The sequence below is a fragment of the Schistocerca gregaria genome, chromosome X (genome assembly GCF_023897955.1).
Source record: "Schistocerca gregaria isolate iqSchGreg1 chromosome X, iqSchGreg1.2, whole genome shotgun sequence".
Taxonomy (NCBI): domain Eukaryota; kingdom Metazoa; phylum Arthropoda; class Insecta; order Orthoptera; family Acrididae; genus Schistocerca; species Schistocerca gregaria.
The window spans coordinates 207,865,096-208,428,120 of record NC_064931.1 but is presented as its reverse complement, the minus strand read 5'-3'; the positions used below and the strand labels follow the sequence as shown (position 1 = coordinate 208,428,120).

The window sequence follows — 563,025 nt, the reverse complement described above, 5'->3', positions numbered from 1 at the left end:
AATTTCAGAAGAATATACACTCGCAGCATCTAACGTGGTTACGTACGAAAACAGAGGTTATGGTCAAAGATCTTAGATCTAAGAAGTTCAAAGATCTTAGACATACAGAAACATAACAATAGACGTAAATGGTTCAAATGGCTCTGAGCACTATGGGACTCAACATCTGAGGTCATCAGTCGCCTAGAACTTAGAACTGCTTAAACCTAACTAACTTAAGGACATCACACACATCCATGACCGAGGCAGGATTCGCACCTGCGACCGTAGCGGTCGCGCGGTTCCAGACTGAAGCGCCTAGAACCGCGCGCCTACAACGGCCGGCTATAGACGTCGAAATCACCATTGTAGTTGCAAGGCTTTTATTTCTTAATTCACAACCGTTTTCAGGCAAACAATGCCCGTCATCGGACGCATAAAATTGTAACAGCGTTGGGCTATATACGGAGAAAAGTGAGGGAGGAATACATCGCAGTACCGTGGCGCCAACTAGTAACAAAACAAGGAAACCGCCTAGGCGAAGAGGCTCGGTATAAGATAAGAACTAGAACACTTACGTCGTGTGCTGCAACCCCAAGTGCTCCGAGACAGGGTAGTGCGGAGACCTCCACCCAAGCGAACGCAGCGCACGCAGTGGCCACACACCAAGGCGGAAGCTAAGGTGTGAGCTTTGGTGTGACGATACTATGACACTGACTAACCAGGCCGTTCACATTCAAATCGACTAATTTGAATATACAATAGGAGAGAAAATATTGTACAGTGATGTAAACAAGGTGAAAGGCGGGTAGAAAAGTATAGTAACAATTTCAAAGGATTAATAAACACATAAAAATGAGGTAACAAAACGAATAGCTGATGAAAACGAGGATGTAAATTACTACGAACTATGTTAATATCTCAGATACATTGAAGAGCCAAGGAAATTGGTACACCTGCTTAATATCATGTAGGGCCCCCACGACCACGCAGAAGTGCCGTAATACGACGTGGCATGGATTTGACTAATGTTTCAAGTAGTGCCGGAGGGAAGTGACACCATGAATCCTGCAGGGCTGTCCATAAATCCGTAAGAGTGCGACGTGTTGGAGATCTCTATTGAACAGCACGTTGTAAGGCATCCCAAATATGCTCAATAATGTTCATGTCTGGGAGTTTGGTAGCCAGCGGATGTGTTTAAACTCATAAGAGAGTTCCTGGAACCACTTTGTGACAATTATGAACGTGTAGAGTGTCGCATTGTCCAGCTGGAACTGCCCAAGTCTGTCGGAATCCACAGTGGACATGAATGGATGCAGGTGGTCAGACAGGATGCTTACGTTCGTGTCACATGTCAGAATCGTATCTAGACGTATCAGGGATTCCATATCACTACAACTGCACGGGCCCCACACCATTACAGAGCCTCCACCAGCTTAAACAGTCCTCCACTGACATGCAGGATCCGTGGATTCATGAGATTTTCTCCATACTCGTAACGTCCATCCGCTCGATACGATTTGAAATGAGACTCGTCCAACCAGGCAACATACTTCCAATCATCAACAGTTCAATGTCGGCGTTGACAGGCCAAGGCTTTGTATCGTGCAGTCATCAAGAGTACACAAGTGGGCCTTCGGTTCCGGATGGTTGGCACCATGACACTTGTTGATGGCCCAGCATTGAAATCTGCACCAATATGCGGAAGCGTTGCACTTCTGTCACGTTGAACGATTCTCTTCAGTCGTCGTTAGTCCCGTTCTTGCATCATCTTTTTCCGGCTGCAGCGATGTCGGAGATTTGATGTTTTACCGGTTTCCTTATATTCACGGTACACTCGGGGAATGGTCGTACGGGAAAATCCCCACTTCATCGCTACCTCGGAGATGCTGTGTCCCATCGCTCGTGCGCCGACTATAACACCACATTCAAACTTCCTCGGGCGTTGGTGTGCGTGTGTTGCTAGCATAAGTTAGTTTAAGTAGTGCGTAAATCTAGGGACCGATGACCTCAGCAGTTTGGTCCCTTACGAATTCACACATTTTCATAACCGATCTCACAACTGCGCCAGAAACTTGTTGTCTCATCTGGGGACCGAGCGAGGTGGCGCAGTGGTTAGACACTGGACTCGCATTCGGGAGGACGACGGTTCAATCCCGTGTCCGGCCATCCAGATTTCGATTTTCCGTGATTTCCCTAAACCACTCCAGGCAAATGCAGGGATGGTTCCTTTCACAGGGCACGGCCGACTTCCTTCCTCGTCCTTCCGTAATCCGATGAGACCGATGACCTCGCTGTCTGATCTTCTTCCCCAAAAAACCCAACCCCCAACCATCTCATACGGGGGTTGCCGACCGCAGCGCCGTATTCTGCCTGTTAACATATCTCTGTATTTGAATATGCATAACTATATCAGTTTCCTTGGCGCTTCAGTGTAGTATGACTATTATTTTTCAAGTGATTAGTAAGGTCTGATTTTGAACTTCAGAGATCTTGGTGTTCTCTGAAACGTATCTTATAGGAGCGTACGGATGGCCTTGTAGACTGAAGGGCAATTGCTGCATTTGATCCGATAGATACCTGACAGGGTAGCGATTGCATTCTCTCGTTTCGTGGCGTTCCAGTTGTTATCCGACTTTATTGGAGGCATAGAAGGCGGGTAGACTCCCCGCTTTCCTTAGCCATTTACCGATGTTATCTGATATCGTACGGGATCCAGCAATAAAAAATTTTAAGCTGATTTTCTTAGCGGGCATTAGGGTAATCTATTAATGGCTGTTAGGTGAGGATTTCGAATACATTTGCTGAATGAGTACATCAGTAATGTTTGACTGATAACCATTAGCATAAGCTACGAATTTAATTATATGCATTTCACTCTGTTAGTCTTGTTCCAAGAGCAGGATTCTACTAACGTTGTGAAGCATTGGACGGATGACAGCCATTGTATGCTGCTTTGGGTGATTTGAAGAGGAATGAACGACAGAACTAGTCGTTTGTTTCCTAAATATATTCAAATGAACTTTACTGTCTCGTAAAGTTATTTCCAGATCCAGGAATGGGAGAGTGAAGCCAGAGTGGTGTTCCAACGTACACTGGATTTTCGGGTGCATTTTACTGATATTTTGTTGAAAAAGTTGCAATTGAGCTTCGGTTCCGTTATAAAGAAGTAAAATGTCATAGACGTATCTTCTACAACGGACTATTCTTTGAAGGTGTTGGGGATGTTCAATGTGGTTGATGTAAATATTAGCTATTGTGCTAGCGATGGGGGTATACGGTGTTTTTAAAGACAGATTAATTTTGATGCGGGACGATTCTGAGCAAGATGAGGAACTAGTTAATCGTTTGCGATTGTAAGCGAGAGTGCTGCTGTAAGTTGGACTTGATGAAAAGAGTCACTTCTTCAGTGGAGATATTTGTGTATTTACTCATGATGTCCAGACTTGCTAGATTTGTATCGTTGGTTATATTAACCTGATTGAGGAGTGTAATTAAGTCGTCTCTACTCTTGATTGTGTAATCTGTATGCAAATGATAATGCTTACCGAAAGAAACTTGGCAGTTTCTTGAGCAACAAATAATCTGGGAAATTAGTGGCGTTAATAATCGGCTTGTAAGGGACCAGTGGGTTGTGTAAATTCACAACGCCTGTAAAAGTGGGAGATCTCGGGTTCATCTAGCGAGGTGACGCAGTGGTTAGCACACTGGACTCGCATTCGAGAGGACGACGGTTCAAACCTTCGTCCGACCGCCCAGCTTTAGATTTTCTGTGATTACCCTAAATCGCTCAAGGTAAATGCCGGGATGATTCCTTTGCAAGGGGACGGTGAATTTCCTTCCCCATCCTTCACACAATCCGAGCTTGTGCTCCGTCTTTAATGACCTCGATGTCGGTGGGACGTTAAACCCAATCTTCCTTCCTTCCCCTCGGATTCACTCGTTTTTCAATGAAAAGAACAAGTTAGGCATTTCATTAAGAGCCTGCTTAATTTCAGCAGAGAGTTTGCATTGGGGTTGAATGGGCATGTTGTGAAATCGGAGAGGGAACGAGGATTTCATGTTTTCTGTACATAATCGACTTCATACAAAATAGTCGATGCGCTGCCTTCTGTCTACGCGCACACCGATAGCTTGGCTCGGTTCAGCTGCCTTTTGATACTGCACGAGGTGATTGGTTCCATGCACAGACGTACTTGTCATGAGATGAAGATTGCAGTATTTCACATCTTCAGCGTAAGGACTGAAGTAAATTGAAATTCTCCGCAGCATTCACCATGATCCGCCGTTTACCTTTGAATGAACAAACTTCACTGCAAACAGTCCTATTGAGCAATGTTTCTTTATTGAAGCAGGGTCCGACTTCACCTCTTCCTCTTCTAGTTTCTGATAATTATGCGTTGCATATGTTCTTTTAACAGTCTTGTTAATTCCTGAGTGTGGCCATTATTCGAATTTCGCTAAATGTATAGTTATTAAATAGCACATGTTTATCACAGGTGGCAAAAACCTCATGGTCTGGTTGATTTTTATTTTGCACACTTTTAAGAATTCTACCTCCAATAGAATTCTGCACCTTTAATAGTTTGAATGATTTTTCTTAACTTCTAATTGTGGTGTACTTCTGGAACCCTGCTAAATGTATAGCCACTAAACAGCATGTGCCTATCACTTATGGTAAGAACTTTATTGTTCATTTCGCTTTTATTCTGCAAGATCTCTTTAAGCTACTAGCTTTTTATTTACAAGGTTTTATTACCTATTCGCTTTGTTACCTCATTTTAATGTGCTTATTAATCCTCTGAAATTTGTTATTATACACAACTGGCCATTAAATTTGCCACACCACGAAGATGACGTGCTACAGACGCGAAATTTAACCGACAGGAAGAAGATACTGGGATACGCAAACGATTAACTTTTCAGAGCATTCACACAAGGTTGGCACCGGTGGTGACACCTACAACGTGCTGACATGAGGAAAATTTCCAACCGATTTCTCATACACAAACCACAAGTGACCGGCGTTGCGTGATGAAACGTTGTTGTGATGCCTCGTGTAAGGAGGAGAAATGCGTACCATCACCTTTCCGACTTTGATAAAGGTCGGATTGTAGCCTATCGCGATTGCGGTTTATCGTATTGCGACATTGCTTTTCGCGTTGGTCGAGATCCAATGACTGCTAGCAGAATATGGAATCGGTGGGTTCAGGAGGGTAATACGGAATGCCGTGCTGGATCCCAACGGCCTCGTATCACTAGCAGTCGAGATGACAGGCATCTCATCCGCATGGCTGTAACGGATCGTGCAGCCACGTCTCGATCCCTGAGTCAACAGATGGGGACGTTTTCAAGACAACAACCATTACACGAACAGTTCGACGACGTTTGCAGCACCACGGACTATCAGCTCTGAGACCATGGCTGCGGTTATCCTTGACGCTGCATCACAGACAGGAGCGTCTGCAATGGTGTACTCAACGACGAACCTGGGTGCACGAATGACAAAACGTCATTTTTTCGAATGAATCCAGGTTCTGTTTACAGCATCATGATGGTCGAATCCGTGTTTGGCGACATCACGGTGAACGCACATTGGAAGATTGTATTCGTCATCGCCATCCTGGCGTATCACCCGGCGTGATGGTATGGGGTGCCATTGGTTACACGTCTCGGTCACCTCTTGTTCGCATTGACGGCACTTTTAACAGTGGACGTTACATTTCAGATGTGTTACGACCCGTGGCTCCGCCCTTCATTCGATCCCTGCAAAACCCTACATTTCAGCAGGACAATGCACGTCAGCATGTTTCAGGTCCTGTGCGGGCCTTTCTGGATGCAGAAAATGCTGCCCTGGCCAGCACATTGTCCAGATCTCTCACCAATTGAAAACATCTGACCAATGGTGGCCGAGCAACTGGCTCGTCACAGTACGCCAGTCACTACTCTTGATGACCTGTGGTATCGTGTTGAAGCTGCATGGGCAGCTGTACCTGTACACGCCATCCAAGCTCTGTTTGACTCAATGCCCAGGCGTATCAAGGCCGTTATTACGACCAGAGGTGGTTGTTGTGGGTACCGATTTCTTAGGATCTATGCACCCAAATTGCGTGAAAATGTAATCACAATGCAGTTACAGTATAATATATTTGTTCAATGAATACACGTTTAACATCTGCATTTCTTCTTGGTGTAGCAATTTTAATGGCCAGTAGTGTTTTTCTACGCGCTTTTCGCTTTGTTGCCGGCCTCGGTGGTCTCGCGGTTCTAGGCGCGCAGTCCGGAACCGTGGGACTGCTACGGTCGCAGGTTCGAATCCTGCCTCGGGCATGGATGTGTGTGATGTCCTTAGGTTAGTTAGGTTTAAGCAGTTAAGTTCTAGGGGACTAATGACCACAGCAGTTGAGTCCCATAGTGCTCAGAGCCATTTTTCGCTTTGTTTACATCACTATACAATATTTTCTCTCCTATTCCGTTTTTAATGTTGTCAATTTGAATATGAGCGACTTCCAGTCGTCCTAGCAGATAGCCATAGTATCGTCGCACCGAAGTTTACCATGTTAGCTTCCTCCTTGGTGTGCGGCCAGTGCGTGCTCTGCACTTGTTGGTGGGTGGCACCTACGCCCTAGCCTGTCTGCGGCACTTGGGGTTGCAGCACACGATATTAAGTTTCCTGTTTGTTATCTTATATCGTGCCTCTTCACCTAAGCGGTTTCTCTGTTTTGTTACCAGTTGTCGTCACGGTATTCCGACGTATTCTTTTCTCACTTTTCTTCGTATCTAACCCGACCGCCATTGGAATTTAGTAAATGATAAGTCTTCATTTGCTTTATTTCATCCATAAAAGCGTATGTAAAGATTTTTTTTGACGCTCTTCTCTTGTTTGTTTCCAGTTATTACACCTAACGATTGGCATTTGTTAGCCTGAAACAGATCGCGAGATGGAAAATAAAAACCTTACTACCGAAGCGGTGATTTCCATGTCTGTTACGAAACTCTACTGCGGCTATGCCCCAACAGGATTTTTTTCTGAGATTATTAGTTTTAAAGAACTGTAAAGAAAATAAATATTTAAATAGAAAAGAAGTGATTAATATAAAGATGGTGAAAGACATGTAAATATTGAAACAAAGCAATGTACTGATTATATGTGAGATGTAGTGTTTAAGTTCATGTAATTTTAATGCAGTAAATGACGTTATTAGTTTAAAAGAAAAATGTACACAGGCAAATTTCAAGAAAAAATAATTTATTGTAAAATAAACCAGAAAATATTATTGTTAATAAACATACAAAAAATTGTAAGTTATTTTCATAACATTTTTATTATTTACAAACCATTTCACTACAGAACGCAAGTGACTAATATCGTGAAGTAAGCCGGCCGCTGTGGCCGAGCGGTTCTAGGCGCTTCAGTCCGGAACCGCGCTGCTGCTACGGTCGCAGGTTCGAATCCTGCCTCGGGCATGGCTGTGTGTGATGTCCTTAGGTTAGTTAAGTTTAAGTAGTTTCTAAGCCTAGGGAACTGATGACCTCAGAAGTAAAGTCCATTAGTGCTTAGAGTCATTTCAACCATCATGCAGAAACTGAACTTTATAGACAGAGAAAAATATGGTTCAAAATTTGCTATTGTTTATAACAAACCTGTACCTCGCGCCCATGATGCTTAGACCTCAAATGAAATGTTCTACATACATTTAATTAGTCATGAAAGATGGTAAGGAGGGTGCGCTTGATCCAGATTGGTCCATTGGGATTACCACCATTTTATTGTGCCCCCATTAGCTGAGGAACGTCTCCCACCAGTTTCGTATCATGTGATCAGTATCGCATACGCATAAGGAGTGTGGATAACTCTCCAAGACCACTATCGAATTACGTCATGACCTTGACTACAACTAGCACAATTACACGATGGATTCCCCTGGGTGACCTTGACCGATTCTCAGTGGTAACCCAGGGAGGAGGGAGTGGGGTACAGAGGAGCCCAAGAGTGACACTGGATGTGTTACATGCCACCAGATGTAATAAGATCGTTACCTTGGTCAGTATCTGCTCCATTATTCCACTAGCGTCAGAAAATCCTTAAGACTGTTCGCAGATGATGCGGTTGTCTGTAAGCAAGTAGCAATACCAGAAGACAGAATCGATCTGCAGAATGACCTGAAGAGGATTGATGAATGGTGCGGGCTCTGGCAGTTGTACCTGAACGTAGATAAATGTAACATATTGTGCATACATAGGAAAATAAATCCACACAACACAACTACACTACTGATGACAAATTGCTGGAACCAGTATATACAGTAAAATATCTAGGAATAACTATCTAGAGTGACCATATGTGGAAACACCACATAAAACAAATAATAGGAAAACCTGGCACCAGACTGAGATTCATAGGAAGGATCTTGAGGAAATGTAACTCTCCCACGAAAGAAGTGGCTTAAAAGACGCTTGTTCGATCTCTTCTTCTGTAAGGTTCATCACCCTGGGAACCTTACGAGATAGGACTGAAAGCCCTTGAGCCTGTGTATAAAGTGCACCAGTCACTAATAACATAGTTCCCAGCCGTTCCAGTGTTGTTTTACAATTGCGAACCCCTACCTGTTCCTTCATTATTGCTGCAGCTAACACAGTAATAAGTTGCGTTGTCATACATCCAAGTGAGCAGCAGTAGCATAAGACAAACAACAAGCTAGACGAGAAAAAATTTACGATCCATGCCAGAAAAAACTCAGATTCCATGCTAGCAGCACAGTCCCACAATGAGGCAGTTATCTACGATATAATTAGTAATCAAATAAGTGGTTAACACGGGGCTGATGCAACTGAGCTCTTGAATGGTTCGAGTTTGTCATTGCTGTGGAGCAACACGTGTGCAGCAACAGGGTGATACAATGAAAGGTGTTTGATTAAACAGTGACTTAGCCCATATAGTGTTAGTTTATTTCATCGTTGTTTGATAAACTAAGATTAAACTGTAATTTTGTTCATATATGTTTACCTTGGTAACATATAGACAACTATTCTTTACATGTCTACAAAGTGCACCACACGCCCGGTCGTGTTGTGAAAAACGGCGCACCCGCTCGAGGTACAGAAGAGATAGAGAAGATCCAACGTCGTTACGGGATCATTCAGTCGACGCGAGGGGGTTGCAGAGATACTCAACAAACACCAGTAGCAGGTCCTGCAAGAAAAGGCATTGCGCGTCACAGAGAGGCTTACTATTGAAATTTCGAGATGATAATTGCCGGTAAGAGTCGGACAACATATTACTTCCTCCCACATACATTTCGCGAAATGACCGCGATGAAATAATTCTAGAAATTAGAGCTAATACAGAGGATTATGTACAATCATTCTAGCTACTCCGCACCATTCGCGAGTAGAACGCGGAAGGGGGATCAGTTAGTGGTACCAGAAGTCAGGTGGCTTGCAGAGTAGTGATACAGGTGCAAATGTACGTCTTAGTGGTGATGCCAATGAAAACATTCACAATGAAATCTGTATTAAAGTATATAATACACTGAGCAGCCAAATAAACTGGTGTAGGCATGCGTATAAATATACAGAGACATATAAACAGGTAGAATACGGCACTGCGGTCGACAACGCCTATATAAGACAACAAATGTCTGATGCAGTTGTTACATCTATTACTGCTGCTACAATGGCAGGCTATCAAAACTCAAGTGAGTTTGAACTTGGTATAACAGTCGGCACATGAGCGATGGGACACAGAGTCTCCGAGGAAGCGATGAAATGGGGATTTTCCCGTATCACCATTTCACAATATCAGGAATCCGGTAAAACATCAAATCTCCGACATCGCTGCGGCCGGGAAAAGATCCTGCAAGAACGGGACCAACGGCGACTGAAGAGAATCGTTAAACGTGGCAGAAGTGCAACCCTTCGACAAATTGTTGCCGATTTCAATGCTGGGTCATCAACAAGTGTCAGAGTGAGAACCATTCAACAAAACATCATCGGTATGGGCTTTTGGAGCCGATGCCCCACTCGTGTACCCTTGATCAGTGCACGACACAAAGCTTTACGCTTCGCCTGGGCCCGTCAACACCGGCATTGGACTATTGCTGATTGGAATCATGTTGCCTGGTCGGATGAGTCTCGTTTCAAATTGTATCGAGCGGATGGAGTGTACGGGTATGGAAATAACCTCCTGAATCCATCGACACTGCATGTCAGCGGGCGACTGTTCAAGCTGGTGGAGGGTCTGTAATAGCCTGGGGTGTGTGCAGCTGGAGTGATATGGAACCCCTCATACGTCTAGATGCGACTCTGACGGGTGACACGTACGTAAGCATCCTGCCTGATCACCTACATCCATTCATGTTCATTGTGCATTCCGACGAACGTGGCCAATTCCAGCAGGGCAATGCGACACCCCACACGTCCAGAATTGCTGCAGAGTGGCTCCAGCCACACTCTTCTGAATTTAAACACTTCCGCTGGCCACCAAACTCCCCAGACATGAACATCATTGAGCATATTTGGGATGCCTTGCAACATGCTGTTCAGAAAAGATCTCCACCCCATCGTACTCTTATGGATTTATGGACAGCCCTGCAGGATTCAAGGTGTCAGTTCCCTCCAGCACTACTTCGGACATTAGTCGAGTCCCGACCACGTCTTGTTACGGCTTTTCTACGTGCTCGCGGAGGCCCTACACGATATTAGGCAGGTGTACCAGTTTTCTTCACTCTTCAGTGTATTTAAATGAATATTATTTCCTCATAATGTTAATAGCGTCTAGTGATGCTAAAAAGCGAATCACTTCAGGTGAATGTGTTGTATAGATTGCAGGGGCAGAAAAACAAAAATAACTACGACAGCTAGTGAGGAGGATAGCCACCCAAATAATTTCCCCTGTTCTTTATTGGTAATATTCGATGCATCTGAATATTATTCGTAGCTGTGCGTTAGACCAAAATCACAGTCACAGAAATGTAAATAGAACTCATTTCTCCATATTTTAGATATTTTGGCTCCCAATGAAAGTGGTGGCAGCCGGCGCCAGCACCTCTTAGAAGTACGAGATTCCCCAGTGCTAGGCAGCTCAACAAAGACGTCGCCCTAGCAAACATATTCTACCTGTCTCTAGCGTAATGCAAAATTTCGAACTTGTAGAGTACGTTTGGCAACTACTTGACGGTCGATTTACATTCTGGAGTGGTTCAGAACTATCCTGGTAAACTCAGTCGATGTTTTGTTGTCATTTGGATTAAATGCTTTAGATTGATGACTCTCACTTAACGGATGACATAGAAGTAGCAAATTTATGTTTTTGGGTAGAGGAAGCTTGTGCAAACTTCAGCTTACTTCACCATTTACGCTGCGAATTTTCTGTTTTAGCCATCATTAGGACCACAAGGATCACTATCTGCTGCAGTTGTATGTTAGCTTTGCGGTGAAGTGTTAGCTCTTCACGGAAACGACTATATTAGTTTCCGGTTCTAATCTCGCTGGAGATAATATTTTTTCCTCTTCTGTGAAAGAGATACTAACAGGCAGATCGCCAATTAGGAAATATTCTTGATGACAACTTCTTCCCTACAAGTTTTGTCGCTACCTCTGTACCGTGGTGAAAAACTTGCAGAACTGCGCACTTGCTAGTGCTTGCTTTTTTATGCTTCTATTAATTGTATTGACTTAATTGTAGCACTGGATGATTTGTTAACTGGATTACGTTATGCATCTACCCCCAGTGCTACATATCCATACTTTTGTAGTAGTTATTCCCGCAACGCTACTTCAGTATGACTGTGGACTGAACGTACAAACAGGTTATTTCGAAGCCGAGAGTGCGTATTATCCTGCTAATTCATGACGTCTCGGATACTTTGTTTCGCTAAACAAAGACTTTTTGCGTAACGTTATCATGATAATTTGTAATTCATTTATAGTAGTACAGCGCATACTGAATAGCTTTTATCCGTTAGTTTATTACACCCAACAGATAAACAGAAGAGATAAATAAATCAGCAGCAGTATAGTGTACCACATTATCTAAGACAGTCTGACAATGCTTGAATAGCTTTCGACTTCACTCCTCTAGACAATGTGTTTGTAGTACTTCATCTCCTTGCAGGTTATGCTGTATAACAGAATGTAAAGCTGTGAAGTTCATCATAATGTTAAGGCGAAAGATCTTACAAATTCTGTCACCGATTGTGCATTTGTGTGGCAGTAAATCTATATGCAGTCTGCCGCAAACCTTGATTCTCTAAACTTTTTTCAATTATATTTCACGAAAACAACATCTGCGCATCTCTGAACTGCTTCAATATCTTCCATTCGTTTGATTTTTTTTTTCATTTATTGGATTTCGGTTCCCCCCAAGGGGGCCGGCTGGCAGCAGCTTAGTACGGTGCTCTTCAGCCTACAGAATTTTTAAAACATAAGAAGATAAGAAACAATAAAAGCAGGCTATAAAACGGCGGAAAATTGTGGAAAGTTAAGACATAAAACAAATGGTGGGCGATGATAATAAAATACACAGGAAGCAGACAGGGAAAATAGTAGACAGACAATTAAAAAAACACGACAGTCTGGTTTCTGTTCGCAAGAGATATAAAAATCACACCCAGCGACAGTATGATGTCCGTTCGCACCACATAGGCAAGGGCAGATGAAGGTGCGGCAGAGGGTGGGGGTTGGAGAGGAGAGGAGCAACCAGGGAATGACAGGGATCAAGGTGGCGGGAGGTGCAGAGTATGCGGATATGTTCGAGGAATAGGAGCAGATGCGGGATTCGTTTGATTCTGTCACGCTATATTTATATGACAGTAGATGTAAAAACAGTTGTATTGACTGCAACATATTTGTCACTTTCCGGATTTCTCCTGAGAAGTTTAGTAAAACAAAAAAACATGAACAAACTGTTACAGCACTGCACTCCTTTTCAAATTTGTCAGTGTTGTAGCTGTTATACACTCTTAGGTAACAAGAGCTGTAGCATGTCAGGACGTCTTAAGGGGTGTATACGTAAAAACAATGTGGCGTGCGTGTGACCAGTGATGTCCGTCCAGTCTGCAGCCTTTGGGTTTCGGTCTCAAGGATGTATTGGCATCTTGTGCGTAACACTGTTGATAGTTTTTCGTTTCAAAACTCTGCACACATCTATGGTACAGACCGTTACTCTCATACCATGTAGCTCTTTTTTTCATATTTATTTGCCATGTTTTTCGATGGTCACGATTTGACTTGTAAATTAGTATAAGCATGTTTCGTTCTCAAACGTGGTGGCTTCATGGTGGATGCATATTAGATTGATGTGTTTTTGGTAAAGGTTTCTCCCCCCCCCACACCCCCTGGTTTCCTCCTTCCTCTCCACCCCCACACCCACTGCCGCCCCTCTATCGCTGTATCCCTCCCTTTCTCCACCTCCACACCCTCCAACTCTTTCATCAGTGCAATTTCCAGGACCTCCCCATCCCAGATGTTGTACTTTACCGTGACATCTACCCTTCCTATCAACTGTAGCCTGGCCTTGTTCCCCTCCTCTCCAGGACCCCCCCTTTTCCTCTCCCCTCCTTCTCACTGAGCGGATTTTCCTCCTTCCCCTCATGAGTCCCTGCACCCCCCTCGGCTGTTTCCCTCCCCCGTCCTTCCCTCCCTGGCCCCGTTCGGCGTACTCCCTGCCCATCTTCCTCTCTCTACACCCTTTAGCACCACCCATCCCCCCTTTTCTTCCCTTCTCCCTCATCTCCGTACTCCTGGCAGATCCTCTACGTTTGTTTGTCGTAGTCGGTGTGCTACATCTGTGTTGTGTTTGGTGCTATTCTCCAGTGCAGTCAAGAACTGTGATTTCAATTGTGTGCCGGACTTGTACATAGTGTTGCTGTCTGTGATTGTTCTGTGATGTGCCGCCCGTCGCAACTTTTATGCTCCGGCTATACTTCGCCTTGTATTCTTTTAATTGTACAAGTGTGTGGTTTTTGAGTGTGCTACTTTTTTAAGGTTTTTATCTCCATTTTACAGTCGCCCCCTTTTTGTCTGTGCTCTTCCATAATGTTCCCCTTTTTATATCTATCTACGCCATATTTCCTCCTTTATGTTATTTTAAATGTCTTCTATTGCATAATTCTTGTCTTTCAGCTGAAGAGCAGCACATATACTGCTGCCAGCCCAACCCAGATGGGAAATTGAAGTACAATAAAGAAAAAAATGGTAAAAATCATCCTAGAGGAATCGGATTCTGACCATGGCTAACGATAGGCCTGGCACGCCCACCACGGATGCTTCCTTAGGCGGGACTAGCCCCCCCCATTCTACATCCACTACTTTCCCACCCTACCTGCCCATGTTGGGCAGTTTTTCTGCCTGACGGATGCAATACTGTCACCATTGGAGGGTGGCACGGGACTCCAAGTCCCACCACCACACCTCTGAAGTGTATTGCAGTCATGCAGCATCACTGCCCTATGGATAAATTTACTGACTCAGCAACACTGAAATCGACCGGTGATGCTGTACTGTAACATATCACGTATGAAAAAAAAAAAAAACTGGTAAAAGTGAGGGATGATTATGAACAAAACTGGCTTGTTTAATAGTTGCCACAGTTCCTGCACATTAAGTTTTTATGGTGAATTTGAAAAACATAGTACCTAAACATTCTTTAGCCCAAGTTCTCCCAGAGAACAGGAGTGCTTGAATTTTTGAATTACCTGTCAGGAACAAATGAAATAACAGTGTGCTGCAATATGTAAGTGTGAGTGATTGGCTATTTCAAGCACAGGATATTTTTTTTTAATTTCACACAATTTTCGTTATGTGGTAACGTATAAGTCCACTTCTTCCACTTTCGTAATGTTCTCCACCATTTTGTACTTGACATAATTGAGATTCTAGCAAACGTTCTGGATTTTTTTAATTTTCTGCTATCCACATTCAAAACTGTTTGAGAAGTGGGGATGTCAACCCAGCGCAGTGAGCTGGATGCTGCTTGATGAAATGACAGACTCACTTGTGAAAGCTATCTATCCGTTCATCAGTAAGATTCATTGAGAGTGCTGTAGACCTGTCGTGGGGTATTAAGACTGAGGCCACTGTAGATGTGGACACTCGTAACCTCGGTGCTGCTGGACCACCCAATCCCATGGTCTGAGCCGGCGTGAGGAGGCATTGTGGGGCAGTGGTGCAGACTGCAGAAGCCCTCTACAATGGAGCACTTGTTTAAATAAAGACTCTATCCTGTCATGTTACGTACACATCGCAAATGTTTAACATCACACCATATTATACGCCATTTTAAACTCGAGGCAACTGGTCTCTTAGAGGGGTAACCTAGCAAACACGCAGCCCGTGCCTGTATCCTCCATATCCACCATGCTTGTTCGCCATCTTGCATTCTTATGTCCGAATGCTGGGGGAAACACAGGAAATGGATTCATATCCTCAGATCTCCCATCATGGATTGTACCTTGTATCGCTAGATCTCTTTCATGGATTTTGATGTTAGACAGCTGGGGAAAATGCAGGAATTCTAGCAGTCATGCCGGCTGCATCAATATCCTCAGATCAGCCATTTTGGATACAAATGGTCATTTGGATTTTTTTAAATTCCCATCTAAGATAACAATTACCTATCTTGGATTTTAGAATTCCCCATCGTTTTACACTTAACACAAGTAGCCTACTTCTAATGTGACATCAGGGGGATGGGGTAAACCCAATACAAAACAGGACTGTTTTGAATTTCTCGCAATTTTTGAAATTTTCTGACATTTTAAACACAGGGTAATTGTGACATGGGAATGTTGGAGGAGAAGTGGCGGATGGGGTGGGTGTGGGGGGCAAATCTGGCAACAACTCATGATGTCATCAGTGAGGAAGAAGTGGAATGTGGCAGCAATGCAGACTGCACTTCTACTGTTGCACCACCCCAACCTATGTATCGTCATGGAATGTACTGACCATCATGACGTGTCTCTTGTCCTTCCATTTCATCAATATCTTCTTTGCTTCTGTACTTCTTTAAGTATCACCAATCATTATTTTTTCACTGTTCATGAAATCAGGGAATTCCTTTCAGCTTTGCAGCATTGTACCGACAATGTCGGTGTTCTTAACTCATTAGTTTGTCAACCAAGAATGGGCTAGTTTACATAACTTGCCTTTCTGAGGAAACCATGAGCAAGCTCCGAAACAATTCGAGAACTTATTTTATTTTTAAGATGACTGCCATAATATATGATCTCACTTTAAGAATAATAAATTTCCATATAAAGACAGAACACAATATGTAACGTGCATTATCTTCACGAACGAGAGGTACTGTCTAGTGGAGGAACTTTTAACTAACAGCATCATAATACCTGCTGCCCTGAAACTCGTTATTTCCATCAGCCCCAGAACACTGCAGATGCACACAGGGTGTCACAGGACGAATGGTCAACACTCAGGGATATGACAAGAATGCACATTTGAAACAAGATTCTCCATATGGATATACACTCCTGGAAATGGAAAAAAGAACACATTGACACCGGTGTGTCAGACCCACCATACTTGCTCCGGACACTGCGAGAGGGCTGTACAAGCAATGATCACACGCACGGCACAGCGGACACACCAGGAACCGCGGTGTTGGCCGTCGACTGGCGCTAGCTGCGCAGCATTTGTGCACCACCGCCGTCAGTGTCAGCCAGTTTGCCGTGGCATACGGAGCTCCATCGCAGTCTTTAACACTGGTAGCATGCCGCGACAGCGTGGACGTGAACCGTATGTGCAGTTGACGGACTTTGAGCGAGGGCGTATAGTGGGCATGCGGGAGGCCGGGTGGACGTACCGCCGAATTGCTCAACACGTGGGGCGTGAGGTCTCCACAGTACATCGATGTTGTCGCCAGTGGTCGGCGGAAGGTGCACGTGCCCGTCGACCTGGGACCGGACCGCAGCGACGCACGGATGCATGCCAAGACCGTAGGATCCTACGCAGTGCCGTTGGGGACCGCACTGCCACTTCTCAGCAAATTAGGGACACTGTTGCTCCTGGGGTATCGGCGAGGACCATTCGCAACCGTCTCCATGAAGCTGGGCTACGGTCCCGCACACCGTTAGGCCGTCTTCCGCTCACGCCCCAACATCGTGCAGCCCGCCTCCAGTGGTGTCGCGACAGGCGTGAATGGAGGGACGAATGGAGACGTGTCGTCTTCAGCGATGAGAGTCGCTTCTGCCTTGGTGCCAATGATGGTCGTATGCGTGTTTGACGCCGTGCAGGTGAGCGCCACAATCAGGACTGCATACGACCGAGGCACACAGGGCCAACACCCTGCATCATGGTGTGGGGAGCGATCTCCTACACTGGCCGTACACCTCTGGTGATCGTCGAGGGGACACTGAATAGTGCACGGTACATCCAAACCGTCATCGAACCCTTCGTTCTACCATTCCTAGACCGGCAAGGGAACTTGCTGTTCCAACAGGACAATGCACGTCCGCATGTATCCCGTGCCACCCAACGTGCTCTAGAAGGTGTAAGTCAACTACCCTGGCCAGCAAGATCTCCGGATCTGTCCCCCATTGAGCATGTTTGGGACTGGATGAAGCGTCGTCTCACGCGGTCTGCACGTCCAGCACGAACGCTGGTCCAACTGAGGCGCCAGGTGGAAATGGTATGGCAAGCCGTTTCACAGGACTACATCCAGCATCTCTACGATCGTCTCCATGGGAGAATAGCAGCCTGCATTGCTGTGAAAGGTGGATATACACTGTACTAGTGCCGACATTGTGCATGCTCTGTTGCCTGTGTCTATGTTCCTGTTGTTCTGTCAGTGTGATCATGTGATGTATCTGACCCCAGGAATGTGTCAATAAAGTTTCCCCTTCCTGGGACAATGAATTCACGGTGTTCTTATTTCAATTTCCAGGAGTGTATGTCATGTTACGAATGGTTTGCGAGATAGAACACATTAAATGCACATTTTTATTTTTGGGTTTAGTGGTGTGTACGTATGTAACTTACCCACCCAGCCCCTTTGACGTTGTATTCCAGGCCAGCAGACTTCATTGCTTTTAACTTCTTTTCTCGGGATGTCTTTCTGCCATTAAATCAATCCGTTGAATGAGCAGTTCTCTACGGTGCGTTGTGTGTGATGTAGTGTGAAGGCTTTACAGTGTATCAGAGAGAAGCATCTGTTAATTTTTATTGTACACATACTGGCTACAATAGCACACGTCTACATTAATGAAGAATATGTATATATGGCTATGTTTACACCTTCGGCAATGGTAGTGCTCCTACTGCTGTTGAAGAATACTGTTGGTGCTATCCAACACGTCGAATTCCTGCTCGTAAAGTGTTTCCCAGAGTTTCTAGCATACAGCATAAAACAAGTATTCTTCCAGGCTTCCATTTTTCTTCTGAATGTGTAGATCAACAACTTGCTACAGGAACTGCAGCACATTATTGAAATTGTGCAGCATAGTCCAATTGCCAGCAAACACTGATTTTCTGCACTTATTAAAGTCTAATGAACGTATGTTTGGTGAACATTACATGTGGAAACTTTGTACCCATTTCGCATACAGAGTATACACAATCTTCGTATTCGTGACAATGCAACACGACTTGAATTTTGTCACTAATTAAATGACAGTTGTCATTTGCTTTCATTAATGATATTCTCTGATGAGGCTATGTCTAAACGAATTGTAATTAACAAAACACAAAATAATCATTGACTGTCGCAGGAAAATCTACACACTATAGTGGAAATCAATTACCAAGTTGGTTTTTCGATCAATTTTCGGTGTACCATGATTGGCAACAGTATGGACGCAGTGGACATACTATCCCATACAACGATCTTATCTCAAGGCCACTGACAAGATAAAGAGGGAATCATGTCACATCTGAGGAAATTGCACAAGATGTATTCAAGGTCATTACCATCACCCTAGGGATCCCCCAGCCTTCTCACACATCTGAGGTAATTATTGTAGTACAGTCAAGGTCAGTTTGTAACCTGACACTACTCACATGGTCGCCCACGCCAGTAGCACACCTGTGTTTGTTACACTCAGGGTCAGAAAGTACCCTGAAACATTTGGGCAGAGGTGGGAGAGCAAAATTGGTGGGAAAATGAAGGTCACCCTTCTCCTTCCCTTCCCCTTTCTCTCTGAGCCAACGGGAACATATTAAAATGCCAGGAAACCCATACCCGCTCCCTTTTCTCTCTAATTCTAATGTGTGGCCTCATCATTCGATTCTGTGCATCATATTGAGAGGATGAGTGTTTTTGTTAAAAGTAATAATAATAATAAATTAAATGTATCATTATTCGAGTTATGTGAGTTCTGTTATTCGATGTCTGCACTCTGTAGTGAGAGGAACGATAGCACTATAGCTATCACTCTTAAAAGATGGATGTCTGTATTACTATATTTTACGAGGTAAGACACTTTGATATTACAGTATGTGTACAAATTAATGACATCATGGCATAGCCGGCCAGAGTGGCCGTATGGTTCTAGGCGCTACAGTCTGGAGCCGCGTGACTTCTACAGTCGCAGGTTCGAATCCTGCCTCGGGAATGGATGTATGTGATGTCCTTAGATTAGTTAGGTTTAAGTAGTTTTAAGTTCTAAGGGACTGATGACCACAGCAGTTAAGTCCCATAGTGCTCAGAGCCATCATGGCATATTCTGAAAATGTTTATCAATATTAAGGCAATTTATGATGCAAGATACTGTTGTGGGGTGTCGATGACTGAACCTTGGACTCCAGTTGGCCGAGCTGAAGCTGGGACCCACTGTGCCCTATTTCGTCTGGAGGCTGAGCAAGTTCAATAGCGTCAAGGGCAGTGCAGATTGATACAGCGGTGTTCGGAAGTATTCCTGTATTTAGATAATTTACAATCCTGCGATGGGTGTAGCGTAGTGTCGGCGTGCCGCCCGCAGCGCTGTTCGGCGAGGCCAGCCAGCTCAGCAACTCCTGGTATGTCGACGCCACTGCTCCGTCATCAAGGCCGCTGAGAGTAGGCCGCGCACTGCCCGGTCACCAACTGCATAGCTGGCCGCGATTCTGGAGTCTGTTACAGTCCCTGGTCCTCGCCACCCACCGCCCCGTTTGGCCTGCTCTGTCCGACCATGGGATGTTCTGGACACCCGTGGCCCTCAGGCTGCTGCAGCTCCAGGACAGGACCGGACTCGATCCCGTGTCCTCCTGGATGTGGTGCCGCAACTTGCCGGTAGTGGCGCTTGTCAGATGGCAACACTCGCTTACGTTTCCGGCGCTTGTGCGCCTCCCGAAGCGTACGCCTCCCCTGGACCCTGGTACGCCAGGTGGGAAGCGAAAGTCGCCTGTCCTGGACCTGCTGTAGACCGCTGTCACTGCCCTCCTTCAGGCAGACCGTGCAATCTCCGAGTACCCGGCTGCCGTTCTGTCCCGCCCCAGTGTTGTGTCGCCAGAGGTGGAATACAGCCCGAACAAGTACATACACTCCTGGAAATTGAAACAAGAACACCGTGAATTCATTGTCCCAGGAAGGGGAAACTTTATTGACACATTCCTGGGGTCAGATACATCACATGATCTCACTGACAGAACCACAGGCACGTAGACACAGGCAACAGAGCATGCACAATGTCGGCACTAGTACAGTGTATATCCACCTTTCGCAGCAATGCAGGCTGCTATTCTCCCATGGAGACGATCGTAGAGATGCTGGATGTAGTCCTGTGGAATGGCTTGCCATGCCATTTCCACCTCGCGTCTCAGTTGGACCAGCGTTCGTGCTGGACGTGCAGACCGCGTGAGACGACGCTTCATCCAGTCCCAAACATGCTCAATGGGGGACAGATCCGGAGATCTTGCTGGCCAGGGTAGTTGACTTACACCTTCTAGAGCACGTTGGGTGGCACGGGATACATGCGGACGTGCATTGTCCTGTTGGAACAGCAAGTTCCCTTGCCGGTCTAGTAATGGTAGAACGATGGGTTCGATGACGGTTTGGATGTACCGTGCACTGTTCAGTGTCCCCCTCGACGATCACCAGAGGTGTACGGCCAGTGTAGGAGATCGCTCCCCACACCATGATGCAGGGTGTTGGCCCTGTGTGCCTTGGTCGTATGCAGTCCTGATTGTGGCGCTCACCTGCATGGCGCCAAACACGCATACGACCATCATTGGCACCAAGGCAGAAGCGACTCTCATCGCTGAAGACGAAACGTCTCCATTCGTCCCTCCATTCACGCCTGTCGCGACACCACTGGAGGAGGGCTGCACGATGTTGGGGCGTGAGCGGAAGACGGCATAACGGTGTGCGGGACCGTATCGCAGCTTCATGGAGACGGTTTCGAATGGTCCTCGCCGATACCCCAGGAGCAACAGTGTCCCTAATTTGCTGGGAAGTGGCGGTGCGGTCCCCTACGGCACTGCGTAGGATCCTACGGTCTTGGCATGCATCCGTGCGTCGCTGCGGTCCGGTCCCAGGTCCACGGGCACGTGCACCTTCCGCCGACCACTGGCGACAACATCGATGTACTGTGGAGACCTGACGCCCCACGTGTTGAGCAATTCGGCGGTACGTCCACCCGGCCTCCCGCATGCCCACTATACGCCCTCGCTCAAAGTCCGTCAACTGCACATACGGTTCACGTCCAAGCTGTCGCGGCATGCTACCAGTGTTAAAGACTGCGATGGAGCTCCGTATGCCACGGCAAACTGGCTGACACTGACGGCGGCGGTGCACAAATGCTGCGCAGCTAGCGCCATTCGACGGCCAACACCGCGGTTCCTGGTGTGTCCGCTGTGCCGTGCGTGTGATCATTGCTTGTACAGCCCTCTCGCAGTGTCCGGAGCAAGTATGGTGGGTCTGACACACCGGTGTCAATGTGTTCTTTTTTCCATTTCCAGGAGTGTAGAAACAAAGAACAGTTTACACAGAATATTTACAACATTGCTGCCAGACTGGCCCCTGTAAACGTAGACTAGCACAGGTCCGACCCGACTCTCGACTGACCTGGCACACACCTTAAGCTAAAACTGCCTGACTATTTATACTGCTTTTCCCCTCGCTTCTGACATAGTGTCAGGTAGAGACAGAAACTATGGCAGGGTTAAATTCCTATACGTCAGCCACTTACACATCGCCACTCCCAGCTCTGGCCTACTGCCTCGCCTCATACATCGCAATAACTTAAAGCATTGCTGCAGTTCCCTGCCTCGCTGTTGCTTCATTCCAAACAAATTGCAGGTACAACATGCCGCTGCAGCTCCACGCCATGTTTAACCTGTCTGGATGCCGACTATTACCACACACTGCCAGCGGCCCCAGACTTCGTCGCCCAACCGCGCCTTTACTGAATTTTTAACAAAGTTCCCCTTTGCTATGACTAAGACTAATACTAGTGCAGCAATACTTTGACATTACAGTATTTGTGTAAATTAATGATAACGTGGCAGATCCCGCAAAAATGTCGGAAAATAATAGTCGATTCACTCCTCTAATCGCACTGTGTGGACAATGACTTACGCTACTTGAAAACTGTAGCCAATATTACCATAATTAATGGTCAAAAATGGCCATCTTCAAGTTTTGTATCTCAATTAACACAATTAGCACCAAAGTATCTGGCGTTTTCGGAATATTCTGCAAAATGGTTGTTCCAAGCACCCCACTCCCACTTTTATTACTACAGCAAATCCGTGGGCTGTATCATTCTTGTTCTGTTCATCATGGTGATAGGATCACCATGATGTGCCAGCTTTAGCAGGGATCAGCCACCGTACCCATGGACAATAAAAAGAGTAAGGAAACATGTAAGTAAAATTAATTTATCACAACACGATATTTAAACAAACAAACTCTTGCTACATACCAAATCTACGCCACTGCACATTATTAGTGTGTGTGACGTCATAGTGTGTGTTCGAAATAGCCATGTTCTCTTATTAGCAGAATGAATTTACCTTAATAATATCTCCCAGAAGATGAGTCAGTTTTCTTGATGTTTTCTGTAAGCACTACGTAGCATGGCTCCCAACCAATGTTCCAAACTACATATGTAAAAACGAGACGTTTGAATGTTAAAACAGTAACGTCACTATGAGATTGATCATAACAGACTTGTAAATAACGACTGAAAATCCGCAGTGCATATTACCAAAAGACTCTGACAAAAAAATAGCGTAACTGAGCAATGTTTGTTTCCGATAACATAAAGTCAGACATCGAAAATTATTATTTCCAACTGCTACATAAATCTTCATACAAGAATGTATTAATTGATGGCGTCTTTGTTGGATGTAATGAAGTAGTATTTTGTAAGAATTAGTAGGCATAAAACTGTGCTTAAGACTCGTCAAGTCTGCAACAAAGGTGTGTGGGTATTTAGAGAGTTGTCTTTGGTAGTTAGCGTTGTGTGTTGATGAAGGTTTTCTTTTTCATATGTCATATGGAGGAAGAAGAATAGCAAGTGATCTTGCAGACATTTTGTAGATTATATTCTCTCTGGCTTATTGCAGGGATCCAAATCACTGTTGGATGATCCAGAAACTTGGTAGGGTACATAATAAGAGCATAAATATTTTTTTTTACATTTAGACATAGAAAATGGACAAAAATAAGGAAAATATGGAAAAACACTGAAAGTATAGTAAAAATATAGAAAATTTGTAAAAATATAGAGGAAGTCAGATATGAAAATGGGAATACAGTTTTTGATATAAACACTAGATGTAAAGGAGAGGGATAACGGCACCTGTTGGATGCTAAAGAAACTTGGTAAGGTAAGCAATAAGAGCACAAATATACTTCTACATTTATTCATAAAATATGGATAAAAATACGGAAAGATATAGAAAACATGGAAAAATATGGATAATATGGAAAAGATCCTGATATGGTTCAAATGGCTCTAAGCACTATGGGACTTAACATCTGAGGTCATCAGTTCCCCAGAACTTTAACTACTTAAACCTAACTAACCTAAGGACATCACACACATCCATGAGCGAGGCCGCAGAAGCAGCGCGGTTCCGGGCGGAAGCGCCTAGAACCGCTCGGTCACAGCGGCCGGCAAATGATCCTGATAAAAAAGGAGTATACAGGATATGTATATTTGCACAGAGGGAGTAATCGAAATATATAGCCTAAGCACTAGGTACTTAGGATATAGGTGAAACCACACATGCAGTTATATAAAGAGTGTTATATAGAGGGAGCAATCGCAATTTGTGATAACGGCTGCAGGCCTTTAATGCAACTACTATATACAGGAGAGGAATGATACAGCGTATCTATGCTTTAATAGTGGAAAGACGGGGCATTGTAGAGATATGATGTCGAGGTGAAGTTAACATATTCCCCTGCATGTGGGTCATATAGCTTTAGCAGTTGGCATGTCGGGAAAGAAAATCATCAGAAAAGCGCTGGAAGACATTTCGAAGAAATATAAAGAAGCTGTTGCTGTGTTAGGCTATCAATATAAATCAGAGCTGATTGGCGTTAAAATGCATGTGCTAAAGGATCAAGTGTCTTGATTACCTTGAATGCAATGTCAAAGTTTTTTTTTTTTTTTTTTTTTTTTTTTTTTTTTTTTTTTTTTTTTTTTTTTTTTACAGTTCAAATGGCTCTGAGCACTATGCGACTTAACTTCTGAGGTCATCAGTCGCCTAGAACCTAGAACTAATTATACCTAACTAACCTAAGGACATCACACACATCCATGCCCGAGGCAGGATTCGAACCTGCGACCGTAGCGTCTAGAACCGCACGGCCACTCCGGCCGGCTTTTTTAACAGTGATTCAGTACCGTATACTGCATGTTTATTGTTTTATGTGATACTTTAGACGCGAGGAAACTAGAAGATGAGTCACTTTACTGGATGTTTTACATAGCATTAGAGATACATATTTGCAGAGTCTTAAGTGATATTTTCGGGTAGGAGGTGACGGGAGGCGAAAGGGGGGGGAGGGCAAGTAATATCGCCCATAACTACTGCCACTTCATCACAAGCTCGCTTCACATTGGGATCTGGTGGCGATCACCAGCGACGGCCACCGACAGAGACACATTCGTTTGAACCGGGGCGTTCACACCGGGACACCACACTGCCTCGCACAGCCACTGTGACGCAGCCGTGACTCACCCTCGCCACATGTGACGGACAAGGTCACAGCAGTCACGGCCGGACGTGCATTAGTTTGAACTGGAGTGTTCGCACTGGGACACAGATCACAGACACAGCGCTGCAGATTTGCCAACAGTGACGCGAAATATTGATTGTACATTACACTGAACACATTGTAGCCATGAGTTTAGATTTGATTAACACAGAAGATTTTTAAGTGAAGTAGAAAGTCGTTCTGCTATTTGGGATGTCAAAAGCGATGACTATAACAACAAAGTGGTGAAAATGAATGCGTGGCAAGAACTTATAACGAAGTTTGTGCCTGACTTCAATGAGAAGAGCATGGATGACAAAAAAAAGAATAATTAAGTTGTATGTTCTTTTTCAAATTTAATACCTTATTTTTCGGACCATCAAAAAACTTGTGAAATTTAGTTGCTATTCCTGTGGGCGGCTAGGAGAGTAGTAATCTGCAAGCACATTTGCATCCCTCGCTCCTTTTCTTTAGCGTTTACAAGTATCAAGCGTACCGTTATGCAGTTATTGTTGTTGTTGTGGTCTTCAGTCCTGAGACTGGTTTGATGCAGCTCTCCATGCTACTCTATCCTGTGCAAGCTCCTTCATCTCCCAGTACCTACTGCAACCTATATCCTTCTGAATCTGCTTAGTGTATTCATCTCTAGGTCTCCCTGTACGATTTTTACTCTTCACGCTGCCCTCCAATGCTAAATTTGTGATCCCTTGATGCCTCAGGACATGTCCTACCAACCGATCCCTTCTTCTAGTCAAGTTGGGCCACAAACTTCTCTTCTCCCCAATCCTATTCAATACCTCCTCATTAGTTACGTGATCTACCCACCTAATCTTAAACATTCTTCTGTAGCACCACATTTCGAAAGCTTCTATTCTCTTCTTGTCCAAACTATTTATTGCCCATGTTTCACTTCCATACTTGGCTACACATACAAATACTTTCAGAAACGACTTCCTGACACTTAAAATCTATACTCGATGTTAACAAATTTCTCTTCTTCAGGAATGCTTTCCTTGCCATTGCCAGTCTACATTTTATATCCTCTCTACTTCGACCATCATCAGTTGTTTTTCTCCCCAAATAGCAAAACTCCTTTACTACTTTAAGTGTCTCATTTCCTAATCTAATTCCCTCAGCATCACCCGACTTATTTCGACTACATTCAATTATCCTCGTTTTGCTTTTGTTGATGTTCATCTTATATCCTCCTTTCAAGACAATGTCCATTCCGTTCAACTGCTCTTCCAAGTCCTTTGCTGTCTCTGAGAGAATTAGAATGTCGTCGGCAAACATCAAAGTTTTTATTTCTTCTCCCTGGATTTTAATACCTACTCCAAATTTTTCTTTTGTTTCCTTTACTGCTTGCTCAATATACAGATGAAATAATTTTGGGGAGAGGCTACAACCCTGTCTCATTCCCTTCCCAACCACTGCTTCCCTTTCATTTCCCTCGACTCTTATAACTGCCATCTGGTTTCTGTACAAATTGTAAATAGCCTTTCGCTCCCTGTATTTTACCCCTGCCACCTTCAGAATTTGAAATAGAGTATTCCAGTCAACATTGTCAAAAGCTTTCTCTAAGTCTACAAATGCTAGAAACGTAGGTTTGCCTTTCCATAATCTTTCTTCTAAGATAAGTCGTAAGATCAGTATTGCCTCACGTGTTCCAACATTTCTACGGAATCCAAACTGATCTTCCCCGAGGTCGGCTTCTACCAGTTTTTCCATTCGTCTGTAAAGAATTCACGTTAGTATTTTGCAGCTGTGGCGTATTAAACTGATAGTTCGGTAATTTTCACGTCTGTCAACGCCTGCTTTCTTTGGGATTGGAATTATTATATTCTTCTTGAAGTCTGAGGGTATTTCGCCTGTCTTGTAGAACTTGCTCACCAGATAGTAGAGTTTTGTCAGGACTGGCTCTCCCAAGGCCGTCAGTAGTTCTAATGGAATGTTGTCTACTCCCGGGGCCTTGTTTCGACTCAGGTCTTTCAGTGCTCTGTCAAACTCTTCACGCAGTATCGTATCTCCCATTTCATCTTCATCTACATGGTCTTTCATTTCCATAATATTGTCCTGAAGTTCATCGCCCTTGGATAGATCCTCTATATACTCCTTCCACCTTTCTGCTTTCCCCTCTTTGCTTAGAACTGGGTTTCCATCTGAGCTCTTGATATTCATACAAGTGGCTCTCTTTTCTCCAAAGGTCTCTTTAATTTTCCTGTAGGCTGTATCTATCTTACCCCTAGTGTGATAAGCCTCTACATCCTTACATTTGTCCTCTAGCCCTGCCTGCTTAGCCATTTTGCACTTCCTGTCGATCTCATTTTTGAGACGTTTGTATTCCTTTTTGCTTGCTTCATTTACTGCATTTTTATATTTTCTCCTTTCATCAATTAAATTCAATATTTCTTCTGTTACCCAAGGATTTCTACTAGCCCTCGTCTTTTTACCTACTTGATCCTCTGCTGCCTTCACTACTTCATCCCTGAAAGCTACCCATTCTTCTTCTACTGTATTTCTTTCCCCCATTCCTGTCAATTGTTCCCTTATGCTGTCCCTGAAACTCTGTACAACCTCTGGTTTAGTCAGTTTATCCAGGTCTTATCTCCTTAAATTCCCACCGTTTTGCAATTTCTTCAGTTTTAATCTACAGTTCATAGCCAATTGATTGTGGTCAGTGTCCACATCTGCCCGTGGAAGTGTCCTACAATTTAAAACCTGGTTCCTAAATCTCTGTCTTACCATTACATAATCTATCTGATACCTTTTAGTATCTCCAGGATACTTCCATGTATACAACCTTCTTTTATGATTCTTGAACCAAGTGTTAGCAATGATTAAGTTATACTCTGCGCAAAATTCTACCAAACGGCTTCCTCTTTCATTTCTTAGCCCCAATCCATATTCACCTACTATGCTTACTTCTCTCCCTTTCCCTACTGTCGAATTCCAGTCACCCATGACTATTAAATTTTCGTCTCCCTTCACTACCTGAATAATTTCTTTTATCTCATCATACATTTCTTCAATTTCTTCGTCATCTGCACAGCTAGTTGGCATATTGTAAGTAGGCTGTTTAGGTTTTTTTATTGGTAATGCCACATAGCGCTCTGTATGAAAAATCACTGGCTGTGCTGTGTGCAGTCAGTGGCTGGTTGGCATTGTTGTAATACTCGCCATTGTAGTGTTGGGCGGCTGGATGTTAACAGCGCGTAGCGTTGTGCAGATGGAGGTGAGCCGCCAGCAGTTGTGGACGTGGGGAGAGAGATGGCGGAGTTTTGAAATTTGTAAGAATGGATGTCATGAACTGCTATATATATATTATGACTACTAAGATAAATACATTGTTTGTTCTCTATTAAAATCTTTCATTTGCTAACTATACCTATCAGTAGTTAGTGCTTTCCGTAGTTTGAATCTTTTATTTAGCTAGCAGTATTGGAGCTCTCAGGTCACACCTGTCACAATTCCGCGATGACAGAAATAATACACGACAAGGCTATTCGTACAACGTAACTCGTGACCAAAACAGACACCAACCGTATGGCAACCGTTGGCAGAGTAGTAATAATTACAGAGAAAGGTCGCATTTCCGTAGTAATGAATATTACACAGACAATCATAGAAACAGACAATATGGCAATCAGAACTGCTATTATCACGGGAGACAGAATAATTTAAGACGCAACGGTCCAGCTCGCAGTTACGATTCAGGGAGAAATTCTCCACCACGTGACCGACAAGAAAGAAACTATGGAATCTACCGACATGACGACAGACGATATGATCGTAACGACAGACCTGAATTTCATCAGAACTGGCGGGATTCAAACAGAGCTGGGCCCTCTCGGCAAGGTGAATTTGTAGAAGTTAGGTCTCCTAATCCCAATAACGACCCACGCCAACAAAGAGATAGCAGACAATGACTCGCACCGTAGGCAGCCACGTGCGCCGACTGGCTCAGAGAAAAATAACATAGGCGCTAACCTTGAGAAAAATTCCAGTATTCCTTACCGACGTATACAACATGATAATTGCTTTGAAGTTTAAACTCTGTCCACTACGAAGAGTAAAGGAAGGCACCAATTTCACATGTAAACCCGTTTATTGAGAGATAAACTCCTTTTTCTTTGTCTTTGCCATAAAACATTTCACTTCACATTTCTAGTATGCTTTGTCACACTGAGTAACTGTTAACATGCGACAATGTTTTGAAGTTAACTATCCAGTCTAGAACCAAGGGAACATTTTTAAACAGAAATTACGAATGCATTGTTATTGTGAACAGACGACACAGTGTTATTGTGTGTGTACATTCTTGCTTGTTAGTTGCACGATTACGTAACGACTATAAGGTTGACATACTTAGAACATGTACCGGTACTGCTAATGAGATTTTAATGCAACATTTTGGTTTACTTGAAAATACATTCTGGATTTAAAGTACTTTCTGTGAGATACCAGATGACACAGTGGTTAGTATATGTGACAGCTACACGATTATATCACGACGCTACTAATGAGTGCCAGTTTACAATGTTGCTTTTGCGGTGTATATGTTTTATATCTGCACAGTTTTTCTGAATTCTTCTGGAAAGGAAAACTTGTTTTAGTAGTAACTTTGTGATATAGCTACAATGAGACAGCCTTTTCTGTAGCACAACAATACGTTACAGTACACTATTTACTTCATCACGGCAATAAGCGTAGTAACTACGATATCTATACGCAAAGCATTTTACTTTTGTTTATCATGACGTAAGTACATTGACTTCTGCAGAACTTAGCTTTCGGAGGACGATAACTACGACACTTCCACAGAGATTATCTTACAACAAGACGCACAGTTTAGCGCTACAGTACACGTATTTGAGTGATTAATTTTGTACTTAAATCATTTATTTTTAAAGATATTTGAAGTACAAAGATACAAAGGTTTTCTGTGATACATTTCATTCCATTGCTGTAATCTGTAACACCTGAGGATATAATTACATTAATCCTCAGGGGGGTACACGCTTACTTTGTGTACCATGTGTTTGGCAAGCACAAGGAGCCCTAGCTAATATGGTATTTGCTTATACAACTTTACACATCGGTACCATATTTCCCTAACACATAAATTACACAGCTACCTGATAATTTAACCGAGGGACAAACATTTTTTTTTTACTACATCAGTGACACATGTTTACACAATTACACAGTTGGATAACTTCACACTTATGAAACTGTATTTTGTCTGTACTTTGTGAACTCTTCATATTTTTTCGGAACTATTGTGATACTATGAGAGCTTTGAATAATGTATTTGGTATGGGATCATAATTTTTAAAGTACGTTTGAGGCAGATGACACTTTTGACATGAGCAGAGAATTTTTTTTAGGTTTAAAATTATTGGAGGAAGCTACGACGATTTTGAGATTTGGCTGAGGTTTTATGATGTTATGATGACGATGTGTATTACGCTGTTGCGGTATGTTTATGATCAATAAGCTGATGCTATGAGGAATTTGATTATGCTACGTATTTATTATGATGAAATATTGAAGAAGTGTCTACGAATATGTATATGTGTAATAAAGCAAGGAATAATGAGTAGTGGTTAGGGACTCTGGTTTGTGAAAAAGGTTGTTGTAAACCTAGAATCGTACTTTAGGAGTTATGAAATGTATGTAAATGCGTGATTGTATTACAAAGCCGACGAAAATTTTTTGGACACTGTTATATCAATAGGATTTTGTTTCTACAGATGAATAACGCAAATTCTTGACCTGTGAAACTTTTATGAGACTGCCACTGTAGCGGAAACTGGTGTCGTGAATATTTCGGTAAGAAAGTTAAGTGACCACGTGCACGTAATGCGTCGTGGGCACCCAGCTGCGCGACAGCCACCTGGAAACAAGCCATGAAAAAAAAAAAAAAGATTCAATTATCCTCGCTATTGACATTCCTTTGTAGAAAGCATCGCAAAAACGACATGCTCATTACTTGGAAAAGATACTTATTTACATCTGCACACCTGATAATGACAAGCGTCTTTCTACGAGAGTTGAGAGAATTTGTACTAACTTATGAAATGTCACATGACTATTGAATGATATTTTTATGCTTTGCCTTTCATAGTTGCTTATTTCATTTGATATCTGGTTTCCAGCTGTCTTGCAGCATTGGTTTTATAAAATAAAATAAAATGCATTTGCTAATGTGAACACTTTCTGTCAACAGATCTATTAAATAATCATTTTATGATCCACTTCCTTGAAAAAGTAGCACTTCAAAAGGAAAGAACAATAATAATAGATTAATGACAGTCACTGCATACTCAATTTTCTTTTCAACTACTTAGTAATTGTTTGTAGAATTAGCTTTTGTGGTGCACCACTTTATTGACATAGACATTAAGATGTGAATACACATTTCCCTTATCTGCATTGTTGTCTTTACTGTAATATTTTTTCTGCTTGAGCTTTGTCATGATTAGATATAAGTTATTGCATTTGCTGCTGCTGTTTGCCAGGCATAGTGCTACTAAATTTCACTTTGTATTACTCTGTTAAGCTAGTTTTACGACTGAATTATTTTTCTTGTTTGTTGCTCATTGCCTTACATTAGTTCTAATATTGCTGCTTGCTTTGACAACTTCCATTTTTTTTCATTGCTGTTTGTATTAATTGTTTTGTGCTGCTGCATTGCCTCGTCCCTTAGTTTAGCATCTGAGCTCAGTAAGTTTAAGTTAGCTTAAGAGGGGGTAGACTATATAAGAAACTAACTATGAGGAATTGGAAGAAATGCATTGAGAAGTTATAAGAAAATGATTTGGCCAAAAAAGTAGTGTACAGTGGAGAAAAACTATTTTTGAAAGAGGATGTGAACAAAATACAGAAAGCATGCTTAGATAGGATATTTTTGGTGGAAACAAATGTTGAGATACGACGAAAGATGTACAGAATGAAGTTTTGGGTTGGACTGCAGTACCAAATGTCACACTGAAAACAAACCCTGTCCCGTATTTTGTGTTATTACGCTATGTGAATTTGTATTTTTTTCCGGTCTTTGTGTGTTTAGCTGATACGAGTTACGTTGTAGAATTTTTCTGATAATATGTTATTTACTTTGTAAACATGTTTAGACATTATTTATCTGTTCTGTTTTGTTGCTCATATTTGAAGTTGATGTTTCAAAAGTTATTCTGATCTTTATGTATGTACTTATGTCATAATTTTTGTAACACTGATGTGCATGTTTATTTCTATTCTTTTGTAAAGCCTGTTTTACTACAAATGTTATCTGTATTATTATGTTTTTAGTGATGTATTTTGTACCTTTGTTATTGTATTCTTATGTTATAAAATTGTAATTGACACCAGTTCATCAAATTAAGTAACTTGTAAGTTACATTTCACTGCACACGTTTCTGTTGGCCATAGTATATGGACAATATGTGAGAAGCAGGGACTGATAGTGTTTGCACGTGTGTTAATAATTCAGAAAGGGACTGGATAACAGCATTGCTGGTTCTAAGGACATTTCAAACAAATTCTTTGTGAGTGGACAAGTGGTGGTTTATGGACTTGCTGTATTCTCTGCAAGACTCTTCAATGGTGACTGTGCACCTGCACAGTTGCAACAGATGGCTGCTGGCCATCTCTACAAGGACTACAGTGGGTCTGCACCTTTGATGACCCACCAATACCATTATTTCTACAAGGACTGCAGTGGGTCTGCACGTCTGGTGGCCCACCAATAGTAATCTCTACCAGGACTACAGTGGGTCTGCTCTGTGATGACCTACCTACCGATAGTCTTCAACGTCGACTGACTCTGCTGTGGCCCATTACCTGTCTGCATGTCAAGAGTCAGCACTGTCTTTCCGTTGGAAGGACAACACTACTTCTTCAAGACTGCTTAGAAATCCACTACTTCCAAGTGCAATTTCTTTTATTGCTCAGACTTTAAGAAAAACACTGCAATTTTACTGTGATGAACGATCAGGACTGTCTTTATGGACTGTGAGAAAATTTTAGCTTTTGACCAATATTGTATCAATAAGTGTGTGCATTTGATATCTTTGTTATTGTAATTATGAAAAAATTTTTCAAATCATTATTGACAAGTGCCCAAAACAATTTGTAAAATTTTTTGGGGGGGCATGGGGGCTATGTAAGTAGGCTGTTTAGGTTTTTTTATTGGTAACGCCACATAGCGCTCTGTATGAAAAATCACTGGCTGTGCTATGTGCAGTCAGTGGCTGGTTGGCATTGTTGTAATACTCGCCATTGTAGTGTTGGGCGGCTGGATGTTAACAGCGCGTAGCGTTGTGCAGTTGGAGGTGAGCCGCCAGCAGTTGCGGACGTGGGGAGAGAGATGGCGGAGTTTTGAAATTTGTAAGAATGGATGTCATGAACTGCTATATATATTATGACTACTAAGGTAAATACATTGTTTGTTCTCTATTAAAATCTTTCATTTGCTAACTATACCTATCAGTAGTTAGTGCTTTCCGTAGTTTGAATATTTTATTTAGCTAGCAGTATTGGCGCTCTCTGTATTGCAGTAGTTCGAGTACCGAAGATTTTTGTGAGGTAAGTGATTTGTGAAACGTATATGTTAATGTAAGCCAGGGCCATTCTTTGGTAGGGATTTTTAAAAGTCAGATTGCGTTGCGCTATAAAAATAATGTGTGTCAGTTTAAGCACAGTCTTGTATAATTTTTCTAAGGGGACGTTTCAATATAAACTTATGCTACTGTGGTAGGCATGGGCTTCGTGTCTATCTTGGCCGCTATAATACGTTCACTGTGCTGTTTATAGTAGCTTACCCGCACTCCTATTTTTTTATTCATTATTAAACCTACTCCTGCATTACCCCTATTTGATTTTGTATTTATAACCCTGTATTCACCTGGCCAGAAGTCTTGTTCCTCCTGCCACCGAACTTCACTAATTCCCACTATATCTAACTCTAACCTATCCGTTTCCCGTTTTAAATTTTCTAACCTACCTGCCCGATTAAGGGATCTGACATTCCACGCTCCAATCCGTAGAATGCCAGTTTTATTTCTCCTGATAACGACGTCCTCCTGAGTAGTCCCCGCCTGGAGATCCGAATGGGGGACTATTTTACCTCCGGAATATTTTACCCAAGAGGACGCCATCATCATTTAACCGTACAGTAAAGCTGCATGCCCTCGGAAAAAATTACGGCTGTAGTTTCCCCTTGCTTTCAGCCGTTCGCAGTACCACAACAGCAAGGCCGTTTTGGTTAGTGTTACAAGGCCAGATCAGTCAATCATCCAGACTGTTGCCCCTGCAACTACTGAAAAGGCTGCTGCCCCTCTTCAGGAACCGCATGTTTGTCTGGCCTCTCAACAGATACCCCTCCGTTGTGGTTGCACCTACGGTACGGCTATCTGTATCGTTGAGGCACGCAACCAACGGCAAGGTCCATGGTTCATGGGGGGAGGTATGCAGTCATAATGCGATAAATAGAGACAAAACAGGTGAGTGTTGAAACAATGAACTCGCCCCTACAGGGCGAATGAAGAGAAAATCTAAAACAATACTTTCATTAAGTTAAAATATTATTCTTAATTACAGTAATTTACGTATATGTGGCTACTACAATAACGAATTTTATTGATTTATTATAATATTATTGAGGTACAAGTTCCTGACACTCTATAATTTTAATTGCAAGTTCCAGTCATTTCAGTGAATACAATAATATGTCTTCTTACAGTTAACATAGTAATGACTGCACAATGCACATCACAAATACAATTCCAGATGAACAATGAGGCCTAACCACATTAGCGTTCACGTAACATTTCTAGAAATTATATTTTTTGCAGCTGCCAAGGCACTTCACCTTCAGGGCTAACGAAGTAGTTTGCAAAGTCATCTCTGATACTGTTCGCAATATTTCCTCCACGTACTAAACAAGATAACATGTCCTGAAATCCCTGAATATTTAACATATTCTCAACCGACATAAAACAATCCTTTCTCGAACCGATGATGTAGCAGTTGATGTACGTGTAATAAACGTTTTGCCTTCATTCTCCTCCCCCTCCTCCTCCTCCTCCTACTTAGAACTACCAACAAAAGTTCCTCGCCGGCCGCTGTGACCGAGCGGTGCTAGGCGCTTCTGTCCGGAACCGCGCTGCTGCTACAGTCGCAGGTTCGAATGCTGTTTCGGGCATGGATGTGTGTGATGTCCTTAGATTAGTTAGGTTTAAGTAGTTCTAAGTCTAGGGGACTGATGACCTCCGATGTTAAGTCCCATAGTGCTTAGAGCCACTTGAACCATTTTGAAAACTTCCTCCTTGCTCGAGTCCATTTCACTAACTAATCAGTAATCAATACCTGCGGTGTCGGACACCGGTGATCCAGGAGTGTTCACCACAATTACCGGTGGCCGCTGTGTCCCGCTGTGAAACGGGCCATAGTCCTGTGCGGTAGGTTAGACTGCTCGAATTGCCTCGTCGGAGCCACTCCTATCTGAGGCAGTAATACTACTATATGTAACGGTCAGGTAGTACCTGTTGGGGACCCATAGTTTAATGTTTAACATTTACTGTCGCGCATTTTCATTATATTAAATAAACAAAATAAAATCTTACTACAAAGTGGAATTCGTCGACGTTAAAGTGAGTGTTCTAATGGAATAATGTAAAAGCATCACGTAGATGATTCACGTATTATCCATAAACGTCATGTTACCAAAAAATCTGTAGAAACACGTAATAGGCTCCATCTGCACTACATCACTGTAGGATAGGACTGACAGATGTATTGCACTCTATACAGAAAATTTGTGTTATGTACCCATCTGATTCCACTGTTCTACTAGATGACTGGTTATTCTTCTTAAGCAAATTGCATTTTAAAATCAGGAGTTGTGTATATAACAACAGAAAACTGTAGTTTTTTAATGGAACATATGTTAACTATACACAACAATCCCAGCTGGACAAACACATTTTTCTCAATCCAGAACGTTTTTCCCCACAATACTGTAAAATATGTATCCAAGGTTCAGTCGTCATGGGGGATGATCAACTTAAGTTGTAGGCGAAATTACTATGGCTCGATTTACATTATAAAGTGGAACCACTGGTGAATAATTATGTTCTACACGTGAAAGTTTAGGACATATAGACAGTGAAACAGTGGTTCCCATTAATGTGGGTAACTTCAGTACTTATGGAACAAGGGTTTGTTGGTTGCAAATGTAGATGTGCTAGACAACCCAAGTTCAATGAATAGAAATAAAATGTTAATGTGTTTATTAATATCAATAGTAATGACCTATACATATCCTCTAAACTGACTCGTTCCGCATCAGTTCAAGGAAAGAATTGTTCAAAGAATGTATGGACCATGTAATTAACTAACTAACTAATGAAATAGGCAGAAGCAATGTGTCTGTATATCTCTCATAATGGAAAAACTTCGGAAATTTTATCCAGAATCAATCTTTAGTTTCATTGATGAGTTTTTTTTAAAACTGTGGAATAATTATATTGAAAGAGAATTCATTTCGGTAGAGTGGTGTACTATGTGTACAGCGAGTAGATGCTATTTATCTTTTGGCAGCCAACTTACTTGTGTCTGATCCTTGCTAAATTGTAGTTTGAAACAAGAGTGTATGTAACATGTTTTTTATTTGCTGTGGATGCACTAGCTTCAGCTCCACTTTACAGGGGTGTTTGCTACGGGGATGGACAATTGTCAACAACAAAAAGCGATTGCTGGTGGTAGGCATTATGAATATATTGCTAGGGTAAATGCATTCAGAACATGGGAAGTTGAATAGATGAATGGTAGAGATAAGATGGCATTAAGCTTCGATTTATAATTACTGTGTCTGACCCTACACACGAAGGAAACGTAAGTAGATTTTATAATATATATACCAAGACTGACTGATGCAGGATCGAAGCCAGTAGCCAGCACCTTCTGATCCACAGCATGTAACAAAATAAACATAACAAAGATCAAATATGTACAACATATAACCCTTTGTCAGTCAAAAATGTAAATAGTCTCAAGAAGGGACGTGAAAGAATTTGCGAGTCTCATCATATGGTAGAAAACTCCATAGCTAGGCCAATGTTCAAGAAGTTTCAGGACAGGGTGGACACAGGGATGTCTATTTATGAAAAAAAAACAGACACACACTAAACTAGTGAAACGTTTTCTAACATTCTGCTTGGTGTCTGTTTGTTCTAAGTAGTGTCTCTCTACCACTTTCGCGCAACGACGCTCTGAGCGTGTTTTTTAGGGAATTGACTAGTTTGAACCTGGGACCTGTTGCTGGTAAGTAGATGCCAGACCCCACACGACATGTAGAGTTCAGAAGAGTTCAGTGAGACTAGCGATGATATAATCAAATACTTAATGATTTCAGCGTCAGCTCCACTGCACTCCCTGTAAAAGAATCTTAATACTAACTAAATTTAGTGGAAGGGGTTCAAGGCTTTCCTATTTTTAGTTAGCTGGTAAAAAAACGTCGAGAAGCAGTTAAGTTTACCATTGGAAATTTTATTCTACTCACAAAACATTGTTTATAAATTGCACTATTGATAAAAGGCAATATTTTAATACAGGATGATAAAAACCAACTGTGTTCAACAAAAATGTGAATGAATATTCCCTGAATGGGTTTCCAAGTTCTACAATGGATCGAAGGATGACCTATGCCATATCACATCTATAATCTAGGTTTAAATTAAGTTTCATAAAAGAGAAAACTATCAAAAATGGTCTGCAGAGACTCTCAATAATCTTTAATTACATATTTAACTTGTAAATTACAGTGGCTGATGTGGCTTCTCAATAATCATATAATAGAAAAGTCATCGCATTTAAAATTTTAACTACTAGTAGCAAATATGAATACCATGAGATTTAATTGACGATCGACACTAGTATTACGCAAAAAGTGGGTCTAACAGATGAGACTTCTGCAGATCTGAGTGAAGCCTTATGCGCTCAAAAATGCGGCATCGCTTGCGTTCATTACCTTGTCGGTGGTTAGGCAGTGTCAGGGGGCGGCGGGCGGCGCAGCTCCACACACCTCGCCGTCTCGGAAGCAACTCTTCTCTTAACTTCTCCTTACTACAATTTACCGAACCTGGTTTAAGAAAAAGGTATCATTCTGTGTTTTCAACTGACCAATCAGGGTCTCAATGTTAACCTTAAGCTCCGCCTACAAAAATTCTGTCTATCCAATGAGAAACGTTATACTTTTCGTGGTGGGGGAATGTCTTTAAAGTTTGCAACGTAACAGAGACGCGTATAGTCTCACGCTAAAACTTGCAGCTGGTGTGGCCCTTTTAGTGTTATCGTAAGATCTATACTGTTCTTCTGGAGGGCTCTATCTTTTAACATGGGCTGGAGGGTGGTCTTGGCGGTCGGTCAGCATGTGGATGTCCGTCCCTTATCGTAGGGCCTTCTAGCTTAACACGGTTCTGATCTCGGCTTCTGTTCCTGTTTCTCCCCTCAGAACTGCGTCTGTTTCACGGTGGGAAGGTATGACATGTATTTAGGCATTCTTGTGTTAGTCTGTGGTATTCCATTTGCTCACTCGTTGATCGTATTACTTTGGTTAATTTAATGTCAGGATTTATTCGGAGCTATGTGACATACTGCCGGATTTGCTATCATGTCAGGGTTTTCATGGAAGGTGTTGGATTTTTGGATTTGCCTGACACCTTACAGTTTCTATGATAATGTTAAGAACGTGGAAAAATCTAGTGAAAAGCATTGTTTCCATGACAATAAATCTGAGAATGCAAAGAACAATTATACATATCTGCTAACAAAGTAGGGGCCTGACTGTCTTCCTGGCAAAGATACAAAACAAATGTCGTCATCCCGATTTTGAAATGCAATCACCTTAATGTTTTTTGAAGTTCTATTTCCACATTTATTACATCACGATTTGGCAGTCATTCTACATGACCGGGGGGGGGGGGGGGGGGGGGTATACGATACAGATTTTTCTACCGATAAAATTACAAATTACTTAATTGAATCTACTTAAACAGAGTAGCTACATCGTATCTCAATTCCGTCTTTGTATCCCATAGGTGTTAGGAAAAACACATTCACCTGTTAAAGTAATATACCACACATCAAAAAATCCTGTACCAGGTCGGTTTGTACCTAAAGTAATCAACATGTTGAGCAGACTTAAAGCATTCCCTAGTAAAAATTTCGAGTGCAAATTACTATTGTTTGTCAACTGGGAAGAAATGAGAGTTTATGAGTTGGTCACGTGATCGTGATGTCACATCACATTATGAGCGTTAAAATTATAATACACATTGACACAACTGATAAAAATCACGTTATGTGATTGGTTGGTTGATGACGCTTTCGGTGTGTGTGTGTGTGTGTGTGTGTGTGTGTGTGTGTGAGTGAGTGTTTTAGGTGCTGCTAGCCCAGTCATCTAACGCTAACAAACAGATAAGAGTATATCTGGAAAATGTATTACACTTTCATTACATTACGCTAATGTCAAGATGCCATTGTAAAAATACACATCTTGGTCTATCTAATCTATAAATATTTATCAGTTATATAACACGTTTCAGGAAATAATTTGGATATTCCAGTTCGTTTCTCGAGGTGTGTTGAGCAAAAATACATCACGTTACAGTAATTACTCGACAGTCTGAGAGCCTTACAAATTTAGATCAGTACTGTGGGATATGCGATTGTGTGAGGTATAATTATGGCGCAGCCTACCTGAAATGTATGTTTCCTAGAAATTACGCAATTGAGTTTCGCGAGAACTATGTTGTCGTTCTTTGATGGAACCGTATTTTACTGCAGAGATGATAAACGTATTACCGAATTACTGTCTGATTGAGCCGTGAATGTGGTGAATGCTCGTTATACATGCACGCGTAAGTAATGGGCAACTGAGGATAGATACCGGGTAAGACCGAGAAAGGGCTTAAAAATGTAAACAGAGATACGCAAGTAGTATCCTACCCGCAGACTTCTCCCAGTAGCATCAGGTATAAACATTAAGGCTAATGAGCACTGAAGTAGTTAAATTCTTCCGTATAGTCGGCCATCAGTACCTAAGGAGTGTGTTACAGCATTTTAGTTATTTCGCAGCTCTTAAGGTAAGGATGCAGTACACCAAATAGATTTAGGTAGGTCCCTATGACTCGAGTATTAGCTGGTTTGAGGTTCGCCTTCATTGACAATGTCGTAGACAGAACGTTGTCTGAGCTCTTACTGCTGTAACGATAGAAAAGTGACACACTAGGAACGGGAAAGGAGGGTTCGATGTAAATCTTCACTCCCAGCACTTTAAACCTGATGATTTTATTGTAGTAGAGGTGTAAGGTGTCAAGCAAATCCAATACCTTCCGTGAAAACCCTGACATGATAAGCAAATCCAGTAGTATGTCACATAGCTCCGAATAAATCGTGACATTAAATTAACCAAAGTAATACGAGTAACGAGTGAGCAAATGGAATACCACAGACTAACACAAGAATGCCTAAATGCATGTCATACCTTCCCACCGTGAGACAGACGCAGTTCCGAGGGGAGAAACAACAACAGAAGCCGAGAGCAGAACCGTGATAAGCTAGAAGGCCCTACAATAAGGGACGGACGGGACACCCACGTCGCCAGCTAACCATTAGGACAACACCACCCGCAAGTTTTAGCGTGAGACTTTTTCGCGTCTCTGTTACGTCAAGGACCACCCCCCAGCCCATGTTAAAAGCTAGAGCCCTCCAGAAAAACAGTATAGATCTTACGATAACACAAAAAGGGCCACACCACCCGCAAGTTTTAGCGTGAGACTTTTTCGCGTCTCTGTTACGTTGCAAACTTTAAAAACATTGCCCCACCACGAAAAGTATAACGTTTTTCATTGGATGGACAGAATTTTTGTAGGCGGAGCTTAAGCGTAACATTGAGACCCTGATTGGTCAGATGAAAACACACCAAGATAGTTCTTTAAACCAACTTCGGTAAATTGTAGTAAGGAGAAATGAAGAGGTGCGATGCCGCATTTTTGAGAGCATAAGGCTTCACTCAGAACTGCAGAAGTCTCATCTGTTACACCCCTTTTTGCGTAATACTAGTGTCGATCGTCAATTAAAGCTCATGGTGTTCTCATTTGCCACTTGAAGTAAAAATCTGAAACGCGATGATTTTTCTATTACATAGTTATTGAGAAGCCACATCAGCCACTGTAATTCCCACATCAGCCACTGTAATTTACAGCAAGTTAGATAAGTAATTAAAGATAATTGAGGGTCACTGTAGACCATTTTAATAGTTTTCTCTATTGTGAAACTTAATTTAAACCTAGATTATAGATGTGATATGGCATAGGTCATCCTTCGATCCACTGTAGAACTTGGAAACCCATTCAGGGAATATTCGTTCACATTTTTGTTGAACGCAGTTGGTTTTTACCATCCTGTATTAAAAAACTTCCTTTTATCAATAAAAATTTATAAATTTATAAACAATGTTTTGTGAGTAGAATAAAATTTCCAATGGTAAACTTAACTGGTTTTTCGACGTTATTTTACCAGCTAACTAAAAATAGGAAAGCCTTGAACCCCTTCCACTAACTTCATTTAGTATTAAGATTCTTTTACAGCAAGTGCAGTGGAGCTGACGCTGAAATCATTAAGCATTTGATTATATCATCGCTAGTCTCACTGAACTCTTCTGAACTCTACATGTCGTGTGGGGTCTGGCGTCTCCTTACCAGCAACAGGTCCCAGGTTCAAACTAGTCAATTCCCGAAAAAACACGCTCAGAGCGTCGTTGCGCGAAAGTGGTAGGGAGACACGATATAGAACAAACAGACACCACCATGAATGTTAGAGAGGGAAAAAGTGAGGAATGTGAAGTCCAGCATGGTTATATATCAAGACTCTTCACCCGACGTTACAAATTGCCTACAATATTGCAATCCCATTACCCTACGCTACTGGAAATAAGCCACCGTAAAATACTTAAGATTTCCCGTTCGGACCAATCTAGAACTCGAATTTTTTATCGTATGCATGCCACGTTGTGGGAAACGATTACGAAAAATACAATGCATCACGAGAGAGTAAGCGCACTCAAAAATGATGGTTGAATAACCCACGCAGTTGCAGTTGTATGCCTACATCCAGTTACAAAGATAGATAAACATTGGGTTTTTTCATGTTTGTTGGCAGCTCCTCGCTCTCATGCGGAAGTCGTAGGAACCTAATGTATAACTTTCTGCTCAATCATCAAGAAACAGAAATGACAAGGATAATAATCAGAAACATTCGGAAGAAAAATCTGTGCCTGATTAAACACAAACACTTCAGCCGGAAGACAGTAGGGGCAAATCTATCATCTCACAGACGCACTCAACGGCATACATGAGACGTGTAATAAAAGATATTTTTAGATCGTTTTTAAGGCCGCCAGCATACTGCGTCCGCCAACTGCTTCTGAGAGCACGCACGTTGGTCTAGTTGCGTAGGTGTTGGCGGGTATGCGCCTTTAACAAGCGGTGCGAGTGTCATTAGGGGAATGCAAGTGTCGTTCACTCGAATGTTGACTGTTGCCGGCCACGGCACAGAGCGGTGATTCCCCATTTATCAGTGCTGTGATGGACGTTTCCCCGACATTTACTGGAAACCAATGCGTGTGAGTTGACGATGCGTTCAGGCCGTGGCGGTTCTTCCGCAGGCTATGCAATTCATGTATGCGAAGTACAGAGCAGTTGGGCTTCTCAAACAGATAGGAGAAGATCTGTGGACAGAGTGATCGGTTGCTTCGCTAGTACCTCCTCCCTGGAGGCCATCCCACACCGTCATGCAACAGTGAGATTTGCACGGACCGGGGAGGCGTGTATATACTTCGGATTTTCAGTCGTTATTTACAAGTCTGCTATGACTAGCCTCATAGTGACTTTATTGTTTTAAAATTCAAGCGCCCCGTATTTACGTACGTGTTTTGGAATACTGGTTGGGGGTCATGCTTTGCTTACAAAAAAATCCGTGCCATCATTAAATTATACAGAGGGTATCGAAAAGGATGGCGCAAACTTATACTGCAGAAAGCACATGATAACAGAAGCACAAATGTCAAGTAAATATGGGCTCTAAAACGCCTACCTTAAGAGCTATGAGATATTCTTGATTTTCAATACTGTGAAACAAATCTTTTCTATTGCAAGATCTTTGGTTTCCATACTGTGGGAACTGGTAGTATGGACCAAAATAAGGAAAAAAATTCCAGTAAACATTGTGCACTAAAATGCATTCCTTAACAGCTATGAGCACCTTTGGAACACAACTCTTCTGATGAACAAGTGCTCATAACTTTTAAGGTATGCATTTTAGAGCACATGTTGACTGGACATTTTTTCTTGTATTGGTTCGTACTACCACTTCCCAAAATATGGAAAGCAAAGAGCTTGCAGTAGAAGAGGTTTGTTTTACAATATTGAAAATGAAGAATATCTGATAGCTCTTAAGGTATGCGTTTTAGAGTCCATGAGGTTCGCGTACTTACACCACTTATTGCCCGAACCGCCCGTTTCTGATGCAAAAATGCCCTTTGATAATGGGAAGAGTTACCCCAAAATATAATGCCATATGTCTTAAGCGAATGAAAATAACTAAAGTAGACTACTTTTCGTGTCGAACTACCACTTACGTCAGATGCTGTTCGAATAGTGAAAATGGCAGCATTAAATCTTTGATCAAGATCGCGAACATGGCTTTCCACGACAGTTTACTATCTATCTGAACACCTAGAAATTTGAACTGTTCAAGTTCACTAATCATATGCCCATTCTGAGACATTAAAACGTCGGGTTTTGTTGTTCTATGTGTTAGAAACTGTAAAAACTGAGTCTTACTGTGATTTAGCGTTAGTTTATTTCCTACAAGCCATGAACTTATGTCATGAACTGCACTATTTGAAACAGTGCCAATGTCGCACACAACATCTTTTACTAACAAGCTAGTGTCATCACCAAACAGAAATATTTTAGAATCACCTGTAATACCAGAAGGCGTATCGATTATATAAATAAGGAACAGTAATGGCCCCAGCACTGATCCCTGGGGTACCCCAACCCCTCCACATTTGACAGTGCCCCACTCAGACTCCACATGATAGCCATTCTCAGCACTGTGGATAATAACCTTGTGTTGTCTGTTGTCGAAGTAAGAGGTGAACCAATTGTGAGCTACTCCCTGTATCTCATAATGGTCCAACTTCTGGACAATATTTTGTGATCAACACAATCAAACGCCTTAGTCAAATAAAAAAGATGCCTAGCGATCGAAACCTTTTGTTTAGCCCCTCCAGTACCTCACAAAGAAAAGAGAATACAGCATTTTCAGTTGTTAAACCACTTCTAAACCGAACAGCAAATTATGTGAAATAAAATGATCAATTCTTCTTACATACACAGCCTTTTCAATAACTTCAGCGAACACTGATGGCATAGAAATAGGTCTAAAATTATCTACATTATAGCTTTCTCCCTTTTTACTACTGAGTACTTAAAAATGGCTCTGAGCACTATGGGACTTAAAATCAGAGATCATCAGTCCCCTAGTACTTAGAACTACTTAAACCTAACTAACCCAAGGACATCACACATCCATGCCCGGGGCAGGATTCGAACCTGCGACCGTAGCAGTCGCGCGGTGCCGGACTGAAGCGCATAGTACCGCTCGGCCACCGCGGTCGGCACTGAGTCCTTTAATCGTTCAGGAAGCTGACCATTCTTGAAGGAAAATTACAAATATAGCTCAGTACAGGGATAACATGTGCAGCACAGTACTTTAATATCCTCCCAGGTACTCCATCATATCCATGAGAGTCCTTAGTTTTCAGTGATTTAATTATTGACTCAATCTCACTCTTGTCAGTATCAGAGAGGAGTATTTCAAGCATTAGTCTCGGAAAGGCATTTTCCAAGAGAGTAGAAACTAAGTTTTTATTTAATTCACCAGCAATGCTTAGAAAGAGATGGTTAAATACTATACATATATCTGAAGTAAACATAAGGCTTGCCACATAAGCTACTTGAAAAAATGTGGTGTATGGTTTGTTAGAAGGCAGACAGTGTGACCCTGGGTGAACAATTTTTATTTGTCATCACTGATCTCTATCACAACAGTGATAAATCAGCCATGTAATTATAGATACTATGAACGTAAGCATATAAACTTGTACCACTGTAGGAAGCATAGGCTTCGTGTCTATTTTGGCCACTATAACACGTTCACTATGCTGTTTGTAGCAGCTTACACGCACTCCTATTCTTTTATTCATTATTAAACCTACTCCTGCATTACCCCTATTTGAAAGGTGGGAATTTAAGGAGGTGGGACCTGGATGAACTGACTAAACCAGAGGTTTTAGAGAGTTTCAGGGACAGCATAAGGGAACAATTGACAGGAATGGGGGAAAGAAATACAGTAGAAGAAGAATGGGTAGCTTTCAGGGATGAAGTAGTGAAGGCAGCAGAGGATCAAGTAGGTAAAAAGACGAGGGCTAGTAGAAATCCTTGGGTAACAGAAGAAATATTGAATTTAATTGATGAAAGGAGAAAATATAAAAATGCAGTAAATGAAGCAGGCAACAAGGAATACAAACGTCTCAAAAATGAGATCGACAGGAAGTGCAAAATGGCTAAGCAGGCATGGCTAGAGGACAAATCTAAGGATGTAGAGGAGGCTTATCTCACTAGGGGTAAGATGGATACAGCCTACAGGAAAATTAAAGAGACCTTTGGAGAAAAGAGAGCCACTTGTATGAATATCAAGAGCTCAGATGGAAACCCAGTTCTAAGCAAAGAGGGGAAAGCAGAAAGGTGAAAGGAGTATATAGAGGGTCTATACAAGGGCGATGTACTTGAGGACAATATTCTGGAAATGGAAGAGGATGTAGATGAAGATGAAATGGGAGACACGATAATGCGTGAAGACTTTGACAGAGCACTGAAAGACCTGAGTAGAAACAAGGCCCCGGGAGTAGACAACATTCCATTAGAACTACTGACGGCCTTGGGAGAGCCAGTCCTGACAAAACTCTACCATCTGGTGAGCAAGATGTACGAGACAGGCGAAATACCCTCAGACTTCAAGAAGAATATAATAATCCCAATCCCAAAGAAAGCAGGTGTTGACAGATGTGAAAATTACCGAACTATCAGTTTAATAAGCCACAGCTGCAAAATACTAACGCTAATTATTTAAAGACGAATGGAAAAACGTAGAAGCCGAGCTCGTGGAAGATCAGTATGGATTCCGTAAAAATGTTGGAACACGTGAGGCAATACTGATCTTACGACTTATCTTAGAAGAAAGATTAAGGAAAGGCAAACCTACGTTTCTAGCAATTGTAGACTTAGAGAAAGCTTTTGACAATGTTGACTGGAATAATCTCTTTCAAATTCTGAAGGTGGCAGGGGTAAAATACAGGGAGCGAAAGGCTATTCACAATTTGTACAGAAACAAGATGGCAGTTATAAGAGTCGAGGGGCATGAAAGGGAAGCAGTGGTTGGGAAGGGAATGAGACAGGGTTGTAGCCTCTCCCCGATGTTATTCAATCTGTATATAGAGCAAGCAGTAAAGGAAACAAAAGAAAAATTTGGAGTAGGTATTAAAATACAGGGAGAAGGAATAAAAACTTGAGGTTAGCCGATGACATGGTAATTCTGTCAGAGACAGCAAAGGACTTGGAAGAGCAGTTGAATGGAATGGACAGTGTCTTGAAAGGAGGATATAAGATGAACATCAACGAAAGCAAAACAAGGATAATGGAATGTAAACGAATTAAGTCGGGTGATGCTAAGGGAATTATATTAGGAAATGAGACACTTAAAATAGTAAAGGAGTTTTGCTATTTGGGGAGCAAAATAACTGGTGATGGTCGAAGTAGAGAAGATATAAAATGTAGACTGGCAATGGGAAGGAAAGCATTTCTGAAGAAGAGAAATTTGTTAACATTGAGTATAGATTTAAGTGTCAGGAATTCGTTTCTGAAAGTATTTGTATGTGTGGAGTGTAACCATGTATGGAAGTGAAACATGGACGATGAATAGTTTGGACAAGAAGAGAATAGAAGCTTTCGAAATGTGGTGCTACAGACGAATGTTGAAGATTAGGTGGGTAGATGGCGTAACTAATGAGGAGGCATTGAATAGGATTGGGGAGAAGAGAAGTTTGTGGCACAACTTGACTAGAATAAGGGATCGGTTGGTAGGACATGTCCTGCGGCATCAAGGGAACACAAATTTAGCATTGGAGGGCAGTGTGAAGAGTAAAGTCGTAGAGGGAGACCAAGAGAAGAATACACCAAGCAGATTCAGAAGGATTTAGGTTGCAGTAGGTACTGGGAGATGAAGAAGCTTGCAAAGGATAAAGTAGCATGGAGAGCTGCATCAAACCAGTCTCAGGACTGAAGACCACAACAACAACATGAACGTAAGCAACGAGAATGATCAGGTCTTTCTTTTAATTTTAATTGGCCCATATTAAATCTGTCAATGTGACAACACTCTTCTTACCCTTTTTATTCTGCCTGGGGTTGCTGTCTGATCCCCGCTGCTGCTGGTACTTCATGGTGATCCTCTCACTCTAACCAAGAATGACACAGCCCACACACCTGGTCTAATAATGAAATGTTGGTAGGAGCAGCTTTGATTCCTATTGCTCCGAAGAGAAAGGGGGAGGGGCAGATTGTTGTGGGTGGTTGGGACCTGGCAGTGTTTCAGATCGTGGCTGGTTCCCCTTATTCCGCCTCAGTTACGCTATGCTGGTGATTGCTGCGCAAACACTATCTCCACGTAAGCGTACACCATAATTACTCTACCACCCAAGCATTTGGGGTTACACTCGTCTGGTATGAGACGTTCCCGGCTGGGGTCCACCGAGGCCGATACTGTGCGGCTCGAAACGTGCAGCGCGCCAAGGACGCAGGCTGATGGGAAGAGTGTTACGCTATGGGAGGCATTCTCCTGCGCTTTCCTGGGACCTATGGTAGTAATCGAAGACAAGCTTGCACCTGAGAACCACCTGCATGCCGTCGTGCTTGATGTCTTCCAAGGAGCATAATTGTCCGTGTCTCCGAGGAAGCAGGAAGCTGCAGTGGTTTGAGGAGCATTATAGTGGACACACGTTGATGTCTCGGCGACCAACTTCGCCTGGTGTAAATCCTATGGTACCCACCTGGGTCGCTATAGGGGACCATCACGCGTACGCGAAACAGCGGCCTGTTGGTGAAGCCAATTACGTGACCTGTGCGTAGACATTCAATGCCACATACCTTCACAAACCTACCAACAAACTGTAGGATACCTGACACGCAGAATCTGTGATGTGTACGAAATAAGGACAGACTGTAAGTAGGCTGTTTAGGTTTTTATATTGGTAACGCCACGTAGCGCTCTGTATGAAAATCACTGGCTGTGCTGTGTGCAGTCTGTGGCTGGTTAGCATTGTTGTAATATTCGCGATTGTAGTGTTGGGCAGTTGGCTGTTAACAGCGCGTAGCGCTGCGCAGTTGGAGGTGAGCCGCCAGCAGTGGTGGATGTGGGGAGAGAGATGGCGGAGTTTTGAGAGCGGATGATCTGGACGTGTGTCCATCAGAGACAGTAAATTTGTAAGACTAGATGTCATTAACTGCTATATATTATGACCTTTGAACACTATTAAGGTAAATACATTATTTGTTCTCTATCAAAATCTTTCATTTGCTAACTATGCCTATCAGTAGTTAGTGCCTTCAGTAGTTAGAATCTTTTATTTAGCTGGCAGTAGTGGCGCTCGCTGTATTGCAGTAGTTCGAGTAACGAAGATTTTTGTGAGGTAAGCGATTTGTGAAACGTATAGGTTAATGTTTGTCAGGGCCATTCTCTTGTAGGGATTATTGAAAGTCAGATTGCGTTGCGCTAAAAATATTGGCTGTCAGTTTAGTGTTGATCAGAATAGGTAAAGAGCGAAATGTCTGAGTACGTTCAGTTGTGCTCAGCTGTTTGGAAATCAAATAATGTAAGAGGTTAATCAGCACAGTAATTCAATAATTTTTCTAAGGGGACGTTTCAAGACAAGCTATTAAGCAGGTGGTCACATTGTTTTGGGTCATTACTGTAAATCGTGCTCTGAACAATAATGTGCCTAGTAAGTGTATTAAGGACGGAAAATACCCTCTGTGGTTTAATAACGAAATTCGGAAAATGCTGATTAAGCAAAAACTGTTACACGCTCGGATTGAAAGAGAACCCTCACATGACGACAGGAAAAGATTAACAGACATTTGTGTGTCTGTGAAAAGATCTATGTGCGATGCATACAACAATTACTACCATAATATCTTAGCAGAAGATCTGGTCGAGATCCCCAGAAAATTCTGGTATTATGTAAAATCGATAAGCGGATCTAAGGCTTCCAGTCCAGTTACTCGTTGACCAATCTGGTGTATCAGCTGAAGATAGCTAAAAGGAAAATCGAAATTTTAATCTTCGCATTTGTGAAATCGTTCACGCAGTAGAATCGTACAAACATACTGTCGTTTGACCATCGCACACACTCCAGTTTGGGCGACGTAGTAATAAGTATCCCTGGGACAGAGGAACGACTGAAAGAGTTGAAAGCAAATAAGTCGTCAGGTACAGATGGAATCCCAACTCGGTTTTCCAAAGAGTGCTCTACGGCGTTGCATTTGTCGCGGATCTCTCCCCCAGCGCAAAGGTCCAAGTGATTGGAAAGAAGCACAGGTGGCTCTCGTATGTAAGAAGTGTAAAAAAAAAAAAAAAAAAAGGACCCACGAAATTGCAGACCAACATCCTTAACAGCTGTTTGCTGCATAATTCTAGAACATACTCTGAGTTCGAATAAAATAGATATCCTAGAGACGAAAAGTTTATGTCCACGAATCAGCATGGTTTTAGAAAGCATAGCTCGTGCGATAGTCAATTTTCCCTTTTCTCACATTGTATACTGTGAACCATGGATGAAGGGCAACAGGTAGATTCCATATTTCTAGATCTCTGGAAAGCATTTGACACAGTACCCTAATGCAGACTGTTAACGAAGGTACGAGCGTATGGAATAGGTTTCCAGATATGTGACTGGCTCGAAGATTTCTGAAGTAAAAGAACCCAGTATGTTGTCCTCGACGGCGAGTGTTCACCATAGACAAGGATATGGTTAGGAGTGCCCCAGGGACAAGTGATAGGACCTTTATTACTTTCTGTATACATAAATGATCTGGTGGAATGTGTGAGCAGTAATCTGCGGTTGTTCGCTGATGATATTGCAGTGTACGCGAAGGTGTCGAAGTTGATTGAGTGTAGAGATACAAGATGACTCAGAAGAAATTTCTATTTGGTCTGATGAGTGGCTTCAAGCTCTGAATGTAGAAAAAAATGTAAGTTAATGCGGATGAATAGGAAAAACAATTATGTAACATTCGAATACAGAGTTGGTAGTGTACAGTGACAACTTTTAGATATTTAGGCCTAACGTTGCAAAGCGATATGAGATGGAATGAGCTTGCCAGGTTAACAGTATGGAAGGTGAATGCTCGACATCGTTTTATTGGAAGAATTTTGGGGAAATGTAGCTCATCCACGAAGGAGACGGCGTACAGAACTCTAGTGAGACCCATTCTTGAGTACTGTTCGAATGTTTTCTGTCTGCATCAGGTCGGATTAAAGTGAGACATTCAAGCAAATTAAAAGATGGGCTGCTGGATTTTGCGACGGTCAGCGGAATGGTATGGGGCTGCAAATGCTTTTGCTCCCTGACTCTCGTCTAACTCGGGAATGATCTACCCTTTCGACCGCCAGACACGGGCGCTTAACACCTGTTTAAGTGCATAAATAAAATACTGTCGATGCTGCTGACCGACAACTACAAATGTTAACCAGGGTACAGTCTAGGACACTGATGTCAAATGACGAATCGAGCGCGTGTGTTAAGTTTCTATTCATAACTAACTACAGTTCATTGGTAGTATCTTCCAAACAGTAGCATATCGTTTTAATTATTGATCGAGTCACCAACAGCGATACTGAGCACACCATAAATTTTAATAAAAGTTGTGGATTGCTGAAGAACATCGATCGGTATTTAGAAAAATCGATCACTTCGCTAAAACACGGCCTAATCCCGATAATCTAAAGTTCACTCGACAGTATCGCGATTTCGTAAGCGTCAAATGCCAGAAAATATTCAAAGTCCCGTCTGGTTTAAACACAGTTAAAGTCAAGTGGTACTGTTTCAGAATCAATCACCTAAACGTGGTGAAAATAATTAGAGTTCAACCTGACCTTATCAGAAACCAAGTCCCATTGGAATCGCAAAACACTGTTCAGAAATCTCAACAATAAACATAGTCCCATAGTAACGCCTCAGCGGCTAAGTGTGGCGGCATTCTAATGGAAAGAAAGTCCTACAGCTACGATTTTGCAGCAGAGTCCCGACTGCTTACAAAAACAATCACCAAAAGACACAATGTGTGAAAAACACAAGTCCCTACTCTGTTCTACACCGAAAATACCAAATTGTTCAAATGGCTCTGTGCACTATGGGACTTAACATCTGAGGTCATCAGTCCCCTAGAACTCAGAACTACTTAAACCTAACTAAAATGGTTACTACACACATCCATGCCCGAGGCAGGATTCGAAACTGTGACCGTAGCGGTCGCGCGGTTCTAGACTGAAGCTCCTACAACCGCTCCGCCACTCCGGCCGGCCGAAAATACCCTTAATCCGGACTCGTCGTAGAAAATTCTATCTTCCGTTTGGCCCACACACGAAATTCGGCTAAGTTCAACACTTCTGGAACAGCAAAAACTATCATCAGAGTATCGGGTCGAGCAACACAGGTCCGGCATCGGCAAAGGCCTTCAAAACACTCTCCTGGAGCTTTGTGTCATCCGGAATTCCCCAAACTACGTCATGTAACTTCTTTCCATTGATCAGCACTTCTTTGCCTAACTTTTTACATGGAAGAGCAATCTTAATTCTGTTTGTGCACTTATATGATATAATTAATATAATAATATAATTAATATATATTATATTAATATTGTATTATGTATATTAATATATTATATTAATATTATAGCAATATATATAATAATATAATTAATTTAATAATAAAATATTATTACACAAATTTGTAGCTGCAATAGTTCGCCCAGAATTAATGTTTTTAATGTTATGCAATGATCCTTGCAGAGTGCGAAAATAGTTTTTGTCCATTTTTGCCACTAAATAACATTACAGTTCTTTATGAGGCACTACTTTCCATACACATTTGAAGCACTCTTTCTGGTGGGCTGATCACAGTTTACATATATATAAAGGTTAAACATATATGGGCAAAACTATGCAAAGATTATTAATAAAGAAAGACATAATAATTACAAATATCACAAAGTAATAATGTTGAAATGTTTATAAAGACGCCCGCTATCATACACTGCCTTGCTGTTCGTGTAGCTGTATAAATGCAGGGAGTCTGCCATTTTTAATATCTCCACGGTCGATTTCCTGTCTCTATGTGTACCTCGACCTTTTCCTAGTAACTAAAGGTCGATAATTTGCGTCTCAGCTCTTTAAGTGAGCATGACGCATACATCCGTCCATGGCCTGCTCGTTCTCCTTGGGTTCAATAGGTATACAGGGTGTCCCAGGAGGCATTTTCAGTATTCGAGGATATCACAAGAGCCGTCATTTGAAGCAAAAAACTTCATATGGATACATGCCCTATTCCGAATGGTTTCTGAGGCAAGTAAATATACATTGTTATTTATTTTCTGTATTATTCAATACATTGTCAGGTTTACACGTGGATACCTCTTCAACAGTTCGTAATCATTACAACATGCGTTTTGCAAAGTATCAATTGGAAAACATTTATTTTTAACACATTCAGCTCTTAGCATTATCATCACGTCACGTTACAGCTGTTGCACAGTTCCCAATAAATGTTCAAATATCCCACCATCAATATCAGTGCTTTTGCGCACTCTTGGGAGAACATGTTGTGTTGCTTGTCTGAATGCCTCTGCACGTTTCTTAATGAGGGCAGCAATGTCCGTGATGCGACCGACAGTTCATCTCGCGTGTGTATTGTGTGTTGTGTATTGAATCGGGGACCTAGAAATGACGGAGAGGCTTCGTCCCGCCGTAGCCCTCAGTGGTTCACCACCCCACAACAGTCCACAGCAGCCACCCACCCCACCGCCGCCCCACACCGAATCCAGGGATACTGTGCGATTCGAGTGTAGCAAAAACGTGATTCACCCAAAGAGCTGACACGTTTCCATTGATCGACGGTCGAATCTCGATGGTCCAATGCCCACTGCAGTCGTAATTGACGATGTCGTTGGGTCAACATGTGAAAATGTGGGGGTGGTCTGCTGCGGAGCTCCATGCTTGACAGAGTACGATAAACGGTGTGCTCCGAAACACAGTGCCCCAGCACTGTGCTCTTCCGGTAGAGATGCCAAAGACCACCATGTATTCTACTTCACAGAGTAGACAAGCCTCTGTACCCCACGTTCTGTGAAGAGTCGAGGACATCCAATCATTTAGGACCTAGTGGAAGTTTCACTGTCCTTCTACCTCTTTCCGAAAATGCTCACGAGAGTAGCACGTGAACATTCAACAAGCTTCGCCGTTTTCGAGGCTCTACATAATAATAATTTGAACATTGTCAGAGTCGCTTATGTCAATGGGTTGCCCCATTTGCAGCCCATATCTTCGCAGGTGTGATTCTCCGTCCGTGTCTGCTTCGCTTATACAGGGTGTAAATTTTAAGTTTACGATCTAGAATAACTCGAAAAGTAAGCTTCACATGAAAAAACGTGTAGAATCCAAAGTTGATTATTTTCGAGTGGGGACATCCGCTGGTGCTAAAATTACCACGCCACCCCTGCCCACTGGGGGTGGGGCAGGAGGCAACTTTAAAATTTCAAATGGGAACCCCAAATTTTTATTGCAGAATCAGATTCTACATAAAAAACTTCGTACATTTTGTCTTAAACATTTGTTTTTATTCTTGGTAGTTGGCGCTTAATCAAGAAAATCCATGTTCTCATTTTTACATGGAATATGGTTACGGATAAATAAAAAATACTTATTTACTTCTTGAATTTTGATTCACCAAATCTAAAACTCTCCCTCTCTCCCCATAGGGTCGGGTTTGAGAGAGAGGAATTAGAGTTTTACAAATGATGACCCAAATATTAATTTTTTCCGCAGATTCGGATAAGTTTTGTTTGTTCCATTTGTAAAACTCTAATTCCTCTCTCTCAAACCCCACCCTATGGGGAGATAAGGTGATTTTTGGTTTTAGCGAATCAAACTTTACGAAGTAAATAAGTATTTTTTATTTATCCGTAAACATTTTCCACGAAAATTGAGAACATGGATTTTCTTGAATTACAGCGCCAATTACCAAGAATCAAAACGAATGTTTAAGACAAAATGTACGTACTTTTTTATGTAGAATCTGATTCTGCAATAAAAATGGGGGTTCCCATTTGAAATTTAAAAGTTGCCTCCCGCCCCACCCCCAGGGGGCTGGGGTGGCGGTCTAGTTTTAGCACCAGCAGATATTCCCCTCGAAAATCATTAATTTTGGATTTTACACATTTTTTCGTGTGAAGCTTATTTTTCGAGTTATTCTTGTTTATCAACTTAAAATTTGCACCCCTTATTACCGCGTCACGTGCCCTCGACACTGACGGCATCCAACGTCGTGGTGGGCAGTAGTCATAATGTTTAGGCTTAATAGTGTACAGTCTGCTTAAACTTTGCCTATAATTCCTCTATGTCCATCATATTTGAACTAAATGATGTTGTTCATTGTCTAACTGAGGTGCTAACAACTGTTTATCTGCTTTCTTACAGAAACATCCTCCTAGCTTTTCTGACTGATTTATTAGCCTTCGTTACCATAGTCGCTATGATGAGATCATGATCACTAATTCCCGTCTGTATCGTTACGCCATCGTTAGGTCCGGCCTGTTTGTAGCTAGAAGGTCTAAGATATTTCCATTAACCGTGGGCTGCCGAACTAGCTGCTCAAGACAGTTTTCAGAAAACGGTGCTCAAAAGTATTTTGCACGACTGTCTGTCTGTACTCCTGCATGAGTCCATAGACATTCCAGTCTGTACTCGGCAGGTTAAGTCGCCTCCAGCTAGTATTTCATGATCTGGATACTTACGCGCTTCTGATCGTAGACTTTCTTTGAATGACTCTTAGAATTTTTTTTAATGCTAACATTTTAGGTTAGGCTTTATCGTGACTGTGTATTAACATTAAATGAAACAACAAATTTACCGTTACCAGACGCTATACATTTATCTCCACGACGCGTTTCAAACGTTTAAACCTCCATCATCAGGTGGTTTTACATTTGTTAGTATGACATTTGTGTGTGTATGTGTGTGTGTGTGTGTGTGTGTGTGTGTGTGTGTGTGTGTGTGTGTTGTGTTACGATTTTCTGGAGAAACTTGTGGCACTGTCTAGTGGAGAAACAAAACACTATTTCAGAGCATGGTTTTGGGTTTCTTTTGACAAAAAATTAAACGTGTAGCTAACGGCAAACATAAACCAAGTAAAATAAAGTACCTCCAGTGGTCACAGGTTCCTTTCACTGTCGTAACACATCACATGATATTGTCAAATGGTTCAAATGGCTCTGAGCACTATGGGACTTAACTTCTGAGGTCATCAGCCCCCTAGAACTTAGAACTACTGAAACCTAACTAACCTAAGGACATCACACATAGCCGAGCGGTCTAAGGCGCTACAGTCATGGACTGTGCGGTTGGTCCCAGCGGAGGTTCGAGTCCTCCCTCGGGCATGGTTGTGTGTGTTTGTCTTTAGGATAATTTAGGTTAAGTTTTGTGTAAGCGTAGGGACTGATGACCTTAGCAGTTAAGTCCCATAAGATTTCACACACTTTTGAACATTTTTTGACATCACACACATCCATGCCCGAGGCAGGATTCGAACCTGCGACAGTAGCGGTCGCGCGGTTCCAGACTGTAGTACCTAGAACCGCTCGCCCACCCCGGCCGGCTGATATTGTCATGTTATGTAAACAAATATGGCGTAGGAAACTGTTGGGTGTATGGATCTCTTCTGCTAGACTATCCGTGCACCCAATAGTATGCGAACCATGCTCTGAAATAGTGTTTTGTTTCTCCACTAGACGGTGACACAAGTTCCTCCAAAAATCGTAACACAACTCACACACACACACACACACACACACACACACACAAATGTCATACTAACAAATGTAAAACCACCTGATGATGGAGGTTTAAACGTTTGAACCTCGTCGTGGAGATAAATTAACAGTGACTGGTAACAGTAAACTTGTTGTTTCATTCAATGACTCTCGCCGACCGCGGTGGTCTAGCGGTTCTAGGCGCGCAGTCAAGCACCGCGCTACTGCTGCGGTCGCAGGTTCGAATCCTGCCTCGGGCATGGATGTGTGTGATGTCCTTACGTTAGTTTGGTTTAAGTAGTTCTACGTTCTAGGGGACTTATGACCACAGATGTTGAGTCCCATAGTGCTCAGAGCCATTTGAACCATTTTTTTCAATGACACTAGAACTGTCACAGCGGAATCGGGTGCCAGCAAAAGATGCAACAATTAACTTTTTCCATCTAGACCTATAATACGCGGCGAGATGACTCCACTGTCACACTCAATTTCGACATCAGTAGAGACAATATTTTCTGTCAACTGTAATAAATACTCCCCCCTCCTATGACGTCTGACCTGTATTTCCGGTATGCGTTCCATAACTCCCCGAAATGTCTCAGAGCTTACTACTTCAGGTTTTAGCCAGCTCTCAGTCCCAAGAACAATTCGAGTGCGAGAACTTTCCTGGACAGCAGTAAATTCGGGAACTTTGTTACGAATGCTTCGACAATTTACTGCTGAAATTTTGTAAGTTAGATGGTGATGTACGAGCACAGTGGAACGCATTTTAATGTAGTCTTCTCAGGAACTGACTTCTTTATATCTCTCGAAGGGTCGCTTTACCTTCACCGGGAATCTGTTGTTTGGATGCAGCTGCCGAGGGCTAACGGAATAAGAAGTGCTGTACGCTTGAATTACAATCTCTTCTTGGGATTGCAGGGTTCTCGTGGACATTGCAAGTACAATCGATTCTCCTTTGCCTTTCGTTTCATGTCTGTGATAAAAAATTAGTGCAACATATTCACCATTATTTCTGTTTATTTGGAGTGTTTTGTGGAGCTAGGGATGGCGATTATCGCAGAAACAGCCGATTTCGGTTATACTGTTTTTTAAATTAATGTTCGGTTCTTTTATTCCTATTATTGCCAGTGATAAACGTAGACATCGAACAAAAACTGAACAATTCTCCTCGGACTTTTGCATTATATTTTTCAAGATACCTAGAATCAAAATATCGAATAAAATAGGTCAATAAGAGAAAACTTTGTATACTGTTGGCTGCTTTCCTCGAAAAGTAATGAGGGGTTGAAATCTGCAAAAAATCGATTTTGATTTTCAGAAACTCTGCACAAAAATTGTGTTGTTACTTGAGCATTACGAATAGTCAGTGCTAAAAGATGAAAACTGAGGTTGAAGAATATTTTTCATTTAATGTTGTTCGTTTCCAAGGGCTACAGATAGATAACACTATGTAGACACAGTCAGCTTATCAGCTACTTTCCATTTTTATTATAAACAATAAAAATGCTGTTAAGCTTTATTTTATTACTATTGTTTTAATTTCCTTTCTCTTTTATTATTTCATAGAAATGATAGACAAATAATAAGCTTTTGTGTAAAATTTGTAGCGTTCTTTCTCTTTAATTATTTCAAATGAAAAACGAGTTTTGTAGTCGAATATAATGATTTACTTTTTAACAAGAAGTTGAATACAATTGATTTTTTGATGAAAAAAATAAAATTGCTCCTTCAAAAAATTCAAATGTATGATACAGATAGTAGGCAAAACGGAACATTTATCAGAAACAGTTACTTGACAATTGTTAAAATTTTAGCAGTGGAGTACTCCTTTCCAACGATAAATATATTTGGACTGCAAATGACAAGCTCGGCATGCACCTTCCATTCTGCTCCCAAAAACGAAAGGATCACCGCTTCTGGGTAGAAAGGACGACAGTTACATTCTTGTCTCAGCAGTGTCCTACCGATTCTTATACTGATCAGCCACAACATTATTACCACCTACCTAACAGCCGGTTTGCACGGATAACTGCGGCAACGCTTCGCGGCATGGAAGAAATGAGGTTCTGGTAGATACTGAAGGGAATTGGCACCACGTCTGCACACACAAGTCACCTAATTCCCGTAAATTCCTGAGATGGTGGGAGGAGGGGGGGGATGAGATCTGACGCCATATTCAATCACGTGCCAGATGTGTTCGATCGGGTTCAGATCTGGCGAACTGGGGGGCCAGCACACCAACTGGAACTCGTCACTGTATTCCTCGAAGAACTCATCACACTCCTGCCTTGTGACATGGCGCACTGTCTTGTTGAAAAGTGTCACTCCCGTCGGGAAACATGATCGTCATGAAGGGGTGTACATGGTCTGCAAACAGTGTGTTATACTCCTTGACGTCACGGTGCCTTGCACGAGCTCCACTGGACCCGTGGATACCCACGTGAATGTTCCACAGAGCATAATGGAGCCCCACCAACTTGTCTCCGTCCTGTCAAGGTGGTGTTCCCCTTTCATCGGCGTGACGAAGAAGGTATAGGGATCAGACCATGCAACGCTCTGCCACTGCGGCAACGTCCATTGCCGATGCCACATGCCCATTTCAGTCGTAGTTGTCGATGTGGTTCTAACATTGGCACATGCATGGGTCGTCGGCTGCGAAGGCCTGTCGTTAGGAGGGTTCGGTGCACTGTGTGTTCTGTCCAGCATTGAAGTCTGGTGTTAGTTCCGCCACAGTTCGCCGCCTGTCCTGTTTTATTATCTGCCCAACCCACAACGTCCGACATCTGTAATGAGGGGTGGCCGCCCAACCCCACGTCGTCTGGACGCGGTTTCACCCCCGTTTCGCCACTTGTTGAAGACACTCGCCACAGCACCCCTCGAACACCCGGCAAGTCGTGCAGTTTCCGAAATGCTGAATATACCATAAATTTGGACCAAATCGGTGGTGACGAGTAGGCACGGTCCCCTTGTGTGATATTCGGCTGTTTGATCCCGTTAGAGTCTTTCCTTTGCCAAGTCAGATCGGGTGCGACCGGATAAGTGACTTAACTTTCACATGTTCTGTTTATTTTATCTATTTCTTACTGACTGGTGTTCTCAAAGCCTCTCCTCACACATCTAAAATCTATCATCTTTCTGTAACTGTAATATCATTCCGGGTACCCTCAGCACCTTGGCTGTACCTTCGCATAACATTAAATGTTTCTGAAGGTCCTTCTCCATTTCATCGGTACACACTACATTTAACAAAAGGTTATAGCTTTACCTCCTATCATCGGTGTAGCTTCCCTCTCGGCATATCTCAGCTCTCACCATTCTGTCCAACATCGCCAACATATTGTAAACAACACACGTTTAACGAGGTCTTTTATCACTTTAACAACGAAAAAGGAGGGAAAATATATCATTGTGCCCATTTTCATTGCTGTTCAGTGTACAAATACTTTATCAGATCACAATGAAACACATATGAGATCTGATTAGGAGTAGATAAATTACACCTATAAACGTTGCAGATGTTATATGTAATATTTGTTTATGTAACCTTAGTCATTTAATAGAATGTCACCTCAGAATTTATTCCACACACCTTTACTTCTCTTTTTGATCTTTAAAGTAATTTCATCGCTCTAGCAAAGAAATCTTTTATTGTAGCCATATACTCCATACAACATTTATATCTTAACATCTTTATCACTCTAACGTCTCTGTAACTAATGTTTTAGTTATTTATATGCAGTTGTACAGCGTGTGTTCAAACCATTTCTCTCGAATTTAACAACACTCACATATAACTCAAATACACGACGAATTCTTCGCACAGAAATATACACTACGTAAGTTTTCGCCACGTTTCATGTTATATTCGTTTAAAATTCATTTCACATATATAACATATCTGCTAAAAGCACCAAATTTTGAAGAACAACTTTTTGCCCATCTCTTAATGAACAAAACCAGTAACTACTGAAACACGAGACCCCAGCAGCAGAGCATGACGGTCTGTAAGAGTCCTCTGAAGATCTATTTGTAATAAATCCGAAACTGGTAATGGTTTGATTTAAATGAACTTTTTAACTATATTTGTAGCTGGTTGCTGTTTTAAATCCTTATAGTTCATAATTTTTATCCCCTTTTGTCTCTGCTAATGTTTCCATATTGTTTCTCACTCTTTCTCTGGCCAGTCAGCACCCGTCTCCACATTGATTTCTTCTGTACTCATTGCCACACATTTCTGTTACATGTCATTACTCACATTCAGGAAGAACGCGATGTGGCAATTGCTTAACCCAATAAGCCCAACATTTCTTAAATTGCACATATTCATTACGACAAACTTTTACTCCAATATGTCAGTGGTTAGCGTGTCTGAATGATATGTGGAGGACCCAGGTTCGACTCCTAGTACTGCCAGGGATTTTTTTCTTGGAAGAAGGGTGGGAACGAGGTGCACTCAGCTTTGTGCTGCCTTCTGAGGAGATACTTGAATGAGAAGTAGCGGTTCCAAAGTCTGTGAAGCTGACAACGACTAGGAGAGAAAAACAGAACACTCTGAACGACTAGAGACAGAAAGTTCATATTCACAGGATATGTTCTCCAAAAATGATTAGCATTTCGGTCACCTCAGTTCAGCATGTGTCTTGTTGCATAGCAGGCACAGGGTCCGCCACAGATAATTTGTTCCACGCATAATGGGATCAACAAGGAGCGAATGGCGTCCTGTAGTATAGCCATCCACGCGTCATTCACCTGGTTCCAAAGTTCATCTGTGGTGGTTGACATTATATCACAGTGCTGCACCCGTCGTTTCGCCATATCCCACATATTTTCGACTGTCGACAAGTCGGGTGATCAGGCGGGCCAGTGCAAAAGGCTGATATCCTGTGCAACCAAGAAGGCACGTGTTCGTGCAGCAACGTGTGGTTGTGCATTGTCTTGCTGAAAAATGGCGTCTGGGGTGTTGCGCAGAAAGGGTATGGCTACGTGTCGCAGGATGTCATTCACGTACGTTACACTGGTCACAGTTCCCTTGACACGCACCAACTGTGATTTGTGCCTATACCCAATAGCACCCCACACTATAACGCCTCGAGTTGGCGCTGTATGTCTGGTGCGAATGCAGTCACTGTGATGCTGCTCCCCGTGTCTGCGACGAACCAAAATGTGGCCATCATTTACAAATAAACAGAATCTGGATTCGTCCGAAAACAGTATCTGATACCATTCCTGTCCCCAGTGATGTCGTTCCATACACCATTGGCGTCTAGCGTGTTTTCGTACATTCGTCAAAGGTAGGCGGATAACTGGACGACGCGCACGTAACGCATGCCGTAATAAATGAAGATGGCCTGGCACCCCTGATAGGGTAAGATGTGTTACACTGTTCCACCGTTGTACCAGAGCCTAGGTGGGCGGCCGGCCGCGGTGGTCGTGCGGTTCTAGCGCTGCAGTCCGGAACCGCGGGACTGCTACGGTCGCAGGTTCGAATCCTGCCTCGGGCATGGATGTGTGTGATGTCCTTAGGTTAGTTAGGTTTAAGTAGTTCTAAGTTCTAGGGGACTGATGACCTAAGATGTCCCATAGTGCTCAGAGCCGTTTGAACCTAGGTGGGCGCAGATCTGTCCCGCTGTGCCATTCGGATGAGGTGTCGATCTTCTCGGGGGATGGTCTGGATGGTGCGACCTAACCCATCTCGTCGTGTTCCTCGGTCGTCTGCGAACCATTCTGCACACATCCGTTGTGTTGCCGAAACAGTTGGTCTCACACGAGTAGCAATTTCCCTGTTGGAAGCATCACATCCATTCATGCCAATAATGCGATCTATTTCAGACTCACTGATTTTGACGGTACGGTTCGCGCTAGCGTCTGCGAGGCAACCTCCACGTCTGCTCAAGTCACACTGCGATAACGAGAGTCGCATGCACATTTTACCGCTAGGTGGTGTTGCTCCGCGATATCGATATTGACCCTGAACCCGCGAGATATATATATAGCGTGTTTAATTTATCTGGAGACATTGAAATATCTCGAAAACAACACATCGGATCCAAAAAATTTACAATTAAATATTTTTCATCTCAGAGGGGGACATCTAATGATACCAAACTCGACCTCCCAACCGACCCCATGTGTGGATGCGGGGTGGCAGCTTCGAAATTTTCGAAATGTTAAATGGACACCCCATTTTTTATTGTAGATTCGGATTCTACGTAAGTTTTGTCTGAAACACGTTTTCGCGTCGCTACAGATGGCGCTGTAATCGGAAAAATCAAAATGGGTAGAAAATCGTATGTTTCAAAATGCTATCCCATGACATTTGAATTAACCACCCCCGTCACCTATACGATGCGAGGGTATGATAGGCAATTAGTCGGTAACTTACGATAAGTCGCTATTCGCCACACGGCCACAGTGGCTTGTCGATCAGTCCCCTTTCCGTTTTGTCGGAGCAGCACAACGCTGAGAGAAGAGTTTCCCATTGAAAGTTATGATATAATTGCTTGTCCTACCCGCGCAGTGTGGATGTGGTAGGTTAAATCAAGTGTCATTGGATAGCACTTTGGAACACAATTTCCTACCCATTTTGATTTGTACGATTACAGTACCATATTTCGAGAAACGAAAAAAAGTTTCAGACACAACTTACGTATTTTTTCCGCATTATTCGAATCTGCAACTAGAAGATTCGGGTTTCCATTTAAGATTTCAAAGTTGCACACCGCCCCTACACACAGGGTTGGGTGGTAGGGGGGGCATCGATTTTGGTATCATTAGGTGATTAGGCGTCCCCCTCAGAGACGAAAAAACTTCAACTGTAAATGGTTAGGATGGGGCGTGTAATTTTCGAGATATTTGAGTGTCTTCAGATAAGTTGAACACTCTGTATACTCTCATTATTATTAGTGTTGTACAAGGTGCATCTGCATAGTTCGGTGAATGGTTTCAAAAATAGAGGAAACATGGGTTACAAACAAAATACTTAAATTGGCCTTCAAAGTTATCACCATTAGCTACAACACGTTTCTGACACTGAAAGCTGTTGAAAATTGTCCGCAAACGCTTCTTGTGTAGTCGCTCGAAGCACTGCGGTCACCCATTGCTGGGTATCCGTACGATTACAGGACATGAGCCCTGGAGCTGCTAATATGATCCGGAAGCGAAGAGACCGTCAATAGCATTGTGTTCATCGCCTTTCTCGCCTACATCGGGTAGAAATTCATGATGGAGCAAGCCATTCCTGTCGAAAAAGGTGGTCAATATCGTCCTAATCGAAGACTACCGAGTGAGGTGGCGCAGTGGTTAGACACTGGACTCGCATTCGGGAGGACGACGGTTCAATCCCGCGTCCGGCCATCCTGATTTAGGTTTTCCGTGATATCCCTCAATCGCTCAAGGCAAATGCCGGGATGGTTCCTTTCAAAGGGCACGGCCGACTTCCTTCCCCGTCCTTCCCTAATCCGATGAGACCGATGACCTCGCTGTCTGGTTTCCTTCCCCAAAACAACCAACCAACCGAAGACTGCACTGTTCTGAGAGGGAGTGAGAAGTCAAGTTAGATGACTGACAGAAGACCTTACCTCGAACGATGAAGTTCGTTGATGTTAATTGGTGGTGGGTCGCCTGTTGTTTCCCCGACCTCAAATAAAAAGCAAACTTTTAATGGTGCAGAGTACGGTACTCGGCAGGATTACTCAGAAAACAGAGTAGGAGTGTCTAACTAACGATGTGAGTTCATTTGGAGGTACCCCTGGCACATTTCTCTAGTTACAAGTTCCCACCTGTGATGAACGATTTCGACATTCTCTAACATAGATACGCGCCCTACTACGGCCGAGGCTAGCGAAATAGAAGTCTCGCTGAAGTTACCCTGGGTGTGGTTGGTCACGCGGTTAGTGCGTGATGCCATCGATTTTGGCCAGTCTGGAATTTTACTTCCTTACGACCCCTGTATGCTGCAGCACGAGGGGCTAGTCACGCAAGCTGCCGTTGCGCGTCTCATGAGCGCTATCGATACTAAATATTGGTTCGCCGCTTCCGCTGTTAGAACAGACGCCCTGCTGCCTCTTGGTCAAGAACTTCTTCCCAAACTGAATTAATGAACTGATCTGAATATTTTTCACAATCGTGCCAAGATTTTGTCAGCCGAAATTTTTTGCGAGACGGGGAAGACGATGCACACCATACTGTTGACTGTCGCTTGGTCTCTGGACCGCCCTGATACCATCAAGTTACATCTCCTGTAAGGCTGCGGATATCCAACATTGCGTGACCACGCTGCTTTTAACGATTCTGCAAGAAATATTTGCTCACCACGGCCAAATGTAATGTATTGCGAATACATAGAAAGAAGGATCCGTTACTGTAGGATTATATGATAGCGGAACAAACACTGGTAGCAGTTACTTCTGTAAAATATTTGGGAGTATGCGTGCGGAACGATTTTAAGTGGAATGATCATATAAAATTAATTGTTGGTAAGATGGGTACCAGGTTGAGATTCATTGGGAGAGTCCTTAGAAAAAAAAAAAAAAGGTTCAAATGGCTCTGAGCACTATGGGACTTAACTGCTGAGGTCATCAGTCCCCTAGAACGTGGAACTAAGTAGATCTAACTAACATAAGGTCATCACATACATCCATGCCCGAGGCAGGATTCGAACCTGCGACCGTAGCAGTCGCGCGGTTCCAAACTGTGGCGCCTAGAACAGCTCTGCAACACTGCTTGTAATATAACACAGGAAAGGCCTTCAACGGCTAAGTGCAAATAATCGTAGTCAAACCGCACAGTACATTGCAAATGCAATTTACAACAGCTGCCTGTTCACTTCTAAGAGTTCACTAAACGACGTCCCCTGTCTAGGTCAGTCCTGGACGGTGATCTACGACCACGCGGCGAGAGTTGCTCTTCTGTCTTTCGACTAGGCTCCTGTCCGTTGTCGTCCAGTCATTGGCGGATTACACTCGGCCGGCAATTGGCCGAGGCGAAGTCGATATCTTCATCCTCAGCGCCGTCCATGGCGTTGGTGGAACTCGAGCAAGCGGCGAGTCTCTATGGCACTGGCATAGTTCGCATCGTGCGCCTGTGGTGCTTTTGCCCTTGCTGTGTCTTGTTCGGACGACACAGCACTACCTTTTTACCTACACCTACTGTTTGAAAGATATCGTGCATGAATAAAACAAGCTGTGTGTTGGACTAGTGGTTTTTCCTGAATCAGTGCCGATCCTTTTAGAGCAGCTTGCTTTCCTCCAGGAAGGTCATAATGTTAGATCTTAGGACAACCTCTAGGCTCCTGCTACTGACAGACGCCGGCGACACTGGTCTGAGCATCCAATCTTTTACACTTTTCGAAGCCGGCCGGAGTGGCCGAGCGGTTCTAGGCACTACAGTCTGGAACCGCGCGACCGCTACGGTCACAGGTTCGAATCCTGCCTCGGGCATGTATGTGTGTGATTTCCTTAGGTTAGTTAGGTTTAAGTAGTTCTAAGTTCTAGGCCACTGATGACGTCAGAAGTTAAGTCCCATAGTGCTCAGAGCCATTTGAACCATTTTTTGAACATTTTGTAAACAAGAGTGAGCTGTGCTCTTTTCCAGCTGCCCGGGAGTATTCCCTGCACAAGAGATTCTTGATAAATATAAGCTCTGAAAGGGAGTAGTTCTGCAACGTATTCAACGTAAAGTCTAGCAGGAATTCGCCAGGACATGGTTTTCTTTTCACTTCATAAGGTCTTGCTGTTTTCTAACACTGGAGAGCTGGGGAGGGGGATAGTACATTACAAACTAAACCATCGTAAATTGCACTACTCCAAGTGTATTCCAAGGAATCCGTAATTTATAGTTTACGCATCAGTTAATTACAGTTATTAGATCTCAGTGATAACTGAGATTAGATCTCAGTGCCTCCCCCCATGAACCATGGACCTTGCCGTTGGTGGGGAGGCTTGCGTGCCTCAGTGATACAGATGGCCGTACCGTAGGTGCAACCACAACGGAGGGGTATCTGTTGAGAGGCCAGACAAACGTGTGGTTCCTGAAGAGGGGCAGCAACCTTTTCAATAGTTGCAGGAGCAACATTCTGGATGATTGACTGATCTGGCCTTGTAACAATAACCAAAACGGCCTTGCTGTGCTGGTACTGCGAACGGCTGAAAGCAAGGGGAAACTACAGCCGTAATTTTTCCCGAGGACGTGCAGCTTTACTGTATGATTAAATGATGATGGCGTCCTCTTGGGTAAAATATTCCGGAGGTAAAATAGTCCCCCATTCGGATCTCCGGGCGGGGACTACTCAAGAGGATGTCGTTATCAGGAGAAAGAAAACTGCCGTTCTACGGGTCGGAGCGTGGAATGTCAGATCCCTTAATCGGGCAGGTAGGTTAGAAAATTTAAAAAAAGGGAAATGGATAGCTTAAAGTTAGATATAGTGGGAATTAGTGAAGTTCGGTGGCAGGAGGAACAAGACTTCAGGTCAGGTGACTACAGGGCTATAAACACAAAATCAAATATGGGTAATGCAGGAGTAGGTTTAATAATGAATAGGAAAAGAGGAATGCGGGTAAGGTACTATAAACAGCATAGTGAACGCATTATTGTGGCCAAGACAGATACGAAGCCCACACATACTACAGTAGTACAAGTTTATATGCCAACTAGCTCTGCAGATGATGAAGAAATTGAAGAAATGTACGATGAAATAAAAGAAATTATTCAGATAGTGAAAGGAGATGAAAATTTAATAGTCATGGGTGACTGGAATTCGGTAGTAGGAAAAGGGAGAGAAGGAAACGTAATAGGTGAATATGGACTGGGGCTAAGAAATGAAAGAGGAAGCCGCCTGGTAGAATTTTGCACAGAGCACAACTTAATCATAGCTAACACTTGGTTCAAGAATCATAAAAGAAGGCTGTATACATGGAAGACGCCTGGAGATTCTAAAAGGTATCAGATAGATTATATAATGGTAAGACAGAGATTTAGGAACCAGGTTTTAAATTGGAAGACACTTCCAGGGGCAGATGTGGACTCTGACCACAATCTATTGGTTATGACCTGTAGATTAAAACTGAAGAAACTGCAAAAAGGTGGAAATTTAAGGAGATGGGGCATGGATAAACTAAAAGAACCAGAGGTTGTAGAGTTTCAGGGACAGCATAAGGGAGCAATTGACAGGAATGGGGGAAAGAAATACAGTAGAAGATGAATGGGTAGCTTTGAGGGATGAAGCAGTGAAGGCAGCAGAGGATCAAGTAGGTAAAGAGACGAGGGCTAGTAGAAATCCTTGGGTAACAGAAGAAATATTGAATTTAATTGATGAAAGGAGAAAATATAAAAATGCAGTAAATGAAGCAGGCAAAAAGGAATACAGACGTCTCAAAAATAAGATCGACAGGAAGTGCAAAATGGCCAAGCAGGGATGGCTAGAGGACAAATGTAAGGATGTAGAGGCTTATCTCACTAGGGGTAAGATAGATACAGCCTACAGCAAAATTAAAGAGACCTTTGGAGAAAAGAGAGCCACTTGTATGAATATCAAGAGCTCAGATGGAAAACCAGTTCTAAGCAAAGAGGGGAAAGCAGAAAGGTGGAAGGAGTATATAGAGGATGTATCCAAGGGCGATGAACTTCAGGACGATATTATGGAATTGGAAGAGGATGTAGATGAAGATGTAATGGGAGATACGATACTGCGAGTAGAGTTTGACAGAGCACTGAAAGACCTGAGTCGAAACAAGGCCCCCGGAGTAGACAACACTCCATTGGAACTACTGACGGCCTTGGGAGAGCCAGTCCTGACAACAACTCTAACATCTGGTGAGCAAGATGTATGAGACAGGCGAAATACCCTCAGATTTCAAGAAGAATATAATAATTCCAATCCCAAAGAAAGCAGGTGTTGACAGATGTGAAAATTACCGAACTATCAGTTTAATAAGTCACAGCTGCAAAATACTAACGCGAATTCTTTACAGACGAATGGAAAAACTAGTAGAAGCTGACCTCGGGGAAGATCAGTTTGGATTCTGTAGAAATGTTGGAACACGTGAGGCAATACTGACCCTACGACTTATCTTAGAAGCTAGATTAAGGAAGGGCAAACCTACGTTTCTAGCATTTGTAGACTTAGAGAAAGCTTTTGACAATGTTGATTGGAATACTCTCATTCAAATTCTGAAGGTGGCAGGGGTAAAATACAGGGAGCGAAAGGCTATTTGCAATTTGTACAGAAACCAGATGGCAGTTATAAGAGTCGAGGGACATGAAAGGGAAGCAGTGGTTGGGAAGGGAGTGAGACAGGGCTGTAATCTCTCCCCGATGTTATTCAATCTGTATACTGAGCAAGCAGTAAAGGAAACAAAAGAAAAATTTGGAGTAGGTATTAAAATCCAGGGAGAAGAAATAAAAACTTTGAGGTTCGCCGATGACATCGTAATTCTGTCAGAGACAGCAAAGGACTTGGAAGAGCAATTGAACGGAATGGATAGTGTCTTGAAAGGAGGACACAAGATGAACATCAACAAAAGCAAAACGAGGATAATGGAATGTAGTCGAATTAAGTCGGGTGATGCTGAAGGAATTAGATTAGGAAATGAGACACTTAGAGTAGTAAAGGAGTTTTGCTATTTGGGGAGAAAAATAACTGATGATGGTCGAAGTAGAGAAGATATAAAATATAGACTGGCAATGGCAAGGAAAGCGTTTCTCAAGAAGAGAAATTTGTTAACATCGAGTATAGAGTTAAGTGTCAGGAAGTCATTACTGAAAGTATTTGTATGGAGTGTAGCCATTTATGGAAGTGAAACATGGACGATAAATAGTTTGGACAAGAAGATAATAGAAGCTTTCAAAATGTGGTGCTACAGAAGAATCCTGAAGATTAGATGGGTAGATCACATAACTAATGATGAAGTATTGAATAGGATTGGGGAGAAGAGAAGTTTGTGGCATAACTTGACCAGAAGAAGGGATCAGTTGGTAGGACATGTTCTGAGGCATCAAGGGATCACCAATTTAGTATTGGAGGGCAGCGTAGAGGGTAAAAATCGTAGAGGGAGAGCAAGAGATGACTACACTAAGCAGATTCAGAAGGATGTGTGTTGCAGTGGGTACTGGGAGATGGAGAAGCTTGCACAGGATAGAGTAGCATGGAGAGCTGCATCAAACCAGTCTCAGGACTGAAGACCACAACAACAACAGATCTCAGTGGTACATTGCGTACGAAATTGAGTAGTATACTGGGTGTGCAAGTAGGAATGATCAATTTTGGTGCATATTATAAGAACGATCATTCTAAGCGAAAACATTTAGTGAACATGGGCTCTAAAATGCATACCTTAAGAGATATGAGCACTTCTTCATCTTCGATTCTGTGACACAGATCTCTCTTAACGCAAACTCTCTGTTTTCCATTTTGGGAGGAGGTGTAGTATGCACCAAAACAAGAAAAAATTATCTAGCAAACATGGGCTGTAAAATGCGTGCCTTAAGAGCTATGAGCACTCGTTCAGTAGAAGAGACGTGTTTCACAGTAGCGGAGACGAACAAGTACTACTAGCTCTTAAAGTGTGCACTTCAGAGATCATATTTACTGGACGTTTTGGTCCATATTACCACCTCTCTAAAATATGGAAAGCAAAGAGTTTGCGGTAGGAGAGATTTGTTTCGCAGCATCTTAGATGAAGAAGTGTTCATGGCTCTTAAGGTATGCATTGTAGAGCTGTCAGAAGTAGTTTGCCTTGTAGTGAAATTGAAGGAGATAGTTTCTGCGAAATAGTATGGGTACATATACATCTACATCTACATGGTTACTCTGCACTCCACAATTAAGTGCCTGGCGGAGGGTTCATCGAACCATTTTCATACTACTTCGCTACCATTCCACTCTCGAATGGCGTGTGGGAAAAGGAACACCTAAATCTTTCCGTTCGAACTCTGATTTCTCTTATTTTATTATGATGATCATTTGTTTTTCAAGTATGCAAATTTCTGTAACTAACCAGATAAATAACACTCCATGTCGTGCATGAAGCAACTTGATTAATTCAGGATTGGAAATCCGACTAAGTGGGTAAGATCAACACCGCTACGGTGGCAGGTTCGAATCCTGCCTCGGGCATGAATGTGTGTGATATCCTTAGGTTAGTTAGGTTTAAGTAGTTCTAAGTTCTAGGGGGACTGATGATCTCAGAAGATAAGTCCCATAGTGCTCAGAGCCATTTGAACCATTTGAAAAGAATTTATCTTTCACGTAGATTATTTATTGTATCTAAGTATTATTTGGTTGCACGTCCTAACTACACATAACTGGGGTCTAACTAGAAATATTTAAGTAATAATTACGTGAGAATGTAACAGAGCACAGTTTAACTACAGCAAGAAGAAACACAAAAAACGGGGGTGGGAGACAATGATCTACATCTACATCTACATTTATACTCCGCAAGCCACCCAACGGTGTGTGGCGGAGGGCACTTTACGTGCCACTGTCATTACCTTCCTTTCCTGTTCCAGTTGCGTATGGTTCGCGGGAAGAACGACTGTCTGAAAGCCTCCGTGCGCGCTCTAATCTCTCTAATTTTACATTCGTGATCTCCTCGGGAGGTATAAGTAAGGGGAAGCAATATATTCGATACCTCATTCAGAAACGCACCTTCTTGAAACCTGGCGAGCAAACTACACCGCGATGCAGAGCGCCTCTCTTGCAGAGTCTGCCACTTGAGTTTGTTAAACATCTCCGTAACGCTATCACGGTTACCAAATAACCCTGTGACGAAACGCGCCGCTCTTCTTTGGATCTTCTCTATCTCCTCCGTCAACCCGATCTGGTACGGATCCCACACTGATGAGCAATACTCAAGTATAGGTCGAAGGAGTGTTTTGTAAGCCACCTCCTTTGTTGATGGACTACATTTTCTAAGGACTCTCTCAATGAATCTCAACCTGGTATCCGCCTTACCAACAATTAATTTTATATGATCATTCCACTTCAAATCGTTCCGCAGGCATACACCCAGATATTTTACAGAAGTGACTGCTACCAGTGTTTGTTCGGTTCATATAATCATGCAATAAAGGATCATTCTTTCTATGTATTCGCAATACATTACATTTGTCTTTGTTAAGGGTCAGTTGCCACTCCCTGCACCAAGTGCCTATCCGCTGCAGATCTTCCTGCATTTCGCTACAATTTTCTAATGCTGCAACTTCTCTGTATACTACAGCATCATCCGCGAAAAGCCGCATGGAACTTCCGACAATATCTACTAGGTCATTTATATATATTGTGAAAAACAGTGGTCCCATAACACTCCCCTGTGGCATGCCAGAGGTTACCTGCTGTGTTCTGTTTGCTAAAAACTCTTCAATCCAGCCACACAGCTGGTCTGATATTCCGTAGGCTCTTACTTTGTTTATCAGGCGACAGTGCGGAACTGTATCGAACGCCTTCCGGAAGTCAAGAAAAATAGCATCTACCTGGGAGCCTGTATCTAATATTTTCTGGGTCTCATGAACAAATAAAGCGAGTTGGGTCTCACACGATCGCTGTTTCCGGAATCCATGTTGATTCCTACAGAGAAGATTCTGGGTTTCCAAAAACGACATGATACTCGAGCAAAAAACATGTTCTAAAATTCTACAACAGATCGACGTCAGAGATATAGGTCTATAGTTTTGCGCATCTGCTCGACGACCCTTCTTGAAGACTGGGACTACCTGTGCTCTTTTCCAATCATTTGGAACCTATCATCTCCTTTGTATTCATACCATAAAAATATCTCAGTGAGATTCACATTACGATTCTACGCATGCACCATTCTGGACAGAGGTTTAACCAATGCACGAGGTTGTGCGATAATTATTCAACATACTAACTGCGTCTGCTGCTTGCAAACGGCCTAACTAGAGCACATGGTGCATTCCGAATCAAACTGTTGTTCTGCTTTGTAGAAAGCGCACGAAAGAACAGACATTCTTGCAGAAATTACAGCTTTAAACAAGCAAACTGTTAAAATAAAGCCTATTGCGGTGCCGTGGCTGACCAGAAGGGTCATTGATTACCCAAAACGTGGCACAAAATCGACACACAGTGACAAGAGCAACTTCCACAAAATATAAGATAAAAAATCATACTCGCATCGACACAGTATTACACCCACGTACGGTTGAAGTGATCCTAACAAGCTTTCCCTAATCAGATTTACCGTTTGAAATTCTTCTTCATCGTTGTTCAAAATGAACAAACTTCCACACTTTTAACTCAGACACCCAAAAATCGCCTATTTAAAGCAGTATAATTATGGCACATTCCGAAATATAACTCGCTTCACACGCTTCAGTTAAGCTGAAGTTCTTAAGTATTTCAACAGTTAAACATAACGAAGTCCTAACTCAACCTGCTTCCTATCACCTGAAACCCCCGTTAAGAGCTACGATCCGTACTCACCAAGCGATCACCGAAGAGTGCCGCTTTTCCTTTCGAGATTACCTAGCTCCCCGTGCAGCGGAAGCTACCAGAGGGGTAACCCTCCGTCACCAACCTCACACACAAAAACAGCCTTCGACACAGCCTTCGACTAAGATGGGTAAACCTCTCTGTTCAGGTATTAGAAACCTAAGTTGGTCATCCTGTGCTCTCCTTTGAACGAGAAGCAACATCATGTGCTCCCAGCAGACGATGACCAACTCAGCGTTTCCCATAAAATAAAACCGAAACCCCACATTAAAACACACATATAATATTCAATAGGCCTTGTTTGAGTGCTCAGTCTTTCTGGAAGAGTTCATGAATTGAGCTAAAATCAGGTAGTTAAGTGAATAAATTGTACCGAATTCGACTAGCCTCTTATGAAACGACTTCACAGAGACGTTTCAAAGTCTAATGTAGGCTGTCTCTTTAGTAGGTTTCTCGCATCTTCTAAGTGTTCTGCCAACAAAGCGCAGTCTTTATTTCGTCTTCCTCACAATATTATCTATGTGGTCTTTCCCATTTAAGTTGCTCGTAATTGTAATTCCTAGGTATTTAGTCGAATTGACAGCCCTTAGATTTGTGCGATTTATCGTATACCCAAAATATATCGGATTTCTTTTAGTACCCATGTGAATGACCTCGCACTTTTCTTTGTTTTGTGCTAATTGGCACTTTTCAAACCATACATAAATTGTTTCTAGATCATTTTGTAATTGGAATTGATCGTCTGATGATTTTACTAGACGGTAAATTACAGCGTCATCTGCAAACAATCTAAGGGGGCTGCTCACATTATCACCTAGATCATTTATATAGATCAGGAACAGCAGAGGGCCTGTGACACTACCTTGCGGAACGCCGCATATCACTTCTGTTCTACTCGATTATTTACCGTCTATCACTACGAACTGTAACCTCTCTGAGAGGAAATCACGAATCCAGTCACACAACTGAGACAATACTCCATATGCAAGCAATTTGATTAATAGTCCTTTGTGAGAAATTGTATCAAAAGCCTTCTGGAATATGGAATCGATGTGAGATCCCTTGTCGACAGCACTCATTACTTCATGGGAATAAAGAGCTAGCTGTGTTGCCCAAGAACGATATTTTCTGAATCCGTGTTGATTATGTATCTATAAGTCATTTTCTTCAAGGTGATTCATAATGTTCGAATACAGTATATGCTCCAAAATCTTACTGCAAATTGAGGTCAGTGATATAGGTCTGTAATTCAATGGGTTACTCCTATTTCCTTTCCTGAATATTGGTGTGACCTGTGCTACTTTCCAGTCTTTAGGAACAGATCTTTCGTCAAGTGAGCGATTGTATTGATTGCTAAGAAAGGCGCTATTGTGTCTGCAAACTCTGAAAGGAACCAGACTGGTATACTATCTGGACCTGAAGACTTGCCTTTCTTAAGTGATTTGAGTTGTTTCACAACACCTAAGATATCTGCTTTTATGTCACTCATGCTAACAGCTGTTCTGGTTTCGAATTCTCGAAAATTTACTTCGTCTTCTTACGTGAAGGAGTTATGGAAAACTGCATTTAGTAACTCCGCTTTAGTGGCACCATCATCGGTAAGATTTCCATCGCTATCGCGCAGTGACGGTATTGGCTGTTTTTTGTCAGTGGTGTACTTTACATGCGACCAGAATCTCTTTGGATTTTCTACCATATTTTGAGACAACGTTTCATTGTGGAAACTATTAAAAGCATTTCGCATTGACGTCCGCACTAAATTTCGAGCTTCCGTGAAACTTAGCCAGTCTTGGGGATTTTGCGTTCTTCTGAATTTGGCATAATTTTTTCGTTGCTTCTGCAGCAGTGTTCTGACGTGTTTTGTGTACCATTGTGGATCAGTCCCGTCTCCTATTAACTTATGCGGTATGAATCTATCTATTGCTGTCGATTTTGTATCTTTGAATTTGAGTCATATCTGGTCTACACTTACATAATTAGCTTGGAGGGAATGGAGACTCTCTCTTAGGAAGGCATCAAGCGAATTTTTATATGCTGTTTTAAATAGATATATTTTGCTTTTATTTTTAGTGGTTTTGGTTGATATGGTTCTGAGCCTCGCTACAATGACCTTGTGTTCACTAATCCCTGTATCCGGCATGACGTTCTGTATTAGATCAGGATTATTTGTGGCTAAGAGGTCAAGTGTGTTTTCGCAACCATTCACAATTCGTGTGGGCTCATGAACTAATTGTTCAAGAAATGGTTCAAATGGCTCTGAGCACTATGGGACTTAACTTCTGAGGTCATTAGTCCCCTAGAACTTAGATCTACTTAAACCTAACTAACCTAAGGACGTCACACACATCCATGCTTGAGACAGGATTTGAACCTGCGACCGTAGCGGTCGCGCGGTTCCAGACTGTAGCGCCTAGAACCGCTCGACCACTCCGGCCGGCAACTAATTGTTCAAAGTAATTCTCAGAGAAAGCGTTTAGTACAATTTTGGAAGATGTTTTCTGTCTACCACCGGCTTGAACATGTATTTTCGCCAACAAGTCGAGGGTAGATTGAAGTCTCCACCAATTATAATTGTATGAATGGCGTACTTATTTGTAATGAGATTCAAGTTTTCTTTGAATCGTTCAGCGATTGTATCATGAGTCGGGGGGGTCAGTAGAAGGAGCCAATTATTATTTTGGTACGGCTGTTGAGTATAACCTCTTACCATAGTAATTCGCAGGAACTATCTATTTCCACTTCACTACAAGATAAGCTACTACCAACAGACATAAACACACCACCACCTACTTTATTTAACCTATTCTTTCTGAACACGGTTTGCGCCTCTGTCAAAATTTCGGCAGAATTTATCTCCAGCTTTAGCCAGCTTTCTGTTCCTATAACGATGTCAGTTTCAGTGCTTTCTATCAGCGCTTGAAGCTCTGGTACTTTTCCAACACAGCTAAGAAAATTTACAACAACAATACCGACTGTTGCCTGGTCGATTCTTGTCGTTTCTTTGCCCTGTACCCTTTGAGACTGGAGCCCATTTTGATCTTTCCCAAGACTATCTAACCCAGGGGTCTCCAAACTACGGCCCGCGGGCCCGCGTTAGCTGGTCGGACATCCCCAGTATCCGGCCCGCCAAATATTTGAGGTGGTACCTATACTGCCAACAATTGAGTTTCGAGGCCTATCGCGATCAATACACCGCGACATTGGCTCTGCTACTCGCTACAAGACTACATAACTAAACTTATTGTTGCACCGCTTGAAATAACAATGCGTTGACATACTCCACCTCTGTTGCGTCTCACAGTAATAGTGTTGCTAACAATGATTTTGAGATTTCGGTAGCTTTGCAAGACGCTTTCCTGAAGAATGTGCAGTGACACACTTTTTTGTCGGTGAAATTCTCCAGAATAAAATACGCCAAAATTTCGGTCAGGTACGTTCACCAAACAAAATTATGTAATCAAATAAACCTTAGATTTTTGCGATTTCATCTTTCCTTTAGCCTTACATAACGGTGATCATGGAGTGCTATGGTGCTTTAATCCCACTAGGTAGATCTTGGCCCTTATGACTTCGTGGAAGAGTCAATGTGGCCCGCGGACTAAAAAGTTTGGAGACCCCTGGTCTAACCTAAAGAAACCGCCCAGTCCACGCCAGACAGCCCCTGTTACCCGTGTAGCTGCCTCCTGTGTGTAGTAGACACCTGACCTATTTAGCGGAACCCGAAACCCCACCACCCTATGGCGCAAGTCGAGGCAAGAGGTTATACTTGACAATCGGACTAAACTATTACTATTAATTGGATCGTTTTACCGCCCCCCCCCCCCCCGGACTCAGAAGACATAGCTGCTGAACAGTTCACAGAAACATGAGGTTAACCACTCATACAGTTATAGTCGGTGGTGACTTAAATCTACCCTCGGTATGCTGGAAAAATTATACGTTTACAGCCGGCGGCAGGTATAATACGTCATCCGAAATTGTGCTGAATGCTCTCTCAGAAAATTATTTTGAACAATTAGTTCATGAGCCCACTCGAAGCGTAAATGGTTGCGAAAGCATACTTGACCTAGCAACAAATAACCCTGGACAAATAGTGAGTATCGCGACGAATACAGGGAATAGCGACCACAAGGCGATTGCTGCTACACTGAATGCCGTGACACCTACAACCATCAAAAAGAAACGAAAAGTATACCTATTTAAAAAAAAAGCCGATAAAAATGCTCTTAACGCCGTTTTAAGAGACAGTATTCACTCCTTCCGATCTGATTGTGTAAGCGTAGAAAAGTTGTGGAATGATTTCAAAGAGATACTATCGACAGCAATTGAGAGGTGTACAGGGTGGAGCGAAATTCGCGCAATCGGGCTACGCAGCGCGACTCCTCACATGTTAGCGATAAAAAAAATGTCTGTCACAAAATTTTGTCTGGCGAGTACATCCGGCAGAAAAAGGACGCTAAAGAATGGTAATCTGGCAATACAGCAGCCACATGTATGGTAACTACCGCTGACAGAACACCTTAGACGTGTATTACAGTTGGTGCAGTAGCTAAGAGTTTTGAATTAGCATGCAGGATGTCGATGGTTCGATCCTGGGTCTAGGCATATGTTGTTTATTTGGTAAATGTAGTCCAGGTGACACGGCATCTGGTATCTTAATCGTCAATAGCGATTGTAGCGGGTCCTCTAGAAAACATTTGTGATTACATACTACAATCGTAGAAATGTAAGATTGGTCAGCTTTGAAAGATGCTCTTTCCACGACATGGGTGTGAATTTATTCGCACCACTTCATCTACTAGATGCGAAACCTGTTTTCTTTGTACCCTCCTCCAGTGGTCCCATAGGTTAGTACCAACTCCCCATTTCGTTAGGGTCTTACGTTACCAGTAGGACTAGCAACTTACTTTGCGAATAATGTCCAAACTCTGTTACTATTTGTATGTGTTACACCATGGTCCCACTAATTATGCCTTTCAACATTGAGTCCGGTAACCGCATGCTGTTTAGTACGTTTCTCAAATTATTATTATTATTATTATTCTGTCGATGGGGTTGTGGGAACATCACGTCTATTACGATTAGGGAAACAGTGTAATTCGAAACTGAACATTTCACAATTAGCGGTATCGGGATGAATCATACAGAACAATATCTGTCAGAGGGGCTAATGCCGTTATATGGAACAAGGGGCACGATTGACGGCGTGTTTATACTGTATGCGCTGTCCACCAGACAAGGACTAGTTGTGAGCGAAGTAACGCGTCCATGACAGATTGCAGCGTACGTGTGTACACTTATCGAATTTTCTCATTGTAAATCTCTAAACCAGTGTGACATAGGTATGGCATACACAAACGATGAATATGTCGATATGCTTCTGGTCCTTGGTGCATCTGATAACCGGGTTGGTGTTGCCACTCGTGAATATGCTGGTAGATATTCTCGTCGACACCATCCAGATAAAAATGTGTTTCGTCGTCTGGATCTGTGCCTTCCGGTGTCAGGTTCTCTCCTTCCACCATCGCGTGACAGAGGTCATCCACGGACTAGCCATACTCCCGCTACTGAGGAAGCTATTCTGGAGGTCATACACCAAGAACCTCAGCGAAGTACACGTAGCATAGCAAGGCAGCTGCGTGTCTCGCAGTGCACGATCGTTAACGTGCTGCACGAGCATGGGCTGCACCCCTATCATTTTGCTTTCACGCAACACCTGCATTCTGCAAATCGCCATCAGCGGACGTAATTCTGTGAATGGTTCCAACAACAACAGGAAGCCAACGATGACTTTGTGAACACCGTAATATGTTCGGATGAAGCAGCATTCACTCGTGTGGGTACCTTCAACGTGCACAATGCCCACCATTGGTGTGAGGTTAACCTGCATGTCACCCGGAACCGTGGATATCAAGTTCGATTTGGCATCAACATCTGGGCCGGAATATAGTGCGACAGGTGTTTGGGCCCCTACATGTTGCCTGACTGGTTGATTGCACGAAGGTATCATGCATTCGTCTGAAACTGTCTGTCTGATACACTGGAAGATGTTACACTACATGTTCGGCAGAGGATATAGTTCCAACATGATAGTGCACCCCCTCACTTTGGAATTAATGTGAGACAGTATTTGGACAGAACATTTTCAGGGAAATGGCTCAGACGTGGAGGTCCAGTTGTATGACCACCTCGTTCACGTGACATAAATCCCCTGGGTTTCTTCCTGTGGGAACACCTGAAGGAGCACGTTACTGTACTCCGCCTACGAATGTGGAAGAATTGGTAGCGCGTGTTTATGCTGTTCTTGTTACTGTGGACGCAGTTTTGCTGCAAAGGGTCCAGACCTGCACGATCCGGTGGGTTGCGCAATGTTTGGACGTGCGGGGAGGTCGCTTTGAGCATCTGCTGTTCTGAGGACAACGTATTCTGTTGTGAAGGTCATGAGGCCATTAATATGGACTTTATTATTGTCACTGGTTGCTAATGTACGACATCTGAGCGCTCATATTCCATGTAGTATAAATAACAAGTAAATGTTGTGCTACTGTATTGTGCTATCATCTTTAACATTTCGGAACTGATATTAATTTTTTAGTTATTCTGTCGTATGACAGGTTATTTGTTCCAATTGTTTATTTCTCTCGTGACCGCTACGCTCGCAGGTTCTAATCCTGCTTCGGGCATAGATGTGTGTTATGTCCTTAGGTTAGTTAGGTTTAAGTAGTTCTAAGTTCTAGGGCACTGATGACCACAGATGTTAAGTCCCATAGTGCTCAGAGCTATTTGAACCATTTGTCTATTTCTTATTTGTCTAACCACGTATTTGGTATGTTCATCGGTACAAAATGTCATAAATTTAGGATGCATGTGACCTAAGAAACGGTGTATATTACAGCAGGAATGAAATTAGAAAATAGCATATTAAAAAGATGCTCCCCAACGCAGGATCGAACCCTCGATCCCTACATCAGTGGTCGTCAAACTTTTTTGCTCAAGGGCCAAAACTACCAGTATGATGTGGCACCTCGGGCTGCAGATTTCCAGGTCTTTTTATTAACTGGCAAACCACGTAAATGGTGTGTTATGAACCTATAGTAAAGAAGAGAGAAGTTTACCACTGGCTTTCTAGCACTTATCGTTAAAGTCCATACAATTCGGAACACTACGTGTAGAATGTTTTCTGTTTCAGATTGTTGCCACCCGCAGTGACCCGTAAATTGTAACACTGTGATTGCCCGACGAAATGCTGCTGAGTTGTCTTTGTGAACAGATGGTTCATATAAGCAAATGGACTTATAATTAAATGTATTATGTAACATGAGACACGATCACAACTGTTTCCTACATGCTTTGAAAGTCATTTTTCATCAACGCACTTGACTGAACTACAACAGCCTTAATTTTATTTCATACGAGATGAGGTACCTGGCATTGGCTAGATTTGTATTTATTCCAATCTTACGTTATTCTGCCTCTTCGTTCCCTCACTCTCTGTCGTCCATCTCGACTTCCCCCTCACTCACCATCTCTTCGCCCCTTTATCTGTCCATTTCGCACTCCCCCTGTATGTGTCCATGTTCTCCTCTCCCTTCTCCCTCCACATTATCAGCCCCGCCCCAATAAGACGTTGTCTTTGCTTACCCCACAATATTTCTTTACAGATTGAAAATAATACGTGTATTAGTGTGGTTGAAATCGATCTGAGGGTTTAGGAGGAGAAGTGGAGGATAAACAAACAAACACACACGCACACACACACACACACACACACACACACACACACACATAAACACAACACACACACACACTCATACATATATTTTTAAGAGCTAATGACTAATTATTCCTTTTAACAAATGTGTACCGCATATGACCGTCTCTATGACGCGTATTCATGAATCCAACGCACTTTCATTTAAGATTGATGCAATAGCAGATAACTGGTACGAGGCACACGCACCCATTTGTTGTCAACACTGAGAAACAAACAAGAAAACATTTCCATTATTACGTCCCTTCCCACCGCAACGACAAATCTATCTGCCCCTGTACCAAGTCGCACCTGTAAAGGTGATAGAACAACTTTACGCGATACTACTTACAATTCTTTCAGTATATTTTTCATTTGACGAAGGAGACAGGTACAGCCGACAGCTGCAAACCATTTATTCTTTACCGGATTTGGATATACACTACTGGCCATTAAAATTGCTACACCACGAAGATGACGTGCTACAGACGCGAAATTTAACCGACAGGAAGAAGTGCTGTGATATGCAAATTATTAGCTTTTCAGAACATTCACACAAGGTTGGCTCCGGTGGCGACACCTACAACGTGCTGACATGAGGAAAGTTTCCAACCGATTTCTCATACACAAACAGCAGTTGACCGGCGTTGCCTGGTGAAACGTTGTTGTGATGCTTCGGGTAAGGAGTAGAAATGCGTACCATCATGTTTCCGACGTTTATAAAGGTCGGATTGTAGCCTATCGCGATTGCGGTTTATCGTATCGCGACATTGTTGATCGCCTTGGTCGAGATCCAATGACTGTTAGCAGAATATCGAATCGGTGGGTTCAGGAGGGTAATACGGAACGCCGTGCTGGATCCCAACGGCCTCGTATCATTAGCACTCGAGATGACAGGCATCTTATCCGCATGGCTGTAACGGATCGCGCAGCCACGTCTCGATCTCTGAGTCAACAAATGGGGACGTTTGCAAGACAACAACCATCTTCACCAACAGTTCGACGACGTTTGCAGCAGCATGGACTATCAGTCGGAGACCATGGCTGCGGTTACCCTTGGCACTGATTCACAGACAGGAGCGCCTACGATGGTGTACTCAACGACGAACCTGGGTGCACGAATGGCAAAATGTCATTTTTTCGGATGAATCCACGTTCTGTTTACATCAACATGACGGTCGCATCCGTGTTTGACGACATCTCAGTGAACGTACATTGGAAGTGTGCATTCGTCATCGCCATACTGGCGTATCACCCGGCGTGATGGTATGGGGTGCCATTGGTTACACGTCTCGGTCTCCTCTTGCTCGCATTGACGGCACTTTGAACAGTGGACGTTACATTTCAGATGTGTTACGACCCGTGGTTCTACCCTTCATTGGATCCCTGCGAAACCCTACCTTTCAACAGGATAATGCACGACCGCATGTTGCAGGTCCTTTACGGGCCTTTCTCGATACAGAAAATGTTTGACTGCTGCCCTGGCCAGCACATTGTCCAGATCTCTCACCAATTGGAAACGTCTGGTCAATGGTGGCTGAGCAACTGGCTCGTCACAATACGCCAGTCACTACTCTTGATGAACTGTGGTATCGTGTTGAAGGTGCATGGGCAGCTGTACCTTTACACGCCATCCAAGCTCTGTTTGACTCAATGTCCAAATGTATCAAGGCCGTTATTACGGAGAGAGGTGGTTGTTCTGAGTACTGATTTCTCAGGATCTATGCACCCAAATTGCGTGAAAATGTAATCATGTCAGTTCTTGTATAATATATTTGTCCAATGATACCCGTTTATCATCTGCATCTCTTCCTGGTGTAGCAATTTTAATGGCCAGTAGTGTATATCATTTATCGTTTTTCAGAAACTGTAAACATTAGCACCTGTTAAAATGAAATAGTGCTTTCGGAAACAAACCACTCGCAACTGTTGGATGTATGTGACTCCTTCGCCAAATAACATTGCTGTGCAGTTGCTAACAACAATAAGCCATGTTTATGACTCTGAAATTCTGCAATACTGGGAAACAGATTTTTAAATATTCGTCCGCCGGTTTGATAACTATTAGATTACGAGGGATATATTCGTAGGAGACAGAGGAGTAGTTGTGTCACTTTGTCAATAATTACATTTTTAATCAGTCTTCACAGGAGTCGAGCGTTGAGACCCGCTGGAACAATCGTTGTGGTAGCATGAGTCAACGATGACATGTGCCATTCACAGACTTTCGTAGAATGACTGTCACCATGTTTACTTGTTTTGAAAGTTGCATAAAATGCTGCTGATCAAATTTCAATAAACTGGAAAAAGCATACAGTGCATCTGTCTAATTTATTCCAGTTTAATTATCCCTGAAAATAAAATTCACATGACTTGCATGATCTTACAATATTCATGTAGCTAGGCAGGAGCATATGAAAGGTGAAGGGAAGAAAGGGAATCATTAGTAATTTTGAGCCACTACCAAAAACAAATCTGGGATCAGTGTATCTTGTTCCCGAAATTTATTTAAAAAGTGCTTTCATGCAAGATGAGATAGATGCATTATTAAAATATTGTATTACATTATTCAAATGGCCACAAAAATGTTATTATAATTGCATTAATTTCAAACTTTCAAAAATGTAGAAATAAATAAGAAATTTAAAAAATAAGAAAAGGACAGATGCACTGCTCATGCAACAGGCTATATAAGAAAGCTACAGGCCTCTTATTGAATCTGGTTTTCATTCATTATAATTGCAAATATATAATTTTTCATTAACGTGACTTTTGATGTTGAACTTTTTTGGCTATGTCGTCTATATCTGCGTCGTTTGGGCTGCATGCAATCCTCATTGCGTCTTCTAAATGACTGGAAAACCGATTACGATACTTATTTTTCAGGTACTTCATTTTTGAAAATGAAGTTTCACAAAGAAAAGTTGTAGGAAATAGTGTTAAAATGAACTGTGCACAGCCTCGTAAATTTTTATAATTCTTAGGCACACATTTCCAAAATTCAGTGTACTGTTGTGCTTCACGATGTTCTATAAACAGAGGTTTAAGCTGTGTGTCATGCTGAAGTTCGATTATTTCATTTAGCTAGTTAGTCTTAGGAAATCCAAATTGGCAGAATAATTTGAGATCATCATGTCCAACACGCCAAGGGTTCACTACGAGAATGAAACAGCTTAGAATATTTCTAACATCTGCTAATCTGTTTTTTATGTCTTCCAAATAGGCTTCCAAATATTCTTTCATGTTTGGTAAATAGTTTCGGCGATAGTTAAGCCTGATCGGAGCAAAGCAACAATTGGAAAATTAGACAGATCGTTTACTTCGAGTTCATTTATACGTAATTGCACTTTGGTTTCAAATGCAAATATTTTGTTAGTCATTTGCCCAATTATCATGTTTGGTCCTTGTAATTCCAAGTTAAGTGTGTTGAATTTTTGTGTAATATCGGTCAAAAAAGCTGTAAGTATCCACCATTCATCATCATCAAGTTCAGGATAATTTTTGCCACTTTGTTGTAAGAATAAAATAATTTCAGATTTCAAATTGACAAACCGTTCCAGCAGTTTTCCTTTGCTTATCCATCTGACAGCAGTATGTAGAAGAACATCACTGTAGCAAGCTTGCAATTCCTGCAAAAGTTCTTTCAATTTTTAATAATTAAGTTCACGGGCACGATTGAAATTTATAACGCTTATAACCGTTTGCGTAACATTCTTCAATTTGGTATTTGAAAGTTGACATGCAAAACTTTCCTGATGCAGAAAGCAGTAAATGGAGAGTAAATTTGGCAAATTCCATTCCTTCTTAATCAGTGCTATCAAACCATTGTTGCCGCCCGTCATGGACGGACAACCATCTGTACATACTGATATTAATTTGCTCATAGATAAGTCATTTTTTTACAAATTCTTTAATTGCATCCACAAAATCACATTCTTTTGTGTGACCTTCCATGGTTATAACGGCTAAAAAATCTCCCTCTATTACTCCATCATTTGTGCAGTAACGCACAAATAATTGAAACTGAGCCATCGAAGCTAAATCTGTACTGGAATCACATACAAGACTGCATTATTTGCATAGTTTGACTTTATCAATTACTGCCTCAAACATATATTTTGAAAGATCTTTAATACGACGTCGCCGGCCGGAGTGGCCGAGCGGTTCTAGGCGCTACAGGTTCGAATCCTGCCTAGGGCATGGACGTGTGTGCTGTCCTTAGGTTAGTTAGGTTTAAATAGTTCTAAGTTCTAGGGGACTGATGACCTTAGAAGTTAGGTCCCATAGTGCTCAGAGCCATTTGAACCATTTTTGAATACGACGTCGACACGTAGATTCTGAAAGTGTGAGCTTGTTTATTTCAGCTGATATTTGTTTACTGTTGGAGAAATTTTGAAACAAAGTTTCAGAAACAGTCATCATACATTGCTTCACGAATTCAGCATTAGTGAAAGCTTTCATATTTTTTGCCAGAATATTGCGTACTTGGTATGATGCTCTTGTGACAGCCTCACTTTGCCCAACTGCTGCTAACATTACGTTTTGTTGACGGCGAATGGTGGATTTTAGATAAGCAGTTTTTTCCTTTCTTTCATTTGAATTCAAAGGAAAAGCTACTGTAAACGAATTGTGCTTACTTGTGTAGTGACGAAATAAATTGTATCTCTTCAGTCCCTCAATCTTATCCGGACATATTAAGCAAGTAGCAGTACCTTCTTTGTGTCCACTTATAAGGCGAAACTCTTCTTCCCATATTTCTTGGAAACTTCTTTTCTCTTCACATGTCTTCCTCTTAGTCACTGTTCTGGAGGGTACATCAGACATTATTTATTCCACTAATAAGTATATAGAGGGTCTATACAAGGACGATGTACTTGAGTACCATATTATGGAAATGGAAGAGGGTGTAGATGAAGATGAAATGGTAGATACGATACTGCGTGAAGAGTTTGACAGAGCACTGAAAGACCAGAGCCGAAACAAGGCCCCAGGAGAAGCCAACATTCCATTAGAACTACTGACGGCCTTGGGAGAGCCAGTCCTGACAAAACTCTAACATCTGGTGAGAAGGATGTATGAGAAGGGCGAAATACCCTCAGACTTCAAGAAGAATATAATAATTCCAATCCCAAAGAAAGCAGGTGCTGACAGATGTAAAAATTACCGAACAATCAGTTTAATAAGCCACCGCTGCAAAATACTAACACGAATTCTTTACAGACGAATGGAAAAACTAGTAGAAGCCGACCTCGGGGGAAGATCAATTTGGATTCCGTAGAAATACTGGAACACGTGAGGCAATACTGACCTTACGACTTATCTTAGAAGAAAGATTAAGGAAAGGCAAACCAACGTTTCTAGCATTTGTCGACTTACAGAAAGCTTTTGACAATGTTGACTGGAATACTCTCTTCCAAATTCTGAAGGTGGCAGGGGTAAAATACAGGGAGCGAAAGGCTATTTACAATTTGTACAGAAAGCAGATGGCAGTTATAAGAGTGGAGGGGCACGAAAAGGAAGCAGTGGTTGGGAGGGGAGTGAGAAAGGATTATAGCCTGTCCCCGATGTTATTGAATCTGTATCTTGAGCAAGCAGTAAAGGAAACAAAAGAAAAATTCAGAGTAGGTATTAAAATCCATGGAGAAGAAATAAAAACTTCGAGGTTCGCCGATTACATTGTAATTCTATCATAGACAGCAAAGGACTTGGAACAGCAGTTGAACGGAATGGACAGTGTCTTGACAGGAGGATATAAGATGGTTCAAATGGCTCTGAGCACTATGAGACTCAACTGCTGTGGTCAGTAGTCCCCTAGAACTTAGAACTACTTAAACCTAACTAACCTAAGGACATCACACACATCCATGCCCGAGGCAGGATTCGAACCAGCGACCGTAGCTGTCGCACGGTTCCGGACTGCGCGCCTAGAACCGCGATACCACCGCGGCCGGCGAGGATATAAGATGAACATAAAAAAAAAGCAAAACAAGGATAATGGAATGTAGTCGACCTGAGGGAATTAGATTAGGAAATGAGACACTTAAAGTAGTAAACGAGTTTTGCTATTTGGGGAGCAACATAACTGATGGTTGTCGAAGTAGAAAGGATATAAAATGTAGACCGTCAATGGCAATGAAAGCGTTTCTGAAGAAGAGAAATTTGTTAACATCGAGTATAGATTTAGGTGTCAGAAAGTCATTTCTGAAAATATTTGTATGGATTGTAGCCATGTATGGAAGTGAAACCTAGACGATGAATAGTTTGGACAATAAGAGAATAGAAGCTTTCGAAATATGGTGCTACAGAAGAATGCTGAAAATTAGATGGGTAGATAACACAACTAATGAGGAGAAATTATACAGAATCGGGAGGAGTTTGTGGCACAACTTGACAAGAAGAAGGGACCGGTTGGTAGGACATGTTCTGATGCATCAAGGGATCACAAATTTAGCATTGGTGGGCAGCGTGGAGGGTAAAAATCGTAGAGGGAGACCAAGAGATGAATACACCAAGCAGATTCAGAATGATGTAGGTTGCAGTAAGTACTGGGAGATGAAGAAGCTTGCGCAGGATAGAGTAGCATGGAGAGCTGCATCAAACTAGTTTCAGGACTGCAAGACCACAACAACAACAACAATAATAATTATATCACCAAATATGAGCACAAAAACACTCAATACGCGACGAACGCTCAGGGGCAGCGCAACTTAGTTCACGCCTGACACACCGACACGACAAAGCTAACAATGAGGCGGCTTCGGTACAGGCCCGCCGCCGACAAACGACGAACGAGCGGCCGCGGGCTAGCGGCGCGTTTGATGCACGGCTCACATTGTTGGCTGGCAGGCCGCTCACGCCTTTACCGCTGTGGAACACCGGCAGGCGGCGCGGACCGCACAATAACATGATCCGGGCCGCAGTTTGACGACTCTGCCCTACATGCTAACACAAAACTGTATCTTCTGCACCAACTGTACAGCACAACAAATACAATGCAACGGAGATAGTTACCATACATGTGTTACCAGATGGCCACTCTTTAACAAACTTTTTCTGCCGGATGTACTCTACGGACGAAATAATGTGAGAGACTAAAGAGTCTGCTTACACCACGCTCGGCCGGCCGCCGTGGCCGTGCGGTTCTAGACGCTGCAGTCCGGATCTGCGGGACTGCTACGGTCGCAGGTTCGAATCCTGCCTCGGGCATGTATATTTGTGCTGTATTTAGGTTAGTTAGGTTTAAGTAGTTCTAAGTTCTAGGGGATTGATGACCATAGATGTTAAGTCCCATAGTGCTCAGAGCCATTTGAACACCACGCTTGTCCGCCCTATTCTGGAGTATTGCTGTGCGGTGTGGGATCCGCATCGGGTAGGACTGACGGATAATATCGAAAAAGTACAAAGAAGGGCGGCTCGTTTTGTATTAATGTTAAATAGGGGAGATAGTGCCACAGACATGATACGTGTATTGGAGAGGCAATCATTAAAACAAAGGCGTTTTTTGTTGCGACGGGATATTCTCATGGAATTTCAAACACCGGTTTCCTCCTCCGATTGCGAAAACATTCTGTTGTCACCCACCTACATAAGGTGAAATGATCATCACGATGAAATAAGAGAAATCAGGACTCGCACAGAAAAATTTAAGTGCTCGTTTTTGCCGTGCGCCGCTCGAGAATGGAACGGTAGAGAGATAGCTTGAAGGTGATTCATTGGACCCTCTGCTAGGCACTTTTTGTGAATAGAGTAATCACGTAGATGTAGATGTTTACTTGACTTTTTGCTTCGAATGATCGTTCGTGTTATATCCCTGAAGACTGACCTTCCCTCCAAGGGACACGCTGTATTATTATTGTTATTATTATTATTATTATATATTGCTCAAGTCTCACACAGGCTGCAAAACTGACCCAGTAAGGATGCCTGGTTAGTTGTAAAAGAGCGCCAGAAGGCACCTAATCAGGTGAAATAAAGGCATCCCTTTCTTCTTCTCCTTCTTCCTTGATGGATTGGATTACTTCAGCTGTTCTAGTCTTCCTCTTCTTCTTCTTCCCCTTCATAGATTAGGTGATTTGAGCAGCCTTCATAATATTTACCTTCAATTACACTGTCAAGATAAGAAAAGAAATATAACTACTAAATAGCAACAGGAATCAGGGGAACGTCTCATTAATAAAATTGAAAATGACACTCATGGACGAAAGAAAATAGCACACAAAATAGTGTGACACATGAACCAAAATGAGAAACGTGCAGCCAAAATAAATAACTTTAGAACGATGGGAACAGCATTATAAAAATCTCTGGGTTGGCAATTCACCCGCAAAGGAATACTATGAGAATAAACGCATAATTAACCCATTCAGGCCTGAATTTTTTCTGAAGGACGGAAAATTTTCTTTATGTGATAATGCGCTTAGGAGATTTTTTACTGATTTTGTATTCAAGATTTATACAAAAATATGTACCCATTTTCAAAACATACTTCTTGCACTTGGCTTCATTTTATGGACTAAAACAGCTAAGTACGAAATATTCTCTATTGTAATAGAAAGTAAAATGATCTTTCAATAATTACCATGCAAAATAACAATAACAATATTCCATTGTGCAGTGGAATACAGCGAACCAACCACATCCGTGTATTCTGTTGGTCACGAGCTGCTTCGCACTGCTACATTGACTTACTAATATTTTCATAGTGATTCCCACCGGTTGTTGTTGTTGTTTTTTTTGGGGAAGAGACCAAACAGCGAGGTCATCGGTCTCATCGGATTAGGGGAGGATGGTTAAGGAAGTCGGCCGTGCCCTTTCAAAGGAACCACCCCAGCATTTGCCTGGAGCGATTTTAGGGAAATCACGGAAAACCTAATTCAGGATGGCCGAACGCGGGATTGAACCGTCGTCCTCCCGAATGTGAGTGCAGTGTGCTACCACTGCGCCACCTCGCTTGGTCCCAACGGTTGGCAGCATATCCGCATGATGAAAAGCTTGAACATTCACAAATTTGTACCTCTGGTTTCCATAGGGAAAAAATACTTCTGTTACAGAGAAGACACAGTAAAAGGTAATGTACACAGTTATAGCCAGAAGGTCTGAAAGGGTTACCTAAAAAATGTATTCACGAATCGCCTGAATTTTGCTTTATTCTGGTTTTTGTAACGCAAGTTTGTGTTTTAGCTATTCGCCAGTAAGAAGGTCTTTAAAATAGTCTGGCAGAATTTGTACTATTATTTCAGGTTACGTAATATTTATAGAAGAGAGCTCTGGTTTCGGCTTGAAGATGGCAAAGTTAACACGAGCGCTAGGAATATTCAGCGGTAGGGAAAGGGTATACGCGATCGAGAAGGCGCTGGAGGTCACGGACCCGGTTGCCACATTATGCGCCACCTCTCGGAGGCACCTGCTCCTCTCGCTCGGAATGCGCTTTTTAATGACAATGTCAGCAGGGATGCAACAGCGAACCACTTTTTCCTCGGCCCACTTAATTGCCGGATGCGCAGGTTACGCAACAAGCATCTACGAGCGAACAAAAACTAGCGACCCGCATAGCTTCCAGAGTAAATCGCGTGCCAGCCGATCGAGATGTGTCCAGCTTGAAAAGTATAAAGAAGGCCGAAAACGTGCGCGGAATGCACGCGCAGGCAGGTGGGCAGCTCACCGGCCGCCGGGCGCCCCCCTCTCACCCCTCCCCGCCCCCCCTACCCCCTCCATCGCTCCGCATCCCCACCCCACCGCTCCCACCCGTGGCACGGCTCATTCATCGGCGCTTCATTCAGTGCCCGAGCGGCAAGCCGGCAGCATGGACACGAACGTGGATGCACGCATGCGCACATGCTTGGCCCGTCTTCTCGTCCTGCTCTGCACGCTGCACTCCGGTAAGCACTCGAATTTCCCTTTGCGGAAATCATGTCGACAGCCGCACGCCATTCTGACCCCATTGTTATTTCGATTCTTTTCTGTTAAAAAAAAAAGCGTTATTGTAGCAACAGTTTCTAAAATGAAACTAGATGTAAAGATTTGTTCGTAAGCTGGTTTTGGATACTATCGTGTCAGTTGAGACGCTTTACCGAGATAAACGAATGTTTTTAAATAATTTTCATTCTGTTGATGAGGATACAGCGTAAAATTTGGTAATAGTAGAGAATTAACGTTACTCACAATTTAAATTTGCAAGCCCACGAATATTCGAAATGAGGAAATCAACATACCAATAGTGGAAGTGATTTTCGTAATCGGCTGAGGGACCAGTATAATACAAAAAGTGCCAGCAATTGTAATGTTTATTGGACATGTCAAAACGCGTCATACTTCCGCGTCTTCGTACGTCAGCGTGCTTTTCACTCCTACAAATGCTGTAGATGCTTGTTTTCGAAATAAGTTTATAACAAACTAAGCTTACGATAGCTGTAAAGTGACTAAATACATCTTAGCTTTTTGTGAACGTGTGATATGGAATTCAGTCATGCTTACTGCCGAGTGCTCAAAACACGTGGACGGATTACGAATTTTAGACCGTCACGTGTTAAACGACTCCTGAAACAAAGATATGGGGGGACTGGCAAGTTGATTAATTAACGCAACTGCGCCGAGAGGTAACGCTTCATAGTCGAAGCATGTGTTGGAAGAAATCCGCCACTTGTACAATGCCCGAGCTATCACATAGCGCTAAAATGAAGGAAAAAAATGCGGTAAAACACTTGAGTCGGAGTAATGTTGTGTCCTAGACTTTCCAGCTACGTTAACACGTTTGCAGTGTTCATACTCTCAGCACAGTGGAGTGCCGCACACAATTCTGACCGGTCTCTTAAAGCTCTAAACGGACGAAAGTTGCAGAATATCTGATAATTGTGGTCACTTTTTTGAGTAACGTATTATAAAGGAAGTAGTATAAAGAAAATGATTCTGTGCAGTATGGAGAATCTCTAATAAGCCGCATTTCGCGTGTAGACTGCACTTGAGACAGGTTTCGCGAGCATCCGGCTGGCATTCCAACAGCGGAAATGCTCATTGCCGTACCTGCCATTTGCCTGCACACGGTCTTCTGAGAATTATGTAAGGCCGGGGATTTCTCTACGACGTTGTAGTCGAGCATTAGTTTCTCTCCTTTCCCAGAGGTGCTTTTGCTGCGTTCGCTGAATCACACTTCGTGGCCGAGAATACTGATCAGGCCCGAAATTCTGACGCTTATTTCCAGCTGTCGAACCCGAGGCCTCTGATAAACGGCTGGGAGTGAAAAACTTTGTAGAAGGGGCGTATTTTCCATTGTACCCGTTTCTATGGCGACACTGACAGATGAATAGTGGCTTGGGACAGCAGCGATGGCCGTTCTTTTTGTTGGTTTGCACCTGGCAGCTGTGAGCAATAACAGGTACAATCCTGAGGGAGTTCGCGCAGGTTTTTGTGGAAGTGGCGAGCTGCAATCTCTTAGCGACCGCTTAGCTTAGCTGCACGCCCTAGTAAAACACTAATTTTTTTTTTTATTTGCGAAAGACCGAAGAGCTTGTTTGTTGGATGACAGTGCCGTCCCGCTAGTTATTGATGTCTGATGTTTGACTACATAAGGGACATCGGCATCTTTTACTTCAAAAGGGGGCGTCACCTGGCTTGCTTTCTTTTTATTTCTGATTTGTATTAAATCTTTATCTGGCCGCATTCGCTACGTGGTACGTTTGGCACCTTGCCTAAACAGCGTTCTTTGAAGCACAGCCACTTGATCTGAATGACGTTTGTAAAAAGAGGTTTATAATTCTGTATTTGCTAAGTGCTGCGACAATTAGCCCCCCAGTCAGAATGTGGTAAGCCTGGTTTCAGGAATTAGATTAAGCTCTACATGGTAGCAGATGTTTCAAATTTTTTGTATCGTGAGGTGCGAGTTACCATTAACAAAAATTCGTGTAAGACGGAAAAATAATTCTTTCTCTAATTTGTATCTCATCAAACGAGCTGTTTATACTGATAAGCATGTCAAAGAGACGACGCGTGTGTATTACTGCGATAGAGCGTCTTGCAACTTGTTGCTGGCGTATTTTCTATGTAGGATGTTTTAAAGCCGTCTATGCAACGACTCAGTTTTTTGTATTTGCTATGCTGGAACTTCAATAATAGTATGAACTGCATTTTTCATGCGGATCTTCCACCAGAGAGGCAACCAAAACCGAAAACCGCCTCTCCGCATTTAGTACAAATTCTTAGCGGACACTCTACAGTAGACATAAGTAGTAATCTCTCAATTGTTAGTGGAAAAGGGAGCTAAATGAAGTTTTGAACGAGCAAACCGAAATTCGGAACAAAATATGCTGTGAACTTCGGCAAAACTCTTCAGTTCATAACAAGACAGAACCATATTTTACTTTCAATGAAAATCCGCTTTCAAGAAAAGTAATCGAACGTAATCACAGATTGTCTATCATAAAAATCTATCCTGGCAATTCTGCAGTTACATCACAAATGTGGCAAAGGAAAATGCCATTTTTTAGATGCGAGCCTGCAATTGTAAAGCGCCTATACAACCACGGAACAAATATGAAAAAAAACTGCAGGTCAGATAGAACACACACGAAAATAAATTTCATAACTAAAATGTATATTTTATCATATGCGTTTCGTTTTAGCCTATTAATTTAAAACCTTTACAGTGAATTGGAATCTCACATTTACATTTTTAGTTTTGCTCTAACAGTTGGTTTCATAAGCTATTCCAGTGTGATCTTTTCCTTTTTTCCCATTCTCTTTCCTGCAGTTAGTCAGAAATCATACCTCAGTAGCCTATGAAATGACCGGCTTTTTTTATATAGACAACCAAACCAAAATTGTGAAGGTCTGATTATAGATCACTGATATTTTAAATGAACAGAACGACACGCGTCGGGTAAAATAAACCTTTTTAGTAGTTGCACAGACGGATTTAGAACATCCGAAGTAACTATACAGCAACTACGGCCACTCAGATGTATTATTTTGTGCATTCACAAGTGCTAGTAAAAGGCAGCGTTTGTAAGTATGGAGTTGAGACGAGGGCAGCGGCGAGCGTCTATTTGCGGCTTGTTGTGTCTGGCTGCCTGCAGGCGTCTCACCCAAATACTTGGCGTTCTCACTGCAGTCTGCCGGAGAATACAAAACACTTCTCTGCATCTTCTATTCCAGTCTAAACGACAGTAATTTAGCTCTGGCTGTACCGTGGCTCTAATGAATCAGTATAAATTTGAAAACTTAATAAACCACGGAATAATGTAGATAGAGAGGTAAAAATTGACACACATGCTTGGCATGACGTAGGGTTTTATTAGAACAAAAAAACCATATTGCTAGACGCATGAAAGATCTCTTGCGAGCGTCGTTTGGTGATGAGCGTGTGCCCAGCCGCCACTTTCGTCATGCTTGGTCTCCCAGGTCCCCTGACCTCAGTCCGTGCGATTATTCACTTTGGGGTTACCTGAAGTCTTAAGTGTATCGTGATCGACAGACATCTCTAGGGATGCTGAAAGACAACATCCGACGCCAATGCTTCACCATAACTCCGGACATGCTTTACAGTGCTGTGCACAACATGATTCCTCGACTACAGCTATTGTTGAGCAACGATGGACATATTGAGCATTTCCTGTAAAGAACATATTTGCTTTGTCTTACTTTGTTATGCTAATTATTGCTATTCTGATCAGACGAAGCGCCATCTGTCGGACATTTTTCGAACTTTTGTATTTGTTTGGTTCTAATAAAACCCCATGTCATTCCAAGCATGTGTCAATTTGTACCTCTCTAATCTACATTATTCCGTGATTTATTCAGTTTTCAAATCTGACTTTTTGATCACCCGGTATTATACTTACCATTAGGCGTTCCGGAGGATTAGGCCTATACATCAGGCGGGTTTATCAATTCATACGGCATGGACGTATTGTATGGCACAGTCGGTGTGTTCATTGGCTCGTTCTCTATTTACATCCCATACTATACACTGGATTATACATGTTGTCTTTTTGTTTTTGGGCACCTTCTGCAGTCGGTTTTTACAGGTAATATGGGTATTACTCCATCTTTTGTGACGTTATGAAGTCTTGCTGAACCAGAAGACTCTCGCTTAAACTATCTCCTGTGGTCAGATCTTTTGGGTTGTAAGTTATTTGCAGTCGTTTAACTTTCGGCACACTGCACTGCATAGTGTCAGTGCAGTGCTGTTTGCTAAGAATCTAATCCCTGTGCACAACACGCATGAAAATAATTTAGAACCCAGAAAACCTGACAACTGAAGATATTTTAAATAAAACGAAGCACGTCTGCTCCAAGTAGGACTTCACTCAATCCGAAGAGACAGAATAATTCCCGTATTACACTTAACTATATTCTGTCATACTTACATCATATGCGCTATACTTAACTATATAGAATGCGATGTAAAAGGTTGGAAAAGGTGCCAGTGACCACTGAAACAGTTCCAAAAGTCGTACATGCAATACATTTATGCTTTGACGTAACAGTATGTCCACAGGATAACGGTATAATGCTCCGAAACACGTAGTGGAAATAGAGGGTGAGCAGTCTTTCACTGATTAGAACATTTATTTCTAGGGAACTAAGCTACATGCAGTTATGGGCTTTCTTGCAAATGGTAGTTTAACTCTACTTCTTTATGGATATACTTCCATATGTGCCAGTAAGAACGTCTAGACGATACTAAATTTATCTACATGCCTTTGCAACATCTCTTCCGCAACCACCTCGACAATAATTCATATTCGCAGCGTAAGAATTGCCATATCAGGAACTGCTGAAATGAATACTGTATCCTCAGGAACTGCTGAAATGAATACTGTGTCCTAAACGTAATCCCACAGAAATAAAAATTCTCTTGAAACTTCATGGAAGATTAAAACTGTGGCGGACCGAGTCTCGAACTCGGGACCTTTGCCTTTCGCGGGTAAGTGCTCTACCAGTACTAGTTCTGCAAGGTTCGCAGGAGAGCTTCTATAAAGTCTGGAAGGCAGGAAACAAGGTACTGGCAGAAGTAAAGCTGTGAGGACGGGGCGTGGGTTGTGCTTGGGTAGCTCAGTTGGTAGAGCACTTGCCCGCGAAAGGCAAAGGTCCCGAGTTCGAGTCTCGGTCCGACACACACTTTTAATCTGCCAGGAAGTTTCATATCAGCGCACACTCCGCTGCAGAGTGAAAATCTCATTCTGGAGTTTTTTTGAATCTTGCGCCGATGATGCTGGACCGTCTTTGCCGATCAGTCTGTACAGGAAGTTTTCGTCCACGAACTGGTGAAAAAACGACCCCTAGTGAGGCGATGCACCACCTTGCTGAAACCCTGCCCATGGTTCAGATTCGTGTAACTAAGCACAAACGGATATGGGTACATAAAAACTAGTTAAGCTACCATTTGCAGCAACCCGCATAGCTGTATCGAACATCGTTAAATAAATACCAATTTTTGTAAGCAGGGAAAAATTTGAGGTTCGTGATGTATAACATAATAAATGTGACTGGTCACAGCAATTTGTATTTTGTTGATTTATATTTAAGTTAAAAGTATTCTATTTACTCGATTATTTTCTGGTAGAGATGTGAATCACAATGTCATTCAATTCATCGGGAGATGTTAGCTTCACAACACCCAGTGAACATGGGCAGCCCACAAATTGAAATTGAGGTAAACGTTGCAATTCTTCTCACATCTAAGAAAGGAATTCTCAAGCCGATGGTTATAGTTGCTGAGAGCCTGCCTTTTACGTGGGTAACCGATCTGCCACTTGCATTCCGGACCAGCAAGAGCATAAACCCATGTTAGATGTACAGACTTACTAGGTTTTGTACTCAATAGATATCATATACACTGAAGAGTCAAAACATTATAACTATCTGCTTAATAGCGTGTTGGTCCACCCTTGGACCAGCGATGGCACGATTCTAAGTGTCCTTGCGAGGTTTCTGGCAGTGTGACATCAAACCTCTACGCAAAGGTCATGCAATTTCCGTAAATTACTTACCGGCGATGCGTGGCCGCAGACCTGATGCGTGGTAGCGTCCCAGATGTGTTCCATCGGATTCGGACGAGGCGAATTTCGTTGCCAAGGCACACTTGAGTATTCACTATCATGCTCTTCAAACCAGTGCAGAACCATCTGGCTTTGTGGCGTGGCCAATGATCGTGATGGAAAATGCCATCACACTTGGGAAAAACATCAAGCATGAAGGGATGCAGATGATCCACAATAACATTCATGTAGGACAGAATGAGATTTTCACTCTGCAGCGGAGTGAACGCTGATATGAAACTTCCTGGCAGATTAAAACTGTGTGCCGGACCGAGACTCTAACTCGGGACCTCCACCATCTGAGCACTTGCCTGCGAAAGGCAAAGGTCCGGAGTTAGTCTCGAAAATGGCTCTCAGCACTATGGGACTCAACTTCTGAGGTCATCAGTCCCCTAGAACTTAGAACTAGTTAAACCTAACTAACCTAAGGACACTACGCACATCCATGCCCCAGGCAGGATTCGAACCTGCGACCGTAGCGGTCTCGCGGTTCCAGACTGCAGCGCCTAGAACCGCAAGGCCACTGTCTCGGTCCGGCACACAGTTTTAATCTGCCAGGAAGTTTCAACATTCATGTACTTCGCAGCTGCCATAGTGCCTTAGATTACTACCACAGATCCCTTGGAAGCCCGGGTGAAACTCTCCCTGTGTCAGAACACTGTCCCTGCCAACCTGCGAGAATGGCGCAGTGCGTGTTTCCAGCAACTATTCACCTGGATGCTGCCATCTCCAGATACGACCCTCAACATGGTGTAACAAGATGTATGTCATCCTACAAGGCAAAAAGTTTTCACTGTCCAGTCTCGATGATCCCGTACCCACTGCAATCCTAACTGCCGCTGTCGTTGGGTCGGTATGGAAACATAAATGGATCATTTGCTGTGGAACCCGATGTCCAAAAATATACACTGATAGCCCATAGACAGCATTGTACTGTGAACAGATCTGCCCCAGACCGCTGACTGTCCTACTTCACAGTGCAGGCAAGCCTCCAACCTCCACATTCTGTGATGAGGCGTGGGCGTCTACCCGTTGTTTCATGGTCCTTAAGGCGGGGCGAGGGGGGGGGGGGGGGGGGGGTAGACGTCAAACGGGCCGTCTTGGAGCAGGAGAGGCACCACAGGACATTTTAATTTCCACTGTCTATACTTTTACAAATAAATTCATAAAACTTTGTCAGCATGACCAGGAAGGATTAAGAATTCACACTCATAGCAGTGGAAGTTCGAAAACATAACGAAATGATTTTTTTACATGTGAAATTTCATCCTTTTTTTCACTTACTAATGGCAGCATTTGTTGCTATAGGTACACTTACCTACATAAGAGATTCTTCGATGAATTTTGCACAGCATACAAACCATACTTAAAGGTGTATGAAACTCACTGTGGTAAAAATTGAGGTAATTACCAAATTTGTGTTTTTTTTCTAAGCATGAAGTTTAAAATACAACAGATCATTCGTTTTTTCATAAATCAAATTCTACAGTTACATACACCTGTAAGTATGGTTTGTATGCTGTGCAAAATTCATCGAAGAATCTCTGTAACTTAAGAAAAGTGTACCTATAGCAACAAATGCATCATTAGTAAGTGAAAAAATATTTCACACGTAAAAAAAATTATTTTGTTTTCGAACGTCTGCTGCAATGAGTATGAATCCTGAATCCTTGCTGGTGATGCTGTCAGTTTTATGAATTTATTTGTAAAAGTATAGACACTGGAAATTAAAATGTCCCATGATGCTTCTCCTGCTCCAAGTCGGCCCGTTTGACGTCCTAACCCCCTTAAACGACTGGGTATAGATGCTCGCGAAGCAGCACGCGAACAGCCGACCATCTTCGCGGTTTCCGAGATGCTCGTTTCCGAGCACCGACCATAACGACATACCTTTCATTCATTTCTCTTACGTCAGTGAATTTCCCCACTCCTTGACCGTATCGTCGCTGTGATGATTCTCCATTGGTCTCTAATCCGGTTATATATAAAGGGCGATCAAAAAGTTTGTTAGAGGGCGTCGCTGCAGCGTATATGTAACTTAGCGCGACTCCGCTGCGGGTATATAAGCACCGACATGCAGGCAGGAAAATCCCTCCCCCCCCCCCCCCCACTTCGTTTTTCATCTCCTTCCCACCCCCTTTCTTTCCCATTCATCTGCCCAGGTTCCCTCATTCCCCCCCCCCCCCCCCCCCCCCGGTCTGCCCTGCCCTCGGCTGTGGTATGTCATATTTGTGCCAAATTTTTAGTGCAGTGCTCGAGTGAGTGTTCAGTGTTGTGCGTCTTTCTAAAGTGTTGCGAACAGAAATCATGCTGTCACTGGGTGTGAATTTTATATATCTTGCGAACAGAAACCAGACTTCGCCGTGTTTTTTAATTGCCTATTATTTTACTTACCTGCTTCCTGTGTATTTTATTAGCATCATCAACCCTTTGTTTTATGTTTTAAATTCCACAATTTTCCGCCATTTTACCATTTAAATCACAGATTTTATCGCCTTCTTTTATTATTTATTATCTTCACCTTTTTAAAACAAATTCTGTAGGCTGAAGAGCGGCGTACTAAGTTTGTGCATTTCTGGCGTGCCTGAGGTAAATGCAGAAACGTGAAATATAGACGTTGTTACCAAATGTGTCCAATCAGGGCCACTGTGTTATTCTTTTCGTGGCTGCCGAAGGACGAAAGCAGACGTCCATCGGAGAATGAAGAATGTGTGTGGGACAGCGAAAATCACCGTTGTGGAATGGTGAGCCAAGTTCCGTCGCTGTTAGACAGAAGACGCTCGCCGATCTGGGAGACCAGTCTCATCCTCCCTTAAAACAGGTCTGGAAGGGTCGGCGATTCCTATTGGACGAGAATATTGGTTGGTTCTGGGGAAGGAGACCAGACAGCGAGGTCACTGATCTCATCGGATTAGGGAAGGATGGGGAAGGAAGTCGGCCGTGCCCTTCGAAAGGAACCATCGTGGCATTTGCCTGGAGTGATTTAGGGAAATCACGGAAAACCTAAATCAGGATGGCTGGACGCGGGATTGAACCGTCGTCCTCCCGAATGCGAGTCCGGTGTCTAACCACTGCGCCACCTCGCTCGGTGGACGAGAATATGCAGCAGTTTACGGACTTCACGGAGCAGGACATGGTGTTCTACCAAACGGATATCTCGCAGCTGGTGCGTCGGTTGAGTGATTTCCTCAATGCTCAGGGCGATTTTGCCTGATTGGCATACAGATTCTTTACAGTACTGCCCTTGAACGAAAACTTTTTGGTCGCCACCTTATACTTGGCTTACAACGTCACGTGCACGCAAAGCCACCAGGAGGCAATCTCGACATGAGAAGTGGTGATAATATTTTGACTCCTCATTGTCTGGAGTAAATATTCGTTTACGTAGTCCTTGCTGGGGCACTAACTTCTCCATAGCCTGTGCGAATCAGTGACATGGAAAAATGTTGAAATATCCCAGTCGCGAAGAAAATACCTAGCTGGTATCAGTAAAACATCGATTACTGCATAGACGTTAGTAACCGTTAGTAAAGCTATTTTATTCGAGTACTTGAGGTTATGCCCCTAGTTCGAACCCCTGAAACGGAATAATTATTTAAAGTGGAAAAGGTGTCTGTTTCCCATCGGTCAAGGTCATTTCTGTAAAACTCTGAATTTGTGTATGATTCATTTTTGAAAATTGCAAATCCAAACTTGTTGAAGAAACAATTCCTCATAATAGACTACTATGATTTGTAGAGTTAAAGAGACCTAAATGAGATTATTTGGCAAAAACCTAAACATTTGCTTGAAACAGTATAATTATGTTAACATGCGCAGTAATTACCCATATTTCCTAAAATAAAAGTTGCTTTGTTATGCGTTCTTCAGTTGTTAGTCATGGAAATATAGATGTGGAGGTTCAGTGAAGTGATTAACTCACAGTGGAATAGACAAGCTTTAGGCAAAGAGCTGGATAATTTTTTCGCTATGGCTTCAGATATTGCTCTAATGCAGCGGGGTACACCGTAAATATTGCTCTCATAAAGTCTGCATCCTGGTCCATTCCGCTATGCTTTATTTAACCCCTTGCCGTACTTAGTCCGACTCGTGGAAACAAATGCGGACAAAACGCAAACCTCACGAATCACTCTCATGGGAACGAAAGTCCGGCATTTTTTTTTTTTTAGTCTGATAAGGCCCTATTTAATTTGTACATTACCAAAAATAAATACGCGGTCAGAGAAAGGAAACATATGTTGATTAAAAGATAACACTGAATAATTTCCGTTTGCCGGACTTCAAAAAGTGTGGAAAACCATCTATAGGTAAAACGTCTTAGACTCTGCGCGTAATATTTGGCCGATTTCCCAAAACATACAGATCTGATGCCTAAAAAGTGCCAAGTTTGCATGTGACACAAGGTGCGAAGCAGCATGGGAATGCATGGGATATAATGTGGCACTACAGCTACCGCAATGCTTTCTAAATTATCACGCGATGCAGGACTAAATTTTTTTTAAAGTTGTGGTTATTTTACTACTTTAAATTCGTTCAAGGGGAGCGTTTCTTCATGTAATTACTTTTCGCTGACGGTATCTACGTTTTGGCATCGTGTTATTACATTCCTTCTGAAGAACGAAGTTTATAATTTCTGTTAAAGTATTGTTTATGTGCAAAAAATTGTTTTGCAGCTCTGTTTGAAATATTATTACAAAATATACATAAATAACAAGAACTAGTGTTAACGTTTACAAGATCAGTACCACGTGTAGCTACATCAACAGGTATCGCCATGTCGGGTTGTATTGAGATTGTCACGCATCCTGCTGGCGCTTTTCGTATGCATAGTCTCCAGTCGCTTGGCCACTAAATTGTACGGCAAGGGGTTAATCTCCACAGTTTGCGATTTGATAACTAATAAGAAAACTTCACTTGCAACTTCTGTGTCGGGAAGTATAACTATGTAGGTGCTGCATATGTTAACATCTATTCTTAAAAGCAAACGTTAACTTTTGCCAAGTAAAGCTTCGTCTGACTCTTGCTATTCCCTTGTCATAATTGTCTGTTACACGGTATATTTATTCGGCGAATTACGCTTACGTAATCTGAAGATTTATTCTGCTTCGAACAAAAGTAAATATCGATTTCATTGGTTGTTGAGCACCGTTTCTGTAGCTCATATTTTAATAAATACAGCAACCAGCCAATTAATGTATTTTTGTAATTACGCGTTTCTAGCTGTCGCTCATCTTCATTTGGCGAAATACGTATTTCAGTTAATACAACGATAAAAACATTAACTGGAATTGGGATGCTTCAGATGGCCTGTGCAAGCTAATTTTGTTTAGGTACCATACTGCGCGAGCTGTATATTTACGATATATTACGAGTACTATGAAGAATGTATTTTCAGGGTTAATGCGCATATTTGATCGGATTTTTAAACTGAAGAGACGGAAATAATTTTCTAGTAATGACACCCTTACGAATACCGTGAAGATGGAGCACATGAAAATGCAATGATTGGTCATATCATTTTTGTTAATTTTCCATAAAATGTTATGAATGAAACACACACACTGGTGTAATAGTCTGTAATATGCTTTCCACTGACATAAAAATTTACGGTTTAACAGCCGAAGTGTGTTTATAAACTCAGTTGTCTGTATTTTTGTCAGCGTAGCTTAGACACACAAATGTGACATATTTAAGATTAACTTGATCGAGTCTAGAAGGAAAAACCTTCACACGGAACGGAAGAATAGGATGGTGCAGGACCAAAGTTTACATTATCATTTTTTCCAGGCTTCGATGAGTGTCATAAGAGTTTGTAAACGATTTCTAATCGATTCTTGAAGGCGACATTGTGAGACAGGAAAAAAGCATCACGCACACCGATCACGAATGTTAAGAGCAGGAATGTGTAAGACCATAGATAGACTGGGGTTTTCCCCCCATTGGCTACCAGCTTTCTTCTAGCATGCATTTCTTTCTCAAAATTATATAGAAAAGATTCACAGAAACCTGAATTACTAGTTAGGTTTGTAACAAACACTTAGAGCGCTTTAATGTGCCTATTTATATTTTTCTAGGTACAAATTTAATTTCTTGGAGAAATTTCATACCATATGTTGATACGAATAAGCCATCTGGGGGGGGGGGGGGGGAGAGAGAGAGAGAGAGAGAGAGAGAGAGAGAGAGAGAGAGAGAGAGAGAGAGAGAGAGAGAGACTGCAAAATCTTTTACACTTAAATCCTCAGCAATAACTGCAACACAGTAAAACAAGCTAGCATCCCAACTGTAACTAGTATTATTTTGCTTTTCTTGTCTTAAGCGTACTGCAGTTAAAGACATGTTTTCTGAATAATACTTGTTACGGAACAGCTGTTGCGGAAGATGGCCAGCCAAAAATTTTAAATTATTTTATCTCACTATAGAGAATAGAATGTAAATATTCCAAATTCAAAGAAAGCAGATGTCAATAGTTGTGAATACTATCCAACTATCAGTTTAGTAAGTCATGGCTGCAAAATGACACGAATTATTTACGGAAAAGTGGGAAAACTCGTAAAAACCAACCGCGGGAAAGATTAGTTTGGATTCTGGAGAAGTGTAGGAACACGTGAGGCATTACTGACCGTAAGACTTGTAGAAGAGACTGGAGAAGCAAACGTACTTTTATGACATTTATTGGGTTAGGTGAAGCCTTTAACAGTGTTGACTGGAATATACTCTTAAAATTGTGGAGTTAGCGGGATTAAATGCAAGAAAGCGAAAGGTTATTTACAACGTGCACGGAAACCAGACTGCATTTGTAAGAGTCGAACACAAAAGGGGAAGCAGTGGTTGAGAAGCGAGTGAGACAGGGTTGTAGCGCGTTACCGATGTTATTTGATCTGTACAATGACCATGCTGTGAAGGAAGCCAAGGAGAAATTTGGAAAGAGAATTAAAATTGAGGGAGAGGAAATAAAAACTTCTGTTTCCCGATGGCATTGTAATTGCTAGACAGAGCAAATGACTTCCAAAAGAAATCGAACGAAATGGATGTTGTCTTGAAAAGTGGTTACGAGTTGAATATCGACAAAAGTAAAGCAAGCATAATGGAATGTAGTCTCTGAAATCGGGCGATGCTGAGTAAATTAGATTAGGAAATAAGGCAGTAAAGGCAGTAGATTAGTTTTGCCATTTCAGCAGCGAGATAACGGATGATGGCCGAAGTAGAGAGGATATTTTCGGATGTGTGTGAATTCCTAAGGGACCAAACTGACACACAGGCAAGCCCGAGGGAGTACCCGAACCGCACAATCCGTGACCTGGCGCCATTAACCACGCGGCCACGCCGCGCAGCAGAGGATATATAAAATGCAAACTGGCTATAGCAAGAAAAACATTGCTGAAACGCGAATTTGACATCGAATATAGATTTAGATGTTACGAAGTCTTTTCGAAAGATAGGCCTGCAGTGTAGCTTTGTACTAAGTGAAACATGGACTACAAGCATTTCAGATAACAAGAGTAGTGGCTTTTGAAACGTGATGCTACAGAAGACTGCTGAAGATTGGATGGGCAGATCGAGTAACTTAGCGAGGTACTGAATGAATTTGGGGAAAAAAGAAATGTGTGGCGCACCTTGACTAAAAAAAAGGATCAGTTGATAGTACGTATCACAAGGAATCAAGATATCGTCAGTTTGGTAATTGAGGAAAGGGGATACCAAGGATTTTGCAGTAAACGGGTTCAAATGAAAGAAGGTTGCAAAAGGTATGCAGAGATGAGGCTTTCACAGGATAGAATAGAGTGGAGAGCTGCAGCAAAAACAATTTTGGCATTAAATGACGAAGACGACGACGCCACACGTCGGAATTATTTGAAAGTCCGACTGAAAAATACAACCTACTTTTCAGTCTCTCTTCAGCTGGCGTCCGTCCGTAGCAAGCAAAAAAGCATTCCCAAGATTGTCACCTGCGCCGCGACATTAAATAATACATAAAATGTTATTCAATACCGAACCATAGCCAGAACAGTATTTCAACAATTTGCGTAAATTAAAATAAATCCACAAAACACAGGAATTCCACAGGAATGGAAATGTACATTGATTCACCTGCTTCACAAAAAGGGCGACTAGGCAAGGTCTAATAACAAGAGGTATCTCGTTATTGCTGGCTACCTGCAAATTCTGTTGAAGGCATTACTTGACCACAAGCTGGTACAGATATAGGTGAATACCAAACAGGCTTCAGAAAAGCAACGTCGTGTTTTGAACAGATTTGGAACCTGCGAACTCTCCTGAAGTCACAGATGAACAACACTGTAGTCACATTCTTGGAGTTCAAGGCGTACGGCTCCATAGACACTCTTTGAGACACGAGAATAATATGGAATAGACAGAAAGACAAGGACACTCGCACACACACTTACGGACACCACACCCAAAGTAAAATTTATGGTACAAATTTGAGCCATTCGAGATACATACATGGGTCGGACAAGGAGACGGTGTTCCACCGCTTTTGTTCAGCATGATCTTGGACAAAATTATCAATAGGAAGAAAAAGTAAAAGAAATTCAGTTAGGAAGAACGTGCGCAAAGAAGACGATCATAAAACGCGTGGCATTTGAAGATGACCTGGCAATACTCAGCAACCAACCAACCAAGAAGCACTGGAATATTTACATGAGGTATCCTCGAAAACAGATCTACATGTATCGTATGAAAAAAAAAAAAAACGGAATACATGGGAAGAAGGAACAACCATCAAGCCATGTACACAATATATGGAAAGGTTCACAGAGTGGAAAAATCCAAATACCTTAGGGAATATACACGGTGGGGGAAAATTGTCGCGAAGTTTTAATCCTGGATAGCTGATGCCAGTAGGAACCAAAATTACTGATGTTGTGTAGGTCGACAACGCACCATTTTTAAACTTCGGAAACTTGGCGCCACGCGCTCCGATTGGCTGTGGGACTGCCCTGTTGCCGTTCGTCGGTTTACGTGCAGCGCGATGGTTGTCGGTTCTCACAAACGTCCCTCACTGCTCATACGTGATACGCACACGCCTTGGATACATCGCGATCTCCGACAAGCAAAGCATTCGCGGTCATGCGTTGTCCAGAGCATCCGGCAACAGAGCAATCCGGCAGCCAATCGCAGCGCTAGGCGCCGTTTCCGTAGCTTAAAAATTGTGCGTTGTCAACCTATACAACATTAGTAATATTGATTGCCACTGGCATCAGTTATCCAGGTTTAAAATTTCGTGACAATTTTTCTCCATCCTGTACGCTAATTGGAGGATCGAAAAAGGCAGCAAACATAGGAAGAATAGGAAAAAATTCAGAAAGCGTACCAACTAACATGGACGAACTACAAGAAAAGGAATATTTCAAAACAGGCCAAAGTCAGCCACTACAAGGCAGTTGTACTATCAGAAGCACTCTGCGCATCGGAAACTACCACAATCGGAGCGTCGGCAATCAGACGGAAAAAAATAGGACGTAAAATCCTCAGAAAAACATTTGGAGCAGCACAGAGATGATATATGAAGAGACTTAACAAAAAATTATATGAACGCACAGGCAGACTAACATTCTATTGACACAGACATAGAATTAACAACAGAGGATTTTTGATGGAGTAGTGTTCAATAAAAAAAAAGTGGTTTCAAGAAATAGAAGACCCAAAAGAACCAGGGATCAGTATTGAAATGAGAAAGGAGACAAATTCAGAAACAAAATTATGAACATGAAATTTGAAGTAAAAGAAAGGAAGAAAACGGACAGGATATGAACAGAGCAAAGGAAACGGGAACATAGCCAAAGAATGAAGAGGTTTTGGAAAGAGAAAAAGGAACAAGGAAAAATGAATAGCCACGTAACAGAAAAGTTAACCACTGTCCTTGGGGCTAAAATGTATAATGATAGAAATAAAACCGCACAAAATCTGATGTTCACTTTGGTCATGAACGCAGCTTTGAAGGGCTGTTCTTCTGCAATGACTATCGTGGCAGTTGCCGCACTTTCTCGATGGCACATGTCACTCTTACTAAAACTACAGTGTGAGCGATATCTAAAGCTGTTAGCATCTTGCTAGAGTGCGCAACATCGGTTAACAAATAGTTTTACTATTTTTATATACAAAAATGAATTTAAATCGTCCTCGAATTTGTGTTTAATAGATCATTCAACAAATAAAATTCGTCTTCGATAGTTGCAGATTAGAGGCACAAGTACGAGGGTTACTCAAATAAAAACTTAAAAATGCAATAAAATTCCAGGAATTTGTAATGTCGATCGACAAGTGGCACGAATTATCCTGGCTTCGGTAAATGACCAACAGTTGGCACTCTGCTGTTAAGTTACAGTAATGGAAACTGTCAGTCGACTTGGCCACATTGGAGCAGCGATCTGTGATACGTTTTTTGAGCAATGAAGCTGGTAAACCTCTGGAAATATTAAAGTGGTAGGTTGCACAATGTTTTTTATTAATTCAAAAACTTTGAATTTCCCCCTGATAGGGTATCAGGTTATCTGAAGATAAGGGGGGGGGGGGGGGAGGAGGAAAGAGAGACAACATAACCAGAAAAAATCCGGTGTGGTCCTATTCTGGACTACTATAAAAGCAAAATAAACTTTAAACACGGACCGAATGAAGTTACTGACGTCAAAAAATCAAATTTACTGCCAAAAAGCATCAGTAAGAGAAGGTACGATAACGAATAAAACTGAGTAAAAGGCAGTCTCTGCGGAAGATCTTGAAAATTAATAAAATAAAAAATTAATTATTCGGTTTCGTAGCTTCTTTGGTGGATGCATTGTGGCAGAAAATTTGATTTTTTTTAACGAGAGTTAAATTATGTTTCTCTATGAAATTATATGCGATCGCTGTTTGAAGCTTCTTTTGCTTTTATAGTAGTCCAGGATAGGAGCACGCCGGATTTATTGTGATGTCGTCTTCCTCCCCTTGCATGTTCAGATAAGCCGATGATGCCCTATCCGGCCGAAACACGTAGTTCTTGATTTAATAAAGAACATTGTGCAACTTATGACTGTTTTTCAAATAGTAGCAATAAAAGATTGCTGTACAACAACGTCAAGATGGAATGGAATAATTTTTAATCAGGAAACGTATCGCAGGATGAAAGCAGAGCACAGTACGGTGTGTGTGTGTGTGTGTGTGTGTGTGTGTTCTTGCAGCTAGAGTAATAGTGACACAGAAAGTTCAAAGGAGGCTAACCCCTTTAGTAGATGGTCCGCGCACGGGCCAGGTACACCGCAAAGCAACAGCTGCAGTGGAACTGCTTGTGAAGGAAACCAGGTGTGTTACCGTAAACCAAATAGCAACTGGTTTGGATATGACTGTTGATTCAGCGCACGATGCTGTCCATGATTTCAATACTGTCCACAAGATGGTAGCCACATCAGTTAACTGCTGAAGTAAGAGTTCGTCGCGTCGGTGCCTCTGAGGAATTTTTGCGTCGTTTAAGGGTCGAAGGTAATTGATTTCTGGAAATAATTGTTGCGGTATATGAATTTAGATTGCACTACCAAGGAGAACAGGAAAGTTAGAGCAAGAAATGACAAACCATAAAAAAAATGCGCACTCAACCATCGGCAGGAAATTTCATACACGTTTGAGGCACAAAAGGGACAATTTTGGTGGTAATACGTGGAATAAACAGGGAGTTAACAGCGACCAGTAATTCATACTCAAATCTGCTACGAAATCACCTTGCTCTGTAGTTAAGAGCAACCGACGAAGACTTCTGACTGAACGTGTTTTGTTGACAATTCTCATGCCCATATCGCCCATTCGACCGCAGCAACATCATATGTTCTCGAGCACACACCTTACTAGACATCGCCCCTAGTGACATCATGTTCGGTAGGCTCAGAAGTGTTGAGACAAGCATTTCAGAAGCGATGAAAACCGCACAGTCTACAATCAAAAGAATTCTCGTTAGTTAGGCCTATCCATGCTCTTCTAAAGCGGTGGGGTGCGTCCATTACATGTCATGGGGACCACGCTAAAACCTAAAACAATGGTTTCTCCGTACAACCTCATTTCCATAAGCTTTTCATTTGAATTACTCCCGTGTTTTCGAACAGAAACCTAAACGATGCCACTCGCATTCGAGATGACGACGGTTCAAATCCCCGTTCGGCCATCCAGATGTAGTTCTCGCTTCATTTCCCTGAACCGCTCCAGGTAAGAGCGGCGAATGGTCCTTTTGAAAAGGGCATGGCCGATTGTCTTTCCCACCCTTTTGTAATCCGAGCATGAGCCCTGTCTTTAATGATGTCACTGTTGACGGGACGTTAGACTCTAATCTGCCTTCCACCGCTGTCTTAAAACATTCGTGGTCATAAAAGCAAGAGCGTGTACTAAATGTTAACCACACGATTTACTCTGTCAGCAGTGAAGTGATTGTGAACGAATCTGTGTTCTGCTGAGATCAGCACACCGGACAAAAAATTTGCAGTCCCGAGGAGATGTGAAGCTAATGCTGTGTAACGCCACCTCCTGCCTCGACAATGGTCTCAGTTCGGCGAGGAAAAGTGTATCCAAGTTTCTTCAGGTATACCACATCCAAACGGAGTTTCTCGTTTGTGATCAGAACCACTGCAGTGCTGTCACATATAACCACTCGTATGCTAATTTTGTTTAACAGAGATCATTCTACGCGAGCGACTTTCTGGTGAAAAAACTCCAGTTGCGGCGGGTGCGCGATACTTAGATGCGTGTAACTCACCCGCCAATCACGTCGCGACTGCGCGTGTCCCACGGGAAATGCGGGCACTCCAACGAAGGAGGCCCACGAGAAACACAGGCTGTGGCGCTTTTGTCACGAAAGTAGCCCTGAACTCGCTCGCTCATCTCAGCAGACAATGTTTCTAAACCTGTTAACTCGCAGCTGGGCGTTTAAGTACTAACGAGAAAGGCATCTTCCTCTGGACGCTGCTATTATGAAGTCGTACTGATTAACAGTACCACAGCAAAATTTAATTGAAGATCAATACTCGATATAAACAGTATAATGGCCTGTTTATAGCAGTTAGTCTCTTCTGCTTAACAGTACTCATTACAAGCTGGAAGTGGTGCCTTATGCAACTGATCATTTCAGCATATTTTATTTTATTGTACACTAGTACAGCCATAACAAATTTAAAGTAGGCCCATGGACTTCCCATCATTATAGGACTAATAACAGTAAGATTCCATAATAATGGATTCCAGTAGAAGACTGTTTTCGTTCGTATGGACACGCCTAGTTACGAATTAACAGGTGTAAACACGCAGTCTGTTTGCTGATTTAAGCGAGCGAGCACAGGACTACCTTCGTGACGTACGCGCCGCGGCCTTTCTCGTAGGCCTCGTCCAACGAACATACGTCGTCACACTAGTTGCCTTACCTGACATCTCAGGTTAAGTGCAGGTACTCACAGAGGTTCAGTGTGGGCTGTAATTATCGGATGGCAGCGGAACTTGGTAGATATTGTAAGGCATTAATGTGGACCCAATTTACATTGGAAAAAAAATTAGTTCCAATTTGGGCTACCAGCTGCAAATCTGGCGCTGTGAATGCAAGAAAGATGTATAGAAATGATTCCATATTTAATGGACTAGGAACAGTATGTAGGCAAAATAGATAAAGTGAAAAATGCATGATGTTGAGTTTATTATTAACAAATGCTTACACAGTTGGTAAACATCAACACTGGAGGCGTCGACGAGGTGCTGTGCAGAGCCATATTTGCACGTGGACCTAAAATTGTAACTAACGTCTTCCAGTGTAAATAGATACCGCATTGGCACACATGCCTAGTTCTGCTGCCGTACGACAATTGCAGACCACACTGGACCTCGGTGAGTATCTGCACATTAATTATAGCCACCCAGTGCATCGCAAACGCTAGACTACGTCCGGGGCCAGATTGGAAATTAGTATGTTACTGAAAAGGTACCGAATAAAGTCCTTAATTTTGTCGGCAGCAAGTGTGTGTTTAAATGCGCAACAACGAAGTATTAAAGTGATTTCAAATAGTAATTAGCTTCCCGCTGTAGTCGATAGTAGCAACTCGTAAGACCTGTAGTGTCAGATACTGTGACGCACGCCACAGGGCCCGCGAGTGGGTTAGTGACGTCAGTTAGTAATAGATTGTGCTAAGTGTAGAACTCAAATCTTGTGTGCTGTACACTGCGCATGCGCATATCAAAGACTGTGACGTTGTTTTACTATCGGAAGTTAACCTACTGTCGCCGCGCTCACTCGTGCTATAATTATGGATTTTATACCATTGTCTTAAAAAGTTTGCACAAGGACCAGGTGTCTTTCCTATGAGTAATATCTCACGAGAGATCAAATTCTGAAAGCAAAAAGGTATTTAGGTTTCACAATATCTGAACAAACAAACAGCCCACAGTGTAGATAAGTGCGTAGATGGATCAATTTTAATGACAATTGTTTCACCAGGAAAAGTAAGCTACAGAAATTGTTTCTGATGCTTGGCACTTAAGATGAAAATGATGCAAAGGAAAAAGGCGCTAAGTACTGCCTTCTAGATATTTCCATGTATTTTGCTTGAATAAAAACGGTTTTTTTAATTTTTTGGACGATTAGTTTCCAGCAGTGTTAATGAATTACCATTCACCTTCAAGAAGACTGAAACCAACTTTAGCAAGACATGTTTCAAAAAAATGGTTCAAATGGCTCTGAGCACTATGGGACTCAACTGCAGTGGTCATCAGTCCCCTCGAACTAAAACTACTTAAACCTAACTAACCTAAGCACATCACACACATCCATGCCCGAGGCAGGATTCGAACCTGCGACCGTAGCGGTCGCGCGGTTCCAGCCTGTAGCGCCTAGAACCGCTCGGCCACCTCGGCCGGCTATGGATTTAATAACTCTAGCCGGCCGCGGTGGTCTCGCGGTTCTAGGCGCGCAGTCCGGAACCGTGCGACTGCTACGGTCGCAGGTTCGAATCCTGCTTCGGGCATGGATGTGTGTGATGTCCTTAGGTTAGTTAGGTTTAATTAGTTCTAAGTTCTAGGCGACTGATGACCACAGATGTTAAGTCGCATAGTGCTCAGAGCCATTTGAACCATAACTCTAGATTTGGATTTATTTGCTCCCGATTTGTCGCGTTTCTTCTGGTCAAGGTGAAGCACTCTTCCTTAGTGACGATTGCTACTTAGCAATGGTCATTGCCTTCAGTCCAACTTCAGCCACCAGTGACAAACTTTGAAAATAAGTTGTGTTCGCTTTGAAACTTCACCACAGTCTTCACGTACAGTTCTTCTCACAGAATACGTTCTCATGTACTTTTACTTATTTCCAAACTCTTGAAGTTGTCTTGGATGATCTGTCTACGATCTTTGAGTCACAGCCCTCATATTCTGAAAGTTTTCTGGTGCAATACCAGCTGGCGAACGACTGAAACGAACGTGAATATCTGTCGACATTCACCTGTTTTGAAACAGTTATACCAATCATACGTTTGTATCTGGCCTAAAGCGTTGTTTGCGTAAGCTTGCCTCAACAATTGCTTTGTTTCTGGCCTCAACAATTGCTTTGTTTCTGCAGCGATTTTCCTCAGTTTTAAGCTCTGTAAAGACACTTTTCAGCTCAGCAATCGCAAAACTGCAAACTCGGGTAAACACGACAGTGGAACTATGATCAACAACAAATAACCAAATCATTCACTTCGCAGCCACTTGCTTTATTGATGCAGAAAGGCTCTATGGGGAGGCACGTTGCGGTGTTTGTGTACTCGTAACCATTGGCGTATAAAATTCAAAATATGGATCTGTTGTTTATCGCTCGTACTTTCAAAAAGAGCAAAGGTAGGAAGTATTCAATCTAACCGCATAGCTATTCAGATGCTCCGTAAGCGCATATTGTGTTCGCCAGGCGACAGTGCTGATCTGTCTGTCTGTTCATTTTGGAAGTCGAGAAACAGCATCAAACTTTCGCTCCTGTACCTGCAGCCTTCTGGCCCTCACCAACGAATAGCTACTGCGTCTACGTGGGCTCGCAAATCTTGCTTTCCATAAAGTGATTTCCCGATACCGCTTCGGACTGATCGTGTATACACTGAAATATCGATTATGGAAATACGGCTTCGGCTGCCAGATTGCTGCTTCAACAACCGGTGCTCGTTCCAATAAACGCCCCACCGCATTTAGGTCACCTTTGTGTTGGCAGGTTACTCTTCGAAATGTTTAACGTGGACGGAGATTTTGTATGGATTAAAAGAAAATAACTTTTGGAATGACCAGTAAGTTCATTTCCTTTAGTCACTTCGACACACATTTTCTTTCCTCCTAGATGGAAAGAATTATATAAATTCTGATAAATTTAGCGAATTGGCCAAGTCTGTTTGGCAATCACTCTAAATCTTGCGTAGCTGGCTGAGAACATACCATCCATCTGTTGGTAGAATACTAGGCGAATTCAGTCAGCCAATAGAGATGGCCTACGAAACACTTGTACTACCTGTCCTACAATACTGAAGTGTGTGGGATTCCTTTGAAATAGGACTAACGTTGGACACTGAACGTATACAAAGAAGAGCAACACGGATGGACCCAGATTTGACTCGTGGGAGAGCGTCATGGAGATGATAAACTGGCAAACCGTCCCGTGAAAGCCAGCTTATAAAGTTTCAAGAAGCAGCTTTAAGTGATGAATCTAAAAATTTAATACTACCCCTACGTAACGTACCCGCAGGGTCGCAAGAACGAGATTACTTACAGCGCGCACAGTCGTTTAAGCACTCATTCTTCCCACGCACCGTACGTGAATGGACTGGAAGAAGTCCTAATAGATAGTACAATCGGAAGTACCGTCTGTCATGCACTTCAGGGGTTTGCAGAATAAGGATGCAGATGAAGATACAGCTTTCGTAAACTGCTATACCCACCTTTATATTTGCAAAAGCTCTCTTCCACCATAAATAGCTAACTATGTAAACAAAGATAACGCTCTAGTAACTTGTTCAGAAGTTCTAAAGCATTTGTCTCCAAAACTCACCAGTCATCACTTGGCAGTTTTTAATACGTGCATCACCCATGTAGGTATTATGGGTTACGAATAAATTAACTGTCGTGCATAAGGTAAGGTCTTCGACAGTATTGACTGGAGTACGTCTTTTGAATCTATAAAGGTAACAGGCCTTATATATATACAGGCAGCGAAAGATTACAGAAAATATGTACAGAAATCGGATTGTAGTTCAAAGATAGGACATGGAAGGGAAACGGTACTTGAAGGGAATAGGACAGGGTGGCAGCGTATCTATGGTGTTATTTAAGCTGAACAATGAGCAATGAATAAAAGAAACAAAGGAGCAACTTAGAAACGGAATTACAGTTAAGAGAGAAGATTTAAAACTGAGGTGCCCGATGACATAGTAATTGTCACAGGCAGAAAGACTTGGCATACAAAATGAACGGAATGGGTGATATCTTGAAGATGAACTTCAACGAAAGCAAAAAATGGGCAAAGGAATGTAGTTGAATTACAACAGGCGATGCTGGGAATTAGATTAGAAAATAATACACTAAAAGTAATAGTTTCGCTGTTCGAGCAGCGAAGTAACTGATGGCAAAAGGAGAGGATATAAAATGTAGACTGGCAATAACAAAAGAACCGTTTATTGAAAAGGGAAATTTGGTAATAACGAATATAATTTTTTTCCGAAGGTATTTGTATGGATTGTAGCATTGTAGGGGAGTGAAACGTGGACGATACTCTTTTCAGACAAGTTAACTGAATCTTCCGTCAGTTCGTGGTAGAACATCATAATGAATGGAAAGCACTAGTTTGCTTTTGTTCTACAGTATTATACTGCAGAACAAAAGCAAACTAGTACTCTTCAGACAAGAAGAGACGAACGAAACGTTAATCATAATCTATGTTTGTGGAAGGCCTTCAGCTCTCATTCACGATTTAAAAAATGAAACACTGCATCAGTTGAGTATTTTTTAATGTTTAGCACAGCGCGTGTCGAGAATTCCTAATTTTCGAGTGCGAATATTTACTTGTTTTATGAAGTTTGCATGTGTCGTTCTTTGCATTGTAGTCTTGTTCTTGAGGTTATAAGGTACTGTGTTCCACAATTCAGAGAATAAAGGCTTTTGAAATGGGATGCTATAGAATAACGTCGAGAATTAGATGAGTAGATCGAAAAACAAAAAAATGAGGTACCATACTGAAGTGAATTGGGTAAAAGAAATGTACGTGATGGAGGAAGGTGTAGAGGATAAGAACTGCAGAGGGAGATCAAAGTTCGACTGCAGCAAAAAAGTTTAAAGTACACACTTCTATACAAACTAGAGCAATTGTCAGACGACATTATAGAGAGACTGTCTACAGGCAGGTAACAAGACAATGTATATAGAAAGTCTACATACTTCGTCTCAAGTACCCACTTGAATGCCTTGGTCTTCGGCTTTCGCGAAGTACGGCTGACTTTATTCGGATCTCTGCTTATGTAGTAATAAATGTAAGTGGCGTGTGACTAGGGCGTCCTGTTGGGTAGGCCGTTCGCCAGGTGCAATTATTTTGACTTGACACCACTTCGGCGACTTGCGCGTCGATGGGGGATGAAATAATGATTAGGACAACACAACACCCAGTCCCAGGGAGGAGAAAATCTCCGACCCATCCGGGAATCGAACCCAGGTCCTTTGGATTTACATTCTGTCACACTGACCCCTCAGCTACCGGGGGGCAGACTGTGCAGCGATAATTGATAGTGAAAGAAATCGGAAGAGGAGACTTTCGTGGAAACGTGTGCTTTATTTTCTTGAAGGGGCGTAGTTTTAGCTACAATTTACTTCGGACATTGAAAGCATAGTTTTTTGATCGTCGCTCACTGATAAATATTATTTCTTGACCAGCTCTTCGATAACCAGCTTCTTATGATCATATTTGGAATTTCTAAGCTCCCAGAAACATGATTCCACGTCAAAAGCCGACCAGTGTGGCCGTGCGGTTCTAGGCGCTACAATCTGGAACTGAGCGACCGTTACGGTCGCAGGTTCGTATCCTGCCTCGGGCATGGATGTGTGTGATGTCCTTAGGTTAGTTAGGTTTAATTAGTTCTAAGTTCTAGGCGACTGATGACCTCAGAAGTTAAGTCGCATAGTGCTCAGAGCCATTTGAGCCCACGTCAAAACATTGTCAGCTCCAACACTTCCTTCGCAGGCAACAGATCGATAAGTGATGTTTAATATCAAGAAAAACAAAAACAAGAACCGGCTTAGCGCTTTCCACAGCGCAATGAGATCTACTGGAGGCCATAAACGATGAGTTGTGCAATATTGTCTACGAATTGTCTCCAGTCTCCCTTTAGAAACTGGAGTAAAAGTTCTGCGATTTTGTTGCAAAAGCGTGTCTCTAGACAAGAAATGCCTCTCAATTGTATACAGAAAATCGCTATATAGTCTATGGACAATGTCTAGATACAAAACGCGCTCGACTTTGTATGCTAGTTTGTACAAGGCCTAATTCCTGGTGTATAGAGAACATTCGCGTCATTTGTGGCGCATAAGAGATATCTGATCGGGCTAGCGTAACAGATTCCGACCTAACACACAATCGCGTGGGCCAAAATCTGTTTCGGAAATGAGATTTTAAACTTCGTTAAGTTGTGGCATTCAGTAAACGTGGTGAAAGCGAGGTGGTTTCCACAGAGTGGCGTCTGGTGTGGTGGCAGCACTGGCGTGGGGCGGAAGTGCAGGTCGCGTGGGAGAACAGGATTTGTCCCGCACCAGTTCCGGAAGACGGGCGCAGGCGCGCAGGTATCGAGCGAGCCGGATGGGGGCTGCACAAAGCACACCCCACACGCCGGCCGCAGCTGTACCAGCCGCGCCGCCAGCAACAAGTGACTCGCCAGCTTCGTGCACTGCCAGCCCGCCGCTTCGTTGTTCTTGGGAATTGTAGATGCGGGACGCTGCGACTGTGACGATTGACGGTTTTCAGTAACAACTGCTTGCAGTCACCTTACGTGGTCGTAGAACATTCGCTTTTCCATTAAACGTTCAATCCTCAGACGGAGTTGACTTCTTTGTACCATAAGTGGCGTTGTGGGGCTTTGCCATGAAGTCTAATTTTACTTTAATCATCAATAATATATCATAAATTTTGTATATAAATAAATAAGAGGGAAAAAAGATTGAAACCCTACATAACAGCGAAGTGAAATGAAACGTAAAAATTCAAAAACACCAGTTTGTGTTAAGAGTATGATGGAACAGCAATAGATGGCTGTAAGATGAACATACACGGTGTGAAAAATTAGCAGTATACAGGGTATTACAAAAAGGTACGGCCAAACTTTCAGGAAACATTCCTCACACATAAATAAAGAAAAGATGTTATGTGGACATGTCCGAAACTCTTAATTTCCATGTTACAGTTCATTTTAGTTTCGTCAGTATGTTCTGTACTTCCTCGATTCACCGCCAGTTGGCCCAATTGAAGGAAGGTAATGTTGACTTTGGTGCTTGCGTTGACATGCCACTCATTGCTCTACAGTACTAGCATCAAGCACATCAGTACGTAGCATTAACAGGTTAGTGTACACCCACCACGAACGTGGTTTTGCAGTCAGCGCAATGTGTACAAATGCGGAGTTGGCAGAAGCCCATTTGATGTATGGATTAGCACGGGGCAATAGCCGTGGCGCGGTAAGTTTGTATAGAGACAGATTTCCAGAACGATAATCTCCCGACAGGAAGATGTTCGGAGCAATTGATCGGCGTCTTAGGGAGCACGGAACATTCCAGCCTATGACTCGCGACTGGGGAAGACCTAGAACGACGAGGACACCTGCAATGGACGAGGCAATTCTTCGTGCAGTTGACGTTAACCCTAATGTCAGCGTCAGAGAAGTTGCTGCTGTACAAGGTAACGTTGACCGCGTCACTGTATGGAGAGTGCTACGGGAGAAACAGTTGTTTCCGTACCATGTACAGCGTGTGCAGGCACTATCAGCAGCTGATTGGACTCCACGGGTACACTTCTGCGAATGGTTCATCCAACAATGTCAATCCTCATTTCAGTACAAATGTTGTCTTCACAGATGAGGCTTCATTCCAACGTGATCAAATTGTAAATTTTCGCAATCAACATGTGTGGGCTGACGAGAATCCGCACGCAATTGTGCAATCACGTCATCAACACACATTTTCTGTGAACGTTTGGGCAGGCATTGTTGGTGATGTCTTGATTGGGCCCCATGTTCTTCCACCTACGCTCAATGGAGCACGTTATCATGATTTCATACGGGATATTCTACCTGTGCTGCTAGAACACGTGCCTTTACGACACAACATGTGGTTCATGCACGATGGAGCTCCTGCACATTTCAGTCGAAGTGTTTGTACGCTTCTCAACAACAGATTCGGTGACCGATGGATTGGTAGAGGCGGACCAATACTATTGCCTCCACGCTCTCCTGACCTCAACCCTCTTGACTTTCATTTATGGGGGCATTTGAAAGCTCTTGGCTACGCAACCCCGGTACCAAATGTAGAGACTCTCCGTGCTCGTATTGTGGACGGCTGTGATACAATACGCCATTCTCCAGGGCGGCATCAGCACATCAGGGATTCCATGCGACGGACGGTGGATGCGTGTATCTTCGCTAACGGAGGACATTTTGAACATTTCCTGTAACAGCGTGTTTGAAGTCACGCTGGTACGTTCTGTTGCTATTTGTTTGCATTCCATGATTGTGATTTGAAGAGAAGTAATAAAATGAGCTCTAACATGGAAACTAAGAGTTTCCAGACACATGTCCACATAACATTTTCTTTTTTTTCTGTGTGTGAGGTATGTTTCCTGAAAGTGTGGCCGTACCTTTTTGTAACACCCTGTGTAATGAACTTCACGTACGAATTGACAAATTTTTCATTGCTGTTTTTTCCACACTCGTTACACATCACTGAACCTCTATGTTGATTTGACTCTTCGTTATCTGACTTACAGCTCTGTTCTCAAGCAGTTTCATGTTCACTGTTATTTTTATCATGGAGATCACTTTTTCCATCGCTATCTTCTTGTCTTATAAGAGTCGATGGGCATGAAAGGGAAGTAGTGGTTGGAAAGGGAGTGAGGCAGGGTTGTAGCTTCTCCCCGATGTTATTCAATCTATATATTGAGCAAGCAGTAAAGGAAACAAAAGAAAAATTCGGAGTAGGTATTAAAATCCATGGAAGAAATAAAAACTTCGTGGTTCGCCGATGACATCGTAATTGTGTCAGACAGCAAAGGACCTGGAAGAGCAGCTGAACGGAATGGACAGTGTCTTGAAAGAAGGATATAAGATGAACAGCAACAAAAGCAAAAAGAGGATAATGGAACGTAGTGATGCTGAGGAATTAGATTAGGAAATGACACTTAAAGTAGTAAAGGAGTTTTGCTACTTGGGGAGCAAAATAACTGATGATGGTCGAAGTAGAGAGGATATAAAATGTAGACTGGCGATGGCAAGGAAAGCGTTTCTGAAGAGGAGAAATTTAACATTGAGTATAGATTTGTCAGGAAGTAGTTTCTGAAAGTATATGTATGGGGTGTGGCCATGTATGGAAGTGAAACGTGGACGATAAACAATTTGGACAAGAAGAGAATACAAACTTTCGAAATGTGGTGCTACATAAAAATGCTGAAGATGGGTAGATCACATAGCTAATGAGGCATTGAATAGAATTAAGGAGAAATTTGTGGCACACTTAGACTAGAAGAAGGGATGGGTTGGTAGGACATGTTCTGAGGCATCAGGGTTCACAGTGACGTCACAGCTCCCAACTTGCCTGCGCCTGACACCTACCGCGTATTGTAGTACTGGTGCTGTGAAGTATTGGTGGATGACATGGTAATTCTTTTAGTCGGCAAAGGACGAGAAAAAGCAATTGAACTAGGTGTATGGTGTCTTGAAAATAGGTAATAAGATGAATATCAGCAAAAGTAAATCTACGGCAATGGAACGTAGTCGAATTAAACAAAGTGATGCTGACAGAATCAGATTAGGAAACGACAATAAAAGTAGTCGCTCCATTTTGTTACTTGTGGAGCAAATTAAGTGACGGTGGCTGAAGACGACATGAAATACAGAGTGGCGATAGCAAGGAGAATGGTTCTGAAAGAGAGAAATTTATCGTCTAATATAAATTTAAGTAAGCTTTTTTAGAAGGTATTTTTCTGTAGCTTAGCCATCTATGGAAGTCAAATGTGGACGATAAACAGATCAGACAATTAGATGGGGTTTGTGTGATTTGGGGGGAAGAGACCAGACTGCGAGGTTATCGGTCTCATCAGATTAGGGAAGGAAGTCGGCTGTGCCCTTTCAAAGGAACTATCCCGGAATTTGCCTGAAGCGATTTTAGGGAAATCACGGAAAATCTAAATCAGGATGGCCGGACGCAGGATTGAACCGTCGTCCTCCCGAATGCGAGTCCAGTGTGCTATCCACTGCGCCACCTCGCTCGGTAGACAATGAGGTTTTAAAATGTAATGATAAAGAAGACTTTTGAAGATTAGATAGGTAAATCGAATAACATATGAGGAACTGAATTGAATTGGGGGAAGAGAAATATACGGCACAGCTTCACTGAAAGTAGGAATCGGTTGAGAGGGCATTGTCTGAGGCACAGTAAGTAGGTTGAAAAGGATGTAGTTGGCGCAGGACTTACGAAGATATTAAGAGGCTTGCTCATGATAGACTGGTGAGGAGGGCTGCATCAGACTAGACTGAAAACAGAAAGAAGAGAGCGATGGAGATGCAAACGACATGCTTGCATAGCAGGAAACTGATAAGTGAATCACCACCTGATCTGACTGCCAAAGTGAATGTGGGGTATGTTGCGTTGGCCGTGACAGACAGATGACAGTTTTTTGTCCCTCGAAAACAGTTGAGTTTCCAGCCGCCGCGTGGTGAGCATTTTCACAAAGCTTGGTAGCGGAAGCGTCACTCCAGCACCACAGCAGACCAGAATGCCGAACAATAAAGCGTGCGACGTGAGACGCTTCCCAGGTACCGCCGTTAGCTTCCTGCCAGCTGTTCCACATCTCACAGCTACTATACACAAGAGCTCTTCAAAAAGTAACTTACTCATTATTACGGTAGGCTAAATAACGTCCACAGAATGCTGCACTACACAGATACGTGACTCTATTTTTCCACCAGTCAGAAGCTCTTACAAATGGTCGGAACGTTCTACCAGTCACTTAGATCTTCTACGATAGAAATATGCTCCTCGGTCACGGTGCCGTGTGAGAATTGAAAGTCCTCATCGTTCTAAATCTGCGATTGCTGCGTATCAGTTCCTCGATTGCCTTGACATTCTCTGTGGTCGATGCCCTTCCTTACGGATCAGCTTCACCCTCATCTGTGCGGCCCTGGTCAAATTGTTGGCACGATTTCTCTACGGTTGGGTGTGACATTGAATTTGATCCATATACAGCCAGAATTTCAGGGTAAATCATTGAGAAATTTATATGTTTTGCCCAAAAGAATCGTATTGTTCTATGTAATTCAACTTTGGAGTACATTTCCAGTTGCCGCGCGATTTGAATCTCACACAGTGACGGGCATGTTAACGCTTTCCGACCATCTGGCTAAAATTGTGTATATTAACTTTTGCTGTGTCTTAGCTGCAACAAAAGTATTTTTTTCGCTATGGAAACCTGAGGTAAAGGTTTCTATATGTTCAACCTTTTCATAATGCGCAAGTGCTGCCAACTGTTAGGCATCACTATGAAAATATCAGCAAGACAGTGTAGCAGTGCGCAGCAGCTCGTGACCACCAGAATACAAGGATGTGGTTGTGTCGCTATATTCCACTATATAATTGAATTTTATTATTTTGCATGGCAATTACTGAATCACGACTTTACTGTTAGTTAAAATGGAGAATATTTCGTAATTAGTCATGTAGTCCACAAAATGAAACCAAATGTGCAAAGTACGTTTTGAAAACTGGTACAGGTTTCTGTATAAATATTGCATATAAAATCATTGCAAAAATCACCTGAGAGCATAACATAAAGGGAAAAAAATTTCTTTCTCCAGAAGAAATTCAGGTCCGAAAGTGCTAACCATACCGCAGCAGAATTGTGTGTGCAGGGAACCCAGACCATGTTCTGACAATGCGCCACCCTTGTCGGTTAAAGATCCTAGTGTGGGACGATATAGGTAACTAAATTTTATAGTCCTCTCGTAATTACAGATACAGTGGAAAAGATAGTTGGCTAGCTGTTGAGGACTCTATGCTTTACACACTTGTGTGCGTGTGCGTGTGTTTCCTTAGGAATTCACACACATTTGAAGATTTTATAGTCAAGAAGCCGTGTTACGAAGTGCAGTGGAGGCCTACCCGTTCTATCACTATCATTTCCCCCTTTCCTGTTCCATTCACGAATGCTGCGTGGGAACGACGACTGTAGGTAGGCCTCCATATGAGCTCTAATTCCTGATATTTTTTCTCTTTTCTCTCTCGTTGTCCCCATTTCACGAGACAAAGCGAGCGAGGTGGCTTAGTGGTTACGACACAGGACTCGCGCTCGTGAGGACGACGGTTCAAATCCACGTTAGATTTTCCGTGGTTTCCTGTATCGCTACTCACAAATGCAGGGATGGTTCTTTTGCAAGTACACGGCCAGTTTTTTCCCCATCCTTTGTAACCCGAGAGTGCCTCTTCCCCCAAAAGATGTTCAAATGTGTGTGAAATCTTATGGGACTTAACTGCTAAGGTCATCAGTCCCTAAGCTTACACACTACTTTACCTGAACTATCCTAAGGACAAACACACACACCCATGCCCGAGGGATGACTCGAACCTCCGCCGTGACCAGCCGCACAGTCCGTGACTGCAGCGCCCCAGACCGCTCGGCTAATCCCGCGCGGCTCGTCCCCAAGGACCTAGATTTCGATGGAACGTTAAACCGAAATCCACGGTTCCTTCCTTAGCGAGACGTACTTGGGGGGAATAATATGTTGCCAGACTCTTCTTAGCACGTACGTTTTCAGATTTTCAACAGTAACTTGTCGTTGACACACAACGCCTATCTTCGTAGTGTCTGCCACTGGACTCCATTTAGCATCTCCGTAAAGCTTCGCCCATACTAAAAGATCCCATGACGGAACGCACCGCTCTTACATATTCTCTCCCTCCCACTCCCCATCCCCCTCCCTCTTCCTCTCTCCCTCCCTTGGTAAATGTACCAGACTGATGAACAGTACTCAAGAATCGGTCGAACAAGCGTTTTTCCTAAGCCACTTTCGTGGATGAATTAAATTTAAGATTCTTGCAATGGATCTCAGCCTGGTATCTACCTTTTGTCCAGCTTACGTGGTCATTCCACATCAGGTAGCTGCGGAAGGTTACTCCTAGGTATTTTACAATTTTTACTGTTTCCTGTGATTTTTCAGGAGTTGCATAATAGAACAATGACTGATATCTTTGCCCACTTACGCGCAGTACGTTACATTTACGTTCAGGGCCGACCGTCGGTCCCTCCAATAATCATAGATCTTCCACAGATCTTCCTGCATTTCGCTACAGCCTCTGGGGTTGCAACCTTCCTGACAATAGGATAGTCTGAAAAAAGCCTCATTGAGCATCCGACGTTACGCGCCAACTCATACTGTAACCAGTGGCCCCCTTTTAACCCGTTGTGTATCAATGTGGTTTTTAATTATTTGTTTTTGCAGTAGCAGTGTATTTAGCAAGAAACAGCCGATGTTGTTAAAAGACACAGCTAGTGCTACACTGAGCTACTTCTACGAATGTATATGAGTGGTCTCAAAATGAAACAACTGGGCACTATAGAGTTTTGATAAATTTATTAGATTTCTGGCCTATTTTTGCTTGTTATTTAGGACTATAGTTTCAGGCATTATGCGTTCACGGAAGTTTCGAGATGTGGGAATGTGTCCAGGAAAAATGAGGATTTGCTTTCGAATAGATGGTAAAATGGTGGGTGATTGAAAACTGCGCTCTAGTGATTACAGTGTGAACCACCACCTTAAATAATATTGATATTTTTTGCCAGTGACTTCTTATTTCGTTTCCCACTATGATAATAAAGAATGACGTGAAAAATTTTAATTATATTGGTTTTTGTATTCGTGAGATCCAGAGGGTCAAGATATACCGGAAATTATATTCACATCTGTTGATTAGTCACGTTCAGAATAACGTACAGAGTTCTAGTAGGAAATCTTGAATCCAGTCATAAATCTTGTCCGATACTCGGTGAGTTCGTATTTTGTTCACTTAACGAGACAGTGGAACTGTCTAACTTCTATATGGAAATGTGGAACGTTTCGCCGTATTATTGTAGTTTAATTTTTACATCTACGAGTCAACCTCATAACGTAAGTTACACATTATTACGGAAGATAAAGTAACTTGTAATGAATGTTGCACTACATTTCGAAGTGACAATAAATAACAATTTTTTTCAACATAGTGACCAAATATCTGTTAAAAAAAATCGCTGCTTGATCACATAGGTATTAGAGAACCGCTGAATGGACGTCGTCATAGTTGCAAAAACTATTTCCTCCCAGATACTCTTATAGCTTGCCGAAAAGATGGAAATCACTTGCTAAAAGGTGCTGACTTCCCGATCAGCATCGCCCGCTTGGCGTCTCAGAATGCGTCCTATCAACCGGTCCCATCCGCTAGTTAAGTTGTGGCACAATTTTTTTTCCAGTTTTATTCAGTACCTCATTAGTTAAGTGATACACCCATATAATCATTATTATTCTTCTGTAGCACCACATTTCAAAAGCTTCTAGCCTCCTCCTGTCTGGACTGTTAATCTTCCATGATTCACTTCCATACATGGCTACACTCCGAACAAATACTTCCAGAAAAGATTCCCTAGCACTTCAGTCTATATTAGATGTTAACAAATTTCTCTCCCTCAGAAATGTTTTTCATGCCATTGCCAGTCTATATTTTGTATCCTCTCTACTTGGGCCGTCTTCATTTGTTGCTACCCAAGTAACAAAACTCACTATTTTCTCATTTCCTAATCTAATTTCCTCAGCATCACCTGATTTAATTGGACTACATTCCGTTATCCTTGTTTTGCTTTAGTTAATTTTCATCTTATACACTCCTTGCAAGACGCTGTCCCTCCCGTTCAATTGCTCTTCAGTCTTTTGCTGTCACTGACAGTTACAATGCCATCGGCAAACCTCAAAACTCTTTTTTTCCGTGAACTTTAATTCATATTCCAAATTTGTTTTGGTTTCCTCTACTGGTTGCTCAGTGTACAGATTAACATAAGGGGATACGCTACAACACTGTCTCATTCTCTTCTCAACCATTGCTTCACTTTAATGTCCCTCGACTCTCATAACTTCTACCCGCTTTCTATAAAATATGTAAATATCCTTTCGATCCCTTCATTTTACCACTGCTGACTTGAAAATTTCAAAGAGGGTATTCCAGTCAAAGTTATCAAAAGGTTTCTGTAAGCCGACAAATGCTATGATTCCCTACGGTTATCTAAATATTCACTATGTGGCATGAATTATTTAAGAAGTATGCTTTTTTTTGGATATTTGAATTTTAATCTCCTTTGGCAATTAATTGTACAATTTTATTCCCCCGTAGAAAGTGCTGTTGTGGTTTTTTTATTTACTCTTGGTAAATGTAAGTTCAGTCTGGATCTTGCTCCAAAATCGTGAAAGCTGCTGCTTATGAGATAATTGCTGATGGTCTTGATATCCAGAATAGACGGGTAATCGTATTCACATTATGCAGTTAGAATCCCCGACTGTTTAAACATATCTTTACAGGGAGCTTGCAATCTACGTTCTACGCATGTAATGCATAGCAGCTAAATCCCCATAGTTTCTGAATTGGCAGCCCAGTCTGTAGTCATCCTGGTAAAAAGAATAACTTGCAGTGTCACTTCACACAGGCTACTTCCTGCAGCTTTGTGAAGGCAGCTAGTAATCTAGCATTAGTGTGCAACGGCCGCTACTGTGGGAATTCGTTGCGTAAAGCTCGCTGCAACTATCCGACAACTTGGCTTCCTGCTGCTCGTCCGACTCCTCGAAATACAGGCGGTTTCAAAAATATTTCTCCCATTTCACAAGAATATATCTTCTACAAAATCTGTGCACAAATAACATTATGCCATTTGTAATGTTTTATGAGATACAGTATTGACAAACCAACAATGATCACAATCACAGTTGGAAAAATTCAATTATGTAAACGCAAGCACAACTCCAGATAAAGAAACCCATAGCAACCAGAGGATCAGTACTCAAAGTGAAAAATTCTTCATGTGCAATTTTATTGGGAAGATCTCATATTTTATAGGGAATAGAAGTTGGCTAGCTGTAGCCAGTTCTATCCTCCAAATTGTTGGACTCTTGGAGGACTACTGTTCCCTTGACTGCGAAGAACTATTGGACAACCCCCTCCAGTTAGGTTGAGTGGTTGTATGTGTAATAATACCGTGTACTATTTCCATGTTCTCGACAGGAAAAATTTGTATTAAAATGGACATGGCGGCTAAGGAGCGGGCAAAACTTACTGCTTTTCATGAACACGCGTCTAAGAGACATTGCTTGTAGCTTTGGGAAAATATAGCGTTTGAGGAATTATTAGGGCATATAGTGATACTATCTCGTTGTCTCCAAAGAGCAAAGGCAGGTGTGGACGAAAAAAAAAACAAAAAAACCTAGAACCGACAAAACCTGACTTAGAAACTAGAACGTAGATTGCAAGCGTCCCGATTAATGATAGTAACAAAGCTCCCTGTAAAGATAGTTTAAACAGCCGGTGATTGTAACTGCATACCCATCTGTTATTCATATCAAGAACGTCAATTATCTCACAAGCAGCAGCTTTCATGATTTTGGAGCAAGACCCAGACTGAACTCTCATTTACCAAGAGTAAATGGAAAAATCACAACAGCACTTTCTGCGAGCTAATAAAATTGCACAGTAAATTGCCGAAGGAGATTAAAATTCAAATATTCGAAATTTTTGTTAAAGCATACTTAAATAATTCATACCACATAGTAAAAAATTATTTAGTTAACACTAGGAAATCGTAGCATTTGTCGATTTACAGAAACCTTTCGATAAATTTAACTAGAATACCCTCTTTGAAATTTTGAAGTTAGCAGCGGTAAAATGCGAAAGACTATTTACATCTTTTCAGAAATCGGACAGAAGTTACGAGAGTCGAGGGACGTGAAAGGGAAGCTATGGTTGAGAAAAGAAAGAGACGGGGTTGTAGCCTATCTATCGATGTTATTCAATTCTATACTCTGAGCAGCCGGCCACTGTGGCCGAGCGGTTCTAGGCTGCTGCTACGGTCGCAGGTTCGAATCTTGCCTCGGGTATGGATGTGTGATGTCCTTTGGTTAGTTAGGTTTAAGTAGTGCTAAGTTCCAGGGGACTGATGACCTCAGATGGTAAGTCCCATAGTGCATAGAGCCATTTGAACCATTTGAATTTGAACTAAGAAATGGCGAAACATGATTCTTAATACTAGACTACAATGCAAGCTGTGCAACGTGCTCCCATGCAGGCAACAAGGTTGGTAATGAGTTCTTGTGATACGGCGTTCCACTCCTCCAGTGCTGATACCTACTTCGTTGGGCATGTGGACGCGCCGCAGTACTTTCCTCCAATGCATCCCACACGTGGTCGGTGGAATCTAAGTCGTGGAACAGACAGACCAACCCATTAGCCGAATATCCTCTTGTCAAAAGAGCTCATCCACCAACACTGTTCGATGCGGTCGTGCGATCTCACCCTTCAAAGTCAGGGCAGGGCCGACTGATACCCCAGCCCCTGAAAAGACGCGTATAGGGAAGGAGTACAGTGTCTCAATAACACTGACCGGTGAGTGGACCGTTTTTATCGATTCGGAGGGCAGTACGCCCAGGCAACATTATGCTTCTCCACACTACATCATTTGGACCACCAAGGCTATCATACTCGACAGTGCTGGACATAACCTCATATGATAGGTGAGAACACGTAACGCACCCAGGAACATTGACTCAACAATGTAATACTCCATCACTGTATGTCTAATACTCAAACTTCAGATGCTATACAGTGTGATTCACGAAGATATGTTATTCTACAAGTAAAACCAAAAAGTTCATATAAACATAGGTCCGCAAATGTTTAGTTACGAAGTTGCGGCTAATATAAAATTTTGCTTGAAATTTAGAAACTTTGCTAATGTGAAGCCATGGCAAAACTGTAAGAGGTTAAAGTAAAGCACGATTTCCATTTATTTTTTAGTTGTTGATCTGGTGAATCTACTAAATCATGTCCCAGACATGTATCTGCAGTAGTTTTCCAGAACATCCAGAGAAGCAAAGAAGTAATTTCGTAAAATTTATAATTTACCAACTACTTTGCCCAGTTTGTTTCTTACATTCTAGGCAATTGCACACAGTTTTCAACAGAGGTTGTAAGTAATTTAATTTTGGAGAAATGATGGTAATAACGTTAACTGAAACTGTATGTCAGATAATCTGCTTTTATTAATACCATAGCACACGTGAATTCGTGTTACGGAAGTTGTACAGTGTATATACAGTTTAAAGGTTAGGAAACAAACAACCCACTGACAGTTGCCAACAATGACACACACGTTTCTACATTCTTCATGGAAAGTAAACAAATATACTTGTATAATAATCGTTGCTTCTCTGGATGTTCTGGAAAACTACTGCATACACACGTCAGAGACAGGATTTATTAGATTCACCAGTCCAATAACATCAAAATAAATGGAAATCGTTGTTCAGTTTTGAGATGGCTTCATATTAGCAAAGATGCTAAATTTCAGGCAAAACCTTTCATTAGCCGTAACTCCGTAACTAAACATTTGCGGATCTATGTTTATCTGAGCTTCTTTCTTTAGTTTTACTTGTAGAATAACATCTTAAGCTATTTACATAGCTTAGTGAATCACCCTGTATTTGAAAGCGTATCTGCACTAACGCGACATTTCGGCCACGGCTTGTTTTTACTCAAGACAGGGTATGTCAAACTCCTGACGAGGCAATGCGTATGGACATCCTTTTGATGTCTCACTTTTACATACAATTTAACATTTTGCGCTCTGTAAGATGACTTTCTCATTTATGTCCTTCTACCTGACAGATTCTGAATATGACCTACATCAACCTTGATACTCAACAAATCACATTAAAGTGCCTGGCAGAGGGTTCATCGAACCACCTTCACAATAACACACTATTACTCCAATCTCGTGCAGCGCGCGGAAAAACTAACACGTATCTTTCCGTGCTAGCTCTGATTTCCCTTATTTTATTATGATCGTTTCACCCTATGTATGTCGGCGTCAACAAAACATTTTCGCATTCGGAGGAGAAAGACGGTGATCGAAATTTCGTGAGAAGACTACGCCGCAACGAAAAACTCCTTTGTTTTAATTATGTCCATCACAACAAAGCCTGTATCATTTCAGTGACTCCCCCTATTTCGCGACAGTACAAAACGTACCGTCCTCCTTTGAACACTCTTGATGTAGTCCGTCAGTCCTGGTACGGACCCCACACCGCGCAGTAGTATTCTAAGAGGACGGATAAGCGTAGTGTAGGCAGTATCTTTAGTAGATCTGTTATATTTTCTAAGTGTCGTGCATTTTCTGTGTGTTCCTTCCAATTTAAGTTGTTCGTAATTGTCATTCCTAGGTATTTAGTTGAATTTACGGCCTTTAGATTTGACTGATGTATCGTGTAATGGGAATACTTTTAACACTCTTGTGGATAACCTCAATTTCCAATTTTTGCACCATACACATCTTTTCTAAATCGTTTTGCGATTTGATCTTCCTAAAGCAGGAACGCGGAAAATTGTAAAGATCATATAATTAAAACTCGATTAAGACAGAGTATTACATTGTTTGGTGCAATTACGATCGTGGAATCTTCTAATGATTTCATATCATTGACAATATTGGCTCATTCAGAAGAAACTGCAAAAATCATTGTGAACAGTAAGCGGAAAAACGATTTCCACTTACGTAACACATCTTATAGCATTGTACAGATGGGTAGCCACTAATCGGCAGTTTTTTCTCGGTAGACTTCAGAGGTCTGAAAGAAATGAGTGGAAAACTGTCTTCAAATCTGAGTTCGTAGGTTTCCTTCTGCCATACTCCTAGTCTGCGGAGACGTTCATCGCAGTAATAGAGAACTGTTCTCCGTAATGTGTTCCTTCATATTTATCACAATTTTTTTCTTGTTTTAATCTTTTATTTTATTCACAGATTTTCTTATCAGCATTATATAAACAGTGTACTCACTCGTTACATGAGCAAGTAGCTTTGGCTCGCATGGTCTCACGGGACCTGATAGTTAAAATTAAAAAATCTGAGAACTAGTAAGTTTTTGCGATTAATTTCTACACAAGCTGAGGAAGAGGATAGTGTACGGCTATTCCCGACAACGTCTGCGTGCGTATAGCGAAGCGCGTGGGAAAGCTACGCGGAAGTATTGTCGACGTGCTCGTAATTACAGCAGGCGCAATTTTCCCTAATGAAGTTCCCGTTGCTGCAGCTAAGATAAGGCCTCATTCGTTAGTTCCGCAATGGGCGGAAAAGTTTTGCACGTAGCGGTTTCTGGGCTTTGCTATCGGATGGCCGTATATTTTCTGCGGCACGAAGCGTCCTATTTAACTGTGTAATACAGTCACACAACAGGACTAGAGTCCCAGCTGAAATTAGTCACGGATGTGAGTTAACGAACTCGAACCATGTGTACTAGGCAAGATTTGGTTTGTAATGTTTCTCTTCATACTCGAATCAACGATTGCCTATTAAAGAATGTCACTAAGGTGCTTTAGATCTTCGCTAAACATTAGTTTCCGAAGCTGCTGCAAAAAACTGAACAGCTATATATGGAGCACGTCCTAATCACCGCTGTTAGGCCGTTAATAAGAAGAGCCCACTTGTTTTAAATATTAAATGACACGGTCGTACCGAGCGAGGTGGAGCAGTGGTTAAACAAGCCGGCACAGTAGCTCAGCGTGTTCGGTCAGAGAGCCGGTTCGCCTCTGTAATGAAAAAGAGTGGAAGGATCAACCACCGAACAGGATGTCTTGTGACGAACACAACGAACAACAACGAACAAAATGCAAAGAAAAAAAACCACAACTCGCATTCGGGAGGACGACGGTTCAATCCCGTTTTTCGTGATTTCCCTAAATCGCTCCAGGAAAATTCCGGGATGGTTCCTTTCAAAGGGCACGGCCGACTTCCTTCCCCGTCCTTCCCTAATCCGATAAGACCGATGACCTCGCTCAAAACAACCCCAACACTGTCATAGGTTTCCCAAAAACATAGATTACAATGAACGAAATTTGGACACTTTTAAAGCATTTTTTCTTTTTCCCGTGCCTTGACCCCGCGTCGATGCGGGACAGGTATGGTTACTATGGGATTTGGCATTGTTAGTGTAAGAGATGAAATAGTGAAGGGAGCAGAGGATCAAGTTGGTAAAAAGACGAGGGCTAGTAGAAATCCATGGGTAACACGAGAGATATTGAATTTAATCGAGGAAAGGAGAAAATACAAAAATGCAATAAATGAAGCTGGAGAAACTGAATACAAACGTCTAAGAAACGAGATAGACAGGAAGTGCAAAATGCCTAGGCAGGTATGGCTAGAGGACAAATGTAAAGATGTAGAAGCATATGTCACTAGGGGTAAGATATACTGCATACAGGAAAATTAGAGACCTTTGGAGAAAAGAGAACCACGTGTATGAATATAAAGAGCTCAAATGGAAAACCAGTTCTAAGCAAAGAAGGGAAAGCGGAAAGGTGGAAAGAGTATATAGAGGGGCTGTACAGGGAGATGTTCTTGCAGGCAATATTATGGAATTGGAAGGAGACATAGATGGAGATCAGGGAGATATTGCGTGAGGAATTTGACAGAGCGCTGAAAGACCTACACTAAGTGATCAAAAGTATCCGGACACCTGGCTAAAAATAAGTCCGTGACGCCCTCCGTGGATAATGATGGAATTCAGTATGGTGTTGGCCCAGCCTTAGCCTTGAAGACAGCTTCCACTCTTTCAGGCGCTGTCAAAATAAATGGCAACCACCGCGGCGTGGAGTCTGCACGTCGCTGCCTGTGCAATGAAAGACATTCATCTGTTGCCGTTTGTATATTAACTGAGCCACCCGGAGCTGTCTGTTCTGGTGATAGGATGCTAGGCAGTATCTTAAGACAACGCGTCGCCAGGAGTCGTGCAAAAATTTTAGTCTGCGTTAAGCAGAGTTAAAGGACGGTAATGTACTGCCGATGTCGGTTAGTGGATGGGTATAATAATTCCCGTAACAAAGGATGACTGTACGGCATTCCCCATCGTAAACGGCTCAGGAAACATTGTTGTCCACCTCGATGCCATTAGCGCAGGTAAGGCGCGATAAAATTGTATCGGCAAGCCGTCGACGCCAGGTGACGTATTCAAAGCACCTTTGTTGACTGCATCGTGGACTTCGTGCGTCACCGGCTCCCTCAGCTGGTCCGCCTCGTCGCCGGCTAGGGTGCGAGTGACGTGTGGGAACACAAACTCCTCAGCGAGGTTGTTGGTAGTCCCATCCTGGTACGTTGTCCGGCAGTGGTCTACAAAGACATTGACGATTTCGGCATGGCAAGTGACGTGCTGGGTGGAGCAGGTGTAGATCTCGGCGAGGAGTCGTCGTCGTCGTTTCCTATCGGAGGAGATATGATGCACGGTGGGTGTTTCTGTTCCTGTTCCTGTTCCTGTTCCGCCGGATCTTGACGCAGTCTCCACCATCGCCCCCTGCAGTCTACGGCGTATCAGCGCTACAATTCGCACCTTAATCTTGCTGCGTTCCCTATGAGTTTAAAGGGTGGGTGGATGGGCCTCCAGGTCGCGAAGAATTGCTCGGAAATAGTCATTTGTGTGCCGGCGCCATGGAGCTACTTCCTTGCCTTACTGAATCGAGGTACGCCGAATGGAATGTTTGATACATTCCAGCCACCAATTCAAGGCTGTGCACTACTTAGGTAAGCGACGTTCAGAGGTGTCCCATATCTCGAAAACGCGTTGAAGAAAATTTAGGGATCGTGGAGGTGCAAGACTGCGCCAAACCATTTGTTGCGGGAAGAGAATATTGCACACGCAGGCACAGTGCTCCGAAAAGGCCAAGGGCCCAAGTTCTGCACCTTAGAGTGCAGATGTGAGTTCCCGTGAAACGTAAATCCTGTCCAGACGGCTTTCGGACTGGCTCGTCTGGTATGTGTCCAGGTGCGTCGACGTGCCGCACTTACGAAGAGTCGCGGAGCAACAGATCGCGGACAAGGCACAGTGCTTGGCAGGTGCTGCATCGGGGCATTTGATCCTTAGGGTGCAGGACACAATTAAAATCACCTCCAAACAAGTAATGGTCACAGCGCCCAAGAAATAAAGGGTAGTTTTCTTTTGAATAGAAGTGTACTCAGTCGCGTTTGCGTGTGGAGCCTGACGGAGCGTAAATGTAGACAATATGCGTCCGCATAACAGTGATTGCCATGCCGCCGGCCTGATGGCCGAGCGGTTTTAGGCGCTTGTCTGAAACCACGCGATCGCTACGGTCGCAGGTTCGAATCCTGCCTCGGGCATGGATGTGTGTGATGTCCTTAGGTTAATTAAATTCAAGTAGTTCCAAGTTCTAGGGGACTGATGACCTAAGATGTTAAGTTCCATAGTGCTCAGAGCAATTGAACCTTTTTTGTTAAGTACCGTAGTACTCAGAGCCATTTTTGAGTGATTGCCATGCCTCCGACGGACGGAAGGTAGCTGATATCCGCCACCGGAATGCTGTCTCGGGCGTCTCGCAGGTGGTCACTACGAGAAGTGTTACATCTAGCGACGTCCGGAAGTGTGCCCACGTGGATTTCCTGTAGTGGTGCGATGTCGACACCCGATGCCCATATCATCTCTCGCAGCAGTTGAATTTTCACGCAGGAGCTAATGTTAGCGTTGATCGTGGCTATTCGGTACGTTTGGAGTTGTGCCGCGCAGTGGAGGGGGAACTCCATCGGTGGAGAGTGAAGAGGGGCAAGGCGGCGGAGAGTGAAGAGGGGTTGAGGCAGCGGCGAGCTGTACCGTACGCCACCTGACGGCGTTTTCGTTGACTTAGCTTGCTCTGTCTGCGGGAACGCCGTCCCCAGCGTGTGGTTTGGACTATAGTCGATGTCGTCTCTCCACGCCATCGACGACGCTGTTGTTGTAGCGTTCTTACGTTCCACGTCGTCCGTAGGAGCAGATAATGTATCGACGGCAGTCGCAGCGATGGAGTAGAGTGGAGGTGCACCTGCGCGAGCCGGCAAAGTAGGTATCGGCGTTGCGTTGTCATTCTTCTCGTCATTATGCCGACTCTGAGGCCTCGTCGGGCCGCACGGCCTCTGCAGCCCCACTGGGGTGAGCTGTCTCGTTCAAACAGTGCGGCGCCTGCTCCAGCGCCTTTTAGTTCTCGTCTCCGTCCCTCTCTGTAGACGGGAGGGAGTCCATCGCGGGGATGATTAATGAAGGGACGTAAATATCATCGGCCAGGAGGGGATCGGAAGTAGTCGCTATTGGTAGTGGGGTACGAGTAGCGTCAGGTTGTGGACGTGACTCGAGCCCGTAGGTATACGTTGCAGCTCGAATGGCCACCGGTACGTGGTCCGACGGACGTCGGTCGGCGGCAGACGAGAGCGCCGATGCGTAGGTGATCGGTAAAACCGTCGTGTGTCTCGGAGGTGCCACGGTAGCGGCCTGGAATTGAGTGACGCGTCGCTGAAGACACTCGGACCTGACGTGGCCTTCTTTGCCGCACCCGGAACTGGTCTCGGTTTGGCCGTCGTATATGACGACCGCGCAGCACCCCCTGATTTGCGGGTAAGATGGCACGTGGCAACGGAGATCGATGGTGATGTCGTTCACCGTTAAGAACGGGGTACGTCTGGAATTGTGCCCAGCGTTCGGCAGTGTGGCCATGTACAGTGCCATAGAGGGCGGAAAGCCGCGACAACGTCTGCCGCCGGGAGCTCGAATGGTAATTCCAAAACCCGTATGGTGCACATGTTCCAGCCTGCGTGGTCGACCGTGACCGCACTGACATTGCCGTCGGCGTGGCAAGAAACGTAGTCCATGTTTGGCGGCAAGAAGTATTATTTCATTGACGACTTTGATATACACCGTGCTACTAAAGATAGACAAACGGATGCCCAGAATGTCAAAAATGGCTCTATGGGACTTAATGAGGTCATTAGTCGCCTAGAACTTCGAACTACTTAAACCTAACTAACTTAAGGACATCACAGACATCCATGCCCGAGGCAGGATTCGAGCCTGCGACCGTAGCGGTTGCGCGATTCGAGACGGAAGCGCCTAGAATCGCTCGACCACACCGGCCGGCGCCCAGAATGTCGGAAGCTGAGGTCTTAGCCACGTCGCCTAGGAATCGTTCCATTTCCAAAGCATTTGGTTGGATGTAATTATTGCAGAATGTGATACGTAATGTTGATATTCGAAAACGGTTGGCCATTATTCCCGTACACGTAAACGACGGCGGCTGAAAGTAAACCGCGAGCGCGCGAACTCCGCAGGCGGTAACAGCACGTGCACACTAGACGGCTGCGAAGCCGGGCAGTTGGCAGTCCAACACTGTAACGACCTCACCACGACGCCATTTTCCTTTCCGGCTGGTGAACATTTAACTATTTATTCTTGGACCGTTCAGTTTCTACAATATTTCGCTTTTTTCCACAGTCCAGTCCACCTACTTCCCGTTTCCCGATTTTTTTTATCGGGGTTCAGTTTTGGATGGCCTGTTCACAGGCCCCTCTTACCACTAAATCTAAGGGGGTTGCGACGGGGAGTTTCCTTTTTACGTGCTACAACTGTACCTCTACTCCTATCCCTGCTGTATCAGCTCATACCAGACTACTTCCTTTTTATCGCGCTCGTGAATTCGAGTCTCCCCTTACATCGCTTTTTATCTTTAGCCTAAATATAATTACATGATCTGTATGAGTGCTGTATATGTAAGGCCACATCACAGTACTTTTGCATCTGAGGGTTGGCTCATTTCTGTGTTTTGTGTTGTACTTTATGCTGATTATTGCTGGCATGTTTACTGTCGTGCAGGTAGTTTTACAGAAACAAAGGTAAACTGGGTAACAGATTAATCTTGTTATTCTGTAATGAGCTTTCGGAGGCATTAATATGCTAATAAAAGTCCCTAAACCACCTCTAAAATTCTGTCGGAGCTCACATACAACTGAAATGTGAAATATTGAAACGTCTCGATCTCAAAAATTTTCAGTCTTAGCGCTGATGGTTCAAATGGCTCTGAGCACTATGGGACTCAACTGCTGTGGTCATTAGTCCCCTAGAACTTAGAACTACTGAAACCTAACTAACCTAAGGACATCACACACATCCATGCCCGAGGCAGGATTCGAACCTGCGACCGCAGCAGTCACACGGTTCCGGACTGCGCGCCTAGAACCGCGAGACCACCGCGGCCGGCTTTGGCGCTGACACAGAGTATTTGTTAAACAGTTAAATTAAGTGCATCTAAGTGCTGTGTTCTCCATGCTGATGTGAAATGGGTCGTTTTATGCACTATACTTAAAACTCCAGAAGTATATTATTTGTGAGAAAATAACAAATGGTTCAAATGTCTGTGAGCACTATGGGACTTAACATCTGAGGTCGTCAGTCACCTAGAACTTAGAACTACACCTAACTAACCTAAGGACATCGCACACATCCATGCCCGAGACAGGATTCGAACCTGCGACCGTAGCGGTCGCGCGGTTCGAGACTGAAGCGCCTAGAACCGCTCGGCCACACAGGCCGGCAGAAAATAACACTGTAATTTGTGTGCATAAAAGGAAGAGTTATACCGGTGTAGTCTGAAACCATTCTAAGGGTGTTGGAGGGTAGGTTGTGCTGAGAAATAATTAAGGAAAATAACTAGATACTTCGCTCCGTTTCCGAGTTAACAAGTATTAAAGTTTGACGAGCGCAATCGCCTGACTGAGTTCAGTGCTAATTAACTTGGAAACGGCGCAGCGTATAGACTTTTTCCTAACTGTTATTTCTCAGCACAACCTATCCCGTAACACCCTTACAATCTTCTAGGGCTGTTCTTGATCACTCTGTATACAGTTCAAACTATTCTCAGTACCGCCTCGATCCCAGTGACTAGCTGCAACCGGTATGATCCCAACCAACTGAAGATGAGCCTTCAGTGGTTCTAAAGCTATCAAATGAGAGAATAAATGTGTTGATCCTTGGTGATATTACTTATTAGGCCTATTGGCCTGTCATGTTTGTAACTTAAGTTTCGTCTCATAATGCTAGGAATATCCTCGGAGGCTATAAAACTTCCTCAGTTGGTTTTCGAAGTCAAACAAGCAGAGCAAACCAAAGCTAAATGTCCGTACGTAACCGGGCCACTGTTCGGGCATGACGTCATCGGAGTGCTGCCAAGGCTGGTGGAGTCTAGCGTGTTTTATGGAGTTTGTATTGGCGAAGAGTTTGCGCTATTTGCTTTCTTTAGCACTAAGTCCTGCAACATTGCCATATAGCTAACATCACTGAGGAAGCAAATAGCGGCCGTGAACGGATCCACTGTGTGTGCTTTTTGAAACATTATAAAGCGACTGGTCGGAGTATCAATACAAAGCATTCGTTGAAGGGGCCGTGGCTGTGTTACAGGACAGGAACACTTGTGTGGTCTTGTGCCAGAGCGGAAGGGCGCCAAACTGTAGCTACTTCCGGCCGCCAATGAAACGGATACGTCTTCCTCTTCCATTGTGCGGGCTTCCCCGGAATCCCTGCCTGGTTTCCTACTATCGATTTCCTCAAGGTCCAGGATCCAAACTTCCTTTCGCTGCTTGTTTCAAAGTGAATGCATCGTTGCTTCTGGCAAATGTATCGGATATTGTGCGACTAGTAACAAAAATATCAAAGTGTAGCTAATGCTTGTTTCACACGGCTACCGTTTCCACCCTCTGCTAATCCACCACGTTAAATGGGGATTTTTACACGATACGGCAAGCGGAAGGAAGGAAACTGTAGCATGTCAGCGCCTTGCCACTGCAGAAGGGTAAGAAGTAACTGTCGTGTCTGCGTACAGTGTACGGTACGTCTAATTTCACCGCAGAAGTTTGTGTGCATGTCACCTAGCAACGCTAGTAATGAGACAACTGATTGTTGCCGTTGCGAATTTACTGCAGTCCTATTCACGAACGATGGCGATTCGCGCTTTCAAGCGACAGTTGCGGTACTCGCATGCGCGTGCTTTCCTCTTGAAGGAAGCATATATCCTACAAATTGTCTCTCGTTTGCATATGCAGAATTTATCACTTAGGACAATCAGCGATGACAACTCGTAACAAATGGAATCAAAATTCACTAAACGACTCGCTACGATCACGTTTAATGCTCGCATTATCTAAAACATTCACAGTAGAGCGCTCAGAACACTGCTGAATTCTGATTGGCCGTCGGAGAATACGTGACGTAGATGCGCAGAAGCAGCCTAACTCGACCGCCATCGTTCGTGACGCAAACTACTATCGTGCATATGCGCAATGCACCACGGTATGAAAGGCAAACAGCATAACTATATAAACGACGCTGAATCGCGACTTGGGCGGAAGGATCGAGTAGTGTTTGGTTAGTGTTGTGTATGAAACGTCCAAACACTACTCGATCTTTTCGCACAAGCCGCGATTCAGCGTCATTTATATACTTACCACAGTGCTAGACATACATTACGTAAGTTTCGCACTATATTGCCTGAAACCGAATTTTTGAAAGTTGTCATTCTTTGCGACTGGGACACTAGCGTCACAAATACAAGGCCCTTTCCCTGTGCGATTGCATAGCGTATTAACCTGACTCGTAAAAGATCGAAGGTTCGAATCTCGTCAAGTAAATCGAAAACTTTGTCGTGTCTTTTTATCATCTTGTTGACTTGTTTATTTGGTCTTATTTTTCTTCCTATCATTCCATTTTCCGTTTGGAATCTGCTTGCAACCAGGACTGCTCATCGGTTAGTAAAGCATTACCCCGTGCAGCCAGCGTAGGGATAGTTTGAGGTAACCAATGACAGCGAGAAATTAGTTTTTTTACCTCTAAAACTAAAATTTTGTTGCTGAAGATGGCTATGCGAATAAACACATAATGAAATTCTCACTCATCAGTTTGCTCGTAAATGTTAGTCTTAACGTCGTTAACAGATAGTAATTTGTTTTGCCTCTGATTGTTGATCGCTGTTTTCTTGGATAAATTGCGCATCACGAGGTTGTGGTTTGGCTAGGACAAGAGTTTTTATTCAGTACTACAAAACCCGTCTGCCGTAGTTAAGTCATTTGTCACTTAAAACAAGCTGACGACAGAGCATCTCTGACTTCCGTCATACCTCGCGAGGTCCACTCCCAACATTGCTCCGCGTTAACACATTCGCGAAAAATGTTAAGATGTCTCCTATAACCGAGCAGTGGCCGGCAGACGATGTAGCGGCTAGTGAAAGACATCAACTATCAAATAATTCTAATCTAACTATAGACATACACAGCTCTTAAATAATTTGTAGCCGTAGACGGGGTGGTGGTGGGGGGGGGGGGGGGTGGAAGAGGATGGAAACACAATTATGTTTACTAACATCGTTTGCTCGTTAGTTTTAGTGTAGCACGTTAAGTACAGATCTTATGAAAGCAAAAATTCTTCATTTTCTCGTCAAGCTGCGGTACGTATTGCTTTTCATCATAAAGGCCGTAGATGTTTCTTCTACCGATAATGGAGCTCGTGCAAACGTGTAACAGACATCAAATGGAAATTTAAGGAGACCTGTCCTTTTTGCTGCTTAGTTCTTCAAACAGGAGCTGAACGAGCATCGAACGAGTCTCTTGTTCGACTAATCGAATGATCACATTAGATTCTGTGCCGCTGTTGCAGATATTAATAAATATTGCACAAAGCAAGTAAGCGCTTGCGACACATCTTGGTTGACTGCTCATCTAACACTGACGATGATCAAGCCTCTAAGTGCCTATGCTGAACGTCGCCAGTATTGGGTTCTCTCGTCACAATCATTACTCGTAGGCTACAGTCAACAATACAAGAAGTAAGTTTCATACTGAAATGCTGGTTTGTGAATGCTACAGTATTCGGCAGATTTGCTTCTGATCTGTGCGAAATTTAAAGTATCTTAACACATTACTAGATTTTAGTGTGGTCGGGCATATTGCATATTGTGTTGAAGAAATGTTCCGGTTGATCATGTTGCTTGGAGATGAAAAACGCTACTGTTTTATCAGGTAAACAAGTAATTAATTATGCCACTAATGGTTTTTTGTCATAATGAAGAATGAACCTGTACCGTCCTTTCACCAGGACAGAATCCGTGTACCCCGTCTGCGTCTTGTTATCCACGTGAAAGCGTGTGAACGTTTTAGAAATGTGCTTGGGTACCAGACCGGTATTCCCTTAATCGGAAGTGGGAAACCGCCTAAAACCACAACCAGGCTGGGCGACACACCGACCTACGTCGTTAGATCGCCGGGCAGATAAAATCCGGGGCTGGAAGCAGCATGTTAACGCCCGCGTTTTTATTACTTATAATAATACGAGATTATAATAAAATGACACGTTTCATCTTTCTCTCGTCATTATGCATATGACGTGCGGAATTACTAAGTTACTCTTCAATCAGTACTTGACGGTCCTTCACAGAGACACATTGTTTCGGGTAGCGGATGGTAAGCTTAAACATACTAGGGAAATGGAAAAAAGCGTTTGGCGTCATTGGCCGGGAGGCGCCTTGCGGGGCAGGTCCGGCCGCCTTGGTGCAGGTCTTATTACATTCGACGCCACATTGGGCGACCTGCGGGCCGGATGGGGATGAAATGATAATGAAGATAGCACAACACCCAGTCCCTGAGCGGAGAAAATCCCCGACACAGCCGGGAATCGAACCCGGGCAATCCGTCACCCTGACCACTCAGCTATCGGTGGTGGTGGTGGGGGACTTAATCATACTATTATCCGGCTAAATTCCACACAGCAGTCTTGACATCTTGACAGTCATGTCACCCACTTCTCTTTCAAGGCGCCTGAACATTGTGTAGGAAAATCTAACTGCTCAGTTATCTATAACCGATGCTCCCTGCCTGTGAGTGTAAGCTATAGAGAAATTTGCTCTAACTAGAGCAGTGGTAGCATGTCGCCGCTTGGATAGTTCAGAAAGACGTTACATCAGCGTGCACTGAAGTCGGGTAGTACTTCCTGCAGAGTCACCATGTCGCACCAGTTAAAACGTGTTGTTGCTGCAGCCGTTGACATGTTAGCGTAAAAACGAAAACGGATATTATTCAAAAGGAAAAGAGGCCCAGAGAGAGAGAGAGAGAGAGAGAGAGAGAGAGAGAGAGAGAGAGGGGGGGGGATGCCAAACTATTATAGGAAATGAAATGTACTCCCACATAAATTTCATGAGACTGTCTCAATGATTTGCTGGAATTAGTGACCCTAAAAACGTCGGAAGAGAGAGAGCTTTTAAGCATTCTCGAAATCCGTTGTCACGTTGTACATTTTTTTTTTCCTCTCTCGCTCGCTCGTGTCAAAATAGACCTCATCTAATACCAAAAAGGCATATACGTAATCTTCCTGAAAAATCCGAATTAGTGTCCTGTTGAGAGAAATATGTAAATTATTATAGGCAGTGCATCACTTCAGATAACATGTAGAAGTGCATTTGCTTTCGGATGAGAACTAGATTCACATGCACATTCTAATGCGTTTCTACTTAATGAGTACTTACTTAATAAACTGTTTTTATCATCAGTAGTGATGTCTAAACAATTGATGCCACCTTTGTTAAAGAGACATCGGCATTTTTAAGACAATTTCTTTTACGAATTGCACATAATGGAAAATTTTGTCAATAATATTTGTGTAGTCAGACGGTAAATATCCCATTCGTTTTGCTATAATAAAATAGAAGTGTCACAGTCTTCTGTACTGATTGTAAAGTCTTTTTTAGTACTCCAGAAATCTGGAAAGTCTGATTAAATAGGCTCATGGGGGCGCAGAATCGGAAAGTATTTTCTAAAATAAAAAATCTGCTTTAGTCACAAGTCGTGGTTTCTATTTTAATGCGCTATGCATTTTGGGCCCTGGAGTGTCATCTTCGTGCTTCATCGGACTAAATTATTCTTCATATTTAGTTAATACTGGTCCTATTAAAATCCCATAGGTATGTTATAAAGTGGAACATTGTGAATTTAAGTTTTATAGGCTTAGTACCGAAAAATTGCTTGCTGTTGCCAGTAGTGGTTACATGGTTTTGAAGTGCAGTATGGGTAGACATATTTATTTAACTTTGACACTTTTCGCCCTACAGCACACAAGAAAACAAAATTCAGAAAGTCAAAGAATATCAAAAAGTAAATCTCCCACCTTTCTACATATACGCAGGTGTTATTTCAAAGAAAATACAAAGATGTTGCATAGATGTCGTATGTAAAACAATTCTTTGTGTAGGTGTCAGCCCCCTGTTCTGGAATAGTTGCACTGTTTAATATTACTTTCTATGGGAATAATAACCCTTTCAAATCGCTCAAAAACTGTGACTGTTACACTGTTTGTTCATTTAACACACTTCCAGAATAATTTTCTTTTGTATCATTTCTAATTGTTCTTGTATGTGAAGTTCCTTAACATTTTTTGTCTGTCGTACAGTTAGTCTGTTGTGGATTTTACTTTGTCTATTAAGGTAAACCTAGTTGCCTACTGAGGATTAGTCAGAGTGGTCGAGTCTGAAGACATCAGCGTGTTGTTTGTGACTTGTATGAAAAGTTCTTCCCGGTTTGCCCATGAAGAATTATGGACAAATGTTACTGATGTACATTTTCGTATAAATTACAGTGTAATCACATTGTGTTCCTGATTACGACGTCTTGTTTGCATTGCAGTGTAAGTATAGTGTTTGTACTCCATTTTTGTTTGGATCCGTTTTCATTTGAGTTGGACGATAATTCTAGTAAACAAATTTGTTAAAATGTGGTGTTAGTAGTATTAGTTAACAGTGTGAAGACATCTGTATAGCTACCATAGCACTATTAGCACATGCAAGGAAGAACTCTCTAGTCACTAAGACACAAATATATTCAGTGGCAAGAAGCAACGCCATTCAAAGCAGAATTACCTGCTCACTCTGTCAGAAGATAAAATAAAGCTGTATATCAGTTCTGTCGAAAGCTGCTAACATGGACTTAGCCATTAAATAGTAAAAAGTACGAAAGATGGGTGTGAACAAAATCGAAAAAGAGTAATATAATTACAATGCATTTAAATCGAGCAGGTCACACACAGATCCGTAAAGAGGAACAAATACAAGAGTTCACACACCACCATGCGACGAAATCTGCTTCCGTTTCATATGAAATAATACGCAACATTTACCCCACCCAATAATGGCCTAGCAGAGAACAAAGTTTGTGTTACCAGGAATCCCTAATGAGTTTTAATATCCAGGTGCTAAATTCTAGGGTAACGAGGTACTAGCCAGGCAGCGTCAAATGGGGCACGCGACAAGGCTGTTAGCTTCCTGCCGGTGGGGTTGGGTAGATGTCAGATACGCGCTCGAGCCACCTGGCAGGCGCGTGGCAGAGATCTGTTGGAAGTGATTGCTGGGCAAACTGTTTATAATCTGAGTGATATTACTTGTTAGCTGACACTTCATCTGGGAACTGTGTTCATTTACTCCGCAGCGTCTGTAAATTAACAGCTTTACTGATCTAACTTCTTTGAAAATACTGGTTTTGTTATTTCTGTGAATCTGGACTAGGTTTTGTAAGTATTGAACCTGTGTTGGTATGAAACATACAATGGAGTGTGTTGAAGCATTTTCCAACGCTTAACACCACTCACATAGTGCACATACAAAATTCTGAATTCCTCCCTTTGGTAATCTGTCAAAATATCGTAAAAATATATTACTTTTCGTATTCAGTGTTCAAATTGTTTCCTTGTATTTTTTCCTCAGTACATATCCACCCAGTATCTATCTTCTCGATTGTAGAAATCCAATTTTCTTTAACTGTTTCCATCCGATAGCACCTACGCATTTCTGGTTATAGAACTGAAAACAAAACCACCAGAATCGAAAAATTGGAAACCGTAGCTAAGTCAAGACTCACGTAGGAATGATGGAAATTCACGTAGACCAGCGTCGGCCGATGAGAAAGTGAGCAGGAACGCCTTATTTCTGCAGTGTCACAACGGGTACTATCCACTGACGTGTTGCGGTCGAGCTAAGACATCTACATTTTGTTCACTATAAGCAGTACTCATGTAAAGAGACCCGCTTAGCCGAACTTACGTAGTCTTGGTGTTCGTGTGCACTGCAAAAATGTGAGATTGCTTAATTTTCAGGTGGAACAGAGGCACGGGAAGCAGTTACAAACCAACGAGAAACAGGCATTTTTAGAAAAACAAAAATATTCGCTACCGATACAGCAGATTTCAGAAGTAACATTGGGCTTTCTGTGTATATCTTAAGTGCGCGGAATAAGAAACAACACAGGTAAGCTGTTTACTCCTGGTAGGATGAGAAGACTAAAATAGTGTGTGAGGAAATTGCGAAGAGTTGTTGAAAAACTGATGGACGCGCGAAGGTGCAGGTGTGAGAACTAGCTGGCTTCCAGAATGATGCTGTTGTTACAGGCGCTTCATCAATGCAGTTGATACCTACAGTTGTGGCTTTCTCGAATTCTGATGCACTAGGATTTGAGATTTGCTTGCTACTCAGTGTTTTTACGAATCACGTCTACAGGGAGTCTGAGGTCTTGTTGCTAGACTGTTACAGTACGTTAACGTAGCAGCTGTAGCTTAATCCTCGCCTGGCGCGGATCCCAGAGGGGCAAGGCAAGGGAGGGGTGAGTGGGGTAGGGTGGGGGAGGTCAGCGCAGCTGCAGGTTAAATGCGATGTCAGAGTTGAGAGGCTGCAGAACAAATTCAACCTAATAATCCCACATACGCGAGTGCATTAGGCAGAGCGTGACTTACGTTCCGCGGGAAGGAGACTCCAATGAGAGAACAAAAACCGCGGATGATACCGTAGCGCAGTATTTACTTCCGTGTTAAATTTAGTATGAACAGAGTATAGTTACCGAACGCTCAACGTGTTCACTGTACAGTGACTTCCGTACGTAACATCATTAAACTGATAGATACTTCAGTTTCCTGTTACACACTGCGTAATAATGTAGCACCACACGTTCCTCGCAGTTTTAGTCATGGCATTCGTGAAAAGAGAGTGCGACTAAGATAGCCGAAGCAATGTTCCTCCGGGTAGAATTTCCGCTTGGTTTCCTTCTGAGTGGTGTAACTCTGAGCGTGCACCTGTTTTTAAGACATAAACTACACATCGAAAGTTTAGGCTTTGACACAAGCGTCTGACGTTCTTTGACACAAGCGTCTGAACGCTCCAGCTGCAGAGGCTGTTTCGTGGCTTATTCAGCCAACAGAGTGAGAAATGTGAAACTCCCAAGAAGCATGACGTTACTCGGTTCTGCTTCGTATGTATTACGGCAACACCGTCACCGTCTGCCTAATTACATGATATCTGCTACATTTGACGGGGACAAGCCTAGGTGCCTATCTGTGCTTTCCCATCAGTTACTGCCGACCCATTGCTACAAAGCAGCACACTTCATGATCGGTTTGATGGCATTCCGTGGCCTTTCAAGGCAATGTGCAAACTGGTTCTCTCTCTCTCTCTCTCTCTCTCTCTCTCTCTCTCTCTCTCTCTCTCTCTGCCGGCCATTCATGTTTCATTGCTTCCCTTCTAAGGGCAATTCTCGGGTGGTGTTCACATAGCTGGATTGCTATAAGCAGACAATATGAAACTGAAATGGATCTGATAATGAGTAGGAGTACTCATTGACACTGTAACGAGAGGTGTTACAACGCATTCTACATCTGTACTCTGCCAACTGCCTTACGGTGTGTGGCGGACAATACGTTCGCAACGGTTTCCGTGTCTGCGGACCGCAGTCACTTTGCGTGGGGCCTCTAGGCAAACTGCATGCCAGCCACGCGACGCCTGATATAACCTGACTCAGCCAGCTGAATCACGTTGCCTTTCTCTCTCTCTCTCTCTCTCTCTCCCCCTCCGATTCTCCCCCACTCTCTCTCCTGCCGGGTGCCCGATAATGTGTTTGGCCTTTGGCATAGTCGTGGATTGTGAGGCGCCAATATTTCACCAGCCTTTGACTGCATTCCTAATCGGAAAGTATAAAGTATATTACTTTGCGACTTACCTTCCCCTGAATGTTGCAGTTGTAGATACGTTACTAACAGCCATTTACTTATAGAAATCTATATAAAAGGCAACACGTTTTTGATGGATCGTAAGTTACAATCGTTCTTTATCTAACAGTATGAAATTTCGTCATTTTGTTAAAACAAACCGTACGGTTAACTGTGTTTCAGAGATGTCAGGGTGCTGGTGCTCAGAAACGGCATGTATACATACACAGAAGCGCCAAAGAAACTGGTATTGGAGTGCGTATTCAAATAGAGATACAGTGAGTCCAAAAAGTATTCGTCTAGCTGCATATGTTTTAAAAAAGTCTATGTAACATGAAAAGAAGTGTATACAAAATCTAAAGAGCCAGTCATCTAAGAAGTACCTCGGTAAGTCATTTTTTGCTGAAAAGCAAGGAAAGAAATATATCCAAGTCGACAGCATGGTTAACAAAACAGAAAATTTAATAAAAGAGCTAGTTCATAATGTATTCGTCCACCGTCTGAACATGCCGAAATTCTGCGCGCAGTGATTAAACTATAGCGCTGACCCACGGCACACGTTAGAGTGGGATAGTGCACGGTTGACTCCATCGCCTGTTGTGCAATTAGCACCATGCAGCGTAAGGGTAGTAAGACGACGCTGATCGAAAGTACATATTCTGCGCTTACATAATGAGTGCAAATCTTCTTATGAGATTGCTAAAGTAGTCTGGACCTAGAACGAAGATTCAATCGATATTAGATCGATTTTGCGCAACAAAACCCTTAAGAAACCAACCACGTACCGGACGCCCTCACACTTAGACTGATACGGAAGTGAGATTTTTGTTGTTGTTCTCTTCAGTCCAGAGACTGGTTTGATGGAGCTCTCCATGCTACTCTATCCTGCGCAAGCTTCACCTCTCAGTACTTACTGCAACCTAAATCCTTCTGAATCTGCTTAGTGTATTCATCTCTTGGTCTCCCTCTACGATTTTTACCCTCCACGCTGCCCTCCAATGCTAAATGTGTGATCCCTTTGTGCCTCAGAACATGTCCTACCAACCGATCCCTTCTTCTAGCCAATTTGTGCCACAAACTCCTCTTCTCCCCAATTCTATTCAATACCTCCTTATTAGTTAAGTGATCTACCCATCTAATCTTCAGCATTCTTCTGTAGCACCACATTTCAAAAGCTTCTATTCTCTTCCTGTCCAAACTATTTATCGTCAATGTTTCACTTCCATACAAGGCTACATACAAATACTTCCAGAAACGACTTCCTGACACTTAAATCTATACTCGATGTTAACAAATCTCTCTTCAGAAATGCTCTCCTAGCCATTGCCAGTCTACATTTTAATCCTCTCTACTTCGACCATCATAAGTTGTTTTGCTCCTCAAATAGCAAAACTCCTTTACTATTTTAAGTGTCTCATTTCCGAATTTAATTCCCTCAGCATCACCCGACTTAATTCGACTACATTCCATTATCTTAGTTTTGCTTTTGTTGATGTTCGTCTTATATCCTAGATTCATCATGAGGGAAATGAAGAATAAACCTACAATCAACGCCCCTACGTTGGCTGGGGAGTTAGTCTAGGGGAAAGAGAATATGTGCCAACACTATCAGAAATAACTTCAAAACGTATGGGTATCACGGCCGGGTAGCGGGCAAGAAATTTCGGGTCAGTGAACAGAATCGAAAGAAACGTCTTTATTTAGCGATGGAACATAGATTCAAAAAGGAAGACTTCTGAAGTAGAGTATTTTCTGATGAGAGTAAATGTAACGTATTCGGGTCGAATGGCAGGCTAATGGTGTGGTGTAAGAAGAATGCGAAGATGTTGCCATGCAATCTTGCGCCAACGGTTAAACACAGTGGTAGCTCCCTGATGGTGTGGGGGCTATATGAGTGCTGCAGGTGTTGGAAAATTAAATTTCATAGATGGTACAATGGATCACCACATCACTATTTTAATGGACAATCTTAATCCTAGCGCCGAAAAACTAGGTCTGCAAGGAAACTACATTTTCCAACAAGATAACTACCCAAAGCATACGGCTCTAAATACAAAGATGTGGCTCCTCTACAATATCCCAAAATAACTTAACACCCCTCCTCAGAGCCCAGTCATTAATCCTACTGAACACTTTTGGAAAATACTGGAAGATAGCATCAGGAGAAGACACATATCTAACGAGAGAGACCTAAAAGAAGCACTTAGATGAATGGGACAAAATTCGAGCCTCTCTGACTGCAAATTTGGCCAAGTAGATGCCCAGACAATTACAAGCAGTAATAGCTGCAAATGGAAACCCCACTAAATATTTTTTTAAATTGAAATCATATTTTCAGATTGTAAATTTAAAAAAAAGTGGACGAATACTTTGAGCAGCCCTTGAATAAATTCATTTTGTAAAATTTATCACTACGGATGTATTCCTTTGTCCATCAGTAAAAATGACTTACCAAGGTTCGTTGCATATGACTGGATGTTCACATTTTATGTTCCCTTCCTCTCATATGACACATATTTAGTTCCTTAAAAAATTACAACTAGAATACTTTTTGGACTCACTGTATGTAAACAGGCAGAATACGGCGCTGCGGTCGGCAACGCCTATATGACAAGTGTCTGACGCAGTTGTTAGCTCGGTTATTGCTGTTACAATGGCAGGTTATCAAAATTTGAGTCTGAACTAGGTATAACAGTAGGCGCATGAGCGATGGGACACAGTATCTCCGAGGAAGCGATGAATTGGGAATTTTCCCCGTACGAACATTTCACAAGTGCACCGTTAATATAAGGAATCTGGTGAAACATCAAATCTAAGACATCGCTGCGGCCGGAAAAAGATCTTGCAAGAACGGGACCAACGATGGCTGAAGAGAGAATTCAGCGTGACAGTGCAACCCTTCCACAAATATCTGCACATTTCAATGCCGAGCCATCAAGTGGCACCGTGCGACCCATTCAACTAAACATAACCGATACGGACTTTCGAAGCAGGAGGCTCGTGGTACCCATGTTGACTGCACGACACAAAGCTTTTCACCTCTACTGGACCCGCCAACGCTTGCATTGGACTGATGATGACTGGAAACATGTTGCCTGGCCGGGCGAGTCTCGATTCAAATTGTATCGAGCGGATGGACGTGTACGGGTATGGGGACAACCCCATAAATTCATGGACCCTGCATGTCCGCACGGAACTGTTTAAGCGGGTGCAGTGATTAGGACGTGTGATACGTCTCTATAAGTCTGACAGGTGACGCGTACTTAAGAATCCTGTCTTATCACCTGCATCCATTCATGTCCATTTTGCATTAAAGTAATGCCTTCGTCCCAACACGGAGACAGACAGCGTGTAGATTTTGTCAGATGCTACATTGTAATAAGATAATACTTTCTCACTAAAATTCCGTAGCTAATCGGGATGCCAGTAACTTTTTGTGAACATTTTTTCATATAAAATAAATTGAACAGAGTTCCATAATCAGGCGCACGCCTTAGTCACCCGCAAATTTACCAGTTATTATCTCTGTTCAAAATACCATTCTGTATTTTCCAACATAGAAACAAATCCAAACTACCAACGGAACGGTTTTGTGCGAGCCACCTTGCTAGTATGTCGTTCGGAACGAAGCCGATGGCATACGAAATTATTAGGCTTTTTCTAGTAATTTGACACTTAAAACTGATAAAATATTTTGATTATGTAAATATTAGCGGGTTGTTGGGCAGTTCTATATTTTTACGAAAAAATCTGATATAGTAACTATCAATCAAAGAGTAGCGTTTTGGTGCGCAGGTCAGAGGATTATCCCTCCATCGTTTGTTACAACAGTAGTCGGAACCCAAGTCAAATTCAGTTTACGCTATTTCTACCAATTGCTGTAAATAGGTAGCAGCATCTGTCGTTCTTGCCAATCTTAAGATGTGACAGTCATGTTTCAAAGAGACAGAAATGTTACTTTGACGACCTGTATATCCCTTAAGATGTCTCGACGGCGAGAAAGTATAGTACTTTTTGTAGGTGGCACGTCTTACTGTTGCTTATGCCTCTACTAAAACGCTACCTGTCGCACTACGCGAAATTTGAAATGACCCGTTTAATGACAAAAATTTGCGAATTAGATGTTCGGTATAATATAGTCACCAGATTATCTCTTAACCAAAGCCATCGAGGAGACTTCCCACTGAAGCCCAGGCACTTCAGTATGTATTAGACTACCTGTGGACTGCGTAACCAGTCGGTAAACTTCTCAAATTACACTGATTTCGGAAGCATTGTTCCATCATAAAGGGACATTTTTCATTTTAGCTCACTGTCCTTGATCCTATAAAGAAGTAAGTGTCTAGAAATCCTAAAGGTGTACGATTTGGACTGCAGTTAAAAACTGACGTCAAAGAAAAAACACTAAATTTTCAAAGCACAGCATTCTCGCAGGCGGTTTTAACAGATAACTCTACGTTGTTTAAAAAGTACATGGCCTATGTTCGTCTCAGTGTTTAATAAAGTATCGTGTAAATATTTGAAATACATAGGTCAAAAAGTTTTGAGATTTTTGTTAGCAACGTTCCCCTTTATATATTATGTATATTCATATATGTATATTTAAATACTATAGAAGCATCCAGTCCATGTTTGTCTGAATTTTATGAGCGCTTTATGTAAAAACTTAAAGTAAATCGGTCAAGGTCTTTGCGAGATTTTTGGTAACAAAGTAAAACAACGTGCTGTCTTTATGGTGGTATCATTTTCCAAATTGCACAGTCAGCTTTTGAAGAATAAAGTACTATTCAAAGTAAGTTTAGAGAATGGCACGGAATTCTATACACTGATATCATGAATCCTGCGGGACTGTCCTCAAACTCGTCAGAGTACGTGTGAGTTAAGATACCTTCTGAACAGGGCGTTGCAAGGCATCACAAATACTCTCAATATTGTTCATGTCTGGGGTTTGGTGTCCAGCGGAAGTGTTTAAACTAAGAACTGTGTTCCTGGAGCCACTCTGTAGCAGTTTTGGACGTGTGGGGTGTCGCATTGTCCTGCTGGAATTGCCCAAGGCCGTTGGAACGCACAATGGACATCAATGGATGCAGACGATCAGACAGAATGCTTACGTTCGTATCACCTGTCAGTCGTATCTGGACGAATCAGGAGTCCCACAACACTCGAACTGCACATGCCCCACACCATGACTGAGCCTCCACCAGCTTCAACAGTCCCCTGCTGACGTGCAGGGTCCATGGACTAATGAGATTGTCCCCATACCCGTACACGTGCATCTGTTCGATAAAATCTGGAACGGGACTCGTCCAACCAGGCAACATGTTTTCAGTCATTAGCAGACCTGCTCTCAGCTCGTGGTGGTACGGTAGCGTTCTCGCTTCCCGCGCCTGGGTTTCCGGGTTCGTTTCCCGGCGGGGTCAGGGATTTTCTCTGCCTCGTGATGACTGGGTGTTGTGTGATGTCCTTAGGTTAGTTAGATTTAAGTAGTACTAAGTTCTAGGGGGACTGGTAACCATAGCTGTTAAGACCCATAGTGCTCAGAGCCATTTGAACCAGTTTTGTACCATTAACAGACCAATGTCGCTGTTGACAAGTCCAGGCGAGTTTTAAAGTTTTGTGTCGTGCAGTCATGAAGGAAACAAGAGTGGATCTTAGTCTCCGATAGCCCATATCGATGTTGTTTAGTTAAATTGCTTACACGCTGACACTTTGATGGCCCAGCATTGAAATGTGCAGCAATTTGCGGAAGGGTTGCACTTCTGTCTTGTTGGACGAGTCTCTTCAATCGTCATTGGTCCCATTCTCGCAGGGTTTTTTTCCGGCTCAGCGATTTCGGAGATGTGATGTTATACCGGGTTCCTGATGTTCACTGTACCCTCATGAAATGGTTGTACGGGAAAATCCCCAATTCATCGCTACCTCGGAGATGCTGTGTCCCATCGCTCGTGCGCCGACTAAAACACCACGCTCAAATTCACTTAAATCTTGATAACCTGCAATTGTAGCAGCAGTGACCGATCTAACAATTGCACTAGACATTAGGTGTCCTATAGGCTTTGTCGATCGCGGCGCAGTATTGTGCCTGTTTCACGTATATCTGCGTATGAATACGCATGCTTGTACCATTTTCTTTGGCGCTTCAGTGTATGTCCACACCTGTTACAGAGCTCCAATGTCGCTCCAAGCTGTTCTGTCCGTTGCGGACAAGAGCTGGGATCACATGTGTCGTCCAGTATTGTCCAGTATTCTGTCGGCACTGTGAACGGCCATTGTCTCCACTGATCCCACATACGTAACTGTTGAAGCAGCGTGCCCTGTAAGAGCCGCAGTGTCACGGAATGACAGACCCTTCTCCCGGAGACCAATCATTCTACCCCGTTCGACCGCACTCACATGCCGATATTCCACCCTGTGATGTCGGCGAGGCGTAGTGGCAGTTGCTTACACGTTTCCCCTTCGTATGATTGCTCCGCATCGACTAACAATAGCATAACACTGAACTGTCCGGTCACACAAGAGAGCCCTGTTGGGCCTACGTGCACGCCATCTCTCTGCCATTTGTCACTCATTATGGTTCCGCTTTTCTACACGTTCTTTTATCGTTGCGTGTACGTCTATGGGTTTCACTTTTTACAAAAAGTGATGTATTCACCGTATGGACACCCAACTTTGTACGAATGATGTTCACAATGTGCGCTGCAGGACTTCCGTTGTTAGTAGTGCTAATGCAATGAGTTGTCATTACGTGCTGGCATTGGTACGGCGACGTAGGGTTGAAAAACAAGCAGCAGTGTGCATTAAAGGTTTAAATGGCTCTGATCACTATGGGACTTAACTTCTGAGCTCATCAGCCTCCTAGAACTTCGAACTACTAAAACCTAACTAACCTAAGGGCATCACACACATCCATGCCCGAGGCAGGATTCGAACCTGCGACCGTAGCGATCGCGCGGTTCCAGACTGTAGCGCCTAGAACCGCTCGGCCACTGGTGTGAATTAAAGTTACACACTGTCACCATGGGTCTCGACAGGGTGAGCAGGTCTTTTCTCATAAAACTGTTTTTTCAAAACACAAATAGTGCTTCTGATCTATACAAGTATCGCCACATTAAAGGAATACGGAGAGATCCTCTCCCTGCACAGGGGCTGAACATGGAGTCGGAAGTAAGAATTAACTGGGGATTTGGGAATTGCTCTTGGGAGAGGACAAGTTTTTTTTTAAGAAGTTCCTGTTGCCATGGCTTAGAATGCTGGATGCAATATGGGATCTTAAAGTGGTGCACGAGGTGTCAGGGTAGCTGAACACTCTACAGTCCGCCTCACGTAAGGTGCTCCAGACAATTGTGAAATGGTATCTGTAAAAGCTTACAGGCTGTCCTGGGGCAGATGATTCGTTATTGAACAACTTTTGTAACCTGTAACGTATATATGGTAGGTAATTAACAAATGTTAGCCTCAGATGTTGAAATATAAATGTTACTTTCCATGGTTTATTAGTTATTTCTTTTTCGCAAGTCCTTAAAAATGTTGCCACTAAGTTTCATCGCCCATGATCACTTGTTTATCATGGGGACCTCTTAAGTGGTGAATATTTAATTATAACAACCCTATACGTAGGAAGGACTGCCACAATATAGTACAGAAGGTAAATGAAAGAAATAATTTTCCTTTGTTACACCCATTATATCGCATTGTCACGTTTAAGGCGAGTGGATATTTTGAGTCGTTCTGTATTTTCTCCCGATCATCGTGATAGACTAACCTGAAACTGATACGAAGAGCCCAAGACCCCACATGAATTTTTGTAGCCACGGTTAACTGCTCTCCGAACAAGAGCATAGTGAAGCCGAAAGTATTCAGATTCTGAAGTGTTCCCACAGCGTGGGAAGGCTGTTTTCATTAACACGTGGTTTCATTTCGTCGTCGACCAGAGCTAAGTCAGACTGTAGAGGAGGAAAAAACTGTCCCGGACCGTCTACACGACACTGGGGTAAATATACGCGAGACAGCCGCCAGACTCCCACTCGCCCATCTGTCACGCTGTACCGTTCCTCGAAACCTTTGCCTCCTTTGCTGTTCCGAGACGACGTTTCGTTGTGGTCAGTGGTTTCTCGGCAGCGCGTCAATGTGAAACAATGCTACTGGTTCTGACTCCTTGTCAGTAACCTCTGTATCTCTCTGTGACCATGGTGGCAAAGTAGAGACGTTTGTGCTCAACTGCTACCAGTCACATTTCTATTTATTGTGTGTTTCTTAACATAACACTACCTGTTTCGAGCATGTTCTGATCTTCAGGCTCGTATACTTACAGAAACGTTACTAAATGATGATAAAATATCCTAAGTAATCTAAATTAGATTCGAAGGGACAGTACGATGTTTTGGAAGGTGAATGCTCATCAGAGACAAAAATATCAGGAGTGTCCTAGGGAATTAGACAATGACGTACCAAATGTCATGGGATAGGCACCTAATATCGCGTGGGACCTTCTCTGGCCATACGGACTGCAGTGAGACGCCGTGAAAGAACGTTCAAAAGTCCTTGGTACCCCTGGGAGTAGCTGACACCAAATCGCTTGTAGAGCGGCAACCAATTTTCGTCTCTTCGTGGGTACAGGATCCATGGCACAGAGCCTGCTTTCAATGACATCCCAGATGTGCTTGATGGGTTTCAAATCTGGGCTCCGGGGTTGCCATCGCAATCTGTGGACCACCCCTGCATGTTCCCGGAACCATTCCCGGGTGACGTGGAAGCGATGTGGCTGTGCGTTATCTTGAAACACTGCAGAAACGTCTTGTTGTTGTAAGGCCAAAAATTAGTAGTGATGGTCCCTGAGCAGCTCACCATACCGCGAACCATTCAAAATCCCTTCCAGATCAACTAGGGCGCCCATTCCATACCAGGAAAATGCGCCCTAGACCATAAGAGACGCCACCCACTTGTATCACATCATTTTGTTAGACGAGATTGATCGATTCATGTGGTCTGCGCCACACACGATGCCTCACGTAGACATGGTGCAGTTGAAACCGAGCCATCCGCTGTGGCTGAGTGGTTCTAGGCGCTTCAGTCCGGAACCGCGCGTCTGCTACGGTCGCAGGTTCGAATCCTGCCTCGGGCATGGGTGTGTGTGATACCCTTAGGTTACTTACGTTTAAGAAGTTCTAAGGGACTGATGACCTCAGATGTTTAGTCCCATAGTGCTCAGCCATTCGAGTTGAAACCGTGATTCGTCCGATCATATCACGGTACGCCGTTGTTACAGTGTGATTGGCGACAAAAATGCTGTAATACAGTATTAGTGGTGTGTTAAGTCACGTAGAACAAATATCTAGGTATAAAGTTGCAAAGCGGCATGAAATGGAACAAGCATATCAGGTTGGTTGTACGGAAGGCGAACGGCATATTTGAGTATATTGCGAGAGTCCCTGGGATATAGCGCATGTGTACAGAACATTTGTGCGACCCGTTCTTGAGAACTGCTCCACTTTTTAGCATCCCAACCAGATTAGATTAAAGGAAGACATCGGAGGCGTGCTGCTACATTTCGAAACAATAGGTTCGATCAACATACAGAGTATTGCAGAAATGCTCTGTGAGCTCAGATGGGAATCCCTGGAGGGAAGATGTTCCTCCCTTGAAACACTATTGAGAAAGTTTAGAAAACCGGCACGCCACAAATTCCCATTTCGCGTAAGGTTCGACAAAACGAGACAAATTAGGGCTCGTACCGAAGCATATCAAAACCCGAGTAATCCCATACTCAGGAAATGACTGCAGGGCAGTTGATGCAGTAATCCTGCATCACAGCTCACGGCGAGATCCTAGTGGAGGTGGTTTGCCATTGCCTTCCTCGGAGTAGTTGAAGTGCCAGGTGTGAAACTGTGTCGTGTGGATGACTGGCGAGTGCTCGTACACTATAGTGTGGAGGTTTGTGTTACGGATGAAGGAAAAAGGCAGGGCGGTGAAAGCCGGCATGGCGCACAGCCTACTCCACGAAGGGGGCCGCCGTGCTTAACGTCCCATCCAACAGACGGATCACCGTGAACGGTATCAAATGCCCTCACTCTGCGACACTGCAGTGTGTTTCGGATTTCAAGCCAAGACAATGGTGCAAAGACTGGTGATAAAGAATTTTGTCTCAACACGTCTCATTCCCTTGCCGGTCTAATACTGGTAATGAAAAATTTCCACTATCCGTATTCAAACCGGCTTACCTCAGAGTCGAGAGCTACTGCTCAGGGGTCCGTTAGCGACCTCAAGTCACGGAGGAATATAGCAGTTTTTTTCGCCTCCCTCCGTTTGCGACTGGAACGGGAAAGGGAATAAATAGCAGTGATACATGGTACCCTTCGCCATGCGCCATTTTGCGGTTTGCTGAGATGTATTTAGATCCAGAACATCACGTTTTTATGTATTTAGGTGTTGAAACGGACACAGAAATAGTAAACTTAAAATTCTGTGCACTGCTCCAGTTGCAGTGTTGTTGTGGGGAGATATGGTAAAGAGAGGGGGCGGGGGGGGGGGGGGGAGTAGAGAGTACGTCCAGTGGTATCTACTGGTGTTGTTTTGTTACGGATCTCAGCTAGATGCTTCTCGTTCTCAGAGTTGGACAGATTTCCATAACTTCATTCGCTCCGTATTCCCTCCCTCTACACTTAAGATACACTAGTGGTACGTTTGTGCGACGTTGCAATAAAGCGCTGGCACCGGCTTCGATGTATTTCTCTGCATATCATGTTTTTATATAGATGTAAACATTACACACCTACAACAAATTTGTGCGGACAAACTCATCAGATAACGTAGATCTGAGTGGTGTCGGTTCTGTTGAACATGTTAAACAGAACACACACCACTCATACCTATAATCCTATGGACGCGACGTCTGTTGGATGAAAAAGTTCAAGTGCCGATGCAGAACCAACTTCCGAACTCTAACGAGAATCTGAAATCTGCGAGTAGGGGAGATAGTGGGCGGGGTTCGTTGCAGTGCGGCGAGCGAGGAGTTGGGAACTTCGGTCTGACGGAAAGCCTGTCTAGATGGCCGAGCCTTTTAAGGGAAACGTTCTAGAGAAGCGGAGCATCCGGCTTAAGTCACAAATTTTCAGCTCTCGCCGTTGCATTGCCGCAATGCCCTGTGAGCTTAGAAGTCATTATTTCCTTACTATATCTTTTCAACCCCTTTTTTTCAATTCCTTTCAGCCCAATTATTCCAACAAAATAACAGCCTTAGACACCACTAGACATAACTTCTGGCAACCCGCTTCCACATGCAAGACCCGCTCCATCAGCAGAAGTGTGTTAAAATTCCTTAAGACATTTTATCGCTTAGTACAAAATTTCGATGTACAGGGTGTTACAAAAGGTACGTCCAAACTTTCAGGAAACATTCCTCACACACAAATATGGAAAAGATGTTACGTGGACATGTGTCCGGAAACGCTTAATTTGCATGTTAGAGCTAATTTTAGTTTCGTCAGTATGTTCTGTACTTCCTCAATTCACCGCCAGTTGGCCCATTGCTCTACAGTACTAACATCAAGCACATCAGTACGTAGCATTAACAGGTTAGTGTACACCACGAACGTGGTTTTGCAGTCAGTGCAAAGTGTACAAATGCGGAGTTGGCAGATGCCTATTTGATGTATGGATTAGCACGGGGCAATAGTCGTGGCGCGGTACGTTTGTATCGAGACAGATTTCCAGAACGATGATGTCCCGACAGGAAGACGTTCGAAGCAATTGATCGGCGTCTTAGGGAGCACGGAACATTCCAGCCTATGACTCGCGACTGGGGAAGACCTAGAACGACGAGGACACCTGCAATGGACGAGGCAATTCTTCGTGCAGTTGACGTTAACCCTAATGTCAGCGTCAGAGAAGTTACTGCTGTACAAGGTAACGTTGACCACGTCATTGTATGGAGAGTGCTACGGGAGAACCAGTTGTTTCCGTACCAAGTACAGCGTGTGCAGGCACTATCAGCAGCTGATTGGCCTCCACAGGCACACTTCTCCGAATGGTTCATTCAACAACGTCAATCCTCATTTCAGTGCAAATGTTCTCTTTACGGATGAGGCTTCATTCCAACGTGATCAAATTGTAAATTTTCACAATAAACATGTGTGGCTGACGACAATCCGCATGCAATTGTGCAATCACGTCATCAACACAGATTTCTGTGAACGTTTGGGCAGGCATTGTTGGTTATGTCTTGATTTGGCCCCATGTTCTTCCACCTACGCTCAATGGACCACGTTATCATGATTTCATATGGGATATTCTACCTGTGCTGCTAGAACATGTGCCTTTACGACACAACATGTGGTTCATGCACGATGGATCCTGCACATTTCAGTCAGTGTTCGTACGCTTCTCAACAACAGATTCGGAGACCGATGGATTGGTAGAGGCGGACTAATTCCATGACCTCCACGCTCTCCTGACCTCAACTCTCTTGACATTCATTTATGGGGGCATTTGAAAGCTCTTGTCTACGCAACCCCGGCACCAAATATAGAGACTCTCCGTTCTCGTATTGTGGACAGCTGTGATACAACACGCCATTCTCCAGGGCCGCATTAGTGCATCAGGGATTCGATGCGACGGAGGATGGATGCACGTATCCTTTCAACGGAGGACATTTTGAACATTTCCTGTAACAGCGTGTTTGAAGTCACGTTGGTACGTTCTGTTGCTGTGTTTCCATTTCATAATTAATGTGGTTTGAAGAGAAGTAATAAAATGAGCTCTAACATGGAAAGTAAGCGTTTCCGGACACATGTCCACATCACATATTTTCTTTCTTTGTGTGTGAGGAATGTTTCCTGTAAGTTTGGCCGTACCTTTTTGTAACACCCTGTATACGCCCGAAAGTGAATTCTTGAAATAGGTTAAGATAAACATTGTGACTGCTAACAGTTTAACACAGAGGGATCGCTGTGGTTACGCCACTATAAAGTTTATATTTCCATATATCAACGTAGGCGAATGTCGGGAGAGAGAAACTATATAAAAAAAACTGGTCAGCTGCCTCCACGTCATATGGTGTCATTTGACCTTACAATTAAACAGCATATTTTGTTTAAATGTCACTTACAGTGAGTCCAGATTTTGCTCCATCTGTTTCCATTACTTAAAAGTTCTAGAGAAAATAAAGAATTGTTCAGTTTTTATGATGAATTGTTCTTCCGCGGTCTCATTGTGTGCATCGACGAGACAAAATATGAAAAGGAGTCGAGGTGAGCGTAATGAATGCCAGACTGGTCTCCCTGTTTTTTCCGCCTCCCGCCTGCGGGGTTTGCCTTCGGCAGTCGGAGGCAGCGAGATGACGGGCCACAGCGCACATACATAATTCTGAGCCCGCCACAACCTTTTTAATTTTGTTTCGGTTCATCCCAGTTTTATGGACAAAAAACGTGGCCGCGCGCTGTTAGGGCGCCAGACCACGTGGCAGCTGCTCGCTGGCACATCCCGGGGCCGTCTCCGCGCTCGTCACAACATTCCACTTCATCCCTCGCGCTTTTCACACACATTGCCCACCGTATTTATTTAACCTAATAAAATCACTGCGTGTGGGTCACTCACTGGTCAGCCCGACGTTTTAGACAAAGACGTCGCACTGACGGTGTTAATATGCAAACTGGGAGACCACAAAGTAGGCTAACAAGGAGACGGCGCGACCGTGGGTTCGGGGATTTGTCCGCAATTTTGTGTGGTGAAAGAGGGCCCCTAACACCTCACGTGGCTAAAATATTAGGACGCACTACTCGGAAAATCCCGAGAAAAATCTATCCAAAGTTCTGTAGGTGACTTATCAGTGTAAAATGTTAGTCCACGGCCGATCCGCCGTCTGGCCTACATGGTTAGCGCTCGGACCCTTAGGCCAAAAGTCTCGGGTTCGATTCCTCCTACGGCACGTTTTTTTTCTTCTGTTGCTTGGAAAATTGCAGCGCATTGTTACAGGAGAAGCGTGAAATTAATTCCCAGGAAGAGTGTACAAAAACTCATTCTATAATTCACCATCAATTATCGTCACCAATATTTCGAGACATGATTCAATATGCCTGGTTTGCCTCAAAATTGTCAAACTCGAAACATTTTCGTAAATATTAATGGGCCATGTTTTTTTACAGATTTATTGCAAACGCTCTGTGGTTGTAGAAAATCCGCTTTTATATGTTGCGCAAGATGTCGCAAAAATTATTGCTTTGTTTGTTTTTACGATAATTACCACTGCGGTTCTTGTTTATAATTATTATATGTATAAAAAGTTAAATTTTCCAATCCTTTTTGTCGTTCTCATTAAAAAGGCAATGTTTTTCCTCGTATACTTAACAATAAAAAAATGGAAAACCCACCGCCATGAATAGTGTTGTTGGACAAAAAGAAAATAATTATTATTCAGTAATGAAACTAATTTGTTAAAGACAATGTAGGTTTGGGAAACCTTCTGAATAATTGGTGGAATAACCAAAGAAAATGAAACAGAAGAAAAAAAGTGCCAAAGGAGGAATTGAACACGAGACCTCTGGCGTAAGAATCCGAGCCCTAAACACCTAGGCCAGACGGCGGCTCGGCAGTGTACTAACGTTTTATAATCATAAGGCACCTAAAAAACTTTGGATCGATTTTTACCGGATTTTCCGGGTAGTGCGTCCTAATATTTTAACCACGAGAGGTGTTGGGGGTCCTCTTTCACCACACAAAATTGCGGACAAATCCCCGACCCCACGTCGTGCCGTCTCCTTGTGAGATTCGGAAGCAAAAATCACGTGACGGGAGTACGGACGACGTAAAAAGTTGACTAACACAGGCGAATAGGGCACTCCTGGTGAAGAGGTCTGCTATTATCAAATATCGGCCTAATTTTAGGTAGAAATTTCTGAGAACGTAAGTTTGAAGCACAGCACTGTATGGAGGTGAATAACGGATTTTGGGAAAACCGGAAAAGAATCAAAGCGTTTGACATGGGGAGCCATACAAGGCTGTTGAAGATTAGGACAATCGATAAGAAATGCGGTTCTCGGCAAAATAGGCAAGGAGAAGATTATGAAGAAAACATTGACAAAAGTGATCAGATAAGGCACGTGTTAAGATTCTATGGAATGACCTCCACGGATGAAAGGTAGGAGCGGTAAAGGATAACTGTAGGGAGGACAGAGATTGCAATAATTAAAATAGTCTTACAGCATTAAAAGTTACGTGGTTATGGTGGTGTAAACACATCAAAAACAGTTTTGCATCACCCCGGTTCCTAGAACTCCTTAAGATAAACGTTGACTGTGGATATTGTATCAGACACAGTGCCTTCGCTTAGAGGTGCCACTAAACCGGCCCAAAGATGTAAACAACCATTCATGAGCAGCGCCTTTTAGACGGAGGGGGTCAGACAGCTGATCAGTTAGTCATTCCACCGGAAGGAGGGACACGGATCGTGTTGCCTGTAGTTCCATGCCTAGACGGTCATTACAGCGGTTGTTACTTTATGCCAGAAATGGCTCTCAACAAGGGTAGTGTCTAGGCGTCTTGGAGTGAACCAAAGTGATTTTATTAGGGCATGGAGTAGATGCAAAAAGACAGGAACTGTCGATAATATGCCTCGATCAGGTGGCCCAAGGGCTACTACTGCAGTGGATGAACGCTACCTACGGATTATGGTTCGGAGGAACACTGACAGCAACGCCACCATGTTGGAGAAGCTTTTCGTGCAGCCACAGGACGTCGCGCTACGACTCGAGCTGTGTGCAATAGGCTGCATGATGCGCAACTTCACTCTCTACGTCCATGGCGAGGTTCATCGTTGCAACGATACCATGCAGCGCGGCATAGATGGGCCCAACAACATGCCGAACGGACCGCTCGTGATTAGCATCACGTTATCATGACCGATGAGTGTCGCATATGCATTCAACCAGAGAATCGTCTGAGGCGTGTTTGAGGCAAGCTGGTCAGGCTGAACGTCTTAGACACACTGTCCAACGAGTACAGCAAAGTGGAGGTTCCCTGTTGTTTCGGGATGGTATTATGTGGGGCCGACGTACGCCGCTGGTGGTCATGGAAGGCGCCGTAACGCGTCTACCATACGCGAATGCTATCCTCCGACCGAGAGTGCAACCATGTCGGCAGCATATTAGCGAGGCATTCGTCTACATGGACGACAATTCGCGCCTCCATCGTGCACATCTTGCAAATGACTTCCTACAGAACATCACTCGACTAAAGTGGCCAGCATGTTCTCTAGACATGAACCCTATCGAACATGCCTGGGATAGATCGAAAAGGGCTATTTATGGATGACGTGACCCACCAATCACTCTGAGGCATCTACGCCGAATCGCTGTTGAGTGGGACAATCTGTGCCAACAGTGTGTCGATGAACTTGTGTGTAGTATGCCACGACGAATAGTCATGCATCAATGAAAGAGGTACCGATGTGTACAGCAATCTGGAGCACCACCTTCAAAGGTCTCGCTGTATGGTAGTACAACATGCAATGTCTAGTTTCCATGAGCAATAAAAGGGCGAAAATGATGTTTATGTAGATCTCTCTTCCAATTTTTTTAAAGTGTTCCGGAACTCATGGAACCTAGGTGATGCAAAACCTTTTTCGATGTGTAGTTTGTGAGGTCGTAATTCTGTAACGTTGTGTAAAATATTGTGCAATGCCTCAAGTTCAGTTGACAATGTTAAAAAGCATGTTTGTTGCACAACATAAATGAAGAGTGATCAGTTTAACAGCTTCTCAGCCATGGTCAAAAACTCAAATTTAGCATTATAACCATTTCATCTGTATTACTGTTTAGTGTATTTATTGCGCTTAAAAATGATTCAAATGGCTCTGAGCACTATGGGACTTAACTGCTGTGGTCATCAGTCCCCTAGAACTTAGAACTACTTAAACCTAACTAGCTTAAGGACCTCACACACATCCCTGCCCGAGGCAGGATTCGAACCTGCGACCGAAGCGGTCGCGCGGTTCCAGACTGAAGCACCTAGAACCGCTAGGCCACACCGGCCGGCTATTGCGCTTAACATATTCCATTGTGCAAATTGTAATTTCAAAGTTAAGAAATACGTTCGATGCACAACACACCACGCAAATGGATTGTATCTTTGCTTATAATATTTGGTTGATTAAGAACCCAGAGTCACTTACAGACGCTAGTCAGTGGTTAGCTGAAGATCGCCCAATAAGCCGAAAACTAGTTTCAAAATCAGTAGAACGAAAGCAGTGTACTTGTTATCCAACCGTCAACGTAATTGCATTATTACTCTGTAACGATTTACCGGAGAACTCGTGTCCCCTATACCAAAATACGCAGAAATTATCTTCCAGCAAGCTCCGAAATTCCGCTGGAATTCGGGTTCGCCCTGTATATGCGAGCAGATACTTCCACGAAAGGGCCGTGGCCGAAGAACAGTCTCAGAATGATTGATTACAGGCCATTTCGAAAGAGTCAGAAATAGCGAGAGGCGACCCTGGATAACACTGAATTTAGTCGCAGAGGAGTTTGCCGCGACGTCACCTGGAGCAGCTGAGCTGAGCTCCTACGCGGGACTTTCCGCCAATTACGGCCCACTGCCGGAGCCCACACACACGCGCGCACGCCTTCTGCGCACGCGTGCTTTCCTGCGCTTCGCTGTCTTCAATCTCAATACTCCAGATCCCTTGCGGAATGAAAACGGTGTATCGAAACACTTAAAAGTATGTAACAAGGTAAGTACCCTACCTCGAAAGGTAACAACTGAAAAGTGGAAGTTTTTCTTCTACCACTCATCTCGGTCATTTATCTGTAAATCTCTAAAATTGCACGCATTAGATATTGAAAGACGAATGAGTTTGGAGACTACAGAAGCAAAACTCGCTGAAGAAGCAATGCTATGTAACAGACTACTATGACAGAATTCACAAGAGTACTAAATTGAAACTGAAACGCTGACTGCGAATTCCTTGACATCGGTTGTATTAGGTATAAACTGAGGTGATCGGTGATTAGATGGCGATAGGAACATACAGCTGATGGTAGCGTCGCTATTGCATTCACAAGGTGTAAAAGGGCAGTGCATTGGCGGGGGTCATTTGTACTCAGAGCATTGATACCTGAAAGTTTCCGACGGGATTATGGCCGCACGATGGGAATTAGCTTTCAACGCGGAATGGTAGTTGGACTGTAGTAATAGGGTAATGTCGCTTGGGAGAAGGCTCGAAGAACTTTATTCCGAGACTGCTCCTCCCCAATGGCATCCTGCAGAGTTTAAAGTATGCTGCACGCAAGCAGCCATGTATTGATCGTCTTATAGTGTGCAGACAAGTTTCTCTTCCTTGTTTAAACCTGTAATCAATGAATTTCATATCAGAAATGTATTAAGTTATTTAATGTAGGGATGGCTAAAGGACAAATTTAAGGATGTAGAGGCTTATCTCACTAGGGGTAAGATAGATACTGCCTACAGGAAAATCAGAGACCTTTGGAGAAAAGAGAACCACTTGTATGAATATAAAGAGCTCGGATGGAAACCCAGTTCTAACCAAAGAAGGGAAGGCAGAAAGGTGGAAGGAGTATATAGAAGGCTTATACAAGGGCGATGTACTTGAGGACAATATTATGGAAATGGAAGAGGATGTAGATGAAGACGAAATGGGAGATACGATACTGCGTGAAGAGTTTGACAGAGCACTGAAAGACCTGAGCCGAAACAAGGCCCCGGGAGTAAACAACATTCCAATAGAACTACTGAAGGCCTTGGGAGAGCCAGTCCTGAAAAAAACTCTACCATCTGGTCAGGAAGACGTATGAGACAGGCGAAGTACCCTCAGACTTCAAGAAGAATATAATTCCAATCCCAAAGAAAGCAGGTGCTGACAGATGTGAAAATTAACAAGCTATCAGTTTAATAAGTCAGAGCTGCAAAATACTAACGCGAATTCTTTACAGAGGAATGGAAAAACTAGTAGAAGCCGACATCGGGGAGGATCAGTTTGGATTCCGTAGAAATGTTGCAACACGTGAGGCAATACTGACCCTACGACTTATCTTCGAAGCTAGATTAAGGAAGGGCAAACCTACGTTTATAGCATTTGTAGACTTAAAGAGAGCTTTTGGCAATGTTGACTGTAATACTCTCTTTCAAATTCTGAAGGTGGCAGGGGGAAAATACAGGGAGCGAAAGGATATTTACAATTTGTACAGAAACCAGATGGCAGTCATAAGGGTCGAGGGGCATGAAAGGGAAGCAGTGGTTGGGAAGGGAGTGAGACACAGTTGTAGCCTATCCCCGATGTTATTCAATCTGTGTATTGAGCAAGAAACAAAAGAAAAATTCGGAGTAGGTATAAAAATCCATGGAGAAGAAATAAAAACTTTGAGGTTCGCCGATGACATTGTAATTCTGTCAGAGACAGCAAAGGAACTGGAATACCTGCTGAACGGAATGGACAGTCTGTTGAAAGAAGGATATAAGATGAATATCAATAAAAGCAAAACGAGGGTAATGGAATTTAGTCGAATTAAGTCGGGTGATGCTGAGCTAATTAAATTAGGAAATGAGACACTTGAAGTAGTAAATGAGTTTTGATATTTAGGAAGTAAAATAACTGATGATGGTCGAAGTAGAGAGGATATAAAATGTAGACTGGCAATGGCAAGGAAAGCATTTCTGAAGAGAGATTTGTTAACATCGAGTATAGATTTGTCAGGAAGTCATTTCTGAAAGTATTTGTATGGAGTGTAGCCATGTATGGAAGTGAAACAGGGACGATAAACAATTTGGACAGGAAGAGAATAGAAGCTTTCGAAATGTGGTGCTACAGAAGAATGCTGAAGATTAGATGGGTAGAACACATAACTAAAGAGGAGGTATTGAATAGAATTGGGGAGAAGAGGACTTTATGGCACAACTTGACGAGACGAAAGGACCGGTTGCTAGGACATGTTCTGAGGCATCAAGAGATCACAAATTTAGCATTGGAGGGCAGCGTGGAGAGTAAAAATCGTAAAGGGAGACAGAGGTGAAAACACTAAGCAGATTCAGGAGGATGTTGGTTGCAGTAGGTACTGGGAGATAAAGAAACTTGCACAGGATAGGGTAGCATGGGGAGCTGCATCAAACCAGTCTCAGGACTGAAGACAACAACAACGGTTCAAATGGCTCTGAGCACTATGGGACTACACTTTTAAGGTTAGTAGTCCCCTTGAACTTAGAACTACTTAAACCTAACTAACCTAACTAACCTGAGGACATCACACACATCCATGCCAGAGGCAGGATTCGAACCTGCGACCGCAGCAGTCTTGCGGTTCCGGACTGAAGCGCCTAGAACCGCTCGGCCACCGCGGCCGTCTACACAAGCCATTACGGATGGCTGTAGAGGCAGTATGCTTCAATATTTCTTCAGGAATCCTCAAACGACTGGAGCCCGTGCCACGTCGAGTTGCTGCACTACGCCGGGCAAAAGTAGATCCGGTGCGATGTTAGGAGGTATCCCGTGACGTTTGTCACCTCGGTGTGAATCTACTATCCAATAGTGACATACGAAAATTTGTGCCGGACCGAGACTCTAACCCGGATTTCCCGCTTACCGCGAGCAGAGCAGTTATCTTAACCACTTCCGCTATCCGTCCTTGCTCTCCGAAGCGGCCAAAACTTCCATACGTCACACTGACTAAATCATTGTATTGTAGTCTACAGCATTCATCACCTAATGCCCGCAACATTACTTCGATTCCCATCACACGTGGTAATCTCGGTCAGTCTGGAGTGCGTGCACAAGATATCCGTAGTGGTAAAAGTGACTGCTCGCGATAAGCGAGAAATCCGGGTTCGTGTCCCGATCGGCAGCAAATTTTCGTAAGTGTAATAGATCGATACCTAATACAGCTGATGACAAGGACTTCGCAGTCGGAGAACAAATTTCAAAGTATTTCATACGGCTATGGATAGTCGTCAGTCTCTGTCCTTCCAGACATGCATAAGAGTCCTGAATGGCATTGTTCTTCACAGAGAAGTCGCAATGGTGGATAAAAGTAGCGAAATGCAGGAAGACCAACAGAAGATAGACGCTATGTGCAAGGGCCTGGCTATTCACCCTCAAAGTAAACAAAAGAAACGTATTGCGCATAAACAAACATGACTCCCTATTGTATAACACAATTGCAGCAATCGCTAGAGCCAGTCACAGCCATAAAATATCTAACAGTATGCCTACGAAGCCGTTGAAATTGCAACGACATAAAACTAACCGTAGGTAAGGCAGATGCCAGGTAGAATCGTTGGAAGTATCCACAGGTATTGTAGTCCACCCAAAAAGGAGGTAGCCTACATACCCCCTTTCGACAGTACCTGAACACTGTTGGTTAGTCTGGGCTCCGTACCAGATAACATTCCGAGAGGAAGTAGAGAAGATCCAAAGAAAAGCAGCGCGTTTGGTTACAGGTTCACTGATGCTCTGTGATACATTGCCAACTCCAGTAATAGACTCTGCAGGAAAGGCAGTCTCCATCACAGTGTGGTTTACTGTTAAAGTTTCAAGAGCGTACGACCCTACAATATCAACAAATACACGGAAGCGCCATAGAAACTGGTATAGGCATGCGTATTCAAATAGAGATATGTAAGCAGGCAGAATACGGCGCTGCTGTCTCTGGCGCAGTTGTTAAATGGGTTACTGCTGCTACAACAGGTGGTTTTAAAGATTTGAAATTGAAAGTGTGTACAGTCCTTGGGCGAGCCGTGGGACACAGCATACCCGAGGTATCGATGAATTGGGGATTTTCTCGTACGACAATTCCACGAGTGTACCGTGAATATCAGGAATCCGATAAAACGTCAAATCTCTGACATCACTGTGGCTAGACCAACGACGAGTGAAGACTCGTTCAACGTGACAGAAGTGCAACCCTTCCGTAAACTGCTGCAGATTTCAATCTTAGGCCATCAAGAAGTGTCAGCGTGCGAACCATTCAACGAAACATCGATATGGGCTTTTGGAGCCGAAGGCCAACTCGTCTACTTTTGATGACTGCACGACACAAAGCTTTACGCCTCGCCTGGACCCGTCAACAGCGACACTGGACTGTTGACTGGAAACATGGTGCCTGGTCGGACGAGTCTCGTTTCAAATGTGTCGAGCGGATGAACGTGAACGGGTATGGAGACGCCTCCTTGAATCCATGCACCGTGTATGTCCGCAGGGGACTGTTCAAGCTGCTGAAGCTCTGTAATGGTGTGGGGCGTGTGCAGTTAGTGATAGGGGACCCCTGATACGTCTAGATAAGACTGACAGCTTACACGTACGTAAGCATCCTGTCTGGTCACCTGCATCCGTTCATGTCCATTGTGCACGCCAATGGACGTAGACAATTCGAGCAAGACAGTGTGACACCCCACATGTCAAGAATTTCTACAGTGAGACTCCAGGAACACTCTTCTGAGTTTAAACATTGCCGCTGGCCACAAAGCTCCCCAGACATAAACATCATTGAGCATCTCTGCGATGCCTTGCAACATGCTGTCCAGAGGAGATCTCTACCCCCTCTTACCCTTCCGGATTTATGGACAGGCCTGCAGGATTCATGGCGTCCATTCCTTCCAGCACTACTTCAGACATCAGTCGAATCCGTGCCTTGTGTTGCGGCACTTCTGCCTGCTCGCGGGGGTTCACGATATTAGGCAGGTTTGAGTTTCTTCCGCTCGTCTGCGTGTATATTGCATCCTTCTACGTACGTTTCTCGAAAAGACCATAAAGTTAAAATTAGAGGTATTTAAGCTAACATAGATCAGCAGCCATCTTTGATCCCGCGAACAATTGTCCTGGAACCGGTAAAGGGAAGTGATAGTAGTATAAGGTAATCTCCGCCACATATTGTATTATAACTTGCGGAGTAGATGTACGTTGTAAATGAGGTATTATAGATTATAAAATTAGCATTTCCTTCAAACGTTATAAACTCACCAGACAATTACTCCCCTCTTGAGAGAGCACAGTAACCAATTTGGAGCGGTGTGAATAGTGTAGAACTGTTACCAGGTGGTCGTCTGACCCTCCGCCGCTGACGTAAGTGGTGGTGGTGGTGGTGGTGGTGGTGGTGGTGGTGCGCATGACAGCACCGAAAATATTTGTTGGTGTATAAGAGCGGACCGTCATCTCGGACAGTATGTCAGCCCTGAAACTGATCAGAAGCCATCATAATAGTAATACCAACACTACAGTTCTGCAGTTATCGAGGTTGTTTCGGGTGCAGCGGAACTATCTCAACATATTATGGATGAATGGAGACTCTGAGATACCTAGAAATGAACAAGTAGAGGTCCTAGGAAAGCAAGTATCTGTACACGGAGCTATTAAATGTCAAACTCCCTCTCCGATATAATACTCATGCTCAGAAAGTGGTTGTCATGGGACTGGCAACAGGAAGGGTAGAGAGCATTTAAAATCGAAGGCATTCACTACTCACTAATTCATCCCACGGTTCCATGAGTACCATGGTATAATACGGCAGAGACCTTGAGGATCTTAGCGACAGTTACAGCACGGCTGAAATTCAATCACTGAAAATTCAACAAACACCTCTATAGGCACGAACTAAGGGCCAGCTATCTGCGGAGAGGAAGAAGAAACAAATCTTGCTATGTCCTCTGACCACGTCTCACATCAACCTCCTTAAAAGCAATTTTCAGGCCCTTGGTCGTCGGTTAGCAAGCAACTCCAAACATTGCTAGCATCCAATGACATATGAAGTACAATAAGATTACGTTAAGTGACATCTAATTAGGGCTCCCTCCGTTTTTTTTTTTTTTGGTAATTACAGTTCCAGGAAACGACGAAAGAACAGTTAACCATATTCCCACGTACTACTCTGCATTACGTGGATCGCTCAGCCTGTAATGTATGTCACGATGGTCCTCTTATATGCATATGTCTGGATGCTGCTGTGTATGTACGTTATACTGTTCTCATATTCTGTCTGAATGGTGGTTATAAACTTGCACAAGCTCTTGAAAAAAATCTTAAGGCATACAAAAGAAAATTTTGTTAATTTAGATACGTAGTTTTAATATGGATTGAATTGGAAACCAACGGCGTTTTATCATTTTTTGTATTACCAGTAAGATTTTTATAGCACATTACTTCTGTATTTCTTGTTACATTTTCACTTTGTTTATTCGTTTCAGTGTATTGTGGAGGTAAAATTTGTTATGTCGGAATCTGTCCTGTAACTCGTACCCTGGTACGAAGTTGCATAGGTTTAAACTACTGTATACTCCGTCTTGCCGAAACAAACTGTAAGATTGTTTCCAGTGCTGAGATGCCTACATGGGCACGTACCGAAACCCAGTAAGTTAAAAAAGAAGGAAAACCGCGTGCTGTTAAACGTGTCTACAAGGAATGGTGTACGACTTGGGGCCATATTAGACGGCATATTAAAAAGATCCTGGCGGACAGGGACCGGACTACTGTCACGATTTGTCAACCACAATCTGTTCCAAACCACCAGGAATTTCTGCTGTCAGAGATTCAAAGGGAACTGCCTGCCATGGACGTTAGAGGTTCAGAAGGCATGAGAGATCCTGGCGAAAGTAGAAACCGTTAGGGTGGGATGTGAGGACTGCTAGACACCGTATGGTGGTGAGTACGTTGTCACTCCCCCCTCCTTTTTCTGTTCATCAATGGTTCACGTGAAGAAAGTTTGCTGGTAAGCCTCCGTATGACTTCTGAGCTCGGATCTCTAATTTTACCTTCCTAGTATTTCCGCCATATATGTGTACGCGGACGCAATGTATGTTAACTGTTGTAGGAATCCACGCCCTCGGAATTTGAACAGTATAACAGCACAATGCCACTCGTCTAACGTCTGCTACAGGTGGTGTATGAATTATCTGCTACACTTCTGTGTTAGAGCCAGCAAAGAAATTGATCTTTGGATCTTTCCTATTTTCTTTGTCTTACCTGGTATGTGGAGCCCAGACAAACATTTGAAGTTATACGAACGCATGGTGTCTGTTCTTTCGGACATGTCCGAAGGAATACACATCACTCGTTCCTATAATTGATTCGCCTCGATGGGCAATGATCCACAGCCTTCATTGCAGATGCGCTCACACGCGTTCAGCCTCCAGCGAATATGTAAAATTTGCTTGGACGGGGACCGTGGAGAGTGAAGTTAGGTGGAATGTGTCTCGGCTAGCGTGTCGAGATAGTACGTGTATTTGCGATAAACACTGTGTCTGGGTGGCGCAGTGGTTAACGCAACTCCGTAGTAAGCAGACGATCCCAGGTTCGAGTCCCAGTCTGGCACACATTTTAACTCGCCGCTGCTTATTCCGCATATCATTAGTTCCATCCCTTTCATTTCTCCCCTTCGTCTTCCTTCAATTTACACAATAGTTAAAATATCAGTCGACAGTATATCATTAGCTCTTACGTTAACAATAAACTTTTTTTGCAATAGAATGGTATTGCGTACTAAGGATAAACCGTTAAGGTAGCACTGTCAAGACTTGTGTATTGGAAAAGGACGGTGGTTCTAATTCCCATTTCGTTATTCAGATTTAGGGTTGCCGTAAATTACTGTTGGTATATGCTGGAATCTTCTGTACTGAAATGTCATATCTATCCTCGTAAAGTACGTAATGGGTTTCGTTCTTAATGCGTAGTATCATGACATTATCATCCATCTTGAACATCAACATAGAAGTAGGCACTGCTTTTTCTCGCACGCCAAAGGCACTAAAGTACTGACCGAAGAAGACTAAAGAAATGGACCGCCCCGGCCACGCGTTTATGAAGACTGAAGAGACCCTTTGTGGACTGCATCGTGAATAGTTGTGAAAACACAAACGTGAGAATAAACTGGCGTGCAGTTCCGACACCACGCACACGTAATTGTCGCAGAATCCCGGGTCACTTGACGTCAGATTTCTGCCGCGCCGACTCTGCGAGCGCCGATGTTTACCGTCAGACGCTACAAAAACTACGTCGGTCTATTAAAAACAAACAGCGAGGAATGCTGGCGGGAAGTATTTGCTTACGCCCGTCGGTATACTACGCGTGGGAGGGTGGGTGGGTGGCTGGCTGGCTGGCTGGCTATGGCTCATCCATTGTACAGTCAGTCTCGAGCCAATTGACCTTCATCTGTTCTCAGGCAAGCCACGGGCAGATTCAGGTGGTGACAGGGAGAACACTAGGAACGTTTCCACGACTCTCACCCAGCTCAGAGACTGGTTGAAAATAGCTGAAGCTTTATTATAAGTCGATTCGAAAATACAATGACTCAAATATTTTGTCTGCATTTTTACTTACCCAGTTACCTTAATTAAAAGATAATGGCTCATCAGCCACATGACAATTCTCCGTCTCATAATGCCGTTAAGAGTGTCGAAATCGTTTGGCAAGTTTACAGGGCTCCTACTTATGTAGTAGGACGCGACGAATAGCTTACGTTCTAGTGTAGAATGAATAGCGTGAGCACTAGATAGGTGTAGCATCGTCCTTGGCGTGCCAAAGTAAAGGCTCCGTGTGATCAGGGTTGGACTAAAGCTAGTAATTAGTTTGTAGGTATAAGAGACATTGTTCGCGCGACACCTTTCTGTTTGTAATGCAGCTCTTGCTTGCGAACAAACGGCGCCTGCATCTTTGCTCTGAAACAGACAGCAGAATAGTATCACTTCCTGACGATGGATAATTGATGGTTATGGGTGGTGACGATATCTAAAACAGACCATTTTTATTTCTGAAAGTTGTGAAACTGGTCATGCCAGTTAGTCATTCACTCGCCAGGTTTTACAAGGATTAAATAACAGAACAGCACCCGTCAGTATTTCCTGTGAACTAGTGAAGGCATCTCGACGGTGTCAATAAAAATATTTTGCTATAGCGTTGGTTATATATATATATATATATATATATATATATATATATATATATATATATATATATATGTGTGTGTGTGTGTGTGTGTGTGTGTGTGTGTGTGTGTGTGTGTGCGCGTGTATCCGGACAACGCCAAAAACATATGTTTTACATATTAGTTGCATTGTGCTGCCAGGTACTCCATATCAGCGACCTCAGTCATGACACATCGTGAGAGAGCAGAATGGGGCGCTCTGCGGAACTTCGGGAATTCGAACGTGGTCGGTTGAGAGGGTGTCACTTGACATACGTCTGTACGTGCAATTTCCACACTCCTAAACATCCCTAGGTCCACTGGTTCCCATGTGATTGTGAAGTGGAAACGTGAAGGGTCACGTACAGCACAGAAGCGTACAGACTGAACTCGTCTGTTGACTGACAGATACCGCCGACTGTTGAAGGTCTTAATGTGTCATAGGGAGACCTCTATCCAGACCATCACACAGGAATTCCAAACTGCATTAGGATCCACTGCAAGTACTATGATAGTTAGGCGGGAGGTGAGAAGACTTAGATTTCGTGATCGAGCGGCTGCTCATAAGCCACACATCGCGCCGGTAAATGCCAAACGACGCCTCACTTAGTGTAAGGAGCGTAAGCATTGCCCGACTGAACAGTGGAAAAAACGTTGTGTGGAGCTACGAATCACGGTATACAATGTGGCGATCCGATGGCAGGATGTGGATATGGCGAATGCTCGGTAAACATCTGCCAGCGTGTGTAGTGTCAATAGTAAAATTCGGAAGAGGTGGTGCTATGGTGTGATCGTGTTTTTCATGGACAGGGCTTGCACCCGTCGTTGTTCTGCGTGGCACTATCACAGAACAGGCGTACATTGATGTTTTAAGCACCTTCTTGCTTCCCACTGTTTAAGAACTATTCGGGGATGGCGATTGCATCTTTCAACACGATCGAGCACCTGTTAATAATGCACGGCCTGTGGCGTAGTGGTTACATGACAGTAACAGCTCTGTAATGGACTGGCCTGGACAGACCTGACCTGAATCCTGTAATACACCTTTGTGATGTTTTGGAATGCCGACTACGTGCCAGGCCTCACCGACCGACAAGTATACCTCTCCTTAGTGTAATCATTCAGTGAAGAATGAGTTGCCATTCCCCAAGAAACCTTCCAGCACTTGATTGGACGTATGCCTGCGAGAGTGGAAGGTGTTATTAAGGATAAGGGTGCGCCAACACCATATTGAATTCCAGCATTACCGAAGGAGGTTGCCACGAACTTGTTAGTCATTTTCAGCTAGGTGTCTGGATACTTTTGATCACATAGTGTGCTTGACAGAGTAAAAGCAGAAAGTTCTTAATTCATCAACTATAGACCACGAATATTTTTTTTTTACTGGGGAGAATAATTCGGGTTACGCAAAGCTCGAGATTATATATAATATATAAATTTTTTTCTGCGCCCAATAGTAATACAGCAACGGAAGAAATTGTAAATGTATTTCTACGGATTAACTGGTTTGCTTCAGATTCTCTTAAGAAAACGCAGCATTAAAATGTACACAGCAAGCAGTAAAGCACTAGTTATAAGTCTTCATTGCAAAAAAGAACATATCGTAAGAATAATTTGGTGCTCGCACTCTGTTGTCTTGTAGACCACGTATGGGCTAGGTATTTTAATTACAGTATCATAGTACATTATTTCCCTCATGAAATTTGTTGTAAACAGAGTTCAGAAGAAATAATAATAGAAAAGTCGCCATGAATCTCTTCATTAAAATTTACTTTATTTCAGAAGGCGGTGAGCAATGCTGCCACCAAAATCTTCGATCACAATATTAATTACTTGTCACATAGCAGAGGTTAGTTTTAGAGTAAAATGAAAGAGTTCACAGACAAATTTTGTTCTATGGAGGTACTTTAATTTAGAAACTTAATTTGTGCAAACGCGTTACATATTAGTTAGCAGCCTTACCAATCACGTTAATATTATGCAGTCTGGCTCGTTTCATGTCCTCAAGATACATCGTGCGAAGTGATCTTTGGGAAATGTAACCAACAGATACTCCGTAAAATTAAAGTGAGCAAATTAATCGTAATAGGTGTGGTGTCGATATTGAAGTTAAATTGATCAGCAGCTAAGACACGATCTGCTTCAAGAACAGCATATTTGCCAGAGAAGTCAGTCCCAGCCTTTACGCAGGTTAAGGCAATATCTGGGCACCTGCCCTAACACGCTTGTGTTAAGCTTATACAGTCTAGCAGTACTCAGTTTGAATCAGCGTACATTTCCCTGGCTACTGCTGAATCTTCACCTACCGATCGAAGGGGTCCAGGTGCACCATATATGCAAAGATCTCACCTATCTGTTGGATATGTTCGTAAAAGGAAAGCTGGTACACACGAACGCAAATGAAGAACCTGTAAGATACTCAACAAACTTTGCGGAGATGTTCTCACATAGCGGATATTAAATGAGGACTTTTATCCCATTCAAAACAATGTCCATCATCATCACGAGGTGTGACCCCTAGCGGCATGAATACAGTTGATTCATTGTGGTACGGAAGCAAACTGCCTCCGAATGCTACCTTAGTCTATTGCCATGCTTGAAACGCATGAGGCGTCGACTGGTGAAAATTGCTGACTGCAGGCTGGTACGGAATTATGTGGAATTATGTCCTCATCGCATCGCAGACATCCTCTACCACTGACATATCAAGGGAGTGGGCAGTTCAGTCAAGGATTCATACATTCTTCGTGGTGTTTGGGGTCTGAAAGACAGTGCGAGACCTTGCATGTCGTGCTGGAATATGCCATTTGGTACTCTCGCCATTAAAGGTATGGCAATTACGTTTAACAGTCTTGCTACATACTGTCCAGCATTTAGCCTCCCATCAACAGTTAGCAGATGAGCACTGTTGCAAATATAATTGCTACCCACGCCGTCATTCCAGGCGTTGAAGTGGCATGGGTCTCGAAAGTCGCTGCTTTGTGAGACCTTTGACTATGTCTTCTGCGGACACATTGACTTCCGATGTGTGTCGTGTAGTCTGAAATGAAAATAAGCACTTCTGATACCGAAATGGATCTCTTACATAATCTTTTTGCAGCAATGTGGCCTTGTAGATTAACCATGGGGGCCCCATAGAAAACCATGATACGACTGCCCAAATCATCGCCCAACCGCCGCCACTTTCCACCCTTGTGACGTAAACTCGGCCAAAAATTGGAAACAGTGTGAAACAACTTACCCGACCAAATGATTTGCTTCCATTGCTCCATAGTCCGTTTTGTGACTTCGGCACCACGTTTTCCTGTTACGGACGTTTGCATCACTGACGAGTGGTCTGAAATTCGAGCTCGCCCTGCAATTCCCTTCTTATGGAGCTTCCTTAGTGCTGTTTAGGTGCTGACGGGGTTCGCGAGTGCGACAATCAGTTCAGTGACTTTTGCAGCTGTCGTCATTTTTATTTTTCTTCACAATCCTCTTCAATGACGGTCCGTCACGATCACTCAACGCACACCTCTGTCCGTTTTGTCTCTTAGCGGATCTTTGCGCCTTGCCTGTATGCGGTATACTGCGCCTCTTCAAACACGAAACGCTTAGACTACCTTCGTTACGGAACGCACCCACCATACGAGCACCCACAATTTGCCTACGTTCTGATTGACTCAAATCCGAAATCATGAGCTCAAAACTATATAGAAAATGGTTCTGGCCACGACTGACAGTTGCAGCGTCTTCAGGAAAATCCACAGGTGCCTTTCGTGGTAAAGTACAACAGTACAACCTGCAGGCTTGGTTAGCATATGTATTTATGTTCAAGCGCACATTTCTCGCGGTGTTCCCATATTTTCGTCGAAGAACTTTATACTGAGACCATTAGAGGTCCTGTTCCCACACTCCCTTGCAGCACGTCCGACGTTACTTGGTGACTGTGGAATGTTCCCCATGCAGTATAACATATTACAGGATTCTTCAAATCAGTCACAGTTACGAAGACACTCAGTATGATTGTATATTGGCTAGTACTGGACGATGCGGTTGTTTGTCAAACGCCTTATGGGAATCTGCGAAAACTCACTCTACCTGGTGAGCTGCGGCTGTTTGCAAAATATCCTGTATGAATAAAGCAAACTGTTTTAGAAGAGATGATTTTCCTAAATCCGTACTTATTCTCTGAGAGAAATTTGGTAAAATTGGTATTATTTATATTCACAATTACATGTTAGTTTGCTAACTTTGAAACACGATTGTTGCATAGTGAAACGTATCGTATTACGAGGTTCAGCATTGAAAATAACCCATCAGGTAAGAGAGACGGTACAGAAATAACTAAATCTGAAATCAATGCAATTTGTTACTTCTGGTTATAGTTACTGATGTGGAGTCGAACACGTCACGTTTGTTACTCTGTATCATCACGTCTTAGAATTTAGGAATGAATAAATGTCTCTCGAAGGTATCTTGTGATTTGGACATAGATTTGTTGATGGCAGGCAAGTTTCGTGACACACGGGGCAGGGGAATTCCCACTTTGATGATTGCCCTATAGTTCGACCTTCTGACTGGAGAAGCGGAAACGTCAAACAGAAGCAGGCTTATATCTGCTACTTCTCAGGAATGATATTCGCTGTATGGAGAGACTAAAGCTTTGATTCTACAGGGTGTTACAAAAAGGTACGGCCAAACTTTCAGGAAACATTCCTCGCACACAAATAAAGAAAAGATGTTATGTGGACATGTGTCCGGAAAAGCTTAATTTTCATTTTAGAGCTCATTTTAGTTTCTTCCACCTACGCTCAATGGAGCACGTTATCATGATTTCATACGGGATACTCCACCTGTGCTGCTAGAACATATGCCTTCACAAGTACGACACATGTGGTTCATGCACGATGAAGCTCCTGCACATTTCAGTCGAAGTGTTGATACGCTTCTCAACAACAGATTCGGTGACCGATGGATTGATAGAGGCGGACCAATTCCATGGCCTCCACGCTCTCCTGACCTCAACCCTCTTGGCTTTCATTTATGGGGGCATTCGAAAGCTCTTGTCTACGCAACCCCGGTACTAAAGGTAGAGATTCTTCGTGCTCGTATTGTGGACGGCCGTGATACAATACGCCATTCTCCAGGGCTGCATCAGCGCATCAGGGATTCCATGCGGCGGAGGGTGGGTGCATGTATCCTCGCTAACGGAGGACATTTAGAACATTTCCTGTAACAGCGTGTTTGAAGTCACGTTGGTACGTTCTGTTGCTGTGTTTCCATTTCATAATTAATGTGGTTTGAAGAGAAGTAATAAAATGAGCTCTAACATGGAAAGTAAGTGTTTCCGGACACACGTCCACATCACATATTTTCTTTCTTTGTGTGTGAGGAATGTTTCCTGAAAGTGTGGCCGTACCTTTTTGTAACACCCTGTATAGACATGCACACGATTAAAATGGTGCCCATTCCGCATTATTATGGTGTCCAATGTTGTGAAAGTTTTACCTTTGTGTGCTATGTTGTCAGGAATGAACGATTGAATCGTTGCACAGTTGTAATCTGGTCATCCGAAAGGTTACTCAGAGTCGATACGATTAGATGCCCCCCTTTAACGTGCGGTCGCGCCTGACAGAACATCGTGTGCTTGGCCGTGTAGCGGCTGCGAAACTGCATACTGGGATGAGGCTCGGTGGCGGTGTTTGAGGATGCAGGCGGTGCGCCCAAGGTGAGCACGGGTCACGGCCGCTCACCGCCTGCCTCGCCTCGACTGTGTCTCTCTGTTCTGGCGCCGCCCTGCCATCACTCCTCGCTTTATTTCCCTACCAACCCCACCCTCCCCTCCACCCTCCTTCCTCCTAACTCCCACCCAGCGTCTCTCTCTCTCTCTCTCTCTCTCTCTCTCTCTCTCTCTCTGTGTGTGTGTGTGTGTGTGTGTGTGTGTGTGTGTGTGTGTGTGTGTTTTGAAAAAAGCTGACGTAGACTTTGTGGCTAAAGCTCGGGCCACACGTGAAAGCTTTATTACTGCACGGTTAGCTGCGCAAACCACTTTGTAGCGGCGAAACTCGTGTGCGTGTGGTCGGGAAGGGACTGTCTCACGCAAAGCGATAAGCGCGGCTTCCGTAAACGTCGCGTCGACCAGCTGAAGATATCACCAGTACAACATGTTTACATGTTTTTTTTGTGTGTGCTAAGTCGCATAACCATTGTTTTGTCGTTATCTACGTATGCAAAACATGTAGAATGTGCACAGTTCTCCTGAGGACATCAACAGTGAAGTTACCAACTACATCTACATGGATACTCTGCAAATCACATTAAAGTGCCTGACAGAGGGTTCATCGAACCACCTTTACTCTCTCTCTTATTCCAATCTAGTATAGCGCGCGGAAGGAATGAACACCTTTATTTTTCCATACGAGCTCTGATTTCCTTTATTTTATCGTGTTGATCGTTCCTCCCTATGTACGTCGGTGCCAACAAAATATTTTCGCATTCGGAGTAGAAAGTTGGTGATTGGAATTTCGTGAGAAGATACCGTCGCAACGAAAAACGCCTTTCTTTTAATGATGTCCACCACAAATCCTGTACCATTTCAGGGACGCCCTCCCATATTTCGCGATAATACAAAATGCGCTGCCCTTCTTTGAACTTTTTCTATGTACTCCGTCAGTCTTATCTGGTAAGGATCCCACACCGCGCAGCAGTATTCTAAAAGAGGACGGACAAGGGTAGTGTAGGCAGTCTTCTTAGTAGGTCTGTTACATTTTTTAAGTGTCCTGCCAATAAAACGCAGTCTTTGGTTAGCCTTTCCCACAACATTTTCTGTGTGTTCCTTCCAATTTAAGTTGTTCGCAATCTTCGTGAATTCTTATATATGCCTTTGTAATGCAAAAGTACAAACGAACTCACTCCATGTTTTTTTATGGTTTCAGTAGGTAACGAACCAAAAATTTCTCGTGTTTCAATTATCCGCACTCGTATGTCTTGTGAACTATGCTTTCCATTTCATCATATCTGCTGCATCCCACATAAACGATTTGCTTTATAAAGACAGTTGCAAAAATTCACAAGATTCTGTTTTGATTGCTGTAGAAGATACAAATTTTGCATATTTAAAATTTTAGAGTATAAGCCATTATAAAATTATTAGCCGACCGCTGTGGCCGTGCGGTTCTACGCGCTTCAGTCTGGACCCGCGTGACCGCTACGGTCGCAGGTTCGAATCCTGCCTCGGGCATGGATGTTTATGTCCTTAGGTTAGTTAAGTTTAAGTAGTTCTAAGTTCTAGGGGACTGATGACCATAGATGTTAAGTCCCATAGTGCTCAGAGCCGTTTGAACCATTTTTGAATTGTTATTATTGCCTTTTTTTTATCACGCTATGTCAACTTAATTCTTCGCTTCCCTTGTGCCTGCGCTTTAGCTCCACCCCGGTATTCCCGCTTCGTTCCCTATGCTGTTCCTTCCTCGCTTCAGTCTACATTTACCCAGTTTTAATTTCGGATTTTCTTGGAAACTTACGTAGCTCTTGGGGGCTTTCTTCTAGGGTTCCCAGGTGCAAAACCAGAACACCCGGACTCTGCTATATATGTAGCCGGATTTTTGCCTTAGTTATTCGGTATTTTCGATTGTTTGTTAATCACTCATCCTTTTGCGAGATCAACCTTAAATATGCTGAAACATGAAAAAAATCAGTAAATAGCCTTGTAAGTTGGCAGTTGTGATAGCGACTAAGTGCTCTGTTTTCTTACTCGTCTCCTGCCTAAAATCTCCAGTCAATAAAATTGTAATTGTTCTTCCGAGATGTAAAAAAGATACTCTGTAGCTTTGGTCATTTCAGTTAGACTTGCAGAGAAGTAGCAGCCTGTAGTTAAGTACAGTATTTATATTTCTCATTTGAAAGCACCTTATCAAGTACGGGCAAAATCCGGGCAGGTTGGACTTGTATGCATTTGGCTGAGCACGACCGTAAAAATTCTCAAGTTATCCCCACTACTGACATGTTTTCCTACTTCGGGGAAACATGCTTCCTTGCTTTTTTGTTCAGAAAATATCAGATTGCTGAAACTTGTAGGATCTAAAATTGGGTGTTACGCAGTTCTGCCATTTCTTGCACGTTTTGGCGGCCGGCAGAGCAATATAATCGCGAAATGTTTGTGACGCATGCGTTTCTTGTAAGGCGAACGGCATTCTCGCGCGTAATTTGATTGTAGATTCCGTGTGGCTAGCTACCTGTATTGTTTCTCCCGTACGTGGGCGGAATGTTAGGCTCGGAGTTGACACGCCTACGCATTCCAGACGGGATGTTAGCACCACGGGCTAGCTTAGCGCGCCTACTCACAACTCAGCTAAATTTTCTCACACGTAACGATAGTGTGCTGGAGTTGGGAGTTTTACACAGTTTTAATTTATGCGCTCTTTATACAATCACGGACATTGTGTGTGTGTGTGTGTGTGTGTGTGTGTGTGTGTGTGTGTGTTTGTGTGTGTAAGTGTAATTTGTGAGGCAGATACGCTTATGCGTGACAGACATAAAAGTCGTACGTGATCGTAAAGTGTTGTAAGCTAAATTTAATTTTGGTTTGGAGACTATAACGTGCGTCGCAATAACGTTGTTCATATCTCCGGGTTGTCTGGATATTTACTGTACCATGGCTGTTCTAGAACACTGGTAAGAGTTGACAGGCTGCTCGTATAAAAATGCGTGTTGCCGCAGGATCTTATGGAAAGACTTCTCGCAAAACCTGAAGGAATTCTAATCGTATGTAAAGGCTGTTAGTCACATGAAAGTTAGTGTCTGGACACTCACGTATTACACAGGAACCGATATTGACGGTTGCAAAGCAAACTCAGTGATACAGAATTCCCTTTCCAAATTTCCCTTCATAGGGGGGAAAACCAAGAGTACTGATGCAGTTAGTCTCGCACCGCTGCAAAGGTGATACAGATATTAGTGCCAGCGGTCGCTAAAATGGAACAAAGCTACAGGGCTCTCTGATTGTACACATAATATGCGGCAGAGTTAACCCACCATACGTCCATCGAACAAAGGTTTGAAGAAAACAAAATGTCACATCGGTCTACCAGAAGGGTAGGAGAGGTGATTCACATACGTACCGTCCTAGATCACTGATATTCATCTTTTGTAGAATCGTAGCACATATTCTGAGCTCAAACATAAATTTTCTCGAACCGAGATACTTCAGCCATGCCGACTGCCATGGATTGCGATAACTTCGGTCATGCGAAACCCAACTCACATTTATCACATGTCATCTTGAATGTTACGAATCAAGGCAGTCAGATAGTAGTAGTGTTCCTCTATTTCCGCCGGCCGCTGTGACCGAGCGGTTCTAGGCGCTTCAGTCTGGAACCGCGCCACCGCTACGGTCGCATGTTCGAGTCCTGTCTCGGGCATGGATGTGTGATGCCTTTAAGTTAGTTTAGTTTAAGTAGTTCTAAGTTCTAGAGGACTGGCGACCTCGGCTGTTAAGTTCCTTAGTGCTCAGTGCCATTTGAACATCGATTTCCGAAAAGCATTTAACTCAGTAGAAGATCTACGCTTACTATCGAAAGTACGGTCGTATGGAGCAACAAGCGGAATTGGACACTGTTGCAGATTTTTTTGGCAGCGAGAATCATCGACAGATGTGGAACTTCAGGTGTGCCCGAGGGAAGTGTTGGGACCATTGCTGTTCGTATTCTACATAAATAACTTGACAAAGAATAATCTGAAACTCTGCAGACGATGACGTTATCTGCAACAAATTACCGTGTGAAAAAAGCGGCACAAATGTTCAGTTCGATCTTGATGGTGTTACAAAGTGGTGTAAACGCTGTCTTAAAATTTGTGGAAATTTAAACTTCTGCACCTCAAAAAGGATTAAGCGTAATATCATGCATCGACAACACTGGGTTACAAACTGAATCAGTCAGCTCATTCAAACACGTGTTCCGTTCTGCAAAGATAAGTTGAATGAGTCAGTTGTATGTAAAGCGGGTGGTAGAGTTCGGTTCGTTGGTAGTGAAACGTCCCCTTAGAAAACTTAATGAATTACTGTGCTGATAAACCTCTTACTTTATTTGATTTTCAAACAGCTGAGCAGAACTGAACGTACTCACACATTTCGCTCTTTACCTATTCTGACGAACACTAAACTGACACAATATTTTTAGCGCAACGCAATCTGACTTTCAATAATCCCTACGAAAGAATGGCCCTGACTAACATTAACCTATACCTTTCACAAATCACTTGCCTCACAAAAATATTCGTTACTCGAACTACTGCAATACAGCGAGCGCCACTACTGCCACTAGATTCAAACTACTGAAAATTACTGATAGGCATAGTTAGCAAATGAGATTTTGATAGAGAACAAACAATGTATTTACGTTAAGTGTTCAAAAGTCATATAGCAGTTCATGACATCCAGTCTTACAAATTTACTGTCTCTGATGGACACACATTCAGATCATCCGCTCTCAAAACTCAGCCATTTCTCTCCCCACATCCACCGCTGCTGGCGGCTCACCTCAACTGCGCAACGCTACGCGCTGTTAACAGCCAAGTGCCCAACACTACAGTAGCATATACTCCAACAATGCAAACCAACCACAGCCTTCACACAGCACAGTCAGTGATTTTCATATAGAGCGATACGTGGCGTTACCAACATAGAAACCTAAACAGCCTATTTACAATAGAATACTTCGAAAATGTAGTTAGTCTAGCAAGGAGACGACGCACAGAATACTCATAACCCATCCTTGAATATAGTTCAGGTTTGTAGGATCCATACCAGACATGATGAACAACGTGTTTCAACGTATGCAAGAGCTAGCACTAATAGTCGCAGGTTTCCGTCAATTATTTTTCGGGAGTGAGTCCTGTGTATTACTAACTCTCGTACCGATATTTCGGTGTAGCTTGTGAAGGTGGGTCGCTTGAAAGTTTTTAAAAAGTATTTAACGCTATGCAGTAAACGCCCGTACATCAAAGATAACACTGTTGGAAACAAGAGCGTCAGTCACAGATAAAACTAATGCGTCTCTAACAGTAAAACAAAGTAGGCGCGGAATGAGCGAATCTATAGTGCTTACGAAATATTCAGTCGTTTATTACGTACGGCGTATGTTGGAATACTAAACAGTGAAGATGCAGAACAATATTCCTTTTTGGAGCACAGACGTGAAATAAGCGTTTCCTTGATTTGTCGAGCTGAAAACCCTCGTCTCGATCGAGCACGTTGGGTCCTAACTGTATTTCCACAGCTACCGTGACAACTGAATGCCAACAGGACGAGGCTGTGATCAGAATCTTGACTTTCGCGTATTGCGTGGAATGGTCGCTAGAAATGCAGTGTTCAGCCACTGCAGATTTGTCGGGATGTAGTAGGCTGGTGTTAAATGCAACGTTCTTTTAAAATGCGTATTGTTTGTCCCGTTTACCTTTTACTAAACTCAAAAGAAATTTCGTATACACTCGCCTTTCGTACAAGCATATTATTCTTCAGATCCCAAGAGTTGCCTCGTCCTGCTGGCATTCAGTGGTGAATGAATACAATTAGAAGCCAACGTGCTGAATCCAGACGATGGTTTCCAGTTCGACAGATCGTGAAAAACCTTCATTTCACGTCTGTGCTTTACAAAGATACATTGTTCTAAGTCTTCACTGCCCGATATGCCAACATACGCCATAAGTAATAATCGACCGAATATTTCGTATTCATCGTGGATTCGCTGATTCCGTGACTGCTTTCTTTACTCTTAGAGGCGTAAAGTTCTATCTGTGACGGACACTCTTGTTCTCAACAGTGTTATCTTTGACACATGGGCGTTTACTCCACAGCGTAAATAGCTTTAAAAGGGCTGAAAGGATGTCAGCCGAAATATCGGCACCAGTTACTAATGTCCAGAATGCCACCCCCCTCCCCTCCCCCGAGAAATGATGGAATATTCAGTCTACCGGGAAACTTCAAAAACCGGCCACAAGTTTGTTTGTCGCACAGAAATGAACAACCACCTGAAGTAGGAGACGTTTGAAGATACACTCCAACCATTCCTCGAAATACTACTTACAAATTTTGGAGAACAAGTATGAAGTGAGGGAACTAGAAATACACTAAAATCCCCCCCCCCCCCTTCCCCCACTACCTTACCATCGATGAAAAGGTTAAATACAGCGCGCCGCTTGTCATTCGAGCTGTCTCACCGCGCTCCGTACGGGAATGAGTTTGGAAGGAGCATCAAGAAGTGCTACAGTGGGGAAATAACTTCTGCCATGGAATTCAGTGATTTGCAAAGTGTGTGTAGATTTCCTCTTTTTGTCCAACACACCTATCCCTCAGAGTCCCGCAGTGACAGCAAGTCTAAACTCCTTTATCTTCTGCGTTTTTATCGAAAGTGGTCATGGCGAGGCCGTGTCTATGTAAAAATACAGGTTAATTCTTACAATAAAGTAAAAACAGCAACCAGCTCCATTTAATGATGCTATTTATTAAAAACAAGTAACGCCGTTACCGGTTTCGGACCGACAGGTTCGGCAGACGGCTGTTGGCGTTCAGAATTATTCAGCTAAAGATTTACACATGATGTTGGCTGTTGGGTTTTGGAGGAAAGTTCCTTGTGGTGGTGGTGGTTGCATCGAAAATCCACAGCTGTTTCTACTGCTATTGAAGTAGTTCATATTTTGTCAAATAAGAATCAAACACTTCTCTGAACTTTGAATATAAGAACAGTGGACACACACATACACACACACACACACACATACACACACACACACATACACACACACACACACACACACACACATACACACACACACACATACACACACACACACATACACACACACACACACAGAGAGAGAGAGAGAGAGAGAGAGAGAGAGAGAGAGAGAGAGAGAGAGAGAGAGACGGGGGGGGGGGGGAGGGAGGTGAAGGGGCGGAGGAAAGATTTTCTTGGGTCACAACGGTAAATAGCCAACATCATATACACCACAAATTAAACAGGAACCTGTTCGTTCGAAATCATAACGGCGCTGTTTGTTTAGTAGATGGTTGCTCTTTATACCATACTGTAAGTAGCAGCCGGTTTATACGTTGATTGACGCCCTCGTAACTGAGTGGTTAGCGCGTCTGAGAGGCGTGCGGAGGACATGGGTTCAATTCCTGATACTGCCAGGGACTTTTCGTGGTGGGACGACTGGCGCGGGGTCCATTTAGCCTCGTGATGCCAATTGAGGAGCTATTTGAATGAGAAGTAGCGGCTCCAAGGTCTTGCAAGCCAACAACGGCCGGGAGAGCGGTGTGCTGACTCGATGCCGCGCTGTCCATGCCGCATCCGAATGACGCCATACAGCAGAGGATGACGCGACGGCGGCTCATCACGCGGTCCTCTGCGCCTGATCATGGATTTTAGTTTGTTCAAATATCATACAAGAGGCGGTATTCTGAAAACTCCACTGCTGCTGCGTCCCCCCTCCCCCGGCTGGCTCTCTCTCTCTCTCTCTCTCTCTCTCTCTCTCTCTCTCTCTCTCTCTCTCTCTGCCTGTGTGTGGGGGGGGGGGGGGGGGGGGGGAGGAGAGGCTCGTGTATGCAAGCAGGTAAGCACGTGCCAACTCCGATGCTAGTCACGTGGACATAGGGAGCGTCACCTTGACAGCATTAATTCTCGACCTAATGTCTGTGTGAATTCACGTTTCGCTTAAAGATGTTGCCGCAGGCGGCGTGGCGTACCAGTTAGCGTCGCTGAATGGAGTGCTATGGGTTGCCAGTTCGAAACTAAACAGTTACTTTTTGTTTAGCATATATCATTTCTGGAAGGCTCTCGAAAGTTACCAAGTTCGTCATGTTTATATATTCTTCTACATTCGGCGCTTCTATCAATACCAGCAGTCGCCTACTAGGGATTGTTACATTCCGGCTGTAGCGTTCGTAACAAAAGTGATATATTTCACTGACGACCCCATTTTCGGATTTGGACTTCGGTGATTAGGAAGTGACAAATAATTTCAGTCGTTTCTAAAACCGAATCGTATACAACTACGTCCATACTTCGCGAGTCTGTATGGCAGAGGCTAGTTCATAGCTGGTGGCCCAGCGGTTCTAGGCCCTTCAGTCCGGAACCGCGCGACTGCTACGGTCCCAGGTTCGAATCCTGCCTCTGGCATGGCTGTGTGTGATGCCCTTAGGTTAGTTAGGTTTAAGTAGTTCTAAGTTCTAGGGGACTGATGACATCGTTAAGTCCCATAGTGCTCAGAGCCATTTGAACCATTTTTTGCTAGTTCATACCATTGCTGGTCATTTCCTTACCTCTTCCACTCGCAAATGGAGGGAAATTACGCTGCCTGACAAAGTGAAACGCCCGGAAGTTGAAGGGGAAATGAAATTAACTTCAGTTTGAGAAGGTATGTTGTGTTACTGCAGTGGCTACAAAACTGAATCAAATGTACAAAAAACTTAGCAGTATTAGCCCACTTATCAATATGACATTGCAACTCCTGTGAAATGAAATGGATATGTGAACTGATTTGGGCAAGCTGGCCCAGAAGTTTAGTGTGTGGTCCGTAATACTGGCACTGGGGACGGAATTAGTCAGAACTGTTCTATGGGTCACAAACGTGGTGATGTTGCTCACAGGAGTACCCCAACATCACGCACACTATTAGAAAAGTGCCGCGTGTGTAAGAGCATTGTCTGATGAAAAAGGGCACTACGGTACTGACGCACATATTCGAGGATGCAGGATGTCCGTAACGTACCGTTGTGGCAACAGCTTCCTTTACGAGGGGCGTTTGAAAAGTCTGGCAAAAATTTGGGGTAAACCTTTATTTCTCTACAAGTGTCCTTTAGGCTTATATACTTAGCCCAACGCTGTTCTAATCTGTTCACCGCTTCCGAATAATAGGTGTGCAAAATAGCTGTTAGTTACTGCAATCACCTCCTAGTTTGAATAGAATCTTTGTCCCGCCAGCCATTTCTTCAAATTGGGGACAAATAGTAGTCAAAGGGAGCCAAGTCTGGAGAATAGGGGGGATGTGAAACTGGTTGGAATCCTATTTCCATTAATTTTGCGACCACAACAGCTGAGGGGTGTGCTGGTGCATTGTCGTGATGGAAAAGGACTTTTTTGCCGTCCAATCGCCGGCGTTTTTCTTGCAGCTCGGTTTTCAGAGTCCAATAACGATGAATAATACGCACTTGTAATAGTTTTACCCTTTCCCATATAGTCGCTGAGGATTATACCTTGCGAATCCCAAAAGACAGTCGCCATAACCTTTCCGGCCGAAGACTGGTCTTCGCCCTTTCGGTGCAGATTCTCCCTTGGTAACCCATTGTTTACATTGTTGTTTGGCCTCCGGAGTCTAGTAATGTATCCAGGTTTCATCCAGTGACGAAACGACCCTATGTCGTGCGGATTTTTCCTGAACAGGTGCAAACAATTCTTGCAACACTTCACACGATTCTGTTTCTGATCAAGGGTGAGCAATCGCGAAACCCATCTTACAGATAGCTTTCTCGTATCCAAATTTTTATGCAAAATATTATGTACTCGTTCATTCAAGATGCCCACAGCACTATCAATCTCACGCACCTTAACTCTTCTGTCATCTATCATCATATCATGGGTTTTTATCAATGATTTCTGGAGTCGTAACCTCCACAGGGTGTCCAGAACGTTCAGCATCACTTGCGCCAATATGGCCACTCCGAAAATTTAGAAACGACTTAAACTGTTCTAATAGAAGGTGCAGAGTCACCGTAATGTTTATCAAGCTTCTCTTTAATCTCCTGAGGCGTTTTGCCTTTCATAAAGTAATGTTTAATCACCACACGAAATTATTCTTCGTCCATTTTTCACACTCACTCGACTTTCTTGATTCACACGAATGGCAAACACAAAGAAATAGACCAATATGGCTGAAACTCTTTGTGCGTTCTTTCCAAAGATTGTACTAACTAAACATGGCCTCCATACGCACCGGTGGTGCCATCTTTCGGACTTTGCACGGACTATTCAAACGCCCCTCGTAGCACTACCAGCCGTGACCTTTTGCCGTACTCCATGGGGAAAAGTAAAATTCATCGACCAACCATGCTTCCCGGTCACGACACCATTCCAAATGCAGACGTGTGTGGTGTTGTGGTAATGGCAGCTTACGCATGGCGACGGAAATTCCCTTCTCCGGCTGCTGCTAGCTCAAATGGTGCGGAATGACATAGAATGTTGCATAGAATGTCTCAGATAGCAAGCGCGGACGGAATAGTTAAGATGTGATGGGGTGCAGAATACGAAAATCCTTCATGGGGGTGGTTGGTGTCGTCGACCGAAGACTTCACAACGAAAGCGTGTAGATTGTAGTGATGTTAGTGTTAGGGGTGGAGGGAAGAGAGGGGGCTGAAATCCGGTGCCGGCATATATCCTTCTCTCTTCGAATAGCACCAAGGGGACCGCTGAGCTTGCCGTCCACATCAGACAGGCGGATCACCAACAAATTTCACGTAGATTAAATATCTTGGTGTAACGTTATAAAGTGACATGAAATGGAACAAGCACATCAGGTCGGTTGTAGGAAGGCTAATGATCGAATTCAGTTTACTGGGAGACTTCTAGGAAATTATAGCTCATCTGTAAAGGAGACTCTGTGCAGAACGTTACTGAAATTTACTGAATGCTGCTAGTCTCTTTGGGATCCCCACCGGGTTGGATTAAAAGTAAGACGCCGAAGCAATTCAGAGACGTGCTGCTGGGTTCCTTAACAGTATTACGGAAACACTGTGAGCTCAGGTGGGAATTCCTGGAGCGAAGACGTTCTTTCAGCGAAACGCTATTGAGAAAATTTACAGAACCGGCATCTGCGACAGACTTCGGGACGATCCCACAGCCACAAAGGACCGCGAAGACTAGAGAAATAAGGGCTCGTACTGAAACATAGCAGTTTCTTTCTCGCTCCCTTGCGAGTAGAACAAGAAAGGTGACGCGAAGAGTATGCATATAGATACAGAACTGTTAACGGCATACAAATGTGTGTGTTCTTGCATGCAACAAAATACTCTCGTAGATTTGGGTGGTTGTTTTGAAACTAAAAAACTTTGTAGTCGTATGCCCGAGTTGATTTTTAACTCATGTCCGCACGAGATCCAGTCGAGTGAAATGGGATGAAGTTTTCGAAACAGGCTGTATAAGATGATTTCCGCTGGAGGGGCCGCAGCTTGCCCCGACCAGGTCGTTCCCCCGGGATGAGTTTCCGGTCCGTAGCAGCCAGCTCAGTTCAGCTCACCTCACCAACCTGCTCCGCGAAGGCTAAAAGCACACACCGGACGAGATCCCTATCAACGCGAGACAACCGGCCCAAACTTGGTCATCGGAAAAAATTAATAGATTAAGGGCACTGCACTGCAAACGCTTACATCATACCTGCAGAACAGAAAACGAATGGTGACTGCCACTTCAGATGAAGTGCATTATCATTATAAATGTGCAGTGTCATGAGGCTCCATTTTAGGGCAAAACCTGTAAGTATGGAGAAAACGGAAGAGCACCAGCGCTTGATGTTCCTTTTGCTGTTCTGGCTAGACTTTCGACCGATGTACCGTTGGGATGCCACGCACATTTTTCTTACGGAGATGGCCAACGCTTCTCCTGCAGCAATGCCTCTGGAATTTGGCGAGCATCTCCGTGACGCATTCGCGCATGCTAGACGAATCCGTGACGAAATGAGCAGCTCTCACTTGTCTCTTCTTCAGATCTACACAGTAAGGGTCCCAGACAGAGGGGCAATGTTAGTCGTAAAAGGATTTTTAAGCCGCCTCCTGCGTACATGGACAACGCTTCCTAAGGATTCTTACAATGAATGTGACTGGCATTTACCTTTCGTACTATTACTTTTACTTACTCTTTCCACTTTAAATCGTCCCGTGCGCATAGTCAGATACTTAACGGCTGTGGCTTTTTCCAAAAATTGCTCGGAAATCTTGTCAAACAGTAGTAGGTCTTACTACCTATTTACAGCAAAACATTACAATTTTGTTTTTAGGTTGAGGGTCAACTGCCAAGCCGGCCGCTGTGGCCGAGTGGTTCTAGGCACTTCAGTCTGGAACCGCGCGACCGCTGCGGTCGCAGGTTCGAATCCTGCCTCGGGCATGTATGTGTGTGATGTCCTTAGAACTACTTAAACCTAACTAACCTAAGTTCTGAGGGACTGATGACCTCAGATGTTAAGTCCCATAGTGCTCAGAGCCATTTGAACCAATCACTCGACAAACTGTCGATTGTCTGTAGGTCTTCCTGCATTTCACTAAAATTTTCTAGCGTTGCAATTTGTCCGTACATTGGCATTAGTTTATATGTTAAATCGAATTGTTTGGGTGTATTACCACCGAATGTCAGAAGGATGGAACAGAAGGCGACGTCCCCTTCAAATGGTAGTGTATTCACACTAGACGGCATTCTAGAGCAACGCCACTTCGCTTAACCCAGTTGCGAAAGGTGAAAGTGAGGTCATCAGATACCATCTGGGATACAAAAATCAAATACAGCATCAGAATTAAGGAACCAGACTAACAAGTTTCGTAATGGCCAAAGAAAGATTCACATCGGATATCATTAAGAAAGTTCGTAGGGTAAACTACTGAGAAGCGAAACATTAATGTCTTTCAGTGTCTGGCAGACACTTATGCTAGTTTGCTACATATAAACACGTATCAATATTTCGAAGTTAATACACTGTGGTGACAAAAATCATGGGATACTTCCCAACATTGTCGGACCTCCTTTTGCCGGCGTAGTGGAGCAACTCGATGTGGCGTGGGCTCAGCAATTCGTTGGAAGTCCCGTAAAGAAGTATTGAGCCGTTCTACCTGTCCATAACTACGAAGGTGTTGCCGGTGCAGCAGTTCGTGCACGAGCTGACTTTTCGATTAGCTCCCATAAATGTTCGATAGGATTCATGTGGGGCTATCTGGGTGGCCAAACCAGTCGCTCGAACGCTCCAGAATGTTTTAAAGCCAATCGCCAGCAACTGGTCTGGTGATACTGCGCATCGTCATCCATAAAAATTCCATTATTTGGGAACAAGTAGCCGAACATTTCCAGTCAATGATCGATTCAGCTCTTTTTTTCCTTTCATTACTTTGTGGGTGGGAGAACTTTTCGAAAAAAAGTTTCGAAAAGGTTTGAAATGCTGGCTAGAAAGTCCGGGCATTTGCGCGCAGTATGCCTCTTAATGAGTAAATCACGACTGTATTTTCAGCTTGTAAATTCGTCCAGTAATTACAAGAAAAAATGAAAATTAAATTTTTGTTGTCCCTGGAAGCAGTTCGATAGGCAACCTGGAGATAGGTGAGGGTACCGTGGTTTGGGGGTACGGGATAGTAGTTCAGTAAGAGGGCTTGCTGAAAAGCAATGACGCACAAAATTATGTGAAAACTGTTAAAGCTTTTTAAATAAAACAAACCTAATTAACATTCTACATCTTCATTCTTCGTGTCTGTTGATTTCTCAACATAGTCACCCTGGTGACGAACATTTCTCCCAACGATAGAAAAGTTTGTTAATATGATCACTGTAGAATATTTGACTTCTTGACGGAGCCGCAACCTCCTCATTTTATACCGATTCATCGCTATGAAAGTGCAGTCTTCGAAGGTGTTCTTAAGTTTTGGAAACAAGTCAAAATCGGATGGGGGCCAAGCTGGGATTACATGGACGACGATCGACGATAAGGAACTCAAGGTGTCGGATAATTGCAGATGTCGCAGGACTCTCACTGTCGTGCTGGAGGAGCGGGTGCTCATTGTGTAGACGTACTCCTCGAATTTGTGCTTTGTCTTCTGAGGGTCTCTCAGTACCTTGCAGATTTTATGGTGGTGCCTTTAGGCATGAATTCCAAACGCTTCACGTCTTGAATATCCCAGAACACTGTGAGCATGGTTTCGCCTGTTGATGGCACGGTGTCAAACTTTCTCGGCGTCTGTGATCCTTTGTGATGGAACTCCATTGATGCTCTCCTGTTTTCGGTGTAAAAATAATGAACCCAGCTTTCATCGCCTGTCACAATGTTAAGGAACCGCTCATCCTCACGCTCAAAACGCAAAGGAAACTGACAGATATCCAGTCTCCTCTGTTTAATGTCAAGCGCGAACATTACAGGCACCCACCGTGCACACAGTTTCCTGTACCGAAGTTCTTCAAGGGTGGCATGTACACGCTCTCGTGATACGTCGCACTTACCTCAGCGTCGTCCCTGTGTTATCCGACGATTTTCTCTGAGTTAACGAACACGATTCCGTTGATTCTCGTCGGTTACCGTTCACAGTCGACCACCCAGAGCTCTGCCACACGCACTGATGTTAGCATCACCATTTACCTCATTACGGACCGGCCGTGGTGGCCGTGCGGTTCTAGGCGCTGACTGCTACGGTAACACGTTCGAATCCTGCCTCGGGCATTGATGCGTGTGATCTCCTTAGGTTAGTTACGTTTACGTAGTTCTAAGTTCTAGGGGACTGATGACCTAAGATGTTAAGTTCCATAGTGCTCAGAGCCATTTGAACAATTTTCCCCTCATTACTAACACGAACAACCAAACGTGGCATATTACTGATGTTGTTACAGTCATCACCGTAAACAGCTTTCCGTCTATGGATTTCAATAGGAGGCAAGTTTTCTGCTGTTAAAAAACTCGATTACGGCACACTTTTCACTGACTGACAGTTACATTCCACACTGGCGCGTTCCACGCTAAAATTCGGAGCCTTCTAGCGGCAAAGTGTTGCGACGTGCGTCAGCGAAGTGAAACTCGACCAATAATATGCATGACTTGTAATACCTCACCCGATGTTTGGAAGAGAATAAAAAATTGGGAGGCATTATTTTTCAGCACTTCCTCGTGATGTAGAAAACATCGATATGACTCCAGAATGAGTTTCACTCTGCAGCGGAGTATGTGCTGATATGAAACTTCCTGGCAGATAACTGTGTGCCGGACCGAGACTCTAACTAGGGACCTTTGCCTTTCGCGGGCAAGTGCTCTACCAACTGAGCTACCCAAGCACGACTCACGCTCCGTCCTCACAGCTTTACTTCTGCCAGTACCTCGTCTCCTACCTTCCAAACTTTACAGAAGCTCCTGCGAAGGCAAAGGTCTCGAGTTCGAGTCTCGCTCCGGCACACAGTTCTAATCTGCCAGGAAGTTTAATCGATATGACTGTATCCTGCTCCTCAGAGTGGGCTTTCTCTGTCAGAATAAGGTTGTTAATGAAAATCTTCGTGAATTTGTTTTTATGTATGTATGTTGTAGCCTTTTTTGTCCAGGTATTCCAGAACCGATATAACTTGCTGCTATCAGATATTTAGCCTTTCGTGGAAGAACACTCAAGACAAACATTCGTCGTAGGAGCTTCACAACGCTCCACAAAAAAAAAAAAGAAAAATTACTTTAAGGCTGGGAAGACACTGAAGCACGAAATCGACAACTGTAAGAAGAGTCAGTGCGGTGAGAATAGGGTACAGCCTCCTATGTTAGCAGACGACGCTACCGTGGTCCCCCACCAACTCCACGCTAGAGACTTCCTTTCCTGAGAAACCTTGACGGTGACGTCTCGTCCCCTTCTGTTCTGTTGATAGGCTGTGTGAATGCTGCCGTTTGAAATGTATTGTGGAATGTTGTGACTTCCCGTTCGGGCCTTCGTACGGACGAATGGTACGAAGTATGAGATGGCGGAGCGCTGTGGGTAGGTGCGTGGGCGGCGGCAGTGGGCGGCGGCCTTGCTTTGGGCCGGGGACCGGTCGCGAGGCCGGGGCAGCGCATTCCGTGGGAACCGGCCGCCGCCACGTCAACAGCTCTGCGGCCTAAGTCGTTTCGCGACTAAACTCTTCTACGTGGCGTTAGTACGGAGTATTCCCAATAAAACATGCCATATAACTGCACTGATTGAATGTTCGGTCGGTTCATGGTAGAACACTATACATTATCAATGAAACACACACAACATTGGTGTAATAGCTATCATCAGGTACAAGCATAAGTATGTGGTGCAGTGAAATTTTGTTGGATCGAAGATTTTAAACAAGTGCATCTACAGAGTATATCAGTTTCGAGATGGGAAAATGTTAATGTTCGAATTAGGAATAAAACAAGAGGGATTATTTCAGTGTAAAAAGGATGTAAGATCATTTAACTACGATAAAATATGCGACTCATTAACTAATGAGCTACTGGCAATTACAACAGGTGTTCCTAGAAGAAAGTAATTGTACAATAAACTTGTAGGACATATTCCAAAGCCAGCCGTTGGTGGCCCAGCGGTTCTAGGCGCTTCAGTCGGCAACCGCGCGACCGATACGGTCGCAGGTTCGAATCATGCTTCGGGCATGGATGTGTGTGATGTCTTTAGGTTAGTTAGGGTTAGTTAGGTTTAAGTAGTTCTAAGTTATAGGGGACTGATGAACACAGATGTTAAGTCCCATAGTGCTCAGCATATTCCAAAGATGTGGCTGAACAAAATAATCTTGAGGCACAAAGAGATAACGGACATTGGCTGCGAGCGGGCATTGGTTGAAATCAACGGATTGTAACCCCCTCTATCCTACTTAAAAGGCAGATGCTTTGATCACTGAACCATCTGGACACAACGGTCACTGCAGCTGGACGGAACCCCCTAGTACTCCTCCCATTAAACCTAAATTCTCAACCTATCCACGCACTTGCCCATTAACCTCATTACTCCTAGCATTTCTGAGATTTCTGTAAGAGTGCGAGCTTGGTGTGCCTCTGCGCTGAAGAGATGGTTGTCGGTCTCACCTTAAATATTATGTCCTAAATTACAAACATGTAAGATATAATAGTGATACCAAACAGGTGTGTGAAGCAGCTGTGATGATACAAAGTAAAATTTAACACAAGAGGAAGTATAGTAACAGAAATTTCTCACATTTTATCTCAGTTAAATAATCTTATCGCATTTACAATGAAGTAACCCCTCTAGCTTTGCTCTTAATTTTAACATCTCTGGAAATGGAGATACTCTGTAAAAGCACTTAAAAAAAAAGCGATGTGGCACAGTAGTTAGCACACATGACTCGCATTGAGGAGGACGCTGGTTCAAATCCAAGTCCGGCCATCGCGATTTAGGTTTTCCGTGACTTCCCTAAATCATTTCTGGCAAATGCTGGGATGGCCCCTTTTAAAGGGCACGGCCGATTTCCTTCCCTAATCCGATAGGACCGATGACCTCTCTGTTTGGTCCCATTCCCCAAATCAGTCAACCAACCAATCACGAGTTTAAAATCTTTGATCCAACAGAATTTCCCTGCATCACATACTTATATTTGTACCTGATCATGGCGTAATAACCGAAAAAACCGGTTCCTGTAACAAATAATAAATACTGCTGTGAGTTTTATTCATAATGCATTGCATATAACATGTTCCAATTTTTATTGCTTAGAGTTAAAACTAATTACACAAATTTTAGTTTCGTATATTGGTACTCCCGTTCCAATGGGTTCATTATCGATATCGTTTTTGTCCTGCAGTTAAAATTTCCAAGTTGTGCCTGAGTTGACATACCAGAATTTTTCAACTGCGATGGTGATTTCTTGGCCAATTCAAGCTTTTTGCACGTTTACAAATGCTGATTAGGCCGAGTGAGTTTTCTGATGTAGACTTCTGAGCGGCTTGTAGGTAATACGGTAGAAAATATCCTAACACTAGACTACCACTTTCAACTGTGTTTACTCGCGTTTTCACTAAACTGCAAAAAAAAAAAAAAAAAAAAAAATGGTTCAAATGGCTCTGAGCACTATGGGACTTAACATCTGAGGTCAGCAGTCCCCTAGACTTAGAACTACTTAAACCTAACTAACCTAAGCACATCACATACATCCATGCCAGAGGCAGGATTCGAACCAGCGATCGCGCGGTTCCAGACTGGAACGCCTAGAACCGCTCGGCCACACTGGCCGGCACTAAACTGCAGGAGACTGGTGCAGTGCCAAGCAGTATTGATCCATGTGAAAGTGGGAAGCAAAGTTTGTGGATGAAGTAGAAGACGTTGTACAGCTGGTGGAATGTAGCCCTTGCACAAGTACAGGCAGATTTTCACTCCGATGTCCAACGGGCACGCCGTGTGCGTACCGGGTGGAGTCATTCCAGTGGTGGAACGGGTCCTTCCGGATGCCATGAAGAGCAGAGTGCAGCCAACTGCAGTGGTGGCTCATGTCGCTACCAGTGATGTCACTTTAGATTAGAAGAGATTCTCTCTGGTTTCGAGCTGCCAACAGAAGTGGTAAAGGCTGCCAGTCTTGCTTGCAAGACGAAAGCAGAGCTGACCATTTGCAGCATGGTAGACAGGACCGATTGCGGATCTCTGCTACAGAGCAGAGTGGAGGGTCTGAATCAGTGGCTCAGACGGTTCTCCGACCGTATAGGCTGCAGATTCTTCGACTTGCGCAATAGTGTTGTTGGGTTTCAGGTTCCGCTGAATAGGTCAGGAGCCAGTATACGCAGAAGGCGGCTACACTGGTAACTGGGGCCATGTGTCGTGGACAGGGCGGTCTTTTTTAGGTTAGAGGGTCTCGGGAAAACACAAAGGACTTCAGTCACGAAGGGTGCAGGCCGAACACAGGAAGAACGTAGGTACAGGAACCTTCGCTATAACAGTAGCTGTGTGGGGGGAAGTACCAGAGCTCCAAGCGCTAATCCAAAGCACTGAAGATCAAATCGTTACAGGCAATGTAAGCTGGCTAAAGCCGGAGATAACGTCAGCTGAAATTTTTGCGACGAACCTAACGGTGTTCCAAAAGGATAGGCTAAACACAGTTGCCGGTGGCGTGTTTGTTGCTGTTTGAAAGTAGTTTATTTTGTCGCGAAATTTGAAGTAGTAATTCCTATGAGTTGGTATGGGCAGAGGTGATTCTTGGCAACAGGAATAAAATAATAATTGAATCCTTTTACCGACCTCCAAATTCAGATGATAAAATTGCTGAAAGGTGCAAAGAAAACTAGAGTTTGATTTCAAACACGTACCCGACTCTAACAATTGTAGTTAGTGAGGACTTCAATTTACCCTCGATATGTTGGCGAAAATACATGTTTAATTCCGGAGGTACGCATGAAACATCATTCAAAATTGTGCTTAACACATTCTCTGAAAATTATTTCGAGCAGTTAGTTCATGAGCCCACGCGAATAGTAAACGGTTGTGAAACCACACTTGACCTCTTAGCAGCCGGCCGCGGTGGTCTCGCGGTTCTAGGCGCGCAGTCCGGAACCGTGGGACTGCTACGGTTGCAAGTTCGAATCCTGCCTCGGGCATGGATGTGTGTGATGTCCTTAGGTTAGTTAGGTTTAAGAAGTTATAAGTCTAGGGGACTGACGACCTCAGATGGTAAGTCCCATAGTGCGTAGAGCCATTTGAACCATTTCTCTACATGCTTCTGCCGAGGGATAAATAGTTCCTTCTTAAGTCACTATCGCTTTATCTAGTTCACAGAATGTGTAAATCTTTCTGCTTGCTTTCGTCGCCAATGCGTCACCGACATCTAGACGAGAACGCTGGAGAAACTGAGCAAGTGTTTGGCGCTCTTATATTGCTATACGGAAAAGTGGTCGGTTGCTTGTTAGATGGTGTTGAGGCATTCCTTATAGTGACAAAAACGGCGAGACGTAACAGCTCTGGTCACACGTGCTTCGAGGGCGGACCAGCCCTGTTAGGTCTTTTTGCCTGCCGGAGCGAAGATGGCCCGTCCTAAAGGGGTGGCAGGTGACGCTCCACACAGGAATGTGTTAATTAGGGCGAGCAGCGAACAGCAGGCCGGCGCTAGCGGCAAGGAATGCACGCCGGGTCCGCCACCAGCAGTTTTTCCCGCAACATTCCGATACGCCTCACCGGCGCACCGGTGATGGCGCTCGGTTGCTTCTTTGGTCCTCGGCGAGACACTAAAAGTATATTAGCGACTGTGAAAGTTGGTGCAAAAACGGTGCGTGTGCCTGCTGAACCCGAACTCTGGAGCTCGTCCAGGGGCATTTTCTGAGAATGTGGAACATTGAGCAGAACACTCTGCCTTGGACTGGTTCGCAGAGTACGCTTGTAGATGTAGATACCCTCGGTGTTGCGAAGGAAGTTAATTCCTTTAAGAAAAGCAAGTCTTCCGAGCGAGACTGTGTCCCAATTAGGTTCTTTCCGGAGTACGGTGCTGAAGTAACTGTATTTTTATCGTACGCAACCGATCGCTCGACGGAAACTCCGTGCCTGAAGACTGGAAAGTCGCGCAGATTATGCCAGTATACGAGGAAGGAAATAGAAGTAATCACATAAATTATGTACCCATATAATTTTCAGCGATTGTTTCATTATTACAAAAAGTCTGATATAAAAAATATCAGCACGGATTCAGAAAATGTCGTTGCTGTGAAACACAACTGACCCTTCATTCACACGAAGTAATGAGATATATCTACAGGGGCTATCAACTTGATTGCTTATTTCTAGTTTTCCAGAACGCATTTGGCACCGTCCTTTACAAAAAAGGGCCCTCAGCTAGTGGTCTAACGGCTAGCGTTGCTGCCTCCGGATTATGGGGTCCTGGGTTCGATTCCCGTCCGGGTTGGGGATTTTCTCTGACTGGGAACTGGGTGTTTGAGTTGTCCTCCTCCATCGTCGTCGTCGTCGCTGCCATCATTCGTGACCGTGGCTAGATTGGAATGTGTAAAAATTGAGACTTTGTACGGGCGCTTATGACCGCGCAGTTGACCGCCCCACAAACCCCTATCATTCACAAAAAGGTCAATTTAGGTACTAACCGACGCAACATTGAGTAAAAGCCAAATGGTATCCAGTGTTTACCAAGGAAGTGATACAGGCCCTATGGTATTCCTAATCTGCTGGGTGTTTCCTTAAGAGCGTCAAAAATGTAACAGGACAGAGAGGATGCTCAACTGAACATTTAAGGCCGGGTCTTATGGGACCAAACTGCTGAGTTCATCGGTCTAAGGCCGGGAACCAGGAGTCGGAAAAGCCAGCTTAAGGATGTATGGAAGTAAACATTTCTACCACTTTGCCTAGCATTATTGTTTTCCAGCTAATTTACAACTAATCTAAGTTTCACGTACTGTGCTGTTAATTTACATGTACATTCTTTTATTTCCTTCAGAGAAAAAAGGACGACGAGCCTGATCGCTAGGAAGTAATGAGGCACGTTTTGTTTGCTTGTCTGTAAGGTGGCTCTATTGTATCTTATTTACATTGTCCCATGACAAAACGAGCTATGAATCAACGACAGACCCATTCATTACTCAGTGCTATTCAGAGACGAACAGTACAGTACGATGGAGCAGTACCGCTCCAGTTTCACAGAACTCGCTGTGTGTGTGGAAGTTCGTTGCCGTGCTCTAGCTGCTGAAAGGCTGTACAGGGAACGATTTCCCAACAGGCAGCATCCGTCACGACGAGTGTTTATCTCGATCGACGAACGCATTGGAAAGAGGAAACGAAGGACCTGGCAACATGACCACCACTCGCACACTGATTTTGAAGAGGAGCAGCTGTAATGTGTTGCGGTGGACCCCACTACAAGTACGCGTCGTATTGGACGTTAAATGGGCGCTAAACATACTAGCGAGAGGAGAGTGCCCACGAACAATAATTACAGCCATATGACCCAAAACTAATCCATGCAGTGCTTGTGACTGACGTTGCACCAAGGGTCGCATTATGCCAGAAGTTGCTCCAACAGTGGGTTGATCGACCAGATTTCCTCCAGATGGTGCTATTTACTGCGAGGACTCGTTTGAGCGTGATAGTATTTCGAACAGCAGGAATAGCCATGTGTGGGATGAGGAAAACCCTCACGCTGTAGTAGTCTCACCTTAAAGTACGTTTTGCTGTGAATATCTGGGCCGGCTTTTTATGCGACAATTTCATTGGCCATATCTTTCATCTGGCCGTCTGAATGACCACTTGTACTTGAGGTTCGTGCAAAGAGTTCTTCCTGTGTTGTTGGAGAACGTACCTTTGGCTGTTCCTGAGAGGATGTGAATACAACATGGTTCACCGTCTCGCTTCAGTTTGGATGTCTGCAACCATCTCAATGCTGTATTTCGTAGTCGCTGGCTTGAAAGGAGGTCCTATTCCATGGCCTTAGAGATCAACTGGCCTAAATCCCCTTGACTGTTTCCTATGAGGATATCTAAAGTCACTTGTGCTCGCCTTCTTAGCTGAGTAGTAACGTGCTTGCCTACCATGCGGCGGGGTTGGGTTCGATTGCCGTCCGGGTTGGAGATTTTCTCCGTCCCGAGACTGGGTGTTGTGCTGCTCTCATCACCGACACGCATATCGCCCAATGTGGCGTCACCTAAAGTAAGACTTGCAGCTGAGCTTCCCCGGACGTGGCCTCCCGGCCAACAATGCCACACGATCATTTCGTTTTTTAAAGTTACCTGTGTATGAGACTCCAGTGAATTCGGAGATGGTATTAGTTGCCAGAATTGTAGCTGCCTGTGATGTGATTCGAAACACACCAGGGATATTTGTCAGGGTGCGGCAGAATCTTGTTCCTCGATGTCGTGCTTGCATTGAGGTTGATAGCAGTAAGTTTCAGCACAGTTTGTAAGACGGTACAGATGGTACGTTCATTGTGTCAGTGATGGTATCCGCTGTTAACTGTAACTAATGTAAGTAAAAATGTGCACAGTAATGTAATTTTATTCCTATTATCTCTTTAAGTTGGCTTCCGTAACTCCAGGTTCCCTGCCTTAAATTGTTCAGTGGAGCATCATCTAGGCCCTGTTAAATTTTTGCACTCTCTTACGGAAACACTGTGTATATAAACGATTTGGGAGACAATCTGAGCAGATCTTACCGATGGTTTGCCGATGATCTTTATCTAGTAAAGAAGTCACAAAATAGAAACGAATTGCAATATGAGTCATACATTTCCAACGAGCGAGATTGGCAACTGGCCTTAACAATAAAGTGAGGTCTTTTACATAAGTATTAAAAAATACGATAAATAAAACATGTTGTGGATCTATACGAAGAAACTTATTGTTTAGTAGCTATAAAAAAGTCTTAGATTTGCTCAGTACTCGAATGGAATACACACACTAGTTAATATTGGTGCGAAGTTAGCATCAAATACGCGCTACACAATGGCTTGCAGGCTAAACCAACGTGAACTCTAAATCCATCGACAAACTTCCGGAAGTTAGTGGGACAAAAAGCGAGCAGCAACTAAGATTAATCGTCCAGGAATATTTTAGAGGTGTTTTGGTATTGGGAACACGTCGTCGCTGCTAGCTCGTTGCAGACTAATTGCATTTCGTTTAATTTCTTGTCCCCGTTTATATTTGTATCCGTGTTGCACTGAAAATATCTGCACAGCAGTGTAGATGTCTACTGTATGCGCTGTGTCATTTTAGGAAACACTTTCTCCGTTCACCCAGAGTACTTGCTGTTCACTGTGCTCTTAGACCTCAAGTCTCCATTCATCGGTACGCATGCAACGACATGCGCTACCGATATGTTCCAAACGCTGCTCATAAAAATTAGGTTCTTAAGAGGCTTACCCCCTCGGGTTATATTGCTGATACGGTAGTGATGTATTTCGGATAGCGTTGGGTTAGGGACTATTTGTATATGCAACAAAAGGATGGTTCAAATGGCTCTGAGCACTATGCGACTTAACTTCTGAGGTCATCAGACGCCTAGAACTTAGAACTAATTAAACCTAACTAACCTAAGGACATCACATACATCCATACCCGAGGCAGGACTCGAACCTGCGACCGTAGCGTCGCTCGGCTCCAGACTGTAGCGCCTAGAACCGCACGGCCACTGAGGCCGGCCAAAAGGATGGTCTTTCAGTAACCATCCTATAGCACACGTTGAATTTTTGAATATTATACATTTCCTTCAGCTTCGCCAAATTGGGCATACCGTTTTCTTTTCATTACATGTGTTCTATAATGCGCCTCAAAGGGCTTACGGGCGGTTCCTGAGAATTCGAAAAGTGGTTAGTTTTTTGCAGTCAGCAGCCGATATGTAAATAACTAAACGCAGCAGACAGTCAAATTTTAACGGTATTTTCTTTGGGCGTTCTAGAAATGCCATCTTCCCGTTTTCAAGAATCCTTATCCGTTATCGAGAACCACCCCAAAAAATATGATTTTCGGTACGAAAACCAAGCCGCGGATTCAAAGACAGCTCTGCACAGCAAATCGTCGAAATCTTTGCGATATATTCCTAATCGCCCGATGTTGAACGGCTTTGAAAATTTTCAGAGATACAGAGGTTGTTACCCTGCATCTACACGTAAAATACGGGGTGAGGCGAAAACAGAGTTTGTAACGCACCAAGAAATATGCTGTTAAGTGTCTCCGTTACCATCCTAAGGGTTCCGCTAACCCCATGATGTAATACAGAAGCACATGAAGAGCTTACAATACGTGCACGTAAAATCCTGAGATGTAAAATTAGTTTCGCGTTATTTGTTTCATTTACGTAAACTATCAAAATTTTATTGGCACACAGTTACTTTCACAAGAGTGGCATGCCCTATTGTAAAAGGGACCAGCGGAAAAATGGCGAATAGGCTTATATTTAATTCTCGGACTGGAAAGTGGGGTACCTGCTGCCTCATTCCATTTTCTTCAGAACATTTAAAAAAAATTCCATGAATCTTTCCATGTGAAAATGTCGTGGCTTTCTTATGCTTGAACAGGAGAAGACAATGGCAATAGGAAAGAGGCGAAAAGCAGTAAGTATATACTGGAGGATAGTAGGCTGGTTGTGATCCAGAAAGAGCCAAGGAGACAATAGCAATCTGAGATAAAGAGGGACACAGTGGCAGGAGAGTGTGTCAGTGGGACAGGAATAAAAAGAAAAAAGTCGAAGTGGGTTAGAGCCCAATGATAATGAGTGCTGACAATGACAAAGAGAGATAGTGAGAAGAGGGAGCAGCAGTGCGAAGGAATGAATTAGGTAGTAGCAGTAAGAGAGACCAAAAGGGACACAGTGACAGAGGAGGCAGTAGTTGTAGGACAGAATAGAGGAGACTGGCTGTGGGACAGAAGACGGCGACAGTTAGAGAAATACACAGAGATAATGACAATTAGTGAAAGAGAGAGAATAGGCAAGTGGGAGTGGTGGGTATGAGCGACTTCGTGATATTCTAGTGGGGTGTGGGTGTGTTACAGTTAAAGGAGGTTGCGGGAGAGAAGTAAATTGTGAGTTACAAAGAGCGCGAATATATTGACATACCAAAACTTTTGCGGAAAGGTTTTAAAGGTGCTAAAGTAGGTAGAATGAGACAGGTGGTACCCTATTTTTCATTGTATTTCAAGCAGAAACATATTCGCCTTTTCTGTATTCCGATAACAGCATTTTTCCGCTGATACAGTACTATTCGACTCCTTCACGGATTTGCATTTTTCCGGCAGTCTTAATTGTACCTTAACCGTGATAAACAGCTTTATGTTGCCAGAATGAGATTTTCACTCTGCAGCGGAGTGTGCGCTGATATGAAACTTCCTGGCAGATTATAACTGTGTCCGATCGAGACTCGAACTCGGGACCTTGGCCTATCGCGGGCAAGTGCTCTACCATCTGAGCTACCGAAGCACGACTCACGCCTGGTCCTCACAGCTTTACTTCTGCCAGTATCTCGTCTCCTACCTTACAAACTTTACAGAAGCTCTACTGCGAACCATGCAGAACTAGCATTCCTGAAAGAAAGGATACTGCGGAGACATGGCTTAGCCACAGCTTCTCATTCTGGAAACACCCCCAGGCTGTGGCTCCTTCCGCATTGAGCAATAACGGGACCACATACTAAGAACGAAAAAAATCCCCCAACGGTACCACCACCACCACCGTTCTTCCCTGTTGGTACCACGTGGCAGAATACATTCCGCAGCCATTCGCCAAACCCAAACCCTTCCTTCATATTGCCACAGGGTATAGCGCGATTCATCACTCCAAATCACTCGTTTCCAGCCATTCACTGTCCAGTAGAAATTTTTTTTTACATATACTACAGATTATACATAAAATTGAAGAAAGAAAAATTGTCATTATTTGAGCGAAGTAGAGAGGAAAGTGTGAGTAAACAATGTAAATTTTATAGGACAGATTAGTAAAGGAAATAATTAAAAAATAAGTAGTTGGTACTTTTCATCAAGTAATGCTTGTATCCTAGACAATATAGAACAAATAATGAAAAAAACTGTTAGTACTGCTTGGCATAATTTTGACAGTGATTTGGCTGAGAGTATGACAGAGGTTTGGTGAGCAGCACTTTGTATCAATGGTTTCACTAAGAAGAAACACTTTAGAATACTATCCTTCACCAGGGAGGAGAAAACATTTTTATCTTTTTGTTACACTTATTCACTATCGCTGCCCACGTTGTTCTTGTGGTGAGTGTGGTGCAGCGGCTGGTGGCGATACTGAGGGTCACAGACTCAGGACGACTCCGGTGATCGCTGTCTGCATTGGAATCCGCAGTAAGTGTCCGACGTTCTCGCGGTAGCGGCTGTGCTGCAGGCCCATCAGGAAGGCGAACTCGGAATCTTTGCCTTTCGTGGGCAATTGCTCTACCGACTGAGCTACCTAAGCACGACTCGCGACCCGTTCTCACAGCTTCAATTGAGCCAGTACCTCGTGTCTTACCTTCCAGCCTTCACAGCTCTTCTGCGAACCTTGCAAAACTAGCACTCCTGGAAGAAAGGTCCCGAGTTAGTCTCGGTCCAGCTCACAGTTTTAATCTGCCAGAAAGCTGAAAATTTCAGCTCTAAAATTGTTGAAATGTCCCCGATAGATTTGTTACTTAGATTTTTTCCCGTGAATAGTGCACCTGCGAAGTCACTGAACTCTCCTGATCGACCCATTCTGCTGTTACTGGTTCTCTACTGACAACACAATATTTCCCATCTAATTTTGCAGCGGTCCGAGGCGCCTTGTCACGCGGTTCGCGCGGCTCCCCCCATCGGAAGTTCGAGTCTTCGCTCTCGTGTGTGTGTGTGTGTGTGTGTGTGTGTGTGTGTGTGTGTGTGTGTTTGTTTGTCCTTAGAGTAAGTTAAAGTAGTGGGTAAGCATTGCATAGGGACCGATGACCTCAGCAGTTCGGTCCCGTAGGAACTTACCACCACCATCGCCTAATTTTATACTGGCGGGATCGCCACTAGTGATTTCCAGTAGCCATTTCCGCATTACCTGGTAGTGTCCGGACACTTTTCACGAGATAGTGTTCTAGAAAATCTCTCTAAACAACTGTGCACATTTGACGCGCAGCTTCTCCAGTTGAGAAACCTCTCTGAGCAACTTTCGAAATATTGTCGAAGTTAGGACTCACCTTGTACAATTTGAATCTGCTGAATAGGGTGCTAAACGTGCGACGAAGGCGCTGTCCTTAAACAGTTGCTGGCATTTTTTTCCACTGCGCGACAGGAAACTGTTATTGTGGAGGCTGACAGATTTGTTAGGAGAGGAGAGGCAACAAGAGTTCAGGTGCCATCTCCGCTTTCGGCAGGAAGTCGTAAACATCGAGAGCGCAGCAGGGAACACGCTAATCCCCAGCGGACTGTGCCGAGCCGCCAGCAACAACCTGCCAGAGCGGATCCTTAGCAGCTGTTCCGTGATAGCACAGCTGTGGGGGAGCGGCCGTACCCTAAACAAAAAAAAAAAGCGGCGGGATGTCGAACCTTCTGTGTTTATCGAAAGAGAATATTTGAGGAAGTATGTATCACTAAGTTTGCATGAGGCACACACAACCAGATTCGTAATCAGATTTGACAGTACGGTATATGTATCGTCATGTAAACAATGAAATAGCAATTCTGGAATGAGTTCCAGTAGCCTTATTTTTTCTTCCACAGCCGATTGTTTTCTCCCATGTAAATGAGCAACCGTTGTCGAAACGTGCTTGGGTTGTCAGGTTACACCTTGTTTTTTAAAAAAAATTACTCTCTGTGGCTGGAGTCACTTCCCGTGCAGTGAAGGGCAAGTAGTAATACTAGACTGAGCATGAAGTTGTCTACCTCCGATTTTTAACCGAAGGGAAACAGCCATTGTGCTGAACTAGATCAGAAACCAAAACAGCTGATCTATAAAGGCCATTTGATGAGCACAAAACCGATGTTCGACATACCTTGCAAACCGCTTCAGGCCGTAGCATGTTAAGACGACAGCGATAAACGGTGTTCGTATTTCGGTTTGTCTCTTGTAAACGTAGCACGTAACTCAAACACCTGTCACTGTATTGGTACAGACTGGAATTCTCAATGATCCAGTTGCGCTGATGGGGGGATGACGAGGTGGGAGGAAGGTAAGGTGGGAGGAAGGTAAGGTGGGAGGAAGGTGAGGTGGGAGGAAGGTGAGGTGGGAGGAAGGTGAGGTGGGAGGAAGGTGAGGGGCTGTTCGTTACTGACCCTAATCTAATCTCATCTCACCTCGGAATATAGTCTGCTACTTTTAAATGTGCCACAGATGTATAAGATTTTAATAATAAAAATGATTAAACGATAATTTGTTTGCATAAGTGCTTAGTACGCCGCATTAGTACAGATCCTAAGAAATTATTGTTCAGGGGAGTAAGACGTTTGAAAAGCATTCGTTCAAGAACGTGAGAAGTACGTGTCGTGCAACTGATTTAAGAATTATGATAGCAACACTCATTCAAAAGGACTAAACAAAAATTTTCATGCTATAAAATGTAAGCGCGCGTTCATCATTATTTCACTCAGCACTACGATGATTTGACGGACACGGTAAGCAGCAATTCCCAGCTGTTTGCTGTTTATAGTAGCGTATGGGAACGTGCCGTTGTTGGGACTGTAGGGGGACATAAGATAACTTGAACAATATTTACAGCTGGTATGATGAATGGCAGTTAGCTCTAAATATAGGAAACAAATTAAATTAATGCAGATCAGTAGAACGAAGAACCCCGTAATATTCGAATACAGCATTAGTAATGTGCTACAAGTTGGTCATGTCGGTTAAACAGTTGGACGTAAAGTTGCCATGTGATACGAAATGGAATGGGTATGTGTAAGGTTTGTAGTGGGGAACATGGATCGTCGACTTCGGTTTCTGGGGAGAATTTTAGGAAAGTATGGTTCGTGTGTAAAGGAGGCGGCGTATAGAACACTAGCGCGACCGATCCTTGAGTACTGTTAGTGTTCGGGATCCCCAACAGATAGGATTAAAGGAAGCCGTCGAAGCAATTCAGAGGCGTGCTGCTAGATTTTTACCGGTGGGTTCGATCAGCACACAGGTATTACGATGATGCTTCGTGAACTCAAATAGGAATCCCTGGAGGGGAGACAATGCTCTGTTCGTAAGGCACTATTGTGAAAATTTAGAGGACAAGCATGTGAGGCCGACTGCAGAAAGATTCTACTGCCGTCGCTCGTACGGTGACACACAGTCGTTTCCTCTCGCTCTATTTGCGAGTAGAACAGGAAAGGAAAGCCTAGTATTGGTACAAGGTACCCTCCGCCGCACACTGTACTGTGGCTTGCGAAGTATGTATGTATGAAGATTTAGATAGTGAGTACAGGTCTTGCGGACTATGGCTACACGAGTTCCATAATGAGAGGGATGTTATGTCTTTAAGTCGTTCGCGCATATGTCCTCGAAGTCAGCTTTTCTTATCTTAACAGAGGGCCTTACCCTTCCTGTCTTGCTTCGTATTGTGTACACATAAGGACGCCAGACCACCACGCCCGTTGCTGAGCCGATACGACGACGACGACGACGACGACGAATGCAATCTGGCGACGGTTGCTCTCTTCGGAGCCTTCACACACGGATACGTCCATCGATACGGTATATGGTACTTCATGGGGAGTGAATTGGAAAATCCTCCTCCTCCTTCTCTTACACCAATCCATTGTCCGAACAAAAAAGGACTGTAGGTGTCTCGTTTACTCATCTGCACGACCGTCTATTGACCTTGTGCTCGCGCTGTTTGTCAGCAAGTCTGTACGCTGCGGCGCTCGCCCTCTGTGGTGAAAAAAATGTTCAAATGTGTGTAAAATCTTATGGGACTTAACTGCTAAGGTCATCAGTCCCTAAGCTTACACACTACTTAACCTAAATTATTCTAAGGACAAACACACACCCATGCCTGAGGGAGGACTAACCTCCGCCAGGACCAGCCGCACAGTCAATGACTGCAGCGCATAGACCGCTTTTTTTTTTTTTTTTTTTTTTTTTTTAATGCCTCTGAACTTTTAATATAAAAAAAATAATAAAAGGAGAAAGGAAAGGGTATAATACGTTATTATATTTGATTTGTTGTTCATTTTGTTCTTGTGTATTTATTAGGATTCTAAACGCAGGTCTCCTGCCCACTTTTTTTAAATTTTTTTTTTTATTTATTTATTTATATAGGTATCAATGTGCGAACAGTCATAGTTAATCAAGCCTGGAAAACTAAAACAGAATGAAGACACCATCGAAGATATTAAACGTAAATAACATGAAAAAGAAAACTACCACGTCGTAGTTAGGCTTCCCATTGACTGCGCCCTCTGATAAAGATTGTTCAATATATGCTCGTTTGCAGTTTGTTCTGACCTCATCTGCCACTGCCTGGAACATTCCAGCTGCACGGGGGGCTGTGAAAGGCGCTCCATAGGTAGTTTGCGAAGCATTGTCGATATCTGGTATGCCCTGAAATAGCATGATGTCTTTCTTGCAAATAGAGCCAGAAGTCAAGGAAATTCTTGTGTCCGTCACGACAGAGGTAATGGACCGCATGTCCACGTATCCAGGTGACGGAGTTGGTTCGAGTCTTGGGGTAAAATGTCTCATCCGGAAACAATAACGTGCGTGCAGATATATGCTCCGGCCTAACTCGCAAGACATAAGCCAGCATCTGCCGCACTAGGTGCCAAACCGGTTTCGCCTCTCCGCAGCTGAGGCGGTGCTCGTCAGAATCTACAGTGTTACAACCCACACAATTAGGGGATTCTGCCATGTGGATATTGTAGAGACGTTCTTGCGTCACCAGCTTCCCATTAACGACTACGTACCATTGGGAAACAACGTCGGAATCAAGCATGGCATCGTGTACAGTCTTCCACACAACGCGCCACCGTACGTCAGGATATTTTAGTTCGACCACATTTAGGGGGCGGCGTTGCATCATGTCGTGATAAATACGTCGAGTCGTGGCCATTTGTGGTGTCGTGAGCGCTACACTGCAATAACTTTGTTCTAAATAGAAACGTCCTATATAAAAGAGGGGCGCTGGGATGTCCTGTAGTGGCACCGGCGCTCTTAGTGAAGTAGGTCGTAGCGCCGTCAGAAGCAGACTCGTGAGGCTCGTAGGACGACGGCGCAGCAGACATAAATGTGAGCTAACATAGAGGGCAATGGCCCTATCATGGACGTTGACTAGGCCGAGACCACCTTTTTCCTTGGGGAGAGTAAGAGATACGTATCTGATCTTCAGTAACATACCAGCTGTGACGAAGTATCCCAGCGCTGCCATAATGCTACGAGCCAAGGATTTCGGAATGGGTAGCGTTTGGGCGACATGCGGTATGCGGGACGCAAGGTATACATTGGCATAATACGCCCGCTGAACGATGTTGAGGGACCGCAAGCGCTGATTTGCAATTCCGGCCCTAATTTGGTGAAGAAGGCGTCGATAATTGAGCGTCGTCGCGCGTCGCATGTCGTTCATGAAATCTAAGCCCAAGCAGCGGACAGTATCACTGAAGTGTAAGGGGGCAATGTGTTCCTGCGGTAGCCCAATCCCGATGCTCAAGGCGACAGATTTGTCAATGTTGATTCGGCTACCAGAAGCTGTACCGTAGGTTGCAATCCAGTCCAACGTCGCGGCCATATCGTCAGCTCCTCGTATGACGATCATCAAATCATCCGCATATGCGGTGCAGCGATAGATGGAGCCGCCGAACTGTATCCCAGTGAGCCTGTCTCGGAGACCACACAACAAGGGTTCTAAGGCCAATGCAAATAACAATGTTGATAATGGACATCCCTGTCGTACTGATCGGCGGATCGGCATGGGTGCCGTCAGTCTTCCATTAACAAGAACTCGAGAAGTAGCCCCATGCAGAAGGCGTGTCAACACTGTGATAAAGGGGTCGGGATATTCCATGCGCCGTAGAACGGCAGTGAGGAAAGTGTGGCCCACACGGTCAAAAGCCTGGCTAAAGTCGATAGACGCCAGGGCTGCCGGCAAACGTCTCACCCGTGCAAGGGAGATGAGATCTCTGTAACGACATAACGCAGTTCTGATGTTGTTTGGTCCCCCCAAGGACATCTGATCGCTGGACAGGACGTGCAATAGTGTGCCCCGAAGACGTTCTGATAGTAGCCTCGAAAAGATCTTGAAGTCGCTGTTCAATAACGTTAAGGGGCGATAATCGCGGACATGATTCCGTCCCTTCGGCTTATGGATGGGGACAATCAGTCCTTCCAAGAACGGTGCAGGCAGCGGTATACCCGGGGACATCAATTCCTGACAAATTTCAACCCAACACGGTACCAACAGTTGTTTAAATGCTCGATAGAACTCTAATGGTAATCCATCGATTCCTGGTGATTTATGGGGAGCACCTTTACCAATGGCGTCGAGCACTTCCTCTTCTGTCACTTCCCCCAGTAAAGTCGGTACCATGTCTGGTGGAACTGTACCGTGGACATGTGCTGAAACGGAGTCTACCGTCGCCATATCAGGGAGCACTGCTGAATAAAGTTGAGCGTAATGCCCATAGAAGGCTTCTGCTATATCTGCTTGTTCTGCCACGTGTCGTCCGTCGTCCGTTATCATGTCGGTTACCAGTGCCCTACGGCGCCTCCTGCGTTCTAGGAGCACATGGTGCATAGATGGCCTTTCTGATTGTATCATGTCTGGAGCACGCGACCGTATAACAGCGCCTTGTAAATGATGGCGTGCTAAGGAGATGAGTTGCGCTTTCGCGCGATTGACTATGATCTGCCGGTCAGGTGAGGGCTCCATAGCAAGACATTCCCGTAGGACGGTGTAATAAAAGTTTTCCGTGCTCCTCCTCCATGCCGCCGCTTCTCGGCCGTAAACCATGAAGGTGCGCCTAAGAGCAGGCTTGGCACATTCAATCCACCAACTGAGGGCCGATCGGTAACGACCACGACGCTGTAAGGACGCGTTCCACGACTCTTCGATAGCACGTTTACATGCCGGCTCGTCCAGATGGGCGACGTTCAGTTTCCAGGGGGGCCTACTGCGCCACACACGTGCAGCTGGGAGGGCAATGGTGCAAATATAGGCTGTGTGGTCGGTGAATGCAGTGGGCCAGAGCTCTGCTCCTCTCGTCGCCGTCGAAAGGGTGCTTGTGACGTAAATCCTGTCTAACCGACTTGATGAATGACTTGTATAGTGGGTGTAACCAGGAGCTGGGCCATGGATATGGCGCCACGTGTCAATCAGGTGGAGGTCACGCACTAGCATTTCCAATTCCGCACACGGGACGTGATGTGGCTGCTGATCAGACTGAGATAATGTACAGTTAAAATCTCCTCCGATCACCATATCGTCTATGCGGCCCATAAATAGACGTGTGATATCTTCCGAAAAGAAGCGGGCCCGGTCTCTCCGTCTCCCTGATCCTGAAGGGGCATAGACATTGATGAGTCGTACACCGTTGACAGTTACTGCCATGGCTCTTGCACTCGGTAAGTACAGTACGTCCGTAGCCTCCAAACCGTCCCGTAGCAGAACAGCCACACCACAATCGGTAGAAGAGGCGTGGGAGATGTGGGCGGTATATCCGTAGAAGTCAGGGAAACTAGCGACACATACTTCCTGTAAGAGGGCCACGTCGACGTCCGCCGCATCAAGCATGCGTTGTAGCATTGTCAGTTTGTGTGGTGCCCTTATCGCGTTGATATTGATTGTGGCTAGGCGAAAGGTGTGCTGCCTAGCCTCTTCACCTAGGGTAGACCCCATGGCAATCAAAGCTAACCGCAAGAGATGCCGGACCTACCAAATTCGTTACAAATTATGCGTCTTTTACGATAGGAGTGGCATCTCCTATGCCACCCCCTCCGCTGTCACCCGTGCCCTCTTTAGGAAGTTCCTCAACATCGTCCGACCACAGTGGCTGCAACACGATGCTGTGTAGCTGATCAGCACCTAAATCTCCCGCACGTACGTCGTCTTTGTTAGAGGTAGACGGAGCGCCATCCATCGACGCGACCTGCTGAATCCGTGGTGCAAGAAGTAACTTGGCACTCGTGGTATGGGCAAGTGAACCGTCTACACCACTTAGATTCTCAGCAGGCGCAGCATCCATGCCGTCTGAGGAGATGTCACCGTCTTGACCGGCCGTGTGTAGGAGGCAATCGTCTGAAGGGGTCCGCCGACGTCGCTTCCGTCGTCGAGGCGAACGTTGCTTGCGAACGTGGACATCCGTATCCGAATGTGGGAGGCAATCCAGCGTCGTATCACCTTCCGCTAGGAAAGCCGCGGTCGGGACAATGTTCGCGTCCACGTCCATCGCGTTCTGGATGTTACGTTGCGTCTGGAGTCCGTGGGACTGCTGCTGCTGTTGTTGCTGTGGAGGGGGCGACATATGGGTTGGCATCGGGGGTCCTTCCTCTTCCTCCCTTGGTGCTTCTGGCGTCGATGGGTGTGTCTGATCGCCCGTTTCGTCCTCAACTATGGTGCGCATCGTCGTCTGAGCGTACGTGAGGGGCAGGATTGTCGTCCCCGTCGGGGAAACGGAGTCTCCCACTGGTATCTGCGTAATTCTACGTTGTAAGCAGCTCGATCGAACATGGCCTTCCTGCCCACATCCGGAACAGGTACGCGGCTGACCGTCGTACATGATGATTGCACGACAGCCACCGATGTTCAAATAGGACGGCACATGTTTCTTGAGCTCAAGTTTAATTTGGCGCACACCATTGTAGACCTTATACGTCGAGAAAGTTTGCCACTTTTCTGCAACGTGGTTGATAACATTGCCGTACGGTCGGAAGGCGGCCTTGACAACTTCCTCTGGGACCTCGAAGGGGAGCTCAAAAACTCTTACAGTCCTTAGGCCCATGCCTGCATGATCCACCGTCACTGCACCGATATGCCCGTCAGAATGTTTGAATCTGAGAGAGTTCGAGTATTTAGACACCACTGTCGCGCAGACCTCTGCACTGGTCATTTTAACATAAACCACGCTCGCCGTTATAGAAAAATGTATTCCGACGACAGTCGCCGGATCTAAACGTAGATCGTCTCGTATGAACTGTTCTATTTCATAGGCTCGAGGACGCGCGTGATCTGGTTGGAAGGTAATTTTGATCGTATCGTGGCGCCATGTGTGTGCCATAGTCGCACCGAACTTGAAACTAATACAACTCGCGCCGCGAGAAGGTAAACACAAGCAAGCGCTCACGGTCGCGCACGGCGGGGCGCAGCGGACGTCCTCGCCCCACCGCAGCCGAAAGCAGACTGAGACCGCTCGGCTAATCCCACGCGGTCCTCTGCGGCGCATCTTCATCGGTATCAGATAGAATGTCTTCGTATGATAAATGACGCCCGCTACGCAGAGCACGAAGGTTGTCTAAGACGGGATTCGATGCAGTATTTAACTGGAAACTGTCGTCTCGGTTAATAAGGGACTGAGTTATATTTCCACTGATTTATTGATTATGGAGCTCCAAAGGTTTGACGTATGGGCCACAATTTTCGTTCGGTTGTATTTCATCTAAATGACCAGTGGAAATACAATGGTTGGCGATGGACTCATTGGCTTGGATGAGGCGAGTATTCTGCTAATGTTCTACGGTGCGTTCCTGCACTGTGCGCGTCGTTTGCCGTAAGAAAGATGTGCCGATTTCTCACGGAATTCTGTAAACACCTGTCTTACGCAATCGTAAGTCGTCTTCAATAGATCCTCAAAGACGCCAAAATTTTAGAAGGACGAAACACTGCAATTTTTTCTTCGTAATATTCTATTTTCGCTGAAGAAATTCCAATACGTGGTAAATAAGCAATCGTTCTCCACTTGGTAGTTACTTCCACTTGATAGTGCCTTACGGCTACCTACCATATTTAGAAGGCGTACTGAACAGTAAAATTTTTATAGCAGTATAAAATCTTTTGATCAAAACAACCTCTAACAAAACCTTGTTTTATCTCACATTTAGCTTTAGTCGATAGCTCCCACTGGTACTAGGGCCTTCATCGATTCATAGTACCGCCTTCTAATCGTGCAGCGAGTTAAGTTTCTTATGGGAATAGCTGCTATGTGCTAACCTCACCAAGACTGATAGGAAAGGATTCCATTATTTTGTGTCCGCCGTGGTGCAGCCACCGTTGTTGTTCATCGTATATGTAAGCCACCGATACGGCTGTTAATAAATTAATTTCCATTATCGTTAAATTAATTGAAGATCTTCAAATGAAAGGTGTATGGCACGTCGCCGAATGCTTTGGTAGATAGGCAAACGTGCTACTGAAATAGTTTTCATATGTACCAAAGCATACGGCAATGCCCAGACACACGTCACATCAGCATATTACGTTACTGTAACCGGTAGTGGAATTTAAGTAGCAGCTGAGGTAATGGTTTCCACATAGCTGAAACCATTTCGTCCTTTTTTACACATGTTGCATATAGTATTTTGAAGCAATACAGTTAGCGAAGTCGAAGGTGGTTAATAAATAGATTAAATACATACATTGACAGTTTATCGTATGAGGCGATATTTGACTGAAAATTAATTAAAATATCGGTCAGTATATATAGATTACTACTGAAATATATTGTATTCACAAATTCTGGTTCCAGATTCATACTTCTCAAATCAAATATTTTATGTGCGTAACAGTAATAGCGAATTCAGTTTTCGTTACAACTACAGTATGGTAATAGTTTTCCCTCATGCCAGTCTTCTTCAGTCAACATATTAAAGCGTTTTTTGCACACATAAAGAATCGGAACTTTGTGAGGGACCGCCATTTCTGCTATGATACGCTGAATCATAAAAAAACTGGCCTTGAGCTTAAATTAACTCTGGATTGTGATGTATGACTCGCTTAACGCATAACAATGACGTCACAAGCCACAGTGTCGAAAGAAACCGCCTCAGCTATGTCAGCGCCGAGAGCACGTTGACTCAGTGTCTGTCACTCGCGTTATGTCAGTGCATTCCTGTGAAGTAATTTTAAATTGGCAACACTGATTACAGCCATATTAAATTTCCAAATTTTTACGAAGTTTTAAGTTGTTCGTTGGTTGCATGAGATCGAACCTGTTCGCAAACTGAACGAGCTCCGAGATAAAGATAAGCACGCTTATATTCACGAAAGTTGAGGATTTGCATATCTACTAGGTGGTATCTAAAAGTACTGTAAGTACAGTGGGGGAAAAAGTCGCAACACAAATTATTGATGTAGAGCAATTAAATTTTCTGAATAAATAACCGGTGTAACCGCCAGAATGTTGATTACAAGCACGCAAACGTGCATACGTTGTGCTGTACAGGTGCCGGATGCCAGTTCGTGAGATGTTCTATGCCTGTTGTACTACGTCAATACAAGGGCGGTTAATGCTGGTTATGGATAACGCTGAAGTTGTAGTCAGATGATGTCCCACATGTCCTCGATTGGTGACAGATCTGGTGATCGACCAGGCCAAGGCAACATGTCGACACTCTGTAGAGCATGTTGGGTTAACAAAGCTGTATGTGGGCGAGCGTTATCCAGTTAGAAAAAGCCACCTGGAATGCTGTTCGTGAATGGCAGCTCAGCAGATCGCATCACCAGACTGACGTACAAATTTGCTGTCAGGGTGCGTGGGATAACCACGGTTGCTGCTACTGTAAGACGAAACCGCACCCCAGATCATAACTCCAGGTGTAGGTCCAGTGTGCCAAGCATGCAGACAGACTGGTTCAAGCCCCCGAATGGCCTCTTCCTACCAGCACACGGTCATCGATGCACCGAGACAGAACAAGCTTTCATCAGAAAATACACTACTGGCCATTAAAATTGCTACGCGACGAAGATGACGTGCTACAGACGCGAAATTTAACCGATAGGAAGAAAATACTGTGATATGCAAATGATTAGCTTTTCAAAGCATTCACACAAGGTTGACGCCGGTGGCGACACCTACAACGTGCTGACATGAGGAAAGTTTACAACCGATTTCTCATACACAAACAGCAGTTGACCGGCGTTGCCTGGTGAAACGTAGTAGCGATGCCTCGTGTAAGGAGGAGAAATGCGTACCATCACGTTTCCGACTTTGATAAAGATCGTATTGTAGCCCATCGCGATTGCGGTTTATCCTATCGCGAGATTGCTGCTCCCGTTGGTCGAGATCCAATGACTGTTAGCAGAATATGGAATCGGTGGATTCATAAGGGTAATACGGAACGCTGTGTTGGATCCCATCGACCTCGTATCACTAGCAGTCGAGATGACAGGCATCTTATCCGCGTGGCTGCACAGGCATCTTATCCGCGTGGCTGCAACGGAACGTGCAGCCACGTCTCGATCCCTGAGTCAACAGTTGGGGACGTTTGCAAGACAACAACCATCTGGACGAACAGTTCGATGGCGTTTGCAGCAACATGGACTATCAGCTCGGAGACCATGGCTGCGGTTACCTTTGACGCTGCATCAGAAAGGAGCGCTTGCGATGGTGTACTCAACGACGAACCTGGGTGCACGAATGACAGAACGTCATTTTTTCGGAAGAATCCACGTTCGGTTTACAGTATCATGATGGTCGTATCCGTGTTTGGCGACATTGCGGTGAATGGACATCAGAAGCGTGTATTTGTCATCGCCATACTTGGCGTATCACTCGGTGTGATGGTATGGGGTGCCATTGGTTACACGTCTCGGTTACCTCTTGTGCGCATTGACGGCACTTTGAACAGGGTTTACAGAAAATGTTTGACTGCTGCCCTGGCCAGCACATTGTCCAGATCTCTCACCAATTGGAAACGTCTGGTCAATGGTGGCCGAGCAACTGGCTCGTCACAGTACGCCAGTCACTACTCTTGATGAACTGTGGTATCGTGCTGAAGCTGCATGGGCAGCTGTACATGTACACAAGCTCTGTTTGACTCAATGCCCAGGCGTATCAAGGCCGTTATTAAAGCCAGAGGTGGTTGTTCTGGGTACTGATTTCTCAGGATCTATGCATCCAAATTGCGTGAAAATGTAATCACATTTCAGTTCTAGTATATTTGTCCAATGAATCCCCTTTTATCATCTGCATTTCTTCTTGGTGTAGCAGTTTCAATGGCCAGTAGTTTAAAACAGACGTGCAACCTGTCTTCCAGTGAGCTCTTGCTGGACACCACTGAAGCCGGAAATAGCGGTGGTTTGGTGTCAGTGGAATTCACACTACAGGCCGTCTCGCTCTGAGCCGTCTTTCAAGTAATCAATTTGCAACAGTTCGTTGTGTCACGGCGGTGCCAACAGCTGCAGAGATTGTACAGTGCGCCAGAGCCATACGTCGAACACGTCAGTCTTCACTCTGGATAGTGCCACGTGGGCGTCAGGAGTCCGGTCTCCTTGCGACCGTATATTCTCGTTACCATCGCCACCAGCGATCATGTTCAGTGGCTACATTCCTACCAAGTGGTCCTGAAATATCGCAGAGAAATATCTAGCTTCTCCAAGCCCTATTACACCACCTCATTCAAACTCGGTGAGCTGCTGATAATGGAGTTCTCGTCGCCTTAAAGGCATTCTTGACTGACATAAATTGATCAAGTCTAATCTCGAAGGTATCTAACATACACGACAGTTAACAGCGTGTATTTAAAGCAGATTTCATTGTGGCGCTACTAATGCCACTGAATTGTGACTGGGGGGAAATTTGAATAGACATAATCTTCCAGATGTAGAAACACCACTACCAACTTCAGTTTATGCCGCACAACTCCATGTTTGTGTTGAGATTTTTTTCCTTCTGTGTGTATTAAAATTATTACGTCACACTTATATCTTATTGCACACTGTCACCTACAAAGTAGACCCTTTGGAAGCGAGTACACAGATCCCAACGTTCATGCCGCTTTCAATATGCAATCTGAAAGTCTCTCCTTGTTAATGTATTTAATAAGCTTCGCGATTCCGCTTCAGTCTTCTTCACTGTATCAAATCCCCAGTTATTCAACATGAATCTCATCGTTGGAAAGAGCAAGTAGTCGCACGGAGTTAAGTCGGGCGAGTACGGAGGACAGGGAGTAAGTGTTGACTTGTTTTTAGTCAAAAATTACTGAAAAATGTAACGGTTCGTGCATTGTCATGGATTAGGATGTTATATTGTAATGTCCCCCCCCCCCTCCCCCCTCATACGTCATTGAGCATAGCGATAGAACTTTCTCTGACCGAATGACCAGGAGGGACTAATTCTGTGTTTATGGACTGTCTATACAATTTCGCTGTAATCCCTTCCTGCACAGTGTCTGTTGTGCTACCATTTGACGCCTGACGGGAGCAGTCATTTGAAACGTTTACACCAGTCTTGTTTCTGGCCTAAAGCGTTCTCTCTGTTTGCTTCAACATTTGGTTCATTGCTGTAGCAGTTTTCCCAAGCTGACACAACTATTCGACATGCTGCTCTTTCAGGTGAACCATCGCAAACTCACGGAAACCTGATAGTGGAAATACGCTCACCCCACAATTAAATAAACCACTGAAATTGCAGTCACTTGCCGCGCCGATTAAAGGATTGTGTGTGGGGGAAGAAACTTTCAGGTATTTCAATGGAAAAATTACCCATTTTGCCCGCTATGTTCAAATTTCGTGGATCTTTTGGATGCCACTTTGCACATTCGTATATTCATGGGCGCTCGTATACTTAGCAAATGTGCCTTACGTAAATCCCAAGGTTACGAAACATAACATGTGAACAGCACAGTGCCTTTTAGCTCATCAGAGCACTGTCCTCTTCAAGACAGAGCGACACATTTCTGCCTTCTGTTTCTTCATTATCCTGAATAACGGTTCATTTTAAATTGTGTTCAAGAAGTAACAACAATTTTGTAATTTCGTTTGTCTCTTTAGCCAGATTCGATCGATTTTTCGTCACGAAAATCTATCAGAAAAACATTTGTTTCACCGGATATGTACTTCCCATTTGTCGAAAAACTTTGCATGTGTGTTGGTAGTATCGGAGATTATTTCGTATAAAAATGGATCATATAATTTGTATGAAATTTTGCTATAAGAACGGAATAAAGTGCATCAAAGTTTTAGAAATGTTCATGTACACTGCTTTTGGTGAGTCTGCTATGTGTTAAACTCGGTTAACGAGTGGTAGAAGCGTTTCGAAGGAGGCCGTGAACACATTGAAGGTTACGAACGCCCTGAACGGGTACATTTTAAACACATGTTTGGTGAACGACGCAACCATCCACTAATACTTCTTAAATATTTTATTTTAGTGCATAACCGGTTTCGGGCTATCATGCCCATCTTCAGATGGCTAATATTTCTCGTTACAGAGATGTTTTGATCGACAGCATGTCGTTTGCTCCACACTGCACAAGAATGTTCGGCGTATTTTTACCAATGAAACAACTGATAAAGCGACACTAAATACTCAAAGTGCTTCAATTTTGTTTAAATGTATATATGATGCAAAATAATTGTATTCCCTGACATACGTTCCAGTAGACGGCGATCTGTTTTGTTGAGGTCCATGTTATTTTCTAGCTCGATGTATATGTTCATGATTTCCGCCATAGCATACACATTGTAAATAAACCATTGTGGCACATTTCATAATATCCTTAAAATGCGTCTCAAGCATTGCACATGTTGTACACTAGATGTCTTTCTTTCTAATGCAGAGATTATCATTATGCAAAGATATCGTTCATAAATATTGACCAAGGATGTAAACAGGCAAAGATGATGTAGGATGTGAAACATGTAACATTTTAATAAAAGAAAAAATTGCACCTTAAGCATAATCTTATGAAGACAGTAGAATAATTTTTTTCTGTGTAAATTACTCACGAAATACTTCAAAGCTAACCGACTGCATATTATAAAGTAGATATTCCTGTACGTAAATTTATATATACACATAAACAACAAAACCACATGGGCCGCAACAATAGATTGCCTTCCACTGGAACTCATATAGGCGAAAACAACTATTGTGCATTATATATAAAATAAAAAATGCAAGCATTTTAGGGTATAGTTATTAATAAAAAAACAGTGTAACTGAATACTCAGATTTTTGTGCAGTGTGGAGCAGACGACTTGCTGTTGATGAAAACATCAATGTAACGAAAAATGAGCTATATAAAGATGACCATGGTAGCCCAAAACCGGTTATGGTACTAAAATAAACATTTCAAAAGTGTTAGTTAGTGAATAATGCAACAAGCCACTATTATTAACGTCCGTGGAGTTCACAATATCCAACATGGATAAAATAACATAAAGTGATGAAATAGTGAAAAATAGTGGTGGAAGTGATTATGAACGATCGCCGAATCACAAATTGCTGCTTATACCTGCACGCCAACCGTCTCGATCCATTAGATTTTTTCGGATGTTTTGGGTATGAAACGCGAGACAGCAGAAAAATTTAATTAAAAATTGTCGACTTTCGAACAGAAAAAGCGGCGAATGCAAGTCGCTGAGGAGTCGCTAGATAGTAAACAACGATGCAGAACTACTGAAACGTGTCGTAACAGGCTATGAGACATAGTTTTATGGATATGACGTCGGCATTAAGGCACAATCGTCCCAGTGGAATCATTCTGGATCGCCAAGGCCGAATAAAAGTAAAGTGCGGTCAAATGAGAAGGTTACGTTCACTGTATCCGTTTTACGGCATAGTACACCGGGAGTTCTTGCCACAAGGTCGAAAGATCAATAAGTACTACTTACAGGTTCGAAGCTATTTCGGCGAAGCAATAAAAAAGACTCGGGGATTTATGGCGAAACAGTTGGTGGCTTTTGTATCACAGTGATGCACACTTCGTTGCCCCATAGTCAATGTTTTATGGCTTCAGTGACACGTTTTCCTGTTCCGGACATTTGCATTACTTAAGAGTGGTCTTGGAATTGCAGCTCGCGCAGGAGTTCCCTCCATATGGCGCTCGCTCAGTCTTGTTTTGATGGGGTGATGGGGTTCGCGAGTGCGACACTGTTCTGCAGCGATTTTTTGCAGCTGCCCCCCCCCCCCCCCTACCCCCTTACTTTGAGTCACAATCCACTTCAGTGAGCCTCCGTCACTATCAGTCAAAACACACACTTTTGTCCGTGTTGTGACTAGGCGGATGACGATTTTCCGCTTTCGATATAGCAATAAGAAAACTTTGATGCGGCGGCCCTCGAAACAGCAAACAATTCGGCCACTTTGTTTGCGGAAGCAGCCCTCGCATGAGCACAAACAATTGGCCCACTTTCGAATGTAGTGATCTCCGACACTTCGCAGAACACTTTTCTGACCAACGACTGATGCTTACCACTTACAACGTATTTAGGACATCACACAAGGTGCCGTTCGTGGTCAAATAGAACAGTACAACCTGCAGGCGCTGCTAGAATATGCATTTATTTTCAAATATACATTGGCTCTGAGCGCTATGGGACTTCAAAAACATCTGAGGTCATCAGTCCCCTAGAACTTAGAACTACTTGAACCTCACTAACCTAAGACATCACATACATCCATGCCCGAGGCAGGATTCGAACCTGCGACCGTAGCAGTCGCACGGTTCCGGATTGCAGCGCCTAGAACCGCGTGGCCACCACGGTCGGCAAATATACATTCCTCGCGGTGTTTTCATGTGTGTGTCCACCCATTGTAACTTCTTATAGACAACACATCACTTGCAAACAGCCTCGTGGAGGGTGTCCAACGAAGGAGTCACTGATTCGAAATTTAAACATATCGAAAACTAAGATCAATATATGAGTGCACAAACTGAATGTTTGTTGTGAAAGTTGTAAGAATTTTACACAGAAGTTGCAGAGAAGTTTCGAAGCAGCTGTACTCTCAATACATAGTGCCTATAAATAGTGCGGCACAGCGCAGAGCTATGTTTCACCGCTTAAACGTGAAAGGTGGTGAGCGTCCCGAAGGAAGGAGGTGAAACCATGTATTCCATTGTACAATGTGCTTTTCTGATGCTGGAATACCACAGGTTAGAACAGTCCTACGGCAACGAGCTGCAGTTTCCAAACAAGATTTTTTAGTTCCAGAAGGAGGCGATGCAAAAACCATTCACAAGTTCTTCCACAAATTCCAAGGGACAGGCAGCGTTGCTGAATATAGCGGAGAAGGATTGCACCATAAACTGTAGTTACTCCTGAAAAAGTCGCCACGGTTTCTGGAATTACTCAGCAACATCCAGGGACACCTGCCCGGAGAGAACTGCAGCAGAGACTGCTTTGAAACATTCAGCACGCAGAAAAAATTGAGGTAGAGCATACACAAGCTTCCATTCAAAAGCACAGCCCACACATGTAAGAACTGTGCAAATAGCACTGACTTCGCGAACCAGATTCTCACAGTGATTGTCATGAATTAACAAAACTGGTGATTTTGAGGTTCCGAAAATTCCCTTTTGTGTGAAGCAAAGGCACTGCTCATTCCCAGAATAGGCATTATTGGCGCATTGTTCATCTGAGAAAAACAATCAATAGTGAACGGTACGTTGCAATTTTGGAAAAACCTGTCGCCACACAGCTAGCGTTGGAGGATCGACCAGGTACCCAGTGGTTTATGTAAGATGGGGCCAGGCCATATCGGACCCAACAGGTGTTCCGCTTTCGTGATGAGTACTTCAGGAATAGTCACTGCGTTGTATTACTGACGCAGGGATGGATTGGCCTCCATTTTCACCCTATCTGATGCTTTGACTCCTTCTCGTAGGGCACATTGAAAGCCACTGTTTACTGGAACCATCTCACCCCGCTGGACGAGTTTGTATCCGTGATGTGTGGCATCTGAATGCATTTCCGTTGAAACACTACAGGACGATGCATTGTACGTTGGCCGGTCAGTGTGGACGATAGCAGGTCAGCAACTGGAAGAAGTTAATTCCATAAATTATCTGGGAGTACTCATTAAGAGTGATTTAAAATGGAATGATCATATAAAGTTGATCGTCGGTAAAGCAGATGCCAGACTGAGATTCATTGGAAGAATCCTAAGGAAATGCAATCCGACAACAAAGGAAGTAGGTTACAGTACGCTTGTTCGCCCAATGCTTGAATACTGCTCAGCAGTATGGGATCCGCACCAGGTAGGGTTGATAGAAGAGATAGAGAAGATCCAACGGAGAGCAGCGCGCTTCGTTACAGGATCATTTAGTAATTGCGAAAGCGTTACGGAGATGATAGATAAACTCCAGTGGAAGACTCTGCAGGAAAGACGCTCAGTAGCTCGGTACGGGCTTTTGTTAAGGTTTCGAGAACATACCTTCACGGAAGAGTCAAGCAGTATATTGCTCCCTCCTACGTATATCTCGCGAAGAGACCATGAGGATAAAATCAGAGAGATTAGAGCCCACACAGAAGCATACCGGCAATCCTTCTTTCCACGTACAATACGAGACTGGAATAGAAGGGAGAACCGATAGAGGTACTCAGGGTACCCTCCGCCACACACCGTCAGGTGGCTTGCGGAGTATGGATGTAGATGTAAATGTAGATGTAGATCGGTTCTAGGCGCTTCAGTCTGGAACCGCGCGACCGCTACGGTCGCAGGTTCGAATCCTGCCTCGGGCATGGATGTGTGTGATGTCCTTATGTTAGTTAGGTTTAAGTAGTTCTAAGTTTTAGGGGACTGATGACCTCAGATACTAAACCCCATAGTGCTCAGAGCCATTTGACCCATTGTTCGTTGGGGCCGTCTCCGTAGTGCTAGTGGTAGACATTTCAAAAAACTTCGGGGTGATGGCAAAGACTGTTGCAGATGCAGAGTTAAAATCTGCATGCTGATAATCTACGAGCTGCACAGCGTAAAATGCCACCTGTCAGCAGCTTTTGGAATTATTTCGAAACTTCTGTGTAATTTCTGTATAAAATTCTTACAGCTTTTACAACAAACATACCGTTTGTTGCACTCGTATATCGATCCTAGTTTTCAAAATATTTAACATTGAAATCAGGGAGTCACTTACTCTACAACCTGTATATTGTAAACAGAAACGGTCCTGTCACATTTACTTGGGGTACTCCTGCAATTTCTTAAACATCTGTCGATGTCTTGCTCTCAGTTAAAAGCGACATATTGTTCCATATACAAGGGAATCCTAAATCCAGTCTCAAAACTCCGATTTGCTACTCAGTAACATCGTGTTTGTTCACAAAACGACAGTTCACAACAGTATCAGGTAGCTACCTGGAGCCTAGGAACACGTCGTCAACATGGTCACCGATGTCTAAGAGCTCTCAGGGACGAACAGAGGGAGCAGAGTTTTGAAAGATCTCTGTTCGCGGAATACATGTGGACTTTTGTAATAGTGATTCAGTTCTCCAATAACGTCTGAATACGCGAGCACAAAACACGTTTCAAAATCAAACTGCTTCGAAGGGTTAATATTGATGTAGAAGGGTTCTACAGGATAATCGGAAACACTCTAAAAAGCGTGTAAGGGTGCTGCAGCGAGGGTTGTACTGAGAAATAATTCTCAGGAAAAAATAAATCGATACGTTGCACCATTTCAGAGTTATTTAGCGTTGAAGTTGGCCAGTCAGGTCGTCACGGCCGGAAATTAAAGCAATGTGCCAGAGACATTGTCGCCAAACGTGTTGTTCATTTGATTACCTCAAGTCGAAAAAGGTTGCTTTTGCTCACCTAGCTTTAATTCATCACTTCCGAAAAAGAGTACCATTGTAACTGGTAATGAGCATTTCAACAGATAGCGATTAATGGGCCCACTGGTCTTTGCATTACCTCATTTTGGCGCCTGCAAGTGCTTGACTTTGCGCGTGCAAAGACCTGATTGGCCAACTTCAGCCCTAAATAACTCGGAAACGGCATAGAATATCGATTTTTTTTTCTTAAGTTTTCACAGCACAGCCTCCCCTGCAACATTCCTACAAGGCTTTCAGACAGTTTTTACCACCATATATAACAGTGATATACTAGTTCCTTTCTCCTCTGTTTGCAGATTACCTTCTTGATTACAATGAACACCCTTAGCTGCTTACAAGCGTTGACACATGTCAATGGAGACAGATGAAAATGTGTGCCCCGTCCGGGACTCGAACGCGGGATCTCCTGCTTACATGGCAGACGCTCTATCCATCTTTTTTATTTTTTCATTTTTTTTGCAGACGCTCTATCAATTTTTTCTTTATTTTACCTTCTTAAAAAGGCCCTTAGGAAAATGGAACTAAACAAAAAAACCTAAGTGCCACCGCCACTTTTCGTCCTATAACAAAAAATCTGATCCACTTCAGGCGTTGGCTCCTGAGTAAACCCACCCCAGAGAGCTGCCTATATGCCAGGGGAAATATGGGAAATCAAGGTTAGGGCTATCCTTTCCCACTTTTTTTCACATGATTATATTTAGGGAAAGTATACAAATGACAATTCTAGTAACTAAGTGTTATAATAAGTGTTAAAACAAAAAAAGGTGGCATAAGAGTAATCAAAAAATAAAAATATAAATCACTGATGTAATTCCAACTAAAAGGTTCTTCAATAATGTAACTGGTTCCACTTGGAGCCTCGCCAACGTTATCTGATATCTCCAATGGCGCCATTGAAGGGCATCTGCAACGGAGGCATTCTGCTTCGCTGGTGCCTCAAGGAAAACAGCATCCTTGCAGCAGCTTGTCTCTTCCTTCGCTCATGGCTGTCAAGGCAGAATGTTCAGCCGTTAGTGTGATGCGGCACAGAACATTAACCGCAGCTTGGCACTCCCCAGCTGAGTGGGGGTTAACGGAAACGTTGCGTAAATAATTTGCGAAGAGCGTACGGTATTTCGGTGTGCGTTCGAGGGCATTGTGAGCATTCTGTAGGAACCACCAGTAATCAAGCTGCTCTTTCTCTCCGTCGCTAAAGATGTAGGCGACGGTAAGTCCTTCGAACCATGTAAGCGCATGATATTTTGGAGCCGGAAAGTAAGTTTCATCGGGACAGAGTAGGGTCTGAGGGTCAATCATATCAGGTGTGACCCGGAGGTAAATCCATCGGAGCCACAGAGGATAGCACGACTGCAGGGATTTATCTCTGACACGCCTCCCGCGAAACCCACATTCTCAACGTATTGTCCCGCACTACATTCGTAGTGCCCCCGCCCATTATACTCGTTACTCACGCGCGTTGCCGATTCCCGTAAGAGTTGGGGCACTGTTTGTGCATTCGCACAGAAGTAGAAGATGGTCAAGTGGCGGTTGAGCCTTATATTTTAATTTTCAACAGGCTTCCAGCAGAACTGAACACGAGCGATAAACCCCGAGTATTCAAATCAAAAAAGGGATATACTTGTGGCACGCTCCTGTTCTGTACAGAGGTTTATCGCAATAGTTGTGAACGCCTCTTTTATTATTCATACTATCAAGATTTTTTGTTTTGTTTATTCTTTCTTCACAAATGTCCTAATCAGCATTCCGTAAACAGTGTACTTGTTCCGTGACCAAATAATTCTGGCTCGCGTAGTCTCGCGGGAACAAATAGACGAATAAATAAAAATATAAAATAAAGAAACAAATGGTAATGAAAGTACAGAGCCCCTGATCTTCCCCGGCGCGTGTTGCGCGCAGAGGCAGCGACCCGGCGTCGGCTGGAATGCTGCACAGCTCCGCGCACCAACGAGGAACGGGGTCGTTGCCTGCCACGCTCCGCTGCCAGCCCCGTGCCGCATCCCGCAAAAATCCCTCTAGAGCTCTCTCCTCTCCCGGCTCCTTGTTTAACTCAATGCATCTAAGCACACGCAGCACAAGTCTGTCATGTCCTGAGAGGGAGTGAAAAGTACACCTAGATAAGCGATAGAAGACTTTACCTTGAAAGATGAGATTCCATGATGTTAACTGGCTGTGGGCCTACTGCTTATTCCTCAACATCGGTTGAAAAGCAAGCTTTGAACGGTGCAGAGTACGGAACTTGGTATGGCTACTCAGGAAACAGGGTAGAAGCGTTTAACTGCACTACTGGCATTAAAATTGCTACACCACGAAGATGACGTGCTACAGACGCGAAATTTGACAGGAAGAAGATGATGATACGCAAATAATTAGCTTTTCAGAGCATTCACACAAGGTTGGCGCCGGTGGCGACACCTACAACGTGCTGACAATCGGAAGTTTCCAACCGATTTCTCATACACAAACAGCGGTTGACCGGTGTTGCCTGTTGAAACATTGTTGTGATGCCTTTTGTAAGGAGGAGAAATGTGTACCATCACGTTTCCGACTTCGATAAAGATCGGATTGTAGCCTATCGTGATTGCCGTTTATCGTATCGCGACATTGCTGCTCGTGTTGGTCGAGATCCAATGACTGTTAGCAAAATATGGAATCGGCGAGTTCAGGAGGGTATTACGGAACGCATTGCTGGATCCTAACGGTCTCGTATCACTTGCAGTCGAGATGACAGGCGTCTTATACGCGTGGCTGTAAAGGATCGTGCAGCCACGTCAACAAACACTCAGACTCTACACATCTTAACTGGCCCGCTAAATCTAATCAGCAATGAGCTGCTTCATCTGGATATGACATACTTCAAGAAACTTTGGGACTGCTTCGCCGATTGAGACCATTACGAAGGCTAGAAGCGAGAACACAAGGTCTTTGCGTGATAACTCCTTTGTGTGACTAGTCGGGAATGTATTCCGACCAGTTCATTAATTCAGTTTAGGAAGAAATTCTTAAGAGGCAAGTAGCAACGGAAGTGGGGAACAAATATTTGAAACCGATAGCGCTCATGTGAGGCGCAACAACAGCTTACGTGACCAGTCCACGTGCTGTAGCATACAGAGGTCGTAACGAAGGAAAATTCCAGAACGCCAAATACGCAAGGCATCACGCACTAATCGCGTGACCAACCACACCTAGGTCAGCTCCATCGAAACTTCTAGTAGGGCGGTTTGCAAATGGAGCCGTATGAATACACTTGTTTAGACATGCGTATTCTAAAACAGAAATATGTTAATAGGCACAACACGGCGCTGCGATCGGCAACGCCTATATAAGACAAGTTTCTGGCGTAGTAGTTAGATCGGTTACTGAAGCTACAATGGCAGGTTATCAAGATTTGAGTGAGTTTGTATGTGTCGTTATAGTCGGCGCCCTAGGGGTGGGACACAGCACGAGAGAGATGAAGTGCGGATTTTCCCGTACGGCCATTCCAGAGTGTACCGTGAATATCAGGAATCCGGTGAAACATCTCATCTCCAATATCGCTGCGATCGGAAAAAGATCCTGCAAGAAAAGGAAAAACGACGACTCAAGAGAATCGTTCAACGTGGCAGAAGTGCAACCGTTCCGCAAATTGCTGCAGATTTCGACGCTGGGCTATCAACAAGTGTCAGCGTGCGAACCATTCGACCAATCATCATCGATATGGGCTTCCAGAGCCGAAGGCCCTATCGTGTACCTTGATGACTGCACGACACAAAGCTTTATGACTCGCATGGGCCCGTCAGTGCCGACATTGGACTGTTTATGACTAGAAACGTGTTGCATGGTCGGACGAGCCTCATTTCAAATTGTATCGAGCGGATGGACATGTACGTGTATGGAGACAACGTCATGAATCCATGGACCCTGCATGTCAGCAGGGAACTGTTCAAACTGGAATAGGCTCTGTAATGGTGTGGGGGCGTGTGCAGTTGGAGTGATAGGACCCCTAATACGCCTAGAAAAGAGTAACAGGTAACACGTACGTAAGCATCATGTCTGATCACCTGCATCTATTCATGTCCATTGAAACGTCCCGATTTGAGCGCACAAAATATTTCAGTTTGATATTCACAAATGAAAATAGCAAAGTCTAAAAGCATACAGCGAAGCTAACATATACCACATTAAAGATTTCTCCAAACGCATCTTTTAGTACGATTTGTTGTAAACTGTCGGGAAACGTAACGTTGGGGAATAAATCACCTTCCTATAGATTTTATCTTGGAGTTAGCGTTGACGTTATTTAGTAGTTTCTAATGAAACTGAAAGAAGATATAGTATGTAAAGGTTTGGCTCGAGTGTGATATTGCTCCCACCCCTCCTGAAATTTTGGTTGTAGCGACAGACTGATCTGTAGCGCAACCCGAGGTTTAGGTTAGTTCAGGCGATAAATTTCGCCGCCTACCATTACTTGGAAACCACGAGGCGCCCCCGTGTCTGAAGTTTGCCTTTGCTACCCGGCATGTCGAAAACAATTCGAGCATAGATATCTTCTTTTCCACTACTTCTGATATTTCCACAACTTTTGTTTTTAATTGCATGGTTTCCGTTCCAATAAATCATTGCATGTAGCTTACATAAGCTGAAAATTATCCTTTTTTGAATGCTGTTGACCGTAGAGATGTTTCACTGGTGCTTTGAAACCGAATCTTAGTTTTGTGGTAAATAAATCCGTCACAGTTGTAAAATATTTTACTGACTGAAGTCTTACACGCCAGGAGTCACTATACACTGGATATGTGTGATGTCCTTATGTTAGTTAGGTTTAAGTAGTTCTAAGTTTTAGGGGACTGATGACCTCAGATACTAAACCCCATAGTGCTCAGAGCCATTTGACCCATAGTAATTTACTTAGCTAAAATTATACTACTCTGAGACGTTTGGGCTAGACAAAAGATTCATGGCGTATGTTCTCCACAATTTACTTTTGTCTCCCATAATCTGTTTCTTCATTGGTCTTTCTAGTAGCACTCGTGTATACTAACTTATGTGTAAGTAAGTGCAGAGTAGTGGAAAAATGGTAAGAAAGAGTACACAAAAAGTGACATGACACAATAAAATGTTCAGTTATATTAAAGGACTTGGAAATTGCACGAGCGATTGTTGAAAAGTAATACCTACACATTTATTCTGTTTTCGACATCGGTCGAGGTATTAAGTGTTGTGCATATTACTCGATCGACTTTCCCACTTCGCTGACCCTTAGAGGTCTCAGAATTGTAGCGTGTAACATGGCAGTGTTAACTTTGTCGGTGCGCGGGAATCCGTGTATTTCTAACCGCGGAAGCGTTAGTCCACCTGCGGAGCACCCTCTTCAACACGACATTGCCAGACTACACACGAGCACTACTACATCCGCAATAATTACACGCCGTGGATTGACCGCCACTGATCATCCTCCATACAGTCCCGACTTGGTTCCATCCGATTTTCATCAGTTTCCAAAAACTGAAAACACTCGAGGGCTTCACTTCGGTAGTGATGAAGCGATGTAAGGTGAGGTTGTTGCTCCGTCAGTATTGTCATTCTACAGTGACGGTATCGACAAACTGTTCTCTAGCTGGGAAAAATGTGTTCGTTACCAGGGTGACTATGTTGAGAAATAACTATGTAGACATCAAGAGTAAAAATGTATGTGTTAATCATGTTTGTCTTTGAAAAAGCTGTAAAAGTTTCACATTAAAAATTCAGAGGCATTACTTGCAGTACGCCCTCGCAATCGTGTCACCAGGTATTACGAAAACAGTACTTACACAACATAGTCAAAAGTGTAAGGAACTGCGACAGCAACACCACCTAGCTGATCGATCTAAGAAAGATCTGAGCAGAAGAATAATAAAATGATTCTCAGCAAGGGGAAGAAGAACTGTTTCCTCGCCTGTGAAAGTTTCGAAGGGAGGTCCTACCGCTTCCATTATGACAGAAATAATAAATAGTTGAAATGTTAGTTCTGTGAAACTGTTCACACAGTATACTGTAATGAAATATATGCTAAGATGAGGAACAGCTCTGCTTCTAAAGTTGTGTGGCGTGGACAAGTCCTTTAACTCTGATTCATGTATGTGCGTTTAACAGGTTACACTTCATAAGTTTCTTTATTCTGTCCACCAAACAATTGTTTCTTTATGCTTCATATTTTAATTCTTACATATGATCCGTATTGCAGACACTTGGGAACGGTTGGACAGCCGAAAGTACGTAGTAAAAATATAAAATGAAACGATGGTTAAATGCTAATAGTACGTTAGTATGGCAGATTGTTATTGTTGCGGACTGTGCTGCATACAGCCTGGATAGCAGTTAGCGTGTCTGGACGCTATGCTGCTGTTCGCCAATTCGAACCCCATCACTAGCAAATATTTTTCGTTTTGTATCTATTTGTGGAAGGTTCTAATATATAGTGTGTGTGTGTGTATGTGTCTGTTAGTGCCAGTAATAAACGTGCTTCAGTGCCACGTCTTGCATTTAGTTAGCGACCCTGCTCTCAGATGTGATTGTATTTGCGACGTGACAGTGTTGTTCAAGAAACAGTGTCTATTCAGATGTAATGTATTTCCAGCCAGTTATTATAAATTCTGTTCGATTCAGTAATTGCCAGGATGGCGTCTCACATTAATTGCTGACATTTGGACTCTCAGGTGGAAACTAACGTGAGACTGTGTGCGAAAGTGTTGGCGAGGGCTGCAAAGTAAACGGATTCCAGTGCGGTTAGACTCGTAAAGAGGAGCACCGCGGCGTGTCGTAGAGACACCGGATATACCGCGCCACGCTCCGCATTTTCTGGACGAGTTTCAGACCGCAGCTTACAACTTTGTGGCGAAAGAAAATCACGGAGAAATGCAGGCGTGCCTAATACACTGCTAGCCATTAAAATTACAGCACCGTACAGTAAACGACAAACTGACATGAAGTGTGCAATACGTACCTGGATACGCAAATGATTTGTTTCAGCGTTACCGCACGAAGTGTGTAGGAATAACCCCGTCTAAAAGAGGGCGAGCAAAAAGCTTTCCTTTGAGGGCGTTGCTGCAACGTAGAGCGACTGCGATGCTGATTTATGAGCACTGATATGTAGGCAAGGGACTAGTGTAGCATTCTTGTCTTCCTGAAGTGCGTGCGGCAAATTTGGAAACGTGAACTCTGGTGACGTTGTCATCAAATACGTCCTAACAGGACCAGCGTGCTGTTATTCTTTCATTGACTGCCGAAAGACACTGGTAGACATCCATCGAAGAACGAAGAATGTACACGATGTAGCATTTCTGTCGAAAACAACGATTGTGGAATCGTTCGTGTCAAGGGGTGCTGTTGCTTCATGATAACGCACGGTGCCATACCGGAGGTGTCGTGAGCATCCCCTACCCCCTCGCCACCCCCCTCCCCCCTCCTATCCCACCGCCCTATAGTCCTGATATCTCCCCATCCGCCTCGGTCATGGATGTGTGTGAAGTCCTTAGCTTAGTTAGGTTTAACTAATACTAAGTTCTAGGGGACTGATGACCTCAGGTGTTAAGTCGCATAGTGCTCAGAGCCATTTTGAACCATCTCCCCATGCGATTATCACGCCTTAGGTCCCGTAAAAAAAGACTGAGAGATGGAGGATCCCTGTCGGATGAGGGTGTGAAACAGCAGTTTTGAACTACTTCGCGCGCAGCAGGACACACTGTTTCATCAAATGGGTATCTTCGACCTGGTTGACCGGTTGGATGAATGCCCCAGTTCTCACGGCGATTTTGGCTGATTGGCATACCGATTCTGGACTGTACGGCCTGCGAACGGAAACTTCGTGATCGCCCACTTGCACACCATGTACATAAGGAAAGTTTACGCAGCGGGATCTTGGTTGAAATGGCTCTAAGCGCTACGGGACTTGACATCTCAGGTCGTCTGTCTTCTAAACTTAGAACTACTTAAACCTAACTAACCTAAGGACAGCACACAACACCCAGCCATCACGAGGCAGAGAAAATCCCTGACCCCGCCGGGAATCGAACCCGGAACCCGGGTGTGGGAAGCGAGAACGCTACCGCACGACCACGAGATGCGGGCTGAAACTTCTACAAAAGCCCGCACCAAGCTACTGAGCGTCTCTCCTGCAGTGTCTTCGACTGGAGTTTATCTATCATCTCCGTAACGCTTTCGCGATTACTAAACGATCCTGTAACGAAGCGCGCTGCTCTCCGTTGGATCTTCTCTATCTCTTCTATCAACCCTATCTGGTACGGATCCCACACTGGTGAGCAGTATTCAAGCAGTGGGCGAACTAGTGTACAGTAACCTACTTCTTTCGTTTCTGGACTGCATTTCCTTAGGATTCTTCCTATGGATCTGTCTGGCATCTGCTTGACCGACGATCAACTTTACATAATCATTCGATTTTAAATCACTCCTAATGCCTACTCTCAGATAATTTATGGAATTAACTGCTTCCAGTTGCTGACCTGCTGTATGGTAGCTAAATCATATAGGATCTTTCTATGTATTCGCAGCACATCACACTTGTCTGCAGTGAGATTCAATTGCCATTCCCTGCACCATGCGTCAATTCGTTGCAGATCCTCCTGCATTTCAGTACAATTTTCCATTGTTACAACCTCACGATATACTACAGCATCATCCGCAGAAAGCCTCAGTGAACTTCGGATGTTATCCACAAGGTCATTTACGTATGTTGTGAATAGCAACGGTCCTACGACACTCCCCTGCGGCACACCTGAAATCACTCTTACTTCGGAAGACTTCTCCCCATTGAGAATGACCTGCTGGGTTCTGTTATCTAGGAACTCCTCAATCCAATCACACAATTGGTCTGATAGTTCATATGCTCTTACTTTGTCCATTAAACGACTGTGGGAACTGTATCGAACGCCTTGCGGAAGTCAAGAAACACGGCATCTACCTGTGAACCCGTGTCTATGGTCCTCTGAGTCTCGTGGACGAATAGCGCGAGCTGGGTTTCACACGATGGTCTTTTTCGAAACCCATGCTGTTTCCTACAGAGTAGATTCCTAGTCTCCAGGTAAGACATTATACTCGAACATAGTACGTGTTCCAAAATTCTACAACTGATCAACGTTAGAGATACAGGCCTATAGTTCTGGACATCTGTTCGACGTCCCGTCTTGAAAAAGGGCGCGCTGACAGTGGTACGACCAACAACACTAGACCCAAGAGTGGCAGCACATTGTCCTCAGATGAGGCCCGGTTTTGCGTGCAGCGTACTAGTCGACGTATTTGTGTGCGGAGTGCCAGAATATTCTCGTCCTCGTCATATAGGTCCAGCACCTCGTGAGATGGTATGTGTGTGCCACTGGGCGCCCAACACGACTACCTCTTGATCCCACAGCCAGTGATTTGGATGGCAGCCGTTGTACATTGTCCAGTCACATTGTCTAAAGCCCGAGTAACAACCTTTAGCAGCACGGACCACTGACAGACCTGCAGGAAGTGTCAAGTGAGGGCCTGGAAGGTACCAACGGGGATGTAGAGCCATGCTGACTCCAGTGTAGGTTCTCGGTTCAGGATCCGTGGTGTCAACAGCCCGATTGTGGTGGTCCGGCGTATCCTCGGTTGGGTTAAAATACGAGGAGTACGGCGACCAGGGGAGTACGGTCAACTCTCCTCTTCGAACCGCGCATGTGCGCTGCAAGCTGTGTGACACGTTGCATTGTTCTTCTGGTAGCTGGCATCGTGCTGAGGAAAAACAAACAGGAAGCAGGGCTGATATGGTCCCCCAAGGATATACGCATACCTTTCACCACCCGCGAAAACGTTGTCCAGACCATAACGCTTCCTCCTGCAGTGTTGGCCCTTCCGAAGACTGTTGCAGGATGTTTGCTCACGCCTTACACGTCAACAGCCATCTGTCAGATGGCGCATAAGCCTGATTTATCTGAAAAGAACAGCAGTCGCCACTCAATGGGATGTCCAGTTCCGGTACTGGCGTGAAAATTCCAGCAAAAATACACTGGACTCGCATTCGGGAGGACGACGGATCAATCCCGTCTCCGGCCATCCTGATTTACGTTTTCCTTGATTTCCCTGAATCGCTTCAGGCAAATCCCGGGATGGTTCCTTTGAAAGGGCACGGCCGATTTCCTTCCCTCACCCTAGCTTGCGCTCTGTCTCTAATGACCTCGTTGTCGACGGGACGTTAAACACTAATCTTCTCCTCCCTCCAGCCTTTATGTCCAATGAACGGCATAGGATGACTGAACCAGGCGCCCGCTGTGGTGGCCCATTCGTAGCCACGTTCGTTGGGAAGACTGTTTTACGAGCCCCTTGGTTCATATGGGTAGTCATTTGTTCGACAGTTGCACGTAGCGCCATTTTGCCATGCGGGATATTCTTAAACTATGGCAGCACGCGAACAATTTCGAAACTTAGACGTTTCGGAAATGCTTTCACCACTGGCCCAAAAGCCAATGATCATGCACGTTTTGTCGTCAGATAAATCGATCAACTTCCTCATTACGACAACGACTGTACTGCTTCAAGCGTACTCCTACACGCGTTATCCACCCTAGTGGGTATTGCACGTTGACGTCGGTCATAGCAACACCGGCCTCGGCGCTTGTTCGTGACGTCACGTCAGCTAGGCACGGCGAACGCCAGGTCTGTTGCACGCAGAAACGCCTGGCGTGCTTGTAAATCTCTTATTTTTGGACAAAATTTTTGGTATTGTTTTGGATTCTGCAGTTTTATTTAGATAAAAGATTTTCTTACTATCGTAAAGCTACAAATGAAGATCATAGTTTTGTATTACTGAATCCTGTCGAAACAAACGTAGATCAATATGAGAAGATGCTTTGCCCCATTGCAAGCTTCGGAAATTTTACATTCAAGTAACATTTACTTGATCCATTTTCTTATCGAAACTGACCCCAACCCCCTTACGATGAACTCGTTTCTTTTATGTATTTTCGTTTGACATCCCACGCCCGGGTTCCCGGGTTCGATTCCCGGCGGGGTCAGGGATTTTCTGTGCCTCGTGATGACTGGGTGTTGCGTGATGTCCTTAGGTTAGTTAGGTTTAAGTAGTTCCAAGTTCTAGGGGACTGATGACCATAGATGTTAAGTCCCATTGTGCTCAGAGCCATTTGAATCGTTTGACATCGTCACTGGAAATGTGAACTAATTTACATGTGTAAATGTCCAACTGTTCCCAGTCATTAGATTACAGTCGTTTTCAACGAAAGGAATTATAAACAGGAATCAAGATAGCTTCATACATCAAAAAATAGTGCTGAGCTTAAACTTTATTAAACATGCACATTAGAAAAGATAAATATTCTCCTCTTGCAACTGAAAGGAGGAACTTTATAATATAAAAAATATTATTTGATAAAAGGAGTATCTATTGTGCCTCTCCTTTTGTCCCCCACCACCTCCCCCAACGTGTGCAATCGCAAAATATTTCACCAACATTCAGTGGTCCTCACCCCATAGTCAACCAAGATACCTAAAGAAGAGCACCAATATGTTCAGTTTCTTGTAAAAGTAACCCAGTACAAACGTAACTTCCTCAGATTTACAAATAAGGAAAAGAAGCACGAATTCTGTTGCTGCTGGACCATGAAGTTGTTTTTGTATGTCAATCCTTAAAACAAGTGGAAATTTAAGTTCAGGAGTACTCTATTTGTTAAGAAGTGTAATGAATTACAAAATTGACTGCAGATATCTCTCAGAACAATGTGTCTTGGTCAACTACCGCCAATAGTTCCACATTTTCCTGTGTGTGAGAGGGAGACACCACCATTGAGTATGCCTGCGACAGACTTGGCGTTCGCCGTGCTTAGCTGACGTGACGTTACGAACAAGCGCCGAGGCCTTCCTTTGAGTCGGCGTTGGTCATAGACGGTGGTCTCATTAACATGGCTGCACCGGTTATTTCGAGATGTTACAGCTAATGGCTGTACCTTATCATCGAAGTCACTGTGATATTAGTTGCCCATGCTGTCGTGTCCTACCTCGATGCTAAATTTTCGCCGTGGCCAGCACGTTCTTCGGATCTCGCCCATTGAAAACATCTGATCATTGGTTGCCTAGAGACTGGCACGCCACCGCACACGAGCTACGAAGACTAAAGAGCTCTGGTACAGAGTTGAAGCACCGTGGAATGACGTACCTGTATATACGTAACAAAATGAAACACCCGCAGCCGTCGTTATGATAATTGATTATAGTGCAACCAGTTTCGGTGACTCAGTACACTATCTTCAGGACTGTATGCACAAACAGTACTGACAGCATCACCAACTTACCACCCACGCAAAGACAAATTAAAAATAGGAAAAGAATCAAGAGAAATACTGTATAAGAGAATTCAAAGTTATCATGTGGTAAAAACCAGCATATATATCCGTTGTCTCATACTTAAAATAAAATTATATTTAGTATACCATAACGAATTTCCAGTCGATACGTTACAGAAATGTTCTATTTATTAATGATGTCAATTGAATATTTCGTGATTGGTCAGTTAGGTGATACACTAAACTGCAGAATCGTGAAGTAACCTTCCAGTCGCCAAAAACAGCCATAGAAAATGATAGTTTTGATGTTGTTGCAGTTTTTCATATATCTAAGTAAACCAAAGCAAAATGTATCTGTGTGCAAGTAGTCGTTGCGAAAGGACAGCATCAACAGTATCTGTCAGCATAGGTAAGATTTCAAAATGACAGTATAAATAATAGTGCGCGTCCCTTCTAAGTTATAAAATGTCCAGGTGCAAACCGTAGGACATACTTACATAATATTAATAAACTGAGTGTTCAAAACGTATCGAAACAACAAAATTTGGAAAATCTGTGTGTTAACATACACAAAATATATGAATAACCCCCACAAGGAATTATTCGGGACGGACAAAATTCATGTATTACATGCATAACCTATCCATATTCCCTGTAAGAATACGGTAAAATACAGCCTGAACATCTGATACTTAAGCCATCGGCTGAAGTCCTGCGGATCATCCATCACAAGGGTGGACATACAAAAAATACGTCTCTCTCTCTCTCTCTCTCTCTCTCTCTCTCTCTCTCTCTCTCTCTCTGTGTGTGTGTGTGTGTGTGTGTGTGTGTGTGTGTGTGTGTGTAACCCAGGCGCAGATCGACTCAATGCCCATCCGGTCTGTTGCTGCCAGAGATGGAAACTCTCCATTTAGTTTCATGTCCTGTATACCCTCACACTGCCTAAAAATTTCATAATTACATTTTTCTACTTCACTATATACGGACAATAAGCAAATTTCATTATTTGCTGTTCTTTCAGGTTTTAACGTCCAACAGTCTAAATCTGTGTAGCGTCTTCACTACGGCAGCGGCTATTGGCGCTGGAAGGCCACTAAAGTAGGATTTCATCAGGTTTAGGAAACTTGCCTGTGATTTCGTGGAGCTGCTGAGACACTGTTAAAGTATTTGAGTGGTTCCATGCCAACCACATATATGAAATTATTCGAATGACTAACTGCGAGCAGCGTGACGATTACTCAGACAATATTGCCTCGCGTGGCATCGGTGCTTCCGGACACGGAGGCGTAACGAAGTGGTTGTGACCCGTCACTTACAGGCCATTGTCAGCTAACCCTTGGCGCTCTCCTCTAGCGACAGGACCCATACATTTGTCTGTGCTGTACACACTTCAGAACACTAGATCCTAACGACTCACTCCTTAATTACATAACATTGCTACAAATAAAACGCGACACGCACACATGCAATTACGTTGTTATTCTTGCGCTGAGGATGACAATCATATTTAATTCGAAGTAGTTTCTTGTCGTCCATCATTGTAAATAATAATAATGATGATGATGATGATGATGATAATGATGAACAGAAATAACAAATTATAAAATGAGGACAGTCGGTTTATGTTATCAGCTGTCAATGTGAACTGGTGGAGTCAGGTATTGCGTCGTCTAAATATTTCAGTTTGATAGTTGAAGTCTTATGATACTGGGCGCTCAAAACATACATCTGTCGTCGTCTCGTATCTCTAAAGAAATGTTTAGTCCGGAAAGAATCCAGCGTACGGCAGAATTCCAGAGGCAGTTGAGAAATATTTCCTCAGTATTTTTTTATAAGAGATACTTGGTGTCCGGTGGCTCATTACATGTTAATTCCATACCTACCCAGAATTACCTTCAATTTTTCGAAAATACCTGTACAGGAGTGGAAACGCTTGTAACATGCAGTAACCAAAATGTGCAACAACAGTAAGATGTGAAACCACTCTGGAAACGGACCAGCGTAGCGTCGTTGTACCGCTCTTCCATTACATTCTAGGGATGGGAAAAGCCGACCCGTTAAAACACACACTGGCACGTTTCTGAATGAACGTTTTTTTCTGCTGTTTGTCTGGTCTCGCTTATGTGCTTTTTTTACTAATAACAGTAAAATACCGAAATATAAATTAGCCGTAGCAGCAGTGATAAATTTTTCGTTCTTACGTAAACATTTTTCAAAAGAAATGATTATTACTCGTAAAATTTGCATTGGTTTGAAATATTGAGTTGTTACAGCAAATGGGAAAAGCGATCAAACCTGTTTTAATAACAATGCTGACATAAACGAACACCACACACATTACGTGGCCTATTTAATAGTACGCGTGTGTATTCCGTGCTAAAGACTTGCCTCCATCTGGCGCATATGGTAGTTTTTTTTTCATAGTTATCGTCGGACATTTGTTGTAATACAGAATGGCACCATTCCGTATCTGCAGGTATCTTTACGAAGTGACGTAGCAATGAAATACAGTGCTTCATTTGCTTAAAAATATTAATCTAAAATTTTTATGAAATAATAAGAGGAAGGAAGTTGCGGTTATAGTAATAAAAACTTTTAAAAAAATCATCCATAGTGTACGATAAAAACAGAAAGTAGTTCATCTGTTGCCTGTGTGTACATAATATGCCGTTATCTGCTTGCAGCCCTTGAAATTGACAAATTAACATGACAAACAGTTCTTCAACCAAAGTTTTCAACCTTCAGCCCAAATTATTCACAATATCTAAATAGTGGCATGATCCACGATTACAATATGATTTCTACCACTTTGGCCGGCCGCTGTGACCGAGCGGTTCTAAGCGCTTCTGTCCGGAACCGCGCTGCTGCTACGGTCGCAGGTTCGAATCCTGCCTCGGGTATGGATGTGTGTGATGTCCTTAGGTTAGGTTTAAGTAGTTCTAAGTTCTAAGGGACTGATGATCACAGATGTTAAGTCCCATAGTGCTCAGAGCCATTTGAACCATTTCCATCAGTTTTCGCTTTTCGAGGAAAACGGCGAGCTATGGACGGACTAAGTTTCCTTTATTTGCCTAATTGTTTTGGTTCCGCGTATTTTGAAACGGAGTCAAAATTTTTCATTCTTTGCTCAATTTCGATGTTTCTTACAGGAAAAACAGGGTTGCTTTGAGCGGTTAACGTAGGGTTAAAACTGGCATCAGAGATAGAACGGAAAACTTTTTGTTTCAAGGATAACCGTCATCTCTCTTACATGCAGTGTATCCATGCACGTGGTGCATATTGGCCAACTCTTAATAAGTAAACCTCACCATACGGCTGTGTGTTACTGTTAACTTACAGCCAACGCTGCCGGAAAAATATGAGGGGAGAGAGAGAGAGAGAGAGAGAGAGAGAGAGAGAGAAAACTGAGCAATACCGAATACAAGCTTTCCGGCGATAAGTGAAGCAGGCATTCCCGATGTCCACATACACACACACACACACACACACACACACACACACACACACACACACACCACACACACACCACACACATACATACACACCACACACACACACACACACACACACACACACACACACACACACACACTCGATGGAGGACTGGAACCTCCGGCGAGAGGGACCGCAGTCCATGACATGGCGCATCAAACCACTCGGCCACTCCGCGCGGCCAAGTAACGTCAGCGAATACGACAGGTTCGTTTCCAAACAAAACACAGTGCTTTCATTGGTTCATAAATACTTTCAAATCAATGCCTATACAAAGATAAATGTGGGTAAGAAAGCAAACGAATGAATGTTCAGTAACGAGCCACCGACGACGAGTTCGTTACGCCAAAATACTCCGAAAATATCTGTTGTTCTGGGTTATTTTGTTGGGTCAGTTACGGCTCGCTCTGTGTATTATTTTGAGAAGTAAGTGTGCTCTCACTTTCCCCCAAGGGTTTTTGCGATGCCTCTCCACTACGAAGAACGTGCTGGGAAGTATCTATAGAGTAGAATGCGAAATAGGAGCCTGTAATATGGCGCTGCGTTGACGGTGTGGGTTGCCGAGACCTGTTCTCGTCAGGGGTGTTTCCCAACGAAGCTCAGCCAAAACGCCGGAGTTTCAAGAACTGGCAGGAAGAGTAGCGTGTTATTTCGCAGCGTACCGCAATGTGAAGCAGATTAGTTCCGCCACTGGCGTGCAGATAGCAGCGACGGCGCGTTCCTGCTCGCGCTAGCTGAATTTCCTCCCACAAGTCGGTAACTGCCTCATCACTGCACTGCATAAATGTCACTTGCGTTTCTTTGAATTTGTTAGCAATGGATGCAAAGTAGTGGTTGTTAAAATGTAGGATCAGCGGCCTTTCTCAATGCAAAACCAACGGAGTCGGTGTTTTGAAGGAGCAATCCTTCACCATCAGATTTACACTGCAAGAATGTGATAGAAGTTAATACACACACAATTCATAATCACTTCCCTTGTGACTGTGTCTTCCTTAAAATTTGTGAAAGGGCATCGGTCCATAATTAGGTGATTTTTGAGTTTTCTTTTGCCTCAGATACTACATATGTAACTGCAAGAACTAACGTTACAGTGGTAAAAATCCGTCATAGTGTACATTTTATAGGATCTGAAAACCGATGTTACTTTTATAAGAACAGCAGGAGTGACTCAAGCTCTCTTAAAAGCAAAGATAGAGCTTAGTTGTTAGCACTGCTTATGATTTAATACTTTCTGCTCGCACATCACTCTCACTGAATTATGCATAAAGATTGACTTCTTCCCTACGTTACCAATTCTAGGAGATTCGACATTACTTTCTCTGTCATAGGGATTTCCGTACCGTAGAAAGGAAACTGTAAAGAGGACAGAACGTTTATTGTGCATGTCACAGAATGTGATTCTTAAAAGTTCGAAACCAGGTGAATTTCCTGTTGCAGAGGTTGCTGCTACCGAAATAGTAACTTTCAAGACAACGTGGCAGGTAAAGTACAGGGGGACAAAAATTTCTAAAGGTACTAAAAGACAAGGGAAGGAGGCATTCTCTGTCAGCACTTACCACTTTTGGCCGGCCGGGGTGGCAGAGCGGTTCTAGGCGCTACAGTCTGGAACCGCGCGACTGCTACGGTCGCAGGTTCGAATTCTGCCTCGGTCATGGATGTGTGTGATGTCCTTAGGTTAGTTATGTTTAAGTAGTTCTAAGTTCTAGGGGAGTGATGACCTCAGAAGTTAAGACCCATAGAGCTCAGAGCCATTTGAACCATTTTTTTATCACTTTTGATAACATAGCTTGTACAGCGATCGGAGGACTGATTAATTACGCTATTTTCTCTTGGCCTCCAAAGTTGTCTACACACTACACCAGAAAAACTAGCTTATCAATCTGGAAAGGTTGCAAACAAGTGCGATATAATCAATGACTCCAAATTTTTCGGAACACCAACCTTTCTGTGAAGAAATTATGAAGCGGCCAGTAAACAACGATAGTCAACACAAGTCGGTGGATTTTCACACACTGATTGTAGTTGTGTGATTCGTTAATATTGTAAAATGTATAACTGTATGTGTTACATTGTGTTCAATCAAGATTCTGATAATACGAGTAAAAAAGTGTTTCAGTACCTTCTACATGTATTTTCTTAAAGGCATGGGTCCGACATTTAATGATAAATTACGTTACCATAATACATTATTAGAAATTTTATATCTTCTCTGACAGACTGGCATCTAGCATAAAAATCCCAATAAATATAGCCATATTAATTTGTTATACAATTACAGTTTCTCTCAATTTCCCCCCAAATGTGGATCGGTTGATTTATGCCCCTTCAAAAATAAGATTCATATGTGCTTCACCAACTTTCGTCCAATTGGTACGAAAAATAAAATAGGTACATGCGGTGCCGGAGATACAAGGAACTTAAAACAAACGAAAAAGTAGTAGTAACCTCGGGCATTCTGCATGTGATAAGGATATCTACAGGGAGTCTCAGGGCGAATGGTCAGAATTCAGGAATGGCAGCAACGATCATTTGTAGGAAAAAAGTCCAGTAAATATAGGCTCCAAAGTTCATACCTTAACAGCTATGATCACTTCAACTTGCCTAGACTATGTCCGCCTCAGAAACTGTGGAGTCAATTTCTAACCGAAGACACCAGGGTTCGTGTTCGATTCCCGGCCGGGTCGGAATCTTCTCCGCTCGGAGATTGGATGTTTTGAAACTTCCTGGCAGATTAATACTGTGTGCCGGACCGAGACTCGAACTCAGGACCTTTGCCTTTCGCGGGCAAGTGCTCTCAGTTGGTAGACATCTGCAAACAATCTAAGAGGGCTGCTCAGATTGTCTCTTGAATCATTTATACAGATTACAAATAGCAGAGGGCCTATAACAACGCATTTTTGGGAACACGAGGTATCACTGTTTCACTAGATGACTTTCCAGCTGTTACTACGAATTGTTATCTTATTGACAGGAAATCGCGAATCCAGTCGTACAACTGAGACGATACTCGATAGGCATGCAAAACGATTGGAATTCGTTTGTGATGAACTGCCAAACGCCTTCTGAAAATGTGGAAATAAAGAATCGATATGAGACAGCATAAAGCTGTACACGGAATATTGTAATTAGTTGTGAAAACACAGACAAAACTATAAGGTAATAAAAGCAAAGTCTTCCCAATAACCATGGTTCCGCAATTTAGGCGTTCACGAGGTAATCCTGAATGTGTGATTACAAACCGCCGCTGACTTAAGTATGAAATATTGTTGTAGTTGGTGCAAATGCAGTTCGGAACTGCAAGCATTTCGATGAAGTCCCCATCCAATTATGTTCAGATTTCACATATAGACTACCTTAACAAGTAATTAAAAACTGCTTCAGCGCACTACATACCAGAATTTACTGCACACATGTAACTGTTAACGGTGCTGGTCCACGTGTATTCTTCGCATATTCTTGCAATACTGTACAGTTAGCTGCTCCAGTTCCACAACCGTATCGACTGGAAAACTGTACGCTTCACTTTTGAGGTGACTCTAGACAGAAAATGAAGAGGATTGTGGTCAGGTGATTTCGGAGACTAATGTACAGCCTTGCGCATACAGTCTATCTTGGACCAAAATGGCGCATTATATATTTTTCGTCTACACATTACCAAACAATGGGCCATAGCAGAAACATGACGAGGGGACAGTCAGACCTGTTAATCATTGACTGTGATGCGACGGCAACAAGTTTAGGAGAAAATGTATGTTCAAATTTTATGCGTACTTTCTACAACCATAACGTTAATAATGTTTCTAGCAAGCGAGCGGAGCGCAGCAGCCAAGGTTCACACCTAACATGCTGGCGTACGAGTTCAAATTCTGCATGTGTACTTTATTTCTTCGGACGGTATATAACTGAATATTACGTCATGCACAATTATTCAAAAAGTCATTTTCGCAGTACTAATTTCATTAATGAATCAATAATTACAGCATTTTTTCTTCAAAGTGTATTCCGGTTGTTACAGAATGGAGTACAGAAGTAGAACAGCATGCACTTTTAATGAAAGCTATTTCCTGACATGCACACTAGTTCTTCAGAAGTGATACAGGAAGACACAGTTCGCTTAACTTAAGTGTGTCTTTTCTTCGATAAACTTAGATGCGAACCACGCGTATTTGATCATTCCCGTGATAGAAAGTATGCTGAATTGATGCAAAAATTTTTAAAAAAATTATGGAGCTTCTCCTCGAAGCAATTCCTATGTTAATTTTTTAGCAAGTTGGGAGTATTTTTAATTCTTTTTTGGAAAATTTTAACATTCCTGTAAACGTAAATATCGTAGGGTTGGCAAAGTGGTGTACATCTGGTTGGGATAATTTGTACGATGCAGGTGCATGCTTTCTTTAATCTGGAAATATTTAATCGTAAAGTGTCTGATAAGTCTGCCCTCCCCATGCCTGAAGAATGTAAAGGAAAGTGCAGGGACAAGATTTGAACCAGTACCACCAGCGCGGTAACTGTGAACCTTAGCCGCTGCGCTATACTCGCTTGATCGAAACATGACTAACATTATGGGTACAACAAGTACGCACAAAATTTCAAGGTCGATTTTCTCCTGAACAGGGGGCCGTCACATGAAGTCTCTAACCTGTTACTCAGGAAAGGTCCCTCTACAGCATACCTAAGACTCGTCAAAATACGTGATTAACGTATCTGTTAGTCCCCTCGTGAGCCCAGTTATATGGAACTTATTCGAAAAATTAACATTTCAGATGTGGTTGTACCATCTAGGAAAATATTTCATACTGAAGAGTGTAACGCTTAGACTGCAGCCAATGTTCTGGTATCGTATACTTTTTCTGGTGTCAATGTCCGCTATCGTGATCAACCTAAAATATCATGTTGTGAAGAACACATGAAATGAGGTGAATTTTGGGTCGCGGGGCTGGGCGACTACATAGGTGTGACGTGTGTTGTGCAACGCTTCCTCTGCCAAAAGAGAACAAAGACCCGTACGCGTCAGTGTGTCCTCCACACATGCGCTATTCTACTTTTCAGTACCGCCTGCCACAGCGGGTTGTAGTTCCAGCTTTACTGAGACTGTTACAACCGAACGACAACAGATACTGGCGGATACAAACAACGAAATTTTAGTAACCAAATAGATTCATCACTAAAAAAAGCCTGTTTATATTTTCAGAACAATGAACGATTAAGAAATGTTCATATATTCCTCACTTTGCAAGTAGACGACGACTTCTGTATGAAACTGACAGACAGCTTCCAGACTGCTAAGGAGGGCGAAAAAATCAGAAGGCAGGAGCGTTTAAATACCAAGGTGAATGGACGGGAACGAGTCTGACAGAAAAAGAAGGCACGACGATACGAATAACAGAAACGGATTTATCTAAAATCTCTATCAAAATCTTAAAAGAAACAATCGGTGCAAAATTAAGACATTACTCCAGACTGATCGGCTGTGCAGCCTTACACGCAGCAGAAAATCTGAATCTTGTAAGAACAGTAGTAGTTGGAAGGCTAGAACTTCATGCACGAGAACGTCTAAGGAGGATACTGTTACCCCTTCAGTAAAGGGGCTTTGATCGTCGATACACCTTTGTAATGGACCCAGGAAGATGGACGTATCAGTGTTAAAGTACGCTTGATCAAATAGGTCACGGACAGCTGGGAGAAATGCTATTTTATGTAGGTCCAGACACCATACCTCTATAATATATGCGCCCGACAACACATCGCTCTTACAGATGGACAATGTCCGACCTCTAGCGGAATACAGTAGGGCTCCGAGCGAAGATGGATAATGGAGAGGGGAAAGCACTCTGTAATGTGTGGTATATGGAGACGTGCTCGGATAGCCGAAGCGGTTAAGGCGACCGTTTGCATAGAGCGGGAAATCTGTGTTCGAATCCCGGTCCGGCACACATTTTTATCTGTCGCCATTGTTACTTCAATGCCCCAGTGCAGCAAAAGTCGGAAATCTCTGTCGTAAAGAAATAGTAATACAGTAAAGATTTGCTAAAATGTAAATTTCAAATTTAAAAAAAAAATGAGGCAACTCTACTTGCCCACGTGAGGACAAGACCCATGAGAGGAGTGACAGATATGGTTAAAACAACCTTCCACGAACGTGTTATCTCCAGAGGTTTTTCAGATGCATATCATGAGAGATGTCATCTGAACCTTTGTGACTTTCGGCTTTGGGATGCCTAAAAGAATGCCTTTAACAGGGACACGTTCTGTCTCTATCTAACCTGAAAGCCAGTATGCACGCTGCATAGATTCCACCAGACCAACTGTTTTTACGGATGCAGAATCTCTGCAACGTATCCGGTGCTCATATTAAACACTTGGATAAGTATTGCTTAATAATACTCAACATTATGCCTTTCTTACTCGCTTGACCATTTCCGGCCACGTCCCGTTCCTAATCCATTACATATGGCAACATGTCTATACGCCATTCTTAGATTCACAGCGCCAAATTCTCAAATGGTGGCCAAAATTAAAACTAATTTTCTTTCTCTGCACTTTGGTTCTGCATAATGCATTAAAATACCTAGTTAGTTTTGCTGCCACACGATAATTACGATCAACACTGGACCTCCATTTCAAATATAGCCATCCGCTATTATCACATTTTAGCAGTTTCCGACACTGGCTGGCAACACTAGAAAAAAAAAAAATCCGTGTGGATTGGAGGTATAACACGACTGAAAGCTTTCAGTGTAGAGCTGCCTGCAATTTTAGATGTAAAGAGAATAGCGACGAACAACGATGTTGTTTTAAGATGTCGCGACGAATGCCCGTGGTTTGGTTACACTTGTTACCAGTCAATGTCCATTACCCGTTCGGACTTACTTTCAAAACTGAAGTGTAACTACTACATCTTCCTGCGTGGCGAGTCTGTGCAAGTCCCGTTTACAAAAATAACTTTTTTTTTCCTTGTATTACGGAGAGTGTCGCAGACTTAGTGATGTAGATTGACAAGACTGCCCATCTATTCAGACAACACTAACAGGAAGGTAAACAGAAAATTTAATCATTTTTACCCACAGTTGCACATGGAAGAGATCGTGAATATTTACAGCCTTTTTGATTTCGTCTTGTGATGGATAACTGATAATGCGTCGTATTTATTGGCTGTGAAGTTTTTTCCTGTGATGTACAATTTAGGAATTGACAAAGAACGTACTAAATTTTGTAACAAGCAAATGAACAGTATTTTCGACTAAATCTACTGAACTTCTACACTACTGGCCATTAAAATTGCTACACCAAGAAGAAATGCGGATGATAAACGGGTATTCATTGGACAAATATATTATACTAGAACTGACATGTGATTACATTTTCACGCAAATTGGGTGCATAGATCCTGGGAAATCCGTACCTAGAACAACCAACTCTAGCCGTGATAACGGCCTTGATGCGCCTGAGCATTGAGTCAAACAGAGCTTGAATGAATGGCGTGTACAGGTACAGCTGCCCATGCAGCTTCAACACGATACCACAGTTCATCAAGAGCAGTGACTGGCGTATTGTGACGAGCCAGTTGTTCGGCCACCATTGACCATACATTTCCAATTAGTGAGAGATCTGGAGAATGTGCTGGCCAGACCAGGAGTCGAACATTTTCTGTATCCAGAAAGGCCCGTACAGGACCTGCAACATGCGATCGTGCATTATCCTGCTGAAACGTAGGGTTTCGCAGGGATCGAATGAAGGGTAGAGCCACGGGTCGTAACACAGCTGAAATGTAACGTCCACTGTTCAAAGTGGAACAAGAGGTGACAGACGTGTAACCAATGGCACGCCATACCATCACGCCGGGTGATACGCCAAGTATGGCGATGACGAATACACGCTTCTGATGTCCGTTCACCGCGATGTCGCCAAACACGGATACGACCATTATGATACTGTATACCGAAGCCGGATTCTTCCGAAAAAAATGACGTTCTGCCATTCGTCCTTAGGATAATTTAGGTAAATTAGTGTGTAAACTTAGGGACTGATGACCTTAGCAGTTAAGTCTCATAAGATTTCAGACATATTTGAACATTTTTTTGATTCACAGGTCCAACGCAAACATACCTTATCAAGCGTGTCTCGTAGCAACGCTATGAGACAGTTTTTACACTTTCGAGCGCTGTGCTTCGACTCCAGCTGTAGCGTTGTTGCAGGGCGCGCGGCGTGCTACTTCCCCGTCGAGCTGCAGGGCAAGTACGTGATGCAGTCGACGGCCACGTCGAGCGTGCAGTATTCGCAGGTAGACATCACCGCCGACGCCATCCCCATCTGGGGGCACTGCCATCGACGCATCGGTAACAACGTCATCCTCATGGACGAGTAAGTCGAAATTACCAACACGGACAGGCAAAATTTTCTACTCGCTAGTATTAACGTTGGCTCGGACAGTGCTGTATTGCCTCAGTATTTTGAAAATTTCGAATCAATTCGAAATCTAAACTGCTTGATGTTTCAACGAACTTCAATGGCCGAAACTGTCACCGTTTTCTGCACTGAAGCGCCAAAGACCTGGTATAGGCGTGTCTGAGTTTCGGTGTTGGAACTTCAACGGTGTCAGATTCGAACAATAATATGACCAGCCATTTGTAAGTTAACTGGTGCAGTTCGCACATTGATTAGACACTGAAAAGCCAAAGAAACTGGTACACCTGCATTCCACCGTGTAGGCCCCCTGTCAGGAGGCAGAAATGCCGCAACACGACGTGACATGGGCTCAACTAATGTCTAAAGTAGTGTTGGAGGGAATTGACACCACGAATCTTGCTGGGCTGTCAATAAATCTGTTAAATTACGAGGGGGTTGTAGACCTCTCATGCTCAGTGTTCATGGCAGGGGAGTTCGGTGGCCAGCGGAAGTGTTAAAACCCAGAAGAGTGTTCCTGGAGTCACTCTGAAGCAACTATGGACGTGTAGGATGTCGCATTGTCCTGCTAGTATTGCATAAGTCCGTCGGCATGCACAATGGACATGAATAGATACAGCTGATCAGACATAGTGCTTAGGTACGTGTCACGTCTCAGACTAATCTCTAGACATATCGGGGGTCCCATATCACTCCAGCTGCACACGCCCACGCCATTAGAGCCTCCACCAGCTTAAACAGTCCCCTGCTGACATGCAGGGTCCATGGATTCATGAGGTTGTCTCCATACCCGTACACTCCATCCGCTCGATATAACTTGAAACGAGGCTCGTCCGACGAAGCAACATGTTTCCAGTCAACAACAGTCCAATGTCGGTGTTGTTGGTACCAGGCGAGGCGTTAAGCTTCTTGTCGTGCAGTCAAGGGTATATGAGTGGGCCTTCGGCTCAGAAAGTCCATATCGGTGATGTTTCGTTAAGCGGTTCACACGCTGACACTTCATGATGGCACAGAATTAACATCTGTAGCGATTTGCGGAAAGGTTGCACTTCAGTCACGCTGAACGATTCTCTTCAGTCGTTGTTGGTCCCGTTCTTGCAGGTTCTTCTTCCGGCCGCAGTGATGACGATTTGATGTTTCACCGGATTCCTGATACTCACTGTACACTCGAGAAATGGTCGTATGGGGAAATACCCACTCATCGCTACCTCGGAGATAGTCCCATCGTTTGTGCGCCGACTATAACACCATGTTCAAGCTCACTTAAATCTTGATAACCTGCCATTGTGGCAGCAGTAACCGATCTAACTACTGCGCCCCACAATTCTTGTCTTACATAAGCGTGGCTGGTAGCAGCGCCGTATTTTGCCTGTTCAGATATCATTATATTTGAATACACATTACCAGTTTCTTCGGCGCTTCAGTGTAGAAAACGGTGACAGTTTCGGCCGTCGAAGTTCGTTGAAGCATCACCTAGCCATCAAGCAGTTCAGATTTCTAATGGTTTCGAAATTTTTCTATGGAATTTTGTTTTGGATTTTATTTCTAAGTTCCTTTTGTTGTCCTCCAGGTATCATCATGATATTTATTAATAATAGTTGTTACGATGAACGACCTACAAGAGGGTTGAATGGTTTGGTCTTCTACCACCAGCAGCCTTTCCTCAATTGGTGACGCTTCAGCGCTCACGAACACTGCTACATCATGGCGCATAAACGGTTGGTCCTAGTGGCCGGGAAGCTAATTGCACCTATCGCAAAAGCGTGTGTGTGACAGGGGTCCAAGTGATATCCACCACTTGCTTTGGGTGGTATTTAAAACTTAAGCTCCCAAGGAAGCAGTTGATGGACCAAAGTGACCAACTTTTCACGGTCCCCGTCTATCTTCTGCAATAGCTCTGAAAGGATCAGTCTGAATAACTGAGTCCGTTCTCGTCAACCTATAAAATAAGCGATTTTAAGCTTTTTCGAAAAACTAATGAAACAATGTAATTTTTTGCACGTTCATTGATTCTTGAACATTATTTTCTGATTTTAAGAAATTATCATTAAGCTCCCCATCCGAGGAGTTGACGTTGCTCTGTCCAAAACCAGGTGTTTCCATGGTGGAAGTCCTGCAGTCTGCAAATCTTACCTGAAATCAAAAACAATTTTCTTAATCTAGGATAATGCGCACGGAGTAATAGCATAGTCCTTTTAATGTGACAAAATAATAAAGTTGCGTTCGTTTGAAAAGACTTCGTTTTGTCGTTTTTGGTCACTTTTTTGCAATAACTAATGAACAAATGGGAATAAAAATAGCCTGCTGGCCTTTGTGGTCGTGCCCAAGGAGTAATTCAGCCATATTTCAGCAAGAGATCTTTATTAGCGTGTCCGAAAGCCGTTCCGTCAGCCTGAAATAGTGATGTCCAAACGCTTCGATACGACAGTCACAGTTTATATCGTGATTCACCACTCCAAACTACACGTTTGTCATTGACTGTCCAGTGGTCTCTCTCTTCGCACCACCACAAGCGTCGCTTAGCGCTGACTACAGAAACGTGAGGTTCACGGAAATCTGTTAAACCATTGTACCCCACGCCTACCCCCCCCCTCCCCCTCCCCTACGCACAGTCATTGTGTCAGCTGCACTGCTGGTATCACTTTAAAACTGAAGAGTGATTCCTTCGGATGATTTCATGCTTCTCTTTTTACCACCACCATCCGCAGTGTTCGAAGCTCCCTGTCCGTTATTAAAGGTGGTCTGGCTGGTATTGATTTAGCTGTGACTGTTCCTTCGCGCTTCCACTTCACAATCAAGTCACTTGGGCAGCTTTACAGCGGTTGAAATGTCCATAATGGATTTGATACGCAGGTGAGATCCAACGTCTAGTCCACGTTCGAATTCACTAGGCTTATTCTGAACGTACTGCTTCTCTACTGACAACGCTCCCCGCCTCCTTTTATAGTGGTGGGTCCGCCACTCGTTATATCTTGTGATCAATTCCATACTACTTAAGGATGTCCGGATACTTTGGATCAAATAGTTGGGGTGGGGGCGTACAGTAACAAATCGTGACCACCCCTCTCTCTTCCCCCCCCCCCCCCCCCACCCCCCACCCTCCCCGTCACTGATGACCCGTCCTCACACAGCTTTATTGATACTCGTTACTAGGTAGCTCAGACGGTAAGACCATTGCCCGCAAAGGGAAAAATTCCGGGTTCGAATCCTTAACCAACACACAATTTTAATTTGCCAGGAAGTTTCATTTAATTTCTACCAACTAAGACGACGCCTGTTTCGGAAATTTCCCCTGTGCATTTTTTTTAGACTCCCCGAGCCCCACATTCTGCTGCACCACATTAAAGAGTAATACCAATTTAAAGAACTAAAGTTTCTTGGCCATTTTTTTATGGAACAAAAGGTGATAAGGAAATACTATTCGCAGATGTTATTGAGCATATGTTAAAGTGCATCACAAAAATTTTTGTCGGAAAACATTATAAAATGGCGACACTGCAAGCAATTCTCCCTAGGCATGTTTAATTTGATGCGATCTGTACCACGCGCTATAATGGGTGACACTTTGAATATGGAAAAAGAAAAAAATCTAATCTATAACAGTGTAGGTAGTGAATCACATAGCGCATTTTAGAAATTTGTGTGATTTGCGAGTGTTTAGTCATTAAATTTTCACGAAAGAGTAATTTATTTAAATTAACCAATCGAAAGTCCCATAAGTGATTCACTTTGAAAGGTTTTCAAATTTGTGGTTAAACTTTCAAAAAAATGGCCCAAAGTCGTTGAGGTCACGCTGCGTAGCGTTTTGAAAAAAATCAGATTCCATGAAAAAAGTGTTTGAAGTTATGAAGTGTTAGAGGCATGAACAAATGAAAAAATTCTTATTTCAGGAAGCTCTTATAATGAATCGACTATACCAGTACTGGCCTGTCGTACTGTTGCCGTTGCGATCGAAATCATATCCACTAATTTATTATAGAATGATTAAAATATCGATCGTGGCAATTCCATGAACGCACAGAACTTCCAAATTCTGTTTAACGTGCTCCAAGCAGGCGCATTGCGAGGACGATTCGACGGTTGGTTTCATGTGAGTTCCGTATAAACTTACTACTTTGTGTAACAACTAATGGGCAGCTTGAACAGGCAATAATTATTGCGAAGCATAAGCATCGAGGACTTTGTTCTTGCAACGTGATGTCTGGATTGCACGATTTATATTTGACGTGTTCACAAATAACATAGGAAGCGACAAGAAAGTTTAGAATCACATAGCTGAATCCCTAATTCACATCATGGTCCTGGTCACTGTATTTCTTAGTAGAGGCTCCGACTCCTTCCGAACTGCTCTCAGCATCATGCCCATTCTTGGGACGCTCTGACGTACTGCTTCGACACCGTATTGGACTGGTTTCCATACCTTTTCTGTCTGAGTACACTTTCTTAAAATTTATTCTTACTTGAAAGAAAAAGCTACTGTCGCAGGTTCGAATCCTGCCTCGGGCATGGATGTGTGTTATGTCCTTAGGTTAGTTAAGTTTAAGTAGTTCTAAGTTATAGGGGACTGATGACCTCAGAAGTTGAGTCCCATAGTTCTCAGAGCCATTTGAACCATTTTTTGAAAGAAAAAATTGTATACTATAAGATCACAAACTATAAAAAGTCAATATTACTCACAAAAATAAAGATAAAAATCGAAAGAACTCTCTTGATTGTGATGCAAAGTTCACTATGCCCAGACACTGCACTGGATATCGTGCTGGCGCACGTAGAGCGTTTCGGGTCATCCGAGGCGCTAGAGGAGCATCTCAGAATTCCGTAGAACAAATTTTCTGAGGTATTAGACTCTCCCATATTTTAGGTTCAAAGCATGTCAAACCAATACAAAAACGCTTATTTAAAGATTCTACAGTGGTGTTAGCTCATGAATGCAACGCTGCATGTTCCTGTAGCGGGCAAGTCAGCCTTCAGGAACCAACGAGCGTCTTCAGACGAGGTCGTTAACACGCGCCCTTGCAGTGCCACTCAACTCGTAGGTTGTGGAAGACATTTTCATCGCCAACGGGAGGAGATGGGGTTCGTCATCGTCACTCTCTGTGCTGATGTTTGGGTTAAACCTCTCCGCAGTGTCTCGTGGAATGAGGACGTAAGGCACTGTTGATGGAGACATTAAGTTCAGCAGCTTCTCACCTTCTCCTTACCTCATCCGACACCGTAGTACACATACATCCAGTAGTCACCTACATTCAACAGATACATTCAAGACAACTGACATACACCGAGAAAAGGGGAATAAAAACCATAATGAAAGAGTTTTTCAGAGATCGCTGTCAGTCACGATTTTTTTTGTCGCCTTTATTTATTTGATAAACTAACATTTCCGAAAGTACAAACCTCACCTTCAGACAGCGAAGGCAATAATTTTTTTTAAAAAAACTGCACATCAATATTAAAGTTGTTGACGTTTTTTTAAGTGTCCTTCGCAAGATTATGAACAATGGTTAACAAGATTCATAAAGCCACGGCAATGTATGTGAGGAGAAGACAGCCATTTTACAAGAGAAAGATGGCCAAAGCACTAGCAAAAATAGTAAAGACTTTAGTATCTGTGTACTTTTGTTAAACGTTTTTTATATTGCCATTGCTGTCTGAAGATCAGGTTTGTTCTTCCAAAAATGTTTCTTCATTAAATAATTTAAGACGCCAAAAATTTGTGACTGGTAGCATTCTCCGCAAAACCTTCCCACATTTTTGAGAGTCACGGTCGATTACCAGTCAGTATGCTCCAAATTGAAGAAAACTTTAGATTAGGCAGCTGAAATTACTTCTCTGGGTCTTTCAGACAATAATATCACACAACTCGTTCTTTCTTTGTAGAACAAGTTATAAAACGTAAATACTGGTACAATTCACCAATGGACATAGACATTTGTGTTTTTCAAAGTATCGCCACTAACATGTCTGAGGCATGCAACTGTTCATTGCTTAACGTAAGTGTTCACAAACGCACATTTCCCAATCATTGGTCGTAAAAGACCTCCTACCGCATGTAGTAATCCTTTCCAAACGTCGGTTCTTTGAAACTGAGCAAACAGTTCAGTATCCTCTACGTACGTATCAAAGTACTTCTCCATTCACGTGACACCTAAATAGCACTTTGTCATGGGAGTATATTTAAGTCTAGACATTATGACCACCTGCGGAACGCAATACAGCAGCGATTTTGTATGGTATACATTCATGTCCTTTGTAGGTATGTGGCACCAGATGCCACGCACAAGTCACGCGATTCCCGTCGCGTAAATTACGGGCTGGTGGTTGTGGGTGAGCAGTTGCCGCCGGTGTATTCCCAGCTGTTCTATCTTGTTGAGATCAGGCTAATTTGTTGGCCAGGTCATCAACTTGCGTCCGTTATCACGTTCCTCAAGCCTCTGTAGCACGCTTCTGGCTTTGTGACAAGGACAGGTGTCCTCCGATGGTGATGATGCCGACACGTTCCGGCAGAAGACACCAAAAATGAAGGAATTGAAATGGTTTGCAACAATCACGGACCCCACATTTAGCGTGGGGTCTTTGCTGACTTCCGAAGGTCCCATGGAAGCCCAAGTGAACTCCCCACAGCATAATACTGCCCACATTGGCCTGCGTCCGTGGTGCCTTGTTTCGAACAACCATTCGCCTCGATGATGCCGTATCTGGAAACAGAAATCGATCTGGGGTAACAGAAAGTGATTCATTCGACCAGGTGACATGTTACCATTGGTCCACGGTCCTGTCTCGAAGATTATAGCCTTGTGCAATGGTAGCTGACGATGTCGTTGGGTCAAGACGGGCGGACGTAAGGGTATTTTACTGCAAAGACCCATATTGAATTATGTGCGCCGAGTGGAGTGCTGCGAAACACTTGAGCCTGCATCAGCATTGTAATCTGTCGCCAGATGTCCCATAGACCATCTATCCGCTTTACAGAGCCGGCAAGCCTCAGACTTTCACTTTCTGCGATGTCCCATGGACGTCCAACACTTCGTCGCTTACTCGTGGTTTCACCATCCCTCAACCACTTTCCACAGATAATCATGGCAGCAGCACACGAGTGGGTGATCTGCTTCGCCGTTTGAGTTCGTCGTTTCCTGGCGCCGAGCCATAAGTCAAAGCCGCTTATGACGGTGGACTTCCACATTCGCGGCCCGTATCGTCTCTAGAATGATTTCCTGTTCGTCTCTGCTTCTCTCTTCTAGTTTCTCATCTAATTGAGCACTAATTGATCGTACATTCGTATCTGTTGTAGATGGTCTTCCGCGTGACATTCTCGCATTTCGGTGTAATACTACCCTTCTCCCTGCAGTGAGATGAATTGTTTCCAACATTCCCGGATCGCCTCGTAAATATTAATGGCACTGTAAATCTGCTGCAGTTCTTCAGTCGTACAACTGTAGTGATGTATAGCCCAGTTTAGAGATTACCTCTCACAGAGAAATCTGGAGGCCTACATTAGAAGTAAACTGTACTGGTGCACCATCATGCATATAACACGTTCCCAAACTATGGGGACAGCATGAATAAGAAATTCTACCAGCATCGGCAAATCATTTATTCTCATCCGCTGTTATAACTCTGTTCTTCTCAACTGCTTTGAACTTTCATACATTCCGTAGTATAAGAACGCAGATGCCGATCATGACCTATTTTAATACAACGTAGTCTGTTATGATGTGTATTGCTTAACTTACAGCGTTCTATTAATTACTGAAGTTTTTTGTGAAATTTCCTGCAGTGTGTTTCCTCGACGTAGCCAAGTCAAATGAAGTGTGTTAAAGGTTGTCACGTCTTGCATATTATTAAAAAGTCGTACAGTTCTTCAGCGTTCAGCGAGGTATGCATTAATTTGTTATTTCTAAATCAAGCTAACGTTCTGCACTTCTCAATGTGATTAGCGATGTGTCGTATGCTTATAAATATCTGTGAAGATGAATGTTCGTAACATATTGATTTTATACCGAACACAAGGAAGTATGTCACAGACAAATAGGAGCCAGAAAGTAAAGCGAAGATCCAGTGGTTAATGTAATAGAACAGCCTTCATGTCGCTTTGTGGCTACGTTCCATAATTACGTAAGTGGCCTCTGTTAATTTAATCGAAACAAGAATGACTCAGGCTTAATGCAACAGCTGGTATGACAGGAACAGGATGTACGGGTAATTGTGCGGGAAATCAGGAATATCACTATGTCGCCATCTATAGCCCTCGCTGGTGTCAAGGCAAAACACGGCGCATTCAGGCCAATTGGGTAGCAGTCCTTGCCGAATGGGTAATAATCCATCGCATGCAGTGCGGGTCGTAATATTAACACAGTCGTGTCGCTTTTAAGCGCAGAATAATAATTACTGCTGACATCTTACACTGGAGTGACAAATCATGGGATAGCAATGTCCACATATACAGAGGGCGGTAGTACCGCATACACAAAGTATAATAGGGCAGTGCATTGGCGGAGCTGTCACTTGTACTCCGGTGATTGACGTGAAACGGTTTCCGACGTGGTTATGGCCGCACGACGGCGATTAGCTCCAACTACCATTCCGCGCTCAGTCAGTTAGGCACTTAGGACATTCCCTTGATAAGGACTGATGGTTGGGCTAGTGTGGTGCAGAAACCACGAGCCATGGACCCAAGTTGTCAACAAGGCACGGTGCAAGCTGGTGGTGGCTCCATAATACTGTGGGCTGTGTTTACCTGGACCATTGACTGGAAATTGTTATATTTGGTTGCTTTGAGACCACTTGCAGCCGTTTATGATCATGTTCCCAAACAAAGATGGAATCCTTATGGATGACAATGCGCCATGTCACCAGGCCACAACTGTTCACGATTTGTTTGAAGAAAATCTCGGACTGTTCGAGCGAATGATCTGGCCACCCAGATCGCCCAATATAGATGTTATCGAACATTTATGGGACATAATCCAGAGGTCTGTTCGTGCACAGGGAACACTTTCGCGATTGTGGACGGCTGTAGAGGCATCATGGCTCAATATTTCTACAGGGGACGTCAGACTTGTCGAGTCCATGCCATGTCGAGCTGAGATCAGGAGGCTTCCCATGAATTCTATCACCATAGTGTATACTCAGACATCTAAAGGGATAAATTTCACCCCTGGCTAAAGTGAGACTTAATCTAAAGGTTTGTCTCACATACTTTCTTATTGATCAGGACAATATTCCTACTAAAGTGACTTTCAGATAGTAACCAGGCATTCAGTTATGTCGCCAATTATTCCTTCGTTGACCCATATTTACCAGAATGTTTTTGGCTTGTTCTAGTATTTTTTCCGACCAGTGACAATTTCCGCTATAAATTATCACACAACTGTATACAAAGTGGTTCAGGCGTTCGGGGTCAAATGTGTGCAGACAGGCATTCTCGTGTAGTCCACATCCAACTCCCAGATGCATTCACGAAGCGTTTAATCCCCTGGTCAGCGATAGGGACATGGAGGAAGGTTGAGTGGGGAAAGGATAGGGGTGAGGGAAAAAAGAGAATTTCTACTTTCAGGAGCAAAACGCTGCCCACCTACACTCAGCATGTTCCTTGCTGGGGACCACGGCACTATTCCGTTGCACTTAAAAGGGGGACCATTCGAAGTTCCCCTCGCCGATTTTATATACAGGGTAGTCCATTGATAGTGACCGGGCCAAATATCTCACGAAATAAGCGTCAAACGAAAAAAACTGCAAAGAACGGAACTCGTCTAGCTTGAAGGGGGAAACCAGATGGCGCTATGGTTGGCCCGCTAGATGGCGCTGCCGTATGTCAAACGGATATCAACTGCGTTTTTTTAAAACAGGAACCCCCATGTTTATTACATATCTGTAAATGAACGTTTTAATAGTTACGTTATTTAAGGAAACAGGAAGTATTAAGCCACATGTGAAACGTCATCCACGACCTGCAACGAATGCTGATGCCCAAGTAGGTGTTTCACCTGCTCTCACGGCTAACCGCACATCAGTAGCAGACAAATTGCGCGAGAACCGGGAATCTCAAAAACGTCGGTGTTGGAGAATGCTACATCAAAATCGATTGGACCCATACCATGTTTCTATGCACCAGCAATTGCATGGCGACGACTGTAAACGTCGTGTACAGTTCTGCCTCCGGGCACAAGAGAAATTACGGGACGATGACAGTTTTTTTTGCACGCGTTCTATTTAGCGAGGAAGCGTCATTCACCAACAGCTGTAACGTAAACCGGCATAATATGCACTATTGGGCAACGGAAAATCCACGATGGCTGCGACAAGTGGAACATCAGCAACCTTGGCGGGTTAATGTGTGGTGTGGCTTTATGGTTGGTTGGTTGGTTGGTTGGTTGGTTGGTTGGTTGGTTGGTTGGTTGGGGAAGGAGACCAGACAGCGTGGTCATCGGTCTCATCGGATTAGGGATGGATGGGGAAGGAAGTCGGCCGTGCCCTTTCAGAGGAACCATCCCGGAATTTTCCTGGAGTGATTTAGGAAAATCACGGAAAACCTAAATCAGGATGGCCGGACGCGGTATTGAACAGTCGTCCTCCCGAATGCGGCATTATGGGAGGAAAGATAATTGTCCCCATTTTATCGATGGCAATCTAAATGATGCAATGTATGCTGATTACCTACGTAATGCCGATGCTACTACAAGATGTCTCACTGCATGACAAAATGGCGATGTACTTCCAACATGATGGATGTCCGGCACATAGCCCGCGTGCGGTTGAAGCGGTATTGAATAGCATATTTCATGACAGGTGGATTGGTCGTCGAAGCACCATACACGCACGTTCCTGATCCGACGTCCCCAGATTTCTTTCTGTGGAGAAGTTGAAGGATATTTGCTATCGTCATTCACCGAAAACGCCTGACAACGTGCGTCAGCGCACTGTCAATACATGGGCGAACATTATGGAAGGCTAACTACTCGCTGTTGAGAGGAATGTCGTTACACGTATTGCCAAATGCATTGAGGTTGACGGACATAATTTTAAGCATTTATTGCATTAATGTGGTACTTACAGGTAATCACGCTGTAACAGCATGCGCTCTCAGAAATAAGTTCACAAAGGTACATGTATCACATTGGAAAAACCGAAATCAAATGTTCAAACGCATCTAAGAGCTGTATTTTATTTTAAAAAACCTACCTGTTACCAACTGTTCACCTAAAATTGTGAGCCATATGTTTGTGACTATTACAGCGCTATCTATCACAAAGCGAAAAAAGTGGTCCAACTAAAACATTCATATTTCTTTACGTGCTACACGAATATGTAATAAAAATGGGGTTCCTATTTTAAAAAACGCAGTTGATATCCGTTTGACCTCAGGCAGCACCATCTAGCGGGCCAACCATAGCGCCATCTAGTTTCCCCCTTCAACCCACAAGTTTCGTTCTTTGTAGTTTTTTCGTTTGACGCTTATTTCGTGAGATTTGGCCCCGTCAGGATCAATGGACCACCCTGTATACTGGCAGGGTGTGCAGGGAACGACGAAGACTTCAACATACGTAAACAGGAAGACGCAACACTCAATCGTCATCGAGAAAATAGTTTGAACATTTTAGGAGTGCTTATATACGATCTACAGTCACTATTGGCGGTCGAGCTTGCGCTTCTTCAGCGGACCATGTCACGCGTTCTCAGGCAGCCAATGAGTTTTCACAAGTGTTCTTAGCGCTCCACTGTGTTGTCGACAATGGCAGCGTTATATGCGAACGCAGCGATTTATTTAGTGAATTTTTATTCCATGTGCTGCGAGTTGTCATTGGTGGTGGTGGTGGTGGTGGTGGTGGTGGTCGTCGGCGGCAAATTCTACACAAGCAAGCCAGAGATACAATTTGTGGGAAAAATGCTTTCAGCAAGCACAAAGCACGTGTATGCGCGTCCTCAACTGTCGCTCAGAACCGGCAACAATGCAGTCCCGGTCCTCGTTTCGACCTGCGCGAATAGCCATCGTTCATGGAGCGCACTATAGTGTTAGTCGGTAGTCCAGAGAGTAAGCGAGTATGCGAGGTCTTTGGATCGCATGTCACTGCTGTTTGTTTTTCATTAGCGCATATGCTTTTCAAGATGAAAATAGTGCGCCAACGTGAAAGGCATGCGATGGACTTTATAATACGACTACAGAATTTCGCGTACAAGTTCGAACAGAAGAGAGAGAGCTTGTAAACACTTCAAAAATTCCAACAGTTGTACACCATCAGTTGTCTGCACCAGTGTTCGGCGATTTGCTTCGACATATTTGATACGACTGAGAACTGTTTCCGAATACAAACTGAGTTTTGCAATGCACACAGTAAAAAATCCACACATTCAAAAATTCGGCCACCCACGCTCGGGGTGGAGTGGGGGTGGGGGTGGGAGGAGGGTAGTGTGTGATCATTGAATGCCCACCCCCCCTCCGAAACAAACAAATCGGAATTAAAATTGTTTTAGTGCAATGTGTAGTTTCAGAGATATTTCAGTGTCATCAGTTAAAATGAACACCCTGTATATAGGTGGAAATTAAGCTCCATACAAGATTCATAACCATTGTTGGCGCCCGCATCTCGTGGTCGTGCGGTAGCGTTCTCGCTTCCCACGCCCGGGTTCCCGGGTTCGATTCCCGGCGGGGTCAGGGATTTTCTCTGCCTCGTGATGGCTGGGTGTTGTGTGATGTCCTTAGGTTAGTTAGGTTTAAGTAGTTCTAAGTTCTAGGGGACTGATGACCATAGATGCTAAGTCCCATAGTGCTCAGAGCCATTTGAACCATTGTTGGCAGTGACAAAACACAATCCGATCAAAATGTTTGGATGTGTACATTTAGTACCCAGTTTTAAAGCAACAGACGTGCACACAAAATGAAATATTCGCTAAAGGTTATGCTCAGAATTATGCCATGGACACGAACCTGCTTGAACTGATATTACGTTAACTATTTGTGGCTTCCTAAATGCATATATCTTTCTCCCTGTGATGTTACGTAATTGACACTAGTGTGGAACACATGTTCGGGGATATATTTCATACAAATAGCACCAGCCATATGTTTGTACATTGCACCTATTGTGATGATGTTTCTTGAAATTAGATAATTTCCAACATTTGTAATGTTTGGGTATTACTATATTGTAGTTTATCAAATTCTTCAAATGGCTCTGAGCACTATGGGACTTAACATCTGTGGTCAACAGCCCCCTAGAACTTCGAACTACTTAAACCTAATTAACCTAAGGACATCATATACATCCATGTTCGAGGCAGGATTCGAACCTGCGACCGTAGCAGTCGCGCGGTTCCGGACTAAGCGCCTAGAACCGTTCGGCCACCGCGGCCGGCTGTAGTTTATCAATAATAATAAATGCCAGATAATTCGTATAAATCAGCAACAAAATTGTATATGACCAAAAGGAGTGAAACAATCTTATCAAATTTATCAGAATATGCGTATAATCAAAATACGTAAAACAAGATATTAATAAGGAAAGTGGTAAGTGATAGGAATAATTCAGGACTTCTTCAGTGAACATTTTGTATCACTGCTGCTGATAACGTTAAATAATCGCTCAAAGAAGCGCCGACCACGAAAGGGAAGTACAAACGTTCGAGCAACACAAGGAGAGGGAAGGTGTAAACTAGTACTACAGGTGGTCAGCAATGAAACACTGTCCACTGACACAGTCGTGTGAAGACGTCACGAATCTGTGCGTGCGTAGTTGACAGTTCGAAAACAGTAGTAGGTCGGTCATGATACCTTCACAAAACCGAACCTATACACTTGCTTTGTGTTCCGTGCAGCGAGGTAGGTGTAGCTAGTTTAAGCCTGTCAGCACTACTCCACGTAATCTTTATTGTGCGCTAGAAGTAACGTGTAAATAGGCACTAAAGACGGTGTCAGACATGAGCCACTCGACAAGCACCCAAGCGAGTGTTCGAATGCCGAGTTGCGGGGACGGGCTGAAAGCTGGTTCCCAAGCGTCTGTGTTGGGTGCTGCTCTTTACCGTACTGTGACGGTCCTTTTTGCCACACCAGAGTGGATTAATATTCACATAGGCGTGCTCGTCAACACCGTCCACTCATCGGCTTCGCTTACAAGCGTTCTTATGTGAGCAATCGTTAATAACTCATTCGTATTTCTGTTTAAACCTTTGATAATGTAACCGTTATACTCGTGCAACATACTGATCGTCGGTCGCTGGTTGGTTGTTTTGTCGGTCGCTGGTTTGTTTTGGCATTTGAAATTATCATTCATGAGTTGCTGATCTGAATGATTCATGTTCATCATTTATACCTAAATGCACTGTGCAAGCAGCTGCACAGTGTGTCAGAGGTTGCTCCTCATGTATTTCACTCGAACATGGTTCAAGGAAAATGTGCTGTCGGCATTACTCTTTGCGAACACTTAAACAATTTCCTAAAAAGTTTAAGAACTTACTGTGACCTATCAGTTTATCTGAAGTGAATAGTTATTTAAATAAAAATGAATTTTTAATACACTCTATGAGGGACTGAAAAGTGTAAAGTTATTTCACCTAGCACCATACAGCTTCCTAACTCCGTGCAAATACACCTGAAAAAATTTTTGACTGCATTTTTAATAGCTATGAAAATACTTCTAAAATCTGAAACGAAAAGCTTGGAACGCATGCAGTAGCTAAATTGCGGACCTTAACTATTAAGGCGTCAATTATGTATTGCATGTGCTCCATCCTTTTCGTTGTAAATCTTACTAATATTTTCATACGTATTAAAAACTCAACGTAAATTTTCAGGACTGTATATATGGCAGTTACGAATTGGTATTGCTCTAGGAGAAATTTTTTTACTCTTCAGTCCGATTTAAAATGTGGTACAATAAAAGTACGCTTCCGCGTACATTATGTTCTACATTTTAGTCTTGTGATTTTTTTTTCAAAGCTTTTGTACGAGATTACTCCAGAGACATATATTTCTGGTTTACTGACATTACTTCCACCTTTTTATATTTCGCGAGAAGACCGTTACGGTAAAAATTAGAGAAATTAGAGCTCACACGGAGGCTTACAACCAATCGCTCTTCACGCGTTACCATTCGCAACTACAGAAAAAAAAAAAAAAAAGAACTGGCAGCGGTACACAAAGTACCCTCCACCAGACAAGAAAGCGAGTCAGTATTGATTTGGCATCCACTTTAGAGCTGTGTTCAAAATTTAAAGTCCCTATCGCATCGTGAAGTTAGTCTAAAATCAGTTGCAAAATTTGTACCGAATGGATGGAGTAGCGACCTAATCAAAGCTCAAATCGTTCAAATGGCTCTGATCACTATTGGACTCAACATCTTAGGTCATAAGTCCCCTAAAACTTAGAACTACTTAAACCTAACTAACCTGAGGACATCACACACATCCATGCCCGAGGCAGGATTTGAACTTGCGACCGTAGCAGTCACGCGGTTCCGGACTGAAGCGCGTAGAACCGCTTGGCCACCGCGGCCAGCCCCAAGGCAGGATTCGAACCTGCCACCGTAGTGGTCGCGCGGTTCCAGACTGAAGCGCCTAGAATTGATCGGCCACACTGGCCGGCCTAATCGAAGCGTGGTAAAAAGAACAGCAATGCAGTGATCCTTACACTGCTCGTTATTATTAACGAAGTTAGAATCTTCAGTGAACGGAAATCGGCGAAGTTTCCAGATACTTCTGTCTGTAAATCTAGCACTAAGGTTGTGCAACTATACGTACATAAACTACTACAAATTTCTATAGAATTCGTAAATATACAAAAAAAACTTAACGTTAAAAAGGCAGGTTATGAATAGAAATTTACTTGCAACTAATTGTTTCTCAGGTTCAATTGACGTTATTCACTATCCTCCTCTCCTGGCTCATTTTCTTCCTTAAGGGGGTAGGACGTCAAACGGGACGACTCGGAGGAGGAGACACACCACAGGAATTTTTAATTTCCACTGTCTAAAATTTTAAAAATAAAATCATAAAACTTTGTCAGAATGGCCAGAAAGGATTCAGGATTAACACTTAGTGGTGGAAGTTCAAAAATATAAGAAAATAATTTATTTTTATACATTTGTATTTCACCTTTTTTCACTTACCATTGGCTGCGTTTGTTGCTACAGGTACACTTTTCTTCATACGAGATTTTTCGATGAATTTTGCACAGTATACAAACCATACGTACAGGTGTATGAAACTCTAAGATTTTCCAAATCTATTAAAAACTGTGGTAAAAATTGAGATAATTAACTATAAAATTTGAGTTTTTTTCTAAACATGAAGCTTAAAATGTAAAAGCATATTCATTTTTTCATAAATTAAATAATTTCTAGAGTGTCATACACCTGTAAGTATGGTTTGTATGCTGTGCAAAATTCATCGAAGAATCTCTCTTACTATACTAAACGCAGCCAGTAGAAGTGTAAAAATGAACTTCCACATGTAAAAAAAAAATATTTTTTTTAACTTCCACTGCTATGATTGTAAATCCTGAACCCTTGCTGACAGTTTTATGAATTTATTCGTATAAGTATAGACAGTGGAAACTAAAATGTCCTGTGGTGTCCCTCCTGTTCCAAGACGGCCCGTTTGACATCCTACGAAAGTGTCGAATTCCTTCCCATTCCTTAGGGCTATTGAACGGCGAATATTCAATGTTCTCTGGGAGACTCTGTGTATGGTAATGTCAGCACATACGGTTAAAGACGCTAGCCATCTGAAACCTCGAGGAGTACGTCGCCTCTTCGGCATTCGGCGAGTGCTCGCTCGTTGTTCGCCGAACGCAGCATGCCTGGCGCCGCCTTAATGCAAACCAGCGTGGGAGGGCAAACTAGTTGCGCAATAGGGGTATTTGTGGCCAAAACCTGTCGGTCCCACCGCGTCTGACGTAGCCTGCTGCTCGACCTTGCGTAGGTGAGGACATTGGCTGTGGCCTCATAGCGGCGGACAACTGCAACCTCTCATGCATACAACACTGGCAAGCCGACTGCGAAACAGAATGAGTTAGGTTGGGTCGATTTGAACCATCCCGGCATTTGCCTGAACTGATTTGGGGAAATCGTGGAAAACCTAAATCAGGACGGTCGGACGCGGGATTGAACCGGGATTGAGAGTCTAGTTTGCTAACCACTGAGCCACCTCGCCCGGTACAGAATGCGTTCTGAGCATCTACGTCCTTACCTGGGCCTGTGGATTGGAGGGAAAGAGTATCCGCGTCCAACTATTTATAGGAAATAAAGCTCATCGCTGCAACCTCTGAGCTGTCTCCTATTTCTGTGGATTCGAAGAGGGGGGAAAAGAAATACGAAAACAAGACCTGTGGTCGACAATGCGGTTGAATTTGGTACGGGAAAAGTAAAATGAAATTAATGTTCAACTGATCTATGCTGCAAATTATTTTCGATGCGTGCTAGATAGTGCTCCGATCTTGTGTACCAGGGATAGGCAAAATAATGTGAACAGTGGTAGTAATGGGATGGTTGTTTGACAGTCGACAACGAAGGTAAGGCACGTCTCGCGCTGAGCTGTGCGTGTTCAGTACGGACTAGGCATCAGTGCGTTTTGAGTAGTGCACACTTTGTATTTGTATTCAGAAGTCGATGTGCAATGAAAGGCATAAGAGTTCAAAAGAGGGCAGATTGTGGGGCCCCGATTAGCTTGAGCATCAGTGACAAAGACGGCCAACCTACTGAATGTTTCAAGAACTGTTTCAACAGTCATGACAGCCTACACAAAACATGGGAAAACACCATTGTGTAAAAATAATTGAACGCAAGTGAAAACCAAATTACAGCGATAGTCGTACGCTACCGTGAGTTGTCAAAACAGAAAACAACGGCGGCTAAAGTGACTGCAGATTTCACTCGCCATCTTCAGGCCCCGTATCTATCGACACTGGCCGACAAGAACTCCATAAAGCTAATATTCGTCGACGAGCTGTTACACCGAAACCATTAGTGACGACATCCAACGCAAAGAAGCGTAAAACATGTCCGGATGGCTGATCGGGGGAAATACGTCATATGGTCCGACGTGTCAACGTTCTTTCCAGCATCGGGCTGGGTTTATGTCGAGAGAACGCCGAAAGAAGCCAACAATCCTGATCGCTCGATTCCAACGGTTAAGCATGAAGGTGGAAGTGTGATGGTCTGGGCAGCCATATCATGGTATTCGGCTGGTCCCATCGTTACTCTCAAAGGCCATGTTACAGCCAACGATTATGTGAACGTTGTAGTTGATCAGGTGCACCCCATGATACAACTGTTGTCCCCCCAACAATGATGCCACATTTCAGGACGATAATGCACCCATTCACACAGCCAGTACAGTATATTCGTGGTATGAGGAGCATGTAACTGAACTGCAGCGCCTTCCCTGGCCAGCACAGTTCCCGGACTTCAACATTATCGAACACTTGTGGCCAGTATTGGAGCGCAGACTCCGGAGCAGATTTCCACCTTCCTCGTCACTACATGAGTTAGAAGAGGTTCTGATCGAAGAGTGGTATAAATTCAACTGGAGACTATACAGTCATTAAATGCCAGTGTTCCAATAAGAATCGCAGCTATATTACGGGCAAATGTGGGTTGGTCCGACCCCTTATTAATAAACCATTCCAAAGTAAGTTCAGGTGTTCACATTATTTTGCCTATCGCCTGTATATGTGGGCAAGCCTGTACATAGCTAGATGGGGCCGAATTGATGTAGCTTTTCCGTTAACAGTGAAGCTGGTCGTATGCCAGCGTCCATTGTAAGGATTCCCATTCTCTTCCCTGGTGCTCTGAGGAGATGTGAATTCTCCACTGTATGGAGAATGAATACGTGCTTGACAGTTTCTGCCCATATAGCATGCCAATCCTTACAGAACTGAAGGCTTTGGCAGGTGGTCGATGCAGCAAGACGCTGCTACACGGGCTGAAGTTCTTGGAAGCCAAAAAGAGTTCAGACAAGAGGATGGATTATCGCTCTCTGTTCAATTTAATTCTACAAAAACTCATCAGAAAGAGGCAGAATGAAACTAAAGGTGTAAATATTGGCAGAAGTATCCAAAGTAAAATTCGTCTGGACTGTATCACTTGCTGATGATCTTGTGGGAAATCAGAAGCGATCCAGTGTGTAGAGGAAACTTCATGAAGTAGCGGAAAAAAGTGGGCTCCAAATATCACACGAGAAGAGGTACTATATACAAGGACCCAGATAAAAGTTCGACAATCATTTAATGGCCGAATTCAGCAAAATTTTCCAAGTAAACATATTTAAGCACCAATCAGAAATTATTGCAATGGTGGGGCTAAATCTTGTAACTAACAAAAAGCATATAAATTCAGCTGGAATAGATAAAATAATACTTGTCCTGAACGGGAAAATTAAAATGTTAGAAAGCAGTTGTTAAGACATCTCTTTAAGCATCTGGTACAATAAGTGTTTGTGGCAGATCCCAGACAGAAATAATTTTTAAGAAAGGAAAACTCTTAAATCTTAGGACCTAAACAGAGTTTGGGTGGAAAAAAAATGTGTTAAGTTACAGAAAAAATTAGATACCATAGGAAATGTATATTATAGTTCTAAGGTAACGTATGTAGAAAGAACAGGCTCACACAGAAAATTTTAAACTTCGTCAATTGTTTCGGTTTTCCACAGATGACACTAACAGAATTGAACACGTAAAATAAATTGGAATTCATAAAGAAATTAAGACAAAGGGAAGTATAGAGCCTTAATCAGAAACACACGTTTGCTGATATGCCTACCGTCAAAAGTGAGATAGAAAGTAGAGCGAAAAAAAAATGAAACAGTGAGAGAGATGAAATTACTGGGAGGAAAAGAAGGAAAACTGCTGAGTGGGCACAGTGAAATAAGCGTGTGAAAACTTACGCCTCAACGAATTGTATTTCAGCAGATGTACTTGCAGTTGCGAAATTTTCCTTTTGTAATTGTGTGAATGCCACGTCCTTTTTAATGCAGCAGTATAACCGCTTAACCGTCGTGTCGTAGGCACCCCGCTACACATTCACAGGTAGTACATGCGCGAACACCGCAAACTGAGACATTCCTGCCCATATCTTCATCTGCATATGGTTGCCTGTGTGTGTTTCCCTCGTTCCTGCTTGCGTCTCCGTACATTCTCTGTTCCTTTTTGGTGAATTTGTTAGCAAATAACCATATCGTAATGTAATGAAAAAATATACAAGCAAGCAAGTGAAGCACGACCTGGGGAAATCTATGGACTTCATTCTTGATGCTTTCAATATAGTTCCAATGTACCAGTCGAAAGACTCACAGGTCCTAATTTCCGAACTTCAAGACGTCTAATATTTTCGTAGATCTTTATCCATACAATGACTCTCACAAACTTTCAGTGACTTTGATAACGTTTGTGTGTGTTTGTTTCTGTGTGTGTGTGTGGGGGGGGGGGGGGGGGGGTGCGCAGATTTCCTTGTAACTGCAGTTCGCCCTGGCACCAAGAAATCGTGGCGGCTTGCCTACTAGGTAGCAGCACCTGCCAATCTGCATCTCCCACCTCTCACACACACACACACACACACACACACACACACACACACACACACACAAGTTGGAGCCCTACCGGCCTACGAAGTGGCTACATTTCTCCCCTTATTGCACAGTGTTAAACAAGGCGGAGTGAACACCACCGACAAAATTTCGGAGTTGATTCAGGGATCAATTCTGAGTATAAGGATTCGCTATGTGAGACCCGTTGTCTCTATTGGCTCTTTATAGAGAAATAATGACATGGCGATTTATAAGGTTCGTTACCTCATTTGCCTTAGTTTCTATGAAAATCCTCGAAGCAGTGAAGAGAAATAAAAGTGGAGTACTGAATGAAAGCCTGAGAGCAAAGAATAAAGTGGTCGTTACTGTTGTCAACAGAAAATACCGTGAGTGAATGGGAGAGGTGTGCTTCCGAACAAGTGAGAACTCACACCGTCAATAGTTCCACTGTAGTGCAGATATTTTTAGTGTAATTGCGAATACAAAGATAAAATGGTGTTAAGAAATCAATCGAAGTGTAATCAGTAAGGAGCCACCGGAGATCACGCTTCCGTTATTAAAAAAATACTGGAAGGGTGAGCAACCTCCGAAATGTTGTCCCTGGAGTTAAGGTTCACGTTGTAGAAGAGTTGCTAGTGCGTTTAGTGTTCAGGCTAGCGACGAAGTTCTTAAGTTACTGCAAAAATCGCGAGTGGCGGGCAGATTCTTGTTTCCATCGAGACTCAGACCGCAGACTCGGATTCCTGTCTCGGGTTTCCGACGAGGATCATACACTGTTCCTATGTGTGCATACTGTACCTGAGTTTTAGTAACTCAATCCGCCCGCTTTCCTTCTTTTTTTATCGAGTTAGATTTACTGCACGCCTGTCTCGTCCATACGGACGTACTTCACGCTCGTGATAATAAATGCAATTACTAGAGGCCAAGGCATTTATCAGGACCGTTGAATAAAACTATCACTCCGGGGAGATAATGATGTTTAAATGGTCAGCTGGTTCCCTATTTCCGCTTGAAGTGCATGTTCACAACATACGGAACAAATGATTGCGTTTTCATAACCATAACACGCCGTAGATCTGAAACATTGTACCTTAGCACGACAGACAAACTATTCATAATCTTACACTTGCATCACGTATTCTTAATTATCGTTTAGTAGGAAAGCACCGTTTTTGCTTACGACCAATGTCAGAACTCAGTTTCGTTTCGGAACTACAGCTATCCAGTCCAGACGAATAGCAGAGCCATAGACAAAATTTTTATTCATTCTTTATTACTAGATGGGCATTTGGTTACTAAAAACGTTAAAGGCCTTTCAGACCATGATACACAAATTTTAAAGAGTGGCAGGATGTTTATAGTGCCGATAACATAGATGACCAATATAACGCCTTCCTTAGCACATTTGTAAATGCTCTTAAAGAGCTGCATTCCGTTAGAACGTACTAAACATAGCACTAGCAGTAAAAGGCAGGCTGGGTGACTGACTAGTGGGATAAGCATATCATGTAGAAAAAATCTGGAATTATATCAAAATTTTAGAAGTAGTCACAATCAAGCTACAGTAGCCCATTACAAACAGTAGTGTAAGGTGCTTAAAAATGTTATTAGGAAGGCAGAGAGTATGTGGTACGCAAATAGAATAGCTAATTCACAGTATAAAATTAAAACCATATGGTCAGCTGTGAAGGAAGTGTCCGGTCAGCAGCACAAGTTCGACGATATTCAGTCAGTTCGCTGTGCCGGCCGAGGTGGCCGTGCTGTTCTAGGCCCGCCGCGACGGTAGCTCAGCGTGTTAGGTCAAAGAGCTGGTTGGCCTCTGTAATAAAAAACTGAGTGGAAGGATCAACCACCGAACTTGAACAGGATGTCTTGCGACGTCCGCAACGACCAAACACAACGGTCAGTAACGAAACAAAGGCGCTGTAGTCTGGAACTGAGTGACGGCTACGGTCGCAGGTTCGAATCCTGCCTCGGGCATGGATGTGTGTGATGTCCTTAGGGTAGTTAGGTTTAAGTAGTTCTAAGTTCTAGGGGACTAATGACCACAGCAGTTGAGTCCCATAGTGCTCAGAGCCATTTGAACCAGCCAGTAAAGCTGCTTTATAAAAGGGGATAATGTAGACAACTTTAGCTCGATTTCAATGCCATCAATGTTTGCAAAAATCACTTAAAAGGCTGTGTATTCAAGGATAATTGATCGTTTTATATCACATAATTTGCTATCAAATGTACAGTTCGACTTCAGAAGTGCTTTAACAACTGAGAATGCTATATTCTCTTTTCTCTGTAAGGGACTGGATGGATGAAACAAAAGGTTTCGAACGCTAGGCATATTTTTTGATTTAACTAAGGCGTTTGATTGTATTGATCACAAAATATTGCACCAGAAGTTCGACCGTTACGGAATACAGGGTGTAGCTCACAATTGGTTCACCTCTTACTTCAACAACTGACAGCAAAAGGTCATTATTCACAGTGCTGAAAATGTCTGTGATGTGGGGTACATTCAAATCGGGAGTGTTCCAGGGATCTGTGTTGGGGCCACTCCTGTTGCTTATTTCTATAAATATGCCCTCTAATATTATGGGTAACTCTAAAATATTTGTTTGCCTTGGTAGTAAAGGATGCTGTGTACAACATTGGCTCTGTTTCAAATCGTGCAGTTATTGACATAAGTTCACGCTAAATCGCAGTAAGATTCAGTTTTTACAGTTTCTAACACACAATTCAACAAAACGCGACGTTTTAATTTCACGGAATGGGCATAAAATTAGTTAAACTGAATAGTTCAAATTTCTAGGTGGTCAGATAGTAAAATGTGGAGAGCCCACGGTAAAGATCTTGTTCAAATACTTAATGCTGCCGTTTGTTCTATTTGAATGGTATCTGAAGTAAGTCATCGTTCGACACGAAAATTAGTCTACTTTGCTTATTTTCATTCGCTTATGTCATATAGTATTATATTTTGAGCTCGCTCTCCCTCCCTCCAGTCTCAAAGGATGTTTTTGGCTCAGAAACGGGCAGTTCGGGCAGTAACTGGTGTAAGTTCGCGAACTTCTTGCGACCCCTGTTCATTAATACTTTACTGTCGTTCCTTAACAATAAAAGCTTATTTCGAAGAATTAGCACCTTTCACTCTACTAGGCAGACATCCAATATTAATTTGGATTGTGCATCCTTAACTCTTTTGCAGAGAGGTGTGCAGTATACTGCTGCATTCATTTTCATTAAGCTACCACAAGAATTCAAAAATCCTGGCAGTAACCCAGGAGCTTTCGAATCGAAACTGAAGAGTTTCCTCATGGGTCAATCCATCTATTCTGTAGAAGAGTTCCTTGAAAATTTAAGCTGATTCCTGTGTTATATTGTTGATTGCGTTAACTTGTAGTTTGACACTCTTCGATTTATAAACATTGTATTTTATCTGTTATTACTTTTATGTTGTAATTTCATGTACCGACACGTTCCACGACCTTGAAGATTGCTTCAGAATTTGATCATACGGAATTAGACCTGTAAATAAGATAAATAAAGCTAGATTTTTCAGTAGCCTCTATTAGAATGATTAGTCAGAGGTAGGTCAGTTCTGTGGTGGAGGGTACGTATGATGTCACTCTCATTTCCCGTATTTCTTGTTTTCGTATCTTCACAGATTTTCAAAGTTTGTTCTTGCCAGACCGTAAATTTCAAAACTTGTCAAATGCTGCCCACCCAACCCCTGCAAGTCCACTTATTACTGTTTAATCTTTTCATAGATCGGAAGGTTGGTACAAAAGTCTGTTACATGAAAGAAGAAAATACCTTAATCCTAACGTGAGCTATGGGTCAAGAGAGTGTAAGGCTGTCGTTACCTCATGGTTCTACTCCTTGAAATTCTGAAGATAACAGGGATAAAAAGAGGAATAAAAGGTTATCAGGTATTTGTATAGAAACCAGACTGGAGTTCCAGGTGAAGGGAATGAGACAGGATCGTAGCTTATTCTCGTTGCTATTCAGTCTATACATTGAACAAGCTATAGAGGATTGAGGAAAATTTGGAAAAGAGAATTAATGGAGAAGGAAATAAAACTCTGACGTTTGCCGATGTCATTGTTATTTTATCAGAAACATAAAGAGCAGTGGCGGCTCGTTAGCATACATTCTGGGTGTTCACAAATTTTTAGGTTCAGATAAGTATGAGATTGCGAAATTAATAGCATCTGCTGTATAACCTTTATCGCACAGTTTAGGGCAAGAAGGAAGTAGTGGTTAAGCCTGCGCTACTGTTTCCTATTTTTGTGTAACTGAGAGATTTCGTGCGGTGTTTTATTTTTTTCTTCAACACGTAAGACACCTAACACATGTATTAGTTATCGAATTAACTTCTAGGCTGAACATCTGACACTCTCATGTTGTGCCCACACAACTTACGCTTGTTATAACGTCTTTGTTAAATGTTTGCTTGTAGTCACGCTTATTTGATTTCGTTACTTTCTCATTCAACGGATGTGTTCTGGAAGGCCCTTGTTTCTTTGCGCCTAAATTGTCCTGGTAATTTTCGTTTCTGTTGGCAAGTTCGTGCTGACATTGGACAGCCGGCCGCGGTGGTCTAGAGGTTCTAGGCGCTCAACCGGGGACCGCGCGACCGCTACGGTAGCAAGTTCGAATAGTGCCTCGGGCACGGATGTGTGTGATGTCCTTAGGTTAGTTAGGTTTAAGTATTTCTCAGCTCTAGGGGACTGATGACCACAGATGTTAAGTCCCATAGTGCTCAGAGCCGTTTTTTGACGTTGGACACGAAAGCCAATTCCTGCACAGTAAACAAGACTCCAAACACAAACTGCCGTTTGTGGAAATGATTGAATTCAATTAGTATTGTCTATCGGCATGATCACTTGCCTAAAGTACAAATGAGGCATTGAAAACCATAACGGCCAAAAGCACACCGTCGTCGATCCCCACATTTGAATGAAAATCAGAATAACCAAATTTTCGTGAATGTTCATGTACACAATGTCGACCTACAGCACACACAAACGTGACCGACCGTGAGCTCAACAGATGCCAGAAACATTAAGAAATGCTACAGTCTCAAAACCAACGATGATGAGCTTTGTGGTTATCAGCACCTCAGAAGGATTACTGGACGATAAAAACCAAAACTTATTATACTGTGTCTCATTCAGAATCCCTCAAGAGGTTGTTTTATCAGTGTAACTATATCATACACTCACCTCCGATCTAATTTTACTATATGGTGTGTGAATTGACGTATCTGAGGAGTGTACTGCCGTCTAGCGGGATTTATGGCAAACGAACGGGGATAAAAATCTTCTGCAGTGTGCCACCACCTTGTGGCATACATAAACTGGTAGTTGAGTGACAACGGCTATCTGTGCACTCCGTAAACGTGTACACTATCAAATTCCTTTATATCTGGCCCATAAGGCAATTACGTTACGCCAGGTGCGCATGCGCAAAAGCTCCTTAAAGCGTTCACAACTGAAGGCGTGCTTGCGATCCTGATGGTAATTTTTACAGACTCTTTTTAGAGTAGCAATCTAACATAGCGCGCTAGATGTAGTATCGCGCATTTGATTACCACGTCTACATTGCGTTTAAGAGCAGTCAAAGAACAACAACAACAACCAACAAATTCTCAATGTGTCACAAGTTTGGGTGTTCACGTGCTCTTGTGGTATTACACAACAGCCACCGCCGCTGGTAAAGAGACTAAGAAGATCAGTTGAAGGGAATGGATGTATTGAAGAAATAATATGTTAATGTAAATGTCGTGTGACTATGGCCTCCCGTCGGGTAGACCGTTCGCTGGGCGCAAGTCTTTCCATTTCACGCCACTTTGGCGACTTCCGCGTCGAAATGGATGAGATGATGATGATGATGATGATGATGATGATGATGATGATGATGATTAGCACAACAAAACAACCAGACCCTAAACGGAGAAAATATCCGACCCAGCCGGGATTCGAACCCGGGCCTTTATGATTGACATTTTGTCACGCTGACCACTCAGCTACCGGGGGGCGGACTGAAGAATTGATGAAAGATGAATCAAATCACACTAAGCACATTGCGTTAGGAATGTAGATTAGTTTCGCTATTTGGACAGCAAAATAAGACGATAACGGTTGTAGAAACGAAATAAAATGCAGACGGGTAATAGAAGCAGCATCTGAGAAAGAGGAATTTATTAACATCGAAAACACTGTCCAGTCACATTAATGTGACCACCTTCAAAAAGTCTGAATGAACACCTTCTATAGTGGGGACCCCTGGGAGACGCACAAGAAGTGTCAGTGAGATTCTGGTAGGTACCGACAGGGATGTGGAGCCTATTATAAGTTTGTCGGTTGATGATTAATGGTGCGAACAGCCCGATCGATGTGGTCCTACGGAATTTCGATTGGGTTTAAATCCGGGGAGCCTTTTGGCCAGGAGAGTACGGTAATCTCACCCTCGTGCTCTACCAGCACACACGTATATAGCGAGCAGTGACACGTTGCATTGTCCTGCTGGTAGATGCCATCGTAGCGAGGACATGCTCCCCAAGCGTAGATGCATACTTGGCCGGACGCCTTGTCTCTTCCAGAATGACAAGAACACGCAGGGAATACCATGGAAACATTCCCCAGGCCACAACTCTCCCGCCTACGGTCTGAAACCTCCCAACGATTTTTGCAGGGTGTTTACTTCGACGCTTCACGCCAGTGACCATCTCTCCGGTGGAACATAAAAGGTGATTAATCTGAAAAGGCCACCTGTCGCCACTCAGGGCGTCCAGCTGCGGTACTGGCGTCCAAATATCAGCCTTCATCGCCGATTAACCGCAGTCGACATGCGTGCAGCAACGTTCGCTGAACGTTCGCTCAGGAGACACTGTTGGTACTCTTTGGTTCATCTGGGCAGTCAGTTACTGGACAGTTGGGTGTCTACTCGCCCGTATCCATCACCTTGAAGAAAATGACTTATTGATACATAACCAACACGGATTCAGAAAACATCGTTCTTGGGCAACACATCTAGCTCTTTATTCCCATGAAGTAATGAGTGCTGTCGACAAGGGATCTCAGATCGATTCTATATTCCTAGATTTCCAGAAGGCTTTTGATACCGTTCCTCACAAGCAATTATTAATCAAATTGCGTGCTTATGGAGTAATGCCTCAGTTGTGTGACTGGATTCGTCATTTACTCTGAGAAGTCACAGTTCATAGTGATAGACTGCAAATCATCGAGTAGAACAGAAGTGATATCTGGCCCGCAAGGTAGTGTCATAAGCCCTCTGCTGTTCCTGATTTAAATAAATGATCTAGGTGATAATTTGAGCAGCCCCCTAAGATTGTTTGCAGATGACGCTATAATTTAGCGTTTAGTAAAATCATCAGACGATCAGTTCCAGTTACAAAATGATTGAGAGAATTTTTGTGGTGCGAAAAGTGCGAGGTCACCCACATGGGTACTAAAAGAAATCCGATACATTTTGGGTATAAGATAAAACGCACAAATCTAAGGGCTGCCAATTCGACTAAATACCTAGGAATTACAATTACGAGCCACTTAAATTGGAAAGACCACATACATAACATTGTGGGGAAGGCGAACAAAGACAGCGCTTTGTTGGCAGAAAACTTAGAAGATACGACAAACCTACTAAAGAGACAGCCTACATTACACTTGTCCATCCTCTGCTGGAATATTGCTGCCCGGTGTTGGATCCTTACCAGGTAGGATTGACGGAGAACATCCAAAGAGTACAAAGAAGGGCAGCTCGTTTCGTGTTATCGCGCAATAGGGGTGAGAGTGTCACTCACATGATACGCGAGTTGGGATGGCAGTCACTGAAACAAAGGCGTTTTTTTTTGCGTCTAAATCTATTTAAGAAATTTGTCACTAACTTTCTCTTCCGAATGCGAAAATATTTTGTTAACACCCACCTACGTAGGGAGAAACGATCATCATAATAAAATGAGAAATCAGAGCTCGAACGGAAAGGTTTAGGTGTTCCTTTTTCCCACGCGCAATTCGAGAGTGGAATGGTACAGAAGTAATATGAAAATGGTTCGATGAACCCTCTGCCAGGCACTTGAGTGTGAATTGCATAGTAAGGATGTAGACGTAGATCTTCGCAGCCGTCTTTCACTTTTGTCATCTATGGCTCGTGGTGCACCGCAATTGGCTCGGCGCCGGTTTTGGATAGCGCCATTTTGTCATACACGCTATACTTCAACCACAGCTGCACACGAACACTTATAAACATAGCCGTATCGTAAATGCTTCCATCATTGGCACGAAAGCAAATGATCCTTCGTTTTCGCATTACGACTATTGGGCTGTTTTCTGCGTCCCCGGATACGCTTTATATAGCCTCCACTGCTAGTGCTGCCACCTGCCGTCTGTGAGCGGTTATTGCACAGTCTGTGTGACTTGACAGTGTATATTTGTTAGGAAATCTTTCCTGAAGTTACGGAAGTGAAACTTGTGCGACAAACAGTTCATGTTAGAAGTTACTTTGAAATGTGGTGGTACAGGAGTATGCTGACGCTTAGATGGGTAAGTCGCGTAAGTTGAGGTACTGAACCGGATTTGGGAAAAAATAAATTTGTGGAACTACTTGACCAGAAAGGATCGGTTGATGGGACACAATCTGAGACATCAATTGTCTGTTTGGTAACGGAGGTTCAAATGGTTCAAATGGCTCTGAGCACTATAGGACTTAACTTCAGAGGTCATCCGTCCACTAGAACTTAGAACTACTTAAACTTAACTAACCTAATGACATCACACACATCCATGCCCGATGCAGGATTCGAACCTGCGACCGTAGGGGTCGCGCGGTTCCAGACTGTAGCGCCTAGAACCACGTGGCCACTCAGGCCGGCCGGTAACGGAGGGAAGTTTGGATTAAGAAGATTAAAGACAGAGACCAAGTCTTTACTACAGTAAGCGGGTTCAAACGGATGTTGGTTGCAATAGTGACTCAGAGACGAAGTAGCCTGTACAGGATGGACTAGAGTGGAGAGCTGCATCAAAACTGTCTCCCTCCACGACAGGACCCTGTTTTGATAATTGCGAGAACATGTTTTTAACGTAGAACATCGTCAAGGTATAGAAAACACATATATATGGAGTAGCAGGCACTCTGAAGTCGATGCAACGCCCACAAAGCATGGAGTTGGGTGGTCTGGGAGGGTCCAGACACCCCAAGCCTACGTACGATCTCTACTCACATGCATTCTTCATATCCATTGTCTCCTCTCTTTTGTTCCCACTGCCTATGTGTGTGTCCATCTTTCTCTTTCACTACCACTTTCTCTCCCCTCCCATCACTGTCTCTTCTCTCTGTCCCACTGGTGCTGTCTCCCATCTCTTCCATTGTCACTGTAGGTCTGAAGGAATTGAATAGTCGCAGATAAAAATGACTGAAGATGATAGCACTGTAGCAGAGCTGGCCGAAGTGGCCGAGCGGTCCTAGGCGCTACAGTCTGGAACCGCGCGACCGCTTCGGTCGCAGGTTCGAATCCTGCCTCGGGCATGGATGTGTGTGATGTCCTTAGGTTAGTTGGGTTTAAGTAGTTCTAAGTTCTAGGGGACTGATGACCTCGGAAGTTCAGTCCCATAGTGCTCAGAGCCACTGTAGCAGAAAAATACCGATACGTATTGATGTGGTAAGTCACTCGTATTTAGCGTGTATGAAGTGCATGTTATGCGATAGTTCACTTCAATTTCTTTCTTTCTCAGCATAGTTTATCTGGAAAGAAAGCACATCGGAAAACTTGCCACGCATCAGAAAACAGGGGCAAATAATTGGCCTGAGCAGTAGTAGTGTTTCTGAATATAAGTATTTTGATGACATCCATACAAAGTATGTTGTTCTAGAGGTGAATGAATCGTGAGACACCCGAGTTTCTCCCGGCGTATACAATGTCCTTATAACTTACGGGAATGGAGCCGGGTGGCGTCGTCTACAACCGCCGATATACGGGCGGTTGTCGAACGCGTCACCCGGCTGCATTTCCGTAAGTTATTTGAAATAAATCCTGGTTTAAAAAACTTATAGGGAAGACGCTTATTATATCCTACCTTTAACGACAGATCCAGTTTCTTCTTTCTCTTGGCTAGGTTGTCTATCGCCTCCAATGGTGTAATAGGTACTGAATGAATGATGAGGGGACAAGAGGGCTAAATCTGTTTAGTCTGCTCTGGAAGGATAAATCACAATTATCAACTTAATTCAACCGATACAGAATACATTATTTTTCGAACTTGTAAATATTAATAAATGATGATGAAATAATTGACTTTATGCGCGGCAGTGAACTTCGAAACTTGCCTGTCTTGTTTTACAGAGTTACGTCTTAATTCTCTTTAAAGTGGAAATGATATCTCTGCTGTGGCTGTACTTAAAAAAAAAAAGTGGGGCCAATGTCTTCAGGTTGTTATTTGGACGCATGTCTTTGTTCTATAATTACATTGCTTCCATGGCTTACAAAGATATGGAATCTCCTTTCACATTTTTCCTCCTCCATAAATGTAATTCAGCAGAAAGTTTTCAACTCCACATTCAAGAGCTTCAATGTAGAATTCAATTAAGGCTTGTAAGTCTTTTCGTTCTTTACTATTTAAAGTACTTCACCTACTGAAACCTGGGACGTGAAGAAAATCCAGACAGCACTTTGTTCTGTAAACTTTAACTGTGCTGTAAAACAATCTAAAAATGGATTAGAGACTGAACTGTGGTAGTAATGTTCAGACTCATGCATAAAGTAGTTGTCTGTTCTTTTGTATCTTAACCAATCGGAAAACAATGATTGAAATTTCCGGCTGGTAACAAATTTCAGTTGCTCTCTAAAAAATAGTAGCGAAACTTTTTCTAGCCTGAGACTTCAGAAATTCCAATTCTTCTGTAGTGTCTTCACCTGCTTCATTAGCTTCCATGGACTACAGTGTTGGTTTCCGAAGTCACATTTCCACTCTTGTTGTTTTTTTCCCTAATGGATCTGTTTTATGAAGCATTACCCTTATTTTTAGTGCATTTAAAAAGCAACTAGAAACGAACTATTTATGGTCTAGCTAAATAGTAACCTCTAACTTCAATACTGTATGGATAATAAGTTAAATTTGTCATGTAAGTGTCACGCGATTGCAAATACGTCTAACTTAGATATTACGTATATCATTGTTGCATCACTATAATTGAAAATCTGAGACACTCCAAAGTCTAGAGCATCAAAAGTCTTAAAGTTCGTGATCTAAGGCGCAATAGTTTCACTCTGAATTCGGTATTAGTTGTCGGTGCTAAGTTAAACTTTGGATTCACTGGAGCATGAGGTAAGGAGAAAGCAGGATGGATACGTTGAGGAGGGACGTAAGAGGGGTAACATTACCTATCTCCTGTAAAATAATGCAACTTTAGGCACATGCGGACGCAGATAGTCAGCAGCTGTGATATAAATTACGTACCGAAGTAAAAAGGTTATGTGAAAGCATGTCGTAGAGTTCTTAACGTTCCCAAGACACTCATCACCGGTACGCCTTTTTGTCAGTTGACACAAGAGTTCTGCGCGCTACTATAGTGCTACAGCTGTTACACAGTCATAAACCTAGCAGTCGACACAAAGTGAACCGACATGTACCGATAACATGCAGGGAGACGAAGCTAAACTTAGCATCGGCAACTCATACACATCGAACCACTTCTCTCTGCTGCCAAACTTTGCAATCTAACAGTCGCTTTAAGTCTTCAGCAGTCAGAATTTAATCTCATACTCATTACAGCTAATAATTGCCATATTTTAACGTGACTGTAACCATTTGAACCCACTTTAAAAAAGGACTTCGTGGCTCAGGGGTGGGGGTGTTGGTTGAAGGCATATGACACTCATTGGTGAAGAGAACGTGATGCCATTCTTGAATGGTCCGTTCGGCATGTTGGACCCATCTGTACCGCGTTGCGCTGCATGGTGTCATGGTTGCAAAGATGGACCTCGCCAGGGACGTCGGGAGTGAAGTTGCGCATCATGTAGCCTGTTGCGCACATTTTGAGTCGTAACACGGCGTCCTGTGGCTGCACGAAAAGCATTTTTCCAACATTGTGGCGTTGCTGGCAGGGTTCTTCCGAGCCATAATCCTAGGCAGCGGTCATCCACTGCAGTAGTATCCCTTGGGTGGCCTGAGCGAGGCATGTCATAGACAGTTCCTGTCCCTGTATCTCCGCCGTGTCCGCTTTGGTACCCTCAGAGACGCCTACACACTTCCCTTGTTTAGAGCCCTTCCTGGCACAAAGTAATAATGCGGACGCGATCGGACCGCGGTAGTGACCGTCTAGGCAACACGAGCCATGTACCTTCTTCCTGGTGGAATGACTGGAACTGATCGTCTGTCGGACCCGCTTCGTCTAATAGGTGCTGCTCATGTATGGTTGGTTGTTTACGTTTTTGGGCGGGTTTAGTGAAATCGCTGAACAGTCAAAGTGACTGTGTCTGTAATACAATACCAAGTCAACGTCTATCGTCCAGAGTTCTGGGAAACGGAGTGATGCAAAACGTTTTATGATGTGTGTATATGTAATAAGAGCAATAAGTACTGTTTACAAAAATAAGAGTAGTTAAAAAGCGATATGTTGGCAGTACTGTTTGCCGCATTTTTGGTATCCTATTTCCGAACATTCCATTGTACAATCTAAGAGGAAATGCTCGAAAATTAAGCTCTTTAATCGGAGCCAAGACCTATGATTTCATTCAGTAGAGCTTATTGAACTCGAATATTTACGTTTCTGTAACCATTTATACGCCGAAAAACATCTTTTTTCTTAACTTTCGATTTCTCGCTACGATTTTTATTGCCTATATAACGGCGTGATTCTAGCGGTAACGCTTGTGCGAGTACTTGCAGAGAGTTTCTGAAATTAACTTGCCCAGACGACGACGTGCAGAAACAAACTTGGCGAAAGTTTTTGTTCTAATGTAAACACTTCAGCTAGTGTTTGCAGAAGTTACTTGCTAGTGGACACACGCATTAAGCACGCGAGTGCTGCCTAGCACATGGACTGCTGCGGCGGGAGGGGGGTTGTTGAGAAAGGGCTTGAGAGGAGTGGGGAGGGGAGGGGAGGCAGGCAGGAGAAAGTCCCTCCCGCCTCCTCACAGGGCAAGTACAACTCAAGAATAAACATCGCATTCACAACACCAATGCCTTCTACGGTGTTGTGTTGCTGTGGCACGCTCTGTTGTTGTCTTGCTGGGGCCGGCAACGTGCGGAAACAATCCGTACCGGACCGAAGACATCCGGCGTCAACCGACGGCTCCGCTTCCAGACAAGTGCCGAATTGATATTGTGCGTATAGGACGTGCGCTGGCTGTTGGAGCACAGCTTGCGCTTCCGGACGCTGTCTGGGGAGTGTCGCTGTTGTGGAACGGTGAATGAGCTCGCAGAAACAAAACAGTGTTGAGCGTACACAGCGTGAATGTCCGGCGGTCTGCTTTGAGACGCGCGACAAAGCGTTTCTTTGGGGACGGCTGCTGGCGCGCACGTATTGTGGCGTGCTGAGAGATTCTCATCTCGGCCTTCCTTGTCTTTCAGCTGCAGTCAGGCCACTGAACGAACATCCTGTCTATTGTCTGTCTTCTTCCAATAAAATTCTTACGCGATAAAAACAGCGAACCCGAATTCTGAACATGGTTTAGTAGCTAAGAACGGCAGGCAGTGACAGCGAAACGATCAACTTTTGAATGTTGTATCTCTTCCAACTCTACGTGCTTGCAAGCAAAAAAAAAAAAAAAATTGGAGAGAATTTCCACCTTACGCAAGGCACAGTTTTTATCATTATTTTACTCTTCACGTATTACAACGCTTTGATATACGTTCAGCTTAAAATACAACATAATAAGTCAAGCTTTTTCGTTTCCATTTTTGTACTCACAGGTGGCAATTCTGGTGGTTTATTTCTAAACTGACACAGTCGAAACTTTGTAATCCTATGCATCTTACAAGGGAAGGTCACGACGTTCGGATCACGGACTTACTTCAAATTTTGTACTCTAAAATAGCCCATTAGAACAACATGATGTGTAAGTAGTAAGGCGTATTACGTAGGCGATTTCTAGAAAATCGCAAGAAAAGTTTTACGTGTCACATGTTCTGGTGCGTTGCAACACTAAGCACGAGATGGTGGCGGTCATGTAGTTAGCGTTCAAGCTCCGTAATCGGTGTAGTTAAAACTACAAATAGGCGTGTATTATTCACCAGACGCGTTTCACTTTATTGAGGTAAAGCGTCATTAGTGGTTGTTTTTTTTTCCGTATGATTTCTCGCGTACATCGGGAAATGCCGTCTGCTAGCACATCCTTAATGTTTTTCTTCAGACGCTGTTAGTTGTGGCCTGATTTTTTTAGTTGTTCTGCAGCACTACGCATTTGTTATGTTTCTCGCACACCACGCGCGAAAATTGATTCCTCACACATAGTGAAGCTACAATATTAACGTTGTTAAAAGCACAGTGTTTGAACAAAGAGTTATATCGTGTGGCAAAAGAATAGTACACCACTAAAAAAAGGTTCAAAAAATGGTTCAAATGGCTCTGAGCTCTATGGGACTTAACATCTATGGTCATCAGTCGCCTAGAACTTAGAACTACTTAAACCTAAGTAACCTAAGGACATCACACCAGAAAAGGAGAAACGTGGTGAACAGTGTGAAAATGTTCGGAATACAAAATTGTGCTTATGTGTCGGAAATACAGTGGTGGTACGACCTTCAGACCAGATGAGAGGAAACGTAGCCCACAGCAAACTATCCCACTTTATTTAATCGTTTGGCTAGGGCCCCTCGCCGGGCGCCGGTCTTTCAATTTGATGCCACTTCGGCGACCTGCAGTCAATGAGGATGAAAGGATAATTATGACAGCACAACACCCAGCCCCTGGGTGGAGAAAATTCCCGGCCCAGCCGGGAATCGAATCCGGGCCCAGCGGATTGACAATCCGTCACGCTGACCATTCAACTACCGGGGGCGGACACTCGCACTGAAGATGCCTTAGAACAAGAAAAAGGCGAAACGCGGCAGGGAAATATGAACTAAGTTGCAGCAAGAAGAGGCGGTTTCATTTACAAAACAGGTATTTCTGTGCTTGCTGCGGAGAATGGTCAAGCAAACAAACTTGTCTCTCAATGGACTGTTCGTCCTCATCCACCCTACAGCCAGGATCTCGTACCTACCGACTTCCATGTGTTTGCCCCACTCCGCGGGAAGCAGTACGTGGGTGATGAAGAGATTATTGATGCAGCAATTCATTGGCTCCGACGTCAGATACCGTGTGGGCATACAATCTCTCCCAGGATGGTGGCATAAGGCTGTCGTATTGAACGGAGATTGTGTTGAAAAATGGGGTTTTGTAGCCAAAAGAGTGGGGAACGATATGGTTCCTTGAAATCCAGAATAAAACCAACCTGCTTAAAAAAAATGTTGCATTGCTTATTGAACGGCCTTCGTAATAACACACTTCTACCTAGCAAGTGCTCGCTCATTAATTCGCTCCCTTTCTCACTTCACACATGCAATACGCTAAAAACCCCAGCTGCACCCCCAGAGGGCCCACTACTCAAGTCATGCTAAAGCTCACAATACTGACTTCAAGGCACTGCTTCCTGCCAGCCGTCTGGGAAGTCTCTTCTTCCAAAGGGTATCCAGGAACACCGACCACCCTTTGGAAATCACTCGCCTTTGAAAACAGCAGGGTGGGGCCACGCCACCATTTATCTAGATTAAGGGACGGCCCGCCCATTATGTGCAGGCAGGAGAATAGTCTGCGTCCCCCAGAAACGGGGAAACGGACGCAGGCGCTCACAATAGCGAACACCCCTGGACGGTCGGCGTGGGCAGTAACTGATAACTTACCAACTGGCAGTCAGTATTCATTCCTACATGCCATTATTTCTAAATAATTAAATTCTAAACAAAAATCGTAGAAGCCGTGTTTGTTACATAATCTACAGAGGTACCATATACAGATGGTTTAGCGAAATGTATCGGCTTGTCTTCAGTAGTCCGATCTGGTGATGAAACGTATTGAAAGGGTGGAAAAGGTACACCAAACGGTATATAAGTGGTCAGGCCTGAGGCGGAGTAGTGCGTAGTGGAAGTGACTGTCAACATCGAACAGAGATTCGGAAAAGTGGGGCGTATTTCACTTACTTACCTCCCACGCTTTAAATGGTTAGAGATTCGCACAACTGATTGAGCAATATTCTCTTTTATAAGAGGTACTGCTGCCAATAGAAACTTCCTGGAACAGCAAATAACTTGGCCCACTTTGACAGTTGGTTGCTTGAACGTCACTCAGAAAATTTGCACTACTCTCTCACCGTTTCAGATTCAAAACGGGTCTCTCTTAATAAAGCGCGTCAACTATTGGGACTACAGCTTCCTTTTAATCCTGCCGCACACAAATACTGCCTTCTAATAGTAGTGAATATCTCGTGACAATATGGCCGGCTTCTGTGGCCGAGCGGTTCTAGGCGCTTCCCTCCGGAACCGCGCTGCTGCTACGGAATCCTGCCTCGGACATGGATGCGTGTGATGTCTTTACGTTAATTAAGTTTAAGTAGTTCTAAGTGTAGGGGACTAATGGCCTCAGATGTTAAGTCCCATAGTGCTTAGAACAATTTGAACCATTTTTGACAATTGAAAATTTGTGGCAGTCTAGGTCTCGAATCTGGATTTCTGCTAGAAAGAATAAATTAATATATTAGTAAATTAAAATATTAGTAAAAGTATTACGACACGCGCGATGAGCGTTGCTGCTCACAGGGATTCGGGTTGCAATAATACCAACAGTTACTTGGTGTGCCACATTATATATTTTAGTTTCACGTGATCTCCCGAGGCCCACCGCACGGCGTCTATGGAGACGAGGCGCTCGCCGAAGCTTAAGTCAATTATTGGTGGTGACTTAGTACCTATGTACCGCATTTTTTTTAAATGTGACTACGCCTATTCAGATTGTTTTAGTTTTATTTCTAGACCATACCCTCGTAGACATATAGAATCAGGTTTATCTTCTGAAGAAGGCTCAATTGGGTTGAGACCTAGGAAAAGGTTGGTTTCATTACCGCAATCGAGGCTGATAGTTTCTTATATATTAAGTATGAAAGTGTTCCTTACAGACGGCGGCAGATTAGACTTAGTCGAAGAGTAAGTGGCGTTTATTGTACCAACACGGGGAAAGATAATATGCAGACATACATATTACAAATTATCCCTGCGCTATTGTGGTACTCCCTTGGTATGTACAACTGCAAGTTTGTGTGAACCATGTTCAAGCACCGCTTTAACCACAAAAAATTCAGACTCACCTCCGTCAGCTAAAAATACTCACCTCCATGTAATTGTGGCGCGTAGGACAACATAGATCATGTAATTTTCTCCCCTTATGATATGGCGAAAATATTCTAGTTTTCTGGTTTTGATTGTGTTCGCCAATTTCTTACCCTATTGACTTGCCTTAAAACGTCTTCATTGATAATTCTTAGTGTCCAGGATATTTTTTTTAAGTCTCGTCGATACAGACACGTTCTGAATATATCTCCTTCATTATAGCCTTATTAATTGTCCGTGCCTCCATTCAGTACAAGAGTAATGGCATAAAATTTAATAATTTGCAGTCTTCGTTAAAAGTTCAAATAGCCTTTGGACCACTTTGAAGTACAGAGTGAGTCAAAAAGGACTTCACAACTTTTCAATGAAATAGAAATTTATTGAGAGAACTTACACGTCCGTGATTTGTAGCAAACCACCTCAAATTTGAGTCACGTAGCGCATCAGTGCCCCATTCCGCCAACGGAAGCGCGAGCATAGTGCACAATTAAAATGGCTATTTTCAGTGGTGCTGTCACTAGTGTTATGTATCTGGATATGCCTGAAGTCTTTCCAATACCACAGATGGATGATGATGACAGAGATGGGTTGGTTGCTACCAGCAAAACTATCTCACTTCCTTAAGGAAGGTCGAGGTTTCCTAGATAATCGCTTCCATGTCGTTGGATTGCACGTGAAAGGCCAATCGCGTAGCACTTCGCTCCCCAGACTTGACAACAGTGGATTTCTCCCTTTGGAGGTTTCGTTCAAGACCGTGTGTATGTGCGTCCCCTACCAAACAATTTAGGCGGCCTGAAAAATCGAATCTACGCTGCCGTTGCGCGAGTTAAGCCCGATTTGCTGCAACGAGTGTGGAAGAAATACATTATCGGTGGGATGTTGGCCGCGTCGTAAATAGTCACACTATCAAACCAAAATGAGACTTCTAATAAATTGTAATATCGTTCCAAAGTTGTGAAGACCTTTTTAACGAACCCCATATTATAAATATTTAAATGAATATTTGTACAGCTTTTTCCCCAGGAGAAACAAATATCGTCCGCGAAACGTCTGAGGTACTATTAACGTTTTCTGCTAGAACATCAATATAAAATATGAACAACGGTTCCAACCTACTTCCCTGGGGCACACCTGGTATTACTATTAGTCTCGTGTGTGTGTGTGTGTGTGTGTGTGTGTGTGCGTGTGCGCGCGCGCGCGCGCCTGCAAATCCTCGATCCTTCGATGCTGAGCGAAATTTGTGGCCAATATAGTGTGTTGTAGAGGCAGCGGAGCAGTAAGACGGAAGGTATTTTTAAGACGGGAGTAGGTCGACGAGGGGGCGAGGAAGGAAGGAAATGTGAGCCCCCGTGGAGGGGGCGGGGGAGCAAATACTTTCCAGCCGCTTGGGTTTCCTGCCACATGGCGCTGCTTGCTGCTGCTGCTGCTGCTGCTGCCACCGGCGTGGGATCGCTCGCCGCGGGTCGCTTTGTCTTGGCCTGCTGGCTGCTTCTGGCTGCAATTTAAGACCAGCTATCAGGAAACACCAGCTTCTAATCAAAATGCCCGCGTATTAACTATTGTCTCAAATGTGCGACTGGATTCGTGATTTTCTGTGGGAAAGGTAACACGGAAAGTCATAGACTGTAACAGAAGTAATATCTGGCGTTCCCCAAGGAAGTGTTATGGACCCTCTGCTGTTCCCCGAGCTAGATAAGGTTCAAATGGCTTTGAGCACCATGGGACTTAACATGTGAGGTCATCAGTCCCCTAGACTTAAAACTACTTAAACCTAACTAACCTAAGGACATCACACACATCCAGGCCCGAAGCAGGATTCGAACCTGCGACCGTAGCAGCAGCGCGGTTCCGGACTGAAGCGCCTAGAACCGCTCGGCCACAGCGGCCGGCCGAGCTAGATAAACGATTTACGAGACATTCTGAACAGCACTCTTAGGTTGTTTGCAGATGATGCTGTCATTCATCGTTTGATAGTCATCAGATGATCGAAACAAATTGCAAAAAGATTAATATCAGCTATCTGATGGATGTGAAAAGTGGCAATTGGCTCCAAATAATTAAGTGTGAACACAAGCTGCGATATTGTCTCGAATAAAACAGCGACCCGAATATGGAATAAATTTCGTTTACTTTACGTCTATGGTCACAAAGTTTTTGTCAACAGATTACCGGTTTTCTGCATGCCGGTGTGCCGAGCGGTTCTAGGCGCTTCAGTCTGGAACCGCGCGACCGCTACGGTCGCAGGCTCGAATCCTGACTCGGGCATGGATGTGTGTGATGTCCTTAGGTTAGTTAGGTTTAAGTAGTTCAAAGTTCTTGGGGACTGATGACCTCAGATGTTTAAGTCCCATAGCGCTCAGAGCCATTACCGGTCTCGGTCTATAATGACTATTTTCATATCTGTTTTATAAAAACAATGTCCAAATGTACTGCAGCCATAGTGGCATCGTCAAATGTTAAATGATGCTTGTGCTGATGTTGCGTTATGGCTGCAGTACATTAGAACATTGTTTTTATAAAACAGATCTGAAGATAGTCATTATAGACCGAAACCGGTAATCTGTTGATAAAATGCTTGTGACCATAGACGTAAACAAAATTTATAAAAGTGTGGAATCATGCACATGAGTACCAAAAGGAATCCGCTAAATTTCGGTTACACGGTAAACCACACAAATCTAACGGCTGTAAATGTAACTAAATGCTTAGTGACGTAAATTACGAATAACTTAGATTGCAACGATCACATAGATAATGTTGAGAGTATAGCAGACCGAACACGGCGATTTATTGCCAAAAAAACTGAGACAACATGTTTGCTAAAGACACTGCCTGCACCACGCTTCTCCGCCCTCTCCTGGAGTATTGCTGTGCGGTGTGGGATCCACATCAGGTGGAACTGACGGAGGACATCGAAAAAGTTCAAAGAAGGGTAGCTCGTCTTGTATTATCGCGAAAATGGAAGAGAGCGCCACGGACATGATACGTGAATTGGGGAGATAATTATTAAAAAGCTTTTTTCGTTGCGGCAGAAACGGATACTGAAATTTCTGTTACCAGCTTTCTCCTCAGATTGCGAAAATATTTTGTCAGCGCCCACCAACGTGTGGAGGAATGGTCATCATAATAAGAGAAATCAGAGCTCGCACAGACAGATCTAAACGTTCGTTTTTCCCGCGAGCTGCTAGTGTGTGGAACGATAGAGCAGCAGCTTGAAGGTGGTTCGATGAGTCTTCTGCCAGGCACTTAAACTGTGAATTGCAGAGTAATCTTGTAGATGTAGTCACTTTGTTCCGAATTGTCGACTACTAAAAAGGGTACCATCATACGGAGTTAATTTGCGGGTACATGACTGGCTCTATGAAGATTTGGCTTATAAGATGTTCGAAATCATACATATTATAAAAATAAATTTTGTGTATATATACTTCTCTTCCTAAACCACTAGACTGATTTCAAACAAACTTGGTACACATACCCTTACTGTAAGGTGATAATCACTGTCGGAGAAACAACCGTCTACCTGTCATAGACATGACCTCGTAAACAATGAGACCTGTGAAAAACTGCCTCATTATGAATGATGTTTAAATTTGGCTTCTTTGCTACTAACTCTGTTGGCAACACACATTGCAGGTAGTATCCATTTTATTTTTATTCAGTTCTGATAGTGTTTATTTCATGAATCTGTTACATGACATCCACAACAGCCAAACTGTACTCCACACAGAAAACCATAGTAAAATCCTTGATCTAGTAGAACAATTAGAAATAATGGTACACAAAGTATAATCTTCTGAAAACATGTTGAATGAACAAACAGTTCAGTAGCCACAGTTCTTTCATTAACTACAAATGTTTATTTTATCCTAAACAAATGTTTAATAGCGCAACCATTTGATATCATCCGTATTTGATACATCCAGAAATATTTGTTTTATAAATGATACTCTGTACAAATAATACAATGGCATTGTATCTCCTTTGAAATAACACCTGTGTATTTGTAGAAATGCAGCTTCTTTAGATTTGAAATTCTTTGACTTGTTTTGACTTGTGTTTACAAAATGTGCTGTAGAATGGAAAGCATATAATGTTCACTGATACTATACCTCACAAAGACCATGTATCCACCGCTGGAAACAGGAAGTTATTCTTCGATTTGTATTGGACTTGTATTAGATTTGTAAACTTACACTGAAGAGCCACAGAAACTGGTACACCTGCCCAGTATCGTGTAGGGCCCTCGTGAGTACGCAGAAGTACCTCAACACGAAGTGACATTGACTCGACTAATGTCTGACGTAGTGCCGGAAGAAACTGACAAGACACCTGCAGGGCTATCCATAAATCCGTAACAGTACGAGGGAGTGGAGATACCTTCTCAACAGCACAATTGCAAGGCATCGCAGATATGTTCAGTAATGTTAATGTCAGGAAAGTTTGGTGGCCAGCGGATGTTCCTGGAGCCAATCTGTAGCAATTAAGAATGTGTGGGGTGTTGCATTGTCCTGTTGGAATTCCCCCAAGTACGTCGAAATGCACAATGGACATGAATGGATGCAGGTGCTCAGACAGGATGCTTACGTATGTGTCACTTGTCAGTCATATTTAGACTTATCAGGGGTCCCATATCACGCCAACTGTACATGCCCCACACCATTAGAGTTTCCACCAGCTTGAACAGTCCCCTGCTGACATGCAGGGTCCATGGATTTGTGAGGTTATCTTCATACCCATACCCATACACGTCCATCCACTCAATTCAATTTGAAACGAGACTCGTCCGGCCAGTAAACGTGTTTCCAGTCATCAACAATCCAATGTCGGTGTTGTTGGGCCCAGGCGAGGCGTAAAGCTTTGTGTCGTGCAGTCGTCAAGGGTGCACGAGTGGCCCTTCGGCTCCGGAAGCCCATATAGATGATGTGTGGTTGGATGGTTCGCACGCTAACACTTGTTGATGGCTCAGCATTGAAATCTGCAGCAATTTGCGAAAGGGTTACTCCTCTGTCACGTTGAACGATTGTCTTCAGTCGTCGTTGGTCCCATTCTTGCAGGGGTCGTAAGGAAAAATCCCCACTTCATTGTTATCTCGGAGATACTGTTTCCGACTATAACCACGTTCAGACTCAGTGCCATTGTAGCAGTAGTAACAGGATCTAACAACTGCGCCAGACACTTTATAATACTAACTTGCCATGAAACAAGCTAATGTTATCCTCTGGGAGTGATTTAAAGATTGACCAAGCTTGTGTATATTGACAAAGGGATCGGACTATAATTTTGAATTTGGTGAAATTAAGAGGAAAAAATTGACTACCTTGGGAGTTAATGGAAGTGATAAAATCATATGTGAACGAAAAAATCAACGGTTGCCAGCCCAATTAGGCACATAATTTGGAAATAAACGTTTAAGAACACTGAATGTTGGTTATTGAAGTTAGTTTCGTTGAGATTTCCCTTTTAATAGCAAACAGTGCGCTCTGAAATGTGTGTAGCAGCAATTACCAATAACGCGTACATCTGTAAATTACAAGAAGTAATTTTGCACCAAGCTCATACAAGCTCATCACAGCTACACTCAAGAGCATTACTTAATCAAATACTGAAATGTTACTGCATGAAGTGCAGAATTAAATTTGGACATAAGGGGCTTTTATCTTAACTGACATAAAAAATCAATCAAGATGAATAATCTCATAAATATACTGTTTAAGCTCCTCTACATACATCAGTTTTCCTTAGCAACAGTAACAGTTAATTTTTTTCCTAATAAGTGGAGAATGATGGGGGACCCATAAACTAATAGTTTCTCTAGTCAACTCTCTGAATATTACAGTAAGAAAAGACTAATTCAAAAAGGTAGTCATTCACTTCACTTGGAGTAGTTGATAATTTTCTTTGTAAGACAATAAAACATAACACTAGCCTTAATTAACTTTAAAAAAGTAACCATTCATGATAGAAATCAAAACCACCTTATCTTTGGAAGTGAACTTATTTGCCTTTTTATCACCCGTGAAGCAGGTATTTTGGACAATAATATTTACACAATCTTGCATTGTATTCCTACAAAACTATACTTTGTAATAAACTAAGGATACTTTATCAAAATCCTAACTTCACTTTTGTGGTTTTACTGTCCCATTTACGTTAGGCAAAAATCGTTTTAAAACACTTGAATGCTAGAATTGTTAATTTATACCAGGATACTCCTTGAGGACCCTTCATAGGTTCGTGATCAGGATAGAACATACGATTCTGGACAAACTTGTTTTGTGATTATTATTCAAACCACACAGAAATTAACTGGTCCGTGCCCATATACATTATTGAATGTATGAAGTTAGTGAAACAGTGGCGAAGATTGGTGGCAAGCGACATGGCGGTTAACTGTACTCACGGCTCTATAAACTCTTCTTTGCCGTCGGATTTACACCGTATTAAAACCTTTCCTTTTTGCCGAGAATTCCAAATAATAGACAGAGCCACATGCGAGGCAAATCCATTGTAAAGAGGCTTCGAATTGCCTCTCTCAGCACCGTCGAAGTGTACCGTGCTACTGCTAGCCACATATGCGTACCGTTCACACCAAGGAGCCGCTCAATTCGACCACAAAAACCACCTTTTGCATCGCGCCATGCCACTTCGGTTGCGGAGGGAATTACCTACATCTTTCATATATTACAAATACAAGTGCCCTAAGCATGAACCAGCTTTCAATAAATATTTTCTTTTTATGAACACACACATATTATACTTATTTTAACAATCATTTTGCTTTTTTCATATATACATTACAAAACTCTAATTTTCCTGTCATAAATCAAGGACTTCTAAATAACAAAGAATACACACTCCATAATTGCAGATACACAGTTACATAATATAAACCTACTTCCAATCGACATAATCGTTATAACTTCTTGTCTTATATAGGCGTTGCCGACCGCAGCGCCGTATTCTGCCCGTTTCCATATCTCCGTATTTGAATACGCACGCCTGTACCAGTTTCTTTGGCGCTTCAGTGTAGGTTAGACAGTTACTGGACATATCGGTTACCCTTAACAGTTTGGTGGAAGAATAGTGTCAAGATGCGGACGTCAGACACTGCACACCGAACAGTTCTCTTAAGACTATGCAGCACCTCTTCCAAGTATGGTATTTTCAGAAGCATGATGGCGCATTTTATGAGAGTTCGCATGCTTTGACAGGCTAAAACAGGCGTCACATGAAGAAATAGACTCAGGATCGAAAAGTCCCAATTCAACTTCACTCAGAAACATCCGGTGGAGCTCTTAACATGAAAGTTCGTCTGGACGCTTCAACTCGTAGTAAACTGGTAACCGTATAGACACAGATCTGTTCTGATAATGTTTCGACACGATCTCTTGGACAGAAAAGCGACGTTGGGGTTTCGTCGGACTTCATTTATGGTTTCTCCTTCACTTGAGAAATGTTTTCTGGTGTTCTTACTCTCTCGGGTACTTATGGTTTTTATTTGCAACACTACACGTTTTCCATCACTTTTTGCCAATAAGTTTTGCATTGCAGAATTAGCAGAAGATTTTATTAAAATACGTTCGGTCTAAAAGCATTATAGGTTAATACCGTCTTTTGATACTGTAAGTCTCAAAACTAAACGCGAATGGTTTATTTTAAAGCATGGTCGGTTGGTTGTTTTGGGGGAAGAGAACAAACAGCGAGGTTATCGCTCTCATCGGATTAGGGATGGACAGGAAAGGAAGTCGGCCGTGCCCTTTCAAAGTAACCATCCCGGCATTTACCTGGAGCGATTTAGCGAAATCACGGAAAACCTAAGTCAAGATGGCCGGACGCGGGATTGAACCGTCGTCCTCCAGAATGCGAGCCCAGTGTGCTAACCACAGAGCCACCTCGCTCGCTTTTAAAACATGTGAAGAGGTAACTGTAACAAAATGCCTTTTCTTACAATTTTGTATGCTAAGGTCATGAACAGTTCTCATGTTTTCACTTCATACTACAAACCGTATTAAATTAGTATCGTACCCATGGTTTGTGTGTCTTACGTCATTCTTCGTCCTACGTCATTCTTCACACACATGTGTTAGATTGACTATATGTTCTGTTTGTTTAAATAACATATGTTGCTAGTGTATGGTCATTTATGTTTTTATGAGTATATGAGGAAAAGTACCACCGCAGTTGTAACTTACGAATGGCTTTCTCTCACAAGTAAGTTTCGGCGGCACATTACGACGAACCTCAGGCCATGTTTACCAAAGAACAATAACACAATGCCAGTATTTGGAAACTAAACAACTATAAAACAACGAACACACAAAATTGTGGTATTCTAGTGTATTAGCTGAAATAACCGTAAGGTAAAATTCTACAAAGTATAATACAGCGCATATGTCATTGCCTTTTTTGTTTTGCTTTGCTCTATTCCAGAAATGTATAAACATATAAAACCTAAACACAAAATAGACCTGAATCACGGTCACAAAACACGTGGCTGTTGTCACGTGTAAAAGCAATGGACATCTTAGAAGGTAACATTTGCCCCTTTGCAAATACATAATTAAAACAACACAATGTACCACGGTATAAATTTAACAAAGGATCGCAAATATCAGACATGATACAACTAAAAATGTTCATTAATGTTTAAAGACTTACGACAAAGGTGTATACGTGATCCAAGAACCTAACGGTAAAAGTGAAACCAACCTGGGACAGTCTCACAACAGACCTACTGCAACTGTACATGAACCACATAATTTTGTGACAGTCTACCTCCAAGAACTGAATAGGCTCTCCTCGCAAAACCCTTAACAACTATGTACCCTTAAATAACCAAATACACCAGGCCTCCAATATTATGCTCACAATTACATCTTTGTGTGATAAACGCAAACACCTAACCACAAGAAACGAAACTAAAATATCGACTGCAAACAGTATCTCCCTCCGTAATAAGACCTAGGAAGCCGAAAACCCATTTAAATATCTACAACTTAGCTGCTACAACTTCATTGTTTCAGGAATGCGCACGGGAGCCTAAGACAATCTGGTATGTACTAACAAAATGTCAGTTTGGTTTTCAGAAAGGCTTTTCAACAGAAAATGCTATATACGCTTTCACTCATCAAATATTAAATGGAATTCTTTTAGATAAGCTAAATCATTATGGTTTGAGGGGGACAGTGCACAAATGGTTTAATTCATACTTAACTGGAAGAATGAAGAAAGTTAAAATAAGTGGTTCATGTAATGTTAAAACAGCAGAATCCTCAAACTGGGGGAGGGGGGGGGGGGGCGGGCTGGCTATCAAGTACGGGGTCCCACAGGGCTCGGTCTTAGGTCCTTTACTGTTCTTGATATACATTAATTATTTACCATTCCACATTGAAGAAGATGCAAAGTTAGTTCTTTTTGCTGATGATAAAAGCATAGTAATAACATTCAAAAACCAAGAAATAAGTGATGTAATTGTAAATGTATGTTTTTCACAAAATTATTAAGTGGTTCTCAGCAAACACACTCTTTAAATTTTGATAGAACACAGTATATACAGTTCTGTACAGTAAATGGCACAACTCCAATAATAAATATTGACTTTGAACAGAAGTCTGTAGCTAAGGTAGAATTTTCAACATTTTTAGGTGTGTCCCCTGATGAGAGGTTAAACTGGAAGCAACACATTGATGGTCTGCTGAAACGACTGAGTTCAGCTACGTATGCTATTAAGGTTATTGCAAATTTTGGTGATAAGAATCTCAGTAAATTAGCTTACTATGCCTACTTTAATTCACTGCTTTCGTATGGCGGCATATTCTGGAGTAATTCATCGTTTAGTAGAAAAGTATTCATTGCTCAAAAACGTGTAATCAGAATAATTGCTGGAGCCCACCCACGGTCATCCTGCAGACATCTATTTAAGGATCTAGGGATCCTCATAGTATATATATTCACTTATGAAATTTGTTGTTAATAATCCAACCCAGTTCAAAAGTAATAGCAGTGTGCATAGCTATAACACCAGGAGAAAGGATGATCTTCACTATGCAGGGTTAAATCTGACTTTGGCACGGAAGGGGGTAAATTATGCTGCCACAAAAGTCTTTGGTCACCTACCAAACAGCATCAAAAGCCTGACAGATAGTCAACCAACATTTAAAAATAGATTAAAAGAATTTCTAGATGACAACTCCTTCTATTTGGCTGAATTTTTAGATATAAATTAAGGGAAGAAAAAACAACTTGAACATTAGTGTCATGCAATATTTTGCGTAATGAATATCTTGTACAGACATCTTTCATTAACCTGACACATTCTACATCATTACGAAGTGTCGTATTCATGATCTATGGAACAAGTATTAATCTAATCTAATATAAACAGTGGGTAACCCACTACTGATTACGGTTGCTAAGAACATGGGAACCTATGGATCAGTATGAAAGGTCTATTAGTGCAGTCAACCCCCTATGAACCACTGAGAGCAGTATGAATAAATTCGGCAAACCAATATATCCATCCACAAAATGAGTTTGTGGAAAGTTAGAATCCTAAGGACCTGAACAAACCCAAAACCCTACTATAAAAACGAACAGGCTAAAATAAACAGAAGTGCTATACAGTCGAAAACGTATAGAAGCATTCTAAAGCAAAGCATTACCCCACGATTGACGCATAATTATCCACAGACAATGAAAAATAAATATATCTAAAAGCATGCAGATACCATACCAGAGGCGTACTAATATCGTAGCTCTGGGTTAGGATAAAATGAACCCCAGTGACAGCAATCATTTCATTTCCAAAACTAATCACAAGAATGCAACAACCATAGGAAGAAAGTAGGAGAGAATAGTACAGCAGTTACGCTGCCGCCTTATATTAACTTAAGTAATTATCAAAGCACATTGTGACCCTTGCATAAAAACAAGACTCAAATTCACGACCCGGTGTTAATAACTTAAGAGGCTCACACAGCATAACTTCCCTGGAGTCTACCACCAATACTAACAACCATGAGATGGGGGGAAAAAGTCCGTAAAATACGGTGGACCTCTCTACGTCATCGTAAAATGAAATGAAAAGTATATGTCCGTCAGACTTAAGCACTAGCGGAAACAAATGCCAGAATGTACGAAAACTGCGTGCGTGAATCAGTTCCTATCTACACTAAAAATAAAATATCTTATCCACCATTGCCAAGGGTATTAGATTTCCTTGGCGCATTTATTGTGGAGTAGTTGTTACTACTGCTCGTGGGATAGCTGAGGAGAAACGTCGTAAAATGTGGGCCAAATACGCAGCAACCACAAAACATGCTCAAAAATACCTACCTTTCCTCAGGAGTCTCCAATGCAATCACATGTACTTACATGCCCACAAAGGGACTTTCCAAAGACGCCACATTCCGCACGTTAACAAAGTACGTACCTCGTATCAGCACCTTACTGTCGTCAGCAGGTAATGCAACTGATATTACCAGAGTCCAGAGCTTCGCTACAACTCATGATCAGCACGAGCTGCGGTGAATAAAGAATAACATACGAAAAGAACACACTTTAATCTGCTAAAATGAAAAAGTCTCACTTTCAGAGTTAAAGATCGAAAATAACACGTGGCAAACTGAAGTGTCCAATCTCATTCTAAACTGAAGCAAGGTACGGCCTTTGGGCTTATGGATGGTTTGGAACGTACACTAAATAAGACAAAGACGAAGATTAAGTTCCTGTAGCCTGAATGAACGCACCCTCAAATAACGAAACAAATTCAGTTCAGTTATTATTTGGCGTTTTTCTTTTCTGTTGTTACCTTTCGGATCCGGAAGTTCTTTGTCGGGTCAGGAGACATTTCTTTTTACTGAAACTATTTCCAGGTTTTTTATAGGGTGGTCGTTTCCTTGTCGGAGGTGTACTGCAAATTTTGAATGCCTGGTGTCGTATTTCTATGCTCTTTTATGATGTTCTTACCTAATTTCATATGTTCTTCTGGTCTGCCCTAAGTATAGAACATCACAACTGTTAGGCCTACACTAGATTTAGTAAATGCTAGATTTTTGGTATGTCAAGGTCATCTTCTTTCTCTAGACATTTCTGCATTCGGTTATTGCTTTGATATATCTTTATTCCTTGATTCTTCAGGATGTTCCCATCTGCGTGTCAGTTTTCGTATGTCTGTACTAGGTTGTCTGCGTGGTGGTGGTGGTGGTGGTAGTGGTGGTATTTATTGGATTTCTGATTTATTTAAACATATTTAAGTTTGTCTGGAGTTTATAATTCAATTTTGTAACTAGTGATTCGTGGTACCCGTTATTTTTCGGTATTTGAATTATTATGTCGACATTCTTGTTACAGCTGTGTTTAGTCTTTGGATCATATACCTGAGATCTACTTGTTTTTGGAACTGGAGGTGGTCAGGTGATTAGTGTGGTATTGTGTGTTATATTTTACCTGTGCTGTCCTGTCCTGTTTGTTCCTTCTCTAAAGTGAACTTCATTTTTGCAGAGTGTATTTACTCTGATCGGTCAGAACATTATGACCACCTACCTAATAGCCGGTATGTTTACCTTGGGCGCCGGCCGGAGTGGCCGAGCGGTTCTAGGCGCTACAGTCTGGAACCGCGCGACCGCTACGATCGCAGGTTCGAATCCTGCTTCGGGCATGGATGTGTGTGATGTCCTTAGCTTACTAAGGTTTAAGTAGTTCTAAGTTCTAGGGGACTGCTGACCTTAGATATTAAGTCCCATAGTGCTCAGAGCCATTTGAACCTTTTTTTTTCCACCTTGGGTGCGGATAACAGCGGCATTGAGGTAATGAGGCCTTGAGGCCTTGGTAGGTCGCTGGAGGGAGTTAGCATCGAATCTGCACACACAACACGCCCAATTCCCGCAAATTCCGGTTGTGAAAAGGGGGGGGGGGGGTGAGGCGGCGTCGTTGTCGTCTATGAGCTCAGACGCCACGTTGTCACATCCAAGATGTGTTCAATCGGGTTCATATATGGCGAGTTGGCCAGCACATAAAGTGGAATTCGCCGCTATGTTCCTCGAACCACTCCATCTTACTTATGGCCTTGTGACATAACGCATTATCTTGCTGAAAACCGCCACTGCTGTCGGGAAACATGATCGTCATGAAGGGGTGTACATGGTGTGCAACCAGTGTACGATACTCCTTGGGCGTCATAGTGCCTTGCACGAGCTTCACGGGATCCATGGACGCCCACATGAATGTTCCACAGAGCATAACGGAGCCACCGCCAGCTTCTCTCTGTCCCGCAATACAGGTGTCAAGGAGCTACTCATCTGGAAGACGAGTTCGCGTCCTCCCACCAGCATGATAAGAAGGTATCGGGGTTCACCAACCATGCAACGCTCTGCCACTGCGCCAGTGCTGATGGTCAAGTGTCCATTCCAATCGTAGATGCCAATGTCGGGGTGTTAACATTGGCAGATGTAAGGGTCGTCGGCTGCTTTTCATTAGGAGTGTTCGGTGCACTGTGTATTCATACACACACGTACTCTGCCCGGCATTAAAGTCTGATGTTAGTTCCGCCACGGTTCGCCGCCTGTCTTGTTTTACCAGTCTCCCCATCCTGAAGACATTCACGACAGCACTCCTCGAACAGCTGACAAGTCGTGTAGTTCCCGAAATGGTCGTGCCGAGCCGTTACAATCCGCCCTGGGTCAAACTCGGATTGCGCGCCTTCCCCATTTTACACACGGACAGCACGCTCACAGACTACATGCACCGTGAGTGTATCTGACCAGCAGTCATTCCTCGCAAGGTGACGCTGCTATCGCCTGGACAGATTTATATCGATAGTAGGTCGGTGTTCATAATGTTTTGGCTGATCAGCCCCTCTCTGTGTGTAGTTCCACTTTCTGGTTCGTCTACCAAGCAAAGAATGTCATTCGTGTATTTCCACCAGCATAACAACCTGCATATTCCTGGGACTATTTTCTGGAATATTCTTTTGTCTACTTTGTTCAAGGAGATATTAGCTTAACACTCTGAAATGGGAATGCCATTGGCAATCCTCCTCATAAAAGATCCTCCTTATAAGAAAAGATTTTTCTTATAAGAAAAAATCATTATTTATTTCAAAGTAGTTCGCAACGAGGTGTAGGTGGTCCAAACTCTTGCAGCAATGTCTTGCTCATACTTCGAAAAAAGAAAAAAAGGTACCGTAGTTAATCTGTATTTCAAATGACAGTGTAAAGCAGTCAGCCATCATTATCTTTCAGATTGTATCGGCAAATCTAAATTGTGGTTAGTGCCTAGCCACTATCAGTGCACTATTTCATTGTATCAATGCGTGTCCTACTACGTCAGTCTCCTGTTGTTGGAGCTTCTGTCACAGTTTCTTAAATAATCATCTGTATTGCTGTCCATGACCAAGGAGGCTTAAAAGAGCCGAAAGGAATGTCAAATTGGATTCAGAGTTTCGAACGATATTGTAAAGTAAAAAGATATGATTTGGAATGTGATTTGACGAGTGAAGTTAGTGGAATCACAACAAATTATTTGCCCAAAAACTACAGTGGAGTTGATAATTTCTCAGTTTTTGCTGAATTTTGTGAGTTGGAAGTTCGTATATTGTGTGCATGATTAAAGACGAATTCAGGAGTGCATTATATGTGCTGAACGTATTTCCTTTAGTGTCACAATGGTTAATCTTCGTAAATTAAAATTTCTGACAAAACGATTCGAAAAGTATTGATTTGCAAACTAATTTAAAAGACAGAAAAAGTACATTAATTTAGTAAATGACAAAGAATTGGAGCAATAAATGGCTTTGGATTTCAAATTTGTCATTCTTAACATATTTTATTCAGATGACGAATTAGCGAATTTAAGTGTCTGATGTTTCGAATATTTGTGATTCGCATGAATTTCGCTCAAGTCTAGTGGTAGCTGTGAATTCGCAGCCTATGTGAAAGTGAGTGCAGACGTACGAAATCCGCGTGTTGAAGCCCTTCCAACAGTAGTTTATCGTAGGTCGCTGAAGCAACGAAGGGTGCCTAGTGACTGGGAAAAAAAAGCTCATGTCATTCCCATTTTAAAGAAAGTCAGTCGCATAGAAGGGCATTATTACAGGCTTATGTCGCTGACGTCAGTCTGTTGTAGAATGAAGAAACATGTTTTGTGTTTCCGTATTACGAACTTCACGAATATTCCGCCAACAGAGATCATGCGGAACTCAGGTACTCTGCTCGTCCATGAGATGGAGACCACCGCATGAATGGGGGCACATATTGATATTGTGTTGGTTGACTTCAGGTTGATCCGCACTGTCCAGTGGATAGAGCCGGAAGTCCTATGGTGCTGTTTGCAGGTGGTAGGTTTGTCTATAAGAAAGTAACAAAGCGAGAAGACTAGCGAACTGCCGTAAAACCAGGAGGCGATTGATGAATGCTGCAGGGATTGGCAGTTGACTGTGAACGGAGATGAACGTGACACACTGTGCATAAATAGATGAAAAGATCCAGTCGGACTATTAATGACAAAACGATGGAAACGGTAATTACCTTGAAGGATGGAAGAGTTACTATCCAGAGCGAATTAAAGTCAAGTGACCACGAGCAACAAATAGCAGGCTGAGATACGTTGGAGGTTTCTTAAAGAATTGTAACTCATCCACGAAAGAAGCTTTACGTTGGTGCATATGTTCGTAACGTCTTTCCGTAAGTTCAATAAACACAACAGATAGACATAAGAGACTTCAGTCATCCATAATATATTCTCCTTCACTATTTACAATAGTCTGGGACAAATCCCTGATTGTGCGACTGTAGAAATCGCATGGTTTTGAGGCGAAGAAGTCGCCGAGCCGTGTTCCGAGCGCATTTTCATCTGGAAAGGAAGTTCGTTGAAGGGTGTTACATAAAGAGCGGAAAAAAGTGAAGATTTTCTGGCGCAAGATCAGGTGAATTAGGTGAGCGTTGAACGACTTCCGAACCAACACTGTTTAATTTTGTCAGTCTAGCAGAATGCGGGCGGGCGATCGTTATCGTGGCGTAGCATCACTTCACACAGTCCTCCTTGTCCTTGTCCTTGTTCATGGATTGCATCTCAAAGACGTCTCAGTTGTTGACAGCAAATGTCAGCAGTGATGGTCTCACCTCTGGAAAGCAATTGGTAGTACACCACACCTTCGCGGATCCACCAGATGTATAACATTATCTTTTGTGGATGCGCGCAGGTCTTTTTGACGGGGAGTTACTTCATTTGGGCTCAACCAGTCCTTTCTTTTCCTTATGTTGGCATAAAGGCACCATTTCTCGTCACCAGTAACGATACAAGATACAAATGGTCGAGGTTGTTCACGAGTCAGTTAACTCGTGCACTTACGACCGTTCGCTGATTCTGGAGATTTCGGCTTAAAGCATGCGGTACCATACACCTGATTTTTGAACCTTCCCCATTGCACGTAAATGTCGCATGATGGTGGGATGACCACAGTTCATCAAATTTGCCAGTTCTCGAGTACACTAGCGTCGTTCATTGAGGATTAATGCGTTTAAACGATCTGCATCAAATCCCGAAGGTCTTCATGAACGTGGCAAGTCACTAATATCAAGACGTTCCTCCTGAAAAAGAGAGAACCATTTTCTTCCCGTGATGTTGCCAATGGCATTATCCCCATACACGAGAAAAATGTTTATGGCTGTTTCTGCTGCTGTCATCCCTCCAGTGAACTTAAACAAGAGAAAACGTTGGAAGTGTTAAGATTTCTCCACTTGGCACTCCATTTTTTTTGTGTCCACCTCCGGTATCTATCTACCGATGACAAAATGACAGTATTTAAACTCAGATAGCAACAGTGAACTGCAAATAAAAAATGACAATAGATAAAGAAACTCATAGCAACTGGAATACCAACATATGAAAATCAAAACGCTACGAACTTAGGCACCAACGTGACACCGAAAAAAAATTGTTCGGCCCATTCTTCAGTATTGTTAATCAGTTTGGCATCTATAAAAGAGAGAGAGAGAGAGAAGAGAGAGAGAGAGAGAGAGAGAGAGAGAGAGAGAGAGAGAGAGAGATCGGCACAATTTGTCACGGGATCGTTTAATACGAACGAAAGCATTACAAGAACGCTCAACGAACTACAAAAAAAATGGTTCAAATGGCTCTGAGTACTATAGACTTAACTTCTGAGGTCATCAGTCGCTTAGAACTTAGAACTAATTAAACCTAACTAACCTAAGGACATCACACACATCCATGCACGAGGCAGGATTCGAACCTGCGACCGGAGCGGTCGCTCCGTTCAAGACTGTAGCGCCTAGAACCGCACGGCCACTCCGGCCGGCCAACGAACTACACTGGCAGGCGGAACAGAGGCATTTTGCATCACGGAGAGGTATGCTATTCAAATTCCGGGAGTAGTAGTTTCAGGAAGAGACCGACAACATAACCACCTTCTAGATACATCGTGCGAAATAACGAGAAAATCACACACATTAGGTCTGATAGAGAGGTTTACCAGTAATCTTCCTTCCCAAATGCCATGCTCGAATGAAACAGGTAAGGGAAGATCGGATAGTGGTCCTAGAAGTACCCTCCGCCACACTCCGTCAGGTGGCTTGCAGAGTATAGATGTTGACTTCCTTACCGTGTTCGTTGACCCACAGCTATCTCCTCGCCGTGAGAACCCGCCCAAGTGTCGCTGTGATGCAGGGCTGACAGTGGTCCATATTCTGATGGACTGCCCCCTTTTAGCCCCCTTGCGGCAGTCCTTTAATTTACCAGCTGCACTTCCTTTAATTGTAGGTGGCGATGCCTCTATAGCTCACTCAGTTTTACGTTTTATCCGTGCAGCTGGGTTTTATCTCTCGCTCTAGTGTGGGCGCCCTCGCATGATTTGAGGCTTCACCCACTCCAGCGACTTTTAATTGTGACGTGGATACCAAAATAGTGTATGTTATGGTAACAAATTGTGTTGGTACCTCTATCAACGCTTTTCAGCTGGTGATTCTTCGTTTGTAGTTGAGTGGTTGACCTTTTACCTGATCCATCAACCACTGTAGTCTGTTTTACTCCAGTCAACTATTTGCTCTGCTCCTTTTTAAGTGTCGTCTATTTTGTGTTACTGCGGTGTTCATTTTAGCTCTGTACCCCTTGGTGTTCCCTCCCTCTGGGTGCAGAGGTTACGCTTTTACTGTATAGGCCTTTTACAAGTATGTCTGTTTGGAACAGGGGACTGATGACCTCGATGTTTAGCCCCCATCAAACTACAAAACCAACCAGCCTTAGCTTGTTCGAAGAAATTTCGGGCTAGCTGCCGGATGCCGTCAGCTATACACTCCATAATATTTCAACTGGGCACCTGCCAATTATACTCCGGTAAGCTGTAGAAGACTAAAGACGACGTCCTCCGTTACGCAATATTTAGCGCACCGTCAGTACTCTGCGCATACGTCAAAACTGTTATTGGTTATCAGTGTTTTTTCTCCCTCATCCCCACCCTCCTGGACCAATAAGATTCGAGCACCCCACCCCCCTCCTGCTTTTGTAACTACACTCCTGGAAATGGAAAAAAGAACACATTGACACCGGTGTGTCAGACCCACCATACTTGCTCCGGACACTGCGAGAGGGCTGTACAAGCAATGATCACACGCACGGCACAGCGGACACACCAGGAACCGCGGTGTTGGCCGTCGAATGGCGCTAGCTGCACGGCATCTGTGCACCGCCGCCGTCAGTGTCAGCCAGTTTGCCGTGGCGTCTTTAACACTGGTAGCATGCCGCGACAGCGTGGACGTGAACCGTATGTGCAGTTGACGGACTTTGAGCGAGGGCGTATAGTGGGCATGCGGGAGGCCGGGTGGACGTACCGCCGAATTGCTCAACACGTGGGGCGTGAGGTCTCCACAGTACATCGATGTTGTCGCCAGTGGTCGGCGGAAGGTGCACGTGCCCGTCGACCTGGGACCGGACCGCAGCGACGCACGGATGCACGCCAAGACCGTAGGATCCTACGCATTGCCGTAGGGGACCGCAACGCCACTTCCCAGCAAATTAGGGACACTGTTGGTCCTGGGGTATCGGCGAGGACCATTCGCAACCGTCACCATGAAGCTGGGCTACGGTCCCGCACACCGTTAGGCCGTCTTCCGCTCGCGCCCCAACATCGTGCAGCCCGCCTCCAGTGGTGTCGCGACAGGCGTGAATGGAGGGACGAATGGAGACGTGTCGTCTTCAGCGATGAGAGTCGCTTCTGCCTTGGTGCCAATGATGGTCGTATGCGTGTTTGGCGCCGTGCAGGTGAGCGCCACAATCAGGACTGCATACGACCGAGGCGCACAGGGCCAACACCCGGCATCATGGTGTGGGGAGCGATCTCCTACACTGGCCGTACACCTCTGGTGATCGTCGAGGGGTCACTGAATAGTGCACGGTACATCCAAACCGTCATCGAACCTATCGTTCTACCATTCCTAGACCGGCAAGGGAACTTGCTGTTCCAACAGGACAATGCACGTCCGCATGTATCCCGTGCCACCCAACGTGCTCTAGAAGGTGTAAGTCAACTACCCTGGCCAGCAAGATCTCCGGATCTGTCCCCCATTGAGCATGTTTGGGACTGGATGAAGCGTAGTCTCACGCGGTCTGAACGTCCAGCACGAACGCTGGTCCAACTGAGGCGCTAGGTGGAAATGGCATGGCAAGCCGTTCCACAGGACTACATCCAGCATCTCTACGATCGTCTCCATGGGAGAATAGCAGCCTGAATGGCTGCGAAAGGTGGATATACACTGTAGTAGTGCCGACATTGTGCATGCTCTGTTGCCTGTGTCTATGTGCCTGTGGTTCTGTCAGTGTGATCATGTGATGTATCTGACCCCAGGAATGTGTCAATAAAGTTTCCCCTTCCTGGGACAATGAATTCACGGTGTTCTTATTTAAATTTCCAGGAGTTTATATTATTTGAGTGGGTGGATTCATCTTAGAGCTGTGCACAATAAGGAGAACTGGCTATTCGTTAATAACTAATTTTATTACAGTAATTCATGTAACTCAAGGTCTAGGGTGTGGGTATTTATTGACGACGTCCACATGCCCCTCTATATCCGCATCCAGTGGGGCCTATAGGTTGACGATGACACGGCTGCCGGTCGGTACCGTTGGGCTTTCGTGATTCTGGTGGAGTTCAGTTTAGACGTCTTGTGATCGGCGTACGTCATTATTACGTCATGCTGCCAGAGATAGTGTCCATATGTGCACTAGTAGTGTCACAATTCTAGTAGGAATGTTCGGTACGAGAGTGACGTCGCGGGAAACTACGGCAAGAAAGGAAGAATGAATTGATTGTTGGTGATGATCGTTATTATCCTCCTTTACCACATCTGTATTACTGCTGATGACGTGTCACTGAGCACATTTGTTCTGTACATGCAGTACACGTGAGGCGCCTAGTTGTTTCCACTGCACTGTGTAGAATACGAAGGTTCTGTTACAGTTCGCTAACTTGCTGTCTTCAAGCTGATGTCCCCAGCCCAGAAAACATCACGCAAGTCGTAGGTTCTGTATCCTGAGGCTGAAACTGACTTCTAGCGAGGTTTTGTTCTGAAATAATGTATCACTTTTTTGGGATGCCACTCGCGTATTTTAATATAGCCACACGAGAAGACTACATGATCTTAACACAACACCTTCTGATACAGCAAAGTACATGATCAAACACAATTTTTACGAAAATGTATCTTGACACTATTTGTGGCACGTGTCTGTGCTTGCTGACTACCGGAGTGAATCTTTTAATACTGAATACTGGTAAACACATCCTGCCACAGACAACATGACTGTACATCTCGACTGCCTAATCCAGAGTGACGAACAGCCCGAAACACTTCGCGCGCGCCACATCAGAAAAGGCGTGACCGGAAAGCGTCCGAAGTGCTTCGTCTGCAATTTCGTCAGTCCTTTGTTTTTTATTTAAATTATTTTTAGTAATTCTAAAATGACTGATAGTCAGCTGTTAAGAGGTATTTATATTAAAAAGTGAAGTCATTCCAATGAGTAGTTAAACTAATAATAACTATAGAAATATCGTAGAATAAATGCTGCCAAATTTTATTTTTAATTTATTGCTGCTGAAAGAAGACTGGTTATGATTTCGTTCATAATCTCAGCCGTATTCTGGGCGCTAAAACTAATAATAATAACAACTATACTTTAACGTTTTGGCGCCCTTGCTCCAAACACAGCAGCCAATCACAGAGCAGTAGAATTATGCAGGCGGTCTTTCTTACGGAAATGGTACCGAACCTAACATCTATCACAGGTACCTCACACCACATTTCGTCATCTACATAGTTCTTGCATCTCTACTGCTCTGGGAACAGCTTTTGGAGCCTAATATGACGGCTGACTAAGCCAGAAATAGTACGAAACTTGTATGTAATGTTGTTGCTTATTGCTGAGCAGAGGTGTTGTTCGCAGGTCGGGCGGTGCGAGCTGCATCCGCTGCTTCCACGTGCGGCTGCGCTCTCGGAACGTGCTGCAGGTTCACACGGAGGGCCTGGACAAGTGCTACACCAGCGAGCACGTGGCCGAGGCCAAGTGCCCCAACGAAGCTACCCTCCACATGCAGGAGCCCTCCAAGGAGATCCTGCTATACAGTGAGTATCCTGCGCTTCCTACAGAATAAGACAGTCTGTCCGACCGGGATTACAACCTGCAACCTTGCCTCTTGAAAACAACGCTCTTATCGGCTGAGCTATCCAGGCACTAACTACCAGCCCTCACAGCTTTACTTCACATCTCACCGTCGTACACTTTTTTCACCGCGAACCGAGCGAGGTTGCGCAGGGGTTAGCACGCTGGACTCGCATTAGGGAGGACGACGGTTCAAACCCAGGACCAGCCATCCCGATTTAAGTCTTCCGTGATTCCCTAAATAGCTCCGGGTAAATACTGGGATGGTTCCTTCGAAACGGCGTGGCCGTCTTCCTTCTCCATCCCTCCCTAATCCGAGCTTGTGCTCCATCTATAAAGACCTCGTTGTCGACGGGACGTTAAACACTAACCACCTCCTCCTCTTCCACCTGTAGCATCACGTTTCAAAAGCTAAGTCTTTTATGCCGACTGGAGTGGCCGAGCGGTTCTAGGCGCAACAGTCTGGAACCGCGCGACCGCTACGGTAGCAGGTTCGAATGCTGCCTCGGGCATGGATGTGTGTGATGTCCTTATGTTAGATTTAAGTAGTTCTAAGTTCTAGGGGACTGATGACCACAGATATTAAGCCCCATAGTGCTCAGAGCCATTTGAACCAATTTTGTAGTCTTTTATTGTCTGAAATGTGAATTGTCCGCGTTTAGTGTCCGTACAGTGCCACATTAAAGGCTAATACCTCCCGAAAAGAATTCCTAACACTTACAACTGTATTCGATGTTACATTATTTTGCTGCCCACGTAACAAAACTCGACTACTTTTAATGTCTCGCTTCATAATTTAATTCCTGCAGCATCGTCGTATTTAATCCGACTAAATCCCATTACTATTGCTTTACTTTCGTCGATACTCAATTGTAATCCCTTTTTAATACACCATACTTCCCGATCTACGTCCGCAGCTAGTGACCTTGTGGCTAGCGTTGCTGCCTCTGGATCACGGGGTCCCGAGCTCGATTTCCGGCCGGGTTGCAGACTTTCTCTGCCTGCGGACTGGGTGTTTGTGTCGTCCTCGTCATTTCATCATCATTCGTGACTGTGGCTAGATTGGACTGTGTAAAAATTGGGACATTGTACGGGCGCTGATGACTGCGCAGTTGAGCCCCCGACAAACCATCATTTTTATTTCCGATCTACTATTCCAGCCAGCCCTTTGCCGTCTATGGCATTATGAAATTAGCTGGCAGATCAGGCCAATTGTATCACAATTTGTGACTATGGACTCTTAGTCTACATCTACATTTATACTCCGCAAGCCACCCAACGGTGTGTGGCGGAGGGCACTTTACCAGCCACTGTCATTACCTCCCTTTCCTGTTCCAGTCGCGTATGGTTCGCGGGAAGAACGGCTGTCTGAAAGCCTCCGTGCGCGCTCGAATCTCTTATTTTACATTCGTGATCTCCTCGGGAGGTATAAGTAGGGGGAAGCAATATATTAGATACCTCATCCAGAAACGCACCCTCTCGAAACCTGGCGAGCAAGCTACACCGCGATGCAGAACGCCTCTCTTGCAGAGTCTGCCACTTGAGTTTGCTAAACATCTCCGTAACGCTATCACGCTTACCAAATAATCCTGTGACGAGTGTTTTGTAAGCAACCTCCTTTGTTGATGGACTACATTTTCTAATGACTCTTCCAATGAATCTAAACCTGGTACCCGCCTTACCAACAATTAATTTTATATGATCATTCTACTTCAAATCGTTCCGCACGCATGCTCCCATATATTTTACAGAAGTAACTGACGGAAAGCATTCCCAGTACCTAGAAAGTCAGTGTAGAGCAATGGAATTTGGGGAATACGTTTGTCTAGGTAACATATATAACTGATTAACGTTGCAAGATAACATGCGAATGTAAGGGCGAGCAATGCCCTTGCAAATGTGAAATGCTAGTATATTAACCGGTGTAGTCAGAATGTTAAATGCAAGCATGCAAACTTACATGCGTTGTGTTGTACAGTAGTCGGATGTCAGTTTGCGGGGTGGAGTTCCATGTCTGTTACAACTCAGTGACTGCTGGTTGTGAATTGGCACTGTAATTGTTGTCAGATGACGTTCCATATGTGTTCGACTGGAGACAGATCTCATGATCGAGCAAGCAAAGAAAACAGGTAGACCCGCTGTAGAGCATACTGGGTTACAACGGCGGACGGTCATCGATGGCACCGAGACAGAACAAGCTTTCATAAGAAAACAGACCTCCAATTCGCCCTCCAGTGAGCTTTCGCTTGACACAGCTGAAGTCGAAAACAGCAGTGGCGGTGGTTTAAGCCTAGTTTACACAATGATACTAGGTTACAGGCAACTGCGCTACCGGCCACTGCGCATGCGCGCCGCACCTTCGCGCTACTCGATGGTGCAACTAAACACTTTTGGCGTGTTCCAACTTCGGCGACACTAGTTGCATGAGTTTTGAGGTTGCGTGTGTTCGTAGAGTGTAGACAAACTGAAATATGAAGTGGGGAACGAAGAATAATGTTCGCTTTTTGGATATCTATGCTTTGCATAGGTGTTGCTGGTTACAAAAATAAGCAACATTGCTGCTGCTGAGACCGTCATGTGCGATCATAACATAGATGGTTTGACAATATCTGAGCTGCAGGGCAAAATTTACTAAGTTAAAAGCACATATACAACTTAATTGAGAAAATATAAGCAAGTGTAATTCTAGCTGTGGCAATGCTCTCGTCTACAGAACTCAAATCCCGTCGTTAGAGTTGGCCAACTCATTGTTAAGCAATATTGTTGACAGGAGTGAAGGCTATACAAATTCAAGAAGCTGCATTTTTTATTCAACATCCATATATTTAAAACGTCTCTGCAGTGCTCCGCATTCACACATGTTAGATCTGTACAGTGGCAATAATTCAAAATTCTATCTTCAACAGAGTAGTTTGCAAACCATTCTCTTCTTAATGCGGTCAGCTTCGAATAATCATTGTTGCTAATGTTAGTAATTATTACTGTTAATGTTAATAATTATTGGTGTTAATGAAATACCATCACCAACTAAAACCGTATCTTACAGCATGCCTAGAGTTCTCGATAGTAATGCACGCAATAGGATTTGTAGTTTCAGCTCTGGCGACAGTGCTTCATGCATTACAGTACCTTTATTCCTTATCGTATAACTAACTCTATTTAGAAGAAACTTAAACAGTTCTAGTGATATTCTAAGATAATTAAAAGAACTTATTGGCTCTTCCGTAATAAATTATTTCAGCAAGGATGCTGAGCAACCGAGCTGACGTCTTTTATTCATCCAGTCACGATTCGAAACAAGTTTATTTTTTTCTTATGCAGCGATTCCACGCAACAAGCCTTAACTCTATCACAACTCTGCTACGGTCGGACGTTCGAATCCTGCCTCGGGCATGAATGTGTGTGATGTCCTTATGTTAGTTAGGTTTAAGTAGATCTAAGTCTAGGGGACTGATGACCTCACTTGTTAAGTCCCATAGTGCTCAGAGCCATTTGAACCATCCATCACAACTCGTGCGACGTGCAGCTGCCAAAACTTTCATTTCAGATACGAGTCGGGGACCCACAAAACGAAGAAACTGAAGTGTATACTGGTGTCGCCGCGTCTAGTCATATATGAAACCACTTGCGCGCAACTCATTCCACGCGAGCGGTGCAACCCAATGTGGACTGGACACTACAAGGTGTTTGGCTTGGAGCTGCCCTTGAAGTAATCAGTTAGTGTTGGTCGTATCACGGTGGTGCCAACTGCTGCTCGACTTGCTGCTGCAGTCTCAGTACAATGCGCCACAGCCATATGCCGAACACGACAGTCTTCCCTTTCGGTAGCGCCACATGGCCCTCCGGAGCGGAGTTTTCTTACAACCGAACGTTCCCGTGACCACCGCTGCTAGCAGACATGTACAGTGGATAAATACCTGCCAATTCTCTCTGCAGTATCGCAGAAGGAATATCCAGCTTCTCGTAGCCACATTTCACGACCTCGTACAAACCCGGCGAGCTCTTAGAAGAGCGTCTTCGTCGTCTTAAAGGCATTCTTGACAGACAGTAACTCAGTACGTGCAGTTTCACAGGTAACTAACGCTCATGACCGTTACCGTGTGTATTAAAGCAAATCTGATATGCGTCCTCGTATGTATGTTCAGAGTACGGTTTTAAGGGACGGGAAGGATCCATCATCGTTTAATAGCCGTGTTAGAAAAGCGGTACGTAAATAGAGCACTTCATCTCAGATTAAAGAGAACTAAAAACCTAGCCGACAAACAAAAGCTGAACGAAGCGAAAATGAGCGTAAGGAGAGCAATGAGAGAAGCGTTCAATGATTTTGAAAGAAAGACAGTGTAAACTGTCCTGAGTAAAAACACTAAGACTTTGGTCGTATGTAAAATCAGTAAGTGCGTCAAAATCATCTAGTCATTCTCTGTGACCACACAGGCACCGAACCGGAAGATAACAGAGAAGGCTGAAATACTGAATTCGGTCTTCCGAAGTTGTTTCGCCGTGGAAAATCGTTACTGTTCCTACTTTCAATCGTCGTGCGAACGTCGAAATGGCAGATATTGAGATAAGCGATCGTGGAATTGAAAAGCAGCTACAATCGCTTAGTAGTGGAAAGGCTTCGGGACCAGATGAGATACATACAAGATTCTTTAAAGATTATGCGAAAGTACTTGCTCTCCTTCGAACAGTAGTTTATCGTAGAGTTTGAGCAACGAAAGGTACCTAACGACTGGAAAAAGTGCAGGTTGCAGGTCATTCCAGTTTTTAAGAAAGGCCGCAAGACAGATCCACACAATTAGACACGTATCTTTGACGCCAATCTGTTGTAGAATTAAGGAACATGTTTTATGCTCAAGAATTATGACGTTCTTGGAAAATGAACATATCCTCTAAAATATGGATACCGCAGAGATCCTGCTAAACTCGCTCTGTTCCTCCATGAGATCCACTGCGCAGTTGACAACGGCGCTCAGGTTGAGGCCGTGTTGCTTGATTTCAGTAAGGCATTTGACACTATCCCGCACTGCCGTTCGATGAAAAAAGTTAGAGCTTACGGTGTGTCGCAGTAGACCTGCGTTTGGATTCAAGACTTACTTGCAGATAGAACTCAACACGTCGTTCTTAACGGAACTAAATAAACAGATGTAAAGGTGATATCCGGAGTACCACAAGGAAGTATGATAGGAACGTTGCTCTTCGCAGTGCATATAAATGATCTAGTAGAAAGCGTAGGACGCTCTATAAGGCTATTTGCAGGTGATGCAGTTGTTTATACCAAATTAGCAACGCCAGAAGATAGTAAGAATTTGCAGAACGACGTGCAGAGAATTGATGAATGGTGTAGGCTCTGGCAGTTGACCCTGAACGCAAATAAATGTGACATATCGCGCGTACATAGGAAAAAATCCACTGCTGTACAGCTGCACTATTGATGACAAACAGCTGGAAGCACCAGCGGGACCCTAAGTGGAATGACCATAAAACCAGGTAGTGGAAAAAGCAGACACAAGGCTCAAATGGTTCAAATGGCTTTAAGCATAATGGGACTTAACATCTGAGGTCATCAGTATCCCAGACTTACAACTACTTAAACCTAACCAACCTAAGGACATCACACACATCCATGCCCGAGGCAGGATTCGAATCTGCGACCGTTGCAGCAGCGCGGTTCCGGACTGATGCGCCTAGAACCGATCGGCCACAGCGGCCGGCCACAGGACTCAGATTCAGCGAAAGAATCCTAATGAAATTGAACTCATCCACGAAAGAAGTGGTTTATAAAACGCTTGTTCGCCCGATTCTTGAGTATTGTTCATCTGTCTGGAATCCCTGTCAGGTAGGACTGATAGAGATAGAGAAGATCCAACGAAGAGCGGCGCGTTTCGTCACGGGATCGTTTAGCTGGCGAGAGAGCATTACGGAGATGCTAAAGAAACTCAACTGCCAAACGTTACAAGAGAGGCGTTGTGCATCACGGAGAGATTTACTACTGAAATTTCTGGACAGCACTTTTCAGGTGGAGTCTAACAACATATTACTCCCCCCCCCCCCCCCCCCCCCCCCACCAAATACATTGACAACGAGGAGAAAATTCGAGAAATTAGAGCCAATACAGAGGCTTACCGACAATCATTGTTCCCACACACTATTTGCGGGTAGAACAGGGTTGGAGGGATCAGATAGTGATACCGAAAGTACCTTCTGCCACGCACAATTAAGTGGCTTGCGAAGTATGATGTAGATAGTCGCCCTACTAGTGCCTCTCTTAAGGGACTGATATGGAATTTTAATAGATGTCGTATTTCAGATGTAGAAGCACGCTTACCAACTTCCGCATTTTTCCGTGAGTGCATTATCCTGAACAAATCTCGTCTAGAGTTAATCCGTTGGGGGCTGGTCCAGTGGTCAGATGAAATAGCAACACAGCTTATATCAGTGGTGTGAGACTGAAGACAGTTTGTCTAGCAAGTTGAAACAAGTCGAACAACTGTTAGTGCAATAATTTAATGAATACCATAGTGGAAGGGGTAGATAAGTACCGTTAATATTTATTTCCCCCACAAGGGCTGCAGCGTGCTGACGTGGCGTGCTCCGCGCAGACGATGGCAGCTGGCAACGAAGGAAAAATTTAACAAGCGACAATCGTAATGTAGAGTTTAGGCTAGAAAGAGCGCAGCCGTGTGCCGGCGGACGCGTGATGTGATGCTTCTGATTGCGGACCATTGTGCGTCGGATTTCCGCTGGCCTCCAAACGCGTTTGTAGCGCTCACCGATTCCACTCGAGCGGTAGCCAATGCTCTCTGTGCTGTTTTAAGGTCACACCCGTGCCTCAGCCGTACGTGCCGTTACTGCACGATGCGATGTAACGAACAGGTGTCGTAAATTACTCAAAGCGGTCGATTTTTTAGTAAACAGCGATTCCTTTTGTAAGATATTTCAAAACTCTCGACATCACATTAGCAGTTGATAATAGCCACGGAGCACTCTACTTAACATGTAGAAACTGGCGTTCTACTGAAATGTAATTATGTAGTTAGAAAAATATGATCTGCAACAGAATTTAGATTACAGGCTATTTTGAGCTATTGGCCACAACGGTATGCCTCGTAAAATAAAAAAAAAACATTAGCGAGCGGTGATTTTTTTATTTTTTATTCTGATCTCGATATCGGTTGAGGAATGTCATACACATTGAGGCTGACTTTCCTCACTTCGCTGACTCAAGTTGCAACCCTGTGCCGCTAGAGGGTTCCGAATTGTAGCGGTCAGAGCAGTATGTAATGTAACTGTGTCGGGGCGTGAGAACGTGCGCTGTAATTGAGCTTCTAACAGCAGAAAACGTGCGTCCATTTGAAATCCAGAGAAGAATGAAAGCTATGTACAGTGGTGATTGTATTGGAGTGGACAACTACGTACGGTAACCGACGAGACTCGTCGGAAGCGGGTTCATGAACTCATCAGAGAAAATCGTCGGATAACAGAGAACTCTCATGTAAGTGTGGCATATCAGGACGGCGTGTACAGGCCATCATTGCATAACTTCGGTTCAGAAAACTGTGGACACGGTGGGTGCCTCGAATGCTCACACATTACCTGAAACAGACGAGATTCGATGTCCATCAACAATTTCTTTCGCGTTTTGAGCGTGAATATGATCGGTTCCTTAGCAACATTGTGACAGACGATGAAAGCTGAGTTAAATATTTTTATCCTGCGAACAAGAGAACATCAGTGGAGTTCGCCACAAAGGATCACAGACACCAGGAATGTTACAGACCATGCCATCAGCAGGCAATCGTGCTCAGTGTTCTGGGATGTTCACGGTGCGCTGCATTTGGAATTCATGCCTGAAGGCACCATCATAAACACTGCAAGATACTGCGAGACCCTCAGAAAACAAAGCCCGAAATCGAAGAGCTAGTCACAATGTGAGCATCCTCTCCTCCAGCATGTCAATACCAGACCACTCGTGAGCGTTTAAACACGTGTCACTATCCGACGCCTTGGGTTCAATCATCGATCATCCCCCATACAGTCCCAACTTGGCCGCATCCGATTCACATGTTTCCAAAACTTAAAGAACCCCTTCAGGGACATCACTTGCAAGGGAACCTCCCCATCGCACCCCCCACCCCCCTCAGATTTGGTTATAAGTTGGCACAGTGGACAGGCCTTGAAAAATTGAACACAGATCAATCGAGAAAACAGGAAGAAGTTGAGTGGAACTATGAAAAAAATAAGCAAAATATACGAACTTAGTAGTCCATGTGCAACATAGCCAGCAATCAAGGGCAGTGGGAGTGCAGGAGCGCCGTGGTCCCGTGGTTAGCGCGAGCAGCTGCGGAACGAATGGTCCTTGGTTAAAGTCTTCTCTCGAGTGAAATGTTTACTTCCTTTATTTTTGCAAAATATGATCTGTCCGTTCGTTCATTGACATCTCTGTTCACTGTAATAAGTTCAGGGTCTGTGTTTTGCGACCGCACCGCAAAACCGTGCAATTAGTATACGAAAGGACGTGCCTCTCCAATGGGAACCGAAAACATTTGATCTCAAGGTCATAGGTCAACCGATTCCTCCATAGGAAAAAAGTCTGTTATATTCTATACGACACTGGTGACGGCATGTGCGTCACATGACAGGAATATGTCGTCGACCCACCAAACTTGTACACTTGGCGAATGGGTAAAAAGATTCTTCTACCTGGCCCGATTTAGGTTTTCTTGTGGGTGTGATAATCACTCCCAAAAAGTGATGAAAACATTAGAGTTTGTCACATAAACGGCAACAAATGAATGCAACAGTTTCACAGAAGCACAGTTTTCCCTGTACTCTGTCAAAACATATGTTTTTTAACGTTTTCAAATTTTTCCGTGTGTAGACCGTCAAATCCTGCATATGTCCAAGCAAATCTGAACGTGTCCTGAAATTTTGGAGAGCGAAGTTGATTATGTGTGAGTGCCTGAAGTTTGATAATTGTCCGAAAATAAAAAAAATTGAACTTTACACTCGAGGGAAGACTTGAACCAAGGACCTCTCGTTCCGCAGTTGCTCACGCTAACCACGGGACCAAGGCCCTCCCGATCTTACACTATCACCGATGTTGCCTATCTTCCACGTGGACTATTCAGTTTGTATATTTTACTTATTTTTTTTTCATAGTTCCACACAGCTTCTTCCTATTGTCTCGATTGATCTGTGTTAAGTTTTTCAAGGCCTGTCCACTGTGCCAACTTATAACTAAATCTGAGGGGCGTGCGATGGAGAGGTTCCCTTGTTAGTAATAAAGCGGTGTAAGCAGCGGTAAGGTTGTGGCTAAAAAAAAAAAGTCCAAGTGGCTCTGAGCACTATGGTACTTAACATCAGTCCGCTAGAACTTAAAACTACTTAAACCTAACTAACCTAAGGACATCACACACATCCATGCCCGCGGCAGGATTCGAACCTGCCACCGTATCAGTCTCGCGGTTCCGGACTGAAGCGCCACCACGGCCAGCTGGTTGTGGCTCCGTCAACAATGTCAAACATTATGTATTGACGGCACGAACAGAAGAATAAAGACGCATAATGTAAATAACGTTTGTTTTGTTAGGAACTGTAAAGAGTTTCACATAAAAAAATCGGAGGCATTAATTTTCAACACGTCCTCTTATATTGACGCAACTCCACGTACGCTATATAAGCTCGCTGAAATGTAAAACTGTTGTGCGGTTGAGTGCTGGGCAGTGGGCACACGGCTGAATGTCTCTGGTAAGAACTGTGTACTTTGGCAAAGCCATTTGCGAAATGTATTCAGTCAAGAACTGTTACTTCTTGCTAATTTATTGTAAAGAACCTGCAGACGACAATTGAAGTGATAGACTCAATAAATGTGTACAACGCATCGAAAACCGTTTTTTTACGGTTTATAAGAAATTCAGGGGAAACCCATCAAAAGTTATTGACTAATGTAGTATGTCATCTTCTGATGAATTATGCGCCACACTGGCGCCGTATCTGACAAAGGAAAGTATACAGCTGATTAGCAGTGTATCACTAGGCTACAGGTTAAAAAGCACACCTGAAAGTAAATTCATTAGGATACCTTTCTATTTCAACAACGAAAAGTTCGATATCGAAATTCTTTTTGCCTCACAAAAACTTACCTCATTATATGATGGAGGAAGAGCACGTGCTCGTCTAACATAGGGGGCAATAGCGGTAGGTTAACACCTTAAAAATTGCCGTGGGCGGAGCTTGTGTAGTACGCATTTCTGCCGCTAGGTCTGTATAGCGCAACTCATTGCCAGTAAAGTACCGCCTATGTTGTCAACCTGGCTTGTTCTGTTCATCTGCAGTGATTGGTTTGCTAGCAGTGTTTTGTGCTTGTTTTTGTGATAGCAAGTTTAATTGAACAACGTACAGCTGTGAAATTTTGTTTTCTACTCAGTAAAAATGCTCCTGAAAATGTTTTAATGTTGAAAAGAGCTTATCAAGATGGCGCTATGGAAAAAACTCCAGTGCAGGAGTGCTTTGCTTGATTTAAAAATGGCGACATACCGATTAATGACAACCTCTTTCTGGGCGTCCATCAGCTGCCCGAAATGACGAAACTATTGGAAAATTTCTAGAGCTTGTGCTAACACTGTCGGCAGCCAATTGAGTAGCCGTCATAGATTGGTGTTGGTCACAGAAGATCCGATTTGTGGCAGACAGGAGACTGGTTCTTCCATCACGTCACGCACCTGCACATACAGCCATCTGTTACAGTTTCTGGCTGGAAAGGCGTTTCCACTACCCCACGCACCTTGGTGCCCTGGCTTGGCCCGTGCGACTTTTTATTTCCACGCATGAAAAAGGGTATGAGAGAGCACGGATTTAAAAACATTGAAGTCAAGAAAAAAACGAGGGAGGAACTGTCAGCCATTTCTGAATATGGCTACAAAAAATGATTCGAACAGTGGAAACACGGGCGGAACGAAAACGTTAGGTGTAATGGAGAGTACTTTAAGGGGATAAGGTTTTTGTAAATAATTTGATAATAACTTTAAAAAAATTCTTTTTTTGGTACCCCCTCATAATCTAAAAAGTTCGCATTATACATACACCAGCATTTCCAAAACGCCATGGGATAGTGGTGGCAGGAGAGACCGCCGAATAGTTATAATAGTAAAATGGGATAAGAATTTTTAACAAAGATATATTGGAATGTAGTACAAATTGTAGCATTATTAAGGAAAACTAATTTTTTGCTAAGAAAAATAATTTACATTTGGAAAAACACACAATATGCAGATCGCATAATTCATCTGCTTCCAGGGTCGTATAGATGTGGTTCTCCAAAATCAGCAGTGCAAGGCTTTGTTCACTTAATTTGGATCAACAGTGAAATACTTTAGCTATATAACAAATTAGGGTTCCTTCTAGATAGTGAATGGAGGGCAGTGTTTCCTTGGTGCGACGAGTATTGAGCCCTGCTCTTGTTCATTTGTGACTCTAATTTCATCTGTGTTGTATATGTGGTTTAGTGTGAAGCCACATTTTGAAAACTTCCTGCAGATTGTCAATGTATTTTAAATATCTTCTCAACCATCTCCAGTAGTGCTGTTGACTTGGGTCACCTCGGGCTGAGAGTTGAAGTTTTTATTTTTATTCTCTCTCTCTCTCTCTCTCTCTCTCTCTCTCTCTCTCTCTCTCTCTCTCTCTCTCTCTCTCTCTCTCAATGCAGTTACCTGTCTTTGCCTGCTAAGTATTCTCTTTTACAAGGTCTGTGAGACACGTTATTTCGTTCTGCGGATTCACTGGCTACTATACTCCACACTTCCTATGCAGAAATTTTGTAGAGAACTTAATCAGCTTACTTAAGGCATCATCTTAGAAGGAAAAGTAGCATATAGCCCTGAAAAGGGTTTTGTCTTTCAGTTCAGTTTTTGTTTCCCAGTCTTAAAGACTGCTCAACGATATTTAATATCCTCCTAGCAGCACTTCTTCAGAATTTGTAGGAGGAATAAACTTCGATATCTTTAACTGTTTGGTCAATGCAACACACGCCCCCCCCCCCCCCTTTCCACAACCCCTCGTGCTAGTGAGTGTCTTCTATTTCCTAGGCATCCGTGTCTTACATTATAATTCTGTCGTAAACAATACACATTTTTAAATTGTTGTTAAGTCTCGCATAAAAAGGCAACATAGAAGAGATCGATTTCCCAGTGCTATTTTCACGTCACAATGTATCACGAATGCATGTTTCCCGTCTTGTGAGAAAAGGCGTCTTTATGAACCAGAGAAATCGAATTAAAAGAAATGAAAATACACTCCTGGAAATTGAAATAAGAACACCGTGAATTCATTGTCCCAGGAAAGGGAAACTTTATTGACACATTCCTGGGGTCAGATACTTCACATGATCACACTGACAGAACCACAGGCACATAAACACAGGCAACAGAGCATGCACAATGTCGGCACTAGTACAGTGTATATCCACCTTTCGCAGCAATGCAGGCTGCTATTCTCCCAGTAGAGATGCTGGATGTAGTCCTGTGGAACGGCTTGCCATGCCATTTCCACCTGGCGCCTCAGTTGGACCAGCGTTCGTGCTGGACGTTCAGACCGCGTGAGACGACGCTTCATCCAGTCCCAAACATGCTCAATGGGGGACAGATCCGGAGATCTTGCTGGCCAGGGTAGTTGACTTACACCTTCTAGAGCACGTTGGGTGGCACGGGATACATGCGAACGTGCATTGTCCTGTTGGAACAGCAAGTTCCCTTGCCGGTCTAGGAATGGTAGAACGATGGGTTCGATGACGGTTTGGATGTACCGTGCACTATTCAGTGTCCCCTCGACGATCACCAGAGGTGTACGGCCAGTGTAGGAGATCGCTCCCCACACCATATGCCGGGTGTTGGCCCTGTGTGCCTCGGTCGTATGCAGTCCTGATTGTGGCGCTCACCTGCACGGCGCCGAACACGCATACGACCCTCATTGGCACCAAGGCAGAAGCGACTGTCATCGCTGAAGACGACACGTCTCCATTCGTCCCTCCATTCACGCCTGTCGCGACACCACTGGAGGCGGGTTGCACGATGTTGGGGCGTGAGCGGAAGACGGCCTAACGGTGTGCGGGACCGTAGCCCAGCTTCATGGAGACGGTTGTGAATGGTCCTCGCCGATACCCCAGGAGCAACAGTGTCCCTAATTTGCTGGGAAGTGGCGGTGCGGTCCCCTACGGCACTGTGTAGGATCCTACGGTCTTGGCGTGCATCCGTGCGTCGCTACGGTCCGGTCCCAGGTCGACGGGCACGTGCACCTTCCACCGACCACTGGCGACAACATCGATGTACTGTGGAGACCTCACGCCCCACGTGTTAAGCAATTCGGCGGTACGTCCACCCGGCCTCCCGCATGCCCACTATACTCCCTCGCTCAAAGTCCGTCAACTGCACATACGGTTCTCGTCCACGCTGTCGCGGCATGCTACCAGTGTTAAATACTGCGATGGAGCTCCGTATGCCACGGCAAACTGGCTGACACTGACGGCGGCGGTGCACAAATGCTGCGCAGCTAGCGCCATTCGACGGCCAACACCGCGGTTTCTGGTGTGTCCGCTGTGCCGTGCGTGTGATCATTGCTTGTACAGCCCTCTCGCAGTGTCCAGAGCAAGTATGGTGGGTCTGACACACCGGTGTCAATGTGTTCTTTTTTCCATTTCCAGGAGTGTATAAGACACCGAAGCTCAGTAAGAACGCTAATAGTAAGCTATTAAAATATGACGAAAATAACAAGTAGAGATACTTTCAGTGAGGTAAAAACCTCTAGAAATCAGAAGAACGCGAAATAAACAGCACGTTGTAACGCAGCAACGTGGTCTCGTATAACAGCATTGCTCGCGCAACTTGTTCGCGTAATTGGTGAGAAGGAATTAACACCGACTAAAAGGCCTACCGCGTCTACCTCTCAACTGGGGCAACCCCTGTCTCTACAACAACAAAGACAAACCCGGAGCAAACTGGCGAGGTAGCAGCCCCTACTCTGATGTAGCACCAAGGCTGTGAATCGCCCGGTGTGTAGCGGTCAAATGAAGTAGGGATGAGCGGATGCGTAGCCAACCGCGCGGTTAAACGCGGCCAAACTTCACGGAGACGTCTGGCGCAAATGCACTGTTGTATTAACAAGTATTTGCGATTACGCTATTTCGATGTGTAGCTAAACAAATACTGTTCATAGCTTGCTTCATGGGTCTACCAATGGCAACGGGGAAACTTCAATTTGTTTTTCGTTTTTTAACGTGGCATTTTGTGTATCCATTAGATAGAATTATATTGCGATGTTCCACTTAACCATATGAATTAACAAGAAGTCTAATACAAAATGGACAGAGCCCTGAGCATCAGTTCAGTAGTCGGGGTGTTGTCAAGTTTGCCCCGGATCTACATTGTACATAATTTGTTTTAGGAAGGCTATCAGACAAATGGTACCAGGTCTATAAAACTGAGCGGGAAAGAACATTTCTTTTGATGACAGAATTTCTAGCAAATTTTTTAAAGATCGGTATTTTGGCGATATTTTTGTTCTATGCGATTTTCAGGCGACACAGGCAAATCCAAATGTTTTTCTACGGACTGATTTTAATTTTCTGTCATTTTTAATTATGTTTACCGCTCCACTGCCTTTGCGAGATACTGAAATAACAGCTATAGATAAGTAATTAGGCTATTACAGTAGTGCGTACATAACAACTTACAGTAACACTAACGGACGAATGAAAATCGGTTTTCCTCTTCGTTCTTATTGCAGATTTATCCATAATTAGAAATTATCACAATAGAACACAGCAAAAAAATACATTAAATTCAGCTGCAAGTAAGAACTGTACTGATTAACAGAACAACTGAGATCAAGTAAGACCAACAATATACACCTGAAGTACAGGTGAGCGATAGCGCTATCGATGTATCAACAGTTCAAATCTTTCGATGATTTTGTTTTCTATCGATACTGCATATCCCGTTTTCGTAGTAAGATTGAAAATCAAATATCTTTCAAATTCAGTACACAGGAACTACGTCGTGTATAATTTCATTTACATGTTTTTTTCTTTTGGGGGGGGGGGGGGGAGGGGGTGTAAAGACCTAGCGGATCCCACATTTGGCTACATTATCCCCAAAGCTAAGGTTACCGGGTCATTTCCTTTTACCTCAGTATTATATTCTCTCTTTACTGTTATAATTATTGCTGTCTGCACAGTCAGTGTTGCATAATTCCGAAATAAAAGGAAAATGAATGTAAAGTTGTACAGGGTGTATCAAAAAGAATCATGCGATTTAAAAAAGTCATAAGTAGTATGTTGTTTAAGATACGTGCATGAACAACGTACTATTGGGAAGAGCAAACTCACGAGTTTTACACAGTTCCCGCTAGGTAGCAGCATTGTGCGTCCACTTCAGTTCTAATAAAGATGGTGTCGAGACAACAGAAAGTGTTTTGTGTTCTACGTTTTGCGCAGTGCGGGTCAGTAATAACTGTTCAGCGTGACTTTCGTACTAGGTAGGGTGTGGATCCTCCTACGGCACAGACAATTAGATGATGGCATGAACAATTCAGAGAGACATGTTTGTGTAGAGACCGTCCGCGAGTTTCTGACACAGACGTCGAACGCCATAGTTTCAGAGTCCGTAGAAATCCGTTCGCCGTGCAGCTCGACAGCTCAACATGCCCCCGATGTCCGTCTTGAATTTGTTGCGTCGACGTTTACACATGTAACTACACAAAATTCAGCTACTGCAAGCTCCTCGTGAAGGTGACAAACAACGATGTGTGGATTCTGTAATTTCGTTCTTGGCAAAATGGAGGATCAGTTTTCTTCCACGCTTAGTGTTTAGTGACGAGGTTCAAATGGTTCAAATGGCTCTGAGCACTATGGGACTCAACATCTATGGTCATAAGTCCCCTAGAACTTAGAACTACTTAAACCTAACTAACCTAAGGACATCACACACATCCATGCCCGAGGCAGGATTCGAACCTGCGACCGTAGCAGTCGTGCGGTTCCTGACTCAGCTCCTAGAACCGCGAGACCACCGCGGCCGGCTTAGTGACGAGGCAACATTCCAGTGAAATGGAAAGATGAAACGTCATAATGTGAGAATATGGGGTACGGAACAGCCACAAGAAGTTGTACAGCATGGGAGGGACTCTCCAAATTTAATGTGTTGTGTGCAGTTTCACGGGAAAAGCTGTTGGTCGATTTTTCTTTGCCAAGAACACTGTTACAGGAAGCACATACCTCGATATGTTTGAGAACTTTCTTTTCCCACAATTGAAGACTGATGCGAACGACTTCATTTACCAACAGGATCTGTTACCGCCACACTGGCATCTGGAAGTGTGGGAATTTTTAAATCAAAGGATAACTGAACAGTGGACCAAACGGTTCAGCCTTACATTACTGGCCTCCAAGGTGACCGGACCTGACTGTACGTTATTATTTCTTATGTGGATTTTTAAAAGACTGTTTACGTGACCCGTTACAAACAATGAAAAAAGTGAGACGTCGCGTAACAGCAACTGTGGAAGTTGCAACTCGAGACAAACTCGCTGCCGTGTGAGAACAATCTGAATACCGGATTGACATATGCCGTGCATCTCAAGGGGTGTGTGAAAAGGAATGAAAAAACTTTTTGTTTCCTGTTCATCAAAAACCAAATTCATCGTAAACGTTTATTAGTTTCAGAAATATATACGTGTCAAAGCGGATAATTCTTTTTGATACACCCTGTATTTTAGACTAGTGCCTGAAGATGAGCAGTATTCGAAATTTTAATTGCAGCTGTAAGCGTGTGCAGTACTTAAATGTGTTCAGGTCATTGACGAATTGGTGTTTCTCGCTACTGAGAGCGTTTTAAGGACTGTGCGGTTGTTGCAGAGTCGCACGACTCTGGCGGCGAGCCGATCCGGCCGGAGTACTGCCCGATCAACGGGCGCTTCACGTTCACGTACAGCGGCGTGGGCGGCGAGTGCCCGGTGCCTGTGTCGGAGCTCGACAACTGCCCGTCGGGCGCCAGCCTCAGCCTGCGCTTCCGCAGGTGCTCCTTCTCCGACTACAGTAAGTAGCTGCACCGCAGGGAACTCATTTTCCTGCATACTCTCTTGCTTTATTTTGAAACTAATAGTTGTTGTTCATCAGTCTGAGAACTAGCTTGCTGCACCTACCCATGCTACTATACCCTGTGCAAGTATCTTCATCTGCGAATAACTATTGCAACACACACACACACACACACACACACACACACACACACACACACACACACACACACACTAAACTTCTAGTCAGGTTGTACCGCAAATTTCTCTTATCCCGATTTCTATTCAGTACCACCCCAATAGTTACGTGATCTATCCTTCGGCATTCTTCTGTAGCACCACATTTCAAAAGCTCCTTTTCTCTTCTAGTTTGAACTGTTGATCGTCCATGTTTCACTTCCGTACACGGCTAAAATCCATTCACATACTTTCCGAAAAGACTTCCTAACTCCTAAATCCTTAGTCGATGTTAACAAATTTCTTTTCTTCAGAAACGCTTTTCTTGCCATTCCCAGTGTACATTTTATATCCTCTCTACTTCGGTTGTCAGTTATTTTGCTGCCCAGATAGCAAAACTCATTCACTAGGCATTATATAAGTGTCTCGTTTCGTAGTCTAATTCCTTCAGCATCGCCCGAATTAGACTATCGGACTTAACATCTGAGGTCATCAGTCCCCTATAACTTAGAACTACTTAAAACTAACTAACATAAGGACACCACACACATCCATGCGCGAGGCAAGATTCGAACCTGCGACCGTAGCGGTCGCGCGGTTCCAGACTTTAGCGCCTAGAACCTCTCGGCCACCCCGGCCGGTAGAATTCTGTAAAGTTTGGAAGGTAGAAGAGGAGGTGCTGGCAAAAGTAAAGCTGTGAGGACGGGGCGTGAGTCGTGCTTGTGTAAGCTCAGATGGTGGCTGGCGCGGTAGCTCAGCGTGTTCGGTCAGAGGGTTAGCTGCCCTCTGTAATAAAAAAATGAGTGAATTGATCAACAAAGAACTTCAACGGGCGTCAGGGAACGTCCGCCACGAACAGATAAAACGAACTATGACGAACAAAATGAGATAAAAAAAAATGGTGGAGCACTTTCCAGCGAAAGGCAAAGGTCCCGAGTTCGAGTCTCGGACCGGCACGCAGTTTTAATCTGCCAGTAAGTTTCAGTATCCACTCTGTTCAACTGCTCTTCAAAGTCCTTTGCTGCCTGTGACAGAATTAGTGTCATCGGCGAAACCTCGTAGTTTTGTTTTTTCTTCCTAAACTTCAATTCCTACTCCAAATTTTTCTTTGGTTTCCTTTACTGCTTGCTCAGTGTAAAGACAATAATAATGAGTATAGGCTACAACCCCATCTCACTCCTTTCTAAACCACCGAAGCCCCTCCACTCATAATGTTGTTGTCTGGTTTCTGTAAAAGCTGTAAATAGCCTTTGGTTCCCTGTATATTACCACGTGCCTTAAGGATTTCAAAGAAAGTATTCCAGTCAATGTAGTAAAACGCTTTCTCTTAGTCTACAAATGCTATAAATGTAGGTTTGCTTCCCCTCTGTCTGTCTTAAGTTGTAAGGTAAGTATTGCCTCTCGTGTGCCCACATTTCTCTGGAATCCAAGCTAATCTCCCCCGAGGTTGACTTAAACCAGTTTTTTCGTTGTTCTTCTGTAAAGGATTCGTGTTAGTATTTTGTAACCATGAATTATTAAACTGATAGTTCGGTAATATTCACACCTGTCAGCACCTGCTTTCTTTGGGATTGGAATTACTACATTCTTCTTGAAGTCTGAGTTGTATTTCGCCTGTCTCATACATCTTGCACACAAGATTAAGAGAGTGTTGACTTTGTTTCGCGGTTTAGCGATCAGCTGATTTGTCGCCCCCCCCCTCCCCCCCCCCCCCCACACACACACACACAAACCGGTATTATCAAGCTACATTACAGTGATAATTTTAGTGTATGCACGATATACCCGACACATCCGCGTTTCGCACAACACTTCGTAACGTAGGCTGACACAGTGACTAACCACGCATAAGGGTTGTTCGTAGCCTTCATATCCAAGCAGTAGCGTATCCTGAAAATGTTGGTAAGACATGCAACACGAAACTACTTTGTATGATGTATGTCACGTTGCTCAGTCACCATGGTTTTGTCTCTAGTGCAACTTGCTCTGCCGTTCTTGTTGCAGAACTCCTCAGTAACGTCATCGGGAAATGATTTTCTTTGTATTTCTCATCGGCGCCAGCAGAGCTGTTTCTATGGACATTTTGAGTGCGGGCGGACAACTTAGTCCTTGCGCATTCATAACAAAGATTTTTTAGTTTCATCAAAGCACAAAACGATCCTTCTACTGATAACGAAAGAGCTAGTAATGGTGAAAATCTTAGTTTAATATGTTCCGGAAGTCCAAGGTGTTCATTTAGATACAGGAAACTTTATATTTCCTTCAGACTTGGATTACGGATGTGACGTAAACATACCACTCACTCCGACTTCAACTTTAGAACATAAAAAACTCATCATATATCGCTTTAATTTTTCAAACACCACCTCGGGAAACTCATTTGCAAAGCTTGAGAACTTCTTATAGTCAAACATTTGAATTAATTTTCGGGGAGCGAACCAAATCTGTCGTTTAACTCCGTGGTTATAGTATCCAGTAGCTCGAGCTACACCTTCCTGTAACCATCCTGTGCAGATGTTTCTGTGATGTTTTACGTCCTCCTCCTCCTCCTCAGGCTGAAAGCATGTGAGATACTCTATTTTGTCAAAGCCATTGTATCCCTTAGTGCACAGTTTTTCTTTCCAGTTTTCCGCTCGGATTTTTTTCAAATGTACTCGTACAAATACAGTTCAACCCCATGATTTACCAGTTCGTACCAAACATCTTGAATGGCTCAATTTTGTTGGTTCAAGTTTTGGAAATCTCTTCTTCACTGTGGTATCAGCAAGTTTATTTTCGAGGGATGGACAAAAATGTTAAATCTACATGCATACTCAACAAATCACATTTTAGTGCCTGGCGGAGGATTCATCGAACCACCTGAACAATTCTCTTATTCCAATCTCGTATAGTGCGCAGAAAGAATGAGGAGCTCTAATTTCCCTTACTATATCGTGGTGATCGTTTCTCCCTATGTAGGTCGGTGTCAACAAAATTTTTGCATTCGGAGGAGAAAGCTGGTGATTGGAATTTCGTGATAAGATAGCGTCGCAACGAAAAACGCCTTTGTTTTAATTATATCCACCCGAAATCCTGTACCATTTCAGTGACACACTCCCATATTTCACGATAATACAAAACGTGCTGCCCTTCTTTGAATGTTTTTCGATGTTCTCCACAATCCTATCTGGTAAGGATTCCACACTGCGCAGCAGTATTCTAAAAGAGGACGGACAAGGGTAGTCCATGTGTTACATTTTCTAAGTGTCCTGCCAATAAAACGCAGTCTTTGGTTAGCCTCCCACACAACATTTTCTGTGTGTTACTTCCAATATAACTTGTCCGTTACTGTAATTCGTAAGTATTTCGTTGAATTTACGCCCTTCAGATTTGACTGATTTATCGTGTAACCGAAGTTTAAGGATTTCCTTTTAGCACTAAAGTGGAAGACTTCACTTTTCATTATTTAGGGTCAACTGCCAATTTTCGCTCCATTCAGGTATCTTTTCTAAATCGTTTAGCAATTTTTTTTATCTTCTGATGACTATTAGTCGATATACGACAGCGTCATCTGCAAACAACCGAAGACGGCTGCTCAGATTGTCTCCAAAATCGTTTATATAGATAAGGAAGAGCAAATGGCCTATAACACTACCTTGGGGAACGCCAGAAATCTCTTCTGTTGTACTCGATGACTTTCCGTCGATTACTACGCACTGATACCTCTCTGACAGGAAATAATAAATCTAAACAATATTCCATAAACACGCAATTTCACTACAAGCCGCTTGTGTGGTACAGTGTCAAAAGCCTTCCAGAAATCCAGAAATACGGAATCGATCTGAAATCCCTTGCCAATATCACTAAACACTTCATGTGAATAAAGAGCTAGTTGTGTTTCACAGGAACGATGTTTTCTAAACCCATGTTGGCTGTGTATTAATAGACGGTTTTCTTAGAGGTAATTCATAATGTTAGAACACAATATACATTCTAAAATCCTGCTGCATATCGACGTTAATGATATGGGCCTGTAATTTAGTGGACTACTCCTACTACCTTTCTTGAATATTGGTATGACTTGTTCAGTTTTTCCGTCTTTGGGTACGGATCTTTCGTCGAGCGAACGCGCTTGTATATGATTAACTATGAAGCTAATCCATCAGCATACTCCGAAAGGAACGTAATTGGTATACAGTCCGGACCAGAAGACTTGCCTTTTTTAAGGATATTTAAGTTGCTTCACCACTTAGGTGATATTTACTTCTAAGTTACTCATGTTGGCAGCTGTTCTCGATTCAAATTCTGGAATATTTACTTCATCTTTTGTGAAGGCATTTAGGAAGGCTGCGTTTAGTAACTCTGCTTTGGCAGCACTGTCTTAGATAGTATCTCCATTGCTATGGCGCAGAAAAGCCATTGATTGTTTCTTGCCGCTAACATACTACACATACGACCAGAATATCTTAGGATTTTCTGCCAAGTTTCGAGACAGTTTCGTTGTGGAAACTGTTACAGGCATCTCGCATTGAAGTCCGCGATAAATTTAGAGCTTCTGTAAAAGATCGCCAGTCTTGGGATTTTGTGTCTGTTTAAATTTGGCATGTTTGTTTCGTTGTTTCTGCAACAGTGTTTAACCCGTTTCGTGTACCAAGGAGGATCAGCTCCGTCGTTAAATTTATTTGGTATAAATCTCTCAATTGCTGCCGATACTATTTCTTTGAATTTAAGCCACATCTGGCCTACACTTCCATTATTAATTTGGGATGAGTGGAGATTGTCTCTAAGGAAGGCGTCAAGTGAATTTTTATCTGCTTTTTTGAATAGGTATATTTTTCGCTTATTTTTCGAGGATTTTGGGATTACAGTATTCAATCTCGCTACGACAACCCTGTGTTCACTAATACCTGTATTCGTTTTTATGCTCGTTATTAACTCAGGATTATTTGTTGCTAAGAGGTCAAGTGTGGTTTCACAACAGTTTACTATTCGCGTGGGCTCATGAACTAACTGCTCAAAATAATTTTCAAAGAATGCGTTTAGCACAATTGCGGATGATACTTTATGCGTACCTCCGGAATGAAACATGTATTTTCGCCAACATATAGAGGGTAAATTAGTTACCACCAACTATTACCGTATGATTCGGGTGCGTGTTTCAAATTAAACTCAACTTTTCTTTGACCCTTTCAGGAACTGTATCATCTGAATTGGGAGATCGGTAAAAGGATCCAATTATTATTTTATTCCGGTTGCCAACATTGACCTCTGCCCATACTAACTCACAGGAAGAGCCTACTTCAATTTCGCGACAAGATAAACTACTTCTGACAGCAGCAAACACGCCACCGCCATCCGCGTTAAGCCTATCCCTTCGGAACACCTTAAGGTTCTTAGCAAATATTTCGGCTGAGCTTATATCCGCCTTTAGCTTATATCCTTGTGTGGTCAGGGGGCTCCAACCAACAGGGTGCATAGCGGCCCCAACACAACGGACTGGCTACTGGGCTGAATATTAGGTGCAAACTAGCTAAGTAGTCGGTTATCGTCTACAGCGCAGAAAGTGATACTGCACAGGGGATGGAGGAAAACGCACCAGGAGGGTGACCTCGCCTAACAGCTGGAAAATGAGTGGAAGTGCAGAGCCACGTCGACGAAGGATGCGAGAGGTCTCAGTTCATGACGGACACTATGCACGGCGCCCTTCCCCGACTGACTCGCTCTTCGGGAAGATTTTGAAATATGAAGGTCAAACCCTACAGGGGACTATAACATCAAGGCCGAAACGTGTGAGACTCCTTTTAGTCGCCTCTTAAGACACGCAGGAATACCTCGGGCCTATTCTAACCTCGGGACCCGCAGGGGCCCGCTAAATCACCCTACCTTGATTTCGTAGAAACTGTCGGGTATTACATGGAAGAGAGGGTGAAAACGAGAGGTCAGCATCCTTGAAATCAGTCATCTCTAATCACTGTTAGTGGGGGTGGTAAACAGTATGTGTGTGATGTCTTCAGGGTGTCACTCTTCTTCTTCTTCTTCTTCTTCTGGTGTACTGACATTGGCTATGCTGTGGAATATAAGTTTCCCTTGCAAAGGATTGACTAATGGAATCTAATATGTTAGAGTGGGTGGTTGTATTATCATTCTGTCATCTTCATGATCATTTCCTCCTCCTCCTCCTCCTCTTTCCACATGTTTTTCTCCTCCTCTTTCCTCCTTTCTCCTCTCACCACCACCACCCCACCTTATTAGCAGCACTGACCCAGCTCAGCTGTCATGCTTGCAGAATGCTCAGTGTGAGGCGGATTGTGCGATGTTGCAGACGTGACGTACGACTGCCTGGGGCACTGGGAGGGCCCGGCCAACCAACGCTACCTGTCGCTGCTGCACGCGTCCGCTGCCGATCACCAGCCGCGCTACCGCTGCGCCGTAAGTACTATCACTGCAGTTACCTCAACATTGGGACTCAGACATCAATAAGAGATGGGATTCAAAATTCTCGTGATTTGATTTTTGCTCGACAAAGGTTAAGGCTATACTGAAATAGCGCATTCTCCCCGTACATCCTTTTTTTATCAATGTGGCGACTGACTACGAACTGATTTAATTGGTGTGCATAGTCACAGTGCCGTGCTTACGCGAGTCTGCGGTTTTGCAGTCGCCTACCTGAAATAGCACCGTGTCTGTGTCAAGTTTCGAATAAAACTTGCCAAAACCGTTGCAGAAACCAAATGCCATAACCGAAATTTGGAGACAGCTTACGCAAGACAAGACTTTGTCGATGTCCGCCCCTTTTTGAAATGACTTATCAGTTCTGGTGATGAATACCGTTCCCATCAACTGGCATTGCATCAGGAAATGTTCAGAAAGTGAGGGATCTGATCCTGCGGGATTGTAGACAGACCACCCGAGACATCAGTAATATCCTGCGAATAAATTATGGTACATATAAAGGGGTTCTGTCAGAAGAATTGAACGTGAAAAGTTAGCGGCGAAGTTGGTGCCACGAGTGCTTAAAGACGATCAGAAGCTTACTTAAACAACTGTTTAAAGACGAGCGAAACTTTCTTAGATTATAACTGGTGACGAAAGCTACGTATTTGAATATGACCCCGAGCGATCATCATAAGAGGGTAATCCCAAAAGTAAGGTGTGATGTCACCGCCAGACACCACACTTGCTAGGTGGTAGCCTTTAAATCGGCCGCGGTCCGTTAGTATACGTCGGACCCGCGTGTCGCCACTATCAGTGATTGCAGACCGAGCGCCGCCACACGGCAGGTCTAGTCTAGAGAGACTCCCTAGCACTCGCCCCAGTTGTACAGCCAACTTTGCTAGAGATGGTTCACTGACAAAATACGCTCTCAATTGCAGAGACGACAGTTTAGCATAGCCTTCAGCTACATCATTTGGTACGACCTAGCAAGGCGCCATATTCAGTTACTACAAATAATATATTCTAGAATGTATTCTGAACAGATAATGTTGTGAATCATGTACCGTCAAGAACGACGTTCATCATTAATGGATTAAAGTCAAGTATCAAACTAATTACGTCCGCTTTCTGAATTCTAATTCCTTGTCATGTTCCAGACCTCACGTCAGTATAGTCCTTCCCTCCTCACGCCAGCGTGCGTGAGCTAAAACGCGTGCATTTCGGCCTCTACTAGTAACACGGTGTTGGCTCTTCTGCCAACACAAGGTCTCCTATTTTTTTTTATAAGTAGATAGAACTGTTTATTTCTACAATGGTTTGCATCAGTTCACAGCTTGAACATTTAGCTATTTTTTCGACATAATCACCATTTCTGTCGATACGTTTTTATAGACGCTGTGGCAGTTATTGTATGCCCATGTCGTACCAGTTCGCCGGCATGCTGTTTAAGAGGGTTATGAACCTCTCCTTTCACCTCGTCGTCGGAGCTGATTCGCTGGGACCACAATTAACGCTGACAGGTACTGTCAGATTCTAAAAAAACTCAAACGGGCAATTCAGAACTGGAGAAGAGGAATGTTGATCAAGGCGTACATATTCTCCATGACAACGCTCGCCCCCAAATAGCTCGGCAACCCGTTGCTCTCCAGCAAGACATAATCAATCACCGACCCATCCCATAGTCCTGATTTGGCGCCCAGTGACTGTCACCTGTTCCCTAGGTTAAAAGAACATTTGGCTGGAAAGCGGTTCAGCTCCGACGACGAGGTGAAAGACGTCGTTCACAACTTTGTGGAAAGCATGGCGGCGAGCTGGTATGACATGGGCATATAAAAACTGCCACAGCGTCTACAAAAATGCATCGACAGAAATGATGTTTATGTCGAAAAATAGCTAAACGTTAAAGCTGTAAACTGATGTAAACCATTGTAGAAAGAAATCAATCACAATCCCCTGCCCCTCTCCCCTGCCCGCATGGAAATTCTTGCTCTAACAGGACCTGTTTACGAAAATAGCACAGAATAACACCGACTGCATTCTTCCTGATGGTCCTAACGAGACACCACGTGTCCCCTTCCTGGAAATCGTGACGTCCTGCTTTAAACATGAGTCTCAAACGGTAAACATTCTCACCTCTAAAAGCCCTCATCATGTCTATGCACGCTCGCGAAAACACCGTTAATCGAAAAGCATTCTTATTGTTTGGAAATAAAGCACTGTCTAAGCACAGACGAGGAAAATCGGAACAATTACGCAAACAGAATTCGAAACACTGTCCTGCAGAAGAGAAAAATGGCTGGCATTTTCGGTGTTCTACAGCTTCTTGTCTAGAGATGCCACAGTGGCGGATGAGTGACGGCATCCCCACAAGAGAATGTCTGCTTCAACTTGTCTTTGAACACTTGCTTTCTCAGAACTTTCCATAGATACCTTGCCTCTATCTTGTTCGAATCAGTTTGGTGTAACTACAATTAAATAATAGGGTTGCTGCTGTAGTCTGACACGGAGCAACGTACTGAACATGTCTCCTCTTTACGACCGTGGTTCTGGAACGAATCTCAGCATCGACTACTCGTAATACCCAGATAGCGGTGTAATCCGCTATTACAACATTATTTTTGAGTGGAGTTTCAAAAAATTGCAATCAGTAGGAGAATACTGTTGGTTTTGTAGTATTCAGCCTCTTACCACTTTGCGAGAAAAGCAGCGCACGGTGGATGGACTAAGTTTTAATTATATCCCCCTTTTTTATTTTTTTATTCTATGTATCGTGAAACAGTGTAAAATTTTTCAATCTTTGTTCGATATCTACCTTCGTTACAGGAAATAATTGGAGCAAAATCCGAAAATCAGTTATTTCAGAAACTGCTTATAATAAGCGGTTTTGACTGTCAGGTTGAAGTGGCATGGAAAAAAAATAGATGTAACCAAAAACAGGATGTTGCAGCGATAACAGCCATCCCTCGAAAGGGATGGCGTGAGGCAGTCCAGGCTCAGCCTGTTCTGACGGCTCCTGCACTTCAGTGCACGTTCCAGCAACAATATAGGAGGCTAGCAACAAACACCCGAGTCTTAAAAGAATGGAAAACCCATGTATAAAACAGTTCCAAACATTGGATTACTTTACAAATGAGCTACTGTGATACGCACGTAAGCGAGAAAAAGTTCTAAAATCGTGCTTAAAGTTTGTTGAAAGTCGCTAAGAGCCCTTTCTCAAATACCGGATGAATAGTTTCCGGATATTATGCGCCCATCACTTGTGCAGCTTAAAAACACAAATTCTAGCTATAATACTTCCCCTTCCGTTGCTTAATATTTAAACTTAGAGTATTCCTATTAATGAGTAGAGTACACCATTATTTTGAATTTCTAAATTCCGTCATAACTACGCGAAATATTGAATATTAAATTTTTGTTGTTCCTGGAAACCGTTAATTAGGCAACCTGTTAACTGTACTGGGTTCCGGTTTGTGGGATACTCGCTGAGTAATATACACTGAAGCGCCAAAGAAACTGGTATAGGCATGCGTATTCAAATACAGAGATACGTAAACAGGCAGAATACGGCGCTGCGGTCGGCTACGCCTGTATAGGATAAGTGTCTGGCGCCGTTGTTAGATCGGTTACTGTTGCTACAATGACAGGTTATCAACATTTAAGTGGGATTGAACATAGTATCATAGTTGGCGCACGAGAGGTCGGACACAGCATCTCCGAGGTAACGATGAAGTGGGGATTTTCCCGTACGACTATTTCACGAGTGTACAGTGAATATCCGGCAAAACATCAAATCTCACACGTTTCTGCGACGACTGAAGAGAATCGTTCAGCGTGACAGAAGTGCAACCCTTCCGCAAATTGCTGCAGATTTCAAAGCTGGGCCATCAACAAGTGTCAGTGTACGAACCATTCAACGAAACATCGATATTGGGCTTCTGGCGCACTCGTGTACCCTTGATGTGACTGCACGACCAGCTTTACGCCTCGCCTGGGCCCGTCAACACCGACATTAGACTGTTGATTGGAAACACGTTGCCTGGTCGGAAGAGTCTCGTTTTAAATTGTATCGAGCGGATTGACGTGTACGAATATGGAGACCACCTCACGAATCAAAGGACCCTGCATGTCAGCAGGGGACTGATCAAGCTGGTGGAGGCTTTGTAATGGTATGGGGCGTGTGCAATTGGAGTGATATAGGACCGCTAACACGTCTATATACAACTAACAGGTGAAGTGTATGTAAGCATCCTGTCTGATCACCTGCATCCATTCATGTCCTTTGTATATTCCGACGGACTTCGAAAATTCCAGCAGGATAATCTACATCTACAGGGTTACTCTGCAATTCACACTAAAGTGCCTGGCAGAGGGTATTTCGTACTAATTCCCCACCATTCCACTCTCGAATGGCGCGTGGGAAAAACGAACACCTAAATCTTTCCGTTCGAGTTCTGATTTCTCTTATTTTATGATGATGATCATTTCTCCTTACGCAGGTGGGTGTCAACTAAAATATTTTCGCATTCGGAAGAGAAAGTTGATCGAAATTTCGTAAATAGATCTCACCGCAAAGAAAACCTCCTTTGTTTCAGTGACTGCCACCTCAACTCGCGTATCATATCGGTGACACTCTCACCCCTATTGCGCGATAACACGAAACGAGCTGCCCTTCTTAGCACTTTTTCGATGTCCTCCGTCAATCCTACCTGGTAAGGATCCCACACCGCACAGCAATATTCCAGTAGAGGACGATAAGTGTAATGTGACACCTCACACGCCCAGAATTGCTACAGAGTGGCTCCGTGAACACTCTTCTGGCCACCGAAATCTCCAGACGTGAACATTATTCAACATATCTGGGATGCCTTGCAATGTGCTGTTCAAGAGAGATCTCCAGCCCCCTCGTACTCTTACGGATTTATGGACAGCCCTGCAGGATTCATGGTGTCAGTTCCCTCCAGAACTACTAAAGACTTTAGTCGAGGCTATGCCATGTCGTGTTGCGGCACTTCTGCGTTCTCACGAGGGCCCTACATGATATTAGGCAGGTGTACCAGTTTCTTTGGCTCTTCAGATTATTATTATTATTTCTTTCTTTTCTCAGACGTTATGTCTGGTCAAAAATGGAAAGAGATGCGGACCTTGGAAGAGCAGTTGAACGGAATGGACAGTGTCTTGAAAGGAGGATATAAGATGAACATCAACAAAAGCAAAACGAGGATAATGGAATGTAGTCTAATTAAATCGGGTGATGCTGAGGGAATTAGATTAGGAAATGAGACACTTAAAGTAGTAAAGGAGTTTTGCTATTTAGGAAGTAAAATAACTGATGATGGTCGAAGTAGAGAGGATATAAAATGTAGACTGGCAATGGCAAGGAAAGCGTTTCTGAAGAAGAGAAATTTGTTAACATCGAATATAGATTTAAGTGTCAGGAAGTCATTTCTGAAAATATTTGTTTGGAGTGTAGCCATGTATGGAAGTGAAACATGGACGATAACTAGTTTGGACAAGAAGAGAATAGAAGCTTTCGAAATGTGGTGCTACAGAAGAATACTGAAGATAAGGTGGATAGATCACGTAACAAATGAGGAGGTATTGAATAGGATTGGGGAGAAGAGAAGTTTATGGCACAACTTGACTAGAAGAAGGGATCGGTTGGTAGGACATGTTTTGAGGCATCAAGGGATCACAAATTTAGCATTGGAGGGCAGTGTGGAGGGTAAAAATCGTAGAGGGAGACCGAGAGATGAGTACACTAAGCAGATTCAGAAGGATGTAGGTTGCAGTAGGTACTGGGAGATGAAGAAGCTTGCACAGGATAGAGTAGCATGGAGAGCTGCATCAAACCAGTCTCAGGACTGAAGACCACAACAACAACAACAACACATGCGGACCTTGATCAAGCGTGACTTCCTTTTAACTGCACTGTATATATTATATTGCATTAAGGAACTTTCGGGTAATTGAACATGTATCAATAATTACGGATCTCTGTAGCTGTATATATAAGTTTGAATGTAGCTGTATTGCAATGATCTACTGGTGGATATTGTGTGGTATGACTCCTGTAGTTATAGTATAATTGGTATAATGTCAACTTTATCCTGATGCCACACGTCCTTGACTTCCTCAGCCAGTTGGATGTATTTTTCAATTTTTCTCCTGTTTTCTTTTGTATATTTGTTGTATTGGGTATGGATATTTCGATTAGTTGTGTTAATTTCTTCTTTTTATTGGTGAGTATTATTATTATTATTATTATTATTATTATTATTATTATTATTATTATTATTATTACTACTACTACTACTACTACTACTACTACTACTACTACGAAAATCTTAGCTATGTTTTAGGCTAAAAGTGTGTGTGTGTGTGTGTGTGTGTGTGTGTGTGTGTGTGTGTGTGTGAAAGGCTGGGAGTTAGTGGTGAATACACCCCCCACCCCCCAAAGAAATAGCTGCACCTCCACACCTTCCACCCAACATGCAGAGCCATACATTGTATTGGCGCCTGCCTCTGTCCATCCCCCTCCAAAACCAAACCGTGTGACCGCGTCTGCCTGTCTCCCATCACCACCTCTCCGCTAACCCACCCCTGTATCGCCTGTGAGTAATATATAATGGCGTGCAGCTGTTCCGGGAGGAGACGGAGGGCAGCGTGCTGCTGGCGTTCTCGAGCGACTCTACGTGCCGCAGCGAACTGCGGAGCGCGGCGGCTGGCCACGAGATGCTGCGCCTAGCACCCGTCAGGCCGCCCGCGTGGCCCGCGTCGGCGCGCGCCGCGCCCTGCAGGTGAGCCGCCACGTTCTTCTTAAGCTGGGTTTACACTAGCAAGTCATTGCTAGCCGCTTGCAGCTGTGTTCACACAGCAGCGCAAGAATTAAGCAAGATTCTTTCGCAAGAAACTTGCGTCGACAACTTGGTGATACCGTTTACACGTGCTTTCAGTACCACTAAGAGTGTCAGCCGAAATGTAAAATGACAAGTAGGCAGGTGAGATATGCTGCAGCTCTTGTAATTGTAATGCAAAACGTGAAAAAGAAAAAGAGTAGATAATGAGAAGATCGCAAAATGGTGCCTATAATAATCTTTTGCAAGAACTTAGTATCGAGAGCATGGGATACTTTTGAAAACTTTTGCAGAATGTTATCAAATGATCTGTTGTTGATGTTAATAGCGCCCTTCATATCAAAACGTGACACAAAGTTCCGTACTGCTATTTCAGCAAAGGAACGTTTGCTAGTCACTCTACGGTTTATAGCTACCGGTGAGCTACGAATAAAATAGGCATTTCATTTATTTATGTGTACAATACAACCAAAAAAGTTTCAATTTTGAAATCTCTTCTTTGTAGGAGACTCATACAAGTCCCTAATTTACTTGTTTCATATTCCCGTCAGCACGATTTGCTCTGGTCTTACCCGATGTATGTAGAGCCATTTCTATGAAATAAACTGCATTTTACAGCATGATATGCTTATAAAAAAATTCTAATGCTCTTAAAATGGGAAGTGTCAAGCTAATTAAATAGAACATGTAATAATTACACATCGTCTTTTTCTAGACTCCTAAAACAACAAGCGAGTGGATGCAGGTGGTAAATGGGCTGTCCTCAACTTATGCTACTGTCTCTGTACTTCTTTCGCAGATGTGTCGAATATCGACGAGATTTCATTTAATGCGCTCATCTTCTTCACTCTATCCTTAAAGACTCGATTATTCACGTTCCATATTTTGTGGTAGCTCTCCACAGCTTCAGTAAAATGTTCCATATCCTCCATCCTTTCCCGTTTCTTCTCCATTTCTGAAATTTGTTTGCATATAATACATAAGATGCTTGCATAAAATTAAGCCACCACATTAAGTAAAATGTTAAATATGAGTGTTATGCAGACGACATACTAAAACTTGTGCTTCCTACTTGCAGGAAATGGAACTAAATCCTTAAAGCTGCAAGTTACTTGCAGACACTTCCTGCGTGGTGTTCACACTGGAAGAGGAAAATGTCCAGCAAGTCACTTCAGCAATAAATTGCTACGGTCGCAGGTCGACTTGGCGATATGTTTACACTCGCAAATCGCACTGCAAGTTCCTCTACACAAGTAAATTGCTGCGATAACTTGATAGTCTAAACCAAGCATTACGGGGCCATATAGGCTACAACCTCTGGACAAGCACCATAAAAATTGAAATTTAAGATGCGGACCCTGTTACCATCATCATTCCTAGACTTACATTATATGAATGAAAGGTTCTTGTCAGTGGTCAGTGCATTGTTCTGGGACAAAATAAGACTAAAATTGCCAAATTTAAGAAGTTTTTGAGCTTCCCCAAAATTTCAGCTTGTGCTAAAGACAGATTAGTTCCAAACTAATACAGAAAACTTCAGAATTCGTGCATTCAGAGAATGGGCTCAGTGCAAAAATATGAGATAGTGCTTCATCCACCACAGAGTCACGAGTGATACTGAAATAACTACCCTTAGTTTCGGAAAAATAATTATATAGGTATATACTCGAAGTGAAAAAGGCCTCTCGTTCACCACATTGGCAGATCAGTTTTCCGTGATTGATACAAGAAATGGTACATGTATATACTACAGTCAGTCGTAATGTTGAAGGAATATTAATCTTGTGACATTAATTAATTAGTGACACATTTTGAGGTATTACTGCTCATCATCTGCCATTATTATGGCATGGAAGTCACTTACATATTTTTTGTACTACTGATATTATTAACTAGACCACCACTAATTTGTTTGTTGCTGGGGTCTTAATTGTACTTACAGTATATGCTAATATAGTCAATCACCAAACTATACTGTATGCACATATTATCGATTACTATATTGTAGGCCATACAAATGTAAACTAAATCAAGCATCTTTGCCAATCTATGAAATTATTGAATTCATGTGCAATTTTGCATAAAATATAGTTTGGAATTAGTCCTTTTCCTGCCTCATACATGATCAGGAAAACAATTCTACAAACTCGAGGACAAGATCATTTTATTGACAAGTAGGGTGACATGTAGTTCATCACTATAGGAGTATATGATAACAAATTCAGGCCAAATGAAATGTACATCACAGGAAAGAGTGCCCAAGCAGTTGTATCCACACACTGTACCTGCCCCTTCTCTGTGGAAATGCAGGCCTGTATTCTTGTGTGCAAATGGCATCCTGTGATACTGTTCCAAGCATCTTGCACCTTCTGTTGCAATTTGGTGATGGTTCGTGCAGGCTCTAGGAAACAAGTAATTTCCTGGTTAATTATGTCCCTTATGTGCTCAGTTGGCAACATACCTGATATTGCTGGCCAGGGCAGTTGTACACCATGTTGCATCACAGCAGCTGTATGCGGACAAGCATTGTTCTGCTGAAAAAGAACACCAACTTCCTGGGCGGGGAGAGAAAGGTAGTTGTATAGTGATAACAACCTACACAATGCTGTGGGCACTGGTTACTTTACCTGGCGAAACACCAAATGAGACTGCGAGCTGTAACTGATGACCCACGCACTATGAAGCCTGTGGTGAATTGTGTGTGGATACTCTATAGTGGGCTGCTCACCAGGTCTATACTGTAGACATGTACTTGTATGTCCTTCACTCCCAACAGATAGAACATACTGTCATCACTGATGGTATCAGAGTGCCATTGCACCCTCCAGTTGACCCTTTCATGACATCAGAGTAGCCCTGCTTGGTGATGGTGTGGTGTCAGTGTTAGTCTGGCCAGAGTTGCACGTGATCTTAGTCCTGCTGCAGACCGAGTTCACGATGGTTCTCGGTGACACAGCAGGTTCTACATGTTATGCTGAAAAAGAGCACCAACTTCCTGTCAAAAAAAAAAGGGGGGGGGCAGTTATATGGGGATGATAACCTGCACAATATAGTGGGCACTGGTTACTTACTGGATATGCACCTGTACTATGTCTAGAACCTGATGTGTGCATGTGGCAGTGGTCCACAGAATACTGCTGACAGCAGCGACACACTACTACATTGTTCCCAATATGTGCAGCAACCTGTTGTTACATCCATCCAGCTTCCTGCAGGCCCGCAAACTGTTCACCTCTACACATAGTACAATCACTGCTTTCAGAAGTAGAACAGTTGGCATATATCACTGTTGACGGTGACAAGTGAATCTCTATCACTACAACCCTTCAGCATGCACATATTATACCCTGGTGCCACAGAACACTGTGTTCTGGGACACCAGGTAATAACATGGGGGGCGTCACATATATATATATATATATATATATATATATATATATTTCAGGAGTGTATTTATTTAGAATTCCTTGTTCAGATGTACTTACATCCTTTCTTATGAATGTTTAGTTAGCTATTTATGAAATCATCTACTTGGATCTAGATAGTGTAGATGAATTGAATTGTTCATCTTGCACAACATTCTCTGTGCAAAATTACACAAGGTTACATCGTAAAGACGGGAATAAAGTTAAGTCAAGAAATATTAGATGTTAAGCAGCTTTGAACAAAAATAAACATCAATAATGTAATAGGTGAACACACATGAAAGAAATACTCTCATGGCCATATGTTCCACTGAAGCATGCATTGCACTCAGCAAACAATGAAATGATGATTTAAAAAATAGCTTCTGGTAATTGTGCTTTTTGCCCATATTTGATAGTGATTGTGTGAGTATTGCAGAGAACTTAAGTTTGACTTACTTCTTAGGGTCAGCAGTGCAGATAAACTTGCCAGAGGGAAAAATGTGTACCTTGATCTGAGATTTGAACTATCTGCACTAATGTGTTACGTAATTGAATATGGGTGAAACTTCAGACAAGTGTTTCGTGTATTCTGCTATCGACAAGAACTCGCATGTTTTGCAGGGAATGCTGTATTTACGGCATTCATATGTCGGTGTTTTGTGAAGTGTAAAATCTGAAACCAAAATGTTTCCTTGCTTCACTTGCGACTGATGAGAGAGATAACTCCAGTACACATTTTGTGCAGGTTCCCTACATGGGCCCAGGGCCGCTGGCAGCAGCTGACGGTGGAAGGGAGCACGATGAGCTACCGTGATCACACTCGCCTGCAGACTTACACAATGCGCTGCCTTGCAGAACCGACATCAGTGCTCCCTGACAGATTCCCAGTCTTTGTCCGTACACACTGGTAAGATATTTTAATATAAACTCAGAGCTGCTTAGTGTAAGCTAGAAAAGAGAGTACCTGGGAGCTTACAATATGGAGAACTCTCTATTTGCTTCATGTGCTGCCTCGTCTGACAAGCAGTATAATTCCCATAATTATCAGTTTGAGTGAGTGAGCACCAGTCGTTGTTTGTTGTTTGCATAATTTACAGAAGTGGCAGTCTGCAATGGCTTGTGTGTGTGTGTGTGTGTGTGTGTGTGTGTGTGTGTGTGTGTGTGTGGGGGGGGGGGGGGGGTGTTTTCCTCAATTACTACTGCTGCTGCTGGTGCTGGTTAGAGCTGGGTTGTTCATGAACTAACGGGTCCAAAGAAAGATGAATGGAAGGAGTGAGGAACGAATTCTAAGGAGCAGTCTTTCATAGTTCACTTTAGCTGCAGCTTTCTACGTGTAGCTCCTGGGAATGGGAAACAGTCACTCTCATTCCTGTAACAGCACGTCAGCCGGTCTTGTTCCAGCCTCGGTCTTAGCCTCCCTCGGCTGGACTTGCACTTCTTCTCGTGGCCACTCGTCGCATTTTCACTGCCAACTGCTCCTAATTCAGTATCGAGTTGTTGTTAGTTTTGTTTGTTGTGCATTCCCATTCTAGATCTGTTTCAAACTCTTTTTGAACTCTGGATTTCTGATTCTTTTCATATTTTATTCAATGTCCTTGACTGGTAATTAAAATATATTTTATAATTACATATATTACGTAAAAATTATGTGGTATGTAACACGCATAACAAAAGGGCATATCAGCTTACTTCACTATTTTGATAAATAGCAGAAGACATACTTTCGTTATTACATATGCAAGGGAAGTTGGCTTGGCACACAGAAGTGGTCGTTTTCCATCCATTTTTGATCCAAGGTAAAACAGCATGTCCATTGTTATGGAAGGCAGACCGACTTACAGCCAAATGAAACCCGTGCACCATAATAAAATGTCTGGTGTCACATTTTGTGAAGAGAATACAGTAACTTCTACAATATTATTTCAGTGGTACAGGGTGACGCATGAAAAATTGGCCCCGAGTACTAGACTGCTCATTGTCACCCACCAATCGTTATCTATTGTTTCGAACCTATTTGCATAAGCTTATTTGTTATTTCTTTACTGCCTAATTATTACACGTTTATTTATTATGCTCATGGCGGTCGACAGATTGTGCGTAATTGGTGAGCAGTCTGTACTTGGCTGCTTTTTTGTGCATTATTTCACTGCAATCAACCACATAACACTACAATTGGCTAAAAGAGAGGTTTTGCAGAGTCACAAAAAATACTTCCACAAGTGTGTGAGAATTCTGTAATGAATAAAAACTCTATACCCCAGATGGGAGGCAAGTGCCCCCTCTTGGCACCTACTAATTTTCAATTTTTCATAAAAGCTATATGCCGTGCACATATGCACGGTGAATGAGTAAAAATGAACAGTTCCCAAAAAAGAGTGATCACCTTTAATTAGTTCCCAAGGATGAAAGAGTTTGCCCATATGTGGTGGTGGTGGTGGTGGTGGTGGTGGTGGTGGTGGTGGTGGTGGTGGTAGCTGTAGCTGTAGTTGTAGCTATTTAATTTATAATGAATGCCTTTCTTCTCTTCTTTCCTGAGTATGACTCTTTTTTTTTTTTTTCTCCTTAGTGGAGAAGAAATGTACAACTGCATATGGGTGAAGCTACGTGGCATGAATGTCTTGGAATTCCAGCTAGGTGAGTTCATATTCTCTAATGCAGCATATAATATTAGTTGATTACTTTCTGAATAATACTGCCATGTTGCTCTCCTTTTTTTTTTTTTTTTTTTTTGATATACTTTAATTTGTGACATTTTTCTTTAACTCGCATGTACACTCTGAGGCTTGTTAGACTTGTATCTTGAAACTCCACGATTTAATGATGCTCAGTGATGTCAAAGATGTGTAACGCCAACTATTAATTTTTTATGATGGTTCGAATGTATGTTTAAGTATTCCAGAATGAGATTTTCCCTCTGCAGAAGAGTGTGCGCTGATATGAAACTTCCTGGCAGATTAAAACTTTGTGGTGGACTGAGACTCAAACTCGGTCAGGCACACAGTTTTAATCTGCCAGGAAGTTTATGTTTAAGTATGTAGAAAATTGTTGCCTCAGTTCTCCTAAAAGTACAGTTACTAATGTTTAATTTATGCTCACATTCTTTTTCTGATAATCTGTAAGAGAACTTGAGATTGATGAAAAGTGTTGACAACCTGCTATATACTTTTTTTAAATACATCAAAAAATAAAAATAAACTCTATGCCTCTGTATATTAATGCAGTTTTGAGATCAAGAAGGAATGAAAAACATAGATACTAATGTATTCATAGGAGAGCACTCAGTCTTCAGGCCACAAGTGGCACTTTGGGACCATCCGACTGCCATGTTGGCGTCAGCTGAGGATGTGGGTAAGAGGGGCATGTGGTCAGCTCAGTGCTCTCCCGGTCGTTATGATGGTTGTCTCTGACTGACTGGGACCGCTACTATTTGGTCGAGTAGGTCCTCAATTAGTATCACGAGGCTGAGTGCACCCGAAAAATGGCAACAGTGCATGGCGGCCCAGATGGTCACCCATCCAAGTGCTGGCCATGCCCGACAGTGCTTTACTTTGGTGATCTGATGGGAACCGGTGTAGCCACTGTGGCAAGGCCATTGATTCGTAGGAGAGAATAGTGAAAAATGATACTTTATCCAAATAAAGATGGAAGAAATTTAACTGCTGGGCAAAATGAGATTGATAAGCGTACAAATCATAAGCAACTCAAGTTTTGCAAAGTGTAATGACTCTATTTGAAAAAGGGGAGGAAGAGGTGGAGGAAAGATTTTGACTTCAACAATAAATTTTTATTCTTGTCATGATGGGAGGCTGTAAGCAGGTAGTTCAATGAAAGTACCCGGAGTTGCACCGAACTTCTAAAAAATATGCGCTCTGTACATGAAGCATTAGGGATGTAAGAGACATAATCCATTAACCACCTTACATGTTACTGGACAAGAAATTCATCTAGGGTTCCAGAGGTGAAGGGAGACAAATCAATGCAAATTTATCAAGGAATAATAGCAGCAGATGATGCAGTAGGTGTAGAAATCAGACGTGGTGGTGGTTGAGGTACTAATCTGATCAGTCACCACTTAACAGGCATCCCACAAAATACCTCTGGTGTCTCCAAAGTCACCCTAATGTAGACATTGTTTAGTATATACCACCTGATTACTTTAAACCTGGTGAGATTATCCTGGCAGAAAAAGTCTATTCCTCTGGTACAGGACTTAAAAGTTTACGTGAAAAATTATCTGCGTCATATGATGATATACTTCTAGGTAAATTGTAATGTAGTGATGTAGTGGAATGTGTGATTCAACACTGTGAAGACCAGCCACCAGGAGGCTAAGCCGGCGCCTGCAGAGAGTGCCAACAACATGGAACCTACTTGCATCCACGCACCACGTGACAGGGAAATAGTTGCCACAGTATTTCTATGCAGGCAGCTGTAAAAGTCGGCAAAAGGACAGCAATCAGGCTTAGAGAGCCTTCCCTAGTCCAGGCGACGGGTGCTCCTCACCCTATCAGGCAGGATTGCTCTCAAAATTCATCATGTCAGACAACCGCCAGTGCCAGAAGTCGTCAGTTTTTCTCCCAGATTCTCAAGCTGGCTGATACGCAGGGATGTTAGCTTCTGCAGCAGCACAGTGTGTTCACCATTAGTGATCCTATTCTGAATAGGACATTTTGGCTTTTTCGGCCCAAGCTCTTAAGTTCTCTCCTACTGAGAGTTCTCATCCTTCGACTCAGTTCATACCAGCATGAATTTAACATCTATCCAGTGATGATTGCCAAACAAGTGCTTGCTACTAGCTTTTCTCCAGATGTACTTTTCCTGGTGAACTTGGTCTCTGACCAGTGCCTTTGCATCTCTGCACCAGTTTGGCCGTATTGTGATCCACAGTTACTTTGTACTTACTGTGATACACTTGTTACTGTATTCTTGGCTTCTACTTCCTTGCTGTTGAAGCAGTTACCTACTATCGAAGCAGCTATTTTTTTGTTCAATAAATGTGTTGTATCTTGGGCAGTGTGTTTCTTGCGTTGCAAAGTGCAACAGTTCACAGCAGTATAATGTCAGATGGAAAGGTAAGGGATCTTCACAAGATTATTGTGAACAGTTTTCATTGGTTTCTACGTCGTCACCTTAAAAGATGCTGGATTGCAGTCTGTTTCACACTCCTGCAGGCTGTGATGAGTTCAGAATTTTCACTGGCTGTGTGTGGCAGCATCACTGCAGCTGTGATATGTCACTTTGTAACATGCCGATGACAACAATATTAAAAGAAGCTACCATGGTGAATATTTTAAATTTCAAAGCTGAAAAGGAAACGGTGGGCAGTCCAGGGTGAAATAACAGTAATATGGAAAGGATAGATTGCTACTCACCACATAGAGGAGCTATGGAGTTGCAGATGGGCACACTGCAAAAGACTGCTAAAATATGTAAACTTTCAAAGTAAGTCGTCCTTCTGGAGTAGGAAAATGCACATACATTCACCAAAGCACATCTCGCACACATGGACTCTGTCTCTGGGCACTGAGGCCAGGCACTTAAAGGTACCACGCAGAAAACTTCCAAATAATTCATTGAAGCAATGCTCTCAATTGGCTGCTAATCCTAGTAGAATATATTAGTGTTTTTTTCCTGTTCTAATATATTTTTATAATAAAAATGTAAAGAATAATTGATGTCGCTCACAAATGTTGATGGAAAAACCTTGCAATTAACTTGAATTATTATTTAAATAGAAAGTGAAATGCTTGTGTAGTCAAACCATGTGAAAATTAATAGTAGTAGAGTAAAAAGATACAGTACAATTTGTGCGCATTATGAAATGATTTGTTTTGTTTCAGGTGACCAGACGTACGCTGCAGCTAATCACAATCTCTGCTCTGATTCGAATTTTAGAAATAGAACTTGGATAACTCAAGGAAGTAAGCATCTCTAACATTTGTATGCTAATTTTTGGTTCCAAGGATCTTCTGGTCCAACTTCCTTCATGCTAGTATCTACCAGAGAAAATAAAACGGTCAAATCACAACTACTGAAAATGCAGGCCAGGAAATAAAAAGCTGCAGTAACTTTTGACTGCTATTGGTTGTGCTGATGTAGGTGAAGGTTGATCATGATTGTCATAGATAAAAAAAAAAAATACTACTTTAATCTTAGGAGAAAAGCATTTACACACAATTCTTGTCCTGCAATGTTTGTTCCTTTTCATTTTACATTTGTGTTTCATGTGCTTTACTTCACAATTTCTGAATAGGTACTGGCACATTCCATGACTAATTAATAAATAAATAAATAAATAAATAATGCAGTAAGAAATTAAATTTTACATTTTGTTCTGGTTTAAAACTAAATTCATGCTCTTCTGTTCCATTGAAATTGTTAAACTTGAACTATTGAAATATTTCTACTAAATCTGTGCTTTACTGAGAGTCCTTTCACATGATATTTCAGCACCAATAAGTCAGTGCGGAGTTGCAGGACAGCCTTAGAAATAGTTAAGTAATTCTGGAACAATTATTGAAGGCATTTCTTTTTACCTCCTTAGGGTTGGACCGCATGCAAGAGACTCCATGCCCAATAGCTGGGAAATACACTGGATTAATTCCCGATGCTGTTGGCCTCTGTGCTAAGTTGTCATCAGACTGCAACTCACCTGATATCATGTACTACACTGTATCAGACTGCACACAGAGTGAAATATATGAAGGTGAGCCAACTACTGTGTTAAGTCTTTTGGTTTTGTTCTCTGTCATGAAAGAAGGGGAAAACTTAACTTCAGAATTGTAACACCAGATTTTATTACAGACATCTTATTATGTAAATGCCAAGATACTGGTTAGTAGGTCACTAGCGTGTTAGACTCAAATTTTGCTTGTAGATGTAAACTATCAGAGAATTTTGTTTCACTAGTTCCATCATCACTAACTCTAACATTCATAGAGTCTCCAGTAAGGTAAAACTGAATACACACAGATTCTGTGCATAACAGAGCAACTGCTTTTTATTTTAACTGCCCTTTCATGGGTATGACAACACACCCTACAGCTTTAGTTCAGTTGTATACCATTCTGTATGCATCAGTTAAATCCCTCCCAGTCTCATGTGAATTTTTAATGGGTTTTTAATAAAATATTGTTTGGCAATGGCACTGCTGAAACATGTCCTTAAATGACACATTTTCAAATAGCTTTAATACATTTATCATATGTGTTATTTTTTATAGCACTCTGGCAGTATGAGAGTCATATAATGAATTCCACATATGTAGTTTCAAATTTTGCAGAAATACCTTAATGCAGTGCTACCATAAGTATGGAAATAATTGTTGTAGAAATGGAGGATGTGCACGTATTTGCAACTACATCCATTTAAATCATTCTCTGTCAGGTAATATTGTCCATGGAAAAAATCTTCTGTTTCATAACAATTGGTGGTGATTGGCTGATTGTTCTTAGTTGGTTTTGTGTTGAAGCAACATTTACAATTGGTGGCATTTGGCAAATTTGAACAGATCTACATTATCCTAATATGCTGACAAGTTTGCAGCATTATTTCTTTAAGGTTGTTTAAATACTGTAGTATTAATTAGTAGTTGACATTTAACATTAACCTTAACGGCCCTGTTGATGGCTTAAGCTGTCACCAGTTTCTACGACATATCCTTTGTAAAATGTTTGGTCAACACAGGATGCTAAACATTTAAAATATGAATTACTTTTATGCTGTGCATGGTGGATGATGATTTGAAATACTTACGAAAACTTTGAAGTGCTGACAAATAATGTATTTTTCTGTTCATGTCATGTCATTTGATCATACGTGAACAGAACTTTTTTGTGAATCTAACAAAGGAGTAATGTCAATATGAGAAACGAGGATTCATTTGATGTGCAGTGATATAGCATATTGAATGTACATGATAGTGTAAAGGAAGACCTGAAAAATATCATTATCAATTCCCATTCTGTATAAATGAAATGTTAAATGCATTTGTTTATATATTCTTGTTGAACATTTGTTGTAGGGTAAATGGGTAACCATGTTGTCAATAACCTGACAAAACATATAATGTCTTGTTTAATGTAAAAATCATGAATTATTTTTCATCAGTGTTTGAGTGAACTTCATTTGGAAACTCCTCTTACTCAATTAATGTTAATTGTTGCATTAATTTTCATAGGAACTCATAAAATTAATAATTCAGGTTATTTCGGAATTAATATCACAACTGTAGAAAACCATTATTTCAAAGCCACTTCATTGTACTCTATTTACTAGTAAATGAAACATATATCCCAGGCCTCTTTCTATATTCTGGGGAACCCTTTAATTAATTAACACCATAGTAGAGGGCTTACTGCATTGCATTGTCAAGTTAATAAAATGTTAAATTAATAACTTCAGCATTATCTGGAGAAAATAATAATTTAAGGTAAGAACAGTGTTTACTTGCTCAGTGGTGTCTGTCTGTCTGTCTGTCTGTCTGTCTGTTTGTTTGTTTGTTTGTTTGTTTGTTTTGTAGTAAATCTAGATTTAAATTTGTAGGAACTCATCACAGGAGGAAGAATCGTGATGCTCAGGCAGCGACATACCCTACCAACAGTGCTACCAGTGTAACTGTTATTCCAGAGCAGCAAAGGCTTCACAATACGTTTTCTGATCTTGAAGGAAACACACCTGATGAGACAATCACTCAGTCAAGCACAAATATGATGAACTATTCCACAAAAACATTGGGATCAACTGTCCCTGCGTACAAGCATTATGGAAGTCCCACAAAAGTTGAGGAACCAACCACTATTCTTACCTCTGAAACAGATGAGGTGTATGATCCATGGGAATTTCCTAAAATTCATGGTCTCCAAAAACCATTGTCTAATAAAACTATTTCTGTACATACAAATAATTCAGCAACCTTTAATAGCAAACACAATTATAATCATGTCAGAGAATTCAGAATGTCTGTCCGAACTTCAGAGAGCACATATCCATTGAGTGATGTCAAAGGCAGGTCATACTACCCTCCTCCTTACCGCACCTATCAGCTTAACCCTCAAAGGTCCACTCGTCCGGTAGAATTTGATTACTATTCTACACGAAGCAACATGGGAAGTTCTCAGAATTTAAGGCCTACTCAAGATGGCACAAGAATTGACCCTATTCAGTTCAGGAATCCATGGTTTCCTTCAAACAATGCAAATCCCTATGCACATGCAATGAGAAGAGGAGAGGTGGGAACTACAGTGAATTGTGATTTGTTCCCATGTGCAGGTAGTCAAGCTGAGTTTGACTCTATGGCAAGAAATTTGGGTAGGCATCATAGTGAAGCGGACAAAAGACGAGAATATGTTCACTATGATGCAGGTAATGTATGGGCAACAGACGATCGTAATCATGAAAACAGGGGCCAGCAATTCAGAGCACACCAGACTGATCAACCTAGGCTGTATCATAATGATAACCTATTTAGGCCTACAGGCAGTCAAATGCATACAACTAAAGATTTTAGGAGACTTTCTTACAGTGATAATGGTTATATCTATGATGGAGTTTCCAAGCCTTTACACACTACCTCAACTCCTGAGGGTACTGATATGTATCATTCCTTTTCTTCAAATTCAGACACAGTCTCTGTCGCAGTCTATAGTACAGAAAGACCAGCAATTCTGCCCACAAGAAATGGTGAGAAGATGTTACGCCAAGATGATTTGCCTGTGCATCATAATAGCAGGCTGCTACCTACTCAACAACAAGGTCAAGAGACTTTATTTCATGGCAACAGTGATGCAACAACTGAAGCAAAACATAGTCTTAAACATGACATAGGACCTGAAAGTTCACATACCTCATCTTATATGTCCAGAAGTGACAGACCAATCGCTACTAATCAACCAGTGTATCATCTCACTGGAACTGTCCCTATAAAAGGAAATGACAAAACTGGAAGTGAGAACAGAAATGGTCCAGGAAAAATGACACATACAGGCTTTGAATTTCAAAGTGGGTTCAGAGACCATATGGAAACTATTAATAATGGGTATGGTGATAGATCTGGAAACAGATTTAACCCCAGTAACTTAACTCCAAGGAATAATGTCAGGAATGGTAAGCCTATTATTCAGGAAATACCTATTGGGCATGAAAGAGTGTATCTTAGACAGGCCCAAGGCATGGACACTTATAGTTTAAAGAGTCAAATGAATCACTCATTTCTGCAAAATTTTTCTGGAACAACTCCCAGGTCCTTTTATGGGGAAAGGAGGAGGTTAGATGCAGTGCAGTTTCTGCAAGCAGTCAGCACTCCAACTGTTCCTCTCTCAATTAAGAGCCGGAGACCACACAATTCCTACAGAGGAGGAGCTGCAAACAGAAAAGGTCTGTTTTTCAGGACTACTACAAACAGCACTAAGAATGTCAGTTGTTTTGCACAATGGCCCAAACACTTACTATGAATGAAGAGCAAAAATGTGAAGTATCAGAAATGGGGAAATGCATGAAATGTAGTATCTGGCTGACAGTAAATGCACTTCTTTATATTACTAAGCTTTCCATAACAAATTACTAAGCTTAACACAAGCATATACTAAGAAAATTGAGCACACATTTTATGACATATGCGCTTCATTATTACCATCAGACAATGAAATATGAGGTTGTATATGGGTGCATGTGTCCATGTGTGTCCTGTTTTGCAACATTTCAATTGTTCACTCCAGTGTTATTGTTCTAATAAACCTTTCTCTTTTTTATATACAAAAGTGAAATCATTGCAAACTGTGAGCAGTTCATATGGTTAAATCTGAAAAATAAATGTGCTGTTGTCATTGGAATCTTGCTATTTGAAGACTTCATACTGTATCTAAATAAGAAATGTCACCAGAATGTCTTTATACAAGTATATTCTTACTCGCACTCTTCCTTTACACTTGCATGAGGACACAGTTAAAGCACAGGCTTCAGCATTGAAAAATACTGCATTCTAATTTTTGCATCAGTGTGTGTTTGTGTCACCTGTTGAAACATGCACAGTGTCACCATTTGAAGTGTTTTCAGGTGTGTGTGTGTGTGTGTGTGTGTGTGTGTGTGTGTGTTTGTGGTTTTGTTTTAATATCTATACCTGTTTTTCCTTCTGCAGTTGTTTGAGATGTGTAATGTGGCAATTAAATTTTCAGAACGTGAGTACAGATGCTTAGGGCAATGGGAAGAAGATGGTTTGATGTATACCTATACTCAGCGCAGGGACGTTGAGGCATACGAGTGCTTCGTTGGATCTATAGTTTCAGAAGATGAGATTTTTATAAAGGAAGCAGGAGAACACTGTCAGCGCAACATAGACCCTTTGCAACATGGAATGAAGCTGAGTAAAATGGGTAATTTGCTAAAACATTTTTTTCTGTTTAACCATAGTAGATAATCTTGATTATGTTGACACCACAGCTGACAAATTTTAGTGATTAATCAAAACCACCACAAGTTTATAATTACATATTTATTGTACAGTGATTGGTTTTGTTCTTAAAACATCTTCAGGCTGCCTGCAGTTAAACAAAAGAGGACATTAGGCTAAAGCTACAGCATCTTAAGGAATAAAATGAGCAACTCACACTGACAGCAGTCTTTATACTAAAGACTCAGAGTTGTGCTAGTCGTGATTCAAATAATCAGGTTGTCATCTGTAATGTTAAAAACCAAATCCAGAAACAATTATCACAAACATTCTGCCACTCACCTGGTGGAAGTACGGTGAGCAGGTACAGCGTATTGTGTACAGTAAACTGTCCAGACAGGCTCACTCCACAGGAGATGTAAACATACTTGGCCTCTGGCAGGTGTGATAGTTGATTGTGCAATCATAATTGTTTTTGTAATGACAGAACATTATCTGCAGAACTAATTTCAGAAGTAAGTTCCTAAAATATCAGGAATGGTAATTATTATCTTACAGAATGAACATAAGACATGAATAAACATAGTTACAAAATGTGCATAGTTATTGAAAACGTAGAAGAGCTGAAGACTGTGTTAGACTCGCTAAAATTATTTGCAGTGTTGTTACACAGTTGTTACAGGCCATTGTTGGACAATACAACCAGTATTATTTCCCAATGCCATTTGTCCTTACTGCCGAAAATGTATGCATAGTTGACCATGACTCTACAGCTGAGGTCTGAATTTTGTGCTCAGTAGAAATATCCCATTATTAATCTAAGCTCACTGATTACATTTGTCCAGATTAGTTCACCGTTGGAGACCTTTTAACTCTAGCTAGAAAAACGGTTTCTATAAATATTGCTCCTCCTCCTGCAATTATCACTGTTATGTGCTACTTACGATACTTGAAATTTCTCTCCTCTCCACGTTTCACCCAATTCTCAGTTCCAAATATAATTTGGGGCCAACTACTTTTAAGTAGATGCAAGCTCTGGTACTTTTCCACGAATAAACCAGCAGTTAGCAAATAATATTTTGATATTCACGCAATATAAATTTTCTACCTGGTCTGTTGTAATAATCACTTAAAATTGTGCTGTTTCTTTTTCCAGGTGGGGGGGCAAGTGACTATACCAGTCCTTGCATTTTTATTTTTTTATTTGCTTGATATGTAGACCCTAATAATAAAATTAAGCACATTGTCACACATAGGAGACATCATGCTGATACCATGCAACATGACCTCTAGCATTGTAAATGGCCATACAGCTCGTTTGACAGAACGCGTGTTCACAGGCTAACTGACAGATGCTATTAATCTCCTGAGCATGTGGTAGAACCCATACCACCACTGCAACCCCTGAAAAAATTGGCACATGCACACACAGTGTCTCTGTTTGCTGATACTGGTAACTCATATGTTCACTAGTTGTAATCTTAAGCACGGGAAGGGTCGATAATTGTCATTTCAGTTATCACTTACAGGTCTGGTTACACCTGTAAGATAGAAAAGTTCCCAAATGAAAGGTCTCAAACAAGTGTGTACTAAGTAAGCACCACACCTCCCTAGTGTATGCCCCAGTCGTCCATCCATCTGGACTTGGCACTGGGACCCAAGGACTCGGTTCCGCCTGTGGCCCTCCGTTGCCGTTTTCTTGCGCTCCTTGCCTCATTTTCAGGCTGAGAGACTGTCTACACTGATGGTTCCCTGGTTGATGGTTGTACTGCCTGCGCTTTTGCTCACACTGCCCATGTTGAACAGCACTCCTTGCCGGCTGGCTGCAGTATTTTTCCTGCAGAGCTGGTGGCCATATTGCGGGCTCTTGAGCATATGCATTCCTACTCAGGTATGTCCATCGTCATCTGCAGTGACTCCCTGAGCAGCCTCCAGGCTATCGACCGTTGCTCCTTCTCCTCTGGTATCCTTCTCCTCTGGTATCCTTTATTCAGGAGTCTGTTTTTGCCATTACCAGCTCTGGTCGTTCGGTGGTCTTTTTTTGGACGCCAGGTCACATTGGCATCCCGGGGAACAAACATGTCGACAGGCTGGCCAAAGGGGCGATCGATGCCCCAGCTTTGGAGATCGGCCTCCCAGCTTGTGATCTGCAGCTGGTGCTGCGCCGTAAGGTGCTTGGGCTGTGGCATGATGAGTGGCGTAGCCTGACATCGCCGAATAAACTGCGGGCTGTTAAGGAGATGACTGATGTGTGGCGGTCCTCCCTGCGGGCTTCTCACATGGACTCTGTCATCCTGTGTTGGCTCCGCATCGGCCATACCTACCTGACGCACGGCTATCTTTTGCGTCAGGAGGATCCCCCCCTGTGTCGGTGTGGGTCCCGGCTGACGGTCGCCCATATTTTGCTGGAGTGTCCCCAGACTGCGTACCCTCCGGCAGTCTTTCAATCTCCCGGGCACTTTGCCTTTGGTTTTATGCGACGATGTCTCCATGGCTGACGATGTTTTAAATTTTATCCGTGGTAGTCCTTTTTATGGTTCCATTTAGGGAGGTCCAGCACCTTTTCTTTCTGTGTCTCTTGTCCTCGAGTCTCTCATCATTGGTTGCAGACTTTAGTGTGTTGTCGGATGGTTGACTCTTTCCCTTTTTTGTTCTCGTTGTCAGTCAACCAGTCTCCGGCCCTCTTCTTTTCTTCAGTTTCTTGCTGTCTGGTGTTCATCTGTACTCTTCTTGTCTGTAGTGTTCGTTGCCACATTTGTGTTCTTTCAGTGAATGGGGGGGAGTCTCCTTCCCCTTTGGGTTTTACCTGCTCTGCAAATTTTTGTCTCGCCTGTTTTTGGAATGGGGGACTGATGACCTTAGCTGTTTAGTCCCCCTTAAACATCCCAACAACCACCACCTACTAAGCAAGCTGTCTACTGTATAGCAAACTGACTGTATTTGCAGATGTATCCTGCAACATTAAGTTAATAAGAATATGAACAAAGTCCAATATATAATAATACTTGTGCATCCAAGACAAAAAGAGCTTTGAAGGAAATTCATTGTCTGTCTTAGGATGAAAAGGTTTCCCCTTGCAGTTGGGGAATGTGTGATACTGCAGAGGTTCACTTACAGGACATCCACAGAGAATCTTATAGACCCATTGTGATGAAGTAGTAGTTTTGCATTATGAAGGAGGAGGAAGAAATACCAAAATCAGTAGTGTCTCCCACGTTATCTGAAGATGTATTTGAGGCAATCAAGATTAGTTTTGAAAAGTAAGGAGGTACTATGCTGTAATGAAAAATGAGGGTTTCTCAGTAATTCCAGAAGATAAAGATGTATGATAAAAGTAATGAGACTGATTTGTTAAGCTACAAAAGCATTTCCCTTTTGTAGCTATAAAACAGCAGTCATTGTTCTGTCTTCTGTCTTGGTAGCAGCACTCAAAGGCTCACTCAACTGGTAGGGCACTTAACATGATAGTCACATTCTTTTGAATGTTCTGAAGAGTCCCAAAATGACATCCTTTGAAGACATTTTTCAATTTTTGGAAAGGAAAGTCACATGGACTCAAGTGGGAACCTGTGGAGCAACAGGAATCCCTTTAGAGGTAAAAAATACCATGATTATGGAAGTGGCAATGTGACATGGAGCATCGTCTTGATGTAGTGTCCACATGTCTGCAATGTCCAGTCTCGCTCAATTCCCCCTTTTCCTGAATCTTTCAGGCATCCTGGTAAAACTCTAGGTGAACAGTTTTTCCTGGAGGAACAAATTCTTTGTACACAATACCCATGCTGACAAAAAAAAGGGCAAATCAGCATTGTTTTGACATCTGACTTGTTCATTCAAGCTTTCTCGGTCAAAGAGATATCTCAGTGTGCCATTCCTCACTTTGCCATTTCACCCCAGGATTCATCACCAGTGATCACACAACTGAACCATTTATGGCCATTGACAGTCTTCTCAAAATGATTGACATACATTTCTTAGATTTTCCTTCAGCTCAGTTGAGAGGTTTTTTGGCACAAACCTTTCACGTGTGCAAACTTTCTCAAAATTTGATAGATGATAAAGATGTTTTAACAGGTCACCCACCATCCTCCTTGTTAAATGTCTGTCTGATCACTTAAGAGCACTCGCACATTTTATGTTTCCATTGGTTTTTGCTCCCTGGGCAATGTTCATCAACGTCTTCTCGGCCTCCTAAAAATTATTTGCGACATCAAAAACCTTGTTCTGTTAATAAGGAATGTTCCCCATAGCTCAATTTAAACTTCTCAAAGGTAACACTTGAGAATTTCTGTAGTTTAACACACAACTTGATGGCTTCCTATTGCTCTGAATTCCAATGTTCCATTTTAGTAACACACAACCAAAAATCATGTAATGGCTGTCTGGAGCTGACACCCGGACTGACTATCCGGACGGGGTGAACACACCGGCCTACACAAGCAGAACAACAGTGTTTCAGATCACTTGCAGTGTTGTCAGTCTCATTACTTTTCTCACACACTTCATATTTCCCAGAAAAGGACAGAGTATTTCTTTGAAATTGTTTGCAATGATTCCATGTACTAGTGGCCTTCCTTTAGTCCCACCAGTGCTACATCTTGTACCTTCCAAAATTCACAGAATGCAAAGGTCCCAGGTTAGAGTCCCAGTCCTGCACACAGATTTAATGTGCCAGAAGTTAAAAATAATTGCACACTCCACTGAAGAGTGAAAATTCAATTTGAAAACATATTATGTCCTGACAAATAAGAGGTGTGCAGCAGATTTCAAAATCAGGGCAGCCACAGCCCAGATATATCATTTTGAAAAGATACGATTGTGGTGAGCTCTGTTTTGGTTTCTGCCTTATGAGGGGTACTTACAGTTAACTCATTAAACCCTACTTCAGAGGGAAGTGTTTAGGATAATGCTGACAGATCTATCTATCTATCTGTGCCCACATCAGTCATTCATATTATTTCATGTAAGTCACCAGCAAGAGACCAATGAAATAGTGATGAGTTGCTATTATCATATGTTAATGGAAGCACTTGAAGAGGAACTCCCAAAGTTAGTGGTCTGCAAGCCCTCTTTATATTTTCTATATACTCGACACATTCATAATCTGACAATGTGAACAACTACCTACACTTAAACTCATTTCATGGAAAAATCTGTTTAATGTTGGTGGTAAAGGAACATGACAGCAAGCCAAGGTACATTGCTTTAGATTTTTATACATTTGACTGCCATCACTCTTTGCACTACTGAGTGAGGAAAAGATGGTGTTAGGTTTGAGATTATGTCATGGGCCAAGGGGAGGTTAGTGTTAAGGGAGATGGAGACAGCTGCTAATGGGTTAGAGATGGTGGAGAGGTAAATAATTGGTGTCCTTCATGTGAGTGTGCAATGGGTTAGAAGTGTTGGTGAAATAGTAAAAAAATTCTTTCCTTTGGAGCAAAGTAACCAGCTACAATAAGGTATCCAGGGTGGCTAGTTGTTTTAAACTTAAAAGATGGAAGGTGGGTGTATGGGGGGAATGGGGAGGGTCTTGACATGTTGCAGAAGAATGCTGATGATTAGGTGGGTATATCAGCTAAGAGACACTGAATCAAATTGGGGAGAAATGAAATTTATGATGCAACTTGACAAAGAGAAGGGATAAGTTGACAAGGAGCATCCTGAGGCAACAAGAAACTGGTAATTTGCCAATGGTGACAGGTGTAAGAGATAAAAATCGTTGAGGGAGACGAAGTCTTAGAGACAACAAGCATGCTGAAATAGATGTAGGTTACAGTAATTACACGGAGATGAAGAGGCTTGCACTGGATAGACAAGCTGGGTAGCTGTATCAGACCTGTTTCAGACTGAAGTAGTATGTGGCATTAGCAACCTGGGAAGGGATTGACAGTAATGGAATTACTTCCAGGAAACTTGAAGCTCAAATGATATTGATATTGACATTGGTATTACATTTTACAGTAATCATGTTTTTCCTTATGTTATGAGCTAAAATAGACTTACGTATTTATTTTTAGCTTTACTTGTACTGCTGCTATGGACTGAGTTCCATTGTTGTATTGCTAAAGGCATTGCAGTAAACTTTCTTTAATGATTGACAGGTTCATGTTCACCTGGTGAGGTGAATCATCCTCAAAATACACATACAACTACATCATGGCTTTCCATCAGACCATCAACAGAAATGACAAAACCATGGAAACCAATAACAGGTAAAATTTATAAGTGTTTTCTTTTAGATGTAGCATACAAACTGGCAATGTAGTGACATATCCACTGCTAACCAGGAACATTATTTTAAAGTGTGTATTTGCTGTGGGTTTTTAATGTAATTAAGTTTGTATTATTTACTATTACATGTACAGTTTAATACATGATTATAATGACGTTTGAGGAGTGTTTGACATTGTAATGTACTTACATATAAATTAGATGATTTCTTGTTTCATTCTGGCAGCTGTGATTGTTCATTGAGTAACTTGGCAAGACTAATTCAATCATTCAACTTGATTAACTCAACATTACTGTTCTTTGGGACTCATTATGTTCATAGGATTTCATTAGCTGCACGTGTCCCAGAATAGTTCTTAATGAGTACTGTCATCCTGCTGTCATGGTCATTGCACGAGATATGCATGCATGGGAGGAAATAACATGTTGTTTGACTACTCTCAGCATGGCAGTCAGAATTTTTAACAATCACATTGTCATGACGGAAAATGACTCTCTTGTAGCTTCAACCACTGAACTGTTTTTCGAATTGTCTGTTTTCTCCCTCTCCCCTACTGATCTTGTATTTTAAATGTACCAAACTGGTAATTTCATTAAATAAGACTTCTTCCCTTCATTGATGAATTCTATTTCCTTTGGAATTTTCTAATGGATCTGTCTGCAACATGTCTCTTGTATGATACAATTGATTTGATCATTTAAGTGTAAATTGTTCTGAACACGTCTCCCAGGATATTTTTCAGGTGGTGATTGTTTGTATGATTGATCACCAATAGCATTGTGAAACAATAAAAGTATTAGCTTATTTATACACAATACATTACCTTCATGTTAAACACTTGACAAACAGTTGCATAAAGCGTTTGTCCTCTTCAGATCTTCCTGTTCTGCCTTTGTGACTTCCTTACAGAAAAAACATTGTCTGTGAACAACCTGACATTATCCCTCTGATTATTTATAGGAGTCATTATTAACAATGATTCTAGAAAACATTCTTAGGTACACCCTAATGCTATTTTAATATCTGATTATTTTTCCTCATTGAGAAAGTTGTTTGACTAAGAAGTCTTCAGAGTTTAACTGATATTTCATAAGCTCATGTTCTGTTTACTAGACAGCACCCAGCACCCAAAAGTTGAACATTTCATCACCCCACCTTTACTACCTTACTGATCTCATGTACTAATGCAGCAATTACCTTCACGTGATCAATGCTTGTGTGATCGAAGTCATAAGGATTTGTTGTTTGGCTTCACAAATGTCCCTAATGTGTTGGTGCAAAATATGTTACATAAATTTACAGGAGACTGATGTCTATGTTTAAATACCACAGTAGTTATGTGCATTTGTCACACAGCTCTTCATGAAAACTGGAATAACACATCCATTTTTTCAAATCGTTTCACATGTTTCATTGTTCCAGAAATATAAGATAAACTGTTGTTTGAAACAGAAAAACTTCCATCACTTGAGTTCCTAGCAACCCATTTTACATGATTTGATGGTACTGTGCAATAGTTATGATCCACAATGACAGTAAGACCTCAGTGAGGTGAGAGCTGTAGGTGAAATGATCAATTTCCATTTGGTGATAAATGACTGCTTGCCACAAATATAAAAAAAAGTTAATAAAGATAAGTAGGAAAAACTCGTGTATTGTTCAAATACAGTATTCATGGTGTACTGCTAGACAGTTGAAGATTAGTTGTAGTGTTGTGGTCTTCAGTACAAAGAGTGGTTTGATGCAGCTTTCAAAGTTACTCTATCCTGTTCAGACCTCTTGATCTCTGAATAACTACTGAAACCTACATCCTTCTGAACCTGCTTACAGTATTTGTCTCTTGGTCTCATCCAAAAATTTTGACCCTCCACACTTCCCTCCAATACGAGGTTGGTGATTGCTTGATGTTGGAGACATGTCCTATCCACCAATCCCTTCTTTTAGTCAAGGTATGACACAAATTTCATTTCTCCCCAATCCTATTCAGTTCTGCCACATTAGTTATATTGGTAGCCCATCTAATCTCCAGCATTCTCCAGTAATGCCACTTTGAAAGCTTCTATTCTCCTCCTGTCTGAGCTATTTATTGTCCATGTTTCGCATCCATACAAGGCTATACTTGAGACAAACTCATACAGAAAAGACTTCTTAACACTTAAATGTATGATCAATATTAACAGAGTTCTTTTCTTCAGGTATGCTTTTTCTATTTTTTTTCTATTGACAGTCTACATTTTATATCCTCTCTACTTTGGCCCTCATTAGTTATTTTACAGTCCAAATAGAAAAGCTCATATACTCTTTTAGTGTCTGATTTCTTAATCTAATTCTCTCACCACCACCTCGTTTGATTTGACCACATTTCATTAATCTTGTTTTGCTTTTGTTGTTCATGTTATATTCTTCTTTCAAGACATTGTCCATTCTGTTCAACTGCCTTCTGAGTCCTTTGTTCTCTCTGACATAATTATGTCATAATCAGTAAATATCAAAATTTTTAATTCTTCTTCCTGAACTTTAATTCCTTCTGTAAAATTTTCTTTGATTTCCTTCACTGCTTGCCCAATTTACAGATTCCATAACATCAGGGATAGGCTTCAACCCCTTCTCACTCCCTTGTCATCAACTGCTTCCCTTCCATGCCTCTTAGCTGTAATAATTGTCCTCTGGTTCCTGTAAAAGTTGTATATACCACTTCACTGCCTGTAATTTAGCTCAGCTATGTTCATCATTTCAAAGAGTGTATTACAGTCAACATTGTCAATGGCTTTCCACAAAAGCTGTAAATATATGTTTGCTTTTCCTGAACCTAAGTCATGTTGTCACTACTGCCTCAAGTGATGCTGGAATCCAAACATATCTTCTCCATGGTCAGCCTCTACAAATTTCCCCATCCTTCTGTAAATAATTCATGTTAGTACTGTATTTTGCAACTGTGACTTATTAAATTAATAGTTCAGTAATACCGACGCCTGTCGGTACCTGCTTTCTTTGGAATCGGAACTGTTACCTCTTTCTTGATGTCTGCGGATATTTCACCTGTCTCATATGTCTTGCAAACCAATGGTATAGTTTGGTCATGGCTGGTGGCTCTACTCTTGGGGTCTTGTTTTCATTTAGGTCTTCTAGTGATCCATTAAATTCTTCTCATAGTATTGCGTCTCCTCTTCCATCATCATCTAGATACTCTTCCCTCTCTAAAATATTGCCTTAAAGTCCATTCCCTTATATAGTCCCTCTTTATTTTATTACATTACATTACTTTACATTTATCATTTTCCATGGATCCCTTGGAGAAGAGTCTGTGGGATGTGGAAAGAGTCAGATTGTTGTTGTTGTTGTTTTTTTTTTCTTTGTTTTTCTTTTCATTTTTTCCAAATATCCAGATGTTAGTTGCAAAGCGATATGAAATAGAATGAGCACATAAGCACAGTAGTAAGGAAGGTGAATGGTTGGCATCAGTTTATTGGGAGAATGCTAGGTAATTGCAGCACATCTATAAACGAGACAATGAATAGAGCACTAGTTTAACCCACACTTGAGAACTGCTAGAATATTTGGGATCCCCACCCTGTCGGGTTATAGGAAGACACATAAGTAATTCAGAGCCATACTGCTGGATTTGTCACTGAAAGATTCAATCGACATGTGTTCAGAAGATTCCTTGTGAACTTGAATGGGAATCCCTGGAAGAAACATTGATGCTCTTTTTGCAAAATACCACAGGGAAATTTTAGAGAACTGACATTTGCAGCTGACTGCAGAAAGTCTAATGCCACAAATGTACAGTTTACACAATGGCTAGAAAGATAAATCAGGACTGGTGTGGAGGCGCAGACAGTGTTTATTGGTAATCAGGATCACCCTGTGGCTAAACATGCCTTGGTGCACGGCCAGCACATCTTGGCACAGTGTTAAACCATCCGGGTTATCTAGTTACATCCCACTAACACCAGCCTATCAGAACTCAGGAGATGGGAACTTGCCCTTCAGTATATCCTCTCTTCCCGTTATCCACCAGGCCTAAACCTCCGCTAATTTAAAGTTGCTGCCGCTCTTACCTCACCTGTCATTCAACATCATCTTTGCCTCTGTACTTCTGCCTTGACTGACATCTCTGCCTAAACTCTTTGCCTTTACAAGTGTGTGTGTATCAACATACCAACGCTTTGTTCGATAAGTTACATCATATATAGAGAATCGAGGGAAGAACAAAAATCGAAGAGATGGAAAATGAGAGGAAAATGTTGAGAATCTATGGGATGGGCCACAGACAGAGGATCTCAATAAAGAGACCAACAAACAGAGATGATTAAAAACAACATATAGAAATGAAGGGCAAAGTTCTTCACACACACACACACACACACACACATATGTACGTAAATATATCATCTCTCTTTGTTGGTATAGTTCTTTTGTTGGTCTCTTTATCAGGATCCTCTGTTTGTGGTCCATCCCATAGATTCTCAACATTTTCCACTCATTTTCCATGTCTTTGATTTTTTTTCTTCCCTTGATTATTATTGTTTCTGAGGCAAACAAGCCCTCAGGTAATACTACTATACTATAATGTATTAATTTGGCATTGGTGGAAATACTTCTTTTGTTGTGATGGTTCTGTTTAAGTCTATAATTTTTGTAGTTTTGTGAGCCTTTCTTCATTGGATGTTGAGTTTAGTCTTGTTTCCTGTATAATCTCTCGCATGAATTGGAACTTGCTACTTGTTATCTTTCCGAACTTTTTCACCGGTGTGTGTTGTGTCCATGTACTGCATTTTTTCATATAAGATTTGTAGTCTTGTTTTGGCTAAGATTTTATGTTGTCTCCAGAGATTCTTTGGCTTTTTTCCTGTTATTTAAGAAGCTACATCATTGGCAAAGGCCAGACATTTTATGTTAACAGTTGTATCCTTGTCTCCCCCACCTTTAACCCATTGACTTCTTTATGCCATGTCCTGACTACTGTCTCCAAAACAAGAATTAAATAGATGGGGTGACATGCCATCTCGCTGCCTCACACTTGTCCAGATTTAAAATGGTTCAGAGATCTGTCCTGTATACCTCAGTTTGGATGTTGTATTTGTTAATGTCAGCTTTCTGGTTTTTATGTCCACCTTCACTTCTTCCAGTGTGTTGAAAAGTGTTTCTCTGTCTAGCGAGTCATATGCTTTCTTAATGCTGTCAAATGTTATTGTGGTGTTCCTGGACTTTATTGTTAAATATTGTTCTTGGACACCAGATGTGTTCACTGCATGGCCTCCCCTTCCTGAACTCTCCTTCGTATTCCCCTGTCTGAGGGTCCATCTGAGGCTCTAGTCAATTTAACAGGGCTTTAGATAGAATTTTGAATGTTGCAGGCAGTAGACAAATTCCTCCACAGTTGCTAAGGTCTCTCTTGTCCACTTCCTTGTGAAGGTAGTGTAAAAGTGCTGACTCCCATTCTTCTGGTACCTTTCTGTTTCCCAGATGTTTTTGATGATTCTCTGTATTTTGTGTGTGATGTTCTCATGAGCTACTTTCCAGATTTCTGCAATCAGTCCATCTTCTCCAGGTGCTCTGTTATCTTATTGTTTTCGTGATCACCTTGTGTGGTGGCGGTTTGGAATTGATGGGACTGAATTAGTTTATGGCAGTTTAACAGTGTGTCAAAGTACTGCACTAATATTTCAGTTCTTTTTTGGGTTTGTCTCAAGTGTTCCGTTGGAAGCATAAGCTTGGGGGTTGATATCTTGTCATATTTTCTCTGAATTTTCTGTAAAAATTGTGCGCATTCTGTTTGTTGAAGTATTCTTCAATTTCTTTCAATCTGTCGTTTTCATAACCTCTAACTACAGATTATTTGTGAAGTGGTCTTTGGTATCCTGAATTCTTTCCATTTCTGGATGTTCTGTGGCTCTGTCACATGTTGTGCTCCACCATGTGTTCCCTTCCTCTCAGGGCCTGCCCCCCTCCCCCAATTTTAAAAGTTCCTTCATTTTTTCTGTCGGTTCTGTCCAGTTGACTTTCGTAATTTTTCCTGTTATTTATGTCTTCTATAACTGTACATACTCTGAGTCTGTTCTGAAAGCTGTGTTGGGTATAAATTTAAATTTAAGATGGAGCAGGTGGTTACTGGATTTGAAATTTTTTTTGTTGAACAATCATGATTTGGCATTTTTCATAGATATCACTATATGATCTATATGAAATGCTCCTAGAGTGTTGTAGGAGATTTCCAGTTTGATAGTTTCTTGTGCGTTTCCTGGAATTGCATAGTCAATATTTTGAGGTCGAAATGCCTGCAGAAATTTCAGTCTCTCCAATCTTGTTTGTCCACTTATTTTTCCCCCCAGTCTAATCAGGCATTATACCTCCTGGTAACACTTCCACATGCCTTGTGTGATTTTTTTTTTTTGTTGCCTCTTCCATATCTTCCCACAGATCTTCTACCATCTGTGGGTTTTTATTGTTGTAGTTACTTCTGGGGGCATGTGCAGTGATTAGTGTATAGCCTTTGTTTCCAGATCATATCATGAGTGTTGATAATTTTCTGATTTTTAAGTGAAATCTATTACAGAGTTCCAGTATAGATTTGTGCAGTAAAAATCCTGTTCCACAGAATTTGAGATTTCTTACTGAAATTGCAATGGCTTGTTTACCCGTGTAATTCTGCAGTTTTTAAAGTCAAGGGGATTCTCCTCTGACAATCGTGTTCTCTGTATTGCCAGAATTTGATATTGAATTTATACATGGTGTTTGTCAGGTGTTTAAATTTACCTGGTTTCAGTAGTATATCCATGTTGAGTGTTCCCATGTAAAACATTCTTAGTCTTGTGGGTTTTTGATAAGCTCCAATTATCAGATCTATTTCCCAGTCTTACTGTCTAGGGTGCAGGGTAGTGGATTCTTTCTCATTGTTCTGTCATGATGATTGGTTTTATCGTGAAGTCCGAAAAGATCTCACATAATTTCAACTGGAGTTTAGACTTCCACAAAATTCAATCACAGTCAAGCTCACAGTGCCAACACACTGGTCAGAGTACTAGCTGCTACCTCACAGATTTATATGGATTTTGGGATTTCACCTCATAGGGTACTACCATCTGCAGCCAGATGGACCCTGGTATTTTTATTTTTTTATTTTGAGGTTGTCATTCCTCCCCATCTCCTTCCTGATTACTTGCAAGATGATTCCACAGGCTTGGGACCAGCAATGGCAGAGTTCTATCTTACTAAACTGGCACCAGCACATTTTTCAGAGTATTTTTTGGTATAAAAACTTGTATCTCAACACTGCAAGTCGTTGATTACTTCAGCAACATTAAATAATAATTAAACTTTGAATAACTCGGATACTCATCCTTAGTGCAGGATTAACAGATCTGGGTTGTTTCCAATTAATAACTTGACATATGTTCCTCTGTGCTTTTCATTTTGTACCCTTCAGGTGTATAACAAAAATAATTCAGGTAGGTTTGTCAATTCTTAGCCTGTCAGTGATGGGTACAGTTACAAAAAGAAAAACAGACCTAGCAGCAAACACCATGCATATATTGATGTTCTTCAGTCAGTGAACTGACACTAAGAGGTATCCCTTGACTTTTGTCACCTCAGTGTACTATGTAATCAAGACAATGAAAGATAATTGCACAATAGAATCAGTTGATGAGAGTTTGTACTTAAGACAGCTGAAATTAATGACTAGCTGGGCAACAAAAAAATAGTGCAGTTGGTAAATTAGACACTTCATTTTGAAAATTCTAATGCATCTGAAACTGGGGGAAGCTTACAGTCAATGTGCATTACTGATTATGGCAATGAGACATGGACTTCAATGCAACACCATTTTAAAACATGTGCATTGTTCAACAAACAATAGAAATATGCATGCTGGGATTCAGTAAAGGAAAATAAGTGTGAAATCTTCATGCCACATGTCACAAGTGTCACGTTTAGCCTTATCTAGGCCAGTAGAGCTGTGGCTGAGTGTTTCATATAGTTCTTAGCATCTTATTGGATCAAGATACTCCTACGTAACACTAAAAATCAGTCTCTTCATTGGAAGAGTGGGCTGCTGTTTGTCTTTGCTCGAGAGGGAGGGCTGCCTGCAAGGTCACTGTTATATGGTGACAAGGCACTAATTCTGTATTGGTATTTAGTGGTATTTTTAGGTGACACAGGAAGGCAAGCACTTGCACAAAAATTCTGCATCTACCATAAAATCAAAAGGATTGCTGAGACTTAAATCTGTTCAGTGATATACTTTTTGTGGGAACAGCAAGAACAAAAACAGCTACTTGCATCAGAATCTAAGCTTCTGTGCAAATATACTGTTCTACATAAAGATACTATGGAGGCTAATAGAATACCCATAAAGCAAAACATCTTTGAGAAAATAACTGATTTGATGGCTATTTTTAACTCTGGATATCATGTATTTATTGAAGAACATGTATTCTGAATACAAATTGCTTAAAACGTGTTTTCCATTTGTTGTAGTTGTTGTTGATTTTAGAGCACAATTTGATGGCCACCCTGTAATAAGTACTACTGTATTCCATTACCTTTATATTCAGCTTCTAGTATTTTTTTAACGTCACTGTGACCTTTCCAGGTCTGTATGACACTCTGAAATAGTATAGTAAGTGAGCCAGAAAGTAGTTATTCCACAATAAAACACATTCAAATGTTTTCATATTCTGTCATGCTGCTGCTGCTGCTGCTGCTGCTTTAATTTGTATACATGCTTATGAAGCATTTCTTTTTTGCAGCACCACCAAGAGTGCCAGGCAGGGAGACTAAATCAGCATCATCAGTGACTACACCTAAAGGATTTGCAATTTTCCTATTAATACTATTTATACTGGATCAATGCTGTGTATTGTAAATCCTAGCCTATGCTCACTGTTGTGAGGAAAACTCTTTCTGGAAAAATGACTCTCCAGCTGGTCCAAGGAACAATATTTGTCAGAAATTGAAGGGAGTGATTTGAATGAAGTCAAATTTCATCGTGGTCTTTCTCAGGAGTCAAGCAAATATTACAGTACTGTACTAAGTACTATGAGTCATTCTTAGCAACCAGCAGGACAGAGTACATGAGCTTTGTATTAGTAATACTCTGTGAAATAATTATTTTTGTACATTATGAGAGGCAATGTATGAGGTGATGTGTGATAAGAGATGCTTGATTTTTGACATGTATATACACAGTTGAGAGTAAAGTGTGAATGTGTGAATGTAAAATATCTTTCCTGTTGTGTATAAAGTAAGGTTTACATGTAAAATATAGCTGTTCAGATTTTGAAGCAGACAAAACTTGTGATGTGTAATTGTCAATGCTAATGTAATTATGTATGTCTTGTTATGGATTTTGAACACTTGTTGGAGAGAAGCTCTTTCCACAATCTAATGTAGCAAACAGTGTACCATTTTCAGCTTATATCAAATACTGTAACACAGCAAACCGCTGAAAATGCTAATGCTGTAAGAATTTCTTTTCCATTGTTCCATATGAGTTTACACCAACTTCATACCAAAGAATAAAGGTTTTCAAAGTAATCTTAGTCATGTGTAAACTTATAACACTGTAAAGAAGACATTTTTAACAGCTAACACAAAATAAAATTGTAGATGATTTCATTTGATGCAAAAAATGTAATAAACAAACAAAAATAATGACTTACTTTAATATTTTGTTCTAGCAATGACTGACACTCGGCAGTTACTCACCAAAGGCACCCTAACAAATCCCATATTGTAAACATCTAAATAATTTAACAGTTTGAAACTGCTCAATGATATGCTATGTTTCTTATAATGGACATGATAGTGTGTGGTAACAGTTCAACTTGATCATTGTATTTCACATAATCATAGTAGTTCTGCACAGTTTAATTATTCATTTTATATCTATCTAAGATGTGCACTCTTTCATGAATTGATTAGTTGCTAGTGCAAAAAGCAACAGAACTAATGTGTGATGTATGAAATAGGGTTGCAAATAAATATGTAGAGCATAAAGTGAAGTTTGGCATACTAAAATTCAATGCATACATTGATAACTGTTAGGTAGTAGATATTTAATGTCAATAGACCTCAGTCAAACACTGTACCTGAATTAATTTAATGGAGAAATTTGGCATTTTTATAAGCACTTACTCGTAGCAACACATCTGACATGAGCACAATAAAGGTTTAGCTTAATTTTATACATATATAGAACCAACCAAAGTGGAAATACAGACAGCTACAAGAAACGGGAGAGCTTTTTGAAACCTGTTTGGTGAACAATGTTGTTGAATTAGTTGTAGTACAACTGACTAAGGTACTATTTGTATTGCTCTAATATGGCAATGTGGAAACAAGATTTTTCAGCTGATAGGAGGAATATTATTTTCAGTTGATACTTCTCTTGAAAGATTGAATTGCCTTTAATAACAGTATATTGTCCAAAGTGTCATTTGTTTTTATGGTAACTCCCATGTAAGTGGAACTTGGGGTACGAGATTGTGACCACTGTACTATATGTTCCTGCCACAACTGTGTAAGAAAATTATGAAGTTTTGCAGTACAATTTATAAATGACTGCCATTCCTGTTACACTGTTGCCATTCAATCCTGGATATTAGTTTTGTAAAGAGTGCTCAAAGTGAAAATTAATGTGACAGGGCCATGATTTTTAGCTACAGTTCGATAAAAAAACTTTTCCAAAATGCCAACTTTCATGGCCAGAAATGTCACACTTGTTAAAATATAGAGTGTTATTTTCCTGTGGACTGATGAATTTCCTGGTGAAACCCAACACTGCGTCCTAGTCTGCAGTGAGCGATTCCAGCTTTTTTGATGGTCTGATACACACCCTAGCTTGCTACTGACTGAAATAAAATTCCGTTTCTGTGTGCTTCTATGTAGAGGCTTGATGTCACACATTTTGAAAATCTGATTGCAACTGGCCATTGTCAGTTGCAGTCATACACTGTTGCTGTCGCCCTATGGTGCTAGTCTTCCTCCATGGGGCGATACCATTAGCAGATGACAGCAACTGACAACAGTGAATTGAGCTAGTTTCCAAACATGTAACTCCCTATATGTGGGAGCATTCAGAAACGAGAGTTTTACCTCCTTGAAGACACCCTTTACGGAGAAGGATGAAATTTTCGGTTTTGACCACAAATTAATCCAATCACATCATAATAGCCTGGAATAGTTTAATAAATGGAACAAACAACTCTGTTTTTAAAACAGCATTGTGAAGCACCATACAGATAACTTATTATCCAAGTTGTTTTTGCAAGTAGCCTATCAATGGCAGTCTTATGCTAGCACTAATCACATTCAAGTTGGTATTGTGTATACTGGATAGAAATGTCAGCAAATCCTTTGTTTAGAGAACAAATTGAAAATATAACCATGTAAATATACAGTATCTTGTTCAAATCATGGGGTAGAAGCAACAACTCATTCTAGTTTCAGAAGAGCAGCCACAGTGAACCAATCCATCATGGCACTTCACAGTGAACATTGTTAAAATTAGTTGAGAGCTGTAACTACACACATTGCTGAGCAGTAGAACATAGAAATTCTGTACAATTGGTCTTCTACAGATGCAAGCATGAACAGTTGCGTTTACTTTGCAATTTTGGTATATTTATTACGTTTTCCCTTGACAAAAAATACTGATAGCTACTAGATGGTATACATGATGCCGACTTGGAATAGATAAATGCTAGTGTAAATTCCTGAAGGACTAGTCTCAAACATTGGTCAAATAATAATTTGCACATGGCTTACGGATGTTAAGTCAAGTATTTAGAGGCTGAGGAGCACCATCTGTGCAAAATGTTCATACCTATGGTTTGTTTGGATGTTTTGTTTGACTATAAATTCAGGATAGATATTTTTGAAAATGGCAGGGTTTGATTACAAAATAAAATCTGGAACTGATTTAGACATAAATACTTCTAAATATGTTCACCAGCAGCAGTGTCAGTAATTCCATTGGTTGTTGAATCCTAGTTTGTCACGAAAATTGACATGTTCTGTAGTATTTATAACTACTTGTAATTTCTTCCAAGTAATGCAAGATATGTTAAACTTTTGAAAACTGTCTTTTGAAGATTTATTTCCAGATGTATTTAATGTAATGTACGAGCATTGCCAGTAATTTTGTACTTGAAAAGTGAATGCATAAAAGTCATGTACAGTGTGGTTATTTCTCACTATAGTATCACATTATGCACTGAAGACTGAAAACTGTATGTCATTGTATGCTGACGCGTTACAAAGTAGTAGAAGGTACTCCGTATGTGTTCTGTTGTCTGTAAATAAGATACTGTGATTCACTGTGTGAAAGTTATGTACTAAAGACTTTTGTACTTTCCTATTGATTAAATAGTTTCACAGAATACATATTCCAAATTATTCTACTAAGAAAGAAAATCTCATGTGCAGCTGTAATTAAGTGTATACTAGTACACTGCATCTGTCGGTGAGCTGAGTGAGTAGCTCTTACTACCATCACTTGCTTTCAGAAGGCGAGTGCAACCAAGCAGCCACATGCCCAATTCTAAGGAAAGGTGTTGGTTAACTACGCCAGAACACAACGTGTCATCTACGGAGAAGTTGCAAATCCCTCTCCCCCCTCGACTGCCCTGCCCCCCCCCCCCCCCACTGCCCCCTTACTTTTTATGTGAAAACTCTCACAGCTTTTTAAATAAAACAAATGTTATTAACATTCTGCATCTTTATTCTTCATGTCTACATATTTATTTATCAAAATAGTCACCCTGGTGACGAATACGTGCCTGCTAAGGAGAGCCCAGTTTATTGGTTCATCAGTATAGAATGTTTGACTTTGTTGACAGAGCCACGCCTTACCTCCGCTTGCATTGCTTCATGACTAACGAAGTCAAGTCCTCAAAGATGTTCCTCGAGTTGTGGAAACAGATGAAAATTGGATGGTGCCAAGTCAGGACTTTGTGAGGATGATCAATGACAGTGAACACTAGGTGTTGAACTGTTGCAGATGTTGCAGCACTTGTGTGTGGTCTGGCATTGTCATGCTGAAGGAGAGGGTGTTCTACATGTGGACAGACTCTTTGAATTCAAAACTTGATTACAGGGCACTGTTTGTCACACACCAGCATAGTTATATTACACACCGCCATGTTACATGCTACAGTTTGGAGCCCTCTAGTAGCAGAGGGCTGCAGTTATGTAGGTATGAAGAATAAAGATGTAGAATGTTAATAGTTAGTTTTATTTAAAAAGGTTTAAGAATTTCCACATAAAAATTTGGAGGCCTTACTTTTCAGCATACCCTTGTAATATTAAATAATGCTGTTTGTATATTGTTTCCTATTCTGTGTTACGAAAGTAATCCTTGACTATGTGGTATAGATTATTTCTTGTTCAATTTTCCATTTTCATGGTGATAGGGATTCTCTCCATTGAGTTCTGAATTTCTTGCTAGCCTGATAAAGTCTAATGGAGTCATTAGCATCATGTATATGGTGTATTCCCAAGTACATTCACTGAAAAAAAGTTTTTGATTGTGTTCAGCCACAATCGTGCAATATTGTTTGAGAGAAAAAAAACCACCATTTCAGTGTGTTACTGTATTTATCTTCTGTGCTATCTAGACTTTAGCTTTTATGCCATGCTGAAAGTTCTTGCACCATTGTCAATTGTATTATTGTATTTGTCTTCTGTACTATCTATATTTCAGCTTTTATGCCATTATCAAGTACAATGCTAAAAGTTCTTAGACCATTGTTAATGATCTAAGACCTTTTAGCATTGTACAAGATAATGGCATAAAAGCTGAAATATAGATGGTACAAAAGATAAATACAATAATACACAGTCAAATGATGGTTTACTCTCTCAAAAAATATATTAAGAGAGACTTAATCAACACCTTGTTTCGAAAGGGCTGTAAGTGTGGGTGACAGAATCTGAAGCCTTGATTAAACTCTGAAGTTTCTTCCCTATGGTTAGTGAAAACATTAGTGAATATTTTGTACGTTATGGAGGCAAGTCTCTTAGGTTGTTTTTTTCTGTCACATTGCTTGTGATGTAAAAGATATTAACAGAAACAAGTTTACTGTATCAGCTGTTTTACATTTCAATTTTATTTTTATTTTGCAACTACAAAATTTTAGATGTATAGCCATTATAGAGTAACTACATATGTATCAAAATTAGACATAATTAGAATATAAATTAAAAAGCACCCATTAGTTAGTCACCAGGATAAACTCTTCATTATAAAACAGAAAAAAATGAACTTACTGATTAACACATTATCTACATATGTTTTGAATCAGTCATTTTTATGAGCAGTTCATGGCCAATCTGATGCGTAATAAATCAAAAAATTAAACATTTTGTGAGAAAAAGTAAAAATAGTAAGTAGGCAATAGATGAAAACATTGTATAATAAAATGGTTTACCAGATTACCAGGCATGAAAGCTCTTCATTACAATTGATAGCACACAACTGTACCATTTACTATTGTCAGGGAGCACTGAACTGCATGCAGTGACACCTCATAGCGAAGATCAACCAGTGTGGATAGATATTCTCTGTGTGGTTTATGTTGTTAAAGTTATTAGCAAGAATTTTAGGAAGGGAAGGAAGGTACTATTATTTTCTATTTATTCTGTGTACAAGGATCATAACCAATAGTATAAACTGTCAAATAATATTGTTGCACTAGTTGTACATAATTTTCAACAATAAAAAAGGTAATCTACAGATTCCCATCTTCCATCTTAAAAAAGAGCCATCAGAGACATTAAGATAATGTAGTTGAATGTTGTTCTCCTCAATGGCGAGTGTTCATCAGAGACAAGGGTACCATCAGGAGTGCCCCAGGGAAGTGTGATAGGATTGCTGTTGTGCTGTATATACATAAATGATATGGTGGGCTGCAGTCTGCGGTTGTTTGCTGATAATTCCATGGGGAAGGTATCGAAGATGAGTGACTGTAGGAAGATACAAGATGACGTAGACACAATTTCCAGTTGGTGTGATGAATGGCAGCTATCCCTAAATGTGGAAAAATGTAAGTTAATGTAGATGAGTAGGAAGAACAAACTTGTATTGTTCAGATACAGCATTACTAGTGTCTATCTTGACACAGTGAAGTCATTTAAATATCTGCACATAATGGTGCAAAGCAATATGAGGTGGAATGAGCATGTGAAAATTGTTGTAGGAAAGGCAAATGGTCAACTTCAGTTTATTGGGAGAATTTTAGGAAAGAATGGTTCACCTGTAAAGGAGACTGCATATAGGATGCTGGTGTGACCTATTCTTGAATATATGGGATAGGTGCAGTTCTAGAGCAAATTCAGAAAGGAGGTGGTAGCTTATGCATCCAAGTTAGAGATGAATTATTCTGCACAGAGGAAGAGGGCTCACAGTTGTTGGGGACATCAACAAGTTCCAGCAAAATTTATCTAGGAAACCATTCATAGTTGTATCAGACCCCCATCTCAATGTTGACTGACTTGCCTGAAAGATCCATTAGGTTGGTTGGTAAGATGGGCACTGAGGTTTCAGAAGTTTGACATTGTAGTAGTACACGAAAGTGGACACAAACACAAAGACGATGACTGCCTTTCAAGGAATCCTTTAGTGGAACACAGAAGTGTGGATGAAAGCTGAGTCATCACCACATTATAGCATGACATATGGCCAGTAAACAATCATTGTGCACCAAAGGAGATGCCTTGTTTTGGTGAGGTGGAGTGTGTGGATGTCCTTGTGAGGTGCAGGGCATTCTAACAGCTTGGGAAAACAGTTGATATTATCGGCTGGAACACTGAACTGTGGGGGGACTGTGCTGGGGTTGTGGCTCATTATAAATGTTGTACAGTGCCTTCACTGCAGCTGTTGAAATTTGAATATGTCCTGGACATTCCAGGTTCTAATTATCAGTGTCAATCTCACCTTACAGCCAGTTCATGTGGTCAACAGTAATCTTGTCCGTAAGTTTTGAAGTTCAGGAAGAAGCTGTTTTGGCAGCATGGACATATTTAGCAACCAAGTTTACATTTGTAAAAATAGTTATAAAACAGTTCTGGTTCCCTGTATTATTGTCCATTGGGCACATTGCAGCTGGTAATAAGTGACGTATGGAAGTGTCATTTCAGTTAACTAGTTTTATTACTCTGTTTGCTGTAGAAGCCTGGTTATATTCTGAGCATGAGACCCCACGCTAGCATGGGATTGTTTGTAATTGCAAGTGACCTAGTGTAGGTTTGACCCCTCTTGTCCAGGTGATGGAATGGTGCATTTTTTGGCTGCAGTTCCATAATGATTGTACTCAAATTTTTTGGGATTAAAATTTTTAGAAAGATTTTTTTCTGCTTTGTATTTCTTTAGTATTATTGGAACTATTTATCAATGATTAAAAGTTTTGATTAATGGCAGTATGCAATTCTTAAATTTCTATTTGTGTGTTTTCTAAACTCTAAGGTAAGGTATTATATAAGAAAAAGATAGATGCCTGTCTCACAAGGTGGTCTGTGGATGTTTGTTGATGATAAAAATGTTGGGTCAAAGGCCTGAATTTTTGGTAGTAACTGCATATTACAAACAGGGGTCCCATTAAAACTGTTTAATGTTAAGATGTCTCATGTGGTTTGATTTCCTAGCAGCTAAATGATATTGTCCCTTTTTTATTAAGAAAAGAGAGAAAGGTAGTCATAGGCTATTAGTTTTCTTTGATTATTTTTTTTCCTTTTACATTATTGTTAATATTACTGTCATTTGTTCCATTTTGTGTCTTTTAAATAAATGTATTTATTGAGCTGAAGTTTTACTAATGTGTACTTTAAGTAATAAGAGATTTAAGCTTAATTGTGATAAAGGTCGTGTTCATAAATCTAATATCTTGAGAGAAGATTCAGGGGAACTCACAAAGGAACCCTTTCCTGACAAACTTGCTCAAGTGGACTTAAAGTTTTAACAGAGTGTCTGTTTCAAGAGCAGTTACAATGGCTCATGTTTCTTGCTGTCAATAGTAGCAGCCACATGTGTTTTAAGTAGATCAGCATATTGCATCAGTCTGTCATCTAGATTTTCTTCAAAATTATCTTGGTAAGCGTTCATGATAATTGAAGTTCTTTTCAAGATCTCTTCTATGGTGAAACACTTAAATTGCTGATGTGTACCAAATACACTAGTTGCATGATGGCACACTATTATGCATTTAGGTATTGCAGACAGTGCATTATGAGTTATGACAATAGACACCTGAATTTCAAAATGTTGCTCAGGTGTTTGATTTCCTCCAACCACAGTCAGAGTAACTTTTTACCAGTCAGGGCACTTTTGAACCACTTATTATTTTTGTTTCAAATGCTGTGTGCTCCACCTATCGACATTATTTTGTTCTAAGAGTAACAGAGATAATAAAACTATTACTTTTCAAACAACATAATGCCAGTAGGTGGAACACCAGCAATTTGAAACAAAAATTGTAAGTGGTACAAAGATACTCTGGTAAAAGTTTACCCTGATTGATTGCACTGAAATGGTCATACTTTCTATTTTGTTTGTGACATCTTGAAAGCTGTTGCTTATGTTCTTTGCAGCCAATCAGCACTTTTGGTTTAATATCTGAAAATGTGAATCACATTCCTCAAGTGTGTACATGTAATGATTTATTAAGATCATGTTTCATGTTAAGATCTTCAGCAGAAGACTGCAGAGAAGTGCTAGTCATTTCATTCGAAGTAATAGTCATTATTCCGATTTCCAGCCTATCCATCTTCGAAACTAGTCATTAAGCCTGATTAATGTACCTAGCTTTCTATGAATAGAATTAGATACGTCATCCAAAACTTGCTTGATAGTGGTAAAACCACATACAAGGACATTTGTAGCTTCTGCGCATGCCAACCACCTTGTTCCCAACAGCCTTTCCAGTATCAGAATTTTTGAACTAGTTTTTACCAATGCTTTAAAAAGAAGACCACATTAACAAGTATAAGTTGATGAAATGTATACCAGCGGAGACTTTCATTCATATTGAGGAAAACTGACGTTTCTGTGCACTTTGCAACCAAATTTAATGAATGTGCAAAGCAAGGGATGTGTTCTGCATATGTATTTATCTCCTTCACGATTCTAAGCTGATGTACTTCCCACTTATGTTGCTGGTGGTGTTGGCTTTGCCCATGACAAGCATTGCTCATTTTTAAAAATATTAAGTTTTGGGCAAGTTACTCAGCAGTATGGCCTTCCATGCTGAAGAACCTTTCAAATCTTTCCACTGGTCCAGATGACAGGACATTGCTCACTCTCAGGGTCAGTTTTTTTGGGGGGGGAGGGAGGAAGGTTGGAGGGGGGGGGGGTGAATCAAGCATTATTGACTTTGCAGATTTTGCTACTTGTATGGGATGTGGGGTAAAAGGGCATACTTCTTTATTAATTACTCATATAAGACAGGACTTGGCTCACATTTTAACCCTTAAAAATGCTTTGTGGGTGGGTGTTCTTCACTGAAGGTGATATGTAGCTTTGTAGAGTGATGGTGGGATGTCTGTTGCCTTAGATGTGAAGTATAGACCATGGAACCTGATATTTGTGCCACCTCTCCAGATGGACTGTTCCTACTATCTGCAACTTCTGAGTTGTGCCACATATGTTGTTTATCGTGTCGAACGTTTTTTGTGCTTTGTCTTTGACTTTTTGCTGAAGGTACTTTTCTGTATTGCATCATGAAGTTCCGTTGTGCTTGTCCACCAGCAAGCTTCTGGTGCCATCTGTGGACATATGTTTTGTATTACCTGAAGTGACTTGAAGTTTGTTGTATGTTTCTTCCCACAAAATGTCAAAAAATAGAGCAATTTAGGGTCCACTGTTGTTTTGTACAGCTGTATCTTCATGCTGGTGTTCAGGTGAGTGCTCTTGAAGAATTGTACCAATGCTTGAAGCCTGTGCAATCCCACTTTCTTCTTCTCTGCTACGTGGATGTGAAGAGAAGTTTCTTTTCCAAGTGGACCTCCAAGTATTTCACTATTGGGGACCAATGGATAGGTTGAGAGTTGACTGCAAGCCTTGTATTCAGGATTGGCTTCCATTTCATGAAAAGTATAGCCGCTGTTTTCATTGAGTTGGCAGCGATTTTGTTCATCAGGGCCCACTGCTCCATGAGACTGATTTGAGACTGCATTCATGTGATGAGGTAGTTGAAGTTTCTCCAAGTGGTGAAAAAGGCCATGTTGTCAGCATAGATGCTGACTGACACGTGAGGTACAGTTAGGATATTTTCTATGTAGATGCTGAACAGTGTGGGAGAGATGATGGAACCCTGGGATATCCAGGCCATCACCAGTATCTTTCCAGAGTTTTTGTTTGCAATTTCAACATAGAGTTGTCACTCTTAAAGATAACTCTGAATTGTTTTAACATAACAATCCATCATCAGCATCCCCCTGTGGGTTCGGGGGTAAGAATAGGCCCACGGTATTCCTGCCTGTCGTAAGAGGCGACTAAAAGGAGTCTCAAACGTTTCGGCCTTATGTGATGGTCCCCTACCGGGTTTGACCTCCATCTTCTAAATTCTTCCGAAGAGCGAGCTGATTGGGGAAGGGCGCCTTACAAGGTGCAATGTGTCCATCGCTCATTACCATCTCTAGCTTGGTTGGTCGTCGTCGCATAGCTGTCCCGCCCACTCACCATCTCTAGGGCGTGGCTTTGTTTTTGGGTGCGGTTTTTGCAGTCTGCTCTGCTGTGTCGCTTTATGCGCCAATGACGATCATGGGCTACATTTCACCTGAAATCCAGCACGGTAGCCAGTCCGTTGTGGTGGGGCCGCCATGTACCCTGTCGCTTGTAGCCCCCTGACAACACAGGGATCGCTCTACTGATGCCTGCGCCGTTAACTCCCCGCGTATGCCAAGGAGTAGATGCCTGTCTCCTTGGGGCATCGGGACTCCCGGCAATGGCCATCCCGCCAGGTGGTCGTTGCTGAGGCTGGGTGGCGCCCGTGGGGAGGGCCCTTGGTCGGAGTAGGTGGCATCAGGGCGGATGACCCGCGATGAAGCGTGGTACATCATCTCTTGCTGGCGGCCAGCCGCCAGCAGTCTCTAAGCGTTCTCGGCCTCAATACAACGCTCAGGCATATGATCCACAATCGTTCCCCTCCCTGGCCACACCATGGGAGGAACGAAAGGCTACGGTTGGCAGCGAACCTTATTCACCTCGCTATTTAGTCTGTACACGAGTCGATGGGGAATCGTTTATGGTGACCAAGCCTCAGTTTTTTGTCGAGCACTTGGAGGACAAGTTTGGGGAGGTGGAGGGCTTGTCCAAAATGCGCTCTGGGGCAGTATTGATCAAAACGGCATCCTCTGCACAGTCACGGCGGTTACTCGCTTGTGACAAGTTGGGGGATGTTTCCGTCACGATCACACCCCGTAAGAGTCTCAACATGGTCCAGGGCATTATATTCCATAGGGACCTACTCTTGCAGTCAGACGACGAGCTACGCGCCAATTTAGAACGGCGGGGTGTTCACTTCGTCCGGGGCGTCCATCGGGGTCCGAGGGATAATCAGGTAGCCACCGGTGCCTTCATCTTGGCCTTCGAGGGTGACGTCCTACCCGAAAAGGTCAAGGTGATGGTCTACCGATGTGATGTGAAGCCCTATATCCCTCCCCCGATGAGGTGTTTCAAATGCTGGAAGTTCGGCCACATGTCATCTCGGTGTACTTCCAGCATGACATGCAGAGATTGTGGACGCCCTTCACATCCTAATACTGCATGTGCGCCGCCTCCCATCTGTGTGAACTGCGGCGAACACCATTCCCCTTGCTCGCCAGACTGCAAGGTTCTACTGAAAGAACGAAGGATCATGGAATATAAGGCCCTGGACCGCATGACCTATACTGAGGCTAAGCGGAAATACGAGAGGCTACATCCTGTGGCTCTGACCAGCTCCTATGCCACCGCTGCCAAAACAGTAGTTTTGTCATCTGCTGCACCGATTCCACTGAACACTCTGAGCCGGAATACTACACCTGCCCCCTTGATGGTGGGGGGCACTTCCCCATCTGTTGCTCCTGCACCACCTACCTCAGGAGCAACGACCCCCCAACCATCGGGGACACAAGTCCCCAACTCTAAGCCGGAGAAGCGTCCGACTTCTTCGGCGACTCTCTCTCGCAAGGGATCCCTCGGGTCCCTCCCTTCCCAGGTTTCCACCTCTGGGAAGGGTGACGTCAGCCAATGGCTGAAAAGCAGGCCAGCGGCTGGTCGCAGGGCTTCCCGCTCCTCCTCCGTCCCGGAGACTGACTCGGTGGAGCCCTCCCAGCCAGTAAAGCCCAAGGAGCAGAGAGAGAAGACGAAGAAGCAGAAGGCCTCTAAGGCCAAGGAACGCGCGGTGGCATCCACCCCACCGCTCCATACAGGCTCTGCGTCTGGGGATGAGGTGGAGATCCTGCGTCCGCTGAGGACCTGGATCTCGCCATACCCTCAGACGCCAAGGACGCCGATTGTACTGGTCCTCGATCGGTGACAGCAGGTGACCCAGTGACGTGATCTGCCTCCTCGGTCCCTTCACGCCTATTTCGCCCATGGACAAAGTGATTCTCCAGTGGAACTGCAGCGGTTTTTTCCACCACCTTGCTGAGCTCCGCCAACTCGTCAGCAGTCACCCTTTCTTCTGCATTGCCCTCCAGGAAACGTGGTTTCCGGCAATGCGGACCCCTGCCCTACGAGGGTATCGGGGTTATTATAAGAACCGGGCAGCTTATGAGAGGGTGTCTGGTGGAGTCTGCGTCTACGTCCTTAACTCTGTCTACAGCGAGTGTGTGCCTCTTCATACACCCTTAGAGGCTGTCGCTGTAAGGATGTGGACGCCTCAGCCTATTACTGTCTGCAGTTTGTACCTTCCGCCGGATGGTGATGTCTCTCGTCATGTGTTGGCTGCATTGATAGGACAACTGCCGCCTCCCTTTGTGTTGCTGGGCGACTTTAACGCCCATAACCCCTTGTGGGGTAGCGCTGCGATTACTGGCCGGGGCAGAGATGTCGAGACTCTTCTGTCACAGCTTGACCTCTGCCTTTTAAACACGGGAGAGGCGACCCACTTTAGTGTGGTCCATGGCTCGTTTTCGGCCATTGACCTCTCTATTTGCAGCCCCGGACTTTCACCATCCATCCACTGGAGGGTCCATGACGACTTATGTGGTAGTGACCATTTCCCCATCTTTCTGTCACTGCCACAGCGTCGCTCTTCTGAACGCCCCTCCAGATGGGCTCTGAATAAGGCTGATTGGGACTTATTTATATCTGTCGCAGTGATCGCACCTCCTTCCACTGATCCGATTGATGCGGTGGTTCAGTCGGTCACCACCAGCATCGTTTCTGCGGCGGCATCTGCGATTCCCTGTACATCCGGGTCACCTCGGCGGAGGACTGTGCCGTGGTGGTCGCCCGAGATCACAGAGGCGATTCGAGATCGCCGGCGGGCTCTTCAGCGCCATAAGCGGCACCCGTCGTTGGAGACCCTCATTGCTTTTAAACAGTTCCGCGCCCGAGCCCGACGCCTTATTCGCCAACGGAAGCAGGAGTGCTGGGAACGTTATGTTTCCACCATTGGCGTCCGTACCTCTGCATCGCAGGTTTGGGCCAAGATTCGGCGACTCCAAGGCTATCGGCCACCTGTCTCTGTCCCTGGGCTTTCGCTGAATGGAGCAGTGTGCACCGACTCCGACACGATTGCGGACCGGTTAGCAGAGCATTTTGCTCAGTGTTCCGCGTCAACTAACTACCCGTTGGATTTCCGCTCCCGGAAAGAGCGGTTGGAAAGTCGGAGGCTTTCCTTTCACACGCGCCACGCGGAGTCGTACAATGCTCCTTTCAGCGAATGGGAATTCCAGAGCGCACTTTCTGCTTGCCCTGATACGGCTCCTGGACCAGACCGCATTCACAGCCAGATGCTGAAACACCTCTCAGTGCCTTGCCAGCGACGCCTCCTAGATCTTTTCAATCGCGTCTGGGTCGAGGGTGTTTTCCCGTCTCAATGGCGGGAAAGCATAGTCCTCCCCGTATTGAAACCTGGCAAGAACCCGCTGGAGGTGGACAGCTATCACCCCATAAGCCTCACCAACGTTCCTTGCAAGTTGCTGGAACGTATGGTGAGCTGGAGGTTGAGTTGGCTCCTCGAGTCTCGGGGCCTTCTGGCTCCGTCTCAGGGTGGGTTCCGTAAAGGCCGCTCTGCCGTCGATAATCTGGTCTCCCTGGAGTCTGCCATCCGTACAGCCTTTGCGCGCCGCCAACATCTGGTTGCCGTCTTCTTCGACATGCGGAAGGCATACGATACGACTTGGCGCCATCACATCCTGGCCACACTTCATGGGTGGGGCCTTAGGGGCCCGCTCCCGATTTTTATTCAGAATTTTCTTTCGTATCGTTCCTTCCGCGTGCAAGTAGCTGCGTCGCATAGTTCCTCCCGGGTCCAGGAGAATGGGGTCCCACAGGGGTCTGTCCTCAGTGTGTCCCTGTTTTTAATTGCCATCAATGGGCTCGTTGAGGCGGTGGGGTCGTCCGTCGCGGCTTCTTTATATGCGGACGACTTCTGCCTATATTACAGCTCCAGTGGCATCGCCGCTGCTGAACGGCAGCTGCAAGGTGCCATCCGCAAGGCGCAGTCATGGGCTGTAGCGCACGGCTTCCAGTTTTCGGCCGCGAAGACCTGCGTTATGCATTTCTGCCGGCGTCGCACGGTTCACCCTGAGCCGCACCTTTACCTTGACGGTGAACCTCTTGCTGTGGTCGCGACGCATCGGTTCTTGGGACTGGTGTTCGATACCCGGTTGACTTGGCTGCCCCATATTAGGCAGCTGAAGCAAACATGCTGGCGGCACTTAAACGCTCTCCGTTGCTTAAGCCACACCAGGTGGGGTGCCGACCGGTCCACCCTCCTCCACCTATATCAAGTGCTGATCCAGTCCCGCCTTGATTATGGGTGTGCGGCGTACGGTTCTGCCTCGCCTTCAGCATTGCGATTGCTGGATCCCATACACCACTGCGGGATCCGCCTCGCCACGGGAGCGTTCCGGACAAGCCCCGTCGACAGCATACTTGTGGAGGCTGGTGTCCCTCCATTGCGGTTCCGGCGTGACCGCCTTCTGGCCGCCTATGCCGCGCACGTTTATAGCATGCCAGGGCATCCAAACTACCATCTCCTGTTCCCGCGCTCGATCGTCTATGTTCCAGACAGGCGGCCCCTGTCAGGGTGTCCCATTGGGGTTCGCCTCCGGGACCTTCTCCGTGGCCTTGACTTTTTTCCTCTGCCGCCTGTTTTCCGGGCCAATCTCCGTCTGCCCCCGTGGAGTGTGCCCCGACCGTGCCTTCGGCTCGACTTGGCACAGGGTCCGAAGGTCTCAGTGCCTCCGGAGGCCCTCCGCCGCCGCTTTCTTTCCATCCTGGCCGAGTTTCCAAACGCGGCGGTGGCCTACACCGACGGTTCGGTGGTCTCTGGTCACACTGGTTACGCTCTCACTCTACGGGATTATTGTGAGCAACGGTCATTGGCAGCTGGCTCCAGTGTATACACTGCCGAGTTGGTTGCCATCTATCGTGCCCTAGAGTTTCTCCGCTCCCGCTCAGGTGAGTCCTTTGTCATCTGTAGTGACTCCCTGAGCGGTTTACGAGCTCTTGATCAGTGTTTCCCTCGTTCCCGTCTGGTGATGGCCATCCAGGAGTCCCTCCATACTCTCGTCCGTTGCGGCCGCTCTGTCACCTTTGTTTGGTCCCCGGGTCACGTCGGCATCCCGGGTAACGAGCGGGTTGACGAACTGGCGAAACAGGCGGTCAGTTCCCCGGCCATGGAGATCGGTCTTTTAGAGAGTGACGTCCGATCCGTATTGCGGCAGAAGGTCCTTGCTGCTTGGCGTGATGAGTGGCGCACCCTGCCCTCTCCCAACAAACTTCGGGCAGTCAAGGAGACAACCAGTGTGTGGCGCTCCTCCATGCGGGGGTCTCGCAAGGACGCTGTCGTCCTCTGCCGGCTCCGCATAGGACATACCCGGCTCACGCACGCGTATCTCTTGTGCCGTGACGACCCGCCTCTCTGTCGCTGCGGATTGGCCCTGACCGTGGTACACGTCTTACTAGACTGCCCACTTTTAACTGCCCTCAGGCAGACGTTCGCGCTGCCTGATACACTCCCTGCTCTTTTAACCGATGACTTAGTTCTCCGTTTTATTCGAGCAGGGGGTTTTTATCATTCAATATGAGAGTCCCTTTTTATTTTTTTTTTTTAGTGTCGACTGTGGCTTTTGGCCTGGGGTTTTAGTTTGTGGTGTTTTAATGTGTCCCTTGGTTGTTGGCCTTTCCAGTTTTATTTTCATGGTCGGCCAATGACCGTCGCACTCTGTGTGTCTTTTAATCTCTTTTCTCTGGTCTTCGTCTATGTCTTTCTTGTACTGTGTCGTCCCTTGTCGTCTCCGTTATGTGTTTATTGCTTGTTGGACTTTTCTTCGTGTATTATTATGGTCGTGGAACAAGGGACCGATGACCTAAGTAGTCTGGTCCCTTTAACCCCCCCACAAACCAACCAACCATCATCAGCATGTCCTGGTGAAGATCTAAGAAAACCTCGATTGTAATCTTGCATTTATTAAAGTTATCCTAAATGGCCTCTGTTATGTGCAGGAGTTGGAGTTCTGCTGACAAGCGGCTCTGAAAACCAAATTGTTCAAGGGCAGATAACCTCATGTTAAGTCAGGTCGACATTAATTCTCTTAAGTAGACTTATTGCAAGTATTTTCCACAAAGTCGGTAGAAGAGTAATGGGTCGATAATTATTGGGCTGTGATAAGTCTTTGCCTGGATTTGGAATCAGTGTAATGCATTCCACTTTCCAGGCCCCTGTGAAGTACTCTTGCTGAAGGCAGCCATTGATGATCCTTGTAATCAGGACAATCCATTTTCGAGGAAAATGTTTTAGATCCTCGTAGGTGATATAATCCATTCCTGGGGAGTTGCTAATCGTCTCTCTAGTGATCTGCTTTGCTTTGTCTGGTGTGGGCAGCAGTGGCTGCCTACGAGTGGGAGCAGCTCGACATGCTGCCAGGGCTTCAGTGATATGGTCTTCAAACCAAAGGAATTGTTCATTATTGACCAGTGGTAGCCAGGATGTCTTCATTTGGTCTTAATGTGTGTCTGAATAAAGCTCTGTTTTCAAGACGCTGAACGACAACCCTTGAGGGCTTTCTACAGCTCGTTTCAGTACAGGCTGCTGTCATAAATTTCTGACAATCTGCCATTCTTCCCCTGTGAAAAGCAAGAAGTCCGGAATGTTTGCTCTAAGGTCTTTTGTCACCACTCTGTCGCATTTTTATGGGACTCTCCGTTAAGTCTGCGGAGTTCTTGTCTGTCCAATAGATTTCATAACCTGATCCAACGTCATCAGCCCCAGTCCTGATGTATCTTGATATCTCAAATTCTGGGTGGGAAAGCTTTGAAGCTAATACCCAGTTGTAACAGTTGTATGGTGGTTCTGGCTTTTGTCGTCTTTATTTTGGTGGTGGGGGTCTGTATGGCATCGTCGATAAATGCCCCAGTGGAGACATCCTGATGTTGTTGGTCAAATAGTGCTGGTACTGCTCCCAGTCAACACTCCTCTTGATTCTGGGGAGGGGGAGGGGTAGTAAATGTGTAAAGATGCTCGCTCCAGAACGCAAATCACCAGCTTATGGTCTGATGATATTTTTATATTGATGGACGTTGATTTATTGTCCGTAATTGGAGATTGGCAGTGATGTTCTTCACAATACGGGTGTCTAAAGCATCTGAACATTGGCATGTGAAAGGTGGAATCCGCATTGGTTCCCGTGAACCAGTCACATATATCTCCAACTCTTCTAATTCGAAAAATCGCCGACCTTTCAGGTTGATCCTCCGAGGGTACCAAGCTGTGTGTTTACTGTTAAGATGACCACCCAGGAAGACTTTGTCAAGCCATATAGGAGAAGGTACAGCTCGCCAGAGAGTAGCTGTTTATTAGGACTGATGCACCCGCTATGCACGTTAAGTTTCTGATTGCAGTTGCGATGTTAACTGCCATGGTTTCAATGTTTCGAAGCTGTGGTAACTGTTCTTGGTGATGCCTGATTATTTGGCAGATGACGATGGCCTTTCTGCTCCCGCCTTTTTCTGTCCTGTCCATATGGTAAACATGCGTGTTCCGTATTCTATGTCGACGCCTGGAAGTGTGTCTCTTGAGATGAAAGCTGTGTTGATTCTACGGCACATCAAAACATCCTTCAGTTTGGTCTTCATGCAGTTAGCATTTCAAATGCATAACCACAGTTGAGTGTTGTGGTGATGTGGATCCATTTAAGGCGATACAAAAGCATTGATTAATTGATCTACAAGCGTAAGGATAGTGGTTAGTTTTTGCAGCAAAGTGGGTTGCAATTTTGCGGTGTCTGTGGAAGCAAGCAGACCACGCGATGTGTTTTGCGGCTCTCCGGCAGTGTGTTGAGTAGTGGGGACGCCGCATCTGCATAGGATTGCGGTCTTCACTGTGGACATTGGTCTCTGTGGCTTTCTGCTCTACATGATGAGCACTTGGAGGCGGTGGTGGCACTCGTGGTTGTGTTGACAACTTGTTTGGTAAGTCCCAGACCTCCTTGCTGCGACCACGACGAGAAATTGTTGTCGTTCATTCAGGTGGTTGGTTTTTCGGTTTCGGTTGGTATTTCTTGAGCACTTCTTGGTACTTGATGTATCCCTTATATGAGACAGGGTAATTCTCGCCGCCATTGGTGCACGTCGGTTTTTCTGTATTGGGAACTTGGCAGTCTGCTGACGCACCACGCCAGCAACAGTAGTTTGCGGTATGTCCACAGCACTGGCAGAGTTTACACTACACTGGCCCACCCCTACTGTTATAGATTTCCACTCGAATCCTCGTATAAAATAAGAAACCAAGATCGTATATATTTGCACTGTCCTAGTCTTTCGGAAGTTTCACACAGTTGGCTGATTGTGGGATGAGCCACTTTGTCTTCTCGTCCCGTCTTTTTATATTGATGGACGTTGATCACGTTAAACAGAACTTCCTGAAGCACCTTCAGAACTTCTACAGCCGTTATCTGCTCTGGAAGCCTCTTGACAACAACCTTTAGCTCTCGACTTTTGGGTGACTGGTGGGTAAAGAAGTGAATTTAATTGAATGCTAAAAACTTTGGAGCTCTGTGTTGATCAGTAAAGGTCTCAAAGTGATACTTGTTGCGGTCTTTTTGGTATATCGCCTTTAGTCTGCCCATCAGATGTGCCGTCAAAACTTCGTTCACTTCCAGGTGATTTGATATGTAGTCCATCGTCCCCACTGGAACAGATGCATTAGTGTTGCAGGCAAAATTGCATCATTGTTGTAGCTCTGTCCATGCTGGGGTTGTTGACTGTTGTGAGTGATATGCCGAGATGCCGCCTCTTCCGTTGGAACCACAGGAAGCTAGAAAGTTGCGTGTCTGCTTCCACTCCTTGTTAACGTGAGTTTTGGTCATCCGCTGTTTGTGCTTTCGTGTGTCGTTTATATTGCACAGTTGTGAATCCATCGACGTCTTGTAGATGGAATGATGCCTGGAAACAATCCATTTCCTCTTCATCAAGTGATGGGTAGTAACTTACTTCAACTGTGGGTTTTTGTTCTGGCTTTCGTGTGCCATATTGTGAGAGGCAACATCCGTGTGTTGGTGATAATCATATTCCAGTTCCTGTTGTACCGTGGTCGAAGGTACGTTCTGTGGCGTTGGAGAACACTGATTTGTATTCTTCAGTTAGCGAAGGGCACCAATTCCTGCCCTGTCTGCAGTTTCCGCTTCAGTCCTGGTTGGTAGCATTGTCCTTTCATAAGCCATGTTCATAGCCTGTGTTGTCATCAGTGAAGACCCTCCGTCCAGTGCCGTAGTCATCATAGGTGGAGCAGCCGAAGGGGCTGGCGACAGGGCCAGCACTGGCACACAGTGATCGGCCACATCCTGTGCAGATGGTGCAGTTGCCTCAGCTGTGCGTGCTCCAAGCCCTATACATCACAGCATTGTGCACTCAGACTGCTGGATGAAGTGTCAGTTTTATATTTCATAAAGGATGGAGCCCCTCCACCCCCACACCAACCTGGTAACTATATCGATAGATCTACTGTTACCTCCATATTGTTAGTTGTAAATCGAGGAGTTCATGGGACGTGAGGCCATGATGTTGGCTGTGCGCCTGGGTAGAATTATCACCTAACATGGGCCCATTAAGGTGATAGAAGTGGACGAAAAGTGATGAAGAGTGGCGGGTATAAGGGCAGAGGGGAAAAAGTGTCAAGGCTACCGTCAAAGCAAAAAGGGTTATGCACAGTCTGGCAGGTAGTAAGAGCAGTAGCGGATTTTATTGCTATCTGCGACAGATCGTGCAAGGATAAGATTAGTTAGTCATTGGGTATCATGCAGTGCCCAGTACCAGTGTCATAGCTTAGGTTCGTCATAAGAGTATCAGTCAGAATCGACGTGAGGTACTGCTTCACTGGACGCTGACGATGTCTCCTGGTTCAGCTGCAGCATCTGTGTACCTGTAAAAGCCATAGGCATCATATTAATGACCGATTGGTGGCAGAATCGATTGCACATTGTAGCGGGTTGTGTGGGTTCTGTTTGTGTTTAGCGTGCAATATTTGACTTCCCTGCTGTAGCCAGTTGATTGGCTGTGTGATTCATCAAGTGGTGCCAGTCAGCTTTGCTGCGATGCAGGAGTTCGCTGTTATTTTCGTTGTTTGTGTGTCTTTGCTTGCCATAAGTGGTTATGTGTCCCTTTTAAGGAGTGTCTTTGGATGATTGTGGTTCCGTCTATGGTTGTGGTCCTAGTTTCCCAGATTCAAGTTGAACGGATTATTCAAGTATCTCGAGTTCCTTCATAGTCATGTGGCGAGCTTTTTGAATACCTCCGAGAGAGTCTCGAGGCTGTATTCACTGTCTGGTTGTATATAGTTGGCCTGTTGTCGGTATGTTTGTTGTGGTGTGGTGGTGTTCCCTCTCCTTCTCTGGGTTTTGGGTTGCTATTATGTAGGTGTGTCTGTTGTGGTTTTGTGAGTGTCACAGTCTATTATGGCAGGAGTGGAGTAGTGTTTTGTTCAGTTTCCTGTGTTGTAGCCAGTATGGATGTAGTGGATTGCGGTATCTGAGCAGGCAATTTATTTGTTGCTGGGGGTTTTGGTTGTGTGTGTTGCGGGCTCTAAGGATCACCTCAGTGCCTCTTTGTATACTTTGCACCCTCTGTAGTCGGCCACAAGGGGCCCACAACAGTTAGCGCATTTGCGTTGGTCTGTTTGGCTTTGTGTACACTGTTGTGTTTTGTGGTTGCACACACATTCACGGCAATAGGGTGTCACGCTGCAGCATTTAGTTGAGTGACTGAATTCTGCCAGTGGTACCATTGTTGGGTGAGTTATTGTGGTTAGTATACTTTTACTGTCATGGCCACGTGAAGGAGGAACTTTACCTTCAGCAGGTCACGAGAGCAGCCTGTGTCAGCCAGCCCCACCATGTAGCTGAGTTGTTTTTGTGTGTTCAGAAGCCCATAATACGGGTCATGCTTACAGATTCCCAGCCAAGGGCGATGAGTTCCTCTTGTAGTGACTCATTTGGGGCATGTATGTCCACTTGCTGTATCACATACTTTCGTCAGCAGTTCTGTATGTGTAGTGTTCTACTTTTCGTTCTTTAAGGAAGTCAAGCAGATCTTCATATTCAGTCCTTGTTGCCATGTGCAGTGAGGCTTTGCCCTGTGAAAGTTTGGAGTAGCATGTTGTGTTAGAATGCTTATTTTACAATGCTTTGTTGAGGGCATTTATATTCTCGTAGTTCTGAATGATTACTGGGGGAAAACCAGCAGTGGATTAGTGATTGTTTTGCACGTGTGAAGTGCAGTTCGTGTTGTTCTCCCTTGTGTGTATGGTGCTAGCGGCTGGAGCTGTGGGCGTTGGCAAGAACATATGGCAGATTCCTTGTGAGTTATGGGCTCACTTGCTTGTGCGTTTTTCTTCTGTTTACGCTTTGATCTGCCGTGGTTTATCATCATGTGATTGTTCTTCCTGTGTGGTCTCTGGTGCCACTGATTTTGGTTCTTGGGACGTCATCGGTCAGTGGGCATATTAGTGTTGATGCAGGTGGTGTGTCAAAGATTTGCGTTTCTGTTTTCAACGAGAGCTGCAGGCTCTGGTGTCTACATCACTGAGATAGAAGGCATACTCAGTAGCGTTTGCGCCGATGGTGTGTGTGACTATTGTGTTACTTTTTGCGATTTATCACCACCAGCCATCCACTGGACAATGCACTCCTGTTCCAGGAGCATGACTTCTTGAATGGAGGTGAATGGAACAGACATGCTGACGGATACAGGCGGTCTCTCTGCCACTTGTGATGCATATGTCAAGCTGTGGATGATGGGATGGGATCTGCTTGGTAGATTCACTATCTCCCCAGCATAAGGATTTTTATTACAGAGACATGACAATTTTCCTTTTCTCCTTAAGCCATTATATCTCATCACATGATTTATCATACACCTGCTCTTGTAAGGAAAAATTTGTTTTCAGAAGCTTTTTGTCAAAAACTGAAATATTTCTTTTATGTTTTATTGTTGGTCTGAAAGTCCATTGTTGAAACTAACAGCAGCAGTGGAGATCTGGGTTGTTCATTTACTGGTGGAAAGCATTTGTTCTAGTGCTATTGACTCTTCTGCTTCTCGTCATGAACAGGCGGTAAGTAATAATAAAATGATGATATGCAGTTAATAATTTCGTTCATCCTCCCCCCATGAACCATGGACCTTGCCATTGGTGGGGAGGCTTGCGTGCCTCAGGGATACAGATAGCCGTACCGTAGGTGCAACCACAACGGAGGAGTATCTGTTGAGAGGCCAGACAAATGTGTGGTTCCTGAAGAGGGGCAGCAGCCTTTTCAGTAGTTGCGAGGACAACAGTCTGGATGATTGACTGATCTGGCCTTGTAGCAATAACCAAAACGGCCTTGCTGTGCTGGTACTGCGAACGGCTGAAAGCAAGGGGAAACTACAGCCATAATTTTTCCCGAGGGCATGCAGCTTTACTGTATGATTAAATGATTATGGTGTCCTCTTGGGTAAAATATTCCGGAGGTAAAATAGTCCCCCAATTGGATCTCCGGGTGGGGACTACTCAAGAGGATGTCATTATCAGGAGAAAGAAAACTGGCGTTCTACGGATCGGAGCGTGGAATGTCAGATCACTTAATTGGGCAGGTAGGTTAGAAAATTTAAAAAGGGAAATGGATAGGTTCAAGTTAGATATAGTGGGAATTAGTGAAGTTCGGTGGCAGGAGGAACAAGACTTCTGGTCAGGTGACTACAGGGTTATAAACACAAAATCAAATAGGGGTAATGCACGAGTAGGTTGAATAATGAATAGGAAAATAGGGATGCGCGTAAGCTACTACAAACAGCATAGTGAACGCATTACTGTTGCCAAGATAAATACGAAGCCCACACCTACTACAGTAGTACAAGTTTATATGCCAACTAGCTCTACAGATGACGAAGAAATTGAAGAAATGTATGATGACATAAAAGAAATTGTTCAGATAGCGAAGGGTGACGAAAATTTAATAGTCATGGGTGACTGGAATTCGGTAGTAGGAAAAGGGAGAGAAGGAAACGTAGTAGGTGATACGGATTGGGGCTAAGAAATGAAAGAGGAAGCCGCCTGGTAGAATTTTGCACAGAGCACAACTTAATCGTAGCTAACACTTGGTTTAAGAATCATGAAAGAAGGTTGTATACATGGAAGAACCCTGGAGATACTAAAAGGTATCAAATAGATTATATAATGGTAAGACAGAGATTTAGGAACCAGGTTTTAAGTTGTAAGACATTTCCAGGGGCAGATGTCGACTCTGACCACAATCTATTGGTTATGACCTGTAGATTAAAACTGAAGAAACTGCAAAAATGTGGGAACTTAAGGAGATGGGACCTGGATAAACTGAAAGAACCGGAGGTTGTACGGAGTTTCAGGCCGACCATAAGGGAACAGTTGACAGGAATGGGGGAAAGAAATACAGTAGAAGAAGAATGGGTAGCTTTGAGGGATGAAGTAGTGAAGGTAGCGGAGGATCAAGTAGGTAAAAAGGCGAGGGCTAGTAGAAATCCTTGGATAACAGAAGAAATATTGAATTTAATTGATGAAAGGAGAAAATATAAAAATGCAGTAAATGAAGCAGGCAAAAATGAATACAAACGTCTCAAAAATGAGATCGACAGGAAGTGCAAAATGGCTAAGCAGGGATGTCTAGAAGACAAATGTAAGGATGTAGAGGCTTATCTCACTAGAGGTAAGATAGATACTGCCTACATGAAAATTAAAGAGACTTTTGGAGATAAGATAACCACTTGTATGGAACATCAAGAGATCAGGTGGAAACCCAGTTCTAAGCAAAGAAGGGAAAGCAGAAAGGTGGAAGGAGTATATAGGGCGAAGTACTTGAGGACAATATTATGGAAATGGAAGAGGATGTAGATGAAGACGAAATGGGAGATACGATACTGTGTGAAGAGTTTGACAGAGCACTGAACGACCTGAGTCGAAACAAGGCCCCAGGAGTAGGCAACATTCCATTGCAACTACTGACGGCCTTGGGAGAGCCAGTCCTGACAAAACTCGACCATTTGGTGATCAAGATGTATGAAACAGGCGAAATACCCTCAGACTTCAAGAAGAATATAATAATTCCAATTCCAAAAAAAGCAGTTGTCGACAGATGTGAAAATTACCGACCAATCAGTTTAATAAGCCACAGCTGCAAAATACTAACACGAATTCTTTACAGGCGAATGGAAAAACTAGTAGAAGCCGACCTCGGGGAAGATCAGTTTGGATTCCGTAGAAATACTGGAACACGTGAGGCAATTCTGACCTTACGACTTATCTTAGAAGAAAGATTAAGGAAAGGCAATCATACGTTTTGTCGGGAAGGGAGTAAGACAGGGTTTTAGCCTCTCCCCGATGTTATTCAATCTGTATATTGAGCAAGCAGTAAAGGAAACAAGTCGGACGATGCTGAGGGAATTAGATTAGGAAATGAGACACTTAAAGTAGTAGAGGAGTTTTGCTATTTGGGGAGCAAACAAAGTAACTGATGATAGTCGAAATAGAGAGGATATAAAATGTAGACTGGCAATGGCAAGGAAAACATTTCTGAAGACGAGAAATTTGTTAACATCGAGTATAGATTTAAGTGTCAGGAAGTCATTTCTGAAAGTATTTGTATGGAGTGTAGCCATGTATGGAAGTGAAACGTGGACGATAAATAGTTTGGACAAGAAGAGAATAGAAACTTTATAAATGTGGTGCTACAGAAGAATGCTGAATATTAGATGGGTAGATCACATAACTAATGAGGAAGTATGGAATAGGATTGGGGAGAAGAGAAGTTTGTGGCACAACTTGACCAGAAGAAGGGATCGGTTGGTAGGACATCTTCTGAGGCATCAAGGGATCACCAATTTAGTATTGGAGGGCAGCGTGGAGAGTAAAAATCGTAGAGGGGGACCAAGAGATGAATACACTAAGCAGATTCAGAAGGATGTACGTTGCAGTAGGTACTGGGAGATGAAGAAGCTTGCACAGGGTAGTGTAGCATGGAGAGCTGCATCAAACCAGTCTCAGGACTGAAGACCACAACAACAACAACAACAACAATTTCGTTCATATTATTATGGATTAGTAATTTGAATACTTAAATGCAATACATTAACACAAATAGGAAAAGAATACTTTATTTGATTTGTTGTGGTACTGGCTTATCTCTTTACATACGAAATATCATACAGTGGGCAATAAGGGGGTCATTTTCTTGCAGTTGGTCAGTTATTTTAGATAAAATTTAAAAAATGAGAGGGACTTAGAAGAAGTTCTAAATATCCTGTTCTACGCAGAGGAAGATGATGAAACTTTGTCTGACATATTTGATACATGTCAGGAGCTTGAATTTGTACTTGTCCGCCAAATGATGGTGAAGACACTGATGAAGACGATGCTGGTAGTGATGCAAAAGGACAACCCACCACTGTTGCTCGTTTAGGAAAGAAGGTTCTGCGACAAACTGCAGAGATAAGATCAGTAAATACTGACTGATTGTTGAAAATGTTACATTTTTATCCACTCGAGAGGAAAATCCCTGCTGTTCCAAATCACGATCGTGGTCCCGAGTTAGGATAACAAGAGACTGGATAGAAGAAAGACTAGACTCTCCACAAAAATTGTGGGTGTCTCGTGATGCTACACCTGATATAATAGAACATCTCCGCACATCAAACTCGACTACAGTAAGTCTTTTGCGTAAAGTTTTTGATGCTGCTTTGGTTGAGATTCTGACGAGAGAGACAGTAAAATATGCTGCTCAAAAGAGACACAACATACAAGTAAGTCATGATGACGTCTACAAATACATCGCTATTTTGCTGTTATCTGGATATTGTAAGGCCATGCATAGACGTATGTACTGGGAGACCTGCCTGACACAGAAAATACCCTTGTTTCGAATTCTATCTCCAGAAACACTTTTGACGAAATTCATAGATTCTTCCATGTCAATAATAATGACAGCACTGAAAAAGAAGATAAAGTTTATAAGGTTCAACCATTAATTTCACATCTGAATAAGAAATTTCAAGATATCATAGAGCCTCTAGGGTCAAACTTATCCCTGGATGAGGCTGTGGAGTCTTATTATGGCCACCACTTTATGAAACAGTTCATAAGAGGCAAGCCAATTCGCTATGGTTTCAAATAGTGATGTTTGGCTACATCTAATCGTTATCTCATCAAATTTGAGCCATATGCTGGAGCAAGTCAAAGAGATCCTCATACGTCACTGGGACAATCTGTAGTTGAAAAACTCTTTGTGGGCTACATCTCTCAGGACAGCGCAGTGTACATTGATAATTGCTTTAACTCTTTGCCCCTGATTGAGTCTCTTACTTCAAATGGTATCAAATGCGTAGAAACCCTAAGAGATGACTGCTTGGAGAAGGCACACATGCTAGATATAAAGAAGGCACCGCGAGGTACTACTGATGTGTTACGTGATATGGAGAATTCTATCACACATGTAAGATGAAATGACAATAGTCAAGTGACTCTGGGGTTGAATGTACTGGATGAAGGTGTATTAGATGAAATTACATGCCTGAGGTGGAACAGAGAATTAAGAAGAAGGTTTCCATACCACAGCCTTCCCTCGTACAGCAATATAATCGCCACATGGGAAAGGTAGCCCTTTTTGAAAATCTAGAAGTATATATTGCATTTGAATAAGATCAAAAGAATTAGTACTGGCAAATGATCAGGTTCTGCCTAAATGGTGCTGTTGTGAATATATGGATCCTATACCAGGAGCAAAATAACAATGTGAGCTTACAGGAATTTACCAGAAGTATTGTACTTTCAATTCCGACTTCAAAAGCCAAGAGGTGTGAGGCCAAGATTTCTGTCACAGATGAAAGAAGACGTAAGATTTGATAATGTAGGAAACATAATTGATAAGTAGAGCACGCAAAGAAGATGTGGACAGTGCTGTAAAAGCACAAAATTTCACTGTGTAAAATGCAATGCGGGACTCCATTCAAAGCAATCTTTAATTTTGTATCACCGGCACTAAGAAGACTAAGTTGTCTAATAAACTATTATTTTTGTCATTTGTTCTTTATTATTGCAATGTTTTACTTGATTCAAGTAATGCAGTACAGTTATTTTGTTGGTTCTGTTATATGAATTTGCCTTGTATACTTAATGTATAAATAAATAATGTAACCTTAAAATATAAATAAAACAAAAATTAGAATATCTGGAAATTATTATTGTACTTTTTCTTCATTTATTCATATAATGAATGATAATCACGAAAAATTCAACATATTACTTGTGATAAAATTGTGTAAGGAATTCTACTCCTTACTGCCCATCGTATGATATATCACACCTCAATAATTTTACCCCTTACTACCCACCATATGAGGTTATATCATACGTAAAAAAATTATTAATTTAAGGTCACCATCATAAATTAACTATCATAATGTGATTATTAATCCATGTAGGTATTTGATCTGAAATTTTATAAAAATGTTAAAAAAATTAATTCTGCCTTATAGTGGGTTAAGCAGAAAGGACGTAATGTGTGCCCTACAGAAGTGGGGAACCGCTATGGCCTCTCTACATGGGTTGCAATGCATGGCGCAGTTGAGTGCTGGAAGAAGAAAGGATTTACAGTACAGGGGGTTTTGTGATGTGAACAGGCCCCATGCACTAACGCACCCGACCACAGAACGGGTGACTCCAACTGGGAAATGTGCAAACAAAGTTGCATGAAATTTGAGTAAAAGAGTCTTTTCCGTTGAGCTCAAGAGAACGTCACCGAATTTCACGACAATTTTGCTGTTTCAGACGCGGCCACTACTTTAGCCGCTACCAGCGCTTCGGCCTGCTGCTGATGCTCGCCACTGGGCTCTGACTCCCAGCCATCCACTTAGGTGCAGCTAATGTCCCTTTTTTTCTTTTTTCTTTACTGTTATTTCAATTCCTCACAACGGGGGCAGGCTGGCAGTGGACAAAAACAGCTCTTCAGCCAAAGGTTACAAAAACTGTATTTAAAAATATTTAAAACAGTTAACAGGCAACAATAACAGGTAATTTTGTAAAAATACAAAGGTGGACGATAGTGACGGTATTTACATAAAAACATGTGACAATGAATTAGGATTTGTAAAATACGCATAGATGAAAATATTGATCTTTTTTAAGTTTCTTTTGACGATTTTATATTAAAGTCACAATACAGTCACTTTTGGATGTGAATAATCTCATGGTGTAATGGTGGTGCTAGGTGACACAGGAAAAGATTGTCATGATGGTGTGGTGATGAGTATGAGTATGATTATGAGGCCCTATAGAACCGCAGGTAGCGACTACAAGTCAGCAAGGTGGATGAAAGGAGGAAGGAGAAAATTAGAGAATGCAGGAAAGAAGCAAGTAGCCACAGTCACTACAAAATCTACATCGTCTCCTGCTGAAGTGTTTCAAAACAGTGTGGTCATATAAATCCTGCAGAAGGTCATGTCAGCCAAACATGTCCCAGTTTTAGAAAACTGTTCTTATGTCCGACCTCTAACTGACAGTAATAATTCATGTACAGACAACAGCAAAATTTGTAAAAGTAACGGCGATGTGGATGTGATTGTCACCCAAAATGTAAAGCAGAAATCAATAAATGAAAAAGGTGACCCCCTTTTCTTAGCAGACAGTCACGGTAGAAAATTAAGAAACATTTTGAAAGACATTAGTAATGACTTTTCCACTGACCAGCGTCATCAAACCTAGTGCAGTAACGGAAAATATCCTTGACGTAGACTCTCAAAAGATCATGCTGTAACGAAATGATTTTGTTGCATGTGTTACTGGTACAAATGACGTAGCAAATAACGAGTCAGAAGCTTGTCTGAGATCTTTACAGAACATTTTAAAAATTAACGACTCTGAAATACTTCATCTGTTATGATACCCTGCAGGCATCACTTAATTCACAACTCTTGCGTAAATAAAGAAATCAGAAAAACACAAAGACAGAAATCAGGAAGCTATGCTCCCAGTACGCAAACGGTGATGTCGTAAATGCAGGTGATTTGAGTAAAACCTTCGCACTAGGCATAGCATACACCTTAACTATGAAGGGAAGAAGCTATTGTGCAACAGAATCAATGAGTTAATTAAACTTAGACTCCAGCTGATTAAAACATCTAATGTCAAATGTCGCGTTTTCAACAACAAAACTAGAGTAGGGGAGAGTGGGGGAAATGCACGCATCTAAGGAAAAATCGATCTGAACCATTCGTTATATCATTAAAACCTACGAAAATAAATACATACCTTACAATGGACATTTCTCCACATATTCATATCGTCTTTAATTAGTTATAAACAGTACCTTAATTTTGAACATTAAAATAAAAAAAATTGCAAATGCGTGGTATTCCCCACCCCTGAGGGTAATGACACGCAAAGTACTGGGTAATAACACGTAAAACAAACAAACCATAAAAATGAACAATACTTGCTATTTTTATTTACTTATTAGTTACTAAAAATAGTAAACAGTATATTTAAGAATGAAATAATGTAATTCTACAAATATCTCTTATAATTTTCGCTATTTTTACGTTTTTGTTAATGTGAAAAGAGTTCATTTTTTCATAAACAACATATCACAGTCACATTTTTCCCTCGTTCCCAAGACATGGCCCCACCTATTTGTTTAACACGTTTAGGAACCAGTATTTATTCCCATTTCATCGACGTTGAACACTTGCTGCTCTTTAAATTTATATTTTTCAAGTAAATTTCTAAGTTTTTAAATTTTGCATTAACCGCTTTTTCATTAAATGCCTGTATTCTGTTAATGCTAGTTGCTTCAGGTTTTCACATGCTAATACTTGGGTTTCTTTTTAAAAATAGAGCTAGCCAATCCTTTCCAGCTAACCTAGATGACATATCAAAATTGTTTGCAATGTTGTTAGCCTCTGCATACTCAAATGCAATCTTTCGCAGCTGGATGCATGTAAGACCATAGAACAGCTTGGCCATTGTAACAACATGATCCCTAATCTCATTTTCCTGTTGTGTCGAAAATGTTGGGTTTCTTCCAAGTTTTAGACCCTCGGTACATTTAACGTTCATTCTCGTTTCCAGAGTAGCTTCATGAATCCCGAAAACTCTTGATACTTCTCTTATTTTTCTTCCAGATTTGATGGCATCAAGAGCCTTACAAATTTTCTCTTGCATCCATTTTGCTCTGGATTTCTCCTTTATAATATCTACCCATCTAAATTTTAAAAGAAAACCTCGTTATTATTGAAAATATAACCTGCAAGGGGGAATACCACGCACTTGAACAGCTGCATGGCATTATCCCACTGTAAGTTCGATGACTAACCTAAGCATAACTTGGCACCTAATTGAAATAGCGGGACAAATCTGCAATTAAATTGAATGTTTCATCTAGGGTTAGTAGCTGATATGCAAGAATTACATTAAAGCGACTTATAGTAGCGCTTACCTTGCAAAATACAGCTGACCAAAATTACATGAGACACGTCGGAAATAAACAATACTTCACTGCTCCAACAATGCCACTGGAAAATGGCTGGCGTAAGCTGCGTATTAGTTGTTACTTCTGCCGGCAGGGTGTAGCACCAACTGCGAACAGCTTGCGCCATTCAAACTGTGTAAATCAGTTTGCATGGGATTACCCACATGTTTGTAATTCCCCCACCTTCCCCTACCTGTTTTTGGAGAAGCTTTGAAGCACAAACATGTTCTTGCATCTGATGCCCCATCACAGGAAACAAGTAAATAGGACCAACTCCTATCGGCTTTGGACAGCAAGTAACGAAACTTTGAAAGAGTATAGTATTTAATTTCGGGAGCTTACAAGTAACAGAGCCCAGTGTAAAGACTTTTTACTGGTTTCAGTACTTAAAAATAAGTCTTCTGAATCATTTTGTGTAGAAAATAAAGATGACGACTTATTTCTTGTTCTAAATCATTGTAATAATCGTGCAGATTCAAAACCTTTAAGCAACATCTGTATTTATTATCAGAATATTCAGTCTGTAAGAGAGTAATTTTTGGTATTACAAGTCTTCTGCTCAAATGTTATTCATAATCTAGTTCTCATCTGTCTCATTGAGCACTGGTTCAAGGGTGAAGAATTGTTGCTTTCTAAATCACCAAATTGACAGTATCTGTAGTCGCTTATGTAAAATGGGTGATAGCTGTCTAATTCTTGTCAAAAATTGGGTTAAATTCTGTAAATTAAACAAAACCAATCATTTTAATCATGAGAAACACTTTAACAGTGTATACTTGAACTTATTCATAATAAAATAATCATTATTTGTGTATACAGAACACTCGATGGCACTTTGTCAAATTTTTTACTGTTGCTTAATTAAAGATCTAAAAAAAATGTAGAATTATTTCAATTTATATTGTATCACGAATCCTGGAAGGATGTGTTCTGTGAAGATGATACTAATATGTAGGCAAAAATATTTCTCGATGCACTGGCCCTTCATTTTAATATTGCCGTTTGCCTTAAAAGAATAGTAACCCATAGCACAAATATATCAGTGTATAAGGTGTGGCTTAGAGGGGGAATAATCACCTCCTGTGCTACAAAAATGAAACTATATGAGGAAAGCGAAGCATATATGATTCCAGTTTTCATATATTTTATAAAAAATACAAAGAGATACTTGGTCAAGTTATAAGTAAGACTAAGCAAATGTCAAATAATAATTATATATTGTATATAATAATAATTATATATAGCTCTAATAGCATAAGTGAGGTAATTGGGGATGTTACAGGCACCATTGGAACCAGAGGTTTCAAAGAAGATCCAGATCATTTAATACACAATGTAACTGTAATATCAGATGCGAAGGAGATAAGTGGAACTTTTAACAAGTATTGCTTCTAATCTTGCATCACAGATTACGTCATCTGTGCAGTCTTTTCCCCCGAGTTTATAAAATCAGGTACCTCATTGTACTAACACCAGTAACTCAAGAAGAAGTGCTGAATAATATCAGTAGTAGTAGTAACTCATATTCATCTACTATTGATGGCATGTCCGATTTTTTATTAAAAAATATTGCTCTACAAATTATAATTCCATTTTGTGATGTAATTAACAGTTCCCTAATTAAAGGCTGTTTCACAGATGTTTAAAAGCTGCTAAAATTATTCCTTTGTTTACGAAAGTAGACATAAACAATGTCAACAATTATTTGTGCCATATCGAAGGTCATAGAAAAAGTAGTGTATTCCTATGCAATTTCATTCCTTGGTAAATATTGCCTACTCACAGCAATCAGTTTCGTTTTCACAAGAAACCTAGCTTTACTTTCTTTTACTGACCAAGTTCTAACTGCTTTTAATGAAAAACATCCTCTTTCTGGTCTGTTTGTAGACTTGACTAAAGTCTTGGACTTAGTCAATCACTCTCTGCTGCTCGAAAAACTGGAATTTCTTGGCATCAGTTGCACTTTCCCTATGTAACTTCAATCATGCCTCAGTAACCGGAGGCAGGTTGTTCCATTCTCAAACAAAGATGGCATTACAGTTCTATCCAATGAAACTATGATCAGTTGTGGTGTCTCTCAAGGTTCAGTCCTTCAGCATTTATTTCTACATCTACATGGATACTCTGAAAATCACATTTGAGTGCCTGGCAGAGAGTTCTTCTCCCCACGTATGTCAGTGTCAACAAAATATTTTCGCATTCGGAGGAAAAAATTGATGATTGAAATTTTGTGAGAAGATTGGTAGAGCACTTGCCCGTGAAAGGCAAAGTACCGCAGTTCGAGTCTCGGTCCAGCACACAGTTTTAATTTGTCAGGAAGTTTCATATCAGCGCAAAATTCTGTAATACGTTCGATGCTGCCAAACCAAGTTCTTTTGGCACCACCAATGGAATGCCTCACCGGTTATTAAAAACAGAAAATGAATAAACTTATTAGTTATCTATATTCTGTAAATTTCATTATTTATACTTACCAATTATTTAATTACAGTCCCACACAAAAGAATATTTGAATGGTGTTTCTCTGCGTATGGAAACACACATAACATTATAGCAGAGCACAAAAGCACATACAACATAAATAATAGTTGATGACTAAAAAGCGTATAGATCATGTGATAAAATCACGTAATAAAAATGTACTATTGTGATCCATATAAAACAAAATTTAAGATCTAACTTATACTTTATTTCTTTACACCAGCGATGTAATGGACTTGAGAGGGGGAACCACACATACAATGAGTTACACAACCAAAGTGTTTCTTGCAGTTTTGTGGCTCTGTGTCGAACAAGATAAACCATCTGTGAAACAACACAAGATCAAATTGAACTTCAGGCCTCTGACAAAAATCCGTCAATTACTGAGACCAGTTATAGATGCAGCAGGTCTCAGTACACCTGGGGTCTACAGATTACCTTATGAGTGTTGCCAGTCTTACATCAGACAAACAGTATGCACTGTAGACCAATGCAGGAAGGAGCATGAGAGGTTTTATCACCTACACTACCATGAGAAATGTGCTTTACTTGAACATGCCTTAGTAAATGGGCATCAGATGAAATTTGATAAAATATCCATCGCGGCTCACACAGTCGACTTCTGGGATTGTATAAATAAGGAAGCCATTGAAATAAAAATCATTGATAACATGCTAAACAGAGACAGTGGCCTGCAGCTCAGCACATTGTGGGACCCAGCAATCACACGGTTGGAGTGGGTGCATCAAATGCTGAGTCAATGTATGCCCATATATGGCTATGTTGCAGGCACCAGTGAAGTCACAGCCGGCAGCCAGTGTACAAAGGGGTGTACCAGCAGCCCTCTAGGAGTCATATCACTTGACAAGGGCCAAGGAGTGCTTGACCAAAACCATGTGTAATTTTAATCACTTGATATGCTACAAACCAAAAAACTTTTTATTCATTGCAAATGCATGACATCATACAGATCAATTCCAATTACTGATCAATCTGATTCTACCCACACTAATTTTTCACTTCAAGTTGCAGACATATTGCAATCCATTTCACTGTATTTATTTTATTAATAAATTTAAATTTATTAATAAATATGGCACCAGTATGTACAAAACTTCAATTTATAAAGGTAGTAGAGGACAAGCAATTTAGTATGCTCATGTCGAACAATTCAGATTACTGCCTCACTCCTTCAATTAATCTTTTGTCATTTATTAAAAAATTATAAATTGTAACAAAAGAAATTACAACACGAAATTTATATAAATAACAAAAATAACAAACAAGAAGCAACTGATATCAACCACAACAAAATTAAATATGAGATCTGCGAATGGCCATGTATCAGGAGGAAATGAGCTTCGGGGGGGGGGGGGGGGTCATGTAATTAACTACAGACTGCTAATGTCAACCATCAAAACTTTCTTGCTCAGAAGCCTTAATAGTGCCATCATGTGACATGATATGATGGCACAGCTTATGTGGATGCCACCATTTTAAATGCATTGCAGAATGTATTGATGGGATGGCTCGTGGTGACCAGTGTTTATGTACCTGGAGCCCTATGATTTGTTTTACACCTGTTGTGCAGTAGGATGCCTTATAAAGTAACTGAGCCTATGACATAACTGTCATGAATTGTGTACTGAATTAATTTACAGAACCTACAAAAAAATTATTAATAACTCTTACCTTTAAATAACACCAGTTTCTTATACATAATGCATTATGAGATAATTATGTATGTTAAATGAGTTACTATGTTCTACAAATACTTCTTCAAAATTACACAGGGCTGAAATCAGTACCAGCTTAATATGAGAGGATAGTCATCTTACTGCTTTCACAGCTTTATGTCCAAAGACAGCACTAATAAAGCTTATTTTGGTCATGATGCAGTTTATACTTGGCCCCCGTGGGTTTCATTACAGAAAGCTGCATCAGGGCATTTTCTGCAATGACACGTATATAGCCATTAAATAGTTTTGTCACAGATGAAGAATTACTTGCCTGCTTGTTGTTTTAAGTTTATGTGCCGCATTTTTTCACCATTTGCCTTTTTTTATGAGTGCACTATGTAGTGTAGGACACATGGAAAAGTGCCTTGTGGACAACACAAGTAGATGATGCTGGTGAATGAAAATGAATGTGTGATTTTAAAAAGGCAATACTATACGAGGATCATTCCATAAGTTGTGGCAACTATAGTACATCGTAACTGCAGTCAATACATTCAAAAGCCCATGAGAAACAGTATCAAAATCAACCAAAAGATTGTGACCCCATGAGAGAATGGCTTGGAACCAGCTCCTGAAACACTCGGGGTGAGTTTGGTCATGCTACAACATGGATGTAAGCAGAGTAGAACAGTAAGCATGCATGAAAATTGCCTTTCTTGCTGTCAGAAATGCTACTATGTATCATGTGGAACTATGACCAGCTGTGAGTGAGAGGGCATTACCCTACTGAACAGTTGCTCCTTGGATGGAGGCTTTCTGACGTGGACATGTAGCAACAACAGACTCGCTTAAAATGGGTGGCCAACGTCTGCCTTTATTATTGAACAATGATTAACAGAGTACTGAGGTTGGATAGTGCAAGAATTAATGACAGAAATGGGTATGTCGAGGGTATGACAGTTGCGCATTCTGCGCCAGGACTTGAAGGAATGCCAGAAGTATTCAAAATGGATACCACATCAGTTAACAGCAGAGCAAAAGTAGATGTGATATAAGACCAGCCATATCAGTCTGGAGTGTTTGAGTGAGGAGAGAATGACATACTCAATTACATTTTTCCAGCTGATTAAACATGGACATGAGTGTATGAAGACCCAATCAGCAGAGTGGTGTCACCCGGGTTCACAGCAATGACAAAAGGTGCGACAGAAACCATCACCCATAAAGGCCTGGCTCACTCTGGCATATGATGGCCAATGCTATTCTGGAGAGTCATCCTGTTAGGGATGACCACACAGTCAATACTCAATACTACCACAACTTTCTACTGTACCATCTGTGATGTACACTTCAGCAAAACGTTAGGCACAACTGGATAATACAATCATACTCCTTGATTATGTTGTAGCCCACACTGCAGACGTCATGAAAAATTATGTACAGGGGCAGGGGTGGGAGCGGGAAATCCTCCCACTTCCACCTTACTCACCTCATCAATCCATGCCACTCTGACCTAGTTTCACAACTGAAGCAAACATTAAGTGAGAGATTCTTTGCAAACAGGGTGGATATCCTCAAGGAATTTTGACCACAAGTGACACACATTGATGGTAATGCCAATGGCATTCAGTGCATGCAGCTAATGTGACACCACAGCTTGTGGGTGTCTGTAATGGCGCCATGAGATACTGTTCACACAGGATGCCACAAATTAAACTTAGATGCACAGCTTTCAACATGTCTCCAACTGAAAAAAATATGTGTGGGTATTAATTTTATAGTGCAGATTAGGGCATTACAGCTGTCACAAGAGTTAAACACAAGGAAGATGAAACCCAACTGTTAGATTGAAAAACACATTTCGTTCAGATATAAACCAGCAGCCATAAACACATTTACAAAAGAAACAACACTCGAAGATGAAAATACTGTCTGCTATGGCAAACTAATCCACAGCTGGCATATAAATATGACCTGCTGATTCACCGCATGTTCCAAAATTTTAGAACCTTATTGATTTTCCAAAAACTAATTTTTAGTTTAACAGCTATCACATCAAACTGGGAGGCTATTACCCACATACGATCCACAATTTCTCTCTCTCTCTCTCTCTCTCTCTCTCTCACACACACACACACACACACTTACTTTTCGTTAATAAAATGAAAACATGCTGAAATCGAATGAAGCACAGCAGCAATTACTCTACAATAACTGCCACAGAATGCTCGTATTTTTAAAGTTTTTAAATCCATCGTCTGTTACCAGTTATGTGAGTACTTGGAATATAACATCATTCTCTCTGCTGCATAATTTGGCTCTATAAAAGGCAAATCTACTGTATGTACATGCTATTGACTCTTTGATTAAAAAGGTGCTTAGTGCTTATGAGGAGAAAAACTTTGCTCAGGCAACTTTTTGCGATCTTAGCAAGGCCTTCGCTGTTTAGAACATAATTCGCTCCTGAGCAAATTATTTTTTTACAGTGTCATTAAATGTGGTTCATGGTGTGGGTTCCTGTAGTCATGTCCTAGTTCATGAACCACGGGCAACGTATGAGTGGCCAAGTAAGTGGTCCTGACAGTCGGGGTACCAGTTACTTTGGAATAAGGCACGGCATCTCGGACATATTCTGAGTCGTGGTCACCTTTGTGCTCATACGGCAAAGACTACCAAATCCACCGGTTAGTCCCTCAACCGTTAGGGGCCTCAACCGTTAGGGGTAATACCCATTGGGACTCAGGGCAAGTAAGGCTAGCAACCTGCCTCCCTGGTACTTTAAATATGATGCTGGCAACAATCAGAGCAAAACGCCTTGGACCTTTGGAGGTGACGGATTCCCACCTCTAACTGACAAACCAGGGACTCCTAAGATACGACTTGGCAAACAAATGGTAATGAGATGGGGAGCTATTAATATCAATGGGGGCTACTCTGGGAAGAAGGTAGAGCTGGCAGAGGCTGCAAGTAAGATTGGGCTGGACGTTTTAGGTGTAAGTGACATTCGGGTAAGGTGTGAGGAAGTGGGAGAATACAAGGTCTACCTGTCAGGAGTGAAAGCAGGAATAGCACAATTGGGTGTAGGGCTGTACATCAGGAAAGAAATGGAACCTAGCGTAGTTACAATAAAGTATGTAAACGAACGACTGATGTGGATAGATTTGACAGTGTCTAGCAAGAAAATTAGGATTGTGTCAGTATATTCACATTGTGAACGGACAGATCAAGATAAGATGGATAGTTTTTATGAGGCACTCAGTGATGTAGTTGTTAGAGTGAAGAACAAGGACAGTGTTTTGCTCATGGGTGATTTTAACGCCAGGACTGGAAATCGAACAGAAGGGTATGAAAAAGTTATGGGTAAATTTGGAGAGGATATGGAGGCCAACAGGAACGGAAAACAACTCTTGGATTTCTGTGCCAATATGGGCTTAGTAATCACAAACTCCTTTTTTAAACATAAGAACATTCACCGGTATACTTGGGAAGGCAGGGGAACCAGATCTGTCATTGGCTATATAATAACAGATCAGGAATTCAGGAAGGCTGTGAGGGACACACGTGTATTCAGGGGATTCTTTGATGACACTGATCATTATTTAATCTTCAGTGAAATTTGGATTGTGAGGCCGAAAGTGCAGCAGGTCAGGTCTATGTGAAGGGGGATAAGAGTGGAGAAACTTCAGGATAAGGAAATAAGGCACAAGTACATAACAGCAATCTCAGAAAGGTACCAGTTAGTTGAATGTACACAATTACAGTCATTGGAAAAGGAATGGACAAGGTACAGGGACACAGTACTAGAAGTGGCTAAAGAATGTCTTGGAACAGTAGTGTGTGAAAGTACGAAGAAGCAAACAGCTTGGTAGAATGACACAGTCAAGGCCGGCTGTAAAAGGAAAAAGAAGGCGTATCAAAAATGGCTACATACTAGAACTCAGGTAGACACAGAAAGTTATGTTGAAGAAAGAAAGAAAGCCAAACAGATAATTGCAGCATCCAAGAAGAAATCTTGGAAAGACTTTGGATACAGGTGGAGACTATGGGTCAAGCTGCTGGAAAACCATTCTGGAGTGTAATTAGCAGTCTTAGAAAGGGAGGTAAGAAGGAAATGACAAGTATTTTGGACAGGTCAGGAAAACTGCTGGTGAATCCTGTGGATGCCTTGGGCAGATGGAGGGAATATTTTGAAGAGTTGCTCAATGTAGGTGAAAATACGATCAGTAATGTTTCAGATTTCGAGGTAGAATGGGATAGGAATGATGATGGAAATAGGATCACATTTGAGGAAGTGGAGAAAATGGTCAATAGATTGCAGTGCAATAAAGCAGCTGGGGTGGATGAAATTAAGTCATAACTCATCAAATACAGTGGAATGTCAGGTCTTAAATGGCTACACAGGATAACTGAAATGGCCTGGGAGTCGGGACAGGTTCCATCAGACTGGACAAAAGCAGTAATAGCACCAATCTTTAAACATGGAAACAGAAAAGATTGTAACAACTACAGAGGTATCTCTTTAATCAGCGTTGTGGGTAAAATCTTCTCAGGTATTGTTGAAAGGAAAGTGCGAGTATTAGTTGAGGACCAATTGGATGAAAATCAGTGTGGGTTTAAGCCTCTTAAAGTTTGTCAGGACCAGATCTTTAGCTTACGGCAAATAATGGAGAAGTGTTATGAGTGGAACAGGGAATTGTATCTATGCTTTATAGATCTAGAAAAGGCACATGACCGGATTCCTAGGAGGAAGTTATTGTCTGTTCTACGAGATTATGGAATAGGAGGCAAACTATTGCAAGCAATTAAAGGTCTTTACATGGATAGTCAAGCAGCAGTTAGAGTTGACGGTAAATTGAGTTCATGGTTCAGAGTAGTTTCAGGGGTAAGACAAGGCTGCAACCTGTCTCCACTATTGTTCATATTATTTACGGATCATATGTTGAAAACAATAGACTGGCTGGGTGAGATTAAGATATGTGAACACAAAATAAGCAGTTTTGCATATGTGGATGACTTAGTTGTGATGGCAGATTCGATTGAAAGTTTGCAAAGTAATATTTCAGAGCTAGATCAGAAATGTAAGGACTATGGTATGAAGATTAGCATCTCCAAAACGAAAGTAATGTCAGTGGGAAAGAAATATAAACTGATTGAGTGCCAAATAGGAGGAACAAAATTAGAACAGGTGGACGATTTCAAGTACTTAGGATGCATATTCTCACAGGATGGCAACATAGTGAAAGAACTGGAAGCGAGGTGTAGCAAAGCTAATGCAGCGATCGCTCAGCTACGATCTACTCCCTTCTGCAAGAAGGAAGTCAGTACCAAGACTAAGTTATCTGTGCACCGTTCAATCTTTCGACCAACTTTGTTGTATGGGAGTGAAAGCTGGGTGGATTCAGGTTACCTTATCAACAAGGTTGAGGTTACGGATATGAAAGTAGCTAGGATGATTGCAGGTACTAGTAGATGGGAACAATGGCAGGAGGATGTCCACAATGAGGAAATCAAAGAACAACTGGGAATGAACTCTATAGATGTAGCCGTCAGGACGAACAGGCTTAGATGGTGGGGTCATGTTACACGCATGGGAGAAACAAGGGTACCCAAGAGACTCATGGGTTCAGCAGTAGAGGGTAGGAGGAGTCGGGGCAGACTAAGGAGGAGGTACCTGGATTCGGTTAAGAATGATTTTGAAGTAATAGGTTTAACATCAGAAGAGGCACCAATGTTAGCACTGAATAGGGGATCGTGGAGGAATTTTATAAGGGGGCTATGCTCCAGACTGAACGCTGAAAGGCATAAACAGTCTTAAATGATGATGATGAGTGTCATTAACAACAAAGTAGGTAACATTTTTGAATCATTTCTTAATAACTGTAAACAAATTGTGTGTATTGTGGAGGAGAGATCGCAGGTAGCTGAAATTAAGTGTGGTGTATCACAAGGTTCACTTTTGGGTCGTTTGTTATTTATTCGCATGATAAACGATTTGCCATTTTATATAAATATGTACTCACTCCATTCTCTACGCTGATGATACCCCTTTTTCACTGTCAATTCAGATTTTCATACCCTTCAAACTATGTCTGAACATTCTATATCACAAATATCAATCTGGTTTTGAGCATATGGAATCTTGTTCATTGCGAGTAAAGTCAGTAAACCACATTAAACTGTATTTAGTTTGAGAGCTTTGCCAGTAGAAGTGTCTTTAGATAGTGTTAAGTTTTTAGGTATTGTGATTGTTTGTAAATTGTCTTGGGGGTCCACACTTTGAGTTAATTAGTGCTAGGTTGTCTAGATTGGTGTACTAGTTAAGAAATTTAGAAAATCGTATACCTTTGATGTATGTAAGGTGAGTCTAATTTGCTGATTTTTCATATTATTACATCCTACGGGCTTTTATTTTGGGGCAATAGCACACATGTTCAGCATATTTTGGTACTTCAAAAGAAAGTTTTTATTGTTGTTACAAACTAAGAAAAACTTGCCAACTGCAGACCATCGTCGACTGACCTAAAAATATTAACAGTAATGAACTTGCACATTTACATTGTTCTCTTCTATACAAAGAATAACTTATCAGAATACCAGCTTAGACCAGATCTACTTTCTCATGGCACTAGAAATAATAGGCATATTGACACACCTTATTGTAGACTATGTAAATCATTGAACAACTATGAAGTAACAGGTAGAAAAGTGCCTCTAGAATGAGTAGAAGCTCCATTCGACCTATTTAAACACAGATTGTGCAGTTCATTATCTATTAATCCTTTTTACTTAGTTAATGATTTTTATAAATGTGACATCATAGTGCTAATTCTTTGGAGAGCGTACCAAAATTTTTTCTACCATTGTTAATGTAAGACACTTTGTTCGAATTGTTGGAAGGTTATTGTAGTTTTGCTTTTATGAACTAATCTTTTTCGTGTATATACTGTATACTTATATATATTTGTAACCTGACATTGTCTAATGCTGTAACAATTGAGTGACGACAAAATTTTATTTATTTATTTATTTATATACAGGAAGCAGTGGTGGGAGGAGAGTGGCGTAACAAAGTACAACCAAGTTGAACTTTTTGTGGCATGACAACAGTTGGATCTCATAAATTGCGCTACTGAAAACTGAACATTCACACATGCAACTGCAGTATGCCATTAGCTGTGGCGACATTTTTATTGTGTATGTGAACACGGCTAAATGGAATGAACGTCGTACGTCGTTTTAAGTTGTACATATTTCAAGCAGTTCTCCTCCAACTGTTTTAGCAATAATTTTAATAACCTTGATGTTGAGTTGAGTTGGGCTGGGTTGAGGAGGCGCTCCACATCATGGTCATCAGCAAACCTTGATGTTGAGCGCCATTTATTTTTTTAAAGCTCTGCCGAGACTTAATGTCCACAAAAATAAAACTGCAAAGTATTTTGTATTTCTTATTTGAAGGAATAGCAATTGTATTTCACGCACCAGTTGGGCATGGTGCAGCACCTCCTTTTGCAGTCTTGCCTAACCCACGCTCGCCGTGGGCACGTTTGAGCAGTTGCCAGACAGCGCCAGACAACAGGCGGTACTGCGCATGCGCAGCTACGATGACGTATGCAGTCCGAGCTTGGTGCTTGCTCTGCTCATACGTTTTTTAGGTGGCCGCACTGCGCCTTTCTTCACCACTTCACCGTGAGCATTGAACCGTGGCGGCTAGTGCGATCTCCTAGTTTATGAACTCTCTGATATATTTTAAAGTTTTGTTGCGAAGTGTTTTTTTTTTCAGGGCTTTCTCGTACATTATGCTTGTAAATAGATCGTTCGTTGTCGTTGTGATCATTTGTTTTTGTCTGTGAATAAATTAGTTCAACTCAAAACGTATCTCACTTGCAACAACGCTTTACACTTTCCTCGACAGGTGGGATCCAGAGACAGAAATTAAATAGGGCTAGTTGGAAGTTTCTAGTTTAGTTTGTAAAGTAACTATTGTGCAAGCAGTTTTGTATTCATAGTTCCTGAGTTTTAACGACAAAATGTCGGAATAATAGGAAAGCAAATATCGTGTTGTGAAACTGGACATTTCAAATGCAAGATGTGTTGATGAATTAGATTTGCTGGATTCGCAGCAAAGAATACATAGAAAAAGTGACGTTTATAGTAAGGGACACGGAAAAGGGATGGGCTGAGAAAGACAAACATCTCAAAAGTATCACATAGCGTGATAAAAATTGTTATTTAAGAATAAAAGACTGCACGACAGCCATTTGGAATACGTAAAAGACTGTGACAGTGTGTTTGAAATGTGGAAAAGCTGTGGCACATTTGAAGGAAAAAGCATTGCTAGCCAGTTACTTGTCCATAAACGGTTTCTGCAATGGAAGTTCAAGCCAACAAAAAGGACGCCGACCGAGAATTTCTTAGAATTTGGCAAATTGGTGCGTGATCGTCGGTCAACAGTTGAAGAATTTGATGCAGTGCGTCGTATTTTGGTGACAGTGTCACAAGAATATCCTAAAGTTATAATTGCAATCCAGACATTATCTATGGAAAATATAAAGTTAAGCACCAGTTTACTGTATTGTATTCACCTATTATGACAGTCTCCAGACAAGTGATCAGGGTAGTTAGTATATTATCCAAATGATTTATGTTTTTTTTTTATGTTACACTTTCTGACTTGTTCCACACCCACAGGAATCATCTCTTTTTTGGGTCTATGGAATGAAACCTAAATCTAATACAATAATAACAATGGTGAATTTGGACACAAAAGGAATGACTGAAATAAAAGAAACAAAAACCAGAAAGGCCCAGCAAACTTAGTAAGTTGTGACTCTTAAGACGTTTCTGTGAATTCTGATGCCAATTTTTTTGTACTAGTGCTTTTAATGAATCGTTTCGTGGTATTTGGACTGTGGTGCGAGTTAACACTTTGTGAATGACTTAAGACTTTGATGATGTGGAAACGTTGAAAGACCAGTAGTGGTAAACATTCCAAAATCTGGAGCTGTTTGGTGAAATGAATGTTGTCAGCATTGTTAATGGAGAGGTAGTTCCGATTCAGTTAAAGATATTGTATTTGTAAATGGACTCGCTCACAACTTACTATCAGAATCAGACTTACAAAGTTAAATAACAGTAGTAATAATAATCTGTATTTGTCCATATTAACTTTACAGTCGTGGACATCCTATTTTTTTTGTGCATTTGTAACAATGGTATCATGCCATACAGGTAATAAATATATACATCAAGTAGCACATTATATTCTCTTACATAGACCTTTATCATCACTAATATACTGCAGTATATAAGAGTAGAACTGTCTGTATTGCAGCTCAGAATTCTTTGAGTATAAACATCTTTTAGTGAACAACTGTTCCAACTTGCCCTTAAAAAGATTGCCATGGTGTTTCTGTATATTATTCGGCATCTTATTGTAGAATTGTCCCCAGTTTCAAAGGGTCTGTGCTGTGTTGTTCTTTTGTTAGTCAGTATCCTATGATAGTCACATCTGGTTGTTGCTCATATGTGAGATATTCATCTATCAAAATGCTTAAAAACTTACGTTTTTAAGGTTTTTCAACTGTAGAAAGAGATTCAATATAAGCATTATTATAATTTAACAAGAACTTTATTACTATGGTCTTGTCCTTATTTAGTGTATGTTTGTTCATTGTCAGACATTCTCTGATCATTTCAAAATTCTTGTTATTGCTCTGGAATGCTAGCTGCTCACTAAATCCCCAGCAAATAAATATGTGTCATCAGCATAGTTCACTAGTTTGAGTTTTGTGGCCGTAGTAAGTCATTAATATATACAAGAAAGAAGAATAGCCTGAGTATACTTCCCTGTGGAACTCCACAGTTCAGAGTTCTGTATGCTTATTTTGCTGTTTGGATATTACTTTCATTGTTATAACTTAGTTTACTTCACTGTCTTGTACCTCGGATATAAGAACATAAGATTTTTAGTGATACTCCTCTTGCACCATAAGTTTCTAACTTGGGTGGTAGTACTGCATGATTCACAGACTCAAATGCTTTAGACAAGTCTAGAAAAGTTTCAATAACTTTGTTTCCTTTTTCCAGTCTGTTCAGCATTTCATGGAGAAAAGCTGCTATTGCTGTTATTGTGGACCATCCTTTTAGGAACCCATGCTGCGAGTTGTTTAATAGATTGCATTTACAGGAGGAGGATTTCATTTATCTAGAATTACTCTTCCAAGCAGCTTGCCATGTGAGAACTCAGTGAGATTGGCCTGTAATTATGTATGTCTGTGGTTGCAATCTTTTTACACACTGGTCGTATCTCAGTAATTTTGAAAAGTTCAGGAAAGATCTTTTGGCCAGTTGAACTGTTTATTAAATGTGTTATTGGTTTTATTAATTCATTTTTGCATTCTTTAAGTAATGTAGACCAAATCTCCTCCCAGCCACTAGATGTTTCTATTTTGAATTTTGAGATTATTCTCATGACATATTCAGTTACACTCCTTAGGAAAACTGAAGTACTCATTTTAACTGAGTTTACTTGTAGTGTTGGTTGACCAGTTTCTTCTCTTCATGCCTTATTGAAATGTTTTATGAAGGCATCACATACTGTCTTTGGCTTATTCAACTATATTCCAGTTTCCTCTACAGAAGCGTCCGATTCCATCCATCTGCTTTGATCCATGACATTATAAATATGTCAGTATCCACTACATTCAGTGTGTTCATTATACTGACTATGATATCATTACATACACATGCCAACAAACGCGAAAACACACTTAAAAGTCACAGTACTGTGTCACTCGAAAAATAAAATGAAACTAATGAGACAACCCGTAGAAAATTTGGTATCTAAGGTGGGAACAAGCTACATATACAATAATAAAAAAACACCATACGATCCAAAACTAAACAATATCACAGAGAAACTAAAATTGCAGCATTCCGCAACATCTACAAAAAACTACAGGAATAGGACAGTTCCCTTGACCTATATACACTCCTGGAAATGGAAAAAACAACACATTGACACCGGTGTGTCAGACCCACCATACTTGCTCCGGACACTGCGAGAGGGCTGTACAAGCAATGATCACACGCACGGCACAGCAGACACGCCAGGAACCGCGGTGTTGGCCGTCGAATGGCGCTAGCTGCGCAGCATTTGTGCAGGCCGGGTGGACGTACCGCCGAATTGCTCAACACGTGGGGCGTGAGGTCTCCACAGTACATTGATGTTGTCGCCAGTGGTCGGCGGAAGGTGCACGTGCCCGTCGACCTGGGACCAGACCGCAGCGACGCACGGATGCACGCCAAGACCGTAGGATCCTACGCAGTGCCGTAGGGGACCGCACCGCCACTTCCCAGCAAATTAGGGACACTGTTGCTCCTGGGGTATCGGCGAGGACCATTCGCAACCGTCTCCATGAAGCTAGGCTACGGTCCCGCACACCGTTAGGCCGTCTTCCGCTCACGCCCCAACATCGTGCAGCCCACCTCCAGTGGTGTCGCGACAGGCGTGAATGGAGGGACGAATGGAGACGTGTCGTCTTCAGCGATGAGAGTCGCTTCTGCCTTGGTGCCAATGATGGTCGTATGCGTGTTTGGCGCCGTGCAGGTGAGCGCCACAATCAGGACTGCATACGACCGAGGCACAGGGGCCAACACCCGGCATCATGGTGTGGGGAGCGATCTCCTACACTGGCCGTACACCTCTGGTGATCGTCGAGGGGACACTGAATAGTGCATGGTACATCCAAACCGTCATCAAACCCATCGTTCTACCATTCCTAGACCGGCAAGGGAACTTGCTGTTCCAACAGGACAATGCACGTCCGCATGTATCCTGTGCCACCCAACGTGCTCTAGAAGGTGTAAGTCAACTACCCTGGCCAGCGAGATCTCCGGATCTGTCCCCCATTGAGCATGTTTGGGACTGGATGAAGCGTCGTCTCACGTGGTCTGCACGTCCAGCACGAACGCTGGTCCAATTGAGGCGCCAGGTGGAAATGGCATGGCAAGCCGTTCCACAGGACTACATCCAGCATCTCTACGATCGTCTCCATGGGAGAATAGCAGCCTGCATTGCTGCGAAAGGTGGATATACACTGCACTAGTGCCGACATTGTGCATGCTCTGTTGCCTGTGTCTATGTGCCTGTTGTTCTGTCAGTGTGATCATGTGATGTATCTGACCCCAGGAATGTGTCAATAAAGTTTCTCCTTCCTGGGACAATGAATTCACGGTGTTCTTATTTCAATTTCCAGGAGTGTAGTTCAAGTGCAGCTGTCGATACCAGAAAGTGAACACCTACAACTGTGAAAACTGGAATCGGACATTTCCCTTGCCCTGTACAGTTCAACTGCAGCTGTCAGTACCAAAATAACAACTGCAGCTACAAAAAATGGATCCGCCTGCTGGTTCAGGGGTTAGAATAGGCCCACGGTATTCTTACCTGTCATAAGAAGCGACTAAAAGGAGTCTCAACCATTCCGGCTTTAATATGATGGTCCCCATTGGGGTTTGACCTCCATTTTTCCAAATTCAACAGAAGTACAAGCCTTTTGGGGAAGGACACCTTACATGGTGCATCATCAGTCCTCTGTGCCCTAAGACCTTGGTGTTGTAACTGCACCCTCCATCCCTCATTTTGGGCACACACACCTGATGGACTGTGAAGTTACACCATTAGTGCGTCACCATCTGCACCCACGATAGCTATGGACTTCCCATGGCACCCAAAATCCAGCACAGTAGCCAGTATATTGTGGTGGGGTCGTCATGTACCCTCAAGGTTGTACCCTCCTGACAACACGGGGATCGTACTGCCTATGCCTGAGCTGACACCTCCCCACGCAAGCCAAGGAGTAGATGCTCGTCTCTCTGGGGCATCAGGACTTCCGGCAACGGCCATCCTGCCAGGTGGCCTTTGCTGTGGCTGGGTGACGCCCGTGGGGAGAGCCCCTGATCGGAGTGGGTGGCATCGGGGTGGATGCCCCGCAATGAAGTGGGTGAAGTCTCAATCCGGTGGTCGCACGACCACCAACGTCTCTAAGTGCGGTAAGACAGAATTTAATGCTGTGACATATGACCCCTATCGTTCCCTTCCCTAGCCACGCCATGGGAGGAACGTAGGGCTGCAGACAGAAAGGAGCGATATTCACCGCGATAACTTGTGTGCAGCAGAACCGTTGGGTATTCGTTTCTGGGGACTAAGCCTCTCTTCTTTGGTCACCATTTTGAAGATAAGTTTGGGGAAGTGGCATCTCTTTCCAAAATGAGGAGCGGTCTACTGTGATACAAGCAGTTTCATCTGCACAGTCATGGGCATTACTCGCCTGTGAGAAGCTTTGTGACATCCCCGTTAACGTCACTCCCCGTTAGTCCTTAAATTTGGCCCAGGGGATTACCTTTCATAAACATCTTCTCCTACAGTCTGATGATGAGCTACGGGAGAACCTGGCACGATGAGGTGTGCACTTTGTTCGTCGTGTCTTTAGGGGGCCCAAGGATAATAGGGTCGCTACCGGTGCCTTCATCCTGGTCTTTGAGAGTGACTGCTTGCCTGAGAAGGTCAAGGTCATGATCTACTGGTGCGATGTCAAGCCCTATGTCCCACCCCCTATATGATGCTTCCAGTGCTGGAAGTTCAGACATATGTCCTCCAGATGCACTGTCAGCCCCATGTGTCGTGATTGTGGACGACCTTCACATCCTAATGCTCCGTGTGCTCTGCCTCCCACCTGTGTTAACTGTGGGGAGCATCATTCTCCCTGCTCGCCAGATTGTGCAGTTTACCAAAGAGAGCGGAAGATACAAGAAATTAAGACCCTGGACCGTTTAACTTACCAAGAGGCGAGGACCTCTCACGATGGCAAAAGGATTCAGTTCCTTCTGCAGTCTTGCGCCACCAATTTCTTGCTCTCCTCGATGCATCCCTTGACTTGGAGGTTATCTATACAGATGGCTCGATGGTTGATGGCTGTGTGGGGTATGCCTTTGTTCATGCGGACTATGTCGACCAGTGCTCCTTGCCGGAAGGCTGCAGTGTTTATACTGCAGAACTGACAGCCATTTTTCGTGCCAGCCCTGGAGAGTCCTTCGTCATTTGCAGTGACTCGCTCAGTAGTCTGCAGGCTCTTGAACAGTGCTACCCACGCCATCCCATTGTTGGTGGTGCCATCCAGGGGTCCATTCACGCTCTTGAACAGTGTGGTCGTTCGGTGGTGTTCATATGGACCCTGGGACACATTGGGATAGCGGGAAATGAACTCACCGACAAGTTAGCCAAAGAGGCTAACCGCAAACAGACGTTGGAGATCGGCCTCCTGGCAACTGATCTCCAATCGGTGTTGCACCGTCGGTTCTTTGGGATGTGGGGAGACGAATGGCGCACTATGTCTGCACCAAACGAGCTGCGGCAAATAAAGGAGACCACGACTGTGTGGGGTTCCTCCATGCGGGCCTCTCACAGGGATTCTGATGTTCTGTGTAGGCTCCGCATTGGTCACTCTTGGCTGACGCATGGTCATCTGCTGTGTCGAGAGGACCCCCCTCATTGTCGTTGTGGTGCAAACATGACGGTGGCCCATATATTGTTGGAATGTCCTCTTTTAACCGCCCTCAGGCGAACTTTTAATCTCCTGGGTGATTTATCATCTCTTTTAGGTGACAATGTCTCCATGGCAGATCGTGTTTTAAGTTTTATTTGTGCAAGCGGGTTTTGTAGTTCAATCTAATTTTATTGCATCACCCTCTTTTGTGCTGTATATTTTACTTAGTTTTGTGTTGTAATTTGAATCCAGCCTAATCTTTTATGCTGGAGGTTTTAACGTGTTGCTGAGTCGCTGGCTCATCCTCTTATTTTCGTGATAAGCCAGCCACAGTCCTCTGCTGTACAGTTTTAATTCCTTCTGCCTTTCTTCTATATGTTACTTTTGTTGCTGTGCTCCGTTTTCCATGTTGTCTTACCTTAGACCTTGGGGCTTTTCTTCCCCCCGGAATTTTTATTTTAATGCTTCGCCTGACTGGTGGATAGTTTCAATGTGCTCTGTGTTTTTATGAAACAAGGGACCGATGACCTTTGCAGTCTGGTCCCTTTAATCTTTAAACCAACCAACCAACGAACAAAAAATGGAATCGGACAATTCCGTTGACCTATATAGCTTAACCGCAGCTGTTGATACCAAAAAACAAGTGCGAAAAGTTCACTTATTTGTTACATAGTTTAATTCTTAATTTCTTTGCGTGTTTTTGGTACTTGCATTGTTTAATTCATAAATTTCAGGCTTATTATAGTATCTGAGAGTTGTAGCATCGCGTTTTAGTACCTGAATAGTTTAAAATCGCGTAGTCTCCTTCCACTGCCGAGCAGTGTGTCAGCAGTGCGCAAGTAGCAGCATTACTGCATTTACTAGGCAATCTTGTATTTTAATAGCCGTTTAAATTTTGTGTCGATTTGTTTGTGCTCTCTGTGGATTAGTTCAGACATTCTTTGCACAACAGTTTTTAGCATGGATAGGGACTGCAACTGCTGTGTTCGGATGCAGTTTGAGTTGACATTCCTTTGCTCCCAGCTGCAGGCAGTGTTGGCTTCGGTCACACAACTTGAGGTTGTTGCCAATGGGCATCACTGTGGGGGTCCGGATGGAGGTTTGTCGGGGATGGCCAGCTCGTCCCACGCATCCCCTGATCGGACTATGAATGTGGCTGCCCAGGATACTTCCCACATTGAGGCTGATCCCTCACCTGTGGTAGAGTGGGAGGTCGTCTCGAGGTGTGGCAGGGGGCAAAAGACATTTCGGAGGGCTGAACGGAAGGCCTCTCCAGTTTGTCTGAAGAACCGGTTTCAGGCTCTGTCTCAGGCTGATACTGATCTTCGACCGGACATGGCTGCTTGTCCTGTTCCAGAGGTTGCCCCTCAGTCTGCAAGATCCTGGCAGTCGCAGAGGGTGGCCTTACTGGTAGTTGGGAGCTCCAACATCAGGCGCGTAATGGGGCCCCCTTAGGGATATGGCAGCAAGAGAGGGGAAGGAAACCAATGCGCACTCCGTGTGCATACCGTGGGGAGTCATTCCAGATGGAAAAGGGTCCTTCCAGATGCCATGAAGCGTACAGGGCACACCCATCCACAGGTGGTCGCTCATGTCGGCACCAATGATGTGGGTCACTATGGATAGGAGGAAATCCTATCTGGCTTCCGGCGGCTATCTGATTTGGTGAAGACTGCCAGTCTCGCTAGCGGGATGAAAGCAGAGCTCACCATCTGCAGCATCGTTGACAGGACTGACTGCGGACCTTTGGTACAGAGCCGAGTGGGAGGTCTGAATCAGTGGCTGAGACGGTTCTACGACAGTGTGGACTGCAGATTCCTCGACTTGTGCCATAGGGTGGTGGGGTTTTGGGTTCTGCTGGATAGGTCAGGAGTCCACTACACGCAGCAAGCGGCTACTCGGGTAGCAGGGGTTGTGTGGTGTGGACTGGGCGGTTATTTAGGTTAGATGGCCTCGGCCAAGTACAGAAAGGGCAACAGCCTGAAAGGGTTCGAGTCAAAGTAAGGACATGCGAGGACCAAGCAGCAATCGGTATTGTAATTGTAAACTGTCGAAGCTGCATTGGTAAAGTACCGGAAATTGAGGCGCTGATAGAAAGCACCAAATCTGAAATCGTTATAGGTACAGAAATCTGGCTGAAGCCAGAGATAAATTCTGCTGAAATTTTTACAAAGGCACAGACGGTGTTTAGAAAGGATAGATTGCATGCAACCGGTGATGGCGTGTTTGTCGCTGTTAGTAGTAGTTTATCCTGTAGTGAAGTAGAAGTGGGTAGTTCCTGTGAATTATTATGGGTGGAGGTTACACTCAACCACCGAGCTAGGTTAATAATTGCTTCCTTTTACCGACCTCCCGACTCAGCAGCATTAGTGGCAGAACAACTGAGAGAAAATTTGGAATACATTTCACACAAATTTTCTCAGCATGTTATAGTCTTAGGTGGAGATTTCAATTTACCAGATATAGACTGAGACACTCAGATTTTTTAGGCCGGGTGGTAGGGACAGAGCATCGAGTGACATTATACTGAGTGCACTATCCGAAAATTACCTCGAGCAATTAAACAGAGAACTGACTCATGGAGATAACATCTTGGACCTACTGATAACACCGAACTTTTCGACTCTGTATGTGCAGAACAGGGAATCAGTGATCATAAGGCCGTTGCAGCATCCCTGAATATGGAAGTCAATAGGAATATAAGAAAAGGGAGGAAGGTTTATCTGTTTAGCAAGAGTAATAGAAGGCAGATTTCAGACTACCTAACAGATCAAAACGAAAATTTCTGTTCCGACACTGACAATGTTGAGTGTGTATGGAAAAAGTTTAAGGCAATCGTAAAATGCATTTTAGACAGGTACGTGCCGAGTAAAACTGTGAGGGACGGGAAAAACCCACCGTGGTTCAACAACAAAGTCAGGAAACTACTGCGAAAGCAAAGAGAGCTTCACTCCAAGTTTAAACGCAGCTAAAACCTCTCACACAAACAGATGATAAACGATGTCAAAGTTAGCGTATGGAGGGCTATGCGTGAAGCGTTCAGTGTATTCGAAAGTAAAATTCTATGTACCGACTTGAAAGAAAATCCTAGGTAGTTCTGGTCTTACGTTAAATCAGTAAGTGCCTCGAAACAGCATATCCAGACACTCTGGGATGATGATGGCATTGAAACAGAGGATGACACGCGTATAGCTGAAATACTAAACATCTTTTTCGAAAGCTGTTTCACAGAGGAAGACCACACTGCAGTACCTTCTCTAAATCCTCGCACAAACGAAAAAATGGCTGACATCGAAATAAGTGTCCAAGGAATGCAAAAGCAACTGGAATCACTCAAAAGAGCAAAGTCCACTGGACCTGACGGAATACCAATTCGATTCTACACAGAGGACGCGAAAGAACTTGCCCCCAAATGGCTCTGAGCACTATGGGACTTAACTTCTTTGGTCATCAGTTCCCTAGAACTTAGAACTACTTAAACCTAACTAACCTAAGGACATCACACACATCCATGGCCGAGGCAGGATTCGAACCTGCGACTGTAGCGGTCGCGTGGTTCCACACTGTAGCACCTATAACCGCTCGGTCACTCCGGCCGGCCAACTTGCCCCCCTTCTAACAGTCTCTAGAGGAATGGAAGGTTCCAAATGATTGGAAAAGAGCACAGGTAGTCCCAGTCTTCAAGAAGGGTCGTCGAGCAGATGTGCGAAACTATAGACCTATATCTCTGATGTCGATCTGTTGTAGAATTTTAGAACATGTTTTTTGCTCGAGTATCACGTCGTTTTTGCAAACCCAGAATCTACTCTGTAGGAATCAACATGGATTCCGGAAACAGCGATCGTGTGAGACCCAACTCGCTTTATTTGTTTATGAGACGCAGAAAATATTAGATACAGGCTCCCATGTAGATGCTATTTTCCTTGACTTCCGGAAGACATTCGATACAGTTCCGCACTGACACCTGATGAACAAAGTAAGAGCCTACAGAATATCAGACCAGCTGTGTGGCTGGATTGAAGAATTTTTAGCAAACAGAACACAGCATCTTGTTCTCAATGGAGAGACGTCTACAGACGTTAAAGTAACCTCTGGCTTGCCACAGGGGAGTGTTATGGGACCATTGCTTTTCACAATTTATATATAAAACCTAGTAGATAGTGTCAGAAGTTCCATGTCGTTTTTCACAGATGATGCTGTAGTATACAGAGAAGTTGCACCATTAGAAAATTGTAGCGAAATGCAAGAAGATCTTCAGCGGATAGGCACTTAGCGTAAGGAGTGGCAACTGACCCTTAACATAGACAAATGTAATGTATTGTGAATACATAGAAAGAAGGATCCTTTATTGTATGATTATATGATAGCGGAACAAACACTAGTAGCAGTTACTTCTGTAAAATATCTGGGAGTATGCGTGCGGAACGATTTGAAGTGGAATGATCATATAAAATTAATTGATGGTAAGGCGGGTGCCAGGTTGAGATTCATTGAGAGAGTCCTTAGAAAATGTAGTCCATCAACAAAGGGAGTGGCTTAAAAAACTCTCGTTCGACCTATACTTAAGTATTGCTCATCAGTGTGGGATCCGTACCACATCGGGTTGACAGAGGAGATAGAGAAGATCCAAAGAAGAGTGGCACGTTTTGTCACAGGGTTATTTGGTAAGCGTGATAGTGTTACGGAGATGTTTAACAAACTCAAGTGGCAGACTCTACAAGAGAGGCGCTCTGCATCGCGTTGTAGCTTGCTCGCCAGGTTTCGAGAGGGTGCGTTTCTGGATGAGGTATCTAATATATTGGTTCCCCCTACTTATACCTCCTGAGGAGATCACTAGGTAAAATTAGAGAGATTCGAGTGAGCACGGAGGCTTTCATACAGTCATTCTTCCCGCGAAACATACGCGACTGGAACAGAAAAGGGAAGTAATGACAGTGGCACGTAAAGTGCCCTCCGCCATACACCGTTGGGTGGGTTGCAGGGTATAAATGTAGATGTAGATGTAGAAGTATAGCTACTTAACATACTCGGAACAAACCTCTCAACGAAACGAAAACCAATCCAACACCATTCTGTCGCTCACACCAGTCTCATGTGCACAAGTGCTGATAGAGGACATCATCATTTCCTTGTGCCCTTGTCCCACTCTTGTTACCATCCCATACCCCCTCCCTCCCCACTTGCGGACAGAATAATTGTACCCCAGCTGTCTGCATTTAGTGTAATCCGTGGAACAGAGCAATATGTACAGATGTTTGCAAGTCGTGTAACTGAGGCAGGGTATGGGACCAGCCTGGTATTCTCCTAGTGGGATATGGGAAACCACCTCAAAACCACATCCAGGCTGGCTGGCACACTGCCCCTCATCAGTAATCTGCCATGCGGATTCGATCCGGGGCCGGTGCGCCTACCTTATTCCAGGAAGCAGTGCATTAGTGCTCTCGGCTAACTTGGTGGCTCAAAAAATGATAATTCAGCAAAAAAATCTCGCTCATGGCCAACCTGCACTTCTCGAACCAGGTACTTATCCCGCTGACATTTGCACTTATACGTGTCCCTGGTCTCAGACACCGGAACTCTTGTGAGCCTCATATTATGCTACATGCAACAACCTAACTAATGAGCCCAAAGAACTGCAGAAATTTATTAACAGACATAATGATTTCTCCCATCTTGCATGCAATGATGCACTAGTAAATGCCACTGTCATATCTGCACCTAACAATAGAAACCATACTAAACCAATGTGACCTAACAATAAAGACAAAAAAAAACACCTAACTCACAGAAAACAGTTCCAAACCACATTATGCCACCTGCTACATACGTTCTGTGACATTACAACTGTCATAACCAAACCTCAAATGAACCCAATGCAGCAAGTTACACTTAGTACATACACATACATCACCAGAGGGCACGATAAAACACAAAAACACAACATCTAGAAATACAACCAACTCAAAAATTCTGCTCCGTAGTGGTGTAACACACCACACCACCATTATGTCACTGGTCAAAACAGACAACACTTCTATTGAACCACTACGTTGCTACAGTCTGGATTCTCTCTGTGTTCATGTTATTTGGTTCATGCCAGGCTTTTTTGTTAACGTTATTGGATTTACTTATCTGTTGAGCATAACGGTGTGCTTTTAGTCTCTTCAGGGATTCCCTGTATGCTTTGCTGCTGCTTTTGTACTTTGTTAGGAAGTAGTGCAATTTAGTACCTCGGAACAGCATGTTTAAGTCTTTCATATTTGCTTTTAGTTTGTGTGTGTCTGGGGGAATTTTCTTTTTTTACTACAGGACATTCCCAATTAATAGTGTGGTTAATATTTCACAGAAAAGGCCTCACTTTTCATTAATATCATGCAATCTGTTGACCTTCTGCCAGTCTCTGTGTGCAAGTTCTGTCTTAAGTTTGTTATAATTAATTTCCTTTTATAAGTGAGTAGGTCACTCTACAGAACTTTGTTGTGGTCTATTAATCTCCATGGACAGAGCTCTACAGTTCGTGAGCTGTGTTTCAACAGTTCTTACTACTGCTTCTTTTCTGTCTAGATATGTAATAACATGGTCAAGGCAGAATTGTGAGTTAGGTGTTATTCTAGTTGGTTCCTAATTTATTATAATATGGTTATAGAAATGCAACAAGTCAGAATATCTAAGATAATTTAGGCTAGATCTTAAAGGGTCTATGTTTACATTTCCTATTATTATAACCTGTTTTTTCTTTGTAGATAGTTTATCTATGAGCTCTTCTAATCAGCGAAGGAATTCCTCTTCATCACTATTTGGTGATCTATACAGGCCAATAATTATTGAGCTGCTTTTGCCTACCTTCTCTTTAACTGCTGCTACTTCAAAGACCATCTCCATTGCAAGATTATCAACCCACTCAATGTGCTCACAATGAATGTTATTTCTAACATAAAAGCCTACACCACCACCCTTGTGTATCTTTCTCTGATATGCACTCACAATTTTGTAATTTTTTAACTTAAAACTATGACCTTCCTCATTCTTGCACCCAAGTTCATGCGCAATATGTATGCGTGGTTTACTGTCTCCTAAAATTCCATCAACTCTTTCTACTTTGTTAGTAATGTTATGGACATTCTGGAACATTATTTTACATTTTTCGTCCTTCTTGATGCTGTCAGTAAATCTTTTGCCTTCATGTGTGCACACTGAGAGCCTATTTACATTAAAAAAAAGGGACATCAGTTTCACTCAAGAATGAACTGTTTTCATGTATTAAGCTACCCAAGTTTGATCTTTCTTGTAATTAATTTGCTTAGTTTTTCACGCAGCAAATGTTTACCCTCATAGTGTACATGCTCTCATCTAATGTGCCTATATCTAAAATTAAATATCTTTCATATCTTGAACATAATAATTTAATACTTGAGTTTGTTTTTCTTATCTCTCTGTTAACATACATGTTGTACATTAAATCTTGTCAATGTGGGATGGTAGAGGAATAGTGTTTCTTAATTTGTTTCATTCTAGAAACTTGGGTTTAATCTACAGCAGACTTGTCTACACTGCAGTTACAATTGATGTGTATTACAGAAACAATATATAACATTAGCATTAATATGAAAATATAATTAACAGTCGTTTATTTGACAAGAAACTGTCAAACTTAACTAACAAAACTTGTGAACCATTTGCTTTCTGAAGAATTTTTGCAATATGGAAATGTCAGATTCCTCCCTTCAGTTTTGACTCATGACGTCATCAAAATTGCAGACACTCCTATTCCCAGCATTTATACAATATTGCAAACATAAAGTCACTAAATACACCCACACTCAAAGGTATAAACTGTGCTAAATATTTAACTTTAGCAATAAAATGGAACTAACGGGGTGGAAAGTAGAGTGTCTTGGGTGGGGACAAGCTAAATGTATAATAAGAATGTCATGATTCTAAAACAAACAACACTGAAAAATAACAAATACTAAATCCTCAAGAATAAACTGAGCAAAAACCACCAAATGATCTGGAACTGTATTTTTCATTTGACTTACACAGCCCAAAGGAAAACAATAACACCAGGCACCACCCCTGCTACCAGAACCACCCCCCCCCCCCCCCCCACACACACACACCAAAAACCCAAAACAACCGCTCACTGAAAACATTGCCACATATACACCCACACCTAGTTTCAGAAGCAGAGACTTGGCTCAGTTTCGTAATTACCATGCACTGCTGACACTTCGCACATTTTGCCCAGTGGCCATATAACTGATGAACTATAATTGTATATGCCATATTGTCACCCACAGCAGCAAGAAATCAGTGACTAACATATTACATTCTAACATCCACAGACAGTACTAAAAATAAAAAATAACCTTCAAACAATTAGGAAACACACCAAACTAGCAAGTTTAAAATCAAAAATAAATCAGTAGCCAACAACTAAAGACACTGAGATAACATACTGCCAAAAACAAACTCCCACAACACTGTGTAACAGCACTAAGTATAATACTGCACTATCACCACTCACGGACAATTTAGAAATAAACAAACAAACAACCAACCCTAGTGCCCTTCACAAAAACAGTCCATTTCTAACACACCGCACCTCAGTGATGTCACACAACACAACACAGTTACTTCACGGGACAAAGCAGATAGGTGGACTCGGACCCTTCCACAGATCCAAATTATTTTTATATATCAGTATTGCACTTTCAGGCACTATAACACAACAAGAAAGATGTCTCTTGGATTGATTGTTAATGTATGGCAACATTGAAGCTATGTCAGGGTTGCCGCGGGTTCTGGAAATCAGAGAATTTTGTTAGCTGGATCTGTTTCTCAGAGACTGTAGACATAGTGGTCAGAGATGGCTGTGTGTGTGTGTGTGTGTGTGTGTGTGTGTGTGTGTGTGTGTGTGTGTGTGTGCTCTTGTTTTCTGGCAAAAGCTATGGCTGAAAATTTAGTTGTGAGTGATTGTCTTTTCTACATGCCTGTCTGTGGCTCAGCAATCATCTTTACGATGAGTTGCTACCTATATTCATTGTTATTGATTCTCAGAGTATTTGAACATGTTACCTGTTGCATGGGTTGATCACTGTGGTCTCATTTCATCAACATGCTGTCTGTGTCTTGTGAATAGCTGGCCATTCAAGTAGATTTCCGCAACAGGCCAAAATTGCAGGCTGTTTCTGTGGGTATTTGTAATGGATCATGCCTGCCGATCTGTAGCCATTCGGTTCCCACTGATGTGCAGGTCCTGCCTGTCGGATCTAGTCTCACCAATCTGCCCACATGCCGGGTCTGTGTGTGATATAATGCAGTGGATTTTTATGGTTTATTCATGGACTCAGGACTGTGGAGCTCCTCAGCAGGCCAGAGGACATGGGCGATGGATTTCAGGAATTGCGACTGTCTCACTACAAGTACAGTGTGGTGTTTTATAGACATTTTATTTGTTCTTGTTTGGCACTTCAAAAATAATTTATATGTTAGAAAGTAGGGACGATAAGAAGAAGAAAACTGTGTCAGTTGTTGGTGATTTGTATGCTATATACTCATACATTTCTTGAAAGAAAAATTGCATGATACCTATAAAATAATAGATATAGCACAGTGGGTAATAAACGACAGTAGCAGACATACTAGAACCAACATTTTACTGGCAGTTACCTACACTGTAGGTTTACACAATTCTTCCCTGCCTTATACACTTCTTTCAAGAGGCCTACTTTTTCCTGAGGTTATTTCTGAAATCAGTGAAGGTATTTTAAATCTGTCTTGCAATGCCAAGGAAATGCATATTTTTCTCATCAAATGTTTTTGTTTTATTGAAATAAAAATAACATCTGTGGTCTTAATAAAACACACATACCATTTGACTTGCTGTCTCCATCTAAAGCAGTTCATCACAAAAGATGTTGATGTTAGTATTTAAGACCTTTGCTAACATAAGGAAACGCCATCTGCTTGCAAGTTTTTTTAAGACATTTCCTCGCTTGCACTATTGTTTCTTGTACTTCAGCTGCAAAGACAGATTCTCAACTTACATCTTAACTTACCCTTAAGCTCTCAAAATTTGTCAGGAAAAATTCTAATACTTGCTTGGAAATAAGAGAAATCTCAGGGAATTTCACTTGGGGAAACTTGTGGCAAACCCGTACATATTTGTGAAATGAGCAAATATAAGTATGAAATTCACTAAATACAGTATGATAAATGTGGAAACTGTGAAATCAAGATTGCACTGTACAATGTGCTTTTGTTACACATTGTGGTCACAGGACGTGTGATCTTAGCCAATCAGAACAAAGAATGAGAGCACATTACAAGTTACATAATCAGTCAATCATATCATCACATTTTCAATGTGCGAACACACAGATGAAAAAATTTTGAGAATGAAACACAAAGAAAGTAGATATTCCAATGCAGTGTACAAAATGTACAGTACCAAGCAAAGTGTTGCTGTAACAGACAGTAATGCTGAGGAAACTGAAGGCATCGGTTTCCCCAAAAGGCACAGAATAATAGTCGCCAGTCATGCTTGCAACATTTTTTGAAAGGATTATTGCGTTACAATTCCATAGGGTGGGTAAAATTTACCCACATCAACAAAAAGGTGATGGAAATATTTCTTTCTGGCAATGTGCTCAATGGAATATAGACTCAGCTAGGTAACCTGCGAAACGTTCAGCCTTTCTGCCCTCTCATGGGTTGGCACCTCTGATGTACCGCTACATTCTGACAGAGCAATCTTTTGTGAAGTTCAGACTATGGTGCATTTTAAGGTGCTGAAAACCAGTATCTTGTGCTGTATTGATGTTGGGGTTACTGTACACGGCCACAAAAATTATCAGGCCATAAACGTAGAAACATGGGACACTTAATATTTTTAAATATATTAACAGTAGCCGATGGGATTCTTTTGGTTTTGTATTACCTATTTCTAACAATTGATTTTTGTAATTTTAGTACTGCAGTCATTTTGCTTGTGTTATCCAAAAATAATGCCACATCATATAGGAGCATTCTACAGTCAACAGTGAGACATTAGCACACTTTTTATTGGTACATTTTTATTACTCTGCCTTAAAAATATAATGTAACAACCAACTAATGTGCCACTGAAAATTGTGTAGAAAGAACTCTGTTACTTATAGGAATTAATTTTTGGAATGTATGTTGGTATCTGAAATACTGAAGGAAATTCAGCTGTCATGTGTAGGACTTGGTCACTGGACATGGAAATTTTTTTCTCGTTTGTTGTTTAAAAGCTCTGTGAACTTAAGAACATTTTATTCTAATAAATTTTTTGTTAAAACTACATAATATTATCTACATATTCAACATATAATAATAATAATAATAATAATAATAATAATAATAGTAATAATCATTTTATAGAGTGAACAAACTAGAAGAAGTAATTAATTGGCCACTGTCACATGTGGGACATCATGTGAATTCTCATTCTTTTCTTGGTTTACCAAAGGAAAAAAAAAACAACACATACCAATAACTTATTTGTCAAAGTTACATTATTGTAACATTAAAATGACCAAAGACCAAAATTGTTAACTAATTGTCTATAAATTTATACAGTCCCTTGTTGTTACCAATTACTGGTTCAGAAATTATCTTCACAATTTCATCATGGGTCTAAGTTATCATCCCTGTTTGAACAGTTTGAGCTGTGCTCAAACACAGTCCTACATGGAGCAGTGAAAACAGAGCTGAAACAATAGAAGACAAATTCATCAAAAACACAATGAGTTACTTATTGCAAAATGTAACAACAGATGGTGCAACTAATCATATTTTCAAACAGGGAAAGAATATTCATTCATTGCATTCCATTGATAGCCAGTGATTCAGATATGCCCTTTGATGTAAAGTGACTGCGGTTTCTCACATGGCTACCATTCACTTTGAACAGAACCAATTACTTTGTGTAGCAGATATTAAACATTCTGGGCAATGACAGGCACTGCAGCTAGTTAAGTATGTTCTAAAATGAATAATTCAGGAAATCAGAATGTCCCTGTTCTATATCTTGTAAATTATAGCCATGTTGATTATACTTCCTCTGAATGCCTTAAAATTACAGTTACACTTCCAGTAAACATAGAGGGCACCACCTGTGATACACTAATATACTTAACAAAACTTCTGATTCTGTATCACATTAGACTGTTGAAAAAAAGCTAAAATTAAAGGCAAGTATGGTCACTTGCTGTGCTAATATTTTCACCATGCAAGAGACCTTCCTCAGTTGCAACAATTTCTGAAGGTGTCTATGCTGACAAATTACCACCTTGTTTACTGTTTCTTTCTTTCTTTCTTTTACTGAGTAGGAATCTTCTTGCTTGCAGAAACTCTCGATGCAGTGACTGGAAAATGGGAAATAGTTGCTACTTGAACAGCCAAGTTCTCTTTGTGTGAAGAAATGGCTGCACTAGTTGGCTGTATGAGTTTATATAGTGTTGCCACAACAAAATCTGTATCTTCATCACTAACATTTACTGCAAATGCTTGGAACATTGCACTTTTCTCGAATAATACAGCATGCCAGATCAAAGTGGTGGCAACAGAGGATGGCTGTGGTGCTACCACTTCCATTATCATCTGCAGTGCCTCCTTTTGAGTTATCTTGTCTTGTCAGGGGCCCACAGTGTTTCCATGGTGCAGTGCAACTTTATGGACATGTTTACAGAAGTTTCTCTACACCTCAAAATCTATGCAGGAGCAAATATCCCTGTGTGCAAATACCTATAAGAAAGAAGAAGTAGAATTCTACTGGCAGGCAGTCACAAAATATAAGTTTGAAAACAAGTAAACATACCTTGTGTGTTGTACAGGATAGAGGACACCCAGCACATGTACTGTGTGCAGTGATCACAATATATGAGAGGCCATTCAGTATCACCTCCCACTTATCATCTGCTTTCCTCCTTCATACTCACTCTCTGTTTATAGCCTTGAATTAATCTGGCATTGTGGCCAGATGCCAATCCTCTCTTGGCTAACCTTGTGGCCCTCTCAAACAGGAAGTCTCTTGAGTGATGGATCAGGGCCCGAACACATATGTCACATCTATTATTGACTTTTCCAGAAAAATAACAATGTTTGAAAGTTTTTTGGAGCAGCTCCAAATGCTTGTTTGTATTCAGCCCTATCCCTGCTTGGTAGCAGTAGGCCTACATTTCTGGCCTTGTTGCAGACTCTTTCCTAAAATAGCTACTAAACTCTTGTGTCTTGTGATCTTCTGTGCACTACCTTACAAAACTTTGTAGCATCAGACAAAATTTATCTTTTTTAGTTCCAATGTGTTAAGTCTTCAACGCTTTGTACAGGTTATGTTTAATCATATTCTCTTCAACTTTGTTCCTCAAGCTCCATCTCCAAGCTTGGTCGACATGCCAAGTGCACAACAATTTATTATTACACTGGCCCATTACTGTACACAAAGTATTGTAGTGCATCAGATAACTGTCAGACATGAACACTAGTAAGTAAACAAAAATGAGATTATAGCACATGATACTTCAAGAAGAGAATGCATGAAAGATTGACAAATAAAAAATCACTTTTTAACATGTGTTTTTAAGGGCCTGACTAATTTCAGCATTGCCTGTGTGAAAACCTCCATTGAAATCATATTAGTATGTGTACTTCAGCAAAATGTCACAGGACACCCTATTCTAAAGTGGTTAAATGGAAACTGTATTTGTTATTACCATGAGTACTGTCAGTCGAGACTTTATTTGGCATTTAGGTCCTGGCCATTTCTATTTGAAATGGTGCCATTAGCACCAGCATAAAACCATTACTATCTAATGTTTCATTCTCCCCTCCTGGGCTTTGTGAAAAGTTACAGACGCAGCTTCCGCTGCTGGACCCAAAGATGCACAGTGACGACATTATTTTCACATGTTGAGGAATCATTCATCCTGTATTCTTTTCTGATATTATAAATATCTTTTCTGTTTTGCAGGTGCAAACTTCTAAAGTATCCTTCACAACCAATTTCCAAGTTCAACCAAACGGAGGGGCATCACGGGCCACTTTCCAATTTCAGCCAAACACCAGATGCAGGCCTTGCATTTCCTGATATTAGACACTTATCAAGCTCATCCAAAATGAAGCAATCTCATTGGCTCTCATTATCCTGAAATACTATTGGGTATTCATGTTTCGGGCTGAGCTTTCCCTAATGATACATGATATACCAGGAGGAGAAGCCAGTGAAACAGAATAATATTTGCAGCTCTTAATTTTTCAAATAATGTAATCCTGTATGCTTGATGCAATTAGATGGATAAATTCCTCGCATGTGGTTTTTAACAAATACTGTAGATGTTGCTTCCCTTTATTTGCATGAATATGTTTCCCAAGAAAAATATCAAATGTTAATGTTAATTCTAATAAACATAAGTAATTTCTGTTGTGAGGTGATGCAACAATTACATCACCCCTGAAATGAAAGACCTCATTCTGGTAAAAAAAAAAAAAAAAAAAAAAAAAAAAAAAAAAAAAAAAAAAAAAAAAAAAAAATTTGCAAATGTAGTAATGCGTTCTAACAGTGGGTGCCAATATTTTTGTTTGGTCTCAGTTTGGTTTACAAGTTGAGAATTGACATGTGCGTCTTTGTTTTTGCAAAGTAACAATGAAATTATGGCTTACCAATGTGAATTGCTTTCTTCGTGCCTTTTCAATAAAATATTCATGTTCTTTCACTTATGTAATCCATCTTTCATAGACCTTGACAATCCATCTGAATCTGCAACTTTGCAAACAAAACAGAAAAATTCCCCATTACTTTCTAAATAACACAGCCAGTCTCTTACATTTCGTTTATTTATTAGTTTATGTGTATGTGGAAAATGGCTTTTGACTGAATTGTGATTTATTTTCTTTGCATATATTTTCTTTGAAGACAAAAAATTAGTGTTCATATGTTGCACTTCACTATTGCCATTCACAATGCAATAACTTTGATCAAAGTTGCTAGGTTATACACCAATATCACTGGAGTACAATTTACTTTCATTTCGTTTTTGTCTTGTAGCAGAGCAGGAGGGCTTGCAAAGCTTTTAACTTCTCTCCAGTTGTTAGACAATGTGGCTGAATTGGGAGGACATGCTGTCCATATGAATACAGCATCACTGTTAGCTACATTGGAAAGACTTGCAGATTATAAAAAATATTTTATAGTGGACCTACCACCATCATCTGGATGATGAGTTGCCACTTCCGTTTTTGGTTTCAGTTTCTTTAGACCAATCAGCATCATGCTGAACGTTATAAAACACAGATAGCTTATGTATCTTTGATATAACAAGCTTTCTTTTTCCTTTTCATCTTTTGCTTTATGCTTTGCATTTCCAGATGCATAACATTGGTCTGTATCTCTAGGTCTGCTGCTCATGTTAGCTTCCTTGATCTGCATAGAAAGCAAAATAAAAGTAAAATGAAAGTCTGATATTTAATTTGATGGCTTTACACTTCGGTATTATAATTTATATCAATTTTGTACTGAAGCCAATGCCAGTTGGTTGCCTCAGATGGAAGAGCAAATAAGTTCTCATAGGGGAGGACTGAAGGGGTGGAATCAACTTTCCAAAATCAGGTTTCACAGCCTTCAGCTGTGCGCTCTGATGGTCCCTCCTTTGTAGCTTCAAAACTGGAGTGGAGAATAGCCATACCCATCCAAAAGTGGATGCAGTGACACTTGCATGGACACCTGTACTCATTCATTCTGAATCAGCAATGCACTGTGACAAAACTACCCAAAAATTACATTCAGTAAACATCACAATTGTGAAGAAAGTACTTATGCCCAGTCAGTAAAAGTTACACTTCAACAAAGTTCTAGACAGTGAAACAAAACACTTCAAATTAAGAGAACAAGTGTAATTTTTTAAACAATCAAAAAGAAAACCTTTCAGAATTATTTTTTTTTTCTGTGTGAAAATAAACTCACTCTGTAGTGTTCTAGTGGAGCAATGTTTCTGTTGACATGTACTCAAAAACATTTACCATACACAAAACACCATGATAGCATTTGTTTATATTGGGCATAGTAGCAATCACAATGAACAGTAATGAAGTACCATGTAGACCAGTCTGGATCACAAAAAAATACTTTTATTCCTAAGCTGTGGCTGTTTTCTATCTGATGTGGATGCCTTCAAACCATACTCCTGTGATGATGTGTGGAGGCAATGGCACAGAGAAGGAACATTAGATACCACCCACTGATGTTGACGACCATCACCCTTATGAATAAAAATGTTTTTATGCAATCAAGACTGTTGTATATAATATTTTATATATCTGTTTATATTTTATAGTACCCACAATCACCACTATTTACCTCATTTGATGTTGCTGTGTGCAGTGAACATAAAATACTAACCTGGCAATTGTGGGTGAAGTGTATAAAGTAGACATATGCCATCATAGTGTTTGATGTACATATCTTTGGGATCTACATTTTAGTATTACATCATTTTCATGTAGCTGTTAGGGCTTAGGCAGTATATTGTGAAGTAGTGCACAGGTGGCAAAATGTTCCCCAAATCCATTCAATCACATTGATACATCTTATTGTTGTGTTCCCTTAGATACTAAATTATACACGGTACCAAATTGTAGATCTTAAAGAGGTCTACATATCATTCCATGACAGCATGTATTTATCTTGTGTGGTTCATGCACAAATGCCATTTTTGTGTTTAATTGTTATGTGACCAACCTTGAGTGTGATGCAGGTGTCACAACATTGAAGTTTTACACATGCCCAATGAAGTTACACTCCAAAAAATGGGCAAAGCGCTATGATTGTAAACTGCAGATTGTGGTATTAGTTCCAGTGGTTTGCAATTTTTTTTAATAATCTTAATAAAAATGACTGTGGTCTTTAATTTTATCCATGTAATTTGGTTTTAAAAATAATTATTTATTTATTTCATTTATAATCCTTTTGTTGTTTTGGTCTTCAGTCCTGAGACTGGTTTAATGCAGCTCTCCATGCTACTCTATCCTGAGCAAGCTTCTTCATCTCCCAGTACCTACTGCAACCTACATCCTTCTGTAATCCTTCCTAATCCTTACCCATGTCATTTTAATCATCATATTGTAATTAAGTAATCTGATCTTACATTGCGGAGACAAAATTGTACATTACCACTATAATAATTCTACAGCCATCATTGCCATTATGTTCAGTGTTTTCGTGGCATACCCGAGAACCAATAAGATTAAGGGGTTGTATGCCCACCATGATCTAAACAGATATTTACGTAAATGAATCAACTTATTTTTGTTGAATGTGATATCTCATATTTGATGTAAGTTGATTGTAATTTGCAAATGGATTAACTAGTGCTGGCTGTGAAAGATTTTGGTGCTATGTGAAAAAAGGGCTGTATAGATGGGGGTAGCATTAGGATCTTAATGCTGTTAGTAATTAGATGTTCACTTAAGGAAGTAAGTTTAAAATTGGTAATGTATCCCAACTTCTGAACAATTAGGCTTCAGAAGAATGCAGTATTAGCATTCCAGTCTGAATTTCAAAATCTGCCCATTCTGATTGGGTCACATTAAAGTAAGCAGTTCTTTATTTTGCTCACACTTTTTCTTCCTTCTATTCTTTTTTGTTTGAAGTCTTTGTTTATGTCATTATAATTTTTGTACTTTTAGTAATCTTTTGTAATACTTGAAGTTTAAAAAATTACCAGTCTATCAATTAAACACAGATGAAACCTACTATTTAGAATCTGTAAAAGTTTCAGTAAGTCTTGTCCAGAGGGATATAAGGGAAAAGGAGAAGAAGTAAATAAACTTTCGTGGGGTGATGGGCAGTGCAAGGGGAAACAGTTGCATCAAGGTTCACGACATATGCTTTTGACAATCATCTACTATGGTAGAAATGTGGCATGGAAGTTTCATAAAGTCCATTACAAATACAACCAACTGAAATTGAGACTCATTTGACCACGCAAAGATTCTCCAGTTGTCTATGTCACAAGCAGAGGCATTGCACATGATGTCTTGCTGTTAGCAAAGGTATTCACTGCACTCATCTGCTTCCACAGACTATTAATGTCAAATTTCACCACACTGACATAACGGGTACTGTCATTTGTCCAACAATGATTTCTGTGGTTATTTCACCTAGTGTTGCTTGTCTGTTTGCACTGACAACTCTACTCAGCTGCCACTGCTCTTGGTCATTAACTGAAAACCATCAGCCACTGTGTTTCCCATGGTGGGAGCTAATGATTGCAGTCTGGCAATCTCAGCATACTCTTGATATTGTTGATCTCGGAATATTGAATTCTCTAACAATTTCCAAAATGGAATGCACCATACTTCTAGCTCCAACTACCATTCCACATTCAACTTCAGTTAATTCCTTTCGTATAGCCATAATTACATTGGAAACCACTTCACATGAAGCACCTAAGTACAAATGACGGCTTCACCAATCCACAGACCTTTTATACTTTGTGTATGCAATACTACCACCATAGGTATATGTGCATATAACTATCCCATGATTTTTGTTACCTCAGAGTATTTTTCCATGCTTTAGTCCCAAAATGATATGTGCATTTCATTGGATGGTTATCATCACACAAACATTTAAAACATAAATTCTTTGTGCACCATGAGAAAATATTAACGCTACCTTACTGCAATCACATTTTTAAATGCAAGTTCACTTCATGAAATTTTTACAAAATAATAAAGTAAGCACACTGACTGAAATGAAACATTCAAGGATTAAAAATTTTCTTTCAGTCAAGATTTAAAAAATACCATTATGTAGGAATTGAACACACAACCTCTAGCTTATGAGCCTAGAGCCTTAGCCATTATGTTATGGACACATTTTGTCACACTTTCACAAACAAAGGTCTACCAGGTTGGATGGCTGCATGACGTGAAACCTGGCACCAAATCCTACAACACTGTATGGGTGGTTTCAAAAAATCAATGCCTTTCCTTGTCTCAGTGGCAAATAAATCTTAACTGTATTCAGAAGTAGACAAGTTATAATGATAACATGTCATTATCAGATCAAATGCCAATAATTGATACACACTTACATACGTGGCATATAAAACCTAACTTTTTTTTAACATAGATAAACAAAACAAATAAGCTTGCCTTATTTGAGCTGCTCGGGGGAACAAAATGGTAAGCACCAACATCACAGTTTCGAGATACAGGGCATCTGAAGTTTCAACTGATCTGCAAATCTGAATAATTTTTTTGAACAGTCCTTTTATTCTGTACTGATTCTAACATCTATCTTCTACTATACAGATATAAATGAAAATCAAAACTGACTAAAACAAATGAAATATACAAAAATTATTACATTACCATACACCATTAACAACACATGGTGATAGAACATTACATATTAAATTTTGCAGTAAGTCTCCAACACTTTACTGAAACTGCAAAATCATTCATCACTCTCATTACTAATGCCTTTTTCATCCAAAACTGTTGGCTTTAGTGACAGGAAAAATCCATGGTGGACAGGAGGTAAGTAACTTAGGAGCGACTTTCTTCTTTTCAATAAGCCTTGACCCATTTATTTAAGTCGAAGTGTAGGAACTGGTCCTTGCCTTCCACGTTTCCTGAAGCTTATTTCATGCCAAATGTCATGACAAAATGTCTCACTGATGAATAAAGATAATCGATATCCGGAGGTCACCTTCCACCTACATACTTTCCTTAGATTGACATCTCGACCATGAACTGTCTTCTTTCTGAAGACAAACGCTTCTTTAGAGTGTTGTATTTGATAGAAATCCTCTCTTTTCATATTATATACAAGGAATGGATTCTTCTTAGCTGACTTCTTGATGATCTCGCACCACTGATCTGGACTGTACACATCTTGTACTTGTCGGCGAACTTAATTTTCAATTGTACTTCAGGAACATAATGGTATGTACATGCACTTACCATTATGTTCATGAAACATACTAAAGACAGTATATTTACAAAATAACTTACCTCTGAGTCATCTGAATCGTTAGGAATGTATTCTGGATCCCTCTCGAAACTATTAGTATCTTTGGAAGTATATTCATCATCTTCTGCCATGTTCACTGTTGCCATAATCTCGGAGATGTTTTTACTTGCTGCCATTCTCTCAGTCACTTACCATTATGTTTCCGCAACAGACGGACAGTGGCGCTTACCATTAAGCTCCGCCCTGACATCTATTGAGTGAATTTGGAACTACTATTAAGTATACTGTATTGTGCATCCCACAGGTGGTGTCATTAGCCATCTACCGCAAAATACACGGCGATGGCGCTTACCATTGTGTTCCCCCGAGCAGCTCATTTGTCCACAGCAACTGGCACAGTAACGACAACACAAAATTAACACAGAATCATGGAACTATAACATGTTAAACAACAACCCACCAACAAATAAGCAACCCTTACTCTAGAAGACTCGTATAAAATGTAAGGGTCTGTAAAAAAAAGTAAATACTCTGTAGAAAGGAAAAAAAACTAATAGTAGACTTACTAAAACAAATATGTTATTTATTAATTACTTTCTTATTGGTAACGAGTAGAACCCTATTCTAATCAATCGTTTATAATGATGAACTTGGACATCATCTTACTGTAAATTTTGCAATGTTGTGACCAGCACTCATTTTTACAAATGAACTAAAATTATTACTACTCACTGTAGATTTGGGCACCATCATATTTCCATTGGATCATAGGTAGAATACCATTAATATCTAACTTGACAGGCATGCAGCCCATAGCATGCACTAACTATGGCTAATCTGGCACTGGTTATAGTCCATGTAAACAGAATAAAGACAGACTAGTATTACCTCTCTTGTCTTCCAAACATTCATGTTAATACCTTAGATAACGTATACCACTCACAGAATGTACCTGTCCACATATATTTATTTTTGACTTGTTTGCCATGAAGAGTCACTGCGCACAGTTCAGTTCTCTCTGACAATAATAAATTGTGTCTCTGTATGCTGCTGTTTCCACTGAAGAGAATATCGAGGCTCCTGCTTTCAAGCCTGGCAATGTGGCAAACCTTTTATTATATAACATTTTCATCTATTGCCTACTTACTGTTCTGACTTGTACTTGCACAGTGTTTGTATGTCAAGCCAATGACAAACTCAAATGAAAATGACAGAAACTGTAAACACTTATAGTTAGTGGGTTAAACAATGTCAGTATGCTTTTATTCAGGTGACTATAAGCAATGGTTGCTTTGTAATTTGTATTCTAATGTGTATGGCATATGTGGTTGTTTCAGTACTAACAAAAATCACTGAATAAGGAGGTGCAGTTAAGCACTGTACTTGCATTTAATAGTCACTGGACACAAACTTGTTTCAGATTTAGATTAGAGGATAAGAAGTCACCCTCATTCTGTCAATGGTCTTCTCAAAAGGGGGCAGACAGAGGTTCAAGGCACTTCTTGCCCTCAGAGTGGAAAACTGCCCCTAAAAGGCAGAATGGCTTTGTGCACTATGAGATGTAACATCTGAGGTCTTCAGTCCTCTAGACTTAGAACTACTTAAACCTAACTAACCTAAGGACATCACACACATCCATGCCCGAGGCAGGATTTGAACCTGCGACCGTAGCAGCAGCGCGGTTCCGGACTGAAGTGCCTAGAACCGCTCGGCCACAATGGCCGGCTAAAAGGCAGAAGAAACACGAATGGTCAACAGCATCAGGATGCAGAAGGCAATGGTAACCACTGCATTAAAGACACACACAATGTATCCACAGAACATGTGGCCTGTAATTGAAAAAGTGTCATGATGATCTCTCCATTGGCAAAAGATTCTGGAATAGTCCCCCATTGAGATCTCTAGGACTTTCCCAAGGTGGGTGTCTTACATGCCTCTATGATACATTTAGCATGCCACATGTGCAACCACATTGGAGAGGAAGCTATGGAGAGGCCAGACTATGGTTCTCAAAGAGTGGCAGCAGCCTTTTCAGTAGCTGGTGGCCACAGTTGGGGTGAGTGACTGATGTGGCTTTCTAATATTAGTCTACATGGCCTTGTTGTGCTGGTACTATGAATGGCTGAAGGTGAGGGAAAACTATAGCTGTTATTTTTCTTGAGAGTATCAGCTCTACTGTCTGGCAGGGTGTACTCAGGAGGATGTCAGGAAAAAAAAATGTCATTCTACAGGTCAGAGCATGAAATGTCAGATCCTTTAATTGGGTAGTTAGGTTATAGTACTTAAAGGAAAATGGGTAGGTTGAAGTTAAATATATTGTAAATGAGTGAAATGTAGTGGCATGTAGAGTAGGACTTCTGGTCAAGTGATTACAAGAGTATAAATAAAAAATGAAATAGGGGTAATCGAGAAGTAGGCCTAATAATGAATAAAAGAAAATAGGAATGTAAGTACGCTACTATGAACAACATAGTGAATGAATTATCATAGCCAAGACAGATATTAAGCCAACACCCTTCACAGTAGTACATGTTTATATGCCAACTAGTGCTGCAAGTGATGAAGAGATTAAAAGAAAGTTAGTTTCATGTTCCACAGATCATTTTGCATGCTAGATCATAATAATGTGGAACAAGTCATTTTACATTCACATTGTAAATTAATTTGTGCGTATTGTTACAGTCTGAACATTTATATGTATACATTGCAGTAATAGAAATTCTTCTGTGAAATAGGGAGAGTTGTCAATGAAAAACTTTCTCAATTTGTTTTTAGATGTTACTTTTCTGTCTGTCAGAAATTTTATATCAGTTGGGTAAGTGATCAAAAATTTTTGTTGCAGCATTGTGCTCCTCTTTTTCTGCTAAGGACAATCTTACTATGGAGTAATGAATGTCATTTTTCCTTCTGGTATTCCAATTATGTACATCATTGTTCCTTTTGCACAGTAGTGGATTATTTACAACAAACTTCATGAAGGAAATAAAACAAATTATTTGCATAATCAAGGGAGATGAAAATTTAATTGTGATGGGGGACTGCAATTTGACAGTAGGAAAAGAAAGAGAGTATCATCAGGAAAGCCACAGGGACATGTGATAGGATCAATATTATTCTCTACATATATAAAATATCTAATGGGCAGGGTGAGCAATAGTCTGCAGTTGTTTGCCGCTGTTCCTGTGATGACAGGAAGTTGTCGAAGTTGAGTAACCAGTTACTCAGCACATACTTCTTCAGAGTGCCAATTACAATCCATTTAAACTTTGGGGATGCTAACTATTCCTTATCTCCTTTTTCCAGCATAAAAATGCTCCCAGCCTTCTTGACACATTTATTAACTTCAGTAATCATAGTCACTATATGACATCATGATCACTATTCCTTGCTCATTTACTGATACTGTGGATAAGGACATGCTTGCTTGTAGCTACAAAGTTGAAAAGTATGCATGCAGATTGACGCAACTAAGGCTGGGTGGGATTTGAACCTAGGTCTCCCCCTCACTAGACAGATGCGCTAACCGCTACACCACTTTGCACAGTGGCTTTGCAGAACTGCATGGAATACCTTATCATGCCTCTGTCCTCCATCCAAAGTCCTAGTCACCCCATTGAGTCCACTCTGTATTCCCCTTAAACTTGAACTGGATTGCAGAGGTTCTCCAACTGTATTGGACAGCACCTCAACATCTAACGAAAAATTGGGGGATCTTGCCTGAAACCCACACAAAGGTGTTTTATCGATCCATTCGATGCTCAGGTGCTACTCCGATTCAATTGGAGAACCTCTGCAAAGCTGTTCGAGTTTAGGGAATACCAACTGGGCTGAGGCATAAATGGGGATTTTGATAGAGGAGGGAGGTATGCTAGGGTAGTGTATGTAGTTGTGCAAAGCCACTGTGTTGAGGTGGTGTAGTGGTTAGCCATCGGCTGCCCCTTGGGATGTGTAGGTTGTGCAGCCAATGTCTGAATAAAATTAGGAAATTATATTACTATTCTTAATAAGTATAAAGTACATTGTGTCTATGAATTTGCTTGACAATGATTCAACTTAACTGTCTACCACCAGCCAAGCCTATGGCAGTATGCAACACACTAAAAATGAACCAAAGCATTGGATGACTTCACTGCTGAATCCCTCACTGTGCGAATGTCATCGCGCATGCGTCAGCTCCATTCACTGGTAGGCCAGAATGCAGTTAGGATGCTGACTCAGCACGTTGCTGGCTGGCTGACTACTGTGGGGTTGTTTACATCTAGTGTTTCTTGTGTATGTGAAGGTTGCGGTAGTTTTGAAATGAGTAGTGAAAGCATTGTGCAAGAACTATTATATAGTCATTTTTCATTACTATCTTATACAGAGAAGAAACAAATAATTGACGATGGCAGACTGTGCCCTAACTTAACAGTATCAATGTGCATTAAGGCAAACTGTGGCTCTACTGCAAAGGGATTTGAGAGACATTTTTGTAAGGAGTTGTATGGGTTATCAGACTGGCTTTGTGGCTGTGCTGTGACAAATACATTTTATTGTTGAACCTATATGTTATTTGCTACAAAGAAATTTGTGTGGAATAAGTAAGGGTATTGTGATTTAATTCATCTTAATACTGCAATGAAGAAATATGGTGTGTCCGAAATTCACTTTTTAACATACGACAGATTTATTGTGATGCCTGCTAGAACTGTCATTCTTTTGAGTTCTTAATGAAGGGTAGAAGTACAACTGCACAGTTAGAAAATAAAGAAGGAGCAGGGAAATACTGAATAGATTAATTAATGCAGTGTGCTATTTAGTGAAACAGGAACTTTCCTTTTGAGGTCACAAGGAAAATTCAGAATGTGCAAACAAAGGAAATTACATGGAATTTCTTCTTGCAAATGCCGAATTTGATCCTCCATTGAAAGAACATTTAGTAATATCTACAGGTTTCTGCAGCACATCGGCAAACATTATAAATGATGTAATAAATGCAATATCTGATGTTTTGAGAGATGAACTCTTTAATTAAATTAAGAATATGGAGTTTGTGGCTATTATGCTTAGTGAAACATCATATATAGGTAATAAATCACAGTTATCAACTGTATTCTGTTACGTTTCTGTTTAACAGAAACAAAGCAGTGGAACGATTTGTTGGGATTCACAATGTGAGTGCTGACAGAACTACAACAGCTCTTTTTAATCGTGTCGATGAAATATTGGAACTGTATTACTGTGGGGATAAACTAATTGCCCAAACCTATGATGACACTGACATAATGTGTAGCCGCCTAAATACACCCCAAAGTAAAGTTCTGGAAAGGTATCCTAAGGCTCTGTCTACACATCTATGCTCACATAATTAACCTGGTACTTCAATGATCATTAGAATGTAACAAGAACCTCAAATTATTATTTTTTTTCTGAACTTAAATCACTGCGTACATTATTTTCTCATTCTTGTAAGAGGTTACATGAGCTATCAACATTCGTGTCTTATAAACTCTAATCATTGTCTAATACTTGATGGAATTTTACCTCTAGTTTTATCCAAACAGTTTGTGAGAACAGACAAGTATTGATAATGTGATTTGAATGTATTCATGAAAGTGGAAACTTTGACTGTGTTACTGCAATGAAGGAAATAACTTCCTGAAGGATTTCTGGAACATATTTCTAATAAAGCTTTTATCCAACTTGTTGATTCAGATGTTTTGTTTAGTATACTTGAACCCAAAAACATTGACATTGCAAAATGAAAGAGGGTATTTTGGAGCAGTGTGATCTTCTGTTCATGGTACTGTGGAAAATGAAGAGGTGCTTCAAATAAAAAGGAGAAAATTGAACATTAAAGCTCAGCAACATTGTTTCTGGTCAGTTTATTATGAAATTATTGATAACATCAGCAATTAGTTAAAAATTAGATATGCACTATTTAGAAAGTTAGAGTAATTCAATTTGATAAATCAAATAAAAATGGCTCATTTCAAAAAAGAGAGAATTTTCATAACAATTGCATAAAGTGAACAACATTTATGGCAGTGTTTTCAGTGTAAGTGAACTCCAGAATGAACTTCACGTATCTTGTGCTTCTGATAATGGGTTGGACAAAACACCAATTCAGATTGTAAATTACCTGTTGGAGATGATTTAATCAGCAGATTTATAGAAATATACAAATTGGCATTGCTGGCCTCAACAATTCCTTCCACTACATCATTTGTCGAGAGGTTATTCTCATTACTAAGGATACACAATTACTGCCACCTTGCTCAAATGAGGAGCTGCATGACTCACTTAAGTCTTATCTCCATCGAGAAAGAATTATTTACTGACCTGTGAGTGATTAAATACAGATTCTACGAGGCAGTAACCAAGAAATTTCTGCAGAAGGAAGGATGGATGGATGGATGGATGGATAGATGGATGGATGGATCAATCAATTGATTGATGGATTTCAATTTCAGATAACTTTATTTAGACTGCTTCCGTGCTTTTAGTTCCTTCATTTATTTTAGCCACTAAAATACAAACCTTGGAGAACTAGCACTCCTGGAAGAAAGGATGTTGTGGAGACATGGCTTAGCCACAGCCTGCGGGAGGTTTCCAGAATGAGATTTTCAGTCTGCAGCGGAGTGTGCACTGGTATGAAACTTCCTGGCAGATTAAAACTGTGTGCCAGACCAAGACTCGAACTCGGGACCTTTGCCTTTTGCAGGCAAGTGCTCTACCAACTGGGCTACCCAAGTACAACTCACAACCTGCCCTCACAGCTTGGATTCTACCAGTACCTCATATCCTACCTTCTAAACTTCACAGATGCTCTTCTACAAACCTTGCACAACTAGCACTCCTGGATGAAAGGATATTGCGGAGACATGATAGTGAGTGGTGCTTGGGTAGCTCAGGTGGTAGAGCACTTGCCTGCGAAAGGCAAAGTTACCCCGGGACTTGCATTCAGCGGGACAACAGTTCAAACCCGCATCTGGCCATTCAGGTTTAAGTTTTGTGATTTTCCTAAATCGCTTCAGGCAAATGTTGGGATGGTTCCTTTGAAAGGGCACAGCCAATTTCCTTCCTAGTGCGAGCTTGTGCTATATCTGTAATGACCTCATTGTTGGCGGGACATTAAACAATGATCTCCTCCTCCTCCCCAATCCAATCACATACTCTTTCCTAATTACCCTCACTGCTGACAGGATGTTAAACCCTGATCTTCCTTCATTCTGTGATGCAAAAAAGAAACGGCTGTATTGAATAAAATACTGAAGTGCTAGGATGAGATCCCCAGCACAGCAGTCAAGACACAAGAAGTACGGTGTGGTTAAGAGAAAAAGTATTCATCTGAGATTAAAGGAACTGTCGTGTCCTGACACAGTATACAGGGGAGACAGTGGGTTTAAGGTTAGTCTGCAGTTTCCGGGCAGTGGAGGAGCAAATGCAGAAAGACAAATTCCCAGTGAAGACAGGTTGATGACTTGGATCAGCAGCAAACACTGTCACAAGGCATCTGCGAGAGACATGGATTTTGGAACTTGACAGGATGCTTGCAGCAGGAGACTCATGGAATTCAGGGGTCTGACTAACACTATTTGTGATCAGGCTAACTATTACACTGGAGGCTAATTGTAAGCATTAGAAAAAGTAAACGAGGCAACTGGTTGCACAACAGAAGGCAGTGTCTGAAGCCATTGGGGGAGGTGTTAACAGAAGTAGTGAAGACTACTAGCATGTTAAGTACAAACTTGAGGGTAGCACTCCAAATGAGAAAAACAGATATGTCGGAGCTTGCCGAGGCTGGGCACGAGTCACACAGAGTAGGCACTCTGGCGATCTGACTGAGAACTTCCTCTGAATACAATACACATGTGGTTTTAAAGAATGGTAGGAATGCATCATTTCTCCCTTCCTATAGTCGATACACCAGTCCACCTGCAATCTGGTGAGTCGTTCTGCACCTCCAGGGCACCTCTGGCCAATCCCCTACCACTAATTGGTAGGTAGGGATGCTTCTGGATTTTACATTAACAAAGTCCAAGTTTGGTATAAAATGTGTTCAGCTGAAAGCTAAACGTCACTGCCACTCCAATTATGGCCAGCAACAACAGTATTTTACGCCACTTGGCCCTGCCCTCTGCCCATCTGTGGGTAGGGACTGCTGTAGTAGCACTCTAACCTGTGTAAACCCACTGATGCAGTTCTCAGGAGCAAGTATCAAGCTTGCTGCTTCTGCTAAGATGTGCCTTTTTGTGGCCACCTTCTACAGTGACACCTTATGACAGCAGCTAGGTGGCAGATGGAGTTCCCAGTTAATTCTCTGGAGTGAAACTTCTCCCCTGGGACAGCTGCATACAGTGTCTGTGATTTGTATGGCTCTAGTATTTCTATTTATTTCCGGCAATCTAAACACTACCATTTTTGCCTGTTCTCTGCATTGTCTCTGATTTCCTACCTTGGAGTGACCTTGATGGCTCTAAATAGCCTTAAGCATAACAACGTACAAGTCATTATGTCATCAATATATGACAGAATTAACAGTAAGATGTGCTTTAGAAGATCCACAGTTTTACTTGTCACACGCATCCTGTACTTAGATTATTAGTATTTGAGACAATGTGTTGCTGTACTGCTCCAGGTCCTAGTGAACATGAGTTTCCGTTGCATTCAGCTTACCTCTAATAAACTGCGAACACAATTTCTGACACTGTGAGAGTGTCTGTGACAAATGGTGATACAGTGCAATGTTGTACATGTGCTGTTGTGCATGAGAGAGAGCAATTGCTGTCATACAGTCTACTCTTCTCAAGTAATACCTGAGAGACCTCTGAACGTACCGCCTCCACCTGACATACGAACTGCCATTGCCATTGCTTTTGACAATGCCGTACACCCTCACATCTTAAGACAGTGTAGATAGGTTTTGGATTTAACTTTGTAGTTTTATGCACAGTCTCATGATTGCAAACTATATACCACCCTTTCTTTTACCCTTGCAAGGTAAAGAAAATTCTTCCACCATGAAGATTTACATCCGCATCTTGTGGTCTAGTGGCTAGCATTGCTGCCTCAGGGACTGGGTGTTGGTGTTGTCCTCATCCTTTCATCATCATCATCATCATCATCACCATCATCATTCGTGACAGTGGCTAGATTGGGTTGTGTAAAAACAATTGGGACTTTGTATGGGCACTGATGACCACCCCACAAACCAAACATCACAAAGATTCACATCACTCAGTAATACATAGAGATAGGAATCATTTCAGAATCTGTAAAAGCAATTACACGAATGTCTCAAGACAACATCAGTTTTAGCAATAAAGTTGATACACACACAAAGTGTAGAATAAAAGAGCCAGGTAAGATGAGAATGTAAGAAAAAATATGTAACATGTTTGTGGTGGCTATGAGGCTCAGTAACTGAGAAACAGGAAGCACTAATTGGAAAGGAAGAAAGGAGCATATCCAAGTGGGAATAATGAAAAGTACATTTGGAAGGTGAGGAGAGGAGCTCATGATACTGTTGGCTGTAATAAAATTTATGTTTCTGGGAATATATATTTCTATTAAGATTCAGATTTGTGACTGACTGGAGTAGTAAGTAGTGCTGTGCAATGCATGTCTAGTCACGTAAGTATGGCAAGTTTTATGGTGGTCATTATTACACAATAAGATATGCAGTGTTTGAAACCTACACAATGATTTTTGCATACAGTCTTCCCTCAGAAAAGGCAATCATAGAATGATGTGAGGAGCAAGTTTTACAACAGTATTTATTAAATGGCTAAGAGGCAGATGATGAAATATGTAATATGACCTGATGACACACAGTACATTAAAGATAGGTGTGTGACCAGCAGAACACCACCAAAAAATGTTGCACACACTATTTAATTTGTGCAGAAGCAGTAATGTCAGTGTTAGATCTTGTAAATTATTTTATTTGTTTTATATATGGTAGGAGTCTTGTGCAATTAAGACAAACTGGTTTGTCATTAACCAAAACAGCTATGATACTGGTCGTCTCTGAAAAGATTGAATTAGCCTCTTTTTCAATATTCTTGTGTCATAAGCAAACAATGAAATTTTTTAGCAGTTCTTTAATGTATTTTGAACTGGACTGATCTGAACCCAGAACCATACCTAAAGATAACCAAAATTTTAAGTTCAGAAAATATAATGTAACTGGATAGATTAAAAACCTACTCACCAAGTGGCTGCAAGAGAACACACACATAAAGATATTGAAATTTGCAAGCTTTTGAAGCCAGTGGCTCCTCCTTCAGGCAGAATGGCTGAAGCGGAAGGAAGAGAGGTGAAAGAAAAGGACTGGTGAGGTGTACGAAATGGGAAGAGTTTGGCAAATGAGATAATGCAGGACACGGCAGTAAACATTGATCAATATGGTTTGGCAAAAACAAATGCATGAAAACATGAAAGAACTGCACAGAAGCAAGGTAAGTGGAGGTGGGGAAGAAAATTGCCATCAAATTTGCAAATAAACCGGCAAATGACAATTGGGAGAAGGCCTTACAGGGCAAACTGTAAACGAAGTTACACACAAATTTGTTAATAACAATGGGCCCAGCTAAGTGCACAGAAGTAAGTACTAGAAAAGATGTAGGGGAAATATGTAGGTTAATATAGGTCATGCAGATAAATAAGCAAGCGAACTAGCACATAAGGTAGAAAACAAATGACAGTTTGAATAAGATAGATGACAGCAAACACAGATGAGTGGGTTACATGAGAAGGAATGATGGTCACACAGACAAATGCATTAATGAAAATAATCAATTTTTGGAAATATAATCAACTGGATAGACAAAAAACTCTATACACCAAGAGGCAGCATGAGAACACACATGAAGATGCTGAAACTTGCAAGCTTTCAGAGCCAGTGGCTTCTTATTCTTCTTCTTCTTCTTTTTCTTCTTCTGGCAGAAGAGGAAAATAGAGGGGTGGGTGGAGGAGGACTGATGTGGTGTAGCCAATGGGGAGGCTTCAGAAAAAATCACCCAGAACCCTGGATTGGGAGAGACTTATAAGACAGGATGAGAAGGAAAGACTGATGGTTGGGGACTGCGACAGATGAGATTTGAAGACATGAGGGCTCATAGGTGGAAGATAGGGTAATACACAAACAGAGATTACTGATAAAACATAATGCATGAATTGATAAGAGGGGAAAGCAAAGTGCATTTTATGAGGTAGAAGTGGAGGATAGGAAAATATAGACAGGTCCAGAAATAAAAGATATTGAAAACTAAAAGAGAGTGAAGAAAGTAGCAGTAACTGTCAAGAAGAGCCGAGACAAAATAAATTAATGTAAATTAAGGCCTAGTCAGTGGCAAGAACCAAGGGCATGAAAGCCAATTCCCACCTGCTCGTTCATGAAAAACTGATGTCTGGGGAAACAATCCAGATGGCACGTGTGGTGAAATAGGCACCAAGTCATGATGTCAATGTAGAGCATGTTCTGCAATAGGATATTGTGTGTTGCCATTATACACCCTCTAGTAGATCGCCATTCATTCTAGCTGATAACTTAGTGGTAGTCATGCCAATGTGAAAGGCTGAGCAATGTCTACATAGCAGCTGGCACACAATAAGTGTCATTCACAGGTGGCTGTCTTTTTGATAATATATCTTGTTTTTTTTTTTTCAGTTATAAAGCCTGGGGGTTCACAGTTGGTTGTAGGAGGGTGTATAGGGAAAGTGTTACAGCACAAATGGTAACAGTGTTAGGAGCCATACAGTAGGGCAATGGGTGCACAAGGAGCAAAAGGTTAGACAGGGATACTGCAGAGATTGGGAGGGTGATGAAAAGCTATTCTAGGTGTAGTGGGCAAAATGTCGGACAGAAAGGATCTCATTTCAGGGCATGATTTTAGGAAGTCATAGCTTTGTTGAAGTAGATGATTAATACACCCAAGACCTGGATAATATCATGTGATAAGAAATGTATTCTTAATTTCATTTTTGGAGGGATCAGAAGTAACAGGACTGGATATGATGGCCTGGGAAATCTGCTTTTGAACTAGGTTGGTGTGGTAATTACATCCAGTGAAGGCTGAGGTGAAAATGATGGTGTATTGCTGTAAAAAGTCTGCATCTGAACAAATATGTTTGCCTTGACTGTCAATGCTGTATGGGAGGTAACATATGACATGGAAAGGATGGCAACTGTCAACATGTAAGTAATGTCATTTTCCTAGTATGTTTAATGTGAATTGAAATGTGTAGCTGACCTTCAGTGAGGAAGAGGTCAACATTAGGGAAAGTGGCATGGGATTTGGAATAGTTAAATTTAATTGGGATAATTTATTTAGAGATTCCAAGAACTTTAATGGACCAGTCTCACCCTGAGTCCATATGACAAAGTTGTCATCAATGTATTTAAGTCACACTAGATGCTGACAGTCCCCTCTAAGTGAGCCATGAAACGGTTGGCATAGGAAGGAACCATCCTGGGTCCCATGTCCCTCACTGGTAAAGTAATTGTTGGTAAGTACAAAGTTGATTAAAGCAAGCAGGAAGTATTTCGTAGGGTTTGAATCAGGTGGGCACTGATTGAGGAAATGTTCAGCAGCAGACAGACCACGTATATGGAGGATGGTGATATGGACTATAGAGGGAGGTAGCATTAATTGTGACATGCAAGGTGTGGGATGACAGCGAGAAGGGCCCAGATTTCAGACGTTTATGTGTTTAGTTATACTTGTGTGCTGAAGCATGCTTATGTGAGCCAGTTTTTCTCTTACAAAAGAATAACTTTCTGTATGCAAGGGCAACACCAACAATACAACAGAATCTTAGTTTTTCAAGCAGAAGAGAAGAGGACAGAAAGTAAGAAAGGTATGGGTTTAATGTCCTGTGGGCTACTAGGTCACCAGAGATGATGTGCAAGCTTGCATTGAAGATGGAAGGAAGGATATTGGCCATATATTTTTCAAAGGAAACATCCCAACATTTGCCTTAAGGGGACAAAGTCGCAAGGGAACTCCCATAAGGAATCATTGATAAAACGAGCAAACGTCAGGTACACTTTCTGAAGTAACTAATGGAGATAAAGACCTGAAACTTTTACAGTGTACAGCTGTGTGGTGTCACAGCCAGACACCACACTTGCTGGTGGTAGCCTTTAAATCAGCCGCGGTCTGGTAGAATACGTCGGACATGCGTGTCGCCACTATCAGTGATTGCAGACCCAGCGCCGCCACACGGCAGGTCTAGAGAGACTTCCTAGCACTCGCCCCAGTTGTACAGCTGACTTTGCTAGCGATGGCTCACTGACTTCTATGCTCTCATTTGCCGAGACGATAGTTAGCATAGCCTTCAGCTACGTTAGTTGCTATGAACTAGCAAGGTGCCATTATCAGTTTCTATTGATATTGTCAATCATGTACCATCAAGAGCGACGTTCGTCATTAATGGACAAGACAAAAAATTAAAACTGCTCTAAACACCTTGCAGCTTGTAAATCTGTTCTTTTTATCACTACTGGTCTATTTTTTTATCTAATTAATCATCGTTGTATTAACAAGAGATACTGTAAGTCTGATGTCTGTAGCAGTCATAGTTTTTGAGAAAAGTGTACCAGAAGGTCAAAAAATGTAGTTTTGAGAAAACATGCAAGAAAGTAATGTACAATGCCATACAGACACACTTTTAAAACATTCCAGGGCTATGCTGTGGCTCAACTTCTTGATCTTTATCTTCTTTTCTTTGATCTTCTGGCTATCCTGCCCTCCATGGTAGCATTTCCTGCAGAAATATCAGCATAATGGATATGGTCCATGTCAATCTTTTTCAGTCCCCTTTCAGTATTGATACCATCCTTTGTTCCCTAGAGTCTTAATACATCAGTCTTCTTTGACATACCAGCATTGAAGCACATCACCGCATCATGAACACCAAATTTTAGTGTTTGTTTTCTAATGAAAACAGTTTTTGGTAGCCTTGTCCGAATGACAGAATTCAAACTTTCATTTGGGTTTTGAGTTCTTCCATGTAGACACTTTTTCAAGAGCTTTTGTTGGCTAACCCCTCTGAAAATGGGTTTCACAGCTAGCAGGATTATTTCTGGAATTGAATGTTTGTGCTTATAGCTGGAAGATGTAGCTCGGTTGTTGAATTTGCACCAGGTGTCAGGTCCCCGTGGGCAAAGGTTATGTTGTGGTTCCTCTTCTGTTGAAATGTTATGAAAGAATATAGCCCAGATGGCCCTCCTCATTGCTTCTACATTGTTGCAGTTACTTCTAATGGCCATACCATAATAAGTCTGGATCCTGTCTATTTCAGCCTTTGTCAGGCGCCCTTTACCACCTAACTTTTTTTCCTTTCATATCTTTAGAAGTCGTGATCCCATTCTTTTCTGTACATGTCCTATACATTCCAGTTTATTAATTTTGACTGCACAGACCTTTTGAAAATGTTAGCAACACCAGCCACTTCCATGCCTCTACTAGAACCATCATAGTCCTTTTTGCACACATGTTGTATAGTGGGACTTTTCCTACAGATGTCACAGAACTTAGTAATAATTTCAATATCCAGAACCTTCCCAGTATCAAAAGAAGTTGCTGACACAATGCCATTTAGGGATGTATGCCAACGTATCTGCCAACTGCCATCAAAACCAGCAGACATTTGCCTTGGGTCAGATTTTGTATCATTCAACTGAACTGCTTCTTTGGCTGCTTTCAACATTGTAGATTCACTTACCTCAGCTACAACTGCAGCAATAGTCTTGACACAATGCCATTTAGGGATGTATGCCCATGTATCTGCCAACTGCCATTAAAACCAGCAGACATTTGCCTTGGGTCAGATTTCGTATCATTCAACTGAACCGCTTCTTTGGCTGCTTTCAACATTGTAGATTCACTTACCTCAGCTACAACTGCACCAATAGTCTTGTTGTAAACATAAAACTTTTTTGGAGGTGGAGGAATGTTCATCACTGCACAAAGAACAGCACCTGCACTTCACCCTTTTCCAATAGATCTAAGTGCATACACTAATCTTATATTGTTTTCAAACAATCTGCTTCTTCTTATGTGGGATGACATTGTATTGGCAGTACAGCTACATTCTAAACATCTCAAAAATAAAATGCAAACAATTCATTTGGTTTTCACCACATCTTTGTGCAAAGTAATGTTTTCACCAGTTTTTACAATTTGTGTTTTTTTTGAAAAGTTCACTTAATAACCTCATGGAGATCAGAATGTTTGTGTCAGTAGCAACAGAAACACTGTTCACACCACATATTGCATTGTCACGCATTTGAGATGCACTTGGAAAACCGGCAGCACCTAGAAGCTTCTTGCCTGAAGCACTGACACTCGCACTTACTTCACTTTCAATATTATTTTCTGTCCTCTGTTCAAAACTAGCAGTGTTGCGTTTTTTTTTTACATATTTATTTCCACTAAACTTAGGCTTATATCCAAACTTCCTTATTCTATCCATTGTGTTATAACGTTTCACAAAATCATTACATTTGTATCACCAAACCGTAAACAACTAGGATGAAGAAACTGAGAAACGATAGTCAACAATGCAGACAGGCTGGCAAACATCTGAATAACAATTCTCTCTTGCAACCCAAATAAAGGGCATTTATATCTGTGGGACACAAATGACTGTGCTGACTACTGCACAAGACACAGCAAAAATGGACGTGGCGTTAGTTACCATGCTTCATGAACAAATTAATAACTATGAATCTAATAATCAGATTTGTATGAAACAAATGGCATTTTGTAGCCAAATAATTGGAACACAGATTAAGACCAAAAAGAAATTCTATTTTTTTTAGCCTGTTTGCGACTGTGTTCCCTTAAGCAGTTTAGGAAAATAATAAAAAAACTAAATCATAATGGCTGGATGGAGATTTGAAGCACCATCCTCCAAAATGGAAGCCCAGGGGTCTAATCCCTGCACCACCTTGCTCAATTCTCAATTTGATGGTTGACACAATCAAAGGGCATGGAGGATCAGAGATGATGCCAACAGACAACTTACTTATTTAGTTTTTTGCTCTGACAGTAGTCTATTATTAGTGGCTATTCATTTATTGCCAATTTTTCTAAGTGGATGTAATTATTGCATACTTACGATATTAGGAACCATTGATTACAAGGACAACTGAAAGAGCCCTACAAGTCGGCACAAACTTGTAATTCTCTATTAAAAATACTCTCATATCCAGACTCCTTACTTTCTGACAGCAACATAATGATTGTTCTAATTTCCTTTGTGGTCGTATGTTTGAAACAACAATTGCTGGTGTAAAGTATGGACTGGAGGAAAACATTACATGTGGAAAACTTGTACCCATTTCACATACATTATGTCCACAGTCTTCAATATTGGTGAAAATTTCACGCGACTTGATTTTTGTCACTTATTAGGTAACTATCATCATTTGCTTCTACTAATACTATCCACTGATGAAGCCACATTTACATGGAATGGAATCAACAACACAAATAATAAACATTGAAGTCCACACGAAACTCCACATCGTAGAGTGGGAACCAATTTCCAAGTCTGTTTTTTGATCAGTGTTTGGTGCAGCATGACTTAACATGTTGATAGACACAGTCATTTTAGAATAGCAAATGACAGGCAATAATTACTTGCAAGTTTTGGAAAGTTTGCTTGTTGAACACCTCGAGGATGCTGCTTTGGCCATGTGGACTATTATGTACTTCCAGCATGACTGAGCTCCTCAACATTATACTAGATGCGTGAGGGAATATCTCAAATGCACTTAACCTATCACTGGATTGGTTGTGGTAGGACAGTTAACTGGACAGGAACATCGCCAGACCTCACAGTACTAGATTATCGTCTATGGGGCTGGGTGAAGTCTGAAGTGTAAAAACAGAAGGTGAATATGCAAGATGAATTGCTTGCTCGCATCATAGATGCTGCTGTCCTCATTAGGAAATGTGCAGAGCCACTCAGGCAAGCAACACGACATATTCTTCCAACACTGCAAAAATGCAATGAAGTTCATGGTGGGATATTTGGGAGTTTTTGCAAATTCTACAATAGCTGCAATGTGTTAAAATATGTACTTTTCAACTGATACTTTGTAAATCGCATATTGTAATGTTTACTAACTGTTGTACATGTGTAAACATGACAATGTATTGAATAATGTACATTAAATTGTTCTGTCTAAGAAACCATTTGAAATAGGGCATGTGTCCATGTGATTTATTTATTTATTCCGCTTCAAATGATTTTTCGTGAGTACTGATCATTCCTACTGGGACACTGTACACATGATGGCAGCTGCGAATGCACAGACAGTTGCAGTAGTAGTTGTACACGATCCAGTCACAGTAATGTGACCAACACCTATGTTCAATGTCAAATATGTAATAATCATCTACAGATGGCATGTGGCAGCACTAACAGTGGAGAGCATTCAGTGCGTGTTAGGGGATGTGGAAAACAGTGCAGTTGTTGTCTTAATGGAGAAACAGAGTGCTTTATCTAATGTCCAAAAGGACATGACCATGGGCTTTCGGGCCAATGGTGGAACCATTTCTAAAATCTAAGTTTGTAAACTGTTCACATGTCATCATGGCAACTGACTGCCCAGATGAACCAAGGGGCAACCAACAGTGTTTCCTCAACTACTGTTCAGCAAATGTTGCTGCTTATGGTTCTTCGCAGCAGGCACCTGGTTCATGCACCCATGCCGACTGTTGTTCATTGGCAATAATTGCTGGAATTTGCACACAGCTGGATGTCCACTGAGTGGTGACAGGTGGCCTTTCCAGATGATTTGTATTTTATGCCCCAGTGGACAGATGGCCATTACCATGTGTGGCATCAAATGCCTGCAACCAAACACCCTGCAAGTGTTATAGTCTGGGAAATTGTTTTTGTGGCATTCTCTCGGTGATCTCGTCATTCTGGAAGGCACAATGGATTAATTTGTTTTTCCTCGGCATGAAGGCATCTACCAGCAGGACAATACAATGTGTCACATAGCTCACAGTGTACATGAGAGATCTGAAGAGCACCAGGATGAGTTTACCATATTCCGCTGGTCACCAAACTAACCAGATTTATACCCAATCAAGACTCTATAGTGCTACTCCAATCATGCTATTCACACCATGGACCCTCTATCGAGAACCGTAGCGCAATTGGCCATGGCATGGCTCCACATCCCTGTCAGTACCTTTCAGAATCTCATCGACACACTTCCTGCATGGCTTGCAGTGGTCCGTGCTGCAAAAGGTGGTTATTGCGGCTTTTGACAGGTGGTCACATTAATGTGACTGGCAAGTGTATTATGGCAGTAGAAACAGAAGTTTAGTTATGTACAGTAGCTGTTGTACTGAATTTTTGGTAGCAAGTATGTGGTTTATTGGGTTGCAAAACTGAGTTGAAGTTTTGTTAAAGTGTAGTTCAGAAGCTGATCAGAATAAAGTTGGAAAGTTATTCATTAAATTAAATTTGAGTTCTCATTTCAAAACTTACCTTAACAGAAATGCAGATTAGATGCCAGTATATTCCAATAGCAAGAACTCAATAATGCTGCAGCAATCATATAGAAACATCAATAATTCTTGCAGATTACCTGTTCAAATAATTAGCGATACAGCTGGAAATACAGTTCATTCACAGCCTGAAGCACACACAACCAATAAATTGAAAATCTGCATTTTATTAATTTATTTTCATCAGATACTTAAGGATCAAGGAATGCTACAGTAGAAATTAGGTTATGTGTTATTCCTTGGTAACCTCCATTTAGGTCTGTAGCTCTAATTTTGTGATGTCTGTTTATAAAATAGGTCTGTTGATTACACACAAATAGTTAACATGCCATTAGGTGCTAATCATCAAACGGTCTTTTTCTTTCAAATAAATACTGATGACTCTCATGTGACATTACACTGTACTCTGTGTGACTTAAATATTTCAGCTGCACAAAACTGCAATATTCTGCAGTTCCTTGATAAATAAAATATTCGAGACTATAAAAAGAGTTTATTGACAAAAAATGGAACATACATGGCAAAATAATATCCAGATCTTTCATTATTATATAAAATACGTTTAATAAAGCTTGGTTGTATACAAAATTGTTGTATTGAATTTAAAATGATTACATATAATACTGTACAAGAACTGCAGCAAACATTTGAGTATCTAAGGAGGTAAGTTATCTCTAACAAATGAAAATACTTTATCATCAATAAACCTTCCCATTTTAGGGAATATCAGTAAAATAATTCCAACCACAGACAGTTAACGTATGTTCTACTGATTTAGAATATAAAATTTACTGAACAGTCCAATAAAATACTGACACATTTGTGTAATACGTTTCCAACACTTCTACTTACAGCTCACATAAAACTATTTTGTCATAGAAACAAAACAGTTGTTTATGTTAGTTAATGACATCACTGTCTAGTGTTAAAGCTGTTGTCCTGTGCACAAACATTAATTTCCCGTGAAAAATTTAAAAATGACAGTTGTTTGAGCTGCCTCACTTCACACACCTGATTGCACAGTAAAATAAACAATAATTAAACATCATTATCTATTAACTATATCCTATAAAATACCATCACCATTACCTGTAACTGATACGGGTTTGGACGGATACCGATAAGACCAATACTGGTGCATATAATGCTCTCTGCAGAAGAAAAATAAAATTTCATTGTTCTTATTCCTGTCTACAGTAGACACTTGTGTTATCAAAATACTTTTCTTTACTGTTTCCCAACTGGCATAGCAGATAAAGAAAGTGCGTCTCCATTCTTTGTCATATGTTAATGACAAGAGAAAGTGAATTTAGAGGTTCCTGATAAAAGTCAACAAAGCTCGTAGCTTATTCTGACGTTGCCTTTGAAATAAAAGGCGATACCTGTCCAGGACGTCAATTAATATACTGCAGAAAGAAAAAAGTATTTTGAAGCTATAAAAGAAATATTTATATACTTGATGTGGAAAATAGCAACTAAACTTGCTAATGCTGCAATAGTTACTCTGCTACGGCAAAAACTGCTCAACTAGCACGTCTATAAACCTTGTAAATGAAGTCATGAGAGCTTTGGTGACAGTAAACCATGAAGTCAGTGGGGATATAAAGAAAAGTGTGCTGATAGTAAATTGATAACAGAATTAACAGATTACCTTCATTTTATGTACATATTCTTAGGCATAACAAATGATAGACAGCATGTACACTAATGAGAATATAAGAAAAGCAGATATGTAGGGGCTCCCCCTCTCCACACACACACACACACACACACACACACACACACAGACACACACACACACACACACAGAGAGAGAGAGAGAGAGAGAGAGAGAGAGAGAGAGAGAGAGAGAGAGAGATTTTAATTGTCATCAATACTTTTTATTGCTGGTAGTACATTCCAAGGGGATGTCAAATTCATTAAAAATACATACTGTGGTACTAACAATCAAACTTATTTTGATCATATGTGTAGATAATTATTATCTTGAAATTTCAGACTTACTTACATCATTTGTGGTACATATTCTGTCATAATTTATGATACAATAATACTCCCTACTTTCATGCGATGCACTTGTGTTAGGTACCATCCAAAATGATACACTAGCTTTAACATACTTGAGTACAATTTTAAGGAATTTTTATAGCTAACTACAACTGGAGGATTGAAAATATTTTGAAGTTCTCTCACACACTTTTGTGACACATGAGAAATAACCCTAGTATCTGTTTGAGACAATCACACAAATTTAACTAAGGCACACATCTTTTTACATCCTTTTCAGACATTTATAATGCTTCCCTTAAAATTTAACAAACCAAGATATGTACAATAAAATACAAATATCTCGCCTTAAGTAATAATTTTTGTTATACTAGAGATAGATAACTGGGCACAACTACTTGTCTAATAGACTCTCTGCACAGAAATAATATGCTGTTCCCCAAAGTTAAGACTGTGGGGTTGGCAGAGAGGGCGAGAGCATACAACGTATGATGAAACAGAGAAATGAATCCTTGCTTAGAAACGTGTTTTGCAACCCCATTTCTGGTATAACAAAAATTGCAACTCAAGAAAAGAGAATACTTTAGTTACGGAAACATAATCACAGATGTGGGCGGAAAAAGACTTTTTATATAAAATGTGGTATTCATTTAAAATTAAGCAAAAATATTTCACTTAATGCATAAAATATTTTGAATATATTACAGTCTTAATTCAGTAATTGATAAAGAATTACTAACATTTCGGCTAACAATTGTTAGCTAAATACATTACAGAAACAGTCTAAGGATACCGACATGAGAGTAACAAATATAATTGATCAGTAAAGTAGATCTAATCTTTTCCAATATTTAAATACAACCCAAACAAAGGCAATAGATAACCAGATGTAACAAACAGGCACTGGCATTCTGTGAAACTGTTTATGCTGATTCCAGCAGATATACCAAATCAGCAACTGATATCAGCATGAATACCTTCTAACAATTCAAACACTGTTCTTGAAGGGAAGTGTAACCACTAATGAGATTCCACATCTGAACTACAATTTGTATGACTATAAGGGCACTTACGGTGTAGAAACTTGTACTTAGTTACACAATTTCCAAAGGATTCAGAAGCAAAAGGAAACCAAATACTATCACAAGCACTGATGACTTGACAGCAACTACATTGCTTCCATTCAGCAGAGACTTGTCACCTATAAGAGGAAAAAAACTCTAATTAATGTATGTTAAAAGTAACAAAAATTATATCAGAGGACAAGCTTACTCAATAATTGATATATATTTCCAAAGAGTACCTTCATCTAAATACAACAAAAGTGGATCAGTATAAAAAGCACACACAAAGAAAGATGGTCTAATTGTCTCAAATTGTGAAATAATAACTGCACCATTTAATTTTTTCAAATATTAGTGAACAAGACAAGTCCTGTTCGACACTGTGGTAACAAAACAAATAATTTACTATAACAACACAGGCTCTGTACACCTCAATTTTCGATTTAGGTTTATGTCCTATAAATTGAAATAATCAGAAAGTGAATGTCATGCAATAACTCTTACAACAATAATTTAGTGTGATTAATAACATTCATTCACCTTTTAGAGACAAGTGCTACAAAATGGTAACAATCTTCTGACTCTGCATAAACAGATTAGAAAGTTTGTTCGTACATCATCACAGACAAGACAGCATAAAAAAAAAATAAGTCAGCTAAATGAAGTATATATCTGCTTATGAGATTGTCTGAATATTCTTGTGTTGCAGTGTGTGTCCCTGTCTGTCTGTCCTTCACTGAGAATGTATATAAACATATTATAGAGTTTTTTTTAACACACACCCTGGATGTTTGAAAGTTGGCACCACAAACTCTTCACCATGCGGGATCCATCTTTTGCAACAAAATAAGATAAAGTATGTGATGTGACAACACTGCAATATGGACAATGTGATTGAGTCTTATTTCAAAACTCTTGGGTCCTCAATAATTGAGTGGTAAAGTCGTCATTCCTCATACCAAAGATCTTTAGCTTGAACCCAGCCAGTTTCGATAGGAGTATAATTTACTGGTTTCAGTGTAATTTTACTTAATACTACATACAAACACATTTTGGCATTCAACTCATCTTATTAACCATTAGGGTGTGTTTAAACAGAGATATAGTGCTAAGCAGAATCTGATGCAGCTACAACCACAACCACAGATATATTGTAGCACACTACAATGAAAACCACTGAAAATATTTACAAGCCTTCTTCTGGACTGTCATCACTGGGGACAATACTAACATCTGAAAGTAAAAACATATAAGAGAGAGCACTCTGCAATGTGTGAGTGCAATTGGTAGTCATTGCTGCACAGAGGAGTGCTGTCAATTCCTGTTTTGTTGGTTGCTGCCACACACAAACAACACCAGATGGTCAGCCAGAAAGAAATCCACGAGATTCAAATAAGGAGGCCATGTCTGCAACCAAATGGAACCACTGTGCAAGATTACCAGTCTCGCCACTCGTACTTTAAGTAACATTGCATAGCAGGTCTGTGACAAGCTGACGCACCAGTCTTTTCGCGTCCAGCACTGTTGAAGTTAAACCTGGATATACTTCTTTACAAAAAGGGTTTTGTTGTGCTACTAACAGGTTTTCAATATAATATCTTTGAAGCCTGTGGATACTCAACATTGAATGTTGCCACATCACATGTTCTAGGCAATATTTTCTCAGGAAACATGGATTACACAACATGGCTTCAGTAGGAATGTCACGAGACCATGTACGTATAAAACGTGTGCGTGCGAGCACAACACACACACACACACACACACACACAAGCAAACTTTCATTTGTGTTTTTTTGCATACATGAGATGTTGAGTAATGGCCTTGTGACAATATTTTGGTAAAAAATGTGCCACTGTGGTCCCAAGCATTCATCTCATTTGATTGGGCTATGTTATTCTGTGTCAGTCTCAAAAACCATAAGGGAATCTATTACACATAATTAACAATGTTACTTGCTAACAGATGCCAAAATGTAATTTTGGACATCTTTGTCAATGATGGTAAGAATCACCAGATTCTAATCAAAAAGTCTAAATAGTGAGTATTACTGATTTAGTTTAGAATATGGATGCCCAAACCATGTCCCTCATGCGACCCAAAGCAAGTATCAATGTGGCCCAAGAAGTGAGTGTCTATCAAAAAATTCCATGAAATTTCATTTATGAAAAGTGCTGATAAATTGGATAATTTCCAGTATTATGATAAACACTGTTACAAACATGCAAGCTGCAAATAGTTGTATTCTCCACAATCTTAATAACTATTAGTAGTTAAATGCTTAATAGTAATTCAGGTTATGTAGCACGGGCGATGATGTCAGTACCAACACCAATTACACACTGACTTTGTACTGTGAGGGAAGGAGCTGTATCAGAAAGTCAGTGGCAGTCTCTCCACTGACATAGCTTGTTTCATTCTCCCAAGACAACATTTACTGAATTGTGAATGTTTTTTTTTCTGTTGCAAAGAAAGTATGTAGTAAGTACAGGCTGTGTCCAGAAAGTAATGCGTCACATTCTCGTTTGTGACGCGACTGTGTTGCAGAGCAGTTGCACCAATTGGAAAGGGACCCTTAGCTTTCCAGTAGCAGGTATTTCAATTACCTCTGTGCTCGTGGAGAGTTAGGATGGCTTATTCTGTAAGCCTCTATGTAGTGGTCATGTTGAGCAACACTATACGGTTTAAGATTTATGTGAAGCTACACAAGAGGCTGCTGGAAACTTTTGCAATGCTTGAGGAAGCCTTTGGGGATGATTGCCTTCCCATATCACAGTCGAAAAGGTGGCACAAGATACTTAGAAAAGGTCAGGAGGAGGTCAGTGACGAAGCCCGTGCAGAATGCCTGTCAACATCGTGAACGGGTTATTTTGTTTTGTTTTAGGGCGCAAAAACAACTAAGGTCATATGTGCCCATATCAGAACCAAAGAATATTAAGAAGAAAAAAACGACTACATGTTAAGCCCAATCGATGGAAGGAAAGACAGCTAAAAACAGGGACTTGGAGGAAGGTCCATAAAATACGCCACAGAGAAACGGAGGTCCTGAACTAAAGATTAAATGTCCTTTGCCAACTGCTACAACAGATAAAAAGTAAAACAAAGTAGACAGCGAGCGTGTCAGTTTCTAAAATGGCCAATAACTCAGGCAGCAAATGTAAATGAGAACATAAGTCATTAAAAAAAGGGCATTCCATCAGGAAATAGTGAACCGTTCAGAAGTCGAGGTCAATGAGCACATAATGGTGGGGGAACACCACTTAACAAATGGCGATGGCTAAAAGTGACAGTGCCCAATATGCGGCCCAGCTAAAATGATCTCTCGCAGGAAGAGGGCCAAGACGAGGTTGTCCGAGCCGATGGGAGAGGCTTAATTCCCCGGAGCCAGTGGTGGTGCCAAAGTGACACCATCTGCTGACAGATGGCAACACAGAGACTATCGGAGGAAATGGAAGAACTAGCAGTGTCAACGGCCTCGTCTCCCGACAGACCGAAGCGACCAGGAATCCACATACACATCATAGTGGATCCATCAAGAGTGAGCAAGTGGCCACTTTCCTGGACCCATTGCACTAAGGGATGGACGGTGTACAGAATACTAAGGCTCTGAAGAGCACAGAGAGTTGGAGCAGATGATGCAATTGAAAAGCCTGTGTCCCTGGATGCACTGCGTGGCCCAATACAGGGCGAAAAGCTCTGCTGTAAATACTGAGCAGTGTTCCAGAAGTTGATACTGAAAATAATTGGTGCCAATGACGAAAGCACACCCAACACCACAGTCAGTTCGAGAGCCATCAGTGTACACAAAGGTACTATCACGAATTTCCGTGCGAATGTTGTGAAACTTATGGCAATAGAGCGAGGCTGGAGTAGTGTCCCTAGGAAGCCAATGAAGGCCAAGATGAACACGGGCCGCTGCATGAAGCGAAGGTGGTGAAGGGTTTACACTCCTTAGAAACGTGGCACATAGCGTGAAGTTAAGCTGCCAGAGCAAGAGACGAAAGTGAACTCCAGGAGGTAACAGAGAAAAGGGATGCGCCCCATACCGGTGATTAAAGGAGTCATCAAAGAAGGAGGCATAGGTTACCAGGCATGGCAGATGAATGGCATGCATATCTGCTGAGGAGAACTACACGCCGGTATGACAGCGGTAGTTTGCCAGCTTCTGCATACAGACTCTCTACTGGTCTAGGGTAAAAGGCGCCACTTGCCAAATGGATACCACTGTGATGGTGGACGGTGTTGAGACGGTGTAACACCCATATTCTAGTTGTGAACAAACAAGGGACCAGTATAAATGGAGGAAGGTGGTTCTGTCTGCTCCCCAGGAAGTACCACTGAGGATACATAGGGCACTGAGGGCTGCCAGGTAGCACACACGAGAGGATGAAGAAAGTTTCCTATTGAGCACGAGCCCCGGAAATTTCGTAGTTTAATTGAACAGAAGAAAACAGGCCCAAGATGTAAAGACACTAGAAGAAACCAGAAACTCACCGACTGAGATATCAGTGAAGATGCCGCTTAAGGACTCAAGTCGGTGGAGAACTGCAATGGATTGCAGAATTGTCAACGAAAAGGGAGCTGGAGACGCCAGGTGCGAGACAGGTCATTCATTATAAGGTTAATGGATGACACTCTGGACGGAACCCTGAGGCACACCGTTTTCCTGGATAAAGGTGTCCGACAAGGTAGAACCCACACAGTTTTAAAAATTCCTGAAGGAAACAGGGCATGCAGCCCCGGAAGCTTCACGTGTAGAGAGTACGGAGGATACCAATCCTCTAACAGGTGTCATAGGCTTTCTCCAAATCGAAAAACGTGGCCACAGTCTGGTATATCCGCAGAAAACCATTCATGACATGAGTGGAAAAAGTGACGAGATGGTCAACCGCAGAATGGTGTGCTCGAAATCCTCACTGTTCAGTGGTTAGTAAATTGCAAGACTTGACCCACCATACCAGCGGAGCATGAATCGTACATTCTATAACCTTGCAAACACAGCTGGTGAGATAAATGGGGTGGTAACTAGAAGGAAGGCGTTTTCCTTTACCAGGCTTAGGTATGGCTATGACAGTGTCTTCATGCCAGTGACTGGGAAATGTGCCCTCTGCCCAGATGCGACTGTACGTATGAAGGAGAAAGTGTTTGCCCGCAAGAGAAAGGTGCTGCAACACCTGAACGTGAACATCATCTGGCCATAGGGTGGAGGATTGGGATGAAGGGAAAGCATGATCTAGCTCCTTCATAGTAAAGGCGGCATTGTGGCACTCACTATTGTGAGACGAGAAGGGTATCTTCCAAGCCTCCTCCACTTGTTTCTGTTGGAGGAAGGCAGGGTGACAGTGGGAGGAGCTCAAAATCTCCACAAAATGGTGGCCCAAGGTGTTGGGAGATAGCAACAGGGTCCATAATGACATTGTCTGCTACTGTCAGGCCAGAAACTGGGGAATGGACCTTGGTCCCAAAGAGCCATGAGAGAGTGGCCCACATGACAGAAAATGGAATGGAACTGTTAAAAGAACCAGTAAATGAAATCCAGCTAGCTTCTTGCTATACTGAAGAACGTGACGACACTGTGCACCCAACTGTTTATAACGACAACAGTTTGCCACCACAGAGAGGATGTCTCCGCACGTGAATTGCGCCACTGCACACCTCAGCCCACGCATTAAAGTAGCCAAGCAGCAGAAAGGGGTGAGGGAGATGCCCAATGAGCTGGAGGAAATGTGCCCTGATGACACTGATTGATGGAGGGATTAAACACCACAAAGGGAAAAGGTCAAGTGAGGAAGGAAAATGAGGACTGCAACAGCTTGAAGCTGGGTAGTGAGGAGATGAATGTCATTCCGGATGAGCAGCATGATTCCCCCACGAGATGGTATGCTCTCCTTGGGGGGAAGGTCAAAGAAGACTGGGAAGAGATTCGAGAGCTCAAAGCAGACATGAGGATGCAATTTTGTTTCCTGGAGGCAGAGAACAATCAGACACTGTCATTCTAAGAGCAGCCCTAAGTCCTCTTTGTTGGATCAAAGGCCACGAACATTCCATTGGAGGAGAGTCATGACAAGGAAAGGGGAGGAAGGAAAAAAATGAAGTGCCAGCCTTCAAAGACTCACTGCTACTGTGCGTAAAGTCTGGAGGATCTTGCTCCATGAGATCTATAGAGATGTTGGCAGTCTCTATCTTTCGGCCTGTGGGGCCAGGGCAGAAAAACAATTGGTGGTGTGCACCAGTGACACAGAGGTCAGCAGTGTGCACTGGTGACACGGAGGTCGGCAGCGTGCACCGGTGACACGGAGGTCAGCTGTGTGCGCCGGTGACATGGAGGTCAACCGGGCGACGATATCACATAGTGACACCATTGTAGAAGACTGCCTAGATGGTGAAGCAGAAGTGGTGAAGAAGAAGACCGTTTGACTTCTTGGAGCCTTTCCGGTTGGCAAAGGAAGCCTCAGAAGTTTGTTGGCTGGAACGATGTAGGAACTCTTCATGGTAATATTCCTCCTATCCTTTCTGCCCTGCCAGTTGTGTAGCACGTGACTCGGCCACATGAGGTGAATGTTTGGTGGCTTGTTGCACAGCTGCAGGAGGAAAGGGGGACACTACCATGACACTGGGTGATTTTACAACTGCTGTGCTGAATTAGAGGTCGTATGTTTGTGTGGCTCTGTCCTTCATGGAGCGAGATGTAGCAACAACAGTAAAATGCAGTGTTTGCAACTAGTCAACAACTTGCAAGTGACCAGGTAAGGCACTTTTCCCTTCACTTCGATCTCCTGGATAGCCCGCTCATCAAGATATACGGGACAATCTCGAGAGGAGGCAGCACGGTAGCCATTTCAGTTGATACAGAGGGGAGAAAGAGGCGGACTATCGACACTGAGCTTCCCCACCATAGGTTACACATTTGGCCCTGAGTCGACAGGACATTCAAATGTGGTTGGAACGGTGACACTGCTAGCAGCACATCGAGTTCAGAATGTATGGTCAGACTGTGATAACTTCACAACCTGCTGTGATCTTTGGCGGAAGCACCACAATATCGAAAGTGAGAAAAGGAGAGCATGTGCGCATTAAGGATGCATCTACCTTTTTCATATCTCAATGGACTGCAATGACACCCTAATCAGAGAGGTACGTATGGATTCCTGCCTTGGTCAGACTGTCGAGCAACCTAGTGTAAATAACACCATGGGAAGAACTCAGCAGGATAGCCATAGAAGAGTGAATCGGCAAGCAATTGTTGTGCTTGAAAATCAGAAGTAGTCTCCAAAAGCAAAGTGCCAGTGTGTAAATGAGAGCAGGATTTCATAGGGCTGGCAAGTGCATCAACACCTCTCCGAATAACAAAGGGATTTACTGTTTCAAAGGACTGACCATCTTCAGTATGTGAAACCACAATGTACTGTCATGCAGCTGGGAGGGTCTTTGAATTGTGAGCTTCATTCTGTTTTCGTTTGGCAGACGTTGACTGTGAAGATGATGACTGCCACATTGCTAGAAAATCCTCCATGATTGCCAGTGTCTCCATGGCGTGCTCCTTCCAACTGGGGGCTCCCTCAGAGGGGAGTACTTCTGCCTTAGGTCATTGTTCATACCTCAGATCACACCTACCAAATACCTGACAGAGGGACCAATCAGCACTTTGGGAAGGTAGCAGCTAGGCAAGCGCCCCTCCTTGGGCCTGGCCTGTACTAGGTGGTACATGCGAACCCTACCTGTCAACACGGGGCTGGGAACTACATGTTACCCAGTCATCTGTTACACATCAGACGCGTGGGCCAGCCTTCATGAGTGCAAGGGGAGGAAGAAGGAAAAGAGGAACCTGAAACGCAGAAGTGGAGGAATAGTAGGAGAAGGTGAATGAAGAAAAAAAAGGAATGAGAAGCTGTGGAGAAACTGTTCTGATGTGAGTTACTGCAAATGCAGAACACAGTCCCAAAAACATGCCAGGCATGTTCCCCAAGGGAGAGGAAAAGGAACAGCAAGAGGATAGACATGCAGCACAGAAGGAAAAAGATGCTGCAAAGGCTGGGGCCCCTTGGTAGCCAAGCACAAACCTGCCGTATAGCAGCGAGCCCCCTGGGGGGATCATGAACGTGTGACCATGATACTGAATTCAGACCACTGAAAGAGTGTCCACTTGATGTTGGCATCATTGAACTTGCCAAAAATGGTTGTCCAGGAAATTGTATAGAGAAGATATGTGCAAAACTTGTGCCCACAGTTTTGACCAATGTGCAAAAGCAACAATGAGTGGAAGTGTGTGAAGCATTCTAGCAATTCTATGAAGATGACCCTAATTTCCTGGACAACATGATCACTGGGGATGAGTAATGGGGTTTTCACTACAATCTGGAGTCAAAGAGGCAGAGTATGGAATGGCAATGATGTTGTCGTTGCACCAAAAGAAAGTTCACAAGAGCAAGTCTCATGTGAAGTCATGGGGAGAGTGCACATCACCCCCTGGTCACACTGTCAATGCTCAATTTAACAAATAAGTGTTTCAGAGACTGAATTGCAGGGCAGCCTGCATCTGAAAGGAGTTCTCTACTTTGTGCAGACTGCTCCGTGACAATGTTCCAGCTTACACTGCCTTTGTTGTCACTGCCTACCTGACCTACATTGGTGTGACAAAGGTGCACTGCCGCCCTACAGTCCTGACGTTTCTGGACAAACCCCATAAATTCTAAGTCAAGAGTCACATGAACAAAAGTATAGAAGTTGACCAATACAGACGCTTATCTCAATCAACTTATTAAAGTAATGGCAGTGATAGTAGTAACAGTGGCAGCAAATGTGCTAGAAGTGCCAGTTAAAGCAATGGCATGGTCACCTGCCAGCAGTATCACTGACACAATCGGAATCCAGTTGTTATATTCTCTAATTACAGAAAAGGAAGATAACAGGTATGTGTCATTCAATTGTCGAATATTTTTAAGGTGAGTAGTAGCAGAGCTGTGTGCTCTCACTCCAATTAGTGTCCAGTTTTCTTACTGGACACACATCTCACAGCCCGTACTACACCGTGTCAACTGTACGAAACACGACAAACCAAACAACACATATCTTACACACATGCTATTAATCATCCAGCAAATGTGAACTTCTAAGTACTCAAAAATTCATGCTTAATCATGTATACCTAACACATGCCAACACAGACCATGAAAGAGTTTGCAATGTAACATTCTGTTTTAGACCACACTACAACAGTCAAAGATATTCTGACAACAAAGCTTACAGGGAATCTGTATTTTTGTCATTTCTATAGTAACTCAGTCTTGTAACAGCATGCGCAACAGCACTGGAAAGATAGAAAAGCACCACACTCACAAACGTGTGTGCACGTGCGTACCCACACACACTCACACACACATGCACTGTATTATAATTATTAATCTTACTTCCAAGCAAGACTTCTCCACAAATCCTTGTAACAAAGGCACTAAGAAACAAAGTTTCCCAAGAAAAGAAGTAGCATACAAAATTATTAATTGTATCTTAAAGAAAACGTTCAATATGCAAAATTTAGTACACAATATCGAAACACAATTAAGAAACAAAAAGACGAACAAAAACTCTTACTTATACAAAAAATACACTATCCTGAAAATTTATATCTGATGCTACCAATATTTTCACTCTGAGCTGTTACTTAACTTGCTTTATTGTAAAGCACCTTCAGTGGCTTTAAAATAAAGCCAAACACATATATTCTAAGACTTTTATTACAGTTGCAAAAGGTGGTATACAGCCTATAACTTGTATAAACTGTCTTAACGAGGCATCCTGTGTGCCCTGAAAGGGGATGATTTTGGTGACATTCAGTGTGTTGTGAGCAACACAGTAGTGGAGGTACTATCCCTAGCTCATCACTATGTTTCTGAACACCACTGAAATACAAGCTATTATCATATCAATTCATGTACAGTGACAGGCTTAGACAACATCTCACATTACAATGCAGCACATAACCTGTACCTCTTGTGCCCACAAGGCACAATGTAACCTCCTGATTACTGCATAACTGGTCACAAGAGACCATCAATGTTTACCTCTGAGAATAGTTATGTAAGAGATTCCTTCTGTCCATGGTGGTGTAACAGACCAAATCTATAGTGGATAAGGAAATTTGTGACTGACACAGAAATAGTAATATTTCTATATTGATTAGTGGTCCCCACAACATATCATAATGGATAAAATAGTTACAGATGCTAATATTGTGAGGAACTGATGAAAGGTTATCCTGAAGCTTAACAGAAATCCATAATATTAGTTATTTTTTGTTTTTAGGCCTCTCTTATGCAGCCGCTTTTATACAAGTTATAGGTTATATACAACCTTTTGGAACTGTAATAAAGTCTTAGAATATATGTGTTTAGCTTTATTTTAAAGCCACTGAAGCTGCTTTAAAATAAAGCAAAATGTGTGCAGCCTAAATAATACTTTTATTACAGCCACAAAAGATGGTATATAACCTATATTACTCGAGATTATTAGCTCTCTCTCTCTCTCTCTCTCTCTCTCTCTCTCTCTCTCTCTCACACACACACACACACACACAGAGACAGACAGAGAGATTTGTCTCTGCATCATAAATTTAAAATGATACCAGAATTGTCAGTCAATAATGCACAAAAAGGTTCTGGCATGAAGGAAATGTAAAATACCATGAAGCAAAGAAGCAAATGGAGCACAGATACTTAAATCTGACTACCATGTTTTGCATCTAACATCATGTGGAGGTGCTATCAGAATTCAGAAGTTTACAACCTGCACAGCATTCAATGAGGATTAGGTATTAAAAACATCAATAAAAATAGTTATGCATCAACTGTGATTCTTCTACAGAAACTACTGCATCTGACTCTTCTATAGACGCTAGTGTACCACTGTGAAGGCACTAGTAAGAGGAACTTTAGAGTCCATGTGTAAAAAAACATATAGCTTGTTTTCATGATGTAATGTGAGAGGATGCTGTTAATGTACATTGTATGCATCTGAAGTGCTTCTGTGGCCATATGTTGGTCTGAAGTTAAAATAATACCATAGTTTGTCTAAATTCTGGAAGGCCACATATGACACCCAAAAATAATTTTTATCTTCCTGGAAATCAGTCCATGTTGAATTTTGGTCAATGGGATTTTTACAACATTCTATCCACAAATTGTTCCAGTTTCTTCAGAGAGGCAGGAACAGGTAATAACCCACCAATTCTGGAACACAATTTTTATAATGAGAGTCTTTGGCAAAAACCTATCTGCTTTCTTGCTGTGCTTATCTCGAGCTTCTCACACCACTACCGCCACGAGCTGACTGTCATGACTGATGCTGTGCTGGTATTTTAACTGATACAGCATTTGTATTTTTTGTGTAATAGTTGCTTAAATTACATTTAATCTTGAAGTGAGAGAAAGATAGAAAGCAAGAGAGAGAGAACGAATTATTTAGGAAACTGTCTGTAAATTATTTAATGCTTTTACACTTGTGTTTGTTTCTTGTTGCAATACCATGTTAGCACAACAATGTTTCATATTCATCTTGGAGATCTTTACCTCATGGACATGAGTCTAATTCGTATTATGCAACAAGGTTAATTCCCAATTCAACCACAATAACCAAGGTTTTTTATGTATTAGTAATGACAGTAAATGTAATAATAGAAAGTCCTGGGTGGAAAATAATTAATGGAAGGAGTGAAGGTAATAACTGACCATATAGTGGAGATGCTCATCATTCGAAGGCACAAATATGAGACTGCAAGACTGAAAACTAGGTCGATGTCCTTCTTCAGAGAGAAATAGGACAAAATATACATACAAACACACATACCACTCCATGGCTTCACTGTCCCAGTAAACCACACCATACAAATGTTGCATGTAGTGCCGGTACAGTGGTGAAGACTGAGACAATGTAGTTGTACAGGTGTGTGTGTGTGTGTGTGTGTGTGTGTGTGTGTGTGTGTGTGTGTGTGAGCAAGCACATGCGTGTGCGTGCGTGCACGTGCTGTACTGGTTAGCTCTGAAGGACATCAAGGAAAAGCTTAGTTTTTGCATTTGTGCCTGTCAGCCACTAAACTCTGTAACTATACAATGAGTTGCTATCATTATTCATTTCATTACATTCATTCAGTACTGACACAAACATTTTTATTCTCTCAATACAGCGAATACATATGTTGCTCTACAGACACTATCCTCATTATATTCCATACATGATTTTGACTCTCTTCTGTGTATCTTGCTCGCAAAGTTCATACTCCTAGCCTCTTCAACCACATCTCTGGTGCTTCACAACATTTTCTGTAACAAGCTACTGCCGAATTGCGTATGTCAGTGCTGGAGGTCTGTTAAGGCCCCCATAAATGATCAAACATTTTGTGAAACTTAACTACGCTTGTCAAATATTTGGCCAGGTATGATGCAGTTTCACATCTTTGTCAAGCATAGATTGTTTCTGATGTGTTTGAAAGAAATTCTGATTGACAGAAAGTTTGACAAGATGGCAGACATTGTTTGTGTTGATGTTTCACCACATTTGTTTAGTGAAAAATTGATTTATTATGATTTATCTCATTTTATCGTGAGTTTCTGCTACTATGAAAACTACGATCAAGTATAAAAACAAAATGGCACAGACAATTATTAAAATAGTAGAGGTACCATATCTTTCCTAGCAGTATATTATACATGAAGAGGTTATGAACAAAATCAATATTTTACACATACAGTGACATACAAGTGGAGTGGAATGAAATAAAAGAAATTGAAGTTCTCTGGTTCTTCCATGGACAATATGGGCTATATGTTCCCACATTGAGGTAACCTGTCATTAAATGACCAAGTAGAAGAGAATAAGTTTTTGCATACTTTGTGTCTTCTTTTTCAATGTGAGGTTGAAGTAATGATGAACAAGTTATTAAACGTTTCACTGCCCATCTGCAGGAAGTTTTTTTAATCATCAGGTTCTATCTGAAACATTCCCATTAACAGGTTTCCAGTTGCATATTTCTCATTTTCAACCATTCCCTTGACCAGAACCTTGTTTTCTTCCTCTTAAAACACAGTGCAGAGGCAACGTTAGAAATGCTCTATCAACATCTGTAGCCATTTCCACTAGTGTCAAAAGACAGTGTACAGGAAAAGTGTCTGCTTCAAAAGTAAGGTTAAATTGACCAGCTTTCTTAGTTCATGTATGTGCTTGTTTCACACATTCATGGCTAGACAAGAGTGAACTTGATAGCTAAGTTTGCTCTTTCAGGAGGGTCTTAATAACTTTGGACTTAATTTATTCTTCTTTAAACATAGTGCCAAAGTCAATGCCAGGACTTCTTTGTTTGCATTTGTGGCTGTACTCACTATGCTCAAACTACACACGAACACGAATAGTGTCTACTTCAAAGTGAGGTTAAACTGACAAACATTCTTTGAACATGTATGGGGTTGCTTGGGAAATCCATGTCTAGATAATAGCAATTTTACCAAAACATTTCAGCCTTTACAGGGGCCTTTAGCCATTTACACACTGAATCTAATCAGTACTGAGACACCAATGAAAATTTAATCAGCCACTGAGCTGTTGCTTCCCTGTATTGCTTTAGGCACAGTCACAGCTAAAGGTGAATTATGAATAAACCACACAAGGAAGGAACATTAGGATTTAATGTTACATCCATGACAAAGTCATTGAAGATGGACCAAGAGTTCAAATACTACAAGGATGGGGAAGGAAATCAGTCATTTTCTTTTCAAAGGCAAGGGCCTGACATTCATATCAAGGTAATCACAGACAACCCATTGGATAACCAGATACGGGTTTGAACCTCACTCATCCCAAATGCAGGTCCACTGTGCTAGTCATTTGCTCGGTAAGGGAATAAATGAGACATTCTAAGTCTGTCTCCAATAAATACAATAATGGCTCAATAATATTAACATCATTTGGCAATTGTGGAGACCAGAGTAGACCTGTTAGTTGAGGCTTGTTTTCATCAGGCCAATGTATGTCACTTTCAAGTGTGTGAGATATCACCACTATCTTGGAAGATGTAATCCTGAGGTCGGGACAAAACTTCCTTTTCTGGATGAACAGTACCCTCTTTCTGTATGAGCATAGCATGCACTTAAACACACATCATCACTGCATTCAGGCTTGTACGGTTCCTCTAGTACACTTCATACAGTATATTAGCGGTTTCGATTAGTCAGGATTTGTTATCCCTGGAGCACTGGGTGTCTCCTCCTGGTTTGTAGTATCAGTACTGATGATGAACGGTTTTCTTTTACATAGTTTAGTTCCCACTTTACTACATATGAAGCTGAGCACTGTGGTACACGTCGTCCTGTCACAGTAAAAGTGAACAGTTTTTTTAAAATTTTTTTTATCTTAATTGGACAAAGTTTCCTACAGTTATGACACTGAATGCTGGAAGATCTGTGATTGTTTTCACAAATGCTCCAACTATGCAGGAATCAATGAACTTGCCACTGTCCCACTGTCTGAGGTCTTTAAGGTCCAGAAAAATGATTGATTAATGTAATATCGTAGCAATTAGAACACAGTGGAGGCTTATAACAGTTACAGAGATTTCCATAATGAATTACTCAATAACCCTCCTGGAATAATAAACAAATGTATGAACCTATATTAATCTATTTCTGAACTTTGGTTCAGAAGTGATTTAAAAAGAAGTATTAAAGATATAGGAGTTCATAGATGCAAACTGTTTAACCCTCTATTGCATGGCTGTTTTTTAGGACATGGGGAAAAAATTGCCCTAAGGTAGGGTCTGACACACAAAATACTATGTAACATGTTGAACATATAAATTTTGACTTGAAACTTCCTGGCAGATTAAAACTGTGTGCCGGACCGAGACTCGAACTCGGGACCTTTGCCTTTCGCGGGCAAGTGCTCTACCAGCTGAGCTACCCAAGCACAACTCACAATTCGTCCTCACAGCCTTACTTTTGCCAGTACCTCGTCTCCTAAGGCTGTGAGGACGGGGCGTGAGTATGCTTGTGTATCCCAGTTAGTAGAGCTATTGCCCGCGAAAGGCATAGGTCCCGAGTTCGAGTCTCGGTCCGGCATACAGTTTTAATCTGCCAGGAAGTTTAATATCAATGCACACTCTGCTGTAGAGTGAAAATTTCATTCTAAATTTTGACTTAATTGATATTTTAGGTTTGTTGCCAAATGGAAACAATTTGAAAATACTGATTAATTACTGTTACAGTGCCATAGAAACATAATCTTTGTTATCATCAAGCATCATTTCACATACCTTAAAAGTCTTAGTGGCCAAAATAATTCTCTCTTTCTGATTCTTTCGTGTATGTTTACATGCACTAGACCTGCAGCAGAGATTATTGATTTTGAACTATTTCTGCCAACATAATGAAGCTAAACACACACAGTTTAGCTTGATGCCGTCAGACTGTATGTGTTACGAGAAGGTGATATCATGCATCTATGAATGGTTTCCCTACCATTATACATAAATTTGTGGTTTGTTGCCAAATGGCAACCCCATGCAATACAGGGTAAATCATCATCTAACCATACGCTGTAACCAAATAATATCTTACTGAACTTCAGGAAAAATTAACACTTACCCATCTGAAAAGTCAATGCCGGAGAAGACATTCTACCATCACCTCCATTTGAAAATGCCAAGACCCTCATGTAATAGATTTTACCTGGTGACAAATTATCCACATATGCTTCTAGCTTGGAACTGACATAAACAATTGTGTCATTTGCTGTGCTCATGTCTTGATCAATCTCCCAAATACGGACCTGGAAAATAAATACATAAATAAATTAAACATGGAGAGAAAGAGAGTGAAATTAGATATATAGAAGATGAAAGGAACAAAGATTTTCAGAAACAAAAAACAATGATATTTTACAAGGCATAACACAATTATGTTAGAGCAAATCAAAGGTGTGATGCCAGGGGTTTCTCTAGACGTACTTGAGTTCCAGTTTCAAAATGCTTTAAAAAAGAACCACTACTCAGAAGGATATCAAATTTGACTGGATTATTATCAAAGAAGGGGGAAAAGCTGTGGAAACAAAAGAATTTAACAAAAATTTTACTGTAGATGGTGCTGCAAGTGGCGGAATATGCAAAATGAAAGATGTAGGGTTCACGGCTGTTGCTCAGTCTCTATCTATGATGTTTGTCATGACTGCCTCAATACATGATTGCACTGCATGTAAAGCTCTTTTACAAGTAACAAGTACAGTAACTGTGTGCCACTAGCTCTGCAGAAATTCCAGATACTCAAAGGTATGAGAAAAGGTGTTGGTCCGATTGTCTGCCAATGGCATGGAGAAAATGATTATGATATTCACAAAGGGGATTTATTTGAAAGTGCATTGTGGCAGTAGATGATGTGGTCACATCACTGTAGGAGGGGGTCGAATGGTCGTGTGTAAACATTCAGTGCACGCAGAATTGTCCGAACACTGGACATGCATGTGAGCAGAGTCCATAAAAGTATTTTTTGAAAAATGAAGAAAACCACTGGACAGTTGCTTAATCCACTATCTTTATTGGGTACATGGCCGTTTCGGACCAGTTATAATTCCAACCATCTGGCAAAAAAAATAAAATCACTTAATCATGTGGGGTCAACCTCACCCCTATTTTGTCATGGAACCAAAGATTTTGTGTCAAAAATGTAAAATGGACAAAAATTCCATAACAGCCATACCTCTCACGTTGTTATGGAATTTTTGTCCATTTTATTTTCTGTCTCAACATTAGGGTGGGGATGACCTCAGATGATTATGTGATTTTATTTTTTTTACACCAGATGATGGAACTGTAACTGTTTTGAAACCTATTGTGTACACAATAGAGTGTGTGGATTAAGCAACTGTCCTCCGGTTTTCTTCATTTTTCCAAAAAGGACTTGTCCAGTTGTGACTGCCCCATAAAAACAACTCTTGGTGCGCAAAATTCTATGAAGGATTCTGCATTGCTTTCCATACAAAATAACCCATCTTCAGGGATTGCTTCCTGCTTACCTTCCAGTAAAACAAACACATGATCTAGAATTTCTTGCTTGCATGGAATTGCACAATGATTTTCCATGAAACATACTGTGTATAGATGAAGCCCATTTCCATCTCCAAGGACATGAAAATACGCAGAAATGCAGATTATGGGCAACAGAAAATTGGCTCACACGTCAACTAGCACTTCTTCATTGTGCAAAGGTAACTGCATAGTTCGAGTTGATGGCATCATTTGTCAAAGGACCTTTTTTTAAATAGATGGGTCCTGTTACCTGTACTGTCAGTAATAAACACTATGAGAATCTTTTGTGCACCAATGTCATTCTAAGCCTTTGACAGCATGGATGCATGGATAGAATCATTTATCATTTTTGTGAAAGACGAAGCTCCTCCACACATTGCATACGGTGAACCAGTAGCTGCAGAGGCATTTTGGAAATGCCAGAATTATCAGCCATCGTTTCCCTAAGCCTGACCATCTAGATCACCGGATACTGTGTGACTTCTAGCTGTGGAGTTATCTGAAAGATGCTGTGTTCAGAGCTCCAATTAAAACCATAGCTGAATTGAAGGTGTGCATTGTGCAACACATCCTGAACATGACCCCTGTGAAACTCTGCTCTGTTGCGAAACACGCTCTTTCTCAGTTTCAACTTTCTGCAGAAAATGATGGACAGAATACTGAACACATCTCATGCCAGTCTCACTACAATTAAAAACCAATTTCATTGCTGCTTTTTATTTGTTTTTTTTTTTTACCTCAGGACACTTAAAAATTGAGGTCATTATTGTTTTTTTTCATAGTTTTTGGCCAAAGGAAATTAAAAACTGTTGCCATTCTTGCTTTGTAGATCATTTTTGGCCTCAGGACAGTAAAAGCCAGATTCTTCCCATCCAGTGTGGTACTGCCGTGGTGGGTGGGCTTACCTGACTAACAGTGCTGCAACTGCTGAATGCCAGATTTGTGTGGTTCTGCATACTGCACACTACAGTTGTTTTAATGTGTAACTCACACCACAGCATTTGTAATGTGATTCATCTAGCCAAACACATTTAAATTATGATTCTTAGAGTGCCATGTATTGGGAAAATATTTCTTAATTTTCCCCCCATAATATTCTGCCCCCCCCCTTTCTTTAATAATATTCTGTTCAAATGTGATGCCATTCTGACCAGTGGTTCTTTTTTTTTTTTTACATTGTTTTGTAACTAAAATGTTAATTAAAACCACCCAGTATATTTATAGATATTGGTATCTTTGATTTCATTACAACAATATATTCTGAGTATAATAATTTCCCACAAACAAACAATATATGAGAGTAGAAACATCATATTTAATAAGAGAACAACAGTTATGTTTTACTGTCAGCTTTAAATTTACCAGTTAGTGTGAAGATAATATATGCATACAGTAACAGTAGTTGTTACACTTATTTGTTATGTCCCACAAAGAGAAGAATAACCAAGACTACTTAGAAAAAGTAAAACAATTCCATAAAAAGGATGTCGTACCTGATTTGCAAGTTTATATACAGCTGTGATCAGTACATAACTTTTTTAATGAACTGGAAACATTCTTGACAGGAAGATTACCAACTTTATTAAATAAAATAAAATCATTTCAAAGATGTTCGAAGGGGTTCAAGATGATGCTTTGAGCACACTTGTCCAGCAAAAGGTGCCAATATATTCTCAGTAACATGATGTAGATCACTCTCTCTGGTTTGCACACAATTGGAGTGTTGTCCTGATTCAGAATAGGTTCTTTTTCCAAATTTCAACCACCATATGGTACACAATAAATCAGCTGAACTGCTTTTGTAAGTGTGTGTTCATTTTGACACTGATCCACTATGCACATATTCTTTTGATCAGTTGCTTCTACACAGTTACCACTTTCAGATGAATTTTTCTGTCATCAAGCCCCATACTGGAGCCATACCAGAAGTCCCAAACAATAGCTGACCAGGCTGCCTGACAATTTGTTTCTTAAGTACACTTTACAGTATAACCCCGATTTTGCGTAGACCCGCATTTAATGGAAGAAAATTATTTCATATGTGTAATGCAATTTTATATTCAATTTAATGTAATTGGCATTACAGCAAAACCCGCATTTAGCGTTAGGAATATTAAATATTGAAAACAATACAATAGTGGCTTTTGCGGCGCGAATGCAAGCCACGCTTTTTTTCCGGTCTTTGGAATCCAAAAAATGACCTGCAGTTTACATTCGGGTGTAAAGCCTAAGAGGTTCCGAAAAATGCCACTAGTTGCTGCCGTAAGTGCTTGTGGCCTTTATTGCTGCTTTTTGCTACTAGAAGCCACCACAGAAGCCATTGTGTTAGTTTTGAGTAATTAATGTTAAGGTATTTTTTATCATGTGTGAATTTAGCAATTCTTCAAACATTCATAGCAATTTAAAAAAATCTCTTTACATACATACCATCAAAACGGACGTTTTGAAGAAACTTGACAAGCGTGGCTTTAAATTTCAACAACTCCAGCTAATGAGAGCAGTGCTCGCAAAAATGTTTGTTTCAGTTTGCTTTTGAACTTCAGTAAGACAAGGAGACAGCAAAACTAATAACTTTCAGCTTGTTCCAGCAACAGAGCAGAATTTTCTGGACCAAAACATGGCTGCCACAATGAGTTGGAAGTCGTAGTGAACGATTTTGTGAGGAAGCAGAAATAATTCAAGTAAAAGCATATCAGAAAATCCAGGATTTTAAAGGGAGCTGCAATTGGGCCTGAAAATTATGGGGAAAAAAACTCGTCCCATTTCAGTGCTACATTATCAAACTGCGCACTGGAAATACATGCTAGCTTGTACAGCCGATGGCCATAAACAACCACCATTCATTTCACATGGAAGACTTTACTGAAGTCCAAAATGTTTCCTAAAGATGTTATTGTATGTGCTAACGAAATTAACTGGTTCACGGAGGACACGGTTTTAGAATGGATCAGACCCCTCTGGCAATGTCGTCCTGGTACTTTGTTAGGTTTGCCACTTATGCTTGTGTTAGATTTGTATGCAGATCATTGTACACCAGCTGTGGGGGGGAGGGGGGGCGATAAACGGACTTGGTTGTAATTCCAGAATGGATGACTTCCATTCTGCATCCATTAGATGTTTAAACAAACTTTTCATGGTCAAGCAGAAAAATATGTATACACGATGCCTAATGAAAGAAAATAGGCAATTAACACCTACAGGACATGTTAAATGTGCAAGATGTCTCAAGTGTGTGTGTGCATTAGTCAATCTTGGAAATGTCTCCCAAGTGAAACTGTTCGTCTGGCATTTAAAAAATACTGTATTTCTAACATGCTTGATGGCAGAGAGGATGATGCTTTGTACGAAGGTAGCAACAAGGAATCGCTAGCGTTCATAATAAAACATGAAAAATCATGACTGTGCTCCGGTATGCAGTGCAGCGAGCATGCCTGTGACATCAATGCTCACAGCTCATGTGTGTGTAGATCAGGAATACTATATTTTGATAGATATCGTGAATTTTCACTGTTGTCAGTATTTTGCAATGTAATTGTAATTGTAAGTGTCCCAAATCCCTGAGAGGTAGGGCCACTTGATACTATTTCCATCATATGATGAGCCATATCTTTCACTTGTAAGTCTGGCTTGAAATCACGGTAAAATTTATTTTATTTTATTTATTTAATTTTTATTTTTTATTTATTTTTTCTTCTCTGAGTCTCATTTCTGGGGTGCAGTTTGCATTCGAGGTCGACTTGCAATCGGGTAAATACGGTAACTATAGTACTTGCTGTGGCTACTAGTGGGATTTTTCGGAACTTCCATAGGCTTTGCCTCCAAATGCAAGCATCGTGTAATATGGGCTTTAAGAACCTATGAACTCCAGCATTTATATTGGATACGGTCGATCATCTTCCATATCGGTTACTCGCTACATGCACGAGCAAGCTCGAACTTATCCGAAGACTAACTATGTACAGTGTGCTAACACTTGCGCCACTTTGCATGCTTGCACATGGCCGACCTCTGTCTGAGTCTGTACATTCATAGCAGCATTACAGTATAGCGTCAGTTTATGCAAGTTTTCATCAGTTCGTGTATTACTGTGTACTGCGTGGAGAATCCAGCTGTATATCAGTTTGCTCACCCACATTCATTGTTGTAGTGAAATTGACTATGGCAACAAAAAGAAAAACTCTATCTGTCACGGATACAGTGAACTAGATTCGGGAAGTGGAGAGAAACGCAAATGTGCCCGTAAGTGAAATGGCTCTATGCCTGGGACTTGCACAGTTTTCATTCTCAGGAATATTGAAGAATAAGGAGAACATTCTGGATCGAGAAACACAGTGCAGTTTAAAAGCAAAGCAGAGGAAAAAATGTTAAAAAGTCAATGTACAAAGAAATGGAATCGAAGCTAATGGAGTGGTTCAAGAGAGCACAGGCTGAAAATTTACCAATCGATGGGGCACTGATAAAAATGAAAGCATGTACAATATCAGGGAAACTTGGGCTAACAGAATTCAAAGCTTCGAATGGTTGGCTGGATACGTTCAAAAAACGCTATGGGATAACTTGCAGGGCAGTATGTGGAGCGAGTACTGCAGTTAGTGATGAAAGTGTTGAACACCGGAAAGAAGAGGTGCTGCCGCCCCTCTTGGAAGATTTCATATCTCGGGATGTGTACAATGTGGATGAAACAGGCCTGTTTCATCAACTCATGCCCTCTAAAACCTTAAGTGTTAAAGGAGAAGCACTCCATGGAGGAAGAATGAGCAAGCAGAGAATTACTGTTCTCTTATGCAACAATGCAGATGGCAGCGACAAGCTGGATCCCACAGTAACTGGAAAGTTCCACAAACCACGTTGCTTTAAGAACAGTGCTACGCTGCCATCTAAGTATTATAGCAACAAAAGTGCTTGGATGACTGTGGACTTGCTCAAAAAGTTCTTGCAAGCTTTTGATGCACGAATGGGTGCTAAAAACAGGAAGGTTGTTCTCTTTATGGACAAGTGTCCTGCTCATCCAACAGACTTAGGATTTCTGCAGAATGGGAAAGTGCATTTATTTCCTGCAAATTGCACTAGCAGACTCCAGCCCATGGATCTAAGGGATTATTCATAGCCTGAAAACCAAGTATTGGAAAGCTCTTGTCCTGAAAGCACTTGCTTATTGATAGGAATGAAGTGCTTAAATTGAACATACTGCAAGCAATACATATGCTCACAGGAGCTTGGAAAATGGTAACTAAGGAAAGTATGTCAAATTGCTTTCATAAGGCTGGCTTTAATGAAATGAGCACTCACGACAAAGACGGCGACAAAGCAGTAGTGGAATGCACAATTGGGTGCAGGTATCTAACAATTTACCCATCAGTTTTGATGAATTTGTGGCTTGTGATGATGCTGCCATCACTGCATGCATCTGAGATGTTGAAGAAATCTACAAAGCTGAAGTAAAGCAGAATGATGAAGATAATTGAAGATGATGATGATGATATTGGGGATGAAGAAATGCAAACACTGTCACAAAACAAAACAACTTTGGGGCTATGGCAGGAATGAGGGGCTCTTATTTAACATTTATACTTCATAATAACATTTGTTTCAGTGGACCTGTACGGAAGAAAATTCTGCAATAAACTGTCCAATCTTGGAGGCCCATGCCATCACAGCCTGTCTACCTCAGTCAATCCACTGGCTCAATCCCCTCTAAGCAAAACATATATATGATGTCACTGCAATGTATATGCAATTGTACTCACGGATGTGGACAACCTCATATAAGACAGAGCATGTTTAGTGGGGTCATGTTAAATCCCACAGTGTAAGCCTTGAAGAGAGAATATTTTCAGTGTATAGAAATTTAATTATGGAGTGTGTGAAAGCACTATATTAGGGCCATTATTATTATTATTATTATTATTATTATTATTATTATTATTAATGCAAGCATTAAAATGTATTACAGTCAGCAACAGGGGACATATTGTTTGCATATTATGTTAGACTTTTAATTAAAAACTACAGTTACATCAATTTATAGCTACAAGTACCTACAACACTCATTGTACCAGTGTTCCAGCTCAACTGGAGTGATGAGTCCTGTCTGGGGGAGTGGGTGGGGGAAATTGGGGTGGTATGGAGGCTTGGAGGGAAGGGTGCTGTAACTTTTGCACAGTCTTTTACGTGGGCCACCAGCCAACTGTCCAGCCAGATTAATGAGCATTGCCAAACTGTGGCAATGAGTCATGTTGACGACTTAGTAGTGGAATACACGGTCGTGCACGGCATGCTCGACTTCACTGGCTGCTTCAAAACCTATGCTATCTAGATACAGTGCTGATACCAACTTCTCTTAAATATGTATATGGAAGTAGATGTACTCCTGGTGTCAATCTCAGCTAGCCCCTCTGCCATATCCACCTCCAACGCTGTTCCCATGCCCCTCTTTTCACTCATTTTACACTGCAACCGTCCTCTCTGCAGTCTCCCTCTTCCTGTGTTCATTTTCCCCCTCCCAGTCCATTCCTCCAGGTCACTGTGTGCCACAAGCATCTCCTCCTGCTTCAGCTGCTAGAGTGAGTGTACTGGCGCTATATTACTATTGCATCTGTTTGCTGCCTCTTCCTCTCCACAGCCCCTCATGCCAAGTGCTGCTACATTGTAGACATTTCTGTATATATATATATATATGTGTGTGTGTGTGTGTGTGTGTGTGTGTGTGTCTGAGGGGGGGGGGGGGGGAGGCGCATGTGTCTGAGACTATTAACTTGCCAATGAGGTGGTCTTAATTCTCTGTTTACCGCATTGGTGTATAACACAACAACACAGAGATACAGAATAAATTGGATGGCTTACGATTTGGTGTAGCTGTGCTCTATATGTGGTATCCAAAGCAACTGGGCTATATATTTTAGAGGAATCTAAACTGAATACTTTGTCAATGAATATTTATTTTTTTATTGACAAAAACAACATTCATCTCATAGCAGTAGTTTAAGCTCAAAGCAATTGTTAAAAGAGATAATCATCAGCACTGATGTGTGCATTACTATGACGCATAAAATTATCACTATCTCAAATATGCCTGTTGCAATTTGTACAATGAGACTCAGTTTCTACTGAGATTTCATGCACCAATGACTTCCATGTATTCCCATAGGTATCTAGATATCTAGCTAGAGAGGATGGTGGCAGTGTGAAATGAGTGGAGTGAGGGATGTGGGAATAGGTGTGGAGATAGATACTGGACAGGGGCTAGCTGAGATTGAGGCCAGAAGTACATGATGTATGGACAACTACCACCTACACAATTCAGAGAAGTCGGTATCAAGGCTATATCTAGATAGCAGTGATCACGCTGGCCACAGGGCAGGACTTCACAATGACATCTGTTGCTCAGATATTCACAAACCTTAATGTTGAAATAGGATGGTAGACTGCTGTGACAAAATTGCATCTTATGATGGACAAGAGATACAGTCTCCAAAAACTATGGCAGCACATTTCATATTAATATCAAGTAACAAGCACCATTAAAACAAGGTGGCAGATAATGACGTTCAATTAGTTCATCTTGTACATTTCCAGTCCATAAACTGTGTGGGAATCATTGCTAGTGATCAGGCAGAAATGTGGTGTATGGATTTTCATTATTTCAAACATGGTTATTGTTGCAGCTTAAATACCATCACAATTATTAGAGACCTCATTCATGAAAAGTATAAACACCAAGAAGTTCGGCACTGCATAAATGAGCTGGATATCCACTGACTGAATTGAGCCATAGGTTCAAAATCACAGGGCCTCATTGCTTGCAAATGCTGCTTTTGCTGTTTCACAGTGCTCTACAAATTGTGTTCTTCAGTGAGCACTTCATGGGCAACTTGACAAGTGCTCATTAATCAATTCTCTACTATTTTCCACATGACATCACTTCTCAAATTCTAAAGAGTAACCAATTCTTTCTTGATGACTGGCCAACTTTGTGTAGCTTTAAGCCAGTTTCTCAAATGTTTCTATCTGTGGCCATAAATTTCTTCTAATCAGAATGATGTCTGTTAAACTTCTGTCTGTACACTCATTCAGATTTCTGGATACTACATTCTACTGTACCATGTATTAAATTCATGTCTTTGATAACCAGTATGAATAAATAGTGGTAAAATCCATTATGATTACATCAAAGATGATCAAGTAGTTTCTTAAAAGGCACCACCACCAACATGAATGTGGTAGGCCCTTAATTATTATGAAAAATAATCAAACATGTGCCTCACAAATATTGGCTATTAGAGTTTTATTTATTTTGATTTAAATGCTACTAACCTCATAATGTCATCGGGCAGTATTGTATGACAATTTCTACATTTGTAATACACACATTAAAAGTAGAAAAAAAAACAAAAACTATTCTTAGGTTATGGAACTGCAAGCTCCTTCCCCAGGGAGGAAAATGGGATAGATTTTGGAATGTTGTGAAGGAGGGGAGAGTCACTCAGACCTGAGTTTGAGATGGACCCAGCAGTTGTTAGGCTGAGGGGAGACAAATACAAAGGGGAAGGAATCAGAGTCTGAGTTCAAAGATAGTAAGCACTGAGCTAACTTTTGTTTGAAAACAATGGAAGGACAGACTGAGAAGTAAATGACCTATACTTTTCATGTGTCTTTTTAAAACAACTTATGTTTTTTAACCTAGTACAGAGCTCGCCAATGCTACTTAGAATAACTGTATTTGTGGATTTTCCAAGAATTTGTGTACACTACTGTATTTGTTACACTAACATCACAACCAACTACACATCAAACAATCTTTTAATATATAACTTAAAACCAATGACTGGTTCTTCCTCTGCTGATGAGGCAGCATATCACCACAGTACCTTGACAGTTGTAGGGTTCACACCAAATACTTGCACTGTCGATGGAGGCTTTTGAGGAGCTTTCCTGTATGTTCGCTCTGAAATTAAATGTCAGAAATTGTAAATAATTTATTAATTTCTTATTCGTTTGAATATGCTACTCTTTATTGCATGAAGGTAACTTCAGAGCTAGGGTGTACAAAACCATTATGAAAAGCAACAATAAAATTACTACAACATGACTGTCACAGACACAACAAATCATTCTGTTAACAGTGGAAAATTAAATACTAATTGCTGTCATTGCAATCTAAAGCAGTACATGACACAGAAATTATACAAAACACATAACTGATAATAATACAGTCATTTCATCAGTATACTTCCTACAGAAAGCAGTCATTGTGAGTTGCAATATCATGGGTACATCAAGAAACATAAGAGGGTTGGCAGTGGCTGGGGGAGGGTGGGGGTGGGGGGACAGATTTCACCAAAGTGATGACCTGTACATATATTGATCATCATATCCATAAATGAAATATGATGCTTTGTTTATTTTCGCAACTTCCCTAAATACGAAATCTCATCCACTGGTTCTATGACCTGATTGTTAATGTTTTCTGTCTTCTTTCTGAATTGTTGGCTACACGTTCTTTACATCTTATTCTACATCTACATCTACATTTTTCTCCGCAGGCAACCCAACAGTGTGTGGCGGAGGGCATTTTACATGCCACTGTCATTACCTCCCTTTCCTGTTCCAGTCGCGTATGGTTCACGAGAAGCGCGACTGCCGGAAAGCCTCCGTGCGTGCTCTAATCTCTCTAATTTTACATTCGCGATCTCCTCAGGAGGTATAAGTAGGGGGAAGCAATATATTCGATACCTCATCCAGAAACGCACCCTCTCGAAACCTGGACAGCAAGCTACACCACGATGCAGAGCACCTCTCTTGCAGAGTCTGCCACTTGAATTTGCTAAACATCTCCGTAATGCTATCACGCTTACCAAATAACCCTGTGACAAAACGTGCTGCTCTTCTTTGGATCTTCTCTATCTCCTCTGTCAACCTGACCTGGTACGGATCCCACACTGATGAGCAATACTCAAGTATAGGTTGAACGAGTGTTTTTTAAGCCACTTCCTTTGTTGATGGACTACATTTTCTAAGGACTCTCTCAATGAATCTCAACCTGGCACCCGCCTTACCAACAATTAATTTTATATGATCATTCCACTTCAAATCGTTCCGCACGCATACTCCCAGATATTTTGCAGAATTAACTGCTACCAGTGTTTGTTCCGCTATCATATAATAATACAATAAAGGATCCATCTTTCTATGTATTCGCAATACCTTACATTTGTCTACGTTAAGGGTCAGTTGCCACTCCCTGCACCAAGTGCATATCCGCTGCAGATCTTCCTGAATTTTGCTGCAATTTTCTAATGCTGTAACTTCTATGTATACTACAGCATCATCCGTGAAAAGCCACATGGAACTTTGGACACTATCTACTAGGTCATTTATATATATTGTGAAAAGCAATGGTCCCATAACACTCCCCTGTGGCAATCCAGAGGTTACTTTAATGTCTGTAGACGTCTCCCCATTGAGAACAACATGCTGTGTTCTGTTTGCTGAAAACTCTTCAATCCAGCCACACAGCTGGTCTGAACTGCTTGTGCGGAACTGTATCGAACGCCTTCCGGAAGTCAAGGAAAATGGCATCTACCTGTCAGCCTATATCTAATATTTTCTGGGTCTCATGAACAAATAAAGCGAGTTGGGTCTCACACGATAGCTGTTTCCGGAATCCATGTTGATTCCTACAGAGTAGATTCTGGGTTTCCAGAAATGACATGGTACGCGAGCAAATAACATGTTATAAAATTCTACAACAGATCGATGCCAGAGATATAGGTCTATAGTTTTGTGCATATGCTCGATGACCCTTCTTGAAAACTGGAACTACCTGTGCTCTTTTCCAATCATTTGGAACCTTCCGTTCCTCTAGAGACTTGCGGTACACGGCTGTTAGAAGGGGGGCAAGCTCTTTCGCGTACTCTGTGTAGAATCGAACTGGTATCCCGTCAGGTCCAGTGGACTTTCCTCTGTTGAGTGATTTCAGTTGCTTTTCTATTCCTTGGACACTTATTTAGATGTCAGCCAATTTTTTGTTTGTGCGAGGATTTAGAGAAGGAACTGCAGAGCAGTCTTCTTCCTCTGTGAACTTTCAAACTTACTTTATTAAGTTCTTACAATATTGAAGTTTTTGTGCACTAGAGGCAAACAGGTAATCCAACGTGTTTTTCATTTATAAAGATGTGAAAGCTTCCTTTAGAGCTGCAGAGAATACTTTTAATGATGTGGCATCTGCTTACATGAGTCTTGTTTCACTTTCAAATTTTCTATTACACTGATGAAGTCTAACTGAAGCTGTACCATTAGTGTACGTATTCTTCCTCAAACTAATACATACTTAATCAATACCTTGGTTATATAGGGCTCTTAATGCAAATTCTGTTGATACTGAGTCCACAGCTTTCTCAAAACCTACAAATCACAGACAGAGCACTAATCTACACTCATTGCTACATTCTATAATTTTGTTCATGACTTGCAAATTGACTGTTGGGTTATATCCACTTCTAGAAACAGTTTTTTCTTTTGGTTGCTGATCTCATACAGAGAGTTGGTAAATAATATTGGAAGTTCCTTTTGTAGAACGAAAAACCATTCTAGTTTCAAATTTTTACTTTTTTATTCATTCATGACTAGTTTCGGGCTGAGAACAGTTTTCAAATCATCATAACAAAGTCGAAAATGGCATTTCTGAAGATATAAAAAATGTGCAATGAACATTTACAGTGCATACAAATATAACCTTGACCCTAGCATTGCCAATTATTCTGAAACATGTGCCTTTACTTTCACCATACCTCAAATGGCTTTATACAGGGTGAAGCAAAATTCGCACACTTGGGCTTCGCAGCGCGAGTCCTCACACGCCAACGATAAAAACATGCCTCACACAAAATTTCGTCCAGCGACTACATCCGGCAGAAAAAGGACATTAAAGAGTGGCAATATGCCAACACTGTAACCACATGTATGGTAACTACCTGTGTCAACACATCTTAGTTATGCTGGTTCTGTCCAAATACTGTAGCACGTTAATTCCAGAGTTGGAGGTACATCATCATGTTGGAACCATATCCTCTGCCGAACATGTAGTGCAACATTTTCCAGGGCATCAGACAGATGGTTTGAGATGAATGCATGATATCTTTGTGCAGTCAACCAGTCAGGAACATTCAGGGGCCCAAACACCTTTCGCCCAATATTCTGGCCCAGATGTTGATGCCGAATCGAACTTGATATCCACATTCGTGGGTGACGTGCAGGTTAACCTCACGCCAATGGTGGGCACTGTGCATATGGAAGAGACCCGCATGAATGAATGCTGCTTCAGCTGACTGTATTATGGTATTCACAAAGTCATGGTTGGCTTCCTGTTGTTATTGGAATCATCCGCTGATGGCAATCTGCAGAATGGAGGTGTTGCGTGAAAGCATAATGAGAGGGGCGCAGTCCATGCCAGTGCAGCATGTTAACGACGGGTGCATTGCGAGACACGCAGCTGCCTTGCTGTACTACGTGTACTTCGCTGAGGTTCTTGGTGTATGACCTCCAGAATAGCTTCCTCAGTAGCTGGAGTATGGCAAGTCCATGGATGACCTTTGTCACACGATGGTAGAAGGAGAGAACCTGACACCTGAAGGCACGGATCCAGACAATGAAACAAATTTTTATCTGGATGGCATCAACGAAGATATCTAGCAGCTTACTCATGAGTGGAAACACCAGCCCAGTTATCAGATGCACGAAGGACCAGAAGAATACCCACAAATTCATCGTTTGTGTATGCCACATGTCTGTCACACTGGTCAACAGGTTTACAATGATAAAATTCTATACGTGTACGCACGTACATTGCAATTTGTCATGGGCATGTTACTTCACTCGGAACTAGTCCCTGTCTGGTGGACAGCGCATACGGTATAAACAGCCGTCAGTCTTGCATGTTGTTCCATCTAACGGCATTAGCCCCTTCGACAGATATTGTTCTGTAAGATTCATCCCTACACTGCTAATTGTGAAATGTTCAGTTTCGAATTACACTGTTTCCCTAATGGTAATGGACGTGATGTTTCCACAATCCCATTGATGGAGTAATAATAATAATAATAATAATAATAATAATAATAATAATAATAATGCATTGAGAAATGTACTGAACAACATGTTGTTACCAGACTCAATGTCAAAAGGCATAATTAGTGGAACCACTGTGATAACACATACAAATGGTAACAGAGTTTGGACACTATTTGCAAAACATGTTGCTAGTCCTACTGGTAACCTAGGACCCTAACGAAATGTAATGTACCTGAACGAGGCAAGAATAATAGTTGGTACTAATCTATGGGACCACTGGAGGAGAGTACAAAGAAAACAAGTTTCGCATATAGTAGATGAAGTGATGTGAATAAACTCACACCCATGTTGTGGAAAGAGCTTCATTCAAATTTGACCAGTCTTCCATATCTATGATTGTACAAGGTGCATTCAAGTTCTAAGACCACTGATTTTTTTTCTCCGGGCTGGAAAGAGATAGAAACATGTGCATTGTTTTAAAATGAGGCCATGTTCATTGTCAATATGTCCCAGAGATATCAGCACCATACGGCAGATGGAATTTTTCCGCCAGTGGCGAGAATGAGAACTGTTTTAAATACTTAAAATGGCGACGTTTTCCTTACTTGAACAGCATTCAATTATTCGTTTTCTGCATGGTGTGAAACCAACTGAAATTCATCGACAGTTGAAGGAGACATGTGGTGATGGAGTTATGGATGTGTCGAAAGTGCGTTCATGGGTGCGACAGTTTAACGATGGCAGAACATTGTGTGACAACAAACCGAAACAACCTCGGGCTCGCACAAGCCGGCCTGACCACATGATCGAGAAAGTGGAGAGAATTGTTTTGGGAGATCGTTGAATGACTGTTGAACAGATCGCCTCCAGAGTTGAAATTTCTGTGGATTTTGTGCACATAGTCCTGCATGATGACCTGAAAATGCGAAAAGTGTCATCCAGGTGGGTGCTACGAATGCTGATGGACGACCACATGGCTGCCTGTGTGCCATGTTGCCAAGCAATGTTGACGCGCAACGACAGCATGAATGGGACTTTCTTTTCATCGGTTGTGACAATGAATGAGATGTGGATGCCATTTTTTAATCCAGAAACAAAGCGCCAGTCAGCTCAATGGAAGCACACAGATTCACCGCCACCACAAAAATTTCGAGTAACCGCCAGTGCTGAAAAAATGATGGTGTCCATGTTCTGGGACAGCGAGGGCATAATCCTTACCCATTTCATTCCAAAGGGCAGTACGGTAACAGATGCATCCTACGAAAATGTTTTGATGAACAAATTCCTTCCTGCACTGCAACAAAAACGTCCAGAAAGGGCTGTGCGTGTGCTGTTTCACCAAAACAACGCACCCGCACATTGAGCTAACGTTACTTAACAGTTTCTTCGTGATAACAACTTTGAAGTGATTCCTCATGCTCCCTACTCACCTGACCTGGCTCCTTGTGACTTTTGGCTTTTTCCAACAACCAAAGACACTCTCCGTGGCAGCACATTCACCAGCCGTGCTGCTATTGCCTCAGCGATTTTCCAGTGGTCAAAACAGACTCCTAAAGAAGACTTCGCCACTGCCATGGAATCATGGCATCAGTGTTATGAAAAATGTGTACATCTGCAGAGCGATTATGTCAAGAAGCAACGCCAGTTTCATCGATTTCGGGTGAGTAGTTCATTAGAAAAAAATCAGAGGCCTCAGAACTTGAATGCACCTCGTAGTATGTAAGCACAAATGTTTTCTAGAGGACCCATTGCAAACACTGTTGACGATTAAGATGTCAGAAACCATACCACCTGGACTACATTTACCAAATAAAAAATATATGCTCCAACCCAGGATCGAACCATCGACATCCTGCATGCTAACCCAAAACTCTACGCACTGCACCAACTGTAGAGCACAACTAAAATGAGCTTAATAGGTAGTTACCATACTTGTGGTTACAGTGTGTCCTTAACGTTCTTTTTCTGCCGGATGTACTCGCCAGATGAAATTTTGTGAGAGACATTTTTGTGTCACTGGCATGTGAGGAGTCATGCTGTGAATTTTGCATCACCCTATACATCTCACTTGGCATTACTTTCAGAACATCATTTTTTTATTATTAACTGTCTATAACTTTGATTCATCTACTGAACTACATATGTTTAAAAAATTGTCAAATGGTTGTACAGTAATCTCTCTGTTATTAGTTACTGCACTATCTGCCATCTTAACTGACAGTGTGTGATGTTAATGCAACATAAGTTTCTGTTCTATTTTCTTCATGACCTTCTTGTTTTCAATTATTTCTCTTACCAAAATTTCATGCACCTTCTCATATACTCTTAAATGAAACACAATGAATTATGTACTAATTATTTTATAATAACTGTATTTTGTGTGTTCATTGCCAATTGGTGAGATAAACAAAGTGATAGCACACATTAGCTAAACCACAGGAAAAATATATACAAACTAATGCCTTAACTAACTAAATATCATCATGCTGCTTCTGAAAAAAAAAGTATCACATAATTGCAATCTACATCAATACAGATAATAGCACAACATTACCTAAGAACCTCTCACTTTCAGGGCCTTCTCCTGCAGAATTATAAGCCATGACTTTCACATAATAATATGTGTCTGGTTCCAGGCCAACTACAATTGCCCAAGGCCGAGTGCTACAGCTAAGGTAATAAACAGCATCTTCTTCACGGTTCTTTTCCTTCCAATATTTCAACTGAAAAATGACAGCATGTAAGTACATACATTACATTACAACAGGTATTGAAGCACAATCAAATTTACACTAATCAATACAAAAGTTAACCTTATTCTAATAATATAATTTTCAACATTTTATGATACAACAGGTTCTCATAATTTTTTTAATTGAATTTCTTAAACGAAAAACATTTTCCTCACAGTCTGTTGTTTTATTTTGAAATACACACTTTATTTCATTGCTTGAAGTAATTATAATTTTTATACCATTTGCTGCACATTTTGTGCGGTTAGTGTGTAGAGGCAACACCTCTTACTTTAGTGATGCCTTCCCTGAAAATCTGACTTCATCTTACTTGCTCTCATATGCACTGCTAATCTGAATCTCCAGACTGTCCCTTCAGTCCAATCTGTCTGAATTGTGCAGTGCAGGTGTACGATCCTATTTTTTAAAGAACAGGAAGCATGGAAGGAAGTGTATTATCACCTGTCTTTTACATATGCTCATTATGCATAACATGGCTGGTAGCAAGTCATAAGAAAGAGGTATGTAACAAAGCATTTCTCGCAGTTAATGGAATAAATTTTTGTAATAATCCTTTCAGCATTAGATGTGACATTCTTCACAGTTCACAGGAAGTTACCACCTGAATTATGATGACAAATGTCCAGGGAAAAACAGATTTTTGCTGTTGGTTCAATCATTCTGAGTCTACTCAAACACGTTTACAGTACCTGACATCTTTAACACTCACCCTATGTCCAATGAGCTTTCCACGTATCATCTCCCTACTCTGATTGATAGGTACCCAACTGACATTTAAAGCAGTGGAATTGAATGCTCTGGCTGATACTTGCTGTGGAGCAACTTGAGGCATGTCTTCTGCACCGTAAATTGTCACTATTTTTCATTCAGGTCCATACCCAACTTTATTCACAGACTGGAAAAAACAAAAACACATTTCAATTACACTCAAGTCAACTATGTTTAACTTGAACTTAAACTCTAAAAAAAACAGGTTCCTGTTATACAGAGCCTCTGCAGTGAAATGTTTGCTTCTTAGGACCCCTTCTGTTTCCTCACAGGAGCAAACTTCTGTTCTGCTGATTGCTTCCTTTGGTCCTTCCCTTAGATTAGACTGACAGAGTGTATACGCGGACAAGGGGAGGGGGAAATAAGTAGCACATGTACACAAATTGGAAAAGTTGGTGAGCTCCCCCCCCCCCCCCCCCCCTGTCCACTCCTGTTTTGCGTGTTTGAGGGTTGGACAAAAATTTAGGAAAAAAAGAAAAATAGACTTTTCAGAAATATGTTCATTTTGTAGCGCACATCTTTCTGAAGAGTCTGATATATGAAACATGTGTTTGAGGAAATGTAAGACATATTATTTGGTCTCTTTGTGTGCCAAAGTGCAGTGCCATGCCACTTCACACGGCATTTTTCTATTGAAAGTCATTACTTTGCAATTAATATTGGATGGGATTTTTTGTAGCCTGCTGAACAACATCTCTTCAGAAGATTCGCACTCTTTATTGCCTATTAGCTAATAACTTGCTTTTTTGTGTAACATAAAATTAAATATAGGGTACATGAAATCAATAAAAACAAGTAACAAGCAAGACAGTACACATTTCTTATTTCTTCAATCCTTAAGTCCTACCATTTTCTTCTCTCCAATCTTGTTACAGCATTACATGGTGTCCTTTCCTTTGTGCGAAGCGATCTATTACCTCATCAAATGCTTTACCACATGAAAAAACAAAATGTCGGGTCTAATACTGAAAAAGCTGTTTATACAAACAGTTCCCAAGACTGGTGTGGTTTTTCGATCTGATTACATGTATTTTGTCACTGTCTTCTAGATAACACGAAATAGGCCTGTCTAATATTGCAGCAATTGTAGCACACACCAAATAAACAGACTGTTTTAGCACAAACAGTCACTTCTTTTTTTTTTTAACACAACAGAATATACTTCACGAAGTACAATATCAAATGCCTATCAGGCCTACTACAAGCAAAAAGCTTTATGTTAGGAAATAGTTTCACATTTCATTCATACGCTCAAGCTTCTCAAGCATGAGATCGAAAAGTAGTAGTACGTTATTTTTATATAAATCTGGAATCGTCATATTCTTCCATAATTTGTGTGATATCCCCGTTTCTTCTCCTTCCTCATTTTAACAAAAAATCTTGTTGTCACTAATTCTGTAACTATTCCTGTCAGTGTTAAAACTAACCCTGCCACAATCAACTGCTTAGTTATCCCGCATTTATCTCTGGCTAGGCATTATTACTTGTTCATACAATGCGTTTTCCGCGCTACTCCCAGAATAGAACTTAGGCGGCTGCTACAAAGGTCTGTACAACTGGCCGTTACTAGTGTAGCAGTCTGGCCAAAAATTTTCTATCAAAATTTCATTTTATTGCATACACCAAGAAGATAATACGTAATCTTTCTTACCTGTTAGTAGTTTGTTTCCACTCTGGTAGTCTAAATCTATGACTTTCACTGGTATTTATAACAATGCTGATCATTCGCAGGCCCAGTCAATCACATAAACAAACAGCGATTGACATTCAACCATTCAGCTTTATTCCGCTCAGCTCATATACCTCTGGCTCCTTCTGTCTGCAGGAAAGTTTATTTCTACATGTGACGGGGATTCCCCCGGCAGACACAAAGTACACTATGCACGCATTCAAAAATCAACTTATGATCCATTCAGGCATAAACTTAGAATATGTTCACAAATGTTAAAAAACCAACAGGGATGCGTTTCAAAATCATGTGAGTAATTAATAGACCAACGTGCGCTGGATACTAGGCGCTTTGTGAAACAAGGCTTTTTCCAATTTTGCCTCTATTGAATATGGCAGCTTCTGTGCGCCACTGAAATTTTTCCGGGTAGCACTGCTGCTGCTTATACAGCTAACAGTCACACTTCTGTAGCCAGAAACTGGAGAAGATACTACACATGCACGACTCAACTGTGCATGCACATGGCCCGCTCGCAACTGCTCAAATTAAACTAATGTAAACAGTTGTGATGTCACGCTCATTGAAGTCAATTTTCTGTTATGAAGCACTGCAGAGTCTTCCTAAAGCCTTTGACACATTTTGCTGTTGGCAGACACTTGTATGAGCACTGTGTTTTGTTGTTGTATATGGTGCATTTCCTTTGCAACTGAAGTTTTATTTTCATTTTTTCCTTTTCTCTCGTTTTTGTTTTATTGCTGCAAAGTTGTTCTGCAGTAGCAGGATACAGTAATATCCTCTGTTAGAGTATTGTTTCTTACCAGTCAAAATTACAAAAATTTAACTAAAAGAGAACAAAAAATTTTTGGAATTCTAAAAATATGCTTTTTGTCTGGACTGGCCACCACCCATCTTATCTTTGCAGAACAAACAAACTTCATCCCCATGGAAATTATTTTCTGCTAAGAGACCCCACAAAGCAATCTGCATTCTCACATTCATTATATGTGGCACTACCATGGGAATGAAATTTTTAACCCACGTTTCATCTGCAATTTACTCTCATTTGGGGCTGAGTTTTGAAAAATATTATCTCAGTAGGTTCCTATGGCACATAAAGGAAGTTCCATCAAATTTCTGTTTCTAGGACCAATCCGATGGTTGGCATTTACCTGTGAAATCAGATGGGAGACTGCATTACCCCCCCCCCCCCCCCCCCCCCCCCCACCTTCCTCCCCACCAAAAAAAAGAATAATTCTGATTTCAAACCTCTATGGAATGAATTTTGCAAAATTATTTCTTAGTGTATGCCTTTGTCAAACAAACAATATTCACTTTGAATTTTCAGACCATATCCCCAAAACTATATTAATACCAATTTCGTTACCTCTGGGGTTGAATTTCCCAGACTGTTTTCTTTCCAGGCATCTATCCTACAGAAAAAAATGATTTCAGTGTACCAGTTTATCCCTTTATACACATAAATTTCTGTTCTAAATTACTAAGTTTTATTTTTACTCATTCCTAATTTAATCTTTGTATAACTGTATATAGTACAAGCAGAAATGTTGCACAGTTTTTGATTTGTGGAGTAAAAAAAATATGTTTCATGTGGCGCAAACAGAAAATTGGAATTAATAATATATTTTTAGATTAATATTCATGTAATGAGATGTGGGAAACAGTATGAAAACAACATCCAACTGGCTGGCACACCAGCCCCCATCAATAATATGCGGGTGGATTCAGAACATGGCTGGTGCGCCTCCCCAAATCCTGGAAGTAGTGCGTCAATGTGCTTGGCAGTATGGACATGTTGATCTGTCACAGACTACCTGATAAAATCTTCTATGCATTTTATTAGAGACCAGATGGCATGGTCCCATGTAAACCATTTTTATGATTAAACATCTCTAACATAACAGCAATAAATCAGTCATGTAATTACCATTACCATGAAAATGAGCAAGGACAATGATGAAGTTTTTTTGTATATTTTTAATTTTACTTAGCATAACAAAGATATATTTACCTTCATTTATTTTCACAGCAATTTATTACACTTTTTCGTTTCAACAAAAGGATTACAAATTTTGTGCTTATTCACTTTGCTCCCCAGGATGAATTTATCATCCCGCTTACTTTGAGTGTTTCAGCAATTTTCTGCCAATAAATACTTCTTTTCATCCAGCATTTGTGCTGTGCATCTCTAGGATCCCAGAAGCATGATTACCTTCTGTGTTTCAGACCACTCCATTGTTAACAAGTTGTCAAGAACGGCAAACATTGACAAGACACCACACAAAAGTTTTGTGTACTATTTGTGCTGAGGTGGAGAGACATGAATTTCAATTGATGGCCCAATAAATGAATGGAATCAGTGGAATACAAGTGAACACAAGCAAATTGAACAGAAAACGACTGAATTTGTTCATGCATGCCTAATGTTTACACCTCAGAGAATTCTCATTCACTGTGGCATATTCGCTTTGGTGTACAAGGGGCTCCACTGATTGGCCAAGAATTTTTCACACTGCCCTCATACTATCATATCTCCCAACACTGTTCCCTCAAAATATATGTACAATAAAATGGCAATCAAATACACTGAGGAGTAACTAACTGCACTTATTTCCCACTCCATTATAAAGGTAATTTCTACACACAGCATACACAGAATAGAAGTTACACACACACACACACACACACACACACACACACACACACACACACACAGATGTCATGCTAGTAAAAACCACAGGTATCAATTTGAAATTTTTTACAAACCAACTACACTGGACATCTTTATGAACACACACATACACACAAACAAAAACAATATGACACTAACCTGCACTTTAACATTGAACTGGGTGTAATAATACTCTGGTTGTATTCTAACAACAGCAGTTCCTATGTTACCATATTTTTTTCAATCCCAGACTTTGAAACTCCATATCATGGTGAGCACACTGCCAAAAAATCTTGTAGTATATGCCAGGACCATTGTGATCTTGAGGTGGCAATGGCTACAACATAAAAACAATGTATACTCTTGATATTGCAATGTTTTCTAAAAATATTATAGCTTTCTTCTTTCTGTAATCACGTAATCACATGTATCCTCATCCAACTTCGGAACTTATCACTACTATTCAGAGAGAAATAACTTATGACAAATAATGCTATGTTGCTGCAAAACATGCACTGAATTGAAAGATGGGATCAGCACAGGTATCAGAATAGGAAAAGGAAGCCCAGAGTTGATTCTGCAGGAAGTTTCAGGAATTGTCTTGTTTCAGTTGTCCTGATGGAACTCATGTAGACTAAATCTGCTATAAAGAGTAGGGCAATTAACTTGAAAATCTTGGGGATGAAATAAGGTAACACCAGACTTATGTTTTACTTAGTCAATCTGATCTATGTAAACTGATGTCAGACTAATAAAAACCGCAAGTATAAATTTACCATATAGCCGAGCTTCTGAGTCACAGATAGGCACAACAAAGACACTGTCACAAGTATATTAGAAATTTTCTATAAACCAACTACAATGGATGTCTTTATGAACAATTCTTCGTGTTATCCTGCAATGTATTAAGCTCACTTCTGAGTTTCCCAAAAGTACACTATTTAGCACTCCTCTAGAATACGCGAAAATTGACAAAGAAATTAATATACCAGACAAAATTAATATGGTTTTCCGCTTTGCAAGAACACACTTTTTCGCAGGGTTGCAATGTGACCAGATTAGGAATTACTTAGGCATCTATTACAAGAAATGTATATGCCACCTATACCCGGGCTGGTGAAACATGTCACTTGACAGCTCGTGTGGGGTTGGCTACACTGCGATTGCGAGGTTGCAATAGCTGCCACCGCACACACCCACAACTCCGAAATACGTTTTGTAAATGTAAGCTACAATCAACATTTATACGTTAAGTGCAACAAAGTACGTTATTCTAACAATGGATAGAATGACGACATTTGATAGTATATGAAACCGGGAAGTCATTCTAAATCGTTACAGTAATAGCTGCACGTAAAATGGCGTATAATAATGTAAATCTAAGCATACCAAATAACACGCTAACCACACTCATAGAAAGAATTAAAGCAAAACATGCATAGCTTACCCGATTGCCGAAAGAAAAATATTAATTCTGTACACATTTAGACTCACCAAGTTACGATGTCAATGGCGCAATTCCGTCCAGTTCTCCTTCACTATCATCGAAATCGGTGCCAAAACCTTTGTCTTTGTCATCATCATCAATAAGAGAAATCATTAATTGTTGGTTTTCACTTATAATGACGTCTATAGTCTGTGCTTCTCTTATCAGTTTAGCAACATGGTCTACTTTTTCCCTCCATGAGGTAGTGTCTACAGTAGCAAGACCTTCACGTAGCAGTCTTTCCAGTTCTATTATAGTAAAAGTCTTCTTGTTACTTCTAATGCACTCCTTGATTTCACTCCAAACCAATTCAATTGGATTAAACTGGCAGTGATAAGGTGGTAGCCTAATTACCAAGTGACCCTATTTGCTTGCAATTTCACCTACGACACAGTTAGGTATCACAGGCTTATTTTGTTTCACGAGCGAGTATAACAGCAGCTTTGTCATGCTCATGTCCACAGCAATGTCTCTCGCCTGCAACCATTGCACCATAGTTTTTTTACGGTCACTAGTGGTGGGAGTTTTATCTAAAATCACGGAATGGTACGGTGCATTGTCCATCACAAAAACTGTCGGAACACTAAACTGGAGCAAAAAATTTTTAAACCACTGTAGAAACCATGGGTGGTCCATACCCTCATGACAGTCACCAGTCTTTTTTTGATAAAAAAACTAAAGTCCTTCAGGCACAAAGCCGTTTGAAGATCCTGCATGGGTCACAATTAATCGGGACCCTCTTCCTGTTGTCTCATGACCGCTCCTATTCGGAGTATCATCTGTCCAGCATTTCTCAACTGATTCTCCAGCGCTGACCCAGGTTTTGTCTAACCATATGTATGTCCTTCCCTACAATTTTGTGTAAGAAAATGGTATGAGCTGCAACGACATGAGCTTTTTCAAGTAACAGTTTTCGTCCATCTTACTTTTTTGAAATGGAAGCCCGTACTTTTTAACATCATCTTAAGTGGCGTTTTCCCCTTGAGAAAAGTTCACTTTCTTTTAATGAAATTAGCAACTTCGCAATTGTGGGGTATTCTTTCCTTTTATAATGTCCATATATGTGCGAATAAATTGCATCGGATTGGAAAGAATCAATATCTGTAGCAGGACAAGGCTGGTTTTTTTTCTTGCCCGGAGTACTTAAAAACAAACTGTTTCTTCTGCAGGTGCTTTCTTCCTGTTTACTTCACTGTCTTGTAAGTCTTGAAGTAGCACACCTTTCCTTATAACTGTTCTTTCACTGAGTCCTGAAGTTTTCATGGTATGATGTAAAACTTTATCGGCATGAATCAACGCATGCCCATGAACAGAAACAAATTCTTGGTCTTGCTCGTAAAACTCACGCGTCCTCCGTAGCAATTCCAAAGCCTGAGTATTTAATGGCACTCCACAGTGCAATGGATTGTTGCTTGGTGAACGACATTGTTTTGGTGACATTATTTAACAAACTAAAACTGTAGTCAAGGCAGTAACACAACACAACAGCAGGCGTTCGCGCACTAACATAGAAGGTTTACACGGAAGCCGGCAACGTGGTAGCGTTGATGCCAGAACCAACTTTTGTTCGGTGCTGTTATTGGTTCAGAAGACACGGTACCTCCCGTTCCTCACTTGTTTGTTAGTTCTACTACGAACTCTACAGAGCTTGAGGAATGACCTTGAAGTGACATGTTTCAGCGGCCCGGGTTTAGTGCTTCGAAAGCGCAAACGACTGTGGAGTACCACATTATTGAAACATTTCAACTTCAAATACTTTGATGCATTTGCAAGGAATAACACATACTAACTAGAAATGAAAGACACACTGTATACATAATGAGGAATCGTTGATGACACTAGAGTACAATATCTTACCCTACAGTGGTGTTATGTCAAATAACGTAGCTGAACACGTTTCACAGCGCCAAAGTTAAGATTGATTTTCAAACAGAAGATGACTTCCACATCAAATTTCAGTGTGATACACACAAATTTCCTCAGTTTACACACTGAATAACATACAATATAAGCTGTGTAGCAAATAAGAAATTCTTTGTGGGACAGATGGCTAGAACATTTAGCCCACATGTAGGGAACGCATTTCTACGAGCAACAATAGTACTACTTCGTTTGGTGCTCACATTCACCTGGATGGGCACAAGTACCTGGACATAAATAATGGGATGCAGAACCTTCCAAAACTGAGCAAGGGAGGGTTTATGGATATCCTTAAAGGGCTGCCAACAGCATTTGAAAAATATACTGAGGATGGTTAACATATATGGTGACCTGGCAGCAATGACCAAGGAAAATATGAACAACAAAAGGAATACATTAAAATTACTGAATGGAATATAGTTATTTGTGCAAGTTTGGTGGTTTATGTTTGAAACAAGGATGTGTAAACCTCTTACAAGCAGACATGAATTTAGTTCAAAGTTAATCTCTAATTTCAAACACTACTGCAATGTGACATATACAAGGTGAGACGGTCAAAAAGGAAGATTTGTGGACTGGCTGGGTGCTGTAGTGGGGGTTATATAAGTGGGTGACCCAACCTTGGACGTGTAGACAAGTGGAAGTTTTAGTAGCGATGGATTGTTAGTCAAGCGTACAACACGTGTTTCCTGCAAAGGCGTATCCCATGAACTCTTGACAGTTTTGTTGGAGCTCAACACCCTTTCGAGAGTTTAAATCACCACAGTCACTCCTGCATCATCTACTAATGGTATAAGCCTCCGGGTGAGCAAAGAGGTGGTAGTGTAAAAAGAGACCTGACCTAAGAGAATATTGATAATTTACATGAAGCTTTACAAAGAGCTCAGTCAAAGTCAGCGAGATGGCAGCAACTGGTGAGAAAAATTTTGAAGAATGAGTTCTAACACCATCCACACAACATGCAAGCTGTGCAAGCCCTTCAAGTTCAAGATTACAACAACAGTATACACTTTTCACTTTTAGACACAAGAGAATACATGCAAAACCTAGTATGCCATTTGAGTGATACCATATTCAAAAAATGATGACTTTCAAGGTAAACTACTAATTTCAACACATGTATACTAGATTCATGTAAAATAAAATAAAATAAAATTTATTTAAATCTCCAGTTTGGGCATTTTTTACCCCTTTACAATGGTTAGTCTAAGATTTTAATTATCACTTTGAAAATATAAAACTAATTATTATTTGTTTGTTTGCAGGTACATCTAAGTCCTGGTACACACTAAAATCCCTGTGCCATAATACTGAAGCATGCTACTGTACCCAGGCTAACTGAAACATGTCACTTGGACAGTTCACGTGTAGTTGGCTATACCGCAACAGTGAGGTAGCAATAGCTGCCACCACACATTCCCACAGCTGGTATCTCCCAATTATGTTTTGTAAATGTACATTAGGATCACCATGTACATAAGCTGTCACATGATATTATAGATGTAAGTATGACAAAGAAAACGTTCTTGACAATGGAGAAAACAGCAATAGAGAAAAAGCACTTGATAGTATATGAAACACTAGAACAAATAAATAACAACCAAAGTTAATGATATTGTCTATGAGAAGCCATTCTGAATTGTTACTGTAATAGTTGCATATAAAACACCATATAATAATGTAGACCTAAGAATAACAAAGAGCATGCTATCGACACCCATACACGAAACAGGTACATGCTCTGTTACAGTGTCAAGTAATTAATTCCAGATACATTTACACCCACCAAGCTACAATGTCAATGGTGCAATTCCATCCAGTTCTCCAACATTACCATAATCCAGAAATCAGTGCCAAAACCATCGTTGTCATCATCTTCATCAAGATAAATAATTAATTGTTTATTCTCATTTACAATAACGTCTATAGCCTGTGCTTCTCAAATAAGCTTACCAACATTGTCCACTTTCTTCCTCCATAAGGTGGAGTCTACAGTGCAAGACCTGCATGTAATAGTCTTTCACTTCTGTTGTGGTAAAAAGACTTCTTGTTATTTCTAATGTAAGTCTTAACGTCACCCCAAACCAATATAATTGGATTGAAATGGCAGGGATAAGGTGATAGCCTATTTACCATATAACTCAGTGTCCTTACAACTTCATCTACAACATTTGCAGGCCTTACAGGCTTTGTCAAACTCATGTCCACAGCAACGCCTCTTGCTAGCAACCATTGCAACATAGTTTCTTTGTGGTCACTACTGTATTTACTCAAATCAAAGCCACACTTTCTTTCCGGTTTTTGTAATCCATAAAAACGCCTATGGCTAAGAATCGAGTGCAAAGTACGCGGAAGTTCTGAAAAATGTTGGTAGGTGCCACCACAATTAACTTCTGCTGTCGAATATATGTAGCACTACACAGGCATGCTTTGCAGGCCAGGCACAAAGATAAATACTGGTGCCAAAACTTCCACTTCAGGAAAAAGAGAGAGAGAGAGAGAGAGAGAGAGAGAGAGAGAGAGAGAGAGAGAGAGAGAGAGAGAGAGAGAGAGAAAAGAAGAAGAAGAAGAAGAAGAAGAAGAAGAAGAGTAGAAGATGAGCTTTTTTCTCCACCCCGAGTTTTGACCACTGCATTTTCATACATTATCCAACGAAGTAAATAGAAATTCCATATTGTTCATCTTCGAATGTAGCAGCCTTTCAAATGTTCATAGCAACAAAAATAAATTTATTTACACAAAAATACCACCAATGCACAAGGCTTTAGGATTGTTGCATGAGTTGATACACTGGGGCTCATTAAGATTTCACTTAGCAGCACCTATTGCTCCATGGAATTTTGTGAAGTGCTTGTTGGTGTTCATGAACCATAATGTATCACTTTGATTATAGCGCCAAATTCAAGAGGGAGAGTTATTTCTTTTGTGGAGGAAAGTTCTCATCGTGCTTCAGGTCTGCGATATGGGATTGATGAGAGCAACGTCAGGCAATGGCGACTGCAGAGAGACAAATTATTTGAATGTTCAAGTAGCAAGAAAGCATTTATTGGCCCAAAGTGTGGCTAATATCATGCACTAGAAGTGATTTTAAATGAATTTGTTAAGGAACAGAGTCAGATATTCTTGCCTGTGAAAGCCGAAATTTTAAAAATTAAGGCACATGAAATTGCTAGAGAGCAAAAGATCGAAAATTTTAAGGCTAGTCGCAGCTGGATTGATCTGTTTATGAAGCACTGGGGTTTTTCACTTTGGAAGCAAACTTTAGTTCCAGAAAAGCTGCCGAAAAATTATGAAGAAAAACTTGTGGAATTTCAGCGCTTCATAATTAGGTGGTGCAGAGAAAAGCAATACCTTATTGGTCAGATAGGAAATTCTCACCAAACTCCTGTATATTTTGACATGCTGTCAAATTATACGGTTGACGCCAAAGGAAAGAAAGACATAAGTGTTGTTGCATCAGGGGGCAAGAAACAGCGGATGTCCGTGATGCTTGCTTGCACAGCAGATGGACATAAATTACCCCCATTCATAGTTTTCAAGCAAAAGATTTTACCATCATAGGAAGGGTTTCCAAAAACTGTAATTGTACAAGCAAACGAAACTGGGTGGTTTTCGGAGGACATGGCGCTGGAACGGATTAGACGTGTGTGGAATCGTCGTCCTGGCACAATGCTTGGCTTACACAGTCTGTTGGTATTAGATGCGTGCACAGCCCGTACAACATCTGCAGTAAAATGAAAATTACAGGAAAGCAAAACGGACTTGGCAGTAATTCCAGGAGGGATGACATCAATTTTGCAACCATTTGACATCTGTTTCAATAAACTATTTAAGGACATGCTAAAACGCATGTACACAGACTGGCTTTCAAAAAGCAACAGACAACTGACATGAACAGGACATGTAGAACGTGCAAATTTGTCACAAGTGTGCCAATGGATTTATGATGCATGGAAATGTGTCCCAAATCAGACTGTGCAACAAGCATTTAAAAAATATTTGATATCCAAGGCACTAGATGGTACAGAGGACGATGCTCTGTATGAAGATATGAGCAACAAGGAATCGAGTGATAGTGATTCAGAATCATGACTGATATTTTAAACGCTGTTGGCAATATATGTGACAAATAAGTGAGAGATGTGAGGTGTTGAGATTTCTGAACTGATTACAGCACTGCAACAAAAGCCGGTTCCAGCATCAACACTACCATTTTGCTGGCTTCTGTGTTAACATTGTATGTTAGTGTGCTACCACCTGCTTTTGTGTTGTGTTGTGTTGTGTTACTGCCTCGACTACAGTTTCTTTTTATTAAAGAACGTCACCAAAATGGCGTTGTTCACCATGTGACAATCTGTTGTGCCGCAGAGTGCTGTCAAATAGTCAGGTCTTGGAATTGCTATGGAGGATGCATGAATCTTACAAACAAGAAAAATAATTTATTCCTATTTGTGGGCATGCATCATATCCTACCTATAAAGTTTTAAAGCATAACTCACAAACTCTAGGACTCAGTCAGAAAACGGGTACAAGGAAAGAGGTGCTATTTCATGGACCGCACAATACTGAAGTAAATAGAGTTGAACAAAGCATATGTGGAGAAAACAGTATGGTTTTAAGAACTCCTGGGAAGAAAAAAAAGGAAGCCTCTCCCAGTTACAGATCTCGATTCTTTCCAAATTCATGCAATTTGTCAACACATTTATGGGTATTATAGCAGGAAAGAATACTCCACAATAGTGTAGTTGCTAATTTCTTTAAAAGAATGTGATCTTTTCTTATTGGAAAAATGTTATTTAAAATGGTATTAAGAAGTATGGGCTTCCACTTTAAAAAGTTAGATGCAGAAGAACTGTTGCGCAAAAAAGCTCACATCGTTGCAGCTCGTAACATTTTCTTACACAAAATTGTAGGAAAGGATATAAACTTATTTATTTGGTTACATGGAACCTGGGTCAGCACTGGAGAATCAATTGATAAATGCTGGACAGATGATACTCTGAACAGTGGTGGTCATCATCCAACAGGAAGAGGATCCCAATTACTAGTGGCCCATGCAGGTTCTTCAAATGGCTTTGTGCGTGAAGGACTTTTAGTTTTTTCATAAAAAACACCTATGACTATCCTGAGGATTTGGACCACCCATGATTTCTGCAATAGTTTAAAAATTTGTTGCACCAGTGTAGTGTTCTGACTGTGTTTGTAATGGATAATGCACCTTGCCACTCTGTGATTTTAGACAAAACTCCCATCACTAGTGGCCACAAAGAAACTATGGAGCAGTGGTTGGAAGTGAGACATTGCTGACATGAGCATGACAAAGCTGTTGTTATATTTGCTCATAAAACAAAATAAGCCTGTGATGCCTACATATGTTGTAGATGAAACTGTAGGGGTTCGGTCATATGGTAATTAGGCTACTGTCTTATCACTGGCATTTTAACCCAACTGAATAGGTTCGGAGATGTTAAGGCATATATTAGAAATAACAGCAAGATTTTTACAATAGCAGAACTGGAAAGACTGCTATGTGTAGGTCTTGCTAACGTAGACATCACATCATGGAAGAAGAAAGTAGACAATGTTGGTAGCCTAATACAAGAATTATAAATGAGAACAAAGAATGAATGATTTCTTGTGATGATGATGATGATGTGATGATGGTGGTGGTGATGATGATGATGATGATGATGATGATGATGATGATAATGAAGATGACAGTTTTGGTGCCGATTCCAACGATAGTGAATGTGAACTGGATGGAACAATGCCACTGACATCGTAAATTGGCAAGTGTAAATGTATATAGAATTAATTCTTTCTCTGAAACTGAGTAGGCTATACATCTTTTGCTTTATTTCATTCCAGGATTATGGATAGCATGTTCTCTGGCATGCTTAGCTTTACACTATTATACCATGTTTTAACTGCAGCTGGATAAGTAATTATACGGATACCTACATCCCATGTGATGGTCAGTTCACCAATTTTCCCACCACCACCTCCAACATTTGATGGCGCTTTGTGAGGAACATCAGCAGGTGTGTTGTAAATAGGTGATGGTGCAGATGGAGGTCCATAACCGAGAGCATTTGCAGCTGGTACTCTAAATTCATAGCCAGACCAGGGTGACAGAACATTTTCCACTGCAGCTTCTTTACGGCCATTGTAAAGATAAACTTCTTTTGCTTCTACATCTGTAAAAATTAACATTTGATGAGTTTAATAAAGGACACAACAATTGGGTCATTACTACTCACAGCATTTTTACTATGGAACGAGCTCAGTTTAATTAAATAAAGTAACAGCAAGAGTCAGAGAAAATAATGCTTAAAAAGTTAAAAAAACCTTCATTACATGTGACTAATTAAACAGTAAAAAATGTTAAAAAAGTCAGATGGAGATACCTCGTTGACCACTGACACTAAACTGAACCAAATCCTCTGACATATATTACAAGATACTACCTAATAATTTTGACCAAAGTTTCAGAAACATATAAAACTTTAAAACCTGTTTCACCATGACCTTAGTGATACCTAAAATAGAGGTAACCTGAACAAATTCTTCTCCTCTTTTCTGATAAAACAGGCAACCAGTTAAAATGTGGTGTATTGAAACTGGTGTACCACAAGCACTATAAGCTGGTAGCTCCTCTTCCTAAAAGAGTTATTTATTTACTGTAGAGTGCTGCTTTGATGTTAGTGTCATTTAAGAGCAGGACTCCATTGGCACTCATTAGTTTGATACAGTAGTTTTTAATTTCATCGAAAATTATTTTTATTTTTCCATATGAAGAATATGTCCTTCCAATGACCATTTCTTCTTTGATTTCTTCACATTTATCCTGCAGCTATTCTGCTTTAACTTGTGTGCACCTTCTATTGATTTCATTCCTAAGTGGCTTTCATTGCTGTATTCCTTTTGTTGCTGAATATTTTCGAATTTTCTTCTTCTTTTTATCAACTGAAGTACGTCTTCTGTTGCCCACATTATCTCTTACCTACATCTACATCACTTCTCTGCAATCCACAATCAGATGCCTGGCAGAGGATAAAACTGTCCTCCACATTTTCAGGAAGTATTAGTAAACTGTATGTTAAAACAAGTACCAATCTTCTGTAGTGTGCCACTGAATTTGTTCTCTATGTTGTTCATCCCTGTGACTACCCGCTAATTTTGCAGTTCAGCTGTGTCTATACCCATGATTTAATTACAGCTTAAACCCCCTTACTGAATTTAAAGATGGGACTACAATTAGAGTTTAACACCCTGCTCACAATGAGATCATTAAAGATGGAGCACAAGCTCAGATTCAAGGAAGGAAACTGGCTGTGTTCTTTCCATCTTTCCGGTGTTTGACTTAAAAGATTTAAGGAAATGAGGGGACAACTAAATCTGGAAAGCCAGATAGGGATTTGAACTGTCATCCTCCCAAATGTTAGTCCAGTGTGCTCGCCACTACTCCACTTCTGGTACATTGACATTAAGGTTGTTGGTCTACTCTACAGTCACTGGATACTACCCCAGATCTTTGGTGTGCAAAATTGTAGCAGTTTCTATCAAAAAATTGCCAAAGAGTGTGTTTTTTTTTAAATTTCAGATTCATAGCAAATTTTCCAAACATTGATGTATACAAAAAAGGACATATTTTCAAAAGATCCCCCTATAACTATATATTCATATTCTAGCACTGAGGGGTACAGTTATTCTCATTAAATTTTGATATAACGCCACCCCACTTTGGAGGAGTAGTCTCTCAAGCATTCTACATTGTGCAAGTATAATACTCCGTGACAGCCAACTCAAACCATTCAGAGTATTGGTACTATGACTGTTGCATCAATACTAGATACGAGGGACAGACAAAATGATTTCAACTGAGCCTGTCACGCCTGCATAATTGTGTTGCAATTTAGGTGCATCAGTTGCCCCAAAGGTGGTCTGCTATTGATTATTTTTCCACCACTCCAGTGGCCCATTGCCAATTTGAGATTTTTACCCACTTTTTAGAATAGAAGTTTCTACCATCCACATGATCTAGGCAATTAAGCCAAGATCTATACTTTCATGCAATGCACCAAATTCACTATCACAGGCAATAACGGGCACTGAAACAAGCCAGAGTTTACAGTAATGAAGTACTGACAGTGCTGACCAGTCTCCAGCATGGGAAACTCAGGTTATCCAACACTAAATTGTGCCAGTGACTGGATCCCCTGAGTACTTGTCATTTATTACCATTGTGTGTGTGGGGGGGGGGGGGGGGGAGGGGGGGGGGAGAGGGAGAGATGGCAATGCATTCACTCACGGAACATAGCAAATGTCACAGCTCTGTTTACTCTTACAGAATATTTGTTGAAATATAATCCAACAACAAGCATATGATGCCTACAGTATTTTCCTGGGCACTTTATTTTAATTAGTTTGACAATAAGTACATTCTGAGTACTTGAATAAAAAATATGGACTGTTTGTTCCAATATTTATGAGGTAGGCAGAAGGTTAAGGTTAAGCTTTTGCCATGAGTAGCCTCATTAGAGACTGACATAGATGCAAAAAAGGGGGCAATATCTGGTAATGACCTCACTAGTGGAACTATCTGAGTAGTCATCTGATTTCAGAAAAGTTTGATAGACATAATATTTTGGGGCCTGGACTCATCATCTTTCACTGCAACACATCACTTACATATTTCAAGTTCCAAAAACAATTCATCACATATACATTATAACTTAATCTATGACATGTTATTCAATTAATTCCAAATAAAAGTAACAAATGGAACAGTAACTAAATGGAGAGTGAAATTACTTACTTTGAGAAAGATTCATCCACGTGTTATTCCATCTTGTACGCCCCGAAATTGTGTAGTGCAATATTGGATTGCCATTTGTAGCTCCATCTGTCCACTGAATAGTTTCTGATGTTTTCTTTATGTCTGTTACCTGGACTCCACCTGACATAAATCCAACAAAAACATTAAAAAATGGTAACACATTTTTTTCAGCAGAAATAAACACCTATGTTTTTGGTGTAGTCAAATTTTGTGTATCTTTAATTCTTTAAATTATAGACTTTTGTGTGACCTCACCCAAACAAGAAAATAATAATTGTTGGGAAAAAGAAAGGATAGTGGTAGTTTTAATTTTTTGGTTGTAGCTAATAATTTTGTGAAGTTTTGCTGGTGTTGGTATCGGCTGTGTTGTAGTAGTATTAATACAAGTAGCTGCTTTCTTAGTAGGCAGAGAATTTCGAGACCATTATTGTTAGTTCTTAAATAGTTCACTGGTGTAACTGAACTTTGGTAACGTAGACATATAGTTTTTGTTTTCAGTTACTGTAACATTTATCATGAGTGAAAAGTGTGGGCTCTGTCGTAGGTTCGTGAGTAGTGGATTACGGTGTGGGATTTGTTCAAAGTATTTTCATTGGGGGGAATGCACTGGGGAATCCAGTGGTCATTTTAGGGAGATCCTCTCCTGGGAATGTAGAATCTGTAGTAGAAACAAGTTAATAGAGGAGCAGGAGCATAAGATCTGTGCCCTTCAGGTGCAGTTACTATGCGCAAAAGAAGAACTAGATAGGTTGAGGAGGGTGAAGGGTGGTGGGGAATGGGAACTGGCAGTTGGCAAGAAGGTAGCTAGGAAGAGGAGGTACTCAGACAGTTTTACTTTGCATACAAGCAATAGATACAACCAACTGTCAGAGTTGAGTGGAGAGGAGCCTTGTGTAGCTGTAGATGTAGGTAACTTGCATTAGTCCTCAGCAATTAGGAGGCCTAGGTTAGTTGCAAAGTCTAGCAGAAAGAAGGTTCTGCTGCTAGGTAGTTCCCACGGTAGAGATGTGGGCCAGCAGTTGCAGGAAGTGTTGGGGAGTGAGAAAGCGTAGTGCAGGGTTGGCTCAGGTGACTGAAAGCGTAGGGGAGTCATGTAAGAATTTTATGAAAGAGGATCAGGTAGTGATAGTGGGTGGAGCAGGGAAGAGTCTCGATAGGGACAGGGAATATGATGTCAGTGGTGACTTGGTTAAGATAGCTACTCAAACTGGTGGTACTAATGTGCATTTCGTGCAACTGTTTCAGCGTCATGATCGGCCTCACCTTAATGTGGCTGTTAGGTGCATTAATGTGGGGCTGGGGAGGGCACTGATGGTGGAGGGCATGGATCACATCTCAGTGGTGCCAGTTGGGTCTATCAGTAGATGGGGTTTCACTAGGCATGGCCTGCACCTCAATAGGTATGGGAAGGGGAGGCTGGCTAAGCTTATAGGTGACAGTGTAGTGGGTGGTGGTGGTGGTGGTAGTGGTATCACTCATGGAAAATTCCTATAGTAGTTGATGTTAGAGCTGCACCTTTTTTTAGACTGAAGTCAGCTGATAGGTATGCCTGCTTAAAGGAAGTGCCTCTAACTAAGGGCTCACCTCCAGAGGATGTAATGTTTCCAAGTAGAGAAGGAATTAGCATATTTCATCAAAATATAAGAGGTATTAGAGATAAAGTTAGTGAACTGCTAATAGATGTTAACTCTGAAATTATTGGTATATCAGAGAACCACTTAAATAATTTGATAATTCAGAGGCTTCCTTTACCAGGCTACAGATTAGCTGGCTGTTTCTCAAGGAGTTCCTTGCTGGGTGGGGGAGTGGCTCTGTACTTAAAAAACAGTATTTCATTTGAGTCCATAGATGTATCACGACACTGCACTGAACAGATATTTGAAAGTTGTGCAGCATTAGTTGAGTTTAGTGAAACTAAACTTCTAATTGCTGTTGTTTATAGGTCCCCTAACTCCGACTTCAGAGAATATTTGCTTAAGTTAGAGAGAGGGTTCTTGATTCACTTTGTAGAAAGTACCAGAAAGTAGTTCTATGTGGTGACTTCAATATTAATTTTGTACATGGTTGTGCAAGAAAAAGGATATTGGTAGATCTCCTAAATTCATATGATCTGATGCAAACTGTTTCCAACTAGGGTGCAGGGGAACAGTAGCACAGTCATAGACAATACTTTTATTCATTCTACATTACTAGATGGGCATTCTGTTTGTAAAAGGGTGAATGGCCTTTCAGACCATGATGCACAAATTTTAACACTAAAAGGTTTTTGTACTCAAACCAATCTCGTATTTAATTACAAACTACGTAGGAAAGTTAATCCAACAGCAATAGCGAGTTTTTCAAAACTTGTCAAGGAACAAGAGTGGCAAGATGTTTATAGTGCCGATAATATAGATGATAAATACAATGCTTTCCATAACACATTTCTCATGCTCTTTGAGAGTTGTTTTCCATTAGAACATTCTAAATGGGGTACTAGCAGTAATGGACAGCCCAGTTGGCTGACTAGTGGGATAAGGATATCATGTAGAACAAAGCAGGAATTATATCAAAATGTTAGAAGTAGTCACAATCAAGTTACAGTAGCCCATTACAAACAGTATTGCAAGGTTCTTAAAAATGTTATTAGCAAGGCAAAAAGTATGTGGTATGCAAATAGAATAGCTAATTCACAGGATAAAATTAAAGCCATATGGTCAGTTGTGAAGGAAGTGTCTGGTGAGCAGCACAAGATTGACGATATAAAGTCAGTTTGCAGTAATAAGATTTCTGTTACTGATACACCAGATATATGTACAGTATTTAACAACCATTTTCTGAGCAATGCTGGTGAATTAAATTTAGTATCTACAGGAAATCATATAAATTTCTTAGCAAATGCCTTTCCGAGATTGACGTCTGAAATACTCCTCTGTGATACAGACAAGAGGGAGATTGAGACAATAATCAAATCACTGAAGACTAAGGACTCTCATGGTTAAGATGGAGTGTCTAGTAGAATATTAAAGTATTGTGCTGCACATGTTAGCCCTGTAATTAGCCATATTTGTAATTTTTCCTTCAGAAATCGTCAGTTTCCTGAGCGATTAAAGTACTCAGTAGTAAAGCCGCTTTATAAAAAGGGAGAAAGGGATAATGTAGATAATTTTAGACCTATTTCTATGCCATCAGTGTTTGAAAAAGTTATCGAAAAGGCTGTGTATGTAAGGTTAATTGATCATTTTATATCACACGATTTGCTATCAAATGTACAGTTCGGCTTTAGAAGTCGTTTGACAACTGGAAACGCTATATTCTCTTTTCTCTGTGAGGTACTGGATGGGCTAAACAAAAAGTTTCGAACGCTTGGAGTATTTTTGGATTTAACAAAGGCATTTGACTGTGTTGATCACACAATATTGCTCCAGAAGTTGGACCACTACGGAATAAGGAGAGTAGCACACAATTGGTTCACCTCTTACTTTAGCAACAGGCAGCAAAAGGTCATTATTCACAATGTTGATAACGGCTGTGATGTGGGATCTGAGTGGGGTACTGTCAAGTGGGGGGTGCCCCAGGGATCAGTGTTGGGGCTGCTCCTGTTCCTTATTTATATAAATGATATGCCCTCTAGTATTATGGGTAACTCTAAAATATTTCTGTTTGCTGATGACACTAGCTTGGTAGTAAAGGATGTTGTGTGCAACATTGACTCGGTTTCAAGTAGAGCAGTACATGACCTCAGTTCATGGCTTGTAGAAAATAAACTAAGGTTAAATCACAGTAAGACTCAGTTTTTACAGTTCCTAACACACAATTCAACAAAACCTGACGTTTTAATCTCACAGAATGGGCATATGATTAGTGAAATTGAACAGTTCAAATTCCTAGGTGTTCAGATAGATAGTAAGCTGTCGGAGAAAGCCCACGTTCAGGATTTTGTTCAAAGACTTAATACTGCCATTTTCACTAATCGAACGGTATCGAAAGTGAGTGACATTTCGACACATAAATTGGTCTACTTTGCTTATTTTCATTCACTTATGTCATATGGTGTTATGTTTTGGGGTAACTCTTCCCATTCTAGAAGGATATTTTTGGCTCAGAAACGAGTGGTTCGGGCAATAAGTGGTGTGAGTTCACGAACCTCTTGTCGACCTCTTTTCACGAGTCTGGGTATTTTGACATTGGCCTTTCAATATGTATATTCCTTAATGTCATTTATTGTTACCAATATTACTTTATTTCCAACAATAAGCAGCTTTCACTCGGTTAATACTCAGCAGAAATCAAACCACCATTTGGATCGGACTTCCTTAACTCTTGTGCAAAAAGGTGTGCAGTATACTGCTGCATCCATTTTCAATAAGGTGCCACTCGAATTCAAAAATCTTAGCAGTAATCCATGTGCTTTCAAATTGAAACTGAAGAGTTTCCTCATGGGTCACTCCTTCTATTCTGTCGAGGAGTTCCTTGAAAAATTAAGATGATTCTCATTGTATAGCTGATAGCCTTTGCTTAAACTTATGGAATGATTTTCTTTTAGGTTCATGAACACTTATTTTTATCTGTTATTAATTTTTATGTTTGTAAGATCATGTACTGGCACGTTCCATGACCTTGGAGATTTGCTCCTCAATTTGGTCCTATGGAACTTGACATTTAAATAAATAAACAACTTAATAGATTTTTGTAAACCAATTAGTACGCAGAGAATGCTACTTGTACTGCACCTGTCCAATTAATGTTAAATGTTCAACAAATAATATGGTGGTTATACCGTCTTTTGAAACCATACAAAGTTTTCCTTACACCAAATGCATTTCGTTTTATTTAAAAGCATTGGTAGTGGTCACAGTAGCAATTCTGGTTTTATTTACATGTTGGTTTAGTGAGGCCACAAACAGTTATCATATTTAAAATTATTTTTTGGTATTAAAGTTTTTCTGGCTCTGAGGTGTACTGTCTCTACATAATACCTATTTAGATGAGACATTACAGCCATGATCGGATGTGCAGTATGAGTCACGCACAGGACAGCTGGCATCAGATTGCTCGAGAGTATGTAGTTTTTATGTCAGCTGATAGAGGTCACTAGATAACAGACACTGTTTGAGCAGCAGTCAACCTACTGTTAATTTTATTTACGGTTCTGTTTGTTTAATTTTCTAACTGTTTATTAACTGCTACAATGATTGTGCTTAGTTATGAAATTGAATGAAGATGCGAATGTGAAATACTGTTTATATAAAGTTTTTAAACTACACAGTTAAGTAATTGGTTATGTGAGGAATGTTCGAGAATGAAGTGTGTGTTAGTCATCTGTACTGGGGAATTTGTTATAAACTATTAAGTCAGTTTATGGTCTTGGGGAAATGAAATTATGATTTTGGTAAAGCAGTTTTGTTCTACATCTACATCTACATGATTACTCTGCAATTCACATTTAAGTGCTTGGCAGAGGGTTCATCGAACCACAATCATACTCTCTCTCTACCATTCCACTCCCTAACAGCGCACGGGAAAAAGAAACATCTAAACCTTTCTTTTTGAGCTCTGATTTCTCTTATTTTATTTTGATGATCATTCCTACCTATGTAGGTTGGGCTCAATAAAATATTTTCAAATTCAGAAGAGAAAGTTGTTGACTGAAATTTCGTAAACAGATCTCGCTGCGCTGAAAAACGTCTTTGCTTCAATGACTTCCATCCCAACTCGCATATCATATCTGCCACACTCTCTCCCCTATTACGTGATAGTACAAAACGAAATGCCCTTTTTTGCACCCTTTCGATGTCCTCCATCAACCCCATCTGGTAAGGATCCCACACCGTGCAGCAATATTCTAACAGAGGACGAATGAGTGTAGTGTAAGCTGTCTCTTTAGTGGACTTGTTGCATCTTCTAAGTGTCCTGCCAATGAAACACAACTTTTGGCTCACCTTCCCCACAATATTATCTATGTGGTCTTTCCAACTGAAGTTGTTCGTAATTTTAACACCCAGTTACTTAATTGAATTGACAGCCTTGAGAATTGTACTATTTATCGAGTAATCAAATTCCAATGGATTTCTTTTGGAACTCATGTGGATCACCTCACACTTTTCGTTATTTAGTGTCAACCGCCACCTGCCACACCATACAGCAATCTTTTCTAAATCGCTTTGCAAGTGATACTGGTCTTCGGATGACCTTACTAGACAGTAAATTGCAGCATGATCTGCGAACAGCCTAAGAGAACTGTTCAGATTGTCACCCAGGTCATTTATATAGATCAGGAACAGCAGAGGTCCCAGGATGCTTCCCTGGGGAACACCTGATAGGACTTAAGAGGGAATTAATTTTATATTTGTGGATTTTCAAAATTTATTTTAATAATTTACTGTTCTGTACATATGTGCAGGATTGAGCGAGCTTCATTCTGCTTTGCAAATGTTTCTCTGTCAATCAGAAATTAGCATATTCACATGTATTTTGGGAACTACAAGCTTCTTTTGTGTAAAGAGATGAGTAGAGTCAGAGCTAGGACATCATAGTGATCAGACCTACTGATATGTGCTCTGTTTAAAATTATTAATACTGTGATATCTTGGTAATAAAATGTTTGTGAAGTGCTGTAAAGTGTGGAATGGACTATGAATTAAAGCACAGTATCAAATTCGGAACATTTGATGAAATTTAAATAATTAAATTTCACATGGCATGTTGTTTACTCGCAAACTTGAAGATTTTGTTCTGCGAGACTGATTATAGCAACATTTGAATCAGCTGTTCTAAAAGAAACAATCCATTTGTAAACTTTTGGTGAAGAATAATTCATAATTACTATAAACTGGCAACAGTTGTGAATGATGTGTGTGTGCGGACTTTTCAGACTTTGTACAGTTACGAGCAAGGCCGGGTAGTAACTGGTGTATGAAAGCTTATCGTAATGGAGTGAGATATTATGCACATAAATACTTTTATTTAACTGTTCCTTGCACCAACAAAACAATTTTAGTGCAACTTGTAGTTACGATGTGTACAGCTGTTTTTTCTATAATTTTTGCAGCTGAGAACTGCATGTCAGTAACTTCAAGGAGGCGTGCGTGTTAGAAGAGGTTCACCATGAGGTGAGGCGAACTTTATACACTTTGCAAAGCACAATGCCACCACAGCTCCTTACCATGTTACACCGAGTTCTATATGCAGGCATCCATTTTTCAACAAACTGCACTCTACTAGCCACAACCTTTTCTCCTTTGCTTGTTTTGATTTGTATATAGGGTGTCCATAATTAACGTTCCAGTTTCAAAATGCTGTAGAAAGAGCTCCATTGCTCAGAATGGGAAGCATATTATTAATGCAGGAGGAAACATCATGGGAAAGAAAATAATTACAATTTTACCAACAGATGGTGCCTAAAGCGTCAGAGTAGATACACACCACACAACTGTCGCTTAGTTTGTGTCTGAAACACCCAACATGACTATCTCCATGAAGGCTCACAAAATGATTACACTGAAGAGATAGGTTCTTCTAACATGCAAAGTGGCAGAGGGAGGAAAGAAGTTGATCCTACATCTGTCAAAGATGTGGTCACAGCAATGCAGGAGGGGTCAATCAGGGATGTACAGACATGCTGTGCACAGGGCATTGCACGAAGGCTGGACATGCCTGCGAGCACAGTGCAAAAAATCCTATGGAAGAACTTACACTGCCATCCATTTAAAATCACCCATGGTCAGGAGATGCTTCTGACTGATCAGCCGGCAAGACAAATGGTTGGTCTGGAATTTCTTGGTCGCATCCTAGTGGACAATGAATGGCCGTGGAACATTCCGTGGGCAGACAAATCACATTTTCATCTCCAAGGACTTGTCAATACATAGAATTGTAAGACATTTGCAAGTAAAAATCTGCACACAAGTCAACTGGTACAATTTCATTTAGCAACAGTGACTATATAGTACGGGTTGACAGCATTGTTTACCAATTTTTTCGAGGAGATGAATTCTGCAGGTTCTGTTACTTGTACCATTGTCACCGGGAAACTTTATGAGTGTCTTTTGCACCTCAATGCCATTCCAACCCTTCCAACAGTATGGGTGCATAGGTAGGATCATTTTTATGCATGATAGCACTCACCCATACATTGCACAGACAGTGAAACAGCTGCTGCAGAGGCATTTCAGAAATGGTAGAATTATCAGCTATCATTTCCCTACAGCCTGACCATCCAGATCACCTGATCTTAATCTATGTGGCTTCTGGCTATGGGGTTATTTGAGAGATGTCACTTTTAGTGTTCCAATAATGAACATAGGTGAAGCAATGGCGCACATTGTGCAGTGCATTGTGAACATGGCCCCCGAGACACATCGATCTGTTGTGGAACATTTTGTGTCTTGATTTCAACATACTACATACTGAACATGTCTTGCACCAGTCTCACAACATTAGAAACCCACGTCATTTTGCTTATTATGCAGGTTTTGGCCTCAGGACAATTTGCAATCAATTTTTCCCATTTGATGAAGTATGACTTTGCTGTGGTGGATCTAACTAAGAGTGCCAGAACTGTTGACTGCCGAACTTGTGCAGTTATACAAATTGAACAGTATGGATGGTGTAATGTGCAACTCAAACCATAGCTGTTATATTGGAATTCATCTGTCATTTGAAGCCAAGCCTACTTTAGTTAAAGATACTTACAGCAGCATCTACTGGTAAAATTTTCATCACTTTTTTTTGTTAAATGACGTTTCCCCCTGCGCCAATAATTTTCTCGTCAAATTTGACATCATTCTGAGCAGCAGTTCTCTTTCTACAGTGTTTTGAAGCTGGAACTTTAAATATGGACATCCTGTATATCCACATTCAGCATGTCTGTTTCAATCCACATTCACCGCGACTGCTTTATCATGGGAAATGGGAACATCTCTTGTTTTGTTTTGTTTTGTTTCTGTGGCAGTGTGTCTACAGTTAGATCTGCTATACAACTCTGTATTTCTATGTATCTGACTCTGACTCTCTCTCTCCCTCTCTCTCTCTCTCTCTCTCTCTCTCTCTCTCTCTCTGTGTGTGTGTGTGTGTGTGTGTGTCTGCAAAAGACCCCTCAAAAACAAAAAGACAATATGTATGCAAAACATTATCCTTTTTATATTAAGAATGAACATTAAAAAAGCACTATGTAATTGTCCAATAAGTTTGTGGATAAACTATTGTAGTATCACCTTCACAAGAAATTTTAAATATGCCAAATTATACTACAATTGACAACAGATCCATTTCAAGTGTTGTTTCCCCACAAAATTTCTCTCTACAAATCTTATCAGAAATGTTAATTAATCATTCTATTAGCAATGGTAGTAACACTTTAATCTATTGCTTATACAGCAGTATAATTCACAGGACACAAGTACATTAATCACCACTGCAGACATCCAAAATTATCTTCTTCAAACTATAGAGTGATTTAAAGATTTCTCACATAGTAAAGAGTCTAATATGTCCCTCAATTTCACTTGACACATCATACTGTTCAAATCGGAAAATAAGAAGTAAGGAAGACAGGGATTTAAGGTCCCTTCAACAACAAAGACATCAGAGACACATTAAAAAAGGGATAGTGCACAGATACAGAAGCAGATTGACTTTGTTCCTCCCAAATTAACCATACTGACAGTCAAACTATACTCTGAATCCAGCTCCTACCAGAATGTGAATCGAGAATTTTAACCATCTGAATCTCAGCATTTATATGAAGTTCTTTAGTTAAACATTGGACAAATTAAAAAGCATTTCAGAACTGGATCTGAACAAATTCTAAGTGTTCTTTCATCACATCACCCAGTATAGTGTAACAAAACACTCATTACTATTCACTATTAAGCAGCCTCATAATGAAATGCAACTGCGATGTCTACAGTTTATACAGCTTGACATACAAAGGACAGTGAAATGAAACTGTCACAGATGGAAAAAAGTAAGTAAACTGTTTATTATTTGAAAAGTAATTGCTGTAACTGTTAATACATTTATCCCACTGTGAAACAAGATGGTCAATGCCTTTGTGGAAAAATGTTTGTGGTTGCCTATGGAATCATGTTTGTATCTAGGCACGTACATATCCTCCTGAAGCAACTCTACGGCAACAAATCTCTTTGCTCAGGGCCCCAAAAATAAGGAAAACAGGGAAAGAGATTGGTACTGTATGGAGGTTGTGTAACAGTGCTCCAGTGACACTTCTGCAGTGTAGATGAAACAACCTGGGCAACATGTGGGCAGGTATTATTCTGCAACAGAATGATGCCGTCTATCAACATTCCTGGGTATTTGGACTTGATGGCACACTTTAATTTCTGCAAAGTGTCCACGTGGACAGAGGCACCTCTGAATTGCTTCACTGGTAAGATTCCCAAACACTCTAAAAAGTATGGGTCACACTAGTGTTCTATACACTATCTCCTTTATAGATCAGGTACACTTCCCTAAAACTTCTTCCAATAACACAAAGTATACCATTTGTCTACCCCACTATGAACCTTAAGTGTTTTCTCCATTTCATAACACACTGTGACAATAGACCTAGATTTATAATCATCACAACTATACCAACCAGTACACTACCAATATTCATCACACCAAATATAAATTCTGTACCCTGTATCCTTGCCATTACCAGTGCCCGGCAGTGGAGGTCCAGCCACTGTGCAGCAGCATAATCAAACACTGGAGGCAACACCGCATCAGGGCCGACATGCAGTATCACCTCGAGAGATGGACAAGCAATCTATCTGATATAATCCCAGAGTGGAGTGCACTAGGCCTCACTCTGTTATTTTGTGTTATAATGTTAACTTAGCTTTGCTCTTCGGACTCTTTGCATTGTATTGGATTTGGCCTGGCATTTTGGGCTATGTATGGAACTTCTAAACAGTTTACTCATTAAAGCAATTTTCATTCTATGTCCATACTTATGTGTGTAGTTACTACACAAGTGGTGGACAAGCGTAGTTGTATGATCACTCGTGTTTTTCACTGAAGTGATGACATGACAGGTGCCTTTTTGCAGGTAGCACTTCAAAGCTTTCTGCAGCAACAGTTGGAAAACCAGAAGAATCTGGAAATGCAGTAGCAGACGCACATGGCCATGTTGGAAAGGGTGTTGACGAGCCTGTTTGCCCAACCTCACCAGTTTTCCCCACCTACGATCAAGCTGCCAAGAACTGGAAGGCATATAAGAACTGTCTCTGGCAACACTTCACAGCCTTCAGGGTAATAGATGCTAACTTCATTAAAGCCCTCTTTCTGTTGTAGACCTTTTCCCAAATGTATCACTTGTCAGTAAAGATAGCACTTCTTCAACATCCAACATCCCTACCATTTGACGAAATGTGTGGCTTGTTGACATCATATTAACAATCTGCCATCTGGCGATACCACAGTGGTGTTGTACACAAAATAGCAGTCAACGGCCGGCGACACCACAGTGGTATCATGTGTTGAGTATAGCTCAGTGGTTGGCGACACCACAGTGGTAACGAGCAGAGTATCACGCAGTGGCTGGCAGCAGCACTTTAGTATCTTTTGCATTCTGTCTATGTTTTGTTTAGGTAACAATAAGTTACACACGTCAACAAGTTGTTGTTTTTATAAGTACTTGTGCCCTTTCATCATGGCAAACTAAAGAGACAATACAATTATTTATGATGAATACATGGAGCAAAATTAGGAGGTTGCCACTACATCGCGTATGACCCATCATGGTCCGGTTGACAGATTTTCTGGTCACATAAAACAACAGCAACATATAGGCCTATGTATTTCCAAAACGAATAAACGAAAATGAATAAACTGCCATTTATGTAAAAAAAAATTTAATGTGCACATCTTGTGGAGTTGCATTACATCTTGAAGACAGTTTTGCTGCATATCATATGAAAGAGAAATAATAAGTACCAAAGACAATGGAAATAAACGAAGCTATGAAGCAAACAAATTTTGTGTTTATTTACATACATATATCTTCGAAATATAATGAAAGTAGGGGAACAATGTTGAGAACTTATGAGAGCAATGAGATTAGTAAAACATAACAATTTATAATCTCCAGATAATGCCAAGAATGGCTGGCGACAAGCCAAGTAATGCAAATTAGCACTGCTGGTGCCAAGCTAATAAATTTGTACGAGATCTGCAGACAGCAAAGTGTTAAGACCAACATACCCATGGTTTTATTTCTCTCTTTTTCCCCATGGGAGTGGAGTTTTACCAGTGCAGGAAGCAAGCCTGTCAATCATATGGGCTGTAGATTTGCAAGGTCTTAGTCGAAAGTGTCGTTTCACTAGTGCCCAGTCTAAGGAGTGTTACCCTGATACTACGGTTCAGGATGGTTCCCAACAGAGAAGTCTGCCAATGGATGCTGCTATTTGAAAAGCCTACTTTTGCAAGAAATCCATTCTATTACACAATTGTTTGAAGATGTGTGTGCAGCGGGCTATCAATTAGATTCTTGGACAGTGGCAGTTATCAATTTAGACAACAATATAGACTGGCGTTTCATTATGAATTTGTTAGAGGGAATCATAGTGGTACAACACAGCCTGGCCACCACACTCCACAAGAAAGGGGCGGCAGCAGATGGGTTTTCGCTAGCCGTTACCTTCCTACTTCACTTATTTTGTTCGATATGACTGGCCCACCTGCCTTAAGTGTTGGTCTTCTTGCCACCACTGTAGAAAAAAAGAGGACACATTGCAGTGGTATGCCATGCCCTGTCAGCACCAATCTCTCAATCTATGGACATTAATGTCGTCAGTCGTATGTGTGACAATCTTGTGAGTATTTCCAACAAACTGTTCATCAGTGTACGTGTTAATGGGACACCCCTAAGGTTACCAGCGGATATGGGCATGGCAGCATCACTTATTAATTCTAACACGTATCTGCGCCTTGTCTCCCCTCTGTTGTCTTCTACCATGTGCTGCCTTGTCAATTATAAAAAGACAACACATCCCTATTCTCAGCAGTTTTACAGCGGAGATGGCATACAAGGAAGTGGTCCAACCCCTAAACTTCCTTGGGGCGGATAGTGATTTAACAGAACATCTGTTTGACTTGGATGCTTTTACAGCTGTTGGATTCATGGTTGCAGATTTGGTTAACTTGGCTCCCAACCTTGTGCTGTATCAGGGATAAGATGAACTACGCAAGGAATATTTGGACATTTCATCTGGGTTAGGCAAGGTCACACATTTTACAGTGCATATTACTCTCAAATGCATGGCACAACCTCATGTTTTTCAGAGCTAGGTCAGTGCCACTAGTGCTTTGTGACAAAGACAGGTAAGAACTCAACAGATCGACTGCTGTGAATGTCACTGAACCAATGTCTAGAAAATGAGCTACACCACTGGTGATTATCAAGAAACCAAATGACAAGGTCCGTCTATGTGGCGGTTTCAAGGTTATAATTAATGCACAGACTATAGTCAACACATACCCCATCCAGTGTCCAGAAGTACTACAGCTTCTGCTGGATGAGGAATCACACCAGTTCCTTGTGGTCAACATACTCTTAGTCTCTACAGGTAGAACCGGTTGGTTTTTGGGGTTGTGGATGCTCTGGCCCTTTTTCAAGGTTTTTTTTTAAGCAACCTACATATGTTCCTTGCTCTATAAACTACCTAGATGACATTGTAGTCACATGTCCCACCACCAAGAAACATCTACAGAGAACCTCCAACCTGTTTCAGACCTTGCGGAACTTAGGTCTCAAGTGCAATCTGGATAACACAGATTTCTTCCAATCCTCTACTGAATACCTGGGACATGCCAATTACAAATGGAGGATCCAGCCAACAAACAATTGTGCTGCAGCTACTGTAGCCGCCCTCATCCAACTAATGTGAAGGAAGTTCGGTCATTTTTAGGAAACATTGCGTATTGTAGTTACCATAGAATATCCTCTTTAATCAATTGCTAGAAAAGGACGCATCATTTGTTTGGACACCAGAATGTCAACAAGCATTCAAGAGTGTGAAGAATAGTCTTCATTCAGTCCCGTGCCTGGCCCCATATGCATCTTAGAATGGCCTAGGAAGTGTACGGGCCCATTGCAATCCAGATGGTTCCAACACTCAATGTAGCACTTAAGAATTTTTCTCAAATCAAGGAGACCCCCCCCCCCCCCCCCTTGCTATTATTTATGCAATCAAGAAGTTTCATGCGATCTTATATGGTGTCAAGTTTTTCCTCATTACAGTTCACAAACCTTTAGTCCCATGGTCCATCTGCTCTATAAATGGGAAATAGACTTCAATGGTGGGTACTGTTCTCCAGTCGTTTTCACTAGAAGATTCAATTATGTCCAATGGCTTAGAAATAAAACACAGATGCTCTCTCAAATCATCTTGTGGGCCCCTGAACCCAGCTTTGATTGGGGTGAAGTCTTGTTTTTAATTTGACAAAGCAGCTCAGTGGACAGGTTCCTATGATGAACTCACCCGACTGACTCAGACGCTGTTCTTCACCATGTGTGGCAGTATATTCAAGAGGAAGTGGTCAGTACAGGCCCGTTTTGGATTCATATTGGTTGATTGTCACAGATACCTACTCCCAGTTTCCATACATTGTTAACTGCCATTCCATGATGGTGCAACTGACAATGTGGGCCTCAACTATATCTCCTCCATAGGAGGCCTCGCCCACACCCTGGTGATGGACAATGGGCTGCAGTTTATCTCACAGACTTTTCAAGATTTTTGTGCGCAACATGCTGTCCACCCCGTCAGAGTGCTTGTGCTTCTGTTCCACCCTCAATTGAGCAGGGCGGCAGAACACCGCTCACAAATCAGATGAAGAAGTACTTCAGAGACACCCCAGGGTAGAACCCCCAGGTCCACGCTTGGCAAGAGGAGCCTAAAAAAACTGCTGCAAGGGCACCAGCTGGGTATGGTGCTGCATATCCTCCTGCTTTCTCCATGCTCACCTATGGCAACCAGGTTGCTGCACTGCACACCACCGCCTGGGCTTGCGTCTTTAGTCACTGTGAGCATTGGATTCGGACAGTTATCGACAAATAGTGGGGTTGGCAAGTCTTTGGGATGGGCTCACACATACAACAAGAGCATTGTCACAGCTTGTGGCATACTACAGTTACATGTGTGAACTCCCAGTTTTTAGTGGCTCAACTTAAAGAAATGCAACTTTTATCATACCACAAATAGTTCAACTTGGTTGTACTTTGTTGTGCTACTTTCCTTCACCAGTGCTCCCTGGTGGCAGTATGCTGAAACATGGACATCCTGCGATAGTTATTGTGTAGTAATTGCTGCTGCACTCCATTCGATTTCAGTGTGTTTTCATTTTGTTACTGCAAAAAGTGAAAACAGTGGTTGGCAGGTACATTTTTGCTACTTCTGCAACTACAAGAACAGCAACCTATGTCTGACTTTCTGCAGCAGTGTGTGTGTGTGTGTGTGAGTGTAAGAGAGAGAGAAAGAGAGAGAGAGAGAGAGAGAGAGAGAGAGAGAGAGAGAGGAGAGAGAGAGAGAGAGAGAAGATTTTTAGTTAAACAAATACATAAACTTAATATATGTAACCAAAAAATTGAGTCATACAAACTTCATGATTTGTTGGACCACATTGTATATATTGTGGATTATAAGCAGGAGATAGCTCCAAAGTGTGATGCAGCAGCTGTTAAACTAAAAATTAGTTATTCAAAATTCCTACATCAACTAATATGATAAAATTCTAAAAATCTTGGAAAAATGGTGTGTCTGCAGGTGATATTTACACACCAGCTCTTGGTTAGTTTGCCACTGCAGACATCACTTTAATTTTTGAGTGTTATTTCTTTTATTTAGTTTGTGCAGCCTGATTTATCCCTGTGTGAAATCCATTTTTGGATCTAATATTAGGGTTTTGTCTTCCTTGTACTTTGCTCTTGTCACAGCTCTAAGGCCATAACCTGCACTATAACATATACAGGATGAAGCAAAATTCGCACACTCGGGCTTCACAGCATGACTCCTCACATGCCAGTGATAAAAAAAAAAAATGTCTCTCACAAGATTTCATCAGGCGAGTGCATCCAGCAGAAAATGGATGTTAAAGAGTGGCAATCTGGAAACACTGTAACCAAATGTGTGGTAACTACCTCTGTCTGGACAGATTTTTTTTGTGCTGTACAGTTGGTGTAGGGGATGCAGTTTTGGGTTAACATGCAGGAGGTCGATAGTTCGATCCTGGGTGGAGGTATATGATTTTTATTTTGTAAATATAGTCCAGGTGGTATGGTATCTGGTATCTTTATCATCAACAGCGATTGCAGCGGGTCCTCTAGAGAACATTTGCACTTACATACTACAATCTTATAAATGGAAGATTGGTCAGCTTTGAAAGATGCCCTTTCCATGTCGTGGGCATGACTTTATTTGTACCACTTCATCCACTAGATGTGAAATCTGTTTTCTTTGTAGCCTCATCCAGTGGCCCCATAGTTTAGTACCAACTATTATTCTTGTCTTCTTCAAGTCCATTACATTTCGTTAGGGCTTTATCTTACCAGTAGGACCAGCAATGTGCTTCGTGAATAATTCTTAGTATTTGTATGTGTTACCACCATGGTCCCACTAATTATGCCTTTCACCAGTGAGTCTAGTAACCACATGCTGTTTAGTACGTATCTCAAACCATTATTATTATTATTAATATTATTATTATTATTATTATTATTGTATTGCGGAAACATCACGTCTATTACCGTTACAGAAACAATGTAATTCAAAATCAAACATTTCCCAATCAGCTGTGTCAGGATGAGTCATACAGAACAATATCTGTCAGAGGGGTAATGAGTGTTAGATGGAACAATGCGTAGGACTGACAGTGTGTTTGTACTTTATATGCTGTTCATTGGACAGGGACTAGTTGTGAGCAGAGTAACGTACCCATGACAGACTCCGATGTACATGCATAGACATATCGAATTTTCTCATTGTAAACCTCTAAACTGGTGTGGCCGACATATGGCATACAAAAACAATGAATATGTGGATATGCTTTTGGTACTTGGTGCATCTGATAACCAGGCTGGTGCTGCCACTCATGAATATGCTGCTAATTATCCTCATCAACACTATCCAGATAAGAATGTGTTTTGTCATATGGAGCTGTACCTTCAGGAGTCAGGTTCTCCCCTTCCACCATCGTATGACAGAGGTCATTCATATACTCTCCGTACTCCAGCAACTGAAGAAGCTATTCTGAAGGTCATACACCAAGAACCTCAATGAAGTACACGTAGCAGAGCAAGGCAGCTGCATGTCTCACAGTGCAGTCGTTAACGTGCTGTATGAGCATTGGCTGCACCCTTATCATTATACTTTCACACAACACCTGCATCCTGCACATCGCCATCAGCAGACGCAAGTCTGTGAATGGTTTCAATGACAACCGGATGGCAAACATTACTTTGTGAACACTGTAATATGGTTGGATGAAGCAGCATATTGTCTTCAATATGCACGATGCCCACCATTGATCACTCACAACTGTGGATATCAAGTTCACTTTGGCATCAACGTATGGGCCGGAACATCAGACAACAGGTATTTGGGCCACTATGTGACCAATTGACTGCATGAAGGTATCATACATTCCTCGCAAACTATCTGCCTGATGTGCTGGAACATCTTCCATTACATGTTCGGCACAGGATATGGTTTCCAACATGATGGTGCACCTCCACATTCTGGAATTAATGTGTGACAGTATTTGGACAGAACATTTCCAGGGAAATGGCTCAGACGTGGAGGTCGAGTTGTATGCCCACCATGTTCACCTGACCTAAATCCCCTGGATTTCTTCCAGTGGGCAAACCTGAAGGAGCACATGTACTCCACTCTGCTGACAATGTGGAACAATTGGTAGCGAGTGTTCATGCTGCTCTTGTTACTGTGGACACAGGTTTGCTGCAAAGAGCCCAGAGCTGAATGATTCAGCAGGTTGCGCAATGTTTAGATGTGCAGGGAGGTCGCTTTGTGCATCTGTTGTTCTGAGGACAACGTATTCTGTTGTGAAGGTCATGCGGTCATTAATATGGACATTATTATTGCCACTGCTTGATAATGTATGACATCTGAGCACTCACGTTATATGTAGTATAAATGACAAGTACGTGTTGTGTTATTGTGCTATCATCTCTAGCATCTCGAAATTGATATTGTTTTTGTAGTTATTCTGTCCTATGACGTGCCATTTGTTTCAACTGTCCCTTTCTTATTTGTCTAACCACAATTTGTTATGTTCGGCATTACAAAATGTTGTAAATTTACGATACATGTGACCTAAGAAATGGTGTATATTACAGTATGAAACGTCAGAATGAAATTAGCAAAAAAGTGCCCAACCCAGGATCGAACTCTCAACCTCCTGCATGCTAACAAAAACTGTGTCCACTGCACCAACTGTACAGCAGAACTAAGATGTGCTGACACAGTTACCATACATGTGGTTACAGTGTTGCCAGATTGCCACTCTTTAATGTCCTTTTTATGCCGGATGTACTTGCACACCGAAATTTGGTGAGAGACATTTTTGCATTCACTGGCATGTGAGGAGTTGCACTGCAAAGCCCGAGTGCATGAATTTTGCTTCACCCTGTATATGCACTGCCTCATGATGCCACTACAGAAAGCCAAAAGCTGTGGTGCCAAATTAAGACTCATATGTGAACTCCACTTTATGCTGCATATGGAGGACAGGCTGGTGGCCTGATACCACAATCAATTACGCCCGCAGGGGGGACCAGCGTTTGCTGCATCTGCACAGTCTCCTTTGTGGTGTCCGGGTTTTTGTCTTTTCCTCCATCCCTGGGGGTACCTTCCCTGTTTTTGGCTCCAGCTCCTAGGCTGAGCCCTTTGTCCACCACACATTCATGTGCTACTTTTTCCAGCCCTCACTCAGCAGGAGTTCACAGGTGCCGGTCCAGCAGCCAGTACCTGTTCCCGCCCTAGAGCTGCCAGATGTCCCCATGGATTCATCTTCAGCACCCCCCTCCCCCCCGTCCGCCGCCTTTGTTGGCGTGGCACCACTGGACATTTGCCAACAGGGGAGTCATCACTATCAGAGCTGTTTCCGGACCTACTCTCCAGTTGCAGCTAATAGCAGGGGGCTTCTGTCCTCATCAAGGGCACCTGCCTATGATGATCAGAAAGGCATGGACATATGTTTCCTGGGTACCCATGTCATGCCATGATGTGGGGGAGGGACCCCGGGGTTGCATCGTTTAACAGTCAACCCTCCAAGGGGTGAGGACTGTGGTAGCCCTATTTCGGTATTTTTCTGAGCATCATACCAGTATCCTGACACCAACTACTGTCATAATACAACTCATCCGTGCCAGCGGTGCAGGTCCAGCCACCAAGCGATGGTACAAATTAACACTGGAAGCGCCACTGCATCGAGGTTGGCATGCACAGACGACTGACAGCACCACCTCGAGAGACTGACGAGCAATCTACACATTATAATAATGGAGTGGCGTGCACTCTGCCTGAATCTGTTATTGTGTGTTCTCGTGTTAACTTGACTTTTTTCTTGGCACTGTATTGGATTCCCCCTGGCATTGTACTCTGACTGTGTATGGAAGTTCTAAACAGTTTTCTCATTAAAGTGATTTCCATTCTGTGTGTGTAGTTACTACAAAATTCCTCGCAGGTAGAGGGAGAAAGTATGTGGCAGGAGACAAAGCACAAATTGTTCCAACTTTTACCAATTGTGTGGAGCACCCAGGTGTTATGAAAGTTAACTGAAAAGACCAATGTCATGCCAGGGTCATTTTATGCCGACTACGCCAGTTTTTTCTCCAGCAACACTGTTTCATTAAGTGTGAATCATGACAAAATTATAAAAATGTTAACGCAAAAGTGGGTGCAAATTAACATTGTAAACTTAGGAAATTTGACTGGAGCAATAACAAATGTTATCAATTGTGGGAGGATATTAGTTCTGAAAATGTTAAAGTAAGATTATACTATAAAGCTATTCCACAAAAGTTGTTCTTTCTCCCAGGAGTGTTAGTCTCCCATGTTTCATAGGAGAACTTCTGTGAAGTTAGAAAGTTAGGTGTCGGGGCATTGACGGAAGTAAACTGGGAGAATGGGCTGGGAGTTGTGCTTGGGTAGCTCAGTTGGTAAGAGCAAAGTGAAAGGCAAAGGTCCCAAGTTCGAGTCTTGGTCTGGCACACAGTTTTAATCTGCCAGACAGATTCATATCAGTACACACACCGCTGCAGACTGAAAATTTCATTCTGAAATCATATACCTTTCTGCATGATTTTATGATGAACTCTATTTACAGCTGGAACAATTGTTGGAATGTAAAGTAGTTTGTGATATACCTTTCTCACTGACACCAATATGTTGTATTATGAAACATACCTGGGCGTATCAAATATGAACCAGAATTTAAATCTAGCAATGTGACAGTGGATGGAAATGGCTGCCACCTTGACAGGATGTTGGGGGATGTCAGGAATAGCACTGTGATGCCGCAGTAATGTAACCACTCATGTCTGGCGGACGGCGCATAATAATCAAGTTTTTTGTGAAAGGATGCTCCGAACCCATGGAAATTTTAAAGAGGCTCCGTGCACAGTTTGGGGAAGAAACCCTTTTTAAGATCACAGTGTATGAATGGCATAAAACTGTGGCAGGATAGGTAGCTGTGGAAATTGCACCATGCCAAAAGCAACCCCGAACAAGTATCACATCAGACAACATTCATGCCGTACATAACCTGTTGCCGAAGAACAGCACATAAAACTTTTCGAAATTACTTCTGCAGCATGGATAAACTGTGAAAGTATTCAAGCAATTGTCACTAATGATGATTCATTTGTGCAGCAATACAAGACCATACACTGTTTCTTTAATGATGGAAAACTGGAGAAAAGTCTTTGGGAAACTCCCCAACTCATCATGCTGCAACCACCACACGTTGGGAAATCTGAAAGAAGAGCACAGAGGACATCGCTTTGACGACAACGCAGCGGTAGAGGAGTTTGTGAGCAAGTGGTTGTACATGGATCTCTCTTCTTTATTCGAAGATGGCATAAAAAAGTTGCCAGTTTGACGATAAAAATGTGTAGCAAAGTCAGGGGAAAATATAAGGCAATGACTTGCATTTGTCTTACGGACCTACAAGACTATGACAGTATGTAGCTAAAAACTTCATCATGAGTGAGCCAGGTTGCAAGACAATGGTCACTTTCCTTCTTTATTACCATCATCTTGTGAGATTATGGTTCACAGCCTGGCTCGCAATGAAGGTTTTAACAACATACTGTCAATATCTTGCTTGCTCATATTATGACTGCATGTCATTGCAGAAATACAGCTAATGCATGTTCACAGCATTTTTATAATTTGAACTCTCTGAAGATTGTTATAGAAAACAACAAAAACTAGTTATTGTGCTTTAGTTGTATACTGAAAATTGTGGCCAAGGCATTAAAAGCTTTTTATATTAAAATGTTTTATTTGATAAAATTGAGAAATGGAACTTTATTAGTTTATGACCAAGGGGGGTGGGGGTGGGGGGACATGTTTGCAGAACATTTGCAATGAATATGAATTGAGATAATCTACCCGGACTCTGCCTAAAGAAACAGGGAACAGACTAAAGAGAGCTGACTTAGGAAGGACACCATAATATAGCTAGGTTTTGGTTCAAATTTGGCAGATGGGGATGGTGATTCAAGTTATATGGCTTTAAAGATAAACTAAAATAAAACTGTTATCCTTACCATAACCTTCACAGACAACACTGACAGGCATAACAAGTAACAACATTAATATAAAACAACCAAAAGAACGTTACATTTGTTGTATAACAAATACCTGGTGGGCCTGGAGGTCCTTCAACAATAAGATGGGTTTTAGAGATGTAATCCTTCCAACAGCACTCTTTATAATACACTCATAGTCACCACCTGCAGCAAAAGATATGTTTCGAATATCCAAAACATTGCCTTTAATATGCTGAAAAAAGTACAATTTAGTGATTAATATCATTTACATGGAACATTGTTTTAAGAATAACCAAAATGCCAGTTACATGGATAATAATCTTCAGTAGCCGTTGAAGATTGGACAAGTGACACAGCACATCTTATTTAATAATAACAAAATCTACACCCACAGGCTTTCTGAATTTTACACAAGAAATTGAAAAACAAATTGAAATCATTCAAATTATTCTTCAGATTTGTCTCCATTTGAAACAGCATGCTGCTCCCTGATCATATTAATGCGATCCAAGATAAGACAAAGAGCAGCACTGGTCATAAAATTTTAATCTCTTTATTGCAGATTGATTTCAGTTACTGCACAGCTATTTTCAGAGCAATTATAGCCAAGTCATGATGAAACATCATAAATAAAATCACTTGTGGTACCACATTGACATTAAACTCATGGTACCACACTGACATGCATGAATCATCAAGACTTGGACATAACTGCATTGAAGATAACTACACAGTAGCTGAAATTAATCTGCAATACACAGATTAAAAATTTATGACCAATGCTGCCCTTTCTCCTAACTTAAATTAAAATTGTTTCTCTAATGGCTCTGAGCACTATGGGACTTAACATCTATGGTCATCAGTCCCATAAAACTTAGAACTACTTAAACCTAACTAACCTAAGGACATCACACAACACCCAGTCATCATGAGGCAGAGAAAATCCCGGACCCCGCCGGGAACTGAACCCGGGAACCCGGGCGTGGGAAGCGAGAACACTACCGCACAACCACGAGCTGCAGACAAAATTGTTTCTCTACATGTATACATGAGCAAATATTTGAAAATCCTCTTCTTTTATGGAAGGACGGCACTTTTGTATATTATAAAACAGTGTATAACACAATCCACAGAATAATAATTGTGATACAATTCTCAGTGCCAAGAAAAGATTACATTGAGGGCACCAAATAACCTAAAGTTTGTAGAATGCTATAGTCATCAAAGCAGTTGCACATAAGATTGAATTCAACCTGTTCCTCCATTAGGAGGATGTTGATATATCTACTGCATCATGCTTACAACTAGAATAAAAGGGGTCTAGCAAACAAAATATTAACTCAAAACAATTACAAAGTAGTAAAGCAAACTTCTTCAATATTGTGTTACAACAGTCACAACTCTGGTGGAAGTCCTAGTAGTGCCAATTTACAATCTGATGGCAGAATTACTTTTAGATGTCACCTACTAACACCCCCCCCCCCCCCCTCCAAAAAGGAAGAAGAAGAAGAAGAGAAAGACAATCTTTGACTTCCAAATATACTCCCAAAATGAACAATAGACACATCTGGAGGAAGATGTTAATATAGTAACTGGTTACTGTTAGATCATCTTCTTCCTCTGCACACCAAGGTTTAGCTACTTGTGCCTGTTCTGTCTTCACTTGTAACTGCCACTTTGTTCTGCGTTTTCCCACATCACTTCTTCCTCTAGGCTGGTACAGCATGGCCTGATGTGGGATTCCCTTTGTACTCATTCTTTGTAGGTGATGTTTCAGTAATGTTTTATTGTCTTCAATCTTTTCATTAATATTATTAATATCTAGTTCATTCCCAATATCAATATTATGAAAAGGTTAGTTGCTAAACACCATATAGCGAAGATTCAAAGTCGCAGATAGGTGCAACAAAAAGACTGTCACAAAATGAGTTTTTGACCAATGAGGCCTTTGTTGAAAAAAGATGAAATGCGCGCGCACACACACGCACGCACACACACACACGCACACACACAGACGTGCGTGCGCGCTCGCGCACACACAACACACACACACACACACACACACACACACACACACACACACACACACACACACACACACAGATGACGACAGTCTCTGGCAGCTGAAGAATCTGGCAGCTAGCTGTCAGAGACTGTGGTCAAGTGTGTGAGTGAGTGAATGTATGTGTATGCTTGGCCTTGTTGCCCTAAGGCTCATTTTGTAACAGTCTTTTTGTTGTGCCTATCTGAGACTCAGTATCTCTGCTATATGGTGAGTAGCACCTATCCTTTTCATAATATTGTTACATTCCGTCCTGGATTTTCCACTGATTATCCTAATATCTTCATTTCTTACATGGTCTTCCCTGGTAACACCTCTGACTTTCCAAAGAAATCTCGTTTCCGCTGCTTGTAGTTTATTTGTATTGGATTATTTAGGGATAGATAACTCAATTCCACACAGCAAAACAAGTGTAGCTATGGTTTTACTGTTAGATGACATACCTAATATTACAGCCAAAGTGAGCATAAACACGTTGATCTTACTTCTAAACACAACACTATAGATGTAAATAATGCAATCTTAGAAGAGGTTTCTTTTCAATTTGGTTAACATGTAAACGAGCAATTTTATATCACCACCATAGTTTGTAATTATTAGGGAAATACGTGCTCACTGAGTTTGTAATTATATAAGGCAATTATTAGCACCCACAGGTAATTGGAAGACAGAGGAATTGTTATTTGCTGTGAACCATGCCATTATGTCACTATGTTTATAAAAAAAATCTTGTAAAATTTAATCATGAGTACGAATAGCAGTAACTGTCATACATCTCCCAGGGAACAGCTATGGTGCAAGTTTATTAGTAAGTTTATATCAAAAGTGACATACATTTTAAAGCTGAAGAAGATTTGATCACAGTTGGTGTATATAAACATTTTGAGTTGGTAGCCACTGAAGTCATAAAGCTAGATGTCCATAAGAACTCATCATTCTGTGCACGTAGCACTCACCAAGTGATAATGCCGACACTTTATTAACAAATTAACTGGATCCTAGAAAGTGTTTCAGCCCCCAAAACTAACGTAACAATATGTGGATGCATGAATATTAACATGGGAAATTAGGGATAACTTCCTAAATATTCTGAATACTTTCTTATTTAACCCAATGTGACTGGAACCTTAGACCCTCTCTTACACTGGATCACACTTGCTTGCTCGTTCGCGCTCTCTCTCTCTCTCTCTCTCTCTCTCTCTCTCTCTCTCTCTCTCTCTCTCTCTCTCTCTCTCACACACACACACACACACAGGGTATTTTGATATAGCACAACTGATAAACACTGCTACTATAGTAAAGTCAGCTTAATAAGATCTGATAGAGCCACTGTTGGCAGCTTTAACCTGTGTAGTGTAGTGCTAACAGCTGCAGTGGAAATAAATAGTCATCTATACAGCTACAACAACACTGAGTCATTGCCATACAGATGTTTACAAAATTGCATTACGTAATTGGTTGAGATACACGCAGAAAGCTGCAGCACCCAGCCCACTGCAACTGTCTCAAATACAGGGTATTACGAAGTTCAGCATAAATCTTAGGCCATGTACTCACAGGTACTGACAGGGAACAGTGTAAAGTATTAATAAAAGATTTTGGTCTCTCTTATCATTACTCTCAGATAATAAGGCCACAAAGACGGGCTTTAAGTCTACATGGAATACAATTTAGATGCTACAGTCCCTAAATTCTGCACATTGTTTAAACCAATTTTTGGGGAGACTGACCTAACATCATTCAGGGAACAAATCTGGACACATTTAGCACCCGCTGTGTCACCAAGGGATATTGGGAACCATCTACTTGCAGCAGGACTAAGATCACAAGTGCCTCTAACTGGGCTACCACTGGCAACACAACAGCATCATGCAAGGCTATTCTGGTGTCACAAAACAGTCGACTGGAATGTGGAATGCTGCTCTGTTGTCTTAAGTGATGAGAGTAGATTTGTCTGTATACGAGCAATGGAAACACATGAGTGTAGCACAGACTCGGTGAGTGCTCTATTCCAGAATGCATTCGCCCACAACACACACATCCCACCTCATATTTCATCGTATGGAGGGCCATCAGATACAACCCGTTCCCACATTTTGTGTTTCTGCAGAGTAAAGTAGGCAGTGCCTGCTACACTGCACAAGTTGTTAGTCCCCTGCTACTACTATTTCTTAGATAGAAATATGATGCACTTTTTCAGCAGGACAATGATCATTCACATATGGCTGCTATGACACAATGTGCTCTTTGAAGTGTACAACTGTCCTAGCCATCAAGGTACCAGATCTCTTGGCAGCTGAACACGTATGGAACATGGTGAAGCAGGATCTTTCTCATTCACCTGAGCCTGTAAGAACCATTGTGTAACTGCAATGAATCATGCAAGATGTTTGGGAGAATCTATTGCAGGATGCCATTCAGCACCTTTATGACTGTTTGCATGCAAGAATATTGATGTCGAAGAGGGGTATACTGTGTACTGATGCAACGGTTTGGGTGCGCGTTATTGTGACGTGTGTTTCATTTGGTCTGAATTTATTTGTTAAAATATACTCCTACAATGATGAACTACCTGCCACACCACATGTCAATAAGATGGCCTAACATCTGAGTGTGCTATATTTCTTTCAAGCACTGTATAATAAATGAGACCCTTAGTTCAAATGGCTCTGAGCACTATGGGACTCAACTGCTGTGGTCATTAGTTCCCTAGAACTTAGAACTACTTAAACCTAACTAACCTAAGGACATTACACACATCCATGCCCGAGGCAGGATTCGAACCTGCGACCGTAGCAGTCGCACGGTTCCGGACTGTGCGCCTAGAACCGCGAGACCACCGCGGCCGGCAGACCCTTAGTTCAGGTACTATTCCAGAACACCTCAAGCTCTTACTAAAGGCAGGGAATGTGGAGAGACTGAAAACTACAGGTCATTACAACTAATCTCTACACACTCAAAAATAATTGTATCAATCATGGAAACAGACTAATGAGTTGAATGAATAAATATAACCTTTATACAGAAACACAGTTTGGTTTTGGAAGGGGAAGAAGTACAATATCAGCCATTACAGAAGTTCAAAAAAGTGGTACTTGAGGATGAAGATGATTGGTTTGTGGGATATTCAATTTTGCAGTTATCAGTGACTGTACAAATTCCCAATCTTTATATAGTTAAAGTGTCACCACTTCCACGAATGGTAACGAAATGATGAGGAAAACACAAACACCTACCCCCCGAGCAGAGAAAATCCCCACCCTGGTCAGGAATCGAACCTGGGACCTCATGATCCAGAGGCGGAATGCTAGCCACTAGACCACGAGCTGTGGACATGGTACTTTAAGCTCTTGACAGGTATGTCTGTGTTACAGGCATTTTCTTAAACTTATTCAATGCTTCTGACACTGCTGACCATGAAATACTATTAAACAAGCTAGAAGCACTATGTGTAAGAGGAATAGCACACAAATAGTCCCAGAATTACCTGGAAAATAGGGTACAAATAGAAGAGAGAGTTCCCTTGTCTGCTGGTGATACAATTATAGTAAAACAACAGGCAGACAAGAGACATAAAAACATAGCATAGTGTACCGAGCCCAGGTATGCTCTTAATACACAGGCTGCATAAAAAAAAGAAAACTTTGAGCCACTTTAGAAAATTTATTTCCCACTCTACATGGTTAAATTTCTAGAAATGGTAGGACAAAGGTGCAATCTGAAAAGTAAAGTACTTTCTTTCTGATAAATGTTCAAAATGGTGGGCTTTAGTATCAATATATCCCTGAGTACATGACACCACTGACTTGTACATCATAACCAAGTTCAGACACCATTTGACTCTCATTCTAAAGTGTGTTCAGGTTATGTGGTTTATGTTTGCAAACCTAACTTTTTACTGTGGCCCATATGAAGAAATCAAGCAGTACAGGACCTGGAGAGGGTGGAGGTAATGCAATTGCCCCTGGCCTGGCAAATTTTGATCCAGGTATGCTCATACATCCATATGACAGTGCGGAGGGGTGGCATCTTGTTGGTAATAAAACTGTTATTAGCTGTAATGCATGAATGGCAGGGAATATGGAATCAACAAGCACTGTTAGGTATTTTTCTCCAGTTACATTACCTTCAAAGAAAGAAAATACATTTACTTTACAATCTGGACTTTAGTCTTTCCACTTCTTGTAGAACTGAAAATAAATTTTCTATGACAGTTCAAACTGTGTATGCATTTTTTTATGCATCCTGTTTGTCGACTTTTGAGATAGTATGACACACGGAGAAAAAGTTCTCCTTGCTGATGACACAACATCATACTCACAGATAAAACACCAAAGCTCCTATTGCAGAAAGCAAATGAAACCTCAAGGATGTTTATGATTGGGCAGTACATAATAAATTAACACTGAATATAAAGAAAACAAATAGTATGCAATCAGTATAAAGAGGGGAAGCAACTCTGTCACATTAAGAATAGGTAAATCTATAAATGCTGGGATGAATCCTTCAGTGTCGCCCTATCTGCCGTCTGCTTCACATCTGCTGTGCAGCGAGCTACCTTAATTTACGTATTAACTGTATTTTTCTTACCTGACACTTCTTCTTCCATGTGTTTTTGCTTTTAGGAAGCTTTAATTGTCGAGTGCTATTAATAGTGTTCCATAGATTTTGTGTTAGTTTTGAATATAGTCAGAGAGAGTCCCTTTAGTCAACCACAGTGCCAGTAGTGCTAGTGTTTGTTTTCAATACAGTCCAGAGTCAGGTAGTGCTATTTTCATTGTTTTCTACAAGAAGTGGTTAGCAATCACAGTTTAGTCAATAATCAGCTGCCTTTAGTGAATTAGCAGCCTAGTTAAAAGTTGATTAAGTCTCTTCAGTAAATTGATTCCTTAGGATGGATAGGATGTGTGACTGCTGTGTACGGACGCAGGAGGAGCTGGCTACTCTTCGTGAAGAGCTGAGCGTGTTGATGGCCGCGGTCAGCCGTCATCAGGCTGCTGCCTCGGAGTGTAGTGTCAGTGGGGAGTCTGGTGCGACGCAAGGTACACCCCAGCTGTTACATGCTTCACCCACTGTCCCTGCTGTCGAGACATCTTCGCAGGTACAGGGCGTGGTTGGGCCACCCTCTCCCCAAGGGGAGTGGCGGGTTCAGCGGCGTTCGAGGCGGAGGGTAAATGTGGAGGCTGGCCGTGTGGCATCGCCCGCTCTGCCTGTGAGTGGACATGTGGCTGCTCCTTCAGCAAGGTCTGAGCAGGCACACGGAGGGAGGGGTTTATTAGTTATTGGGAGCTCCAACGTTAGGCGGGTGATTGGGCCCCTTAGGGAAATAGCGGAAAGGTCGGGGAAGAAGGCCAGTGTTCACTCTGTCTGCTTGCCGGGGGGTCTCATCTGAGATGTCGAGGAGGCCCTACCGGCGGCGATAGAAGGCACTGGGTGCACCCAACTGCAAATTGTTGCTCATGTCAGCACCCATGACTCCTGCCGTCTGGGTTCAGAGGTCATCCTCAGTTCGTACAGGCGGTTGGCGGAATTGGTGAAGGCGGAAAGCCTCGCTCGCGAGGTGGAATTAGAGCTAACTATTTGTAGTATCCTTCCCAGAACCGATCGTGGTCCTTTGGTTTGGAGCCGAGTGGAAGGCTTAAACCAGAGGCTCAGACGATTCTGCGGAGAGCTGGGGTGCAAATTTCTCGACCTCCGCTATCGGGTGGAGAAATGTAGGGTCCCCCTGAATAGGTCAGGCATGCACTACACGCCGGAAGCGGCTACAAGTGTAGCGGAGCATGTGTGGAGTGCACATGGGAGTTTTTTAGGTTAGAGAATTCACTCCCTAGGCCCGACAAGACGCCTCCTGAGACGCGGCAAGGTAGGAGTAGGCAAAGTGCAACAGGGAATGACAATATTAATGTGCTAATAGCAAACTGCAGGAGCGTCTATAGAAAGGTCCCAGAACTGCTCTCATTAATAAATGGTCACAACGCCCATATAGTGCTAGGGACAGAAAGTTGGCTGAAACCAGACGTAAACAGTAATGAAATCCTAAACTCATATTGGAATGTATACTGCAGAGATAGGCTGAACAGTGAAGGGGGAGGCGTGTTCATAGCAATAAGAAGTGCAATAGTATCGAAGGAAATTGACGGAGATCCGAATTGTGAAATGATTTGGGTGAAGGTCACGGTTAAAGCAGGCTCAGACATGGTAATTGGATGTCTCTATAGGCTTCCGGACTCAGCAGCTGTTGTGAATGAGCACCTGAAGAATAATTTGGAAAATATTTGAGTAGATTTCCCCACCATGTTATAGTTTTGGGGGGAGATTTTAATTTGCCGAATATAGACTGGGAGACTCAAACGTTCATAACAGGCGGCAGGGAAAAAGAATCCAGTGAAATTTTTTAAAGTACTTTATCTGAAAACTACCTTGACCAGTTAAACAGAGAACCGATGATTTCAGCCGTAAATAGAAATATTAAAAAAGGTAGGAAGATTTTTCTGTTTAGCAAAAGTCACAAAAAGCAGATTTCAGTGTACCTGATGGCTTAACACAAAAGTTTTGTCTCAAGTACAGATAGTGTTGAGGATCAGTGGACAAAGTTCAAAACCATCGTACAATATGTGTTAGATGAGTATGTGCCAAGCAAGATCATAAGAGGTGGAAAAGAGCCACCGTGGTACAACAACCGAGTTAGAAAACAGCTGCAGAAGCAAAGGGTACTTCACAGCAAACACAAACATACCCAAAGCCTTGCAGACAAATAAAAATTACGTGAAGCGAAATGTAGTGTGAGGAGGGCTATGCGAGAGGCGTTCAATGAATTCGAAAGTAAAGTTCTATGTACTGACTTGGCAGAAAATCCTAAGAAATTTTGGTCCTATGTCAAAGCGGTAGGTGGATCAAAACAAAATCTCCAGACACTCTGTGACCAAAATGGTACTGAAACACTGGATGACAGACTAAAGGCCGAAATACTAAATGTCTTCTTCCAAAGTTGTTTCACAGAGGAAGACTGCACTGTAGTTCCTTCTCTAGATTGTCGCACAGATGATAAAATGGTAGATATCGAAATAGACGACAGAGGGATACAGAAAGAATTAAAATCGCTCAAAAGGGGAAAGGCCGCTGGACCTGATGGGATACCAGTTCGATTTTACATAGAGTACGCGAAGGAACTTGCCCCCCTTCTTGCAGCGGTGTACTGTAGGTCTCTAGAAGAGCGAAGAGTTCCAAAGGATTGGAAAAGGGCACAGGTCATCCCCATTTTCAAGAAGGGACGTTGAACAGATGTGCAGAACTATAGACCTATATCTCTAACGTCGATCAGTTGTAGAATTTTGGAACACGTATTATGTTCGAGTATAATTACTTTTCTGGAGACTAGAAATCTACTCTGTAGGTATCAGCATGGGTTTCGAAAGAGACAGTCGTGTGAAACCCAGCTCGCGCTATTCGTCCACGAGAGTCAGAGGGCCATAGACACGGGTTCACAGGTAGATGCCGTGTTCCTTGACTTCTGCAAGGCGTTTGACACAGTTCCCCACAGTCGTTTAATGAACAAAGTAAGAGCATACGGACTATCAGACCAATTGTGTGATTGAATTGAGGAGTTCCTAGATAACAGAATGCAGCATGTCATTCTCAATGGAGAGAAGTCTTCCGAAGTAAGAGTGATTTCAGGTGTGCCGCAGGGGAGTGTCATAGGACCGTTGCTATTCACAATATACATAAATGACCTGGTGGATGACATCGGAAGTTCACTGAGGCTTTTTGCAGATGATGCTGTGGTGTATCGAGATGTTGCAACAACGAAAAATTGTACTGAAATGCAGGAGGATCTGCAGCGAATTGACACATGGTGCACGGAATGGCAATTGAATCTCAATGTAGACAAGTGTAATGTGCTGCGAATACATAGGAAGATAGATCCCTTACCATTTAGCTACAAAATAGCAGGTAAGCAGCTGGAAGCAGTTAATTCCATAAATTATCTGGGAGTACGCATTCGGAGTGATTTAAAATGGAATGATCATATAAAGTTGATCGTCGGTAAAGCAGATGCCAGACTGAGATTCATTGGAAGAATCCTAAGGAAATGCAATCCGAAAACAAAGGAAATAGGTTACAGTACGCTTGTTCGCCCACTGCTTGAATACTGCTTATCAGTGTGGGATCCATACCAGATAGGGTTGATAGAAGAGATAGAGAAGATCCAACAAAGAGCAGCACGCTTCATTACAGAATCATTAGTAATCGCGAAAGCATTACGGAGATGATAGATAAACTCCAGTGGAAGACTCTGCAGGAGAGACGCTCAGTAACTCGGTACGGGCTTTTGTTAAAGTTTCGAGAGCATACCTTCACCGAAGAGTCAAGCAGTATATTGCTCCCTCCTACGTATATCTCGCAAAGAGACCATGAGGATAAAATCAGAGAGATTAGAGCCCACACAGAAGCATACCGACAATCCTTCTTTCCATGAACAATACGAGACTGGAATAGAAGGGAGAACCGATAGAGGTAGTCAGGGTACCCTCCGCCACACACCGTCAGGTGGCTTGCGGAGTATGGATGTAGATGTAGATGTAGATCAAAGCCACGACTGACCACCTATCATCCACTTCAGAAAAGCACAATTGCACACTATCTGATCAAAGGCATCCAGACACTTCTATGTAATGCAGATTTGACCACTAGATGTCATGAGAGGTGGATTCGCAAGTATAAAAGGAGGCAGGGAGTACTGTGTTATCTAGTAGACGAGCAAGAACAGCAGAATGAGCTCATCAGGAGAGTTCAGAGATGACGAACATGGACTAGGCACTGGATGTCACATGAGTAACAAATCTGCAGATGGCTGACTTAGCTCTAGAACTGCTGCAAGCTTCGGCCATTGTCGTCTAATCGCACATTATAATGTGCATAGAACCAAACTTCAATAATATGTTTTTATGAAATCAGAATTGCACTGTACAATCACATTAGTTGCTGTTTTTGATAACCATGAAATAGAACGTTCAAACTAATCCAAGATTTCTATTAAAAGTTTATACGGGTCTGAGAAAAAGTTAGTTTACAAAAATTATAAAAACTTCTTTACTTGCAACTGGAAAATCTATAACTTGAGATTTACACGACAAATATACATGCCTGTAAATTATAACAAAAAAAAAAAAAAAAAAAAAAAAAAAAAAAAAAAAAAAAAAACCCTCATTAATATTGGACCAATACATTTCAAGATATAGTCTTTTAAAGAGACCAGTTCCTAGAAAGACACTGAAAATTGGACTGCTTCTGGTCTGCATAGCTTAAAGTGTTGTTAAGAAACTGCACATATTTGGCTGCACTGCTTACCTTTTGACAATCTGATATGTGAGATGTGTAGAATAATTCCTGCCTTTTCACATTATATCACTTCGAAGGGTGACCATCTGGTCTGCCGAGTGCTGTTGGCAAGTGGCGTGCACTCAGCCCTTGTGCGGCAAACTGAGGAGCTACTTGATTGAGAAGTAGCAGCTCTGGTCTTGTAAACGGACATACGGCTGGGAGAGCGGTGTGCTAACCACATGCCCCTCCATATCAACATCCAGTGATGCCTGTGCGTTGAGGGTAACACGGCGGCCGGTCGCTACCATTCAGCCTTCCAAGGCCTGTTCAGATGGAGTTTAGTTTACTTTTCACATTATATATGTTTGTATCATGTACTTTGCAGATTAGGAAATCAAATTACAGTTACTTGGCTGTGCAAGCCATTGTCTATTCTGTGTGGCCACCAGAGCTGGTTAGAACCTGCAAGTATTTTGCTACTATGTTCTTTTGTAAACCTGATATGCCAGTTCATTAGGATACTTCATGTTCTTCACATTATATATGTTTGTGTTATTTCCCTTGTGTATGTTAGGAAATCTACTCAATCAATTCTTAAGCAGAAATGAAACAAGAGCAGGTGAAAGCTGTAATGTTTTCCGACATTACACAGAGAAGCAGATAACGACAGCATTGGCAGGAATGTTGAAATGTGGAAACAGTGAGTCACCACTCTTTTGTGCATGTTCACCTGCTCCTGTGCTCAGCCTTCAAGGCCTTCCTGCCTGCCAGGTGTAAAAGAATGCCCTTAGCCATCTGGCCCTTCTACCTGCCAGGTGTACACGTATACCCACAGCTATCTGGGCACTCTACCTGCCAGGCGTACACATCTGTCCACAGCTGTGAAAGGTTTAAATAAAATAGAGTGCAATGGTCGAGCAGCTCCTCATAAGCCATGCATTTGTGTAGTCAACGTTAAGGGGCAATGCAGGTCGCGTAAAGTGCAATACTACTGCACAGTTGGTGACTGGAAATGACTGATTTGGATTGATGAATTATGCTGTGGCAATCTGATGTAAGTGCTTATGTTTGGCGAATGTCCAGAGAACGTTACCTGCCACAACAGCTAGTGCCAACAGTGATATATGGAGTAGGGGGCATTAGGGTATGTGGGTATTTTTTGTGGTCTCCTTACTGCTCTTATGAAGCCACGAAATGTGGAAGGATGAAAACAAACATTAGAGCTCAGTGTACTTTGTACAGCAGAGGAACAATTCGGAGATGATAACTGTTTACAACAGCATGACAATGTTGTTGCTGTTGTTGTGGTCTTCAGTCCTGAAACTGGTTTGATGCAGCTCTCCATGCTACTCTATCCTGTGCAAGCTTCTTTATCTCCCAGTACCTACTGCAACCTACATCCTTCTGAATCTGCTTAGTGTAGTCATCTCTTGGTCTCCCTCTACGATTTTTATCCTCCACGCTGCCCTCCAATACTAAATTGGTGATCCCTTGATGCCTCAGAACATGTCCTACCAACCGATCCCTTCTTCTGGTCAACTTGTGCCACAAACTTCTCTTCTCCCCAATCCGATTCAATACTTCCTCATTAGTTATGTGATCTACCCATCTAATCTTCAGCATTCTTCTGTAGCACCACATTTCGAAAGCTTCTATTCTCTTCTTGTCGAAACTATTTATCATCCATGATTCACTTCCATACATGGCTAAACTCCATACAAATACTTTAAGAAATGACTTCCTGACATTTAAATCTATACTCGATGTTAACAAACTTCTCTTCTTCAGAAACGCTTTTCTTGCCATTGCCAGTCTACATTTTATATCCTCTCTACTTCGACCATCATCAGTTATTTTGCTCCCAAAATAGCAAAACTCCTTTACTACTTTAAGTGTCTCACTTCCTAATCTAATTCCCTCAGCATCACCCGACTTAATTCGACTACATTCCGTTATCCTTGTTTTGCTTTTGTTGATGGTCATCTTATATCCTCCTTTCAAGACACTATCCATTCCGTTCAACTGCTCTTCCAAGTCCTTTGCTGTCTCTGACAGAATTACGATGTCATCGGCGAACCTCAAAGTTTTTATTTCTTCTCCATGGATTTTAATACCTACTCCGAATTTTTGTTTTGTTTCTTTTACTGCTTACTCAATATACAGATTGAATAACATCGGGGAGAGGCTACAACCCTGTCTCACTCCCTTCCCCACCACGGCTTCCCTTTCATGTCCCTCGACTCTTATAACTGCCATCTGGTTTCTGTACAAATTGTAAATAGTCTTTCGCTCCCTGTATTTTACCCCTGCCACCTTCAGAATTTGAAAGAGAGTATTCCAGTCAACATTGTCAAAAGCTTTCTCTAAGTCTACAAATGCTACAAACGTAGGTTTGCCCTTTCTTATTCTAGCTTCTAAGGTAAGTCGTAGGGTCAGTATTGCCTCACGTGTTCCAACATTTCTATGGAATCCAAACTGATCTTCCCCGAGGTCGGCTTCTACTAGTTTTTCCATTCGTCTGTAAAGAACTCGTGTTAGTATTTTGCAGCTGTGACTTATTAAACTGATAGTTCGGTAATTTTCACATCTGTCAACACCTGCTTTCTTTGGGATTGGAATTTTTATATTCTTCTTGAAGTCTGAGGGTATTTCGCCTGTCTCATACATCTTGCTCACCAGATGGTAGAGTTTTGTCAGGACTGGCTCTCCCAAGGCCGTTAGTAGTTCCAATGGAATGTTGTCGACTCCGGGGGCCTTGTTTCGACTCAGGTCTTTCAGTGCTCTGTCAAACTCTTCACGCGGTATCGTATCTCCCATTTCATCTTCATCTTCATCTACATCCTTTTCCATTTCCATAACATTGTCCTCAAGTACATCACCCTTGTATAGACCCTCTATATACTCCTTCCACCTTTCTGCTTTCCCTTCTTTGGTTAGAACTGGGTTTCCATTTGAGCTCTTAATATTCATACAAGTGGTCCTCTATTCTCCAAAGGTCTCTTTAATTTTCCTTTAGGCAGTATCTATCTTACCTCTAGTGAGATAAGCCTCTACATCCTTACATTTGTCCTCTAGCCATCCCTGCTTAGCCATTTTGCACTTCCTGTCGATCTCATTTTTGAGACGTTTGTATTCCTTTTTGCCTTCTTCATTTACTGCATTTTTATATTTTCTCCTTTCATCAATTAAATTCAATATTTCTTCTGTTACCCAAGGATTTCTGCTAGCCCTAGTCTTTTTACCTACTTGATCCTCTGCTGCCTTCACTACTTCATCCCTCAAAGCTACCCATTCTTCTTCTATTGTATTTCTTTTCCCCATTCCTGTCAATTGCTCCCTTATGCTGTCCTTGAAACTCCGTACAACCTCTGGTTCTTTTAGTTTATCCAGGTCCCATCTCCTTAAATTCCCACCTTTTTGCAGTTTCTTCAGTTTTAATCTACAGGTCATAACCAATAGATTGTGGTCAGAGTCCACATCTGCCCCTGGAAATGTCTTACAATTTAAAACCTGTTTCCTAAATCTTTGACGTACCATTATATAATCTATCTGAAACCTGTCAGTATCTCCAGGCTTCTTCCATGTATACAGCCTTCTTTTATGATTCTTGAACCAAGTGTTACCTATGATTAAGTTGTGCTCTGTGCAAAATTCTACCATGCGCCTTCCTCTTTCATTTCTTTGCCCCAGTCCATATTCACCTACTACATTTCCTTCTCTCCCTTTTCCTACTACCAAATTCCAGTCACCCATGACTATTAAATTTTCGTCACCCTTCACTATCTGAATAATTTCTTTTATTTGATCATACATTTCTTCAATTTCTTTGTCATCTGCAGAGCTAGTTGGCATATAAACTTGTACCACTGTTGTAGGTGTGGGCTTCGTATCTATCTTGGCCACAATAATGCGTTCACTATGTTGTTTGTAGTAGCTTACTCGCATTCCTATTTTCCTATTCATTATTAAACCTACTCCTGCATTACCCCTATTTGATTTTGTGTTTATAACCCTGTAGTCACCTGACCAGAAGTCTTGTTCCTCCTGCCACCGAACTTGACTAATTCCCACTATATCTAACTTTAACCTATCCATTTCCCTTTTCAAATTTTCTAACCTACCTGCCCGATTGAGGGATCTGACATTCCACGCTCTGACCCGTAGAAAGCCAGTTTTCTTTCTCCTGATAACGACATCCTCTTGAGTAGTCCCCGCGCGGAGATCCGAATGGGGGACTATTTTACCTCCGGAATATTTTACCCAAGAGGATGCCATCATCATTTAATCATACAGTAAAGCTGCATGCCCTCGGGAAAAATTACGGCTGTAGTTTCCCCTTGCTTTCAGCAGTTCGCAGTACCAGCACAGCAAGGCTGTTTTGGTTATTGTTACAAGGCCAGATCAGTCAATCATCCAGACTGTTGCCCCTGCAACTACTGAAAAGGCTGCTGCCCCTCTTCAGGAACCACATGTTTGTCTGGCCTCTCAACAGATACCCCTCCGTTGTGGTTGCACCTACGGTACGGCTATCTGTATCGCTGAGGCATGCAAGCCTCCCCACCAGCGGCAAGGTCCATGGTTCATGGGGGGCATGACAAAGTATCCTATCATAAATAACATTTCTGAAATGGGCTGGCCCACCCAGAGCTCCATGATGAATTACAGTGTCGACTTTGCTCCAGTCCTCAGTGTCTAACATCCCTACCTCCTCTAGTTTTGGGTCTTGAGGGAGAATGGGCTGCTATCCCTGCACAGACATTAAGACATTTCATTGAAAGTGTTCCCAGCAGAATTCAAGCCACCATGAAGGTGAAGGGTGGACACACTGCATATTAATGTCCACTAATAGTTGTCCAGATACTTCAGATAAGATTGTATATATTTATTGTCACTGTATTATGATGACAAATCCTACATCATTTTGAGAGGATTCCTAGATGAATGAATGAATAATTAAGATAAAATCAAGTAGTTTAAATGGGGCAAATGTGCAGAAGAGTAGCTATTGGAGAACCAGTGGTGAGGTAGCTTTCTCAGTAGTAATACCAGTGGGCCACAGTACTTTATTTGCATAAATCATTTTAATTACTTGTTTTATTATTTGCTTCAGAGTGCAAAGACAGCAAGAGATGACAGTATAATTGACAGAAGGTAGAAGTGTAATAATTGGGTGAAGTAAATATGTCAGGAACAGCTTGGGACGGAAATGTGGACTCATAGGAAAATGATCAACTCATAACAAATACTCTAATCTGGGAGAGAGCTATCAGCAGTTAGTTTCAAAAAATACAATGGCTGACAATGAATGCATTTTTGCTAAAGCTGAGTTGAAGTCAGACACTACTGAGGAGAGAAGGGCCATAAAGCAATAGTACTGTGAATATGTTTAGTGGGTGCAAACCAAATGTCAGGGTACCCATCTGACATGTTCAATCAATGGGTAAGAAGCTGTCTGCAAGGGGAAGGGAATAGAGGAGAACAGAAACTACACACCAGTTAGATTTACTGTATCATAAGTAAAATATATGAAATAATTCCAAACAGATATACAAGGTGAACCAAGAAGGGTGCACTTAAACACCACAGTGCAATTCCTTGCATACAAACAGTATAAGATTGCCCCTAACCGAATTTTGCCCTTCACATATGTTCGATACAAAAAAATCAACACTCTGTAATCACATGTACAACAAGTATCTTCATTCAATATTGGTTAGCTGTGCTGCCCAGTGTGTGCAGTGGGACAGTTTTGTGTTTGAATACTAGAGTCCTATTCAGGGTCTATGGTTACTCATTATTTATTTTCCAGTTTTGATCTGCCCAATAATGTGAAATGTACTGTTTTTTAAACAATACACATACTACAACAAGAGTGTTTTTAATATTGACCATAGCAAATTATTGGTCAGACATGTCGAAATTTTCTTTAAGAGTAATAATCAGTTAAAATTAATCACCTCTCATAGGGCAGAAATAGCTAGAAAATTTATCAATGTGGATATGTTAAACACAGAGACACACATACTACATTCAGTAAAAGTAGCTGTTGATTTGAAAGCTGAAAGACGTAATTAGTTACACCCTGATGATTACAAATATAGTAATAGTGTTGCTAACCCACTGGTGACGTAATCTCCTAACTGAATGAACTTATGACAGGCAGGTATCATGGAAACTGGATTTGAATTTAAAGGATGAAATAGTGCAAAACAAAATACTTAAACAATGTGAATTGCATGGTTGTGGGGGAACTACCTAGGATAGATGTAGAGAGGTCAGATTAAGACAGTTTTTATTTTGAGGGAAGTGGTATATATATAAAAAAAAGGGGGGGGGGGGGGGAACAAAGCTGATAACGAACTGGAAGGCATGGAGGGCCCTAGTCCATGGAAGAGAACAGAATAAACATTTTAAAGGAAAATACTTCATTAAAGTGGAACAATAAAACGACTGCACACTCATTTGTGCATTGGCATGTGTTTTGTGTAAGATCTGCTGCCATTGCTGTATAATGCTTAAGAAACCAGACACCATTTCATGCAGGAACTGTACTCTTAATCTCAAGTATTGTAACACAAAGCTCTACCTACTGTGTTACACGTGCAGCACAGTCACACAGTACCAAACAAAAATACTGGTTGTATATGTGACTACAGTATTGCTAAACTGCCTTTTCTACTTCCATTTTCTGTCAAATATAAATACAGAATAACATTTTGCTTGTGAAATGTTTGTACTGTCAATACACAAGGAAGCATGCTGTGGCATCTGAGTGCGCAAATTTTGATTCACCCCATATAAGAGTGTGATTGCACAAAGATCAAGGTTTTCATGGTGTCACAGCTATATGGTTTCTAGCAAGTCTTGTTAGGAATGAGAGGACCACAACTGATCTCTCAGATGCTCTTGATAAAGTAAATTGACTTGAATAAACTGTGAAGCTGGAACTAGATGGAAGAGTAATAAGTTGGATCACAGTATACCTACACAAAAGAAAACAGGTGGCAATGGAGAACTTCACATCACAGGTGGCAAAAATAGAAGGCTGTCCTGAGGCAGTAAAGTGGTAATATTCCCAAATAGTAGTAGGACAAAAATGTATGTATACAAACTGGAACCAGATGACACCACTGCCACATGAAAATGCCACTGCCTGTGTGTAACTCCTGAGTGCAGGGAAACTATATTTGGGTCTGCACATAAGCGAGGTGGAAAACAAGGCATTTAAGTTTCTGTATACATTAATAACAGAACTAAAGGGTGCAAAAAAATGTAGAAAATAAAATAAAGTTGAACCCAATAAGCACCTGGTCACAATTTTTAATCTTTTTGACCAGGTTTCAACACTCCCATGAGTGCCTTCATCAGAAATTAAATATTTAAAGTAGCCTATAACATAAGTACAAATTTATGGGAAAAAAAGATTTTTATATAACAGTACAAGAAAGAGACAGTGCTTACATGTCACATATAAAATAAATATCAAGCCAAAAAGGCTTTAGTTACAAAGTATTTTTAAAAAGAATGCATGAAAGGTGAGCCACTGTGGGCTGCTCATACCTATAAAGCCACAGGTAGCAACAGACTGAGGCGCCTGCATTAGCAAGTGTGGGGAGGTGAACATTACACCAAGAGTGCCATCTAGTAGCCATAGATATAAGCAGGCTACTTAACACCTTAGACATCTGAATGCTAAAATGAACAGTATTTAGTATATGAACTCACAAGCAAACTTTCATTTGACAACAGTAGACATGGTTACTTTTTGCTTATGTAAAAAAATAGAAATACGGTATGGAGACTGAAAACTGATTAACAGTACAAAAAGAAGCAGTACTTACACATCACATATAAATTAAATATTAAGTGAAAAAGCTTTAGTCACAATTCTAAAGTAGAATGTGTGGAAATTTGTGGTAAGGTCTTATGGGACCAAACTGCTGAAGTCATCGGTCCCTAAAGAATGCATGGGAAGCAAGCTACTGCGGACTGCTTGCATATGTCTAGCTACAGGTAGCATCCAACTGAGGTGCCTGCATTAACAACTGTGGGCAGGTGAACATTGCACAGACAGTGTCATCTAGTAGCTGCAAGTACAACCTGGCTACTTAACATTCAAATAAAGACAGATGAATATTATGATGAACATTATTCAGTACATGATGAAAAAGGCAATATTTTGTTTAACAGCAGCACATAAAGTTACATTTTTGTCTACATCAGAGCTTAGAAGTACAGTTCAAAGTATGAAAACATCATTACAGAAAATACAAAAAGGGTTGAATGACACAGCCTGTAGAAAACGATATAACATGAAATACAGCCAATAAACCATTTAATAAATGAAAAATTATGTGCTTACTTAGATGGAAAAAAAACATTTTGGTAACTGCAAGACGCAACCCGAAATTAAATGTCAAGTAATGGCTTTATACGGTTGAAGAGATTTTTATTTTTGTTTTTTCCATCTAAGTCAGCTCATAATTTTTCATTTATTAAATGGTTTATTGGCTTTATTTCATGTTATATCATTTTCTACAGGCTGTGTCATTCAGCCCTTTTTGTATTTTCTATAATGATGTTTTCATATTTGAACTGTACTTATAAAATGTTACCCTATCTGCCACTGTTAAACAAAATATTGCCTTTTACATCATGTACTGAATAATGTTCATCATAATATTCGTCTGTCTTTATTTGAATGTACTTGCAGCTACTCGATGGCACTGTCTGTGCAATGTTCACCTGCCCACAGTTGTTAAAGCGGGCACCTCAGTCTGATGCTACCCGTAGCTAGATATATGCAAGCAGTCCGCAGTGGCTTGCTTTCCATGCATTTTTTAGGGACCAATGATTTCAGCAGTCTGGTCCCATAAGACTTTACCACAAGTTTCCAAATTTGTACTTTAGAATTGTAAGTAAAGCTTTTTCGCTTAATATTTAATTTATATTTGATGTGTAAGTACTGCTTCTTTTTGTGCTGTTAATCAGTTTTCAGTCTCCAAAGCATATTTCTATGCTTTTACATAAGCAAAAAGTAACCATGTCTGCTGTTGTCAAATGAAAGTTTGCCCGTGAGTTCATGTACTATATACTGTTCAATTTAACATTGAGCTGTCTATATTTTAGATGTTATGTAACCTACTTATATCTACAGCTACTACATGGCACTCTTGGTGTAATGTTCACCTGCCTGAACTGGCTAACGTAGATCTGCCCACACTTGCTAATGCGGACGCCTCAGTCTGTTGCTTTAAAGGTATGAGCAACCCACAGTGGCTCACCTTTCATGTATTCCTTTTTAAAAATGTTATGACTAAAGCCTTTCTGGCTTGATATTTATTTTATATGTGACTAGTAAGTACTGTTTCTTTCTTGCACTGTTAGTCAATACTTAAACTTTCATATAAAAATCTTTTTTCCCGTAAATTTGCTCCTCTTTGATAGTATGAGTAACAGTTCTTCTACTGAGTACATGCTCATTGTTTTCTAGGTATGCACTTTAGAGCCCATGATTACTTGACATTCATTTATTTTGTTTTGGTCCATACTACCTCCTCCTCAAATTTGGAAAGTAAAGAGCATGCAGTAGAAGAGATTTGTTTCACAGTATCAAAGATGAAGAAGTGCTCCTAGTTCCTAAGGTATGCATTGCAGATCCCATGTTTACTACACTTTACTGTTTCCAATGATTGTTCCTGGTATATCCCTAACTACAGGCCATTCTTCCTGGGATGCCCAGTATAAGGTACGGAAAAACTGTCATTATGATGTGAACTTTAAATGCTGGAAATCTTTACCAGATTTAAAGAATCCTTTCACAAACTGCAAAATCCCCAAAATGTGCAAATTAGGACATTACTGATTTTAGTAATATGAAAAAATACTAATACATTGTAAATTACTGTAAAACAATACCAGAAAAACAAAGTCTATAGTCACCAATCAGTGTTTACCTTCTTACCTCCTAAAATAAAAACATAAAAAATAACATACCATTTGAGTTGCACTTGCGTCAGAGTCTCTAATACGAAGCCCATTATGAGTCCAAATACAAGCAACATCAAGTATTTCCTCTGCAACTGTCTGGCATCGCAGTTCCATGTCACGCTCCACGGCAGTGTGTGTTACGGGAACCATTTTTCGAATAAAGTGTGGACCATTTAAGAGAGTTGAAATATGCATTAGTACATTATTATTAAACTGGTGAATGAAAATCTGAACGTCTTAGAAAATAGGTGAAGCTGTTCTGACATTACGAGGTACAGCAAATATTCTTACTTTCACCATATTTTATCATATTTCTGATTTCAACTTAATAGTTTTCAAATGCTGAGTATGAGAGACAGCAAGAAGTCCACAAATCAGTATCTATTAAAATTTAGTACGTAATATAAAATGACACGTAGGCTTGTCAAATACAAGTATAAGGATTTGGAATGTGCTGGCAAAATGTCAGAAACACCACTAAGTGTCTGTAAGGCAAAACATCTCGAGAGATGAGTGCCAAAAGGCAACATGTCAAGTGGCCACAAAAGTTGAACAATTTTGTAGTAATTTTTATAGAAGGATAGAATCAGCTGTAACTATATTTGATTCTGATTGTTTGTTTCTGTTGAGAAGCAGTAGCATTTTACTGTAGATGAACAAAGTGCTCGCTTGATTTGTGGTGTTTCTTATCATTATCTTTCTTTTCCAATCCATATTGATAATTACAAAATCTCAAGAACATTGATTTATAATCTGTAACATAAAAGCACTGATTAGCATATTGCAGAGACCTTTCATGGGTATTTAAAGCCATATGACCCTTACTCGCCGATCTTAGAGTAGAACCAAAAATAATTCTATTCGTACTTCATAGGAATATGTTAAGACCTGTTTTCTTTTGAGGTCACTACAATGTGTACATTATACTGAGGCAGTCAGCAGCATGACTAAACAAATGAGAACTTAAACTATAATCAGCCTACACCAGGAATTTGTGCTTCTGCAAAAGCAGAATTGAAATGTGGTCGTAGGCATTGCAGATTCCCTCCACTGTTGAGAGAGTCATACTCAAACCCTGTGATGAATCAGGATTAGTCTCTTTCATTTTTAAATAAGAAATTAAAATTATGGGCAATGTGCAACCCAAAGCAATGCACAGCGCACACCGCATTTGGTAATGGCTAGTTCACAATTGTTTGCTGAGGCTGGCAGCACCATAAATGAGAAGTTCAGGTAAGTAGTAGGCTGAGCCATGAAACAGAGTGGTTTGGTAAATGATAGTAGAGGAGAAGTGAGGGTGAGGGTAGGGAAATTGAGTGTGAGGGTAGTAGAAGGGAGGGAAAGTACTAGTGGTAGACCTGTGGGATTGTGGGAAAGAAGAATATGCTGGAGACAAAGTTCCCACCTGTGTAGATCAGAAGTGCCAGTGTTGGGAGAGGGGGATTCCAAACGTCTCAGGTACTGAATCATTAGGGTTGTGTTGGGCAGAATATATTCAGTAGTTAGGGGTTGAGTTTGGGGTTGACCACAGTTTGGCTTACGAAAATAAGTTACAGTTTCTCAACCTCTTAACATGAAATGATATTGGTCATTTCCCTCTTACGCAACAAATACTACTGCACCTCAATTATACATAATTTCTTGAATGTACAGTGAAATTCAAAATGAATATAACAATTACAAACAGCTATAACTATTTAATACATAGTGATACACCAATAAGACTTACAGACAATGTAAAGAGAAATGAAAAGCAGTTGGCCCACACTGGAAGCCACGGAGGAACAAAACGTTTGCTGCGTTCCTTACTTCCACATATGTAGTAAGGTTTATAAGCTCAACATTCAAATGTAGGTTACAGAAAAGTCTTTGTATGTAACTGAACATCAGCATGACTCACCAAAAATTAATGTGCTCTGTGTGATGTCAGCACCAAAACTGTATGGTCCAGTTTTCTTCATTGAGCAAAACATTTCAACAAACACTCACTTTGACATACTTAAGTAATGGGTGACACCACTGCTTGACAAAGATTCCATTCATTACATCTTTCAGCGAGATGGAGCACCCTAGCATCAGGAAGGCAGGGGGGCAGAAGTGGGGAGACCAGCACCTGCCACCTAGATGGCCAGATCTGACACATTGATTTTTTAATGGGGTAAAATGTGAAAAACCTCAAGTATGTGCATTCTTTGCTGAAAACAATTCCAGAAATGAAAATATGCATTTCTAATGCGCTCACATCAGTGACTCCACATATCATTCATATGTGGCATACATTGGATTACTACTTATATGTTGTCCGAATAAACACTGGAGTTATACTAAACACCTACAATGTACATAAAAAACTGAACATTCTTTCACATTCTCAAAAATTCTTACAGGTGTATCACTATGAATTAATTAGTAGTTATAGCCATTTGTAAACACTGTATTCATTTTGATTTACCTTGCCTTGTGATTACACACATCCATCTAACCGTGCAAACAATATTTAACTAAATTCTTCCACTTCATTACAGTGACTGTATTTGATTTTGCAACAGTTGTTGACAATGGATAGATCAACTGTTCTTAAAGAACCACCTGGATGTTAAAATAACTTCCTAATAACAGTTTATTGCAGGTGATAGGACAGTACAGCCCAGTGATAGGATAGTACAGCCCAGAAACAGATATTTCTTCTTCAGCACGATGAATGTTAGAGCATCAGCTCAGTGTACTGCATCAAACTTCAGCTCCAAAGTGAACCCATGATGAATTAGATATCATTGTGGAATTCGAGTACTGTGTATATTGCATATAAGTTTAAATTATTCTTCATTATCAGGATGACATGCAACAATACAAAGTATTGACAAATTTACCAAAGTTTGTGGAAATACCTGGATAATCACTTTCAGAAACTGACCCTATAAAGTTTTTCTTTCATGACAAATTTGTTGTAATGCTGACTGTTTAATGTCTCTGTATTACTCACATGTCATATAATTGTATTCCATACCTTCTACCTGGCATGAAACAGTGTTTTCCTGAAGCAGACAGAATCCTTAAGTCTTTACTCAATATTCTTCCATACTGCTTCCTGCAATATAATGCAACAGCACACTTTTTCCAGAATCCGCCCACTTTCTATTATTTATTATATTACTTGTGTATACTCTATCAATAGCCACTCCACTAATAGTTCACTTCATAGAAAAGCAGGTCAAATTTTGAAAGAATTAATGAATTACACATGATCAATGTGTGCAGGGAATGAATTTCCCCAGGAATTGGTGAAATGCATAAGTGGGAACCATAAAAACACTGATACATGTCAGTTGCAACAACCACTTTGAGGATGTTTATATTAAGATCTGGACCACAGACCAAAACACAATTGTAATAAGGTACAAATAAGTGTAATAATTTAAGTAAACCTACACTGGGCAGACAAATGTAATAAGATGAATCAACTAGATAGACTTTCAGGTGGTTTCATTTCATTTTTTGCAACAATTCCTCCCCATCAGCTTGCCTCTCGCAACCTTTGATTGTGAGTGACACTATTAACTCTCCCCTTTCCGCTCTCCTTCCTTTGGCTGTTCATATAAAAACAAAAACTAGCATTGAATGTTTTGCATTGATAACACCCCAACCGATATTAGTTTACTTTGTAAATAGGCAAACATGATCTTCAGATGTATTGCTTAAACTTTCTTTTAAATTTGAAAAACTGACCAATGTTTTAAGAAATCAAAATTAAGCACTACAGTACAATACTTACGAAGAACCATTATCCTTCCTGTGCTTTAGCCACGCCATACTCATTTTCGGCAATACAAGTATACAGGCCTTCATCATTACGAGATACGGAACGTATCAGAAGATCACCATTCCTCAGAATTTCAGGAAGGCCTCCAGATCCTAAAAAGTATTGAAGAATTGATATTTCAAGATAGATTAAGGCCATAATATATATAACCTTTACTTGCTTACTCGCTTTAAGTTAGGTTAAGTAACAATTGTAAATACAGTTACTTTGATGTAAGGTTGTCATACTGAACAACACAATGTTCTTCAGCTCAAGATGTAGCCAGCTTCAAGTACAATATCAAGAAATTGATAGCTTATGCATGCTCATTATGAGCATGGCCACAAAGCTGGAAAAAACAGTCATTAATGAAAGTTGTATTAGTTTCACTTAGAAGTCTTACCAATCTGAGAGCCGTCTTTCTTCCATACAAAACTTGGCCTAGGAGCTGCTTCTGGATTGCAGTTAATAGTGATGTTTCCCCCTTCTGCTGCATATGTTTCTGGCTCAAGTGGCCGTTTTCTAAATGATGGTTTCAGAGCTGACAGTTTAAAAAGAAAAGTATCAGTTGTGACTATGAATTCAAAATTGTATAGTGCCTGCCTTAAGCTAGCTTTTATTTACATGTTCACTAAACTAGAAAATGTGTGTCACTCAAGCTTACACAAGATATGCAGTTGAGCTGTAGAGTCAACAATTCTGTACTGGTAACAATCTTCTCCTGGTAGTTTTTAAACGTCTAGAGGTTCACCATTCCTTAACCGGCTGTATGTGACATCTGGTATTCCAAATGCTTCACAAGTCCAAGTCAAGTCTGAATTTTTATCCATGTGTCAGTCAACCAATGGTATTGTAAAGTTTGGCTCAGCTGAAAAATAATTTTTATATTAATACTGATGACAAAACATTAAACACTAATCATCTCCTTCTCCTCCTCCTCAAGTGATAGTTCTCTAATGTTCAACACAAGTGTGAAAAATCACAAATAGAGGTACCTCGACATTCCTTTACTGATTGTTATGACAGATCGAGTAATCATAATGACACATTACAGATCCTATTAAATGTCAAGATTTATCTGAGATTACAATACACACAACTGAAGTTCACAAATGAACTTACAATTCTCTTTGTAAGCCATCTGCTTGACAATATGAAGTGTTAGTTCTAAATAAAGCCATTAATAATATTGGTTATTTAAAATGAAACAAGTAGTATAATTCTTTTATATATGTGCACTGCTGCTGAAACGCACAGAGGAAAACTGTCATTTGCTTTGTGCTTCTAATGTAGGTATTTGTGGAATGGTTGTAAACGTTGTGCATTCTAAAAGATTGTAATTGCTTAAGCTCATAGGCAGAAAGACAAGTTTTAACATTTATGTTTTTTTTTTATGCATCTCCCAAAACTACGAGTGAACTATAGACAGCAAATGAAATGGGAGGCATTAGTACATAACATAGTTAGAAATAAGTGAGGCCAACATTAGAATTTTCGCTGTGAAAGTAGGCTGTCTAGGCAATGTGTGACAAGAAATATAATTTTTGGAGAACATACATACCTGAAAATAAAACTGCACCAAAATGTTAAACATGTTCAATATGCCATTAAAATGAGACTTAACTTTATGACACTTCCTGTGAATGATATTATATAGCACCGTAAGCTGCTGTTAAGTTAGTTTTTTAATGTGTGACCAGTTTCAGTCAAAGACAGGTAAGTGCAGTTTGGGTTAACAGCAAGCATTACATACATATGTCTAAAAACATCACAATACCAAAAATATAATACACTTCCTGACAAAAAAGTGAAGCATCCGGAAGGAGACAAGAAAACGAAATGAAACTATGTTATTTTAGAGATTATATAACTGCGTCAAATTTACAAAGAACGCAGCAGTACGAGTCCGTCAGTACAGTGTAGCTGCTTCTTTCACCTGCATGCACACATTGTTTGTTAATGAATATGCACACATTGTTTGTTGATGAATCTTTAGTATATTGGAAAATGTTATTATTGAGCAAATGCACAAGAACACCGGATAACTTAAACAGAATTTCTATTTCACATATTGAATAGGAGCTTGCTGTAAATGTACAAAAATGTTTACTTAATGCAGATGAGTAGGAAAAACAGGACAGAAGTAGGGAATGCAAATGGTCTCGCGGTCACATTCTCACTTCCCGAACATGGGATCCCGGGTTCGATTCCTGGCTGGGTCAGGGATTTTCACCTGTCTCGAGATGACTGGGTCTTTGTGTTGTGCTAATCATTTCATCATCATTCATGAACACGGCGCTGTTCGAGTGAGCAAAGGTTGTGAACTTGTACAGGTGCTGATAACCGCGCAGTTGAGCACCCTACAAACCAATCATCATCATCATCATCATCATCATCATCATCGTCATCCTCATGTAACCCAGCCCACAAAAATTGTAACTGATCCTTGATATTCTGGACGCTCACAATGGGATGAAGAGATCGTCCAAGCTGGTCCCACACTACCCTTCGTAATGACCAGTGGAAGAATGGGACCTCTCCTCAGGTCACAACCATACTTGCTGGTGACAGCTGTCTGAGGTACTGCCAAACCACAATTCATTATTCAACACAATGCCACACCATTCATTTACAGTTCACACTACCTCGTCACAGCACCACATCAAAACCAAAGCTCTTTGTGTTGTGGTGTTAACAGCAGTTTATGCATTGGACAGTAAGTAATTCCTAAGTCCAGTTGCTGCTAGTAGCTGACAAATGGAGTCCATTACTTGTTCCCAGATGACATGTGCAGATGTGAAAGGGTTACAATGTGCTTTGTGCATTGTACAGCAATCCTCCCTTGTGGTGGTCGACAGGAAACTTGGCACTGAGTATGCCTGCCCTCACGTCCCCATACTGCCAACATTGGGCCATTGTCACATACAAATGCCCCACAAACATGGATCCTGCACCATCTGATCTCCTGGCCAAATGAAGACCCACAACGAAACCCCTTTCAAACTCTTGCCAGGTGTTGATAATGTTGCCTCGCAGGAGCAAGCGGCATCCCTTCGTTGTTCAATATCTGACATTTCTCAAGATCATTACATACCTGGTAACAACACTAACCATGGTCAAGACTAATGCACTCTGGTTGCCATCCTACTTGTCACAGAGTATTGCAACCGTAATCATTTCCTTACCCACTGATGTAGTCTGCACGTATAAAGTTACAATGTCATTCCACCATGTCTTCTGGTTGCTTCATTTTTACTTCAGGCAGTGTATTTACAAATTATGTTTAGCCATGGAGATGTACATACATTTATAAACATTATATTTTTCATACTGTGTCCTTTATTGAGCTGTGTATGTAACAGTTGCTGTTAACACAAACTGTGCTGGATTATAGTCTCTGAACAAAACTGGTGACAAATCAAAAAATAATTTAAACAACAGCTTATGGAGTTATGTACTGTTATTTCTACAGTTTATCAAAGCTGTAGAAAACACTTCTTGTCAAAAATAATTTTAACAACAGCTTATGGAGTTATGTACTGTTATTTCTACAGTTTATCAGAGCTGTAGAAAACACTTCTTGTCACTAGCCTAGCAGCTGCTGATTAGGGGCATGGGCAATAGTTTGTTTGGATCTGTTCCTCTGAGGCTCATCTGGATTTCAGAGACTGTAGACACAGCGGCCTTACACACTGGTCGCGAGTGCATGAGTTGTGTCTGAGTGATTGTGTGTATTCTTGTTTTCTGACAAAAACTATGGCAGAAAATTTAGTTGTGAGAGGATAATTGTGTCTTCTATGTGCCCGTCTATGTGCCAATCATCTTGACAGTGAGTTGCTACCTATCTTAATTATTAATGATTCTCAGATTATTTGAACAAGTTATCTGTTGCAATGATTGACCATCGCAGTCTCATTTCACCGACATGCTGTCTGTGGCTCGTGAGTATCTGGCCACACAAGTGGATTTTCGCAACAGGCCAAAACTGTAGGCCGTTTTTGCAGGTATCTGTAATGGATCGGGCCTGCCATCTGAAGCCATTCGTTTCCCACTACTGTGCAGGCCCTGCCCATCGCATCTAGTCTCACCAATCTATCCACAAGCCGAGTGTGTTTGTGTGTTGCGTAATACAGAGGATTTTCGAGGTTTATCCATGGACTGAGGACTGCGGTGCTCCTCGCCAGGCCAGAGGCCACAGGCGATGGATTTCAGGAATTGCGACTGTCTCACCACAAGTACATAGTACAGTGTGGCATTTTATAGACATTCTATTTCTTTTAGTACATTTTGGCACTTTGAAAGGAGTTTATATATTAGAAAGTATGGTGGTTTTTACGTTGTGTTCTCATATATTTCTCGAAAGAAAAATTGTACAATAAATGTAAA

General features: G+C 42.0%; 2 protein-coding genes, 1 non-coding gene and 1 pseudogene across 3 annotated transcripts; 2 read left to right on the top strand and 2 right to left on the bottom strand.

The window, feature by feature from the left end:
* Positions 1–90,228: 90,228 nt before the first annotated feature.
* On the top strand, positions 90,229–373,347 carry LOC126297729 (uncharacterized). Its single transcript, XM_049988870.1, has 13 exons — positions 90,229–90,466; positions 249,666–249,831; positions 309,210–309,388; positions 326,329–326,508; positions 332,968–333,074; positions 339,717–339,877; positions 344,087–344,248; positions 345,908–345,975; positions 349,182–349,262; positions 349,886–350,047; positions 354,513–354,710; positions 360,829–360,939; positions 369,713–373,347. The coding sequence occupies exons 1-13, from the start codon at positions 90,391–90,393 to the stop codon at positions 369,826–369,828; spliced, it is 1,767 nt and encodes a 588-aa protein (XP_049844827.1). The 5' UTR covers positions 90,229–90,390; the 3' UTR covers positions 369,829–373,347.
* Trnas-cga (transfer RNA serine (anticodon CGA)) lies at positions 95,626–95,700 on the top strand. Its single transcript has one exon. It is a non-coding gene; the product is annotated as a tRNA-Ser (tRNA).
* Positions 346,821–346,938, bottom strand: LOC126299819 (5S ribosomal RNA; annotated as a pseudogene).
* Positions 373,348–440,191: 66,844 nt separating the features above from the next.
* Positions 440,192–523,879, bottom strand: LOC126297971 (contactin-like). Its single transcript, XM_049989287.1, has 9 exons — positions 523,876–523,879; positions 511,666–511,806; positions 508,809–509,044; positions 494,117–494,285; positions 487,362–487,438; positions 477,059–477,242; positions 454,723–454,793; positions 454,556–454,624; positions 440,192–440,233 (listed from the first exon to the last, which is right to left on the bottom strand). The coding sequence occupies exons 1-9, from the start codon at positions 523,877–523,879 to the stop codon at positions 440,192–440,194; spliced, it is 993 nt and encodes a 330-aa protein (XP_049845244.1).
* Between the last annotated feature and the right edge of the window lie 39,146 nt (positions 523,880–563,025).

What these genes read in the sequence shown, in the direction of transcription:
- LOC126297729 (XM_049988870.1), top strand. Translation starts at nt 90,391, where the DNA reads ATGGACACGAACGTGGATGCACGCATGCGCACATGCTTGGCCCGTCTT. An exon ending in GCTCTGCACGCTGCACTCCG is followed by an intron (nt 90,467 to 249,665) that starts GTAAGCACTCGA and finishes GCGTTGTTGCAG; the next exon opens with GGCGCGCGGCGTGCTACTTC. An exon ending in GCGCGCGCCGCGCCCTGCAG is followed by an intron (nt 339,878 to 344,086) that starts GTGAGCCGCCAC and finishes CATTTTGTGCAG; the next exon opens with GTTCCCTACATGGGCCCAGG.
- LOC126297971 (XM_049989287.1), bottom strand. An exon ending in TTGGTGCAGTTGTAGCTGAG is followed by an intron (nt 454,625 to 454,722) that starts GTAAGTGAATCT and finishes TTTTAATGGCAG; the next exon opens with TTGGCAGATACATGGGCATA. An exon ending in TTGCTGCAGTTGTAGCTGAG is followed by an intron (nt 440,234 to 454,555) that starts GTAAGTGAATCT and finishes TTACTGTGCCAG; the next exon opens with TTGCTGTGGACAAATGAGCT.